Source organism: Balaenoptera physalus (genome assembly GCF_965194825.1).
Source record: "Balaenoptera physalus genome assembly, chromosome: 2".
Taxonomy (NCBI): Eukaryota; Metazoa; Chordata; class Mammalia; order Artiodactyla; family Balaenopteridae; genus Balaenoptera; species Balaenoptera physalus.
Window position 1 is genome coordinate 82,506,270 of NC_138883.1, and position 513,035 is coordinate 83,019,304.

The 513,035-nt window shown below is 40.0% G+C and overlaps 3 long non-coding RNA genes across 3 annotated transcripts; 2 read left to right on the forward strand and 1 right to left on the reverse strand.

The window, feature by feature from the left end:
* The first annotated feature begins 26,725 nt into the window (after positions 1–26,725).
* On the forward strand, positions 26,726–53,047 carry LOC309651131. The gene is made up of 2 exons (XR_014257938.1): positions 26,726–28,808; positions 28,843–53,047. It is a non-coding gene; the product is annotated as an uncharacterized lncRNA (long non-coding RNA).
* Positions 53,048–168,362: 115,315 nt separating this feature from the next.
* Positions 168,363–418,384, reverse strand: LOC309651111. The gene is made up of 3 exons (XR_014257931.1): positions 417,564–418,384; positions 176,683–181,887; positions 168,363–168,434 (listed from the first exon to the last, which is right to left on the reverse strand). It is a non-coding gene; the product is annotated as an uncharacterized lncRNA (long non-coding RNA).
* LOC309651122 lies at positions 211,696–234,766 on the forward strand. Its single transcript, XR_014257936.1, has 2 exons — positions 211,696–225,732; positions 226,284–234,766. It is a non-coding gene; the product is annotated as an uncharacterized lncRNA (long non-coding RNA).
* Positions 418,385–513,035: the final 94,651 nt, after the last annotated feature.

The window sequence follows — 513,035 nt, forward strand, 5'->3', positions numbered from 1 at the left end:
ATTGTGTTAATAGAACCAAGTCCTCGGTCACAGCCATACACATAGAAGGAACATTTGGATATTTAATAAATATTAAATTATGACACTCTTCCAGACTTACACTGTATATGCATATGTATACATGCCAAATGGCTAAACACGTACCTTTATATAAATGCATAAATATACGTAAATGTGTTTAGATAGGCTACTGGGTGTATACACACAATACTGAATACAGTTGCAGGCGGTTGTATGCAGCTATACACCTGCAGTTCATTACGTAATAAGTATAGAAATGATTAGCTATTAGTTCATTCGAGAAACAAGTCTTGTGAGTCTTGCTGAGTTTTCTAAAGAGGCCTGCTTCTACCTAGGAAGCTTCTTCCTCTCAGGCTTCCTGAGAGCCCTGCATTCCACTTGCACCTGATTGGGTTTCTGGGCCCAGCTGAACTCTTTGAAGAGGCTTATCTGGCTGTTCCTACTTGAGCAATTTGTCTTTTCCAAACACCTAAAAAATTAGAAGTTAGCTCCATCTCTTTCTTCATCTTCTGCCATGTGGTTAGTCTCCATGGTGCTGAGACACCTCTGACCTCAGGAACAAAGTGCTCCTTCTTTTCTCTTGTTCGCTTATCCTCTTTTCTGCTTCTCCAAACTCTTTGATAGGCAGTAGTCAATGTCTCTGTAACAGTTGAGAAAGGCTGGGGACCACTGTCATCTTCTGCTCACCCTTTGGGTAAGGTCATTCCTTGGGACCCTTTCTCTGTTATTCTTTCTTCTTTCAACCAGGGGCTCTTAACTGATATCCCCAGACCTTTTACTTGGCTTTTTGGTGAGTATCTGCGAAGCCTCTGCAACTAAAAATACCTGTTTTCATCAGATTTTCTAAATGATCCACTACTCAAATCCGGTGGGGTTTTTTTTTTTCAAATTAGGTGTTTTTAATTTCTTCCATGACTTCAACAGGACCCAAATGACTCCCATGTCTGAATATCTAACCTTGATATCTAACATCCCAAACCATATTTCCAACTGGTCGCCTCCCCGAATCGTCCCCCAGGGCTTCCTCTCCATCTCCACGACCACATGTCTTGGCCCCAGTTATCTCTGAACCTGAACATGTGTCATAGCCTCATAAATGGCCTCCCTAGTTGTAGAACCTTCTCTTCTCTGATCCTTTTTTCACGTTGTTTTCAGAATTACCTGATCATGTCATTTCTTTGCTTCCAAACTGCCAAGGAATTCTCCAGTTGCCTACAGAATAAACTACAAACTTCTTAACGTTGCTCACCTTCACAACTAACCTTACCTGTCCAGCCTGGCCTCCAGCCATGCCCTCCCAGGCACCTGACCTCTTAGGTTGTGACTTGGTCACTACTGGTAATTGCTGTGCCCTGTGCCCTCACAAGCCTCTTGCTCTTGCTTGTGTATTTCCTTCCGCCTGCCATCTCTTTTCACCTAGATGCACACAGGCACAGTTATACCAAACGCATAGCAGACTGGCAAGTCGCCCCAGAGGGCACACGCAGGGCTGCGTTCCAGGGGCAGGGGCTGCAAACCCACCTTGCAGAATCTGCCTGATGACTGGTTATGCTTGGAGTACCTATTGGCCACCACAGCTTCCACTCTGTGGTCTAACATTTTTTCATTCATTTGAGATACATTCACTGGGTCCCTACTTAGTGTCAGATGCTGTCCTTGGCATTGAGAATCTGATAGAGAACATGACAGATAAGAGCCCTGTTCACATGAGCTTACGTGTCTAATAAACAGACGAGTCCAAATATGCTAGGATGTTATACCCTGATTTCCAGGAGCTGCCACCGCAGAGTTGGGTTACCCCCGCTTTCATGGGGACACCATGGGGTATTCCTGTTGAGGCACCCATATGGACCAATGAGGACAAAGCTGCCACATTTAGGGACACACAGCTCCACGGGAGAGTGAAGAGAGATGGAGAGAGAAAAGGAGGGGGGGGATGTGGCACCATCCTTTCCTCTCCTGCTGAGTGCCGCTCCTGTTTCTGAGACAGGGAGGACTGGCCTCATTATTTTATTATTGTGACTGGCCATCCCACACTGAACACTGTACATCCCTGCTGCCGCTCACCATGGACCAAAGCTAGAGAAACCGCCCACGTGAGAAGCAGCCACCTTTGCTCCGGGCCTGTAGTTTGGGGGCTATGGTTGGACTCCTGCATGTTTCTTTGTCCTCGGCATCTTCTTATGGAGGCAGCCCATGCCTCTTGGGGAGTCTCTCTGTCCGTGGGCCAGCTCTTCTGGAGAGTGTTCTACCTCCTTAAAGTACCCCCAGGATTCTCTAAAGGGAATCTGATGAATGTCATATAAATGGTATTTTAAGATATCCATTCTTGTTTTCAGCTGAAGGATGCTGCTCGTCTCTGTTGAAGCCCCTTCTCAGGGACCCTCTCTCCGCCACAGGTCATATTTCTTTACATCATGGAGCCCATATGTTTTATTTGATTTTGGAATTGTTTTAGGATATTAACAAACAAACAGAAATACATGTTGTCTCATGGCTTTTGCTCTCAGTGAGATGGGGGGGTCCCTGGAAGACTCTGAACAGAGGAGGGAAGGGATCTGACTTCTACTTTACAGGGTCCGGCTGCTGAGTTCCAAAGTGACTCATGGGAAGTAAGGGCGGGAGGTTCTCTGTGGAAGCGGCCTTCATAATGTCCAACTTCTGGGTCTGCCCGGTCGGTGGCTTTCCAACAGTTTTGAATATTACTCCGTGGTGAGAAGTGTAACATCACATTTTACACCCTGTGACTCAGATGTACATGTCAAACTGAAACACAAGCTGTGTGAAACATGATCCTTTCAAATCTTTTTTTTTTTAAATGACATTAAAAAACAAATGTTGGTCAGGACCCTCAAAATTGATCCATTAGTAGGTTGGGATCATAGTTTACAAAATACAGCTCTAGGGCTACCTCTCATTATGATAATAGATCTCAGTAGTTATCTCTGGAAAAGGGGAACTAGGTGGCTCTGAGTACGGGGAATCTTGCTTTTCATTTTTTCCCCTTTTGTAACTTTTATTTTTGTATTGTGTGCAAGCATTTAGTCCATCAGTGAATCCGATTTTGAATCATTCTGGCATAGAACTTCTTGCTTTCTGATTCTGGCCCGAATAGCTTTAAAAAACCAGAAGCTGGGGCCAGAAAAGGTAAGTTGTCGGTGAATCTGCTTTGTTCAAGTTTATCAAAAAATATCAAACAATATGTTTTTCACAAATATTTGGGAGGCAGAATGGCACAGTAGTTCAAAGTGTGAGCTCTAGAGTTAGACTGATTTTGAATCTCAGCCCTCATGCTTCCTAGTAATGTGACCCTGAGCAAGTTAACTTTTCTAAGCCTCAGTTTCCATGTCTGTAAAAATGGGTACAAACAAGGCCTACCTCATGCAACTTTGCTAATGATTATATGACATGGTCTATGCCTGGCACGTAGCAACCACTGCGGACACATTAATGTTTTGAGTGCCAGGTTGTGGGCACACGAGGTGAATGTTTTGGTAAACTAGTAAGTGCTATGCAATCACATCCAAGGGACACCTGCCCTAGTCTTGGTTGATGGGGAGCCGACTTCTCAGAGGAAGTGAGGTGTGGGTTAAGATGTAAAGGATGAGGTGAACAGCTCACTAGCCAAAGAGAAGTGAGGGAAGAGGAGAGGCGAGGCCCGTGTTTCAGAGACGAGGAAGATGCAGAGGTAAAGAAGCAGAGCAGAGTGCTTTGCTGAACTACACACAGGAACTTTGATTCTCCCCACCCTCTGCCAATACATAAATAAGGTTCTCAAGTCTGACTTAATCTTAGTTTGCCTTTGCAGAGTCTGAGACGCTTCTCACTTTGAAGGGTTCCCCATGAGCACCTTGAGTCCCTCGCTCCACTTTAGATGTGATTCAATTAACGCCACTTCCCAAGATAGCCTCTGGGTGCTTGAGCTGAGCGCTGCCGGAGAGAGGGCTGAGTTAATTACCATTCAACACTGAGCTTTTCAAACGGCTGCGTTGCAATCAGAACAGCAACAATTTAAAAGCTAAAACTAGTTTAGTAATGCAACCGCTATTTTTAAAACTCCTATTGTGCACCTAGCACCACCCTAGCACTAATACTACTTAATCATTTAACACCTACAAAGACACGGGTAAAAGCTCGAAAAAAACCCAGTTAATAGAAAGATTCAAGTGGCCTGGACCAGTCAAAGGATGTGGTTTTCTGAGTACAAAAACTGTTTAATATGCATTCAAAAAAGTACTGTGATAAGCATAGTATTAAAATGAAAACTCCTGAGTATTAATAAAGACACTTGCATGTGAGCGATGGAGAAAATCATTGTAAATTAATATGGGTGGGTGCTTCTCACGCCGGGATCACCAGCAGACACATCCTTAAGGGTCTAGAAGAAATTTTTTTCCCCTTTAAAAGGGGTCATATTTTACTCATATTTAAGAAATACTGAAGTAGGCCATTTCACACACAACTTACAAGCATTTTACTTCTTGATTTGACAGTGGAGTTCTAACACCCCAGCCCACTCCCCTGTGCCAAAGCCCAGTTTTCCACCCCACATGGGACGTTAAGTATCTTTTTCTTCAGTCTGATTCTTTGTGGTGGGAATAGAGCGTGAAACTCTCATGCGCAGATAGCAGGTTTAGGAAAGGATACATTGGGATGCAATAGTCTGTCTTGCCTGTTCCTCTGGATTTGGAGGTGGGAAGTGAGCCCGACTAAAAAGGGTGTGACTTAACCCTGTAGGTAGCTGTGTTCCCTTGGTACAGAGACTGTGTTTCACCAATAATAGTCACACCCAAGACAGCATCATGAAAATCAGAAATTCACTGATTCAAAAACAAAGCTGAAGGCTTAAATTTGCTGCAAGTATTGATCAAGATTGATCTGCCTCCCTGTCTAACTGGTAACAGAGACTCAACACATTTTGGTTGAAGAAATTTCTTGGCATTCGTCCAAATGATAGCCAGAATTTGCTGTAAAGAAAACTGTCTTTTTTGTCTTGTATTGTTTTGTTTTGTTTCTGTACCTTGCATCAAACTGAGAAAACTTGCCTCTGAACAAAGTGTACAGCTGGAGTAGTCTACATGATGGCTTCGTAAGTATGGATGGAGACCCAACCGTCAACCAAGTGTGCAGCTTAATTGATTTTTCAATTAAATCAATCAGTGAAAAGTATCGCCAGATGCTTTAATAAATCCAATCAGTGCCCATTTATGTGTGATTTTCAAGTGCCCCAGAAATGAGGCTTTGTTTCCTGAGGAAGGTCACCTCATGCTGGCTCTTAATTTGGCGCATGCAGGTGTGATCCTGATGTTGTGTTAGTGCTTTGGCATCGTTTGTATTTGGGTGGAGGTGTGAAGAAGTCTGGGTTAGACATATGATGGAAACAGACAAGTTCTATATAATCAATGTTGGCAGTTGTTTAAAAAATCCTCTTTTTTAAAAAACTGAAGTATAGTTGATTTACAATGTTGTGTTAGTTTCAGGTATACAGCAAGGTGATTCGGTTATACATATATATGATTCGGTTATATGTATATATATATATATATATATTTTTTTTTAGATTCTTTTCCCTTACAGGTTATTACAAAATACTGAGTACAGTTCCCTGTGCTATATAAAAAGTCCTCTTAAAAATCTGAGTCGCTGTGACTTTTTGTCCTGTACCAGACAGAGGAACTAAATAGGTCACGTAGGAGGCAGGGTCCAGGTGGGTGAGTTTGCCTCAGGTTCTCCCCACTTAGGACCACTCTCAACTCAGCAGGAGTGGCAGGGCCACAGTATATTTGTGAGCCCCTTCCTCCATAAAAATATATTTTAAAGTATACTTTATGATTGTGTTGGCATAAAGATGAATAGAATCCGGAATGGATTCAATGATTATACATACGTTCTTATCACCTTCATTTTTTGCTTTGGTTTTAAAAAGAAATCAGAACCTCTTTGCGGGCCCCTGTAGGTACTGTGGGCTCTTGGCCCCATGCCTCCTGAGTCCGCCCTCCGAGTGAGCCTGGCTCCTTCAAGAAAGACCAAGTGCTCTTTTCTGGCTCTGAGAGAGTACTGGCTTCTGGCTGTTGAGAAATGTTGGTATAAATATAAGGGGAAAGGTGAGTTTCAAGGAGGGGCTCCCTCTGTCCCTTTTGAACACCCGGTAGGGAGGCATATAAAAGGTGACCCGGAGGGCAGTGAGGTGAGAAATTGCATGAAAAGTGGAGGTTTGCCTGGGGAGGCGAGATAAAACTAGGGGCGCTGGAGGGTCATTCAAGGCCAGAGGGCCCGGCTTGGAGGAGCCAAGAAAGCAGTGCTTACTGACCAACTGGCTGTCGTGTAGGGAATAAGGAATACTAGCTCTGTGCCAGGGAGTGGGTAAGTACCTACTGCCTCCGTGTCAGACTTGAACTTGAAACTACAGTACCCAGAGGCCTAGCCAGAAAAGACCTGGCAGCCCCTGGGCTATTGCAGAAAGTAGGCTAGACTATTGGGCGCAGTTGGTAGGCAGCAAAACCAACCAACCAACCGAACAAAAAAGGGCCGACTTACATGTTAGGCTATGCTGAGCTAGATTCTACGATCAAACAGAATACTTTTTACTTTTCTGTCTGTATTTTCTGTTTACCCTAGATTCTATGAGCTGACATATTGAGCACTTCCTACATGTCAAGCACTGTGCCAAGAAATAAGTACACATTATTTCATGTCATCCTTACAAAAAGACTTTATGATGATCTACCCGTGTTGTCCTCTCTTTATAGATGGTGGGATTTAAGGCTCAAAAAGGTTAAGTGACTCATGCAAGGACACACAGCTAGTGAAATGTGAAGCTGGGTTTCAGTTCAGTGTGATTCTGGAGCCCAAGCTTATCACCATTTTGTTACACCTCCCACTCATAATATATTAGATTTTGTACCCAAAACAGTTGATCTCATTGGCTATAGCCTATTAGAAAATTCTGGGTGAAGTAAAGAGGATCAGTAACCAGCACTAACCATATTGTTGATGGTCTCGATGAAGTGCTGAGCTTTTAGCTGTCTTATCAACCACAGCCAGAGCATCAAAGGGTCAGAATTTTGGTCTAGTTACACTGATAGTCGGCGCAGCTCAAACTAGAATTGCCTCTGAAAAGACTTGGCCATTGGTTGGGGGAGGGAGAGCCACTGACCTAAGATTTCTTTAGGCCCAAGTTTTCACTTTCAGTTATTTGAAAAGTGAAAGTATAACTGTTGTCAGTGTGCTATTAATACGTTGGTCGGGGCCTTGTTACCTTATTATGTCACTTCTCATATAACATGTACCATACCTCTCGTGTGTGTGTGTGTGTATGTGTGTGTGCGTATGTGTGTGTGCCTACACTTGTGAGTGTTTCCTTAGCAGATTGGGCTAAAAATGCAGTTCCTACTGTAATTCCTTCTCCATGATTCCTTTTTTAGGGGCTTTGGTCTTCTCTTTAAAAATGGGGAATTATTATATCAAGTGATTCAAGCCTTATTCCTTAGGGCTTCTTTACTACAACCCAAGAGTGTTGCTTTGTTTGCGTGTTTATTCATTTGTGTGAAGAGAGTTTTAGCTCATCATTATACTTCAAAAAAATTCTCATGACTGTACTCCAATCTTAAAATCTACCCTCAACAGGTGTGAATATTTTTCTGAGGTGCCAATATAAGTTCAGTCTTTTGGTCTAACCTGGTCAAATTAGGAGTTAAGTCTGATTTTGACTTCTGGTGTTTAGATTATTTTGCCTAGTCCCTCAATTTCCCATTTGGACCATCCTTTCCTGGAACATCCCAGAAACCCAGTGTTCTCAGTATCCCCCTACCTTGTGGTCCCACCCAACGTGCTTACAGCTTCTGATACAGATCTGGTCACTGAAGAAAAAGGGTCCCTCGCTTGCCTTGCTTTCAACACAGAGCAAATCTACATGCTGGGAAGTTCCTGACTCAGCGGTGCTACTTCTCTTCCTGGTACCCAGCCTCTCTAAAAGACTCACAGATGACACGTCAACTTCCATTTCTTGCTATTTCCATCAGGGTCTCACCTTTCCTTTTTCTCTTCCAGGACATTTGAGGACCACTTTTTATTTTATCTTCTGTTTAATGTGATGTCTGGCATCTCTGCCAGCCCCAAGAGTGCATGACAAAACCTGTCCTTACAGACACTGGAATACATGAAGGAAGGGTAAGAGGGCCAACTATCCAAGATGCCTATAAAATGGGGGCTAGAGATAAGGAAATACGTGGATATGCAGTAAGTAGGAAGGCTTGCCTACTTTCTAGCTTCTGCTACAGAGAAGCACGATAGGTCCAGGTTCCTGAGCACTTAACTATGTCCCATCCTATTTCATCCTCTGGGAAAGATTTTTTTCCTTTGAACAGTCTTGTGTTTTTTGCCCTCGTCACCTGGAGGCAGGGGGCTGGGCTGCCTGAGATTGATAAGAGTCTTAATATTTGTTGCACCATAACTTTACTAAGGTTGAGGATATCCCAAACCTAGGATAGGCTTCTGAGAGTCAGGGATAGCTTTTGATTCAGACTCTCAAGACCCAATATTTTTGGCAGATGGAGCTCCTTCTGAACAGTAAGTCATTGTTGAGTGACATGAATAGGACCAGAGCTAAAGGAAATTAGGCTTTCAAAAGATTGTCTAAAACAAAAGTCCTTTCAGTCTCTGGTATTCCTGATTTCATCCCTGACTGAACCAAGGTTGCTCATTTTTGCAGGGAGAAAGCACACGAAACTGTGCAGTCTGGAATCCAAGCACACTTTGATTGGCAGGTCAGTCGCCATTTACAGATAGGAAGTGCTCATTGCTTGGCATAAGTTTCATCTGGAAGAGGAAGAAATAGCTAACCCTTTCCTGTCCTATCTATACTTATTCTCACCTTGTATTTCATGAGGGGCATGGCTGTCATTACAGGTACGAAGCAAACAGAAAACACCATCATTCCAGCAGATAATAGAACTCAGGGAAATGGTTGCCAGTTTGCCAGGTTCCTTCTTCCCTATGTCTTTTTTTTTTTTTTTTTTTCCCCCACTTTTCTTGAAAGCTGCTGAGGTCTTAGTTGTTCCCTAAGGAGGTTTAACTCAGATCTCAGCCAGTGCTGATCTAGAGGACTCAGGAAGGTCTTATCAATTGTGGTGTCGAACTTAGAAAGCAAATCCTGTTCTGGGCATGATTAGGAGGACCCAGAACTCTGAGACCTGCAAGAACCTTATTTATGGACACTTAACGATGGACTTGTTTGCTGAGGGAGAGTTAGGGCTGTGAGTGTCCCCTGGAAACATGCCAGACTGAGACTTCATGACTGGGGACTCTCTAAAACAGTCTAGACTTTCAGGGCTGAGGGGTGGGGAACTGCAAACCTTCCTGAGTTTTTCCTGAGATTTTGGTAGACAGATGGTTCCTCTTAGTTCACAGAGCACTTTCCATCCCTGTTCTTTGCTCATTATTCACAAGAGTCTGTGCCGTGGCACAGAGGTAAGTGACTTGGTTTGGGCCACAAGGTGAACCATTAACTAATTGAGAATTGCATCATGTCTTCAAAGTCTAGCTTGGCCTCTTGACCAAAACAGCACCGAGTCTTTCTGGAAAAGAGTATGTCACAGGTGGTAAGGCATTTGTCTTTGCCTTTCTTCATCTCATTTCTGTTCCCTGGTTTCTAGCAGGTATTATCTGAAGAGTCTGGTTAGCTTCATAATTGATTCATATTATATACAATTTGATTTTTATATGCTCCCCCTCTGTTGAGTTCTTTTGTTTCATTAGAAAGGGGAGAAATCTATGTAATAAAAACAATAAACTGGTATGTCAAAATTGTCTCTGTCCCCGAAATCATCTCCATTGCGACACTTGCTCTGTGCTGCACCTGGTCTTGTAGTTTAGGGAAGCAAGTACTCAGCTCAATCCCTAAAAGCAGTTTTAGTCTTGACCTTAAATATGTCATTTTTGGTTTTTGATCAGGGACTTGTACATGTAAACTGAAAATATGCATATATTTTACTATGAATAGAAATGTTAAAAATCTTCTGAATTTCATAGCTTGTTTTCCTAAGAAAAAAAAAATTTCCTAAGAATGTCAATCAGAAAAATGATAAATTTCTGGAGGGGCCAGATGGTCTCAGAGGTTTACTCTCCTCTTTTCTCCTTCTCAGGAGCTGGCCCAGCCAGGATGCCCCTGAACTAGTTTCAAAAGGGGTAGGGCCTGGAAAGGGGTCAGGGGCCATCAGCCTTTGAGTTTTGCAAAGTTTTCCTCAGCTTTTAAGTAAACATTAGTGTTAGTTCAATTTTTCATTTCTTTGGTTAACTCACTAGACAAGTCACTTACTTCTAAAGTCTTGGTTTTCCCAGTGGTACTCCAGTTGGAGTATCTGTGATAATTTTCACCTCAATTTACTTTGACTGAATTCCACGCTCTTCAATTAGATAAGTGATACAGTAAAACATCATTAATCCAGACTCCGTACTTTCAGAGATTAGTAATTCCAGAGGTATGAGATGAACTTTACTATTTTAAAAATATGTCTATGAAGAAAGTGTTTATTAAGCCTAAGTAAAAAACAAACAAACAAACAAAAACAAAACAAGACATTGGCCTTTTTCACATCAGTTGGTCCAAACTTGAGAAGTATAACTAGCTGTTATAATGTTTTAAGGTTTGGAGCAACTGATTGGACTAGGACTTTTTGAGGGCAATCTAAGAACTCTGGGATTTAAGTGTGGTCTTCAAGTATGTGAGTCTGTCTAGGTGCATGTGTTTGTATGTGTCTGAGTGTGTGCACCCATGCAGGTGTGTGTGCTATGAGGGTAAATTTTCAGTGTTGAGATTGTTTAAGGAAGCAAACCTGTGAAAGTGAGCAGGGCAGTAGAAGTTACCTATATGGAAAAGGGAAAGAAATCATCTCAGAACTCTAAAGTTCAGTAAAAGCAAGGAAGAGAGACCTCACAGCATAAAAAACAAAGGGGGAAGTAAGAGGTCAGAATAACTTCATCACAAATATTAAGATCTTTGCCAGACTAAGAAATGGAACCCACCAGAATAGGATTTCTGAGGTAGATGGTTATCTGTATAGTGTCTATGTTTGGGGATAATAAATGAGTTTTGAGGTTTGTGTCTTAGAACAAGAGACCTGTACTCTATTCCTGACTCTGGCAGTGAGTAAAAAAAGTCAATCCAATTCAACCAGTGTTTAAGGAGAACACGGGCATGCAAAGCCCCTCCAGGAGCTTTTATTCTAGTTAGTAGAGTCTTCCTAACTCAGCCCTTTGGTGCTAGTTAGACAAAATGTCCAGTTCCTCTGAGGCCGAGTTTAAAATGACAGATGTGGATGCACATGTCTGCTTTCTCTTCATCTTACACTGACTGTGGTGCTCCAAGGATGCATGGATATAATTCCAAAACAAATATTTTTGTGGATGTCAAGTGTTCTTCATCCATGGGGATGACTCCTTCTCACATAATTTGGATTTTTCTACTTCCAGATATTATTTGGGATTTCATAGTTTCAAAGTCATTTCCAGCTGTCACTCAACCGAGCCTGCCCATCTGTCCCTTGCTGGTGGTTCTGTTTGTCAACTCTGGAGCAGTGGTGCTGACACCTGCACAGGGCAAAGGCTTCCTCATCACAGCTCAGGAGTGTGTGGCCAGGGACAGAGGCTTTGGAGAGCCTTTCTCTTTCCAGGTGGACAGATAACAAAATGGTATCATCAGGGTTCGTTCAACAAAAACTGCTTCCTCACTCGCTGGCTCCTTGGCTTGAGATTCCTGTAGAGTCTTTACCATTCAAAGTTCCCTTTAAAAGGCCATACTAGATGTCCTTTGTGTAACAATTTAAGGCTATAGTCTGTCTGATTATCTATCTATCTATCTATCATCTATCTTGATATTATTTTATAGTAATAATAATTATATAAAATACATATAATTATAAATTTGTATATATTACATATATTATATATTATTAATGTGTGATATAATATTTATATATAAAATATTTTATATAATTATATGTAATAAGGAAATTGAAGCTTTCTAAGACAGGGCTACTCAAGTTATATAACTAGTAAATGGAATCTTGATCTTTTGTCTTCAAATTTTGTGTTCTTACTACTAACAATGTTGCTTCCTCTATAAAATATTCTACCATAAAAAATATTTTAACACAATTAGTTCAGCAGGTTAAGAGCCTCCAACAGATAAATTTTCCCTGTTTGGAATGGAGTCTAGGGCAGGAGTGTGTGTGTGTGTGTGTGTGTGTGTGTGTGTGTGTGTGTGTGTGTGTGTGTGTGTGTGTGTGTGTGTGTGTGTGTGTGTGTGTGTGTCTTTTCCCTAAGTTTTTATTATCAATTTCAAACATAGAGGGAAGTTGAAAAAATAGTACATAGGACATCCATCTGCCTTCAAACTAGATTCAATAATGATTAACAGTTTGCCATATTTGCTTTCTTTCAAGAACATTTTTTCAAGAATAATTTTCAGACATCATGACACTTTATCCCTGAATACTTCAGCCTAAATCTCCTAAGTATAAGGACATTCTCTCACATACCCATAGTATTTCACTTATAACTAATAATAGTTCTATAATAGTATCCAATAACTAGTCCACAGTCAATTTTTTTTTCCATTTGTCCAGTCCCTATTCAAATGGTCTCAATTGCCCTAAGAATGTCTTTTATAGAACTAGAATCCAGATTAGAATTACCCACTGATTTTGGTCATTGGGTCACTTAATTTCTTTTAATAGAGAACCACACTGTCCTGTGCCATAGCTACTAGCCAGATGTGGCTATTGGGCACTTGAAGTGTGGCTACTCCAAATTGAGATGCGCTTTAAGTGCAAAATATACGTCAGATTCTGAAGACTTAGCATGAAATAAAGAGCATAAAATATCAGTGTAATTTTAATATTGACTACATGTTGAAATAATATTTTGGCTATATTGAGTTAAATAAAATATATTATAAAAATTAGTTTCATCTGTTTCTTTTTATTTTTATTTTTTAATCTGACCACTCAAGGATTAAAAATGACATATGTAGCTTGCATTGTCTACCAGACAGAGCTATTCTAGAAGGAGCCTCCTTCCTTTTTTCCCCCATGACATTGACTGAATTAAGTGTATATGACAGTTATCTTTAGAATGAGTCAGGTATATTTTGGTGGGAAAAAAGGGGGCTAGGAAAAATCTGCAGGAAGGGCTGCTTCCTGGGAGGAACCCTAAAGAACCTGCTGGAAGGCTGCTATAAACCTCCACTGTCACGTGTCTGCTCAGTGTGGGCCAGCCTGTTGAGCTTTGCTCGTCTGCCTCCTTCATACTGATTTGTAAAGTGTCTGAGGATTCCCCTTCATGTTAATATTTTGATTTTTCCTTTTTTGCCTAAAGCATTTTTTCTCATTTTTTCCCCTTCTTCTTCTTGTGCCTGCTCACTTCTCAATTCATTCTCTCAGTTCAATTTGGGGGAAGCCCTGTGTTCCTGAGTGCTACTCTACCCATCCCTCAAGAGTCCCTGGACATTATCACCCTGGGTAAATTAATGGGTATTAGAGACACTCCAGACCACATGCTGTATCTCCTGTTGACTCCGGTTGACCCTTCCCCTCCCACTAAGCTGCAGATGCCTGACTCCTAGCTGGCTCTCTTTTAGGACTTTGATGAAATGTCCTAAAACTCAAGAAGAGTTCTCTTCTTGAAAATAATAACTTCTCATTTTTATTACAAAAGTTATATGTGTTCAATTAGGAAAAGATAAGAAACATAGATAAGCAAAAAAATTCTTACCCCCACCCCCAACCATTATACAATAGGGTCGTTCAGCTGCTCCGAGCACACAGCAATATTCCCACCCTCCTCTATTCGTTTTCTAGTTCTACTGTAACAATTACTCTGAATTTACTGACTTAACACAACACAAATATATAACCTCGCTGTTCAGCAAGTCAGAAGTATGAAAGGATACCCAAACCAGACAAAGACACTACTAAAAAAGAAAATTACTGGCCAGTATCTCTGATGAATATAGATGCAAAAATTCTCAACAAAATATTAGCAAAGAGAATTCAACAACACATAAAAAAGATCATACACCATGACCAAGTTGGATTCATCCCAGGGACACAAGCATGATTCAACATACACAAATCAATCAATGTGATACACCACATCAACAAAAGAAAAGACAAAAACTATATGATCATCTCAATAGATGCAGAAAAAGCATTTGATATAATTCAACATCGATTCATGATAAAAATTCATACCAAGGTGGGTATAGAGGGAACATATCTCAACATAATAAAAGCTATTTATGACAAACCCACAGCCAATATAATACTCAATGGTGAAAAACTGAAAGCCGTCCTGCTAAAATCTGGAACAAGACAAGGATGCCCATTCTCACCACTTCTCTTCAACACAGTATGGGAAGTCTTAGCCACAGCAATCAGACAAGAAAAAGAAATAAGAGGTATTCAAATTGGTAGGGAAGAGGTAAAGTTGTCATTAAATGAAGAAGACATGATACTATATATATAAAACCCTAAAGACTCCACACAAAAATTACTAGAACTGATAAATGAATTCAGCAAGGTAGCAGGATACAAGATTAACACACAGAAATCAGTTGCATTTCTTTACACTAACAATGAAATACCAGAAAGGGAACGTAAAAAAACAATCCCTTTTATAATCACATAGAAAAAATACTTGGGAATAAACCTCACCAAGGAGGTGAATGACTTATATGCTGAGAAAGAAATGGAAAGATATCCCATGCTCTTGGATTGGAAGAATTAATATTTGGCCACACTACTTAAAGCAGTCTATAGATTTAATGTGATCCCTATCAAATTACCCATGACGTTTTTCACAGAACCAGAACAAGTAATCCTAAAATTTACATGGTAACCCTCTGCCGAAAACTGGGAAGTGAATGAATCGGAGGTGAACCCACTCTGGTGAGAATGGGCCCATCTGTTGCTGCCTCCCCGCCCCTCAGCTGCCAGGGGCACTGAGGGACCTCCAGGTCCCTGAGGCACACAGTTTGCAAACCACAGGGTGAGGTGACCTCACATTCCCTCCCACTGACATCTATCAGGTGCTTTGCTATCAATGAACTGCTGGCTGTCTAGACGGGTCTGAGATCACTATTGCTGGGGCCCGCCATGCCTGCTCCCTAAGTGGTCAGTAGGTCCTTGTTAGTCTTAGATAACAGCCATTTCACAACAGGTTTGAGGCAGGAAGAACCCTGCAGGCCAAGCTGAATGGGAAGAAACTGGGCCACACCCACTTGGGGGAGATGAGTCTGGAGCCTAGATGAGACAGATGAATTAGGGGAATTCCTGTGACTCTGAACTTGGGGAATGTAGATAGTATATAATAAACATATCATCTTAAATATACAGGTGACTCTGAATATTGACTCTAACCTCCTCTTTTTATAGATGAGAAAATGGAACCAGAGAAGGTAAAGGTCTCATCCCAGGGCACACAGCAACTTAGTGGCATAATCAGGCATCCTAAAAACTACACACAGGTTCTTTTGCTTTTACTACATTTGAACATTCCTCCCTACCCCCTATAATGGGTAAAGGACAGAAGAGAGGAAGAAACTAACATTTAAAACACCAATTATATGCCAGACAATGATCTAGATGCCCTCCTTATACTTTGCTCACCGTCGGGATGGGAAAATGTACCGTTGTGCATGTGTGGTCTTTGCTTCACAAAGACCTGGGGTCCAGAGGTACCCAGCGGTGAGTGACCATGCTGCGAATTGAACTCAATCTCTCACTCCAAAGACTAACCTTTCCCAACTTGGATCTATTTTATTAACCTAGAAAGGTACCTGTTGCCTAAATATCAGATTGCAGAGGAATTTGGGAAGTAATTTTAAGACTAAATAAGGTAAAAGGTGATAAACAAGAAACTGATAATAGGTAAGACTCTAAATAGGATGTAGACACAGTGATTTGATTCAAAAACATCGACTTAGGAGAACATGACCTGAAACCCTGCCCAGAACATGTCCTTGAGGGGGCGTTTCTTGGCATGAAGGTTGGTGCTGCAGGAAGTGGTGTAAGACATAGAGAGAAATCCTCTCCCTTGAGTCAGATTCCTCTGGGAAATTCCATCTAGAGGATGGAATTCCATCAACATTCTAATGTCCTCTCTGCCTGGAAAACTTAGGGTACTCTTCATAAGAACGTGAGGTTTGGGTGTAGATCTCTAGTCACTCAGAGGGCTTCGGTACCCAAAATGCAGGCACAGGGATTAATCCTTGGGGAGATGAGGGGCTGTGGAGGCCAGGATAGGTGCACAACTACCTTAAGCTTGAACTCTAGTGCCACCTTTGGTCCAGCCCAAGTCTACAGCAGATATTGTGGCTGGAGCTCTGCTCTGCTTCTCCATCTCCGAAGAGTGGATTCCAAAGCCACTGCCCTTTGCCCAAGTCATGTAAGAGTGGCCTTTTATTCCTGAAAACTCCAAGCTGCTACAGCAGTCTGGAATGTTCTCCATTGCCTCTCAAACTCACACCTCCATGGAGGCCCATCCCCTGTTGCCTTCCTGGCAGTATCACCCCCTACTGTCTTCCCTATGTACATTGGTTACATCTTTCCTCTCTTAAACCACAGAGATTGTCACTAGCTGCTATACTGTATTGCTCTCTGATTTTTCATGTGTGCGAATCCCACTGAACTCAAAATTTACACATTTCTTGAGATTAAGGCAGAGATGGGGTAATGAATTTGACTACCATTTCAGTGCAGTAAATCTTAGAGAATGAATGCATGAGAGCAGGACTTTAAGTCAGAGTGCCTGAGTTTAAATGCAGACTCTGCCTTGATCAAGTTACTTAACTGACCTGTGCTCCAGTCTCCTCATCCATAAAATGGGCATAATAATGGCACCTACCTCACAGGGCACTAATTAAATCAGAGAATTCATATAAAGTGCCTGGCACATTATAAGTACTCAAAAATGTCAGCTATTATTATTCCCATGTGCCAAGCATTGCGTGAGCCATTTTCATTCACCATCTCATCTGTTCATCACAAGAATTTCATGGGGTGGTGTAGTAAACACCATTGGTTGCTGCATTAGCCACCTACTGCTTCTTCCTCGTCCACAAAGTCCTGCTATTATTTAGGTTTTTGTCCTCCTATCATCCTGTCTTTGGGGAAGCTGATTCTGCCCTCAGCCTAGGGGTAAGTGCTGAATACTTTAAACCAATCGTGGCATCTGTCACCAGTGATTGGGTCACAGGAGGTCATGTGAACCATTCAAGCCAGTGAGGTACGAGGGAAGCCTGGCTGGTGGGGGTGGGAGTTTGGGAAGGCTTCCTCATTGATGAAAAAGTGGCATTTAGGAAGAGATATCCCTTCTCCCTGCTCTGCACCTTGTGGTGTCTGGATGTTTGCCTGGCACTTCTATGTAAAGGAAGCCAACACAGATGGAGGAGGCCAGAGGCAAGCAAAGCAGAGGCAGGCCCCAGCTCCTGGCATACCTGTGCACTTGCTGATACATGAGATGGGACTGACCATTATTGTTAAAGTACTTGAGTCATGCTTTTTCTGTAACTTACACCCCCGAAAAAGCATCCTAACTAATACACTTAAGTATTTTGCTCCCTATGTCTCAGACAAGGAAACTGAAGTTCAAAGGGATTTGCATTATTTACTCAGAGTCAGACAGACAGCAAGTGGTCCTGCAGAGCAGTGTCCTATGTCCCCTGTAGCCTCCAGTGCCCAGGGCATCACAGGACAAATAATTGTTGTTTAATAAGTAGGAAGCATCTCAGAGACTCCTGATGCTCTTACCTGCCTTATCTGCAGGTGTTCTAAGACTTCTGTGGCCAGGAGTGCTGAACGTGACATGCTTCAGTGGTTTTAATGACTTTCCAATGCAGTGTGCACAGCGAGTCTCATGAATTCTCTTAAAAGCAAGAAGAGTCATTATCTAAAGTGATTCTCGTTTCCAGGGCATACTTCAACACACTCAGCTCTGTCATAAGTAATGCTTGCTCTTTATTTAAATGACAGACTTTGGTTTGGTAGTTACCACTTCTTAACGTCATCTTCTTTTAAAGAGACAAGATTCATGCTATAAATGCTTAGGATATCTAGTTCTCCTTTTCTTCTGCAAATTGTGCTGAATTGATCTTGACGTTTATCTCTGCTCTAAGAGTCCTCTAACTGGGGGTCTGGTAGGAAAGCTTGGGGTGGGGTATATGAGAACAAGATCCAGTCGGGGTGGGAAGGGGATGTCTCACATTTTTCTTATCTGAGGAGCCTGTGTCATGTCTTAATAGATGCCTCTGACTTTTATCAGGGGATAGAACACCAAAATACACCTTTAATTCTATGGGAAGCTCACCAAGGGAAAGTAACTACCAGTGACATACTGCATAGTCTCAGAGGCAATGACTGGGCTCCCCTTTGTGTCCCTGCCTCATGCCAAGGTCTAACCAAGCTCAGTCCCCACTGAACACGCACCTGGGCAGAACTTCAAGGACAGTGACCTTGACTGATAGGGCCAAATGAGGGAGTTATGGGCCAGTGGGCTAAGGTTGTAGCTGGGAAATTGCCTCAGTATTATACCCATGATAGCTAAATTAATTGTTAAACCCTCCTCCTACCTGAAGACATAATCATAGGAGAGAAGCCAAGAGTAATAAGGGTGACAGTTAATACTTACGGAACACTTAACACACATCAAGCTCTATTTTAAACTCTATACATATATTGATTTTTTTTTTAAACAACAGAAAATTATTTTCTCACAGCACTGGAGGCCAGGAGTCTAAGATCAAGGTGGCAGCAGATCCAGTTTCTGACAAGGCTCTCTTCCTGGCTTGCAGATGGCCACCTTTTCCCTGGGTCCTCACGTGGCCTTTTCTCTGCTTGTGCTGGGCAGGGAGTCATATATATATATATATACATACATATATATATATATAGTAATTTTTAAAATATTTATTTTATATTGGAGCACAGTTGATTAACAACGTTGTGTTAGTTTCAGCAAAGTGATTCAATTATACATATATATGTATCTATTCTTTTTCAAATTATTTTCCCATTTAGGTTATTATAGAATATTGAGCAGCATTCCCTGTGCTATACAGTAGCACAGTGGTTATATACAGTGGTTATATATTTTAAACACTGCAGTGTGTACATGTCAATGCCAAACTCCCAATCTATCCCTTCCCCCGACCCTTCCCCCTGGTAACCATAAATTTGTTCTCTAAGTCTGTGGGTCTGTTTCTGTTTTGTAAATAAGTTCATTTGTACCATTTCTTTTTAGATTCTGCATATAAGCAACACCATATGATATCTGTCTTTCTCTGTCTGGCTTACTTCACTTAGTATGATAATTTCTAGGTCCATCAATGTTGTTGCAAATGGCATTATTTCATTCTTTTTAATGGCTGAGTAATATTCCATTGTATATTTGTACCACATCTTCCTTATCCATTCATCTATCGATGAACATTTAGACTGCTTCTGTGTCTTGGCTGTTGTAAACAGCACTGCAATGAACATTGGGGTGCATGTATCCTTCCGGGCCATGTTTTTCTTTGGGTATATGCCCAGGAGTGGAATTGCTGGATCATAGGGTAGCTCTATATTTTTTTCCTTAAGGAACCTCCATACTGTTCTCCATAGTGGCTGTACCAATTTACATTCCCACTAACAGTGCAAAAGGGTTCCCTTTTCTCCACACCCTCTCCAGCATTTATTGCTTATAGATTTTTCGATGATGGCCATTCTGACTGGTGTGAGGTAATATCTCATTGTAGTTTTGATTTGCATTTCTCTGATAATTAGTGATGTTGAGCATCTTTTCATGTGCTTTTTGGCCATCTGTATTTCTTCTTTGGAGAAATGTCTGTTTAGGTCTTCTGCCCATTTTTTGATTGGGTTGTTTGTGTTTTTTATATTGAGCCCCATGAACTGTTTGTAAATTTTGGAGACTAATCCCTTGTCGGTCACATTGTTTGCAAATATTTTCTCCCATTCTGTGAGTTATCTTTTCATTTTGTTTACGGTTTCCTTTTCTGTGCAGAAGGTTTTGAGTTTAATTAGGTCTCATTTGTTGATTTTTGTTTTTATTTCCATTACTCCAGGAGATGGCTCAGAAAAGATCTTGCTGTGATGTATGTCAAAGAGTGTTGTGCCTATGTTTTCCTCTACGAGTTTTATAGTATCTGGCCTTACATTTAGGTCTTTAATCCATTTTGAGTTTATTTTTGTGTATGGTGTAAAAGAATGGTCACATTTCATTTTTTTACATGTAGCTGTCCAGTTTTCCCCGCACCATTTATTGAAGAGACTGTCTTTCCTCCATTGTATAGTCTTGCCTCCTTTGTCATAGATTAATTGACCATAGGTATGTGGGTTCATTTCTGGGCTTTCTATCCTGTTGCATTGATATATAAGTCTGTCTTTGTGCCAGTACCATACTGTTTTGATGACTGTAGCTTTGTAGTACAGTCTGACGTCAGGGAGCCTGATTCCTCCAGCTCTGTGTTTTCTCCTCAAGATTGCTTTGGCTATTTGGGGTCTTTTGTGTCTCCATACAAATTTTAAGATTTTTTTGTTCTAGTTCTGTGAGAAATGCCATTGGTAATTTGATGGGGATTGCACTGAATTTGTAGATTGCCTTGGGTAGTATAGTCATTTTGACAATATTGATTCTTCTAATCCCAGAACATGGTATATCTTTTCATCTCTTTGTGTCACCTTCGATTTCTTTCATCAGCATCTTATAGTTTTCGGAGTACAGGTCTTTTGTCTCCTTAGGTAGGTTTATTCCTAGTTATTTTATTCTTTTTGATATGATGGTAAATGGGATTGTTTCTTTAATTTCTCTTTCTGATCTTTTGTTGTTAGTGTATAGAAATGCAACAGATTTCTGTGTGTTAATTTTGTATCCTGCAACTTTACTGAATTCATTGATGAGTTCTTTGTATATTGTAATTTGAATTCATATAACCTGTGTTAGTTAAACTGTCACAGCTTGTGTTAATTAGGATACCTCTCACAACAGTAATAGTAGATACCACTATTATAGATGAGAAAACTGAGCCACTGAGACATGAAGTAACTTACCCAGGGTTTCAAAGTTAGGAAGTGGCAAAGTCAGAATTTAAATCCTGGTCCAGAATCCAGCTCTACTCACCACCCTCTAGTGCCTTAATAGTCAAGATAGTTGATGAGAAGGAACAGATGGTTTGAAAATGGTAAGCAGATGGTGAAGAGAAAAACACTTTGATCAAGCCCATTTTATTTCTCCACCTTAACTGTGCCTGAGAGGCAGTGGGGCAGTGGGGAGAGCCTGCATGTCGAGATATCTGGAGCCCAGTTTGAATTCTGCCCTGACTGGTGTTTAAGGCCCACAGAGGATAAGCACCATCCTCCCGTCTTTTTGTTATTTCGACTGAAATGTAATGACTTACAAACTTTGACGCATACTCAAATCACCACTGGTTCACAATCTTCAGGATGGAGAAAACGCATCTGCATTTCTAATAAGTTCTCCTGGTGATTCAGATGCAGGTGGGCTTTGGATCAGGCCTGGAAACCAGCTGATTCTTGGGGCTCGTTCTGCCCCTTATTTAGTGACAGCAGGCTCCTTGCCCTGGTGGTTATGTTTCTGGTCTGCTTTTGTCTGCAGAGGGGATCAGGGGCAGTGGGAAAAGCAAGGCTGGGGAGTCAGCAGTTTGTGACTGCGGCCCCTGCCTTGCCAGCGCACGGATTCTTCTGAACTAAGATTCACAATGCAGGGGGCGAACGTCCTGGTGCTGTTGTTGTTGTCGTTTAGGTTCTAATTCGTCCCCTCTCCGGTCCTGGTTACTGTACTCAGTAGATTTAGATGGCGTGGACTTGAAATAAAGCACCCTTGTGTTTTTTTTTTAAAAAAAGGCCCCTGTTCACTGCCTCCAACCTTATTTTTTTTCACGTGAAGTAGGATAAAGGAGACCAAAAATCAGGAGCATGGAATGAAACAGCTGCTCGGTAATGTCGGCGGCCACCCCCTGATCATTACAGCCACATTCTGGTCTATGTTGCCATGCCTGAATTAAGAACACTGCAGAGAAAAGTTGGAATCTAAACAGTCACTAATTCTTTTTTTTTGAGTTTGTTACTTTTCATTGATTGTGGTAAGAACACTTAACATGAGATCTACCCTCTTAACAAAATTTGTAAGTGTACAGTACAGTATTGCTGACTATAGGCACAGTGGTGTACAGTGGATCTCTAGAACTTATCTTGTATAAATGAAACTTTATACCCACTGTACGGTAACCCTATTTTTCCTCCCCCCTAGCCCCTGGCAACCATTTTACTCTGTTTCTATGATGATTTTAGACACTTCATATAAGTGGAATCATGCTGTATTTGTCCTGCTGTGACTGACTGATTTCACTTAGTATAACGTCCTCCAGGTTCATCCATGTTGTCACCATGTGGCAGGATTTCCTTCTTTGAAAAAACTGAATAATATTCCACTGATCTTGACAATGATTTCTTATATATGACACCAAAAGCACAAGCAATTCAAGCAAGAATAGGTAAGTGGGGCTATAAAAATAAACTAAAGAAACCCCAATTCTTAAGTAACTTAAGTAATACAAGTTAGAACTCTCTCTTGCTCTCTTCATCTTAGTTTTCTGCATCCCTCTCTTTAAGAAGATTCTGTCCAGGCTCCCCTAGTGTGGGTCTAGTGTACACATGGTGTACTGGCAGACATACCTCTCATATCCCTTCTTTTGCACTGATACTGCTAGTTGATATTTTCCTGTTGGCCCAGGTGCATCTCAATGCTCCAGGAAGTCTCTGCCAATGAATTAAAGATGCTGTATGAGTCCTAGTCCTCAGGGTGGGGGAGGGATGGACTGGGAGTTTGGGGTTAGTAGATGCAAACTATTACATATAGAATGAATAAACACAAAAAGGTCCTACTGTATAGCACAGGGAACTATATTCAATATTCTGAGATAAACCATAATAGAAAAGAATATAAAAAAGAATGTATGTATATGTATAGCTGAGTCACTTTGCTGTACAGCAGAGATTAACACAACATTGTAAATCAACTATACTTTAATGCAAAAATAATTAAGTCCTAGTCCCCTTGCAAGGAACCTTTTAAAACTTGATTTATTTACTTTTAAAGCTGTCTCTTTTTGAAAGTCAGCATGATCTGGCATCTGGTCTAATCTTAAGGTCACACCCTAGAAGAGTAAGAAAGGAATTTTATTGCTAGCTATCAAATTGTGGAATCTCTATTGTCAGAGAATAATTTTTTTAAAAGGTAAAATTGTGACTCTCATACAAATTGAATACACATCAAATATTCACTCATGAATATTGAGAGAACTAGTAAGATATGGCAACTAGTTCAAAGGCAAAGCTAAAGTCCAGTTCTTTATATAAGCAATCAGAAATGCTGAGTTAAATTTGCTACTAGATGCAAAAACAGCCTGTCCCACAGGGTGGAAATCAGTTTTATTTTCCACAGGACAAAATTTGTTTGGTTTTTCATGAACAGGAATCATTTGCATCGCTCTCAGCTCTCCATGAGTTAAAGTCTGTCTCTACAGAGTTGCAAAATTGTTGAAGAGCAAGAAAGGCACAGACCGCTAATGAATCAGACAATCCTGGGAGGGTCCTCCAGACAGTATCTTGCATTTCACTGAAAGGATACTCGATAATCTTTTTGCTCATTTCAAAGTTTTTTGCCGTTTTTCTTGACCCTGCTTTGTGCTTAAATCTGCAGGGATGCTAAACATCCTTTGAAATCATGTCAGGAAATCCTTGGTGGCACTGCTTTCCCCTCTTGCCACATTATTATGTAGTTGAAAACCAGTTAAAATGAGCATTAAGCTCTCCTTGAAACTGGTACTTGCTCTGACTCTCCTGCCTCTTCTCCACCTGACCCGGCCACTGAGACCTAGTGCTAGTGACTGGACCCCAGGAGATGGTTCTGTCTTGCTTTTCCCCCTCATCCAGGACCTTCTCAGGGAGTTCGTGAAAAAGAGCTCAAGGATGAAGAGGGAGAACAAGGTGGAACTCGAGTCTTGATTAGAACTCAAGTCTTCTGATCCCTGACTTGGCCCAATTTCTTAGAAAAGAAGTAGCACTAGGGGGAATGCAGGAGGGCAAACCTGGTGTGTGTGTGTGCGTGTGTGTGTGTGCGTGTGCATGTGTGTGTGTGTGTGTGTGTGTGTGTGTTGACAAAGACTCTCTCTTTGACCAAACTTTCGTCAGGTATCTCTGTCTGAGCCCCTTTCTCGAGGAAGTGTTGACCTTGTCCTGTCTTGGGCCTATTTGGTGCAATTTTAGCAAGAATCCTGCTGAGTCAGTTAAGCAAGAACGCCCCCCCTACCCTTGATATCTGATCAAGTGCCTCGTCCCCCATCTTTGATGTCTAAGTCTTTGGCCCGCCTTCGCAGGTAAGAATCTTGTTAGACCAGTTTAGCAAGAATACCCCTACCTTTGATGTCTCCTCTTAGTAATTTTCCATCCACTGGACCCTCCTGGACTCAGTCCCCACTGGCCCTGAGCACAACAGAATCCAGCAGCCCATTTCACCCTACTGAGAATGCAGGGGGAGGAGGCAGGGTAGCTCCCAACCAGGTTCATGCTCCATTTCTAGGTGGCATCTCAGCTTCCCAGCCCTGCTCTCGTCCCTTCATCTCCATGAAGGGGACACCAGGACAGAGTCCAGGAGGAAAAGGTAACACCAGCTCTGCCACTCACTACACTAGCTGAATAGGGAATTTACTTTACCTTTCTCTTCCTCAGTTTTCTAGTCTGTAAAATGGACATAATAAGAGTACCTATCTCATAACATTGTCACGTGAGTTTATTAATATTGTATTTATGAAATATAAACATTAATATTTATAAAGCAGTTATGTACATTTCACATATATGTTTGATTTTGTTATTATATACATAACTATTTATTAGGAAAAAGTGTTACCTTAACCTTTAAGAGAAGTGTCATTTCTAATCTAGGTAGAGTGATATAAATGGTAAAAAGGGCATTACAAGCAGCTGAGAAGGGGAATCATTTGAGTAGGGGTGCTTTTTTCTGCTCTGGGTGGTTAAATGCCGCAAGAAAGCATCCTTCACTCTGCAGTGTCTAGCAAGTTAACTTTGCTCTTGCTCTGAGCAAGTGAGAAAGAGATAAAAGAGATGGTAACAGGCTGGACTTCCCAGAAAGGTGACTCAGCAGTGCTCAGGGTTGGCTGTAGAGTATCAGCCAAACGACGGAGGGGGCAGCCCTCAGTCAGCCGGTTCCCCAAGAGGAACCATTCAGGAGCGTACTGTCTTGTTGGGGAACATCGGCTTCAGGGTCCTGGAGATAGTGGAGGCATGGAAGGTGGAAGTGGTGGCTGGGAATCCTCTCTACATCTCCCAGCGGGCACTCAGGAAGGCGCTAACTCATCTCACTCTTGAGAAGCCCTCCTAGAAGGAATACATTCCCTGTTTCTGGAGGGCAGGCTGTACTGAGGAAGTGATGTCCACAGCCTGTGGGCCAGAGAAGGGGCTGCTCTCTGGGGCACGTTGTCTTAAACACTGAGGCTGTTTCCTGGAAGAACCGCTCTGATAGTACAGAAGAAACCTTAGAGATGAGAACATGAGTCGGAGAAAAGTTCTGGGAGCACCAGGCCATTTTGGATCATGTGAGAAGGAAAATACGTTACAGAAAGTGGCCAGTCTCCTAAACCCTCCCTCGGCCCCAGGTGAGGACAAAGACTAGAAAAAACATCTTAAAATATGACTGCTTTTGGGAATGGCCACAGGTGGGGAAGCTCGTGCATTTCCCCAAGTGGGAAATGTGTTCAGTAAATTGGGAACTTGGATCAATGATTTAATCCGGATGTAAAAGGGGTAGGGCCAAGAAGTCTCAAAATTAATTCTTTCAAGGGAAGTTGCTTTGGTAGATAACTGGGGAGCTCTGGCCACTGATAAGAAGGTGTGATAAAGTAGTTTAATAACGAAAGGCTCACTCTGTGCAGTGGATGTTGGTTGCTTAATTAACAGTCCCTTCCTCCTTAATGCTGCCATCATTGTTCCCAGCAACCACAGGGTGGTTGCTTTCATCTTCATAGAAGCTGTTGATCTCCAGAAAGACAATTTTCCCAGGGGATGACAGAAAGTTCTCTTTAGGGGGAAAGCCACAAGATGAGGAAGGAAAGGAGAACCATCTCACTCCTCACAGCCCTGAAACTGACTTAGATAAATGAAGAGTATGTAGGGGGAGAGAAAAAATGAAGAGAGAAGGCTACCTGGAGTTTCCGTAGGCCACCTGAAGTTGGAAATAGAAACTCTATTTCTTTCTTTTTTTTTAAAATAAATTTATTTATTTATTTACTTATTTTATTTATTTATTTTTGTCTGCGTTGGGTCTTCGTTGCTACACGCGGGCTTTCTCTAGTTGTGGCGAGCGGGGGCTACTCTTCGTTGCGGTGCGTGGGCTTTTCATTGCAGTGGCTTCTCTTGTTGCAGAGCACTGGCTCTAGGCGCACGGGCTTCAGTAGTTGTGGCTCGCAGGCTCTAGAGCGCAGGCTCAGTAGTTGTGGTGCACGGGCTTAGTTGCTCCGTGGCATGTGGGATCTTCCTGGACCAGGGCTCGAACCTGTGTCCCCTGCCTTGGCAGGCAGATTCTTAACCACTGCGCTGCCAAGGAAGTCCCAAAGCATATGTTCTTGAAAGAGGTGGGTCAGGCAAACAAACTAAGTTGGGAGTCAAGTGCATAGCATACTAGAATACCAGAGCAAACATGGTTGTAGTACAGCTTGAATAATAATGCCATTCATAGCAATTACTCTGTTCCAGGCACAGAGTAATGCACTATACACTTCCCATGGATTAACTCCTTTAAATCTCATCATAGCACGATGGGGATGTGCCATTATTAGACTGATTCTACATAGGAGGCAAGCAGCAAATTTACAATGCCTACTCCAGGTTTCTGTTTCCAAGGATAGTTAAGTGATGTCCCGATATAATGTACATATCTGGCAATTTATCTATGCTACCCATAGCTCTGGGGTGACCCTCCTGGCTATAGCTGATTGGTTCCTGGATAAATACCTGACTCAAAGGCAGCCAATTCATTGGATAGTCATATACTCTCAAGAATCTGAATTGGGAGTCATAGAGATATGCATCTCTATAAAAGCTCTAGGGATGAGGCAGCCATTTTGTATCACGTGCCAGTAGGTGCGAAAGTAGAAGGAGCTCTTCTACTGAGCGAGGCAGAGAAGAAAAGAGCCACGTGATGCTAAGAAATGAAAAGACTGGTTAAACACTCCAACTCTTAGGTCTGACAGGCTAGGGTTTTAATCTGGACTCTGTTATTTATGAACATGGACAAATTACCTAACTGCTCTAGGACTCAATTTCCTCATCTTTAAGGTAGTAGGATGGTATCGCCATCAGGTGAATTGCCCAGCACAGTGCCTGGCACAGGATAAGCACTCACAAAAGAATAGCTATTATCATTACTATTACTATTTCTGATGGCTTTTCAGTGCTCCTAAGGCTTGACTTTACTTAATTCCCTTTCCTAAGATGCCATCATCTCTGTGTCCTTATCATAACCCTCCTTTTACTAGAATGAGACTTGATGGAAATGCATGAGTTGTCACGCAGCACAGTGATAACTAACCCTCTCCTTCACTTTTTAAAAATAGACTTTATTTTTACAGCAAATTTGAGCAGAAGGCATGGAGATTTCCCATATACTCCCACCCCACACGTGCACAGCCTCCCCCATTACCAACCTCCTCCGAAGTGGGACATTTGTTACAATTGATGAACCATTGTCAACCATCGTTATCGCCCAAAGTCCATAGTTAACATTAAGGTTCACGCTTGGTGTTTTTCATTCTATGGGCTTGGACAAACTAATAATGACATGTATCCATCATTATAGTATCATACAGAGTAGTGTCACTGCTCTAAAAACCCTCTGTGCTCCATCTATTCATCCCTCCCTCCCCACAACCCCTTGCAACCCCTGATGTTTTTACTGTCTCTATGGTTTTGCCTTTTCCAAAATGTCATATAGTTGGAATCACATAGTATGAAGCCTTTTCAGATTGGTTTCTTTCACTTAGTAATATGCTTTTGAGCTTCCTCCATGTCTTTTCATGGCTTAATATCTTATTTCTTTTTAGCACTGAATAATATATTCCACTGTTCAGATGTACCATGGTTTATTTACCCATTCACCTACTGAAGGGCATCTTGGTTGCTTCCAAGATTCGGTAATTATGAATAAAGCGGATATAAATATCCATGATTGGGTTTTTGTGTGGCCATAAATTTTCAGCTTATTTCAGTAAATACCAAGTAGTACCACTGCTGGATCGTGTGCTAAGAGTATGTTTAGTTTTGTAGGAAATTTCCAAACTGTCTCCCAAAGTGGCTGTACCATTTTGCATTCCCACCAGCACTGAATGAGAGTTCCTGTTAATTTATATCTTCATTTGGCATTGTCAGTGCTCTGGATTTAGCCACAACCTTTCCCTTTTAAGACCAGCTCTTTACAACATGGTCCGGGGCATGTATAGGATTTGTTCTTCGTAGAATCACAACAAAAGGAAGACGTATAAGACAATATAAATCATTCACTTTCCCACCATTCCATTTCCTTCTCTCCTCATCAGGTGTGGCAATCTAGCATCAACAATTTATTATATCTTCACTGTGTACTGCACTGAACTGTGTGTGTGTGTGTGTGTGTGTGTGTGTGTGTGTGTCTGTGTGTGTGTGTGTGTGTGTGTGTGTGTGAGTGAGTGGGGAGCCCTGCTCCTGGACAGAGGAGCTGATGGATTGGTAGGAAAAAAAAGGTAGCAAACTCCAAACAGTAAAAACCCTTACGACAGTATATATCAAATACGATATGGTTCTTTAGAGACTAGTGACTCTTAAATGAGGATCTACAGGCATATAAAAAAACAAACAAACCCAAACCGAAAACAAAAACAAAAAGACAGATTTCCCATCCTGACTCCCAAAATTTCAAGTTCAGACAGTCTGAGGATGGTGATGGTAAATATTTAAAGAGCTCCTCAGAGAGTTTTGTTTTGCCCCAGATTTCAGAACCACCCTACGGATTACAAGTACAGTTAGGATTTCTGGAGTTCAGAGTTGTCAAGGATGCCTTGATAGGAGGTTGAAAGTTAGAGCTGAATCTTAGAAGGTATGAGATAGAGAAACAAAAGGGGGAAACATTCCAGAAAAGGAGGAGCATATGCAGGGAATTTGGAATCTCCATGGTATCTGTTAAGGGGTGGGAGGTGGGTGAAGTAACAAGACCTATGAAACAGGAGCAGTAGGTACAAAAGGGAGAACCACTGAGGCGAAGTATCATGCTTACATTCTGCATCTACATTTGCAGAGTGAGCATCAGCTTGGTCTATTTTTGCAGCAGTCTTTCGCAAGGTGGGTGGAGCAGTACTCCTGCTGGTCCTGGTGGTAAAGCTAGGTAACCTCTAGTTAGCTCTGAGGAGGTCTCATTTCTACGCCTAGTCTCCGCTGTTAGTGCCATAAAGCATAACCAGTCCCAAGTGAGAGGAGAGGACCGGTGGTGTTTGCTGAAGTGCCACCTCATCTTTGCAGGGAAGTTCTGGATCGGCTGTTTCAAGACACCTGGAAAAGTCACTTCAGTCCAACATGAGCCCAGCCTCGGGCTTGGTGATGCTCTCCAGGAAGTTGGCAGCTCAGCTGACTCATGACTTGGTTATGTGACTGAACCCTCTTCTACAGGAAAGGTTTATGGAGGATAGAGGAGTCTTAGCTCAGGAAGGCTTCTGAGAAACTAGAATGACGTTAACAGAAATATTGGCCATGTGTCTTTGTTATATATAGCTCCACAGTGAACACAGGCCTGCCAGCTTCCTTCTTCCCAGGAACCAGCAACCTGTACACTGATCTGATGTGGAGTCTGTCTTTTCTGAGGGATCTCTTCCTCTGGGACCTGGCCTCCCACAACTTTGCCCCATGTGCTCTTCTCTGTGTTACCCCAGAGTCTGGACGTGGTCTGTCAACTTTTCCCTTGTCAGGTCTTGCCTATCCTGTGTCCTTTGATGTCAAGCCCAGACTGAATCCATGCAGAGTGAATCCTACAGCAAATATAGCAAAAGCTATAGCAAATTCCATAGTGTTTGGGGCTGTGACTGCTCTCTGAATCAAAATATTGAGGGCCCAAGGACTTACATTGTCAACCATGATTGGAATTTCTGATACCCACTGCCCTTTGTGGCCATCTGAACACAGAGCTTCTAGAGACATCCTACCTCAGCTGAAGTCCCATGGTGAAAATTTCTTGCTTTGTGATATGGAGGGAGGGGAGAAATGGTTTTTGAGTAGAGGGCCTTCCAGGCCCTGTAGCCCTTAGGTCAACCTCTGGGAGGAGACTCTTGTTGTCAATGAGCTTGGTGCGTAGAGTTTGCCAGCACTGACAGATTCAGACTCAGGTATTCTTCATCTCCAATGTTCAGGTACGATCTGCCTCATTGTTACTGTCCTCCCCACCTCACACAATCCTCACACAAAGGACTGCAACAGACAGTAGTCCTATAATCCAGAACTTCCGTGAGCCATACTCTCTTATTAGAAGTGAAGACAAGAACATTTGCTATGTGAGCACTGTTTTTTTCTCCCGCTCGGTGTGCACAGACCTGATGTCATTGCTGGGGAGCCCTGGGCTGGGTGTGTACTCAGGTGACTCATGAGGAAGAAACTTTCCTCTGGGGAGCATCACCTTTCTCACAAAGCATAAAGTAGTCACGAGTATTAGACTTACAGGACACTTACCAGGCCTTCTTTGAATAAACTGTGTCACTGAACGAGTGAGTCCACATTAGTGGAACAAGTTAGAGTTCTCCAGAAGTATTTGTGGTAACTGTTTAGAAGTGTGATGGACCTCCATGCTAAGTAGTGAAGAATCTCACTGTGCCAGTTCACTGGGCCACATCTCTGAGGGGCCCAGCACAGATGGGACCTCTGAGGGGTATTCCATGAGGTGCTACAAAGGCATATGAGTTCCTTGAAGTGCCATGAAGGTGAAGGCCTCATCTGTCTTGTTCATCATGGTGTCCTCGGTGCCTGTAGTGGTTGCTCAATAAACCCATGTTGGATGAATGAATTGATTGTCTTTGATGGACCAAGTATGGTGCTAGTAGTGTGAGTTGGCTAAGATATGGGTGCTGTCCTTGAAGAGTTCTCAGGCTACTATGTATGGCAAATAGTAGGAGAAAAAACCAATACATAATGTAGTAATTGATGTATATAAAGGTCCCAAGGGAGTCCAAGGAGGGAGTTGTGTTGGGGGGCATGCAGGTGGATCAGGGCTTTATGCAAGAGGCAGACTTGACAGGGACATGTGAAAAAGGTTGAGAAACATTAAACAGTCAGAAAGACTTCATGCTTCACCAAAGGAATGGGAGATGAGATGGATCTTGAAGGATGTGTCGGGGAGAAAAGAACAACGCAAGCATGATTTCTATCGCTGAGGAACTCTCTGTAAAAGGGAGGGGCAAATCTCTGTGAAGGGACATTAGAAAGCATGTGTTACAGGATGTTACAATGGGACCATTCTTGCCTCTGTTTTGACTGAGGTACCAACTTGATAATTATCAGCTGCCAAAGGGAGTAAGAAACAAAATCTGCCACCTGCACACCCTCTGTAGATTTATGGAAGAAATAACTCTGAGGATGTGTTTCATGTCTCCCAACCCCCTCAGCCAGATCAAGGACTTTTCAGGGCAAGGCTGCCATAAATGTCGCCCCATGTCCTGTGGACTAGATGAAGGCCACTTGGGAGAGGGATGAGATGGAGCCGTCTTGGTTCCTGTCCAAAAGAGGTACTGTCTTGAGAGGAGAGGAGAAACTCCATCAAAAGGGGCCAGAGATGCATTGCCCAATGCCCAGGGGATGAGGAAGGAGCTGTAAGAGGCTACCAAGAATACAGATGTATTCACCAGGTCAAAGGGGCTGCGGGGGAGATGAGCCTAGCAGGAGGCCCATGAAGAGCTACAAAAACACTTTATGAGAGAGAGAGTTCACCTGCCCAGGGACACCAACACTAGCAAGTGCCAGGCCCAGAGAGCACAGCTATCCAGACAATGAAGTACTGTCCAATCCCCACCGCTCTCCCCACTCCTCCTCTCTTTTAGGTATGATGGTGAGGGAGTGAGGAAGATCATGAAGTGGAAGGCTGAAGTGTCAACCCTCCTCCCCCACTGTGGGCTCCCAGCCTGAGACAGACCTGAGGAGAGGGGATTCAATACTAAGTTGAGTTCAGCCTCTTGATTATTACACAGGACTGGACATTATCATGACCAAAGTGAGAATGTCTTTGTGGCTTAAAGTGGCTCTAATACTATTCTATTACCTAGGAGTGAGCAAAAATGCCACAATACTTGCCAAGGTTTTTAACTAGGGGCAGGAAAAGTTAACCCCCTGAAAAATCGTTATGGGACAATGGGAAACACCTACACTGTCGGTGGGAATGTAAATTGGTGCAGTCACTATGGAGAACAGTATGAAGATTCCTTAAAAAACTAAAAATAGAACTATCATATGATCCAGCAATCCCACTCCTAGGCATATATCTGAACAAAACTCTTAATTCGAAAAGATACGTACACCCCAATGTTCATAGCAGCACAATTTACAAGAGCCAAGACATGGAAACAACCTAAATGTCCATCAACAGATGAATGGATAAAGAAGATGTGGTATATATACACAATGGAATATTACACAGCCATAAAAAAGAACGAAAAAATGCCATTTGCAGCAACATGGATGGACCTAGAGATTATCATGCTAAGTGAAGTAAGTCAGATAAAGACAAATATCATGTGATTATCACTTATATGTGGAATCTAAAAAAATGATACAAATGAACTTACTTACAAAACAGAAACAGACTCACAGACATAGAAAACAAACTTATGGTTACCAAAGGGGAAAGGAGGTGGAAGGGATAAATTAGGAGTCTGGGATAAGTAGACACAAACTACTGTATATAAAATAGATAAACAACAAGGTCCTACTGTATAGCACAGGGAACTATATTCAATATCTTATAATAACCTATAACGGAAAAGAATCTGCAAAATTATGTATCTATATCTGTACATATCTGAATCACTTTGCTCTACACCAGAAACTAACACAATGTTGTAAGTCAACTATACTTCAACAACAACAACAACAACAAAAGAGAGAGAGAGAGACAATGGGAGACAAAACCAATTCCGAATACATTATGAGTCATACTTATTCAACATGACAATTACATAGGCAAATGGTGCTTGGCACGCAGCAAGTGTTCAATAAATACTTTTTTACTGAGTAATGTCCGCAAGGTTTAATGATTGCACCAGAACTCTCTACATGGGGACATAGAAGTCACAAGAGCACCAAAAGTCAAACCTAGACGTTGTATTTCGGGTTGCTATGACCTCTTTAAGGGTTGTTAACTACCTGACCTCACACAAAAAGTCATGATTACAGAGGGACATCAGTGACCTCATGGCACTCTGAATGGAGTATCCAGGGAGCCAAAGTCCATAGATGATGTCCCTTTGTAGAAGACAACTAAAGACCAATGACCCCTGCTTTTCTTTGTCCATAGAAAACACACACAAGTTGTTTTAAATCTCTTCACAAGTGAGGATGCAATGCTACCTTAGGATTGGCTTGAACATGCTTACTTTGCAATTGATAGAAGATAAGAGGATAAGATCTTCTCCGAGGTTTCAGCAAAGGAGAATATGGCGACATGGCTCATCAATTCATTCTGCCCTCCTCCCACATTGCCTTCTTCTATCCTGCAGAGGCTGGAAGTCTAAAAACTACATTTTCTCAACTCCCTGCAAGCTAGGCTTCCTGAAGTGATTCAAATCTGACCAATTAGTGGCACTCATGTAGATCTGGAGGACAGACATGGGTCATGAACCATGCTTCTGCTGCTTCTGAGGGCCAAAAAGCATGTGGAGGCAATTGGCCTTTCCAGAGTCTATTACTTACATGGGTGATGAGAGGCAGAGTATGGGGCATTCATCCATACCGTAGCAGGTGTGTTGTGATCTGGAGCTGGCAGCAGTGGAGGATTCCAGGTCTTGGCACCTTCCTGGTTGCTGTGGCAGTGGTGTAGTTCTGGTGGAGGTAGCTTCCTTGTTGCAGAAGAGGCAGCAGCTCCCTTGATGGGCCGGTTCTGCAGTGTGCTTCAGGAATCTTTCCTGGCAGCTCAACCTAGAGTCTGTTCCTTCCCGTCCCAGTGATTCTATAAGGCATTTAATAAATCCCTTCCTACTTAAACTAGTTAAAAAGGATTATGTTCTCTACCACTGAACCCCAATGGATGCAGCATGGCATGTAAAGAAAAATATAGAAAACAAAATCAAAATATGTCTGAGAAGCTAAACACAGGGAGGAATAAGTGTAAGAAAGAACTGTTTTATCTAGAGGTGGTGGGTAACATTTATCTCTTCATCCATTTATTCATTCATTCCATATTTTTTGAGGGCTTCCATATCCCAGACACTGGGAGCAGCAAGCCATTCACTGGGGGGAAAAAAATGGGATCCTGTATTCATGGTGCTCAAGGTCTCATGGATTATTCTTCTTTTTCTCCCCTATTCTCTCTCTCTATCTAGCTGAGAACATTGACTTATACTTCTTTTCCTTTAGTGATCAGATAGTTGAGTGACTTGCTTAACCAAAGAATTTGGTCCCTAGAGAGCTAAGAGCTCCAGGAACAAAGCTTAACCCTCAACTGTCCAGCCATAAACAGTAGCGATTGAGTTTTTCCTATCAGGTACACCAGTAATTAACCAACAAATAGAACCTACAATTAATCTGTTATATTAAGATCAGGGTTTACTCCCCACACATGGAGAACAAGTTTCTACCACCTATCAGGACAGTAGATTCTCCTCTAAGTTCTTTTACGTCAAGATGATGCAAGTGTTTGGCAGCTGTGGAGATGTGTTGCTCAGATCTCCCTTTAAGAGATAACCTGCCATGAGGCATGCTTTTAGGGCAGGTTCCTTTGGGATCTGCCTCAGCTTTGGAACCCATTAAGCACTGCCCAGGCGGCCCCGGCCATGACTGAGCTCAGGGGGACAAGGGCCAGTCATTTCTTCTCTGTCAGCAATCTTTGCCCCCAAACATTCTACCCAATCCTCTCTTCTGTTCCTTTCCTGTCGGGTGTCAGACCTACATCATTGTCTGAAGACTTTCCCTACCTACTCCTGCCCTCTTTCCTCTTTCTCTTTCACAGGTCTTAACCTCCAGTAAATCTCCTGGACTCTTAACTCTGTCTAGGCATCTGCTTCCTGGAGTACACAACCAGCCCACTGTGCAAAAATACCTTTTCTTTTCGGAGATTTACCCATCTACTTCTCACTGAAGGGCTTTCCCACTTGCTTTTGTCTCTCTTTTTCTCTGAATGAAGGCTTCCATATCTGAGGCTCTGGTTATTCTAACGTAGGCCCACCTCAATCCCAGCAGTAAAGGAGGTGATAAGGGACCTTTGGAAGTAATCAGAGTAAACCAAATAAATTAGAGGAAATATTGGGTAACTGGCATTTGGCTCAAAAACATCCCTGACCCTGGTACAGCTTGGGAGAGTCCTGGGCTGCCCGTCATGGAGCCGGATCTTCTGTTGTGACGAGAACAGTCCCCAGTGGGCACGGGTGTACAGCCTCCCCTCCAGCATGTGCTACTGGACTTGTTTGCACAGTGAAAATAAATGACTGAGTGGGAACGCCCTGCCCAACATCAGTACCCTTAGCGAGCTGCTTATTCTTCAAGGTCCAACTCATCTGTCTCCTTTGTGAAGATTTTTCTGCTCTCCCAGGGAGCACGGCCCAGTCCTTAGGTGCTCCTACTGCCAGGTGGACGCAGTTCCCGCAGTGCATGGGGATTAATCGAACACGTGACTCCTCTCTGGCTAGGCTGGGAATCTTAAGGGAGGGATGGTGTCTGTCTCAGGCATCTTAATATCCCCCTCACAGGTGTGGACCCAGCACTTTGTAGGCGTCCAATAAGTGCTGGGTGAGTGGAAGGTGCCTGCCTGTCTGGAATAAGGCAATGGGCTAGACACTTGCTAGGAAGTTCTTTGGCCTGTGATTTCAGTCCCAGGCTCAGCCCCAGGGCGTTCCTGTACATCTGACTGGTTCAGGAGTATTGGCCCTTGTTCACAGCATGGGGAAGAGTAAAGAGAAAAGGTAGGAGGCCAGGCTCGGCTCCTCGCTGGGCTTCAGTTTCCTTATTTATAAATCAGGAGATCTGGTTAGATAGCCTGTAAAGACTTTCTAGCACCATGGCTCCAGGTTTCTGTGTCTGAGGGCACATAGCTATGTCATCTGCCAGCCTGTTTGCTTCCAAGGAGGATGTATCTGAGCTGGAGATGACACCTCCCTCACTGTGACGTGAATATCTTCCATAGCTGCTTGCTCAGGCCAGGGAGGGAGAGGGTATTCTGCCTATAGCAAGGAGATGTCACTTGTGTTCAGAAATGAAGGGTCATAAAGAGGAAGAACAAACATGTGTTGGGCACCTACTACGCCTGCTGCTTTCACAAATGTTATCTAGTTTTAGCTCAGTTTACAACAACTCTGCGAAGTTAATAAGATCCCTCATTTTTTTTTTAAAGATTGCTTTTATTAATTAATTAATTAATTTTTAATTTAATGGCTGTGTTGGGTCTTCGTTTCTGTGCGAGGGCTTTCTCCAGTTGCGGCAAGCGGGGGCCCCTTCATCGCGGTGCGCGGGCCTCTCACTATCGCGGCCTCTCTTGTTGCGGAGCAGAGGCTCCAGACGCGCAGGCTCAGTAATTGTGGCTCACGGGCCCAGCCGCTCCGCGGCATGTGGGATCCTCCCAGACCAGGGCTCGAACCCGTGTCCTCTGCATCGGCAGGCAGACTCTCAACCACTGCACCACCAGGGAAGCCCAAGATCCCTCATTTTAAAGGTGGAGAAATGAGACTCAGTGGTTTAAACAAAATTGCCTTAGATCACACAGCTAGTGAACTAGTAGAGGTGGGATTCCAAGCCAGGTGTCCAGACCTCTAGCCTGCTCCTCCTCCTGCTGGGATTCCAGGCAGATGGCAGATGCGAAGAAAGGTCCCACACTGGAAAGGCATGGAGAGTGTTGGGGAATTAGGGAGTGGTGCAGGTGGAGGGTGGAAAGCAGAGGGTTTAGAGGGGAATGGGGTGAGACAAGGCTGGCATGCTAGAGTGGGCATGCACATCAGCCAGGGACAGTGAACTTGCTGTAACTGTGGGCACCAGGGAACCATGGACAGTTCTGAGGACAGATACGGCATACACAGAATTGTGTATTATGAAGGTTAACCTGGCTTTGGAGTAAAGTATGGATTGAATGGGGAAAGATGAGAGGCTTCTTAGAGAGCCTATGGAAACAGCCTTCCTCCGTGATCAGTCATTCAACAGACAGAGTGCCTCTATGTACAAACCCCTGAGCTCCACACTGAAAGATACAGAGATGAAATAGATGTGAGGCCTGCCCTCAAGGAACTTATTATCTCATAGAAGTGATATATTACCAAGAGGACTCTGTGGTCTTAACAGATGTTAGTGCTAAGGACTGGCTTTGCAGAGTTTCCCATTAGATGAACCCCCTCATTTTAAAGGGGTCAGAAGTGAGTTTTTGGATAGCTCTGTGTACCAAGAAAGTGGGTTTCCTTTCCTCCTGTTTGCTTGGATGTCTGAGTGTCCACCTCTCAGTATAAAAACAAATTGTGACTCACTGACTTTTCTTCTTCTCCTTTAAGCCTCCACTCTCCTTCTTGTGTGGGTCAAGGTGTCAGAGACTGCGCTCTGCTCAGTGTTTGGACTGCGGTGCAGAGCCCCCTTCCCTCCCATCTCCACCTGGAATTAAGGATCCTCCTTACTGGTTCCTCCTCCCCTTCTCCACCGAGGCCAGCACTTCTTCAATGTCCAGGTGCCCTTAGCTCACTACTGGTCTTGAATCCCTTGATCTCAGGAGATGTGGAGTGGCTCTTACTTGTGTTTTGCCTTTGGCTTAACTCATCTAATGTCTGCTACTTCGCAGGTGGCCCCCGCATTACAGCTGGACCTCACCTTCAGTCACCCTCCGGGTGCTTAACTAACAGTTCTTGGATGTTTAAATAACAGTTTTAGGAGGGACACTCCCAACTTTCAAATAGATCTCCTTTGAGTGGGACATAAAGGCAATAGAGGAAGTGACACGTTATTCTTTTATTTTTCACTTTTTCTTCTTCTCCTTTTGTATGTTTAAACCTTTCCTCTGTGCCCAGGAGAGCTGAGAGATGGAGCAGGAGTCAGGGGTGTTTATTTGCTCATCAAAATTTTATAGAACGCCCTATGCCAGACGTTTTCCTCTTTGGGATTCCAGCTCCTCAGCAAGGAGCTGCCACTGGTTAGACTGGTGCCCATGCCATTAGCCCTGAGCGGCTGAGAATCATTCTTTCTTTTTCTTTAGAAGTCTCCTTCTTTTCCCAACAGCCAACTACATCTCACACAGCAGCTACTAGGGAGGAAACCCCATGGAAAATAAACTCTGAAGCAGAGAGGAATTCCAAACTAAAAATGAACAACAGATCTTTACCCGGCTCTATACCCTGGCTGTTGCCCTTGTCGTTGACTTTTCCTTACTGAAAACTACTCAGGGACCTGAGGAAACATTTGTGCTAATACTGATATGATTGCACTTATCATTACCTGGCTCAGTGTCATTAAATATTTACAGAGTTCCACAGAGTGCGAGGTGCTCTGTTGCACTTAGTTCTATGTGGAGACTTTCACAAAATCCTGAAAATCACAATGTGGAGGAGGAAGAGCTCTGAGAATCAGGAGAGCTGGGCTCTGGTCCCACTTGTGCCACTTTGCCTCAGTCTCTATGTTTTCAGAAGGGGTTGGAAAACTGAGTTTGTACTTCTGGTTTGAGATTTGGTGACCCTGACCTCACCACTTTCTTTTCACATTCTATTATCACTGTTTTTTCCTTCTTTATTTAACCATCTTTTCTCCTTGTCTCCCTTCTCTCTCCCTCCCCCCTCCCCTTATCAGCCCAGCTTACCATCAACCCTGTTGCCTTAGTTTATAAGGAACAGCTTCTGGAATACAGTCTTACAAAAACACAACTGTTATTCCAAGCTCTGGAGCTGAGTCCCTTTCCTCTTACCAATACCTGAGCAAGTGGGCATTAGCACTGAGCCCCCAATCTACTTGTTTTCCTCTTAGCTGTGAACTTTGAAAAAGGATTTAGGGGAAATAAATGAAGGCAGAAATAAGCTATGTTTTGCTAGATGCTTCTGTTCTCCAGGCCTCTCTCCTTGTCATGTAGTTTACCTGGGCTGTTTGTTACAACTTCTACCCAACAGAGTAGAAAGATAAGCTTGTGATGACCAAAGGTCATTTATTAAGTTTTTCATTGATTTCTAATCAATTGGACCAGTTGGGGTTTAGGGTCAGGACCCTGGAAGATTAAGGAAGGAAATGGAATGTCTCACAATACCTATTTCTAGGTATAAAAGAACCTCCAGGAAAATTTTATTCTAAAAAGACAGACATCCAGGGCAATAGTCTACTCTGTGAAGGCTTCAATTAAGATGTCTTTGTTTGGAGTGGAACCACAGGGGCTGGGAGGATGTCGGCTGTACTTCCCTGATGCTAGGAGGATAGGGAGGACAGGGCCACTCCACAAGGCCCTGCAGCACTAAGAGCCCACCGAGTGCTAGCTGCCATTTCCTCTCGCCCAGATTGCCGCATTAGCCTCCTAAACCTGTCTCCCTGCTTCTGCTCTTCTCTCCAATCTGTTTCTCACACAGCAGCCAGAGCCTTCCTGTAAAAATGCAAATCAAGTTGTGTCACCTCCGGCATGAAACTGTCCAGTGGCTTTCCACTGCATTTAGGATATAATGTGAGCACATCACATTCTTACTCTGGTCTGGTTCTTATATTCCTACTCTGTGTACAGAGCCCTTTGAAGCCTTGGTCTTCACCCACCTCTCCAGTCTCATCTCAGGCTCCCGTTCCCTTATGGAATGTGCTCCAGGCACAATGGTCTTTCTTCTGTCCCTTGAGCATGTAGAGCATGTCCCTGCCTCAGGGCCTTTGTACTTGCTTCCTTTGCCACTCTGACCTCATTTCTTTGAATGGCTGCTTCCTTCCCAACCTTCCGGTCTCAGCTTAATGACACACCGACTCTGAGACCTTCTCTGACCTCCTACCTAAATGAACTTAGGAAGTCTCTCACAATTATATTGCCCTATTTTATCTTCTTTATAGTCCTTATCGCTTCCTAAAATTATTGTGTTTATTTAATGATTCACTAATTTATCAACTATTTCCTAACACTAGACTGGAAGCTTCAGAGAGTAGGCTTGTAGCTGCATGATACACTGATATATACGCAGATATAAGTTCCTGGAACATAGTAGGTCCAGAATAAATAGTTTTGGTTGGTGTTGATAAATAATGAGACTTAACCCATTCTCCCACCCCTCCCCTCGTATTGACATGCTCTGTGGATGGGACATACCTTTCCTTTGTAAAGTGGGTTGAAGTGTCTGTTGACCTTGGAGGAAGGGCCAGTCCAGGACACACATTAGCGCACTTTTCAAGCACTTAGTTTTAGGCAGGGCTCATGCACAGCATCTAATATCATCCAAGAGGGGCAGTATGATGGCCTCCAAAGATGGCCACCACCAATTCCTTCTCTCCTTGTATATACATGCCACTTCACTCATCAAGAGGTGGAAACCATTTCCCCACTCCTTGAATCTAATCAGTCTCATGATTTGTTTTGACTAATAAATAGAATGCAGCAGAAGTGATATTCTGGGACTTTTAAGCCCAGACCCTAATAGAATTGGCAGCATCTTTTTCTTCCTTTTTGGAAGCCAGCTTCCATGTAAGAAGGCCAATACCCTGAGAATTCAATGCTTTGAGAAAGCCTGATCTATCCATGTAGAGAAGCCCCAGGGAAGAGCACCGAGGCACCAGATATATGAGTGAAAACTTGGACCTTGCAGTCCAGTCCGTGAATGCAGCCCACGCCACTTGAGGCAGAATCTATCAACTAAGCCAAGTTAACCTAAGGAATCATGAGAAATAAATCATTAGTGTTTCAAGACACAGTAAATTTGGGGGAGGTTTTTTTATGCCGCAGACAGCTAATGTTAGCTAAATCCTGAGACTTGAAGAAATTTTGAGCTTCTCAAGCTTTAACCTGCAAATAAATCATGAGGGCACATTGTTAAAAGGCCGGTTCTGATTCTGTAGGTCTGGGGTGGGGTGAAGATTCCACATTTCTCACTAGCTCCTAAATGATGCCCATACCAATGACAGAGTACATGGACTATACTTTGAGTGGCAAGGCCAGTTCCCAGCCTCCAGGAAGTTCCATACTTAAATCATCTTAGAAAACCCCAGGTTTTCTCCATGCATATTTGAGCAAAGGCCATTATGAAAAGGGTTCTGGTCAAATAAGTTCAGGGAACACCACCTACTCCATTCTGCCACTAGAGACTCACAACATATATTAGCTGTTCAAAGCTCTTAGAGCTCCACCAGTAGAGAAATCTGTTCAAATCCATTTAGCACAATATTTTCTGAGTATTGATGATACCTGTTAATGTCTTAGAGAACTAGTGTCCTGTGGGACATACTTGGAGAAGCACAACACCACCCTATGTTTTTGTTTTTGTTTTTTTAAATTAACTCAGCCGGTTTCTCATTGTCCCTCAATAATGAATACTTATGTTACATAGCTTTGCAATCTGGAATCTTTTTTCCTTAGATCTAACCTAATTCCTTACCCCTTGCTGCAGTGTAAGACGTCTCTATTCATTTCTCATAGAACAAGAGGACAACGCATGTCCCTGTTATCTAGCCCTTTCTGTCCTTGAAGGTCTCTCCTCCTTGTCAAAGCCCCTGATCTTCCAGTTCTTTCAGTTTTTCTTTCCATTTCCCAGCACTTTTTCCAAGTTCTACCTCTTCACCAGTGGAGTGACCTTAGATTAGTTTCTTGGTATCTCAAAGTATAAATATGCCCATTTGTAAAATGAAGCTACATCTAGTTTGGGGGTGAGTATCAAATGAATCAATCTCTGGGAAGCACTTAGCATAAGGCCTGCAAGTCTTAATCACTCAATAAATGTCAGCTCTTGTCGTCACTGTTCTGGGTCTGAGCCTCATCTCTCATAGCCCTAACTCTCCAGTGCTATGGGTATTCATGTCCCACTGAGGCTGGGAGGAGGTAAGAGACTGGGGGGACATGTGGTTGATTGAAACTCATCTAATTCCATAGTCTGATTTGAGCTGCTATTCTTAGCTGCCTTCACACTAAATCTTTCCCCCGGTACTGCTGAGCAGCTTTGGAAAGTTCAGGCTAAAGTTAGATTTTGAATCTGTGTCTCTGGAAGTCCACCCACTCCTCATCTCTGGAAGCTGTTCTTTGAGGCTGACACTGGCATTTCAAGGGTTATCTGCTATTTTTACATTTTAATCATCTCTTTGCTGAAACAAGTCACAAATCGCCCTCCAGAAGCCAGTCTCGATACTGGTAGGTTTTGCACTGAAACATGGTTCTGAACAACATCACCTCTCCCGTTTACCCGTTTATTCCAGAGATTCCCTGTAAATAGGGTTGAATTCCTTGCTTCTCTTGTTCCTCACTTGCTTAGGAGAGAGCAGGCAGCTTTTCATCCATATTAAAAACCTATGGCACTTTTCTTTTCATTGGCTACTCTCTCCTGACATTTGCAGACCCCACTAAGAGCATCACACTGTAAGTCTCTGCTCCTGCAAAAGATGCACAGGGTAACTCAAGCTGTCCTTAGTTCTCTCTTCCTTGGCCTTAAAAGGAAGTAGCTCTGGTCACAAGACAAACTTCCTTTTCCATGAAGTAGGAGAAAAACCTGTTGGATTTTGTTTGCGTTCAAGCCTGATATGATTTCTTAGTACGTGCAGATATGATGTAGCTATTACTGTATTTCTTTGCGGCCACCAGTTGCTGTCCTTCACATAGGCTAGAACCCAAGCCAGGACAGAGGACAGCATGTGCTGTACTTGAATGCAGTGATTCAGCTTTTCTCTGTAAGGGACAGCAAGGCTAGTGTTTCCATTTGACTTAGAGACGGAGGAGAACCCGACACAATAACAGCTAGGGTTTAATGTTACTCATGTGCCATGCACTGTGCTAACCAAACACTCTGCCTGTAATCTCTTCTGTTTCCTTTTTTACGGAAGATATCTAGGAATCTAAGGCTTAAAGCAAGTGACATGACTTGTCCTAGGTCACAGAGCCGCTCAGTCAAAGAGCAGAGATTCAAACCAGAGCCTGGGGAGCCCCAGAGCCTCACTTCCATCCACTGCAAATGGGAAGTTCCCTTGGAAAGCCAGTTGGGGCTGTTCCAGGGGGGCAGTGCAGAGTTACGGACTTGGGCCGTAGGGCTGCAGGGCCCTCTTGAGGCCACTTAGCCCATTTACATGACTCCAACGAGCGTTATCACGTGGCCAGTCCACTAAGACATGGTGGCTCCTTTTTGTAAATAGCTGTGAGTTAAAAGTCATTCCACAGCCGAGCCTGACAGATCTGCTGGGTTTCATGACCCTTAGAAAGGAAACGTCAGCCTGAGGTTTCTGACTATTGGCATCGGAAAAAAAAAATCTGTGTGCTGAAACTCGAACCACTGTTATTTTCTCTTTAGCTTCCCACGGATAGGAAATGAATCCAAAGAAGTTGCAACTTGAAACTGAGTGCACATATGGTGCTAGTCTTAGGACCACTGTGGATCCAAAGAAACTTTTTATTACCAGTCTCATTATAAATTTTGCTTATTACATGGATTATAAAGTAAAAAGTAGCAATGACTTTGATTTGAAGGTGGTTTAGTCCTGTTGCTGCTGTTATTATTATTATTAATGGCTTTGCTCCTTAAAGTATGTCTCAAGGACCAGCAGCAGCACCTGGGAGCTTGTTATCAATGCAGACTCTCAGCCCCCCTGCCCACCCAGAACTATGGAATCAGAATCTGCATTTTGTTTTTAACATCTTTTTTGGAGTATAATTGCTTTTCAATGGTGTGCCGGTTTCTGCTTTATAACGAAGTGAATCAGCTATACATATACACACATCTCCATATCTCCTCCCTCTTGCGTCTCCCCCCCATCCTCCCTATCCCATCCCTCTAGGTGGTCACAAAGCACCGAGCTGATCTCCCTGTGCTATGCGGCTGCTTCCCACTAGCTATCTATTTTACATTTGATAGTGTATATATGTCCATGCCACTCTCTCACTTCAGATGTCAGCTTACCCTTCCCACTCCCCGTGTCCTCAAGTCCATTCCCTACGTCTGCATCTTTATTCCTGTCCTGCCCCTAGGTTCTTCAGAACCTTTTTTTTTTTTTTTTTTTTAGAGACCATATATATGTGTTAGCATATGGTATTTGTTTTTCTCTTTCTGACTTCACTCTGTATGACAGACTCTAGGTCCATCCACCTCACTGCAAATAACTCAATTTCATTTCTTTTTATGGCTGAGTAATATTCCATTGTATATATGTGCCACATCTCCTTTATGCATTCATCTGTCAATGGACACTTAGGTTGCTTCCATGTCCTGGCTATTGTAAATAGAGCTGCAATGAACATTGCGGTACATGACTCTTTTTGAATTATGGTTTTCTCAGGGTATATGCCCAGTAGTGGGATTGCTGAGTCATATGGTAGTTCTATACTTAGTTTTTTAAGCAACCTCCATACTGTTCTCCATAGTGGCTGTATCAGTTTACATTCCCACCAACAGTGTAAGAGGGTTCCCTTTTCTCCACACCCTCTCCAGCATTTATTGTTTGTAGATTTTTTGATGATGGCCATTCTGACTGGTGTGAGGTGATACCTCATTGTAGTTTTGATTTGCATTTCTCTAATGATTAATGATGTTGAGCATCCTTTCATGTGTTTGTTGGCAATCTGTATATCTTCTTTGGAGAAATGTCTATTTAGGTCGTCTGCCCATTTTTGGATTGGGTTGTTTGTTTTTTTGATATTGAGTTGCATGAGCTGCTTATAAATTTTGGAGATTAATTCTTTGTCAGTTGCTTCATTTGCATATATTTTCTCCCATTCTGAGGGTTGTCTTTTCTTCTTGTTTATGTTTTCCTTTGCTGTGCAAAAGCTTTTAAGTTTCATTAGCTTCGGTTGCTGCCGCCCCCATCTCAGCGTCACCCCCTCCCGAAAAAGCCAGGATCTGCATTTTAACAGCATCCCGAGCTTATCCATCTGCATAGAAAGTTCGAGAGGCACTACTTTATGGGACTTAAAGCTTGAAGACGGGGTACAGATGGCTTAGGTGTTACGGCAATTGTTCACAGCGTTGGCTGCACCTTAGAGTTACCTGGGGGACTTTAGAACGTGTTAAAGACTGGGTCTCACTGCTCGAGATTCTGCCATCACTTTATCTGGGGTGGGTCTGGGCATGGGCATATTGTAAAGTTTTCTGGGTGATTCTAGTGTGTCATCAGGGCTCAGCACCACTGCCCGTGGAAAAGCAGAGTCCTGGCTCTGTGTTCGCCATCATGAAGGCGTGGATTGGTATGAGGACAGGGGGTCTCTCTTCTGGACTCTGTAACTAAGGCAGCGTGGTTGTAGACGAGGGTCAAGGAAGGACAACAGAATAAATATTGAAGCACACAATCAAGCCCTATCACGTGTAGGTATTTTTTTGAGAAGGCCATGAAAGGGGAGCCACGGGGACTATGTTCAGACAGAATCAGGGTTTGGAAAAATGCACGTCTAACTCAGTGGAAAGATGTTCATGGGGAAGATTTAATGTCCTTCATCCAAGATTTTAGCATCTTTCATTCAGCACGTGTGCCTGTTTTAAAGTGGCAGATTTAGCAAATATAAGATATAGGATACTCAGTTAAATTTGAATCTCAGCTGAGCAAAGAGTTATTGTTTAGTATAATTTTCTAGTATGCAATATTTGGGACATACTTACATTAAAAAATTATTCACTGTTTATCTGCAACTCAAACTTAACTGGGGTCCTGTATTTTATCTGGCAACACTAGCCTGTTTAGAACAGGGAATCTCAACGCTTCAGGACATGATGCACATCAAAAAAGATGTCCTTGGTGATTTTGAGGGTGAGCATCTGTGTGTGTGTGTGTGTGTGTGTGTGTGTGCACGTGTGTGTAAAGGGTACTGAAGGGCTGGGGTTGCTTGCTGTTGGGAGTGAGGAGAGAAAGACAAAAGTTTCAATAACAGTAAGGAGAACAAGAAGAATTCTCCCAGCATGTCAGGAAAAAATTCACCCAGAAGTTACAGACTAAAAGAAAACTGAAGAAGGCTTCATAAAGGAAACTTTTTCCCATGAGAAATAGAGTTTTTGGTGTGTAAAATTATCGAAGGGATACATGCTTGTTGAATTTTCCAATGGTTTAGACAGGTGTGGAAAGGAAAACAAAAGTATCGCAGCCCCTCGATATCACCCCTAGAAGTTACCGCTCTTAACTTTGACTTCTGTGCCTCCCAGAAATTTCTCGGGCATGGATTAACATCTGTGTACATGAATTATTTAATTTCAAAGAAAATTTAAAATTTTACACACTTCTGTAAGTTGCTCTTATTTTCACTTAACAGTACATCTTAGATATCTTTTCATATCTGCATATATACACTTACCTCATTTTTTTAAAGAACTATATTATAATTTATTTAATATTAGAAATATTTAAATTTATTATTTATTTAAAGGACACTTAAAAGTACTTTCTCTCTGCAGAGCTTGGCATAAGTGGTTGCTTCCCCTCACTCACTATTTAATTCATCATCATTACTTGGTATCAGTTCAAATATCATCCGCCCAGAGAGGGGCCTCCCCTGCTGCCCTGTAGCAAAAATAGCTTTGTGCCTACCCACACCCTCAGTTTTCCTAACAAATTACCCTGGGTTGTTTTTTTTTAAGTGGTGTTTTTCTCAATCGGAAATGACCTTATATTTTGGTTTGTTGGTTTGCCTACTTTGATTTGTCTTTCCTCACTATCCTATAAGCCTGAGAGCAGATATTGTCTAGTTTGTGGCTGTCTCCCCACCACCGACAGCGTCGCAAAATATACAGCAGGTGCACAAAACGCATCTGTTAGTGGATAAACGATTGAATGATTGAATTGAGCATACTGTGGCCTATGTAGAGCTAAAAAAGGGATAGCCAAGAAGCATATGATTTATGGAATAGGGAGCAACAGATGGCAAGAGCTGTAACTCAAGGATGCTGTTTTTAAGAGAGAGATAAAATCAACTCTGTGGGAGCCCACTGAAGGGAGCAAATCATATACAGTAGGCAGACAGGAAAGGTGCCTTTGGGAAAGTGAGTCTGAAGTGACAGTTTAAGGATGAGGATGACCGGCAGGCAGGGACTGTGGGCCTGGTCCTGCAGGGCAGAGAACACGTGTAGACAAAGTTTGGAGGCAGTAACTGCCTGGCATGTTTGGGGACGGGCACCTTGGCACCATGGTGGGAGCTCAGGATGCCTGTGGGAAGGCAGAGTGGATTGTGGAGGGTTTGAAGGCTGTATGGAGGAATTTGTATTTTTTGCTCTAAGCATTGGGGAGCTATTAGAGGGTTTTGTTTTGTTTTGTTTTGTTTTTTAATTAATTTATTTATTTTTGGCTCTGTTGGGTCTTCGTTTCTGTGCGAGGGCTTTCTCTAGTTGCGGCAAGCGGGGGCCACTCCTCATCGCGGTGCGTGGGCCTCTCACTATCGCGGCCTCTTTTGTTGCGGAGCACAGGCTCCAGACGCGCAGGCTCAGTAATTGTGGCTCACGGGCCCAGCTGCTCTACGGCACGTGGGATCTTCCCAGACCAGGGCTCGAACCCATGTCCCCTGCATTGGCAGGCAGACCCGCAACCACTGCGCCACCAGGGAAGCCCTATTAGAGGGTTTTGCGGCAGGAGTGATGGGTTCATGATACAGTCAGTCCTTGAACAACACAGGTTTGAACTCTGCGGGCCCACTTACAAGCAGATTTTTTTCAGTAGTAAATACTATAGTACTATTGGACCAGTGGTGGGCTGGATCCAGGGATATGCAGGGGGTTAGCATTCTTAAACCACGTGTTGTTCAAGGGTTGATTGTGTATTCTAAGAGGATAATATTGTCAGCAATGGAAAATATATGTTGGAGAAGGGAAAGACTGGGTTCAGAAGAGGTGTTAACAGAGAAGATGAGGACCTGAACTAGGGCGGGGGTCAGACAGATTTGAGGGAGTGGCCTTTTTCAGATGGGGAGAATTAGCTGTGTTTGATGTTTTCCATCAAGATCAGGAGTCAGCAATCTGTGGCCTGTGGGCCAATTCCTGCCCACTAACCAATTTTTGTGAGTAAAGTTTTATTTGGAGACAGATACACCGTTCTTTTAAGTATTGTCTAGGGCTGCTTTGGTGCTCCCTTATGGCATGAAAAGCCTGAAATATTTACTAGCTCACTCTTCACAGAAAAAGTTAGCTGATTCTTGGTCAAGATTGACAGTATCTATATATCTTAGATATAGGTCTTACATGCTCAGTTCAGAGCCATCTTAAAAGAGAGCAGGGTCTGTCCCCATGGTCTGGGAACCAAGGGTCACAGTCTTCCCATCAACCAGCTGCTGCTCTTTGCCTTGAGCTTTGTCCTAAATTCTAGTGAAGCTGGCAGCCATAGAGCCAGCACCATGAGATACAGCTCTGAAAGGCTGACTGGGAAGGAGACTGTTGTCTCTGACCAATGACCAAACAGCTCAACCTCCTCAAGAACCAACCTTTGCCTTTGCAGAGCCCACCGGCTTGCCCCTTTCAGGACACTGCCCCCTTCAACCTCAGAGCTGCTTGCAACCCAGTCTCTTGCCCCGGACTGTACTTCTTTCCAAGGACACTTCAAAGTTTTCTGATTTTCCTTAGCAAAAAGGAGGGCAGCAGTGACATGACAGCCTTTCGCAATGCTGATGGTCTCTGTATCCACAGGCACGTGGAAACCTATCTCCAACAGAGTGAAGAGCCCCACGTTCACAGCAGACAGCCTTTTACCAGCATCCCTGTTGCTAGGATACGTGCCATCTGATTGATGTTTTCAAGATCCTGTATGAAATCCCTTTGTTTCCTTTGTCTTAAGGATGTGTCTTCAGGTTTTGTGTTTTAAATGGAGTCTGTGGTTGAGTCAAACAAAGTGGGTTGACACTTTCAACAAGCTGAAAACTCACCGAAACATCATTCCTCCATTAGTAACAGTGATGCAGACTTTCCATTTTGGCGAATGGCGCTACAGTTCCTTACTTCAAGGTACTGGGTGAATGGGAGTTTCCTTGCTGACTTTTTTCAGTTTATTTTTCCCTTTGACCTACCCACTTGAAAATCATCTCTTGCCTATAAATAGCTCACACTTACTTCTAGAATCAAGAGTTTGTTTGTAGGTTGTTTACTGGGATGTCATCCACCAAACTGCAGTGTCAGGCCACTCAGGGGAAAGCTAATTTCCTTTTGAAAATTGCAATTCTGAAAGGTGCACATATTTTATCTCCATCATCAATAGGAACAAAAGTACACATACTTCATGCTGAGTGATATGCCAGCAGGCTAAATATCAATAAAAATAATCCTACTCTTGCAACTAAAAATAGATAACATTGGTGTGAACTGACCCCACTGTGGCACACATAAAATTAACTTTCGGGATCTCTCAGCCATCATCCTTCAACAAGAGGCCAGGGTGCCTGCCAATCAAGAGAAGCAAGCCGTAAGCAGTATGACTCTGAAGAGAGGAAAGAAGCAGTAGTTTCAAATAAGTTCCAAATTGAAAGTGACAAGGACAGATGCTTCAATTTACGGGCAATGATTTGCAAATAAGCTATTTCACACACAGGCAACTCTAGGTAGTATGCTTCAGGGCACATAGCCTAGGGCAGTGCTTTTCTCAACTGTGACGGTTTTGTGCCCTCCTGCCCTCACCCCACCCCCACCAGGGAACATTTGATAATGTCTGGAGCCGTTTTCGGTTGTCACTATTGGAAATGGGGATGCTACTGGCATTTAAAGAGGCCAGGGATTCTGCTAAACATCCTACATTGCACGGGACAGCCTTCTACAACAAAGAATTATCCAACTGTCAATTGTCAAATTAAACCTAGGGATTTAATTCTTTAATGGTGATTAGATATCCTCCTGCGCAGCGCCTAGGTGGCCAGATATTACATGTGTATTTGTAGTAAAGTGTCTGTTACTGCAGAAACTTGTCATTGATGGGTAGTACATAGTGAGACCTGTGAAACCCACGCCAGTGGGTCCCACTTGGAGGAAGAGGTGGAACTTCAGGAGTCCTGAGGGTGATGGAAGGGAAAGCCTGTGGAGAGCCAGAGGAGGGGCTGGGCTTTCCATGCCCAGGTTTGTGGAATGAGAAGTTTGGTTTGGGATGAACTGAAGAAGAGTTTGCTAGAAAGTAAGTGATCCTGTAAAGAAGGGAAGGGGAGCAGCTGGTGACTTGGTGACAGGCGGAGAGTTCCCTACTAGAGCACAGATGGCTTCATTTTCACGGAGGCCAGAGTCTCTGCTCTCACTCCTGCTTACAGTGTGACACTCCTTAAAGGAACCCCTTCTCTTATGGAGGGAGCAGGACTTCCACCACTCCTGGTGGTCCCTCTGCTTGCCGTTTGAGTCTCCCTTCTATACGAACCTACAGGGAAGCAGGAATATGCTGTTCCCTGGGAAATTCCTGGGCAGCTCTCAGCAAATGAAGATGACTTGGGAAATGAGGTCCTAGACAGTGAAAAAATCCTTTTCCAAAATGATACAAGCTTGCTAAAACCTTTCCAGTTAGAATCAGAAACAAGTGGGACTGCCTTCCATCAATATTATTATTAAATATTGGCTTAGAATTCTAGTGAGTGCAATGGTATTTTTAAAAATGAAATGATTTGTAAAAACTTTGGGAAAAGAAGAAAAAAATAATCTCTTCTGATGGATATGCAATTGTATACTTGGAAAATTAGAAGATCAAGTAAAAAAAATACTAGAATTAATAAAAGAATTAAGTAGGTGGTTATCTATACGATAAATGCATATAAATCATTAACTTTTCTCCATATTACCATAAGCACTTAAAATGAACATAGAGAAAATATTTCATTTCCAATAGCAATAATGATTATAAAAGATATGTAAAGACATACTTTGTTCTTATAAAAAAGTTTAGAATTGTAAATAAATCTTCCTCAAACTAATGTAAAAATCTGATTAAACTTCAATGAGAATCTCAATAGACTTTCCCCTTGGAATTGGATAAAACAATATTAAATATCACATAGGAGAATAAATGTCCAAGAATAGCTAGAAAAAGGGGAATAAAAAGAAGGGGGGATTTTCTTGAGTTGGTTTTGCTTTACCAGGTATCAGAACATTTTATAATCATAGAAGAATAATGTTGTTTTAGGAATAGAGAAATAGATTAGCATAACAGAATAAAGAAACTAGAAAACAATGGAAGCATATGAAGGATTTAATATACTTCTAAGGTGATTCAGTGAGGAAATGATGGATTTTTAAATAAATGGTGCTGGCACAACTGTTTCTTCATCTGGATAAAGATAAAATTAGCTCTAACTTACAGAAAGTCAAATAAATTTCAGATGACTAAAGATGTACATGCAAAAAAATTAATGCAACAAAATACAATAAAATCTAGGAAACTTCATGAATAATCTCGGATAGAGAACATTTTCTTAACTAAGACAGGAAAACCAGAGACTGTAAAAGAACAGATAAAAGAGTATAAGAATATATATACATACATACATACACACATACAAACACACATACACACACACACACAGAAATGACAAGGAGAAGTCGAAGGAGACCATGAACAACATCAAGAAACAAATGATAAATATGGAAAAATATCATTCCAATGTAGAAGATTTTCTCTATAATATGTGAAGAGCTCTCATAAATTAATAAAAGACAAATTATCTAACAAAAATAAGGCAAAGGATATAGAAAAAACAATTCATTAGGGAAAAATCAACATGGTAACAAATACCTGAAGAAAAGCTTACAATCACTAGTAGCAAGAGAAATGCACCGTAAGTAACAATAAGCTATCTCTTTAGTCCCATCAGACTGGAAACAATTTCTAAGAGCCAGCAATCGCTTTTCTGAGCACACAGCCCACAGAAATAAAACACCAAAATGTGGAGCTCTACATTCAGCCTTGTTTGTAAAAAAAAAAAAAAAAAAAAATCTGGAGACAAGTAAGTGCTCATTAAGATGGGAGTGGATTAAAAAAAAATTGTGGGCCAAGGTCATATCATAAGATATCATGTAACTTTAAAAAGAAGAATTTGGAACTGTACCATTTGACTTGGGGGAATTTCTATGACATACTCTTGACTGAAAAATGCATGATGCTGAAAAGCTTGTATAATTTGGTTCCCATTATTGTTAAATAAGTAATGACCCATTATTGAATATGTATGAGTGTGTGCATGGAGAAAAAGATACAGAAGGATATCTACTAGGTTTTTAGCACTCTGGAGGCAGGAGGTGTGGTGGAGGAGGAGGCCAGCAAAAAAGAAAAAAGAAAGAAAAGACTGCAATACACTCCCCTCTCATATCTATGACTTAATTCAATTTATAATTAAAAAAAATTAGGGGCTTCCCTGGTGGCGCAGTGGTTGAGAGTCTGCCTGCCAATGCAGGGGACGCGGGTTCGAGCCCTGGTCTGGGAAGATCCCACATGCCGCGGAGCAACTGGGCCCGTGAGCCACAACTACTGAGCCTGCGCGTCTGGAGCTTATGCTCCGCAACAAGAGAGGCCACGACAGTGAGAGGCCCTCGCACCGCGATGAAGAGTGGGCCCCACTTGCCACAACTAGAGAAAGCCCTCACACAGAAACAAAGACCCAACACAGCCAAAAATAAATAAATAAATAATAATAAAAAAAATTTTTTTAAAAATTAGTATTATATTTATTTATGTATTATGTGTGTGTTTATTTAAAAACTTTTATATGTGTGTATCCATATGTGCCCAAGTTAACTGGCTGGGAAAAAAACAAATTAACGTAAATAATGGTTTTCAAAAATATGCTAATGCTATTTTGAATTGATGCCGCAGTTTTCTCTCAAAGAATTCTTAATACTTTCATGTATGCCATTCATTTCATCCTCTCAACTTCCTAGAAGATGTGACCTTTAAATGTCAGAGTCTGCAGGGCTCTCTGCCTGGCTCCAGGGATGGACATGTGCAGTGAGATGCCTGAGGCAGCTCGCTTCCTCTGTGTGAGCGGATCCAGGGAGCTGGAGTTGGCTGCTGGGCGCTTCCTGCCTGCAGGGCTCTGGGTTTCTCCAGGCTCCTCTGTAATGTGTCTGCTCCTCCAGACACAACTCATCCTCTTAGGTGAAAGGGAGAGCTCCCAGGCTTTACGCAGCTGGGGGTTCTGGAACCCGAATCAAAGCACAGGTGAAGAGTGAAGGAATATCCTCAGAAATGACTTTTAGCGACTGATGTGGGAGGATCACTGAGCGAGAGAACTCGTTCTAGGAAGTAGTAGGTACACTGTTCAGTATAGTAAAAGCAAGGGGCCTCTTCCCTACAGAGGCTGAAAGGGGTGGTGTGAAGAATGTGAGCTTAGAATGCAAGAATCAAGGATGAAATGCTGGTTTTACCACTTCCTTGGAAAATTATTTAACTTTTCTGAGCTTGATAGGCAAACCCTCCCCAAATCATTCTTATTTATTAGATTATTGCAAGAATTTCATGAGATGATGACTATGAAAGCATCTAATACTGCCTGACACATCGGAGAAGCTTAACTAGTAGATGGTAGGAAACCAGTGTAATGAAATCCTGTTAAGATTAGGCCCTATCTTCTATTTCTCCTGTCTTCCTTCTCATGCTTTCTTCAAACATTTATTGAGTTGCTATTATGCCAAATATTGGGCCCTGGAAGCCTCACAGTCTAATGAAGGAGACCGAGAAGAATATAAATACTCTGTGATTGGTTAAGGGTTTTTCACTGAGGTACGTCCAAAAAGCTGTGGAGACATAGGAGGATACTGTCCGAGGTGAGCAGTAGTCAGGAAAGGCTTCACAGAAAGAGTGATATTTGAGAACTCATCTGTGCGACTGGTGAATGGAGAATAAGTGGTAATGAGTATGTGCTGGTTGGAAGAAAATGTATGCACAGGCAGACAGATATGTTAAAAAAAAAAAAAAAAAAGCCCAAAGGTGAAAAACTATTGATATTTATAGTACTATTTTTGGTAAAAAAATTAACAAGATTTGACAAAAAAATCTGTACAAATACTATTGCCCTGGGTTAGCTGTAATGGTTTGAACCCAGTAATACTACAGTGTGGAAACAGTTCAGCGGATTATGGGGATAACTAAATAAGGTATTTTAAATCACAACTGTGATAGCCAACCTATCACAGGCTATTACAACCTATCACAGCCAAGATGGCCCCCAATGATCCCTGCCTTCTGGTTTCCAAACCCTTGTATAGTCTCCTTTCACACAGCAGAGTTGGTGTGTGGGACCAATAGAATATGAAAGATGTGATGTATGTCACTTCTGAAATGAAGTGACAAAACTTAGTGGCTGTCTTGGGTTCTCTTTTTTTTTCCTCTCTCTCTCTTGGATCACTCACTCAGAGGGGAGCTGGCTACCAAGTCATGGGGTACTCAGGCAGCCTTTGGAGACGTCCATATGGAGAAGAACAGGTCTGCCAACAACCATGGCAGTGAGCTTGGAAACAGAGCCTTCAGCCATCAAGCCTCAGATAGCTGCAGCTCTGACTGACAACTTGATTGAAACTTCATGACAGACACTGAGCCAGAATCACTCAACTAAGCTGCTCTTGGATTCCTGACCCATGGAAGCCGTGAGATAATAAATATTTGCTGTTTTAAAGATAATGTATTATGCAGCAATAGATATTTATTCTCAACTTTTTACCTTTTTCTGCATCAATGCCCTTTGCTATATGATATTGCAGTTTCTCCTACTAGAGGTAGAATATATTTCTCTGCCCCACTGATGTCGAGCTTGGTCATGTAATGTGCTTTGGCCAATGAAATGTGGGCAATTGTAAAAGTATGTTCATTCATAGTTATCTACCCTTAAGATGTATCATGTATTTCTGCCCATCTTTCATTGGTTGAAAGGGTTGAACTAACTTGATTAAATTTCCAGGCAGATCTCATTATTCACTCCTCTTGGATCTAAGGAATAAGTACAAGTTAGTCCATAGGAGGTTAGGCAAATCCACTCCCCAAATGCCTGCTGGGGTACATCTGAACCTACGGTGGGTATTCAAGGGTCCACCTTGCTCAAGAGAACATTCCCTTTGTATACATGTAGGTCATGTCCCTCCTCTCTTTGACCCAACTCCACTCATTTCCTCCAGAGTTAGAGGAGTATAGATTAGCTGTGGGTTTCTTTGGTAAATGTACTCTCAGATGAAGTTCAGAGGTTGCCCAAGAGAAAGTTGGTTGGAGTAGGGCCAAAGGCTTCCTGAGAAACTTTTCTAGTTTCTACCACTGAATATGAATTAAAATGAGTATTCCAAATAGGACAGCTTTGGGAGACTTTCCTCTTCACTCTTAAGTCACGAGTTGGGCTAGCAAAGTTTGGATCCAACTGATATCTTCTACACATTAACCTACTAGCTGGGAGGAGTCTTATGTTACTGCCTAAGAGTGGGAGATCCCATAGGCTGATTGTGATGATCATTCCCTATCTTCTACACATTAACCTACTAGCTGGGAGGAGTCTTATGTTACTGCCTAAGAGTGGGAGATCCCATAGGCTGATTGTGATGATCATTCCTATGTGTTGGAACAAAGATGTACGTTTCTCATAAGTGGGATTATGCTAAACAAAGCCCAATAAATATTGTTAATATGAAATGTTCATAGAATCAGCTTGGCTTAGTCCATATCTGTCTGACAGAATCACAAAGCTTATATTCTTAACAGTGAAGATGGAGTTTGGGAAATTTGTAAATGGATCAGGGATTTCCAAATGTGAGAGACTTAGAGCCACGGGAGAGAGTATCATGTCACTTTGGTGTCTTGTGATCTAGTCTCAGGCCAACTTGTGATGTAGTAAAGGGTAGTTCATAGGCTCCCTGTCTCAGTTTTGTCATATGGAAAACTGTTTTCTACAGAAATTTCCCTACTGGTCTGTTGAGAGAATTAATCAGCATTGGCAAAGAATTTACAAAGACCCTTGACAACTGGATAGCAGCTAAAGGGTGCACTGTAGCAGCCATTTCCTCCAAGTTAGGGGGGAATGGGTTACCTTTGGACCTCTTTGGTAAATGAACTCTGGAGCCAGAGATGGAAGAGATTAGGAACAACAATAATTTTTGGTGTGGTGTGAAGTAGCAGGTCTTAGAACTGTTGGAAAGATTCAGGGCTTTTCTCGTCCAGGAGACTGCTATGACTTGAAGACAAGTTTGAGTAAGGAAGAGGTGAAGTACAAAGACCCACTCTGAAACCACAAACACCTGTTACCTTGAACATCACAGCAACCATGGCTTAGCAGTAATCTTCTTTGGAAACAGTGCCGTTAAATCAACAAGGGCTGCCAATGCCAGTGATGGCAAAGACCTCTCGAGTCATGTGCACATTAGCCTCAGTGATAAGACTGGATGTGGTTGTTCTAAGGGTTAAACACCCCACCTCTACTCACATGCCACTTGCTGGGATTAAAAACAGAATTTCTGTTGCACTTCTTATCTAGATCAGAGGCTCTGCCAGGGGACAATGCACAGTATTGAAAAGCAGGAAAGGTGCTCTGAGGAGTCTCATTTGGGGGATGAAGAGTGAGGACAAGGGGTGAAGTTACTGCCCAAAGTCATACAGCTTATCTGTGGTCAAGCTGGAGCCCAGCACCAGGTCTTCAAATTTCTAATCTATCATTTTTTACTGTTTTACCACTTCTGTTCTTGACTTCTTGAAATTGATCATATCCCACTCTGACTCCTAGAAAGAGGCCACCTGCCTCCTTCCAATGAAGTAGATAAACCTGCCCCCAGCTTCCTTTCTTCTTCCTGAGAAGCTGCTTGGATGTCTCCCTGACTCATCTACCTGGGCTTCTCTTCCATCAACCTCATTGGACCTGACCTTTCTCCTCCACACACTTTCCCTTCCCTCCAAACTCCCTCCGCCCCCAGTAACCGCAAATCTTTTACACTTGTATTTGATGTTACCCTTGTCAAGGAATACTTGAATTTTACCAGCTCTTTTTAATATAAGAACACAAGGGGTGATTAATGGGAGAGAGCAGGTACTTAGAGAATCCAATAAGGGAATTAAGACAAGTTGATTTTCTTGCACTCCTGAAAATCACACCTTATAGCTGGCCCCTTAGCACACAGCTAAACTTGACTCTACTACTTTGTCTTAAAGGAAAAGGTGACTCATAGTTTGGGGTATGCTTTGATAAAAAGTAAATTAGTAGTAGTATAGTGATAACCCATTCTGTGAGATACTAAGCCGAGAAGTAGAAATAGAGACAGGCAACCATGAACATGCTGGCTAAGTTGTAGTTAGCCTATAGCAAAATGTAAATAAAGTTAGAACATAATTTTTAACATCCTACCACCTACTTGCAAATGTCTGTTAGTTAAATGGGTCATGACACCCTGTCTGAAATATAATCACATTCTTTACATGTCATCACACAGAGAATAATAACTGGGCACTTTCTAATACTGTAAGTTCCCTACATATGAACCTTCAAGTTGAGAACGTGCATTCACATGTCCAATCACATAAGTTAGTTCATGTGTCTGGCGTACATTGTCACATGCGTGCATCCTCTACAAATGGTTGTGCTTTTGTGTACTTTACTGTACAGTACTGTATAGAGTACAGTAGTACAGTATCTTTATTACAAGCCCAGGATGTTTGGAAGTGACTGTAAAAGCAGTGGTGATGTAGCTGGTACTACTGTACTTTTCAAGGTACTGTACTGTAAGATTAAAAATATTTTCTTTATTTTTTGTGTTTGTTTTTTATGTATTATTTGTGTGAAAAGTATTATAAACCTATTACAGTACAGTACTATGTAGTCAATTGTGTTAGTTGGGCACGTAGGCTAACTTTGTTGGACTTAACGAACAAATTGGACGTACAAATGCACTGTCGGAATGGAGCTCGTTCGTATGTAGGGGACTTACTATGTTATCCTTTGTGACTTTGGACAAGTAAATTGTCTTTCCCTTATCCTTCAGTATCAGTATCTGTAAATAAGGCTAATGCCTTATTGCATTTAAAAATCAGGCCCTTTGAATTTAATCTCCCCTAAATTTTCTTAGATCAATTATATCAGTTATCTGTTGCCACACTAACGTTGAATAACAAACAACCACAAAAATCTCCGTGGCGTACAATGATGATCTTGTCCGAGGTTAGGTATCCACTGTGACTACCATGAACCAGACTTGAGTCAAAACTCCCTTCGTCACCCAATCTCCATTAGGACTACTACTACTACTGACTAGTTGACACAGTGGTGCTTTGGATCTCCAGAAATTAGTGAACGTCCAATAATCCCTGAAAAGTCTGATTATTTTTCCTTCTCCAATGCACAGTCACTTTGATAAATGGCCATAGGTGCCTTTGGGGAAAGTCAGGAGGATTTGCAATACAATTTTTTAGTCTGTGCGGCAGGGTCCTTACTCAAGGGGGTCCTTGTTCTTAATTCAAGGGGTTCTGTGAACTAGCTCAAGTCTGGGAACTGGTTGTTACTGAGATTTCTTTTGATGTAAAGTGGCAAAATAATCCAACTTTTTTGGTGTTTATTGTACCTCCTCATGAGTCACACTTTGTACCTTGCCTTCTTGGATTTTCTGGGACTCAAGTCTAGGTATAGGAGCAGTAAAGGCTGGTGGGAAGGAAGGAAGATCACCAATTCCTTGCAATGCAAAATATCTCAGGGAAGGTGATTACAGGTTCTTCAGGCAAAAGGACACTAACCTCCTTGGACAGGGAAGGAAGAACTGCTTCTACTGGCAAAGTAGGCTTAGTAGAGTTTCGGAGTTCAAGTTGCCCAGCTTCATTGGAATTTACCCATAAAGCCCCATCCCAATATTCAAGGCCCCACTCTTTGACAATTATTACTCTAACTTTAACTTGGGAAACTATAAGGTAGGGAAGTCAATTTGCATTGTAATTCAGCCACCTGCAAGAGTAGACTTTGGGTGTAATTTTGGAAATCTTGACCCTAAGGCTGTAGGAGATAAAGGTTTCTATTAGGGAAACTGTGTATTTTAGGCCTCTTCTACAGATTTTGAGGTGGGAATTTAAAGCTCTGAGCTCATTATTTCTTTTTCCAACCCCTCCAGTGCATTTAGAAGCAATCGACCAAATCACTCCCAGTATCAAATTTTGTATTAGTCAAGGTTCAATCAGAGAAGCAGAAACCACTATGAGCAATTCTATATCATTATATTATAACAAGGTATTTCTTATAGAAATTTGGCCTTAAGCAATTGTGGGAGTTTATGTGCAATTGTTGCAGTTATGTATAAATACTTTATATATAAATACATATATATATATGTATATATAAATATGTAGACTACATAGAAAATAGAGAAGATTAGAGTATATAGAAAACATATACAAACACATATATGTATATATAAATATATGCATATACACACACACAACATAGAAAATCTATGGCTTCTGGCAAAAGAGTAGACTAAGAGAACCTGAAACTCTCCCACTACAAATTCTGAGAAAAGCTAAATAAAATGTTGAAAAATTCTTTGAAATTTATAGTTGAGTTTATAAGGGAAAAAAAGGGAAATCCCTAGATCCCAGAAATGAAAAAGGAACTGAAAACAAGATCAGTAAGCTTGTAAACGGACCCTGGCTGCCCTTGGTATGGGGGTTATGGGTTCCTGCAACAAGGGCCGTGGGCTTTGAGGACCATAGTATGTGAAATAAGGAGTTAGAATTTGCATGATGTGGGGAGTGAACCTGAGGTGTCTGCAAAAGTCAGGACATTCAGAGGCTGAGGCTGTACTCTCAGTGAAAGGACAAAAGAGAAAAAAATCTACACCATGGCCCAAGACTCAAAAACGAAACTTTTCTGTTTCTGTATGGCTCTTGGTGAAAAATAAAGAGTCTGATCTGAGAAAATGCAATCACAGACCTATGCCTTGCATGGGCTTGCTATCCAAAATTATATTGCCTACAAGGTCTGGGAATTCAAAGTGCATAATATTTGATATGAAACAGTGAGAAATTGATAAGGAGTGATATAGACAATAACAATAATAGCACCAACAAAATGAAGAGTATCGTGGGGATGTAATTTCAAAGTGAAATTAAAGTAGAAAAAAACAATAACATGTAGGATAGGAGAGAGCTTACCGAATTTTAAAAGTTCTAGTGTTTTTCTATTATGTGTGAGGAAGTTGGGAATATTGATTAAATTTAGATTTTGTTGATTAATCTGGTATGTAGAATTTAAGAGTTATCCTCAAAATATAGAAATAAAAAATATAACTTCAAAACCAGCAGAAAGCAAAAGAGAAAGTAGGAGATGTGATAAATCCAACAGAATTTAAGAAAAAGCAGCAATGAGAAAGAAGGGGAAATAGAAAGCATAAAATAAAACTATGGAATTAGATCCAGCCAAATAGATCAGTAATCATGATAAATGTAATTGGGCTAAATTCACTGGTTCAAATACAGTGGCTCAGGTTTCCTTCTTTTTTTTTTTAAACTCACAATCTTATAGTCTAGATATATGATGGCTTCAAAATACATAAAGTATGATTCACAAAAAGCTGAAAATAAAATGCTGATAAAAGAGATACCATGAAAACATGTAACAAAGAAAGCTGGGATAACTACCTTAATATAAAATGAAACTGACTTTAAAATAAAAAACTACATTATTATAATGTATAATAATATATCACATTATGTAGGGATTACATATTACAGTAGAATTGTTTAAACAATGGTTTTGTTTAACAGCACAGTCTCTGATAATACCTCATAATTGGCTTGACCTTAGCAATGTGATGGGCAATTCTCAAAGTCCATTTGTGACGTTTCTCTCTCCTCTGGGCAGAGCTGGATGAACAGAGTCTGTATTTGACTTTGTGAAAATCACTTTTTAGGCTTTCAAGGCTGAACAAAACCTCTCTTCCCTCCACCCCCAAATATCTTTAGATTAGTTAATAGATGTTCCAGTTGGCTAGGGCTTGAGACATTCTGCTCTTTATGGAAACTTTCCATTTCTCAGCTTTGATCTAATTTGGGTTGACTTCACAATTTTTCTCTAAGTACCATCTTGTTCTCTTATTTCCGAAGAAGTTAAGAAGGAACAATGGACTGTATGCCCCAAGAGAGGACACACTGACCATAGTACTTTCCTGCTTTAAACACTCCAATACTTCCCTTTCTCCTGGGCTAAGGTTCAAGCTCCCTGCAACGGCACAACCTGGCTTCTGCCTACATCTACAGTCTGCCTCTTGTCCCTTCTGGCCTAGCACTTAACACTCAGCTATGTTGCAATGATACTCTGCTTCTCGTTCTACATACGTTGTACTATCTCTTGCCTCTGCCTTGGTTCCAGCTGCTGGAGGGTAAACCTATCATTCACTATTCACTCAGCTATTCCCTTCATTGGAGAGCCTTTGCTACCCTCCACACCTCTCATCTTGAACTCACCACCCTCCCTCTGTGCTCCCATAGCCACCTTTGCAGACTTCAGTCTGCACTTACCACACAATTTTTGAAATTTTCTGTTTATGTATCTGTCTCCCCAACTGGATTGATTGCTCCAGCAAAGACAAGAAGCATGTCATTTAAATTGTCTATCCTGTAATGTCCTTGATGCTGGTCACTGACTATTTCTAACTCTCTGCTTCTGGGCATGTGGTAGGATTGTACTTCTTGACCCCCCCTAAAGCCATATGACTAGTTCTGACCAATGAGTTATGTTGAAAGTGATTTGTGTCCACCCTGGGCCACTGAAGTTATTTGCCAGTGGCAGACCGTTTAGACTCTGGCTGTTCCTTTGCCTGACTGGCCAGGTAGTTATTGGTCTGTCAACCCAGGACCCAGAGTGAGAATGATGAAGATGGTGAGCCGATTCCTATCCAACCCATGGTGCACATTTAATGTGAGTACAAAATAAACTTTCTTTGTTTTAAATCACTATGATGTGGGGTTGTTTGTTACTACAGCATAAGAAAGTCCAACCTGACTGATACACATCCCCAGTACTTGGCCTGGTACTAAAAAAACCAAAAAACAAAAAAAAACACTACTCCAAAAGAAAATGAAATAAAGTAGTGTTTGTGAAAAGTACCAGACATCTAGAAGGCACTCATTAAATATTAATTGAATCTAAGAAGACATTTGTATTTCAGGTTTCCTTTTAAATACTTTCTTCAATTGTGTGTGAGAATAAGTGTCTGCTGGAATGAAAATTAAATTACTAAGTTAAAAATAGTCATCCAGAAGAAGAGAAATGTCATGTATAGCCAAAGATAAAAAGTGATTAGGGAACACGTTTCTCAAGCAGAATATTTAGTCTCCCAAATTAAACAGGCATTCTATGAAGAAAAAGCTAGCATTTGAAATTTTGTCCTAGGTCTCTTATGCTCCTGGCAGGTTGTATTAATTCATTTGAGAATTATTCATTTAGCTCTTCACTGACCTTTCCAGATTTTACAGATTTTCCTAAGGTAGGGAAAGACTCATTTACTATCAGCAGTGGGGGGCATGAGGGGTGGGGCTGGTAAAGCATGAAAAATGTTTAGTTTGAATAGTTTTCTTGGCTTCTCTAATTGTTGTTACCACCTGCAATAGTGGCATGGCAGCTGAAATAGGATTTCGTAATAGTGGAACTCCAAGGAAAGTTAATTAATAAACAAGCCGCCACTAATGTTTATTAGGTATGTGATAACGTTCCAAGAATTTACAGAGCGTGCAAAAGATAAATACAACTCTCACAAGAAACTTATAAAGTACCTGGACAAGAAGTACTTTGCACAAGAAGGCGCTTGCAAATGTATGAGGGATTATTATCCATCCGTGTTGGGCAAAGACCAGGTACGTGTGTTAGCATGTGTGAACATGTATTTCCTTTATGTGTAGAAAATGAATTGCCTCTTATGTGACTGTGCTAAATGCAGTGGTTGTGTGTGTTAACTGGTAACATTCACACTGCTTTTCTCCTCCAGGAAGAAGAGCTGTCAGGTCCCAGGAGAATAAGAACGGTGCTCCCAATCTCAGAGGCCAAGGTAGAGAATGGGCAGTGAATGGTAGGAGAGAGCCAGTGCTAACGTTGTAAGGTGAGAAAGATAGAGTGAAAATAATTAATGCAATGGGGGGAAACAAATAAACCAGCCAAAAATAGAACTGAGCCACAGGCAAGAGTGGAAGCCAGTTGAAACCCAAGCTCCTAACCCTAACCTAGGAAAGCCTATGTAACCTGGCCCCTGCTGTCAACCTCACCCACCACACTTGTCCCTTCACTCATGGTTCTCCACCTATACTCGTGTTCCTTAAACATTTCAAACTTTTTCTCTTTGAATGACTTAGCATTTGATGTTCCCTTTGCCTGGAAATCCATTCCCTAGATCTTCATTCACAATGGCTGGCCTCTCTTTTTAGGTCTTAGTTCAGATATCACCACCTCAGTGAGACCTTGCCTGACTGTTACACTCTAACTGGAAGGTGTCCAGAAGTGTTTGTTGAATAAATGAACTTGACATAAATGGAAACAGTGTGCTCTGCTAGGTGTTAGCAGAAATGGAAACCAAAGGCACCAAGTGTTGAGGTGATGTATTGTGGCTTATCCAGGCAGATCTGGAATCTGGCGTCTGACTCTAAATGTGCTGTCATCCAAAGTCTGACATGGAGAACCAGAGTCCAGAGATATACCTCTTGTGATTAACTACTGTTAACCTATGTTTTGTTATCCATGAAATGTACAGTCTTTTTTTCCTGGCCTTTATTTTTTTTTATTTTTTTATTTTTTTTAATAATTTTATTTATTTATTTATTTATGGCTGTGTTGTGTCTTCGTTTCTGTGCGAGGGCTTTCTCTAGTTGTGGCAAGCGGGGGCCACTCTTCATCGCGGTGCGCAGGCCTCTCACTATCATGGCCTCTCTCGTTGCGGAGCACAGGCTCCAGACGCGCAGGCTCAGTAATTGTGGCTCACGGGCCCAGTTGCTCCGCGGCATGTGGGATCCTCCCAGACCAGGGCTCGAACCCGTGTCCCCTGCATTGGCAGGCGGATTCTCAACCACTGCGCCACCAGGGAAGCCCTTTCCTGGCCTTTAGGAGCTTCTTTTTTTTTTTTTATTTATAAATTATTTATTTTATTTATTTATTTTTGGCCGCTTTGGTTCTCCTTTGCTGTGCGTGGCTTTCTCTAGTTGCGGCAAGCGGGGGCTACTCTTCATTGTGGTGTGCGGGCTTCTCATTGCGGTGGCTTCTCCTGTTGCGGAGCATGGGCTCTAGGCATGTGGGCTTCAGTAGTTGTGGCATACGGGCCTCAGTAGTTGTGGCTCGTGGGCTCTAGAGTGCAGGCTCAGTAGCTGTGGTGCATGGGCTTAGTTGCTCCGCGGCATGTGGGATCTTCCCGGACCAGGGCTCGAACCCGTGTCCCCTGCATTGGCAGACAGATTCTTAACCACTGTGCCACCAGGGAAGCCCTAGGAGCTTCTTTAACTCTTTTGTGTTTTAGTGTTTTTATATGAGGGTATCAAAATATATGTTTAAAAAGGGTTATTAGATCTAGAAAGAAATATTTGCAACTTAGATAGCAAGGAGCTAATACTGTAATGTAAAAGAGCTTCTGAAAACATAGAAAATAATACACCAATACACCTATGAAAAACGGGCTGGAAATATGAGCAGAAAGTTTACAGAAAAACAAAGGAAGATGGTTCTTAAACATATGAAAAGATGCTTGACCTCACAATAACAGAAATACACATGAAAACTTCAATGAGATATAATTTTGTCACCTGTCAGATCAGCAAAAATCTGAAATATTGATAACATATTTTGTTGGTGAGGCTGTGGAGAAATAGACAATCTCATACATTGCTAGCTTGGACAGCGAAATGTTACAGGCACAATGGATGGTTGACACATCTAGTAAAATTATATACGCACTTCTCCTTTGGGAAGGAGATATGTTGTAAAAGAACAACAACAACAAAAAGACTTTTATATATGACTATACATTACAGAATTGTTTTTATAGCAAAAAATTGGAAATTAGTTGAATAAACTATGGCACATCCTTTCAGTAGAATACTATGCAGCTATAAACAGGAAGAAGGCTAGTTTTTTTGTTTGTTTGTTTTTGTTTTTTATAAGCACTCAGTGATTGTTAACTAATATTAACCAGGCTTTGGTTAAATTTGTTCTTTTTTTCCTAAGTGTGCTTTGCTTTCTTTCTTTCTTTTTTTTTTTTTAAAGGAATTCCTTTATTTTTATTATTTCCTTCTTTCTTTCTTTCTTTTTGGCTGTGTTGGGTCTTCGTTTCTGTGCAAGGGCTTTCTCTAGTTGTGGCAAGCGGGGGCCACTCTTCATCGCGGTGCACGGGCCTCTCACTATCATGGTCTCTCTTATTGTGGAGCACAGGCTCCAGACGCGCAGGCTCAGTAGTTGCGGCTCACGGGCCCAGTTGCTCCGCGGCATGTGGGATCTTCCCAGACCAGGGCTCGAACTTGTGTCCCCTGCATTGGCAGGCAGATTCTCAACCACTGCGCCACCAGGGAAGCCCCAAGAAGGCTATTTTTATACATGGCCATGGAGTGGTCAGCTCAATAAGATGTTTTAGTGGAAAAAGTGAAGACAAAAAAGTGTATATATCAATAGTATTTTAAGATTTATCTCAGGAAGGGTGATATGAGTGTATGGATGACATTTAAAGAACCATAAAATAAATAAAACAATTACTTAAAGGAATAAGAAGAGGGAAGGTAAAGAGAATAGAGATGGAAGCTAGACTTTTCTGAATGTACCTTGTTTTGTAGATATAACATTGATACAAATGTAAATGTCTTATATAATTATTTAAGAATTAAATCAAAGTTAAAGAAGCAATTCCTAAAAATAAAAAACAAGATTTAAGACAGTCATGTGACCGTACAATCCTAATGTGGTAAACTGTGAAGATAAAAAGAACTGTAAAAGAAAACCAAACAATAACAATAGCAATAACAGCAAACATACAAAAAAACTTGCTGATGGTATTGTTTGTATCATTACCTGCAATGGTTACATATAGTGTAGTATAAAATAAAAGATTATGTTAAAGAGATTAGAAACTTTGATCTTTCATGTAAGACAAAAAAGGATACAAAATCACCAAAGCAAAACCCTGTAATCCTATTAAATTAAAATATCAGTATGAGTCTATGATGTATTTTTTTTTAATACTTCTTTTCTGGTTCCCTCCATAAAAGAGGTCAACCCATTAAATAAGCACCCCTTGTGGCTAGATTGTAGCATCTAAATAACATTTTCCAGTAAAAGGAACCAGGGATTTTTGGAGAAATGGATGTTCCAGGTCTGAAGGCAGACAACAGACAAGAGGAGTTTGGATATCCTGTCATACCAGTTTGCAAGGAAGTTATCAAAGACTATTGGGCTTGTGTCGAATTTCCCAAGAACCAACTTGAACTTCACACTGGCCGAAGATAGAGCCATTTGAGCATCAGAAAAGCTAAAAATCACAATGAGTTAAAATATATCAGGTATGTTAAAACCCATGAATTCACAAAGATACTAAAAAAATGCTAACTGGTCATCTTTGGAGGATGTTGGAGGACCAACTCATTATCCTGAATTATTCGTAAGTAGAGGGAAAAGGTCAAGCATTTATCTTTCTTTTCATGTGAGAATTCCATCTCAGGGTAACCAAATAGTTAAAAATGTTCTCTCTATGGGAGTATTCCAGTAAACAAGCAAGAGTGACAGAACTGGGATAACACTATTTTGCAACTCCTAATTGAAATAATGGATCTAGGTAATGACCATCAATGGCTGCTAATATCACCAAAAGAGAGACAGACATCATATGCCTCCTGATGGATGCACACACCACCACCTATGAAGTATTCGTCTAAAAAAGATTAAATCTGAGTCAAACTAGGCTTCTAGATCGAACATCAATTTGCATAGGAAGTTGAATAGACAAAACCGAAACAAAACTGTGAGGATGCAATCAGCCAAATCTAGAAGGTGAGAATCTCTGCAAGTCAAGCAACCCAGTTTATTCAACAAATAAATCTCAAAAAACCCCATAACGATTAAAATAGACAAGGTCAATCACAGCCAAATGCCAATGTACCCTGTTTAGATCCTGAATTGAACAAATCAACTCTAAAATTAAAAATTATATGCAAAGGCAGTTAGTGTTCAAATTTTCCTGGTCATCTCATGATAGTGAACATGGTCTGGACGTTTGATGATTTTAAAGAATTACTGTTAATTTGGGGAGGTGTAATGCTGTTATTGTGGTTACGTTTAAAAACTTAGTCATTATGTTTTATACATTTATATTGAAGTTTTTATGGATAAAATGATATGATGTCTGTGATTTCCTTCAGAATAATCCCAAGAATGTGTATGTTCAGGCGTGGAGGTGGCAGAGTTTGACAGTGGTCGGGGTTAGAGATGAAATAAGGGCCAATGAGTTAACCACTGCGGTAGCTGAGTGTTTATGGGGTTATTCTTCGTAGTGTTGAGTATATCTGGATCTTATTTGTTTGAGACAGTGCCTGGCATATAGTAAGCACTCGACAGATGGGTCCCTCAGGGAATCTGGGGCTTGAACATTCTGGAAGCTCTGGGAAACAATATAGAATACATCCTCTTTTGTGGATCTCCGAAAATCTATGTGTGTAAAAAAGGAAGATTATTTTATACTAGTAGCAGACTATCATCGTTCTGTACCTTACTTTTTATCACTTAATAGTATCTCTTGGTGATTGTTCCATATCAGTGCCCAGAGAGCTTCCTCATTCTTTTTTTTTTTTTGCAACTGTTCAGTTTCCCACTTATGGTTACGCCCTATTATATTTAACCTAGGCTTTATTGATGTCTGTTCCCATTTGTTTTTTCATTTTGAGAGCAGTAATTACGAACTCGTTCTTATAGAACACAGAAAGGATTTTATGTCCTGCGAAGAGCCCCATGGCCCCATAACTTGTCAGAGGCAAATCAAGACACTCTCCTGACATTGGAAACCCACGTTAAAGGACTGCCCTCCACAACTCTCTCACAACAACAATTAAATCAACTGATCTTTGAGTGAGCACCTCCCAGGACACACCCCTCCAGTGTGGGTTTAGGTTGGTCGGATAGGGGTGGGTGTCAGGTGGGTGGAGCAGGATGAATACTTCATTATTGTTTGTCATGGTTGAATGCAGATCTTCTTCCCTAGCTGGGGCCAGAGTCTTCACGCTTCTAACAGGCATTTCTAGAGCCCCTGAAACCTTCAGAGAGAACTGATATCAAAACTCTCAGCAGGTATAAGAGAGTCAGAGGAAGTACCTTTATGCAGGGCTGCTTGGAAATCGGGTAAGCTGCTGGATAAAAAAGTGCAAAAGCAGAAAAGGGCCCCGGGGTATTTTTAAACCTCTTACAAATAGGAGCGAGTCCAAATTTAACACGGGCTGGTTGTTTAATGTGGCTTTCTCTTTCACCCACCTTCCCTTCAAAGGGATAGTTTTTTCCCCCCTCTCCACCTAAATACATGGGCTCGGGGAGCAAATACTCAGCTCTCAGAAGCAGAGCAAGTTAACACTTGTGAGAGCTGCACCCAAGTAGCAAAGGAAGCTGAAGTTAAAATAAAACCACACCTCCTTCCCCTCCAGGTGACAAAGATAACCCTCCCTGGTCTGGCCTTGACGCTCCAGCACCGAGCAAGCTGAAGTGAAGGCCCGCTGGACAAGAAAGAGGAAGCAGAACCAGGTCATCCCCATGCCCAGTCCTTACTCCCCACTCCCTGCCTCTCCCATCCCCATCCCCGTACAGATCTGGCCCCGTGCAGAGATGTGAGGGAGGGAAACTTTTCTTTTTCTAAAATACTTTCTCAGGCAAACTTAAACTTCTCTCAAAACATGATGGCGTAGAAGATACTATAGAATCATCTATAATGTAGATGATTAACGAGCTTTGATATATCATCCCTTCTGAGGATATTCTTACCCTTAAGCCAAATTACTTAGTGGGACATTTCAGGAATTAGTGGCTCATGAATGGGAGATAGTGTGGGTAGAGGGTAAGCTCTGGATTCTAAGATCAGAGAATATGAATGGCAAAAACACCAAACACACTTAAATACATGTGTAAAGCACTCATGTGTTACTTGACCTGTGTTCCTACACTCCTCTGCAGAAAAGCAAAGACCCTTTGATATGAGTGAAACTTGCACTTCTGAGCAGTGATCAAGGCCCAGGCAGGCCAACCCCTCAATCCACAGCATGCTGGGTAGCTCTGGCCTCTAAGCCTTGAGGTTTAAGTAGTATGAAGTCAGCTCAGCGAGCTGAGGTCAGAAGCTTGGTGTGACCGCTTAATATAAACTCTTCACCCACTTCTTTATTCACATTCAACGTTTTATTTGGTCTAAAGCCCAGTGTAACCGGTTTGGATTTGAATCTCTACCCTGTGTCAGCCTCTGTATTCTGGGACTCCCAGTTTGGGACAGAGATGATGCAAGGTGCATGCAGGTCTTTCCTCTCACTACTTCATAAAATAGATGACTCCCTGACTTTAATCTCTGAAACGAATTAACTTCAAAGTTTGGAATGAGAAGGAAATCAAACTGAAAACCTATGCAAAGCAGGATGCAGATTAGACGAACCATCAGATTAAAAGTGAGGAGACTTGCAGGGCCCCTCGTGCATTCTCCTTTACCCTTGTCTGGAAGCCACTTTCTTGCAACCCAGCTTTGTGTAGCTGTCAAAACCCCAAACTTAAAGCTATTGGCTCAGTGATTAGACTCTGGGTTTTGGGGTCAGGAAGTTAGGTTGGGGAGGGGGTGGAGTTTTCCTGTGGCTGTCTGAGCAACTACAGAAGAATTGTTTGATCTTTGCAGGCTCCAAAAATGATAACCAGCTTCAGTAAGACTTTGGGTGATAGGTCATGGTGGGGGGACCTTTTACCTGTCTTTGAAGAATGTGAGACTGGGTCAGCTATTCGACATTCAGAGGGGCGGTTTTGAAAGGGAACCAAGCACCAAAGGCCAGATAAATAGCTGATGCAAAGGAGGGTAAGGAAAGGAGTCCAGGCCTCATCATGCTAGCGCTTCCCCAGGCTCTGGCAGATTCTGTAAGCTTGTCCTAATGACCTGGCTTTAAACCATCCAAAATGCTTCAAACTTTCACCAAGAAGAGCAAGAGACTGTAAGAGCCTCAGGAGAAATCTGTGGACAGGTGCTGAATGATGTCACTGATAAGCAAGGTTGTCCAACAGAAGTCTTGTACTCTCTAACTGGCCATTCTGACAGGGGCAATGTATCCAGGAGAAACCTCTTCTCTCAGACCTCATTCAAGGAAAACAATAGATTAAGTCAAACCTCTTCATAAGAAGGTGAGAATAAATGTTCTCCTTTCCTAAAACACTATGGTAAACTGATAGACACTCTTCCTCTTCCCACCCTCCATTACACAAGAAGCTCGGGATTAAAACATAAATACAGCGGTCTTCAGTAATTTCCTTAAGGAGATTAGGAAGATGTCTCAGATGAGTCAGCATGCAGGTGCTAATAACGTCTAAGAAGGATGATCTGTGCGGTAGTTGTGAAAAAAGGACACACAGGGAAACAGGAAACCATAATGTAGCGCTCCAAGTAGGATGAGCTGGAGAAGGAGCCGTCAGCAGGGCTGGGAGCTGGCCTCAGAGAGGAGAATCACACAGTAGGATTCCTAGGGAAGAGTTCTGCAGGGCTTAGCAAAGCAGCGGAAACACTCCTTTCAACCTTAGCCAATTAGGGACTTCTAGGGCCGTGGAGGGAAAACTTACTCCTTAGAAACTAAATGGAGTTGACAGCATTGTTCTGTTTGGGACTGGAAGACAGAAGCAGGATCCGAATAAAGAATCGCAACCCTGAGCAATTTAGGTTCTAGACTAGCTCTGTTCCACAGAAATATAATGTGAGCCACATATGTAAATTTAAATTTTCTAGTAGCTACATTTTAAAAGGTAAGAAGAAATAGGTAAAAATATTTTTATTAATCTATAATCTATTGAGCTAAGTAGCTCAATATATCCAAAATATTACCACTTCAACAGATAATCAATATAAGTAGTATCTGAGATATTTTACGTTAACTTAAATATTGAATTAATTAAAATTAGATTAAACTTAAAAATTTGGTTCCTCAGTTGCACTAACTACATACATTCTGAGTGCTCAATAGCACATGTGACTCGTGGCTACCGTGTCAGACAGTGCAAGTCTAGAACAAGAGCTCTCAAATTATGGAACATTTCAGCATTTTAAATTTGGATCCAGAAAACTGAGTTATATGAACATATGTGTTTTACCTGAACTCAAGAGTCTATATTCTTTCTTGTAAAATTTAGCTGTGTATGCTTGGACAACCATGTGTGTGGGATTGTGATGTCCAAGGTGGACAGACTGTATCCTTCAGGAGATTGTAAGAATGTGTGTGGGAGAGGGTCAGAAATGATAGTAGCTGTCTTTATCAGCCAGGATAGACTAGGTTTTGCTTCAGGAACAAAGAATCCCAAAATGTTGGTGCTTTACCCAATGAAAGTTTATTTCTCACATGTGCTACATAGCTGACCTGGGTTGGTGAATGGGGGATTTGGGGAGATGGGGAGATTCTCTCTGCATCCTTCCTCCTGATCCAATCTGACAAAGCAGTTACTACCTGGAATATTGCTGGCCACCAAGGTAGAGCAGAAGAGCACTCTGGACAGTCTCATAACTAAATAAATGATGGACCCAGAACTGACATGAGCCACTTCCCTTCATTGGCTAGAACCAGTTTCATGGCTACACCAAATCCCAAAGGGACCAGGAAGTACAATTCTACAATGTACCCAAAAGGCACACAGAGAGGTGGAAAACTAGTGAATGGGACTTCTGACTGTCTCACTGTCTTTCTGACCTTGGCTAGTTGTTGTGTACTTGACTCAAATTTATATACAGGGACCAGAATGGAGTTCCATGCTGAGCTTCATTAAAGAGGCTGGGCCATGCCTGTTTTGTTAAAAAAAAAAAAAAAAATGCTGCCTGTGCATTTGTGCTTTTGTGGAGGGGAAGGCCCAGAAAGAGAAATTTTCAGGTAGATGAGGTTCAGTTAGGAGAGAAGACACAGGAGAGTAGTTTTTTTTTTCCTTCCTCTGCCAAGAAATCAGAAACGCAGCTTCTCAATTGCTCTGGGACAAGAACAAGAATTCCTACTCAGATACCAAGCCTTGCAAAGGAGAGAAAGTAACACAAAGGACTGCCTATGTTTGGGGAGCAAATTCATCCCAAGCACTATACAATGTAAAAATAACCAAGACCAAATATGGTTTTGAAGGCAGTGACTGTGAAGATGTTAATAAGGGGAAAGGAGATAGTTTTAAAAATGGAAAATATTGCCTTGTTTATCTTTTTTACTTTTTGGCTGTGTTGGGTCTTCGTTGCTGTGCGCAGGCTTTCTCTAGTTGCGGCGAGTGGGGACTACTCTTCGTTGCGGTGCATGGGCTTCTCATCGCGGTGGCTTCTCTTGCTGCGGAGCACGAGCTCTAGGCACGCGGGCTCAGCAGTTGCGGCACGCGGGCTCTAGAGCGCAGGCTCAGTAGTTGTGGCGCATGGGCATGTGGGATCTTCCCCGACCAGGAAATGAACCTGTGTCCCCTGCATTGGCAGGCGGATTCTTAACCACTGCGCCACCAGGGAAGTCCCTGCCTTGTTTATTTCTGAATCACAAAATCATTTTTTTTTTTTTTGGCAGCAGGATATCTTAATCTCATTTTATAGAATGGAAAATTAAGTAAGAGAGGTTAGATGCATTGCTTGAGATTGGCATTTAGTTTTGGACTCCTAATTCCCCGATGAATGCATTATCTATCCTGCTGACATAATTTACACACTGGTGGAATAAGGGGCTCCTCATTATTTCCTGCCTTTCTCTTCATTTCTAACTCTGTTTTCAATCTTGATAGATGGAGATGTGAATTTCATGAGATCAGGGACCATGACTCTCCCTCTTTCTTTAATTAGCATTTCTGTTTGTAGACAAAAATAAAGCTAGGGATCTGTTATGGACTGAACTGTGTGTCCCCTTTCCCTCCCCCCAATTCATATGTTGCAGCCCGAACCCCTATGTGGCTGTAACTGGAGACAAGGCTTTTAAGGGGATAATTTAGGTCAAATGAGGTCATAAGGGTGGGGCCCTAATCCCAGCCGACTGGTGTCCTTATAAGAGGAAGACAGCTCTCTGCATGCACAGAGGAAAGGCCATGTTTAGGTCTCTGGTACTTTGTTATGATGGCCCAAGCTGGCTCATACAGAACCTATCCCATAATTTGCTCCACTAGTCATATAGAATGACTTGCTAGGACACAATGAAGAAGATATTTCACTGATGTGTTCAGTTGCTACCTGAATTCAGTGAGGCCTGTATTTGTGGTTGGCACCAAATTGGATGCCGAAGGGGACAGGAAGCACGACACGACACTGCCTTCAATGAATGCAGAGACAGAGATACAGAAATAGCCACAGTAAAAATCACTGTGGTCTATAAACAATAGAGTGGGCCTAGGAAAAACAAATTCTGACAGGGACGTTGAGAAGCTTCCGTAGAGGAGGCAGCAGTGGTTGGGTAGGGATTTTCCCCTCAGCTCCCTCATCCCGAATTATCCTTTCAGTTTGACTTATTTGTATGTCATCGGCACACACATATCATTTCTCAGTGAAGCCAACATGGGCATATTTATAGAAAAGAAAGAAACTAACATTTATTGAGCACCAACTATGTGTAAAGCACTTACAGATTTCATTTCTTAGAAACGTACAACATCTCAATTTTGTATTTTTATGCCCACTTTGCAGATAAGGAAATAGACTTCAGGTAACTTGCCTAAGAAGACAAGCTTGTTAGTGACGGAGATGAGATTTGAACCCAGGTCGGACTGACTCCCAAAACCCCAGCATATTGCCCCTGTAAAATGATAGATGTTGCTGCTAAAGATCTCAGATAAATTTTTCTCAAAGATCAGTCATTGGTGGCCTTGGCATTTCATTTTATCTGTAGGTTTATTTATTGATTTTCTTAAATTTAGATGTCCTTGCTCCTCTATGTCAGGGATCATTGTGTGTTTTTTCCACTGATGTTCCCTGATCAGTGCCTGGCACATGGCAGGTGCTTAATAAATATCTGCTGAATGGATAACTGCTCTTAGTTCTCTAAAAAGATATAAAATGTAGCTCTTCGAACAATAAAGCGATACTAGGTGAAGAGCTCTCTCTACTTGGTTGAAATGCAAAGAGGTACGGATGCTTGAAGATGGAGATGGGTGAAGAGGTTCTTTCAGATTGATGACATGTATGGACTTGTGGAATCTGAGGAGTCGTGGGGATCTGAGGAGATATCGAACAGGTACCTGGAAAAGTCAGCCTACAGGTGAAGATATGTTTGTGGTGCCACCTTCAGAGGATGTAGCTGAGGTTACAGAAAGGCGGAGTTGAGGGAGAGAGGGCAGGATGAGAGTGGAAGAAGTAAAAGTCAGGGAAACTTGCTGACTCCCTGTTACTAGTAAGCACACGTGTCTCAAATTGAGCTGTTAAGCCTTTATTCCTCCCCACTGCCAAGCCCTCAGAAGTCAGGTCTGTTCTCTAGCATCCTTTTTTTATGCCATTCTTGACACCTTTTTCTTTCATCTGGACTCACCTTCTCTGTGCACCCCATCCTTCAAATCCAAGTTCTGTGAAACTCTCCCTGACCTCACCTTTTACTGATTTATCTCCCTCTGAATTTCCACTGTTCACTCTTAAACCAGTGATCTTTGTTTTTCTGATTTCATATCCCTACCAGCAGAGCATTTTTGAGCTATTTCCCAATATACGTATTTACTGATTCTTTAAAGTGTATACATACAACTGCTCTTAAACATTATGTAGAAAAGAGGGAAATTTTAAAAGCTGAGATAAAAAGGAAATAAACAATATTTAAAAATATCATGCTAATTGTGATGTCTTCATGATATTATTAGTTTATATCTCAAGGAAAAATACTCATTTAGCGACATGGTTCATTGTTAATAACAGTGGATATAAGTCTATGTTTCAAATGCTTTTTCTTCTTTGATAATTTCAAAACTCTGTTGACACCCTGACATATTTGAAAAGATCATCCTTGTGTTTACCTTATATTGAAGCTGATGAGGAGCTTGTTCCAGGAGAGGTAGAAATGTCAGCCCGGCCACTTTCTTGTAGTTAATTTGTACTAAAGTCATTAATATTATTTTCAACCCATGGATAATTTACCAAAAAAATTCATGGTATTTGTCCATTTTGTGGGAGCTATATTATCTAGTCTTTGCTAACTAATTGATACATTCATTCAAGCAGGGACAGACAAATCCATTTGTCACAATTATTGGAAATAGAGCAGCCACTGTCAACTCTTCCTCCTTGTAAATACTCTATTCTTCCCTCAGGACACGTGACTATCTGACATACAGTCCAGGTGAAGATTCCAGTGTCTCCTTTTGGGGTATATGCACCCTCTGTTGGAGAACTGTGGTCCCACCCATAGTCCAAAGCACTTGATTACTTATTGGCTTGAGTTGTTCTGTTTCATATGTGCTTCTCTTTACCTTCTCAAGTTGTTAATAACACTTTAAAAGTCGAGATGACCATGTTGTTGGTCTCTGCTGATGGACTGGTAACATATTTTAGCTCTTTCCTCCTCCTTTATTCATGTCATTTTTTCATGAAGTTTGAGTTAAGGGGAAGCTAAGGTCCAAAGATGAATTGCGTGGCCAGCATTTCCAGTGTGATGTATGCAAACAAACCACAAGAATGGAGTCCAGTTCCTATACCAATATCTATGGTTGTTTCTCTGTGGATTTCCCAATTTACATCTCTTTTCAAGGAAGGGTACTCTCCCTTAAAAGCCCTGCATAGTTCTCACTTTATAGCTGTTAATTAGAATGTTCTATTCTTGTACTCTGTCAGTCTCCCCTCCTCCCTTCTCTCCCTCTACTCCCGATCCTTCTGCAGCACAGAATATCTCACCTGATGAAGTGTACAAAAAAAAAAAACCCAACAAGAAGACCCCAAACCCACAAAACAACTTGGGACATTACATTTTGTTTAGCTTCCCTCCCTGCGATAGCGATTCAGAAATAGCACTTTCTGTGCAGTCTATCTGTAAGCATCATTTCTTGGCCTGAGTCTCAGCATCAGCACCTCGCTAAGCACTTTCATGTCTTGTGTGAGATTGAGGCAGACTCACCTGAGCCCTTTACTGTGTACAGTAAAGTCATTGATAATGACTGACATGGATGGAAAGACCCCTCACTGTGGTGACATGGGGTCTTGTCCGGGTTCCTTCTATTCATAGTGGTGGATAAGTCACTTCATTGGTCTGTATATTTCAATGTAGATAAAAACCGTACCCACTTCATAAGCTTGTTTTCAGGATTACTGATTAGTACAGTAAACATACTTTGAAAAACATACATCTGTGAACAGTATCCATTTGTCCAAACCCATAAAACGTATTAACACTAAGAGTGAACCCTAATGGAAACCGTGGTCTTTGGGTGATAATGTTTTGTCACCATAGGTTCATCAGTTATAATGAATGTACCACTCAGGTGGGGGATGCTAATAATGAGGGAGACTATGCTTGTGTGGGGAAAGGGGGAATGTGGGAATTTCTGTACCTTCCTCTCAATTGTGCTGTGAACCTAAAACTGCTCTAAAAAATAAAGTCTGTTGAAAAAAAGTATACGGTGTTATACAAATGTAAGATGTCGTAACAAATTTCCTCTCTTCTGCAAATATTCTCCATTCTTCTGCTCTTGTAACCCTGGGCAATAGGCCAATACCCAGGGAGAATGAGATGCATAGGGAAATTATTTCTTTTTAATCAGTGCTTAGAGAGTGGGTTACAGCACAGGAATATCAGTGGTTGCTTAGAGTGGCATTTTAGACTGGATTGAGGATGGTAGGGGTAGGGGTGGGGATGGGAGCTCCCTAAATTTTTGTTTTCTTATTTATCCTTCATCTATTAGCCCATTCTTTAACAGTTTCCATGTGCTCACTTACACAGCATATTGGCATTCAGGCTAAGGAAATGGTATTATACCATACCATAGATATCCACCTGATTAATTCTTTATTCATTAGTTAATTCAGCAGCATGTATTAAATACTAATCTGTGCTAGAAATTATTTAAGGTGCTGGGGAGAAAAATACCCATAAAAATACCCATATATAAGAAATATTCTCTGTCCTCCAGAAGCCCTAATTCATGACTTTTGCTGTCCTTCAATACTGAATATGCACACTAAATCATTTTCCCCGAAATAAATGCTGGACTCCTGCAGAAGTCAAGTTATCAGGCTGAATGTCTTGTTGAGGTCTGGGTTGTAGTGTGTGTGATGGAGTTAAATTTATTCAGATACCCTGGGAAATAAACCCTCTTGTAAACTGTCTCAGTTCTTACTTCTTCTTCTCCTTTCATGGTGTCCACATCAACCTAGGTAAGAACCTTCCCCAAGAAATCCCCATTGCATCACTAAGTTAGGAAGCAATCCGCATGTAGACTAACCTAAAACAAGCAATGTTTTTCTAGATTGGGACTAGCAAGCGGGGTGCGGGTGTTGCTTGAGGGCCTCTGATTTGTGCTTTTTAGAAGGAAATTATTTGCACCCCATAGAGTTCTATCTTATAAAATATGGTGCTTCTATTTTCAAAGCATTTATTCTAGTCTTGAAATCATCCTATGACAGGGGCAGGACAATTATTATTCTTATTTTTACCATGGAGAAATCGAGGCCAAGTTGAAGTAAATGACAATCCATTGTCTGAGATTCCTAAGTGGTAGAGTTAAGACTAAAATTCTTCCATAGAAATTATCCTGTGATAACATTCTGCTTCTCATCATTTGTTGCCTGCATTTCATGCTATGTTATTCCATGTCATCTCATGTCATGGCATGTCATGCTGATTAATTTCCTTTCATTTTTAAAATTTACAAGTATTTATAGAGTACCATTTTGTGCAAGGCAATGTTTTAACGGAGAGATGAATGTGGTATGTTCCTTTGGTTCAAAGAACTTGCAGTCTATTGCTTATGTTTCTACTGATGCTTCCAACTTTTACTTGCATTCAGCAAAGGCACCTACTCCTGATGGCACAGTTGGGGTTATTCACATGTTGGAGAATCCAGGGTCCAGCAGCAATTTTAATGGTGAGTGTCCAGTGACACTAGATCCAGGTGGCATCAGCAAAGCAGCGTAGATAGCATGACTTACTTATATTTTCTGAGTCTGGTTCTCACCTTTTCCGTCAATTCACTGATGTACCCAGTATCCTTCCAAAAATTTATTTTTCTTTTCTTTTTTTCTTTTTAATCAGTCTTCAATTTTATACACATCACTGTATACATGTCAATCCCAATTGCCCAATTCAGCACACCACAATCCCCACCCCACCGCAGTTTTCCCCCCTTGGTGTCCATACGTTTGTTCTCTACATCTGTGTCTCAACTTCTGCCCTGCAAACTGGTTCTATTTTTCTTTTTAAATTAATATTAGTTTCTGTGGAATTTGACCAAGCACCCTGATATATTTTCCCCAGTTTATACATACATGTGTGTATATGTATATATGTATATGTACATATATACAACTTTTATTTATATAACATATAAATATACAAAATCTATATAAATTTATATATTATATATAAGGTAAAAATATAAATCAATGTATATATATATTTCATATGTGTGTGTGTGCATGTAGAAAGAAATATTTATGTAAAGAAATTATATTCCAAAGAAAGATTCTAGTACAAGATTTAAAGTCTAGCTTTCCATGGTCACTCATACATAGAATGCCCCCCATGGGTCACCATTCCATGCTGCTGCCCCTCGTCCTCAGCACTGTCCTCCTTGCCCTCTGTGCCCACCTGATCTCAGAGTCTCCCATCCTGCACTCAGTGCAGACTCAGCTGCAGAATCAAGGTAGAGAAGGAAGTGCTACTGAAAGCAGAAACTGTTATCACATGAGCTTATGCCCTTCTTGAAGCAAAAGGTTGCCTATCTAGTTATAAAACCTAGGCTTTGGGAAGGGATGCATTACATCCATTACCAATACATCCGGCTAGCACATGCCTATTTTGCAAAAGGAGTTCCAGGGCCATTGTGAATGGGAAGAGCTTGTGGTCAATCTGGGAAAAGATTTTGACAAGAGACTGTCTTAGAAAACCACAGAATGAAGTAGAAAGGTAGCACTTGCTACAGACAAACCAGAGTGCATTGTCCATATAAGAAAATGGTCCCAGATTTGAAGTAACTAAATTCTGGAATTTTCTATGGACCTTAGAGTCATCTACTGCCATCTACAGGTCTTGGTATAGACACCTTTGGTTTTATGTCCCACATGGGGCCTATTTACACATTCAGAACTTTGGACCAAATTAATAGGCAAAACGGATTTTAACTGAAGTTTCTACAGAATGATCTTGTTATACTATCTATAACAAGGATTCTCACTCATGGCTGCACATCAGAAACACTGAGGGAGCTTTCCTAAAAACTGATGCCCAGACTTAGAAATTCTGATATAATTGGTCTTTTTTTTTTGCTGTTGTTGTTGTTTTTAAGATTCCCCAGGGGATTCTAATATGAGGCCAGGTTGGGACTCATTGATATATAAGAACAAAAACATTAACAACAAAAACTGTTAATTCAGTCAAAGTTTAAGGCAAGGAAGAGAAAAATGGGATCACCTAAGGTAGGAATTTGAAACTCAGAACAAACTTAAAAATAATACCTTTGTAAATCATGACTCTCTTATTACAGGCATGGCAAGAGCCAGTAGCTAAAATCATTGACCTTCTTAATTCTACAGATACGAAAAGTCTGCTTTCTTGTACTTCCCAAAATGTCCAGCATAGTGCTGTGCTCAGACAGCTATACAGATAACAGCAATACATTGTACTTTCTCATACTTTGATCCCTTTGCTTCCAGCATTCTTTTCTGTTCACTCTAGGAACACACTCAATCTCTTGTTCCTCATCTAGTTTCATCTGGGGGTGGGCAAACAGCTTAGGACACATAAACTCATACCACACATCTTCAGGAAGCCTGGAGTGTCTTTAGATGTGTTGAACTGAAAGCTCCAGTTCTTTTCCCTCAAGGATTCGTCCATAAGGGCAATGCTTGCATGTACATTTAGATAGTTTTTTTTCCTTTTTCTTCTTCTTCTTCTTTTTTTTTTTTATTGTGGGAGAAAGGATACCAGAGCTCTGCATGAACGCTTACAGCCCCGTGGTTTGCCTCAATATGTATGCGCACACATGAACACCTCAAATGTTCGTGAATCTCCATCAGAACAGTACTATTTAAAAATTGTAATGCTCTCCATTGACACCTCCAGCTGAAGAGCAATTTTAGAGCATAATTATAATGTATTGCATAATTTGCAAAAGCTTTTGTTCTCATTGCGATTATCCTCGGAGAGCTCCTTTTTCACCTCCCCCTTCCCACATTGACTGACTTAAGAATATCCGACCCTTAAAGGCTGTTTTGCCTTCATAGAATAAAAACGAAGCTTTAAGATGAAGTGCATAAAGTGATGGGTGGGAGAGAAATTTTGGTACATGATTCACTGCTTTATTGTGGTGAAGGTAATTTACTGTTCTTAAGAACTTTCTTCCCAGGATTTCACTAGGGAAAAAGGACCCACGGGAAAGAATTGTAGGCATCAAAAGCCCCCTGAAAGAGGGGCTCCTAGTTTGTTCATGGCCTTGGGCAAGTCTCAGGGCCCCTTGAGGCCCCAGTTTGCTCATCTTCAAAATAAGGGAACTAGACCAGATGACCCTTAAAATAAATTCTTAAATACTAGAATTCTATCATTTGGGAATACTATATGGGAGGGAGCGAAGAAAATGATTAGAAATCAAACATCGGATCAACTTTTTGTAGACCTTGAAAATGAAAAATCCTGGTTCCCTTTGGGATTAATGTTTTAACGGTCAGGACAAAGCATTTCAGAATGGTATTATTTCCAAGTCCCCTGGAAATGCTGATTTTTCTGTAAGTGAAAGTGCCGACTTTTACTATTTGACCACAACCCATAGCCCTTAAAAAGGGAAAAAAGAGTGAAGGCTTCAAAATATACTGTCAGTCATGAGGCACCCTATACTGGAACTTGTTTAGCGTGAATGAGATGTAAAGAACACCTGAATCTCCTCTTTTTCTTACTAAGTCCTGAATTTTGAAGGAGTTATTGTTCTCCCCCAGCCATACCGAGCACGGATCGTTTAAATGTTCTTCCTCCATCAAATGTTCTGGCCAGGCCTTGCACAGGGTTTCCTTGCTTGCCCCTCCGCTGTTGATGCCCATTCACCACTCCCTCCAAGACACTAGTTTAAATGTCCTCATCCTTGAACAGCTTAACTCACATTTAAAAGGCGGCCATCCTTTAGTCATTCTTACTCCATACATTCACAATGCTAATGTAATATTACTTTTTATGGGCTTACCTATACCCTTTATAACGGTGTCTGTGCTGGTCCTAACTTCTTCACCCGATCAACTAATTGAGGGCAGACATGATGTTATTTCCAATCTTCCATAAAAGCTTATGCAGATGGAACTCTGCAGTGGAAGTGTGCTCACTACATGCTGCTGATTAAAATAACCAAAAACACATATTCCCGTCCCCCAAATTACTGTTGACAGTTTTGAACTGTCAGTGCCAAGTCACAGTTCTGAAAAAAAAAAAAAAAAGAGAGATTCTTTCCAGCCTGGAAGAGCACTTCTGTTCACCTTGAGAGAGTGTTAATTAACTGCTGTCTAGTGCGTCTGCAGCATCCCTTGAGAGTTACCACCTTTCTTGGCAATAAACCAAATGGGTTGGCATTAAGCCTTGCAAGGAGTAGATAAAGGCTAGGTGTACTCCATACATTTTTTTGGATGTGGACTTGGTTTCTGTGTTGTCTGGTATAAGGTCTGATGATTCTTGGTTTCGTTTCTTTTTTTAAATAAATTTATTTATTTATTTATTTTTGGCTGTGTTGGGTCTTCGTTGCGGTGCGCGGGCTTCTCATTGCAGTGGATTTTCTTGTTGTGGATGGAGCACGGGCTCTAGGTGTGCGGGCTTCAGTAGTTGTGGCGCATGGGCTTAGCTGCTCTGCGGCATGTGGGGTCTTCCCAGCCCAGGGCTCAAACCCGTGTCCCCTGCGTTGGCAGGCGGATTCTAAACCACTGTGCCACCAGGAAAGCCCTGATGGTTCGTGGCTTCTGATTGATCTTTTGATCTGGGTGGATGAAAGTGAGGAGCACACATTGGAGGTGTTCTTGAGAGAGAAGGAAAAGGACTGTGCAACCTTGACGTGGTTCTATCTTCACCATGGTAACATGGTAGGGGGGAAACTAAAGATACTGAACTATTGGAAGGTTAGGAATCTTCATCTGGGATGCAGCATAGGCATAACACATTCCAACCAGCTTGGTAAAACTGGCTTTCCAATCTTCTGATTGTTTTATTCATTAGCTCTTATTCACTTTTTGATGAGGCTTGTTATGAAGAACTGAAAGCACTACAAAGTCTCCAATGCCTCTTAAAAATCATCAAATAAAAATTCAATTCAATTCAACATCGTCCTAAGTTTCTGAACAGTGGCAACCTATTTGGCTAACGGAAAGCATCCCATTTCCTGACTAGGGCAGGTCATACGTTTTATTTGTAAACTCAGAAAGGAAGTTGTTCCTCCTCCACTCTCTACATTTAATCTGCTGTTTGTGGGTCAGCCAAGTAATGAAGATTTCCAGCGGCTCTGTGGTGACCCCAGATCAGCACGCCTTTAACTGTGGCCTCACTCTGGCCCACCATTAGAACAGGTTCTCAGTTCAAAGGGGGGTGGGGGTAGAAGTGGGCTGGGTGCTCTGTATTCATGGTAATAGGGGAGCCCCTGGCCACCACTGCTCCACCATGACTGAAAGCAATGCCCATGCACTGAATGGAATTCTATGGGGCAAATAAATATTGGCTCTATATACTATTTTAGTATTTTTTTGGGGGGGGGGGCAGGGGGAGTGGTGGTAAAAGCAGGGGCTTGCCTAGGGTTTAGCCAGTGTAACTATAACTACCAGCCACATAAAAGGGATGTGGTTATCTCCAGCAGAGGGGCTCCTGAAAATCCACGCAGTATTTTTCCGGAGTCCACGACTGCCTATTCAAGAACATTTTCCAGTAAGTGTTCTGTGGGAGGTGGCCGCGGTATAGGCTTACAACTGCCTCGGGAAAGCTGAGCACATCTCCTTTGACAGTGAAGAGCTGGTCTTCAGCTCTGATGGAGGAAGAAGAGTTCCTAATATGGACTCGCAGAGGTGGAAATTGGTATTTATTGGCTTCTAATTTGCTGTCTGTCCACCTTAACACTTATCTGAAATACAAACATGACGGAGGAAGAACTGGTCTCTGCAAAGGCTATCTGGCTTTCGCTCTCAAACCCTGAGACAGCATGACAATGGGGAGGCCATTTCCCTCTCAGCTGGCCATCGGGTCCTCTGTCTAGGCGGCTGCGAAAGGCTTCACCCTGAGGTTGTCAAATGATCAATGCCTTCGGCTGTACGCCTGCTCTGTTCCCACATTGATTGCCCAGATGCCTTAAAAATAATCCTTTCTTTTCACGTGGAGTGCATTTGCAGGTCTGGAGTCTGCAAAGCCAATTTTCATTTTTAATCCGGTTTGAGCCGATCTCATTAGTCAGTCAAGGCCTCCTTTTCATGCTTGCCTTGAGACACAAAGGGAAGCCAGTTATGAGCTGTTAATTAGCTATTAGGGGACTGGGAAACTTCCAATGGGTCATTATTCACACTGTCTGAGGCTAATACTTATTTAATTAGAACTATTCCTTTCCCGTCATAAATCCCTAGTTAAAATGAATTTAGCTCAAAATTTCAGTTCGGCTTAAAAAGAAACTGGTGGCTATTTCCAATTCTACTGACTCTTTATGGGACAAATGCTTGAATAACCGCTGTCCTGCCAAGCATAAAGACTAGAAACTGGCCAGAACTCACACTTAGTGGATGTACGTGTGTGCATGTAGATGGAGAACGCTCACGAGACCAAGGAAGTGGGCTCCCCTTGGGTGCATATCATTCTCCCACACATTTTCTTTAGTCTTTTGAAAACTCTGATGAGAACCCAAGATCTGATGACGGTAGAGGCGAGCAGGAGTAGAACAACATCATCCTTACACTCACCTGCTACGTGTCCCCATCTTACTATGTGGTCATACATTCTTAAACCCAGGATTAGCTGAGGCACTGGGGGAATGGAGTGTGCTGACTAATGAAGTTTCTAGATAGACATGGGTTCAGCAGAAAGCTTTTCGTTTCTGTTACTGAAGCTTGCGAAAAAAGAGTTTCTATATTTTCTTCTCGTTTCAGTTATCTATGGCTGTACAATAAACCACCACAAAACTCCGTGGCTTAAAATAACAATCTTCATTTATTTTTATTTGTGAGTCATGAATTTGGATAGGGCTCAGCTGAGTGTTTCTTAGCTCTCTACGGAGTCTGCTGGGGTTCACTTGGCTGCATTCAAGAAGGTTTTATCATGTCTGGCACCTCAGTGCTACTCCACAGGGTCTGTCTGCCTGTCTGTCTCTTTCTCTCTTATGGTTAGCTTGGGCTTCTTCATGGCAAGATGGTCACAGGATAGGTGGATGTTTTATAGGGTCACTGTGTTCTAAGAGGGAGTGTTCCAAGTGGCATGATGAAAGTTGCAAGTCTCTTAAGGCCTCACAAGTTATCCAATGTTACTTTCACTGCACTGTGTTAGTCAGAAGAGGCCATATGGCCAGCCCAGACTCAAGGGAAGGGAAAACTGACTTCATCTTTCAGCGGCTGCCCAATGACAAAAAATTTGTTGCATCTTTAAGGTACCACACAAAACTTGCCACATCCAAAACCTGGCTTTTGTTTGTTGATTGAGGGTTGTATGGGGTCTCTCAACCATCATTCAAAATGTGAATGATGAGTACACAGTCATGTGGATGCTGGAGATGTGACAGATCCCAGCATCAGTTAAAGATGCTTTCAGCTGTGAAGAACAAACAACCTAAATCAAATCTGTTAACATCATGTAAAAATGTATTTGCTTATTAGGCATAAAATCCAGAGGTGGGGGCTTCCCTGGTGGCGCAGTGGTTGAGAATCTGCCTGCTAATGCAGGGGACACGGGTTCGAGCCCTGGTCTGGGAAGATCCCACATGCCGCGGAGCAACTGGGCCCGTGAGCCACAACTACTGAGCCTGCGCATCTGGAGCCTGTGCTCTGCAGCAAGAGAGGCCGCGATAGTGAGAGGCCTGCACATGGTGATGAAGAGTGGCCCCCGCTTGCCGCAACTAGAGGAAGCCGTCACGCAGAAATGAAGACCCAACACAGCCAAAAATAAATATAAAAAATAAATAAATTAATTAATTAAAAAAAAAATCCAGAGGTGGAAGGTTGCCTTCAGGGTTGGTTTAGCCAGTACTTTAGTGATATCAGTGAGTGATGTCATATTATTCTCATCTCTCTTCTGTGACATTCCCCATATTGGCTTCATCCTAAGCTCCTCTTCTTATGACTGGGTGGCTGCCAGTAGTGATTGTGGCTGTTTGCTTCCTTGTTCACATACAGTGGGAAAGAGAGAGACACTATTTCTGTTTTTTTCTTAAGAGCAAAAAGGAAACTTTCAGAAGACCCCATCAAACTTCTCCTCATGTCTTATTGGTCAGAATTGGGTCACATGCTCATTTCTAAGACAATTAGAAATTGTTTTAGACAAGAGGTATGGGATTATTCTTATACCAGTCTGTCCCATCCTGAACCTGAAGTGGAGTTAGTTTCCCTAAGAGATATTGGCTATGTAGAATAAAAAACAGAGTTGGGGTTATATTAAGAAGAAGGAAGATGGCAATTGTTGGATAGGCAGCCAAGAATGTTATTGCCTTGCTTCAAAGATAAATCCATGGCATCAATTTATTTTCTTAAGATAGAAAATAAAAATTCCTCTTGAGACACAAGACCCCAAACAGCTAAAGCAATCTTGAGAAAGAAAAACGGAGCTGGAAGAATCAGGCTCCCTGACTTCAGACTATGCTACAAAGCTACAGTCATCAAAACAGTATGGTACTGGTACAAAAACAGAAATATAGATCAATGGAACACTATAGAAAGCCCAGAAATAAACCCATGTACCTATGGTCAATTAATCTACAACAAAGGAGGCAAGACTATACAATGGACAAAAGATAATCTCTTCAATAAATGGTGCTGGGAAAACTGGACAGCTATATGTAAAAGAATGAAATTAGAACATTCTTTAACACCATACACAAAAATAAACTCAGAATGGATTAAAGACCTAAATGTAAGACCAGATACTATAAAACTCTTAGAGGAAGACATAGGCAGAACACTCTTTGACATACATCACAGCAAGATGTTTTCTGAGCCGTCTCCTAGAGTAATGGAAATAAAAACAAAAATAAAGAAATGGGACCTAATGAAACTCAAAAGCTTTTGCACAACAAAGGAAACCATAAACAAAACAAAAAGACGAACCACAGAATGGGAGAAAATATTCGCAAAAACGATGTAACCGACAGGGATTAATCTCGAAAATTTATAAACAGCTCATGAAGCTCAATATCAAAAAACAAAACAAAACCAGTCAAAAAATGGAGAGAAGACCTAAATAGACATTTCTCCAAATAAGATATACAGATGGCCAAGAGGCATATGAAAAGATGCTCACCATCACTAATTATTAGAGAAATGCAAGTCAAAATTACAATGAGATACCACCTCACACCAGTCAAAATGGCCATCATCAAAAAGTCTACAAACAATAAATGCTGGAGAGGGTGTGGAGAAAAGGGAACCCTTCTACACTGTTGGTGGGAATGTAAATTGGTACAGCTACTATGGAGAACAGTATGGAGGTTCCTTAAAAAATTAAAAATAGAGTTACCATATGATCCAGTAATCCCACTCCTGGGCATATATCCAGAGAAAACCATGGTTCAAAAGGAAACATGCACCCCAGTGTTCATTGCAGCACTGTTTACAACAGCCAAGACATGGAAGCAACCTAAATGTCCATTGACAGATGAATGGATAAAGAAGATGTGGTACATATAAACAATGGAATATTACTCAGCCATAAAAAAAAGAATGAAATAATGCCATTTGTAGCAACACGCATGGACATAGAGATTATCATACTAGGTGAAGTAAGCCAAACAGAGAAAGGCAAATATTATATGATATCACTTATACGTGGAATCTAAAACAAAAAGGATACAAATGAACTTATTTACAAAACAGAAGCAGACTCACAGACTTAGAAAACAAACTTATGGTTACCAAAGGGGAAAGGTGGGGGGAAGGATAAATTGGTAGTTTGGGATTGACATATACATACCGCTACATTTAAAATTGATAACCAACAAGAACCTACTGTATAGCACAGGGAACTCTGCTAGATATTCTGTAATAACCTAAATGGGAAAAGAATTTGAAAAAGAATAGATACATGTATATGTATAACTGAATCACTTTGCTGTACAACTAAAACTTACACAACATTGTTAATCAACTATACTCCAATATAAAATAAAATTTTCTAAAATTTCCTTTTAATTGAGGATTAAGTTAAGGGAGAAATTATTATAGAATGGGTAACATTATGGAGACAAACCTGTTGAGAATCCTGTTTCTGTACCGAGAGAGTAATCTTCTCTCCAAAGATTCTCTTTTCCTTCTCTAAAATTAGGATACTACTACATGCTTCTTAGGGTCAGGATTAAAAAGTGACAATGTATGTAGGATGCTGAGACAAAGTAAACAGCCCTATGACTGAGACCACAAAAATAGGGGTCCCCTTGAGCAGACAGCAGGGTATTTCTGAAGGACCTGGAAGAGAGGGGATGTGGGCACAGTAGCTTTTCAAGGCAGAATATAAACATATTTGAAAGCCCAGAAGGTAAACTTTCACAATGAGAACCATCTGGAGTGGGGAGGGATGGTGATACAGGGCTGGGGCAGATTCCTCTGGGTGTTTCCTCCTCCTCAACATGTTTTTTAGAAGTGAAATCAGGTTATGAAGAGCACCAAGGAAGCTCTGAAGAGGAAGTCATAAAAGAACAGGCCACAGCTTGGGGACATGAGTGTGTGCTGTGTGCTCCTTGGGGAAGGAGGTGGGGGAGAGCAGGCCCAACTCCTTGACCTTCCCTGATGGCATATTAGGTCATTAAGGACGGCCTCACCTTCTCCACACCTCCTGCCTCTCTGACTCACCACTTAGTCCGGGAACCAGTGGGATCATCCCAAACCCAGCCTAGGCTCCAGGCCCATTCTCCCCACCCGAATGATGACTGCTATCCCTCTGACTCCCACTATTTCCTGCCTCCTATCAACAAAGCACAGTTCTCTCTCTCTCTCTAATTCTCCACACACACCCCCCCCCTCTTTTCTCCCCACCTTCCTCTCTCAATACTGGCAGGACCTTTATGCTCTATAAGAGTATTTGGAAATTGAAGAAAGAGATTCTCAGGGAGAAGTTTCAATCCAGGTATCATTCAGTCAGAATTGGTTTCTCATGTGCACTACCTCTAGCCAACATGTCAATGTGTCTGATGTCCCATAAGATGTAAAATTATGAGGCAATATCTTCTTCAAAGGTGAAAAATAAGCCCCAGATGTTTTCAACAGCAGTTAAGAGCCACAAAACACTTTAGAAAATTCCCTCTAACTTTGACTCTAGCCCAGATGATCTAGATGAATAACTTAAAAAAAATTCACCTTAAACAGTAGTATTTTGATGTTGCATGTAGAGTTAGCTAAAGCTTCATATTTTAAATATTTGAGGCAATTTTGAGTATGTTTTGGGGTGACATTAAACCTGAAATGAATGCCAGAGTCTGGCTAAATGACAGCAAAAGACACAGAAATCTTTACATGGTGAATGTCAAGAAGCACAGGCCATGTGCATGTCCTTTTCCTCCTGTACAGAAGCTGTAAGGGAGGTATTACCGTCCCATTTCACAGATGAGAAAACAGGTTCACAGAGTCAAGGTCAGACATGTAATTTACCAAGTCAATTCCAGTTCTTCGTGTGTTACACCAGCTTCCCGCTGACACAACAACCTATCTTATCCATGTTTTAGCTCCTTGCATAAGGTAAGTCATACCCAAACTGAGAAATGTGGGTTCCTGCCCTAGCCCTGCCTAGCTCTGTTTTTTGTTTTGTTTTGTTTTGTTTTGAATTTCAGCATTAGTTTATTTTCCACCTCATGTGAGGAGCTCCCCTTCCCTCTCCTGCTCTAGTCTTAGGAAGGACATTGGGGTCACAGAAGGAACAGTGCTGGCGGCAGAGAAGGGAGGGAGGTGAAAGAGCCCATGGGCTGCTGATGGTGGGGGAGGGATGGCGGGGCAGGGGGATGGCGGGTGGAGGACATGCTGAGCTGGCAAATCCCTCTGGTTTCCCCAAACTGCCCAAATTAGATTTATTTTCTTTCTTAGAGGTTAGAAACCAGGAGACGTTCCTTTCAATGTTTCCACTGCCGAGATTGTGCCTCTTACCCCCAAAGCACGTAGAAGTTGGCTCCCTGCCCCGCCTGGATCAGCACTATGGTCATTCTATGGCCCTGAGGACTGGCCTTGGCTCTGACTCTGGTTGACCAGGTCACGAGTGTGTCAGAGGTTACCTGGGCCCTCGCTGACATACTCTTCAAGTCTAGGACTTTCCTGTGTTGGTTTGGTATTTAAAAAAAAAAAAAAAAGGGAGAGCGCATGAGAGAGCTAGCAGAGAAGAGAAAAAAAATCTCCTGGAGATGGGGGGCCATTTGCAGGCTGCATCTTAAATACTCGCACTGCCCCGAGAATTCTGGCTGCGCTCTGGGGCCAACAGGTTTTCCTTGGCTGCTCTCAAGGCAGCTTTGTGTTTTTGAGGGCGTCCCCAGCTCCTGCCTGTGAGGATATCTGTCCAGCCCTCTGTGGCTCACTCTTTTCTTGCCCATGTGCTGCCTGCCTGCCAGGGTCTGCTGGGTGGCTTGGCCCCGGGCCCTGGGCCAACATTTCCCCAACAACTACAGTTTGTCTCTCTTTCTTTCTCTCTCTCGTGTGTTGGGTGGTTTCATCCTACCCTGGGCTTTGCTTCTCCATTAACAGCGAGGAGTTGGAGAAGCCACTTCCCCTCTCTGAGTGAGTGGGCCGGCTAGATGGTCTCTGAAAGCAGAATCAGCTTGGAAGGGCTGAGGTTGCTTTAGCCATTCTGTGTGCCCACCTGAATGCTTAGTTAGCCTAATCCTGCCCATTAGCTCTCCTCAAGGCATGTGACCAGGGCAGAGCCTCACACAAATGTCTTGGGAGGAAGGAGCAGCTATAAAAATCAGATCTTTCTTGGTCCAGAGAGCCACCACCGGGCACGCCTTCTCCGCAGGCGGCACTGGAAGTGTGCTCTTGGTGAACAACTTGGGCTGCAATGTGCTTTCACCCCAACATCGCATTGTCAAGTGTCCGCAGATTGAAAAGTCAAGGAGGTGTTCCTTGAGTCATTATTAGGAAACCTTATGTGTATCTCTAAAAATGACTTGCCTGTGCCCTAAGGCAACACATGAATGAGGTCACACGGGCATGCCGGGCTGTTTACAAGCTGTGAGAGGTGGAGTCAGGGAGTGAAGCAGGTGGGTGAGATTCAGGGCAGGCTGCTCAGAGATGGGCGGTTTTGAGAAAAAAGGGAGGGGCAGATCCAGGCACCGTACAGAAGTGGTTTCCTGACGGATGGGAACTTGAAAAGTAGCTGGGGGAGGCAAAAGGGAAAAGACAAGCTACGAGGACAAAGAAGATGCTTGTTACAACTGGTATCTGTAGAAGGTGATAAGAGGTCAATTTGGGATCTGCTGGATGATGATCAACTGATTTCCTCTGCTTTCTTTTCTTCTAGGACAGTTGCTTGGGGTGGAGCCAGCATTCAGTTATTCACAGCAGGCAGCTGCCCCTCGGCTTACTGGCTGGGAGACTGGGGAGGAAGGGTGTGTGCAGATGTTGAAGGCAGATTAAGGAGACCTTGCAGCTCCCTGGAGGACAGCTGCCTTCTCTTATAAATATTTCCTCTCTTTTCATCACCCCTTTTCTGTATTTATCCAGCTCACCGATGGCAGCTCATAAAAGATTTGCAGAGCCCTAAGTTTTCATTTTAGTTGCAAGCTGGACCTTGAAGGAGGATAAGGCAGACTCTTCGGTAGCATTTGCCTTTGTGGATGCTGTATTCTTGTTTATCAGGGATGAAGACCTCATACTGCCTGTGGCTATCCAGTAGGGTGCTTGGAGAACAAGGCTGAGAAGGACCCTTTCTGGTAAAGAACGCTTTGAAAGTAAGAACACAAAATCCACTCTGGGCCCTGAATACTCAGCCTTAGAAAGTTTTCATGTCAGCAGCTGGTTCTGAGATGCTTGGAGTGAAAACCACATGACCTTGTTGCCAACGTGAAATATATGAGGTCAAAAACCACACTAACCAACTAGTATAAAGTGGAGGTAAAGCCCAGCTTTGTCTAAATTGAAAACCACAGAGTCATAGGAAGATGTCCTCTCCCACCTAATGGGATGTCCTTTAACAGCATCCAAGATAAACAGCTATGAGCCTCTTCTTCAACATCCTCTGTGATGAGAAACTCAACTGCTATTCAAGGTACCCCAATGACCTGTTGTTGAAAGATGTTCCTCTTTATATAGAGCTGAAAAACTGCCTCCCAGTAATTTCCACCCACAGGTTCTAATTCTGGAACTACATACACAAAATCTATTTCCTCTTTCAGATGACAGCCCTTCTAATATTGTGCGACCATTATCTTGTCCCCCTTTTCCTTCTCTATTCTTCCTCATAAAAGTCTGTTTTCTACGTCTGAATTCTCTCAACAGTTCCTTGGTCTTAACTGACTTCCAGACACTTCTTCTGGAGATGCCCTAGATTGTCAGTGTCTCAACTAAAGAGAATTATCCGAGAGGAATAAATATTACAGATGGGGCTGCCCTGCATAGAGCCTAGCAGGGCTATGATTTCCCTTGATCTGGGCTGAATTGCTATTACGGCTAATCTCAAAATATGTTAAATGAAAGAAGCTAAACATAAAAAATTACATACAGTATGATTGCATTTATATGAAGTCTAAGCAAAACAAACCCCTGATGGAAATCAGAAAGTGGTCCCTCTGTCAAGGGGGACGGGTGAATCCACTGGAAAGAAGCACAAGGGAACTTTCTGGGGTGATGGAAAAGCTCCTTGCTTTGTCTGGGGTAGTGGAAAATAGTTGTCAAAACCCATCAAATCGATCACTGATCTGTGTACTTTACTATATATAAGTTATACCTCAATACAGAGAAAACTCAAATTTTTCATATAGTAAACCACCTTTTTTTTCCCCTCAAATTTTCCGTCTATTTGTTCAGTTTGAGGTATTTATAAGACAGCAAAATGTCACAAATGTACATCAAGAAGAGCAGCTGCCAGCTTTTCTATTGTTAGTCAATTAAACATGCACAAATTTGCTTTCTTCATCATGTGATTGCACTTTTATGTATTGAAAGAAAAAAAAAAACTAAATCTCAAGCACAAGTAATATTTCAATGCCAATTACCTTCATAAAAACGAATTGCTCCTTGGTATTTTATTAAAATACAAGGATTATAAAGCGATTAGAAAAACATCTTTATTGAGCTGAAATAAGACTTTGGCACCCTTGTGATGGGGGAGGTGGTACCACTCAAACAAATGCTAATTAAATAAAAGCTAATGGTAATTACTAGGTTCCTTTATAGGCTTGGCAGTGCGAAGAGTATGTCTTTTTTGAAAGCAAATATTCCAATACTTTTGCTTCTACTATTTCTGACTCCACTCAGAATTTGAATATTAGCTCAACCCACTAAAGCAGCAAGAAGCTGAGGTTTTCCGGAGATCAGAAAGAACTCTCTTCAGCCAGTAATTGGGATCATTTTCAAAGTTATCCAAAACAGGATAAAAAAGCCAAGGAAGTCCCATAACCTCAGTCTTACCACGAGGAAACTATCAGACAAATTCCAGTACACAGGGGCATCCTACGATATACCTGACCACCACTCCTCAAAACTGTCAAGGTCATCGAGAACAAGGAAAGTCTAAAACTACCACAGTCAAGAAGAGCCTAAGGAGACATGACAGCCAAGTGTAATGGGGTGTCCTGGATGGGATCCTGGAACAGAAAAAAGGACATTAGGGAAAAACTAAGGAGACTGAATAAAACATGAACTTTAGTTAATAATAATGTATAAATGTTGGTTCATTAATGATAACAAATGTGGCCTACTAATGTAAGATGTTAATAATAGGGAAACTGGGTGAGGGGTATATGGGAACTCTCTATACTATCTTCTTGATTTTTCTGTAAATCTAAAATTAAGTCTACTTAATTTTATACGCTTAATTACAGCTTGCAGAGCATGGAAAAAATCCAGAAAAGTTACACATTGAAAAGTTTTCAGAGGTTATATATTTTCACAGTGGAATTAAAGGTTTAAAAATTTTTTAAAAAAGCCATGAAAGAAAGGATTCACAACCTGAACCCTTTACATCCTTCTTTGGGTCTGGGGGAGGGACGCGTTAGCTTCTGATCATGTGCTTTGACTACACTAGGTCTACTACCTGATGATTATGAGATTCAGTTTGGATCCCCAAATCAAATGCTCCTCATTTTGTTCAACATTTGGTAATGCCAGTCTTTCATGCCAGGTAATAGCCATTTTAATGGGTGTGAAATGGTGTCTCATCTTGGTTTTAATTTGCATGTTTCTGAAGACAACTGGTATCAGCAGGTTTCCATGAATTGTTATCGGCCATTTGTAGATTTTCTTCTAAAAAGTCCTTCCTTCTGGGAACCCTGCCTTTCCTCCCACCATTGGCTCTAATCTAAAACCTGGGTTAAGTCCAATAACTGGGCAAGTGATCTCGGATTTTTATTGGGGCAGTTGCCCTCAGCTTCTTGATCATCCGTTTTTGGTTTATTCTGATGGTAAGTCAGAGAGTAGCTTTGTTGAATCCCATCTATTTTGCCCCGAGGGATGCTGTGTTCTATTAACTATTTCTATAACTGTCTTGGCCAAACCCTCTTGGCTATTACTGCAACCTTGCCACTCATGATAATTAGATTCATTCTGAGAGTTAAGCATCATTATCTGGCCTCTATTTTTAAGATGTGGGGTGGGGTTCCTGTTATCTCTATTAATATCAGGTAGCTTTAGTTCTGTAATCGCTTTCTTACCATCACCAGCAGTCTACAAAGGAGAGCCACCACTGAACTTCTTAGTGATGCTGGTGTGCCTTGCACCAGTGTACTTATGTCTTCCTGTGAAATACAATTCTGGCATTTTTCTCTCATTTACCAGGAGCCATTGCTTTTTCGTGTATCTAGAATACAGCCTAGTAGCAAGTATGTACCATTTCTTGGGGTCCTTACCAGGATGTTAAAATCTGTATTTCAGAAAAATACTTCCAACTCAATAAACTTCCTCTTATTCAGTGCTATGTTCCAGCCTCCTTGATCAAGTGCCCTCAGAATCCAATCTCACGTGTGTACCTGCTAGGTAGGCCCTGGTGCTCTGTTGGGGGTGCAGTCCCTTTTTGCCTTCCCAGGCCCAGCATGTCTACACCTGGGTGAGCTGCAACTTAATCCTAGTTGTAAGCAAAGTGGCCAGTAGCTGGGGCGAGTAGAGGCCTCTGCATTGCCTTTAAGTGAGAGAGTGGATCATTTCTTCAGGTTCAGAGGTTTTAGAGGAGTTTGGGAATTAACTCAAGTGTTTGGGAGAAATCAACCCAGATATTCCATCCCGTGGGTCAGGATTCATTTCCCCCAACCAACTTCCTGACTTTGGTATAACAAACCTGCCTTGACTGGGAGTTTTAACCTTCACTGGAGTTTGGGCTATACTTCCTATTAAGGTCTGGGCCTCAACTTTCCTTGTCCTCCATCTTCAGGTGAGGAAACCCTCTTCATTTGCTTTTATGGAGAGCCTCTGGCTTTGTCACTTGGTTTTCAACTGACTGCTAAATGCTCTCAGCCATACTCTGAGCTATATTCTTTTTGTGGAACTTCAACACGGTGTAGCAACAGGCATCCTCTTTCACTGCCCTCAAGGTTACTCTTTCCCCAATACTTTTCTAACACCAAATACATAACACGAGCTCTTGCATTCCCATCCATCTATGCACTAGCGTATTTCACCACAGGACAGTTTTAGTGATTGCATCAGGGGCCATCTGTAGTCCAGCCACCCCAGCTGGATGGTGAGTGATCCAGCTCCTACACATAACTCCATTGCCTGCTTCCTTGGGCCACTCTTGGCACCAATTTTTCCAGGCTGGGTTCTCTGGGAAGCTACTCTAAGATGGAGTTTAGTGTGCAGGATGTTTATTAGGGAGTGCCCCTGGGACCGATATCCGTAGAAGGAAAGAGAAGAAGGCAGGACTGGGTAGTGGAAAAAGTCATTTACAATTTTATACTACAAGAATTGCACTATCATTGTAGAAAACATAGAAAATAAAGAGAAGAAAAATGAAGCAAAAATCTACCACAATCCTAACACTGCTAATCTTTTGTTAGAGGAATATGTTTCATACATCCTTAGCTAAATGCATACATAATTCCTTATTTAAAGTGGTTTTCACACTGTACATAATATCTCATAATCTGCTTTTTCTCCATCATCTATTATGAACACTTTTCCGTGACAGTGAATATAAATATATTGTCATCTTACTGGCGGCAGAGAGAGGCTTACACACCCTGTGTGAGGTTGGACGATGCATGTCTTAAGAGGGCAGATTCGGGCCAGCCTGCCAGGGTGCAAAGGTTAGCTCCACATTCAGCAGCTTTATGACCCGGGATGAGTTAGTGAGCCTCTCTGCACTTGAATTTCATCATCTGTAAAATGCTGACAGTAATTGTAGTGCCTATTCGTTGGGAGGATTAGATAAGTTAATAATATAGGCAAAGTGTTGAGAACAGAGTCTGGCATTCGGTAAGTGCAGTGTAGGTGGTGTTAGTGCTTTGTACGAAACACCATTGTTTATTTCACCAAAGTTCCTACTTTTTGACATTTACTCGGATAAAAATGATGTCATGATGAATACCTTTCCGCTCAGGGGAGGGTCAGGGGCACCTAGTTGCCTATTTCCCTCAGATAAATTCCTAGAATTAAAATTGCTACATTAAAAGACAAGTGCATTTAAAAAAATTGATTTTTGTTGCCAGATAAGCCAATCAGAAAGTTGCAGTAATTTCCAGAACCAGCACTAGTGTATGAGAGTGTCCATTTCCTCAGACTGTCTCCATTACAAATATTACCACCCATGGAAAGCTTGGTCAGTCTGTTTGGTGGAAAATGAGGTTTCAATTTATATTTAATTACTAGAGAGGCTGAATTTTTTTCATAGTTCTATTTGCCAATTCTACTTCTCTTGTAACTGTCTACTTATAGCCTTTGCCTATTTTTCCAAAGAGTTTTACTTTTTCTTTATGAGTTTGAAAGAACTCTTTACCTCTTAAGGATACTCTGCAACTTTTATAAGTCTTAAATATAAAACTGGTTTATGAAACTAGAATGTTAACACTGAAGTTTGAGTTAGGCATTAAAGATACGTTTGGTATGAAAGAGATCAGTTGGTTTCTAGAAACCCTTCTGAGGTGGACTAGTGAATCTGGGCAAAAGGGCAAATGAGTGTTCTTTCCACTCTTTTTAGATTTTTTTTTTTCTGTAAGTATGAAATTATATCAGAATAAGAAGTTCCCCCAGGGGCTTCCCTGGTGGCACAGTGGTTAAGAATCCGCCCGCCAATGCAGGGGACATGGGTTCGAGCCCTGGTCCGAGAAGATCCCACATGCTGCAGAGCAACTAAACCCGTGCGCCACAGCTACTGAGCCTGCGCTCTAGAGCCCGCGAGCCACAACTACTGAGCCCACGTGCCACAACTACTAAAGCCCATGCGCCTAGAGCCCGTGCTCCGCAACAAGAGAAGCCACCGCAATGAGAAGCCCACGCACCGCAACAAAGAGTAGCCCGTGCTCGCTGCAACTAGAGAAAGCCCGTGCGCAGCAACGAAAAACCCAACGCAGCCAAAAAAAAACCCAAAACAATAAATAAATAAATTAATTAATTAATTAAAAAAAAAAGAAGTTCCCCCAAAATACATAACTGAAAAGAAAGCTGGCTGGGGGGTCACTGGTGCCTGGTTTAGCCCAACCACGAAATACCTGACTGCTCTCCTTCATTATGTGTGTGGCAGCTATAAAAAGACCGCACGGTCATCTCTGCGGCCAGCCTGAGACAATAGAATGTGAGTTGGTCCTGCTGAGATCAGCTGCCTGCAGCTCTGCCCTCCCCTGGCCTGACCTGGGTCTGCTGGAAAAATCATACCCTCTGCTCTGTTGTCACGTGCTCAGTACCTGGCTTGGAATGGTAAGAAAAGCTAACCTCCCCTAGCCTCTTGAGTTAGGGAGTCTCCCTTTCTCCCCACTGGTCTCAGGAGGATTGGAGATGGCAATGCAGCTTGCTTGTGCTTTCTCTATCCTCACAAGTCTGTGCTTCTCATGCAAGGCCCACTTATTTAGAGGAAAAGGATCTCACTTACTTCCATCCCTGCAACTAGAAAGCATGGTATGGTCCTCAGTCAGACGAACATATGTTCTAGGTTATACTGCAGAAACAAATTATTGCGCCCCCCCCATCTCTATGGCTTAATTCAATAAAGATTCATGCTACCTACCCACCGTGAGCAGTGAAGGTTTGGGGTGAAGCATGGGGATTAGTGAGGGCTCTGCTCCACAGAGTCACTCAGGGAGTTCAGGTTAACAAAGGCTCGAGCATCTGTCATGTCACCAGCTACCACAGCAAAGGGAGAGAGAAGCATGGAAAAATTACACTCGCTTTTCTCTGCTTTGGCTGTAAAGCATCACATATGGTTTCCACTCACATCCCATTGCCCTGAACCAGTCACAAGGCCCCACCAACCTGCAAAGTGGCCGGAGCATGTGCAAAAGCCCATAGAACATGGGGTGAGCTTTCTGTCTCTGCCCACTCCCAGCATTAGCCTCTTGACGCTTCCTCCCAGCATTGCAATTTAACTATTTATAATATTTTGTTCAATGTCTGTCTTGCTAGACTTGGAGTTTTTTGGGGGGGTTGGCACTCTGTCTTTTTTGTTCACCGCTGCATTCTTCATGCCCAGCCAGGTAGCCCGCACGAAGAACAGCAATAGAACTGGGACCTTTGATGCCATCTAGTGGCAGCACACATATATTATAGGAGTTGTTACTTCGATGTACAGACAAGAACTCTGCCTTCAATTCTTTTTTGGGGGGCCGGGTGCGGTGCAAGCGGCAGTGTGGGGAGGTGGAACAAGAGTGTTAGAAAAGGAGAGATGTGTCAAGATTTCAGTAGACAAATGCTCTAGAATGAGAATCTCCAGACATCATCTGGTAGTTACCCTATCAGCTCTGACCCCATCCCAGTTTTACCCCTTCCCCAGTTTGGCTGGTAAAAGAGCTTTTGGGTTTCAGAGTTGGAAGGAGACAAAATGAGTTAAAATTCCATAAAATACATAATTCTTTTTACAAATAAAAAAGTTAAAACCTACCTATAGCTGCTAAATCAGTTGCAAAATAAACTGGTTTACTGGTCTATCTCAATGCTGGCCTGACCATCTTCAGCACCTGGGACGGAAAACAGACAAAGCTAGTGACCTTTTCCCCGCCCTCTGGTACATCACTTCTTCAGGATCCATGTTCCAGTGGCTTCTGTCAAAGCTGAAAACGTTCAAGGTAAAGAGCCACGTTAAGGTTTCTAAAAAATTATCTGGCTCCAATTATCTGGCTTCTCGAGGTTTCTGAGAAGTGTCAGGGCTAGCTCTGGCTGCCAACTGCTGTGCCGGATGAAAGCTAATGACCCCGGGGAGGGGGCAGACAAAGGGTTTAAAAAGCAAAGCTTAACTGAAGTTAATCATGGAAGACAGGAAAACTTGGAGGACAGTGATGGAAGGAGTGCATTCGTGTGGTTTCTGTGCTGTCACCCTTTATCCAGAGACTCCGGGCTCTTCCGTGTAAGTGGCCCCTTGCTCTCTGGAATTCATTATCTCCCTAGGATGCTCCATTATATGCTTGGTGAGATGGAAACCATGGTGCCCTGCTGCTGGCTCTGGGGAGGAGGAACCTGGGGCCAACAGCATTTCCCAGAAAATAAGAAACAAAACTAAACTTAGTTAACAATGAAGCAAGAAAGAGGAGGCAGGGTGTCCTTTTTTTTTTTTTTGATTGCACCGGGTCTTAGCTGCGGCTCACGGGCTCCTGAGTTGTGGCATGTAAACACTCAGTTGCGGCATGCGTGTGGGAACCTAGTTCCCTGACCAGGGATCGAACCTGGGCCCCCTGCATTGGGAGCGCGAAGTCTTAGCCACTGCACCACCAGGGAAGTCCCCAGGGTGTCCTTTTGACTGTAGAGCAGGCTGGGAGGTTTGCTTTGTTTATAAGAAACTGATTAACTGAACATGGATAAGGTGATGAAGGAAGAATTAAAATATATATACTCAACAAATACCATTTGTAGACATAATAAAGAAAAAACAATGAGAGAAAGTTCACAGAAGTGACAGACTTTCTTTATGAAGGACGATCTTGAATTTTTAATTAATAATAACATATTTATTGGGCACTTGGTAGGTGCCAGGTACCAGGCGAAGTGCTTCTATGTGGTTTATCCCTCAATTCTCACGGGTACTCTGTGAGGTAGATGTTGCTATGATCTCCGTCTTACAGAGGAGAAATGGGCTCAACAAGGTTCCATAACTTGCCCCAAATCACACAGTTAGACCAGCATTCCACTCTCTCTCCAGAGCCCTGGCTTTTGCAGCAGGTTTATACAGCTGTCACTCTGTCCTTTTCTGTCCCCTGAATCCTAGCTCCTAGTTTCACTAGTATTCCTACTGACTCATTTTGTCCCTCAATGCTGCCTTTCCTGCATGACCTCCTTTCTTCCTTGCCTAAGGAAGAGCCATAATCAACATCATCAAAATACATTTATTCTCCTGTGCTGGGGGCAGGGGATGTAGCCATGTGTTAAGGAGGGGTCCTCTGTCCCCAGAAGTGATATATTTGTCAAACCAAGGTTTTGCACGGCTGGTTCTTCTGTCCCTTGATTGCCCCCCTCCCCCCTCCCTTCCCCCCAACCATCTTTTCTTGGTCCCACCCAGACTTCAAAACTCTGAGCTCAGAGGAACCCAGAGAGAACAGCCAGAGGCCCCAGAGCCGCTCTTTCCTGTGAGAGGGTTCTTAGAATTCTTCAAAGGGTTTACCCAGGGTTACAGGGGTTACAAGTATCACTGAGGAGCTAAACACCACATTGAAGTGTATCTTCTTCAATGAAATGCTTTAAACTGGTTGAAACTCAGTTTTCTGAAGATTAATTATTCTTTTTTGATCTGACGTGGACAGGGGAAGTATCAAAGGCAGAGTGAAAAAGGTCAGCTGGGCTCCGAATTTTCTTTCTTGCTGTTTGAATAAATGTTTGCACCTCCAAATATAAGACCGACCAAAGGTGGCAGGAACTTCTCTGCAAAACTGTGGGAGAGTGTGCAGTGCGAGGCAGTGCAGCGTGAGGGGGCCCTGAGCAGGGCCATGGTGGGTGGGGGCGGCTAAGAGGTCTCTGTATTTTTTAGTACAGGTAAGTGTGCCTGGCTGGCTGTCTTCTTGGACTCAAACATTGGGTCACGGTTAGGGACAGAGTTCAGGACCAGGAGCTGGAAGATTAGGGCACAGGTTTTGCTTTGTCACTGATGACCTAAGATCCTAAGCATGCCATTTAACTTCTCTGCTTGAGTTTCCTTACCACTACAATGGGGGTGATAGCACTATTATCCTGTCTCATGGGTTTTTTTAATTAACTAAAATCAACCAAAAGTAGTAAATTATTTTGAAATACTCTGGTTAAAGGTCTAAGTAATAAGTAGATCTGATCACATGGAAACTCTGTTTAAAAATCTACTGTGTTCTTGGATTGGAAGAATCCATCGTTAAAATGACCATACTACCCAAGGTAGTCTATAGATTCAATGCAATCCCTGTCAAATTACCAATGGCAGTTTCCACTGAACTAGAACAAATAGTTTTAAAATTTCCATGGAAACACAAAAGCCTTGAATAGCCAAAACAATTTTGAGAAAGGAGACTGGAGCTGGAAGAATCAGGGTCCCTGACTTCCAACTATACTACAAAGCTACAGTCATCAAAACAGTATGGTACTGCCACAAAAACAGACACATAGATCAATGGAACAGAATTTAAAGCCCAGAAATAAACCCATGCACTTACTATCAATTAATCTATGACAAAGGAGGCAAGAATATACAATGGAGAAAAGACAGTCTCTTCAATAAGTGGTGCTGGGAAAACTGGACAGCTACATGTAAAAGAATAATGTTTGAACATTCTGTAACACCCATATACAAAAATAAACTCAAAATGGATTAAAGACCTAAATGTAAGACCTGATACTATAAAACTCTTAAAGGAAAACATAGGCAGAACACTCTTTGACATGAATCGCAGCAATATTTTTTTGGATCTGTCTTCTAGAGTAATGGAAACAAAAGCAAAAATAAACAAATGGGACCTAATTAAACTTAAAAGTTTTTGCACAGAAAAGGAAACTATAAACAAAGTGAAAAGACAACCTATGGACTGGGAGAAAATATCTGCAAATGATGTGGCCGACAAGGGATTAATTTCCATAATATACAAACAACTCATACAACTCAACATCCAAAAACAAACAACCCAATCACAAAATGGGCAGAAGGCCTAAATAGACATTTCTCTAAGGAAGATATACAGATGGCCAAAAAGCACATGAAAAGATGTTCAATATTGCTAATTATTAGAGAAATGTGAATTAAAACTAAAATGAGATATCACCTCATGCCATTCAGAATGGCCATCATCAAAAAGTCTACAAATAATAAATGCTGGAGAGGGTGTGGAGAAAAGGGACCCCTCCTACATGGTTGGTGGGAATGTAAATTGGTGCAGCCACTATGGAGAACAGTACGGAGGTTGCTTAAAAAACTAAAAATAGAGTTATCATATGATCCAGCAATCCCACTCCTGAGCATATATCTGGAAAAAGCAAAAAACCTAATTTGAAAAGATACATGCACCCCAGTGTTCAATGCAGCACTAATAATAGCCAAGACATGGAAACAACCTACATGTCCATTGACAGGTGAATGGATAAAGATGTGGTATATATACACACATATATATATACACACATATATATATAGAGAGAGACGAAGATGGGGGGGGGAGAGAGAGAGAGAGAGGGAGAGAGAGAGAGAGGGAATGGAATATTACTCAGCCATAAAAAAGAATGAAATAATGCCATTTGCAGCAACATGGTTGGACCTAGAAATTATCATACTAAGTAAGTCAGACATATATCATATGTCTGACAAATACAAATATTTGTACTTGTATACAAAGACAAATATCATATGATATCACTTACATGTGGAATCTAAAAAGTAATACAAATGAACTTATTTACAAAACAGAAATAGACTCACAGACATTGAAAACAAACTTATGGTCACCAAAGGGGAAAGAGGAGGAGGGATTAATTTGGAATTAACATATACATACTACTATATATAAAACAGATAAACAACAAGGACGTACTGTATAGCACAGGGAACTATATTCAATATCTTGTAATAACCTATAATTGAAAAGAATCTGAAAAACAATATATATAAACTGAATCACTGTGCTGTACACCTGAAACTAATACAACATTTTACAATCAACTATAATTCAATTAAAAAAAAACAACAACTGGGGCTTCCCTGGTGGCACAGTGGTTAAGAATCCGCCTCCCAATGCAGGGGACAAGGGTTCAAGCCCTGGTCCAGGAAGTTCCCACACGCCGCAGAGCAATGAAGCCCATGCGCCACAACTACTGAGCCTGCGCTCTAGAGCCTGCGAGCCACAACTACAGATGCCCGCATGCCTAGAGCCTGTGCTCTGCAACAAGAGAAGCCACCGCAATGAGAAGCCCACGCACTGCAACTAAGAGTAGCCCCTGCTCACCACAACTGGAGAAAGCATGCACACAGCAAGGAAGAGCCAACGCAGCCAAAAATAAATAAATTAAAAAAAAATCTGTGGCTCACAGGAGAGTGCCATCTTTCAGCTTGGCAGACCAGTCCCTCCACTCCCTATATGGCTGTCCCTTGGTATCCATGGGGGATTGGTCCCAGGAGCCCCATGGATACCAAAATCTGTGGATGCTCAAGTCTCTTATAAACCTAAGCACACCCTCCTGTGTACTTTAAATCATCTCTAGATTGCTTATCATACCTAATACAATGTAAATGCCATGTAAATAGTGCCAGTGCAGTGCAAACTCAAGTTTGCTTTTTGGAAGCTTCTGGAATTGTTTTTTCAAATATCTTCAATTCTAGTTGGTTGAATACACGCATGCAAAACTTGTGGATATGGAGGCCCAACTGTACTCCCACTACACACACCTGTCTGGAGATCTTAATCAAACACGCTTCTTTGTACTTCTGTCCAGGCCATTTCCTTTGCCTATGATGCCCTAACTTTTCTTGTTTGCTCTGGAGCTTGACATTAACCAATGTCCACGCATACCTCCCTCCCCAGACACCAGAATTCTTCCTTTATAAGCTGAATGAACTTGCACAAATTACTTAGCTTATCTGAGCTTCAGTTTCCTCATCTCCAAATTGGGACTAATAATAATTCCTAGTGGTGTAGCTAGAGGTCCTGGGGGAAGTGAGAGGAAGCACCATTGTTACCCCAGATATGACTGTCGTTGAGACTCGGATGAGAGGCCGTTAGAGGAAGCTGTGGGAAAGCTGGGTCTGTTCAAGTGCATTTGAAACATCTGTGCTCAGAACAAGAGACAAAAAGAGGAGATGGTCCAAAGACAGGGCCTTTTAAAAAACGTGCTCTCTCTCCTGGATGGTAGCACCTGCCCGTGCTTCTGATGTAATTTCCAGACCAGCTGGTGGGAGGGCTAAGGAAAGTTCATGCAGCATTTGGCACAGGGCTGGACATAACAGAGCTCCAGAAACATTCGTTATGACTATTATTTAATTGTTTCATCGATGTTCCCATGGTGCTTTACGCATAAATTACATCGTTTATTTGGGGGAAACTGCTGACCCGCTTTGCACCTCAGCGTCCTCACCTGTAAGACTGGAATGGGAATAGTGCTCGCCTTTGGTGGTGAGAAGACAACCTGAGATAATATGTGAAAGCTCTCTGAACATTAAGCACCCAAAAGATACAGCTGTTATAGTCATTTGTTGTTAGGAAGTCAAGCAACACGTAAGAGTAGCTGGGCCTCATAAACATCAGGTAAATTCACGTGCGTTTCGGAAGAACAAGTATGTTAGGTCTCCCTCTAGTGAGGAGCTGGAGAAGTGCAGCCAGCGCCCCGCCCTGGCCTGTGATTTGTGGGCTTCCACTGGATTGCTGATTTAGGGCACAGCTGCAAGGGGCCTTTGAGCTGGGAGCCTCCCAGGCTTTGCTTACCTTCTGGGTTGGACTAGATTTATGGAGAGACAGGAGGATTTCAAATGTAAAGGTTGTGAAAAACTTTATACATCATATGCCCTGGGACAGGCCAGGGGTTGTGCTAGCTTCCCCTCTTATTGTGAAACTGCTTGTGGAGGGGAGACTCTGGGAAAGATTCCTTTCCCAAAGACCATCCCAAGTAAGAGTGAAGGTGTGGACCACTGTATTCAGTCAAACCCCTTCAATGACCCAGAGTTAGTCTGGGTAACAAATACTGGTCAGAAAGAAGAGATGTCAGGGATTGTGTTGACCTCTAACTTAAAATATACATGTGGATTGAGGGAATGGGCTGAGGATTGGGGGGAATGCAAGCCTCAACCAAAGCCCTTTTTGGTTCTCAGGCCCCCTCTGTGGCTCACCACCTTTCCACAAGTCTGCCCTTTGATGTCCCTCTTTTTGAACCACTTCCCTCCGGAAGCAACCCTGGTAGGATGACTAACCCTGGGAGAAGGAAAGCCAAGGAGGCAGGTGGAGAAAGTCAGGCCAGGCCATCAGGCTGCAGAGTGGAGAGAAGATAAAGGGCAGATCTTCCTCCTTCTCGCAGGAAGCTGTGGCTCTAGGAGCCGTGGAGGCGGTAAGGCTGGACCCGTGCTTACTGGTAATCGTCTCTATCAGCCTCCATGTTGGCCACCTTTCTGCATCCGCAGTCCAGCCCAGGCAAGGGCCTGAAGGGAGAAGGGGTCACAAGGAATTTTCTTCTCAGACGTGGGATGGGGTGCTCTAAGTAAGAAGGTAAACTCTGATTTCTTCCTCCAAAGAGCTCAGTAGGATTTGACCTGATTTTCAAGGGTACACGCAAAGAACCAGAGCAACCTTACCTCAGGGTTTGGGACATTCTAAACACAGGGAGAGGCACCGTGGGAGATCAATTCCATGCTGGTCTTGGTCCAAGGTGGGAAAGTGCTGGGGCATGGGGATGTTTCATATCATGGGGTGATATGGAACCGAGAAGGGAGGTAGGAGGTCTGTTACTGCCAAAGCAAACGAAGAGAAAGAAGTTTCTACTCTAGAAGCAGGTTACTCTCCGAGGAGGCAAGGACACACTTCGATAGGGTTTCACATGAGGATGCAGGCTGGAGAAGCAGGGCAGAAAATGCAAACTTGGTTGCCTTGCGGTATTGTTTAGATGAGTGTGTCTTGCACTCTGGAGCTTCACAAACCCCGTATCAGGGAAAGCCACTGCAAGGGGAGGCCGTAAGACTTTCCATCAGGCAGCAACTTCAACACCCAGCAAAGTGTAAAAAGCACACAGCAGCCTCCCCTTATCCACGGGGATATGTTCCAAGACCCCCAGTGTATGCCTGAAACCGCGCATAGCACCAAACCCTATACGCATACCTATGATAAAGTTTAATTTATAAATTAGGCACAGTAAGAGATTAACAACAATAATAAAATACAATTAAAACAAAATACTGTAATAAAAGTTACGTGAACGTGGTCTCTCTCTCTCTCTAAATACCTTACTGTACAAATGTTAACACCTTTTCCATCTTAACTAAGCACTTATCACACACCGTGGCTGTAATTTTTGCAGCCTGAGGTGCGACAGCAAAACTAGCACGAATTTCTTCTTCCTTCTTCACAACTTTATGGATAGAAGATTCATTCTTGCTGTAGGTCAACCTTAGCATATGACTTTTTTTTTCTTTCCTTATTAAACCAAGGACTTTCAACTTTTCTCTTGAAGGAAGCACTTTACAGCTTCTCTTTGGCTTATCCGAATTGCCAGCATCACTCCTCTTGCATTTTGGGGCTGTTACTAAGCAAAATAAGGGTGACTTGAACACAAGCCCCATGATACCAGGACAGTCAGATAACGCAGGCAGCTACCATGTCACTAATGGGCGGGATGCGCTGATATCCCTGGCAGGACCGAGGAGGGTGGCACAAGATTTCATCACGCTACTCAGAATGTCGCACAATTGAAAACTTACGAGTTGTTTGTTTCTGAAACTTTCCATTTAATATTTTTGGACTGTGGTTGACCACGGGTAGCTGAAACTGCAGAAAGTGAAACCATGGATAGTGGGGGACTATGGTATTTTACTCATGTGAATGTACATGTGAAACCACTGTGGGAAAATTATGTGTGAGAAAATAGCACGCACCAAGTGGATGTGTTCTAAAGTCAAGAAGAGTGGACTGGTTGACTGCAGACCAAAGAGCTTTGGCCCCTCGGGAGCCTGGACACGAATGCAGGCGTCGTTCCCGCTCCAGACACCCTTGTCCGTGAGCATCAGAGCTTCAGAGCATTTACACCACTTGCATAGAGTGTGCTCATCTTGACAGAGCCTCCAGATTCCACCTTCTGTAATTTTGTTATTCTTTTTGTGCCACCAAGTCTTATGCTCTGCAGTAACCTAAGGCAATTAGCTTTATCAGGAAGAAAAGAAAGACTAGCCTTGACTCTTCTCTTTTCAGATGCTGAAATTGCCTGATCAGATGCTCTGCTCCTATCACCCTTCGGGCAGTTGCTTAGTACTGTTGTGGAAATTTCTAGCCATCTCAACTCCGCAGGTGAGCGGAAACAACCCCCCCTCCTTACGCTGCCTGTAGGGATAGGGTCCAAGAACCACCCCAGAAACACTTGTATATCTGGCGACCGCTTTTCACTGGAGCTCTGATTATTTTATAGTGACCAAATAGTAAAGGGGCCTTTGTAATGTTTAACTTGGGTGCCCTGAATGGAAAATTACTGGAGACTCGATTCAGTTGAAAACCTGGTTAGACTCATTAGTCACTGAGGTTACTGGCTAGATGAGTAGATTTACTAGATATTAACCAAAATCCAAGACAATCCAGATTTCTTATTTTAGCTATGAATTTGAAGAATTTTCCAAACTTCAAACCTTGTGAAGGCAGGGGGTCAAATAACCTTGTGCCTTCCTGGTCATAAGCAGCAGCCGAGTTCTCTGTCATACTTGGTTCTGAAAGCTCAGTGTGCCTGTGATGAGAGACACTGATTATTCTGGCCCTTGTAATGGTGCTATTTGGGGGAGGGAAGATGCGAGAGGAAAGCTTTCTCCCAGGCTTAGCTGGTGGCCAATGTCCTCAAACAGAAACTCAGAGGCATACGTACCCTGCAAGAGATGCTACAGAGTAATTCAGGACTGGGGTGGGGCAGGGGCTCTTTAGAGTAAGACTTGCCTTTCAGGCCACAGAGCTGTCGTCTGGAGTAGTAATCGCTGACAAGTTTCCTCCCTGCTACCAACTGGTTTTGTATCACTCAGGGCAATCGCCAGTGACTTAGCCCTGAAGAGGGGTGCAGAAAAGATAAAACGAGGAACGTTATGTTTGTGAGGGCATCACCCCCTAAAGGTCTCCCCTGCCAGCAGGTTTTAAGTGGTAGGGGCAGAAGTGACCACCACTGGCATTTTGGGTTTTGTGGTATGAAGAGCCTTTTAAATGAGAGGTACTGAACACCCCTTCCTGGCAGCCATTCCTGCCACTGGAAGCCTGGTTGGCCAGAATGTGGGGACGTGAGGTGGACGCTATCTGCAGGATGCTAGTTGTCAGGGCCTGGCTCCCAGATATGAACTCTAGAGCAGAGAGGAAGGCAGAATGCCCTACCAGCTCCCTCCGATCTCCAGTCTGGCCGGAAGCAAAGAGCCTGAGGTGCTACTGGCCAAATGCCAGCCTGTGCTTGTTGGAGCCGGCTGATGACTTCTTTTCTGGTTTATCCGTCACCTTCACCTTTCATACTGTGGCTTTGGAAGCCCTGCACCCAGCTGGATGCACGGCTGCTCAGGTGTGCCCCCAGGGGGCCAGCCAGCCTGGCGAGGCCCCGGCCTGGAAGGAACACGGCGGCAGGACCACGGGGATGGGCTGATCAGGGGACCGCTCCACCTGGGGCTCTGCTGGGGGCTGTGGCCTCCCAGCTGACAACTAACCACTGTGCTGACTCACCATGATTGTGGTTGAGAAAAACCCAGCAAGTTGGTGGCTCCCATGAGCTCAGGGGCCGTAAAATATAGGCCAGGGAGCCTCAGCCGGAAAGGGCTTCAATAAGTGAGAAACCAACCTTTTTTCTGCCCTCTCCGCATGTCTCTCTTATGCTATGGAGTTACAAGGGGCCCTAGAGCACCCTGGGCATTTCCTTCTCTAGTCCCCTGGGGGCTGTGAACCAGGTCTGCAAATGGGCTAAAGGGCAGGGGCAGCATCCAGGCCTGCGTCCAAGGCTCTCGGGACTTGTCGTCCTTTCTGCTGTGGCCGAACCTGGATCTAGCAGGTTCCTCCATCTCAGTCCTCTGGCGAGCTCCTTAGCCTCCCAGAGAATTGGAATGACCCTCTCCAGAGACCTGCAGCAAACTCCAGACCAGGCTGCAGGCTGCATGATTCAGGGGCGAGGGCCGGGGAGTCAAGGAGGTGAATGGGGTAGGGGTAGGGGTACCGTTCGTACTGCATTTTATGTAAATGGTGCTCCCTAGGCGCTGCAGAGGAGCCGTCAGACAGATGTCCCCCTGTGCTGCCCCCACCTCAGCTTTCTCCCTAGCCCGAAGCCCCTGATGCTGGCATCTGAAACCAGCACCTAGCACTGTGCCTGGCCCATTAAGGCACTAAATCAAATCTTGTTGAATGTATAATGGTATGGTAGACAGCATAATGGCTCCCCAAAGACATTCACATCCTAATCCCCAGGACCTGCAAATATTTTACCTGACTTGGCAAAAAAGGGGTTTTGCAGGTGTGATTAGCGTTGTGGACCTTGAGATGGAGAGATTATCCTGGACTATCCAGTGGGCCCATTCTAATCACAGGAGTCCTTAAAAGCAGATGACCTTTCCTGGGTATGCCCAGAGAGAGAATTGCGAGTGTGGAAGAAGGTCAAAGAGAGGGCAATGTGAGAAGGACTTGACGCCGCATTGGTTCTGAGATGTCTGGGGCCACGTGAATGAACACAGAGAGCCCTCTAGGAGCTAAGGGTGACCCCAGCTGACAGCCAGCAAGGAAATGGGGACCTCAGTCCCACAACCCCATGGAACTGCCAACACCCGAATAAGTAAAGAAATGGACTCTCCCTTAGAGCCTCCACAAAGGAACAGCCCCGCTGATGCCTCGATTTTAGCCCCGGGAGCCTCATGGGACTTCTGGCCCACAGAACTATGACATAATATGTTTGTGCTTTAAGCTGTTTAAGTTATGGTAATTTGTTATAGCAGCAACAGAAAACTCATACGAATGGCTACAGAGTGGAATATGTTTTATAAATGAATATAATTTTCTTGCCTTTGGCACCCCAATTTCCTTGGTAGCAGCCAGTGTTAGAGAAGTCCCTTTGCATGGCTGGCCATGTGCCGGTGGTAGGGAGGGCATCCTTCCTTCTGGTCCTGTACCTTTCTTGGCACATCTGAGTTTACTTCTCTGCTGGTATTGTTGCCGGCATCGCCACCTGCCTGGCCCCTGGGAGAGATGTTGCTAGAGGCTGGCCTTTTCAGGAAGCACGTAGGACCCCCTACTGCTTCTCGTTCTCTCTGCTGCTTCACAGAGGCAGCCCCTGGCCCCTTACTCCAGGCTGATGGCCCTCACACAGCCCCCTCGCGCCTCTTCTTTCCTTCAAGGGTCCTCCCGGGGCTGGCAAGTTGTCTCAGTTTGTAGCTAAGGCCTCCAGATCACGCTGTGTCCAAAAGCAAACTCATGGCTCTCCTCCATTACACTTCGCTCCAGGGAAACCCGGAAATGACCCCCGGCCCCTCCCACCTGACCACACCTTGCCCTCTCCCCACCTCCTCCCTCCTCGTGACCCAGCGGCAGATGTGCCTATTGTGGCTGCTGCTTAGGGAATTCCAGCTGGGGTGGCGGGGGGCGGGGGGGAACGTACGATCTCTCCTCTTAGATGCCTTGTGGGGAGTCCTGCTTCTTTCCTCCCTTCCCCCCACCCCGCTCGGGACAGGGCCTGAGGGTTGCTGGTGGTGGTGGTGGTGGTGGTGGTGAGGATGGCAGGGGAGAAGCTACAGGCCCCTTGCTATTAGCTCTTCTTTCAAACCTTTCTCTCCCTCTCCTCCTTAGCCTCTTTTCCAGCTCACACTCCGGCAGGGGGAAAAGGAGAGAATTTGCTCCTGTTCATATAGCCTGTAATCCCCGGTGGTTATTAACTCATAGCTGCGGCAGTGCCCTCTGAATCTAGCAGTTTGGTCTAGCCTCGAGCGTCTTCCTTCTGAGCAGTCTTTGCGGGGTTGGGAGCAGAGAAGGAGAAAGAATGAGTAATTTGATTTCTCAGGTTCTTTGTGGTGTCTTAACGTCAGCAGGGCGGCTGCCCAGGGCCTCTGTCTCCTCAGGCCCATCTAAGGTCTCAAGGCCTTGCTTCCTATGGGCCTCAGTTTCCCTATTCTAGGCCAGAAGGAATTTGTGGTATAAAAGAAGTCCAGTCCTGACAGAAGATGGTTGAGACTTTCAGCCTTCAGTCTCCTCCGAGCTCATAATTCAGTCAGTTTCCTCAGGTCCATGGGGGCCTGTGGGGATGGACCTGTGAAATGCCTGGACTTGCTGTTCCAGGAGCCTCCTTAGGTTTCTGTGGAGACAAGCCCTGGCTCTGATTTACACTTTAGGCCTGTAAAGACTCTTATCAAACTTAGAGTCAGAACTAGAAAGACTAAACAGAGCCCCTCAAGGTTCCTTTTGTGGTTACCCAGAAGAGGGGAACCAGCCAGTCTTGGGTTACAGACAACGGAGGGCAGTTATTCCAGGTCAGTCACTTCCCCCTGGCCCAGTTCCCCTCCAGCAAGACCTCTGAGAGGTTCCTCTTTGGGTGGTGAGAATGTCACTTTTAGGTGAGATCAACACGGGCGAAATAGTGAGGTCTGTCTCCAGGCCGCTGTCTTTTCTGGGGTCCAGAGAAAATGGCTGCAGCTTCCAGCTTGGAAGGCCTTGATGAGGAAGGACCTTGCGCCTCTGGTGACCTCCGTTTACTGGTGCTGACTGTGCCCCAGACATGGTGCTGGGCTCTCTATGAGCACCATCTCCCTTCATCCCACAGCAATCTGAGGAGGGAGATGCTCTCATCATTCCCAGGAGATGAAGGTGGGATTTCTTGGGAATCAGCCTGGGGTTATGGTATCAGTCAGAGTGCTGGGTTTCAATCCCCAACCTCTCACTCTGTGGTTTTGGATAAGATATATACTTGCTCTGAAATTCAGCTTTCTTATCTGTAAAATGGGATAACGGTTACCTGATTCATATAAAGTTGTAAGGATTAAATGAAATAAAATCCATGAAGTTGCTTGTACCGAATAGGTGATTAATACATGTCCTCTGCCCCCACTCCTCAAACACAGAGCAAAGTTTTGGCATGGGCTGCACATCATCTCAGGGCTGACAACAGACTCAACCAAAAACAGTTGGATAGAGTCCCATCCAATGATGTCTAGAGGCTCTAAACAGGAGAATTTACGAACATTACCAGGGGCTCAGTCCTACCAGCGAGTACCCTTACCCTATCTCCCCTCCCCCACCCCAAGGGACTGGACTCCATCAGGGGAGGGCCAACAAGAGACTCCTTTGCCTTTCAACACCATCTGACCTGTTTCTGGGATTGTGCATCTTTCTCACTAATTTTTGGATGTGGTCAATTTAGTTTTTGCTAACCTTTCAGTGAAACAACGTCTAATGGCATTCCTTTCCATTTTCCACATGCTGTATTCCCCGTAACTCCATTTTCTTCAGGGATGATTTTTGGCCTTTATTTTTCCACCAACAGGCCTAGTTAAGCAAATTTCATCCCATGGTTCATCCTGCACCCCCAGACTACCTGGACAGTGCAAGACCCTGTCACGCTGGTCATAGTGAGAGTGAAGCTGCCACCTAGTGGTCACTGGAGGTGTGACTGCCTTGCCATGAGCTCTCCTGTGACTGGTATTTGAAAAAAATGTAGTTAATAGTTTTCTTTTAAACTAACCTAGAAGCTGTGGAGTGAATCAGACCAAGCAATGTATCTGTTTCAAAGCCTTATTGGAAAGAGGTTGAGTGTATATGAATATTTTCAAATCAAAATGATTCGTGAAACAAAAATCAGATTGACAGGTTTTGACCAGAGGGCCAAACTAAGATACAACATTTTTTCTTTGACTAAACTTAAACCCAAAATGAAGTCCCACAAAGACAAAACAAGCAAACCAGCTAACAAACCACCTAAACCAAACAACTCAACAACAGCAAAAGGAATAACTTTTTTTTTTTTCTCCCAGTAATACAATACATATCCACCGAGTGCTGGGGTGGCTCTGGTCAGCACCCAGAAGTTTAGTGGGCACTGAAGCAGCTCATAACAATACACTGTGGTGACTTAAAACCAGCTGAAGGAGAATGCAGTGGGAGACCACAAGGAAGATCTACCAACTCTACAGAGCAGTGAAATTTGAGTTGAGTCATCAAGGAATATTCGATTTTGTCAGGTAGGAGGGATAGAGGCAGGAAGGGATTCCACCTGACGGAAGGAAGGGCACATGCAAGGCCCAGAGGGGTGGAAGAGAAGGGTGAGTTCAGGTGTTGGTGGGATGAGTAGTGCGGCTGAAAAATATAATTCAGCCTAAAGCCTTGTGCCAACCATGCATCTGTTGACTGCCTATTTTATGTATTTATTGGCTACCTATTTTTTTTCAAAGTAGACAAACAAAAGTATGAGACACTGAGAAATTTAAGACGACATGGAAGCAATGTTGTAAAGATGTCAATTCTCCCCACTTTTAGTATTTAGATTTAAAACAAACCCAATAAAAATCCTATCAGGTTTTTAATTGTTTTTTTTTTGTTTTTGGCGCAAATGGACAAGCTACTTCTAAATTTCATTTAGAAATGCAAGGGGCCGAGGATAGCCAAGACCATCTTGAAAAAGAAGAACAAACTGCAAGCCTTATATTACCAGATAAAGACTTAATAAAGCTAAATAAATGAATCATTAGAAAACTAGCAGTATCTACTAAAAATGAACATACACGCACCTTCTGATCCAGCAATTCCACTCCCAGGTATGTGCCCAAACAAAAATGCATAGATATTTAACAGAAATTTATACTAGATCATTCAAAGCAGCACTATTCATAATAGCTCTAGACTGTGACTATTCAAATGCCCAACAACATTGTGATGTCTTTGCAATACGGAATTCTATTTAGCAACAAGAATGAATGATTTACAAGTACACACAACCCTACGGATGCATTTCACAAACATTAACAAAGAAGCCAGAACATACATTGTACAATTCCCATTAATAAAGTACAAAAATGGTCAAAACTAACTGTGGCGTTTGATTGCATTACTAGCTCTGATTCTTCATCTTTCCTGATATCCTTGCCCTTTGCCATGTGACCGCAGCTCCTCTCACTAAGGATGTGGTGCACATTTCCCCAACAGGGCCAGGACAAGGGTGAGACAGGTAAGGCATTTAATGACCCTGGACACAAAATTTAAGGGGTCCCCCAAACCCTCAGTAATCAAGAAAAAGATTTTAATGAAATGTTTTTTAAACAAATCAAAATCAATGCAAAAAAACCCCCCATGGTGAACAAAATATCAACATTTCCAATCAAGAAATTGACCCCCTGCACCTGTTACAACTACTAGAGTATTCAGAAAATCTGTGTAGTTATTTATTTTGAACTCTACTCACAATTATATATAAGAAAACACTTAGCATTATTTGGATCATTATTTTTAAACTCTATTAGGCCCAGACAAAATCAAAACATAAGAATATTTCCTGAACCAGCATTTCATTTGCTTTGAGTTTTTGCTAAATTCATCTTTACAGTTAGCTTTAAACTGGTCTCATTTCAATGAAAAGAATATTTTTTATGATCACTGTTTTTTCAACCATAAGTTTACTGCTAACAAGTGTTAAGATCAGAAGGCATGACTTTTCTATGCACAGAAATGAGATACGGTTATCATTCAGCATTGATCGTTTGAGGAGCGATTCGTTATCCAGCTGTCAACCAACTCTATCATCTACTGACCCACCATCTACCGTTCTTCATTCCGGATGGGAAGAAACTCAGCAACTAATTAGAAATGTGACTGCTATGGTTTTCCTGCTGTGGAAACTTCCTTCCTCTTTTAGCTGGGTAGGATTGATTCTGAGTTGGGTGGGAAGATCTTGTCATCAATTTGATGTCAGAGAAAGTAAGGTTGAGATAAAATGGAAAGGTATGTATCTAAATAATAGCACTTGTGATTTCTTCCTGCAGCTCCCAAAGGGATAACATCTATTTGCTTTTCAAAAAGACGTACGTATGTTGTGTTCTTTCTGGAGAAAATAAATTTCTCTTTAGTGTCAAATTTTCTACCTGGTCCAGGTGCCTCCCCCTCACCTGGCCCTGACAGTGCTGTGCCACACTTTCTACAGCAGAGGAGGGCTGGGCACAGTGCCAAGAACTGTCTCATATCTTCTTTTTACAAATGAAGACACTGAAGCAAAGAGATGTTGTCTCACTTGCCCAAAGTCACACAGCGAGAAACGAGCAGAGCTCACATTGAACCCAGCTGTCAGACTCTGGAGCATGTGCTCTTAATCACCAAAAGTTGCTTTCAAATTGTATCATAAGCTCACAATTTCAAAGGAGCTATGACAAATCCTCTTTTACAGTGAGTAATTATTTTATAAACAGGGCTACCTCTCCCTAATTTATGGCTAGTGTAAATCCATATTTTTATGTACATCAGGTTTGCTTAATGTGGGGAGGGGCATACCTATAGTATGGATTTGTAGTAAATGAGCTCATTCTGAAACTAATGACTTAGAGCATGTGCTTGTAGAGTGATTAACGGGACTAAAGTCAATGTCTCATAGCTTAGCAGAGACTCTGGAGAGAAATGGAATAAAATGAAAATAGTGTTCTGTGAAACTGACTACTGGTACATACGTAAGCTACTCAAATGTTTTCACTGATGGGAAAAACAACAATGGTATTTCTGGTTATAAAGCTTCTTTCTGTTTGGCCCCTTCTGTACTTCCTGTTTGTAGTAGACTTCCTCCTCCTCTTGTCCTCCCCCACCAGCGTGAACAAGAGCAGAACTGTAGCAGGTTTTAGTAGATCATTCAACAGACCCCCGTCCCTGAACTTCTTTGACTGTCAAAACACTTTAGCTTTCAGGAGGCCATGATCTTCAGTACCTGTTTTGAAGTCTGTCCCACTCTCCTCCCTGGGAACCTCACAGAGCCCCCCCATCTACAAACAGCCTTTCCTTTTTCACTGTCAGAAGGGTTAGTTGTGAGATTTCTGGGATATGGTGGGAAATCTAGAGGTTTCCTCAAGTCCCATAATTCCTGCTCTGCTTCCTGCCCACTTGAGAAGGTATTTCTGCGGAGACCATCCTGGGCTCACATTCCTCCCTCGGTCACGACAAAGAGGTCAGGGCCAAAAGGATTCTTTGAGTGCACTTGACACCCCTGCTGAGGCTGTCTATTCTCTCTTTTGTAATTTCTATCCTTAGGAATTGCAGTTTCTGTTTTAAACAAAGTGCTGGTTCTAATCACCGGCGGTGGCAACACACCCTTGCTCCTTAACCAAATCGGTCAATATTTATGAGTTTCCATTGTGGGCAAAGTACTATTCTAGGTGCATCAGGGCATGAAAAGGTGAGAATGCAGGTCTGTCCTCTGGGCAGACTGGAATCTGTCAGACGGGGAATTAGAACATACACCGCCCGATCGACTCCAATACTGTGATATGTGGGCTCTGATGAGGGATGTGAGAGTGGGATAAACTCAAAAGGTGTGACAGGCGAATTCTGATGAGGGGATACAGGGTGGCCTTTTCTTGGAAGTGGGATTCATGGGCCACTTTGAAGAAAACATGCCTCCTTTCAATCCCCATCTTAGTTTTGGCATTTATTAACTTGCTCCATATTTGCCACAAGTGCATTTAATTAATCTTCCAACCGCCAGCCTTACTCCACTAGCTCATTGCCACAGTTAATGTTCCAGAGTCACCCAGACAGTTCTTGGACCAGAAGGGTTTCCTTCTTGGGTAACTGTGCACCCCATTCCTCAACATCCAAGACATTTTTCTTCCTGGACTTAGATTTTGGTGAATATTAAAATGATCTTAACTTTCACAGTTCATAGAGAAAAGATTTGGGAAGAAAGCAGTCATAGATTATATACAAATTGCGTTATTTCTTCATTTGAAAATAGTCTGCCCCAAAGAAACTCAGTTAAGTATTAGCAAACTTTTGTAGTAAAGCACGCTTACCTTTGACGATCTGGAGCTGAAACTACATCTCTTGAAAGCAGCGCAGGACTGACAAGGCAGGGATTTTATCGAGTCTGTGTTCCCTTCTCAATCAGATACAGCTGTGACCCTCCAGGGGTCACAATTGCGAGCTTGTGAGCTGGTTACTTTTAGAATCACCTGGGCAGCATTTTGAACCTGCAATTTCTTGAGTTCCAGACCGAGAGCTTCTGTTGCAGTAGATCTGGGAATAAGGATGAGAAATTAATTTTTAAAAAGCTCTCCGAGGTTTTCTGTATAAGCCAGGTTTGGAAGTGACTGTTGTAGGGACTGCATGATTGGCATGTTAAATTCCTGGTGATTAGTGATACTGGATTAGTGCTCTCCCATGATTCCAGTTTCACGGGTCCTTACACACATGATCTACAGCTGATTTAGGAGAGAGAAAGAATGGTTTGTTGGGCAAGGTTGATAGTGGTCACTATGTGTGAGTTGGCTGCACTTGGTTTTTTTCCATATGGAAGAACGTATCCTGTGAGTATGATACACCATCACAAAGTGAGGTTGTACATACAAAACATAATATTAAGTGACACTAGAAAAATCAATCAATCATTTGTTGCCATCTATACATCCCACTTTTCACTTTTCCACATTCCTTTCTTTTTATATGCTTGTGATCATAATTGATACTCTTTTATCCTCCTGTTAGTATCTTCCTGGAAGTTTTCTCACATTGTTACAGAGGCTTTTTTCATTTTTCCTTTTAACACTTGTACGTTCTTGCCTGCTTTTAGCGTATCTGAGTGTACACCACATTGATTATTTTTAATACTTGCACCAATCAATGTCCTGGATATTTCTGAGCAGGCCATGCTCACACTTTCATATTTTGGGGATTGTTCATCGACACCACTGTTGGCTTGATGTACTTTAATGTCCGGAAAGTCACTATTAGAAGTGCTCAGCTGTTCCCTGACGCCTCTCACTCTCAGTGTAACGCATGAGACGGACCAGGAGATGGCGCTGTGGGTCAACTTTTCCCTCACATCCTGCACTGCAGGTGGTTTTCCTAGAGAACCCAGGCGAATTATCCCGAGATAAAGCTTTCATTCCTTTCCTACTGGGGCTAATGAACTGTTCAAATCTGCAAGCTAAATGAAATCTTTAAAATAAAAAAAATTTAACTTTTAGCTGGCCATGAAAGATGACAATGGACTGACTTGGAAACCTGCTCTAAAGACATCAGATCTGAACTTCACACTGAACTTGAACTAGGAGGAAGTAGTGAGTTGAGTGTTTACTGGTAGCTTCCAGTTGTTAAGAAACAGGTCAGAGAAAACTTTTGAGGAAGGCTAGAGGCCAGTCTGGGGCTTCCTGCTGCCCTAAGAGAAGCACAGAGAAATGACTGCAATATAAATGGAGCTCTAAAAAATACATATATTTTATGCTTTCCTTGGTTTAACCCTGAAAATGTTGCGCAAAAGTTGCTATCTACAAAATTAGCATAAGGAAAACATCTGATGCCAAGGGCCATAGGATTTTGCCCAAGCCCTTTGTAACCACTAAAGCAGTTGGCTCACTTTCCTAGGCATTCTGAGAAAATGCTAACAGGGTGTTTGGCTTTCCTCTTGTGTATTTATAACTTCTTCGGGTATTTGTAGTTAGAATGTGGCCTGCTGGAATGGATTTTCCTTTCCTATTTGCATGTAAATAACATGACCATGACCCTGTAAATTTCCCACAGGCCATTTTAGACATAGGGTGTTGTGATCCCAGAGGTGGGGGTCTCTGCATCATCCCTAAGAGTGTCTAAGCCAATTAGCTCAGTTGGTTTGAGCATGGCTGTAAGACATCCAAGGTCACAGGAATCATCTGTGGCAAGACCAGCCAAGTTAGAGAAGAGAGAGCCTGTGTATTCCCGGCACCAAGAGGAATGTTCTCTAACCCAGGCAAAATGTGAGTTATTGGTAACATGGAAAAATATAATGCGCATGGCTCAGTGTCCCTTGATGGTTAACAGAACAGGCACTCAACTCAGTGACGTCATCATCAACAGCAGAGCCCTTTTTATCTATACAGGGCAACCACCTTCCTAAGAATAAAGTTGTTTGAGCCAGTGGTTCTGGACTCAGAGTTTTTATTTTGCAACTCTTTACACAACTCCCTATGTCTCCTAAATTTTTTACCCTCACACACAATTAGGAAGAAATGGAAAGATAACTCTGCTTGTGGATAGAATCAGGAAACAGTTTAACAGAGGGGATGATTCTTCCACTCGAGGGCCCCCACCAGCTGTGCAATTTTAGGGAAACTGTGCAAAACAGGTTTCTCATCATTTTTGCCTGCTTTCTGCTGTGTCTCTCTGTTAGCCACTATGAGCCAGATGTGTACTTGAGATGTGTAGCTGTTTTCTTGGGAAGCAAAATCTCATCTGAAACAGGAAATGGATTTTTCAGATAAAGGATAAATATTTGTGGTCGAGATGGAGAAGAAAGTCTTTCTGAGCTGAGTTTCTCCTGCTGGCTGGTTGAATGTCTGGCACATAGTAATAGCTCACATTCATTACTAAGGGACAGGCTCTGTACTAAGCACAATATCAGTTCTACTTCTTTTAATCCTCACAAAACCTTGTGAAGTAGGTACTGTTATATCTGCATTTTTAAGGATGAGGAAATAGGCTCTTAAAGATGAGATGAATTCCCTGGGGTTCCCTGTTAGTAAATGGCAGAGCCATAATTTGAACCCAGGCCATATAATTCCAAGGGCATACATGTTCTTAAATACTATCCTATCCTATTTGGCCTATAGCTTATCAGAGACAATCTAATTACAATCTGAATCCTATTTTTTTTTCCCAAACAGGATGACATTCTTGTGATTCTGTACTTGGGAAGGAGGCCCAACTTCTGTGTTCATATATGCCTCCCTCCATATGTCTCTTCAATAGGCTGCAGGTATGTAGTGAGGTTAGGAATCCCAGGGTCAGTGTGCCTGATTTTTATTAAGTCCTGTGTGTGTTTAACATCTCTCCTTGGAACGGGAGGCTACCTTTCCTCTACAGTTCTCAGCTTGGGACTGTGTCAAAAACTTTGACAACAAGAAAAGACTCATTCGGTATCCTATTACAGTGGAATACTCCACTCATTTTAGTGCTCAACAAAATGAAAGTCCTATAGTTAATAGGAAATACCCTCCTGACTGGGCATGTAAGTCATCCATCTATTGTTACTTGAGCATATTCTCTGGCATTTCATCCATCCGAAGTATTTCCTTTATCTCTGGCAATACATACACTATTCTTGCAAAAGAAAATTCTTCCATAATTAATTATCAAGAGGATAAAAATTTCTGCCTACCATTTAGACATGCAACTTTAAAGCAAAACATAGACAAGAATTGGTTTTTAATGTTTACCTCGAACACATGCTTTTAAAAGTTTAGAACCTTGGAGGTTCATTGTTATTTCCCTGCAGAGGCCTTCCTCTCTAGGAGTATCTGCTTTGGGAAGACAGCGTGGCACTTTGCTACAGGGGCTTGGATAAAGGGCATGCCATCATAGACAGAGGAGGTTTCCTAGAAGTTGGATTTGAGTTGGACCTTGAAGGAAGTGCAGAATTTGGACTGATAAGGAGGTAGGGTTCATCATGTGGAGAAAAAAGTAGGATGAGCCAAGATTAAGTGTGGAACTGAGCCTAGTGGTATAGATTAGGAAGCCTGATAGAAGTAGAAGGTAACTTGTCTATATGCTGTGGGGTGGGGACATAGTTTGAATGGATGAGGAATGCGAAATTAATGAAGGATTCAGTGGAGTTGGCAGGATACTAATGGCGATATTTTAGTGTGGACATATTTTTGGAAACCACCTACTCCTAACCTGGCATCTTACTGACGGAGCAATGGAGATTCAAGGTGATGAGGCAAACTTCCCAGAGTCTCACAGGGTATCAGTGGCACAGGGGTCATTCAGTGCTTGCTCCTTAGTCCATTCCTGCTTCTGTGCTTGGTCTGAGCATAAACGTGAAGCCATTGTAGGCTAGGAAGTAAAGAAGCTCTTCCACGGTACAGTACTAGTTTGTTGGATGTGTGGAACAAGGAGAAAATCAGAAGGAGAACTATTATTATATCGAAAGTGTTTATGGAAAAGACAACAAATAACAAGTGTTGGCGAGGATATGGAGAAAAGAGAACCCTCGTACGCTGTTGGTAGGAATGTAAATTGATGCAGCCACTATGGAGAACAGTATGGAAACTCCTCAAAAATTTAAACATAGAACTATCATCTGATCCAGCAATTCCAATCCTGGGTATTTATCAGAAGAAAACAAAAACACTCATTAGAAAAGACATATGCATGCCTATGTTCACTACAGATTATTTACAACAGCCAAGATATGGAAGCAGCCTAAGTGTGCATCAACAGATGAATGGATAAAGAAGATATACAATGAACTATTACTCAGCCATAAAAAAGAATGAAACCTTGCCATTGGCAACAACATGGATGGACCTTGGGGTATTATGCTAGGTGAAATAAGTCAGACAGAGAAAGACAAATACTATGAGATTTCACTCATATGTGACATCTAAAAAAACAAAGCAAATGAACAAACATAACAAAACAGCAACAAAGATATAGATACAGAGAACAAACAGGTGTTTGCCAGAGGGGAGGAATATGAGGGGAGGAAAGAAATAGGTGAGGGAGATTAAGAGGGACACACTTCCAGTTAAAAGATAAATAAGTGCTTGGTATGTAATTTACAACACGGTAAATATAATTAACACCGCTGTACGTTATATTAACATATCAAAGTTGTTAAGAGAGTGAATCCTAAGAGTTCTCATCACAAGGAAAACAATTTTTTTCTATTTTAAAAAATCTTGTACCTTTATGAGTTGATGGATGTTCACTAAACTTACTGTGATAGTCACTTCATAATGTATGTAAATCAAATTATTATGCTGTACACCTTGAACTTACACACCTTGAACTTATACACAGCTCTATGTCAATTATTTCTCAATAAAACTGGAAAAAAAAATTATACCTCAAAAAAAAAAAAAAAAGCTTGAGGTGTGTACTGTGGCCTTAACTGTTGGCCCGGGGACAAAGGAGATACTCAGATATATCAAAGGAGAAGTTGGTAGGACCCAATATAGGGCCCAAAGAAGAGAAACATAAGCTGATTGCAAGTTTCAAATTCGGGTTTCTTGCAGAATAGTGTCAGGAGGGCAAGAGGGGGAGACTCTGAGTTTGAGTCTGGATATGTTTGGTGAACAGACTTGGTGATAGACTACTGGAAATAAACATTCATTCATTCATTCATTCATTCATTCATTCATCCAATGAATACTTATTGGATGTGTACTCTGAGCTACTGTGCTAGGTTCTGGGTAAGTAAGATGTGCTTGGACTGGGACCTTCTGAAGCTTTCATTCTAGTGTTTTCTGATGGGGAAACATGGGCTTCGGTGAGAGGCACGGCTGGTAGCCATCAACAGCGTGGTGCTTGGCGGGTGACCTCTCGCAGGCAGTGAGTACGGCAGGGGGCTGAGGACAGAGACTGTGGACTCCCAATCATTTCAGGAAAGATGCCATCATTACTGTTGACTGAAAAAATAATGCACAACTTGAGAGCTGTGAGTTTCAGATTTATTTGGGGACTTACTGAGGACTATAGCCTGGGAGACAGCCTCTCAGGTAGCTCTGAGGACCTGCTCCGAAGAGGAAGGAGAGGCCAGTATGTATGTGATTTTGGCTACGGAGTACGTGCAATCCAGCATACATCTTGGTAGGTTAGTGCTAGTCATGAGGAACAGGTATTTCAGTTAATCATTTTAATGCTTTTCTAAGTATGGGAAGATGCAGGAACCCAGGTTCATAAAAAATTTTCTCCTGAAACATTATCTAAGGGCCTGTTTTGCCTGTTTTCCCAAAGCACAGAGTGTCTCATCCCGTCCTTCACCCTGAATTCCTTCCAGGGTGTACTGTAGTCAGTGACTGCAGTGCTGGTGACTTAATCTTTGTAGAACCAGATGGTGAACGACATTCTTTGTTTTACAGTATCAACAGATTATGAGTTTTAAATACATTGTCCGCAGAGTTTTAAAACCATTTCCCTTCTCATTTCTTTTATTTAAATGAATTATTTGAGCTTGTCCCCACCGAAGAATTCTCAAACATTCAAGTGAATAGAGTGAATGATTAAATGGGCTGCCAATGGGGTGAATATGTCCACTGACCCAAGATAAAAGGTGACAGACTCTAATTATATGTAAAAAAATTCCCCTGGCCCACTGAGCCGGCACCAGCCCCTTTTGTTGGTTTCATTTGCCAGGATTCTTCAAGCTTGGCCCTGTTCCACCAGGTGATGGTAAGTGCTAAACCCTCTCTTTTTTTTCTACCTAGTTTTAACCCAAGCTTGGACTGGCCTTTGGGTAGATAAGGACAATGGGCTCCTAAAAGATTTAAGAGGTTAAGGACAGGCCAGGGAGCTCCCCACAATCTCCTGATTAAATAGCAAAGGTAGTTGTTGGAGGTTAAGAGAAAATCTTTTTGAATGTTAGTACATACTAAAATTAGCATTGATTTACATTTTCAAAGCCTTATTTACTACTTCATTATATTATGATTAATTTTGTTAAATTTGAAACCTCTTAAAGACTCCCAGAAGCAATCATAATGTAGATCTTACAGGTGAAAGATCAGCTGTTAAAATAGAATCTGTAACCAAAAAAAAAAAAAAATGGAGAAATTGTCTTAATAACTGAAGTTTTTAATAGTCTTTTCCAGAAATGTCTTCTTAGAGTGAGATGTGTATTGAGAAGAAGTGTAGAAGTTCACTCTTTGAAAGACTGCAATGACCGGTGATCTGAAGAAATTACTAGATTCCTCAAGGGCAGCCATTCTTCATACCTTTCTTTGTTCTGCCAACTGTCCATTCTTCTCCTTCCTGTGTAATTGTGTGTGTCTGTGTGTGTGATCTTTCCCTTTTTGTCTGTGGAAATGCTAGGTACCCCGGCACCTCCTCTTCAGTCTCTTTAACTGTATATCTCTCTAGTCTTCCTCTCACTTTTCTTTCCCAGGACACAGAGACTCTCAGAATTTTACTTCTATCTGCTCTGACCCATTATGATTTTATTTTTAACACTCAGAATGTCATTATTTTATGTTGTAGCTCCTGTTGGGAATGGGCAAAAGTGTCTCACTGTGTCCCCCATGCCTAGACAATAATAATCTCTGCGCCTAGAACAGCTGGCAAGGTCAGCTCTGGGAACTGTGGATCTTAAGTCATAGCAGCACGTCTCAATCTTTTCTGAAGTGCCTTGTGAATAATTTTCAACCATTAATAATCTTAGCACCCAAGTATGTGAGTGACAATTCTCAGAAAATAAAATCAGAGAGGATTGCAAGTTATCCCTAAAATCACTCATCCTCACCCTTCGCATTCCAGCGTGTTCTGGCATAGAAGAGAAAGCCACAAAGTTGCAGAAGTGAATCAGAAAGGAATATAACCACAGTCAAACTGGGTACCTACAAGCACTGTGTTCACATGTATTTTTTAAAATTTATTATTTTTAGGGGTGGGAGGTGGGAAATGCATCATGGACCTATTTGGGGAAAACAAATCCAGATTTTATTTAATAATGAATCAAGCAACCCTGAGGTCCACATCCTTTCCCTCATGAATATTCAAGCTTCTCTGAGTGACAGAGAATGAAAAGGAATTTCTACCGTAGTGTAGTTACATCAAAATGTGTACACTGAACACGATTCATTATTAACTGTACAAATTTAACTTCATTACACACAGTTTGCTCTTCAGAGACCTGCCCGGACATTCTGGCCCTGCCCACTAATGGCCAGCACTTACTGCTTCTCTCTCTACCTGTCTCTGTTTCTCTCTTTTTGCTTTCCTGCTCTCCTTCTTTCCCTCCCTGCCTCACTTACACCCTCATCAGACCCCATCTTTCCTCTTCTCTCAACAGAGAGCCTGTCTTCCTACAGTGTGGCTCTCTGCCAGGAATAATGCAAATGGTGAAAAGTTTCTTGTGGTTAGAGGTGAAGCCAACAGTGAGTGAGGCTTGTCCTTCTCTCTCCTCCCCTCCAGACACCCTCCTCCCCCGTATGCATTCAGGATGGGGGCAGGGAGCACAGGGCTGGTGGCCAGAAGAGCCAAGGGATTCTTGTTGCCTCTTGCTGCCTGCTGTGTGCTCTGAAGCAGGGATTAAGGACATTTTCTGGAGGTGCTGGGAGGATGGGAGAGTGCCAAGCAAACACGCCTCTTCCTCAGAGAGGAAGAAAGGCCCCCAAATTCCATGAGGGGCCCCCTCCTGGACTCCCAGGACACACAGGGGCCCAACAGAGTGAATACCAACATGCATTCTGGGCCCATCTGGCCCTGTTAAGGCCTTGCCCCTGTGTGTTTGGGTTAGTCCATGAGAGAATTTCCAGGACTCTTGAAATGCTTGTGGGTAACCTGGAATTTCCTGAGAGACCTGGATGCTGAGATCACTAGCCAGTTTCAGGGATCCATGCCTTCTGTGAGCGACAAAGACATTTGTGTAAAAGTGAGTCGCAGAAAAATCCTTGGAAATTTTTGAGCCTTAAAATCCCTGTAAGGCACAAACACACCAACTATAAAAGTTCTAGGCTATGGCAGAGAAGGCCTAACTCTCAATCAAGCCAGAGATATATAGGCAGCTATCACGTGTCTTTGGCTCACTCTAAAAGCCAGCTTTTTAATATTTGTGGATATAGGCCATGTGACTACAAGATCAACAACCATTTTCTTAGTTCTCTTTGAAGTTGAAAGGTAAAGGCCTTATGGGGCTCACTGGAATTCCCAAGGTCTCCTGGGCCAAGACACAGAACAGTGGTTGAACAGTTGATGTTCTGAATAGAGACTTAATTGAATTTCCTAGCCAATGCTAGACCTAAATTCCTCCAAGGGAAAGCTCAGAAATGGCCATCTGTGCTTTCCTTTTGGGACGGATCAGAAAGGACACTCTTATTTAAGCCTCCATCAAGCATATACACGCATACACAGAAACCCTTTTGGGGGCCATCTCTTTCCTTAACGTTCAGTAGCATCAGCATATTCCTTTCTTGTAAGATCACATCATTCTGTCATTTTTGAGTCACTTAACATATTATTCACTCATGTGCCAGATCCTTTATTAGGCAGTGGGGAAATAATCACGAGCGAGATAGTCCCAGGTCCTTGCCCCTTCAAAGTATAAAATCCCCACAAAGCAGGATAGAAGATTCCTCTGATGCCACACCGATGGGCACAGGCTCCAGAGCCTGGACAGCACTGCTTCTCTCGTCCATCCCTCCCTCTAGATCAGGGGTCCCCAACCGCCAGGGCGCAGACCAGTGCTGGTCCGAGGCGGCCTGTTAGAAAGCAGGCCGCACAGGAGAATGTGAGTGGCGGGCGAGCGAGTGAAGCTTCACCTGCCACTGCTCCCCATCGCTCCCATTACTGCCTGACCCGTCCTCCCCCGGCCCCCTCACCCCTATCCGTGGAAAAACTGTCTTCCGCGAAACCAGTCCCTGGTGCCAAAAAAGGTTGGGGACCACTGCCCTGGATACTGTGGCTTCAGGATGTGAAGGAAAAGTGTCGCCTGCCATATCAGTAAACAAAGGATGTTGTAGCCATTAAGCCACTACAGCTGGTCCCACCCTCCCATGGTGAGCCCCGAGGGAACTCAGGATGGAGACAAAGGGGCTGCCTGCTGCCAAGCCCTCAGCCACTGCAAAGACCTCCAACGGTGCCCCCTGAGGGGACTCAGGATGGGAAAGAACAGGACACTGGCCCCAGAGAGCTGAGGTGCACATCAAAGGAATGATTTCAGTGAACCCACATTCTTGCATGTTCCATACATAGAAAAGTGCTAAATTCCTCAACTTGAGATGTCTGGTTTTCTTCAATTAACAGTAATCTTTCCAACTACTTGGTCTTTGTTGCAGAAACTCCTCTATATCCTGGCTCCCCCCTCACCTCTTGGGAGCAGTTCCTCACAGCTAGCTGAGAGGCTGCATCCCGGCTTAAGTCCTCGGTTTTGTCCGCCGAATAAAACATCATTCTCAACTTTTAGGTTGTGCATTTTTTTCTTTTTCAGTCGACAAGGATTAGCTACATCAGCCCCAACCTTGGCTCCAGCCCTTCCATTTTTGGCTTTTCTAAGGGAGATGTTTGGGAAGGACAAAGAACCTGTTTCCAAAACCAGAATGTGATGCTGTAGGCCACCCGCTTTTGACTGCCATTTGATGATGTTTTCCTAATGGTAATTGTTTCTGCAAAGCCTATAAGACTTAGATTTCCTCCTAGAAGCAAAATAAACGTGTAAATGCTATCACTGTGCTCTGACAAAGTCCCAATTTTTCACTTTCCTTCTAATCATTGTAATTCAATCCACTACGGATCCTGTGCCCGAGGAGTTGACTATCTGGTCAAGGAAACAACTACAAACATGAAAGCATCTCGGGGGAGGGCCACGCGGGGCAACAGGAGTCAGACAAGAGGTTATTCTTTTGGGCTAAAATAACCAGTGACTGCTTCCCAAAGGGGATGACATGGGGTTTGGAGCATGAAAGAGAGCTGAAATGTGGCTGGGGGAGGCACTTCCAACAGAGGAAAAATATGTGTACAGGTGTAGAGAAGGAAGTATTTGTGGCATGCGAGGTGGCAAGGAGGAGACTGGCCCACCTGGAGCTCCGAGTTTTGTTTGGATAGAAACCCAGCTACTCTGTCCAGAGACGCCACCCAGGGATCTCCATGGCTCAGAGAGAACTTTCCATGTGGAGAGAGTAACTCATGTGGCCTTTTGCCCATCACTGCCGCCACCATAAAGCCATCAAGGACAGAAATTAGGAGAAAACAGCTCATTTCCTCATCCTTTGCTTAAAGCATCCATTTTCCAGGGGCAATTTTGTAAATGAAGAATTTTCCTGTTCTAACGGATAGGTGAGTTTCTTTAATAAACAACAGGTTGAAGGAAATGATCACACATTCATACTCAATTCCCCCAGTATTCCATGGCATCCTTCACGCATCAGAATGGAAAAGCAGAGTTCCCCTAATGGTCACAGCCACATTACATGTCTGCAAAGAAAAAGACGTAAACTGCCAAGAACGACCTTAAACTGCCAAGAACGACCATAAAAGGTACATTCTCTTTCGAGGTGATGCAGTCAGCACAAAGGTGCTCTGTCTGAGATTTGTAAAGCTGCTTGTGCATGAGTTGGATTGTGAATTTGACTGGCAGCCAATTGTAAGCCAGCAGTGAGGAAAACCTGTTCTAGATAGATTTCCACGCCAACATGCATGCACGGCATCACTGTGGACAAAGCTGGTAATCAAGAGCGTCCTGGGTGAGGACAACTGCATCATAGAATCAATACTGGACTCAAATACCACCACAGTCTAAGACCTTTCCAAAGAAAGCTTTCAATATTCATCACCATGAGCATTAGACAGGGCTCTATTTGTGCTGCCTGAGGTTTTCCCTTCCACAAAGATGCAGGGAAGTCTTCTTGGGTGAAATATAGTTAATTCCCAGGTTCTGGAAACCTTAGGTTCATTTTTCCTCCATGTGGTCAGAGAGAAGAGCGAACTGAAGGGGTGAACCTGCTAGGGCGTGTCCAATCTAGCCCCAACCTACAAAAGGAGTTACAGAACATGGCTTTCACTGTGCCTCTTTCTGAAAAATAAGGGCTTCCCCCAACCTTTCATCCCTTTCCAAACCTCTGTCTGTCTCGTTACTTCCCCAAGTAAATCTTCCTTGGCAAGGTGCTCAAATCACGTTTCCCAGGACACGCTGTCAGCCTTCTGGCCTCATAGCTTTCTGCCTGCCATTCCCCTTGGCCTGGAGTTCCCTTTCCATTCTCCCTAGTTATCTAAATCAAATCCAGCTTTCAAGATTCATCTTAAATATCTCTTCCTCAGAGCAACTTCCCTGATCACCGCAGTGTAGTTGAAAGTCTCCTGCCCTTTAGCCACTACAGCTTGCTGAGTGACATTAAGTAACGACTTTAGCACTGTGTGTGACACGCTGCTTCGTGTAATTATTATCTGTGAGTTAACCCCCTAACTAACTCAAAAGCTTACAGAGAGGTAGAGAGGATGGGCCATGTATGACTCATTTTTTATGGCCTAATATCCAAATTTCTTTGTGTTTAATTTTTAGATACACATTGGTTCCCCAAATCAATGTAGACACATTTAAGAGGCAGGTTTTTTGGAGTTTGAAGGATTCATTGAAAAAATCAACTAGAACCAAAATAATACTCCCTCAGACCTCAAGGAAACATGACTAGCCTTTATACATGAAAAGTTCTTTTGATTTCTTATGGAACCCAAGACGTATTTAAATCGTGATTCAGAGCTTGTGCACTGAACAACTGAAGCCTAAACAGATGTTGCATTTGACTGATATGGTAATGGATGCAAACTGGTAAACAGAAGAAAGAAGCATATTCCCACAGCGGGGGGAGGGATGGAGGCCATCATAGACTACTACTGTAGTGACCAGTCTGGACATTGATTTGGGGTCTGTCTAGATTTAGTCCACGGAGGTATGCGGGAAAATCTTTGATCAAGATGAGGAATCGAGGAAACACCAATCTGTTTCAATCTAAACTTCTTGTAGCCTCAGCTAATCTTCCTCTGGGTGACTCTTGCTGTTCATACTTAAAGCCATCCACAGTGGACTTGATTACTTCCTTGTTTGGGGGCCCTTACACTGTACTAACACAAAATTCACTTTCTGTATCGAGATATAATTTTATTTTATTTATTTAATTTTTTTGGCTGTGTTGAGTCTTCATTGCTGCGCACGGGCTTTCTCTAGTTGCGGCGAGCGGGGGCTACTCTTTGTTGCGGTGCATGGGCTTCTCATTGTGGTGGCTTCTCTTGTTGTGGAGCACGTGCTCCAGGCATACAGGCTTCAGTAATTGTGGTGCGTGGGCTCAGTAGTTGTAGCACACGGGCTTAGTTGCTCCGTGGCATGTGGGATCTTCCTGGACCAGGGCTCAAACCCGGGTCCCCTGCACTGGCAGGCGGATTCTTAACCACTGTGCCACCAGGGAAGCCATGTATTAAGATATAATTCACATGCTATGAAATACATCTGTTTTAATAGTACAATTCAATGGGTTTTAGTGTATTCACGAAGTTGTACAGCTATTACTGTTAATTACAGAATAATTTTCATTAGCCTGAAAAGAAATTTCATATCCATCAGCAATCAGGCCCTATCCTTTTGTTCCCTCAGCTATGGGAAACCATGAATCTACTTTCTATCTCTAAGGAGTTGTCTGTTCTGGACATTTCATTTAAAAGGAATGATACTATGAAACTGCCAATGGCATTTTTCACAGAACAAGGACAAAAAATTTCACAACACAAAAGACCCCAAATAGCCAAATCAATCTTGAGAAAGAAAAACAGAGCTGGAGGAATCAGGCTCCCAGACTTCACACTATACTACAAAGCTACAGTAATCAAGACAATATGGTACTGGCACAAAAACAGAAATACAGATCAACGGGAACAGGATAGAAAGCCCAGGGATAAACCCACACACATATGGTCACCTTATCTTTGATAAAGGAGGCAAAAATATATAATGGAGAAAAGACAGCCTCTTCAATAAGTGGTGCTGGGAAAACTGGACAGCTACGTGTAAAAGAATGAAATTAGAACACTTCCTAACACCATACACAAAAATAAACTCAAAATGGATTAAAGACCTAAATGTAAGACTGGACACTATAAAACTCTTAGAGGAAAACATAGGAAGAATACTCTATGACATAAATCACAGCAAGATCCTTTTTGACCCACCTCCTAGAGAAATGGAAATAAAAACAAAAATGATCAAATGGGACCTAATGAAACTTAAAAGCTTTTGCACAGTAAAGGAAACCATAAACAAGATGAAAAGACAACCCTCAGAATGGGAGAAAATATTTGCAAATGAAGCAACTGACAGAGGGTTAATCTCCAAAGTTTACAAGCAGCTCATGCAGCTCAATATCAAAAATACAAACAACCCAATCCAAAAATGGGCAGAAGACCTAGACATTGCTCCAAAGAAGATATACAAATTGCCAACAAACATATGAAAGGATGCTCAACATCACTATCATTAGAGAAATGCAAATCAAAAGTACAATGAGGTATCACCTCACACCAGTCAGAATGGCCATCAGCAAAAATCTACAAACAATAAATGCTGGAGAGGGTGTGAAGAAAAGGGAACCCTCTTGCACTGTTGGTGGGAATGTAAATTGATACAGCCACTATGGAGAACAGCATGGAGGTTCCTTAAAAACTAAAAATAGAGCTACCATACGACCCAGCGATCCCACTACTGGGCATATACCCTGAGAAAACCATAATTCAAAAAGAGTCATGTACCACAATGTTCACTGCAGCTCTATTTACAATAGCCAGGACATGGAAGCAACCTAAGTGTTCATCGACAGATGAATGGATAAAGAAGATGTGGCACATATATACAATGGAATATTACTCACCCATAAAAAGAAATGAAATAGTTATTTGTAGTGAGGTGGATGGACCTAGAGTCTGTCTTACAGAGTGAAGTAAGTCAGAAAGAGAAAAACAAATACCATGTGCTAACACATATATATGGAATCTAAAAAAAAAAAAAAGAAAAAAAATGGTTCTGAAGAACCTAGGGGCAGGACAAGAATAAAGACGCAGACGTACAGAATGGACTTGAGGACAGGAGGAGGGTTAAGGGTAAGCTGGGACGAAGTGAGAGAGTGTCATGGACATATATACGCTACCAAATGTAAAATAGATAGCTAGTGGGAAGCAGCCGCATAGCACAGGGAGATCAGCTCGGTACTTTGTGACCACCTAGAGGGATGAGATAGGGAGGGTGGGAAGAAGACACAAGAGGGAGGAGATATGGGGATATATGTATATGTATAGCTGATTCACTTTGTTATAACACACCATTTTAAAGCAATTATACTCCAATAAAGGTGTTAAAAAAAAAAAGGAATGATACAATTTGTAACCTTTTACATTTGGCTCCTTTCACTTAGGATAATGCTTTCAAGGTTCATCCATATTGCAGCATGAATCAGTACTTCATTCCTTTTTATGGCTGAATAATATTTTACTGTATGGATATCCCACATTTTTTTTATCCATTCATCAGTTGATGGATATCTGGATTGTTTCCACTTTTTGGCTATTATGAATAATGCTGCTATAAAAACTATACAAGTTTTTTCCTTTTTCTTTTTTTTTTTTGTGGACATATGTTTTAAATTTTCTTGGGTATATACCTGTGAGTGGAATTGCCAGGTCAAGTGATAACTCAGTGTTAACTTTCTAGGGACTGTTTTCCAAAGTGACTGCAACATTTTACATTCCCACCACCAGTGCATAAGTGTTCCTATTTCTCCATAGTCTCACCAATACTTCTAATTTGTCTGTCTTTTTGATCATAGCCTTCCTACTGTGTGTGAGTGGTGTTTCATTGTGGTTTTGATTTGCATTTCCCTAATAATGTTGAGTGTTTTTTCCTATGTTTATTGACCATTTGTATATCTTCTTTGGAGAGATGTCTATTCAAATTTTTTGGCCCATTTTAAAATTGGGTTATTTTTCTTCTATTATTGAGTTGCAAGAGTTCTATGTATAGTCTCAAAATTCACTTTCAATTGCATGTTAATCAACTGATTCCCACAGCAGTTTCTTCTTACAATACAATCCTCAGCATGCTGATGTCCTGCACTGCTTTTTAACTTAAAAATAGTTTTGTCTTGCTTGACCATACAGCTTTCTCTTTTAGTACTCTCTCCTATATCTGTGCTCTCACCTGGCTCTGATTTCTGTATCTGTGTAATAAAAAGGACGGCAGGCCACTTTGGGGAGAGAAAAGAGCCATTTCCTAATTGGATCTGTATTCGTTTTTATTGGTGCATAACAAATTACCACAAATACTGAGGCTTAAAAATAATATATATTTATTATCTTACAGTTTCCAAGGATCAGGAGTCTGGGCATGGCTAAGCTGCGTCCTCTGTCCAGACTCACACAGGACTGCAGTCGGCTGTGTAATGTTCTCAACAGAGGCTCAACTTGGGAAAGATCCATGTTCACACTCCCTCAGCCTGGCATGAGGAATGGCAGAATTGACTTCCTTGCAGCTACAGGACTCACAGCCTCTCACTTCTTCAAGGCCAGCGGAAGAGAGTTTCTCCCACCTCAGGGAGGGCTCACATCTCTCTTTTAAGGGCTTTCACCTGATCAGGTCAGGCCCACCATGGTGCTCTCCCTTTTAATTAACACAAGTCAACTGATTAGGGACTTTAATTACATTGCAAAACTCCTTCACCTTTGCTATATTCTGTTGGCTACAAGCAAGTCACAGGTCCCATCCACACTCAAGGGGAGGGGGTCATAAAAGGGCATGAGCCATTGGGAGCTTCCTTAAGGTGTGTCTGCTACAGGATACTAGCTGAAAAAGGGTTGTCTACTAAGCAAAAAGAAACACCATGAGTTCTTTTTAAGATAATGTCATTAAATCACTTTCCTAGCTACAGAGGCTCCAAAGTTGTTCCTGTTTCACCATTTTTCACCATTTTTCAGTGACATAAAGGCTGCAAAACAAATGTGCATAAATGACCGTGTAGGGCATCATGAAATTCTTTTCAATACATAACAGTCATAAGTCTCGCAATGACTGGCTTTCATTAGACAGCCTATATTTTCCATAATCACATATTAATAATGATAAAGAGAGTTAATGCATGTTTAGTGCTTTCTGTGGTCTCGTACTTTACGCATATTGGCATTTAATCTCCATAATCAGTCTTAGAAGTGGGTATTGTTGTTTTATCATCCTGTGTTACAGATGAGGGAACTGGACACAGAGAAACTGTTACCAGAGGGAGCTGGTCAAGTGGAACTGTTACCAGCTTCTTATGGTGCATCCCATAAGAAGCAGAGCTTGGACTGAACCTAGGGAAGCTGCACTCAGACCCACCACGCCCTTTGCCACTCCAAGAGCCGAAGAGCCACCCAGTGGAGGAAGTGCACATCTGGGTGTCATCACGGCCCTCACTCCACACAGAGCCTCAAGTGAAAACACATCCGCCAGCTCACTGTCGTCTACGGAAATGGGTCAGCAGAGGGTCTCTTGGGTCATTATAAAAACTGTTGACTGATACACACAGAGCCAAAGAGAAGAAAGTAGTTTAAAATCCTAAGAAAGCACCCTCATATGCTTTCTCCATTTTGTAAGTCACCTTTGGTCAGAGGAGAGTACCATTCACTCAAACTGCACTAAAACAGCTCATATTCTGCACGTACCGGTACATGAAGCATCAAAGCACTCATCTAACATATTATTAAGAGCCAAGTATGTGTCAGGCGCTGTGCTATGCACTAGGGACTCAGCGGAGGAAAAGCGTCACGATTCCTCTTCCAGGGAGATAACCTTCCAGTGGTGGGAGGACACAGTAAAGAAACAAATGCAAATACAGTATCAGGGTAGCCGTAGGTGTTACACTGAGAATAAGACAAGATGATGGTTGAGACTAGCACCCACGGTTACCCCTTCTCTGGATTAAAAAATAGAAGCGTGTAAATCCGTCAAGAGCCGTAATGAGTGCTTTTAATTTTAAGAGAAGAAACACCAACAAGTAAACTAATTGAGGAAAAAAATGGCAGATGGAGCAGCCTCCAGCTGGAGGCTGAACTCAACCAGGCCCTTGTGCACCTTCATGCCTCTCCCAGTCCCAGCTTCCACCTTTTCCTGGCTGCTTCCATCCACAGTCATCTTGCTCCTGACCACACCTCAGTCCAAATAACTGCCAGCTCCCAGAATGAACACACTGCACCTTCTGGGTTCCCACATTCTGCCTAGCCAGTTACCCATTACAGGAGCCCAGGGAGCCCAGGGAGCCCAGTTCTACGCATTCCTGCTTGGACTGGTCCTGGGGTGTGAACAATACAGGGGTTATTTCATGGATACTGCACATGAACTGCTGTGTGCTCCAAATCAGGGATTAAGAACATTTTCTGGAGGTGCTGCAGTGTCTAGCCTTATTCAGATCCTGCTGGCTTTGCCTCTTGCTGCTGGCCCCTTGGAATTGACAACAGGTTTTGGCTTCCTGGAGATAAACCTTCACCACCTCTTCCTCCTCCAGACTCACCCCAACCGACTCCAGTCCTGAGAGCCCAGGTCTCCTCCTCTGACACTAAACCAAGGGTTCAGACTTACAAGTGAGTCTTAAAGCCAGGTCCCCCGAAACAGCATCCCCCTCTCCATTCAAGCTCCTTCATCAGTAGGTAATTAGATCTAAGCTCAGGTCCGGTCATCCACGGGGTGGTCAGAGCTTTGGTAAGTTTCAACTACACACAGCAACTCTGGCTCCCCTCCCCTCCCTCTCCCTCCCCTCCCTCCCCTCTTCCTGCCCTCCCTCCCCTTCCCCTCCCCTCCCTCCCCTCCCTCTCCCCTCCTCCTCCCCTCCCCTCCCCTCCACACCACCATGCCCTGGGCCACCAGGCTCCACCCCACTCCCCACAGTCACATCCTAGGGGACACCAAGCCCTGTGTCATTAACAAGCTCCTCAGGTGATTCTGATCTGCTGTCCTGCTGAGAATTACTGTGATTAAAGGAAGATGGAAAGAGATCTGAAAACAAAACCCCCCAAAACTCAAGTGGTTTCCTACTGCAACAAAAAGCATGTTCTGCAATTATGCCATTTCAGCGTATATTTTTGGAATAATTCTCCTGGATAATCCACACAGAGGATAAAAGATGTTCCCAGGAATCTGCACAGCTATTCTCATACTTTCTTTGGTGATTCTGGTCAGCAGTCATAAGACCTTGATTTCTGGCTTAGCTTTTCAAACTGAAGGGCTGTTCAAAACAAGATGATGAACTTTCAGGGAAAGTAGGCCTCTGACTGCTCTATAATAGGAAAGGAGGGGAGGGCTCCTGTTTTCTTCAGAATTCCTCCTGCTGAAGTTCTCATCAACACAGAGCGCTTCAGTGGGGTCTCAGGCAGGACTTTCCAAACAGAGCAATTTCCGAAGTTATAAACATGCTGCCTGTTTTGGAAAGTGTGAGAATCTCTGGTCATCATCAGTTTGTAATTGTTGAAGTTTTACAAGTGAGGTTAAAAGGAAGAATTTTGGTAACAAATTTCTCAAATCAAAATAACAAGGACAAAATTACCCCAAATTTGTTATTCTCGATGACATAAATAGAACATGTTATTTGACAGAAATACTTTTTCACGCTCTTATTTTCTTCTAAAGAATTGTCTGGATGTTTTTTTGACAGATGAAATCTATTTTGTTAAAATAAAATAAATTAAAAGAAGGCATGTAATAAAAATAAAAGTGAAAAAAAAAAAATACAGTTTGGGTAGCTCACTCCATAGCAGATGCCTGATGGCAGGGATGTTACTTGCTTCCTCCAGACCCCTATCTCACAATGCACTTTACCTCAGCAACCCCTACGGACACGAGAATGGGCCGAGAACGCATCAGGAAAGGAGAAAGACGGGGGAGCCCTAGAATGAGGTCAGCTCCCACCTCTACATGGGCCTCCCGGAAGGATCACCCATCTTCCAAGCCCACTCCACCTTGGTCTCTGCAACTGTCAGAAGCAACCATTTTACAGCCAGCTCTTCTGTCCTTAAGGTGCTTCAAAAGTTTCCTGCCCAATGAATATCTGGTTTGTGGATTATTTGGTCTCAGACATATCCATTTGCATTTTTCCATGATGATTCGCAGTTTTGTCCCTGCCTTTCCCATTTTCCTAATTCCTTTAGGTTATTCCTTTGCTTATGCTGGTGTTTATTACATTTCTCCATTCCGAATCATCTGTGAATTTCATTTTCAAGCCCCTTCTCACTCCCTAAGGTTAATAAAGACAGGTCTGAGTGAGATGGGAGGAAAGGCCAGCTTCCTCTAGCACCCCCCGAAGCCCACCCTCTGGAGCTAGCCCAGCGTCCTGAGGGCTGTTTCCTTCCACCCGGCACATTTTTCCATCCATGTGACAGGATGGGCAGCCAAGATGATCTGCCTTCACTTATGCCACATCTCAGGACCCTTTATTAACTGCCAAAGTTCAGAATTCACGGATGGAACATCTGTTCCCGTCAGTTTTCATGCTGGGGCTACACCCCAAAGGAAAGGGTTTGCCTTGTCCTCAAGAGCCACATGGCAAATTGTTGTCAGTTTAATATGTGCAGTATGGAAACACAATCCTCTCTCTCCTACCCTCTGGGAAATTACGTTTCCCTTCCATACCCCCGAATTGTTCTGAGGGTACCCTTCACTCTTCTTTTTATTGTTGTATAGAACAAGCAATCTCCCTTCAGGAGAGTCAGTGGGGAACCAAAGCCATTCAGTCCTTCTAAAATTACTTGGAAATTGGTCTGCAGTGTTTTCCGCCACCACTGAGCCCCTGAATTCTCACTTTGTGCAATCAGAGTTCTGCTGATCAAGGCAAGACTTTGCCAACTGGCAAAGCCTAGTTCCATGTAGGTCTTGGAAAGCAGGAGAAGGGTTGAAATCAGGATGCTCAAGAAAGATGCAAATTAGATTTAAAAATGATATTTGCTGACAGGAGGAGCCTAGAGAAAGTTCTTCTTTGCCTGAACTGGCTTCTGATACGAACTAGCTCTGTGGGCCTGGCCAATTGCTCCATCTGCCGGAGCCAATTTTCTGTCTTAGGATAAGAGATGGGAACTAGATAGTCTAAGGCCACATCCAGCTATAGATCTATGAGTAAGAATTGCACACAGTCCAGAAAAGAGTGCGTCCTTCCCAACAGATGTTCTCATTGCAAGAGGGAATGACTGTAGGGTGGAGAGCTGGGGGCCCTTAAGAATTGCAGAGCTTGCTTTAAGATCTCAAAAGTCTGTCTGAATCATGTTTACTATGGGACTTTTTTTTTTTTTAACATCTTTATTGGAGTATAATTGTTTTACAATGGTGTTAGTTTCTGCTTTCTAACAAAGTGAATCAGCTATACATATACATATATCCCCATATCTCCTCCCTCTTGCATCTCCCTCCCACCCTCTCTATCCCACCCCTCTAGGTGGACACAAAGCACCGAGCTGATCTCCCTGTGCTATGCGGCTGCTTCCCACTAGCTATCTGTTTTACATTTGGTAGTGTATATATGTCCATGCCACTCTCTCACTTCATCCCAGCTTACCCTTAACCCTCCCCATGTCCTCAAGTCCATTCTCTATGCCTGCGTCTTTATTCCTGTCCTGCCCCTAGCTTCTTCAGAACCATTTTTTTTTTTTTTTAGATTCCATATATATGTGTTAGCACACGGTATTTGTTTTTCTCTTTCTGGCTTACTTCACTCTGTATGACAGACTCGAGGTCCATCCACCTCATTACAAATAACTCAATTTCATTTCTTTTTATGGCTGCATAATATTCCATTGTATATATGTGCCACATCTTCTTTATCCATTCATCTGTCGATGGACACTGAGGTTGCTTCCATGTCCTGGCTATTATAAATAGAGCTGCAGTGAACATTGTGGTACATGACTCTTTTTGAATTATGGTTTTCTCAGGGTATATGCCCAGTAGTGGGATTGCTGGGACTTCTTTTTATAGCATCATGAAGGAGATAGGCTCAAAGCCAGGACTGGCCAAAAACTGTGAAGCACACAGACTTTGTCTCTGTTTCTTTACACAACAGCTTTTGAAAGGACTTGCTCACGTAGTTCTCACACTCTTTCTCCTTGGGGAGGTGGGGGTGGGGTTGGGGGGGCATCTATCCTATGATGTAGTCCTGAGCCCTTCATTCAGGTGCTCATAAGAGACACAAAATGTCACCTCCCCAAGATACTTTCATTAATTTGAATACTCAAACAAGACTCCTTCGGGTACCATTGTATCCATTCATTCTTGAATATTAAGTGCCAGGCACAGTGATAAAAACTGGGTACACAAAGATGAATAAGATAAAGTTCCTGCCCTCAAAGAGTTCACTCTTTATTTAGCAAGGAAATCAAGTAAGTGAACAGACAACGGTAACATATTTACAAGAGTGGCTCGTAAGAGTTTTCGATGGGATGATCACATAGCTTATGGTACAAACCAGGATATTTTTTAGAGTAAAGGGCCATGGTATTAACTAATATGCCTAAAGAAATGCACATTCCAGGCCCATCACAGGCAAACCAGCCTATATGGTCATCCCAACTAATGAGAAAGTGTGGCCCCTTATGTCACCACTGAGACAGGGCCACACATGACTCAGGTAAGATCCCCACCCTGGAGAATTAGGTGATTCCTGATTCAAAATCAGCAGCAGTCTGCAATTCTATTTCAGATGACTGGTGATGATTTTTTGTAAACTATGTTCCCTTCCTTCCTCCCCTCCTCCCTCCCTCCCTTCCTTCCCAGTGGCTCCCCAGTAGAAGTAGTTATTATGAGAACTGTAACATAAAAAGCATGAGTATTCTAGGTGTCTATTCTATGAGGGAATAACTTGCCCAGTCCTTTACAAGACTTCTGTCCTCAGAATCCATTGGCCTGACCTCTCTTCTGGTAATTTTAATGCACTTCACTGTAAAGTCCCTAAAACACCACCCATGGAGTCAATCCCTGAAAACTGGGTTACAGGTGAAATTGTTTTATAATAAACTTCTTTCCTCCAAGTCTTCTGTACCATATTGACTTTAATATTATATCCTCTCATGATGAGTTTTTACTGTAGAAAATTACTTTTCTGCACCATTAACCCCAGTCCAAGTATTTTTTTTTCTTTTTTGGTTTTTGTTTTAGTTTTGGCCAGGTAGTTAGGTCCATGAATTTTTTTAAATGTTGGATTTAAGTTTATTTGTAATCAAGATGCTCTTTTTCCTACACCTCATTGCTAAAGATGCTAGATCTCTCGAAAGGGTTTACTCCTTAGCCCTATGACTCAACATATATTATAAAAATAATCATACTCTGGCACTCCCTGAAATCTACTCTCTAAAATAACTGAAGCCTGGTGGCCTGGATGGGCTCAAGGCGGCCAGTGTTCTACCAGGCTAAGCCCTCCACAAAAACAGTCACCCTCATCTTCCATCTAGAGGTGTACTTAGAACTTGGGGACAAAACAGATTGCTGTTGATTGTGATCTACGTTCTTTCATAGTTACATCATTCAGAAAAATATCTCCTCTGTGGTAAGGAATATCATAGTGTGGGTCCCATCTGTCCTGATATTTATTACTCCAAGTCACAAATGTAAGAACCAAATCAACAACTGCTTAGCTGATAAATAACTCCACAACTTGAAAAGTCAAATGTATGCCTATAGAACTCACCCTCTACCATGAACAACTGTCGAGAAAGAGCAGAAGGGACCATCATAGGCTTAGAATGTTTTAAAAGACTCCCAGGCAAAAACCTACAGTAAATCACATACTTAAGGATGGAACAATAAAAGAGGGTCCACTGGAACCAGGAAAATGACAAGCATGTCCTGCTCACCCTGTCTACTCATCATTGTATGAGAGATCCCAGCCAGCGTAAAAGACAAGTAGAAAAAATGAGAAGTACAAGATATGGGAAGGGAAAAAACTTTCATTATTGACAGATGGTATTATTTTCTAAGTAGAAAATTCAAAAGATTCTATAGACAAAAATGTTAGCATGGAGAGAGAACAACAAATTTGCAAGTTAAGAATCTATATACAAAAAAATCAGTAACATTCCTCTACTCCAACAGCAGCAAATTGGACATTTCAATTTTAGAAAATAAAATTAGGAAGTATAATTTTAGTAAAAGATCCTATGTACAACAGCAACAAAAATTATTAGGTAAACAGAATATATTAACAAAAGGTGGACAAAACTTTAGGGAAAGTTGTATAACATTTTAAAAACAAGGATAAAGAGATATGCTAGACACATAGTAGGGAAGTTTTAATATCATTAGGATAATAATTTTATTCAAGTCTACCTACAAATTCAACACAATTCCAAACACTATCTTGATAATTTTTGTGGAAATTGGCAAGCTGATTGTATAGCTCATATGAAGAGCCAAGACAATTTTGAAGAAAAAGAATAAAAACAATTCGTATTGTACTAGCTGTCAAGAATTGCTCTAAAACTACAGTAATTAAAACAGAGTTAGCTCAGCACACCAATGGAATAGACCCACATCTATATAGAAACTTTGTGAATGACAGTGGTGGCAATACCAGTCAATAGAGAAAGAATAAGCTACTTAACAAATAATGCCAGGACAATTAGCTATTTCTATAGAATAAAATAATTAAAAGTTAGTTTCCTATGCAAAAATAAATCCAATATGGATTAAAAACCTAGGTGTTGAAACAAAGTAATGTTGTAAAACTTTTAGAAGAATATAAAAAATATCATATAACTTTGGAGAAAGGAAGGACTTCTTGTACAAGTCACAGGAAGTACCAACCACAGAGGGAAAAATTGATAAATTTAGCTATAATAAAGTTAAAAACTTTGGGGTAAAAAAACAAACATAACTATTAAAGGACAAGCCACAAATTAGCAGAAGATATTTCTTACTCTTAAAACCAAAAAAAGAACTAGTATTCAGAATACAAAAATTGATATGTATATATATATATAATATAAAATTGACATATAAATATTGATCCTTCAAATCAGTAACAAAAACAAAGAAGAAAAAATATAAGCAAAAGCTACAAACAGAAAATTTACAAAGAAGACGACTGAATAGCCAGTAAATACATGAAAACATCAAGAAAATATTATTTCATACCCATCAGATTTGAAAAAATCTAACAGTCTTACAACACACATGTTGGCAAGGATGTGGGAAAACAAGACGTCATATAATACTGGTGAAAGTATGAATATCTACAAGCGCTTTGGAAAGCAATTTCACATTATAGAAAAGCTGAAAATAAACATACCCTGTCACCAAGTAATTTTACTTCTAGGTAATTACCCTAGGTAAACTCTCACACATGTGCTCAAGGAGACTTCTACACGGTTGGTTGTCGCAATGTTATTTTTAATAGCAAAATGTTGGAAACTATTTAAAAGACCATCAACAGAGAATGGCTAAACTGTGGTATATTTATATAATGGAATACTAAGCCACTGTTAAAATAAGTGAATTCCATAGGTGGTAACATAACTAAATCAGGAAAATATAAAGTTCAGCAAAAATAAGGAAATTTACAGTATACTATTTATGTACATTTAAAAAACTCAAAACAATACTATATATTGAAAATACATATTAATTTAAAGACAGTGGTTATTTATGGGGAAGGAAGAAATGGGAGTTTATTATCTATAAAATTTCATTTCATTTAAAGAAAAAATCTGAATCAAATACATCAAGGTATTAACATCTGTTAAATCTGAATGGTAGATGCACAAATATTTGTAATTTTTTGTTTTTTGTGTGTAATAAACATTTTCATAGCTTAAACAAAATATTTAAAAATTAAACATTAAATAAAGGAATAGATCAATATGTGAATAAATTAATGATGAATGAACACCCCAGATATTGGGGCATATTACACAAACAGTGGTAGAATATTACTGCTGTAAGCACCATTAGCAAGTATCTAATCTTACTCCATATTTGACATGTGTGGAAACTGACACCTAGAGAAATCAAGTGACATCAAAGCCACACTAGTAGTCAGATTTGGAATCCAGGCTTTCCAACTTGCAGTCCAGGACTCCCTTCCATCATGCCTTGGGTACATATCACTGCCACCTTCATTAGAAGATGCAAAGATTTACAAGTATCAGGAATGGTATGGAGAAGCCCTACTGTCCTCAATAACCCAAGAGTCATTCTCTAAAGGTCTCTCAATGTAAAGAGTAACATTTATAAACATTCTGAGAAAACTACATAGTTTATTTATGTCATGGCTTCATCTCAAACCCTAGGATAACCTCTGCCAATTGTCCATTATGGGCAAACAGAGAGAGAAAAATAAATATCTCAAGGAAGAGTTGACTGGGGCTATAAGAACCCTGCTTACACCCTGGTTGGTAGAAGAGAGCACTATTCATCTCATTCATCTTTCTGAAGTTGAGGTCTCCTCTGGACCCCACCAGGTCAATAATATCCAATATCCTTTCTCAAATCACCATGCATTCTGGTGTCTTGAGCAACCTTCAGATGCCCTGAGGCAGGCAATTCCCTGTCAGAGTCTGAAGACAGTGAGCTTTCTCATTTATTCTTGTCATCCTCTCCCTGTCCACTTTATTCATGGTTATCCATGGCTTCATTCATAAAGTCCACATTATCTGAACTGAAGACTGGGTTTCAAAGTCCTTTCCACTGCCTGGTGCTTTACTGTAATTAACAACAATAGCTAATTTTATTGAATGCTCACTAAGGGCTAGACATTGTTCTATGTACTTTTTGATTGTTAACTCATTTAACCATCACAAAAACCTTGTGAGGTGGATACAATAATTACCATCATTTTAAAGGCAAGGACTCACAATCATAAGACTTAAGAACATTTTGCAAGATCATGCTAATGAAGTCATGGAAGAGGATTCAAACCTAGACAGTTTTTGTTCCTGAGCCTAAACCATGACACACTACACCAAATTTACTTTATTCTTTGGGTACTTACTCATTTTTGGAAAAAATTTAAAAAGAAATGGAGACAGTTTGCTATTACTCCAGTTTGAAGTCAGGAGGTGTGAAACCTCCAGCTTTGCTCCTCTTGCTCAGGGTTTCTGAGTGATTGATTTGTGTAGTGGGCCTCGCTACTGGATGGGAACCAGGGCTGGAGTGGAGTAGGCTGCTTTTGTGTAATTTTCTTTGCCTATTATCCTGTAATTCTGCAAATTTTCATAGCCAGTTTTGAGAAGTCTTTTTACTTTCATTTGGACCAATGTCAAAGTAAGAATAATCTTAGGATAAAGGATCTTAGGTTAGAGTCAATTCATAGATGAACCAACTGTAAGTAGTGGAGACAGATACTGTCTCTCTCTCTTCCCCACCATCCCTATAATGTATATACTACATTTTATTTATCCATTCATCTGTTGATGGACACATAGGTTGTTTCCATATCTTGGACATAGTGGTGCAGATACCTCTTTAACATAGTGATTTCATTTCCTTTGAATATATACCCAGAAATGGAAATGCTGCATCATATAGTAGTTCTACTTTTAATTTTTAAGGAACTTCTATACTGTTTTCCATAATGGTTATACCAATTTACATTTACACCAACAGTGCACAAGAGTTCCATTTTCTTCATATCCTTACCAACACTTGTTATCTTTTGACTTTTTGATGATGGTTATCCTAACAGGTGTGAAGTAATATCTCATTGTGGTTTTGATTTGCATTTCTTGCCTAACAGCTCTGGCGAGGACGTCCAGTACTTTATTGAATAAAAATGATGAAAGTGGGCATCCTTGTCTTGTTCCTGATCTTAGAAAAAAGCTGTCACCTTTTCACCATTGAGTATGATGTTAGCTACATTGAGATGTAGGCCTGTCATATATAGCTTTTATTATGTTGAGGTACATTTATTATATACTTTATTTGTTGAGAGTTTTATTATGAAAAGATGTTGAACCTTGTCAAATGCTTTCCCTCATCCCTATAATGTACCTCTGACCATATATGTAAAGAGAAACCCACTTAGGGAGAAAATACTTGCAGATGTACATCCAATCAAGTTTCCATTATCATTTTCTCTTTTATCTTTCATATATGTAGTCCAACTTGTCTATTTTTTCCTCTGTCTAATCCTAAAATCCAGGGCTACAAGGATGTAAGAGACCATCACTTCCTTCAGTGACTCAAAAATCACCTTATTAGAGGGGTCTTCCTGACCATCCCATAAAAAATTACACCACCCCCTCTCTACTCTACACCTTGGCTATTCCCTCTCCACTTAGCCTCCTTTGTTTACCTACATATACCTTCTACTGCCTGCTATGTTATATATTTGTTTATTGTCTCTCTTCCCTAGAATGTAAGTTCTATAAAGACGGGGCTTTATTCTGTTTGCTGATGTATCTTCAGTGTCTACAGTAGTGTCAGAAACTAAACCTGGCTCTGCATCTAATAGGTATTTCAAAAATCGAGTACCAGAGTTGGGGAATTTGCTCTTTTTCTTTTATTCTCCCTAGTCCTCACTGCTTGGAAGCTCTCTGGTGTCTTGTAATATATGACTTTTTCTGTAGCTAATCAGTGGGAATTTTGGCCTGCTAAAAATCGTTCTATTCTGTCTCTGCTTCCCTCTGCCCCCACCCAGTGCCAATTCCATCAGTTCAACCCAGTCTTCTTGTTTTCTGGAACCTCAGTGAATTAGAAAGGTCAAGGCAGCATTCTCTGCTGTTTGACCCCAGGATGTTATGCGCCCAGGGCCTGGGAATAAAATTTCTGCTCATGCCTTTTCCTGTTCCTCACAGCAGCTTCAGCTCATTGGCTAAAGGTTTCTAATTCATTATGTCATTTAAGGGAAACCTGACAAGGTCCTTTGGGTGTCCTGATGTAATGGAGTCTTGTTTAAATTTAAAGCTTGGTTATTTACTCTCCTTCAAAAATTAATGGAGGACATTTCTTATCATTTTCTACTATATTTGACTAACCTGTTATATAGGTGTGATATGGCAGTAATTGGTAATTTCATGATTTGGCTGCTAGTTGAATTAAAGCACTATAACTTTTAATATTTTTTAAACATCTTTATTGGAGTATAATTGCTTTACAATGTTGTGTTAGTTTCTGCTATATAACAAAGTGAATCAGCTATACGTATACATATATCCCCATATCCCCTCCCTCTTGCATCTCCCTCCCACCCTCCCTATCCCACTCCTCTAGGTGGTCACAAAGCACCGAGCTGATCTCCCTGTGCTATGCAGCTGCTTCCCACTAGCTATGTATTTTATATTTGGTAGTGTATATATGTCCATGCCACTCTCTCACTTCGTCCCAGCTTACCCTTCCCCCTCCCCGTGTCCTCAAGTCCATTCTCTACATCTGTGTCTTTATTCCTGTCCTGCCCCTAGGTTCTTCAGAACCTTTTTTTTTTTTTTTTAGGTTCCATATGTATGTATTAGCATATGGTATTTGTTTTTCTCTTTCTGACCTACTTCACTCTGTGTGACAGACTCTAGGTCCATCCACCTCACTACAAATAACTCAGGTTTGTTTCCTTTTATGGCTGAGTAATATTCCATTGTATATATGTGCCACATCTTCTTTATCCATTCATCTGTCAATGAACACTTAGGTTGCTTCCGTGTCCTGGCTATTGTGAATAGTGCTGCAATGAACGTTGCGGTACATGACACTTTTTGAATTATGGTTTTCTCAGGGTATATGCCCAGTAGTGGAAGTGCTGGGTCGTACAGTAGTTCTAGTTTTAGTTTTTTAAGGAACTTCCATACTGCTCTCCATAGTGGCTGGATCAATTTACATTCCCACCAACAGAAAGCACTATAACTTTCTTATTCATAAACTATGAATATGCCACAAAACTTTGTTGAGTATGTTGGATAATGGAATCAAAGTTTTAAAAAAAGATTCTATGGTGATGGACTGAAACTGGTAGAATAAAATAGAACATGGATATAAATATAAAATCTTACATTTAGACAACGAACAAACAAACAAAAAAAGCAAACCTTGGCTAAGGATAAGGTAGAGGAACATAGCTTAAAAGCAGATCATAGTGTTTATTTACCACAAACCATAAATGAACCCTAAGTGTGTGACAAGGTTGCTAAAAATAAGGTAGAAGAACTATTTTAGGTTTTTCCAGTACAAGTGTGGTATCCAGGTTAGTTCTACTTTTCTTGGTCACACCACATCTAAATTATTCCAGTTTTGGCCTTACTTTTTAAAGTGGACATGGATAAACAAGGACCCATGTAAAGAACAGTGAAGAACTTAAATGCAAATTTTAGACTTGAGAGACTCTTTTTTTTTCACTCAAGACTTACTCTTTAAAAATGGAATTTAAATATTCAGTTATTAATAAATGGAAGCACTGCCATACAGATTTGCTTTGTACATGTTCAGAAGACTCAAGTCATACAGAGGTATAATTTGGGACTATGTAACTGCAGGTATTTTAAAGATTAGAGCTGTTGAATGATAAGGGCTACTCTTGTGTGAGAGAGAAAACTCCTTGTTCTTGGAGGTGCTTAAAGGATGGTTGTCCCTCTATGAGGAATACTGTAACAAAATGGAAAATTATAGGAGATGACCATTAGGTTGCTTCAACTTTGAGATGCTCAGCTTCAGTGTAATTTTGCAACTCCACCTCTATGCTGTGAGAGGCACTGAAATAGGGAGAGAAAAGAATCATGGGATTGCTCTTAGATAGCCTCAACCACCAGAGGGCAGACAGCAGAAGCAAGAAAAACTACAATCCTGCAGCCTGTGGAACAAAAACCACATTCAAAGAAAGATAGACAAGATGAAAAGGCAGAGAGCTATATACCAGATGAAGGAACAAGATAAAACCCCAGAAAAACAACTAAATGAAGTGGAGATAGGCAACCTTCCAGAAAAAGAATTCAGAATAATGATAGTGAAGATGATCCAGGACCTCGGAATAAGAATGGAGGCAAAGATCGAGAAGATGCAAGAAATGTTTAACAAAGACCTAGAAGACTTAAAGAACAAACAGAGATGAACAATACAATAACTGAAATGAAAACTTCACTAGAAGGAATCAATTACAGAATAACTGAGGCAGAAGAACAGATAAGTGACCTGGAAGACAGAATGGTGGAATTCACTGCTGTGGAACAGACTAAAGAAAAAAGAATGAAAAGAAATGAAGACAGCCTAAGAGACCTCCGGGACAACATTAAACGCAACAACATTTGCATTATAGGGGTCCCAGAAGGAGAAGAGAGAGAGAAAGGACCAGAGAAAATATTTGAAGAGATTATAGTCGAAAACTTCCCTAACATGGGAAAGGAAATAGCAACCCAAGTCCAGGAAGTGCAGAGAGTCCCAAAAAGGATAAACCCAAGGAGAAACACGCTGAGACACAGAGTAATCAAATGGGCAAAAATTAAACACAAAGAAAAATTACTGAAAGCAGCAAGGGAAAACCAACAAATAACATACAAGGGAACTCCCATAAGGTTAACAGCTGATTTCTCAGCAGAAACTCTACAAGCCAGAAGGGCATGATATACTTAAAGTTATGAAAGGGAAGAACCTACAACCAAGATTATTCTACCCGGCAAGGATCTCATTCAGATTCGATGGAGAAATCAAAAGCTTTACAGACAAGCAAAAGCTAAGAGAATTCAGCACCACCAAACCAGCTCTACAACAAATGCTAAAGGAACTTCTCAAAGTGGGAAACACAAGAGAAGAAAAGGACCTAGAAAAACAAACCCAAAACAATTAAGAAAATGGTCATAGGAACATACATATCAATAATTACCTTAAACGTGAATGGATTAAATGCTCCAACCAAAAGACACAGACTTGCTGAATGGATACAAAAACAAGATCCATATATATGCTGTCTACAAGAGACCCATTTCAGAGCTAGGGACACATACAGACTGAAAGTGAGGGGATGGAAAAAGATATTCCATGCAAATGGAAATCAAAAGAAAGCTGGAGTAGAAATAATCATATCAGATAAAATAGACTTTAAAATAAAGAATGTTACAAGAGACAAGGAAGGACACTACATAATGATCAAGGGATCAATCCAAGAAGAAGAAGAAGAAATAACAATTATAAATATATATGCACCCAACATAGGAGCACCTCAATACATAAGGCAATTGCTAACAGCTATAAAAGAGGAAATCAACAGTAACACAATAATAGTGGGGGACTTTAACACCTCACTTACACCAATGGACAGATCATCCAAAATGAAAATAAATAAGGAAACAGAAGCTTTAAATGACACAATAGACCAGATAGATTTAACTGATATTTATAGGACATTCCATTCAAAAACAGCAGATTACACTTTCTTCTCAAGTGCGCACGGAACATTCTCCAGGATAGATCACATCTTGGGTCACAAATCAAGCCTCAGTAAATTTAAGAAAATTGAAATCATATCAAGCATCTTTTCTGACCACAACTCTATGAGATTAGAAATCAATTACAGGGAAAAAAACGTAAAAAACACAAACACATGGAGGGTAAACAATACGTTACTAAATAACCAAGAGATCACTGAAGAAATCAAAGAGGAAATCAAAAAATACCTAGAGACAAATGACAATGAAAACACAACAATCCAAAACCTATGGGATGCAGCAAAAGCAGTTCTAAGAGGGAAGTTTATAGCTATAAAAGCTCACCTAAAGAAACAAGAAAAATCTCAAGTAAATAATCTAACCTTACACCTAAAGGAACTAGAGAAAGAAGAACAAACAAAACCCAAAGTTAGCAGAAGGAAAGAAATCATAAAGATCAGAGCAGAAATAAATGAAATACAAACAAAGAAAACAATAGGAAAGATCAGTAAAACTAAAAGCTGTTTCTTTGAGAAGATAAACAAAATTGATAAGCCATTAGCCAGACTCATCAAGAAAAAGAGGGAGAGGACTCAAATCAATAAAATTAGAAATGAAAAAGGAGAAGTTACAACAGACACCACAGAAATACAAAGCATCCTAAGACACTACTACAAGCAACTCTATGCCAATAAAATGGACAACCTGGAAGAAATGGACAAATTCTTAGAAAGGTATAACCTTCCAAGACTGAACCAGGAAGAAACAGAAAATATGAACAGACCAATCACAAGTAATGAAATTGAAACTGTGATGAAAAATCTTCCAACAAACAAAAGTCCAGGACCAGATGGCTTCACAGGTGAATTCTATCAAACATTTAGAGAAGAGCTAACACCCATCCTTCTCAAACTCTTCCAAAAAACTGCAGAAGAAGGAACACTCCCAAACTCATTCTATGAGGCCACCATCACCCTGATACCAAAACCAGACAAAGATACTACAAAAAAAGAAAATTACAGACCAATATCACGGATGAATATAGATGCAAAAATCCTCAACAAAATATTAGCAAACAGAATCCAACAACACATTAAAAGGATCATACATCACGATCAAGTGGGATTTATCCCAGGGATGCAAGGATTCTTCAATATATGCAAATCAATCAATGTGATACACCATATTAACAAATTGAAGAAGAAAAACCATATGATCATCTCAATCGATGCAGAAAAAGCTTTTGACAAAATTCAAAACCCATTTATAATAAAAACTCTCCAGAAAGTGGGCATAGAGGGAACTTTCAACATAATAAAGGCCATATACGACAAACCCACAGCAAACATCATTCTCAATGGTGAAAAACTGAAAGCATTTCCTCTAAGATCAGGAACGAGACAAGGATGTCCACTCTCACCACTATTATTCAACATAGTTTTGGAAGTCCTAGCCACGGCAATCAGAGAAGAAAAAGAAATAAAAGGAATACAAATTGGAAAAGAAGAAGTAAAACTGTCACTGTTTGCAGATGACATGATACTACACATAGAGAATCCTAAAGATGCTACCAGAAAACTATTAGAGCTAATCAATGAATTTGATAAAGTAGCAGGATACAAAATTAATGCACAGAAATCTCTTGCATTCCTATACACTAATGATGAAAAATCTGAAAGAGAAATTAAGGAAACACTCCCATTTACCATGGCAACAAAAAGAATAAAATACCTAGGAATAAACCTACCTAAGGAGACAAAACATCTGTATGCAGAAAACTATAAGACACAGTTGAAAGAAATTAAAGATGATACAAACAGATGGAGAGGTATACCATGTTCTTGGATTGGAAGAATCAATATTGTGAAAATGACTATACAACCCAAAGCAATCTACAGATTCAATGCAATCCCTATCAAATTACCAATGGCATTTTTTACAGAACTAGAACAAATCATCTTAAAATTTGTATGGAGACACAAAAGACCCCGAATAGACAAAGCAGTCTTGAGGGAAAAAATGGAGCTGGAGGAATCAGACTCCTTGACTTCAGACTACACTACAAAGCTACAGTAATCAAGAAAATATGGTACTGGCACGGAAACAGAAACATAGATCAATGGAACAAGATAGAAAGCCCAGAGATAAACCTACGTACCTATGGTCAACTAATCTATGACAAAGGAGACAAGGATATACAATGGAGAAAAGACAGTCTCTTCAATAAGTGGTGCTGGGAAAACTGGACAGCTACATGTAAAAGAATGAAATTAGAATACTCCCTAATACCATACACAAAAATAAACTCAAAATGGATTCAAGACCTAAATGTAAGACCGGACACTATAAAACTCTTAGAGGAAAACATAGGAAGAAGAACACTCTTTGACATAAATCACAGCAAGATCTTTTTTGATCCACCTCCTAGAGTAATGGAAATAAAAACAAAAATAAACAAATGGGACCTAATGAAACTTCAAAGCTTTTGCACAGCAAAGGAAACCATAAACAAGATGAAAAGACAACCCTCAGAATGGGAGAAAATATTTGCAAACGAATCAACGGACAAAGGATTAATCTCCAAAATATATAAACAGCTCATGCAGCTCAATATTAAAGAAACAAACAACCCAATCCAAAAATGGGCAGAAGACCTAAATAGACATTTCTCCAAAGAAGACATACAGATGGCCAAGAAGCACATGAGAAGATGCTCAACATCACTAATTATTAGAGAAATGCAAATCAAAACTACAATGAGGTATCACCTCACACCAGTTAGAATGGGCATCATCAGAAAATCTACAAACAACAAATGCTGGAGAGGGTGTGGAGAAAAGGGAACCCTCTTGAACTGTTGGTGGGAATGTAAATTGATACAGCCACTATGGGGAACAATATGGAGGTTCCTTAAAAAACTAAAAATAGAATTACCATATGGTCCAGCAATCCCACTACTGGGCATATACCCAGAGAAAACCATAATTCAAAAAGACACATGCACCCCAATGTTCATTGCAGCACTATTTACAATAGCCAGGTCATGGAAGCAACCTAAATGCCCATAGACAGATGAATGGATAAAGAAGATGTGGTACATATATACAATGGAATATTACTCAGCCATAAAAAGGAATGAAATTGAGTCATTTGTTGAGATGTGGATGGATCTAGAGACTGTCATACAGAGTGAAGTCTGAAAGAGAAAAACAAATATCGTATATTAACGTATGTATGTGGAACCTAGAAAAATGGTACAGATGTACCAGTTTGCAGGGCAGAAGTTGAGACACAGATGTAGAGAACAAACGTATGGACACCAAGGGGGGAAAACCGCGGTGGGGTGGGGATGGTGGTGTGCTGAATTGGGCGATTGGGATTGACATGTATACACTGATGTGTATAAAATTGATGACTAATAAGAACCTGCAGTACAAACAAACAAACAAACAAACAAACAAAAAGAATCATGGGATTGTCTTTAGCTCTTAGGAAACAGCAAACCTTAAGGAGGCTATGTGGATCAAAGAGAAGAGAGAGGAGCGGTGGTTCTCATTTCTTTTTTAAGTAACAGACTCCTCCATCCTGCCTTTAAAAATTTAAATGCTATACAGAACCCAACTGGGAAATAAAGAACTAATTTGAGTGGACAAGACTGGGGGTAGCCACAGACCTGGATCCCTACCCACTCAGCTCCTTCACCCTCAAAAAGGTCCCTGTGCTGTTTCTTTGGAAGTTGTATGTGTTAATTTCCAGATTTCTGTCTAGGACCTGAGGGTTTCAATTTCTCAATGAAGTAGTTGGTGAGGCTATCAGAGATAATCCAAGAATTTTCCTGAATTTATGAAAGGCTTAATCTTCGGATAGTAGAATTATATTGACATCTTGGGTATGTGTGTGTAACTCTAGAAAATAATCAAGGTAAAAAGACAGAAGAAAGCATGGTTAATCCAATGTAAGTCAGGAAAGGAGTAAGAAGAAGCAAAGAGATATATACAGAGGGGAGTGGTCAAGACAGTAAAGCAGGAAGACCCTGAGGTTACCTCTTCCCATGAGCACACCAAAATTACAACTATGTACAGAGCAACTATTAATGAGAAAGACTGGAACACTAGCGGAAAGGATCTTCTACAACTAAAGATATAAAGAAAGAACCACAATGGTAGGAGGGGCAGAGACACGGTATAGTCAAGACCCATATGCCCTAGGTGGCTGACTCACAAACAGGAGAATAATTACAACTGTAGAGGTTCTGCCCGAGGAGTGAGGGATCCAGGATGCCAGCCTAGAGTGTGGCACCGAGAAGATGAGTCCCCAGAATGTTTGGCTTTGAAGGCTAGTGGGGCTTATTTTTGGGGAGAGCCAGAGAGCTGTGGGAAACAGAGACCCCATTCTTAAAGGGCACACATAAAACTTCATGTGCTCCAAGACCCAGGGCAGACGCAGTAATTTGAGAGGAGCCTGGGTCAGATCCACCTGCTGATCTTGAAGAGCCTCCTGGAGAGGCAGAAGGCAACTGGAGCTTACCCTGAGGACACAGACACTGGTGGCAGCCATTTGGGGCAGTTTTTTCTACCATGTGGACACTGGTGCTAACAAGCACCATTCTTGAACCCTTCCACTAGGTAATTAGCCCCGGGGACCCGGCCCTGCCCACCAGCCTGTCAGCACCAGTACTGGGATGTCTCAAGCCAAACATCTAGTTGGATGGGGACACAGCCCCACCCACGCAGGCCAGCTGCTTAGGACCCCTTGAGTCCACAGCCACCGTGGGATCGGGCCCTGTCAACCAAGGGCTGAGGACCTGGCCCTGCATACATATACTGGCACTAGCCCCGTGACTCCCAGGGCCCTGCAGCCAGAGACCCTGGGACCCAGCTCCACCTACCAGTGGGCTGGCACTATCCCCAGGACCAGCCTCACCTACCAGTGGGCAGGTACCACATGGGGATACGCTGGGCCCAGGACACACTCACCAGCATGCACACACCAATTCTAGGACTAATGCAGTCCCAAAGCCTGCTGTGTCAGGACCCAGCCCACCCACCAGCAGGCCAGCAACTGCCCTGGGACTGCCTAGGCTCCAGCCCCGCACACCAGCAAGCTGACACCAGCTTTGGGACACCCCAGATCCCAGAGCTAGCCACTTTGGAATCCAGCTCCACTAACCAGCAGGTCAACATCAGCCCTGGGACCCCCAGGGCCCTGCAGCCAGAGACCCTGGGACCTAGATCCACACATCAGCAGCTGGCACTAGCTCAGGGACCCTCTGGGCCCCAGCCCTGCCCACCAGCAGGCCAAAACCAGCTCTAAGATACCTCAGACCTCTCATCCAGCTGCCCTGGGATACAGCCCCACTCACCAGTGGGCCAGCAGTAGCCCCAGGATCCTCTGGGGCCCTGCAGTCAGCTACCCTCGTAACCCAGCCCTGCCCACCACCTACCAGCAGCCTCCGCACAAGGCAAGGTCTGGCGACCAACTGAACTGGAGGCCAGCCACACCTACCAGACTGCCCATAGTAGTCAGCCTGCCACAACAGAAGGACCCATACAGCCCACATAGGGGGAAACCCTAGAGCATATAACTCTGATGACCAGAAGGAAGTGTGCTGCTGGGATGCATAGCATGTCTCCTACAAAAGGCCACTTCTCCAAAGTCTGGAAACATAACCAGCCTACAAAATACAAAGAAATAAAAACAGCAAATTACGCAAAATGAGGTGACAGAGGAATATGTTCCAAATGAAGGAACAAGAAAAAAACCCAGAAGAACTAAGTGAAGTGGATATAAGCAATCTACCTGATAAAGAGGTGCAAGGTAATAATCATAAAGATGTTCAAAGAACTAAAGAAAGACTGGATGAACAGTGAGAAGTTAGAAGTTTTTAGCAAAGAGTTAGAAAATATAAAGAAGGACCAAACAGAGATGAAGAATATAATAACTAAGATAAAAAAAATTAGAAGGAATCAATAGTAGATTAAATTATACAAAGGAATGGATCAGTGAGCTGGAAGACAGATCAGTGGAAATCACTGAAGCTGAACAGAAAAAAAGGAAAAAGAATAAAAAGAAATGAGGACAGCTTAAGAGACCTCTGGGACAACATCAAGCATACTAGCATTCACATTAAAGGGTTCCTAGAAGGAAAAGAGAGAGAGAAAGGGGCAGGGAATATATTTGAAGACATAATAGCTGAAAACTTCCCTAACTTGGGAAAAGAAACAGACATCCAGGGCTAGGAAGCACAGACATTCCCAAACAGGATTAACCCAAAGAGGACCACACCAAGACACACTGTAATTAAAATGGCAAAAGATAACAATAAAGAGAGAATATTAAAAGCAGAAGGGGAAAAGCAACAATTTATCTATTCCCATAAGGCTGTCAGCTGACTTTTCAGCAGAAACTCTGCATGCCAGAAGGGAGGGGGTCAAGATATATTTAAAGTGATGAAAGAGAAAAATCAACAACCAAGAATACCCTACCTGGCAAGGTTTTCATTCAGATTTCATGGGAGAAAAAGTTTTACAGAAAAGCAAAAGCTAAAAGAGTTCAGCAGCACCGAACCAGCTTTACAAAAAATGTTAAAGGGACTTCTCTAAGGGGGGGGGGGGGGGAAGGCCACAACTAGAAACTAGAAATATGAAAATTACAAAAGGAAAAATCTCATTGGTAAATGTAGTAAATCAAACCACATATAAAGCTAGTAGGAAGGCTAAAAGACAAAAGCAGTAAAATCAATCTATATCCACAATAAGTTAAGGGATACACAAAACAAAAAGATGTAAAATATGATGTCAAAACGGTAAATGCTGGAAGAGGAAGTAAAATGCAGGGTTGTTAAAATGTGTCTGAACTTAAGAGGTCAGCAACTTAAAATAATCATGTATAATATATAGATTGCTATATATAAACTCCATCGTAATCACAAACCAAAAATCTATAATACACACACACAGAAAGAGAAAGGAATCCAAACATAACACTAAAGATAGTTATCAAATAACAAGGGAAGAAAGCAAATGAAGAAGAAAGGAATAAAAAACCCTATAAAACAACACCAAAACAATTAACAATATGGCATAAGTACATATCTATCAATAACTACTTTAAACATAAATGGATTAAATGCTCCAATTGAAAGACATAGAATGGCTGACAGATACAAAAACCAGACCCATATATATGCTGCTTACAAAAGACATATAGACTGAAAGTGAGGGGATAGAAAAAAGTATTCCATGCAAATGGAAATGAAAAGAAAGCTGAGGTAACAATACTTATATCAGACAAAACAGAACTTAAAGACTGTAACAAAACAGAAAGAAGGACATTATGTGATGATCAAGGGAATAACCCAAGAAAATATAACAACTGTAAATGTATATGTACCTAACATAGGAGTACCTAAATACATAAAGCAAAACTTAACAGACATAAAGGGAGAAACTGACAGTAACAAAATTATTAGTAGGAGACTAACAGTTCACTTACATCAGTGAAAGATCATCCAGACAAAAAATCAAGGAAACACTGGCCTTAAATGACACATTAAACCAGATGAACTTAATAGATCTATATAGAACATTTCAATCCCAAAGCAGCAGATTACACATTCTTTTCAAGTGCACATGGAACATTCTCCAGGATAGATCACATTTTACTGAGACAAAAAATGTCTCAGTAAATCTAAGAAAACTGAAATCATATCAAGCATCTTTCCCAACAACAATGCTATGAGACTAGAAATAAACTACAAAAAAAAAAAAAAACCAAACAAAAAAAGAACCTCTGCAAAAAACACAAATATGTGGAGACTAAACAGTATACACCTAACAACCATGGATCACTGAAGAAGTCAGAGAAGAAATAAAAAATACCTGGAGACAAATGAAAATGAAAACACACTCATCCAAAATCTATGGGATGTAGCAAAAGCGTTCTAAGAGGGAAATTTATAGTGATACAAGCCTACCTCAGAAAATAAGAAAAATATCAAATAAACAACCTAACCTTATACCTAAAGGAGACAGAAAAAGAAAAACAAGCAAAACCCAAAGTTAGTAGAAGGAAAGAAATCATAAAGATATGAGTAGAAATAAATGAAACAGAGATTAAAAACAATAGAAAAGATCAATGAAACTAAAAGCTGGTTCTTTGAAAAGATAAACAAAATTGATAAATCTTTAGCCAGACTCAAGAAAAAAAAAGGGAGGGCTCAAATCAATAAAAGTAGAAATGAAAAAGGAGAAGTTACAACCAACAGGACAGAAATACAAAGGATCATAAGAGATTACTACAATCGAATGCATGTCCATAAAACAGACAATCTAGGAGAAATAGACAAATTCTTAGAAAGGTACAATCTCTCAAGACCGAGCCAGGAAGAAATAGAAAATATGAACAGACCAATAACCAGTAATGAAATTGAATCAGTAATTAAAAGAAAAAAACAAACTCCAACAAAAAAAGGTCCAGAACCAGATGGCTTCACAGGTGAATTCTACCAACATTTAAAGAAGAGTTAACACCTACCCTCCTCAAACTATTCCAAAAAATTGAAGAGGAAACAATGCTTTTGAACTCCTTCTATGAGGCCAGCATCACCCTGATACCCAAACCAGACAAAGACATCACAAAAAAGTAAATCACAGGCCAATATCACTGATGAACGTAGATGCAAAAACCGTCAAACTGGTGCAGCCATTATGAAAAACAATATGGAGATTCCTCAAAAAATTAAAAATAGAACTACCATACTATCCAGCAATTCCACTTCTGGGTATTTTTCCTAAGAAAATAAAAACACTAATTAGAAAATATATATGCACCCCTATGTTCACTCTAGTATTATTCACAATAGCCAAGATTTGGAAGCAATTTAAGTGCCCATCAGTAGATGAACGGATAAAGAAGATGCAGTATATAAATACAATGGAATATTACTCAGCCAAAAAAGAATGAAATCATGCACTTGCAAAAACATGGATGGACCTAGAGGGTATTATGCTAAGTAAAATAGATCAGACAGAAAAGGACAGACACCATATGATTTCATTTATATGTGGAAAGGAAAAAAACAAATGGAAAAACATAACAAAACAGGAACAGAGTTACAGATAGAGAGAACAAACAGGTGGTTGCCAGAGGGGAGGGTGGTGTGGGGAGGAAATAAATAGATGAGGGAGATTAACAGGCACAAACTTCCAGTTGTAAAATAAATGAATCTCAGGTCTGAAAGGTACAGTGTGGGGAATACAGTCAATAACTATGTGATATCTTTGTATGATGACATATGGTAACTAGACTTAGTTAGTTGGGTGTGTTTCATCCTCTTTAATTTTTTGGAATATTTTCAGAAGGACAGGTATTAGCTCTTCTTTATATGTTTGATAGAATTTCCCTGTGAAGCTGTCTGGCCCCGGACTTTTTGTTAGCAGGGGTTTTTCTTCTTGTTGTTGTTTTATTTTGTTTGTTTTTTAATTACAAAAAAGGAAAAAATAAACAAATGGACCTAATTAAACTTAAAAGCTTCTGCACAGCAAAGGAGACCATCAATCAAAAGACAACCTACTGAATGGAAGAAAATATTTGCAAATGATATGACTGACAAGGGATTAATATAAAAATATATAAACAGCTCATACAACTCAATATCAAAAAAACAAACAACCCAATCCAAAAAATGGGCAGAAGACCTAAATAGACATCTTTTTCAAAGAAGATATAGAGATGGCTAACAGGCAAATGAAAAAATGATCAATGTTGCTAATTTTCAGAGAAATGAAAATCAAAACTACAATGAGGTATCACCTCACACATGTCAGAAAGGCTATCATCAGAAAGTCTACATATAACAAATGTTGGCAAGGATGTGGATAAAAGGAAATCCTTGTACATTCTTTGTGGGAATGTAAATTGGTGCAGCCATTATGGAAAACAGTATGGATGTTCCTTAAAAAACTAAACATAGAACTACCTTATGATCCAGCAATTCCAGTCCTGGGTATACATCCAGAAAAAAATGAAAACACTAATTTGAAAAGATATATGCACCTCAATGTTCATATCAGAACTATTTACAATAGCCAAGATACAGAAGCAACCCAAGTACCCATCAATTGATGAATGGATAAAAAAGAGTGGTACATATATATTATGAAATATTACTCAGCCATACCAAAGAATGAGATTTTGCCATTTGTGGCAATCTGAATGGACCTAGAGACTATTATGCTTAGCGAAATAAGTCAGAGAAAGACAAATACTGTATGATATCACTTATTTGTGGAATCTAAAAAATAAAACAAATAAATGTATACAGCAAAACAGAAACAAACTCACAGATGTAGAAAACAAAGCAGTGGTTACCAGTGGGGAGAGGAAAGGGGGTAGGGGCAAGTTAGGGCTGTGGAATTAAGAGACACAAACTACTATGTATAAAATAGATAAGTAACAAGGATATACTGTACAGCACAGAGAATTATAGCCATTATTTTGTAATAACTCTTAATGGAGTATAATATATAAAAATACTGAACCTCTATGTTGTACACCTGAAACTAACATAATATTGTAAATCAACTATACTTCAATAAAAAATGAAGTAAAATACTTATGACAACATAAAAATAAATAAATAAAAGGCAGAGATTCTCAGAGTAGGTGAAAATATATTCCAACTACATAAATATATGTGAATGTGTTTGCATGCACGTTTGCGTGTATGTGTGTGTTTGTAACTATATAGTAGAAAAGGACGTAGCAGGCAAATATTAATCAAAATAAAACAGGGTAACTATTAATGTCATCAACATCATATTAATGTCATAGAATAGATTCAAGATGAAAGCCATTATTAGTTATACAGTGTCATTATATAATGATGCAAAAATCAGCTCATTAAGAATATTTTATATTTTAAACATGCATGCATCAAGCATATATAAACTCTCAATTGACAAAATAAGAGAGTAACTGACAAATATAGAATCATAACAGTTTTAACACACCTGTCTCAGAAACTAATATATTAAGTAAATAAGAAGCTGGTAAGAAGAAGGAAAATTTTACCAACACAGTTAAAAAGTCGTATTTGTGAGCTTAGGAGAGGTGATCTGCAGTAACATTTTAACCACAAAATTTTAATGACTTAAGAGTCACAATTTATTTCTCACTCATATTTTGGCCTAAAGAGTCTGGGGTTGTATCTCTACAGAGGCTAATGGAGGCTTATGATCTTTTAGCTCCACCATATTGGACAAGTGGTCTGCTTCATTCATTGCAGAAGAGCAAAGAGATATCAGAAAATTATGCATGGCTTTTCATTTCCTTAGCCTGGAAGAGACTCATGAAGCTTCCACTCACATTCCATTGACTAGACCTACTTACATGGTCCTAACTAGGAGAAACAAATGTAGAGAAAGGGGTAGGAATAGATGCCTGATTATTAAGGACTACTGTCTGTTACAAAAGCTCGATCTAATGGAAACAAATACAATCCTGTACCTATATTGCACAAATTGGACATACTGGAATTTCGTTTTTCAAAATGAACCACATGTTAGACCATGAAAAAGATAAGACAGGGCTTCCCTAGTGGCGCAGTGGTTGAGAATCTGCCTGCGAATGCAGGGGACACGGGTTCGAGCCCTGGTCTGGGAAGATCCCACATGCCGCGGAGCAACCGGGCCCGTGAGCCACAACTACTGAGCCTGCGCGTCTGGAGCTTGTGCTCCGCAACAAGAGAGGCCGTGATACTGAGAGGCCCGTGCACCGCGATGAAGAGTAGCCCCCGCTTGCCGCAACTAGAGAAAGCCCTAGCACAGAAACGAAGACCCAACATAGCAACCAATCAATTAAATAAATAAATCTTAAAAAAAAAAAAAAAGATAAGACAAATACTCTAGAATTAATTATTCTGATTAATATTCTTCTGATTTTATACTTTGAAAAATAAATAGCACACAAATGATTCATGGGTGATAGAAGACGCCATAATGAAAATCATAAAATAATTAGCACTGAATAATAAAAAATTTATAACTATCTGTAGCATTCAGTTAAAGTGGTACACACAGGGACATTTATAACTTTAAACGCATATATTAGAGAAGAAGAAAAACTAAAAAATAATTAGTTACTTATTTAATTCAAAAAATTAAGGGAAAACAACAAATGTAAATCCAAAAAAGTGGATGAAAGTAAATACCAGTGATGGGAGCAGAAACTGATCAACCAGAAATCCAGAAAAACAATAAAGAAGATTAACAAGGACAAAAGCTGGTTCTTAAAAAGACTGCTAAAATAGACAACTTCTGGAAAAATTCATCAAGAATAAAAGAACATAGAGATTATATAAAATGAAAAGTTGAACATACTATAGATAGTGCACAGGACGAAAATAATAGTAAGACTGGCTACCCTTAATGCCAATAATTTGAAAATGTAGACAGTATGCATGCTTTTATAGGAAAATATAATTTATTAACCTTGACTCAAGGAATAGGTAATCTGAAGAAACCTATGAATCATTTTTTTTTTCTGGAGCTCATCTATGAATTTGGTAAAGTTGCATAATACAAAATTAATATATAGAAATCTGTTGCATTCCTATACACTAACAACAAATTATCAGATCAGAAAGAGAAATTAAGAAGACAATTCCATATACAATTGCATCAAAAAGAATAAAATACCTAGGAATAAATCTAACAAATGAGGTAAAAGACCTATACTTGGAAAACTACAAGACACTGATGAAAAAAGTTGAAGATGACACAAACAGATGGAAAGACATACCTTGTTAATGGATTGGAAGAAGTAATATTGTCAAAATGATGGTACTCTCCAAGGCAATCTTAAACCATTACCTTTAAAGAAGTTGAGTCATTCCTAAGGACTTCCAACAAACACCACATGTAAGTGACTGTTAGAGACATTCTCTTTAAAGTCAGGAACATGACAAAATTACTTTTTACTAGTGCTTCTTTTCAAAATTTTATTGGAGGTTCAAGACAGTACAGTGAGATGAAAAAAAAGAAAAGAGGTATAAAGATTGATATGGAAGAACCAATTGTATTATTCGAAGACTTTATAAGAGTTTACATTCAAAATTCAACAGAACTGGGACTTCCCTGGCAGTCCAGTGGTTAAGACTCCATGCTTCCACTGCAGGGGACACAGGTTCAATCCCTGGTCGGGGAGCTGAGGATCCTGCATGTTGCATGGCAAAGGCCAAAAAGAAAAAAAAGAAAAAAAAATTCAGGAGAACCTATAAACTATTACCACTGAGAAGTCTGCATCATTCCTATAAATTATTGGATGTCAATTTAAAAACTGTAGGAACTCATTCAAAATAACCATAAAATCTACAAGGCTTGTAAAATTTTGGAAGCCAATTAGATGTGAACCAATAGACAATAATTAAATGTTTGTATAGCATACCCTTGAATACAATTCAACAGTTAATGAGAAAGAATTGAACTACCTCTATCAACACTGGAAAAAATTATCTGGAAAAAATCCTGAGAAAAAAATATCAGGTTTCAGAATATCTGTAGTATAAGTCTATTTTTGTAAATTAAAAAAATGCACAAAATAAAGCGACCTATTGCAAGTGGACATATACATAGGCTGTGAATGTATAAAACACAGATGGAAAAGATACTATACCAACTTCAGAATAGAGGTTACCTCTTGGGAGGGAGAGAGAGGAACAGATTGAGAATTGAAGGATTCAACAGTAATATCTTATTTCCTTTAAAAAGGATCTGAAGCAAATTATGTAAAATGATACATTTTTCTAAATCTGGAGAGTAGGAAGCTGGGTGTCTGTTTTATCAGTCTCATATGTTTAATTTATTGCATAACTAAGTTAATTTTTAAAAATTTAAAAAGTGAGTAGGTGAAGAAGGGCACATAAAGTACACTGTGAGCACTCTGAGGAAGTCTGGCCATGAACAAGAGCAGAGAAATGTTGAGCTTTCTAAATGGAGAGGTGCTGGAAGAGGAAGCTGATGTACAGGTCCCTCACTTACCAGGGCTTTCCCGGACTTCTCGTGACTGCTTTATTCTAGGGGCAGGGATGACCTGGCCGCAAAATCGCTCAGCTGCTTTTAATCATCAGGGTGATGGATTCTGCCCATTTATCCAAAACGCACACACAATGAGGAAATGCAAGTAGCTACATTTTCCTTTGAGACATTATAAAATAACAAAAACATTTTCTGAATCATTTCAGAACTATTAAATCATGATTGGCAGAACAAGTGTTGATTACTGTATCGTAATTCTTCAAAAGTTAATTCCTTAGTCATTCCCAGAACAGAGTTATTTTCTTAACACTTAAGTTTACTGTAATGTCATCTTGTTTCAAGGGACTTGAGGATAGTTTCTGTGTTTGCTTTTGTTTCAATTATTGTCTTGATGATCTCCAAATCAGACTAATCAGGAGGAATCTGGAAGAAAGCCCTCATTCTAAATCTGAAAAGGAAATTTTTCCTACGATAACAGGCTTATGCTATTGATTGGAGAGTTAACACAATCTTTTTGGCAAGATAATTCGGCAGGGCCGATTAAAAATTAAAATGTAGATGACATTTAACCATTTCTATTTCTAGAAATCTAACCTTCAGAGATACTTTCATATGTGCACAAAGCTATGTATGAAAGGAAATTCTTTACAAAAGATGTTCATTATAACACTGTAGCAAACATCCTTGATCATATAGTTGTTTGTACACTCAATAACTTGGAATTAGGGCCAAATGTACACCAACAAGGGAATGGATGTTATGACACACCTCTGCTATGTAATAATATGGCAGTATTATTGCATAAATGAGGTAGATCTTGCTATATAGAGATTCAAGTTCAACTTCTAAGATACATCGTTAAGTGAGAAAAGAGGTTATAGGGTAATACATATAATATGATCCAATTAATGTTAGAAATCCCAAACCCATATATGTGCAAATATAAAACATACACATACAGGGCTTCCCTGGTGGCGCAGTGGTTGAGAAGCTGCCTGCCAATGCAGGGGACACGGGTTCGAGCCCTGGTCTGGGAAGATCCCACATGCCGCGGAGCAACTAGGCCCGTGAGCCACAATTACTGAGCCTGCGCGTCTGAAGCCTGTGCTCCGCAACGAGAGGCCGCAACAGTGAGAGGCCCGCGCACCGCGATGAAGAGTGGCCCCCGCTTGCTGCAACTAGAGAAAGCCCTCGCACATAAATGAAGACCCAACACAGCCAAAAATAAATAAATTAATTAATTAATTAAATAAAACAAAAAACAAAAAAAAACTACTATACTCTTAAAAAAAAAAAATACATATACATAAACTTACGGAACAGTTTTTAGCTCAAACTGTTAACAGTGATTACTGTTAACTGGTAACAGTCCAGCAAAGAGGCCCTGTCCTTGGTCCTATCAGATAAGCAGGATAGAAAATCCAAGGAAAAAGGACTCCTATGGACAAGACCCTCAGACCTTAAGATTTATGGAAGGGAGGCTCTAGTGGAGTTTATTTGGCATTAGAAGAAATGTGAGGAGTCCTGAGGCACAAGACAAATACTGAAGGACCATTTGCATGTGTGAGAAGTGAAACCTTTTCCAAAGATTCATTAAATCACACAGCTTGCCTTAGAGGGGATCTCCATGGAGAATATGGCTTTCCTTTTCCAGGCCAATAAGCAGAGGAAGGGCTGCAGAGGCCCTGGCTGGGGCCACCCAGGCTGAAAGGGAAGTGCACTGTTTCCAGCAGAGGTCCCTGTCCCTCCTGCCCACAGGCCCAGGCACAGGAATGCCTTCCCCAGTCTCAGCTGGCGAGGGCTTGAGGTTTCTCTTTTTCTTGGACTCACTGCAGATTGAAACAACAAAGGCAATGGAAGCCTACAGTCCTTTACGGATAGTCTGAATGGAAACCACTGGAAATTCAAGGGCTTTGGCAAAAACGCTGCTTTGTTTTTCATGTCCCTAAGTTGATCTGGCCAATGCCTTGGGTGACAAACAGTCAACAGCACTGGGTACAGCTGGCGTTCACTGTACACTGGGTGTGCTGTAATTAGGTTGGTGGGTTGGATTGGAGCTTCTGTGGCACTAGACCCACCCCATCTGCTATTCTTGCATTTATTCTGTGGCTTCATCACACGATCTGGGGGCTCCCTGGTTAGGCTGATTTTATTAAAAGAAAAATAAGCTCATCACTACTTGTCACTAGAACGTTTGGATATTTTCTTTTTCTGATCCACATTTGCCAAGCCACACATTCTGTGATAAACAGAGCCTACCTAACTCTCTGCTGACTGTGGTTTTTCCTGGATCACTCTTCCATCTCTTACTAAAATGCCTCTGGGGCAGCTCATTTGATCAATCATTCATTCTTCTGTTTGTTCATTCACTTGTTCATTCAATACACATTTATTAAGCATCTGTGTGAGTATACTTTTCCTGAGGCACTGGGCTTGAGAATACAATGAAGACTAAAAACAGATCTAGCCCTGCTCTGATAAAACTGTATTAAAAATTAGGATAAGTGCTCTGATGGAAACAAGCCATCACAAGAGAACATGGGACATGATGTCTGGAATCCCAACAGTTCCCTGGCGGGTCACAGGCAAGCAGGCATCACGGAGCTCACCTGCAGCTTGACAGGGAGGCCTGGAGTCTGAGGTGTGAAGCGGGGATTCCTTTCCTTGTGGTCTTCAGGGGTGAGTGGTGATAGATTTGCCAGAGCTTATCAGGTTAGAGCAGGTTAGATATTTTCAGTATACAGGTGCTGCATTTAGCTATGTTACTGTGAAGGAATGAATAAAATGGAGCCTGTCATGCCAACAGAACACTAAAATGGAGCCAGGAGGCCACGGGGGAAGTAGAGCCTATGCACGTCTCCATCTAATGGGACGTGAACTTTGACCTGGGCCATCACATCCTGAAAGAACATTTACACAGTGAATTCTCACATAGTAACAGCTCTAGCAACCAATCACATATAGACAAGAATGGCTCCTTTAATTCTATTATTCCCGTAATAATGATTTGTTCCCCCTTCTAGCATCTTGCCCTCTCACTATACTATTATTTGTATTATCACTTTAACGGCCTGAGAGCTCAGCATATCCATGTGCACATTCAATGTTCTATGTACCCTTGGCCAATAAACATAACGATACAAAAGAAGCAAGGCTGACATCAGCCCTGGCAGTGCAGTCAACATTGGTGAAAGCTATAGCCTCTATCAATTGTTGATCTAAGATATGAGAAGGTAGAGACGTAAGAGGCTTAGACTTGATAAAAATGGATTTTCTCTAGCCCCTCGTAATTAATGAGCTTTTAGAAAAGCATCAAGAGGTGCCAATGCCAGGCAGAAGCAGAAATGATGAAGCGAGTTTGGAAAAGTTTGAGCTTGCTTAGTGATAAACGTTCAATAATTCATTATTTCATCAAATGTCACCCCAGCCCCTTTTTGAAAGTCTACTTTATGGGGGACAGGGCAAAGCATAGAAGAGGACAGAGAACATAACTTTATATCTGTTGTCAGGGTCTTAGGGTTTAACAACTCTAAATTGATAATCTGTACATGTGAGGATTAAGCAAAATAGACTGAAATCGAGAAGTTTTAAAAAATTGGGCCTGAAGCCTTGGCCAATCTTTTGAGGCTGCATAGCCTGTGGTATTTATGTGTTTCCAGATGAGATAGTTGTTCCTGATAGTTGGGGGGCTATCAACTATCAATGACAATCTACTGCGAAATTGATAACTGATACCATGCTGGTGTTGTTTGTCCTTTTTGTAGGGCGTAGATGCCTCCCTCTCTCGTATCTCGCAACCTGATACCATCCCATCTTCCTCCAGTCAAGAGGAAAATGAACAACAGAAGCTGGCCACAGAATGAGCTTCCTGTGCACAGGAGTATAAACCACAGAGAGGATAACTAGGGAAAGTATTTCCTGAAATAAAAGGACAAAACCACAGAGCACTGTAACAGTCACCCAAACTCACAGACTTAACACAATCCACATAAGAACTTAATCAGGACACGTGCTTGTGTATTTAGAGTAACAGAAAGGATGACAGACAAACAAAGTTGGGCAGATTATTAATGCATTTACAAACTATTACAAACCAAACTAGAAAGACATGCTTGCTGCCTGAGATTTTAATATTCAAAGAGTTCTTGGTGTTAGCAAAGTTAAAAAAAAATCTTGAAAATACCTGCTTACCTTGACTCCTGGTGATGACAGCAACTGATGGATCAACAGGAGTCAAGTTGGGCTGGGCAGGAGGTGTGCTTGGACTTAGGGAAACTGGTGACTCAGAACAGTGGCTGAATTCATGCTACATGCCACCTGTAATGCTGGCAGATAGGTTAGTGCTGAGATGGGAGACCTCACTATGGCTTAAACAGGCCAAATGACCCACTCTTCTGTCTGTCATCTGCACCCACCTCTGCCCTTACTTCTTTACAACACTAGAAGAATTAATGGTAAGAACTGCTGTGCCGAACTTAGGATCAAGGCGTGATGACTGTGTGGCTAGAATGCCATTCAGCTAGAGCCGCTGATGCATTTTAGAAGTCAGGACCTGGAATACAGTTTTATATATAGATTGCCCAATCCACATCTCAGTTGGGTGTAGTATGGCTGTCCCCTACCCAGATTTGCCCATCCCTCATAGTTTATCTCCCTCTTGTACTACCTCTGTCTTGAACATTGTAGGTGCTGCAGGAATGTGTCTGTAGCAGCTAGTCATCATTCAGTGACCTTTACATAGTGAAGAGGCTCCCCTGGTTATCAGCTCCAGGGCTCAGGGGAATAAGCCTATTCTTGGAGCCAAACTTTTTCCTCTGGAAGTTGGGAAATAGGGTTCTAGTTTCCATCTTGGTTACATATAACTGCATGACTTTCTGGATTTCTGTTTCATTCTCGTAGGATGTAAGGTTGAGTTGAATTGAGAATCTCCTCCCAGATCCAACATTCTATGAGCTTTAAGCATTTACAATCCCATTTGGAAATATATAAACCCCTCCACGAATCTCTTGTTTGACAATGACAAGGAAGATCCAGAGTGAGAAGGGGTTGAGTCTTGGTTCAGCATCTCCATGCAGAATTATTTCTGAGGTTATCTCCTTGACTTTTCCATGAGTTGTCCAGTTGTCTTTCCCAGGGAGCCAGCCAAGGTGCCAGCTGGAGGCAGTTATGGGAAAAGAGATGATACAGATGTTAATAATGTAGTTAAAATCATCATGTTTGACAGCCCCATTCTAAGGGCAAAAACAAGGAGGGATGGGAAGTTGGGTGTTTGGGCTGTTTTTGATCCTTGTGATAAAATGTTTTTGATCCTTGTCTCATTATCTCTTGAAAAATAAAGTGGAAGAGGTACTCAATAGCTCTCTCCAACTGGAGGTAGACTTTTAGCTTGTACTAGACCCTAACCTCTTAAACAGAGGGTTTAATCATATGTTAAAGGAAAATACTTATTCATCATTCTCAGTGTTACTGGCCATCACATACCACTGGTAACACATTATAATACTAGACTTGGCCTTGGCTACTAAACAAATTGCTCAAGACAGCTTTTTTTTAAGAACATAGATGAATATTGGCTATTGAATTTTGTCTTTTGTTTCCTAATGAAAATTCTCCTGGCCAGTTGTTGGTTCTCTGAAAAACTGTGATGCAGGCTAAGGTTAACTTGACTGATTTTCCCTCATAGTTCCTTAGCTCTCTTGTTATGATTACATTCTTGTGATGCTTTTCCTTTTTTCTTTAAATAAATAACCTTTTTATTTTAGAATAGTTTTAGATTTACAGACAAGTTGTGTTGATAGTTGAGAGAGTTTCCATATACCTTAGGCCCAGCCTCCTGTATTGTTAACATTCTGCATTCGTATGGTACATGTGTCACAATTTTAATGAACCGATTTTGATACATCATTATTTACAATAGCCCGTTTTTCATTCAGATTATCCTCAACTGTCTTCATCTGTTCCAGGATCCCATCCAGGGAACCACACTACATTTACTCATCATGTCTCTTTAGGCTCCTCTTGATTATGAGAGTTTCTCAAACTCTCCTTGTTTTTGATGACAGTTTTGAGAAGTACTGTAAACATGGATGATACCAACACCAATAACATCTTTGTGGCCTTGTACTGTGCTGAGCAATGTGCAAAGTCATTTAGATATATCCACTCATTTAATGCCCACAATATCCATATAGGTACGTCCTCTTATTATCCCCTTCTTATAGCTGAGGAAACTGAATCTTAAAGTGTTTAAGCAATTTACATAAGATTACATAGTATAAGTGGCAAAGTAGGGCGACCAATCCAGGCTTGATTACTGAGGCCACATTCTTTTTATATTGAAGTATAGTTGATTTACAATGCTGTGTTAGTTTCAGGTGTACAGCATATGTATGTTTCTGAATATACATATCAGAAATCTTTCTCTCTCTCTAAATATATATGTATATATACATTCTTTTTCAGATTGTTTTCCATTATAGGTTATTACAAGATATTGAACATAGTTCCCTGTGCTCTACAGTAGGACCGTGTTGTTTATCTATTTTATATATAGTAGTTTGTATCTGTTAATCCCAAACTCCTAATTTATCTCTCCCCCCATCTTTCCCCTTTGGTAACCAGAAGTTTGTTTTCCATGTCTGTGAGCCTATTTCTGTTTTGTAAATAAGTTCATTTGTGTCATATTTTAAGGTTCCACATATAAGTCATATCACGTGATATTTGTCATTCTTTGTCTGACTTACTCCACTTAGTATGATAATCTCTAAGTCCAACCATGTTGCTGCAAATGGCATTATTTCATTCTTTTTTATAGCTGAGTAGTATTCCACTGTATAAATATACCACACGTTCTTTACCCATTCATCTGTCAATGGACATTTACTTTGCTTCCACGTCTTGGCTACTGTAAACAGTGCTGCTATGAACACTGGGGTGCATGTAACTTTTCAAATTAGAGTCTTCTCCAGATATATGCCCAGGAGTGGGATTGCTGGGTCATATGGTAGCTCTATTTTTAGTTTTTTAAGGAACCTCCATACTGTTCTCCATAGTGGCTGCACCAATTTACATTCCCACCAACAGTGTAGGAGGGTTCACTGAGGCTACATTCTTAACTGCCATGCTTGGTAATGAGAATGATGAAAAATTCCTTAGATGTGTACATTTCTTTACAGAGCACTTTCACGTATATCACAGTCACATCCTAATGACCCTGGTGAGCAGGGTGATCGGGGCACATGCTACCATTCCTGGAGGCCCAACCGCGTGGTGTGGGCTTCTGCTACAGCCTGATCATAGTCAGGCCAGTGTTTCAATTACTTAAGTAGGTAGCAGCCTTGCCTGCAGGCCTGTCATACTCTGGAGGGCAGAGCCCATATCTTCTCTACTGTTATCTTCCCTGTGATGTCATATCTTTTACACGGTAATCTCTTAATGAGTACTTGATGAATTGGATTCCTCTTTTACAGTTGAAGAAAGTGAACATTAGAAAATTAATGAAAGCCAAAAAAATATATTTTCCATGTAAACTGTGAGGCTTTAAACTCTTTTTTTAAAAGTCCATTTTTCTGCAGGGATCTACCTTATTGACCGTCTCCATACTTTTTAAAAGCCTCTCAATAGGCTAATTTGATGAAGGACGCAAGAACAGGGATTAATACAATTCAGATGACTTTAAAATGGAATTTTTTTCAACAGATTCCTTCCTGGTGGTAGTGCCAGTGTGATCTTTATTTTGATTCCCTTTTGGCTGAGCTCTTACCAGACATAGTTTATAGAATCACAGCATTTCAGTTGATCTCTTTGGCTTTAATTTGTATGTCACTGGAAGAGATGTTAAAAGTAAGGAAAATGATTCAAAGTGCAGAGAATAAAAGAACAAATTGGTGAATGGAAAACTGCCAACCTCTGCATCCATTCTCCTCCAGGAGGTAATAGAGAGGATTACTCTATATTTCCTCCACCCAGAGAGAGGCCCACAACCATCAGTTGTGCTAGAGAATGGCTATTTAAAAAAAAAAAAAATTATTTATGTATTTTTGGCTGCGTTGGGTCTTCTTTGCTGCGTGCGGGCTTTCTCTAGCTGCGGCGAGCAGGGGCTACTCTTCGTTGCAGTGTGTGGGCTTCTCACTGCGGTGGCTTCTCTTTGTTGTGGAGCACGGGCTCTAGGTGCGTGGGCTTCACTAGTTGTGGCTCACGGGCTCAGCAGTTGTGGCGCACGGGCTTAGCTGCTCCGCGGCATGTGGGATCTTCCCGGACCAGGGCTCGAACCCGTGTCCCCTGCACTGGCAGGCGGATACTTAACCACTGCACCACCAGGGAAGTCTGAGAATGGCTACTGTCCTGCGAAGCAAGCTGGGTAAATCCTCGTGATGTCAGGAGTGGTGACCATGATTACTCTTTCCATGGGCTTAGCAATGAGAGGCCCAATGGACAGAGCGTGACCTGAACTTGCTTCGTAGAGAAACATTGTATCTGGGCTCCAATACTAGCAACTTACTACTATGTGAACTTGTCAAGTTCTGCTACCACTTGAACCTCATTTTCTGTATCTTTAAAATGGGCTTAATAATAAATGTGATCCTGGAGCTGCTGTGAAGTTTAGAAATAAATGTGTAAACAATATATTCAAAGTCCAATGGATGGCAAACGGCTTACGTTCAATACATGTAGGTATTAATAACCTGTACATTTTCCAGCTTAAGGACTGAGGTAGATGGCTGCTTCAGTCACATTCTAGCCCCGGACTCCATACTCCTCTCACTTAATATTCCCAAAATGAAAGTCAAAGTTATTGTAAAAAAAAACTCTCCTGGGACTCAGGGAAGCCAGCTTCTGGATTTAGTCCAACTCCCAGAGCGCCTCTGCTTCCAGCACGGTCCCAGGAGAAGGACGCCATCTACTCCCCGCATCTTCAAGTCTAGGGCACATCAGGGCAAGTCCAGGAGCGTGGCATCTGCCAAACCTCCTCTGTCCCCTAACCCTAGCCTGTGACTCCTGCCCCACCCTGCCCTCTGGGCTAGTCTGACCTCTGTTTTCCACTCCACATCATATTTGGCATTTTTATCACCAGAACTTGGACAACTAGGCAAAGCCTTTGGGCCAGAACTCGGCACTGTTTCCGAGGAGTTCCCCTTGGTGAACTGCTTGACGCTCTGCTGGGTATGAGTGGGTGTTTCTGACAGCTGCAGGGAGAGGTGCTGAGTCCTGGGGTGGGATGGGTGATGAACACACCATAAATCCCTTGTCTGCCTAGAGCATACATCTGAGGGCTGCACAAGTTCTGAGGCAAGGAAACTGGAACTCTGGAGCCAGGTAAACAGACCTGAGTCAACAGGAGCAGAGAAACAGCTCTGTGGCCCCTCCATCCACAGCCTTGGGCTGGGTTTGCAGAGTCCGATGGCTGGCTTCTTGGGAGTCATCTTTGATTTTCATGGTTTTGTGAGGTTTGGGAAAGAAAATAAATGCAGGGCAAGGTTGGGGCTCCTTCTTTCAGTGGCCGGGCAACTGCTTACAGCGCCATGGCACCTAGCAGAGTTTCCAGGACCGCTCAGAGCTGTTGGCTGCTTCTCCCTCCAGGGAGGTGAGGAAAAGGCCCCACAGCCGCCCCATGGGTCACTGATGGGCAGGTCCTCCGGGGAAAACATAGGGCCGTGAGTTAGAGCACCTGGATCCAGGCCCTGATTTGCCACTAACCTGTGACATGATTTTAGGCCTCCTGACTTCTCTGGATTTTTACAAAATGGACACAATATTCATATCCTATCTACCTCAGAGGATCAAATGAGATGAGAGATGTCAAAGTTTTGGAAGCCCCTTACCGTGCAAAACTGTCAGACTGTGTGTGAACATTTATTAATGATAAGAAAATGATAGCTATCGATCGCTAAGCACTGTTTAATACTTGGCACAGTGCTAGGTGATCTACAGGACTGGCTAAACAATTTGTGGGGCTCAGCACAAAATAAAAATGTGAGGCTCCTTGTTCAAAAAGAAGGAAAAAGTGCCATTAAAGTCATTAAAATATAAAACAATAGTTAACAATACTGTATTGCATATATGAGCGTTGTTAAGAGAGTAGATCTTAAAAGTTCTCATCACAAGAAAAAAGTCTGTAACTATGTGTGGTGATGGATATTAATTAAACTTATTGTGGTGATCATTTCACAATATATACATATATCAAATCATTACGTTGTACACCCCAAACAAAAATGTTGCATGTCAATTATATCTTAAATTTAAAAAATAATAAAAATTTTCTTTCCATCCATGGGCTCTCTACCTATCAGTGTGGTTCTTTATTTGTTATTTAATGTTGCATTCCCTTGAGCATAAGAAAACCTTTAGAGTAAGTGCAGACCCTCATAAGCTCCTAGGATCCCTCTCCACCACGTGTGTGTGTGTGTGTGTGTGTGTGGTGTCTCCCCACTGCTAGGCTGACATGCACACCCTGCCTGGGGGTGGGGGAAGTGTCAGGCATCTCCCCTTCCTCAGCCCATGCTGCACAGGTGAGCTGGGTGGGTGGGTGAAAGGCTGGACCCTGCTGAGTTGCCTGATAAACACACCCTGGTACTGCTAGCCTGGGGCCGAGAGGGAGTTGCCACGAGCTTCTCTTGAACTCTGGCCCAGACCCACCCTGTGCCAGCACACAGGACCCTGCTAGGGGCATGGGGGAGGGTGACAGCAGTTGTTGGGCGGCAATGGGGGGAGGGGATCAGGCAAGGTCCGGGGCACCAGAGACCGGGGAGGCAGAACCACAGCCGAACCGAGTCTCCAAGCTTCCAGTGCATGTGCCGTTGATCTGTTGGATTTCACTTATAAAACTCAGATTCTGGGACCGTGACTGCAGAGCATTAAACCTCAAGTGTGGGATCCCCTCCGGAGCGCCAGGCCCTGTGTGGCTCTGCAGGTCCCGTGTCCTGGAGCCAGCCCAGGTGATTATCTCATGAGGCTTAAGGATAATACTAATATAAGGGAGCTACTCTTACTCTCATTTGGCAGAAGAGGAAACCGAGACCTTTAGCAGCTTGCATCAAGCCCTGGGAAAGCAGAGGTAACATTTGAACCCGGGCGTAATTGAAACGCATCCAGTAGAATCTCTCTGGAATCAATGAATGTGTGAATTGGGCTGTTGAACCATACCCTCACATGGTCTAGATTAGTAAACTAATACTCTCTCAAGAGAGTACTGAGAGCTAACTAGCTCTTGAGAGCTAACTCCCTCAAGAGAAAAGTCACGAGACATCCTCCCTCCAACAAAGAACATTATTCCAGCAATATTATTGAGTCTTCATTATTTGATGAGGAATCTAACACCCAAGATGGTTAATGAATCTTTTCTCAGCTATTTATATTCAACTGAACCATTCAGCAAAAATATTACTGAGTACCTGTCATAAGCAAGAATTCTGCTTGCATTTTTTGAGGAATATAAATGTGATATAATCTGACCTCTCTCCTCTAGGAATTTATCTGTGCCAGAAAACTGGCCAACACTATCCTTAATGCAAGGTCAGTAATGAAAAGGCTCTAAGGGAGAAACAACTGGGGAGAAGTGGCACGTTCAAAGAAGAGAGGCCTCTTGGAGGTGATGGAACAAAGCTTCTTGGTCGGGTGCTATTTAAGATGGCCTTGGAGAATGGGTAGGGCTTTGCATATGATGGTTGTGGGGACAGAACAGCAAGGGCAAATCCATAGTGGTTGAAAAAGCATGCAGCCTGTTCCGGGAACTGCCTCTCTTCCAATTAAAAAATGTGTTTCCACGTCCTTCCCTGACCCTGCTCCTTGGCCACAACTGGCTGATCTAGAGGTATGCTTCTCTGGGATCCATTTCCCACCCCACCGCCTTTTCCTTTTTTCCAAACAGATTCTGAGAACGAGGTGCCTGTTTGGGTTGTAGAAGCTGTGGGCTGGCACTCCTGGGCACCTTAGCTGGTAGTGCTTCTTGATGTGTAGGGGATGCCATATCCAGGAAGAGAATGAAGGTGACAGGCAGAGAAGCAGAGACAAGTGGGAGGTGTGGGAAGGAGCAATTCCCTTCTCATTTCCAGGTTTTCCCGTGGCCCAAAGGTAACAGCAGCCTGCTGTTGGTGAGTGTCCCAGTGACTTTCCAGTCAAGCTCTCTGTTGCCTAGGCTACTTGGAGGTTAGTTTGTGTCTCTTGAGATGCAGAGACTTCTTTCAGAGATATGAGTTATTGGAATGGTCTAGGCGAGGACTCAGGACAACTTGCTGCAGAGCAGGGGGAGGAATGAAGGGAAAGGGGTGGATGAAGGAAACTTTGAGAAGATGCACGCAGTGGGACTGAATTGTGAGGATGTGGTAGTTGGTGGATGCTCAGAGAGAGGCAGAGATGATGGAAAACCTCACGGGATCACCGGCACAGCAGAAGGGTCATTAACAGGGGGCTTCAGGGAAAAGGATTCATTTAGTTTTATGCTCTAAGAGTTAAGAGCTGCCTAAGCACCCACAACTATATCCCTACAGCAGCCAGAAATGTCAGCCCTGTGCCATAGGTGGGAAGGGGTTACAAGTTCAGCCTCCCCTGAATACGGATGGCTCCTGCTCAGCTGCCCACTGTCTGTGCAACCCTGGATGCAACAATGCAACTCCAGTTCCCTAAGCCCCATTTTATTATAACCTGGTATAATATCTAACTGAGGATTTTCACATAGATTAAATGAGAAAAAGGCACTAGAGTCTAGAACAAAGAAAATTCTCAGTTAATGTTAGCACAAATCAAAACCAAATGAAAACAAAAACTTACAGATCACTAGGTTAAGAATTTAACTTCTTCTGGGAAATTCTATTCTTTATATCCTATTAACAAAAGGAAACTGAGGAAATTAATCCTTATTTGTACTTAAGTTTTTTTTTTTTTGATTAAAATTGAGATTGTACTGGTTTGTATTTGAGGATCAGGGAATGGATATGAACAATTTGTATGGAATGTAAATTCCACTAATTAATGATTAACATCATACACCCTGCACCCCCTACCTACTCCTAATTTCAGTCTCTCACAGCACATTAACAAAGTTATTAGGAAAAAAAGGATGACTATGACAAAAGATGTCACAGAGAGCACACAATTCTGACAGGGAGAGCCAGGATCAGGGAGTACTTTTCTTTAGGAAGCAACTCTGCTAAAACCCAACATGGGTAAAGAAATAATTTAAAATGTTTAAGACAGATTAAAGACATGTCTGTGACTCTAAGTCGCCATTTATTGATAGTATGCTTTGTATGATAGGATATAAAACCGTGAGCGCAACTTAGGGAAGGTTGACAGCTAACAGTCAAGCCTTGCCTTGATTCAGTACCCCGCTACTTTCTGATTGTACAGAAAGATAAATAATCAGCATAAGGTTTACATCTTAAAGAAAAGTATTTGTACTTACCTAACTATGTTTTAAAAAGTGGGATGAGGTGGAATTTCCTCCTTCTGAAAAATGGGTTTCTCAAATTACTAAAATACTTGCATTTACCAAATTGTTGATTAAAATATTCCTCTGGATGGTCCAAGAAGAGAGGCAGGGGCCACTCACAAGACATGGTCTACGTTAGTCCTCAGACGTGGCTCCTTTCTCTCCTGCCTCGTCAGAGATTGGACTCTTCACTTTCTCCAATTTCTGCAGGTAAATCTTTTGTTTCTTTTTATTTTTAAATTTTTATTTAATTTTTTATTTTTTGATGCACTATAGAGATCTGATTCAAAAACCTTTTGTTTCTTGATTAGTCACTTGAGCCTGTTTACCTTGCTCTTCTTTTGTTTGTACTTTTATTTTTTCTGAAGATTTTTCTTGTTGCCCTGCTGCCCTTTTTGGGATTAGTTTCCACTTAGTAGGAGCAGGCTTAGTGACAAACTTGCTGATCTCTCAGGCCTCTTCTTCCCTACCCTGTGGCTGAATGAACCTCTGTGAGATCTAAGTTTCCAGGAAGAGTGATGCTATAGCAATTCACACTTATGGGAACACCAGAAAAACAGGGAGGGCAAATAATGGCTTCAAATATTTTGATAATCCCGTACATTTGTTTGTATAGTTGACTGTGGATTTCCAAGAATGCGGTAGAGGAGGAAAAGGAGGTAAAATTTAATGGGCCAATTGTAGGAAATAAAATTCCAAAGCTAAGAAATACGATCTAGAGGCTTTAACAAGACACACACGGGCTGATACTATAAGGAGCTGTGGCCGCATGTGGAGTTCATCAAGTCAGAGGAGTGGTTCGGGAACCTTGGAAGGGGTCTGCAGGGGCAGGCTCACTCCCGATGCGCCCTTTCACTCAGACTTACAGATGTCAAAAGTTTCCGAGGGTTCTGTTCTCTGTGTCTGCCGCACAGGAAAGTGTGGCCACGCCTCGCCTGTTGCCTTGGCATGGCTCAGAGTGACCACAACTTGAGAACAAATGCCTGGTCTGTTGATAGATCTAACAGAGGGATTTGGAATTGGGATTGGTGAATTTGCCAAATGAACTTTTGTTCTCTGCTCTTCCTCATAGACATCTCCGCATTCCTCATAATGTCATGCTAAAGTTGGCAGCTGTATATCAAAGAGCAATTAAAATCTCATTTCTGACGTTGAATGCCAAAAAAGCAACATTTCTGGTACTAGCCTGGCCCCAAAGGGGAGAACATACAAGTCTTCTTACTCATCCGTATTTTTTCTTTGAAACCCAGCTAACTTATTATCTCTTCAGTTTTAGAGTCTTCTCTGAATTTCTTAATCCACCTCATCTTTCCCTTTTTTTGAAATCTTTTGGTCTATATCTCTTGTACTGTGCAAAGGAAATGGCATTTCATAGACTAGAGTTCACATGTTACGTTATCTTGAATAAATTCCAGCTACCGTTTAGACAAGGATTAGTAAATGACTGGTGATTGCTACATTACCTTTATATTTTAATCTTCTCTGCAACTGATAGGACTTCTTATTACCTTGACATTTTATGGATGGGGAAATAGAAGTTCAGGGAAAAGAACTTGCCTGAGATCACATGGCTCGTAGGCGACAATGCTGTCAGAATTGAACCTGAATTTCCTACTTATTGTGCTGTACTGACTCCAGGTTAACTTTTCTGAGCCTTAGTTCCGTAATCTTTGAACTAGAAATAGTTGGGTAATTGCAATGATTCAATGAGAAAGAAAGCCTGAAGTGCTGGGTTCAAAACATGTGTATATGTAATCCCTTTCCCCACTCCTTCATTAATTAAGAGTTTTATCATGTGCTATCATTTCTCTTCTCATATTTAACAACTGCATTTCCACCCAGATCTTGAATTTTCTGGATATGGTGGCTCTATCTTATGCAGATTCTATAGGCATCAAACAGCACATACAGATGGTGGGATGACTTGATTTTGATAAGTATGTTGTCTCTTTCTCCCCTTTTGGGTATGTCTATTAGCCTGGCATCATGATACACTGTCAATCCTGTGAAACTGAGGAGGTTTAAGGCTTGTTTACTGCAAATAGAAGCTCATAACTATAAGATCACCACTCCTGGAAATTAAGTCCAAGGAATAATCAAACAAGTTTCCAAACTATCGATATTCGGATATTTTCTTCAAAGATTCTTGGGACTTTAATCTTTCTGTCAGCTATACAAAAGTATATACAAAAAGTATTATAAAATAGGCAAGAGTGGGGACATATCCAGATGTAGGTAAGGTATTTTCTGCCTCTCTGAGCTACTTGCCTTTAATAATTTTTGAGTGTTGCTTTCCAGTGAAGTGTTTTAGTAAAAGAGAGAGATGTGGGAAGTAAAAGATGGAAAAAGGGAAATGTTCAAGGAGAAGGGTAATTGGTATTTGGTCCTTCATTAATTTCTAGCATTTTCCAGTGGCTTGGGATATTAGATGGTGGGAGAATGTGTGTCTATGGTATGGGTGAGTCAACGGGTATGGGCCCGTGATTCTCCATCCTGGCCACACATGAAAATAACCTGGGGAGAATTAAAAAATGCCAATGCCCAGGACCAAGCCCAGACCAAGTGAATCAGAATCTCTTGGAATGATGCCTAGGGAATATTTTTAAAAAATCCTTCAGGTCATTCTCATGTGTATCTGAGGTTGAAACAACCAACCTTGAGAGTTAGCCAGACCAGGCCCAGAAACAAGCTGTTTTCCTGGCAATGTCTCTGGGAGAAGTGATACAAGACTACAGTTAATCTTGAAATAAAGGATGGTGGACAATTTCAGGGACCCCAAAAATGTGCATTCTGTGTACTTTTTTGACAGACTACCAATTATGTGTGTTGACAACAAACTGATTTCCTGTTAGAACCACAGGCGAAAGACCTGGGGCAAATATCTCCATGTCTAGAAGTATTAAAGAAGTGTAGACAGGATAGAGTAAGTGTATTAGAAATAAGCCTTCTTTCTTTATCCTTTACAAATACATACCTCCAGAATACCCTTCATCTTTGGCCTCTCTTTTTTGATCTTGAAAATAAGAATGCCCATCATTTCAGTTCTCTCCCTCCTCCTATGAACCCTACTCCTGTTCCATTGTGAAGAGGAGTTTACGTTTTCAATTTTTCCTTTTAAAGTTATTTCTACCTGTTCATTGTAGCTGTAAATGGCACCATTATCATTTTCTTTGAAAGTCTCTTCAGTTGAAAGATAGTGAGATGTTGTGGAAAGAACATGGGTAGGGATCAAACAGAACTGTTTGAATCCGTCATCTGTTAATGAATTCTGTGACTCTTGGCAAGTTTCTTAATCTGAGTCTCAGTTTCATATTCTATAAAATGGGAACAGTAACCCTTACCTTGAAAGGCTGTTCTTGAGAGGTTATGAAAATAAATGTAGGTTAAACATGTGTCAGGAACATAATAGTTGTCTGCTAGGTGTTGATAGTGCTGTCTTTTTTTTTTCCTTTAGTACATTTCCTCAATTTCAGAGAGGAATAACAATGTTAAATTGCTATAGGAAGACGTCAGACTAAAACGCCACACACTTAAAGAATTCCTATTCACAACAACAGATCAAACACAAATCATGCCAACTCTATATATAACTTAAATGAAATAATGGTGGTAAAAACTACTGGTTCTCTAGGAATAAACCTACCTAAGGAGACAAAAGACCTGTATGCAGAAAATTATAAGACACGGATGAAAGAAATTAAAGATGATACAAATAGATGCAGAGATATACCACATTCTTGGATTGGAAGAATCAACATTGTGAAAATGACTCTACTACCCAAAGCAATCTACAGATTCAATGCAATCCCTATCAAACTACCACTGGCATTTTTCACAGAACTAGAACAAAAAATTTCACAATTTGTATGGAAACACAAAAGACCCCAAACAGCCAAAGCAATCTTGAGAAAGAAAAACAGAGCTGGAGGAATCAGGCTCCCTGACTTCAGACTATACCACAAAGCTACAGTCATCAAGACAGTATGGTACTGCCACAAAAACAGAAATATAGATCAATGGAACAGGATAGAAAGTCCAGAGATAAACCCACACACATATGGTCACCTTATCTTTGATAAAGGAGGCAAGAATATACAGTGGAGAAAAGACAGCCTCTTCAATAAGTGGTGCTGGGAAAACTGGACAGCTACATGTAAAAGAATGAAATTAGAACACTCCCTAACACCATACACAAAAATAAACTCAAAATGGATTAAAGACCTAAATTTAAGGTCAGATACTATCAAACTCTTAGAGGAAAACATAGGCAGAACAGTCTATGACATAAATCACAGCAAGATCCTTTTTGACCCACCTCCTAGAGAAATGGAAATAAAAACAAAAATGATCAAATGGGACTTAATGAAACTTAAAAGCTTTTGCACAGCAAAGGAAACCATAAACAAGATGAAAAGACAACCCTCAGAATGGGAGAAAATATTTGCAAATGAAGCAACAGACAAAGGATTAATCTCCAAAACATACAAGCAACTCATGCAGCTCAATATCAAAAAAACAAACAACCCAATCCAAAAATCAGCAGAAGACCTAAATAGACATTTCTCTGAAGAAGATATACAGATTGCCAACAAACACATGCAAGAATGTTCAACATTATTAATCATTAGAGAAATGCAAATCAAAAGTACAATGAGATATCATCTCACACCAGTCAGAATGGCCATCATCAAAAAATCTACAAACAATAAATGCTGGAGAGGGTGTGGAGAAAAGGGAACCCTCTTGCACTGTTGGTGGGAATGTAAATTGATACAGCCACTATGGAGAACAGTATGGAGGTTCCTTAAAAAACTAAAAATAGAGCTACCATACGACCCAGCAATCCCACTACTGGGCATGTACCCTAAGAAAACTATAATTCAAAAAGAGGCATGTACCAAAATGTTCATTGCAGCTCTATTTACAATAGCCAGGACATGGAAGCAACCTAAGTGTCCATCGACAGATGAATGGATAAAGAAGATGTGACACATATATACAATGGCACATTACTCAGCCATAAAAAGGAACAAAACTGTGTTATTTGTAGTGAGGTGGATGGACCTAGAGACTGTCATACAGAGTGAAGTAAGTCAGAAAGAGAAAAACAAATACTGTATGCTAACACATATATATGGAATCTAAAAAAAAAAAAAGAAAAAAAATGGTCAGAAGAACCTAGGGGCAAGACGGGAATAAAGATGCAGACATAGAGAATGGACTTGAGGATATGGGGAGGGGGAAGGGTAAGCTGGGACAAAGTGAGAGAGTGGCATGGACATATATACACTACCAAATGTAAAATAGATAGCTAGTGGGAAGCAGCCGCATAGCACAGGGAGATCAGCTCGGTGCTTTGTGACCACCTAGAGGGGTGGGCTTGGGAGGGTGGGAGGGAGGGAGATGCAAGAGGGAAGAGATATGGGGACATACGTATATGTACAACTGATTCACTTTGTTAGAAAGCAGAAACTAAGACACCATTGTAAAGCAATTATACTCCAATAAAGATGTTAAGAAAACAAACAAACTACTGGTTCAGGGTTTGGAACACAGTAGGCAGGTAATAAATGCTACTTTTTTCCTATTCTTACTCCTATTTTTAGGAAATTTTCCAGGCAAGAAAGGGTATGCATATACAATATTATATGTTAATAGAACATTGTAATAATCTCCATTTTTGCTTTTAAACTTTTGTCACACTGTAACTTTCAGCACTCTTTCAGCATTAGGACTTCATATCTTTTTTTTTTTTTTTAATAAATTTATTTATTTATTTATATTTATTTTTGGCTGTGTTGGGTCTTCGTTTCTATGCGGGGGCTTTCTCCAGTTGCGGAGAGCGGGGGCCACTCTTCATCGCGGTGCGCGGGCCTCTCACCGTCGCGGCCTCTCTTGTTGCGGAGCACAGGCTCCAGATGCGCAGGCTCAGTAGTTGTGGCTCACGGGCTTAGTCGCTCCGCGGCATGTGGGATCTTCCCAGACCAGGGCTCGAACCCGTGTCCCCTGCATTGGCAGGCAGATTCTTAACCACTGCGCCACCAGGGAAGCCCCAGGACTTCATATCTTAATATCTCACCCTCTCACCAATTCCCAGATAATTCCACCTTGATTTTGAGCCTCGAGTTTAGTCCTCCCCTCTATTCCATCTACTGCCATTATTCTCGGGGATTTCAGCAACCATTCTGACCTTCCAATACGCTGGCATTATAACTCTTTGTCCCTTATTTCTTTTTATTCCAGTATACCTGCTTAAATGCATGACCATTATTAGAAATATCTCCACTGCTAGTATCTTAATTCTATGATCCTCCTTTCTCAACAGAGCTACCTTCTATTCTTCCACTTTCCCATCCCTAATGTATACTAGACCTGTTTGGACACACAATTCCAGGTGTGGTACACAGTCTTTGACATGGATACATAAGGAAATTGTCAAGGGTCATATTAAGCCAGAGAAATCAAGTTGGTTCTAGTGCCAAGCTATTTTAGCTTGTTTTGAGGACCTAAAATAAGAATTCTTACTATGAGTGTTAACTAATGTTTGTACACACACAAATGGTATTGAGCTATAGATTGTATTAGATGGGTTCACACAATACTACAGCAGCAATTTCTAGAGGCGCCAATCCTTCCACTGGCTTCTGTCTATAATTTTGCTGTTGACTATGATGTAGCACCATCTTCAACATTGTCCTGTCTCTGATTTGATCTAGATCAAATAGATTTAAGTAACTTTCATATGTTGGAAACACAGGGGTTAAACTAAACTGACCTTGGGGGAATAGAGCAGAAAAAGAGTTAGTAGAATGGAATCATCCCTCTGTCACATTTCTTGAGCCCTTACTATGTGTCAGGCACATAGGTTCTGGGTGTGGAGGTTAAGGATGATGAAGAGCTGACCATCTAGTAAGCAAGACAGTAGGCAGACACAGATGGCTGTCCAAAGAGGTATTTCTAGCTGCTTCCTGGCTCACAGTTTTGCAGAGATATTCATTGTGCATGGTTACAGTGGGTGGGGTTGTGATTGGCCATAAGGGCTGCCAATTTAGAATGTTCTCTGGCACCTTTTATACACAGAGAAGAAAGATGTCTGGAGACACTCTAAATGAGTTTTCAATTTGTGAGCTGCTTGGCATCAGGTTAGAGTAGGTGGCAGATAGAGTTTGGTGTCAGGTCAATAACCCAGATTTATATGCGCATATGTTTGGAATTTCCTTAGGGATCGTTCCTGGAAAGGACATCTACCCTGGGAGAATTATAATGCAGGTGGGCTTAAGTCATTAGATGTCCCATTGTTATCTGTCTTTAAGTTAGCCACTGAAAATGAAAGAAATGTAGAAACACAAAATGCTGGTGTCTGACTCTTCAATAAGAGATTTGGGAAAAAAGGAGGCAGCCTTGAGCACCCCCCAGAAGTGATAAGGACAGTATTCAAACTTATTTCATCTCTCCAACTCCTGGGGTTCACCCAAGGGAAACTTTTTCCAAGGGTCTTTGGAAACAGAACTCATTCTCCCTGTATTTGTTTCTAAGGAGGAAGTCATGAAGCAACCTTCAATCTCTTGACCTTTTTGGTACTCAACAAATCGTTAGTGAGAAACAAGAATGTACTTTTTGGATGCCCTTTAGTGTGCGGAGGGGAGTTACCACAGACCATGTTTAAAGGAAAAACCTCCTTTTAAGGTTAGGTCTGGTGGTCTCTTCCCTAGAGCTCCTTGCCAATGGGCTTATTTGTAGAGCTACCAAGAGGACCCCTAAAGTACTGACCACGTGTGCAAGCTAGTCTATTCTGGAACTAAAAGCAGGAACTTTAAAAATAATCCATGTATGTTTGTTTTATCCATTAAATAATTTTCGGATTGTTTTTGTGGAAGGCAACCATGCTTTCTCATGCAATGCTCTTTGTAAATTTCTACTCCCCTTTAAGCTTCAACTCAAATATCACCTCCTTTGTAAAGCCTTCTCTGACCCAAACCCAGCACTATTATTTGTTGCTGCATCTGCTCTCTCTGACCCTTTCAGGTGTGCATTATGACAATGATGACCTTGCATTGCAGTGGTTTGGGATGAGTCTATCTTCTCACTTGACTTGTATCTCCTTTAAGTAAGGCTATCTATTGTACATAGCAGGTGCTCGATACATTTATGAGGAAAGAAGTATTCTTGGGGCCATTTTTTGATCTAATAGATGGCCCACGGGGCTGACCCAGTATGGCATTTCTTAATGTTTTTGAGTAGAGAAATATTATAAAGGTAGAGATGGATTTAGATTGTATAGGTTCAGTCATTCACTTGACACCTTCATGATTTTATTGCATCTGTTACCACATATACTATTAATCTTTCTTTTTCTTTAGGTCAACTCATTTCTTTTTCTTGAAAGAAAAAACTTAAGAAAATTTGGAACATGTGTATAACTTGCCATAAATAGAGGAAAAATATCCAAATGCATTGAAATATGAGTGCTTATCTATATGACTAGTGATGAGTGGACCACTCTTTAGGAAACATGGCTCCAGAGCTTTCACGAACCACCATTTTCCTTCCTCTAAAGTATCCTTACTACTAAGCATGTTGTCAATATTTTGGGTATGTCTCCACTACAGTACTTTACATGGCAGAAGGAAGTAGACATGCTCTCCAGCCTTCCCCCAAACCCCTACAATCATCTCCCTCCCTCAAGCAAGAGTGGGCATGCCACTCAGGGTGTTCTGGTGCATAGCCTCAAAGTGGCCCATTATAAATTTCTCTGAAATATTTATTTTTGTCTTAACAGTCATAAACATTTTGTTTCCACACCAAAGTATATATTTGTAATTATATTCATACAAAAATAAATGTTCTTCCAAATATTTGAGTAAATTGATAACCTTGGATACTGTTTATTTGGTGATTTTGAGTATAACCAATTATGTACTACACACTTTGAGAAACATGGTCTTGAGTAAAACACATATTAGATGGTCTTCATCTTAGTACTAAGATGTGGTTTGGTAAGAGATTTCTCATTGAATGACATTGAAACTGAAATCCAAGGAGACTGATATTTGTAGAAAACTCCAGAAAGAATTTATCTACTGATAAACAGTAAGAAGTGAAAAACAGAGGTGGTTATTTAGATCATTCTGGACCAGACTTAAAAATTATTTACTGAAAATTAATTCTGGAGGCAGTTGATAACTAGTTTTTATCTGAATGGCAGAGGCCGAAGAGTCCCTCTTCATTTTATACAAAGATGTTATTTATTCTCATTAGCTTTGGTCACTCTCACCCAGGCCCCATTGATGGCATACAGTAGGACAGGGTGGGAGTGGTTCCGTGCCATTAAACTATACATTCTTCCCATTGAAAACACCCATAGATTTTGTGAATAGTGTGCCACAGTAGTCAGTGACTATGTAGAGGTTTTCCATTTGTCAGTTGACTTCAGTATAACAGCTGGGAGGTCTGATCTAGACTTTTTCTATATGGCTAAACTTACTGAATAACTGCTAAGTGTTGCAAGTACATTCTGAATTAGGGCAGAGCTGGGACTTGGAATTTGACTCATAGATGTTTATTTTTTGGCCAATCTGGTTCTCATTTCTAAATTTAGAAAAAGGAAGGAGAAGCTCTTGGCTTTAATTTAGTATTGTTTCTGTACTTACTGCTAGTGGAGCTGGCTGGCAGGTTGATTAAACCATCTTCATTTAGCTGGTAGGAGACTTGTAAAATTGCCTAGAAGAATAAGCCCCCCAGGGGAAAGCAAACACTGGATGGGAGTCAGTTTTAATGTTTCAGACTTGGCTTCAAATGAAACTGTCTGCATGGTCATTCTTATTTAACAGGAATTTCAGGGGTTTTAGTAGTTTTAGAGGACAGGATCAAGAAAGCTTTAATTATTTCAATGTAGCATGCCTAATCTTATGTCATGGGTGTGTGTGTATGTGTGTGTGTGTGTGTGTAGAAGGGAAATGATGGCCACTTAGAGTAGTTTTTGTCAGTGGCAGCATTGCTGGCCAAGTCCCAGGGAGTAAGATTTGGTGGCGACTGACCTTTGAAGAAAATTAACCCATGTGCTATTTCCTAGTCTTGTTGGCCTCAAAAACCATCAGTAGCTTACCCTCAAAAACAAAAGAAACTGGGTCCCCTCTCTCCCGTGGTGAGGGCTGATTTGTCTACTCCTCATTCGATGACCAGAGACACCAGTGAGAGATAAAGTCAGGATCTCTGCTCTGACCCTCCATCAGGCCTATGGCCCACTTCTTTAAATCTACAGTTAGATCTTGGGAACCCAAGAACACAGCCACCACTGATCCACTGTCAATCTGCCTTTGAGTAAAAACAGATGTTACACCTATACTGAGTCTTGTTTCTTGACAATCTTTTATCTGTAATCTTTAGCAAATGCCCACAAATGCCAGAGATGCCTCTCCTTTGCCTCTTCTCCCAGTGGTCTAAGGCAGGTATGAGGGTGAAAAGCTGAAGTCTCTGTAGCCCACCCTGTTTTTCAATGAATCCTTTCTCCATCTGGCTCAGGGGAAAGAAGAGGAGCCTTATGGGAGACAGCATGCTCTGCCACCCTGTACAAGCCTCCTCAAAAGCCAGAGAGAGGAGGAGTCGGTTAGGATTTGGAATTGGCAGACATTTCCGTATCTCTAGACAAGGGGTGGGTCAGACAGCTAACAGGAAACTGAACTCCTCCTACAACTGCCTAGACACAACACACGTCCCTGCTTCTATTTAGCCAGGCCTTTGTCAGGCTGGTGCGTGCATTGGGAACATGGTAGGCTGGCTTCTGAGCTCTGCTCCACGCTGGCTGTGTGACCCCTGGCACTCACAGAGGCTCACCTCTCGTAGCCCGTTTCCTCATAAAAGAGGGTGTTGGATAGTTTTCTAAGGACACTTTTAATTCAAATTCTATGATGTGATTAAACTGTGAGATGGGGAAAGGAAAGTTCCCATAGGTGGAGAACCTTGGAATGAAAATACAAATTTCTAAGGAATGGTCAGGTCTCTTCATTTTTACCTTTGATTACATTTGTCACCTCCATCACTTCCTAGAATTTCTACTTCTTTGCTCTGTGAACTTCAGCAAATTGCTTAGCACCTCTACATCTCTGTTACCTCTTCTAGAAATTGGGAGCAATGACACCACCCATGCAGGGTTGTGGATTTTGGTATCTTTATTTTGAGGACTAAGTGCTTATATATTTAAAGTGCCTAGCATGGCGCACGCTCATGGAGGAGTGCTCAATAAACGTGAAGTTTCTTCACTTTCCCAACACCATACACAAAAACAAACTCAAAATGGATTAAAGACCTAAATGTAAGACTGCATACTATAAAACTCCTAGAGGAAAACATAGGCAGAACACTCTGACATAAATTGCAGCAATATCTTTTTGGATTCGACTCCTACAGTAATGGAAATAAAAAAAATAAATAAATGGGACCTAATTAAACTTACAAGCTTTTGCACAGCCAAGGAAACCATAAGCAAAATGAAAAGACAACGTACAGAATGGGAGAAAATATTTGCAGATGATGTGACCAACAAGGGATTAATCTCCAAAATATACAAACAGCTATACAGCTCAATATGAAAAAACCAAACAACTCAATCAAAAAATGGGCAGAAGATCTAAATAGACATTTCTCCAAAGAAGACATACAGATGGCCAAAAGGCACATGAAAATATGCTCAACATCACCAATTATTAGAGAAATGCAAATCAAAACTACAATGAGGTATCACTTCATACCAGTCAGAATGGCCATCATCAAAGAGTCTACAAAACATAAATGCTGGAGAGTGTGGAGAAAAGGGAACCCTTCTACACTGTTGGTGGGAATGTAAACTGGTACAGCTATTACGGAGAATAGTATGCCTTAAAAAACTAAAAATAAAGTTACCATATGATCCAGCAATCCCACTCCTGGGCATATACCCAGAGAAAACCATAATTCAAAAATACACGCACCCCAATGTTCATTGCAGCACTATTTACAAAAGCCAAGACATAGAAGCAACCTAAATTGTCCACCAAAAGATGAATGGATAAAGATGTGGTACATAAATACAATGGAACTTCACTCAGCCATAAAAAAGACTGAAATAATACCATTTGCAGCAACATGGATGGACCTAGAGATTATCATACTAAGTCAAGTAAGCCAGATAGAGAAAAACAAATATCATGTGATATCGCTTATATGTGGAATCTAAAAAAAAAAAAAAGATACAAATGAACTTCTATACAAAACAGATCCACAGACATAGGAAACAAACTTATGGTTACCAAAGTGAAAAGGGGGGTGGGCAGGGAGGAACAAATTAGGAGTTTGGGATTAACATATATACACTACTATATATAAAATACATAAACAACAAGGACCTACTGTATAGCACAGGGAACTATATTCAATGTTTTGTAATAACCTATAAGGGAAAAGAATCTGATTTATATATATATATATATATATATATATATATATATATATATATATATATATATATATATATATATCACTTTGCTGCATACCTGAAACTAACACAATATTGTAAATCAACTATACTTCAATAATTAAAAAAAAAAAGAACATTACTGATGCTCCTCAGAGCAGGATTATGCCAAAGCAGAGATTTTCTGAACGTTCTTCATGCTCCCTAAAGCTGTGTAGGTGAGAGAGAGGAAGACACTGCAGACTGGTGCAATTGTGCCCTCTTTGCCACCCACCTCCTCCAGGGCTCTCCCTACCTCCTGAATCTTATACCCTCCTTCAGAAGCTGGCTCCCCGGTCCCCACTTCTGTGGATGCTTCCCTGGTTACTCTCACCAAAAGAACCTTCTTCCATGTCTGGAGTCCTGTCACCTTTACTCTCTGAGCCTACTTTTCGCTTACACTGTGAAATATCTTTTGTATTTCAAATTGCCATTGGTATTTATATATCCTTTAGCTATTAACATTGTACCTTTCTCTGGCCTCTTTAGGCCAGATTTCTTGAGGGCAGGAAGCTTGTGTTTTTACAGCTCCCTAAACATAGCACATATTCCACTGTGGGCAGAACCCATGGTAAGACATAATTTTACATTTTTCATCTGTTCCCATAGCAGTGTTGTCTCCTCACATCCTTACTATTCTTTTCATCACAGCATGGAAGAGCCTCCTAAATTTGCATTTGTGTTACATTTAGAAAGATTATTTTACTTTTCTCTTCTCTTTACATGTAAAAATGAGACCATGCTTTTGTTTTCTTTGCCTTCTAGACGTCTCTCTGAGGTCTCAAAGATCTAGTCCTAAACTCTCCTCCAAGACTTTTAAAGGTGGGTAATACATTAGTCTTCCAATAACGAGACCTTTTCTTTAAACTGTATGTCATAAACGTCCTTTCCATAGACTGGGCTTCATTATCGTATTTCAAGTATTCCCGAAAATTGAAAATGTCAGTCTCACAAATCAATCTCCAGTTTGACCTATTCTCCACAGTCAAATCCAAACGCCTCCCTTAAAAGTTCTGCATTCCTTTGAAGCTAAATGATACAAAAAAAAAAGTCAGAAACACCCTTGCATTTGAATCACCACAGTCTCTCTCTGCTCCTATGGGCTGATTCAGCAGATTGGCTCCTGGTGGAGAGCACTGGTTTCCCAGCTAGTCTCCGGCCTATTTAAAACAGACAGAGGCATCTCCAAGGCGGCTTTGTCAAAGGCCAAGGACATTTTTTCGGCATAGACTCCGAGCTTCTTGCCACATAAACAAATAGAAGGATTTCACTTTAGCTTCCCCAGGTTTTTGGATTGACAGCAAATGGTAGGAGGGATACGGAAGCCAATAAGGCAGCCCAGGGCAGCTAGAAGCCCAGAAGGAAGACGGGAATTATTGGCTCTGGCTCCCTGCTCAGGGTGAGGCTGTGAGCAAGCCTCAGCCATGAAAGAACGTCTGGAAAACCTCTCGGCTGGACATTCCACCCGTAGACTCAGAGGCTGGATGATGTAGGAATGAAGAGAATCTGCCTTGGATTCCTTACGTTCAGTGACTATGTCTCACCTCTCTCTACACAGTGAAATCACCTGTGAGGTTGTTAAAAGCTGCCAGTGCCCGGGCCGCACCCCAAGCATGGTTGTTTCTGAAAAGACCTCTAGGGGATTCGTACAAGCAGCCGGGATGGAGAACCACTGATTGGTGATAGTGAAAAGTCAGATTTTCTTTTGAATATCTTGACTGAGTTCTTTTTCTTTCACTTCTATAGAAGACTTTTTGGGGTACATTTTAACTGTTTATAACATACACTCTATTATTTCCCTAACTCCTATGCTTAGATAGCCCCCCTTCGGGAGTTAAAATAGTGATCTCTCTATTTCTATCTATCTATCTACATACACACACACACAAACACACATATATATGAAACTTATGTATAATCTGTGTAGTTTTCACCAGCAAATGGCTTACCTTGAATTCAATAAACCACCTTTTCTATCTTGGATAGTTCAGGAGTTAGTGGTTGCAGTATGTTGGATTACATACTGGAAACCAAGTGTCATCAGACTTGCGTCTAATCTGAACTCTATTATGTGATTTTGGGTAAGTCTTGTATATTCTCTTTGAGCCACAGTTTCCTTACCTGTGAAATGAGGGAGTCAGAGCAGGTGTCCTCCAAGGTGATTTTCGGCTCTAGTGTCCATTGGTAACATTCGTATTCACTGCTAAACATCACAGAGCAAGACCTACAGAAGAAACGGAAGCTCTTTTTTCACATATGGCTGGAACTAACCTCTTGCCTAATCTTTAGGAGCTGTCTTCATGGCCTATGGCATTAAGAGAAGATCAAAGCCTACCTTTGAACTTCCTGGATGCTTGTCCCAGCTCTGCCTATAATCTTTCTGGGGAAGACTAATTTTTAAATTTTTTATCCATATAAAATGAGGAATCTGTCTTTAGAATGCTAGGGCTTTGTTTCCCAGTGTGTGTCCTCTGGAACACTAGTCTCACAAGATAGGCCTTGAAAAAAGGTAATGGAGGGGCTTCCCTGGTGGCGCAGTGGTTGAGAGTCTGCCTGCTAATGCAGGGGACGCGGGTTCGCGCCCTGGTCTGGGAGGATCCCACATGCCGTGGAGCAACTGGACCCGTGAGCCACAACTATTGAGCGTGTGCGTCTGGAGCCTGTGCTCCGCAACGAGAGAGGCCGCGGTGGTGAGAGGCCCGTGCACCGCGATGAAGAGTGGCCCCCGTTTGCCACAACTAGAGAAAGCCCTAGCACAGAAACGAAGACCCAACATAGCAATCAAGCAATCAATAAAAAAACTTTAAAAAAAAAAAAAAAGGTAATGGAGATCAATAAATTTGAGAAATGAGGCACAATCTAACCCTCCTCTTAGTGATTCATGATACATAATTAGTGTTATAAGTGTTGTACCAGCACTTAGTAAAGATATCTGCTTAATGTTGTTCAACACAGTTTGCTAAGGAAGTAATCATACTTGTTTGAGCAACCAATTTATATCCCAGGTTCAAGGAACACATGTAGGGAAATGTAGCTTGCTGCTCTGTGGCTTACAAGAAGCCTTGGGTATTCCTATCATCAGTGATATTTTCGATATGGTGACTCCCACCCACCCCATTCTCCTTGGGATGCTGTTGCTACTGAAGTCTACATCACACCTTCTGTGGGTCTATCACTCCCAGCCTCAAAACCCAAAGCTTATGAACCTCTCTGGTTGGTTGAGCAGATCTGGGGAGGTCATAGATCACCTGGGAAAAAGAATGGAGGGAGAGGATGCACTCTATGTAGAATTCACTTGGTAATGCATGGCAGAAGAGAAGAGAGAACTTCCATGGTCCAAGATAGCTGAGAAGGCAGGTAGACCAGGGACAGTAAGACCACAGGGAAGGCAAAATTAGTTCCCTTTCTCTGTTAATCATGATCTTTGATTAAACATATTGATATAGACACTTTAATTCGAGGATATAGTTTTTCCTCGTTTTGATGGGTTTTTCTTAAAGAATAAGAGTAGGGTAGATCTAGGAGGGATCTTAGAAATCGCTGGGTCCAAATATGGCAAACAGGTGTAATGTATGGTGCCAGCTCTGAGTAACAGAGGCTGCCTGGAGCACTGGTGGAGAAGGACATTGGGGCTATATCCTGACTTGATAGATTAAAATTTTGTGCAACTCCTAATGATAACTGCCATATGTAAGGTGGTGGTACAGTGTCATGTGAGTGGGGTGTTTTTTTGTTTTTGTTTTTAATGGCAAGGGTGTCGTGGGTTCTTTTTTTTTTTTTTTTATAAATTTATTTATTTATTTTTGGCTGCGTTGGCTCTTCATTGCTGTGCGCGGGCTTTCTCTAGTTGCCACAAGTGGGGGCTGCTCTTCGTTGTGGTGTGCTGGCTTCTCATTGTGGTAGCTTCTCTTGTTGTGGAGCACGGGCTCTAGGCACTTGGGCTTCAGTAGTTGTGGCTCACAGGCTCTCTTTGCAAGCCACAACTACTCTCTCTTAACCACTGCGCCACCGGGGAAGTCCCATGAGTGGGGTGTTTGCCATTCCTTATGACGATGAAGAAATCACTTGCAAAGGGAATATACTTGCCCAAACTCATACCAACTGACCTTTTTTTTGTTTTGTTTTGTTTTTTTTACCTCCCTTCTCATTTATTGAGCATGAACAACATTCTTGATATTTAACAGGTAAAAGTGTATAGACTATATTCTTTGAGGTTGTCTCAACCCAGTCAATGTATACATTCATTTGCTAAATATGAATAAATAGTGAGAGCAAATTGAGATCAATTATACCCCAATTCAGGCCAATTGCTTGCACTTACCTTTGCCTCTATTTGTCTATGCAAACATGGCCAGTGTTTGTGACCAAATCTGGGGCACTAAGTCAGTGGTTTGAAAACATTTGGATTTTGTCACTTTCACATTTTGAAACCTGGGAAAAGGCTAACACAAACTGGCATTTGGGAGCCAAATGCTCCAGCTTCCCAGAGGCCTCTTAGGCCTGACCTCCAGGTGCTTTCTAGTCCTGACGTGTGCTTTTAGAGAAATATAGTAGACGATGGGAGCCTCTAGAGAGGAAAGTGCTTCCGTTCACTACATTTGTGCCCCCAAACACAGCCACAAATGTGGCTCTCTGATGGGGGCCAGTACCCCACTTCAGGACCCTGGTTTCTAGCTCCTTGACTTCTGGCTGCTAGCCTTGGAGGGTGACTTCACTCACCCCTCTAGTTCTGTTCCAAATATTCCCCCTATCTTCTACCTCCAGGCACACCTCAGCTTTTATCTTCCTCTTTGGCAGATCTTTATCCCAAGATAAAATCTTGAGATCTTATATGCAACACACAGAAATGAATTGCCTGCTGAGATCAGGAAAGCTTTCAAATCAGGCCTCCTGTCCAACTATGAAGAACGTGTCCCAAAGAGCCAGTCTCCTTAACTGAGCCCAACGAATATTTTCCTTAAAGATTATCAACATCCAGTTCAGTTGCTCATTACAACATATGTAGCTCTCTACTCTGCAAACTGATAGAAAGCTGGAATAAGCTCTTTTCCTTTAAAAAAGCTATTCCAATATACGTATATTTATATCTTCACAGAAAATAGTCTAGAAGATGATGCACCACACTTTAATTATGGTTCACTTGGAGAATGGGAGTGGGGGAGGGGCTTGAGGTGGGTTTCATTTTCTACTTTATACACATCAGTTTTTTAAAAAATAAGAGCATATTTTCTAATTGGAAAATAAAAATATTAAGCAAATTTAGAAAAATGAAAAAAGGATTCACAAAATCTTAGAGATGAAGAGAACCCAAAGTTCATTGAGCACTTTGATTCAAAATCTGGTGTGAATCTTTGTCAAATAATTTTGCATGCATCTGTGTGTGTCTGTGTGTGCGCATGCACTGGTTTAAGGTTGCCAACTGTCCTTTCTTAGAAAGAACTGTTCTTTATTCTGAATTATGTCTCTCTTACATTTTTGGTGTTAAAATGTCCTTTGGTTTATGAAATAATAGTAACAGTGAATGATGATTTTTTTATATCCTTACTTGGTATAATAAATAGTTGGAGATTCAATGTGAGTTCTCAAAACTTTAGACACTTATGAGTTTATTATAGTTATAGTCTTGAAACTACTCATATTAGCAAGTTTCCCATTTTATAGATGAGGGCATTGATATTCAGGGATGTTGTGAAGTGCTCGTGATAACTGAGTTGTGTTCTCTCAAACATACCATGCTCTCAATTTTAAAAAAATTATTCATTATTCATATAATACTTGCTTACTGAGCATATAACATTTATTGGACTAGGTGTTAGGAATAAATATAAATAAACAGATATATCCTCTTGGAGATTATAATGTAATATAATGGCTAAAGCAGCATTAGTTTACATACCATGTGTAAATCATTAAAATAATTTTCCTCTTCAGTACATAAATGAGCCTTATAGCATCTTTTTTATTACATATCATCATTTCTTTATCTATAGTTTATTACTATTCTTTGCTTTGTCCATAATATTGGCATCTTGTCTTGCAGGCAGAATGAGTGTGTGTATTTATTGTAAAATATTTAACCAATATTTAAATATACAGAGAAAGAAGTGAGAGTCTGTTTCCATTTCTCACAGCCCTCCAATCCCACTCTGGTCTCTGGAATTAACCACTGTTAATAGTTTTGTGGATATCCTTCCAGAGCATCTTCCTTAGAGTATATGCATAGATTTGAGGTTACTTCTCTTTGTTAAGTAGCTTTCCTCATATAATTATCTATTTCTTGTACTGTAAACTTGCTTTATCCCAGTTACAGTGATCCTATCATTTCTGAAAACAGGATCATCAACCACCCCTTCACAATTTTGCCTAAATATAGGTCGTTCTCAACTTAAAAATAAGTTGTGTTCTAAAGGCTTTTGTTTTATAAGCTGACTGGAATGTGTTCGCTCATAAAAGGATCTACAAATACGTTTTACACAGTGGTTGCAACAGCACAAGAGAAAGGTCAATATGGAAAAGAACATTTAAAGACTACATGCGAGAGAGACCTTCACGATGGCGGAGGACTAAGACATGGAGATCACCTTCCTCCCCACAAATACATCATAAATATATCTACATGTGGAACAACTCCTACAGAACACCTACTGAACGCCGGCAGAAGACCTCAGACTTTCCAAAAGGCAAGAAACTCCCCACATACCTGGGTAGGGCAAAAGAAAAAAGAAAAAAACAGAGACAAAAGAATAGGGACAGGACCTGCACCTCTGGGAGAGAGCTGTGAAGGAGGAAAGGTTACCACACACTAGGAAGCCCCTTCACTTGCAGAGACTGGGGTGGGGGGAAGTGGGGGGAAGCTTCGGAGCCACGGAGGAGAGCACAGCAAGAGGGGTGCAGAGGGCAAAGCGGAGAGATTCCCGCACAGAGGATCGGTGCCGACCAACACTCACCAGCCCGAGAGGCTTGTCTGCTCACCCGCCAGCAGGGATGGGTGGGGGCTGGGAGCTGAGGCTCAGGCTTTGGAGGTCAGACCCGAAGGAGAGGACAGGGGTTGGATGCATGAACACAGCCTGAAGGGGCTAGTGCGGCACAGCTACCTGGGAGGGAGTCTGGGAAAAAGTCTGGACCTGCCTAAGAGGCAAGAGACCATTGTTTAGGGGTGCGCAAGGAGAGGGGATTCAGAGCACCGCCTAAACGAGCTCCAGAGACGGGTGCGAGCCATGGCTATCAGTGCGGACACCAGAGATGGGCATGAAACGCTAAGGCTGCTGCTGCAGCCACCAAGAATCCTGTGTGCAAGCACAGGTCACTATCCACACCTCCCCTCCTGGGAGCCTGTGCAGCCCGCCACCCCCAGGGTCCCGTGATCCAGGGACAACTTCCCCGGGGGATCACACGGCATGCCTCAGGCTGTTGCAACATCACTCGGGCTCTGCCGCCGCACACCCGCCCCGCACTCTGTACCCCTCCCTCCCCCTGGCCTGAGTGAGCCAGAACCCCCTAATCAGCTGCTCCTTTAACCCCGTCCTGTCTGAGCGAACAACAGATGCCCTCAGGCGACCTACATGCAAGGCTGGGCCAAATCCAAAGCTGAATCCCAGGATCTGTGCAAACAAAGAGGAAGGGAAATCTCTCCCAGCAGCCTCGGGAGCAGCGGATTAAATCCCCAGAATCAACTTGATGTACCCTGCATCTGTGGAATATCTGAAGAGACAACAAATCATCCCAATATTGAGGCGGTGGATTTTGGGAGCAACTGTAGACTTGGGGTTTGCTGTCTGCATCTAATTCATTTTTGGTTTTATGTTTATCTTAGTTTAGTATTTAGAGTTTATTATCATTGGTATATTTCTTTATTGATTTGGTTGCTCTCTTCCTTTTTTTTTATATATAGATATATATATTTTTTTCCTTTTTCTCTTTTTGTGAGTGTGTATGTGTATGCTTCTTTGTGTGATTTTGTCTGTATAGCTTTTGCTTTTACCATTTGTCTTAGGGCTCTGTCTTTTTTTTTTTTTTTTTTAGTATAGTATTTAGTGCTGGTTATCACTGGTGGATTTGTTTTTTCGTTTGGTTACTCTCTTCTTTTCTTTTAATTACTTTTCAATTTTTTGTATTTTTAATAATTAAAAAAACGTTTTATTTTAATAACTTTATTGTATTTTCTTTTTTTCTTTCTTTCTTTTTTTCTCCCTTTTCTTCTGAGCTGAGTGGCTGACAGGGGCTTGGTGCTCCGGCTGGGTGTCAGGTTTGTGCCTTTGAGATGGGAGAGCCGAGTCTACCAGAGGCCTCCCAGCTCCACGTAATATCAAACAGCGAAAGCTCCCCCAGAGATATCCATCTCAACACTAAGACCCAGCTCCACTCAACGACCAGCAAGCTGCAGTGCTGGACTCCCTATGCTAAACAACTAGCAAGACAGGAACACAACCCCACCCATTAGCAGAGAGGCTGCCTAAAATCATAATAAGGTCACAGACACCCCAAAACACACCATTGGATGCGGTCCTGCCCACCAGAAAGACAAGATCCAGCCTCATCCACCAGAACACAGGCACCAGCAACCTCCACCAGGAAGCCTACACACCCCAATGAACCAACCTTAGCCACTGGGGGCAGACACCAAAAACAACGGGAACTATGAACCTGCAGCATGCAAAAAGGAGACCCCAAACACAGTAAGTTAAGCAAAATGAGAAGTAGAGAAACACACAGCAGATGAAGGAGCAAGGTAAAAACCCACCAGACGAAACAAATGAAGAGGAAATAGGCAGTCTACCTGAAAAAGAATTCACAGTAATGACAGTAAAGATGATCCAAAATCTTGGAAATAGAATGGAGAAAATACAAGAGATGTTTAACAAGGACCTAGACGAATTAAAGAGCAAACAAACAGTGATAAAAACACAATAAATGAAATTAAAAATTTTCTAGAAGGAATCAATAGCAGAATAAGTGAGGCAGAAGAACAGATAAGTGACCTGAAATATAAAATAGTGGAAATAACTATCGCAGAGCAGAATAAAGAAAAAAGAATGAAAAGAATTGAGGACAGTCTCAGACCGCTGGGACAACATTAAATGCACCAACATTCAAATTATAGGCGTCCCAGAAGAAGAGAAAAAGAAAAGGACTGAGAAAATATTTGAGGAGATTATAGTTGAAAACTTCCCTAATATGGGAAAGGAAATAGTCAATCAAGCACAGGAAGTGTAGAGAGTCCCATACAGGATAAATCCAAGGAGAAACACGCCAACACACATGTAAATCAAACTATCAAAAACTAAATACAAAGAAAAAATATTAAAAGCAGCAAGGGAAAAACAACAAATAATATACAAGGGAATCCCCACAAGGTTAACAGCTGATCTTTCAGCACAAACTCTGCAAGCCAGAAGGGAGTGGCAGGACATATTTAAAGTGATGAAAGGGGAAAACCTACAACCAAGATTACTCTACCCAGCAAGGATCTCATTCAGATTTGACGGAGAAATTAAAAACTTTACAGACAAGCAAAAGCTAGGAGAATTCAGCACCACCAAACCAGCTTTACAACAAATGCTAAAGGAACTTCTCTAGGCAGGAAACACAAGAGAAGGAAAAGACCTACAATAACAAACCCAAAACAATTAAGAAAATGGTAATAGGAACAGACATATCAAAACCTACCTTAAATGTAAATGGATTAAATGCTCCAACCAAAAGACATAGACTGGCTGAATGGATACAAAAACAAGACCCATATATATGCTGTCTACAAGACCCACTTCAGACCTAGGCACACATACAGACTGAAAGTGAGGGGATGGAAAAAGATATTCCATGTGTACAGAAATCAAAAGAAAGCTGGAGTAGCAATTCTCATATCAGACAAAACAGACTTTAAAATAAAGACTATTACAAGAGACAAAGAAGGACACTACATAATGATCCAGAGATCAATCCAAGAAGAAGATATAACAATTGAAAATATTTATGCACCCAACATAGGAGCACCTCAATACAGAAGGCAAATGCTAACAGCCATGAAAGGGGAAATAGACAGTAACACAATCACAGTAGGGGACTTTAACACCCCACTTTCACCAATGGACAGATCATCCAAAATGAAAATAAATAAGGAAACACAAGCTTTAAACGATACAGTAAACAAGATGGACTTAATTGATATTTATAGGACATTCCATCCAAAAACAACAGAATACACTTTCTTCTCAAGTGCTCATGGAACATTCTCCAGGATAGATCATATCTTGGGTCACAAATCAAGCCTTGGTAAATTTAACAAAATTGAAATCATATCAAGTATCTTTTCCGACCACAACGCTATGAGACTAGAAATCAATTACAGGAAAGAATCTGTAAAAAATACAACACGTGAGGCTAAACAGTACCCTACTAAATAATCAAGAGATCACTGAAGAAATCAAAGAGGAAATCAAAAAATAACTAGAAACAAATGACAATGAAAACACTATGATCCAAAACCTATGGGATGCAGCAAAAGCAGTTCTAAGAGGGAAGTTTTTAGCAATACAGTCCTACCTCAAGAAACAAGAAACATCTCAAATAAACAACTTAAACTTACACCTAAATCAATTAGAGAAAGAAGAACAAAAAAATCCCAAAGTTAGCGGAAGGAAAGAAATCATAAAGATCAGATCAGAAATAAATGAAAAAGAAATGAAGGAAACAATAACAAACATCAAGAAAACTAAAAGCTGGTTCTTTGAGAAGATAAACAAAATTGATAAACCAGTAGCCAGACTCATCAAGAAAAAAAGGGAGAAGACTCACATCAATAGAATTAAAAATGAAAAAGGAGAAGTAACAACTGACACTGCAGAAATACAAAGGATCATGAGAGATTACTACAAACAACTATATGTGAAAAAAATGGACAACCTGGAAGAAATGGACAAATTCTTAGAAGAGCACAACCTTCTGAGACTGAACCAGGAAGAAATAGAAAATATAAACAGACAAATCACAAGCACTGGAATTCCAACAAACAAAAGCCCAGGACCAGATGACTTCACAGGCGAATTCTAGCAAACATTTAGAGAAGAGCTAACACCTATCCTTCTCAAACTCTTCCAAAATACAGCAGAGGGAGGAACACTTCCCAACTCATTCTATGAGGCCACCATCACCCTGATACCAAAACCAGACAAAGATGTCACAAAGAAAGAAAACTACAGGCCAATATCACTGATGAACATAGATGCAAAAATCCTCAACAAAATACTAGCAAACAGAATCCAACAGCACATTAAAAGTCATACACCATGATCAAGTGGGGTTTATCCCAGGAATGCAAGGATTCTTCAATACACACAAATCAATCAATGTGATAAACCATATTAACGAATTGAAGGAGCAAAACCAAATGATCATCTCAATAGATGCAGAAAAAGCTTTCGACAAAATTCAACGCCCATTTATGATAAAAATCTGCCAGAAAGTAGGCATAGAGGGAACTTTCCTCAACATAATAAAGGCCATATATGACAAACTCACAGCCAACATCGTTCTCAATGGTGAAAAACTGAAACCATTTCCTCTAAGATCAGGAACAAGACAAGGTTGTCCACTCTCACCACTATTATTCAACATGGTTTTGGAAGTTTTAGCCACAGCAATCAGAGAAGAAAAAGAAATCAAAGGAATCCAAATTGGAGAAGAAGAGGTATAGCTGTCACTGTCTGCAGATGACATGATACTATACATAGAGAATCCTAAAGATGCTACCAGAAAACTACTAGAGCTAATCAATGAATTTGATAAAGTAGCAGGATACAAAATTAATGCACAGAAATGTCTTGCATTCCTATACACTAATGAAAAATCTGAAAGAGAAATTAAGGAAACACTCCCATTTACCATGGCAACAAAAAGAATAAAATATCTAGGAATAAACCTACCTAAGAGGACAAAAGACCTGTATGCAGAAATCTGTAAGACACTGATGAAAGAAATTAAAGATGATACAAACAGATGGAGAAATATACCATGTTCTTGGATTGGAAGAATCAACATTGTGAAAATGACTGTACTACCCAAAGCAACCTAGAGATTCAATGCAATCCCTATCAAACTACCAATGGCATTTTCCACAGAACTAGAACAAAAAATTTCACAATTTGTATGGAAACACAAAAGACCCCAAATAGCCCTGACTTCAGACTATACTACAAAGCTACAGTCATCAAGACAGTATGGTACTGGCACAAAAACAGAAATATAGATCAATGGAACAGGATAGAAAGCCCAGAGATAAACCCACGCACATAGTGTCACCTTATTTTTGATAAAGGAGGCAAGAATATACAATGGAGAAAAGAAAGCCTCTTCAATAAGTGGTGCTGGGAAAACTGGACAGCTACATGTATAAGAATGAAATTAGAATACTCCCTAAGACCACACACAAAAATAAACTCAAAATGGATTAAAGACCTAATTGTAAGCCCAGATACTATAAAACTCTTAGAGGAAAACATAGGCAGAACACTCTATGACACAGATCACAGCAAGATCCTTTTTGACCCACCTCCTAAAGAAATGGAAACAAAAACAAAAATAAACCAATGGGACCTAATGAAACTTAAAAGCTTTTGCACAGCAAAGGAAACCATAAACAAGACGAAAAGACAACCCTCAGAATGGGAGAAAATATTTGCAAATGAAGCAACTGACAAAGGATTAATCTCCAACATTTACAGGCAGCTCATGCAGCTCAATATCAAAACAACAAACAACCCAGTCCAAAAATGGGCAGAAGACCTAAATAGACATTTCTCTGAAGATTACAGATTGCCAACAAACAAATGAAAGGATGCTCAACATCACTAATCATTAGAGAAATGCAAATCAAAACTACAATGAGGTATCACCTCACACTGGTCAGAATGGCCATCATCAAAAAATGTACAAACAATAAATGCTGGAGAGGGTGTGAAGAAAATGGAACCCTCTTGCACTGTTGGTGGGAATGTAAATTGATATAGCCACTATGGAGAACAGTATGGAGGTTCCTTACAAAACTATAAATAGAACTACCATACGACCCAGCAATCCCACTATGGGGCATATACCCTGAGAAAACCATAATTCAAAAAGAGTCATGTGCCACAATGTTCTTTGTAGCTCTATTTATAATAGCCATGACTGGAAGCAACCTAAGTGTCCATCGACAGTGAATGGGTAAAGAAGATGTGGCACATATATACAATGGAATATTACTCTGCCATAAAAAGAAACGAAATTGAGTTATTTGTAGTGAGGTAGATGGACCTAGAGTCTGTCATACAGAGTGAAGTCATTCAGAAAGAGAAAAACAAATACTGTATGCTAACACATATATACGGAATCTAAAAAAAAAAAATGGTTCTGAAAAACCTAGGGGCAGAACACGAATAAAGATGCAGACGTAGAAAAAGGACTTGAGGACACGGGGAGGGGTGAGGGTAAGCTGGGACGAAGTGAGAGAGTGGCATGGACCTATATACACTACCAAATGTAAAATAGCTAGCTAGTGGGAAGCAGCCACATAGCACAGGGAGATCAGCTCGGTGCTTTGTGACCACCTAGAGGGGTGGGATAGGGAGGGTGGGAGGGAGACGCAAGAGGGAGGAGATATGGGGATATATGTATATGTATAGCTGATTCACTTTGTTAGAAAGCAGAAACTAACACACCATTGTAAAGCAAATATACTCCAATAAAGATGTTAAAAAAAAATTAATTCCCCCAAAAATAAAATAAAATAAAGAGTATTTGCCATGTGTGAAAAGCCCTTTAGGAACTTTCTATTATTTCACTTACTCTCTGAAACATTTTTGTTGGGGTGGTTATTATTCCAAATTATATAGATGGAGCACCTGTTGTTCAAGGTAACTCACTTGCCCATTGTCATGCAGGTTGTAAATGTCAGAGCTGAAAGTCAGGTGCCCTCCTAAGCCCATGCACATTCAAGCCCCCAGAAGTCAGTTTAACAGGTGAATGGTGCACACATAGACATATACTCAGCCGCTGGAAAGCTAGATGCTCTGGTTCCACCATACCTTACTCATATCCAAATCGATGAATACGTCAGTCCGGGGAACTGACTTGTTGGCTTTTGCTGTAGAGATTTTTTTGGCTCCCTAAGCCAGGAAGTAAACATACTACTGATTCAGAAGTCACACTTCTGGCTTCTGATTGGGTTTGTCCAGTGGGAGGCATCAGCAGGAGATTGGTAGGTGTGAGGAAGAAAATGCCAGGGCACTTAGCTTCCTGGCTCCTTTCCTGTCCCAGCTGCTTTGCGGTGGCTGGATTCCTATACCAAAAGCCACAGCTCCTGCTGGATGGCTTTCTCTACACCTTCCGCTCTCTGTACATTACAGTGAATAATTCCTCCCCTGGTACCTTTGAGCCTAGGGGTGGTAACAGCATTCTACTCTTACTAGCCAGGTACTTTACCATTTCTCGTCGCTTTAACATAACCTCACCCACTCTCTTGTAAATGTCCCTTCATTAAACTCTAAATATTCCTTTTGACTCTATCATCTGTTTGCTGTTAGGAACCTGGCTGATCCAGTAAATGAAACAAGGATTTGTTCCTGAAAACAGATCCTCAAAATGGGATTCTGTGATTAGGTTGCTCACATATTTGATGAAGGCAGAGATAATCCCTTCGCCAAGGTGAAATGGATATCTTAGCACGTGGTAGAATAATAGCTACTCAAATTATCAACAGCTGTTGCGTGGGGTGGTGTGCAGGTGAATGGCAGAGATTGTGTGACTGACATGAGGTGTTTTGTCAGGTGATTTAGATTATATAGATCATGCTGGCTACTTATAAAACCCAGATAGATAGCATAAACAGAGAAAACAAATTATTATTAGCCTTGAAAGCCCAACTCAGGGCATAGGTGAAAAACCGAATAACCTCTTTGGAAGTGTTTAGAGACTCTTTTACCTTTTGTAGCTGCAGAGCAAATAGATCTAACTCAGGATAGTTCTTAAAGAATCTTTTATCTACTATAGCTGCAGGGGAAATATGATTGAAGATCATCTGTGGCTAAACACATGTACTATCTCCATCCACCTTTCCCCCATTAAATAGATTTCTAGGAACTTGCAACCTGGGGAAAGAGGAGAAGGTGCACATGCTGAGGCTTCAAATCTACCTGGGAGTGACTCTCAGCTTTGGCAGGAACCACCTATATGGCATTGGGCAAATTGCTTAATCACTGAGAGACAAGTTGCTTTATCAGTAAATGTGCAACACTGCTTATTCTTGTATAAGATAAGGCATAAGTGGAAAAAGAGTGGATTCCTGAGATATAAGATGAGGAATGTCTGAGGCAGACACAGAGAAGATTAAGAACTGAAACCTCCCAATTCCCCTGATCTTTCATCCCTTAATGAGGAAGCTCCTACTCCCCCAGCCCCATCTGGGGCAACCAGCTCTCCCCTCTTATCTTAGCAAGCCCCAGTAGGAGAATCAGTGTAGACCTCTAATGTTTTGGAGTGTAACCATGGCTCCTTCTGTAGATAACCTAACCCTAACCCTTTAAATAGCTTCTGCCTTGCTACGGGCCCTAGTAGAAACCAAATGCCTGACCACATAAGTTTTCTGTGGCTGCAGTAGCAAATTACCACAAACTTATTGCCTTAAAACAATAGAAATTTGTTCTTTCACTGTTCTGGAGGCTAGAAGTCTGAAATAAGGTGTCAGCAGGGCCACGGTCCTTCTAAAGTTTCCAGAACAGAATTTTTCCTTTCCTAGTCCAGCTTCTGTTGTTCCAGGAATTCCTTGGCTTGTGACTGTGTCACTCCAATCTCTCCCTTCATCTTCACATGGCCTTCTCCTCTGTGTCTCCTCCTCTTCTGTCTCTAAGAAGAACACTTGTTATTGGATTTAGGGCACACCCCAGTAATTCAGGATAATCTCACCTCAAAATCCTTAGCTTAATTCTGTCTGCAAAAATGCTTTTTCCAAGTTAAGTTCACATTCACAAGTTCTAAGAGACGTACCTTTTTGAAGGGCTACCCTTCAAACCATTACACTGACTATGGAAAATCAAGTGACCATGTGACTTGAGCTGCTCCTAATGAACTGGGTGTTATCTGACCCACCGTCCACAAAATTGGGAATGTGCAAAAGCAATCCAGCAAGTGGAAATGATATTTAAAAATGGGCTTCAATATGAGCAAGTGGCTCACTCTTTCATCACCACTTCTGGTGCATTGCCTCTTCTAGCTCAATTCATATCTATAGCCTTATATGGAGTTCCTTATAACCATGTGACCAGGGAAGAAAAGACTTGGGCCTGACTTCATGATATGTGGGCACAAGCCAGAAGTGCGCAGCCACTGCATTCTAGTCTCAGTTAGGGTGGCTCTGCAAGACCACGGTGAAGGGAAATTACTCCAATTAGGAGAGCATTAAACAGTATATTTGGTTGTTTACTTAGGTCACCATAAGATGGCTTAAGGTTTGTATCTACATGCGAAGTGACTAAAAACTTAACCAGCTGGTCGGGCACTTTAGAAGAACATGACAAGGGGAAATGTATGAGGACAGATTTCTCATAATGGGCACAGAATATTCCTTCACCATGTAAATGCTCACCAGAGAGTATTTCATTGTGGAGAGGCTCTTGATAATCAGGTGGACAAGATAAACTCACCTTGTGGCTATCAGTCAGAATATATCTCAGCCAACCTGGTGCTTGTTCAATGGGCCCCTTAAGCACGGTTGCTATGGCAGCAGAGATTGAGGCTCATCAGTGTGGTCTCCTTCATCAAGACTGACCTGGCTACCGCCACTGCTCAGCATCTCACCTCTGTATCTCCACATCTCTCACAGCAGAGACCAATGCTGAGATAGCATTATTCTGAGATAGCATTATTTCCTAGGGGAGCCAGCTTATTACCATGTTGTTGGACCCCTTCCATCATGGAGGCGGTGGCCATTTTTCCTCAAGGGAATAGCTATATATTCCAAACAGGTATTTTCTTCCTTGCCCCCATTCTTCTGCCAGCACTACCATTCCTAGACTTACAGGATGCCTTATTTTATCCCTTCACATAATTCACTGAATGGCAAATAGAGTATGGAAATGGGTTCTCATCCACTAAATTCACTATCCCGTCATTCATATACTTGTGGAATGAACTACAGACTCAGCTGCAATTACAGAACCGTGAACTGTGCAGTTAGGGTATATGCCTCAAACCAGAGGTCAAAATATAGTGTCATCTCCCTGACAGCCAGAATTCATGGATCTGGGAATCAAGATGTCGAGGTAGAAGAGGTTCTTCTCACTCTTATACCTAATAATGCACTTAAAGAATTTTTGATTCATGTTTCCACCATCTTGGGATTGGTGGTTTTGGAGGTTCTAGTGCCCAAAGGAAGACTGCCTCTGAGAGGGTACCAGTCATCACTAAATTGGAAACTGGGACTGACTGGCTTCACATGCTGCTAAACCACCAGGCAAAGATGGGACCACTCTACTGGCCTGGGTGATCGAACTTGCTTGTAAAAGAAAACATGGATTGCTGATACCAGATGGGAGGGATGAGGGCCATGACTGAAGCCCAGAGAATTTACTAGAGCTCCTTTTAATATTTCTCTACCACCCTGGCCTATGAAAAATTACAGCACCCCAATAAATACAAGACTACCATAAAATCAGATTTTGCATAAGTAAGGTTTCATCTTCACCACCAGGTAAAGACTTTATCCAGCCAAGGAACTTATAGAGGGTAAGAGGCATAGGGAAAGGGTAGTAGAAGGAGGAAGCTCTGGTTATCAAATTAGGTCTGAGACCAAGAACAAAAGCTGGGACTATAGAAGCTATGCTTTGCGTCATCCCCCCCGACCCCATGTTTTTTATCCTGTGTTATGGTTATGTTATATGGAGAGCACTGATGTCGGCCTACATTTTGTGTTTCCTGTGGAAGTATGAGTGAATTCACAGCACCTCCCAATGATACATCTGTTGATAGGAACTGTGTTTCCTATATTGGGGACACAAGCTTTTCAACCAGACAAAGGGAAAAAGTAGATACTGAGGCACAAAAATGTGTTAGATATTCTCCGTCCCTCTAGATCTGTTTTCTACCCTTTTCTACCCAGCTCTATGCATGGAGAGGTTGACATCCATAAATTGCTTTAACCAGGCTCCCATGCCCTGTGGCTTTTAGTTGCAATGGTAATGGCAGATGAGAGTACTGGGGGAAGGAAAGATCAAGCCGTGCCTTCCTTGGCCCCCTCCTGCCTGGACCACAGTTTAGTAGTGGCCACCCTCTTCTTTCCAGGGCCAGGGATCCTCTTGAGTAGTCCTTCCCCATAGCTATAAGTACTGTCAGGTCTCAGCAAGCCCTCTCTCTCCTTGTGTCTTCAGTCTCTAAGTTAAAGGCTCCCAACATCATCCCTTGTTGGTTTCCCTTAACTCTGTCCTCTCTTTAAAAATAGCCCTTTCATGAAACACTCTGGTCACCCATTTGAATGAGCTATCACTTTCTCACCAGGATTCTGACTAGCACAGCACCCAAGGCCACGCTCTTCTGTTTAGGCTAGGGAATCCCTCCTTCTCCACCCCGACCCAGCTCATATGCTCATATATCAAGAGTGGTTTATCCATGGTTCTATGTGCATCTGCTGAGAGCAGGACAGATCCAAAGACAGCTTCTCCTCCTTGGGCTATGGTCACTTCCATAACAAACATTACAGGAGGGAAGAGGAATTTCTCTCTCTTTTAGGTTAGGAAATTTTGGCCCCTGCCTCATCTGTGTGCCAAATCCCCTTAACTTGGAAAAGAGTGCATTGTTCATTCTGTTAGCATTATAGTAGCAAAATAAATTTACCATAATATTCTAGTGGTCACAAGGACAATAGTTCATTACTAAGCTACAAGCTTGCTTCATTCATTCATTTACTCAACAAACATTTAGTGAACACTTCCTTTGTTCTCAGCTCTGAAAATATAGAACTAGACAAAGACTTTACCATCATGGAGCTTACAACTTTAAAAAAAATTTTTATTGGAGTACAGTTGCTTTACAGTGTTGTTTACACTCTCTTTTGTGTTATGGTTATGTTATATGGAGAACACTGATACTGGCCTACATTTTGTGTTTCCTGTGGAAGTATGAGTGAATTCACAGCACCTCCCAATGATTAGAAAAAAGACAAAAATATAGGTAAATTACAGTTACACAGCATTTCCCCATAGTTATTAGTTCAATACGGTTCAATTCCAAAGTGTGAGTGTGGTCTTTGCAACACTGGCAGGTCTCTTCCCTGAACCACTTTGCACTTGAAAATTTGTGAAAACTCAACAAGGTTTTGCTAGATTCCTCTCGTTTCCGTGTCAAACATCTTGAAGCATCACAATACCAGTCTAACTGTTGCTGCTGCAGAATCTGTTCCATGGTCTTTCCTGGGGAAGCCCACATCCCTTGCCCTACTGCTCTAGATATTTCTGCTGGGACAGGTTCTGTTCAGATGCCTGGACTCCTTAGCCTTCCACATCTCAGCTGCTTCTCAACCTACTTCAGCCTCAGTTCAACAGGACTCCCTTCCTCTGAGGCTTCTCTCTAGATTCACTTCATCCTTCCCTCCGGCCCATGCCTTTTTCTTTTTAACCTCGGCTCCCTTCCTCCACTTCTTAGACTACTGTCCTGATGTCTGTCAATCAACTCTGGCCCATCACGCTGCTACCATCAGCCTACTGGGAGTCCTGTTGATGGACAGCTAGATGACATGTCAACAGACCCCTTTTGTAAAATGGAAACTGGAAGAAACCTACAACAACAGACTAGGAGAAGGAAAGCGAAATCATTTATTCCAGATGTACCTTGTTCCCAGTAGGTCTCTGCAATGGTGTTTCCGCCTTATACTGTTTTTTTCCTTTTTGCAGTGCAAGGTCAAATTTAAAAATGTGCATGCTGACACTCACAGTTGTGCCATTTCATTTTCGGGGTGGCTGGTGTGTGGTCAGGGCTTTTCATCTCTTTGTAGTTTTGTGTGAAAACTCACTGTGACATGGGGTAGGGGGAATGACCCGTAAGGGAAAAATCTTGCTCACACAAGACAGCTGAAATCAAAGGAATGCTTGAGGCTGTGAAAAACGGCCTCTGGTTTCCTGGCTCCAGACTGTGAGCACTCAAGCCCTGGAAAAGGTAATCTGGAAAAAGTGAGGTGTGGGGAGGACGGGGATTTTCACATTGCAACAGAGGATATCCATCGTTTCTTTTCAGGTTTAATTGCGCGTGGATGGTGTACGATTATAAGTGCTCATAAATTGTCTACCCCAATATTGAATTCAGCCCCCTCCATATATGTCAGCATGAGCTGAGCTGAGCTGAAGCCAGTGGAATGGGCCAAAATACACTAAAACTGCAGCCAGACTGATGACAGAGGGTTTGAAAAGTCAGCTCGAGAGACCTGTGGACCCAGTTATTGGAGTAATAGATTTCTTGTCCTGAGCCTCTACACAGATGCTATTTTTTCCTCTTTGGGGTGGGATATGAAAGGAGAAGGTACTGATGGAGAAACGGACTTTCTTCTCTAGCTGAAAAAGTAGCACTTAGTAACTTAGAAAAGTATTCAGAAATTTTAGTTAAAACCCATCGTGTGGCATTTCATAGGATGTTCCAATTGTTTATTGTAAGATACATATACCCTGTTTTACCCTTTTTTGGAGAATGCAAACATTACTAGAAACGGCATTATTAATTTTCAGTAGATTGAAACAAGTTGATTTCCAACGTCTATAAAATACCGATGAGGGAAAAAAGTGCTTTGAACCTCCAAAGGGAAAGTAGAAAAGTGTTATGCAAATATTTCCTACCACTGCCTACCAGTTACTTTTTACAGGTGGCTACTTTGATTGATTGAGTTGTATTCAGTAGAGAAATTGTGTTGGATGTTTTCTTTAAAAGTGAAGCATTTTTGAGGTTGGGAAGAGTGAAAGAGGTTAAGAAATAACTGCCATTTGAAAGTTGGGCAAATACAAATTAAACAGCTTGGATATAGCTCAGAGGTTCTCTTTATGCCTCCTATAATGTTTATCGATGATATCCTATTATACAAAATGTATTGAGTGACAAGTGTCTAAGAAGACTCTTGCAAGGAAATAACCATTTGGGACTTCTGGTTGGTCCAGGGACAAAGATTCTTTAATGAAACATTCTTGACCCTCTGGGCAATGACCAAATAGGGCAGGTAATTAAAGTCACAACAAGGTGATAAAGTGGCCCTGTTTGGATTCAGTTCAAGGATTCATATATGGGTCTGGAGTGAAGACTCTTGGATGTGAAATTATTTCGTGCGATTTAAAGTGTTACTCCACTAAGTACTCAGGAAAATTATCATAAGTTTTTTTCTAATGGGCAAAAAGGAAGATGTTTTAGAAAAGAATGGAATAGTTGAAACATGAGTCATTTAAGAGAACTGATGCTAAGACCCTTCTCTTTCAGAGTTAACAGGTTTAATCTTGTTAGTGAGAGGGTCCTTCTTGCTTCATCAAGAGCAATGGGACCAGGAGACAAGGCATGGCGAGTCATGGTGGCAACAACAATGAATGCCATGAGATCAGGAAGCCGAGAGCTGCAACCAGGAGATATTAACAGGTACTAAGAAGAGTCTGTAAATCAGTTAGAAGAAGGGAGAAACTGAAGCTTTCAGATATCCCATTAGCAATGTGTCTGGAACACAGTAGGTGCTCAATAAATGTGCTGAATGAATGAATGTGAGGAAAACTAAGAGTTGGGTGTGGGGAGGAGCCACATCAAAGCATCTAAAGATCTCATCCTGTGGGTTTTGAGGAAGCAGGTGGATTTTTTCAGAAGATGCTAACAAAGATAATACAGAGTCAAATTTCTGGTCTTAGGTTGGGTGTTAATGGTGCCAGTGAGGAAATTAGTCGGTAAGTGTTCTGGGTGGAGTTTCAGGGAAAATAGACCTCAGGCAATAAAGTGGTGCTCTGGACTGGCAGGGACTGCGGGTGACTGGGGATAAGGAAGCAGGGCGAGCTCAGCTGCTGAGCCAGGCTGCTCCTTGCTCTGCAGAAGCTGTGGTCCAAGAAGGGCTCCATATGAACTGTCCTTCTAACAGTAGGCAGTCCAAAGCCAGCTGTCTACTTGCCCCAGGCCAAAAACATGCTTGGGCTTATAACACTGGAGAAAAAAGAACTTGTATTTCCAAAGCATGAAGCATTTTTACACTCGTGAAAGTGATTCCCTTGCACAATAAACTGCTTTAGGACAGTGGTTCTGACATATTAAGAGGAAGAGAATTCTCCTGAATCCCTACTACTGACATCAATTGTTTTTAGGATAATGTTACTTAAATACGTATGTACAAATATAAAACTAGGAACAAACTATGTTTAAAAAATTTATACAACCAAATTCAATTTCAAATTAAATTCAGACTCATTGAATTTGGCAGGCACGTACTTTGTTACGATGTGCTATGTGATGACAATTTTCCCACTACTTCCCTCTATTTTAACTCTCAATACATTTTGTACAGTGTACCGTGAAGTCATGGGGTCTTTGGCTTGTTTTAATGCATCATTTATGAGTTACATCTACCTCTCTTCTTTTCTTGTTTCATCAGTGGTAATTAATGTACCACATAATGCCAGAACAAATCACAATTTATTAAATAACTTAAGACACTAAAGTCTTATTCTATAAAAACATCTTTTAATTACAAATGCCCAATGTAAGTTTTGACTTCCTAATGAATGAAATAATTCAGCATGAGTAAGTATGGTAATTGTGGGGTAATTAATGCCATTTTGACATTAGGACATCAATTTAACAGCAATCAGATATGCCTATTTGTATATTGAAGGTTAACACTACAACTTAGGTGATCTCTTGGCACCAACATGGTCATAAATGTAACTCAGCCATAGGCAATGAATAAGTGGCAGTACACAGTTCCCAGGTGACTGAGAATATGCTAATATTAATTTTTAATTTTTAAATTTTTACTCAGGATATATTTCAAATATGGATATATTTCAAATATGGTAAAGTATAGAAAATAGTTGAAAGACTTATATGTCCATCAAGTAAATTATAAAGATGGTAATATTTTACAATTATTAGTTCCTTTAGGTATTTTTTGGTTATCCTCATTATTTTATTTAAAAAATTTATATACAGTAAAATACTTTGTTGTTGTACAACCCTATGAGTTTTAACACATGCATAGACTTGTGTAACCACTACTAGAAAAAAACCAGTTTCATCATCCCCCCAAATTCCCTTGTGCTGTCCTTTGTAGTCAAACCCTTCCCCTACCTCTACTACTCATTTTTTCTCTGCTCTGATAGTTTTGCCTTTTCCAGAATGTCATATATATGGAATCCTACAATAGGTGATCGTTGGAGACTGACTTCTTTCACTTTATATGATGTCTGCTGTGTACGTTAATATGCCATTTTCTTTTTAATGCTGAGTGCATTCCATTGTATGGAATATACTTTTACTCAATGAAAGACGTTTGATTTGTTTTTAATATGTGGCATTTATGAATAACACTGTGATAAATATTTGTGTACAGGTATTTTTGGGAACATAGTTCTCATTTCTCTAGCAGAAATCCCTAGAAGTAAGATTGCTGGGTCGTATTATAAGTGTACATTTAGCTCCCCAAGAACTACCAAATTGACTTCTACAACGTCTGAACTATTTTGCATTCCCAGTGGCAATGTATAAGAGTTCTAGTTGTTCCCCTTCCTCACCAGCGTTTAGTATGTCAGGTTAAAAATTATTTTAGCCACTCTAATAGGTTATGTAGCCATCTTAGTAGGTATACAGAAGCCATTGCTAGTTTTGAGCAGAGGAATGTCATGATCTGATCAATTTTTTCAGAGGATGTTGTGCTAACACAGACTGTAGGAAGGCAAGTTAGAAGAAAGGAGACCTAATAGAAGGTTATTGAAATAACACAGACAAAGGGAAAGGTGGCTTAGGCCAGGTTAGTAGCCATACAGGGGGTGAGAAGTTTTGAGTTTCTTCACTAATTAACTGGATGTGGCATAAGAAAGGAAGAGGGAAGTCAAGGATGATTATAAGATTTTGGGGCTGAGCAATTAGAAAAAATAGAATTGACATTTACTAAAATGTGGATGATAGGAACAGTTTTGGGGGAAAGGTCAGAAACTCAGTCTTGGATATCTTAGTTTGAGATCCCTATTATTCATCCAAGAAGAGATGTCAAGTAGATGGCTGGATATGTGAAACTAGAATTCATGCCTGGGCTAGAGATAGAAATGAGGAAGTTATCAGTCTAAGGCAGTTACAGGCGTAAGTCTGGATGAGCTCTCCAAGGGAGTCAGGGTAGATAAAAATAAAGAAGTCCAGTGGCTGGGCCCTGAGGAAATCTAACACTTAAGGGGGGATACAAAAGGGAACCAGCACAGGATTCTGTGCAAAATGTCTTCTCAATAACTAATCAGACCAAAGAATGAAATAATGCCATTTGCAACAACATGGATGGAACTGGAGATTATCAAACTACGTGAAGTAAGTCAGACAGAGAAAGACAAATATCATATGATATCGCTTATATGTGGAATCTAAAAAAAATGATATAAATGAACTTATATACAAAACAGAAACAGACTCACAGACTTAAAAAACAAACTTATGGTTATCAAAGGGGAAAGGTGGGGGGGAGGGATAAAATGGGAGTCTGGGGTTGACATTTACATACTACTATATTTAAAACAGATAACCAACAAGGACCTACTATATAGCACAGGGAACTCTGCTAAATATTCTGTAATAACCTAAATGGGAAAAGAATTTGAAAAAGAATAGATACATGTACATGTAGAACTGAATCACTTTGCTATACACTTGAAACTAACACAACATTGTTAATCAATTATACTCCAATATAAAATAAAAATTAAAAAAAAAACCCAACTAATCAGACCATGGCAGAAACTAAGCATATGATATGAAAGCCTATCAAGCTCATCCCCACACATTTTAATGCAATAATTAAAATAGTTTGTTAAAAAATAAAACATCTGGAACAAATGTGAAACTGAAGAGAATATTGGGACAGTGTACATAAACCAGGAGTGTCCTGGGCAAACTAGAATGTATATTCATTCTGTCTCTGGGAGATCTCTCCATTGTCATGGCTTCAACTACCATTTATTTGTGGCTGAACTCATTACGTTGACTCCATGTCTCTTGGAACGTGATTTTTCTTGCAGCAGTTATTTCCTGTCTGAGCACATGTTAGTACTATATAACTTATTACTCACATAAAAACCCCATGGACCACCCTAGCCTTCTTCCTTACCTCTTATCTATCACATCCAATCTATGACCACATTTCCTCTATTCCTCTCCCTAAAGAGCACATAAATCCATCTACCCACTTTTCTTCATGTCCATTGCTACCATCTCAGTTCAGATACCAGCATCTCTCACCTGGATTACTCCATAGTCTTGTAACTCATCTCCCAGCATCACCCTTACTCCGCTGCAAGCTATTCTCCACATTGTGACCAAGACGAGTTTTTAAAAATGCAAATTTAGTCATGTTACTTCCCTACTTAAAACCTGCAAACGGCATCTTACTGTTCGTAAACTAAGTTCCTTATCATAGCCTACTGTGTACTGCTTGATCCAGCTGTCTCTCTCCATTCTAACCTTTCACCAACTTCACCCTCATTTTCTACACTCTAGTTTTTCAACCTTTGTTAGCTGTATGTTTGTGTGTGCCCCTCAAATTATGTTGAAACCCTAATCCCCAATGTAATGATCTTTGGAGATGGGGCCTTTGGGAGGTACTTAGATCGTGAGTGTAGAGCCCCCAAGATGGGATTAGCTTTCCAACATATGAGGATACAGCAAGAAGGTGGCCATCTGCAAACCAGGAAGACAGCTCTCACCAGACACTGAATTTGCAGGCACTTTCATCTTGGACTTCCTAGACTCCAGAACTGTGAGAAATAATTTTTTGTTGTTTAAGTCACCCAGTCTAGGGTATTTTGTTATAGCAGCCCAAACTAAGACAGTCCCTAAGAATGCTATATTCTTGCTTCTATAGGCCACTAATGCTAGGAACACTTTCTCACTCAATGACTTCTTTGCCACCTAACTCCTGCCTTTCCCTTAAGTCTCATTTAAGGGTCTTACTCTAGAAGTTATTTTCCCAGGCAGGCCCTCCCCAGCTCCTCAGACCAGGATATAACCTGTATTAGGCATTTCAGTGCAGCCTACTTCCCCTTTTTGTGGCGCTTCTCACATATAGATTGAAAATCTCTAAAGTACATGACTGCAAGTACGACAAGGACAGGAACCATGTCTGTTACTCAGTATCCAGTTTCTGGCTTATACTGTGCTCAGTAAATGACTGCTGAATCTGAAAAGACATTGCTTAACTTCATTTTCTGAAGAGTAAACTGAATTTTAACTATCCCCAAAATCTGTCTTAAAAAGTCAATCACTAAGGAACAACAAAATATAAAGTCCTGAACTCTTGTCATGTGCCTCTCGGTGTCATATTGAGTAAGAAGACCTACATACTCAGAGTGTTTGGGGTTTCTCCAGAAGAATCCATGTTTCTTGTTGATTGGATGAGGACTGGTCTTTTTGGTCCTACTTTGGTGAGGTCTTCTACCTTGGGGGCTTGATTTCTATCATTTTTATCTGAGATCTGGGATCAGAGTAGCAGGGACTTCGGGGGTGGCACATCTAATGCATACTCTTGCCTTTAGGCAAGACTCCATTGAACTAATTCAGATTAAAGATTTCTAAATTGTATAGAGTATAAGAAAACATTTTCTAATGCCCCCCAATACAGGAGGTCTTTTTTGGTGTACACTTGTCATAAGAGTAGTTTTCCTAACATTTGATCTTAATTTTTCCAGTTTGGACCTGAATACATCTTGTCTTGTCTCCAGGAAAAGGGGAAAGTGGTTGGCTCCTTTTCTCTGCGCAAAGACTTCCTAGCCATATGAACAGTTTATAAATCAATGCTTAGCATCTGGAAGGCAAAGTCAGGAAGCTCCTCTGGGAAATAAACTCCCTTCCCTAAGATGGGTTTCTGCTGAGAAGTCAAGCTCTGTAAGATTAAAAATGCACCAAGCTTAGGGACTTTGAAGTCTTCTCTCCATTAAAAAATGCATAAAAACCAACTGCAATCTAAGTCATGTTTCAGCTATGTCCTGGAAGACTGAGAAGTGTTGTTTTCATGGAACATTACTTATTACAGAAAAGATTTTATAGCCATATTATAATTTGTGGTACATAGATGTTTCCTATTTAAGACTGCAATCATGGATGAGACTCGGATATCGTGGTGACTCTCTAGAGCATGAGCTTTATTTCCAAGATGCACAGTCTTCTAATTCTGTTTCCAGAATGATTTCAATGGCTGGTATAGAGTTTTAACTGTAAGGAGGAAGGAAGGAGCAGAGAAAGAGGCATGTAGGGGAGGGAAGGGGAAAGATTTGAAGCCAGATCTATAATTATCTCTGTCTGACTCCTTGTCTCTTTCTCTCTCAAATTTAATCAACTTCAGTAGGCCCCAGACACCCTGAACACAAGGTGGGGCCTAAGCAAAACATTGTCTGTGTCCAGGAAGCTACTAAAATAGCCTCTGTGAGTCCTGTAAAGGGCATTTAGTGAAACACAAAGTAAACAGGCCATGATGAAAGGCTGATGGTGGCTGTGCTGATGAAAAGGCCAGAGAGAAAGGAGCAAGTTCATCCCAATCAAGATTCAGCTTCAAAGGTTGACCTCCTTCTATACAAACCAGCCTGTGGCTCTCTGGGTACTGCAACTTCTCCCAAACCCCTGTGGATGCAGCTGCTGAACCTCTAGGGGCTTCAGCTTCATCAATAAAACGAGGAGACTGGACCAGTGCACCTCTCAACACTAACTCTCTGGGATTCTCATGTACAGGTGGACCCTACATAGAAGTGAAGAATAAAAATATATGTAATGGAACCATTAGGAGGTGAATTTCAGCTTTGGTTTTTGGGTTCTATTAATCACTTAGTCCTTTTTTACTCAAACTTAAAAACATTAATTGAGAAATTTCCAGTGCTGCTTAACTTGCCTAGTATATTGCACCTGCTCTTTGGAGGAGGGTGTAGACTGAAGCAACATGAATTAAGGCCTTCATCTCCTTCCTGCATGACACTGGCACCTACTGTGAGATAATATGTACCCTGGGTTGGGCCACTGGTAGCAGCTGTAACCATGGCCCCAGGTCTAACAGTAATCCACTATTGAGTGTTAGATCTATGTTAATTCTACTAGGTAGAAGCTGGGGAGTTTAGAGAACATATACAGAGAAGAGTGTATAGTATTATTCTCTTTACCTAGCACATCATTTCTGAATATTTACATATACCTGTGTGTACACACAGGCACACATATACCCTCCTCATGTATATACAATCAGATGAGCACACTTGCCTGCTCAGGCCCATCAGACGCCAGTGGAGAGGAGGTGAACAGGGCACTGGGATGTGAAATGGGAGTGAAGATGTGATGGGAGTGCCAAGGGAAAAATATAAATGGGGATGTGTGGCCTCTTGCACTGACACTAGTCTTCTCTGCTTTTGGCATCCAGGGGCTTTGCCTGGGAAGGCAGGGAGCCCAGCTTTACTCCACTGTCCTTTCTGGTCTCCCTTCTCTGTTGTGAGTCATCATTTGGCTTGAGACAGTGCAATGACTTTACAAAACCCTTTGCTGTGCCAGCAAATTCAAGATATGAACGGTTTACATGTAGGCAAGTTGTAGGTACACTGTCGAGGTGGAATCCAACTCATTCAATTTGATTCATAAGCCATGCTTCTCAGAACAGACTTCCCCTTTTGTTCGACCCCCTAGGCTCTTTTGGACTGGATAGGTTATACCATGTGAAAACTTGACCCCTAAAAATCAGAAGCCTAAAATAGTAAGCCATATTTCTTGCTCACACTACACATCCATTAGGGATTGGCCAAAGGACTGTACATTGTAGCCACTTGGGATCCTGCACTTGGAAGCTAAACCAAACACAGACTTCCATGATTCCAAAGTCAGGCACGTGAGAACATGGCAAACTCTACACTTGCTCTTAAAACTGCTGCCTGGCGATAACACACAGCAGTTCCACTCAAGTATCTTTGGCTAAAGCAAGTCACATGCCCAAATCTAAGGTTAAAGAAGCAATCATACTCTTCCCCCAGGGTTGGGTAACAGATACCAGTCAAAAGTAGTCCTTGACCACCCTCTCTCAATGCTGGCTCACCTCTCATCCATCCCCACCCCTTCTCTCTGTTCAGAAACGTCTATAACCTCCAAGTTGGCTGTTCCCCTTTCAAGGTCCTATATCCTGAATTTCTTGAACTTTTTGATTTTGAGCACATTTTGCTTATCCAGATTCCCCAGAAGGCTAGAAATATGACATCTTGGAGATTATTATAAATGAAACTTCACCTTAACCTTTGATGAACTATTCCCAATTTGACCCATATTAGAAAGTCTGGTAACCTTAGAGTAAATTTTACAGATTTCACTTTGAATGCATGCCACAATGATGGATCATTCTTACCAAAAAATGTACTCTTGATACAAGCACAAGAATAAGCTTCTCTAAGGGGTATGTCACCAGTGCTCCTGATTAGCTGCATGACCCTGCAAAGACACCTGATGTCTTGGGGAATATTTTTCCATGAGTAGAATAAAGGATGGTACCACATTTCCAAGAGCCTTCCAGATCTACAATTTCTTGATTCTATTATTTCTGTTTATAACCTCCCAGAAAGTGCATTAGTCTCCAGCACGTGCTGGGGACAGTGACAGTTTTACAGATCAGGGTATGCTCATTACTGAGCATGCTCTATGGTAGGCTCATGCAGAACTGCATGTACAGGTATGGGAAGCATCTGATTCCAGATGCTTGAGTGGAAAGTCAGAAAAGTAAAAACAAGTATACAGTCCACACCCACGAGGGAGCTAATGAGTTACCTGTGGAGGAGAAATACACCCACCAGAATTCTTCTGTGTTTGACACAGGTCAGATTATCTTCTTTGTGGACTCCCATCATTAGGACTGAGAGGCAGTGATCAAAATAATTTGATTATAGCATCTTGCTAGTTACATGGCCTAAGTTATGTTTATTCTTCTTTCCTTTGGCATTTCAGACATAACAATGCCAGTGACTGTACATGGACTGTTTCTTTTGATCCTTCTCCAAGACCACTGGTTTCCCTTCTAGGACTTCAGTCTTGATATACCTTTAAGTAGCAAGAGACTGAATTGGAAATTGCTTTGGAATCCACTTGTGGATACTTCAATCAAACAAGTCAGTAACCTCAGTGTGCTCTCTAACTTTCATTCACTTATCCACTCATTCAATCAGCATTCACTGAGCACCTCCTATGTACCAGGTTCTGTGCTGGGCACTGAAGACCCAAACACCAAGAAGGCACAGGAGAATAAGCCCTGAACCCAGAGGCCCTCACAATCTTGTCGGGATATAGAGGAAGAGGGCAAGTTAGTATTAGAGGTGCATGGCCAGTGCTATAGTAAACAGGAGTCAGTGACTGATTTCCTGAGTCAAAAAAAAAAAAAAGCTACAGCAGGGAGGGCATGTGTGAGTGGGATCTTCAATTGAGTGGGGTTTTGCCAGGTGGAGAAATTCAAGAAGGGATTCAAGATTCAGGCAGAGGGATGGACATAAATACACTACCAAATGTAAAACAGATAGCTAGTGGGAAGCAGCCACATAGCACAGGGAGATCAGCTCAGTGCTTTGTGACCACCTAGAGGGGTGGGATAGGGAGGGTGGGAGGGAGACGCAAGAGGGAGGGTATATGGGGATATATGTATATGTATAGCTGATTCACTTTGTTATAAAGCAGAAACTAACACACCACTGTAATGCAATTATACTCCAATAAAGATGTTAAAAAAAAAAAAAAGATTCAGGCAGAGGGAACAGAATGGGCAAAGGAACAAAAGCGAGTATAGGCAGACCTCCAAGATATTGCAAGTTCAGTTCCAGATCACTGCAATAAAGGGAGTCACATGAATGTTTTGGTTTTCCAGTGCATATAAAAGTTACATTTACACTATGCTGTAGTCCATTAAGTGTGCAATACCATTATGTCTAAAGAAACAATGTATATACATTAAAAAATATAAAACAAAAAGTAATTACAATAGTAACAAAGATCACTGATCACCGTAACAAATATAATAAGGGAAATGTTTGAAATATTGTGAAAATTTCCAAAATGGGAAACAGAGACATGAAGTGAGCAAATGCTGTTGGAAACATGGTGCCAATAGACTTGCTTGATGCAGCATTGCCACAAACCTTCAATTTGTCAAAAAGAATAAAAATACATAAAAAACACAATCAAATTGTTGTCAAGTTCATTCACTTATATAAGGCATAAAAAAATGGAAACTTTAGTTTCCCCATGTACAAAATAGGATTTAGAACACCTAACATTACAGGGCCATCATAAGAATTAACTAAAATAATTGATGTGGAAGAATCTCATGAAGTACCAAAATAATACTAAGAGCAATATGGAAGTAGTAAGACAACGTACAATTCTTATTTCTGACGTTTATTCCCTGCCCTAGACCCGAGTTCTATCCTCCCTTTGTGCTCTTCATGACCTTCTAGATTTTTCTCAATACGTGGGCTCGTGCTAATTCTAGTACCTGACGGACACTTGAGGCTGGAGTTTACTAACCTGCTGACTGTTAGCACTTTTCATCTTGTGCTCCTGCTGGTCAGCACCAATTGCCTTAACCATCTAAGGAGAAGACTGAGAATCAGAGCAGCAGGGGCTCAAAGCAGCTACTCAGGAGACTTATCGCCTGCAGAGATGGGAAAATCGGGACCTGCCAAGGCAACTCACTAGAACCACGCCAGAGGGAAGGTCTTGGTTTTGTGGACAGGCTGAAATCAAACAGGGCCAGTCTGATGATAAAGAGGTGAAGAGGGAGAGAGTTTGGCTAATTCAAGAGGGGAGCAGGGTGCTGAGTGCCACCTGCAGCTCATTTTGGGGCTTCATCATCCATCACTGTCTCTTTCTCTTTGAAAATATCTCCTGGGGGGAGGTTCCTTGGCAAGAGGGAAGCTAGGCATGCCTCTCATCTTTCCCTTTATCCTCATTCCAGTTGGAAACAAACAACTCAAAGCTGGTTGACTTCCCAGCAGATCCAATTTGTTTCAAACTCCATTTTCAGTCCACTTCATAGGCAGTCTTCCAGGAATGCTAAAATTATTCCATGGAAACAGTTGCGGGGGTATGGCTTGTGGACAGAGATAGTTGAGGTTATTGTCTTATAACACATCAGCTTGAGAAAGGACCAAGAGGTCAGGTACCCCCTCTCTTTTTACAGAAGTGGACACTGAGGCCAGAGTGGGCAAGTGACTTGCCCAGGGTCTCACTTCCAGATGCCCTGCCTTCCTAAGTCTCCCAAAGGGAGAGAGGAGTATAAAAGACCCACTGTATCAGGGAAAGGACTGAGGAGTGACCGAGGCAGCACTGGCTAGCTGGAACTGATCTTGTCAAAGGTTATGCTGGAAGAGTGGGCAAGACAGATTTCTCAGAAATAGAGAAACAAGAGTAAAAACCAAACTGGGACTTGGAGCAAAGAAGTCAAAATCAAGAGCCAGTACTAGATGTGGACAAAGTGACACTAAAAACATCTGAGAATGACTTAGGGTCAGTGTGGTGAAAAACAAGTTGTTTTCAAGTTGATAAAGTCAAGCAGGAGTTCTATAAAATGAACACAATACCTGGATTCTCTAAATGTTCCCCACTGTTGGGGAGGCCCCACGATCTGGCCCAGTCTCTTTCTCCCTTGTTCTTCCTTGACCCAAGCAAATGCAACACAAAGCTCACATTCATGTCTGGTATTCACTATCTCCAGGGCTTTCCTCAGGCTGTCCTCTGCCCAGAATGCTGTTTCCTCTCCTAACACCCTTCTCAGGTCTAACCAAATTCCATGTGTCCTTCTAACAACTCTGGTCACCAATGCCAATGTATCAGGGGTTTCCCCACACCACCAAGCACCTCTCCCACACCAGGTGCATGTCCTACAATTCAACTCAATTCTGTCATTATCGATGTGGATTTAGCATCAGATCCCACAGGTTAAAGGCTCAGTCCTACAAAACTGACCTCCCCCCTTCCCCACCTACTTCAGACACCAGCACAAGTCCAGCTTGTCACCCATGCTTCTGACCAACTGGCCACAATTTGGAGGTTCCAATAGCCTCCTCCTCGGGTTTGACTGATTTGTTAAAGCAGTTCACAGAGCTCAGAGAAACACTGTACTTACTGGATTATCAATGTATCATAAAAGGATGTAACTCAGGAACAGTCAGATGGAAGAGATACAGAGGGTAAGGTACGTGGGAAGGGGCACAGAGCTTCCATGTCCTCTAAGCCACCACTCTCCTTGAACTTCCATGTGTTCACCAAACCAGAAGCTCTCTGAACGCTCTACTTTTTGGGTTTTTATAGAGGCTTCATTACATAGTCATGATTGATTGAATCATTGGCCATCGGCAACTGAGTCAACCTCCAACCCCTCTCCCCCTCCAAGGAGGTTGGGGGTGGGACTGAAAGTCCCATCCTCCAATCACATAGTTGGTTCTCCTGGCAACCAGCCCCCATCATTAGGGGCTCCAAAAGTGACCTCATTAACATAACAAGAAACACCTTGATCACTCTCACCACAGACAATTCCAAGGATTTCAGGAACTCTGTGCTGGAAAAGGGGTCAAAGACCAAATATGTGTTTCTTATTATAAAGCATAATATCACACCTTCAAAGGCCAGTTCAGTGCCCACTGTCTATAGCAAGCCTTATACATGCCCAGGCTGACAGTATTCTCTCCCTTTGTGGACCTCTGGTGGCCTGTACCTATCTCATTCACTATTAGAGTGATCTATGTGCAGGCATTGTAGCATTACCTCCTCTCTCTTTTTGGAAAAGTCCATGAGTAATTCATCTTCAATCCCACACAGGTCTTACCTGTGTGCCTTACATGTAGTAGGTGCTTGGAAAATTTTTGCCAAAGGAGTGGTCATCTGGAGAGACTACTTCCAATATCATGATGCGTCATGATATTGGAAGCATCGTACTTGGCTTTGGCTAAATCCTTACTCAGAGCATCTCATGTCCCCAAGTAAAGAGAAATGTTGAGAAGTTGAGAGCATTCATAGGAAAGCCACAGAGATAATAAATAAATTTAAAAGTAGGCTAAAGAAAGTCAATTTAAAGGAGAATAAGACGTGGGACCTTTCCAGAGAAGTGAGGCACACTCACTGATCTTTTTCCAGGCCCACAGAGAACTTTTACCCAGAGAATTGACAGCAGCTGCTTTTCATCTCCATCAAGACAGATCAGTAGAAAATTAACCTAAACAGAAGCATCACTGAGATCACAAATAGGGAAAATATTTCTGAGAGACAGTGATTAAACTCTCAGATGAGTTATCAGAGAGATTTGTAGACTTTAGGTCTCCAAAAGACTATAAAAAAACAGATTCTTGTGTGTCGAGGCCAGTTTCGAGGCTCCCTCTGGAATAAATGCCGTGGAATGAACTTGACAATCTGTTCCCTCACCCCGTCCTGGCTAGGCGTCTGCCTTATGTGGCTCAGCAGTCAGTTCCACGCTGGTTCCAGCAGGTGGTGGCCATGAGCAGCAAAAGCCCAGAGGCATAGGCAGCCAGAAGGGTTGGTTAGTTTAATTAAAGCACAGTTAATTTACAATGTTGTGTTAGTTTCAGGTGTACAGCAAAGTGATTCGGTTACACATACATATATAACTATATATCTATCTATATCTATTCTTTTTCAGATTCTTTTCCCTTATAGGTTATTACAAAATATTGAGTATAGTTCCCTGTGCTATATGGTAGGTCCTTGTTGATTATCTATTTTATATACAGTAGCATGTATATGTTAATCCCAACCTCCTAATTTATCCCTCCCCACCTCCTTCCCCCTTTGGTAACCATAAGTTTGTTTTTTCTGTCTGTGGGTCTATTAGCCAGAATGGTTTGACAAAGCAAGTCTACCAGGTTTGGGAGCACACAGGGACCCATGCAGGGCATGTAAAAGTCCCACAGGAGAGCCCAGGAAGCCTCCACCAGACAGCCTTTCACTTCCTCCACTCCCGCTCCATCAGGTTCCTGGCTGTTAAAAGTACACACGGCAACTTGGAAAACCCTCCCACCAAACAGGGCATTATGGCACAGTCATTTCCAGAAAGTCCCCAGGCCCTGTGCTAGGAGAATCACACTCTTTCTGATCTGCTCCTATAAACCCGAACATAGTGAATAACACTGTACCAAAAAAAGTGAAATGCAACAAAACAAAACATGTTTGGTGGAGAGGGACAATGGCACAGATAATTCAGGACTGCAGTAAATCACTTATATTTGCCTTTAAAGCTACATGCACGCAGGGTATCCACACGGCTGCTGTGTTCACCAGCCTCCTTCTAAGGACTGCTGCCCTAGGAGCATTGAGTTTGCTCGTGCTGTGTCTTGGGAACTCACAGGCCTGGGGTTGGGGACTCAGCCCTGTGGTGGACTGAGGGCTGCCCCTGACCGTGAATTGATCAGGTCTAATGGCGCCTCCCACAGGGAAGCTCCAGATTAAATGAGACGATCGACCAAGCATATCAAATGCTCTCTGGGGAAGTACCTGTGTGTGCAAGATCCACCCAGTAAGGCAGTAAGGAGTTGCTGCCAGCCCCCTGAAGAAATAAGGCCTACTTCTTACCTAGTCATGGAACTGTTGGGTCCCAGAGTGGCCTAGTCTGCTGAGAAGGCTATCTTTGTGCCCTCACTTGGCCTCCTGACTCTACAGCATCTTTCCCTTGCCTGCAGGACCCAAGCGCATCTCTCCACGTGACCTGAAGTGTATAATGAACACCACGAGACCCCCCGGCCCCGCCACACTCACCACCGGACAGAGCAGGCTTTCGGTTCTGTTTTAATTTTGCGTCCCCTGAAGCAAGAATTGAGCTCAGAAATCTAGGTGCCTGGCCCTCAAGAAATCAAGTGTCAACGGGATGTGACAAACATGGGCCCCATGGTGCAGGAAGAATTGCCGCACGTCTCATGCTGCTCCTGTGAGGCATGGAGCCAGGCTGAGCTTGAATTCCAGTTCTAGGCTTTGCAAAAGGGACCTCAGGGCTGCAAGGCTCCTTTTCCTCATTTGCAAAACAGGGCTTCTAGTACCTACCTCAGGAGGTTGTATTATTGATAAAATGAGATCATGTATGTAGAGCACTTGGAATAGCTCCTTCCCAGCATAGAAAATGTCAGATGAATGAGACGTATTGATAGTGACTGGTTCTTTGTCTCCTCCACCAGACTCTGCTATCCTATGAACATTTGTATCTCTGCCAGTACCAATCTGTGATCAATCAGTGTGCATTGAATGAACGTGGGAAAGAGATGTAGGAAACAAATGAAGAGGACTTCGAGACAAGATATTTCAGCTAAGTTTGAGTAAAATTTTCTTTTGCTTTTCTGGTTTTCTATATTAACTACTCTGCTCTCTTTGTGCGTCATAAGAGCACTTTTTCATTGTTGTTGTTGTTTGTTTGTTTTTTTAATGTCTTCAAGCCCAGTACGTTGTGACATCCTTTAGTTTAGGAATCATAACATCTTGAATTGGTTTATTATCTTATAGTGAGGGTCCACTAGGTTCAATCAACTGAAATCTGGTGGCATTATTCCCGCTCAGGGAGAAGATTGACTTAGCTGTCTTTTTTGTAAAAGACAAGGGGTTTTTAACTCTGGGGTTGAACCCAAGAGGTTGATAGGTTAGAAGATGGAGGTGGGAAGATGGAACACAGCCAGGGGTGGATATCCTCCCTGTAGTCCCAGCTTTGAAAAGGCAGTGCTTTCTTTGGACTTATTTCAGATGTCAAACACAGCAGGGTTGACATCAATACACAGCAGGCCATGGATTATGGTTGCCTCTAATGACTGTGTTCCACTGTGTTTATTGTTCTGGATGTTAATATATAGAGTAAATGATAGCCCTTTAATTGAAGGTTGGAAATGCCCCATACTAAGGCACTCGGGTGACATCACCATTAACCACTCAAGTGAAACCCAAGACACTTGCTGGCCAGGAAATTACAGCCTTGGAGACCATCTTCCTATTTGTGTATGTGGTATGTATGAGGAAGAGGGGGCCCAGCAGCTGGTTTGCACCTTATTGGCAGTTCTTGATTTTACTGGGAGGAATGCGCCATTATTTGGAAACTAGCAAGAACACATGAGCTCCGTAGGAAATCTCAGCTAGTCAGAACCTTAATGGAACATGGTCCTACAGGATAGGACCCTGGGAGAGGAGAGAGGAGTTGGCTGTCTTTCTTTCTTCTTTAGCAACCTGAAGAGGCTCTTCAAAGACTTTCCTCAGTTTATTTGTGGGAACTATTTGTAATGCCTCCACAATTGCACTCCTTATAATTATTTGGGCTGTAATGTCTAAGCTATGAAGAGTCTTGCAAGTTATTGGACCATGAACTGCTCCTAATTGTTTCTATGGGAAGGTATGTTAGTTTCCTGTTGTGCTGTAACAAACACTACAAACTTGCTGGTTCAAAACAACATAAATGTCTTATCTTACATTCCTGGAGGTCAGAAGTCCAAAATGAATCTCACTGGGCTAAAACTTAACATACTTTCTTGGAGATTCTAGGCGAGAATCTGTTTCCTGGCCTTTTCTAGCTTCCAGAGGCTGCCTGCATTCTATGGCTTGGAGCCCCCTTCTAGCAATGGTATCATTCTCATCTCTGCTTCTGTTGTCACATCTCCTTCTCTGACTCTCCTGCCTTCCTCTTTTGATTATCAAGACCCCTGGGATTGCACTGGATGTTTTCAGGACCCCAACCTGGATGCTTCAGCATAATTTCCCCATCTCTAGGTCAGCTGAGTAGCAAACTCCATCTGCCATCTTAATTCCCCAATACCTTGTAACACAACATATTTGCAGGTTCTGGGGATGAAGATATGGACATCTTTGGGTTGAGGGGATTATTCTGTTCAGCATAGAAGGCGCTAGGTTAGGTAGGGCCCATGGAATTGATATCTAGGCTGGGAGTTAAGGACTATTGATAGGAAAGTGCAACAATGATAAAAGGCTGTTCCATATGTCCTGAGAGTAAAATAATTGGCTAAATCAAGGACATTATAGCTTACTGGCTAAGAACACATGCTATGGGCTCAGAGAGACCTGGAGTCTCATCTTAACTGTGCTGCTTGCTGGCTGTGGGATTTTAGACGGAGTACTCAGTCATGCTGCTGAGTTTCCATTACTTTAAAATGGAGGCAGTAATATGTACCACATAGGGCAATTGTAAGATTTAAGTGAGATAATACAAATGAAATGTCCAGGGTGGTACCTGGTACTTGGTGAGTGTTCAGTAAAGGGTAGTTGCATGTCAGGAAGAGTTCTGGTTCTTTTTCCTCTGAGTCCTTGTGAGGCATGGCAGGGATGGTGAGGGTCTATGGTTTTTCCTCAAATCTAATACCCCAAATTAAGGGTATAAGACTTTTATTTAAAAGGAAGGAGAGCCAACATGTTACACTGTCTTGGGAGAGAGCTGCTTAATTGAATCCATCTTTATGTAGTATTATTATCACCTGCAGGCACGTGTGTCTGGCACTGTGCTGGATGCTGAGAGGGGACACACCAGGGCCCTTGGTCTCCAGGCTAGTATGCAACCAGTCATGCAGATGCCACAGCCAACAGCTACGGGAGCTCTAAGGGCTTGAGACAAGAGAGACAGAAGACAGAGATGACCTGGGCAGGGGCAGTAGGAGGAGGTTGCAGAGGAGTTAGGACTTAGGTTGGGCCCTCGAAGGGAGGCAAAGAGTTAGAGAAGCTGGGAAAAGCAGGTAGGGCATTTTAGGCAACAGGGTTTGGGGAGCAGTGACATAAGCAAAAATGCTAATATAGGAGTTCCATGTTTCAGGGACAGGGCAGATGTCTTAGGTAGATAAGTTGCGGAGGTACTTATCTTAGGTAGATAAGAATCTGCAGGGGTAGAACAGGGCTAGATTAAAGAGGGCCTCTGTCACTCCCAGGAGACTTAAGCTTCTCTATCTTATTTAACTTGGTATGACACATAGTGGATACCCAGTATCATTTGTTGTTGTTGTTATCGTTTTGTCCTGACCTGAAGTAAGATATTTGGGCCTAATTCTGTGGATAGTGAGAGACCACAGAAATAACAAGGTGAAATATTAAGAGACTAATTAGAACCCTATTTCCAGTGTCTATCACAGGAAATGAAGGTTGATGACAGTGAGGATGGAAAGGAAAGATAGGTAAGATTAAACAGAAGTTTCAGACATATTAACAGTAAAATTCAGAAATGATCTGGATGTATCTGCAGAGCCCATCGGCAGGTTTGCAACGTGGTGACTGTTCAGCTTGTGGTTGGAACAACTGCATTAATTCCTGCTATCCAAGAAGAAACAGAGTGTCCAAAAACCTAAGGATGGTTATATCAGTTACCTATTGCTGTGTAACAAACCAACCCATAAATCACTGCCTTAAAACAACCATTTATCTAGCTCATGTTTCTGTGGGTTGGAAATCTGGGCTGGATGGTCTTGGCTGGACTTAACTCCTGTATCTGTGGTCAGCTGCCAAGTCAGTCGGAGGCCACTGGCCTGGGATGCCTCAACTTGTCATCTCAGATTTTCTACCCAGTCTCTCATTATCCAACAGTAAAGCCTAGGATTATTTTCATGATGGAGACAGGGTTCCAAAAGAGCTAGCAGAAACACACAAGGCCCCTAAGCCTAGGCTTAGAACTGGAATGCCAACACTTTCACCTCATTCTATTAGACAAACCGAGTCACATTGCTAAGCCTGAAGTCAAGGAGTAGGGAGATAGATCTCATGGTGCCTCATGCCCCAGAACTGGGAGAGGGAAGAAGAACAGCAGACGGACACCTCTGGAGTCTGCAGGTATCTGGGGTGGAGTGGTGGTCCCATTAGCTCTGGTTCTGGTGTTAAAGCAGCTGCCAGGGCAAAAGATTCCTGCTACTGGGGAGCCAGAGTCCAGGAGGATCCAGGATTCTACTCCCTATCCCAGACCCACTCCTCTCCCTGGGTCTTGGCTCTGTAGGTTGGTGAGAAGCAATGTTGCTGAAGGGTAGGAAGGAGGAGGAGCAGGGAGGACGGTGGGGCAGCTGGGGTAGTCATGGCATTTGGCAGCCTGACAATGAGCTGGATGAGTTCACCCCAACCCAGGTGGCCCTGGTCTAGGAAGGGGAGTCAGGAACTTGAAGCACAATGCCAGTGTCTCTCAGGTCTGTTTTCTTTCTCCTCTCACTACCACTGATATATTTGAGCCCAAACCCTCAGTCCTGCAAATACACCTTCCTTATTTTCCTCCCTAAAGTCTTGAAATGGAACTGCTTAGTGATTGACCAAGGTCAGCTAAACAAGAGATGGGGAAAGTTGTCCATTTTTGTGCATCTTAGATATCATTGACCCTCAGCCAGGAATGGTTCCTTCTATTAACTCTCTGCCCTTGACCACTGTGCACGAATCGATTCTTAAATGCATCTTGTATGTTGCACCTCCATGCCTCTGCTCAGATGCCTAGAATGCTCTCTCTTTTCCTGTCTGTTGGCCCAAATTCTACATACTCTTCAAGTTCCATGGTGCTCAGGATGACTTTCCTACTTATTTTATTTCTTAAATTTAATTTTTATTTTTAAAATTTCCCCACTTTTTATTTGTTTGTTTGTTTGTTTGTTTGTTTATTTATTTATGGCTGTGCCAGGTCTTAGTTGTGTCACACAGGCTCCTCTCTAGTTGTGGCGTGCCAGCTCCAGAGCACATGGGCTCAGTAGTTGTGGCATGCGAGCTTAGTTGTCCCACAGCATGTGGGATCCTAGTTCCCCGACCAGGGATTGAACCTGCGTCCCCTGCATTGGAAGGTGGATTCTTAACCACTGGACCACCAGGGAAGTCCCTCCTACTTATTTTAGATTTGATCATCTTTCCATTCTCTGAATTTCATATGCTTTTTATCTGCACCTACACATGATATACGTGACTTATTGTTACTGACCTTTCTCGTGTTTGGGTCTCATATTCCGTGTGAATCTTATGCTTCCCTATATCGCCGATAGAACTGAGCCCCCCCCTGTCTTGCACACAGTAGACTTAATAAGTGTTTGATGTTTATGGTACTTCAAACGTCATCATCTCCTCTCTAAATTCACTGTTCGTGCTCTTTGTGAACACTGATCATTTTGTGGCTGCCCATCTTCCATTCCAATTTCTGAGTGGTACCTGGATTTCTACTGGGGCTAATTACCTCTCACTCATGGTATATCCTCTTGTAGGTAGGTAATACCAGGTGCCTGCATCCCACTGTGGAATCCAAGAATACAAGATCTTTTCTCTTCTTGCTCATTTCCCAAAGTGGATCTCTGGCGTGTGACCTAAGCTTGGCCAAGTAGCTGCTCTGTCCCAGGTGTTTGAAACTTGAGTGAGGGGTTGGACAACAGAGGAGTGTTTGGAGGCCACTCATGCAGGGTACGGCCACCACCCCACCCCAATCAGCTTGATTCTACTACATGAGGGCTTCTCTTCCTCCTGACCACTAGACTCTTGGAGCTTTTGGTTACGATACATTCTCCAGTTGCTCTCCAGTCTCTTGGCAGTCATGTGAGCCCACCAAATCCTTGCAGTGAAGACTCTTCCAAAGTAGCCAAAGGGTCTGAATGTCTATTTTTGTTTATGTTGCTTGAAACCATGGAATCGTAACTAATGCCTCATTTCCAACCCTATCAACACTCTCTTGGAATACTGCAGTAGTCTTCTTATTGGGCTCCTTATCTTCCATTTTACCCTCCTTCCATAAGTTCTCTACATCCTTTCCAGAGTGTTATACATAAGATAAAAAGTCTAAAGTAAATGCTGACTTATTCTTGCTTTTAAGATAAAATTCAAACCGCTAAGCATTTCTCATTTTCTCATGCCCTGTGCCTATGCTCCAGAACTGGGGCGGTGTGGTGCAGTGGAAAGAGCATGGTGTTTGACCCTAGATCTAGGCTTGAATCATGTGACACTGGCCAGTTTGTGAAACCCTTTTCACCATTAGTTTCCTCACATGTAAAATGGAGTAAATACTATCTGCTGGGTGACCATGAAGATTCAATGGGACGATACACCTGCAGCTCTGGCAGCTTGTCAGGTTAGCTTCTCAGGAGAGGTTCATTCTTTTCCCTCCACACTCCCTCCCGAGTTGAGCTTGTTGGTCCCTGATGGATCTTGACAAACCTTGCATGAACTTGGATGTCCTGAAGCTCCTTTAGGTTCAAAGGTTGGATGCAACAGTGGAGATTGCTGGTGCTCTGTTTTATGGCGAGATAGCCCTGTGTGTCATTCTAGAAAAATAAGAGGGCCTAGAGGAAGACTCTGGCATGGTATATTGAAGCAAAAGGTTTACATCTGTGATGTGTTAAAAACAGTTCTGATTATGCTGGTGGCAGAACAGGACCCCTTATTATGATGCAGTCAATCTCTTCGGCAAGTGTTTTTATTTTAAATATGGCTGCAATTCAGAGCCAGGTGCCATGTCTGTTTCACTGTTCTCTGCCTGTTCTCAGATAAAAAGTGACAAGATGCACACTCTGTGTAGTGTGTGGAAGTAAACTTCTCCACCAACAGCCACGTCCTCCCACACGTGTTCTTTTTTAAAGTCTCCAGATTTGAAATGGTCTATTTGTCACTGCTGCCAAAGATGGAAAGCAATGTGAGCTAATTATATAGGGAGTTTGCCTAACAGAAGGGCTTTTCGCTAGCAGCTGAAGGGGGTTGCTTCCCTTTGGCACAGTGATAGCTTGATGGGATTGAAAAAGTACATAGTAGCTGCTAAAAATTTCTAACTTGGACTCACACAAGAAAGAACATAATGAAGAGGGACTGAGATTGCAAGGTAGGGTGGGAATATCTGTGTTGGATGATGTGCTCAGCCAGCTAAATGGATGTCATCTGGACAATATGGACATGTAAATAACAGAACATACTCACAGAAGCAGTATCACGCTTTGAGATATCAGGATTCCCAGGGTCAACTCAATAGGTGAGGGCAGCTTGCACCAGAGTGATCTGCTCTAGCAATGAAGCGGTACATTACCAGCATTACCATCAGCCAGTAGGACATGGTGGCAAAGCAGAGGATGTGGGGGGAGGAGGGTATTGTTACATCGCATGATTGCATGCAGTCAGGGGAGGTTTCTGTACAGCAGCAATGTGATGCTTTGTCTTTTGGGCTTTCCTTTCAAGACTTTTTTGTTGTTTTTTTTTTAAACACCTCTAATCTGAGATCGTGCTGGTTTTCCTAGGAACTGCGTCTGCCTCTTCAACCCCTCTACACCTCCCTTAACTGTTCCCCATCTAAAGAAGCCCTAGATCTCAGTTGTGAAGTGCTCAGAGACACAAGTCCTGACTCCAATGAAGCTCTGTCTGACACCATCACAGCACCATAAGCGCAGAGGAGCCAGTGTCTTTCTAGGGATTTGCCCTCAAGCTGGAAGCCAGCGGATCTCAGGGCTGAAAGTCCTTGTTTGTTGAGCTGAAAAGCAGGCGGGGTCATAGTCCCGACCCCTAGGTGGTCACAGAACAGCTTTGGACCCAAAAATGTCTCAAGTGGAAGTAGTATGCATGCCGACTAGGAAATGCAATTACAGTTTTCCTCTGCCCTTGGGAGCAGGAATCCCATTGTTTGACCCCACGTGACCTAAACCTCCCTCTGAATGCCTTTGGTAGCCACTAATAGCTGTGACTATTCAGTGGTGGGAAGGCGACGACATGGATTTCCCCTCAGCCAAAGCCTCAGAGGGGCATTCCGGAGGGGAACTGGATGAGTCCAGCATGAACTCTTTTTCTGCTTACCTATCAGGGATGAGTGAATTGCAGCTTGACACCAGGGGCAGGAGCCTTCATTCCTTTTCTCTACCAGACCTCAGGGAAGGTCTCGAAGCCCCAGATCACTGAGTGTTATTTTATAAGACACAATATAAATTCTCCTCTTTTCAGTTGAAATGTTGAGGACCGGAAGGGGAGGTGACCACCTCGTTCCTCTGGCTACTAGCCAACTTGGATTAAAGCAACAAAAATGAAAACAACAACATCAATATAATTTCCTTTGAGTTTTTCCAAAGTCTGTGTTTCCAGCACATAAAAAGCATCTGTATACCATGATGATTCTGTTGTCTGTTTGCAGGAGAGTTTGGGGGGATTTGCCCCAATCTGAACACTGGTTCATCCAGTCTCTGTTTTATACATTTACCCCCAGCCAGTGACATACTCCTATAAGTTCATTTGCCTGTTAGGGTATCTAGCCTATGGCTGTGAACCTGAATTTTACTCTGTGTAGAGATCTGGGTTCTCCATTTTATTAAAAGATGGAAGATGGTATAGTGGAAAGGAGGTAGGACTGACCAGAGTACATGGCTTTTGCCCCCCGTTCTGCCACCTAGTGTGTGTGTGTGTGTGTGTGTGTGTGTGTGTGTATAAAAATATAAAATTTTATATATATATAAAATTCCTATTACACATCTTCGTTGAAAGAATCAGACGAAATAATGCATTGTAAGTGCTTTGTACACTGAAAAGCCTATACAAGCCTATCACCAACACCACTTCTAAACAACCTGAAGAATACAACTCCTGTTAGTATAGACACGGCCAGAAGCAATCCTTAAAGATGGATCTAAATTTTGAAGCAATCAAAAGAATTTGAAAAAGAATAGATACAGGTATAACTGAATCACTTTGCTGTACACCTGAGACTAACACAGCATTGTTAATCAACTGTACTCCAATATAAAATAAAAATTAAAAAAAAAGTAACTCAACCTTAAATAACCTTTCATATTACTTTTATTTGAACATTTCTAAGGACTGAACTGGTTGTTTCATTATTAGAAACTCATACAGTAAATCAGTGTTCTTGGTGCCAAGTGATAGAGTGACTGGGGGGTGTTATTTCCTGACAGATTTCCTACTGTCTGCTGAACTCATGTTTTTCTTGGCTTGACTCTTCTCCCGAAATCTCTGTGATTTCCTGTTATTGGGAACTATGGAAACTGCCTTCTCTTCTGTAAAGTGGGATAATAACTCCTAAGGTTTTTGAAAGGTTTATAATGACTTATTGCCTGTAAAGCACTTATGGTGGGCTTCCCTGGTGGCGCAGTGGTTGAAAGTCTGCCTGCCAATGCAGGGGACACGGGTTTGAGCCCTGGTCTGGGAAGATCCCACATGCCGCGGAGCAAATGGGCCCGTGAGCCACAACTACTGAGCCTGCCCGTCTGGAGCCTGTGCTCCGCAACAAGACAGGCTGCGATAGTGAGAGGCCCGCACACCGTGATGAAGAGTGGCCTCCGCTTGCCGCAACTAGAGAAAGCCCTCGCACAGAAACGAAGACCCAACACAGCCAAAAATAAATAAATAAATAAATAAATAAATAAATAAATAAATAAAAATAAAAAATAATCAGGTACTTATTTAAAAAAAAAAAAAAGCACTTATGGTAAAACAATGCCCACATTAGATATGTAATAAATATTAGCCATCTCTATTCCTGCCATTATTACATTTATTATAATTATCACTAAAATCACTATAATGATTTATTATAATCATTTATTATAATTTGTGAATCACAAATTGCAATGGTCACATTTCTCCCTTTGGCCAGCTATTGAATAAATTAAGTTTCAAGTACTTTTGCAAAGAAGTGTATAAGAGATAACTAAGAAAGTTGATATGATTTTAATTTTAACAGTAGGGTGATTGATCTTTGAATGTTATTCTCCTCCTTTGTATGAGTGACAAATGCCAGCTCCCTTGTAAAGGTGGGGAAGCCCAGATGAAGCAGTAGGTTCATTGTATTCTGCTTCCCAGCCACCTGTTCTGGACAAAAGACTCCAATTCTTCACAATTGCCTCCTTCCAAGTTCAAATGGGGCAGTCCCTCCCCCTGTGGCACCGCAGTGGGGCAGTGGGTGCCAGTGCCACCTCTCCTGGGCTATGGTGAATTAACTTCAGGGCACAAGCCAATTCTTGGTGTGTATCGAAACATGACTACAGAGGATAATGGCTAAAATGTATTAAACACTCCCCGTTTGCCAGATACTCCTCTACACACTTGATAAACATTAACTCATTTAATCATCATAAAAACGCTATGAGGTAGGTACAATTAGCATCTTTTTCCAGAGGAGGAAACTGAGGCACCGCAGATAGTAAATGCTAGTTCCAGGATTAAAGCACAGGCACCTTCACTCTTACACATTACACTATGAAGAAAGGGCTACATCAGAGGACTGTGGGGTGCAGCTCTGGAACACCACAAAGTTGGGCAGGAAACATGCTCCTTAGGAAACGTGGTAGGTCTACCTGTGCTGAGGTAGAGATAAACAGAGAAAGCCTCTAAGTGTGTACCTGAATCTTCTCTCTAGGTCTTTTATTGACAGGGTGCAGTTGTTTTGTGTACGAAGCCAACCCTCATTGCCAGTGGTTGCCATCTTTTATTTCAGGCCATATGTCTGGGTTGGTGGTCAAAATAATGGCAGACAATAAAGTATATTCACATGAATTTCTCTTTGCCCCAACTCTGTGAAATAATTCTAATTAGACAGATTTTCTTAGGTGAGGAAAGAGTCTCAGAGGGTGAAGAGACTTGCCTAAGGTTACACAGCTAGTCAGTGGTGTAACTGGGGTCTGAACCCCTGTGTCAACCTCCTAGCCCTATATTGTAGGGAACAACTCCTTGTCAGCCCTGGGGGCCTGCAACCAGATTAAAAGAAGGAAAAGCTGTCTCTCAGGTCAGATTAGCATTGACCCTTTTGGTAGAGAGAGAACAGAGAAGGGAGAGATGGGGCTACTGTCACAGGACAGAAGCATGTCGCTAAAAGACACGCTGAGGAAAGCAGTGACCTCTGATGGACTCAAGGCCAGCTTGATCCCCCTGCACATAGTAGGCCTACCTTAACATGCCCCACTTGGCATTTCCTACCGATTTTTTAGGTATCTGTATAAATGTTACTTCCTCAGGAAAGCCTGTCCTTCACTCCTCCTTGCCCCAGGCATACATAGGGTCCAACTTTGCATTCCCAAGCATCCTGTCCTTCTCCGTTTATAGCACTAATTCATTCATTCACTCATTCACAAATATCTACTGAGCCCTCATGTGTCAGCTAACGTTTAGGGGCTGGAAATACACCAGTAAAAAACCAATGTCTTCGTTCTCACAGGGTGAGATGAAGAAGTGATATGAATAAAGCAGAATAAAGGAGTTGATAGTGACAGTGGTCCTGGAAGGGCTGAAAGTATGAGGGGGCGGGCAGCACTGTAGGTGTCTGTGGGAAGAGCTTTGCTAGTCTGGAATCACTCAGCACGAAGGGCTCCATTTGGCAACTTGGGGGACTTTTTCAGATGCTATTGTTATGGTTTAATGAAGCAACAACACCAAACTTCCTCAGAGGTAGGGGACTCGCTCTCCCCACCCCTCCACTGTGTCCCTGATACCTAGCGCAGCTCTGGGCACATGGAAGGGCTGTCACGGTTCGGTAACTGAACGAATGAATCTGAGGGATAGAAATAGGAAATGAAGACTGATCTCACTTGATAAGACAAAACCCAGGGACCGAGCCTTTCCTGGGACTATCTAAGTATCTACAGCTTGGATGCTAAGGCTTTTCTTTTTCTCTTCTTTCTTTTTTCCTTCTTTTCCTTTTTCTTTCCTTTTCATTTTTTGTACAGACAGAATTCAAAATATAATAAGCAAATATTTGGGGGCTTCCCTGGTGGCGCAGTGGTTGAGAATCTGCCTGCCAATGCAGGGGACACGGGTTCGAGCCCTGGTCTGGGAAGATCCCACATGCCGCGGAGCAACTGGGCCCGTGAGCCACAACTACTGAGCCTGCGCGTCTGGAGCCTGTGCTCCGCAACAAGAGAGGCCCGCGCACCGCGATGAAGAGTGGCCCCCACTCGCCGCAACTAGAGAAAGCCCTCACACAGAAACGAAGACCCAACACAGCCAAAAAATAAAAATAATAAATAATAAGCAAATATTTTCTACACTTAAGAGTCTTTAAGTGTGTGTGATAACGTCTATGATTTAGCTCAAATTCATAGACAAGCACCTGTAAGTTACTGGCCTTTCAGAAAAAGTTTTTGAAAGCAGTGTTATTTTGAAATAGCTCAAACTTACAGAAAGGTTGTACAAAGCTTAGTACAAGACCTTTTTTCCCCCTAAACCATCTGAGGGAAAATTGTTTTCACTATCCTAACATGTTTGCTCTCCAGCTGAGATGACCTGCCCCAGGTGCCGCTACAGAGAAGCCCCCCGCCCTGCTCAGACTCTGACACCCTGCTCTGAGCCAGTGTGACTATGTTACTTCTTGACTTAAAACTCTTCAAAGCTCCACAGTGCCTATAGAGAAAGTCAAAGCTTTTTGGGCATGACTTACAAAGTCTTCCATGTTCTTTTCCTGCTATGCCCTCCCTACCATACATGTCCTGCAAGTAATGCTGCCTCACTTGTAATTGTTCCCACAGTACAGCCATTTCATGCTTCTGGGATTTATTGTGCTGCTTTCACAGTTGGGTGGACCTCTTCCCTCTTTTCTTGCCTGGTGAACATCCCTTCAAGATTTCAGATCAGCTCTTTTCCTCAGGACACTTTTCTTGAGCTTCTTGGCAGGGGTGAGGTCCCCTGTTTTGTGCTCATAATAGTGTCCCCTGCATACTCCCATCATTGCTTTTAATGCATCTCATTCATTCACTCATTCATCAAGTTTACTTTTAAACATCTACTGTGTGCCACGCTTTGCCCTAAAACCAGATCGTGTCCTTTATGGAGGAGATGTGTGTTAGAAAATATTTACACAAATAAATTCTTAAGTGACAAATGTGAAAAGTGCTATGAAATAGAAACACAGACAGACGAAGCTCAGTGAATGAGGTCAAGGGAGCTTTCTGCTGATGAGGTGACAAGTAAGCTGTACCCGGAAGGTCAAGCTGGACTTAGCCGGGGGAGAGAGAAGGGAAAGAATGATTATTGAAATCCTTGTTGACACACCTGTTGCCTCATGTAGAATATAAGTCACGCGAGGAGGGGTACTGGATATAATTCATGATTGTATCACCGGAAGCTAGTGTGGTACCCAGAACATGTCTCTGTCTGCTGAACTGAACAAAGCTGTTGAAGGATTGTCCAAAGCCTGAGGACTTCTCAGTGAGTACCAGAAAGCCTGGCTATTTGAAGCCCCTGTCACAAGGGAGAGGGACTCCCATCCTTTCTTTACTTCCTGTAGCCCTCCTGGGTTTCCTTTATTCAAATTGTGGCTTTTCCTCTCCTTTCTTACTACACTGGATTTCTCAGAAGATCTTCCAAAACTCTTCCCACAATTACCACGGGACAACAGTAAATAGTCTGCAATTTCCAAGGGCTCAGCATCCTTTATTCCTAAAAACAGCTGTATATTGACCTTCTGCCACCCAACTGCGGTGTGATGAAATCTGAGGGCCTCAACTGTGAGTGAAGTGCCTTAAAATGCTAGGTTTCAAGAACTGGCCTGAACTTATTTTACTGTCTGTTCATAACAATGGTGAAAGAGGATGGAAACTAGTGTTTCTCCAGGTCAGCTCTACAGCTCAGGCTGGGAGCTATTTGCTCAGGACAGTGAAACTCCCAAATCCCATCCAGAGAAAGGTCCCAATTGTTAGAATTAGCCAGGGAGCTGGTGGAAGGGGCGTCTGCCTATGTCAGCTCAGGGTCCTTGTTATTTTTTACTTGCTTCTGAAACTCAGCAGTGGCAATAGTAGGAGTATTTCTTGGGGTTAGCAGAAGAGAAAATTGAAAAGTCCTTCAGTTTATCTTCTTAAGTTGAGAAATGACTGAAGAGAAAAGAATACAGATATCTATTTTTCTAAATAACGAAGGGGAAATTTATCTTTAACATAATTAAAAGGCTGACAAGTTAAAGTAAGAAAGTTCTTGCTTATTTTTAGGTTGTTTTCAGCTAAAAGTTAATCCATTACTTTTGCCTGGTGCTCAAAGAAAATGTACAGCTTGTGATTATCATCCTTGTCATAACTCTCTATGAAGCCTTGGACACGGTTTCCTCAACAAGTAAATCAAAATCATCCCTGTTCTTTACACATTTTATCCAACCCAATGTAGCCCTTTCATCTTAGTCCCTAATCTAAAAAAAAGTACCTTAAAAAAAGTAGGTTAAATTTCAAAATTGACCACAGGTCAAGTTGAGAATGAGATGCTCAGAAAAGCATATGTCTCAGAAGTCCTAAGTAGCTTGCTAACTTGTTCTTTCAGGCTGACAGGAAGCATTTTGGGTTGAAGCCATGGACTGGTACAAACACTTCTGGAGAAATATACACAATGACCTGTACACTTTGGAAGAACAATAATCGTGTTCTTCCCATAGCATCTAATCTCAAATTCTTCTCTCTAAGAGGAAAAAAGGCATAAGCCTTCCCATCTGGCAGTGGCTGGGTCAGTGTTTTTGGGTCAGTTTGATGCTGGAAAACTGCTGCAGACGATGGATGGGTCACTCTAAAGTGATGAAACCACAACAAAGATCCAAAATAGTAATCGCACTTAAAAGAAGACCTTGTCGATTGAGCTGCCCTCCAGGGTTTCAGTGCTTTGGTTATTTGGATCTCCATTACTTCTCCATGTTGGATACAGAGATACCAGAGACCCTCAGATCAGTAAAATATTTCATGGTAGGAAAAGAAGAAATAAAACAGGTGTTGAAATTACTGAGGCAGAACAGATCCAAACTTTTAAAAATTCATGTCAGCAGGAAAACATTGTGACCAATAAAGAAAAAAAGATAGAGCTGGAACTTGTGTTTGGAAAAGGGGTGGTACAAATGCACTGTTTGGTGTGATGGATAGACTGAGGACATACTCACTCTAAATGAGTCTACTTTGAATCTCTTACAAAGTTTCTGTCTATAAAAAAGATGTTTAGTGTCATTAACACTTTACTGAATTTAATCTTATATTGATACGTACTGCTTAATATTTTTCTACACTCTAAATGATTACAGCAGAAGACAGTGAAAGCAAGTTTTCCACTTCCAGTTTTTAGCTTTGCCACTGAGTGCATGTCTTAATTAACACAATTGTTTTGATCCCTGAACTAGATTCCACATCATTCCCCTTTTCCAATAAAATGAGGTGAAAACAAGGATATATAAACAACTCGAAACTTAATTGCTCATGTTAGGATGGAAAATATCTTACTTAACACTCATTAGGGGAAAAGCAGAGTTTGAATAGTGAGCGCGGCTATGATTAATGAGCAGAGAGAATTACATTACAGGAACAGGCCCTCTCACACACAAGGCACACTGCCAATGACCCTGCCCATCCCTGCCTCCTCTGTCTGCCGCCCCAGCCCCGATGCAAATGCACAAACCCCAAGAACATCCATACATACACACAACTTGTAAGCAAAGCTCACATCAGTTAAATGCCAGATTCTGTTGTGAAAGGTAGCTGGCTGGAGGAATTATGCATCTCTAAGGTACTGGGGAGGGGATGAGAATGTCGTTAAAAATAAAAGGCAAGATAAAGGCATCATCAGAAAGTGTGAGACCTACAAAGTTATGGATTTCCCAGCCAACTTATGTCACTGCCCCAGGTTTTAAGAAGGGTTCAAGTGGACACTGGTGGCAACTTTATTCTTAATAGGCCAAATCAAACCTGTGGTCTAGGGATCATAGCAAAAAAAAGTATGACCATTAGCATACAGCTATGTGCTCAGGAAATTAGGATCCTGATAAACACAGGAACCAAGTGAAATTCCAATCTGCTTATTCTTAGGTCAACATTGTTCTTTTCCTTTACTGAGGTTTTCTCTTGCACAGAATTATACAGATGCCACCTATCCCATCTGGGTGAGTGAAGAAACATTGTGAATGTTCAAGTGTTGGCAGGAATGCCAGGGGTAATCACCAGTCTCCTGTTTTTCCTACCGCAGGGCTCTTAAACAAGATACCTCTGTGAGTGGATCACACCTGTTGAACTGGTTGTTCTATTGCGGTGCGGTACCTTTGCAATTTGTACTCTGTGTTCTCATCCCCCTTGTGACCAGTGGTGTGAACATACAGGGCAGCTGGTAAGGGGATTCTCCCAGACACTCAGCCTGTGATTACCAACCAATTAGGCATTAATAGAATGGCCTATAAGAGTGATCCTAACCTCCTACAAGACAGGTCCCACAGTGAGATTGCTCAAAGAGAAGATTTAGGTTCTACTATACTGTCTTATTTGAGAATTAAATAGTAGTCATTTGATGACTTCAGAAAGTAATGGAGCAAATTGGACTCTGGTCCTTTGGGTGGTTACTTTCTCATATAGATTAGTCTGCTTTTTCTTGCCATGGATTTATTTTTTTAATTGACTTATTTATGAGATTCTTGTTTACCTTATCAATGGCCCCAAGCCAACAGTCTGTTTCATTGGAAGACACTATAAAAGCCAGCAGGGAAACAAGAATGCTACCTCCTGTCTTCCCACAGGATTGGTGATTGATCTTTCTTTACTCATTTTGTCTTCAAATAACAGCAGGAATCATGAAGTGGCCTGATTTCAAAAGAATTAGCCCAAAAAGCTGGTTCTTCGAGAAGATAAACAAAATTGATAAACCATTAGCCAGACTTATCAAGAAAAAAAGGGAGAAGACTCAAATCAATAGAATTAGAAATGAAAAAGGAGAAGTAACAACTGACACGGCAGAAATACAAAGGATCATGAGAGATTACTACAAGCAACTATTTGCCAATAGAATGGACAACCTGGAAGAAATGGACAAATTCTTAGAAATGCACAACGTTCCGAGACTGAACCAGGAAGAAATAGAAAATATGAACAGACCAATCACAAGCACTGAAATTGAAACTGTGATTAAAAATCTTCCAACGAACAAAAGCCCAGGACCAGATGGCTTCACAGGTGAATTCTATCAAACATTTAGAGAAGCGCTAACACCTATCCCTCTCAAACTCTTCCAAAATATAGCAGAGGGAGGAACACTCCCAAACTCATTCTACGAGGCCACCATCACCCTGATACCAAAACCAGACAAAGATGTCACAAAGAAAGAAAACTACAGGCCAATATCACTGATAAACATAGATGCAAAAAACCTCAACAAAATACTAACAAACAGAATCAAACAGCACATTAAAAGGATCATACATTATGATCAAGTGGGGTTTATCCCAGGAATGCAAGGATTCTTCAATATACGCAAATCAATCAACGTGATACACCATATTAACAAATTGAAGGAGAAAAAGCATATGATCATCTCAATCGATGCAGAGAAAGCTTTCGACAAAATTCAACACCCGTTTATGATAAAAACCCTCCAGAAAGTAGGCATAGAGGGAACTTTCCTCAACATAATAAAGGCCATATATGACAAACCCACAGCCAACATCATCCTCAATGGTGAAAAACTGAAACCTTTCCACTAAGATCAGGAACAAGACAAGGTTGCCCACTTTCACCACTATTATTCAACCTAGTTTTGGAAGTTTTAGCCACAGCAATCAGAGAAGAGAAAGAAATAAAAGGAATCCAAATTGGAAAAGAAGAAGTAAAGCTGTCACTGTTTGCAGATGACATGATACTATACATAGAGAATGCTAACGATGCTACCAGAAAACTACTAAAGCTAATCAGTGAATTTGGTAAAGTAGCAGGATACAAAATTAATGCACAGAAATCTCTTGCATTTCTATACACTAATGATGAAAAATCTGAAAGAGAAATTAAGGAAACACTCCCATTTACCATGGCAACAAAAAGAATAAAATACCTAGGAATAAACCTACCTACAGAGACAAAAGACCTGTATGCAGAAAACTATAAGACACTGATGAAAGAAATTAAAGATGATACAAATAGATGGAGAGATATACCATGTTCTTGGATTGGAAGAATCAACATTGTGAAAATGACTATACTACCCAAAGCAATCTACAGATTCAATGCAATCCCTATCAAACTACCAATGGCATTTTTCACAGAACTAGAACAAAAACTTTCACAATTTGTATGGCAACACAAAAGACCCCGAATAGCCAAAGCAATCTTGAGAAAGAAAAATGTAGCTGGAGGAATCAGGCTCCCTGACTTCACACTATACTCTAAAGCTACAGTAATCAAGACAGTATGGTACTGGCACAAAAACAGAAATATAGATCAATGGAACAGGATAGAAAGCCCAGAGATAAACCCACGCACATATGGTCACCTTATCTTTGATGAAGGAGGCAAGAATATACAGTGGAGAAAAGACAGCCTCTTCAATAAGTGATGCTGGGAAAACTGGACAGCTACATGTAAAAGAATGAAATTAGAACACTCCCTAACACCATACATAAGGCCAGACACCATCAAACTCTTAGAGGAAAACATAGGCAGAATACTCTATGACACAGATCACAGCAAGATCCTTTTTGACCCACCTCCTAGAGAAATGGAAATAAAAACAAAAATAAACAAATGGGACCTAATGAAACTTCAAAGCTTTTGCACAGCAAAGGAAACCATAAACAAGACGAAAATACAACCCTCAGAATGGGAGAAAATATTTGCAAATGAAGCAACAGACAAAGAATTAATCTCCAAAATTTACAAGCAGCTCATGCAGCTCAATATCAAAAAAACAAACAACCCAATCCAAAAATGGGCAGAAGACCTAAATAGACATTTCTCCAAAGAAGATATACAGATTGACAACAAACACATGAATGGATCCTCAACATCATTAATAATTAGAGAAATGCAAATCAAAACTACAATGAGATATTATCTCACACCAGTCAGAATGGCCATCATCAAAAAATCTACAAACAATAAATGCTGGAGAGGGTGTGGAGAAAAGGGAATCCCCTTGCACTGTTGGTGGGAATGTAAATTGATACAGCCACTATGGAGAACAGTATGGAGGTTCCTTACAAAACTAAAAATAGAACTACCATACGACCCAGCAATCCCACTACTGGGCATATACCCTGAGAAAACCATAATTCAAAAAGACACATGCACCCCAATATTCATTGCAGCACTATTTACAATAGCCAGGTCATGGAAGCAACCTAAATGCCCATCGACAGACGAATGGATAAAGAAGATGTGGCACATATATACAACGGAATATTACTCAGCCATAAAAAGGAACGAAATTGAGTTATTTGTAGTGAGGTGGATGGACCTAGAGACTGTCATACAAAGTGAAGTAAGTCAGAAAGAGAAAAACAAATACCGTATGCTAACATATATATGGAATCTAAAAAGAAAAAAGAAAAAAAAAAATGGTCAGAAGAACCTAGGGGGAAGATGGGAATAAAGATTCAGACCTACTAGGGAATGGACTTGAGGATACGGGGAGGGGGAAGGGTAAGCTGGGACAAAGTGAGAGAGTGGCATGGACATATATACACTACCAAAGGTAAAACACATAGCTAGTGGGAAGCAGCCGCATAGCACAGGGAGATCAGCTCGGTGCTTTGTGACCACCTAGAGGGGTGGGATAGGGAGGGTGGGAGGGAGGGAGATGCAAGAGGGAAGAGATATGGGGACACATGTATAACTGATTCACTTTGTTAGAAAGCAGAAACTGACACACCATTGTAAAGCAATTATACTCTAATAAAGATGTAAAAAAAAAAAGAATTAGTCCAGCTCTGGCAGAGGGCAACACATATTTGGAGATCTCCTTTACGTCATGAAATGTTTCCTGCTAAACTGGATTCAGTTGACTTGGATGAAAACAAGTTCACAGGGCTTGAAAATTTGGCCAGGAAGCTGTAAACAGTGGGAAGCACCGAGTGGAATCCATGCTTCCAAACTTGGGGGTGTTGGCTTATGTGGCGCCAGTGGGGTGAGGGAAGGGTCATGTCCATTTAAAGGAATCACGGAGGTTCTGGAAGAGGCTGCTGGTGTCATTTACTAATTTCATTGCAAGCACCGCCTTGTGCCAGTACCAGCTAATGCCAAGGAAACATGCAGAGAGGGGCTGGAGAGCACGGGATGCCAAGTAGGTGCTCAGAGGGAATTTGGGTCCCGGCTCGGGCTCCTTCCCAGGGGCAGACATCCACAATGGTGGATAGAGCCTGCTGGAGGAGCGCCAAGCGAAAATGAGGCCACTGGGAAGGCACTTGTCACAGCATTAAAAAGGAACAAAGGAGCCAAGTTTAATGGCATTATTACCCCAGACAGACAGAGTTTGGGCATTCCCTTCCTGAAAAATATGTGCAGCATTTTGGTGGTAACTCCGAAATGGCACCAGAGGACAGAGTTCTGTGGATGATACATTAAAAAAAGAAGTTGTTGTAATTGAAAACCAAAAGTTCCATCCCCAAATTGAAAAATATCACTCTGCCCTATTCTTATAGCAAGTGTATAGAGAACCTAGGATGATGTGAATTCAGAATTTGAGTGATGGAAGGGAAGCATTAGAAAATTAACTGACTGTTCTAAACAATTCTGATGAATGAAAAATGAGAATGGTCTTAATACGGAGTCTTCTCCATAGGGTCTAACATAGAGCCTCACACAAAACAGGCATTGACAAATCACTGTATATGGTCAATGTACTTTTTAACAAATAACTGCATGGATACAAGGCCTCAGTTTGGGGAGGCTCTCTCTTTAGGAGCTGGTTTTCTCCCTCCTCTAAAGGGATATATGAGCAAGAGGAATGCAGAATGACGGATATATAGGTTAGTTCATTCATTCATTAACACACACTTATTAAATACCGATTGTATACTTGGCACCATTCTAGTCACTGAAGATAAAGAGATGAACACCAAAAGGTCCCTGACCTCACAGAATATGCATTCTAGTGAGAAAAACAAGTAATTTTTTAAAAAGCACATATCTAACATATGTTGGCCAGCTTTAAGGGTTTAGAGAAAAAATAAGGCTGAGTCTGGAGATAATGAGTGATTAGCATGGAGAGGCATTTTCATGGGGTGAACAGGAAAGGTGGTGATCAGTTGGGATTAGGATCAGGAGGTGACATTTGAGGAAAAAATCAAAATGAGGACGTGACCACGGAGAGATCTGGGGAAACAGTGTTCCCAGCAGAGGAAACATCAAGGTACAGGCCAAGTGGCAGGACTGAGCTTGGCATGTTCTCTGCAAGAGCTCTGGGCTGGCTGAGTGGAGTGTGGGAGGGAGAGGGTGGAGGAGGTGAAGCTGGAGAGGCCAGCCGGGACTGACCCTGCAAAGGCAGGGCTGGCTACAAAATTTAGGAGGCCCAGTGCAGAATGCAAATGCAGGGTCCTTTATTTGAAGAGCAGTAAAAAAAAAAAAAAACGATTTTATAAGTACTAAAATATAAACCTTTTTCCTTTCTTTCACGGTCTTTCTCAACCCCTCATGGTGATTTTATTTGCTATTTATATTCCACTTCCTTGGCTATGGGGATCCTCAGGGGTGACTGCAGACCCTCATGGGTGCCTGGGGTTGCTGCCCTGCTACTCAGTATGCACAAGGCCCACTGGCTGTAGGGTTCCTTCTCCTGCCAACCATGGGACTACCAATATGCCCTATTCTGGCTGGGGGAGGGGAAGTCAGAAGTCAGTCTCCCCTTCCCATGGAACCACTCCATGGTGGACGGGTGGCCCCAAAGTTTGGCAACTGCTGCTTTAGGACATGCCTGGTACCTGAATAAGGGGTGAGTGAAAGGCTTGCCCCACTGCCCACCACCCCCATCACCACCTATCATCTGTCAAAGTGCTGTGGATGCCCGCCCAGTCCAGGACTTGCCGGGGGGTGTCGAGGGTCATGGCACAACGCGGGACTCTCACTGTCAAGCCTGACACCTGACCTGGTCACCACCCTGGGTGTAAGGCATCAGCGGTCATGTGTCAGGGGCGGGAGTAGGAGGCCAGTGGGGCCTGGGACACCAGGGAATAGGGACTGGGCAGCCAAAACCAATCCTGGCGGGGCAGGGAAGTGATGGGAGGTAGGATTCTGCATGAGCCGAGGCTCCCAGCCCTGAGCTGAGTTCCACCGTCTCACTGATGCTCACTTACAAAATTCAAGTTCAAAGATAAAATTATTAATATTTCAAGACATCAACAGCAGAGCACTGAATCCCAAGTGTAGGACCTAAATAGACATTTCTCCAAAGAAGACAGGCAGATGGCCAAGAGGCACATGAAAAGCTGCTCAACATCACTAATTATTAGAGAAATGTAAATCAAAACTACAATGAGATACCACCTCACATCAGTTAGAATGGCCATCATTAAGAAGTCTACAAACAACAAATGCTGGAGAGGGTGTGGAGAAAAGGGAGCCCTCCTACACTATTGGTGGGAATGTAAACTGGTGCAGCCACTATGGAGAACAGTATGGAGGTTCCTTAAAAAACTAAAAATAGAGTTACCATATAATCTAGCAATCCCACTCCTGGGCATATATCTGGAGAAAATTATAATTCAAAAAGATACATGCACCCCTATCTTCATAGCAGCACTATTCACAATAGCCAAGGCATGGAAACAACCTAAATGTCCATCGACAGATGAATGGATAAAGAAGATGTTGTACATATATACAATGGAATATTACTCAGCCATAAAAAGGAATGAAATAATGCCATTTGCAGCAACATGGATGGACCTAGAGATTATCATAGTAAGTGAAGTTAAGTCAGAAAGAGAAAGACAAATACCATACTATATCACTTATATGTGGAATCTAAAATATGACACAAATGAACTTATCTATGAAACAGAAACAGACTCACAAACAGAGAGAACACACATGTGGTTGCCAAGGTGGGGAGGAGGGTTGGGGGAAGGATGGAGGGGGAGTTTGGGATTAGCAGATGCAAACTAGTATATATAGAATGCATAAATAAAAAGGTCCTACTGTATAGAACAGGGAACTATATTTAATATCCTGTGATAAACCATAATGGAAAAGAAAATAAAAATGAATATATATACTGGGTTGGCCAAAAAGTTTGGTTAGTGAATATGTTGTTCAACAAAGTTCTTGGTGAAAATGAAAAGTGTGTCTTTTATTTTTACTTAAAACCGACCGCACTTTTTGGCCCATCCAATATTTATGTATAACTGACTCACTCTGCTGTACAGCAGAAATTAACACAATATTGTAAATCAACTATATTTTCAATTAAAAAAAATCCCAAGTGCAGGACCTGTGTACCACGGTAAAGATTCCAATCTTTATTCTGAATGAGATAGACTGGCTGGAAGTGGGTGGTTGGCAGCAGTGGCAGGAAATATCCCACTAATGTTTTAAAGAGACTGTTCCAGCAGCCCTGTGAAGGAAGAAAGGCACAGAGGGAAACGGGGAACAGGAGGCGAGGTGGCTTGATTCCAACAGCACTGCTGGAGGTAGTGAGAGGTAGTCACATTCCAGATGTATTTTGTAGGGAGAGCAACTTTTAGGTTAGTTTTAAGGAAACTTTTGGATAAACTGCTAGATTTGGGGGAGTATTTATTATAGACTTGAGGGCAGGAACCATTGATAAATACTTCCATAGGTACAGCCATGATGTAGAATAATCAAATCTTTTACAAATTGAAAACCCTACAAAATAGAGTCATGGTACAAAGAAGACAATTATTTCAAAATAGCAAGTTTAGAATATTTTTGTTATGTTCATTACTAAATAAGTAAGTGATCATAAGCACTAAGATCACGTGCTATATGTAAAGCACAAATTCAGGATGAAAGTAACAAGTAAATTAAAACAAAAAGAAAAATAACCTGATCCCAGTCTCACGGCTCAAGGAGAAAGTGTTTTTGGTGGATGTTAACCAGGATGGATGGTACCCAGTTCTTCAATCTTATGCCAGGATCTCTGAGCACTTGGGCAGGAAACGTGTACTCATTAGTTTGGGTCTGGGGCATCCCAGCCTGAAATCCCAGCTCGGTCCCAGCTATGTCTCTGATCCCTGGTGGAGCTGTTGTTGAGATGCTGATCTTTGCACAAATAGTACCCCAGAATGCTGAGACTATGCCTGTGCAGCTCCCTGCAGGAGCCTTCTCTTCTGTCTGGTTTTGACTCTTTGCAGGATGTCCTCCTTTCTGTCTCATAATTGCCTTCCCTTACTCCTCAAGCTGAAAGTGATCACTTGGGCTTCCATTTTCTGGGACATGATAATAATCAACTCATATTTTTGAAGGTACTTTCACAAATATGATTTAATTCCCATTAACATTTCCCATTAATGTGAATTCTCCTGACATAATGGGCTATCTTGCTCACTTTTTTTGGAGAGGGGGATGGGGGTGAATATTGGAAGGGGATTCAGTTGCCTTTCTTTTTTTAAAAAAATTTTATTTATTATTTATTTTTGGCTGCATTGGATCTTCCTTGTTGCGCACGGGCTTTCTCTAGTTGCGGCGAGTGGGGGCTACTCTTCATTGCAGTGCACAGGCTTCTCATCGCGGTGGCTTCTCCTGTTGTGGAGCATGGGCTCTAGGTGCACGGGCTTCAGTAGTTGTGGCACGCAGGCTCAGTAGTTGTGGCTCGCAGGCTCTAGAGTGCAGGCTCAGTAGTTGTGGCACACGGGCTTAGGTGCTCCACAGCATGTGGGATCTTCCCGGACCAGGGCTCGAACCCGTGTCCCCTGCATTGGCAGGCGGCCAGTTGCCTTTCAAAATCTCACATGGCCAAAGTTATTACATGATAGTTAATGAGAAAAGAGTCAATGTTTTTTTTTTTTTTAAAGAAGGAAGTGGTAAGAAACACCATCATAGACAAAGTTTGTATGCTTCGGCTTGTTCACCTAAATAATCAGAACTATAGAGTCAAAAATGTGTTCTTCATTTCCAAGTCAAGGATGCCGCTAAGATATAAATGGTGCACTGTGGTGGCAGAGAGACGGTTTCCACTATTTCTTCTCTTTGCAAGAAAATATTTGAGGTGGTACAAGAGGCCAACCATACATTCTGTAGACCCAGATCTGTCAGGTCCTGTATTTGTCATTCTTCAACTTCTCTTCAGGGGGTATAATATGGGTCTGCAAAGGTACTATTTATTTCTTTTCTCAAATGTTAAATCCCAGGTTTTGTACTTTGGGTCTTTCCAAAACTTGACATTACTGAATTAATATTTCTTTTCCTGGTGTTAGAATAATGAGTGTTAGTGTAGTTTCAACCCACCCGCTTGTTTTCCTTGTGATGCCCCTGAGGAGAGGCGTCGTGGGAGCTGCCTGTGGTCTGTGGTCACAGTCAAAACTGTACAAAGTAGCATATTGTCTGAGTGTGTGGATAAATCCAAACTCAGGACTTGCCCTGTCAGCCTGCAGAGACGTGGTCGGCATCACAGCCTGGTATCTTTCTACTGAGCTCAGACTAGTTTCCATGGCAAAGGAGCTGTGTCATTAACTGCTAGGGTGTTCCTATGTTACTAACATTTTCATATATGTAAAAAGCACTGAAGCATTTTGTATTTTTTTAAAGGGATTATCCACTGGTTATTTTAGCGTAGAAAAGTGAATATATCTGAAAATAACCATTATGACTTGTGTTATTAATTGAAGATAACTTCTTGCATTAAGAAGATGGATCTCTAGTTGCCAAGTATGAAAGGCTCAGAGGGGATTTTGACAATGCAATCTTTCTCAATACATCTTACACTGACATCAGAATAAGATGTCATTGGCTACTGAAGAACAGTCACTTAGGAAGTGGAATCCCACTTCTCTGTCAGCATAAAGAGATTACAGAAGATGATAATCCAACGCAAAATTCTAGAGAAGGTGTTCCCTGCCCTGCTCTTGGGTAGTAGGAGGCTTGGGGATTCTTCCAGAGCCTCTTTGCTGAGATTCCCCTAGCCTCCTACCACAACCATGCTATACTGGCAGGGTACAGGGGAAATATAGGACCTTGTTCACTTTCCCAGGACCCACCCAGGAAGCAAACACAGGTTCTGAATCTGGACTTTCAAACCAGTGTTGTCTTGGGGAGAGGACAGAGCGAAGGCCCCTCTCCCTAGGGACATACTATGTCCAAACACTGCCTCTTCATCTCTTTCCTTCCTGTCCACTCTGAGGAACCCCTATCAAGTCTAGAACAAGAAAGAAAGCTCTTCTATTATCATGCGTTCTTTTTTCTTTTTTTAATAGAAGTACAATTTGATTTTATTGTTCTATTTCTTTTTCTTTTTTTTAACATCTTTATTGGAGTATAATTGCTTTACAATGGTGTGTTAGTTTCTGCTTTACAACAAAGTGAATCAGTTATACATATACATATGTCCCCATATCTCTTCCCCCTTGCGTCTCCCTCCCACCCTCCCTATCCCACCCCTCTAGGTGGTCACAAAGCACCGAGCTGATCTCCCTGTGCTATGCGGCTGCTTCCCACTAGCTATCTATTTTACATTTGGTAGTGTATATATGTCCATGCCACTCTCTCACTTTGTCCCAGCTTACCCTTCCCCCTCCCCGTATCCTCAAGTCCATTCTCTAGTAGGTCTGTGTCTTTATTCCTGTCTTGCCCCTAGGTTCTTCATGACCTTATTTTTTTTTTTTTTTTTTTTTTTAGATTCCATATATATGTGTTAGCATAGGGTATCTGTTTTTCTCTTTCTGACTTACTTCACTCTGTGTGACAGACTCTAGATCCATCCACCTCACTACAAATAACTCAATTTCGTTTCTTTTTATGGCTGAGTAATATTCCATTGTATATGTGTGCCACATCTTCTTTATCCATTCATCTGTTGATGGACACTTAGGTTGCTTCCATGTCCTGGCTATTGTCAATAGAGCTGCAATGAACATTTTGGTACATGACTCTTTTTGAAGTATATCATGTGTTCTTTAGAAATCTATTCAATCTGTGTTTTCCGTTGAGGATTTCAAAGCCTATTTTGAAACTTAAAAGCTAACAGATGACTCTTATTCTTCTGAGACCTTACTGACATAGCTGACATCTAAAACATGGGTGAAAATGATGTAGCAAAAAGAAAATACAGAGAAAGAAGAAAACAGGAAATAGTCTATGATTACCCCATTAGATACACAAGATGCCCATGCACTTCTAGGAGACGCAGCACCACAGAATATGTGAACACAACTTGTACCTGTACAGCTAATTACTCACAGCATCATTTCTTCCCATTTGGTCTGATCTCATGTAATTATAGATGTTTTAGAGCTCAAAGAGCCTTTAAGGGTTTATCTAGGCCACACTGCTTTTCTTTTCTTCTCTTTTTCAACAGATAGAAAACTGAAGATACAGAGGATAAGTGTGACATGCACATGGTCACACACACACATTTAGAGGCAGAGTCCACAGGAGAAGCCAGGTCCCTACACTTGTCTTAGTGGCTCTTTCACAAAATGGTGCAATTGTGTCTTCCAGTGTCTCTGCATCTCTCCTCATGGGTTCCTCCCTTGGGAGGGGCTGTAAGGCGGAAGCAAACTGAGACAAAAAACCCCGTGTATGAGGAAAGGTTCTCCACGCCCAGGGGATGGCCTCAGTTAAAGAATGTTTAGGAAAGAGAAAGCCATTGGTTGGGATCAGTTGGAATTTGCTGTAAAAGGACAATCCAGTTAAATTGATAGGACAGTGAGGCTTTGGGCTGCTCTGAGAATCTAGGAAAAGCTACGGATCCTTCCCCAGACAAATGTATGTTTGCACAAAGTTTTGTAGATATATTCAGGTAGTTTTCAGATCCCCTAAAACACACCCCCTGAATCAAGTTTAAGAATCCTACAATAGAGGCAAGATTCTCCTTTGAGGTAGCAGGTAATGCCTAGGAAAACACCAGGAAGGTCACTTTCCCCAGAGAACTACCCTGGGAGTTGTAGGGACAGGAGTAGAAAGGGGTTGGTCCAGGGGTCAGCCCAGAGGGTGGGGAGTGGCAACTTTTGGATTTTAAGTATTTTAGGAGGGTGAGCTTTGATAAAAAATTGCACTTACCTCTCAATCAAAGTCACCCTTGGAGGGGGGAGGGCTACAATCGGCCCGTTGAGAGCAAGGCTAATAAGGGTTGAAAGAGAGCAATGACTGTGCAATTAAACAAAGACAATCTTGTTGGCTCCTGGGTTCTACTTGAGCTAATAAGCCACTTGGTAGGGGGTCCTTTTGGGAGAAGAGAGCCGAGACTCCCTTAACTTGGCAGAAAAGAAGGAGAAACTGCTGATTTCCAAATTCTCTGGTCCTTAGAGACTTCATCCAGTAGTAGCAACAACAATAAAAACAATTAAGAAGCAGGATCTTGGAATTTATATTTCTCATTACTTTGAATCTGAGTTCCCTTAGCAGAGGCTTGGGTGGCGGCTGGGGTCCTATAGTTGGGAAACAATTTCTCCCATTCACTATGTAATCAGTAAACGTTTATTCAGCACCTTTGACATGACAAGCACTATGTCATACGTTGGGAATAAAGGATGCAATGAGGGACATGGCCTCTGACTTCATGAAGCACAAATTCTAGTTAGAGAGGTTGACAAGTGAACTGACCGTTAGTGTGATACAGGGGAACCCCACGGGGAGTCATCCTAACCAAGTTTGTGGAGATACTTCCTGGAGGAAATGGAGACTTGAAGGATGGCTTGAGGTTAACAGGAGAAGAGGGAGGACCAGAGCATTCCAGGAGGAGGAGACTACCCATGTGACCAGGCTGGTGCTTTAGAGAAACTGAGTGAAGGTGAGGTGAGGGAGGGAGCCATGAGAGATGAGATACTACTTGTAGACAGGTTCTGGGCCACAGGGTGAGGCTTTGTAGGATATTCTGAGGTTAGAACTTAAACCCGAGGACAAGAAAGAGCATTGAAAGGTTGGTGGGGAGGGATGACCCAATGCTCCATTCAGCCCGAGACGACAGCACCAGGAAGAGAGAGCTGGATAGATGCCTCATGTTAATATGCTATTTGCCACATACTCATGCCTTTTAGGCTCTTAAGGACAGAAGAAACCAGAACTACTCTGTCCCATGTACCTGTCCAGGCCCACACACAGGTGCATGATACCCTGTGGTTCTGGATATGGACTTGAGAAATGAATCAACCCTTACACATTTTTGTTTCTCATCCTTTTTTATGCATCCCAGTGTTATTCATCTGATGCAACTGAGGATGGTACTGCTACTTGGAGGTTCTTTAGAGACAATGCTTACGTCCCACCCCATGGAGGACACAGAAGCATGGGAGATAAAATTGTGGGCTCTTTCCTCTCTTGCCTCATTCATTAACCAACTACCATAAGAAGAGTCTCATCTGATTGGTGAGCTAGAGAAGCAGCGCTGAACATATGTGGCGTCCTCTCTATGGGGAGCCACTTCTTGTCAGGATCCCACTGCTCTGCCCATACCTTTGGAGCTTACCAGGGCATGCTCTGCCTCTGCAGTGGGGAGACCTGTGCTTCAGATTGCAGATTCTACTTACAGGAGACTCAACAAGATCTCATATTCTGGTTGTAGATCAAGCTGTGTTCTAAAATTCAGCTAGCCCAGTAATAAAGGTGATGTCTGATTCCTGTATCCATCTCTCATTTGGTTCTGAACTCAAGAGGGGAAGAAACAAATGTTATCACTTAATCCCTGGAAACCTTAGAAGTGACAGAATCACTGACTTTTCCTTATCCACACCTGGATTGCTGGTTTTTCGTCTTGCCTTTGCTAATGTCTGGTTGTGACGGAAGACTCATCCTTATGGATCCAATTTACCTATTAACCCTTATGACAGGGCTGTCTATACAGTGGGAGGAATCTGGACAGGAAGGAAGTTTGAGACCCCTCCCCTTCCACACACACACAGCTAGCACTTAATTTCTATCCCTTCCCCCAGGAACAAAATGAGACAACTGGCCAGCTGAGGGATGGGAGCTTGGTGTTGTGGCTTTATGCTCCATCCACAGCATTTGGAGAACTGATGGGGAGATGAGACAATGGTAGGAGGTGGGGGGAAAAAGCTGGAGAGCTTTCTTATCCTCCTATGTGTCTAGGGAATTAGTTTCTGGATATTAACCTCATTCCTAGATCCATCTTATTTTGCCTAACCTTATTTTCCCTTTCTCTTATTTTCTTAGTTATTTAAACTTATTTTATCTTACTTCACTGTATGCATCTTTATGAATTTCTTAAATCGTTTTAGCCACAGGGTAGGGGATAGATAAATAAATAGTATCCTCCCCAAATATTCAAGTCCTTTTAGATCTGCTTGGCTGCACAATCTGCTTTGACACATAGAGTTTTATAATTTAGAAACACTCTGGTTCATGTAATCAATGAAAACATGGCAAAGTCCAACATAAATGATTTTAAAATATTATTTGTATCACTGCCATCCTCTACTAATACTGATTTTTTTAGATCTGTTTTTATTTTCAATTTATATTTAAATTAATTCAATAATTTTTAATGGCTACTTTATCTCTGAAACATATTCAGAGACTAGCCTCTACTGATCCTTGAGCCTCAAGGTTCAACCTAATTAGTATTCTCTTCCTAACTATCTCTGGGCAAAATCTAAACACTCCTTGTTAATTGGTTCAGTGCTTCACTGAAGTGTTTCCCTAGATTTTGAAGAATAATGTTAGATAATCATGCTTTGCTTGGGGAAGGGATGGAGCAAGCAGACCCTTCTGAGTATTTCATTGCTGCAAAAACCAATCAACAGAGTAGTCTGAGAAAGAATGATGGACTTATGGAGGTGGTGGTGGTAGCTCGGATTTCACTGAGGTCAGAAACCTATATTTCTTCACAGGCATCATCTGTTCTGCATTTAAAAATCTTTCAGGAAATAATGCCATTTGCAGCAACATGGATGGACCTAGAGATTATCATGCTAAGTAAGTCAGAAGGAGAAAGACAAATACCACATGATATCACTTATATGTGGAATCTGAAATCTGACACAAATGAACTCACTTATGAAACAGAATCAGACCCACAGACAATAGAAAACAAACTTTTGGTTACCCAAGTGGAGAGGGAGGGAGTGAAGGGATAAATTAGGAGTATGGGATTAACAGATACAAACTACTATACATAAAATAGATAAACAACAAGGACCTACTGTATAGCACAGGGAACTATATTCAATATATTATAATAACCTATAATGGAAAAGAATCTGAAAAAGTATATATGTGTGTGTGTGTGTGTGTGTATGTGTGTGTGTATACATATATATAAAACTGAACTGCTGTACACCTGAAACACTGTAAATCAACTATACTTCAATAGAAAAAAATCATTCAGTCCCACAGTGATATTTGTTTGAAGCCTATCTCTATCTGTTCTAAAAGGCGTTTTGTGACTTCACCGTTAGCAAGCCTTTGTTCAGTGACTACTGTGTTAGGTGCAGCCACATCTCCCAGAGTTCTGGCTCTGGTTCTAGTTCCTTCATAGAGGTTTACAAGGAGGGAAATTCACAGCCTGACTCTATGGTCTGATATTTCAGTTTACCGCTTCTCTAGTCCAATGACCCTGTCTTCTATATGACTGCCTCTTTAGTACCAAATTCACAGTCTCATGTCTGCAAATGTTTCAGTCAACCCACTTTTAAAATTTCTGACTGTATTTTCCTTACAGTCCAGAACACACGAGACCGTGTGTTAATTAAATAAGCATTCTGTTCCTTGGTCATTCCCATTTCCATCTTTTTTCTTGCTTACATTTCTACTACTGCCTGTAAGTGTATGTGTGTGTGGCATGCACGTATCTGTGTGCATCTGCTGAGTTGGCAGACTGGCAAGTCCAGTGTGTATCGGGACATAGAAGATAAAACTCGGTAATAACAAATTTGGTAGGAAAACTTTCTCTTCCTTAAGAGTAAAAAGGAGGACCGTGTTCCATATTAAAAGGATGGTACATATAATTATCCCAGCTGTAAATAAAAATACTCCACCGTGTTTAGGAGAAGGAGTCTCACAGCCCTGGGCCTCCAAAAGAAACAACTCAGTGGTATCAGATGCCCTTTGTCTTCTGTGTTCAGGGGCCACAGAAACTGAAGCTTGACCTTAGGGCCTCATGGCTATTTCTTCTGTTGACCGTGATCATCTGAACCAATAGTCCAAGACAGTGATTCTCCTATCAGACTGTCACCCAGAAGCAGGGGGCTTCCATTCAAAAGCAAAAGCACCTAGAAGCCATATTCTCTATGACCTTTCCTGCTTCCTTTCAGCCAATGCCGTATCGAGCTATTCCTGAAATGACTCCAAGCGTGACTGCCAACTGTGATTGCATCTCCTCCTATCTTCAGCTCACACAGTCCCCAGCAGGGGTGTGACGGTGCTGACATCCAATCCTCCACACCTTGGTAATCGCAGGTGTGTAATCTGTCCTCTAGACCTCCATGCCCAGCCTTCACAACACCAGTTCACTTGAGTTGTGGAATTCTGTAGGCAAGGAAAGGATGTGCATCACCAGCTGGTCTTTTTCTGGCAACTGAATTCAAAATAATTATGACCACCTGTTCTGTTCTGGGAACTATGCTAGATGCTGGAGAGACCATATGGAAAGAGGAAGCTATAAGAAAGCCATTAATTAATTCATTCATTTAGCACAAACTTCTTGCCTGCTTACCACGCACCAGGCAGTGTTCTAGCTGCTGAAAAATACAGCAGTAAACAAAAAATGTGGTGTCCTCATGGAAATTACATTTCGGTGAGTAAAGAGAGACAATAAACAATAAATAAGTAAACAAGTAAAACATATCAGGTTGTGATAGTCTTTGAAATGTGTGGACTTGGGCAGACTATATTCCCAGTTACCAAATCAAACACTAATCCGGATGCTGCTGTGAATGTATTTTGTAGATATAATTAAGGTCCATGATCTGTTGATTTTAAGAGAGATTATCCTCGAGAATCTGGGCAGGCCTGTTTCAATCAGCTGGAAGGCCTTAAAAGCAGGGCTGAGGCTCCCCTGAGAGAAGAAGAAATTCTCTTGTGGACGGCAGTTTTAGCCCTTGTCCTTCCTGTTGACCTGTCCTATAAATACTGGACTTATTTAGGCAGTCCCCACAGTTGCGTAAGCCAATTCCTTGCAGCAAACCCCTTCATATTATTTTCTATTGATTCTGCTTCTCTGGCTGAAACCTGACAGATAAAATTCTATGAAGAAAAATGAAGCAGGAAAGGGAGATAAGCCTGGTTGGGGACATGGATATATAGATAATTAAAATGGAATTTATACCTGCTATCATAGCGTTATGGGTAAAGAACTAGAGTAATACAGTAAAAGTAGTGATTTTACTAGTATGGAAAATTTTGCTTTGGAGAAAGGAGTACAGCTCAAATACTGTGGGATAGTAAGCAGGTTACTTTCTTTTTCTGAAACTTTTTCAATTTTTTAATGTCTAAAATAGTAATGCAACTTCATATGAATATCACGCAAATAAGATAAGACTGTCATACATAAAGCGCCTAGCACTATACCTGGCACATAATAAACTCTATTTTCTTTTATTTTTTAAAAAAATGTCCTCCTCACTAATACCAACAGACATATCTGATGTGTAAATCATGGCAATTCAGCATCATCTTGACTTCGTATGTTTTCCCACGCACCTGTAGCCAACCCATGCTTGAGGCAGACAAGTAATGACGCCTGCTCAATGCATGTACTGGGTTGGCCAAAAAGTTCGTTCAGGTTTTTCCGTAACATCTCAAAATCCGAACGAGCTTTTTGGCCAACCCGATATTTAGTGGGATAATGCAGGTTGATGAGCCAGAGAAGAGAATGAATGGGAATTACATACATATGGATGGAGGAGGATTAGGCTTATCTGCAAAAAACCAGTCTACTCCATTTTCCCCTATTATCTTAAAACTTTTCCCAACTCTCTATTAAGTCTTCAGAGAAATATCTGGTATATTCTAGTTGCTCTTTAAATATCTTCCAAATACAGTGATGCAGCAATGGATGAGCTCAGTTCTTTAAAGGCTTCAACTACAATCTTCTGGTGCACGGCTTCTTATTGTCGAAGAACTTCTGACAGTTGATGGGGAGAAAAGAAATGTAGAGGAATGTTCTGTAGGCTATATTTCAAATGGTAGTTTCTGGGTACGGGAAATTACTGTCATTTTTTTATACACTGGCAGTGAGAAAAAGCATGGGAGAGCAGCATTCTGCTGGGAAGAGTTCACATTATTATCTACACTCCTCCTTACTCTGGTTAACTGACCAGGAAAACACATTTCCAGGGTTGTTCTGCTCCTGACAGAGGTGGTGCAGTACTTATGCCTGTGGTTCATTTGGAATAGGATGAACCTCCAGCCTTCTGGGGTGCATGAGGTCGTGTCTTTCAGGGGTGCCTTAAATCTAAAGCGGCATCTGAGACAACTGTTGCCGCTTCTAGTTCAGCGTTATCACTGGATGGCAAGGGGTTACCTTCCCACACCTCCTTCAACTAGACAAAGGCTAGAATGAATCTTCAGTCCAAGCATTTTTTCCGTGTCTACCAAGTGCTAACCATAGGTCTAGATGGTAGAGGCCCATCAATGAACAAGTCAGGCATGTTCCTGTTTTCATGTTGATCACTTTAGTAGTGAAATGTCTAAATGGGACACCTAATATTTATTAAGCACTAAGTCTATGCAAGTCCTCTGTCTAGGTAATGGAATGTGGGGCAGCCCAAAGGGTCACCAGTGATGCTCCTGCAGATGGGAGGAGGGCTTGGAATGGGAAACTGGACACAAGGGGAAGGAGAGGACACTGCAGTCCAGCTGGTGGTGTCAGTAGAGGCCTGACAGATGTGGTGCGAGTCCCAGACTGGGGTTCACAGTGAAAAGGGGTGGGTGACAGCAAGCCTTTGAGGAGCTAGGGTTTGGATAGAAGATTGAGGCAGACATCAGTCTCGGGGAAACAGGACTCAGGTACCTGCATCAGGTGCCTAAGGAGTTGGACAGATGACTAGAACTGTGGGACTAAATCTAGTGCCTGGTACATAATAAGAGCTCAATAAATATTTACTAAATGAATAAAAGGACAGAAGGAATGCCACTGACACCTGTATCAGAACCACTGGACCAGAGTTCCTCTCATTAGAGTCAGGATTTCTTCCAGGGCTTTGGGGAGACCTGTGGTCTGAAACAAAAGTCACCTGACCCCGTTGTGGAGACTGGTGAGGTCTGCAGGAAGGCTGCTAGTTTTGCCTGGTGTGCTGTCTGGCCTGCTCTCTGATTTAACACGGATGATCACTGCTACCCTACCTGGATTTACCTGAGTACCACTCCCAGTGGGGTTGGACATCTTGATGGGAGGTCAGGACCATCTGCTATTACTTCTTCTACATCAGGGGTCCCCAACCCCCAACCACCGGGCCAGGGACCGATACTGGTCCTCGGCCTGTTAGGAACTGGGCCGCACAGCAGGAGGTGAGCAGAGGGCGAGCGAGCGAAGCTTCATCTGCCGCTCCCCATTGCTCCCCATTGCTCCCATTACCGCCTGAAACATGTCCCCCGCCCCCCCGTCCATGGAAAAACTGTCTTCCATGAAACCGGTCCCTGGTGCCAAAAAAGGTTGGGGACCGCTGTTCTACATTATAAGATAACCCCAGATAAACTGGAGAATATTTGGAGGGAGATTTTTGGATAAAGCTAGAGTCTGCTGGAGCCTCATTCAGCTTCGGTATTGATTGTGTTAATCGGGTCAACTTTTTCTTACCAAATGTCTGTGTCAAAGCTATTATTTCTCCTGCCCACCACTGAGAAATCTATTCAACTTTGCGTGAGGAAAAAACACAGACATACATATATATAATATACATGTATATCTTATAGATGAATATTACAGATACATATTGTATGTATATTTAGTATTATCAGATGAATATGAGGACCTGACTCTAGAGAGAATCAATGGGAAGAGCAGGGTGGGCAGCTGACAGCAAAGGTGAGCTCAGAAGCCAGGGCAGAGACAGTGATCTCTGCCATCATTCACACTGTCCCTTAGCGTGGGTAGCCCCAGGTCAGTGAATCTCACATAAAGACAGAAGGAATAAGAAGGTGAACTCTGTACCAGATGGGGGCTGAGAAAGAGGTGTTGGCACTGTCATGAGTTCCTCACTGGGCAGGCAGTTAGCACGGGCTGGGGTAAAGGGAATAACACCTACGGCAGTCATCCTTAATTGAGGACTTCCTTTGTACCACCCCTGTGCCGTAGGCTTTATATACACTGTCTCACATTTTCCTCACATAGCCCTGGGAGGTATGTATTATTATGCCCATTTTTCAGATGAGGAAACTGAGGCTTATCAAGATCAGCTAACTGGTCTAAAGAGTCTGCCTGCTATGTGGTATGCACTCCATAAATATTTCTTAAATGAATAAATGAATGAATAAGGCCACACAGCTGGTAAGAGGCAGATCTGGGATTTGTGCTTAGGCTATCTCAAAGACTGGTCCCTTACTGCTGTTTTTCCTCAAGGATTTTATTTTTACAGACAGCAAGGAGGCTACTGGAGTCATGTTTAGCAGCTCTGTGTCTGAGCAGGGGAATGTCTGTCTTTTCCCTTAAGTAAACCCAGCTGCCAGAATACACTGGTGGAGTTATGTTACCAACCAGGAGTAGCCAGCTGCCTACTGGTTATGTACATGAAGGAATGCTGTTTTGCTCTTTCCCTCCGACTGATGTTGAAATTGAAACGGGGAAGGACTCCAAGTACAACGTATCGTGCAGAGGGATGGGGTACCCTTGTGGGATCACACTGAGAACCTGCTGAGAACACGCTGAAATCATTATTCTGATGGATCAGGAATACTTTCTCACCCAAAGCCAGCAGCCACGTCTGCTGGGCACTCAGCACGGTCAGCCTGAGCTGGCTTCTTCCATAGCATGGGACCACATTAGGAGGCCGAGAGCCACTCCCGCTGGGAAGGCAGAGTCATTTGTACACATAAGATGAACTTTAGAAAAGTTAAGAGGCAAGGACTCTTGGCTAGAGATGTGCCTTTAAAGACATTCTCCTAAAAGGTCTTCTGTACATGAGCACTGTGACTCTAGAAACAGAAAGCATGTACCATGCCCTTCACCCCTAGGCTTAAGGCCACTGTGTGCTCAGAGCCTGGGTCAAGTGCTTCCTGCATGCTGACTGATGCAGCTGTGAGGGTAAGAATCAGTCTTTCAGGGAGATCATGTCCTGCAGTCAGGGCAGCGAGTCAAAATGAAGAGGTAAATCTTTTATAGGTTCCTCCCATTTCCCCTAGAAAGTACATTCTGTGAAAAGAGGGATTGCTTTTTCTGGTTTCAACAGATTGTCGTCCTGGTTTAGAAAATCGAGACCTGAGACTGATGAGCCATTTCTCTGGAATGAGGCGCACACAGACCTGCCTGAAAAGGAACCCTCTCTCTTACACAGGGGATCTGGAAGATGGGGAAAGCAGAGGCTCCCGCTGAGGGGCCTTGGGAAGCCTAAGCAGACAGACGAGAGTTCCAAGTGGCCAAGGGACATCCCAGCAAGGACATGGGACCTGAGAGAGCAGGCACTACTCTTTCAAAGATGTACCTGATGGTCTAACTTGGGGCATGTATGGTTTCAAGAGGTACACTGACCATCCGTCTGTCCCTTATGCTCACAGCCAGGGAGTGGGGATCCACAGACTCAGAGCAGAGTTCCCCTTGTTTCATTTCAGTCATTTTGTCTGAACTCGTTCTGAGACACTGATCAAGCTTCTTTCAAGGACTGAGAAAATCATCCCCCTACCCCCATACCCTCACAGTGTTCAAATATCTGAAGTTGTGCTTGCTGTCTGCTATCTCCTGGGCCCTCTGGTCTATATATCATCTGCTTCCAGGGCCTTCATATTCAAATGTCTTTCCAATCTGAATCTCTAGACCAGATCTTGAAATGTCTGCTCCTAAATGTATCACCAACGCCTCAAACTTGATGTGTGCTATTCATGCTCACGGTCTCCCAGAACACGCGGTCTCCCATGTTCCCTCCCTCAGTGAATGGTACCACTTGCCTAGCACTCAAGTCTGAAATGAACCATCCTGGACTTCTCCTTCTCCCTCACTCCCACATCTGGCCAGCCACTAAGGCATGATCAATTTTGACTCATTAATGCCTCCTGAGCTGTCTCCTCATGTCCAATCCTATGACTACTACCTTAGTTCAAGCCCTCATCATTAAAAAAATTGGGACCTGGACTAGTATAGTAGTTTCCTAAATGGCTCCTCTCCAGTTCTTCCATGTGGCCAGCCAGGATGAGTTTTCTGAATCTCAGACCTCACGGTATTCCTCTGGTTACTGATCTGCTCTCCTGCATAGCATTTGAAGTCTGTCATGCTCCAAGTCCCTAATTATTTCTCAGATTATTTTCCTGCCTCTCCCCAGTGTGTTCCCATGACACATACTCCTGATTCACCCTACTAACTCTTTTCCCCATGTTGACAAGCTCTCAGATACCTCCATGCCTTTCCAAACTTGGTCCCTTTTCTGTTGGCACAAATCAATTCATTCTTGAGGACTGACCTCATTGATAGCCTTCCTGATTCTTACCTCCAGGCACAACAAGTAAGTGTGTCCTTCTATGAACTGTTTCCAACACCACAACACTTCAGACACCAAATGTGTGGGATTCTTTTCCCATAACAACCTGTTCTCCACCTCTCCAGACACCAACTGACCATCCTATAAGTCAATTCAATTCTGACACTAACTACCTAGAGTTACTGCAGACCCCACAGGTTAAGGGCTCAGTCCTATAAGACTGTCCCCACTTCAGACGCCAACTGCAAGTTACCAGCCTCCTGTACTCCTGATCAACCAGCTATAAATCAGGAGTTCACATGGCCCCCTCTTTGGGTTTGATAACTTGCTAGAATGGCTCAAAGACTCAGGGATAATTTACCTACTGTTACTGGTTTATTAGAAAGGATACAACTTAGGAATAGCCAAATGGAAGAGATGCATAGGGCAAGGTACGGGGAGAGGGCCACAGAGCTCTCACGCCCTCTCTGGGTATGCTCAAGAAATGCGTACTGGGACTTCCCTGGTGGTGCAGTGGTTAAGAATCCGCCTGCCAATGCAGTGCACACGGGTTCGATCCCTGGTCCGGGAAGATCCCACATGCCATGAAGCAACTAAGCCCGTGCGCCACAACTACTGAGTCTGTGCTCTAGAGCCCGTGAGCCACAACTACTGAGCCTGCATGCCACAACTACTGAAGCCCACATGCCTAGAGCCTGTGCTCCACAACAAGGAGAAGCCACTGTAATGAGAAGCCTGCGCACCACAACGAAGAGTAGCCCCTGCTCGCCACAACTAGAGGAAGCCCGCGCGCAGCAACAAAGACCCAATGCAGCCCACAAAAAAAAAAAAAAAAAAAAGAAAAAAAAAGAAATGCATACTGAATGAATGCAGGAGTGACAAAACTCTCTCTACTGGCCAGTTTGAAAAGAGTGGCTTTTTCTTTTTTACATTTTTGCATTTATCTTGAAAAAACCCTGACCAAATAACACTATGAACTTTCTGACTTTGAAAATCAACCTTTGCTCCTTCCTGCCAGTGTTTCTGCTTCAAAGCCAACCCTTTGACGTAGTTGCTGGTGAATATGGAATCAGAATCTTTCATAGCTATAGCAGAGCACATACATGCTGAATATTTAGTGACAAAGTTTTCTTTTACAAGAGCAAAGGACCCGTGTTTTGAAAAGACATTCATTGGATTGCCTGCCTCACCCAACAAACCATCTCCCACCCCATTAGTCTACGTTGCAGAGAAGTTCGAAAGACAATATTGCCGGGAGTAAAAGAGATGGGAAAAACACCAGCCTTCTGTCCTATCCACATAGTCTTTATCACAGGAGCTTGTTTTTAGACATTTCTGGGAAAGAAGATGCTGGAGGGAGGGATGTGCTTAATGGTAAGCATGAAAGGCCAGATCCTTTCCTCTGGTACTATTTGTTGGGAATCTGGAAACTAGTGGGCATTATTACAACCTCGAAACACGGGAAAATTATTTTAAGTATTAAATACCTACAAAGCCACTGCAAAGTGGCTTGTTTACAGGTTGATTATAATAATGAAGGCTTTTGAGAAGGATTAGAACTTCCTGCACTGCAAAAAGCAAAGTAGTACTACATCTAGGGCCCTGTGGTATGACATGGAGCTGGTGGGGAAGTTATTAAGTTGAGGTGGTCCTTCTTCCCTGAGTCCGTTCTCTTCATAATTCTTTAAGGAGAACCCGAGCGCAGAGATTTTGATTCTTTCTGTGCCTCAGTGAACAAACAACATTGGGAAAGGGCCCCAGGCCGAGCAGAAGAACACTCAGCAGACATGAAGGAAACAATCAACATCCATGGTTGGATTGATCCCATGTGACAGCCACGTGACTGAGCCAAGACAAAAGAAGAAATTGCTCTTTTGTTCTTTTTTTTTTTTTTTTTTTAAAAAGACGTCTGTAAATTCTGTCAGAAAACAATCTTCTCTTCTACGTGGCGTCAGCTGCTGCTGCTTCTGTGTTCTTCTATGGCTTGCTCCTATTTTGCTGTTTGTAACTCTTTTGCTAAATGCCTCCTACTCTGCTCATGCTGGGCTCTACTGATGCCCTCACTTACATAAGTCTGGTAATTTCTGGTCTGAAAACTCCCCTTCAAAAGTGGGGTGTGCCCCCATCTGCCTGCAGTTATCCAAGAGTCTGCCACAAGGGAACGTCACCTAGTCTGAGAAGACAAAATAAAAAACACTTGGCTCAGGGTTGGATACTGAAGGAAATAGCTGGGCTGGGTGACTCAAAGAGTTTGCATTTTCTGGCCACTGCTTTCATAACAAAAGCACCATTTTAGCCACCTGAACTTAAATGACTTCAGTTTGGTATTAAGAAGGCTTACGGGGCTTAAGCGGCAAAAAAGGGCTCATCTGTGTTTGCTCAGATGAAAGAGTAATGTGCACCCTGGTAGATCCAGTCCAGGGTCAACCATTATGTGGAGTAACAGGAAATCGTACCCTTACTGAACATCTGCAAACCCAGGTACCCAAACTCGAGACAGTCACCAGTCAAGTGGCACTACTGTGCCCTGACATTCCTACTTGATTGAAGAATATTATATTTCACATTCTTTTACTCACTAAAACATCTCAGAATAATCTCCTTTATTTCCCCAACAGCCATCAACATTGGAATACCTTAGTGCTTTCCAAATATTCAGCATCTCTGAATCACTTAAACAATTATTGCATTAATAACTTATGAATTTTAAGCAAATTTGTTAAAATATGAACACTTACAAATAATAAAAATAAAATAATATCTTTAAAATTAAAAAAAATAATTGTTCTATTTTATAATCTTTTAACAAGGAATTTTTGTCCAGCTCAAAGATATATATCTTGAGTCTTAGGTCTTCCTGATGTTTTCAAGTGAGTCTTATGGGACGATTTCTCACTGGGTCCTTCAGATCATGGATTGGTAAGGATATCACCCTTCAAAGCTGGAAGGTAGACTGTTTCCACCTGAGAAATAGAGGCGATGGATTTGGAATACACTGCTTGCTTGTGTTTGCCACCATCCGCTGCAGCATTTGGATGTGGTATTTAAAAGGTCCAGTTGAGCCATCGAGTATGTTTTCTGAAGAGTGAAAGAAATCTTCAGGCTCTGTGCAAGAGTCATTTTGCAATCAAGTCCTTGCCCTCGTGGTTGGCCTTCTTAAGAAATCCCAACTACTTGTCTTCAATCTTAATTCTGACACTTTGGTTTTGAAAGATGGATTTAGATGGTTCATTCTACTGAGTATATTACTGGGATATGTTATTTCTATACGTTCCTTGAAAACAGTATTATTCTTCATTGACATAATAGTCATGAAGCAATATTTTTATCTCATTCTTCATTTCAAAAATGTATATGAAATAAGGAATGAGATTTCTCCCCAACAGCAGAATATTTAAGTGTGGAAAAGGCAAAGTTTATATCTGGCATTCATTTCTTTGAACAATGCTCTCAAAGTGAGTACATTCAGGGCCTGAAAGTTGATAGTATTAATTATCCTCACCATTTCTGTCAACACTAAATGAAGATCAGGAGTTTTTTTTTCTTGGCCAGTGATTTTTCTCTGTGAGTAAACAACATGCAGGCAGATGTTCAGAAGCCACTTCCTTTCTTCAAGTAGCTATATCCTTTCTCATTTATATATCGATATAAATCACATAAAACAAGAGTCAATTAAACAAGAAAAAATTCCAATTCTGTAGCCCGGTTTTTCAATGATTAAAAATACAGAAATTTGTCAAGCACTTTTCCTTCATATGAGAATCCTATTTAATGCTAAGTGTTAATTCATATTTATCATGTCTGTTTTTTATGTAATGCTAATATACACCAGGAACTAAGTATTTTTCTACAATGTATGGCGAGGACATTAGGCAACAGGTAATAGAGTCATTTGCAAAAGGGATTTTTTTCAATAGTTCATTCTGATTTATTTCTGAACATATAATAGCCATTATCTTTCTGGCTGGCTTTACACATTTCTTACCAATAGTGTCAGTTCTATTTACTTTTGCTGTCAGGTGTGCAACTGTGAAAGTTATATCTGTACTTTTATTCTCTCCATGCCTTCAGTGAGTAAGTTAATTTTGAAATGGAGAGTATTCTTTTATATTTTTTGTTGGAAGAATTCCATTGATTTTATAAAGAAGTTGTTGTGCTTTATTTGAAAAATGTTACAAAAGCTTTGATGCTTTTATGTCCACTATTTGCCTGAGACTCATGACAAAAAATGCAAATGGGACAAATGGATTCACAAGCCTACTAAAATTAAATGTCTGTAAATTCACTGTCATTTTTCCTGCTCGTACTTTTCTTGCTTGAATGCTTGTCTAAATCATCACCCTCATAGCTTAATTTTATTAACAGCTTTAATCTTCTATTTATAAAGTCTTATTCACTAATTTATTTTACAAAATAATTCTAAGATATACTTTTGTTACTTTTCATCACTATCTTTAAACTTCATGTAAATCATTAATCCAAATGTGTGTGGGTATGAATTGAGGATATAACAACATAATAATGATGTTTAAAAAACCACACACATAAATACTGTGTGTCTACACAAAGACTTATACATGAATGTTTATAGCAGCTTTATTTGAAATAGGCACTGGGAATAATCCAAATGCCCACCAATGTGCTAATGGATAAGCAAATGTAGTTACAACTTAGCAACTACCACTTAGCAACAAAAAAAGCACAAACTACTAATACATACAACATGGATAAATCTCAAAATCATTATGCTGAGTGAAAGAACCTAAACAAAAAAAGAATACATATTGTATGATTCCGTATATATGGAACCCTAGAAAATGTGAAGTAACGTATAATGACAGAAAGCAGATCAGTAGTTGCCTGGGTACAGGGGCAGGAGAGATGGACTGCAAAGGGGAACCAGGACATTTTTGGAGGTGATAAAAATAAGATAGGGACAAGGCAAATTGTGTAGTGATGTTTCTTTGCATTCTTTCAGTTACCTGCATCATTTTTTTGTTTGTTTGTTTTTTTTGCTCAGATAGAAATTTGTCCATGAAGTTTCCATAACTCTATTTGGTTTTGTTTATGTTTATAGTTTCCTTTCCTTTCAAAGGTTATTTTAAAACTAAGTTCTATTGGTTCAGAATAGCATTTCCTGACATTTTAGTTGACATACTAAATTCCAAAGAATAATTGATTATTTAACAAAAACAAACATGTTAAACAATTGTCAAAAGATAAAATTTAGGGCACACAAGCAAAATTCGATAAACCAATTACTACTTACTATGAAAAAATGTTTGATTTGTTTGAGTTCTTTATTATTTTTTCACTGTTTACTGTTTAAGTTTTAATCTTTAAAAATTTAAAAAATTTATTGAAATATAGCTGTCTTACAATATTATATTATTTTCAGGAGTACAGCATAGTGATTTGATATTTTTATAGATATACACCATACAAAGTTATTTTAAAATATTGACTATTTTCCCTGTGCTGTACACTACATTCCTGTAACTTATTTATTTTATAACTGGCAGTTTATACCTCTTAATTACCTTCACCTATTTTGTGCCTTCCCCTAGCCCTCTCCCCTGTGGTAACCACTAGTTTGTTCTGTGTATCTATGAGTCTGTTTTTGTTTTGTTTCGTTTGTTCATTTGTTTTGTTTTTTGGATTCTACATATAAGTGAAAATATACAGTATTAATTATTCTGACTTATTTCACTAAACAAATGCCCTCAAAGTCCATCCATGCTGTCACAAATGGCAAAAGTTCACTCTTTTTTTTATGACTGAGTAATATTCCACCGTGTGTGTGTGTGTGTCTGTGTTTATATATGCGTACATACCACATCTTTTTATCCATTCATCAGTCAATGGGCACTTGAGTTATTTCCACAGCTTGTCTATTGTAAATAATGCTGCCATGAACGTTAGGGTGCATATATCTTTCTGAGTTAGTGTTTCTGTTTTCTTTGGATAATACTCAGTAGTGAATTTGCTGAATTGTATGGTAGTTCTATTTTTAATTATTTGAGGAACCTCCATACTGTTTTCCATAGTGGCTGCACCAATTTACATTCCCACCAACAGTGCACAGGGGTTCCCTTTTCTTCACATCCTCGCCAACACTTGTGATTTCTTGTCTTTTTAACAATAGCCATTCTGACAGGTGTGAGGTGGTATCTCATTGCAGTTTTGATTTGCATTTCCCTGATGATCAAAGATGTTGAGCATCTTTTTCCTGTGCCTATTGGCCATCTGTATATCCTTTTTGGAAAAATGCCTATTTTGGTCCTCTGCCCATTTTTTAATTGGGTTGTCTTTTTATATTTAATTGTATGAGTTCTTTATATATTTTTGGATATTAACCCCTTATCAGACATATTGTGTGCAAATATATTCTCCCATTCAATAGGTTGCCTTTTCATTGTTTTGATAACTTCCTTTTGTGTGCCAAAGCTTTTTAGTTTGACTAGGTTCCATTTGTTTATTTTTGCTTTTGTTCCGCTTGCCTGAGGAGACAGATCCAAAAACATGTGAGTAATGGTGCTCTTGGATTCCTAAAGGAATCACATCTTTATCAGAAGTTATATGCAGTGCAATCTCAGAATATCACTTAGCATTGTCTTGGATGGAGACAAGAATGATAATAAATCAGACAAGGGTCAGTCCAAAAAATATATACCCATTGGTTTTTCTAATAAAGGATGTTTAATATAGGGAATTGAAGGACTGAAAACGTGAAGGAGGAACACAGAGGTATCACGGAGGTAGTAATCCCAGGAAGCAACCACTACCCTGGGGCTGAGGGAACAAAGGGTAGAGGATATGGTCATTAGGATCTGGAAGCTCGGAGGATGGCCCTGCAGAGATGGAACCCAAATCAGGAGGGGTGCTGCCTGGCTGGCTGGAGCAGGCTTCTTGGGAACTCAGAGGAGGGACCCTCAGAGCAGGGAATGGACAGCTGGGGAAGGGGTGCAACTGGCAGTTGCTATCACTGGAACGAGCTGAAGCTGGTTCTGGGAGTGAAGAGAAAAACTGGTACTAGCTGCTGCTGGGGTAATGCTGACAGGACCAGCAAGAAAATAGGAAGGAGCAAACCCCTGCAATCCCTTCCTGCCTTCCAGTATATCTCTAGTGCCCCCTACTGACAGACCCTAATGGCAATCCAGCTGGCAAAGCAGAAATGTAGTTTGTAGAGGCCCAGCCCCAGTTGTCACACGGCCAAGAATGAAGGGTGACTTTGGAGTTTAGAGCTGAAGTAGCTTAATAATCAACACATAAAGTAAACATATGTTTGATCCCTTTTTTTAAATCCTAAACACCAACTCATTGCAGCTAAAAGACTCAATGGAAGGCCTGGGCCAGAGAAGTGAGAGCCAGTATTGGCAGGTCTGAAAATGCTTCCATTTTGGTAACTGTAAATTAAGGGATCACCCCTTTAGTACCATCAGAAACTCTGTGGAGCCTTTTTTTGGTCATGACTGAGTAAGAAGATAGTCTGGGTTCCCAGTTCTTGCTGCCAGTAGCTGGAAAATTCCCTGGAGGCATTTGCACTCGGGACACTGGGAAGAACAGTCCTACAATTGTCTTGGTTCCCCCAGGGAATCCAGAGGGACTTTACATTTCAAGTTCTGAATCATCAAATTCTGCTAAAAAGCCAAGGTGGTCATCACCCATTCTTCCTTCTCTTCCTTTGCACTCCTTCCCTTTCTCATTTCTTATTTCTATCCATTTCTTTTCCTTTTTTTTTTTATTCTTCCCCTTTCTCTTTTTTCCACCCCTTTACTTTCTCTTCCATCACTTACTTTTCCTGAGAGGACAGAGTAGTGTGGCTGAAGGAGCATGAACTCCTGCATGAGGAAGGCCAAGCATTAAATCCTAATTCTGATATTTACTTGCTTTATGATCTTAGGCAAGTTATTTTTAGTTTTCATTTTTTCAAAAATGGAAATGACAACAGCTAGGATATATGTATTTTGTACGATATACATGAAAGAATGTGTATGTAGTGCCTGATAGATAATAGGTGCTTGATAAATATTTGTTTCCATCTCCCCTTTATTTATCAAATGCCCCTTTAAGAGTACCTTTAAAAAACAACTTAACACTTAGCATATGTGCGCTGAAGGCCCTGGGCTAAGCACTTATCTTAGACTCGGGTTGAATTCTTTTCCTGCAATAATACTGAATTGGTTATTTTAATCCGACCATATTTCACTGAACTCATTCTCTATCTTAATTATTTGGAAACCTAAGAGGTTCAAAATTCAGTGTGTGGCCGTCAGAATTACTGAGCTGGCATAGTATTTTAGACTAAAATAAGGGAAAGTTTACAGGATAAGGGATAGAAAAGACAGATTTGGACTCCCTTGGCTGGAATCAGTGGCAGGAATCACTAATGATTCAGATGGAAGGTTCAAGCCCTAAACTGTCATCTGCTCACATTCTGTGCCAGGATCAGCCGTCAGATACCACTCATCGTCATGTGCAAACTTGCCCTGGAACAGGAAAAGAGCCACCAAGGGCACAGGAGAGTGGAAATAACTTTCTCCTCTGTCCTCAGTGTTAGGACATCTTGCAGGTTATTCACCTTCTAGTCTCTTGGAACTCTTAACTAAAAGTAGTTGCAAAGTTAGCCAGCCAGCAAGCTAATTGTCTTCTGGGCCAAGTAATATTGGAGAATTTATAAGTTGTTTTCTCTCCTATCCACTGAGTGGCCAGGGTGAGCCTAGCCTTGCATCTTGAAACAGGCTTCTCCTCATCGTACACTAGGTTCAGTTAGCTGTCAGCAACCAAGAGAGTCAGTGGCATCTCCAGTGAGAAGAGGTCAGGTTCTGGAGTCCCTCATCTTTCCCCCGAAGGAGCGCAGTGGTACCTTTGGCCATGGCTAAATGAGAGGCCTGAGGTGTTCCATGTATTCTCACGAGACTTGCAGGCATGATAGAAAGAGACAATCTCTAGGAACCAAAGGGGAATTTTCTACTTGCAGTATCTTTGTGGTTTCAGAGTCCTGGACTTCAGTGAGGTTTTAGGGAATGCTCATTCTCAAGCTGAAGGGCAATTTATATGTGGGGACATTTCCTGCTGGTGTGGGAAAAGATATCACTTGGAGCTTATTAGCCGGTATGCATAAAAATGAAGTTTAAATATTAGAGGATTTTATTGATTTAAAAAGGAGAAAGAATGAGGTAGAAGATCCAGCATTGGTTCAGCAACTCAATACTATCATTAAAACCCAGGCCCTTTCCATCATTTTGTTCTTCCTTCCTCAGGTGTGTCACCTCATGGTTGCAAAATGGCTGCCACCACATGTCAAGCATCATGTCTTCACATAACTGCCACCATGACAGAAGCTTAAATTCAGACTTGCTTGATGTTATGCATGCCCCATGGGGAAATCCATTTGATTCAGGTTCATGAGGGGCATGATTGCTGGGACTATCCCTCTTGTACTTGAGGTATGACAAAATTTATTTCCTGTCAATGCCCTGCCCTCAATCATAATAATATCTAATATTCATGGAGCACTTATTACATTCCAAGCCAAACAATTTTACAATATATGAACATTTTCATCAATCTTCATAACAACTCCGTGAGAAAGATAATATTATTGTTATCCTCATTTTACAGATGAAGAAATGAAAGCTTAGAGCTTTTCAAAGGGTGGGTCTCAATCCATTAGTAGATCATGAAAGTGACTGAGCCGGCCATGACTAGCATTTATAAAAATATATATAGAGGGACTTTCCTGGTGGTACAGTGGTTAAGAATCCGTCTGCCAATGCAGGGGACATGGATTCGAGCCCTGGTCCGGGAAGATCCCACATGCCGCGGAGCAACTAAGCCCGTGTGCCACAACTACTGAGCCTGTGCTCTAGGGCCTGTGAGCCACAACTACTGAAGTCCATGCACCTAGAGCCTGTGCTCTGCAACAAGAGAAGCCACCGCAATGAGAAGCCCGTGCACTGCAACGAAGAGTAGCCCCCGCTCACCACAACTAGAGAAAGTCCACGCGCAGCAACAAAGACCCAACGCAGCCAAAAATGAAATAAATAAATAAATTTATAGAAAAATATATAGAGAGAGAATAGAATCAATCAAACAAGTGCTAAGTACTTAGAACAAATCAGAAATAAGTATTGTTTTATTAAACTTTTGTTTCAATTTATATGAATGTGTATGTTACTGCACTATATTAAATATATTTCTTACTGTAAATTGCAGTTTAGAAACACCTGAAAGCCTATACTTTAGAGAGTTTAAGTAACTTGCCCAAGATCACATGGTAAATTATGAAACTGTGATTTGGATCCGTGCAGTCTGAGACCAGAAGCTGGCCCCCAATCACTCTGCCTTGCTGCCAAGTTAACTTAGAACATGGTGAGCCCAGGATGGGGTGAGTGAAGAGAGGGAAGGGAATGGGTGAGAAGCAGTTAGAGAATGGAGGAAAGGTACTGGACACAGAACTTCCCCGGTTCCTCTTTTACTGAACCCTTGGGTGCAAAAGATTTAGTAGGAGAAAGGGCCACTGGTGCTCTCTGGGCAGTCCGCAGTGTGGGGCACTGAGGACTGCAATAGCTAGTGGTCCTGGTTCCCCAGCAGCATAGTCTTGGCTGATGCCAGGCATAATTATTAGTAGCTACCCTTGTATTCATACATCTCTTCTGGTTTAAGCAAAAAATGTATCTGCTTACTCTATCGATGCCACTTCTGTTCAGAGTTTTAGGGCCAGAAGGGACCTAAGTCCAAATCCTGAGCGTTTTGGATGAGGAAAGTGAAACCCAAGGAATGAAGTGACATGCCAAGGTCACCAAGGAAGTGACGGTGGACCTGAACGAGAGCCCAGACCTCTGGCTCTTAGGCCCGTGCTTTCCACTAATGTCACTTGATCCTGACTGTGTGCCTTGCACAACGTGGTAGGTTGCAGGCAGGAGTGGTAGACATGTGCCTCTCCCTAGAGGAAACCTTGGAAACCCAGGAGAAGATGTCTCACTTCTTTAGCATCTCCAGAGGGCTTCCAGGTGGGGTGAGACTGTCTCAGGGAACTGAGATTAGAGAGAAAGAGGCTGCATTGCTCCGGGCTTATTTTTCTAAGCACAAGATGAAACTTTCTTCCAGGCAACCTTTTTTTACAAAAATAATTTGAGACTGTTTTCCAGGGCAGAATATACTGTGCAGTCTTTGTGCCCACAGCACCTGTAGGAGGGGGTTGAATTGAAGTTTTGTTCCAGGTCCTGAAAGTTTATGGTCCATTTAGCTGTGCAGCAGAGCTTAATGTTGGCAAACGTTGGTGTTTGTTTTAGTTTCTGAAAGTTGCTAACCATTCTCCCTTTCTTGGAGAGAATGGCAGGCCTGGGGGGAAAGGCAGGGCCACAAAAGGGACAGGGTGACTGTGGTGGGCAGTGTTTAGGTGACAAGGCTTAATGGGCCAGTGGACATTTCTGCCTGGTGCCGTTAGCAGGACGGTGATTTAGCCTGGAATCCTGGCATGTGGAGATAGGCCCACGGAGGCCGAGGAACTCAAGGTGTTGTCTGAGACCAAGCGTGGATTTTAATGGACAGCCACAGCCCCCAGAGCCAAATACACATTCCTGCAGAAAAGAAACATTTGTCCATTTGCTCAGCCCTGCTCTCCTCACTATGTTACTGTCTAAACCAGATCCAGCACGTCCTCAATGAATTTGGCAGGAGAGAAAGGCAGATGGCCTTAGACAGTCTGGCTAAACTGATCCCATTGCTGAAGCTCTGACAGTAGTAACTGTGGGCCTCCCCCAGTTATGTGTAAGACCCTGGACAAGAGCTTAATATGAATCACCTGTCCTGTTCTGGGCATCAAGCGGTAAGTGATGTTTCCTTGAGTATGGAGTACCAGCTGGCTTCACTTTGGAATTCTGGAAGCAAACTGCTTGTCAGAAACACATAAATCTAAGATTTCATAGACACATTACTACAATAGCTATAATAACTATAGCATAGAAGTACAGTAACAATAGTATAGTAACTATAACAATGTGTCAGGGTGAGTCTCATGCTCCCACTCACGTCAATTACTTTGTCTTTCCCTTAATCCCCATTCTCACCAGGGACATCCAGGTGAGAGGTCTGAAAGTTGCTACCCATTGGTCATCCAGGACCTCAATGCCTCATGCCTACATTATGGCAAGACTCTCCCACCTCATCTCCTTGCCTCTATTGACTCTTTCTACTCTTTATGCAAATCCACCTTACCCTTGGCTACTGTAGGGCACATTCTTCTCTCTCCTTAGTGGGTTTTGTTCAGTATGGACACTCCAGCACCCAGTACACAGATGCCCAACTGATATTTGTTAAAAAAAAAAATGGATGCATAACTCAGGTGCTCTAGTGATGAGTTTATACATGTGCAATGCCTCTGTACATTCATTTCTAACCTGTCTCTATAAGGAAGGGAGTGGGGCTCAGGGAAGGAGCTCTAACCCATGAGTCAGAAGACTTGGCTTTGAGAGTCAGCTGTACCTCCTTATGCTACTTGTTACGCTAAGGGCTCTGCATTCATTAGACTATTTATATTAGGAATAAACTGTGATACAGATATTATTCTCATTCCACTTTAAAGAAGAGTTAACTGAGACATAGTGACTTTAAGGGACCTGCCCAAGGCACACAGCTTAAGTTCCCAGGCACTGTGAGTCTGAAGCCTGTTTGCTTAACCACTCTGCTAAACTGCCATGTAACCCTGGTCAAATTCATAATCTCTGGACTCAGCCTCCTCCTGCATAAAATGAGAACCTTGAATTCTGGCAATTCTCTTTAAATCCTGCCCAGCTATTCTGTGACTCTATGCTTCTTGATCCCAAACATCCACAGAAACACACTAGGAAACTGCAGTGAACTGTGACCTGTGCTGAGTTGAGGGTAGGTCAGAGAACTGTAGCATTCCATCGGGAAGTGGCACACATTTGCAGCCAACAGCTGAAATCCAAACTCCCGGCACAGGGCCCACCCTGCCCTCGTTCCTGCGGCACAGTTCCCTGGGGAGTCCATTTGGCCCATTCCTGAATCTTCAACCTCTGGTAACATCCCCATTAGGAGTGACAGTAGGCGGGCCCAACTCACTTCTAGATCAGGTGGTTGTTCACCTATGGGGTATAATTTAAGGGAAGTAAAGGTTAGTGTGCCCAAGATGGTTGGAAGGCATTGTTAAAATGGCCACGTGTTATAAACTGGGGGTGCTGATGCTGTCTCAAAACTGCACTCATGTGATTCTTCTTCTGTGACTGGCACTTTTTCTCGGTCATCATCTTTGAATTCACTTTTTCTTTGTACACTTTAAATGTCGGATGTGTCCAGGGTGCAGTTCTCAGCTTTTTTCTCTGCCAGGGTAGCCACATTCATGCTCATATCCAGACCTGACTTTCTCTTAAAATCTCTATTTGAATTTCTAGACATCACTACTTGCTATGTCTCTGAATCCCTCCCCACCTCCCCGGCCACCAAGCACTAGAGTTCAGTATTTCCAAGCTGAACCACCCAGGGGTAGAATATAGAAATAAGTAAAATATTTGTGGAATAAATAAAACCTGAAATATGAGTTAATGCATTAGTATAGGTTTAGATGTTCACATGTTCCTTGGGAAATTGAACTATTTTAGTTCCTGAGAAAAAGGGGCATATCTAATTTATTGTACTTTGGACTCTAGTATGGTGCCTGGATGATAGTAGGTGACCAAAAAAATCATGCTGAAATTAACAAACAAAGCAAGGGAAACCCAAGACTTGTAAGTTTTGAGAGGAGGAAATAAGAGGTCCAGAACTTGAAGTGCTGCCCAGAGAAGGCAGACCAATGTGGGATGATGCAATAAGGAACTTGGCTTGTAGGATCAACATGGGGACACTGGACCCCATGATAAAAAGAACAGTGGAGGAGGGGCCAGCTCATAGTAAACAATCAGACTCTGCTTATTTCACTCAACTGGTTAGGGCCATCACAGGCTCTGAAGACAATGCCTTTGTCTTGGAGGCTGGAGAGTAGTTTATATACTTCGACAAACGTCTAACTCTTGGTACAGATCCAAGGTGATACTTCCATGAAGGCTCAGCCGGTCTGCATAATTTTCTTTTACCTTTTCATACCATCAGTTTCTCTAGAGAGCCAATCATTGAGGTGGTCCCTCATGGTTTTTATGGCTCCTCATGTCCTGAGTACTCAGAAGAACAAGCAAGGGCAGCTATCCATGTGAACACTTAGAAACGTTTTTGGAAAATATGTTTTTCCCTCTCACAACTGGTCCTGATGAGCTGGCAGCTGGCTTGCAGACACACAAGGTGAGATATTCCAACTCTGAAGATAACCAGTTGAGTCAGCTGTGGTGTACTGCATCTGCATCCCCGGATGCGTGAATCAGAAGTCTTTATCCCAGGCAAATATCTCAGATCTGAAGAATCAGTTCTCTTGAAAGCAGTGGGATGCTCTGGGACTAGGGTAGGGCAGACTGAGTTTTGGGATCTATGAGTTCTATCACTGTTGCCTTGGACTACAGTCTCAGAGATGCAGCCTCTCCTTTTGGCTTAAATGCATTCCTCCTCAAAGCAAGTCCTCCCTTTGACAGAAAGTTCCTCCATGAGTAATGAGGCATTTGGAATAGTTAAGAGGGTCCATGTGGTATATGCTGGCAGCAAAAGAAGGAGACAGGCTTTAGCTCTAGGCATTTGGTAGGTGGGGCAGTGGGCCCCAGGAGGGCTTAGCTACTAATACTAGAAGCTGGTCAGAACTACAGAGTGGTGGGGCGAGGTGGTGGTAGAGGGAAAGGTGGTCTCTGATTTAGAGGTGGGGTTGGTTGGGTCCTGGGTCTGAGCAGTGGAGGGGACTTTAAGAAGCCAAATAAAAACCCATTGGTAAATGTAAAATGGATGGCTAGTAGGAAGCTGCTGCATAGCACAGAGAGATCAGCTCAGTGCTTTGTGACCACCTAGAGAGGTGGGATAGGGAGGGTGGGAGGGAGGCGATATATGTATTCATATAGCTGATTCACTTTGTTGTACAGCAGAAACTAACACAACATTGTAAAGCAACTATACTCCAATAAAGATGTGAAAAAAAAAAAAACATTGGTTATGGCTGAGTAAGTGGTTGAAGTCTAAGCCTTGAGGGATGGCGGAGTTGAGGTTAACTATTTTCTGCCCTTGCTAGAATTACTGCAGAAACTGCCATGAATTGATGTTCCTTTGGTGTGTACTGGGGCTGTCAGCTGTGAGAAGTTAGGAAATGCAGAGGAAGACTTGAGTAAAGGGTTGACCAATCCCTGCTGAATTTATTTTCCATCTATTCATATTCAGCCTATCATCTGTCCATTTCTCTTTGGTTGTTCCTTGAAAGTCATCTCTTTCAGTTCTCAGTGGCTGTGCTCATGGTCTAGGTCTTGCTTCCTTAATTTGGATTCTCAAGGACATCTCTATGTCTTCTCAACTGCTACCAAGGTACATCTATATTTCTTTCTCTAACTCTCCTTTGTCTCTAATACATTGCCTTTTGGAACACAAGCTGTTCGATCTTACCAAAAGGAGGGAGAGAAACATTTCTATTGTATCCATGACCCTACTGTAGAATAGTTTCTAACATAAGCTAGAATTATGGCCTATTTCAATTTTTCCTTAGTCTCTTGATTCAACTATATTGAACACTGGAACCCAGACACATTATCATATAGAAATGTGCGAAATTTCTGTATAATTTTAGTGAATTCAAATATTTCCCTTTCAATGCATTATCCATCTTATTTAGAAAAATATTCTGTATCTTAATGTCATAAAAATGATCTTTTAGATTTTCCAAAATACATTTAAAAACTTTCTTTTTACATTTAAGTCCTTATGTGGATGTTTTTATGTATGGTATAATGTGGGAAATTAAATTTTCTTTTCATCTGGATAGCTAGCTGTCTCAGCACTATTTTTTGAACTGTGTCTTCCTTTCTCCAGTGATCTGCTATAAATTAAAAATCCATATATGTCTGTGTTTGGTTTTGAACGTTCTCTTTTATTCTGTTAATCTATTTGTCTATCCCTGGGCCAGAACCACATCCTTTTAATTACTATACCATGAAAATAAATCTTCACTTCTGATAGGGTCTATCCTTTGCCTTTTCACCAACAACATCTCTTTACAGGGACTTATTTAGCATTACACTGAATTTATACATCAACTTAGAGGTGAACTGACTTCTTTACGATAATGATTCTTCCTATTCATGGATATGTTATGTCACTCCTTTTACTTAGGTCTTCTCTAATATCATTCAATAAAGTTTTATATTTTTCCATAAAAATCTATACTTTTGTCAGATTTATTGCAAGGTTTTATATATATATATATATATTGTTTTTGTTTTGTTCAATGGAATCTTATATAAGATAACATTTTCCATCTTTTTGCTGTTAGTGTACAGAAATGCAATTGACTTTTTTTTTTTTTTTAAACATTTGGGTTTTTTTCCAGTTTTGGGCTATTATGAATAATGCTGCTAGAACATTTGTGTGTACGTTTTTTTTTTTTTAACTGCCATTCTATTTATTTATTATTTTTATTTTATTTAGTTTTAGCTGCCATTCTATTTACTTATTTATTTATTTATTTTGGCTGCGTTGGGTCTTCATTGCTGTGCGCGGGCTTTCTCCAGTTGTGGCGAGCGGGGGCTACCCTTCGTTGCGATGCGCGGGCTTCTTCTTGCAGTGGCTTCTCTTGCTGCAGAGCATGGGCTCTAGGTGCACGGGCTTCAGTAGCCGTGGCAATGCAGGCTGAGTAGTTGTGGCTCTCGGGCTCTAGAGCGCAGGATCAGTAGTTGTGGTGCACAGACTTAGTTGCTCCGCAGCACGTGGGATCTTCCCGGATCAGGGCTCGAACCTGTGTCCCCTGCATTGGCAGGAGGATTCTTAACCACTGTGCCACCACGGAAGTCCCGCAATTGACTTTTATATATTGATGTTGTAATCTATTTTGGGTTTTCTATAGGAATAATCATATTATCTGTAAGTAATGAGAGTTTTGTTTCTTCCCTCTTTATCCTTAGACCTCTTTTTTAAAAACTGCACAAGCTGGGGCCTCTAGTAAATAATCTTTAAATTCATGACCATGAACCTCAGATGGGCTTCAATGCAATTACAGTATATCCCATTTACTCTCCCATTCTCCTAGAAGACTATTTCACACCTTCTTCCCTTCTCAAATCTCCAAGAGTTTCTCCTCTAACTGCATGTTTACCCAACAACATTTTGCCCTAATTCACCAGAAAAAAGTTGAAGCACTCAGAAGAGAACTTCCACAGACTCCCAACACCAAATACCCTACCTCCCTGCATCTGTATCCATATATTTTGCTTTCCTGCAGGTTACCACAAAGGATATATTCCTAGGATAAACCCAACTTGATCATGGCACACAGTCCTTTTTATATTTGGATTTGGTTGGCTAATATTTTGTTTAAGAATTTTCCATCTCTGTTCATGAGAAGGATTGGCTTGTCAAATGCTGGCATCAACGTTTTTTAGCTTCATAAAATGAGGAATGGCCCCTCCCCGCTTTTCTATTCTCTGGAAGAATTTAAGGTTGAAATTACTTGTTTATTGAACAGTCGACAGAACTTGCTGGTAAAACCATTTGATGATATTTTTGGTCAAAAAATTGTAACTGCTGATTTATTTTTTTAATAGACTATCTTTCTTGAATCAGCTTTGGTGAGATATATTCTTTCTAGAAATTTGTCTATTTCAAGTCAGTTTTCAGATATGTTGTCATAAAATTACTTATAATATTCTTACTATCTTTTAAATATCTGTAGTATTTTTTGTTATATCCAATTATCCATTCCTAATATTAATTATTAGTGCTTTCTTTTTTCTTGTTCAATCTTAGAAGAGGCTATTTTCAAGTTAAAGTTCAAAACCATAAAACAAACCAACTTTGGAATTGTTGATCCTCTCTTTTATATGTTTATTTATATTGCATTAACTTCTGCTATAATTTCCCTTTCTACTTTTTCTTAAGTGGGTGCTTACCACCACATTAAGTTTTATTTCTTTTTCCCCCAATACATGTACTTAAGACTATAAATTTCTCTTTAAGTGCTGCTTTAGCTGCATCCAACACATTTTGAAGCATAGTATTATACACCATTTAATTCTGCATTTTATAATTTAAATTATGATATCTACCTTGGCCCAACAGGCATGATTACTATTCCCATTTAATCAGGTTTTTAATTTTTATTTTTGTCTTTTTCTAATTTTCTCCAACAATCTTACACATCTTTTATTACTTGCACTTCTAGGTTCCTTAGAGTATTTGTCACTATCGGGTATATTATCTTGATACCATTTTCTAATTGTTGGTAATGAATAGCAATACTGCTGACTTTTTTATTGAACATAATTGACATATGACATTACATTAGTTTCAAGTATCCAACGTAATGATTCAGTATTTGTATATATTGTGAAATGATCACCACAATAAGTCTACTTAAAAATGCTAGTTTAAAAAACTGTTGATTTTTATGTGTTGATATATATCTAGCAATTCTGCTGCATTCTCTTATTACTTGTACTTGTTTGTAGTTGGATTTTCTATGCTCACTATCACGGCATCTGAAAATGGGGCCAGTCTTTTCTGTTCCTTTCTAAATCATATATATCTTTTATTATTATTGTTATCATTATTTTGGCTTGTCTTCTGGTACAATGGCACTAAAAGTGGTGAAAGTGGCACCTCTATCTTTTGCCTGACTGTAGTGGAAATCTTTCCAAAGTGTTACTGGTGTTTAACATCCATTTCACTTTCCTTCAAAAATGTTTGTGTGTGTGTGTGTGTGTGTGTGTGTGTGTGACTTCAGAACCTATAGGACCCAAAATGACCTTTTCCTGGATGCCTTCCATTCTGGATGTGATTTTAGTTTGGATGACTGGATGTGTCTGCATGCATTTAGAGAAAGCATACAGGTTTTCCTTAAAGCTGCAGACAAAAACAGAATTCCAAGCCACACCCTGGTGCTAACACAGACAAAGAATCTGACCTGCAGCCTGAGCCCACCAAGGGTATACTGGTCTTGACTACATTTATTAAAGCCAGCTATTTCTCACCCTTCTTAAGCACACTGCCTCTTCCTGAGCTAGGAGAATGCAGGTATCAGTTCACAAGCAGTCATATTCCAAGTTTCCTCTTAGAAAAGTACAAAATAAAGTGCAAAAGAGTAAATGTTTCTCTCCTTATGATACCAATATTATTGTCCAAATAATATATTTTCATTGCTTAAAAATAAAATACAGATTAGCAAAATGAGGGAAATAAAAGCTATTGATAACCCTTCCTCCCAGGGACAATCCACCATTAAACTCCTCATTCTTTTCTGTGTATATTGTTAAATTAATTACACAAGGAGGCCATCAGACTGATGTGGCTCTAATGGTGTGGCAACCTACATACGCGAACTAAAATCTAAGCCTATATAAATGCCTCAAGGTTAAGAAATCAAAACACTAAGGACAGCCAATCACAAACAGCCAACTAGTCTTTAAGCAACAGCCAATCAATAATTTTCTTACTTTGCTTTACCTTTTCTCTACAAAAGTCTCTCCCCAACTTTTGCTGGTGGAGCACTCTTAACTACTTCCAGTTGGCTGCCGCCAGATTTGAATCAATTTTTGTTCAAATAAACTCAAAAATTTTAAATGTTTCAGTTTATCATTTAACAGTTCATGGCATGAACATTTTTCTTAAGTCATCATCTGATTCTTATCAGCCCCGTGCAATGCAATCCTCAGGGTTTTTTAATAAGTAGTGTGTCTCAGAGAAGAAGCTGCTCAAGTTCAGCGTGACTGCTGATAAAGCATCTGGAGGGAAATGGCTGTGTATCTAATTCTTTAGGAGAGACCCCTCAGTACTTTGGACTGCTTGGATTCTCTCTCGATCATTGGTGTCCCAAATCATCTATTATCAAATTGAAACATTTACTAAGAACCATAAAGAGAGATGGAGATACCTGGAGATAAGTTCACATCAAACTTTCCCAGAGCTGGACTTAGATATAAACCATAGAAAACAGTCTCTGTGTGATAACCAAATGAAGAAGATGTGCATGGAGAGAACAGCCATCTCACCAAATCAGAGTCTAATTCATGTTATCTTTCCTCCCCCATTGACAATGGAATAAGTTTGCAAACACTTAAAAAGAAATAGCAAAATAATGGGACAGGTCACTTTTTTTCCCATGGGAATGAAAAGGAAATAAAAGATATTTCCTTGTATTACTTTGCATGTTTTCATCCCAGGTTCACAATGGGAGCACTCAGAATTTGGTTTTCTTAGACAAAAAAATCTCCCTCAAAGCCTGATGAACTTTAGCTGCAGCTCTGGCCAAGTCCTTAAGGCGAACCACTTTGTTGACTCCTGATGTTTGAGAGATGCCAACATATCAGGCTGAGTTGGCTCCCAGTGAGTATTCTGTCCAAGAATCTGAGTTCTCTGTCACTGAAAAAAATTGTTTTCTGAGGAGGATTTTATGTTTATAGACATTCTGTTAACCTCATCATTTATTATGGTGTTAAGGACACGAAGCTTATAGTAAACTGGATCAAGAGTAAATTTTACTGGCACTGCTTAGTAGTTATAAAAGCCCTGTGTCTTATTGAATCTTTTTTGTTTCCTCCCATCTTCTATCCCCAACAAGTGATATGCATGCTCTGTCGTAGAAAAACTGAGTAAATGGTGGGCTCTGGGTAACAACCATTGTCTTCACAAGCCCAAATATTCCCTGTTTTCATCTTTCTCTTTTTCATAAAATGGATGGTTTGCCTCTTGGAATAATATGTGCAATTCCAATTGTTCTCAAAGTAGAAGATACATGTCTGTTCCTTCCTTTGTCCAAAATAGGACGGCAGGCCAAATCATTTTTCATTAGTATTGAGCTGAATCTTGGATTCTGGTCCATAGTTTCTTTCAGTAAGAAGAGTAGTTCATCATTGACTTCTATGCTAAAGATCAGGAGATTTTTTTGACTTTCTCTCAGGAATGGCTCTTCTATATGGATTTTATGCTTCCAACCCCCTTCTCCCGCCTCCACTCCCAACCACTTCCTCCCTACTAATAGTTTTAAGATGAGGCTTACAGAACATAGATATTTTTAAAATGTTATTCATAACCATACTTAGTTTCAAGAAAGCTGTAGAAATGCCTAGAAGAAAGGAAGAAGGTTTTCTGTAGAGTACTAAATGAAAATAATTGGATAAGAGCCAGATGAATCATTGGAGGATAGAAAATAATACACACCAAACTGCACCCAGGATGTACACTCATGTCATTGGCCACAGAAGAGAAATCTGCTTTCATAGGATGCATTAGTTAGGGTAGGCTAAGTGACATATCAGACAACCCCAATATTAGAACAACAGACTCAAAACAATAGGAGATTATTTCTCACTCATGAAACTTTTGGGTATTTAGTAGAGAATATTCCAGTTGTAATTCAAGAACCCAGGCTTCTTCTGTCTCTGGATTTCAACCTCTTCTACATCCACAGAGTCTTCTCCATTCCTCTGATAATTGGGGAAATAACTAGAGGACTGCAGTTGGGAGCATTTTATCAGCTGTGTCTGTAAGTGGTGCACATCACCTCTGCCAACATTCCACTGGTTAAAATTCCATCACATGGTCACATGTAACTACAAGGGAGGCTGGAAAATACAGTTTACTGTATTTACTGTCCAGGAGGAAAAGGAAATGAGTTTTGATGACACATGGCAGAGGATGAAGATGCTTTTTAGGATAATTGTAGAAACAGTGCCAATAAGCTCACTATTTAAGCTCCACATCATTTGCACCTACTCCCATTTATTTCTCTTTTAGCTCTTGATTCTGATTCTACATGTCAACCCACTCTTCTAGCTAGGAATGCATTTAATTCATCTCAGAGAAACATGTGCCTTTCATAGATGGGATTTTCCTTTACAAAGTCCCCAGTATGGCTTATGGAAGATGTCACTGAGATACTTCACTGTCATATTTTGCTGCTAGAGACAGAAAAGCAGCAAAAGACTATTTCAGCTTTCAGTGTACCTATACAGTTTCTTTGATAAGGTGAATATACATGAAGCAAGTAGAGAATAGCCCATAACAGTAGATGACCAAGGTTTGGGGACTTGATGGTCTTTATGGTGTGGGCCATTCATCTTATCACAACTACAGTGTTACAACTTTCTTGTACAAAGGTTCCTTGAGGAATCTTTATATACTTTTCTTTGAAACATGCCCAGCCCCGTGCAAGCTCTTGGCTGTGTGTCAGTGAAATAACTAAGCCATCCTAACCACTTCTTCCTGCCAACTAAATAAAATAAATTGGATTAACAATCTTGTGGCTGGATTGTTGTTCTTACAGCTAAGGAATCAAATCTTTTGCCTCCTCATGAAGACTATAAAGCAGGCAAAAAACTGGTGAAAAATAGAGCTGATTCAGGCCAATCAGTTGTGTGTATGTGTGTGCATACACAATTTAATGCACATGCTTTTATTTTTTTGTCAGGGAGAGGAGTAGAGATTAATATTTTATTTTGATTTTCAAGTTTCCAAGAAACCCTCACTTTTCACAGGGATTCTTAGACAAACTTTAGGTGAAGAAAAGAAAAATTAAAAATATAAAAGGAATAAAAGAACCTAAAAGATAGACCATTGTCGCCTGTCCCCTTCCTGCCCTCACTGAGAAATCCTTCCCTCCCTGAGGGTCAGGAAGGTGAGGAATAGGATGACCCTCAAGAACAAATGACTGCCTGCACTGCTGTGGTAACTGTGCCACTGAATGTTGCCCGAGACTCAGGATTCCTCAGGTTTGCCATCACAAGCAGGTGACTAAAGAGAATTCTTTGGCTTTGCATCGACCTGGCTGAAGCTCTGTTGTTGGAAACTCTCTGAGGAGCTCATGCAGAAAAAGCGTTTTTTCATGATTTATGAGATCCCAAATGCCACCACTAGCAGTAGATGATTAAACTGGGACGTTTGTTTGAACTGCATCAACAGGGTTATATACTACCCTGAGGGCCTCGGGTGGACATTGCATGCCATTGCCATCATCGCTTGGACGTCACCAGCAGGAAATATCAGAAGACTCCCAAGACAGTCTGTACTCCTGAGCTTTCCAGAGAGGCCCTGGCAGACATGAGAAGTTGGCTTTGTCTGGATTGGTACCTGGGCCTGAAGTCTCAAAGCCCAGAGCCCCACCATGATGGAAAAGGGCTGGGTGAGTGCCCTGAGCTAGCATTAGTTAGAGCAGAATATCCACGCCTGTCGAGGCGACTGTGACTGCTGCCTCCTCATTGATCACATTAGCCAGGCACTCACTGGTGTTGAGTTGCAAACGTCTGGATTTTGCTTCCCCTGGCAGTAGCTCCTGGGATAGGAGAGAAAACAGCTTATAAATTCTTTAACGACTCTTGGAGCCAAGGGCAGCTTAAAGACTGGATTTTCAAGCGGTGCTATTTAAAAGATTCCAGGGGACATGAAGGTAAATAGCTTGAAAAATAGGGGGAAAGTGATTTCTTTCCTCCTCTGAGAACATTACACAGATTGAGTTAACCCCTTGTGAGTTCTTCTTGTGATTATGAGACACAGCAGGGAGCGCTGTGCATGGCCATCCTGACCCGGCTTCCTGTACAGCCCCTACCTTGTCAGTGATGTTGGCCATTCAGTTTCACTGCCGGCTTCTCTTCTGAAGAAACATTTGGAAATCAGACTTTTAAAATTTCCTTCTTTCCTTTGTTCCTGCCTTTTTTCATCAGTATATGTCATTGCAGATTCTGAACATTAGCTATGAAACATCCTCAGGGGGTGTCTGAGGATGTCTGAAGATAAATGAGCAAAGAGTAATCTCCTCTGAAGATATTTAAGGAGAAGCTGGGTACTCACTCACAAGGAAGATGAAAGCTGTAGTTGGAAGGATGGCTGAGTTAATATCACTTCTAGTTCTAAAATTTTGTTATTTTATTTAGTTTATGTCTGTTTGAATATTTAGAGACTAGTGCATTGCCTTTTCAGTGGATGTGTAGATAGAGGATTAATTTTGTTGCCCATATTCCCCAGCAGAAGCCTGTTATAAGACTGGATCATTCTTTTATTGGTAGGGTGTCCATATTCCTGTATTTTATGGGACAGTGCTGATTTCAAACTTCTTCACTTTTTGTTTTGAGAGTCCACTTCTGCTTGACACACGACCTGTTCTGATTTGAGATTTAATGAGTATTGACAATTTACTGACAGGGGAAGGAGGTGTCAGTGATGAAGAGAGCAAGCCATTACGAATAGAGGCCATGCAAGAGAGATTCGATTTCCTAACATCTTGGACAATGTTGAATGCCACTGACTTGCAAATACTGCAGACCAAAAATACCCCTCTTCCTTCAATGTTTTCTGCTTTATGAAAAAAGTTCCACATCAAACTAAGTGATGACATGAATTTAACTACTAGTTGCCATTACTTGGGAGTGATTTTTCCAAGTCTCATGCCCACATGGTGTAGCAAATTCTCAGGGCAGTTTCCAGGGTGTAGCAGTTCTCAGGGCTGTTGTGGGACCAGCCACGATGCTAGTTTCTGTAGGTGGAGGGATGGTGCTGGAATGAGCAGCAGATCAATGCCCTCTACCTCAACAATCTTTTGTGGCCCTGAGGTTGTGGGAGATTTTACGCTGCTGACCTCACTCTATTCCTAAGGAATTCTTTGATTTCCCCACTTCCATTTATTTATTTATTTTTCGATTGTCAACTAAAATCTGGATTTCTCAGTCTAACCTCGGCAATGGCACTTAATAGCAGAAGCCCCTGAAAAGGAAGACATGCCTTTCTCACTGTCCACTCAATAAGCAACTGCCCTTCTTGAGAGATGTGATGCAGCGAGTGAAATACTGAGGCTCATGGATGAGAAGACTGACAGATATTGCTGAAGAAAATTCATTTTTCAAAACAAATACTTAAAACACATTTATTAGAATAATTCTAATGAAGTTACAGATCTTTGGCTACTTTGCTCACGGGTATATCCTAGGCACCTTAGACAATCAACATCTGTGTGCGACTACCAGGCCATGTCTTTAGGAAACACACTGTCTTCTATAGGAGGCAAATGGGGAGGGAGGAAACCTAGTTCAAAAGACTTTGTGAAGGTAAGTTTAAAATGCATTTGAAACACAGAGGAGAAGACGACTGATTCTACCTTGCGAGGGTTGAGGCTGCTCCAGAGAGCAGGTGAAATTGGCAGTGGGTGTTTAAGGACGAGTCCCTTTTCAGGGAGTAGGGACATCACAGGCAGAGAGACCAACAGGAATGACAACAGAGAGGCATGCTGTGTTTCAAAATGGGCTGACTGCAATACGGGTTTCCTGAGCCTTCCTTTGTACCATTTGTCCACAACGTCCTATCTTTTTCATCCAACCATCTATTCATTCACACTAAAGCCAACAGGTATTTCTTAAGCATCAACCAGGTGTTAGAAATAATTCTAACCCCTGAGAACACAACAATGTGTGGGTGAAACAGACAAAGTCCCTTCCCTCAGGAGGCTTACATTCTACTGAGGGGAGACAGAAACAGCTAACGAGTAAATATGAGAAGGGGTGATACGAGTTATAAAAAGATAAAATCGGGTAAGGAGATATAGACAAATTGGGGGGCCGTTTTAATCAGGGTGGTCAGGATAGGGCTGTATGTGGTGAAGACATTTCAGCAGAAATCTAAATGAAGTGAGAATATGCAATTTGGGTGTGATTCTGGAGTTTTCCTTTAAATTCTGTAGATGCAGTTCTGTCAGTCTGGTAGAAGCATGAAAAGAGAGGGAATCCCTTCGGTGACCGATGTGGTCATTTCTAGGAAAGAGACATCCTTGAGCCTGCAGGCCCAAATTGCGAACTGGAATTACCCACTGAGCTTTGTTAATGTCTCAATAATTGCTCCAGCTGTGGTCTAGAGGCTTGGTGGTGGACTGGGTCTGGGTTCAAGAGGGGGTACACAGACAACTTGGGACAGGTGGAAGGAACCTGCTTCTTTGGTTCCCAAAGAAAAAAACTTATTTTGTAGGAAAGGCTACTGCTGAAGCTCTTGGAGAGTATCTACCACTTGCTGAATGACAGATCCAAATAAGAAGTGGATTTTACATGCTCTTTGGGGACAGAAGTGCAGCGCTTTCTACGAAAGTACTCTGGGTGGAGTGATGGTGAATGTCAGCTTGCCTCAGCCTGATCTGTAAAAGAGTAAAAAAGCCTTTGATGGTTGTCTTGCAGGTATTTATAGATTTTTTCTGGCTCTGTTTTCTGTTTCTTCTTGTTGCTGATGAAGTATGCTGTGAAGGGAGCCCTGTTAAACACAGTCAGTGCTTCAACTGGTCTAGAAGCCTGTCGCATATTCAATGTTTTATGACTGAACTTTATTACACTCAAACTTCACAGAGACATTTACGAACCTTATTGCATTCTGACATGAAATAAGCCCAGAAAGGTATTTCTGCTTTTATGGGACTGGAACTTTTCATTGTATGGAACTTCCAAAAAGCTGTTGAATGCCAGAGTTCAAAGTGATTTTGCAAATGTTAATTTCTCTAGGGATCTTTGGGACCTTAAAAAAAAAATTGCTGATGACTTCTACATCTTGCATCTAATATATTTTTTTTTCATTTGGAAAACATGTACAGCTGCCTCAGTAAGAGGAATGTGTGGAGTTTGTGGTTCATGCTGTACTCATGCCATGGTAAGAAGAGAGACCTTGTTTATTGCTACAGGAGACATATAAGGAAAATTAAGGGAGGGAAATATTGTTTAAGAGATAAACAGTCATGCCTAGCTTGATATTTTTCTAACCCTTTCAAGGACACACATTCCTAAAGTTCTGTGAGTCAGGTATTAGAATGTCTTTGTAAGATTAACTATTAACTGGCTTGAGTAAGGAGATTTTCTGCAATGTCAACCAACAGAAACATCAGCCTTTCTAAGTCTCGTTCACTTATATTAATTCATTCCATAGTTACTGAATTTCTTGTATCAGACACTGTTCTAGGTACAGGTCATAATCAGAAGAAAGACATAATTCTCAAGGAGTTTATGGTTCAGTCCCAGATGACTAAGCAAAGACACATGCATCTGATTACCGATGAAAAACTCTAACTTAGGGTGTGCTGTGCACATAGGATGTTCACACAGGGGATCATCAGCAAAGGCTTCTGGGAGGCAGCAACACCTGAAGTGGGTCTTAAGGATGAGTAAGAGGTAGAGAAACGTTAAGACTGTTACTTGTGCACATCACTAATGTAGGTGGGGGAAGAACACATACTCATTTTGAGAGCAGGAAGAAGTACACTGAAAGGACCACTTGGAATAGTAGAACTCAGAATGAGGGTCTCCTTCCCAGGCTATCAGCCATGCTAAACTTGGTTCTTAAATACACAATAATCCTATTATGTCACTGTGCCTATTGTTTATCACTCTAAAAGTCTTCATATCTGCATGGTGTCTACGGTTTACACATTATTTTCATGTGTATTTAATGGTTTAATTTTTATAACAACCTGGTGAGAATGGTATTATTGCTAGTTATAGATGAAGAAATGAATCAAAGAGATATCAAGTGACCTACTCAAGATTACATAGTCAGAGCATGGCTTAGCTTGGGCCTTAAAGAGGTCCTTTCAACTCATATTCTGAACTTACCTATTGTATCTTAGGACCTTTAACAGTATACTTTCATTGATTGATTTAATATATATTCATTCAATACTATACATATGTATGTATTTATTCAACACACATTAACTGAACACATACTATATGCTAGGCAGGCATTGTTCTAGGTTCTTGGATATAACTGAACAGATAATTTAAGATTGTGACAGATGCTATTCAAATACACATGATGGTATGAGAGTTAGTGGAGATAGGGATGACATTTTAGATGGTTGCTTTTACTTCCCTGGTCCTCCAATATTTATCTAGGATTTATTTCTCTCTGAGTGCTCACATGATGTATGTTGATCAGTGAAAGCTTACTAATCACTTCATGTATAATATATGTCACCATGTGAAACTCTTCCATTATTTCTGTCAATATACAAGAAATAAAGGGAACTTCTGTTTGTTGAGGGACCAGCAGCATGTGTCGGGCTCTTAGGCAGGTACTTTATTAGTCTTAGGGGATGCTGGCAGAGTCCTTCAAGCACAAGGATCCTCTCCCAGCTGATTGTTTTATTTCTTGGAAGGCTTACTGACCACCTTCTTCCTCTCAGAGGCAGGAAACAAATCCCAGGATGGCTCTGTTCTTGCTTCTTGAACGTCTTGCTAATAGCCATCCTTACCCAGAGCAACCAGCAAAGATGGCTGACTCACAGAAACATCTTCTCAAGGTTTTTTTCTCTGTAGAGCCTGGTTCCTTCCCCAAACTTAAACACTGGTGAAAATACCTTACTATTTATTATTAAATATTTCACTGGGGATGATGATAAAATGTTCAACAACTAAGGTCTGTCACAACTAAGGTAGTCACACAAGATACTCTCCAAGCATTTTATAGGATCACACTGGTCCCAAAGTATTATCAGCACCATCAGCCTGGAATCACACTGCCTTCCTCTCTAACACACCTGATACTCCAATATTAGAGTAAAATCCTGACCACACAACTGTGGTCAGGGCTCCTGGAGGAGCGTGACAGCGCCAGGTAGGGGGGTGGGGATGGCTCCCTTGCTCCATTGCAGCAATCTGCATGTCTTCATCCAAATCATCATCATTTATATACAATGGATGCATATGATTACATATACTATCAGGAAGAGAGGGACAGTGGCTAGGTGGTCCCAAGTATTTCTCATGGTTAACTTGTTTATTCAATGTGAGTTAAAACAGCTGACTTACAGACACAAATAACTAGGATAAAGATTTAGGACCACCTGATGGCTGTTTTTTGCCATTCCCCCAAGTTGTCATGATAAAGCACGTGGTGAAATAGTTCCAGTTGATTTTTCAGAGAAATCCATAGCCACATTTGTGCAAAACAGGAAGTGCCAGGGGTTTTAACCACACAGCCTCTGAATTGACCACTCTCACATCTTTAGGCAAAGGAAAGAACCTCACAAGTTGCAAAACTGTGGGACAAAAATACCTTTTTTGGGGGTGAAGTGAGGTAGATGGGATCTGGTTCCCGTACCGTGGTAGTTAAGAAGCCAAGTTTGAGGGCAAGTTACATTCTGCTGTGGCTATTGTGTTTGGGTACTTTTCCTTGTGGCTGGGGCTGTGTTCTTTGAAGAGAAAACCCACAAGGACTGGTCAGTGATCCAAAGAGTCACATGTGTCATGGCCTTTTACTCATTTGCTGTCTCCCAGCCACTGTCATTTTCCAAGTGACTGATCTCACTGGCTCTGATGACCTTGTCCATCACCCAGACCAGTTTAACTTGACAGAACTCTTCAACAAAGCTTGACAATTGCGAGGTTTGGTTAAACATCCGAAATTGTTCGAAATTGACTCCATCATGGAAAATTCTTATTATTGAAAATCTTCTGGGGTGCACGATCTAGGAGGCAGTGCTGCTCCCCATCCCCTGTGATATGAAGCAGACAGGGGAGATGTGCTATTCCTGCTGGAGGTCTACAAACTATTCCAAGAATTTTCTGCTTATCTCTGTCGTGAAGTGATACAACTACTGTCCTCGGCTCATGAATCCATCCCACTGCTATTTGCTATAGCTTTCCTGATGACTTTCTTAGAAAGATAAGAGTCTTAAGAGCACTTTTGGAATGAACTTTCTTGGTTTTGCATTTCATTGAAAAAAGCCAACACTGGTCTATGCTAACATGCTAGTATACTGTGGTGGTAAAGAACTTGGGTATCTGGAAGTAGCCCTGAGTTTAAACTCAAAATCCCCATATATTAACTGTATGAACTTAGACAAATTTCTTCAACATCCTAAGCCTTGTTTTTGACATTTATGAAATGGGGCATAATAATATTACCTCCTTCATAGGGTCGTTGAGGCATTTATAAACAATTAACGGTAGCTAATTGTCACATGAGAATATATTTAAAGGCAAGCCCTCCAGACATTCACGTGTGCTGTGAGAACTAAGGCAGTTGAATCGTTAAATTGAGGGTGTAAACTCGCACCCCATGAGGCAAAAAATGATGTGGGACTGGACACTAGGATAAAGGAGTAATTGAATGGTTTTTTTGGAAAAAAATGAATATTTTGCAGTTGAAAAAATATTTCAGGAACTACATTGAAACTTCTCGCAGTTGATGTGAGCCAGCTCAGTTGAATGTCTGTTACTGGGGGCTAGACGGTGAGGGATGCCATACAAAGCTCTTCTGTGTCTGGGTTGAGTAACCGCCATATGATACTCCCAGACATACCTGCCCAAGCCACACAACACATTGCCATGCTAAGCACGGAGAGTCTGTATATTTCTCTTTCTTGTTACTACACATTCCATGCTGAATTCACACATAGAATGAGCATTTGAATGACCTATGTATTGAAAACTGAACCAAGTGAGGCAAGCTTTTAGGGACTCACTTTAATAAGAGAGAGAATGAGAGAGGGAGAGAGGGAGGGAGAGAGCGCGGGAAGGGGAGAGGGAGGGAGAGAGAGACAGACAGACATGAAACCTGAACTATATGTTTTTCTCTCCCCTGACCAGCATTCCCAGAAACAGATACTAAGCACCCATTGCCAGTGACAATGTACCACATGACAAACGCACTGCCATCCCAAGAACAGATAACAGTGTACGGATGTATACAAATAAATGGACATATCTGAATTCACATTTAGGACTCATTCAAGTGTACAAATTTGAAGCATGCATGAATTGCTGGAGAAAACTATTTGCTTGTATTGAGGTTTGTAGTGTGAAAGAATCTAAGGTTTTATAGAAACTGTTTCTATAATAAAAGGCTTTGTAAATGAAGTAAGATGTCGACTGGAGTTTAAAGGGTAGAATCGCTATGATTTGGCAGGAGTGGGGGGAAATGAAGTCCTTTGGAGATGCTGACAGAATAAAATCCCCACTAAGGTAGCACTCTGAAGCTGACACAGATGTGAACAAAATTAGCTCATGTAGATGGCTCCATGGGCAGTTCTGGAGGTAAGGGGCAGAGGTGGTAACTGTGGTGGGAGTGGGCAGGGGGTGGAGGGACATCATCATATGGATCAAAAGCCACAGCGCTAAGAGTGGAAAGGTGTGAGTGTGAAGTGTGGAGTACAAGGAATCTGAGAGGAAAAGGCAGAGTGTGGAAGGGGGGATTAAATGAGCAGGAGGGAGGACTTTATCGTACTTCCCTGGTAGTAAATTTCTTTTTTTTTTTTTTTTTAACATGTTTACTGCAGTATAATTGCTTTACAATGGTGTGTTAGTTTCTGCTTTCTAACAAAGTGAATCAGATATACATATACATACATCCACATATCTCCTCCCTTTTGCTTCTCCCTCCCATCCTCCCTATCCCACCCCTCTAGGTGGTCACAAAGCACCGAGCTGATCTCTCTGTGCTATGTGGCTGCTTCCCACTACCTATCTATTTTACATTTGGTGGTGTATATATGTCCATGCCACACTTTCACTTCGTCCCAGCTTACCCTTCTCACTCCCCGTGTCCTCAAGTCCATTCTCTACATCTGTGTCTTTATTCCTGTCCTGCCCCTAGGTTCTTCAGAACCATATTTTTAAAAATTCCATATATGTATGTATTCGCATATGGTATTTGTTTTTCTCTTTCTGACTTACTTCACTCTGTATGACAGGCTCTAGGTCCATCCACCTCACTACAAATAACTCAATTCTGTTTCTTTTTATGGCTGAGTAATATTCCATTGTATATATGTGCCACATCTTCTTTATCCATTCAACTGTTGATGGACACTTAGGTTGCTTCCATGTCCTGGCTATTGTAAATAGAGCTGTAATGAACATTGTGGTACATGATTCTATTTGAGTTATGGCTTTCACAGGGTATATGCCCAGTAGTGGGATTGCTGGGTTGTATGGTACTTCTATTTTTAGTTCTTTAAGGAATCTCCATACTGTTCTCCATAGTGGCTGTATCAATTTACATTCCCACCAACAGTCGAAGACGGTTCCCTTTTCTCCACACCCTCTCCAGCATTTATTGTTTGTAGATTTTTGATGATGGCCATTCTGCCTGGTGTGAGGTGATACCTCATTGCAGTTTTGATTTGCACTTCTCTAATGATTAGTGATGGTGAGCATCCTTTCATGTGTTTCCTGGCAATCTGTATATCTTCTTTGGAGCAATCTCCAGGTCTCTGGCCCATTTCTGGATTGGGTTGTTTGTTTTTTTGATATTGAGGTGCATGAGCTGCTTGTATATTTTGGAGATTAATCCTTTGTCATTTGCTTCGTTTGCAAATATTTTCTCCCATTCTGAGGGTTCTCTTTTCATCTTGTTTAAGTTTTCCTCTGCTGTGCAAAAGCTTTGAAGTTTCATTAGGTCCCATTTGTTTATTTTTGTTCTTATTTCCATTTCTCTGGGAGCTGGGTCAAAAAGAATCTTGCTGTGATGTATGTCATAGAGTGTTCTGCCTATGTTTTCCACTAAGAGTTTGAAAGTGCCTGGCCTTACATTTAGATCTTTAATCCATTTTGAGTTTATTTTTGTGTATGGTGTTAGGGAGTGTTCTAATTTCATTCTTTTACATGTAGTTGTCCAGTTTTCCCAGCACCACTTATTGAAGAGGCTGTCTTTTCTCCACTGTATATTCTTTCCTCCTTTGCCAAAGATAAGGTGACCATATGTGCGTGGGTTTATCTCTGGGCTTTCTATCCTGTTTCATTGATCGATATTTCTGTTTTTGTGCCAGTACCATACTGTCTTGATTACTGTAGCTTTGTAGTATAGTCTGAAATCCAGGCGGCTGATTCCTCCAGCTCCGTTTTTCTTTCTCAGGATTGCTTTGGCTATTCGGGGTCTTTTGTGTTTCCATACAAACTGTGAAATTTTTTGTTCTAGTTCAGTGAAAAATGCTATTGGTAGTTTGACAGGGATTGCACTGAATCTGTAGATTGCTTTGGGTAGTAGAGTCATTTTCACAATGTTGATTCTTCCAATCCAAGAACATGGTATATCTCTCCATCTGTTTGTTTCGTCTTTAATTTCTTTCAACTGTGTCTTCCAGTTTTCTGCATACAGGTCTTTTGTCTCCTTAGGTAGGTTTATTCCTAGGTATTTTATTCTTTTTGTTGCAATGGTAAATGGGAGTGTTTCCTTATTTTCTCTTTCAGATTTTTCATCATTAGTGTATAGGAATGCAAGAGATTTCTGTGCATTAATTTTGTATCCTGCTACTTTACCAAATTCATTGATTAGCTCTAGTAGTTTTCTGGTAGCAACTTTACGATTCTCTATGTATAGTATCATGTCATCTGCAAACAGTGACAGCTTTACGTATTCTTTTCCGATTTGGATTCCTTTTATTTCTTTTTCTTCTCTGATTGCTGTGGCTAAAACTTCCAAAACTATGTTGAATAACAGTGGTGAGAGTGGACAATCTTGTCTTGTTCCTGATCTTAGAGGAAATGGTTTCATTTTTTCACCACTGAGAACGATGTTGGCTGTGGGTTTGTTATATATGGCCTTTATTATGTTGAGGTAAGTTCTCTCTATGCCTACTTTCTGGAGGGTTTTGATCATAAATGGGTGTTGAAGTTTGTCAAAAGCTTTTTCTGCATCTACTGAGATGATCATATGGCTTTTCTCCTTCAATTTGTTAATATGGTTTATCACACTGATTGATTTGAGTATATTGAAGAATCTTTGCATTCCTGGGATAAACCCCACTTGATCATGGTGTACGATCCTTTTAATGTGCTGGTAGATTCTGTTTGCTAGTATTTTGTTGAGGATTTTTGCATCTATGTTCATCAGTGATATTGGTCTGTAGTTTTCTGTTTGTGACATCTTTGTCTGGTTTTGGTATCAGGGTGATGGTGGCCTCGTACAATGAGTTGGGAAGTGTTCCCCCCTCTGCTATATTTTGGAAGAGTTTGAGAAGGATAAATGTAAGCTCTTCTCTAGATGTTTGATAGAATTCGCCTGTGAAGCCATCTGGTCCTGGGCTTTTGTTTGTTGGAAGATTTTTAATCACAGTCTCAATTTCAGTACTTGTGATTGGTCTGTTTATATTTTCCATTTCTTCTTGGTTCAGTCTCAGAAGGTTGTGCTTTTCTAAGAATTTGTCCACTTCTTCCAGGTTGTCCATTTTACTGGCATATAGTTGCTTGTAGTAATCTCTCATGATCCTTTGTATTTCTGCAGTGTCAGTTGTCACTTCTTTTTCATTTCTAATTCTATTGATGTGAGTCTTCTCCCTTTTTTTTCTTGATGAGTCTGGCTAATGGTTTATCAATTTTGTTTATATTCTCAAAGAACCAGCTTTTGGTTTTATTGATCTTGGCTACTGTTTCCTTCATTTCTTTTTCATTTATTTCTGATCTGATCTTTATGATTTCTTTCCTTCTGCTAACTTTGGGGTTTTTTGGTTCTTCTTTGTCTAACTGCTTTACGTGTAAGGTTAGGTTATTTATTTGAGATGTTTCTTGTTTCTTGAGGTAGGACTGTATTGCTAAAAACTTCCCTCTTAGAAATGCTTTTGCCGCATCCCATAGGTTTTGGGTCGTAGTGTTTTCATTGTCATTTGTTTCTAGGTACTTTTTGATTTCCTCTTTGATTTCTTCAGTGATCTCTTGGTTATTTAGTAGTGTATTGTTTAGCCTCCATGTGTTTGTATTTTTTACAGATTTTTTTCCTGTAATTGATATCTAGTCTCATAGCATTGTGGTTGGAAAAGATACTTGATATGATTTCAATTTTCTTAAATTTGCCAAGGCTTGATTTTTGACCCAAGATATGATCTATCCTGGAGAATGTTCCATGAGCACTTGAGAGAAAGTGGAATCTTCTGTTTTTGGATGGAATGTCCTATAAATATCAATTAAGTCCATCTTGTTTAATGTATCATTTAAAGCTTGTGTTTCCTTATTTATTTTCATTTGGGATGATCTGTCCATTGGTGAAAGTGGGGTGTTAAAGTCCCCTACTATGATTATGTTACTGTCGATTTCCCCTTTTATGGCTGTTAGAATTTGCCTTATGTATTGAGGTGCTCCTATGTTGGGTGCATAAATATTTACAATTGTTATATCTTCTTCTTGGATTGACCCCTTGATCATTATGTAGTGTCCTTCTTTGTCTCTTGTAATAGCCTTTTTTTTTAAATCTATTTTGCCTGATACGAGGATTGCTATTCCAGCTTTCTTTTGATTTCCATTTGCATGGAGTATCTTTTTCCATCCTCTCACTTTCAGTCTGTATGTGTCCCTAGGTCTGAAGTGGTTCGCTTGTAGACAGCATATATATGGGTCTTGTTTCTGTATCCAATCAGCCAGTCTATGTCTTTTGGTTGGAGCATTTAATCCATTTATATTTGAGGTAATTATCGAAATGTATGTTCCTATTACCATTTTCTTAATTGTTCTGGGTTTGTTATTATAGGTCTTTTCCTTCTGTTGTGTTTCCTGCCTAGAGAAGTTCCTTTAGCATTTGTTGTAAAGCTGGCTTGGTGGTGCTGAATTCTTTTAGCTTTTGCTTGTCTGTAAAGGTTTTAATTTCTTCATCAAATCTGAATGAGATCCTTGCTGGGTAGAGTAATCTTGGTTGTAGTTTTTCCCCTTTCATCACTTTAAATATGTCCTGGGCTTCCCTGGTGGCTCAGTGGTTGAGAATCTGCCTGCCAATGCAGGGGACATGGGTTCGAGCCCTGGTCTGGGAAGATCCCACATGCCGCGGAGCAACTAAGCCCGTGAGCCACAATTACTGAGCCTGCGCGTCTGGAGCCTGTGCTCCGCAACAAGAGAGGCCGCGATAGTGAGAGGCCCGCGCACCGTGATGAAGAGTGGCCCCCGCTTGCCCCAACTAGAGAAAGTCCTCGCACAGAAACGAAGACCCAACACAGCCATAAATAAATAAATACAAACAAATACTTAAAAAAAAAAAAAAAAGTCCTGCCACTCCCCTCTGGCTTGCAGAGTTTCTGCTGAAAGATAAGCTGTTAACTTTATGGGGATTCCCTTGTATGTTATTTGTTGTTTCTCCCTTGCTGCTTTTAATATTTTTTCTTTGTATTTAATTTTTGATAGTTTGATTAATATGTGTCTTGGTGTGTTTCTCCTTGGATTTATCCTGTATGGGACTCTCTGCGCTTCCTGGACTTGACTATTTCCTTTCCCATATTACGGAAGTTTTCAACTATAATCTCTTCAAATATTTTCTCAGTCCCTTTCTTTTTCTCTTCTTCTTCTGGGACCCCTATAGTTCGAATGTTGGTGCGTTTTATGTTGTCCCAGAGGTCTGTGAGGCTGTCCTCAGTTCTTTTCATTCTTTTTTCTTTATTCTGCTCTGCTCTGCGGTAATTATTTCCACTATTTTATCTTCCAGGTTACTTATCTGTTCTCCTGACTCAGTTATTCTGCTACTGATTCCTTCTAGGGAATTTTAAATTTCATTTATTGTGTTGTTCATCATTGTTTATTTGCTCTTTAGTTCTTCTAGGTCCTTGTTAAATGTTTCTTGTATTTTCTCCACTCTATTTCCAAGATTTTGGATCACCTTTACTATCATTACTCTGAATTCTTTTTCAGGTAGACTGCCTATTTCGTCCTCGTTTGTTTGGTCTGATGGGATTTTACCATGCTCCTTCATCTGCTGTGTTTTTCTCTGTCTTCTCATTTTGCTTAACTTACTGTGTTTGGGGTCTCCTTTTTGCATGCTGCAGGTTCGTAGTTCCCGTTGTTTTTGGTGTCTGCCCCCAGTGGCTAAGTTTGGTTCAGTGGGTTGTATAGGCTTCCTGGTGGAGGGTGCTGGTGCTTGTGTTCTGGTGTCTGAGGCTGGATCTTGCCTTTCTGGTGGGAAGGACCGCGTCTGGTTGTGTGTTTTGGGGTGTCTGTGACCTTATTATGATTTTAGGCAGCCTCTCTGCTAATGGGTGGGATCGTGTTCCTGTCTTGTTACTTGTTTGGCTTCAGGTGTCCAGCACTGTAGCTTGCTGGTCATTGAGTGGAGCTGCGTCTTAGCGTTGAGATGGAGATCTCTGGGAGAGCTTTTGCCATTTGATATTACATGGAGCTGGGAGGTCTCTGGTGGACCAGTGTCCTGAACTCGGCTCTCCCACCTCAGAGGCACAGGCCTGACACCTGGCCGGAGCACCAAGACCCTGTCAGCCACACAGCCAGATTCGTGGGGAGTTTCTTGCCTTTTGGGAAATCTGAGTCTTCTGCCAGCATTCAGTAGGTGTTCTGTAGGAGTTGTTCCACATGTAGATGTATTTCTGATGTATTTGTGGGGACGAAGGTGATCTCCACCTCTTAGTCCTCCGCCATCTTGAAGGTCTCCGGTATAAAATTTCTTGACTGTCAGAATGTAGATGTAATGTAGTTTTCTATTTTTAAATGTAATATTGTAAGAGTGAATCAGTCAGGGTACTGGCAATAAAAAGATGAACCCTTAAAATGGATAACATAAGAGGGTTTAATGAAGAGATGATGCCCAAATATTTGGGCAGAGTGCAGGGAAGCCATAGGGGGCCGTGGAGGGTGGGGAGCATTTGCCCCTCAGCCTCAAGGGACAAGGGGAGTGGGGAGTCACTAGAACCCCAGTGGGGAGCATCAGGTGGAGGAGACAGGAGCTGTTACAGGTCATACAGGACACGGAGCAAGTGGAGGAGTGGACAGTCCATCTTTCCATTTCTCGTGACTACAGGGATTCTCTCTGCTTGTGATACTATGTTGACTTCCTCTTTTGTAACCGATGATTTGACATCAGTATGATTAGTGTTTAAGAGCTCAGGCATTAGAATCAGCTAGCCCTGTATGTGAGCCGTGTGCCTCTCACTAACTGTGCAATTGTGGGCAAGGAACTGAATGTTCCCAAATGTTTCAAGAGACAGAGCACATCAATCACCATCAACTGTTGCTGTGAAACTGGTGTTAGGAAGTAGCTTTAGTCCTAAATTTTCAGTTCTTGGCCTTAACTTGTTCTAGGAAAGGCGCACAAATAGGAAAATAAGCAGCATGTGGAGTAACAGACACAGAGACAGACACACACACACACACACACACACACACACACACGCACGCATGCACACACACCCTATCAATGAGTCTTCCCTTGGAGATGAAGCAGAAGAAGAAGAAGAAAAGACCACTCCTCTGTATGTTTTCAGCCTCTCCAGGTGAAAACTGGGATGTATTTGGAGGAAGTCAGGACAGTACCTGAGAGGTAGAGATTAACTGAGTATTAGGGAAAGGACCAGTATTTCTTACCATCTGTGTGTCTGCTTTATTTACAGTCCCTTCTTCTGCATGCTTTAGGAGTGTCCACTGAAACCACACATCCTGAAATACACCTAATCATTTTTGCCTTAACTATGGACTGTGAGAAAAAGCCACTCAAAAGAAGCAGAAACTTCCAGACTGCCTCTCACTCAGCCAGGGGAGCTTGTCTCAGCAATTTTGACTGAATTCTCTTATTCTTGGTGAATTCTAAAAAGAATAGGGATAGGAAGCAGCTCTCACTCTATCTCAAAATATATAAACAAGATTGAGACAAACAAGACCCTTTCATTTCAGTTGAGTGTGTGGTGGGAAAGAGGTGGTGGTTTGCAAAAGTGTGGTACTGAAGCCAGACTGATGTAGGTTTAATTGTTGGTTCTGCCGCTGGTTATGTGATGTAGACAGTAGTGTTACTCCATCTCACTAAAAATCATAGTTTCCATCAATAAAACTGAGTTGTTTTGAGAATTCAATACAACATTTAAAGTGCTTAGCATGTTATCTGGCACACACCAAGTACTCAATAAATATTGCCCGTTATTATGGTTGTAAGTCATCTCCTGTATCAATATCTACTTAAGAAATATTTGCCTTTTTAATTTAGATTTAAAAGTTGTAAAACTTCTCCGTCCCCAATCCCAATACATGTACTGGCATTCTTTCCATGGTTCCGTGATGGTCCCGCCACCCTCCCTTCCAAACTCCTGTTCCCTTTCCTCCTCCCAGGTATTCCACAGGGAGCTGTGGACTTCTCTGAAAAACGGTTTGATGGCCCTACCACCTGCATGCCAAACAGTAAGCAACTGCTATTTGGCTTGGCTGTTTGCTTGACACCAACTGACTGCTAGTGGATGCCTATGCTTTTAAAGAGAAAGATCTTTCCAAATGATAAACTTCCAATTACACATTTGGTGCCTTAAATTTATTAGGCCTGCGGCAATGAACAAAGTGTCCTTGGTACTTGTTTCCAAGAGCAACTATAGTTTAAAAAGAAATAAAATTTCTGTTCATTTTTAATATTTGTTTTTCATTTTACATTTAAGGGAAAAATGCATAAGCCCTCCTTTCCTAAGAAGGCTGTTGCTCCAATTATTACCACTGAGGTTTTTTGCTTTGCCTCCAACTTCCCTAAGTGGTATCAATGGTGTTGACCCCTGACTCTTCTGCTCTGTCCCCAGGAAAACCAATCACAATATATCCAAGCAGACAATGGTTTGTTATGTCATCTTTGGGGCAAGTATGTGTTTAATTGCAAAGCAAATTTTCTTTTCTAAGTCTGAGGAATCTTGAGATTTGTTTCCCATTCTGGATCTATATTCTTCTTTCTTTAGCTCTTTAGTATTTTTAAACTTTTCCATATCTTTGACTCAATCTCTTTCTCTTTCATAGAGCCTGATCTTTGCCTAACTTCCTAAAATAGAAAAAAAGCCCTTGTTTGTCCCCTTCATCTTTAATGCGGGAAGGAAACACAAAAACAAAATGAAACATGCAGACATCGGTGTTGAAAGGAGAGCTGGCCTTGGGGTTAAAGGAGTTGCTGGTCACTCAGATCCAGCCCTTGGAATAGCGTGGGGCTTGGCCTTGGTAAGCTGATAGAGATCAGCCATGCCTGGCGTTCCTGTTGACATGTGTTTCAGGCAAGGGGGAAGTTTTTATCTCTCCCACTAAAGACCTGTGGCAGGACTCAGATGTTTACTCTGACTTGGGTCTTCAAGGTCTTTCTTCCATACTCTTCTAAGTAATGGGAAACTCAGTCTTTGTCATTACTTGGATTCCCTATTCCTTCTCAGTTCTCTTCTCTCCAGAATCAGACCCTGGTAGTAGAGAAATCTGTCTCCTTCTGTCGGGATGTCAGAAGACAGGAGTAAATATTGCTCCTTCCCCTCTCTAAAGAGAGAACTTCATTGCCCCGGCACCACCTAACTCTCGAATTCTCCTGGTCTCTATCTCCAAACGTTCCCCTCTTATTCTGGATTTGGAAGATACATACATATTGGTTGTAGAACTGTAGAATTGGTTGTAGAAAAGTCTAGGTGGGGATCTTTAGGATGAAAGGTGATGGGAGCACTCTGGCATATTTATTCCCACTCAGAAGCATGAGAGCAGAAATAAAGTCACATTCTTGACTATGGCAGGATGTTCATGTGCTCAGTGAAAACTTCCCTGTCTCCATCATTCCCAAGATAGATAACTTGGTCTGTGTCATCCAGAGTTTCCTTTCTCAGCTCTGTCTCCTTTTCTAGGTGCTCTTCCTGTCCCTCCAATGGAAGTGTTTCCTAAGGACTAAGCTCTCTTGATATATCTCCTGTGGAATCATCTATTCTCAGAATTCTCATATTTTACTTCATTTCATGTGACTTTTTATGTCTGTTATCTCTCACTTTGAATTCCAGTCCCACATTTCCAAATGACTTATGTGTACGTGGACAGTACACTGTCAATAGAAACTCAGCATGTCTAAGGTAGACCTCTTCAACTTTTCCTCATGTTGTCCTCCTCCCACACCCTTAATTTGTCAAGGGCACCACCATATTTTTAGGCTTCCAGCTTCAAAACTTTAGAAACATTTTAGTCTCTTTCCCTTAACTCCCACTTATCCATTCATTAACTTAACCTTGTATATCATTTCATTATAATCACTTTCATATATGTTCTTATATTTATTTTAAAAATACCTTTTAAAGACTTTTTTCTTATTTTAAAAGCTATTTTCAGGTATGGTACAGGAAACAACAAAACTGAAAAATGCAGAAAAGTGCAAAGAAGAAAATGATGTCATCTATGCTTATACCACACAGAGATAATTGCTATTTATGCATTTTCAGTCTTGGTTTCCTATGTGTTGATCTATATGTACATAGAGTAAAAATATGGATTCATATTGTTTGCATTTACTATATTATTAGCAAGAAATTATAAACATTTTTAATGTTACTAAATAATTCTTGTTTGCTGCATGGCTTTCAATCAGGTAGATATATCACAATTTATGTCTGTCTAAAGCTGTGCATTTATTATCATTTTTTTTCCTGTCAAAATAATTTCACATGAACCAATAAGACACACAGCAAAGAACTGACAGATTTTACTACATACAAATTAAAACTGTAATATGGATAATGACATGAATAAAATTAGAACAAAATGATAAACTGGGATAAAATATAAATAACCTGTATAACAGAAAAGAGACAATAAATATATAGAGCGTACCTTCAAATTAGTTTGAAAAAGGCCAACAATCCAGTATAAAAAGGGAAAACTACCATAGAAGATAACTCAAAAAGAGGAAACAACTGATCAATAAACAAGAAAATAGGACAGGTGAAAAATGGTGTCTCCTTGTTTTAAATTGCAGTAATGCTTTATAACAATTCAAATTATAAAAGTAATATATGTTCATCTTAAAACATTTAGTTAATACAAAGATGCATGAAAATTGTATCTGAAATCTAAATAGTCAGAGATGATCACTGCTAATATTTTGTTTGTCTTCTCTATATTTATCTAATAATTAAAACAAGATCCTTTGTTTCTCTTCAAAACCATTCCTTTGACTATTCTAAATATTTTCTGTAGTTATAACTATAGCAACAAAATAGAATATAAAAGAGAGACTTGAAGAGCAGATTTAAAAATTATAAATTAATGATGACTGGAAAAAATAAAGGAGCATTAGTAAAATGATTGTCACATAAAGTAGAATTTAGGACAAGAAATAAAAGCATTAAACAAAATTTAAAATTATTTTCTTTTGAAAAAGACACAATCTGCATGACATCATCTCTAATATCTAAAATCACTTTCACTTACTTATCCTTATTTGCTTAATTACTTCTCATTACAACTGCTCCTATTTTTAAGATATTTCAATTCATCAAGAGTGATATTAAGCACACATTTTTCAGAAAAGGTACTTTTTGATGACTCTCTCTTCATCAAGAATCATATCTTGCTAACCATTCCTTTTTCTCCTTCATATCTTGCTAACCATTCCTTTTTCTCCTTCCTAGATTTATTTTCCTCTACCCAGCCTTTAAACTTCGGGTTTTTGTAAACTCAATCCTAGATTTTGTTCTGTTTCTATTCTATCCTCTCTCCTTGGGTGATTTGAACCACATCTAGTTTATTAACCAGTATATTTTACTTTCAGATTTTCCTATGTGTACAATCATGTTGTCTGTGAATAAAGACAATTTTGTCTTTTCCTTTGCAATTTGTATGCCTTTTATTTATTTTTAACTTGTCTTATTGCAGCGGCTAGTACATACAGTACAATGTTGAATACATGTGATAAGAATGGACATTCTTGCCTTCTTCCTGATCTTAGGGAGTGAAAGCAATTAGTGTTTCATCATTACATATAATGAGAGCTGCAGATATTTTGTAGATGTTCTTTATCAGGTTGAGAAATTTCCCTTCTTCTAGTTTATCAGAGTTTTATTTATTTTTAAAATCACGAATGGTTCTTGAAGTTTGCTTTTTCTGCATATAAGGAGATCTCATATTATTTTTTTCAAGATATTGATATGAAGATATGAACTGATTAATTTTTGAAAACTGAAGTGATCTCACATTCCTGAATAAACTCTACTAATTCATAATATATTACCTATTTTATATATTGATGGTTACAATTTGCTGGTACATTGTTAAGGTTTTTTGTGTCTAAGTTCATGAAGGATACTGATCTACAGTTTATTTTCTTATAATGTCTACAGTTTTGGTATCAGGTAATACTGACCTCAAAAAACGAGCTGAGAAATACTTTCTTTTCTTCTATTTTCTGAAGCGTTGGTGTAGATATTTTTTCCCCTAAGTGTTTGGCAGAACTCACCAGTGAAGACCCCTGGGCTTAGAGTTTTATTTTAGTTTTTGTCTGTCTTGATGTACAATACACAGTACATATCTAATATGAGAAGATTTGTTCCTACGATTTCTTTAATAGATATGGGGCTCTTTAGGGTATCCTTTTTTTTCCTGATTAAGTTTTATAACTGTTGGTGGAAATGTAAGTTGGTGCAGCCACTGTGGAAAACAGTATGGAGGTTCCTCAGAAAACTAAAAATGAATTACCATATGATCCAGCAATCCCATTCCTAGGCATATATCCAGACAAAACTATAATTCAAAAAGATACATGCACCCCTATGTTCATAGCAGCACTATTCACAATAGTCAAGACATGGAAACAACCTAAATGTCCATCAACAAATGAATGGATAAAGAAGATGTGGCGTATATACACACACACACACACACACACACACACACACACACACACACACACAATGGAATACTACTCAGCCATTAAGAAAAAAGAAGTAATGCCATTTGCAGCGACATGGATGCAACTAGAGATTATCATAGTGAAGTAACTCAGAAAGAGAAAGACAAATGCCATATGATATCATTTATATGTGGAATCTACAGTATGACACAAATGAACCTATCTATGAAACAAACAAAATCATGGACGTAGAGAACAGACTGGTGGTTGTCAAGGGGGAGGAGGCTGGGCAAGGGATGGAGTGGGAGGTTAGGGTTAGCAGATTTAAGCTATTGTGTATAGAATGGATAAACAACAAGGTCCTACTGTATAGCACAGAGGACTATATTCAATATCCTATGGTAAACCATAATGGAAAAAAATATTTTTAAAAATGTATATATATGTATAACTGAATCACTTCGCCATGCAGCAGTAATTAACACATTATATATCAGCTATACTTCAATTTTAAAAAGTTTTATAGTTTGTGCTTTCTAAGATTTTGTCCATTTCATCTAAGTTGTCAAATGTATTGGCATAAACTACTGCATAATACTTTCTTACTATCTTTTTAATGTCTTTAAAACCCATGGTGATTCCTCCTATTTTAATAGCTGATATTGGTAATTTGTGTCTTCTATCATTTTTTTCTTGATCAATCTGACTACAGCATTTTATCTTTTATCTGAACCAGCTCATTTCACAAATGAGCTATGCTCAAAATGTATTTGACTGTTAAAATGACTTTGAAGGACAGGAAAAGAACACATATTTTAAATGAGGCTTTGTAACAAAAACAACACAGAAAGAAATAATTTCCTTTGCTGAAGAAATATGGCAAATCCACACATATATTTTTGTATACAAATGAATTACTCACAATGGCAAATCTCAGATTCTTCTCACATTAAATCAAAGATAGTATCAATGAAACTGTCACCTCTGTAGTTTCCTATACTTTACCAAAGACACTGTTATCGTGGATCTGGGGTAATAGGAGAGTAATTCAATATCACATTAAACCCAATTCTATTTTATGTTTTAGACTTTGCCTCTCAACTAATTTCATACATTTACAAATTGAATTTTTTCATCTTGAAGTAAAATTGAAGCAAATATGAATTATGCCAATTATAGTCATACTGGTTAAATAATATGGCATATAATATTTACCTATAGGATTAGCAAAGATAAAAATATTATAATTCTCAATTTTTGTGAGGATAGGGTAAAACTGGAACTCTTATATATAGTCAAGAAGAACATAAATTGCTACAACTTCTTTGCAAGGAATTTCAAAATAGGTAATAAGAGCCTCCATGTTTTTCATACTTTCTAAATCAATTCTTTCTTTTCTTGGAAATTATTCTGAGGAAAAGGTTAAATACGTGAACAAATACAAATATGTTCAGAAATGTTCATAGGTCAGTTATTTAACATTTTAAAAGCTAGACACGATGTCCAATGATTGGGGAACAAATTTAAGCAAATTTTACTAGGTTGAACCATGTCAAACTGCCGTTTTTTGTAGGTTAAAAAGATTAAAGGTCAACAATTTCTCCTAGTAGGAGAAACATACAATGGAATATTATGGGGCTACTAAATATCACTCATACAGACTGTTTTTAATGATGTGTGTAAATGCTCATACATTGGTACAATATATGGGTTCAAAAATCATATTTTCAGGATGCCTTTGAATATGCATGTGTGCACAGACAGACACACACACACAGGCGCGTACACACACACCCCTGATGACCTGTAGTTGTCTTTGGGTGGTGAGATGTTTTTTCCTTTTTTATGGATAACAACAAGATGGTGTTACTTTTGCAATCAGGAACAGGTTATATTAAATAGAAACACAGAAGCTACCATTTTCCCAAATAAAGCAGAAGTACCTGTCTCATAATCTCCAATCTCAAAGAACTTCCAAAGTTAACTAATTCTTGACTTTTTAAAATCAGTTGAAAGGAAAAAGAACAAGCAGGATACATGGAGGGATTTAGTAGTATGTCTGGAAAGGAGGGAATTCACAGATTTCCAATGATTCGAGGTGACAAACCTCCCTCAGGAAACATTTCGACCTCTGTCTCCCAAGGTGCTAACGGACAGTGAGATGGAGAACACCATGATGAATGCTACAGGTAGTCCTAAGCATGCAAGCTGGGCAGGTTTGTGTTAGGGAATAATCTTCCTACAGTACTTTTTCTAGAAATGTTTATCAAATCACTAAGGTACATTTGGAGAAATGGCTAGCTAAGGCTACTTCCCTTACTTGACAGTCAAAGTGATTACACTGGAAAGCTAGTACCCAACTTTAACTGCTAAGAAAAACTAAATGATAGTAAGGAAGAAAGGCTCACTAAATAGAGAGAGAGAAACAACATCCCTTCCATGGAAAGTATTCCATTGTCAGCCCACTTCTGGTTTGTCCATTCTCTTCTCCCAAATGCTTTGAAAAGAGTCAAGAACTACATCAACTGCAGGTGACTTATGCCCTTTTATTCAGATATTTTCTTCCTCTACATTTCCTGGGCTCACTCAGGAAAGCCAAAGCCAGCTGTATATGGCGTTTTGACACTTGTGTGCTGCTAATGGCCATAGTCACCATTCCAGTCATTTTAAGATACCTTTTAGGCATTGAGATGTATTTTTAGGAAAACACCATAAAGGATTTGCATTACTGAATTAAGATTTCTAAAACTTTTATTTAAACAAACTGCCAAAAATATTTTCAAAACCAAATCTCTCTACTTATTTTTGAGCTGGAAACAAATATTTGAACCCTACAATGCTGGAAGTTTAGAAGAGATTCTAAATAATGCTGAGTTTACAATATGAGAAAAAGCATCCACTTATTTCTTTTAGGGGAGGTGTAAAGTAGGGGCTACCATTGCTGACTTTTTGGCACATTGAGAACTAATAACAAAGTTTGTTCCTTGAAAGCAGATTTTTTTTACACTGGTGAGCCTTAGAGAAAAATAATATTTATTTTCAATTTACGTGGCTTAAGGTTTCCTTCCTTTACTTTCAGCCTTTAAACACAACATAACAATCATCTCCTCCTGCAATGGGGGCTGGAGCATGTTAGGACAAGGTGTTTGTATTGGACTTAAATATAGCCTTTTTGCTTAGCAGTTTAGAAAGTTATGTAAGTGAGTCCAAAGTCATATATTTAGTTCATTCATGGAGCGTCACTCTTCTCCATTACTTTTCTTTGAAGAACACCCCAAAGGGAGTGAAAGCTAGACAAATAAAATCTGATGGGAGAAGGAAGTCTTAAAAGTCAAAGTTAAAAGCTGTTGCCTTGTGTGTGACCTGGTGGTAGGAAGACCTGTGTGGGCCAGGGACAGCACAATGGTGCCTGAAGAAGGTGTCAGAAGAGGAGAGATGCACCACCAAGGCAATGGGTAGGGGCATACTGACAGCGTGATATTTGCCTAGGGTGTTTGCTGTGGCTGGATCAGAACAAACCCATTCTAGTTACTAAGTAAACAACTCAGAGGGTGGCAGGGCAAGAGCATCAGCTTGAGATTCAGTTTTGATTTGTTATACAGCAAGATTGTTGGGTGGGAAGACCAGAAATCAAATTCTTATCATGCGACCCAAGTTACTACGACACTTTGGGGAAAAAAACAGAGTGTGGCATCAACCTCTGGGGTTACAATCACAGTATCATGCTGTCATTCATTTGGCTCTGGGTATACAATACAAAGCATCTGCAACTTAATATTCATTCATTTAGGCCAGAGTTACTCCAGGGCCCTTTTACTATGCCCAGTCCATAAGGAAGGATTATACATGTTTTAAGTCTTGTTCAAGAGAGCACATTTTTAACATTAATATTAAAAACAAATATTTTTTGTAATATTAAAAACAAAAAAGGAAACATCCTCTCATTGTCATCTCACAATCCTTGTTCAAGCATCTTAACAACTTTCATCTCATGAATGTGGGAATGGAAATTATCACGAGAGTGAAAAAGAAGGTACCTTCTGTAGGAATTTTGCACTCTTCTCTGCTGTCAGATTCCATCTTCTTGGCAATGTACCTGGATGCTGCTGGGTTCCCTGACTCCTGAATCCTTTTCCTAATCTTTAAGCATGAGTTTCTGGCCCAGCAATGCTCTGTCCTCAAGCCTAATATTGACTCCCAGGTTATGGCACTCTCCTTTGAACCCAGCCCTACCCAGACTTGTATACTTCCCGGTATGGGTCAACGGGACACTAAGCTTGCTCCTTACACATCACCAAGCTTCCTAGGAATGATGGGAGTCACCATGGCTCACTGCTATTTACAGGGCTATGCCAGGAAGACAGAGGTAGTAATGAAGTCATGATGCCTACGAGTCAGTATTCATGTCAACAGAAGTTAATGCCTCCTCCCACTGCCATTCATAATCCTCTTCAACCACTTAAACAGTCCATGCATATCTCATGATGAGGTGCAGGAGTGAAACAAGAGAAACATGACAGTGTACCTGTCTGAGGAATCTTGCCGCCCATTCAGAGATGTTCTCCTTGGATGTCTTTAATATTATTTTGGTCCGGTGGGCTTTTGGCATCCTGTGACACAAAGCACAAATTCATGAATCAGAGGTGTACAGGTGCTTCCTTGACAGTTTGACATCAGAGAAACTGCATTTGCAGCACTTGTATCAGTAGATCAGAAAAATACCAACAATTTTATAAGTCTTACATATTACCTAGGTGAAGGTAAAACATTATAAGTCACAAGGGTATACAAGTTATCACTGAAAAGACCTAACTAATAGATAAAAAAATTAAGAATGATAAAAATATCTATTCATCAGAGAGAGAAGAAGTATTATTAACCAAATCAAATTTAATTCTAGGTATTCATACTCTCTTCAAAAAAGAACTAACTAGTCACATGATTGTTATACTTGTTCCCATCTCCCAATGAAATATTGTAACTGTGAAGAGACAATAATAGCAATGGTCAATTGAAAAGGAAAGATCTACCTATAACTTAGTAAAACAACTTAAATTTCATAGAGGAAGTTAAACAAAGAGACAGAGAAAGAGAAGTGTATAACAATACACTTTTAATGAATTACCATAAAGCTGCCCCTGAGGTGTGGCCAAGGTGGTGGAGCAGGAAGCCCCTGAGCTTATCTCCTCCAACAGGCACAGCAAAATCACAACTATTAATAGAGCAACTATCTAGGAGAATGAACTGAAGACTAGCAGAAAAGATTTTCCGCAACTAAAGATAAAAGAAGGAACCACAACGAGATGGATAGGAGGGGCAGAGACACAGTATGGTCAGGGCCCATACCCCTCGGTAAATGACCCACAAATGGGAGGATAGTCACAGTTGCAGAGGTTCTCCCCATAGAGCTAGGTGTCCGAGCTCCACATCGGGCTCCCCAGCTCAGGAGCTCTGCATGGAGCTTCCAGAATGTCTGATTTTGAAGGCCAGTGGGGCTTGTGTACAGGAGAGCTGGAGGGCTGTAGGAAACAGAGACTCCACTCTTAAAGGACAGGAACAAAATCTCACATGGTCCAAATCCCAGTGCAGAGGCAGTACTTTGAAAGGAGCCTGGATCACACCCATTGGCTGATCTTGGAGAACCTCCGATAGAGGCAGGAGGCAACAGGGATGCCCCCTGGGGACACAGATACTGTTGGCAGCCAGTTTAGGGAGTTGTTCTACCAAAGGACACTGGTGCTGGCAAGCACCATTTTAGAGCCTTCTCTCTAGCTTATTAGCACTGGAGGCATGCCCACCCTCCAGTGGGCCAGCACCAGTCCTGGGACCCCGTGGGCCAGGCAGCCAGCTGCCCTGGGACCCAGCCTTGCCTACCAGTGGGCCAGCACCAGTTCTGGGACCTCCCAGGCTGCAGAGCCAGCCATGCCAGACCTGGCCTCACCCACCAGTGGGCCAGCAGCCATTGCACAAGGCAGGGCTTGGCAGCCAAATGGGCCAGAGGCCAGCACTGTCAACCAGTGTACCTGCAGTACTTGGCCCACCACCCTAGAAAGGCCCATGCATCCCACATAGGAGGCACGCCTAAAGCATATAGGTCTGGTGACCAGAGGGGAGCATGCTGTTGGGCCATATAAGACATCTCCTACATAAGGCCACTTCCTCAAGCTCGGGAAACATAACCAACCTACCTAATACATAGAAAAAAAACACAGAGAGTTAGGCAAAACCAAGAGACAGAGGAATATGTTCCAAATGACAGAACAAGACAAAACCTCAGAAAAAGAACTAAACAAAGTAGAGATAAGCAATCTACTTGATAAAGAGTTTAAGGTAGGGTTTCCCTGGTGGCACAGTGGTTAAGAATCCGCCTGCCAGTGCAGGGGACACAGGTTCGAGCCCTGGTCTGGGAAGATCCCATGTGCCGTGGAGCCACAAAGCCATGCACACAACTACTGAGCCTGCACTCTGGAGACCTTGAGCCACAACTACCGAGCCCACATGCCATGGCTACTGAGGCCCATGCACCTAGAGCCCGTGCTCCGCAACAAGAGAGGCCACCGCAATGAGAAGCCAGCGCACCGCAACAAAGAGTAGCCCCTGCTCACTGCAACTAGAGAAAGCCCATGAGCAGCAACAAAGACCCAATGCAGCCAAAAATAAATTAATTAATTAAAAAAAAAAAGAGTTTAAGGTAATAATCATAAAGATGCTCCACAAACTTGGGAGAATGAACACTGAGAATTTTATCAGAGAGTGAGAAACCAAAAAATACACTAGAAAGAATCAACAGTAGACTAGATGATACAGAGGAACGGATCAGCGATCTGGAAGACAGAGTAGTGAAAATCACCCAAGCTGAACAGAAAAAAATAATCAAAAAAATGAAAATAGTTTAAGAGACCCCTGGATCAACATCAAGTGTGCTAACATTCACATTATAGGGGTCCCAGAAAGTGATGAGAGAGAAAAAAAGCAGATAATTTATTTTAAGAAATAATAGCTGAAAACTTCCCTAACCTGGGAAAGGAAAAAGACATCCAGGTCCAGGAAGCACAGAGTCCCAAATGAGATGAACTCAAAGAGGTCCACAAGATACATTATAATTAAAATAGTAAAAATGAAAGATAAAGAGAGAATAATAAATAGCAGCAAGAGAAAAGCAACTAGTTACATACAAGGGAACTTCCATAAGATTCTCAATTGACTTTCAGGTGAAACTAGCAGGCCAGAAGGGAGTGGCACAATATATTCAAAGTGATGTAAGAGAAAAATCATATAACCAAGAATACTCTACAAAGCAAACATATCATTCAGGTTTGAAGGAGAGATAAAGAGTTTTACAGACAAGCAAAATCTAAAAGACATCAGCACCACTAAACCAGCATTCAAGAAATGTTAAAGGGACTTCTCTAAGTGGAAAATTAAAGACTACAACTACAAATACAGAAAATTATGAAAGGAAAAAATCTCATTGGTAAAGACAAACATACAGTAAAGTATCAATCACTTATAAAGCTGGTAGGAAGATCAAAAGACAAAAGTAATAAAATAATTCATATCCATGATAAGTAGTTAAGGGATACAAAAAGCAAAAAGATGTAAAATATGATGTAAAAACATTAAGCTTCAGGGAGTGGGGAGAGTAAAGATGCAGGGTTGTTAGGATGTATTTGTGCTTAAGAGATCATCAGTTTAAAATAATCATATACATATACAAATACATATAAATATATATGTGAACTTCCTGATAACTATAAACTGAAAACCTATAAAAGATACACACACAAAAATGAGAAAAAAATCCAAGTATAACACTAAAAATAGTCATCAAATCACAGGAAAAGAGAGCAAAAGAAGAAAAGAACAAAAAAAAAAAAAACTACAAAAACATCAAGAAAACAATTAACAAAATGGCAGTAAGTACATACCTATCAATTATTACTTTAAATGTAAAATGACTAAATGCTCCTATCAAAAGACACAGGGTGGCTGACTGGATAAAAATTTTAAAAAACCCATATATATGCTGCCTACAAGAGACTTATTTCAGACCTAAAGAGACACACAGACTGAAAGTGAGGGGATGGAAAAAGGTATTCCATACAAATGGAAACAAAAAGAAAGCTGAGATAGCGATAAATATATCAGACAAAATAGACTTTAAAACAAAACTGTAACGAGACAAAGAAGAACATTACATAATGATAAAGAGACCAATCCAACAAGAATATATAACAATTGTAAATATATATGATATGCACCCAACATAGGAGCACCTAAATACATAAAGCAAATATTAATAGACATAAAGAAAGAAATTGAAAGTAACACAATAATAGCAGGGGACTTTTAACACTCCACGTACATCAATGGACAGATCTTCCAGACAGAAAATCAAAGAGGAAACACTGGCCTTAAATGATAAATTAGACCAGACAGACTTAATATATATCTATAGAACGTTCAATCCAAAGGCAGCAGAACACAAATTTTAAGTGCACATGGAACGTTCTCCAGGACAGATCACATGCTGGGCCACAAAACAAGTCTCAGTAAATTTAAGAAGATTAAAATCATATCAAGCATCTTTTCTGACCACCATGCTATGAGACTAGAAATCAACTACCAAAAAAATGCAAAAACCACAAACATGTGGAGGCTAAATGATACGCTATTAACCAAGTCACCGAAGAAGTCAAAGAGGAAACTAAAAATATACTTGGAATCAAATGAATGGAAACACAGCTTTCCATAATCCATGGTACACAGCAAAAGCAGCTCTAAGAGGGAAGTTTAGAGTGATACAAGCCTACCTCAGGAAACAAGAAAAATCTCAAATAAACAAACTAATCTTACATCTAAAGGAACTAGAAAAAGAACAAAACTGAAAGTTAGTAGAAGGAAAAACATTAATAAAGATCAAAGCAGAAATAAGTGAAGTAGAGACTAAAAAACAATAGAAAAGATCAATGAAACTAAGAACTGGTTCTTTGAAAAGATAAACAAAATTTGATAACCTTTAGCCAGACTCATAAAGAAGAAAGAGAGAGGCCTCAAATTATTAAAATCTGAAATGAAAGAGAAGTTACAACTGACACCACAGAAATACAAAGGATCATAAAATATTACTATGAACAATTATACACCAATAACATGGACAACCTAGAAGAAATGGGTAAATTCCAAGAAACATATACTCTCCCAATATTGAATCAGGAAGAAACAGGAAATATGAACAGGCTGGTTACTAGTAATGAAATTAAATCCATTATTAAAAAAAAAAAAGAAAACTCCCAAAAAACAAAAGTCCAGGACCATATGGCTTCACAGGAGAATTCTACCACATTTAAAATACAGTTAACATCTATCCTTCTCAAATGATTCCAAAAAAGTGAAGAGGAAGGAACACTTCTGAACTCATCCTCTGAGGCTAGCATCACTCTGATTCCAAAACCAGACAAAGCACAAAAACAGAAAATTATAGATTATTATCACTGATGAACATAGATGCAAAATGCTCAACAAAGTATTAGCAAACTAAATTGAACAATATGTTAAAAGCATCATGCACCATGATCAAGTGGGATTCATTCCAGGGGTATAAGTATGGTTCAACAGCTGCAAATCAATCAATGTGATATATCACAATAACAAATTGAATAAAGATAATCATATGATCATCTCAATAGATGCAGAAAAAGCTTTTGCCAAAATTCAATATCAATTTATGATAAAAATTCTCAACAAAGTGGATATAGAGGGAGCATACTTCAATGTATAAATGGAGCATACGTCAACAAAATAAAGGTCATATATGACAAACCCACAGCCAAGGTCATACTCAACAGTGAAAAGCTGAAAGCATTTCCTCTAAGATCAGAACAAGACAAGGATGCCCACTCTCACTGCTTATATTCAACATAGTATTGGAAGTTCTAGCCACAGCAATCAGACAGAAAAAGAAGTAAAAGGAATACAAATTAGAAAAAAGTAAAATAGTCATTGTTTGTAGATGGCATGGTGCTACACAGAGAAAATCCTAAAGATGCGACCAAAAAACTATGAGAGCTCATCAGTGAATTCAGTAAAGTTGCAGGATATAAAATTGTTGTACAAAAATCTGTTGCATTTCTATACACTAGCAACAAACTATCAGAAAGAGAAGTTAAGAAAACAATCTCAGTTACATTTGCATCAAAATGAATAAAACACCTAGGAATAAATCTAACCAAGGAGGTAAAAGACTGATCCTTGGCAAACTTTAAGCATTGATGAAAGAAATTCAAGACAACAAAAACAAATGGAAAGATGTACTGTGTTAATGGATTGGAAGAATTAATATTGTTAAAATGACCATACTCCCTCAAGGCAATCTACAGATTCAATGAAATCCCTATCAAAATACCAATGGCATTTCTTTCTCACAGAAATAGAACAAATAATTCTAAAACTTATATGAAAACACAAAGACCCTGAATAGCCAGAACAATCGTGAGAAAGAAAACAAAGCTGGAGGTATCAAACGCCCTGATTTCAAGCTATACTACAAAGCTACAATAATCAAAACAGTATGGTACTGGCACCAAAACAGACATACAGATCAATGGAAGCAAATAGAGATCCCAGAAATAATCCCATGCTTTATATGGTCAATTAATCTATGATAAAGGAGGCAAGACTATGCAGGGAAAAAGTGTTATTGGGAAAACTGGACAGTAATATGCAAAAGAATCAAACTAGACTACTTTCTCATACCATATACAAAAATAAATTCAAACTGGATTAAAGACTTAAATGTAAGTCCTGAATCCATAAAACTCCTAGAAGAAAATATAGTCAGCTCACTGTTTGACATCAGTCTTAGCAATATTTTTTTGGATATGTCTCCTCAAGCAAGGGAGACAAAGCAAAAATAAACAAATGGGACTACATCAAACTTAAAAGCTTTTGCACAGCAAAGGAAACTATCAACAAAACAAAAAGAGTACCAACTGAATGGGAGAAGATATCTGCAAATGATATATTTAATAAGAGTTTAATATCCAAAATATACAAAGAACTCATATAACTCAACTTAAAAAAATAAACAACCCAATTAAAAAATGGGCAGAGGGGTTGAATAGTTATTTTTCCAAATAAGACATACAGATGACCAACAGACTCATGAAAAGACACTCAACATCACTAATCATCAGGGTAATGAAAATCAAAACCACAATGAGGGGGGCTTCCCTGGTGGCACAGTGGTTGAGAGTCTGCCTGCCAGTGCAGGGGACACGGGTTCGAGCCCTGGTCTGGGAAGATCCCACATGCCGCGGAGCGGCTGGGCCTGTGAGCCACAATTGCTGAGCCTGCGCGTCTGGAGCCTGTGCTCCGCAACGGGAGAGGCCGCGATGGTGAGAGGCCCGCGCACCACGATGAAGAGTGGCCCCCACTTGCCACAACTAGAGAAAGCCCTCACACAGAAACGAAGACCCAACACAGCCATAAATAATAAATAAAAAAAAAAGAAAAAAACCTATCTGGTAGATTGGTTCCTTTAAAAAAAAAAAAGAAAAAAAAAAAACCACAATGAGGTACCACCTCACACTTGTCAAAATGACTATCAACAAAAAGACAACAAAATCCTAAGTGTTGGCGAGGATGTGGAGAAAAGGGAACCCTTGTACACTGTTGGTGGGATTGTAAATTGGGGCAGCCACTATGGAAAACACTATGGAGGTTCCTCAAAAAGTTAAAAATAGAACTGCCATATGATTCAGCACTTTCACTTCTGGGTATTTACTCAAAGAAAACAAAACACTAATTCAGAAAGATATATGCACTCCAATGTTCATTGCAGCATTATTTACAACAACCAAGATATGGAAAAAACCTAAGTGTCCATTGATAGATGAATGGATAAAGAAGGTGTGGTATGTGTATGTATAAACACACACACACATATAACACAATGGAATATTACTCAACCATTAAAAAGGAAATCTTGCCATTTGTGACAACACAGATGGATCTAGAGGGTATTACGCTAAATGTATTAAGTTAGAGAAAGACAAATACCATATGATCTCACTTATATGTGGAATCCAAAAAAACAAAACAAACAAACAAAACAAAATGAAAACAGACTCATAGATACAGAGAACAAATGGGTGGTTACCAGAAGAGAGGTGGGTAGATGGTGGGGGAAATAGGTGAAGGTGATTATGAGGTAAAAACCTCCAGTTATATAATGAATAAGTCACAGCAATATAATATAAAACATAAGAAATATGGTCAATAATATTGTAATAACTTTGTATGGGGACAGATGGTTAGTTGACTGATAGTGGTGATCATTTCATAATGTATGTAAATGTCAAATCATTCTGTTATATACCTGAAACTAACATAATATTGTAAGTGAACTATATTTCAATAAAAAATGAAGCAAAATAAATTTGGTAACATTTACAGATTAAAAAAACTATTCCTTTAAGTCAAATCACAAGCTATTTTTTTTTTTTACCTGACAGCACCGTAATTGCACAATACTGTAAAATACATTTGATTTCACTTTATTTATTAGATGCATTTCTGAATATTATCAGCAAAGGGAATTTATATATAATAATTTGAATCAAATAGTTGTGTCCCTTTTATATGTGTTTTAACTTAGAAAACATAGTCTTACAGAAATTATATCTACCTCAGCATGTATTATAATAAAAATCACACTTAACATTGATTCTGAAAAACTTTCTGAATTGTTCTCCTTGTTGTGTAGGAGAGTACCATAAACTCTGCACAAAGAAAATACTCCACAGTAGGTTAAAGCCACGATGCACCAATGCATATTAAAACGTACCACGTATACAGTAAATTTCCTCAGACTTCTCATTCCTTTGAAGATGTTTAATTGTGAGGCCAACAGAGTAGTGAGTCCATTCTCTTAGGGATAGAGCAGTACTTGCTCAGTGGACATTTTTCTCTTCTCTCAAAAAACAATTCTTTTTGTTTCTACCTGTTGGTTTTAGAAAGTGTTGCTCACCTACTACCAGAGAAATACTTTAAAGTAGCAGCTATAAATCTAAATTAATTCAATATGATTTCTTCCAGAAAGCCAGTTAGAAATGATTTGAAGAAGTTCACCTGGATGTTTACAAAGTGATCTTTTATTTTTGTTTCTTTGTGTACCACCATCAGCGAGAAACACAGCAGACTCTCGATAGAGATGCAATGCAGGCTGGAGCCCCAAAGTCAGAGACGGGGCAGCCCTGACATTCATATATTTAAATCAAGCCACCACTATGAATCATAAAACACAGAAAAACAAAATTATTCTAGAAGGATATGTACTCAAGGTAATATATATTTACACATATTTTCTGTGAATGCCTACAAGTATGTGTTTTCTGGAAAACATAAATTTTACCAAGAATTTGGAAAATTATCTCCAATTAGCTGGCACTAAGGAATTTAAGCATTGGATTGGTAATTTAGCTATCTATGATTCCAACCCTGTGACTCTATGTTCTACGAAACCTTCTGAAAAACTAAAAGGTATTTTTAAAGGTCTTATTTGTTTTGTAATTTTGAAAACACCATCTTAGGACAAAAGACTTCTTGATACAGTCTAGATAAGCAAGAACCCTAATTAATAAAATTACCTTCTGACTATAATATTCTCATTCTATTTGTCCTCATCATTTTGAAAGAATGGACGCCAGCACTTAAAAGCCAATGTAAACACCAGAAGTCAATGGAGTTATTCAGAGAAAACTTCTGGTCACTTCTAAAGATGCAGCATTTTTTAAAGATTCCATTTAGTCTGCCTGTTACAAGCAATTTAAAACTTTCTTATTCTTCTTTATGTGGAGTTACAATTTCTGACTAAACACTTTTTTTAAAAAAAAAAAACCAATATTTTATTTAGTTATTGGGCAGTTTAATCCAAAATACAGCTCCACAGTATGTTTATGAACCACTAGACAGGAATGATATAGTCCAGTTTAGGAAGAAAACATTTGTCTAGCCTTTAAGGATTTTATGTCTTTTTTATTAAAAACAATTAAGACAGATTGAAGATTTCACTTATTTTTGTGTACATTTTATACATAATATATATGCATAGATTCAATCGATTAAAAATGTTTGCTACATTACCTCACACTAATTATTAATATTGAAGTACAGATCTTAGATCTTCTCCATAAAGTCTAATGCATAAGCTTTTCCTATGCTTAAAGTGATAAAATGAAAGGAACAATTCAAATAAAATTATCAACTATTCTTTATTCATAATAACTCTATTTTAATATCTTTTTAAATCTTGCAAAAATGGTAAATGAGAAGATGATTAGTTGCACTTGCACCTTGAAGCTGTATTAAGGCAGTGGATTCAAGTTTTCTGATGGAAACTTCTAACCTTAATACCCTAAAACCAAAGCAAAACAAAGTGTCCAAAATTTGCAGTTTTCATGTAATCTACTTTCATAACGAAAACACTGGTGGCTAAGGAAAGAAACAGAAACTTCTCATGAGGAGCAGAGCATTATAGCAGAGTGAAGCTCTGCCCTTATTCCTAGAAGCAGTGCTGGTGAGTGAAAAAAACCTCTAGAATTCTAATACCCCAGATGTAAGGAAAAGCAAATTCAATGAATAAGCCTATCCTTTCCCTCTTCTGACTGGACCCACCAAAAATGGTTCCTTGGTGAAAATACATGAAATGGAATAAGTGGACCAAAAGATGATACTCTCTGATGGAGAAGGAGGGTCCATAGATAAGCAATGAGCTGCAGGTATAGCATTAATATTTGGCATAATCAATCTACGTAGCTATCATCTATCTACCTTTCTAAATTATATATTATACAATATATTTACATGTTATTTTATAATAATATTAATATAATATATAATGTAATTATACTAGATATTAATCTTTCTTATATATTTAATATAATTGATAATATCTGTATTATATAATCAATATTACTATATAATATATATCATACCTTATATACATATCTTAAATATGGGTATGTGTGTATGTATAATATATATAATACATAATATATTTAATTCAGAGAATAATAAAGAACTATTAGAAATGAAGAATAGTAGAAATGAATAATTCAATAGAAGATTTAGAAAATAAAGTTAAGGAAATCCAGAAACTAGAATTTTTTGAAAAGAGTAGAAAATAAGAGGGAAATAATTTAAAAATTAGAGCATTATAAGAATGTGATGTGCCATCTGACTAAAAGGAGTTTCATAAAGAGAAAACAGAGGTGAGGAATTATCAAATGAATAATAAAATACAATTTCCTAGAACTGAAGGAGAAAAGTCCATAGATTAAAAGGGCCCAGTAAGTGTTCAGAATAATAAATTAGAAAACAAAAAAAGACCCACCAGACTGATGACACAGTTATGCTAACATGAGATTCTCTGTTTTGTAACCAACACTCTTTTTTGGTTTTTTTGTAATCCATAGTGAAATAAGTGACAAATCTGACCTGCTATTTTTTCCAATCTTCAAAACTGAACCAAACTCTATGATGTGGGTCAGACTTTATGAATTAGAAGTTAGAAATTTTAGAACACTGGCATAAAAATAATATGTATTTGCATCCAGAGAAATAAAGCACATCAAATAAATAGGTCAGTATCAGAATGGCACAGAATTCTCAAAGCAGCACCAGGAGCTAAAAGAAACTAAAGTAATACCTTCAAAATTTGAAGGGAAATGATTTCTATACCTAGACAAACTGTTAGTCAAATATAAGAACATGAATACATTTCCAATGTAAAAAATCTAAAATACTGACCACCCTGTCTATACCTTTTCTCAGGAAGAAGTTCTACTCCACTATTATAAGAGTTAAGGTAAAAAAGATAGACACGCAACCTAAGAGGTCCAATGTAGGCGAAAAGCAAAAGGAACTCCCAATCTCCAACGTTTGGAGTTGGGTGGGGAAGGAGTGAGGATGGAAAGTTCCAGGAGGAGTAGCATAGCCAAATCCAGGTTGATTTCCCCCAGTGAACTCCTAGGATAACAGCTGCCCAGCAGACCCAGAGTCACTATGCCATATAAGAAGAGTTTTAAAGTTCTAACAGGGGGATTCCCAGGGGGATTCCCTGGGGGCTTCCCTGGTGGCACACTGGTTGGGAATCTGCCTGCCAATGCATGGGACACGGGTTCGAGCCCTGGTCTGGAAAGATCACACATGCCGCAGAGCAACTGGACCCGTGAGCCACAACTACTGAGCCTGCGCGTCTGGAGCCTGTGCTCCGCAACAAGAGAGGCCACGATAGTGAGAGGCCCGCGCACCGCGATGAAGAGTGGCCCTCACTCGCCGCAACTAGAGAAAGCCCTCGCACAGAAACGAAGTCCCAACACAGCCAAAAATAATAAATAAATAAATAAATAAAGTTCTAACAGAAGTTTGGGAATAAATTAGTAATAGGGCCATAAAAACAAAACTACTAAAATCGAGGCAGCTAATTACTTCAGAGGGGAAAAATTACCAAAAAGAAAACGTAATTATAGTATACCACTTGGCTCAGCTGCAAACAATGAAAGCATAACATATTGGTCATAAAATTAGAGCAATGAATATTGGTTTTGTTTCTTAAGTGATTTAACCAAGTAACCATAGCAATATTTAAGTTTGGTCAGTGACAGGTTAGTCAGTCTTTGGTGGGCTCCATTTTCCTCCATTCATTCAGTGAGATTTACTTAAACAGAAACATGCATGGCCATGCTGAGAAGTAGAAAACAATATTTTTTATCCTACTGCCATACCCAATGCCAACTCTTGGCTTTTCTGACTGGCTTGGCTCACCGGCCAGATTTCTTAATTGCAAAAGTGAGTCATTAAAGTTGAAATTAAGGTAGCTTCTTCATTGTCACAGTTGGACATGGATGCCTGTGGGAAATCAACCTGGCTTTGGCTATGTTACTCCTCCTGGAACGTTCCATCTTCATTCCTTTTCCACCCAACTCCAAACCTTGGTAATCCATGCTGTATTTCTTGCTCTTTTAATTCTAATGCTCTTCTATTTCCTCTCCTTCTTCAAGAGCAATGGTCACAAAATGATGCTCAAAGACCCATGTTTTGTTTGTCCTGAAAAGGGTTTTAATTTATTGTAAGCATTAACAAAATTGGGGGATTCACATAAAAACCCCAATTTCTGTATTTTCTTGAAAAATTGTAAGATCAAACACACTGGTCATCCATCCTGACATGACTGCAATTAGCAAAAGCTGAGTACTGACATGCATATTCTCTCTAATTCACCACAGTTCAACACTCTTTGATGTCTCTTACCCCCAGCCTATTTAGTTCCCTTATGCAATTTCCCATTCTTGCAGACATTTGGGTTTACAATTCCTGTTCTAAATTCTGGTTTCTGCGCTACAGCTCTACTGGTGCGGCTTGCTTAAAGGTTAATACAGGCTTCTTTTTTGCTATCACTGGTGGCCTTTGGGCAGAAGTCTTCCTTCTTATATTTCTGTGCTGGTTGAATTTAGGGCCACTTAAATGAGATTCCTGTTCTCTGAGAGAGAATGTACCTCCTATTATCCAGGGACCATCATCCCATGAACTTGTATGTCAAAGCAGTTCTGGTTGTGCACCCTTTTGCTTGCCACTGAACTTGAGCCAAGAATGTTAATTTTGCCATCTGTAAATGTTTGATTTTGTAGCTCCGCTTAGACAGTGGTTTGTGGCTCTTCCTTGATTTCACTTCGAGTTCCATTAAGGATCTGGACTGTTACCGGTTATGCAGGGATGTGGCGTGTGTGACAGAGGAGGCACTGAGTCGGTGCTTGGGAGACATGAGTGCTGGTTCTCTCCTTCTCTACTCAGTAGATGTGTGATTTTGAAAATGTCACAATCTTTCTGAGATGTAGAACTAGGGAAAATAATTTCTTCATGGGTTTAAGGCTTCATAATTTTCAGTGAAATTTTCTGTATGTAATCTCATTTGATGTCTATGTTTTACAAATGGGGAACATTAAGGAAGAAGTGATTTGCCTTGGATCACAGGACTAGTCCATGAATGAGCTAGGACTGGGATCTAGTCTTCTAGTTTCCAGGTAAGTCTTTATTCCACTACACAACAGGGCATTCCCCAAAAGACCCTGCCTTTTTTTGAGGTACACTTTTTACCATTCTCTGTTTTTAAAACTCACGATCTCTTTTGTGTCAGCCTCAATCTATTCCCAAAACAGCATTCACGATCTGAATGGAAAACATTGTGAGGAGAGGGCCTGCGTTCATCGAAATTTTGCTCCTTCCATTTTCCATGGTCAATGACATAAGCTGGACCTTAACAGGGGTCACTCTTTCAACAATGGTTGAACACTGAGTTAATGACACAGGCATACTCTAATCTCTGAATGAATTATATATAGGGCGAGCACAAAATCTATCATCTAAACCTGGACCCTTTGGAGAAAGGAAGTGGCATAATTTTTTACTCTTAACATGTATTAATTGGGATAATCATTCTCACATAAAGCATTTGCATAGTGCCTGGCACATAGCAGGTATTCAATAAATGGTAACTTTTAAGAAGAACCTTACCAAAACAGGTGAAAAGAGTTGATAATTTACTAAAGAGTATACTCAAGAATTGTTCCCTTAAAAAGTAGCCCAGAGCAATGGGTTTATGGTGGGAAAAAATGTTTTATTTCTTGTACTTAATGTGGAATTTGAAGTCTATTAGACTTTCCACCTAGGAACCAACTGCAAGGGTGAAGAACCTCTGTAGGCAAACTTAGAGGTGAAGATAATTTCTAAGGAGAAGAACTTGGAAGACAAAGAGTCAGGGCCACAGAAACAATCATTATAAAATCGGGGATATTGGAAATAATATTTTATAACAAAATACTAGAGCTCAGAGATTCTACTTGTTTTTCAGTTTACCTCAAAATATTTGTTATTGTTCAGTTTTATTTTCTGGAGGAAGAGATCAAATTGAGACTATTTTTAAAGCAGTTTGTCCCTGTGACTCTCCCAGGGTTAGAAGACAGTACTCCCAATTTCCAACGCCACATCCCAAGGAACACACAACTTACTTTCCCACTGGTGTTCCATGGGATTATCTGTAATGTCGGGCTGCCTTTGTAGGCTATCCTTTTCCTGGGGAGCAGGCGTGCTGAGAGGCAATCCATCTTACTCCCTTCCTTCCAACTTGAGACTTGCCCCTTGATTTCTGAGGTCTGATCGCTAACGTTTCAGCACCAGCTGCAACCTAATCCTTCAGCGAGTACAGCTGAGCTAAATTAATCTAATTTTTTTAGCCTTTGCACCCTAGATATCAATCTCCTGGGCAGTTAGCGCTCCCTGAGCCAGGAATGGATTCCAGAGCCCCTTATAACTGCCCGCTTTGTGCTCCAGCCCCCAAGCTGCAAACGGCCCTGTGGGCACCACAGAGCTACACAAACATTTGTTCCCACAGCCGACTGGCTTCCTTAGGCCAGTGCGCCTAATGAGCTGGCCGTTACCCGTAAATCAAGTCGAGCATACACAGTTCGGGCTTTCATCAGGTGAGCCCCATTCAGCAATGCCTTTGAAGGAGGGGCCCCCGTGGGCTGCAGAGGCTGTGCGCTGCCCAGATAAACACCCCATCTCAAAGATGTTGTTCTGTTTTGCAGACTGGCTTGTCGTTAGTGGGAGGAAGCGTGCTGGGTTGCCAAGTACCAGGAGCGGACTGATGTGACTTGGGAGCCAAGGAAAAGAAACACACACACACATACACAAACACACACACACACACACACACACACACACACACACACACTCCCAAAGATCCCAGCTGGAGACATGAGGAAAACAGAAGGCATGAAAGGCTCACATCCCATCCTCTCACCCACGGATGTGCCATCACCAGGCAGTCAGCAGAGATGTGGCATGTGCGGCTTCAATGAGATCTGGCATGAGGACCTCTATCAGTGCTCTAGACAGCCTGATCGCCAGCCTGGGGACCCTCATCCAGTGCCTTCCCATCCTTTCCTTGCTGAAGCTTTCCCAGTCTCCTCTGCCTGTTTTATGCCTTCTCTGCACTCCTCCTGTAGTTACAGTCTAGAATGTTCCACTAATTAACTTCCAATCAGAAAACAAGACAGAAACAGCATATGATGATTTCTTACGCTTTTGTTTTCTTTACCCATCTAGGGCAAACTATTTTTCACATTGGTTTAGAATCTCTCTCCACTTAGTACTTAGCAAATGCTTGGTAAATTTTATATTGTATTGCTTTTTTCAAAATTCTTTTACAATTACTCTATTTTATTCATTCGTTAATAATAATAATATTAAGTAAATACTTACCCAGTACCCAAGATCAGACACTATTCTAGGGGCTTGGGGATACAGTGCTGAACAAGAGTGACAAATACCTGTATTCTATGGAGAGAAGACAGACAATGAGAAAACAAATACAGGATGAAATTTCAGATAGTAATAAGTGCTATAAATACAATTTAAGTGGGAGAGGGGATAAAGAGCGGTGATAGGGGTGATGGTTGTGGGGTGTTTTCAACAAAGCATCAGTCGAGGCCTCTCTGAAGAGCTCACGTTTAAACGGAAGCTTATTTGAAATAAGGAAGCAAGAAACCGGAAGATGTGGGGAAGAGTATCCCAGCCGGAAAAGAATGCAAATGTCCCAAGGTGGGATGAGAAGGTGACTTGAGGGACAGGGGAAAGAGGGAGGCTGAATCACAGGGAGAGGAGCTTAGTGTAGGAGATGGGGTCAGAGAGGTGGGAAGGAGCTATACCTGACATGAGTGCTACGAGGAGGGACTACGTGTGGTATATGTCACGTCCAAGTATGAGCATCATACAAGTTATCTCACTTCCTCAGATAAACAACCCCATTATTATCCTCTTTGCAGGCTAGGGCTCAAAGTGGCCAGATGACTTGCTAGAGTTTGCACAGATGCTAAGTGACAGAACCAGGATTTGAAGGCAGAGCTCAATTCTAAACTCCTGCTTTATCCACCATAGCTTCTTTGTTTATACTGTTCTCATTTCTATGATTCCCTCCTAATCAGCTCTAACTCTCAAATGCCACCCACATTTTAAGGCCCATTCCAACTACCATCTCTTCCATAATACATTCATATGGATTCAGATGGATGCAGGGATATCATCTCTGCAGGCTTCACCTCGTATCAAATTTCACTAAGTGTTATAAAGCAGATTTTCAAAATGAGTGAAAGGAGGTCAGTTTGTTCATACATCAGTTCTGCTCTCATGACTCTGCTGTTACATGGTGGGTGGTGTATTATCCTTCTCTGGATCCCTCATAAGACCTAATGGAGCATTTGTAACAAGAATTTGAATAGCTGTGTTCTATTTTGTTTTGACTAAGAGAGAAGTCAATGGTTGGGTAAAATTTCACTGAGGAACTGGAGAAAGTCACTGGCCTCATTACTAATTCTCCTGAGAAAAGAGAAGAAATGGATTTTACTGGCCTCTGTTTCACTGCTCCATTAATCACTTTCACTGTCAAATAGTTCCTTTTGTCAAATTTGCAGGGACTCTCATTAGAGACTTTCTTATGACAACTCCTTCTTTGTATATATCTCTTATGACCATGAAATCCTCAATAATAATAAACAAGTACATATTTTACTTTCTTGAGATTGTTACCTCTGTGAAGAGACTCATAGAAGTAACACACATTCACTAGTAAGGAAAAGAACTGCCTGTGTTTCTCTGAAGTGTGCCGGAGCCTGGATGGGTGCATGTGACCTTCAGATGTTCTTGCCATGTGCCAATGACACTGAGATGAGAACAGACTGGCAAGTATGGAGGCTGATATGAAGAGATCCAGTGAGTATATGCTGCCTGAATCACTTTATCAGAGGCTGGTATAGATTTGGTTTCTCTTAATAATCTTCTAGGATTGAAACAGGGAGTTCAAGAAATACAAAGGTTACTTCTATATTAAAAAAGAAAGCATGAAAAACACAGTCTAATAATTATGGACTATGTTTAAGAAACTATTTAACAACTCAATTCTTAATCAAAAATTACATAAATTGCACTAGTCATAATATGCGTAAATGCACAGGGGCATGATTATCATCACTGGAGTCAAAGATAAGAAAGATCTGCTGTATGTACCAAGTGTGATACTGAAATAGGTGTGACTTTACTTATCATTGTACATATTAGATAAAAAGCTCTTTTGGAATTTTAGAGGAAATGCATGGAAGCACACTTAGCAAAATGTTCTCTCATTACAAAAATTGGCCCCTTGATTGGCTGGAATGTTGTGGAAACCACGGTGGCCCTTGGCTAGAAACTGAGGTGTCAAGAGGCTTCTGTGACCTGTCATTGTACTCTTCCAAGCCCTGTCCTCCTCCCTGTCAGCACTTCCCTTCCATTCCAGTCCTGGACGTTTGCTTGTCCCCTGAAAAGTGATTTTCTTTGCCAGAGCCAGTGATTTTCTTTGCCACAGTCACTGGGTGCCTTCAGACAGAATCGCTTTCTGCCACCCTGCCCCCACCCTCATGGGCATGTGGCACTTCTGGCGCCAACCAGCTCCAACAGTTCTTGCTCAGACCTTCTGGGAGCCTGTCAAAGACCATTTGTGACAGGACTTGAGAAAAATAACAAAGCAGCTCTCCCCTCAAACCCTCTGAGGAATGTGAAAACCGGAGTAGGGACACATTGGCTCTTTGTAACCTCAGGTATGCTGTGTCAGCTGCCTTCTCTGGCCGGCGGGGCTAAGTGACAGAACACAATGAAATGCTCAACTGGGCTGCATCGGGCTAGTCAGGACAGAGGATGCATTTTATTAAAGAACGTAACATTGTGCCTCCTGCCAAACTGAGGTAATTTCCTCCCCTTTTCTATACTTCCTAGCATTCTAGATTTATACGTTTTGATGGTGTTTGCCAGAGCTCACCTGAAGAAAGCAATTCTCCAATAAAAAACTTAAATAAATATTTTTGTTCATGGCCCAGACCCATAAAGAATAACTACCATAGGCTTAAAAAATCCCAACCTAATTTTACAACTAATTACTTAAATAAACCAAATAAACAGACCAGTTTTGTCTCACTGAAAAGAAGGCCGTTAAGTATATAATCTGTCCTGGAGTTTGATGGATTCAAATTAGAAAATGCCTCCACCCCACCCCATCTTCCCATTGGCCTCACTTTTAGGCAATTATTTTGTCTCTGAAACTGAGATGCTTGTGTAGTTTCAAATATGTATGTTTATTCATCAAACAAAAAAAGTGATCCATTTTCAATTACTAGAACTGTTAAGGACATGTTTAGATAAAGTCAGATCTTTCTTGTTAATGAGCCAACACGGACTTTAATTTGTTTCTGGACATTCTCGTAAGACCCAGTAAGAAAACACACTCCTTTCAGGTAAACTGCCTGTCCAAGAACTCAAATTGGCCAAGTGATAACTCTCAACTTTTGGAATGGAGGAGTTAGCATTTCTCCTGGAATTACTTCAGTGGTGCAGTCACCAACTCATGATTGCAATTAATACAGGAAACAAAGGGACAGGGGAGTTACGTTTATTATATCTACTGTGTATAGAGCCCTCGGATGGGACTTTAACATACGTAATCTCACTTAGTCCTCTTCACACTCAATAAGACTAGCTCAGATGACAGGTTAGGAAACTGAGGCTGAAAGAAATTAAGCAGCTAGCCCCAAATTCCCAAAGCTAAATAAAAAGTGGTCCAATAGGTAGTAATACTATTGTCTCTTTCATCAATCAATTAAAAAAATGTTCAAAATCATGAGTTGTCAGCGTGCATTCACTTTGGTAATCCCTGGGACCTAACACATGTGATTCTCTCTCATGAGAAATCACAGAGTTTTGAAGTTCATTCCTTTATCCACACATCCTACAGTGCTATAATTAATGATAAATCTGAATTCTAGTGTGAAGCTGTTTCTACACTGGTGCAGAAGAGAATGATTCATTCTACAGTGGGTAAAAGGTGCTTGTGGTGATTTTTAAAGCAGTGGCCCCAATTTTTCAATGTAAAGATCTCTTCTATTTGTCAAGAGATTTGGCTGGCCCTTTTTTTTCCATGATAGTACCTATATGTTTAACATCATTTAATTGAGAAAATACATACCCACCATAACATTTGATATAAATTTTTTATTCTAATAACCTCATTCACTAATGTTAGAAAAACTTTAAGGCACATATAGGATATTTCATAGTGCCCAGAAGGAGTCCAGACATGTGGCCATAATAGCATTCTTGGCCGAAGCACCCACGACAGTGCCCACTGTTCCAAAGACTGAGAAAAAAGGAAAACGTGGAATAAAGGGGGCACTGCAGATCAGAGAGGAGGAGCTTTAAGGAGATAACTGCTTTAAAAAAAAAAAAAGGACAAAGGAGACTGGCTTGGGATTGATTTAGAAAAGTTATTTCAGGGAAATATGGATTAAAAAACAAGATCCATCTGTATGCTGCCTACAAGAGGCTCACTTCAGAGCTAAAGACACACGGAGACTGAAAGCAAAGGGATGGAAAAAGATATTTCATGCAAATGGAAACAACAGGAAAACAGGAGTAGCAATACTCATATCAGACAAAACAGACTTTAAAACAAAGGCTATAACATACAACAGAGACAAAGAAGGGATCAGTATAGAAAGAGGATATTACACTTAAAACATATATGCACCCAATACATCAATACATCAATAACACCCCACTTACATCAATAGGAAGATCATTCAGACAGAAAATTAATAAGGAAACAGTGGTCTTAAATGAAACAATACACCAGTTAGACTTCATAGATATCTATAGGACAACAATCCAGAAAGAGCAGAACATACATTCTTTTCAAGTGCACATGGAAAGTTCTTAGCATAGATCACATGTAGGGCCACAAAACAAGTCTCAACAATTTAAGAGATTAGAAATTATATCAATCATTTTTTCCAACCACAACAGTATGAAACTAGAAATCAATTACAGAAAGACAAATGGGAAAAGGGCAAAACATGGAGACTAAACAACATACTACTAAAAAACCAATAGGTCAATGAAGAAATCAAAGAAGAAATCAGAAGATACCTTGAAACAAATAAAAATGGAAACACAACATTCCTAAATCTATGGGATGTAGCAAAAGCAGTTCTAAGAGGGAAATATACAGTGATACAGGCCTATCTCAAGAAACAAGAAAAATATCAAACAACCTAACCTAAACAACCATCTAAAGGAATTAGAAAAAGAAGAAGAACAACAACAACAACAATAATAAAAAGCCCAAAGTAAGCAGAAGGAAGGAAATAATAAAGATCAGAGAGGAAAGAAATAAACACCAAAAAAGTAATACTAAAATCAATGAATCCAAATGCTTGTTTTTTGAAAGGATAAACAAAATTGATAAATCCTTACCCAGGCTCAACAGGAAGAGAGAGGACCAAATAAAATAAGAAATGAAAGAGGAGAAGTAACAATCAATACCACAGAGACACAAAAAAATCATAGGAGAATGATACAAACAGTTACATGCCAACAAATTGGACAATGTAGAAGAAATGGACAATTTCTAGAAACATACAATCTGCCAATCAAATCAGGAAGAAACAGACAGTTTGACAGACTGATCACAAGTAGTGAAATTCAATTTGTAATTTAAAAAACTCCCAGCAAACAAAAGTCCATGACTGATGGCTTCACAGACAAATTCTACCAAACATATAAAGAAAAGCTACTATCTATTCTCCTCAAAGTACTCCAAAAAACTGAAGAAAACAGAACACTCCCAAGGCATTCTATGAAGCCATCATTACCCTGACAACAAAACCGGACAAAGACACTACAAAAAAAAGAAAATTACAGGTCAATAAGTTTGATAAATATAGATGCAAAAATAAGCAGCAAAATATTAGCAAACAGAATCCAACACTATATAAAAAGGATCAGACACCATGATAAAGAGGTATTTATTCCAGGGATACAAGTATAGTTCAATATTCTCAAATCAATCAATGTTATATGCCACATTAACAAAAGGAAGGATAAAAATCACATGATCATTGCAATAGATACAATAAAAGCTTTTTCAACATCCATTCATAATAAAAATTCTCATCAAAGTGGGTATGTAGGGAACATATCTCAACATAATAAAGGCCATCTATGACAAACTTCACACTCGATGGCGAAAAGCTAAAAGCCTTTCCTCTAAATTCATGAAAAAGACAAGGATGCCCATTCTGGCCACTTCTTTTATACATAGTATTGGAAGTCCTAGCCACAGCAACCAGCCATGAAAAAGAAATAAAAGGCATCCAAATGGGAAGGGAAGAAGTAAATCTGTAACTATTTGCAGATGACATGATACTATACATAGAAAATCCTAAAGTCTCTGCCAAAAAACTTCTAAAACTAATAAATAAATTCAGTGAAGTTGCATGATACAGGATTAAATAGAGGAATCTGTTGCTTTTCTATACACTAATAATGAACTATCAGAAAGAGAAAGCAAGAAAACAATCCCATTTGAAATTGCACCAAAAGGAATAAAATACCTAAGAATAAACTCAACCAAGGCAGTGGAAAACCTACATGCTGAAAACTATAAAACTTTGATGAAGAAAATTGAAGATGATACAAAAAATAGAAAGATATCCCCTGCTCTCTGATCAGAAGAATTCATATTGTTAAAATGTCCATACTACCCAAAGTAATCTACCAATTTAATGCAATCCCTGTCAAAATACCAATGACATTTTTCACACAACTAGAGCAAATAATCCAAAAATTCATATGGAACCACAAAAGACCCTAAATTGCCAAAGCAATGTTGAGCAAAAAGAACAAAGCTGAAGATATTATGCTCCTTGACTACCGACTATACTACAAAGCTACAGTAATCAAAACAGCATGTTACTGGCACAAAAAACAGACACATAGATCAATGGAACAGAATAGAGAGCCCAGAAATAAACCCACACACTTACGGTAAATTAATCTATGACAAAAAAGGCAAGAATATACAATGGAGAAAATATCATCTCTTCAACAAGTGGTGCTGGGAAAACTGGACAGCTACATGTAAAACAATGAAATTAGAACATTTCGCCATGTCATATACTAAAATAAACCCGAAATGGATTAAAGACCTGAATGTAAGATCTGAATCCATAAAACTCCTAAAAGAGAACATAGGCAGAACACACTTTGACATAAATCACATCAATATTGTTTTGGGTATGTCTCTTAAAGTGGAAGAAATAAAAGCAAAAATAAACAAATGGGACCTAATTAAATATAAAGTCTTTTGCACAGCTAAGGAAACCACTGACAGAATGAAAAGACAACCCTGAATGGCAGAAAATATTTGCAAAATATATCACCAAAAAGGGGTTAATATCCAAAATATATAAACAGCTCATACAACTCAATATCATAAAAACAAACAACCTGATTAAAAACTGGGCAGAAGACCTGAATAAACATTTTTCCAAAGAAGACATACTGATGGCTAACAAGCACATGAAAATATGCTCATCATCTCTAATTATTAGAGAAATGCAAGTCAAAACGAGATATCACTTTACACCTGACAGAATGGCTATCAAAAAAATGTCTATGAAAAACAAGTGTTGGTGAGGATGTCGAGAAAAGAGAACACTTGTACACTGCTGGTGGGAATGCAAATTGGTTCAGCTACCACGTAAAATAGTATGGAGGTTCCTCAAAAGACAAAAAAAACTACCATATAATCCAGCAATTCCTCTCCTGGGTATATATTCAAAAAAGTGAAAACACTAATTCGAAAAGAAACATGCACCCCCATGCTGGAAGCAACTTACATGTCCATCCACAGATGAATGGATAAAGAAGATATGGTATGTATGTGTATACACACACATACATATACACACAAACACAATGAAATACTACTCTGACATAAAAAAGAATGAAATTCTGCCATTTGCAATAACGTAGATAGACCTAGAGAGAATTATACTTAACGAAATAAGTCAGAAAGAGAATGAAAAATACTGTGTGATATCATTTTCGTGTAGAATCTAAAAAATAAAAAAAACAAATGTGTCTAATAAAACAGAAACAGATTCACAGATACAGAAAACAAACTAGTACATACCCGTGGTGGGGGTGGAGGCAAGATAAGGGTATGAGATTAAGAGATACAAACTACTATATATAATATAGATAAGCAACAAAGATATACTGTACAGCACAGGGAATTATAGCTATTAATTTGTAATAAATTTAAATGGAGTATAGCTTATGAAAATACTCAGTCACTATTTTGTATACCTGAAACTAATATAATATTGTAAATCAACTATACTCCAATACAGAAAAAAGTATAGAGTCTCAGAAACTTGTGGGACAATACCAACATGTCTAACATTCATGTTATCTGAGTTTCAGAAGAAGAGGATAAAGAATGTGTTCAAAAAAGTATTTTAAAATATAATGACTGAAAACTTTCAAAAATTGGTGAAATATATAGACTTACAGATTCAAGAAGCTCAGCAAATCTCAAACTGGATAAACTTAAAGAAATCCACCTGAGATACATCATAATCAAACAATTAAAAACCAAGACAAAGAAAAAATCTTCGAATTATAAAGTGGAACAGCTATACAACCACAAACCATTTCAAGAAATAGGTTTCTGCTCTTCCAGAACCCATCATATCTTTTCTTACTCACACCTCTTTCTCTTCCCTTAGAGGTTAACACTAACATGATTTTATGATAAAACTTCTTTGCTTCTCTTTCTATCTTTATACATTTACCAAATGTATAAAGTACACATTCCTAGGTTGGCGTATTTTAAATTTTAAATAAATGCAATTATATAGTTAAAAAAAAAGGCTTAAAAAATAGAAAACATTTTGCTGCAGACAACACAGCTGTCGAGTCACAGAGCTGGGATTAAAGCCCAGACCATACAACCTCGAAAGTATTAAACTATCTGGCTTCTGGGAATAATAGTTACTGGGATTTTGATACTTGGTTTGTTCCAAGCAATGTACACATATTTTCTCTCATTCTTTACCTTATTCTCTTTACATATTTATATGCATATGGCCTGACTTTACATACAACTCCCATTTAATTTTTTGACTTAATTTATACAGCAAAATTTTCAACTCTCATTTTACTGACAAAGAAATAATTCTTTCTAATCCTCATAAGTCTGGCAATGTTGGGGATAAATGACAATATGAGACTACCATTTACTAGCATAGTATAACAAACTAACACTCCAGTGCTTGTTTTTCTATTCACTTTTCCTTCGCTCTCCTGACATTTCCCACATGGTGGCAAATACAGCTTATCTCACACTGAACCCAGAGAAAGTGTAAGGTAACTGAGTACTGACTTTAAAAAAATTGACAAAATCATGCTACAGGGATACAAAACATGCATTATATCAAGACGCCATTATTTTATTTAAATTTAAATTTCTTTCATATATAGCATGTATTCTTTCACTGTACTGATAACTAATATACATTAAAAGTAAGAATTGAGAATGTTGTTCTGGTATGTTTTCCCAAAGATATAAACACATACACACACATATACATCTGTATATACATATATAGTTTGTAATTAAGATATTACATGATAATATAATTCATATATGTTAATAATATAATAAATAGATAATGTATGTTATATATACTGTATATTAATAATATGATTTATTATAATACTTTTTAATTCAATATATTTTTTGACAAATATTAGATTATGAACATTTCTTCATGTCTCTGACTTTTTAAGAACTGTGTAAATGACTGAATAACATTTCTTTTTATATAATCATTATTTATTTATTTTCCTATTGCTGAGCATTTAGGCCAGTTTTTTCCTCTTATGTACAATGCAGAAAAAGAAATTTTTTGTCTCTGATTATTTCCTCAGCACAGATTCTCTATTTCATCATCAAAGAGTCTGATAAATAGATCTACTGCACCAAAAGTTAATAATCATTTCATACCAGAAAATTATTAGAGCTCATCAATGAATTCAGTCAAGTTGCAGGATATAAAATTAATATACAGAAATCTGTTGCATTTCTATACACCAACAACAAATTATCAGAGACAGAAATTAAGGAAACAATCCCATTTACCATTATATCAAAAAGAATAAAACACCCAGGAATAAACCTACCTAAGGAGGTGAAACACCTGTACTCAGAAAGCTATTAAGACACTGACGAAAGAAACTGGAGACAACACACACAGATGGAAAGATATACCTGTTCTTGAATTGGAAGAATTAGTATTGTTAAAATGATGATACTACCCAAGGCAATCTACAGATTCAGTGCAATCCCTATCAAAATACCAATGGCATTTTTCACAGAACCAGAACAAATAATCCTAAAATTTATGTAGAAACACAAAAGACTCTGAATAGCCAAAATAATTTTGAGAAAGAACAGAGCTGGAGGAATCATGCTCCCTGACTTCAGGCTATACTACAAAGCTACAGTAATCAAAACAGCATGTTACTGGCACAAAAAACAGACACATAGATCAGTGGAACAGAATAGAGAGCCCAGAAATAAACCTATGCACCTATGGTCAATTATTCTATGACAAAGGAGGCAAGAATATACACTGGAGAAAAGACAGTCTTCCATAAATGGTGCTGGGAAAACTGGACAGCTTCATGTAAAAGAATGAAATTAAAATATTCTCTAGCTCCATATACAAAAATAAACTCAAAATGCATTAAATGTAAGACCTGAAACCACAAAACTCCTAGAGGAAAACACAAGCAGAACACTATTTCACATAAATCATAGTGATATTTTTTTGGATCTGTCTTCTAAAGGAAAGGAAATAAAAGCAAAAATAGACAAATGGGACCTAGTTAGACTTAAAAGCTTTTGCACAGCAAAGGAAACCACTGACAAAATGAAAAGACAATGTACAGAATAGGAGAAAATATTTGCAAAATACATGACCAATGATGGGTTAATACCAAGATATATAAACAGCTCATACAACTCAACATCAAAAAAAGACAACCTGTTAAACATATACATATATCCACTCTTTTTTTAGATTCTTTGCCCATATAGGTCATTACAGAGTATTGAGTATAGTTCCCTGTGCTATACAGTAGGTACTTATTAGTTATCTATTTTATATATAGCAGTATGTGTATGTCGATCCCAATCTCCCATTTATCCCTCCCCCCTTCCTCCTCGGTAACCATGAGATTGTTCTCCACACCTTTAACTCTATTTCTCTTTTGGAAATAAGTTCATTTGTACTTTTCTGTACAGCATAAAGTAACAAAACATTGTAAATCAACTATAGTCCAATAAAAATTTTTTAAAAACCCAATTAAAAAATGTGCAGAAGACCTGAATAAACATTTTTCCAAAGAAGACATGCAGATGGCCAACAATCACATGAAAAGATGTTCAATATTGCTAATCATCAGGGAAATGCAAATCAAAACCACAATGAGATATCATCTTACACCTGTTAGAATGGCTAGCATCAAAAATAAGACAAATAGAGCTGAAGCAAGAAGAACTAAAATCCCGCAGCCTGTGGAACATAAACCACATTCACAGAAAGATAGACAAGATGAAAAGGCAGAGGGCTATGTACCAGATGAAGGAACAAGATAAAACTCCAGAAAAACAACTAAATGAAATGGAGATAGGCAATCTTCTAGAAAAAGAATTCAGAATAATCACAGTGAAGATGATCCAGGACCTCGGAAAAACAATGGAAGCAAAGATCAAGAAGATGCAAGAAATGATTAATAAAGATCCAGAAGAATTAAGGAACAAACAGAGATGAACTATACAATAACTGAAATGAAAAATACACTAGAAGGAATCAATAGCAGAATACTGAGGCAGAAGAACGGATAAGTGACCTGGAAGACGGAATGGTGGAATTCACTGCTGTGGAACAGAATAAAGAAAAAAGAATGAAAAGAAATGAAGACAGCCTAAGAGACCTCTGGGACAACATTAAATGCAATAACATTCGCATTATAGGGGTCCCAGAGGGAGAAGAGAGAGAGAAAGGACCTAAGAAAATATTTGAAGAGATAATAGTCGAAAACTTCCCTAACATGGGAAAGGAAATAGCCACCCAAGTCCAGGAAGCGCAGAGAGTCCCATACAGGATAAACCCAAGGAGAAACACGCATAGACACATAGTAATCGAATTGGAAAAAATTAAAGACAAAGAAAGCAGCAAGGGAAAAGTGACAAATAACATACAAGGGAATCCCCATAAGGTTAACAGCTGATTTCTCAGCAGAAACTCTACAAGACAGAAGGGAGCAGCATGATATATTTAAAGTGAGGAAAGGAAAGAACCTACAACCAAGATTACTCTACCCAGCAAGGATCTCATTCATATTCAATGGAGAAATCAAAAGCTTTATAGACAAGCAAAAGCTAAGAGGATTCAGTACCACCAAACCAGCTCTACAATAAATGCTAAAGGAAATTCTCTAAGTGGGAAACACAAGAGAAGAAAAGGACCTACAAAAACAAACCCCAAACAATTAAGAAAAGGGTAACAGGAACATACATATCGATAATTACCTTAAACGTGAATGCATTAAATGCTCCAACCAAAAGACCCAGGCTTGCTGAATGGATACAAAAACAAGACCTGTATATATGCTGTCTACAAGAGATGCACTTCAGACCTAGGGACACATACAGACTGAAAGTGAGGGGATGGGAAAAGATATTCCATGCAAATGGAAATCAAAAGAAAGCTGGAGTAGCAATACTAATATCAGGTAAAATAGACTTTAAAATAACGAATGTTACAAGAGAAAAGGAAGGACATTATGTAATAATCAAGGGATCAATCCAAGAAGAAGATATAACAATTATAAATACATATGCACCCAACATAGGAGCGCCTCAGTACATAAGGCAACTGCTAACAGCTCTAAAAGAGGAAATCGACAGTAACAAAATAACAGTGGGGGACTTTAACACCTCACTTACACCAATGGACAGATCATCCAAACAGAAAATTAATAAGGAAACAGAAGCTTTAAATAACACAATAGACCAGATAGATTTAATTGATATTTACAGGACATTACATCCAAAAACAGCAGATTACACTTTCTTCTCAAGTGCGCATGGAACATTCTCCAGGATAGATCACATCTTGGGTCACAAATCAAGCCTCAGTAAATTTAAGAAAATTGAAATCATATCAAGCATCTTTTCTGACCACAACACTATGAGATTAGAAATCAATTACAAGGAAAAAAAGTAAAAAACACAAACACATCGAGGCTAAACAATACATTACTAAATAACCAAGAGATCGCTGAAGAAATCAAAGAGGAAATCAAAAAATACCTAGAGACAAATGACAATGAAAACACGATGATCCAAAACCTATGGGATGCAGCAAAAGCAGTTCTAAGAGGGAAGTTTATAGCTATACAAGTCTACTTCAAGAAACAGGAAAAATCTCAAGTAAACAATCTAACGTTACACCTGAAGGAACTACAGAAAGAAGAACAAACAAAACCCAAAGTTAGCAGAAAGAAAGAAATCATAAAGATCAGAGCAGAAATAAATGAAACAGAAACAAAGAAAACAATAGCAAAGATCAATAAAACTAAAAGCTGGTTCTTTGAGCAGATAAAATTGATAAACTATTAGCCAGACTCATCAAGAAAAAGAGGGAGAGGACTCAAATCAATAAAATTAGAAATGAAAAAGGAGAAGATACAACAGACACCACAGAAATACAAAGCATCCTAAGACACTACTACAAGCAACTTTATGCCAATAAAATGGACAACCTGGAAGAAATGGACAAATTCTTAGAAAGGTATAACCTTCCAAGACTGAACCAGGAAGAAACAGAAAATATGAACAGACCAATCACAAGGAATGAAATTGAAACTGTGATTAAAAATCTTCCAACAAACAAAAGCCCAGGACCAGATGGCTTCACAGGTGAATTCTATCAAACATTTAGAGAAGAGCTAACACCTATCCTTCTCAGACTCTTCCGAAAAATTGCAGAGGAAGGAAAACTCCCAAACTCGTTCTATGAGGCCACCATCACCCAGATACCAAAACCAGACAAAGATACTACAAAAAAAGAAAATTACAGACCAATATCAGTGATGAACATAGATGCAAAAATCCTCAACAAAATACTAGCAAACAGAATCCAACAACACATTAAAAGGATCATACACCATGATCAAGTGGGATTTATCCCAGGGATGCAAGGATTCTTCAATATATGCAAATCAATCAATGTGATACACCATATTAACAAACTGAAGAATAAAAACCATATGATCATCTCAATAGATGCAGAAAAAGCTTTTGACAAAATTCAACACCCATTTATGATAAAAACTCCCTAGAAAGTGGGCATAGAGGGAACCTACTTCAACATAATAAAGGCCATATACAACAAACCCACAGCAAACATCATTCTCAATGGTGAAAAACTGAAACCGTTTCCTCTAAGATCAGGAACAAGACAAGGATATCCACTCTCACCACTGCTATTCAACATAGTTTTGGAAGTCCTAGCCATGGCAATCAGAGAAGAAAAAGAAATAAAAGAAATACAAATTGGAAAAGAAGTAAAACTGTCACTATTTGCAGATGACATGATACTATACATAGAGAATCCTAAAGATGCCACCAGAAAACTACTAGAGCTAATCAATGAATTTGGTAAAGTTGCAGGATACAAAATTAATGCACAGAATTCTCTTGCATTCCTATACACTAATGATGAACAATCTGAAAGAGAAAATAAGGAAATGCTCCCATTTACCACTGCAACAAAAAGAATAAAATACCTAGGAATAAAGCTACCTAGGGAGACAAAAGACCTGTATGCAGAAAACTATAAGACACTGATGAAAGAAATTAAAGACGATACCAACAGATGAAGAGGTATACCATGTTCTTGGATTGGAAGAATCAATATTGTAAAAATGACTATACTACCCAAAGCAATCTACAGATTCAGTGCAATCCCTATCAAATTACCAATGGCATTTTTTACAGAACTAGAACAAAAAATCTTAAAATTTGTATGGAGACACAGAAGACCCCAAATAGCTGAAGCAGTCTTGAGGGAAAAAAACAGAGCTGGAGGAATCAGGCTCCCTGACTTCAGACTATACTACAAAGCTACAGTAATCAAGGCAATATGCTACTGGCACAAAAACAGAAATATAGATCAATGGAACAAGATAGAAAGCCCAGAGATAAACCCACGTACCTATGGTCAACTAATCTATGACAAAGGAGACAAGGATATACAATAGAGAAAAGACAGTCTCTTCAATAAGTGGTGCTGGGAAAACTGGACAGCTACATGTAAAAGAATGAAATTAGAACACTCCCTAACACCATACACAAAAATAAACTCAAAATGGATTCGAGACCTAAATGTAAGACCAGGCACTATAAAACTCTTAGAGGAAAACATAGGAAGAACACCCTTTGACATAAATCACAGCAAGATATTTTTTGATCTACCTCCTAGAGTAATGGCAATAAAAACAAAAATAAACAAATGGGACCTAATGAAACTTCAAAGCTTTTACACAGCAAAGGAAACCATAAACAAGATGAAAAGACAACCCTCAGAATGGGAGAAAATATTTGCAAATGAATCATCGGACAAAGGATTAATCTCCAAAATATATAAACAGCTCATGCAGCTCAATATTAAAAAAACAAACAACCCAATCCAAAAATGGGCAGAAGACCTAAATAGACATTTCTCCAAAGAAGACATACAGATGGCCAAGAGGCACATGAAAAGTTGTTCAACATCACTAATTATTAGAGAAATGCAAATCAAAACTACAATGAGGTATCACCTCACACCAGTTAGAATGGGCATCATTAGAAAATCTACAAACAACAAATGCTGGAGAGGGTGTGGAGAAAAGGGAACCCTCTTGCACTGTTGGTGGGAATGTATATTGTTACAGCCACTATGGAGAACAGTATGGAGGTGCCTTAAAAAACTAAAAATAGCATTACCATATGACCCAGCAATCCCACTACTGAGCATATACCCAGAGAAAACCATAATTCAAAAAGCCACATGCACCCGAATGTTCATTGCAGCACTATTTACAATAGCCAGGTCATGGAAGCAACCTAAATGCCCATCGACAGACTAATGGATAAAGAAGATGTGGTACATATATACAATGGAATATTACTCAGACATAAAAAGGAATGAAATTGGGTCATTTGTAGAGACGTGGATGCAGCTAGAGACTGTTACACAGAGTGAAGTAAGTCAAAAAGAGAAAAACAAATATCGTATATTAACGCATATATGTGGAACCTAGAAAATGATACAGACGAACCGGTTTGCAGAGCAGAAACTGAGACACAGATGTAGAGAACAAACGTATGGACACCAAGGAGGGAAAGCGGTGGGGGGTGGGGATGGTGGTGTGATGAACTGGGAGATTGGGATTGACATGTATACACTGATGAGTATAAAATGGATGACTAAGAAAAAAATAAAAATAAAAATAAATAAATATAAGACAAATAAATGTTGGTGAGGAAACCCTTGTACACTATTGATATGAATGTAAATTGATGCAGCCACCATGGAAAACAGTATGGAGTTTTCTCAGAAAACTAAAAATAGAAGTACCATATAACCCAGCAATTCTCCTCCTGGGTATATACCCAATTCAAAAAGATACATGCATACCAATGTTCATAGCAGAATTATTTACAACTGCCAAGATATGAAGCAACCTAAGTGTTCATCAACAGATGAATGAATAAAGAAGATGTGGTATGTATGTATGTGTATACACACGCACACACACACACACACACACACATATATACACAATGGAATACTACTCAGCCATAAAAAATGAAATTTTGCTATTTTGCAACAACATGGATGGACTTGCAGGATATTATGCTAAGTGAAATAAGTCAAAGACAAATACTGTACGATATCACTTATATGTGGAATCTAAAAAATACAACAAACTAGTGAATATAACAAAAAAGGAAACAGACTCACAGATACAGAAAACGAACTACTGGTTACCAGTCAGGAGATGAAAGGGGGAAGGGGCAAAATATGGGTAGGGGATTAAGAGGCACAAAGTATTATACATAAAATAAACAAGCAACAAGGATGTATTGTACAGCACAGGGATTATGGCCAATATTTTATAATAACTATAAATGGAGTATAACCTTTAAAAATTGTGAATCACTAAATTGTATACCTGTAACTTATATAATATTGTACATCAACTATACTTCAGTAAATAGGTTAATAATCATTTTAATGCTCTTAATTAAAACTGCATACTTGCTTTCCAGTAACAGTTTATCAATTTACACTTCTAGCAGTTCTTATCTTCCAAGTCCTTCCATGAAGAATTATCTTTTTTTTAAAAAGTGCTTGCTGCTTTTATAAGAAGGAAATGATACTAAGTTTTAGTTGACAGTTTTATTATTACTGTGGAAGGATATTTTTTAAAGAACTATTTTTTTAGTCTTTTGCATGCTCCCTACTGTGATTTGTTCATGTTCTTTGTGACATTTTCTACTGGAATCTAAGTGTCTTATTGATTTGAATTCTCTCTCTCTCCTCAGTAGATAGGCAGAGTGCTGTTTTAATACATAAATGTGATTTTCACATGGAAAAAAATTCTCCATTTTTCCATGATGATAAAATAATTGCCTGCAATTTATTTGATTTTCTCATAACATTTTACACGAAAATATCTCATGAATGATGGAGGCCCCAAAGAACAGTACCAGGATATAGACTGCTGTTGATAATTTGAGAAATACAATAATAAAATGACAAGTAGCTTAGCCATCTTGAATTCATTCTGAAACAGTGTATATTAACATTTCCTCCAAACGAATTAATCCCAAATATTTTCTAATATTTCAGCCATTTCTTTAAAAAAATAAATTACAGAACATTTGGAGATGGTTATTTAATGGGAGAACATTACCCTAAGTGTTCTTCTATGCATTTACCCTAAAATTCCAGATGAGCCATTTACCTTCTAAGTATGGTGATAAGGAATGTCACCCCCATATTAGAGCCATATTTGGTATATGCCGTAAATCTTTCTTACCAATGATGCTGATTATTGTAATTTTGCACCCTGTGTACTTTCCAAGTACAAGTCTCAAGCTTCCATCTACATTCAGGTATGAGGCCCTGGCAGTGGGACAAGCTGGTTCCATCAGCCTGGGTTACCCATTACCCTCTAGCTCCTTCCCACGTTTATAAGTCTGTCTTTTGCAATGGAGTCTGCTAAGGCATGGACATGGCAGCGTAATATCAATATATGAAATCTCCTTTTAGGCTAACTATCTCCATTTCTCAGGGATAGCAAGGAATTGAAAAAAGACTGGATGGAGGTTTTCAGCATAGAACAAAGGGAGAACCTAAGATAGCATCTGGAACAGAATGAAACTAGCAAAATACTGGGAAGTTCCGAACAACAGATTCCACTGTGGGGTCACAGGGCACAGAGGTACAGAAAACAGATCACATACAGGGAACAGGGAATCATGACTGGGGACTGGCAAACAAAGGAGCTGCTCTTTGTGGGTAGATTAGGGAAGATCCAGGGGGAGGAACTCCCTGGAGCTGTGGCTCCATGGAGTCTGCTCCATTTTTATATGGGTTCAGTTTCCACTATGGCTGAGCTGGTTAGTAAATATGACAATTGGTTGTGATGGTGACTTTGAGACTGTAGAATACTGAAGTGCTTTTTGGATCATTACAAATATATTACTGTAATTTATATTATGACACATGGAGTTAAGACTGTATTTTCATTCTAATTCTTTAAACATACATGGACTCTTGATCACAATATTTGATTGTCTAGAACTCCTTACCAACCATGAGGGATAACAGATTTTACTGTATCACTTCTGTCTCTTACTTAGATTTTAATCAATCTGAGAGGAAGGGACAGATTTTTCTACTTCCTTTGGTCTCCCAGCAGGCTGCAATTGAAAATGGATTCTTGGAAAAGTTAATCCATCTCTGAAAGGTATTGGAGACCAGCTCACTAAGCAGGGGCTGGCTCGCCCAGTGTTTCAAATCCTGTGAGGAGAGACTCGGTCTTGACTTGGTGCACCTTGAACTAAGCATACCTTTGGCACTAGTCTTAGTAACAGTACTTATCAATCAAGCCTTTGTTTAGTTGAGTCAATGATTTGACATGTTAAATGAATAATTACAGATTGGCTGATCTGGAGCCCATTTCAGGAGCCAAACTTCAACTTACTAATAGTCCCAGGATCAAGCGTCATACTGCACCCTGATATATGTCTGCAGACAATAAAAGATTCCATTATCTTTTGGTTTGGTATGATATATATGATTGATCTTAGTTAACCCTGTGGTGAGAATGTGTTTGATGTCCTCTCATTTGTTTTCCATCTATCTTAGGTATACAAGTTGCTAAGACTCCTCAATCACAGCCTAAATCTTGGTCAATTACATGTTTTCTTTAAAACAAACCTGGATACAATTTTTAAGAGTTCATTCATCAGACTTTGTGATCCTTTAAAACAATCTCCACTTTACATTAAAAACGCCAGCTTTTTAAAAGCGATAATATTTTTTCAAGAAATACTTCGCTTTTAATAAAATGTGTTTGTCTTGACTTTTAAGAGTCAAGGTGACTTTTGATAGTGGATTTGCACCTAAAATATTGAAAATAAAACCAGGCTTATATCATAGTAAGTAAGACTTGAACTGGGAAAAGGGGAGTCCTTTCTGGAGTATCCTTTGCATTCTCATACCTTTTAAACCATCTCCCAAGGAATATGCTTAAGAACTTGCTCATAATATTTCTTTCATTACTTATGAAAATATTTTCATGGAAATTTCACCATATGACATTACACATAACTAAAAAATCGTATTTTTGTCTTGTAACATTTCCCCTTTCAGACATGAGCATTTCTGGGGAATTATGGTATAGAGAGAAAACTTACTCTTTTATTTAATAATTAGTATGAACAATTCAGTAGGCAAAAGAAATACTTTGAGGTTAATTTTGAAAGTAGACAGAAAAACCCTACTCACCTTATTATAACTGGAAAATTATACACATGATGGTATTTATAATCTGGGTCTCATTTCAAGTTAAATTAAAATAGGTCATTTGTTCACTCAACTTATATTTAATGCTAAAGAAAAAATTCTGATATTTTATTAAGCAAAATATTTGTGTTGTCATAATATATGTCTACATGCTGTTAAAATTACTTGAGGTTAGGCTTCCCTGGTGGCGCAGTGGTTAAGAATCTGCCTGCCAATGCAGGGGACACGGGTTCGAACCCTGGTCTGGGAAGATCCCACATGCCGCGGAGCAACTGGGCCCGTGAGCCACAACTACTGAGCCTGTGCATCTGGAGCCTGTGCTCCGCAACGGGAGAGGCCGCGACAGTGAGAGGCCCGCACACCGTGATGAAGAGTGGCGCCCGCTTGCCGCAACCGGAGAAAGCCCTCGCACAGAAACGAAGACCCAACACAGCCAAAAATAAATTAATTAATTAAAAAAAAATTACTTGAAGTCAAAATTAGTCACTTTTTAAAAAACGTGATATTCAACAGCTAGGGTGATAGACAATATCAAATTCAACACTGTCAAATTCAGACAAAACAAATTCAATAGTCTTATTGAATTGAAGAAAACATTTCAATTTAAAAAATATATATGGGATGTGAAATTAACCCAGGCAACAATTAAAGTTATATAAATATATACATGTATTTTTAAAAACTGAGGTATAATTGACATATAATATTACATTATTTTCTGGTATACAACATAATGATTCGATATTTTTATATATTGTAAATTGATCACCACAATAAGTCTAGCTAATTATATACTCTATAAACTTTTAAAAATAAATACTCCAAGATTGCAAAATAAAGGTTTCCTTATACTTAGAAATTGGAAAATAAAATCTTTTCTAATTACTTATAAAATATTACAACTTAAATGTTAAACTGGTATCAGTTCATTATCCTTTTGATCATTTACAATACTTCCTAGAATCCTTTCTATATTTTCTCAAAACTATACCTAGCTCAGGAGAAAGGGAACTTGATACCAATTACTTCAGGGTAATGTTGTCTAACTAACTTACATAGACTAAAGTAGCGTAAGGAAAAGTAGAGGGGGCAATATTAAGCATAATCAAAATTTTAATCATAGATTAAACTGAAACAACTGAAATAATGCTGAAATAGCCTTTGAACATTCTTTACTACACATTTCTGGACTATGGGAAATCCAGTGACATAGAGATCAACCTGGGGCATAGGAGTAAAGGAAAGACATGATGGCCTTAGGTATTGAGAGAAGCACAGCATATATTGTTATAAAGTTCTTATATGGGAAACTGTATAATATTACTTAGAGGTAGACTGTGATAAATTAAAGATGTATACTATAAACCCTAAGGCAATGGCTAAAATAAGCCAAAACCAAAGAGTTATAGCTAATAAGCCAACAATGGGAAAAAATAGGGAACAAAACCTATGCAACTAATCTAAAAGAACACAGAAAACAATAGCAAGATGATAAATTAAACCCAACCTTATCAATAATCACATTAAATGCAAATGGTTTTAAGACCCCAATTAAAAGGCAGAGGTTGTCAGATTGTACTAAAAGAGACAATTATATGCTGCCCATAAGAAACTCATTTTAAATATAAAGACACATAGGTTTAAAGTAAAAGGATGGAGGAGCATCTGCAAGTCCTATATATTGCTGGTCAGAATAAGAAATGTTACAGCCACTTCAAAAACAATGCTGCAATTTTTTATAAAGTTAAACATACATCAAGAGGGAGGGGATATGGGGATATATGTATACATATAGCTGATTCACTTTGTTGTATAGCAGAAACTAACACAACATTGTAAAGTAATTATACTCCAATAAAGATTTTTTTAAAAAGTTAAATATACAATTACCACATGACACATTAATCGCACCCCTAGGTATTTGTCAAGAGAAATAAAAACTCATGTTCACAAAAAATAATAAGCGTATAGCAATTATAGAAAATTATACATAAATGCTGCAAGAAATAAATAAAATGTCCTCTAGCAGAAATGTATGAGCAGTTGTATATCCATATGACAGAATGCTTGCTACTCAGCAGTAAAAAGGTACAAAAGATTGAGAAATGCAAATTAAATCTACAATGGGATATTATTATATACCTATTAAAACTGCTAAAGTTATAGAACTGTAGGTTCACATAGTTGTGAACATTTTAAAATAATATACAGAAAAGCAACTGAATTAAGTAAGAGTTAGCAGGGTTGATGGATATAATTCAAAGTTAAAAAATATCAATTATATTCACATTACCAGTAACCATCAGTGAGAATGTTAAAATTAAAATTTAAAAGTGCCATTTACATGAAAAACTATATAGGGAACTGTTCAATAAAGATGTGAGAGACCTCTACACAAACTGATTCTACAATTATATGAAAATTCAAAGATCAAAAATTTCCAAGACAATCTGAAAGAAGAATAAACTTGGTGGCCTCCACTACCAGAAATGAAGAATTAAAGATAGAGCAATTATAGCAGGTGACATTTTGTGAGGATAGACAAATAGAAGAGAATATAGAGTCCAGAAAGAGATTCACACCTGTGGACATTTGACTTATCGCAAGGATGGTACTTCAGAGCAATGGATAAAGAAATGTCCCTTTAATAAATGTGCTAGGTCAATTGGTATCCCATATGAAAAAATGATACTGTTGGTCAGGAATTAAGGCAGAGTTCATCTGAGAAATTCTTCCGTCCCATGTAGCATCAGCTGGGGTAAATCACCTGTAATTAGTTGACACACTTCCAAGATGACTCATTCAGCAATATGGATGGACCTATACATATTTGTTCCTTTTCAGATTCTTTTACTTTATAGGTTATCACAAGATTTTGAGTATAGTTCCCTGTGCTATACAGTAGGTCCCTGTTGTTTATCTATTTCATATGTAGTAGTGTGTATCAGTTAATCCCAAACTCCTAATTTACCCATCCCCCTCTTCCCCCTTTTGTAACTATAAATTTGTTTTCTATGTCTATTTCTGGTTTGTAAATAAGTTCAGTTGTATCATATTTTAAGATTCCACATACAAGTGATATCACGGGATATTTGCCTTTCTTTGTCTGATTTACTTCACTTAGTACGATAATCTCTAGGTCCATGCTGCTGCAAATGGCAATATTTCATTCATTTTATGGCTGAGCAATATTCCATGGTATATATGTATCACATATTCTTTATCAATCCCTCTGTTGGTGGACATTTAGGTTGCTTCCATGTCTTGGCTGTTGTCAATAGTGCTGCAGTGAACCCTGTGGTGCGTTTAACTTTTCAAATTAGAGTTTTCGTCCTTTCTGGATATATTCCCAGGAGTGGAATTGCTGGATCATAAGGTAGCTCTACTTTTAGCTTTTTAAGGAACCTCCAAACTGTTCTCCATAGTGGCTGCACCCTTTTATACACCCCCTCTCCAGCTTTTTTTATTTGTAGACTTTTTGATAATGGCCATTCTGCCCAGTGTGAGGTGATACCTCATTGTAGTTTTGATTTGCATTTCTCTAATAATTAGCAATGCTGTGCATCTTTTCATGTGCCTGTTGGCCATCTGTATGTCTTCTTTGGAGAAATGTCTATTCAGGTCTTCTGTCCATTTTTTTTTATTGAGTTGTTTGTTTTTTTTGACATTGAGCTGCATGAGCAGCTTGTATATTTTGGAGATTAATCCTTTGTCAGTTGCTTGGTTTGCAAATATCTTCTCCCATTCTGAGGGCTGTCTTTTCATCTTGTTTATGGTTTCCTTTGTTGTGCAAAAGCTTTTAAGTTTAATTAGGTCCATTTATTTATATTTTATGATGGGTTTTTTAAGCCATAATTTTGTAGCTTATCTGGCTTATTCTCATGGTTAGAGTGACAGTGATAATCTCATGAATTTATACATTCCAACCATGAGCAGAAATTTCCCCCAAATTCTTGATTTGTTTATGTAATTTCTATGGTTTTTTTTTTTTCTGGTTTGCTCTAGAAGTCTTTACAACCATAAATTCTCTTCAATGTAAAGCTATGAAAGTTTCCCACAATAATTATTATATTCTCTGCATCATTTTTCTTTTATAGTGGATTAATCAATACAGGTTAGAATGAATGATCACTCTATCAGTAGTTCAGGAGGCTTTCTCTAACATCTTAATTTTATTTGTTCTTCGTATTTATAAAACATACCATGTATTTTTTCAAAATTTTAGTTCTACATAGCTATATAACTCATGCTGGTTTGGGGTTTCACTCTGAAATAAAATTAAAATTATTTTTGTAGCTTTACTATGAATCCAGAACCATATTTTGTCTTTTAAGTCATCCTCTTTTTCATAAATTTTCTCACCTATCTCTTTCTCTTAAGTCTTCACTTACTTATAATCTCACTTATAATCACTATAAAAATTGGAATGCCTACAAAGACATGGCCTTGTAAAATTTAGGATAGGTATAAAGAGCAAGTATATATTTTCATAAAACTTGTTCATGGGTAGTAAAATATTTGTGGAATATTTCCTAGAGTTTTTAATACTTCCTTTCACCAGTGGATATCTATAAAAACCATTTGCATGGTTGACGTATGTCTTAGCATGTGATTTCATTTTCTTTTTAAATTATGGTAAGATCAAGGATTGTTCCTACCTATTCTCTCTCCTCCATATTAGTTGAAGTAATTTTGCAGATTGGAGGTGACTTTTGCTACATCATTAAATGTACAATTATACTGCTGTGATTATATTTTCAAATGGAGTTAAGAAAAGAAGGCTTAAAAGAAGTGTGATTCATCATTTCAGAAGTTAGAGAGTGGTTTATCCCTATAATAATCTTTTTGGAAAATAACCTACCACAATATAGAAATAACTCAGAAATGAACATTCCAGCTTCTTTTCTCTTAACCAACGAAGGGTCCCTCTAAATGTGCTAAAGTTTCCAAATAAGACTACTCTGTGACCAGCCAAGGAGAGAAAGAGTCATGCCAACATCTGGTTCACTGCTGAAGAAACAACAGAAAACCTCACGTTTTACCTAATGAGTGATGCTGGTGTTTCTACTCTTACTACTACGGATAGTGTTGAAGGACCGAAGGCAGGCCAAGTCCTTGTTCACAGAAGTCTTCTTTCAGAACATAGCTGCTAGCATCTTCCATTACAAGCAGGTGCCAAATGGACAGCATTTTTATTTTGTCCCAAGCTGAATAGGAACTTTTTGGTAAACTTTCCCCTGTGTTGATGTTTGAAGGGAAGTTATGCCTGTGGAAGAATCCAAGGGATGAAAAATTTGTCTTCACTATTTTTTACAATTCTGCTTTTCAGTAAGGACTATTATTTGTGAGAAGCTCTTGCAAATTACTGAATTAATTTTGATGTAAAAGTAGCTATTATAGCCAGTCATACACTTTTGCTAAAAATCTTCTTTCAAGGTAAGAACATGTGTGTGTGTGTGTGTGTGTGTGTGTGTATGTGTATGTGTGTGTGTGTGTGTGTGTATGTGTGTGAGTGCGTCTGTATGTACATACACAAAGTTGAGAGGTATTGAGTTATGGGAATGGTTGGGATGGTGCAGAGCAGGTAAAAGGAAGAAACAGAATGGGATACCATAGTTCTTTAGTAGCATTCTACCTGTGTCTAGTATTCAACTCTGTCCCAAATTCTACTGACTTTTCAAGTGCAGCTCAAGATCCACCTCAAACTGAACTCTTCCCTTTCTGCCACTGGCAAATGGCCTGATGTCTGAATTCCTATAACACATTTACATTCCATACTTAGGTTAGCATTCAGTACATACCACTCAAAATTGTATGGTCTTTTAAAAATATGGTTTAAGATTGTACTTTTTGTTTTTCCTCAGATAATCCTAATCTTAGGGGAGTTCTTTGCCTTTTCCCCCTCTATGATTCCATGATGAAAAGGATAAAAAGAAAGACTATATAAACATAGCCAAGCCTGGACCTAGACACATGGGTGTCTCCAGACTAATAATTTGGTTCCATTTCAAAATGAATTTTTAGATATTTATTCAACATTTACTTAAAGGGATAGGAAGATTCTGCTTTCCCATTAATAAAAGATGTATACAGAGATAAATTCATTTGTTGATTCACTTTGCTGCCCAAAGCAGAGTCAAAAGTCTGAAAAAAAGAGCAGACAAAAGTTTCCTGCTTTCCTATAGCTCTTATTCCCTCTTCTGTTCTTTTGTGATTATCCAAACCAGACAACTTCTTGGCAAGCTCATTAAAGATTTAGATAATGAAGGAAATTCCTCAGTCCTGTGAACAGCCTTGTGCTGTGCAAACTTTTGATCTCAGAGCTTCAGCTGCCAGCTACTGCTGTCTTTTGGCTGACTGCAATTGCATGTGCATGTTGCAAAATTATTCAGTAGAGGCATGTTCGTGCTAGTGAGGACTAGCTTACATTTCCATCTGAAGCTCTATCTTCTTCAGCTGCATTTGTACAAATTTGCATTTCCATAGTAACATAAAAAGCCACTTGAGAAAATCTAACTCGGCAAGCACCTTATTTCTAATTTATTCCATGGATATTTTAATGCCCCCATGTCAGTTCTTTAAGCAGCAGTCAAGCTGGCCTACCCCTTAGTCAGATTCTGTACCTACCATTTAGCAACTCTTCTTCCTGGTGACTATCTTCCTCCCAAAACCAGTCTTTCTGGCTGCTATATTATAAATTTATTTTGCCTTTTAAAAATGTGACTTTTTATTTTCTTCTTGTTATGATATATAAGAAGCAAAGAAATTCATTATAAAAAGTATAAGTTAAGGGATCAGATGTAGCAGCACATTCTAAATTTGCCACTCCCTGTGCCTAAGAATCCTGACAAATCTTTAGCTCCCCGACCTCAATTTTTATCATTTGTAAACTACAGATAATAATATCCTCTTTGCAGAGTTGCTGAGAACATCAGCAGCAATTAATCTCCCTGATACTCTTTGTCAATGATAGCCAATTTTGTTGCTAACAGGTACTATGATATTTTTAGTTCAGCCTTTGACACACATTGAACTGTATAAAGAGGACCTGAAGTTATTAAAAACTCAAATGGTTAATATTATTTGGAAAATCATCATTTATCTATTAATTCATGTATTCAACAAAAATACACTGGGTTCCATTAGGTGCTAGACATTTTAATTTTTGCCAAAACTTAGATTTAAAAAAAATGCATAAATGTAACATGAGTTTCTGAAACCATGCATGTATCTGTGTGTGTGCACATGTGTAGGTGTAATATGTGTTCAGGATTGACTGGATAGAAAGATGAAAAGCTGGAAGTAAACATCCCCCTTTTATTAGGCTGACTTTCAAAGGTAACTACTATTAATAGTTTTTTGCTCATTATTCAAATTTTTTCATATGTATCACTTCATTCATTGAATTAATATTTTCTGAGTACCTTTTGTGTACTAACCATTCTTCTAGTTTCTTGGGATGCAGTAAGGAAAAAAAATAAACCAACAAAATTTTTTTTCTCTTCTATCCCCTCCTTGGGATGTGCCGTGTATAAACATTTGTCCTTTATATATTGAGGTGTAATTTATATGTAGATGAATGCATGTATCATAAGTTCAATGAGTTCTGATAAATACATACATCTGTGTATCCCCACAAATGAATCAAGATATGGAATATTACTACCCCAGGAAGTTCCATCATGCTTCTTCCAGTAAATTCCTGCTCTAGCCCCACATCACAGGCCACCATCCTCTGAATTCTAATACCAAATCCTTACCTGTTGTAGGGTTTCAAAAAAAATGGAATCATACAGTATCTTTTTCATAAAGTATCCTTTACGTCTGGCTTCATTTGCTTAACAAAATGTTTTTGAAATCTGTCCATTTTCTTGCATGCATCAGTGGCTCATTACTTTTTATTGCTCCATCGTATGAATATACCACAATTTATTTATTCATTTCCTTCTTGATGGATATTTGGATTGTTTTTGGTTTGTGATATGAACATTCATAGACAAGTATTTTTTGCCAACATATGTCTTTGTCCCTGGAGTGAAATTGCTGGTCCAAGGGTATGTATTTTAACTTTATAAGAAACTGCTGGTTTTCCAAAATGTCTGTATCATTTTACACTCCCACTAACAATGTATGAGAAATTCAGTTGCTCCATATCTTCACCAACATTTAGAGCTTCTATTGTGTATGAAGTGATATATAATTTTGGTTTTAATTTGCATTTTCCTGATGATGAATAATTTTGATTACTTTTTCACGTGTTTAGTGGTTATCTTGCACATTCTTTTGTGAAGTGTCTATTCAATTATTTTGAGCACTTTTTAATCAGGTTGTCTTTTCATTATTAAGTTGTAAGAGTTTTTTATATTTTCTGGACACAAGTCATTTTTTCCGTTATATGTATTATAAACATTTTCCTCTAGGTTATGGCTTGCCTTTTCATTTTTTAACATTGTCTTCTTATGAGCAGAATTTTTTAATGTTAAGGAAGTATAATTTATCTTGTTTTCATGGTGCTTTCTCTGTCCTGTCTAAAAAGCTTTGACTACTCCAAGTTTGCAAAGATAGATTCCTCTGTGTTCTTCTGGAAGTTTTAGCTTTTATATTTATGTTTATGATCCATCTCAAATTACGTTTTGAGTGTGCTGTGAGATAGAGGTCAAAGTTCATTTTTAAAATATGTCATCCAGTTTTCCAGCATGACATTCTGAAAAGACTTTTCTTTCTCTTTGAATTACTTTGGTGCCTTTTTAAAAACAGTGATCATACACTGGTGCTATTTTTAGACTATTGATTTGGTTCCATTAATCTGTATGTCTATACCTTTATGCCAATATCACATTGTCTCAATTATCATAACTTTATAGTACATCTTGCAATCATGTAATGTAAGTCCTCTAACTTTGTTCTTCTTTTTGAAGATTGTTTGGCTAAGTCCTTTCAAATTCGGTATACATTTCAGAATCAGTCTGTCAAAATTTCTTCAAAAAGGCCTGCTGGAATAGTTTTCATTGTAGAGCCCTTAAATATCTTTTGTTAAATTTATTTTGAAATATTATGTATTTATTGATTCTACTGTAAATGGTATTTTTAATATCTTATGTCTTTTGATTATTTATTGCTTACATAAAATACAATTTATTTTTGTATTTTGACTTGTTTCCAATGACTTTGCTAAATTCATTTATTAGGTTTAGGAGTCCTACTGTACATTCCTTAGGGCTTTTTATGTACATCACCATGTAATCTGCAAATAAAGACAGTATTCTTTTACTTTCCGATCTTTATGTTAGGTATTTATTTATTTAGCTGATTGTGCTAGCGAGAACCTCCAGCACAAAGCTGAATAGAAATGGTGAGAGTGGACATCCCTGCCCTATTTCCCCTTTTAGGGGGAAAGTATTCAATGCTTCGCTATTTTGATTTTTTTCTGTAGGCTTTTGAAAAATTGACTTTACTCTCTAGAGCACTTTTTATTTTACAGAAAAATTGAGCAGAAAGTACAGAGAGTTCCCATATGCTCTCCTTCCCGCACTCCCAGTTTCCCCTATTCTTAATATCTTGCACTAGTGCAGTAGATCTGATGTTTATGTTACAATTGATAAATGATTATTGACATATTATTATTAACCAAAGTCCATATTTACATTAGAGTTCATTCACTCTTTCTGTTGTACACTTTATGGATTTTGGCAAATGTATGTCCTGTATCCACCATTATAGTATCATACAGAACAGTTTTACTGCCCTAAAATTCCCTGTGTTCTGCTGTAGGTTTTTTTTTTACAGATAACACTTGAAAAGGTTGAGAAAGTTCCCTTCATTTTTAGTTTTCTGATGATTTTTATCATGAATGGGTGTTTAATTTTGTTAAATGCTTTTTCTGCATTTATAAAAATGACTATGCAGGATATTTTTGGCCTTCATTCTGTTAATATGGTCTATACTGATTGATTTCCAAATGGTAAACCAATATTGCATTCCAGGTAAACCTCACTTGGTCATGATGCATTATGATTTTGATATATTGCTGAATTTAACTTGCTAACATTTTGTTAAGAATTTTTATGATTTAAGCATGAGGAATATTTTTCTATCGTTTTTTTTTCTTCTTCTTATGTTTTTCTCTAAATTGGATACTAGTGTAATATTGGCCTATAAAACAAGTTGGGAAATATTTCCTCCTCCATTAGATTCTGAGACTTTCTGTAGAATTGATATTATGGGTACAAACCAGTTCATAGTATTACTTTATCCTTTCAAAATATTTACAATCTCTATGATGTCCCCTCTTTCATATACATACTAAATATTTTCCACTTTGTTATTTTTAACTGTCTTAATATAGTTGAATCTTGTTTATACAGACCTTTGCCTTTTAATCAGTGTTTACTCCACTTACATTTATGTAATCATTGATATGACTGTGTTTAACTCTACCATCCTGCTATTTTTCTTATTCTTTTGTTGTTCCTTTTTCTGTCATCTTTTAATCAAGTATTTATTATTGTTCCATTTTTTTTGTTTTTTTTTTTCAGCTGTCACTGTTTTCATTTTCAGTGGTTGGTCATGCAGTTACATGAATTATCAACTTATAACAGTCTAATTTATTTATTTTATACAGCATGTTCTTATTAGTTATCTATTTTATACAAAAGTGTATATATGTCAACCCCAATCTTCCAATTCACCCCAGCACCACCCTCCCCGACTCCGGTTTCCCCCCTTGGTGTCCATACGTTTGTTCTCTACATCTGTGTCTCTATTTCTGCCTTGCAAACCGGTTCATCTGTACCATTTTTCTAGATTCCAAAAATATGCGTTAATATGTTTTTCTCTTTCTGACTTACTTCACTCTGTATGACAGTCTCTAAGTCCAACCACGTCTCTACAAATGACCCAATTTCGTTCCTTTTTATGGTTGAGTAATATTGCATTGTATATATGTACCACATCTTTATCCATTTGTCTGTCGATGGGCATTTAGGTTGCTTCCATGACCTGGCTATTGTAAATATTTGCATTATGGCTATTTGCATTATGGCTATTTGCATTATGGTTTCCTCTGGGTATATGCCCAGTAGTGGGATTGCTGGGTCATATGGTAATTCTATTTTTAATTTTTAAGGAACCTCCATACTGTTCTCCATAGTGGCTGTATCAATTTACATTCCCACCAACAGTGCAAGAGCGTTCCCTTTTCTCCACACCCTCTCCAGCACTTGTTGTTTGTAGATCTTCTGATGATGCCCATTCTGACTGGTGTGAGGTCATACCTCATTGTAGTTTTGATTTGCATTTCTCTAATAATTAGTGATGTTGAGCAGCTTTTCATGTGCCTCTTGGCCATCTGTATGTCTTCTGTGGAGAAATGTCTATTTAGGTCTTCAGCCCATCTTTTGATTAAGTTGTTTGTTTTTATAATATTGAGCTGCATGAGCTGTTTATATATTTTGGAGATTAATCCTTTGTCCATTGATTCATTTGCAAATATTTTCTCCCATTCTGAGAGTTGTCTTTTTGTCTTGTTTATAGTTTCTTTTGCTGTGCAAAAGCTTTTAAGTTTCATTAGGTCCCATTTGTTTTTGTTTTTATTTCCATTACTCTAGGAGGTGGGTCAAAAAAGATTTTGCTGTGACTTATGTCAAAGAGTGTTCGTCCTGTGTTTTCCTCTAAGAGTTTTATAGTGTCTGGTTATAACAGGTTAATTTAAATTAGAATTTTATCCCTTCACATACAATGTAAGAACCTTAAAACATTTATCCTCTATCCTTTGTGCTTCTTGTCACACGTTTTACTTTTATCTGTGTTAAAACTAAACACCTCACGGTCATTTTTCCCTTTAAATAGTCTTATAAATTAAGATACTAAATGAAGAAGTCTGTAATATTTTTCCATATATTTACTATATTTGGCACTCTTCACTTCCTTGCTAATACCTGAGGTTCCTTTTAGTATCAGTTATCCTCTAGATTGAAGACCTTCTTTGAACACTATTTCTTTGGTAGTGTAGTTATCCCAGTTATGAATGTTGTCATTGCCAGCTATTCTTTATTTGAAAGTAACTTTATTTTGCCTTCATTTTTGCAGAATACTTTTGTAGACTGTGAAATTTCAGGTGGAAGGGTTGTTTTTTTACCCCAACATTTAAAAGATGCCATTTCCATTGTTTTATAGCTTGCATTGTTTGTGCGGAGTCCGTGTTTATTGTCTTTCCCCTGAATGTGTTGTGTCCTTCTCTCTTGTCTTTAACAATTTTCTCGTCTTAAATTTTTATCAAATTAACAATTTTCTCGTCTTAGGTTTTTACCAATTATGATGTACCTAGATGCAGGGTTTTGTTGTTTATTTTGCTTTGGTTTTGTCAATGTTTTAAATTTTGTGGGTTGATATGTTAAAATTTGTAAAACTTTTTAGTCATTAGTTTTTCAAAAATTTTTTTCTTTTGTGTCAATTTATCACTCCTCTCCCTGGACTCCAAGTACACACGTTAGAGGTTGCTCTATACTGTCTCACAAGTCATTGTGTGCTATTTTTTTCAGTCTTCTTTTTTTTCCCCTCTGTACTTTATTTTATAGCTTATATTGAACAATTTTCAAGGACATCGATACTTTTTCCTGGAGTTTCTGATCTTTTATTCAGTTCATGTACTGTATTTTTCATTTCAGATATTGTATTTTTTGGTTCCAATAGATTTTTTTTTTTTTGGTATATGTCTTTCTCCTCTTTGCTGAAATGTTTCACCTATTCTCTCATTAGATCTATATTTTCATTTTCTTTCTTTTAAAAAATATTCTTCTCCTAAATTTGACATCTGTATCATCACTGGGCCGTTTCTATTTACTGTTCTCAGTTCCTGGTTATGGGTCATATTTTCATACTTTTTCACATGTCTAGTAATTTATTTGAATATATATTGAATATTAGGATGCTATATTCTTGAAGTCTTTTTCTTTCTTTCTTTGAATAGTGCTATATTTTATTTTGGAAATTTATTATAATAATAATTATAAAGTAATAACAAAATAATTTATTGGAGGATCAGTTTAATATGAGCAAAGCTTGGTTTGTTGAGCTACTCTAGGACCACCTTTACAAAGCAATCCCTCCAGGACATTCTTTTTTTTTTATTAATTAATTAATTATTTATTTTTTTTTTTTTTGGCTGTGTTGGGTCTTCGTTTCTGTGTGAGGGCTTTCTCTAGTTGCAGCAAGCGGGGGCCACTCTTCATCGCGGTGCGCGGGCCTCTCACTATCGTGGCCTCTCTTGTTATGGAGCACGGGCTCCAGACGCGCAGGCTCAGTAATTGTGGCTCACGGGCCCAGTTGCTCTGCAGCATGTGGGATCTTCCCAGACCAGGGCTCGAACCCGCGTCCCCTGCATTGGCAGGCAGATTCTCAACCACTGCGCCACCAGGGAAGCCCTAGGACCACCTTTATGCAAAGTTGCAGTAGACCTATTCCATGGTATGTCCTTTGTAAGGTCTCAGCTGAATACACAGGGTATTCATCAAGGTCTCTTCATTCTGGTTGGTTGGAATTCCAACATATCTCAGTATTGTGCAAGCTCCAGAATCTCCATCTAGCTCACAACCCATCAGTAGCTATTATCCCAGAATATTCACTGGGTATGCATAGCTTAGCATTCAAGGGTAATCTATATCTATATCTATATACATGTGCCATAGTTGGTACAGTTCCCTGATATAGAAAGCCCTGGTGAATGTGGAGCACATGTCACATGTTTCCCTCATCTCAAAGATCACAGGCAGCTCTTCACTGTCAAGCTTCAAATTTGTGAACACAGATGCCTTAAAATGCTTTGTTCATTTTTACAGTGATCTAAGACAGAGAAGGTAAATCCGATGTTCTTTGATCTATTACTTTTACATTATGGTTGGAGATGAAAGTCTTTATAAAGCATTTTAAAAAATATAAATGATATCTCAAAAGTTTGCTATAAATTATTTTTAAAGCAACACATCTTAGAAATATTTCCACATCCACACATATGGATCTGTCTCATTTAAAAAAATAGTTGCATTGTATTTCATTGAATGTTTTCATTATATGTTGTCTACATATTCCCGTTAATAGATATTTGTTTATTTTTGCTATTAGAGGCAATGCCACAATAAAAATTCTTACACATTTGGCCTATTTGTATGACGATACCAATAGACTACATTTATGGCAGTAGAGTTGATGGTTCAGAAGTAGAAATATTTGAGATTTTGATAGATAATCACAAAGTACCCTGAAAATGCCATTCTACACTCCTACCAGGAGGAAAGCTTTTGTTTCCAATACCCTCCTCTATACACATATTATATGACAATGTTCTGAAAAAGAAGTAAAATGATGCATATAATTTGTATCAATGGAAACTTCCCAGTGATATGTCAAACTGATATTTTAAGCTGAATCATTTTTGTGGTTTCCCCAGTATCTACTTTCAATGTCTGAGGCATAGGAATTTAGTGAGCAATTACTGAATAAATGTGAATGGACATAGTGGATTCTTACACTTTTTTAAAAAAAGGCAAGTCAGAACATTTACATTATTAGGAAGGCTGAGAAAATAAAGAGCTCTGACACTAAAATGGTTAACAGAAATTAAGAAACACACACCACTGACAAGAGAAGCTCTGGATGGGGTTCCAAGGAGGAACCGCCAGACCAACTAGCTGAAGTTTTATAAATCTAAACCCTGGTCTATATTTAACCACTCTTCCCTGATTATTTACTCCCTTCCACTGCAGTGGTCTGGACTCCTGAGAAGCATGTTTTCACAACTGGCTGGAAATGAAAGATTAGGTGGGTTAGATCAAACACCTCTTCCCTGTGATCAAGGGAAGGAAACTGAGACCTTTTCAAAACATACTCACTAGATTAGCCATACAGTTTGGGACTTGTTCTAGGCGGAGAGCACAACACCTCCTTTATATACTCTCTTATGTCTATTCAGAGCCTTTAAGAAATTAAGTACAGAAATAGAAAAGGAAAAAAAGAAAGTAAAAGAAGACAGACAAGGAGGGTCACAGAACCTAAATAATTTATGCAAATAACTCTAATACACCTGAAGCCAATGTCCAAGATTGTCCTTTACATCTACTTACCACAAAATCCAAAAAGATTTATAAGCAGAATTAGTTTAAACAAGTATCAAAGAGAAAAATACTCATGGAGAACATATGAAGAAAAGGTGTGCATCATTTGGCCACATCATCACACTTCTCTGAGTCTTTTATTCCTTCTTTGGTTGACCAAAAAAAAGAAGCTACACAGAAGAGGTAGATTTTGAGCTGATTCATGAGGGATGAATAAAATTTGCTAGTTAAACAAGAAAGGAAGGATATCGCAGGCAGGAAAGAGGAACTCTTTCAGGAGGCTCCGCTGTCCTTTACTTCCTCAGAGTTAATATCTCCTTCCTCTGGGCTTCTGTTGTACTGTGTATTTATTTCTACTACGAGGATCTATTTGTTTGCATATGCCTGTGCCTCCAATGTTTAACCCTGGGCCAGGCACAGGGGGTCAGTCACTGAACACTTCATAAATAAAGTCATGGAATGGTGAAATGGAAGGGTGTGCTTGGGGAAAGCTATATCTGTTATTGTTTTGGCACAGTACTGTATGGTATAGGGCCAATATTAAGTATTTAGGATGTGTAGGGGTACCCTAAAACATATGATACAATTAATACCACTCAGTGCCCTAAGGCAGAATTATCCTCCAGCTGTTGGCACAATAGGGACTGAGACAGGAAAAACTGGTTTGGGGAATCACAGAAGGCTCTGTGGAAAAGGTGGACACCAAATAGACTCAGAAGGATGGATAACTTGTGTGGAAAGAGGGAGGCAAGAAGGTTTGGAAGGACCAGAAGTAAAAAAGTGTATGGAGCATGAAGGAGACAGGTAGGAGCGTAGACTGTTGCATGAAATGAGGCATCTCAGGGAATTAAGGGAAATAAGGTGGACAGATGGAGTCTTTCCAAATAGGAAAGACCACAAAAGTCAGGCAAAAGCATTTGTACTTAATCCCAAATAATGGAAGAGAGTGACACAATGGCAGAGATGTTTAAGAATATCTGGTACCAGTACAGCGGTAGCAGCCAAGAGATTCTGAGAAACTTGATGTTAGAGACTGAGTATTGCTTATTATGGTGTTATTTCTGTGACTAGTATAGTGTTTGACACATAGCACATTTGTAATAAAATTTTAAGTTGTCCTTCTGCCTATAATTTCCCTGTCTGTTGAACAAGGAATGGAAGAGGCTATAGCAGTAACTCAGGCAAAAGGTGACTACAACCATGACTATAGGGTCCCTGTGTAAATGGATAAAAGGGCAAATCGCAATGACATTTCAAAGAAATTAAAAATAGATCCTATTGACAGATTTGAAATGGTGGGTGAAGAGTTTCAAAATGCTGTTTGGGTTTCTTGCCTGAAGCAATGATGTATGTAATGGGATGAAATGGGAAGGATGGAGAGATAGAGAGTTCAGGTGATGGAAACATTGAAATCAGTGGGGCAACCAGACCTCCAAGTTTCTTACAGGCGTTGGAAATTTGAAACTGGAACATAAGTGAGAAGCTAAGACTGAAGATTGTTTCAAAGAGTAAAAATGGGAAAGAAGAAGAAGAAATAAAGTGAGGCGTCTGAAGAAAGACTTCTATGAAGGTTTTCTAAGAATGTTGAGTAGTGTCTGAGATGTGAGTTAAAGTCTAGAAATACAAGTCACAGAATACAACCAGGACCCTCATTGGAAAAATGTTCTTGTTCTTGTGATTGTTCTACTGTTGTGAAGGTTTAATGGCTTATAATGTGTGTTCTACAAGAGTTGGTGGGATAACTGAGGTTAGAAAGGAAGTACATTAAGAAAGGTTCACTGGACTCTCCTTCTTTGGGTTTCCACAAAATGGACATTTATTACAAATAGGAAACTTAGTGGCAATGCTCATAATGCATAATGGGTTTTACTGTCTTTTTTATGCCATTAAAGAGACTTACACATTCCCCTATTGCTTAGGAGACATATATATTAAGATTCTCTTGGAAGCCATTCATTTTGTGTGGCAATGTGTGTAAAGGACAGACTGGAATTTTCTAGATGAAACATTGCAATGTTTTGTGTTCACACCTGCTCTCACGCTGTTTGCTGATGTCCTTGGCTTCCCTACTCACACCTCCAAAACAATGCTTTAGCCCATCTGAAATGCTCCTGAGGGTAGCGAAGATTGATAGCTCTGTTTTCTCTCAAAATCATTTAGCAATTCCAGAAATCTTTATTTCTGACATGACACAGCACACCTCATCTGGCTTTTCATATAAAAGATACCACAAATACTTCTTATACAACTTTTGGCTGCAGAGGAACGATAAAAATGGGAATTAGTCTTTGCTTTAGACAAAAATAGGATATTTATACATAAGACAGGAAAATGTTCAGAAATGTTTGCAAATGCCCATTGCTAACAAGAAAAAGTAATTGAAGATTTCTACAGAGGCATGGTTTTCAAACATTACTGAGGGTAATCCAGAGAAAGACGTGCATTTTACATCATGACCCAGATGTAACACACCCACATATACATACACACACCCCACATACAACTAAGACAAAGTTTGAAGAAATAATACTTATCCTTGCTTGCTACCTGGGGATATATATTTTTAGAATTTTAAAAAATTCTATTCTATTCTTTTGTTTTCTATTCTATTCTATTCTATCCTATCCCATCCCATCCCAGTATAAATAATGCTGCTTGTGACTTACTAAAATGATTTTATACCTGAAGGTTGAAAAACATTGCTAAACCATTTTGAGGCCCATATGAGCAAACTTATTTTTCTGGACTTGGAAATATGCTATAATTTTTCATCCTTGGGCACGTTATAGATCATATTTACATCTCTTCTTCCCAGGTCAGCAATTAGCCTTATTCAGAGAAGAAACAGGCACTTGGATGGGGGCAATTCATTCCCACAGCCATCTTCAAGTTGTCACTCACAGCAATGCATCCTCTCTGTCCCGGATCCCCTCTTGCCACCATGGGAAGTTAAGGAGGGGCTCTACCTTGCTATTCCACACAACCCTCACATACATCACAGAACAATGTTCCTATAAAGACTGTGCCAAGCATTTTGAGGGGCAAGATGGTGGAAGAGTAAGACGCGGAGATCACCTTCCTTCCCACAGATACAGTAGAAATACATCTACACGTGGAACTGCTCCTACAGAACACCCACTGAATGCTGGCAGAAGACCTCAGACCTCCCAAAAGGCAAGAAAATCCCCACGTACTTGGGTAGGGCAAAAGAAAAAAGAAATAACAGAGACAAAAGAATAGGGATGGGACCTGCACCAGTGGGAGGGAGCTGGGAAGGAGGAAAGGTTTCCACACACTAGGAGGCCCCTTCGTGGGCAGAGACTGTGGGTGGCAGAGGGGGGAAGCTTCGGAGCCACGGAGGAGAGTGCAGCCACAGGGGTGCGGAGGGCAAAGCGGAGAGATTCCCGCACGGAGGATCGGTGCCGAGCGGCACTCACCAGCCCGAGAGGCTTGTCTGCTCACCCGCCGGGGCGGGCGGGGGCTGGGAGCTGAGGCTCGGGCTTCAGTGCTAGCCAGAGGGAGTCCGGGAAAAAGTCTGCAGCTGCCGAAGAGGCAAGAGACTTTTTCTTGCCTCTTTGTTTCGCGGCGCACAAGGAGAAGGGATTCAGAGCGCCACCTAAACGAGCTCCAGAGAGGGGCGAGAGCCATGGCAATCAGCGCGGACCCCAGAGACGGGTGTGAGCCGCGGTTATCAGCGCGGACCCCAGAGACGGGCGGGAGACGCTAAGGCTGCTGCTGCCACCACCAAGAAGCCTGTGTGCGAGCACAGGTCACTCTCCACACCGCCCCTCCCGGGAGCCTGTGCAGCCCGCCACGGCCAGGGTCCCATGATCCAGGGACAACTTCGCCGGGAGAACGCACGGCGCGCCTCAGGCCGCTGCAACGTCACGCCGGCCTCTGCCGCCGCAGGCTCACCCCGCCTCCTCTGCACCGCTCCCTCCCCCCGGCCTGAGTGAGCCAGAGCCCCCGAAGCAGCTGCTCCTTTAACCCCGTCCTGTCTGGGCGGGGAACAGACGCCCTCAGGCGACCTACAGGCAGAGGCGGGTCCAAATCCAAAGCTGAACCCCGGTAGTTGTACGAACAAAGAAGAGAAAGGGAAGTCTCTCCCAGCAGCCTCAGAAGCAGCGGATTAAAGCTCCACAAACAACTTGATGTGCCTGCATCTGTTGAATACCTGAACAGACAACGAATCATCCCAAATTCAAGAGGTGGACTTTGGGAGCAGAATATATTAATTTTTCCCCTTTTACTTTTTTGTGAGTGTATATGTGTATGCTTCTGGGTGAGATTTTGCCTGTATAGCTGTGCTTTCACCATTAGTCCTAGGGTTAGGTCCGTCCGTGATTTTTTTTTTTTTCCCTCAAAAAAAAATTTTTTTTCCTAATAAATGTTTTCTTAATAATTTTTTCCTTATTTTCTATTTTTAGAAATTAAAAAAAAATTTTTAATAAGTTTTTTCATATTTTTATTTTAAAAAATTAAACTTTTTTTCTTAATAAATTTTATTCTTAATAATTTTTTCTTATTTTTTACTACAAAAAATTAATAAATCTATTTTTAAAAATTAAAAAAAAAATTTTTTCTGAATACATTTATTCTTAATAATTTTTTTTCTTATTTTTTATTATAATAGCTTTATTTTATTTTATTTTATCCTCTTTCTTTCTTGCTTGCTATTTTTTTCTCCCTTTTATTCTGAGCCGTGTGGACAAAAGGCTCTTGGTGTTCCAGCCAGGCATCAGGGCTGTGCCTCTGAGGTGGGAGAGCCAACTTCAGGACACTGGTCCACAAGAGACCTCCCAGCTCCACGTAACACCAAATGGCAAAAATCTCTCAGAGATCTCCATCTCAACATCAAGACCCACCTTCACTCAACGACCAGCAAGCTACAGTGCTGGACACCCTATGCCAAACAACTAGCAAGACAGGAACACAGCCCCATCCATTAGCAGAGAGGCTGCCTAAAATCATAATAAGGCCACAGACACCCCAAAACACACCACCAGACATGGACGTGCCCACCAGAAAGAAAAGATCCAGCCTCATCCACCAGAACACAGGCACTAGTCCCCTCCACCAGGAAGTCTACACAACCCACTGAACCAACCTTAGCCACTGGGGACAGATACCAAAAACAACGGGAACTACAAACCTTCAGCCTGTGAAAAGGAGACCCCAAACACAGTAAGATAAGCAAAATGAGAAGACAAAAAACCATACAGCAGGTGAAGGAGCAGGGTCAAAACACACCAGACCTAACAAGTGAAGAGGAAATAGGCAGTCTACCTGAAAAAGAATTCAGAATAATGATAGTAAAGATGATCCAAAATCTTGGAAATAGAATAGACAAAATGCAAGAAACATTTAACAAGGATGTAGAAGAACTAAAGAGGAACCAAGCAAAGATGAAAAACACAATAAATGAAATTAAAAATACTCTAGATGGGATCAATAGCAGAATAACTGAGGCAGAAAAACGGATAAGTGACCTGGAAGATAAAATCGTGGAAATAACTACTGCAGAGCAGAATAAAGAAAAAAGAATGAAAAGAACTGAGGACAGTCTCAGAGACCTCTGGGACAACATTAAATGCACCAACATTCGAATTATAGGGGTCCCAGAAGAAGAAGAGAAAAAGAAAGGGACTGAGAAAATATTGGAAGAGATTATAGTTGAAAACTTCCCTAATATGGGAAAGGAAATAGTTAATCAAGTCCTGGAAGCACAGAGAGTCCCATACAGGATAAATCCAAGGAGAAACACGCCAAGACACATATTAATCAAACTATCAAAAATTAAATATAAAGAAAACATATTAAAAGCAGCAAGGGAAAAACAACAAATAACACACAAGGGAATCCCCATAAGGTAAACAGCTGATCTTTCAGCAGAAACTCTGCAAGCCAGAAGGGAGTGGCAGGATATACTTAAAGTCATGAAGGAGAAAAACCTACAACCAAGGTTACTCTACCCAGCAAGGATCTCATTCAGATTTGATGGAGAAATTAAAACCTTTACAGACAAGCAAAAGCTGAGAGAGTTCAGCACCACCAAACCAGTTTTACAACAAATGCTAAAGGAACTTCTCTAGGCAGGAAACACAAGAGAAGGAAAACACCTACAATAACAAACATAAACTATTTAAGAAAATGTGAATAGGAACATACATATCGATAATTACCTGAAATGTAAATGGATTAAGTGCTCCCACCAAAAGACACAGACTGGCTGAATGGATACAAAAGCAAGACCCATATATATGCTGTCTACAAGAGACCCACTTCAGACCTAGAGACACATACAGACTGAAAGTGAGGGGATGGAAAAAGATACTCCATGCATACAGAAATCAAAAGAAAGCTGGAGTAGCAATTCTCATATCAGACAAAATAGACTTTAAAATAAAGACTATTACAAGAGACAAAGAAGGACACTATATAATGATCAAGGGATCGATCCAAGAAGAAGATATAACAATTGTAAATATTTATGCACCCAACATAGGAGCACCTCAGTACATAAGGCAAATACTAACAGCCATAAAAGGGGAAATCGACAGTAACACAATCATACTAGGGGACTTTAACACCCCACTTACACCAATGGACAGATCATCCAAAATGAAAATAAATAAGGAAACACAAGCTTTAAATGATACATTAAACAAGATGGACTTAATTGATATTTATAGGACATTCCATCCAAAAACAGAAGATTCCACTTTCTCTCAAGTGCTCATGGAACATTCTCCAGGATAGATCATATCTTGGGTCACAAATCAAGCCTTGGTAAATTTAAGAAAATTGAAATCGTATCAAGTATCTTTTCTGACCACAACGCTATGAGACTAGATATCAATTACAGGAAAAGGTCTGTAAAAAATACAAACACATGGAGGCTACACAATACACTACTTAATAACGAAGTGATCACTGAAGAAATCAAAGGGGAAATCAAAAAATACCTAGAAACAAATGACAATGGAGACATGAAGACCCAAAACCTATGGGATGCAGCAAAAGCAGTGCTAAGAGGGAAGTTTATAGCAATACAAGCCTACATCAAGAAACAGGAAACATCTCGAATAAACAACCTAACCTTGCACCTAAAGCAATTAGAGAGAGAAGAGCAAAAAAACCCCAAAGCTAGCAGAAGGAAAGAAATCATAAAGATCGGATCAGAAATAAATGAAAAAGAAATGAAGGAAACAATAGCAAAAATCAATGAAACTAAAAGCTGGTTCTTCGAGAAGACAAACAAAATTGATAAACCATTAGCCAGACTCATCAAGAGAAAAAGGGAGAAGACTCAAATCAATAGAATTAGAAATGAAAAAGGAGAAGTAACCACTGATACTGCAGAAATACAAAGGATCATGAGAGATTACTACAAGCAAATCTATGCCAATAAAATGGACAACCTGGAAGAAATGGACAGATTCTTAGAAATGCACAACCTACCGAGACTGAACCAGGAAGAAATAGAAAATATGAACAGACCAATCACAAGCACTGAAATTGAAACTGTGATTAAAAATCTTCCAACAAACAAAAGCCCAGGACCAGATGGCTTCACAGGCGAATTCTATCAAACATTTAGAGAAGAGCTAACACCTATCCTTCTCAAACTCTTCCAAAATATTGCAGAGGGAGGAACACTCCCAAACTCATTCTACGAGGCCACCATCACCCTGATACCAAAACCAGACAAAGATGTCATAAAGAAAGAAAACTACAGGCCAATATCACTGATGAACACAGATGCAAAAATCCTCAACAAAATACTAGCAAACAGAATCCAACAGCACATTAAAAGGATTATACATCATGATCAAGTGCGGTTTATTCCAGGAATGCAAGGATTCTTCAATATACACAAATCAATCAACGTGATACATCATATTAACAAACTGAAGGAGAAAAACCATATGATCATCTCAATAGATGCAGAGAAAGCTTTCGACAAAATTCAACACCCATTTATGATAAAAGCCCTATAGAAAGTAGGCATAGAGGGAACTTACCTCAACATAATAAAGGCCATATATGACAAACCCACAGCCAACCTTGTCCTCAAAGGTGAAAAACTGAAACCATTTCCACTAAGATCAGGAACAAGACAAGGTTGCCCACTCTCACCACTATTATTCAAGATAGTTTTGGAAGTGTTAGCCACAGCAATCAGAGAAGAAAAAGAAATAAAAGGATCCAAATCGGAAAAGAAGAAGTAAAGCTGTCACTGTTTGCAGATGACATGATACTATACATAGAGAATCCTAAAATTGGCACCAGAAAACTACTAGAGCTAATCAATGAATATGGTAAAGTAGCAGGATACAAAATTAATGCACAGAAATCTCTTGCATTCCTATATACTAATGATGAAAAATCTGGAAGTGAAATTAAGAGAACACTCCTGTTTACCATTGCAACAAAAAGAATAAAATATCTAGGAATAAACCTACCTAAGGAGACAAAAGACCTGTATGCAGAAAATTATAGGACACTGATGAAAGAAATTAAAGATGATACAAATAGATGGAGAGATATATACCATGTTCTTGGATTGGAAGAATCAACATTGTGAAAATGACTCTACTACCCAAAGCAATCTACAGATTCAATGCAATCCCTATCAATTTACCACTGGCATTTTTCACAGAACTAGAACAAAAAATTTCACAATTTGTATGGAAACACAAAAGACCCCGAATAGCCAAAGCAATCTTGAGAACGAAAAATGGCGCTGGAGGAATCAGGCTCCCTGACTTCAGACTATATTACAAAGCTACAGTAATCAAGACAGTTTGGTACTGGCACAAAAACAGAAATATAGATGGAACAGGATAGAAAGCCCAGAGATAAACCCACGCACATATGGTCACCTTATCTTTGATAAAGGAGGCAAGCATATACAGTGGAGAAAAGACAGCCTCTTTAATAAGTGGTGCTGGGAAAATTGGACAGGTACATGTAAAAGTATGAAATTAGAACACTCCCTGACCCCATACACAAAAATAAACTCAAAATGGAGTAAAGACCTAAGTGTAAGGCCAGACACTATAAAACTCTTAGAGAAAAACATAGGCAGAACACTCTATGACATACATCACAGCAAGATCCTTTTTGACCCAGCTCCTAGAGAAATGGAAATAAGAACACAAATAAACAAATGGGACCTAATGAAACTTAAAAGCTTTTGCACAGCAAAGGAAACCATAAACAAGACCAAAAGACAACCCTCAGAATGGGAGAAAATATTTGCAAATGAAGCAACTGACAAAGGATTAATCTCCAAGATTTACAAGCAGCTCATGCAGCTCAATAACAAAAAAACAAACAACCCAATCCAAAAATGGGCAGAAGACCTAAATAGACATTTCTCCAAAGAAGATATACAGATGGCCAACAGACACATGAAAGAATGCTCAACATCATTAATCATTAGAGAAATGCAAATCAAAACTACAATGAGGTATCATCTCACACCGGTCAGAATGGCCATCATCAAAAATCTAGAAACAATAAATGCTGGAGAGGGTGTGGAGGAAAGGGAACACTCTTGCACTGTTGGTGGGAATGTAAATTGATACAGCCACTATGGAGAACAGTATGGAGGTTCCTTAAAAAACTAAAAATAGAACTACCATATGACCCAGCAATCCCACTACTGGGCATATACCCTGAGAAAACCATAATTCAAAAAGAGTCATGTACCAAAATGTTCATTGCCGCTCTATTTACAATAGCCAGGACATGGAAGCAACCTAAGTGTCCATCATCGGATGAATGGATAAAGAAGATGTGGCGTATATATACAATGGAATATTACTCAGCCATAAAAAGAAATGAAATGGAGGTATTTGTAATGAGGTGGATGGAGTTAGAGTCTGTCATACAGACTGAAGTAAGTCAGAAAGAGAAAAACAAATACAGTATGCTAACACATATATATGGAATCTAAGGAAAAAAGAAAAAAAAAAAAAAAAGGCCATGAAGAACCTAGTGGCAAGATGGGAATAAAGACACAGACCTACTAAAGAATGGACTTGAGGATATGGGGAGGGGGAGGGGTGAGATGTGACACGGTGACAGAGTGTCATGGACATATATACACTACCAAATGTAAAATAGATAGCTAGTGGGAAGCAGCCGCATAGCACAGGGAGATCAGCACGGTGCTTTGTGACCGCCTGGGGGGGTGGGATGGGGAGGTTGGGAGGGAGGGAGATGCGGGAGGGAGGAGATATGGGAACGTGTGTATATCTGTAGCTGATTCACTTTGTTATAAAGCAGAAACTAACACACCATTGTGAAGCAATTATACTTCAATAAAGATGTTTAAAAAAAAAAAAAGATTGTGCCAAATGATGGACTGGTGTTTATTTTTCCAGCCACTTAGTCAAATAGCTCCAGTGATTCAAGAAGCAGAGGAATCTAAGAAAGATGGGATGAGAGCAGTGGTGGCTCCAGATTTTCTATTAGGAAGAAGTCAGGGTCAGTCATCTAGTTGGAGGTTGCCTAGGGGACCTGTCCTAACCTGTCTTTGTAGAACCAGACGACATATTTATCTGAGGAGGCCTGCTGTGTTGGGAGGCTGGGAGGCTAGGTCCTCTCAAGCTACCCTATGGCAGAGTCAAGAAACTAAGTGAAGTCTTTGTGGAGAAACAATTCTGAATTAGAATCTTTTTTTCCTTCCAGTTTTATTGAGATACAATTGACATACAGCACTGTGTAAGTTTAAGGTGTACAGCATAGTGATTTGACTTACATACATCATGAAATGATTATCACAATGAGTTTAATGAACATCCATCAACTCATATAGACACAAAATTAAAGAAATAGAAAAAAACTTTTTCCTTGTGATGAGAACTCTCAGGATTTACTCTCTTAATAACTTTGATATATAACATAGAGTAGTGTTAATTATATTTATCATGTTGTAAATTGCATCTCTAGTACTTATTTTTCTTATAACTAGAAGTCTGCACCTTGTGACTACCTTCATACAAGCCCCTCTGCCACTCCCCACCTTTGGTAATCACAAATCTGATTTCTTTTTCTATGAGTTTGTTTGTTTTTAAAGTATAACTGACCTACAACACTACGTTAGTTCCTGTTACACAATATAGTGATTCGATATTTCTGTGCATTTCAAAATGATCACCACAATAAGTCTAGTTATGATCTGTCACCACACAACAATATCACATAGTTATTGACTGACTCTATTCCAACACTGTACATTTCATACCCATGACTCACTATTTTGTAACTTGACCCTCTTAATCTCCCTCACCAATTTCTTTCTTCCTCTCACCCCCTCCCCTCTGGCAACCTGTTTGTTCTCTGTATCTATGACTCTGTTTCTAAAGAAATGCTTTCTCAGAAAAAAATCACTTGGTTTGCAACATTCTAGCAAAGAGAAATCGCTCAGGGATCTCTTTTAGTGAGTACATAAAAATGATATAAAGATGTATGATTTCAAAGATTCATATGAAGAGTAAGAAAAAGTGAACAGGGCAATTCCACTCCCAGGTATATACCCAAGAGAACAAAAAAAAAATATGTCCATACACAAACTTGGACAAAATTTTTTGGAGCAGCATTAGTCATAACAGCCTAAAAATATAAACAACCCAAGTGTCCATCAGATGATGAATAAACAAAATGGGGCATATCCATACAAAGGAATAGTATTCATCTATAAAAACAAAGTACTGATATACACTATAACAAGGATGAACCTTGAGAACATGCTAAGTGAAAGAAGCCAGACATGCAAGGACACTATTGTATGATTCCACCTACATGAAATGTCACGTAGGCAAATCTATAGAGATATAAAGTAGATTAGTGGCTTCTAGGGGACATTGGGGCTAACTGCTAATGAGTGTGGAGTTTCTTTTTGGGAAAATGGAAAAATTCCGGAATCAGATAGTGCTGGCAGTTGCACAACACAGTGATTATACTAAAATCCACTGATGTGTACACTTAAAAATGGTGAATTTTATGTTACGTGAAGTACCTCTCAATAAAGAAATACTATCAAGAAAAAAAAAAGAGGTAAATTCAGTTTATCTACCTTCTGCATTATCACAATGGTTGTTATGTGACTAAGTGTCTCTAAAGAGCGTAAAATGATTTTTTAATGTAGGTTAAATTTATGAAAAATATATTTTTGCAATTCTTTAATTTGTCAAACTCTTTTATGTTATACGTATTACCACAAATTCTAAATTAGACAATTTTAAATGTAAATTTTATGGTTGGATACAACTTATCTACTCTAAGCAGTATGTGAGGGTGCTTTTACCATCATCATTTATTGAACAACTGGTCCTTGCATGATATTGTGCTAAGTGCTCAAGAAACAAAGAGGTCACTAAATCTTGATCTCTGTTCTAAAGAGCCATTCAGCTCATCTGGGAGACAGAACATGGCACAGAACTACCCACTTCAGTAGGAAGACCAAGGGCCACGCCAAGTGGGAGCTCCAATGGTGACCATCACAGGCATTCAGAAGAAGGGGGGATATAAAGCTTCCTGGAGGAGATGGGTCTTTGCATGTAAAAGAGGAAGACATCTGGGCAAAGGAAAGAAGAGCAAAGACTAAGGACAGGAAGGCTGTGGAGAGCTTGCTTAGCACCTGGCTTCTGTGGAGATCAAGGCAATTTCCTCTCACCATCATTTTCTTTCTACCCTCCCACTAGGGTCTGAGAGTATTCATCCTGTTTTAGAGTTAGGACAACAACGAAGGCACCAGGATTTCAAGAAGGGCTCAGTTAAAAGAAAAATAAACTATAGTACGTTGAAGAGTTTTTTGAAAGAAGGATCTGTGGTTTTCCTTGGAAAAGATATTCTCTTGCCTCCCAGGCTCCAGCCAGCTTTTGGTAAGATATGTCACTAAAAGGAAAATTTAAGTCGTTTTTAAAGCATCAAATTTTCATTAGAACTTGCCCAAACTGCAATACTATGAAGACAGAGGAGTTTTGGAACCTGTAGACATCTTTCTTTCCAGTGCAGTGAGAAAGATTGGAGTTCTAAGCAAATTCCAATCAAACTTAATTTAGGAAGTTAAATAATAATTCAGGAAAATATACGTTTAAGAACATTTCCTGCTTTCTCAAACCATGAAAATGTGAAATGGCGTATATCAGAGATGTGAATCCAAATGTAGAAATTAAAAAGCTCTGTGTGCTAGAGTATAGAAGAGTGGTGGTTTTACCTTATTTGGTGGCCCCAGTAGAGAATAAAACTGGTTTGGGAGCCTGAAAACTAGATGATTCTTATCCTGTATCTGTTTATCACTTTCTCCTTCACCTAGCCTTAGCACCTGACTGTTAAGCCAACAGTACTTACCTACTATATGTGAGGTATTATTCTGGACACAGAAGGGGGAGAGAGAGATGAGTAAGGCATAGTCCATGATATCAAACTTCTTATTCTACAGATCCACATTTCCCAAAGTTTGCTCCATGAAACAATGCCCTGGAAGTTCGTCGACAAACAAAGGTTTGATGTCTAAATTAGTTTGGGAAACTCCTAGATCCCAGAGCCTCCTCTTAGTGACTGATAGTAAAAAATGTAAGGAAAGAAAACCTTAACTCAGAACTCCCTGTACACTACCCTCTATTAAGAACCTAGACCTAGTGACCTGTATTAGACACCAAGACAAGTTGCTTTAGTTCAGTGCTGTTCAATAGAACTCTCTGCAGTGTTGGAAATGTTTTATGTCTGTGCCATCCAATATGGTAGCTACTAGCCACACTGCATTGCCATGCAATATGGTAGCTAGTAGTCATAGAGCATCTAAATGTGGCTAGTGCAACTGAAGTACATAATTTTTCAACTTTATTAATTTTGATGAATTCAAATAGCCACACATGGCCAGTGGCTACCATACTGAGCTGTGCAGCTCCATATCATGAAACATAAATGTTTTAAAAATCCTTTTAATGGAAATTTAAAATTTTCAACATTTTGCAAAAACAGGAAAGTGACAGACACTTTGGGAGGTTTTGAAAGAGTCGAAAAGATTCCATTTTTACCCTGACTTTTGAAATCCTGTCACCTGAAAATGCTTTTCCAAAATCTTTGTTGATATATTAGCCCTCTAAATCCTGACTAGGACCACTTTTTAATTTCCACATTTAGATCCATCTCAACATTGTACAACTCTTAGGAAGAAATGCACCCCTGCTGCTCTGGGTAATTTGTCTGTCCTGTCTGATCTTCAGGAGTGATGCAGAAACACACAAACCTGAAGATGAACTTCACATGTGACAGTCTGAAGGTTCCTGGGATTTACTGTCAGATCTAGTCAGGCAAAAGACATTGTCAAACAGGTTGATATAATTCTAAAATATTCATTTTCAAAGGTTTCCTTCCTCAAAAGGTTTACTTTTCTTTTTTACATTTATTTTGTTTTTCAAAACATGTCTTCCTTATTTTTGTAGTTATGAATAACATTAATCCAATGAAATATTTTCAGGTTAAATGCAATTGGTAGTAATCCTGAGAAGGCTATAAAAATGGCAGCTTTTATTTCTTTATTCCTTTTCTTGTGATACTTGGCTTTTGATGTCTTGAGAGGGCTTCAGAACGCCTCCCAATTCTTCACACATTGGCTCATTTTCAACTTCTTCTGCAGACGTCCGGAGCCCACGACGCCTGCCTCCACAGGCTTCATGCTTTTGTGGCTCCAGCTTCACTTCCTGCTCACAAAGCCCTTCTGTCTGTCCTGGAGATGGACAGGCACTGGAAGCAGCCCATTCCCAGAAAGAGAAGAGCAGTGTCTTCCACGCTGATAACAGCCAAGGCTCCCACCTTCTCCAGTAAAAGTGCCTCAGGAACAGTGGGCTGTGTGGCACAGAAGCTGGGTATTTTATGAGTCAATTATCTTGAATAACGTCGGGAGGGGAGCTGTAGATTTTCTCCATTCCACAAATGTAAACAAATTATTAACAGATATTGATAAGAAACCTGCAGCCTTCAATGAAAAAATCCTATGGAAGCCTATGTATTTATCAGATATTATTTTATTTACCCTGTGGTTTAGGTCAGGAAGGTCAGCTGTCTTCAGAAATAACACAAACTCTTGCCAGGTTGAATGAGAATTTTTGTTGGGCAACCACAAATGGGAAAGCTGGATTGCCTTCACCAGGTTTAGCTGGTTAGACTCTGGTATGCCTGGGCTAAGTAGAGTGTTCCACTGCCTTGATCCTTAGGTTGGATCACATATCGGATCCATATATGAATTCAATCAGATATTACTCATTACTGTTAGCAAACCATTCTCCACTTTCCTCCTAATAAGAATATGTTTACTATTCCATAAATTAAAATCTGGCATTATGGTGGGGGGGGGGAAGCAGAAACAAAATAGCTCAGTTTAGTTTGGAGTCTGAGTCAGGATTTTCACTCATTAGCTTAATGGATATAAAATCTGGTCTCAGTCCATTAACTACCTGTGTAAGTATGACGGTGGAAAGTAAGACGCCCTATATTGTATATACTCTGATAAATGTTCGGCTTTATTTAGATAAGACTTAGCCCTAGAAAGTAACTCATGAGGAGAGGTAAACATGAATTTCAGTGCTGCTAAAGCAACAGGGACCAGCATCATTAGCATTTTCCCAAATCCCTGTTAACCTTTTAGGGAGCAGCTCTCCTGGCTGCTACAGATGATCAGGATTTGGGTAGCTATGGATTCTTATCTTCATATGAACTTAAACCATTTTAGGCCTGCTCCATAGTCGAAATGGTCAATAATTTTTTCTATATTTCTTTGACTATAAAATCCAGGAACTGGTGTTGGTTGATACCAGTCTGAAAACACTCATTGTGTTACCCAAATTCCTGGGCAGTCTGGTAAAGGTATACCATCTGTGAATTTATTTCAACCTTTTATATTTTAGTAATTTTATATATTCACCTCTTACTGTTTAGTGATCATTCATTACTCATGTGTTCATCCAATTAGAGGTAACTGCCATGGTCCACAAGAAAGACTGTGGTGGTCTGATCTGACCTGGTGGAAATGGAGATGGAGAAAAGTGTTGGGTTGTAAACACATTAGTAAGCCAAATTTGCGGTATTTGTTGTGACTGTCTGTGAGAGTAAAGAAGCAGCTGACTGCAAGGCAACTTGCAGGTTGTGATGTAGGTAACTGACCAGTGGACTAGAAATAGGACTTTCTACAATAGAAACAGATTTGGGGTTAAAAATGAGGATTTACTTATTTATTTGAGATAGCTGATGTACAATATTATGTAAGTTACAGGTGTACAACATAGTGATTCACAATTTTTAAAGGTTATATCCTTTTTATAGTTATAAAATATTGGCTATACTCCTTGTGTTGTACAACATATCCTTGTAGCTTATTTATTTTATACATAATAGTTTGTATCTCTTAATCCCCTACCCCTATATTGTCCCTTCTCCCTTACCTCTCCCCACTGGTAATGACTAGTTTGTTCTCTATATCTTGAGTCTGTTTCCTTTTTGTTGTTTTATTTTTTAGATTCCTCATATAAGTGATATAATACCGTATTTGGCTCTCTCTGTCTGACTTATTTCACTTAGCACAATACTTTCCACGACCATCCATGTTGTTGAAAATGGCAAAATCTCATTCTAGTTTATGGCTTAGTAGTATTCCACTGTATGTATGTATGTGTGTGTATATATATATGTATTTGTGTGTTGTATATGTATTTATGTATATATAGCATCTTCTTTATCCATTCATCTGTTGATGGGCACTTAGGTTGCTTCCATATCTTGGCAATTGTAAATAATTCTGTTATGAACACTGGGCTGTATCTTTTCGAATTAGTGTTTTTAGTTTTTTTGGGATACATACCCAGGAGTGGAATTGCTGGGTCATATGTTATCTCTGTTTTTTAGTTTTTTGAGAAACCACCATAATATTTTCCACAGTGGCTGCACCAATTTACCTTCACACCAACGGTTTATGAGGGTTCCCTTTCCTCCACATCCTCACTGACATTTGTTGTTAATATTTGTCTTCTTTTTGATGACAGCCATTTTGACAGGTGTGTCAAAAATCATTGTGATTAAAACCACATCTCATTGTGGTTTTAATTTGCATTTCTCTAATGATTAATGATGTTGAGCATCTTTTCATGTGCCTGTTAGCCATCTGTATGTCTTCTTGGGAAAAATGTCTATTCAGGTCTTCTGCCCATTTTTTAATATGGTTATTTGCTCTTTTGATGTTCAGTTGTATGAGCTGTTTATATATTTTGGATATCAACCCCTTATCAGTGATATCATCATTTGCAAATATCTTCTCCCATTTAGTAGGTTGTCTTTGCATTTTGTTGATGGTTTCCTTTGCTGTGTAAAAGCTTTTAAGTCTAAATAAGTCCCATTTGTTTACTTTTGCTTTTATTTCCTTTGCTTTAGGAGACATATCTAAACAATTGCTACAATTTACATCAAAGAGTGTCCTGACTGTTTTCTTCTAGGAGTTTTATGGTTTCCAGTCTCACGTTTAGGTCTTTAATCTGTTTTATTTTCATATATTGTGTTAGGGAATGTTCTAATTTCATTCTTTTCCATGTAGCTGTCCAGTTTTCCCAGCACCACTTACTGAAGAGACTGTTTTCTCCCCATCATTTATTCTTGCCTCCTTTGTCATAGAATAATTGACCATAAGTGCATGAGTTTATTTATGGGCTCTCTATTCTGTTCCATTGATCTATGAATCTGTTTTTGTGCCAGTACCATGCCGTTTTGATTACTGGTTTTGTGCCAGTACCATGCTGTTTTGATTAGTTAGTCTGAAGTCAGGGAGCGTGACTCCTCCAGCTCTGTTCTTCCTTCTCAAAATTATTTTGGCTATTCAGGGTCTTTTGTGTTTTCATACAAATTTTAAGATTATTTGTTCTAATTCTGTGAAAAATGTCTTTGGTATTTTGATAAGAGATTGCATTGAATCTGTAGACTGCCTTGGGTAGTATGGTCATTTTAACAATATTAATTCTTACAATCCATGAACACAGTATATCTTTCGACCTGTTTCTGTCATCTTCAATTTCTTTCACAGTGTCTTACAGTTTTCCAAGTACAGGTCTTTTACCTCCTTAGGTAGGTTTATTCCTAGGTATTTTATTCTTTTTGATATGACTATTAATAGAACTGTTTCCTTAATTTCTCTTTCTGATAGTTCATTGTTAGTGTATAGAAATGCAAAAGATTTCTACATATAATTTTGTATCCTGCAACTTTATCAAATTCATTGATGAGCTCTAGTAGTGTTCTGGTGGTGTCTTTAGGATTTTCTATGTATAGTATCATGTCATCTGCAAACAGTGACAGTTTTACTTCTTCCTTTCCGATTTGGATTCCTTTTATTTCTTTTTCTTGTCTGACTGCTGTGGCTAGGACTTCCAATATCATGTTGAATAAAAGTGGCAAGAGTGGGCATCCTTGTTTTGTTCTTGATCTTAGAGGAAATGTTTTCAGCTTTTCACCATTGAGTATAATGTTAGCTATGGAAGGAATTCATCTTTGAACATGTGTTGTAGGAATTAACTTTGAAACATCTATGTGGGAACATCCAGTGGACCAGTGTCTTTCCAATGTTTTGACCATAGCCCAGATAAAGAAATATGTTTAACATCATAATCCCATGCTCCCACACAAATGAAAAAAGTTTCATGAAATATAATTATTCAATATAAATTTGAAGTACTCTGATATTCTCTATTCTATTCCATATTTCATTTTTAACATGCTGGTCTCTATTCAGTCAACTGATTTCAAACCCACTAATTTCCAGTTTGGAAAACACTGTAGTACACAGTTTTATTTATTTGTCTATATATAGGAGACATATCTGGGTTCGAGGTATAGGTGTAAATGAGAAATCAGCATATAGGTGGTAAGTGGATCTACAGATGTGGATGAAATGGCCTAGGAAGACAGTGCACAGTGAGAAGAGTAGAAGACCAAAGATCTAATTCTGAGATATGGGGAAATGGCATAAGGAAGACCAGGAGAATGTGCTCTACAGAGGCCAACGCAAGAGGCTGTTTTGATGAAAAAGGAAGAATGTTCAAATCAGTTCAATGCTGCTAGGAGATGGAACTAATCACTGAAAAGTCTCCATTAGATTTAGAGATGACTGGGTCTCTGGTCACCTTTATGAAAGAAATCTCAGGGTATGAAAGGAAAGAAGTAGATTTCTGTAAGTTGAAGGAGTGAGAAGTAAGGAAAGAGAAATCGAGTTACGTATCTCCTTCAAAAAGTTTGTCTTTGAAATAAAAAAAGTGAAATCAGTAGCAAGTGGAAAAGAAAATCAGTGACCAGATAGAAATAATACTGTACTTTCTCTTATGTGTCATATAACTCTTCATTTCAAGGTCAAGGCAGTTACCTGGGGCCAGCTCTAGGATAAATGAATAAATACATATTTGCCTTATACATGCTCTTTTGTGTGGTTGTGTAGTATTTCATTCTGGGTACGTTTGTATGATTACATATGTAAACTATAAATATATATAAATATTATTTATGTAAATTATATGTATATTATACATATATTTGTATATTTATGTATAAGTGTGTATATGTGTTTTATATATACATATATATATACACATATATATATATATATATATATATATATATATATATATATATGTGTGTGTGTGTGTGTGTATCCTAGTTTGAAAAGAACACATTTAGGCGGGTATATGGGTATATCAGCAAAGTTTCTAACTTGTTCCTTATGCAGAATCCCCAAGGTGTCCATGGGATACCTTCAACTATCACAGAACGGTAGAACTTTTATTGGAGAATGCCCTAGTAAAAGACATATAATACCATCAAGGGCTGCCAGTCTTCCTTCTGGTATAATTCAAAGAATGGGTTGTACATTTTTTTTTTCCCCCAGTGGCAGAGAAGTATTTCAAGGCTTTATTTGGAACATGCCTTGAATTTCAGCTTCAGAAAGCAGAGAGTAAGAGAGTGATTAAATTTCAGCCTCAATATCAATCCAATTATCAACTATGTCAAGACATGTAACTGCCCCATATTTGAGTGACTGCCAATGATTAGTAATAACCTACAATCTCCTTGACATTTCTCTCAAAAATGTCCTATGGTTTCTAAACTGAAATCTGCCAACCTTAAGAAACATAGGTAAAGGAGATACTATAATAAGTAATAAGGTCTCAGTGGAAAGACAGTTTGCTTTAGAACCCAGTTTCTCAGCCATCTGGGCAGAATAACTATGTTAAATCCTCTCTTAACGGCCTTTGGTTAAAGATGGAGTATTTATAAATCACTTTGGATTTAAGGAGAACTGTATTGATTCTAAACTATAGATTGTTATAAACCATGATCTTCATTTTGCATTTCTTAATTAAAAGAATGTGAGGGATTTAAGAGAACTAGGTGGTTGCAGCTATTGAAAGTAAACTCTGAATGTTTCCTAATTTCTTCCCTGATTATTCCAAAATATTTATACTTCTTTTTATCTGGAAAGACATTCCATACACAAATAAGAAACTACGTCAGACAATGAGTCTGGTGACTCAACTTATTGGCTTTTCCTGGAAATCAAGATACTTCTTTTTCAGGACTGGGAACCTAGAGGTGTCACACAGTCAAAAATGTTTCCATCTACTGGTCAAAGTCAGGAATACACTAAGTGTTCCTCTGCCTAAAGTCACTAGTGGAGAAGACAGAATACCCACACTGAGCAGAGCTTGGCTTCAAGGCTCAGATGCTCAAAATAGTGGGTTCTTGTTGATGATGAAGGTAAATTCTAATCAAAAAGCAGCCTATTCAGATAGATCAGCAGTGGAGCAGAGGGGTAAGATTAGAACTCAAATACCCTGAGGCTCTGCTGTGTATTCTCTTGCCAACCTAGAAACAGGCAATAGGTTGTGACTGCTTCAAAATATTCAGTGGCAAAGTGCTCTGCCTCTTGCATTACCAGACTTAGTAGGCTCTGGAAGTCTGAGTCTGAAACCAGTGTATGAAATGGCTTAAGAGGTCAATTGGCCCTTTTTCTCAATGCTTAGTTGGGTCACTGGTTCCCTCAGAGTTATTTTAATTCATTCCTGTGGGTGAAAATACGTGACTATTTTCCTTTCCTACAGTCATACGGAGTTAATTTGCCATGGTGAGCAGTTGCCAAATAGGACAGTGGAATTTGTCTCACTCCTGTGGTGACTTTAGATATGAAATGCCAGGCTGCTGGCCTGGGGGAAGGTGCTGTAAGTTGCAGGCACAAAGCCAAGCCTCCCCAGCACCCTTTGCTCCCTTTGACAGCCACCCTCCTAGGCTGCGATCTGGTCGAATTAATTCACAGCTGCCAGATATCAGGACTTTATCTGCATTGTTAGCATTCCTCCTACCCTTCAGCCTCTATTCATTTAATGGTTATCTGATGGGGACTGATATTAGATGAAGAGGAATGTTCAAATCATGCTGGCTTTGGCAAGTGGGAGCTAAAATAGCAGAACTCCAGTTTAGAAGAGAATATTTGCTCACCGATATGAGAGTTTTGCTAGGACTCTGGAATAGGAGGGAAGGTGATTCTAAGAAAATATTCTGGCAAAGGGGACATAGTTCTTTAACGATGTTCCATGTACTTTATTTATTTGGCCACAAGATGAAAAGAAAGCTACAAGAGAAGCAAAGAACAGGTATGATAGGAACATGCTTCTTCATGTTATTTTTGACCATTTTTTAGGCAAACATTCTTTCTTTGTAATCTCAATGTTATACTGAGTTGAACAATTTATTTGCATTGAACTAAGTTGAGCAAGAAGTATTAAGATATTTTAGAAGACAGCTTTCAAGGAGCAGTTTTCTTAAAGGATATATTCTTAAAGCATGTTTCTGAACTCATGGCGTTTCCCTCTAGAATCTCAGGCAGATGAGAGTCTCTGAAAAAAATTGTATGGAAAGGGACAAAGCACAAGGTAGAACATTTTGCAATGAAATAAATGCAGTTATTGTAACTAAAGCTGAACTTTCTTTAAAATGGCATACTGCATGAGCAACGACTCAAAAGTAGCCTTTTCTGTTTAGGGCCTGCAGCAGACTCACAGGGGAGTAAGCAAGGCAAAAATGAAACCCAGAGGGATGATGAGATTTCCAAGGGCAAGACTTGTAAGCATCCTTCTGGGAGGGGTCAATTTCACCATGACTCAAAATATATTTATATCACACTAAGCTGACAGGGGAAGCATTTTGTGTTTCATCCTTTCTGAGAGCACATAACTATGGAAAGGCCTCGAGTATGTTTTCAACTTAAAAACGCAAAATGCACTTGAAATACCCTGACAGTAATAATTAATGCCCATTTTTAAGAAAGTCTAATATATGTGCTGGGAAAACTGGATACTAACATGCAAAACAATGAAACTGAATTCCTATTTTATACCACTCACAGAAAAACTCGAAATGGATTAAAGACTTAAGTGCAAAACCTGAAGCCATAAAATTCTTAGAAGAAAATACAAGGAAAAAGCTCTGACATTGATCTCGGCAATTATTCTGTCAATATGACACTCTAAGCACAAGCGACAAAAGCAAAAATAAACAAGTAGAATTACATCAAATTAAAAAGCTTCTGCACAGCAAAAGAAATGATCAACAAAATGAAAAGGCAACCTATGGAATGGGAGGAAATATTTGTAAACCACATATCCAGTAAGGGGTAAATTTCCAAAATAAATAAAGAACTCATACAACTCAACAGCAAACCCCCCAAATTATCCAAATAAAAAGTAGACCAAAAAAAAAAAAAAAAAAGTAGACAAAGAATGTGAATAAACATTTTTCCAAAGAAGACATACAAACGGCCAAAGGTACCTGAAAAGGTGCTCATTATCACTAACCATCAGGGAAATGCAAATCAAAACCACAATAAGATATCACCTCACACCTGTCAGAATGGCTATTATCAAAAAGACAACAAATAACAAGTGTTGGCTAGGATGTAGAGAAAAGGGAACCCTTGTGCACTGCTGGTGGTAATGTAAATTGGTACAGCCACTATGAAAAACAGTATGAAGATTCCTCAAAAAATTAAAAATAGAACTACCATATTATCCAGAAATCCTACTTCTGGGTAGGTATGTGAAGGAAATGAAATCATTATCTCAAAGACTTATCTTCATTCGTATGTTTCTTGCAGCATTATTTACAATTCTTTACAATAGACAATACATGGAAACAAACTAAGTGTACATAGACAGACGAATGGCTAAAGAAAATGATGGAATATCATTCAGTCACAAAACAGGGAAATCCTGCCCTTTACAACATGGATAAATCTTGAGGGCATTATGCTAAGTGAAATAAGTCAGGGACTTCCTTGGTGGTGCAGTTGTTAAGAATCCGCCTGCCAATGCAGGGGACACGGGTTCAAGCCCTGGTCCGGGAAGATCCCACATGCCGTGGAGCAACTAAGCCCATGCGCCACAACTACTGAGCCTGCACTCTAGAGCCCACAAGCCACAACTACTGAGCCTATGTGCCACAACTACTGAAGCCTGCACGCCTAGAGCTCGTGCTCCGCAACAAGAGACACTACTGCAATGAGAAGCCCACGCACCGCAACAAAGAGGAGCCCCCACTCGCCGCAACAAGAGAAAGCCTATGCGCAGCAACGAAGACCCAAAGCAGCCAAAAATAAATAAATAAATAAGTCAGACAGAAAGACAAATACTGTATGATCTCACACATATGTGGAAACTAAAAAAAACCAAACTCATAGAAACAGACAGCAGACTGGTGATCGCCAAAGGCAGCGGTGAGGAGTGGGGGAAATGGGTGAAGGTGGTCAAAGGGTACAAACCTCCACGTATAAGATAAATTAGTATTGGGGATGTAATGTACAGCATGGTGACTACAGTTAGCAATACTGTATTATATATTTGAAAGTTGCTAAGAGGGTAAATCTTAAAAGTTCTCATCACAAGAAAAAGAGCTGTAACTATGTGAAGCGATGGAAGTTAACTAATCTTATCGTGGTGATCATTTTGCAATATATACATGTCAAATCATTACATCGTACACCTTAAGCTTACACAATGTTATATGTCAATTACATCATTAAAAAGGTGGAAATAAATATATAAATAAAATGAATTTTTTTAAAAAAAGAAAGAAAATCTAGCACTTGTAACCAAAAACCTGTTGGTTCTTTGAGTGCTTTCAGTGGCTTCTGGGGCCAAACCAAGTGGAAAACTGACACTTCCTAGCTACATGGCAATGTTGCTCAGCCTCCCTGTGCCTCAGTTTCCTCTTTAATAAAATGGTACCACCTCATGGGGCTACTGTGTGGATTAAAGGTGTTAAAGCATGTAAAGTGATTAGAACAGTGTCTAGAGCATGATAAGAGCTTTGTAAACATTACTCTTTTTGTTTTTTAATATTTTTAAAATTAATTTATTTTATTTATTCATTTTTTTTTTTGGCTGTGTTGGGTCTTCATTGCTGCGCACGGGCTTTCTCTAGTTGAGGCGAGTGGGGGCTACTCTTCAGTGCGGTGCGTGGGCTTCTCGCTGCGGTGGCTTCTCGTTGCAGAGCACGGGCTCTAGGCGCATGGGCTTCAGTAGTTGTGGCACACGGGCTCAGCAGTTGTGGCTCACGGGCTCTAGAGCACAGACTTAGTAGTTGTGGCACATGGGCTTAGCTGCTCCGCAGCATGTGGGATCTACCCAGACCAGGGCTTGAACCCGTGTCCCCTGCATTGGCAGGTGGATTCTTAACCACTGCGCCACCAGGGAAGGTCTGTAAACATTACTCTTTGTTCCTTGCTGCCTGAGAGTACAAAGAGTTTCAGTTTGGCTCCCAAGGCTACCCGTCCCAGTGTTACTTCTCTGGCTTCCATGTGCCATTCCTTCAGAGCCTCTGCCACTCCTCAAAGCACTTCATATGTACAAAACGTTTCATAGGATAGCGGGGAGAGGGCTGGACCACTCAGTACATGCCATGGCTGATGGCCTCCCTGCTAGGCCCCCACCAACCTAAGTACACAGTTCTCCTCCAGATCAGAAAAACCAGTACCTCTTCCAAAGGGAAGGCCAGTTCTGCATCCCCACTGCCAACATCAGCCTCACTTTTTTGACCTTGACTCCCAAAACAAAAGACTGGTCATTTATTTTCTATGGGGAGGGAAACAGTCTTCAGAAAACCATGCATCACATTTATTAAAAATTGGAGAACTCAGACACTGGTAAAGCTTCTTTGAGTAGAAGGAAAAATACTTCTCTTTCTTTTCATTCTTCTTTGGGAATGAGGGAAAAGGCACATTAATGTGAGAATAATTTGGCCTGCTAAGTTTGGTCTCCCCCACTAGAAGCTCCTCAAAGGCCTTGATCTTCTTTTTTTCCGCATTTCACATTTATTAAATGAATAGATAAATAAATGTGAGTAGGGGTTTCACTTGGTAGCTGTGAAAATTTATTCTTTCTACTCTCTCACCTTTTCCCTTGGAACATAAAAACAGGCAACTGCATGCTGGTAAATGTTTAATAATTAGCTCTCCAAAGAGGTGGGGGAGGCCCTGATTTGTAGCATTTGCCAATTTCTGTGGTGTAAATAAATATTCCCACCAACCATAGGTCATTTCAAGCTACCAACAAGCTCACAAAATTCCTGGTGAGTTAACAATAGGTTCTTGGAAACAGGTACCCACTGGCTCCAGCTCGCTACTGAAAATAGGTATTAGATTAATCTAAATTAGAAAATTTAAGAAGGAAAACCTAGTATTATTTAACATGGATTGAAACTAGAATACAAATCCAAAAGTCACTCTTCTTCCAAGATATATAAATACATGTATAAACAAATAAATGGACAGACTTGCAGAAATGAGTTAATGTAGATGGCTGTCCATAAACCGACCTGCTTGTAAGGTTGGCCATTGGCTGGCAACCAGGAATTGGATTTTGAGAGGGTTCTCCCAATTGCCAGAACTGATAATAGTGGCTCACTGTGCCTAAACCATTTACACAAACTTGGTCTATGGTGAACACCTGTTTTTATGCCGGGAATCTGAAATTTTCATACTTGCTAGGCAGAGGGTGCCTATGTGACTATTCCCCAGTAAAAACCCTAGAGCCTCCAATCAGCTTCCCTGGTAGGTAACATCTCACATGTATTGTCACAACTCATTGCTGGAGGAATTGAGCACAGCCTATGTGACTTAGCTGGGAGAGGACCCTTGGAAGCTTGTGCTTGGTTTTCTATGGACTTCACCCACTGTGTCTTTTCCCTTTGCCAATTTTGCTTTGTATCCTTTCACTGTAATAAATTTTTGCCCTGAATATGACTCTATGCTGAATCCTGTAAATCCTCCCAGTGAATTACAGAACCTGAGGGTGGACCTGGGAACCCCTAACATGGTAGGAAAATAAATAACTTGATGAGTGCTAGATGCAACTAAGGCCACAACTGTTCGACAGTGTTCAGAAAAAGTCTACAGGGAATCTGTTCTCTTCTCCTCTGTACTCCCATAGCATACTGTATAGGCTTTTGTTATGGCACTTAATACATTACAGTATAAGACCAGGTCCTCTCAGCAACCCCCACTCTCATCTCTACTCCAGGGCAAGGAGCTCCCTGAAGGCAAGGACTATTGCTGTTCTACTCATGTTTGTAATGGGAAATATAAAGCCCAGCACTTAGTAGAGCATTGGGATTCTCTAAATAAATAGATTTTATTGCATGGGGCTGGGAAATTTTGGGGCTGGGGAGGAGTTGACTATGGGGTGAGGGATTACTTAGTTGGAGGGCCAATTCTGAAGCTCTGATGATGGGGAGACCAAAAGAGATAGCCCTGATATGATAGACTGCAGCCTCTTCTCCACACTGTTTCAGTGAATGGGTAATGGGACATCCTGTGTGTTCTTTCTTGTGTTCCCAATGTCTACAGTACCATAGATCTATAAAGGACCTCCAGTGTTCTCACTCTGAATTACCTCCCCAGGTGCCTGGCCAATTGTCCCAATTCCCATCTCACACAAGGCAGCAGAATGGATGGGTTGAGGCAGAGACACTGCTAATTAAAAGGCATTGTAGAAGGGGTTCCTTCACTAGGAGATGACTTCAGAGATCAATAAGGAAGACACAGAGTGCCTAGTTCTGTGAAACACCAGATTTTCCCCTTATTGGCTATTCTATCCCCATGCTTCATTAAAACTGGCATCAAAACTTTCCAATACTAGTGGGAAGCAGCCACATAGCACAGGGAGATGAGCTCGGGGCTTTGTGACCACCTAGAGGGGTGGGATAGGGAGGGTGGGAGGCAGACGCAAGAGGGAGGAGATATTGGGACATATGTATATGTATAGATGATTCACTATGGTATAAAGCAGAAACTAACACACCACTGTAAAGCAATTATACGCCAATAAAGATGTTAAGAAAAAAAAAAAACTTTCCAATAACATAGAATTGAAAGGTATGTCTTCCATTTTCATTCAGTCAGTCGTACTTGACATTTTACTAGTAGACTGAAAGAATGCAAACCCAAACAGGACAGATGACTGGAACAACCTGGAATCATGCCTGACATTTTTTTTTTCCTCTTAGCTCATGCACAGGAGTATTCTCTTCCATTAAGTATAGTTAATAGCAAGGAATGGAGAGGTTAAGCACCCAGGGAGATAACTAATATAAAATGGTATAAAAATTACGGGTTACTCATTGAATTTCTTACTTCCCAATGATCAACAATCATTTCTTTTTTTTTTTTTTTTTTGCTCTGCAGTGGATATAAAATAAGCACAAATTAATTTAGTGGGAGAAAGTTTTATGACCTTTATTATTTGGCCCAAGTTCACAACGATGTCTGAAAAGATTGCCAGGAAATTTCTGTTTAGACTAATCAGCAAAGGAATCACAACTTAAAGAAAAGTATAGCTGTGTATTTTCTTTATTGGATTCTTCTCTTGGGCATAAGCATAATATTGTCTATTAGTCTATTAACATGTGTAATTAAACCTGCTGTCCATCAGATTAAAACGTGAAACAGCAACTTCTCTGTGGCTTACGTGGAGTACTGACCATATGACAGACCCTGCACTAAAAACCTGGGTATATGTCTTTCTCTGATTTATTTCGCTTAGCATAATACCCTCAAAGTCCAGTATGACTTTACTCATATGTGGAATACAAAAAATTAATAAAAACAAAAAATAAATACACAAAAACAAAAAATAAATAAACAGCCAAACTGAATAAAAACAAACACATAGATACAGAGAACAAAGTAGTGGTTATCAGAGGGGGAGGGTGAAATTGGTAAAGGATTAACTGCATGGCCACAGATGGAAACTAAATTTTTTGTGGTAAGCACCGCTGCAGGGTATACAGAAGTAGAAATACAATGTTGCACACATGAAACTTACATAATGTTATAAATCAATGTTACCTCAATAGAAAAAATTAAAACTGAAAACATAGGGTACACAGCAGTTAACAAAGCAGACTTGGTCATTGCCCTTGTACAGCTTACAGTCTTGTGGGAGAGAGAAAGTATGCATATAACAATCAAATAAACATTTAGTCACAAGTTATGATATCTTATAAAGGCAGAGGGTGCTAGGAGAGAGAACTTATATTGGGTGGTGAGAAAAGACCTCTCTAAAGGGAAGTACATTTAATCTGAGGCCTCAAGGATAAAACTGAGTCAGCTGGGAACAGCATGGGTCTATTTGTAGGGAAAGACAAGATGGAGGGGGGCGGTTAGGTGGAGTGAACAGTATGCATGTAGGTCTTAGGCAGAAACACCTTGCTGAGATTAGGAACTGAAACAAAGTCAATATGGCTGGATCACAGTGAAGGAAAGGCGAGTGGTGTATGACGTCCATTAGGGTGCCTAGCACAGTTCCATGGGCACACCAGGGCTCAATACATTTTCACTGAAATTAAATAAAGCTTCTAAAAAGTCTTTTTCAGGAGGTTAACTTGGACCCTAAATTTTTATTTCACCCCAAATAGCCATTCTAATGTTTCCAAGAATAGAAACTATTGTGGGGAGGGCACACGGTCCCCAGGGATAGCCAGAGACTAATGTGGAGATTGTAAATTTTATGTAGTGGAAATAAAATACTGCCAGTGAATTGGTCCATTGGATTAACCAATTTAGTTCAATGGAGTTTAACTGGGGCAGACGGTTTGGAGACAGTTGGTATGGCGGAGTCCGAGGATTTAGAAAAGAACTACAAAGATCTCAGCACTCTTTCTGCCATGGCCTCATCAATAACCGTGTCCCTCAGGTTAAATCCAAAGCAAATGGGGCTAGTAGGGTGGAAAAAACTATTTTTCACTCTGTTAGTATTAGGGTGGACCTAAGTCACTGACATTTTCCTGTCATGTAAACTTTCAAGCAGGAAAGATAAGTCCAACCTCATTTTCAGTGCTGCCAAGGCACTCTGAACGCAGACTGCCTTTCAGCTATAGACAAACTGAAGAATGACTAGACTATAGAGGAAACAAGTAGCACAGAGCATACTGCCACAACTCGTTTTCAGATGAAATTGATAATGACGCAGAGGGAAATAAGCCAACTACCGAACTTATTTTAACTCTCTGAGATTGGAGGTACTCCAGTCAAGTATATACAACCAACAAAAATAAATAAATACATAAAAATCTTTAAAAATCATTAACACAATCTTCGACCCTCTTGAGCATTATTTTATCATCTTGGAGACCCAGCTGAATGAGTTGAATCAATGTAAATTAGAAACATATGAATTAAAATCTCTCAAAATCACCACATGTGATTGAGGTTTTCACAAACTCATGGAAAGGTATCTGGAAATGTTTTCAGAACCCAAGAACCACCAGGTTGGCCCATCTCTAAAAAGTGAAGTAATGACCCTGTGAACATTATGATACTTCTCATGTTTTAATGTTTAACAAAATAATTCCCGTCATCGCTGCTCACAATATATAAATTATTGGGGATAAGATTAAACACGCTGATGTGAAAATGGTGGAAGGAATTCTAACCTGGAATATTCTAAGTTTCCATGGGAGACGGTAAGTCTGAAAGTCAGAGCGTCATTCCTAACAGAGTTCTCCGGAAAACAGAATTGATTCTAGTTAGTTGAAGCAGAAAATAAATTTGTTAAGGAAATTAGGAAGCTCACCTGTTTCCTTAGACGACTAGCGTCAAATGGAGGCTTTGCGGCTGGAAAGAGAGCCCAGACCACACTCGCAGAGCTGCACTCCGAGGGTCGAGGTATTTTAGCCTCAAGAATCTTTGCCGCAAACAGTTTCGTCGCACAACTAATTGGCCGTAAGGCAAGTTTGCCGTAAAAGATAAAATAACTGATTGACAGTTTGGTTTGACAGTTTGCTTAAATTTATCACGCAATATTAGAAGCTAGAAGGAAAAGAAGAATCAAACTCTTCCTATCTCCCCAAAAGACATAGTTATGTCATTCCTGATGAGTATAACTTTCTTGAAAATGGTGAACATTTTTTGCTATTGGATAGTGGAGAACATGATGTAGACAGAATCTGCTTACATAATTTGGTGAAATATAAGGACTGAGCACGTGCTGGAGCATTTAAATGTCTGGATATGTACTATCAGTTGTATGCATTATATATATTGATAAGAAATAGCAGCATTCCTCCTCTGTTCATTGAACTTCCAGGGAAATCTCAGAGTAACCATGAATCTACACACATTTTAAATGTATTCAAATATCAATGTTTTTTGTGTTTTTATTTTTCACAATAAAATTTTATTAATTCTTCTTGCTTGATTATGTCCTATTAAATGTCCCTATTTTATTTGTTTTGTTTTGTTTTTATCTTTTGCTGCAAAATTAGTTGTGTGGCGAAACTGCTTTCAGAGAAACTGCTTGCAGCGAAGACGTTTAAGAGAAAATACCCCACAGGGCTCCAGGACATTTGCTTCTGCCATTCAGCCCAAATTTCCAGACTACAATGATGATACTGCTGACTATGACAGAAGCGTTTTAATTCTTTGCACCAAAAGGCAGGCGCCTCTTCTGCCACACTCACTGAAAGATGGATTTTGCATACTCTTTACTTGGGTCAATTACAAATCAAAGACTTCCATGGATGTGTCTGATTGGTCGAACCCAAGCTACCTGCTGTGCCCCTCCTAAAAGGGAATCTAGTGGAGAGTTCTGGCTTCTACCTTGGAGAAGAGGGACACCAAGGGGGGAGTTACTCTAATCATAACAAGGGTGTTCTTAAGACTATGGGGGCCCACAACATAGTGGATGTCCTTTACAATTTAGATTGTGCAGTACCCCCTAGTTACCAATGACATTTCATAATCTTGTTTCGCTGTGCAACTAATATTTATTACATATATACATATATATGCTTCTTAATTTTCTTCATGGCTATTTTTCTTATTAATTATATTAAAGATTCATTTACTCGACATTTAGTAATCCAACAAATTGTCTACCCTGGCACACAAGTAAAAACCAGAAAACAAGCACCCCTAAAATTGGGGTGGGATGGGATTGAGCCTGCGTGAAACATTATGCATTTGTTTTACATGAGTATACTGTAGGCATTCAACTCAGAGCCTATTGATTTTTTATTATTATTTTCTTGAGAATTTATTTTGTGTTTTTTTCCCCCATTTATAGGAAAGTTGCAAGACTCATTCAGTAAACACCCATATATCTTTCACCTAGATTCATCAATCTCTCCTGCTTTGAAGATTCCAAACCAGTTGTTTTTCAGAATGCTCCTCAATTTGAATTTATGTGGTTATTTCCTTAAGACTAGATTTAGATTAATGCATTTTGTAGAAATGTTACATAGATGATGATGTACTCTCATTTAGAATTTAGAACTCTTAAAATAAGGCACATTAAATCCGTTTGTGCCTTTACTAAAGTTGAATCACTTGGTTAAGTTGGTAGACCCGTTTTTTTTTTTTTTTTTAATAGGTATCTCTCTCTGTGTGTAATTAAAAAGTGATACTCTGGGACTGTGAAATCTTGCTTCCAGACAATCTTTTAGCCAATGAATTTAGCATCTGTTGATAATTCTTTCCTGAAGAATGATGCAGAATGAAGATTTTCATTCTATCATATCTTCTACATTATTACTTGGCATTCTTCTGTAAAAGAGGGTTTTCCCTTCCTGTTCATCACATTCATTCACTCATTCATTTGTTCTTCCTTATAATAAGTGACATTAATTCATTTTGTTATTCAATGTGTTATATTAATGACAGTTTTCACTTTGATGCTCAAAATTATCCAATTTGGCCAGTAGGAATCACCTTCAAGCTGGTTTCTATGTCATTTTGACACGGCCCCTTTAGATTTTGAGCATTCCCTTAATTTATGGCACAGCAAGAAATTTCTATAACACCTAAAGCTTCTCCTGAGTCAAGGCTAGAATCAGCATTTCTCCAAGATTTACTAGTTCCTTTTAGAGAAAAATGAAATGGTGTTTAGATGCCGGGATCTAGATGCCGGTATGCTCATTTCTTTGATTATTACTGCCTCTAGTTCCTTGCAGCTGACAAAACTGGGAAATATTTATATCTATATCTGTATCTATATATCTTGATACCTTTAATTCAATCCAACACTATAGGATTTTTCTTTTCCTCCTCTCATTCCATTATTTTGTGTGTTTTCTCCCCACCCCCACCCCCCACTCCCTTTCTATGCTTCAGCATAGACAAAATAAACTAGTTTCTCCACAGAGGCATATCACAGCTCAAGACTGGGTGGAGAAACTATACCTCTGATGCCACTAGCTCTGCTGCATCATCCCCGGTTGGGTGATCATCTCAGGCTTGTGCCCTCAAAGCCAGTCTTAACTCCTCCCCTACTCAGGGTCCTCCATCTGTGATCATTCTTCAGCTTTTCTTGATTTAGTAATTGCAGACAATTTTTCCTGATTCTGGTCCTTATTTCCTCCTGTCTGGACTATGTTAATAGATTTCCATCTTATATTCTTGTCCACATGCCTTCCTCATTCTAACACATAATTGCCATGTAATTCCCTAGGCAAGTTGATTTCCTTTAAGTCAGAAATAATCACTTACTTTTCTAAAAGATTTACATTCACACCAAGTTTAGTATTAAAAGTTGTTATTCTACTCTATTCCAACCCCAGCTCCTCTTAGTACATCCTGTGTTTCAGCTAAAATTAACATCTTTCTTCCCATGCACACTTTCTGTTTTTCTTTGTTTGTTTGTTTGTTTTTTGTTTTTTTGTATGACCACAACAAAAGCAACAATGATTGCAATTACCAAACATGAAACACACGCATACTATGTCATAATATTGACATTCAGTCCAGTAATCCTCCACTGTAACAGCTCCTTTACTTTGCAGTGATAATTGATTTGTATATTCTTTGCCTCTGAGTCCTTGTGGGATTTTTTTTTTTACTTCAAACAGAAAGTCACAAAAATTATACTCATCCTCATCAGTTCACTCAGTCCCATGTAATTAATTTTTTTTTATCTTGATCTTTGGTTAGCACTTTTATGAGTTCATCAGTTTTTCATTAGAGTTCTGAAAATGCTTATTCATTCAGTTCAGCAGTACAGTCAGTTACCAGAAACCTGTACTTGTCAGAGTCTTTTCCATGAATTTTTTGAAGATGAAACCCTTTTATAGGAACATATTTGCAAAAGCATCAGAGTACACGCAGAACTGTCTGTAAATGACAAAAGACTTAAAAATGACCACGGTTAAAGATTTGATGAAAGTTCATAATAATGCAGTTGACAAGAAAATTAGTTATTTCTGAGATATACATTTTAAAGTAATAACTAGGATTATGACTTATAACATTATACCAGAACATATAAGATTTTTAGAAATTTCATGTAATGTCTGAAACATTTATATTAAGATATTTCCATACAAATAACCCAATGAAAGTTTAGTATTAGTTGTTTTGTTTGTTTGTTTTTTTATACTGCAGGTTCTTATTAGTCATCAATTTTATACACATCAGTGTATACATGTCAATCCCAATCACCCAATTCAGCACACCACCATCCCCACCCCACCGCAGTTTTCCCCCCTTGGTGTCCATATGTCTATTCTCTACATCTGTGTCTCAACTTTTGCCCTGCAAACCGGCTCATCTGTACCATTTTTCTAGGTTCCACATACATGCGTTAATATACGATATTTGTTTTTCTCTTTCTGACCTACTCCACTCTGTATGACAGTCTCTAGATCCATCCATATCTCAACAAATGACTCAATTTCGTTCCTTTTTATGGCTGAGTAATATTCCATTGTATATATGTACCACCTCTTCTTTATCCATTCGTCTGTTGATGGGCATTTAGGTTGCCTGCATGACCTGGCTATTGTAAATAGTGCTGCAATGAACATTCGGGTGCATGTGTCTTTTTGAATTACGGTTTTCTCTGGGTATATGCCCAGTAGTGGGATTGCTGGATCATATGGTAATTCTATTTTTAGTTTTTTAAGGAACCTCCATATTGTTCCGCATAGTGGCTGTATCAATTTACATTCCCACCAACAGTGCAAGAGGGTTCCCTTTTCTCCACACCCTCTCCAGCATTTGTTGTTTGTAGATTTTCTGATGATGCCCATTCTAACTGGTGTGAGGTGATACCTCATTGTAGTTTTTTTTTTATTTTAATTAATTTATTTATTTATTTATTTTTGGCTGTGTTGGGTCTTCGTTTCTGTGCGAGGGCTTTCTCTAGTTGCGGCGAGCAGGGGCCACTCTTCATCGCAGTGTGCAGGCCTTTCAATGTCGCGGCCTCTCTTGTTGCGGAGCACAGGCTCCAGACGCGCAGGCTCAGTAGTTGTGGCTCACGGGCCCAGTTGCTCCGCGGCATGTGGGATCTTCCCAGACCAGGGCTCGAACCCGTGTCCCCTGCATTGGCAGGCAGATTCTCAACCACTGCGCCACCAGGGAAGCCCCTCATTGTAGTTTTGATTTGCATTTCTCTAATAATTAGTGATGTTGAGCATCTTTTCATGTGCTTCATGGCCGTCTGTATGTCTTCTTTGGAGAAATGTCTATTTAGGTCTTCTGCCCATTTTTGGATTGGGTTGTTTGTTTCTTTAATATTGAGCTGAATGAGCTGTTTATATATTTTAGAGATTAATCCTTTGTCTGTTGATTCGTTTGCAAATATTTTCTCCCATTCTGAGGGTTGTCTTTTCGTCTTGTTTATGGTTTCCTTTGCAGTGCAAAAGCTTTGAAGTTTCATTAGGTCCCATTTGTTTATTTTTGTTTTTATTTCCATTACTCTAGGAGGTGGATCAAAAAAGATCTGGCTGTGATTTATGTCAAAGAGTGTTCTTCCTATGTTTTCCTCTAAGAGTTTGATAGTGTCCAGTCTTACATTTAGGTCTCGAATCCATTTTGAGTTTATTTTTGTGTATGGTGTTAGGGAGTATTCTAATTTCATTATTTTACATGTAGCTGTCCAGTTTTCCCAGCACCACTTATTGAAGAGACTGTCTTTTCTCCATTGTATATCTTTGCCTCCTTTGTCGTAGATTAGTTGACCATAGGTGCGTGGGTTTATCTCTGGGCTTTCTATCTTGTTCCATTGATCTATGTTTCTGTTTTTGTGCCAGTACCATATTGTCTTGATTACTGTAGCTTTGTAGTATAGTCTGAAGTCAGGGAGTCTGATTCCTCCAGCTCCGTTTTTTCCCCTCAAGACTGCTTTGGCTATTCGGGGTCTTTTGTGTCTCCATACAAATTTTAAGATTTTTTGTTCTAATTCTGTAAAAAATGCCATTGGTAATTTGATAGGGATTGCATTGAATCTGTAGATTGCTTTGGGTAGTATAGTCACTTTCACAATGTTGATTCTTCCAATCCAAGAACATGGTATATCTCTCCATCTGTTGGTATCATCTTTAATTTCTTTCATCAGTGCCTTATAGTTTTCTGCATACAGGTCTTTTGTCTCCCTAGGTAGGTTTATTCCTAGGTATTTTATTCTTTTTGTTGCAATGGTAAATGGGAGTGTTTCCATAATTTCTCTTTCAGATTTTTCATCATTAGTGTATAGGAAGGCAAGAGATTTCTTGAGTTTATCTTCTTCTGTCTGGGTTGGCACAATTTAATTTTTAGAAGTATAATGTCCATGCTATTATCCCACTGCTCAGAAACCTTCCTTGACTTCTTATAGCTTAACAAAACCATTTATCTGTTGAAGTCATATTCACTCCTAAGGTTCACTTCAAATGCAATTCCCTCCCTCTCACTCCAACAGTCTTTACTGAAATCCAACTTGTAACTCATCGTGAACTTTACTGAATGTCCTTAGCACTTGTTTTGCATCAAATTTATATAGTACCATATTCTACTCACTTACAGCATATAGAATTAGGTTTTCCAAAATATAACCGTGGTTTAAAATTTTTAAGTTTATTTTTCTCTCATAAAAATTCAGTGAGCAGTGCAGGGCTAGATATGGCAGCTTATCTCCTCAGACACCTCAGGAATTCATGCTCCATCCTTGCATGACTCTCATCCTCATGTTATAAAATGGCAGCTATCGCTTCAGTCATTATCTATGAATTCTAGGCAACAGGATGGAGGAAGATACAACAAAATAAGGGAAAAAGAATGCATATGAGATATATTTTTAAATAAACTCTGTAGAGGTATTATATGCATACAAGAAAATAAAAGCATCCGAAGTTTACAATTAGCTGAATTTTGACAAATACTCACCAGTAACACAATCAAGATCTAGAAATCTTCTGTCAACCAGAAAGTTCCCTTTTTCTCTTTTGTACTCAAGCAACTCAACCCTGGCTCATATTAACAGACTAAATTAAAAAAAACTAAGATCACCTCAATATACATTAAAAATTATTTGATAAAATTCAACACCCTTTTCAATAAAATTCTTATCAAATTAGGAAGAGAAGGGAACTTCCCTAACCTGATAAAGGGCATCTGTGAAAAACCTATAGCTAGCATCATACTTGATCATGTGAGAAAATACTTTCCCCCTACAATCAGGAAAAAGGCAAGGATGTTCACTAACACCACTTTTATTCAACAGTGCAATAAAGCAAGAAAAAAAGAAATGAAAGGCAAACAGATTGGAAAGTAAAAAATGGTCTTTACTTGCAGACAACACGATCATTTATATAGAAATTCATTTGGAATTTAATTTTAAAAGGTTTTGGACTAATAAGTGAGTTTAGAAGTTAAGATAAAGGTCAATATACAGAAATAAACTATAGCTCTACAAACCATTATCAATCAGAAATTAAAATTATAATTTTTTTGTCATTATTTACTGAGAAAAATTTTATGCACTTTTTTCCACTCCTTTTTTGGGAAAAAAATATCATATATGTTAGATGTTTGAGGTTGTCCCACAGGTCACTGAGTCTCTTCAATTTTTCTTCTTTTTTTTCTCTCTATGCTTCAATTTAGATAGTTTCTATTGCTGTGTCTTCATGTTCACTGATCTTTTCTTCTGAAGCATTAATCTGCTATTATTCTATAAAGCAAAATTTTATTTCAGAAGTATTTTTCATCTCTAGAAGTTCTTTTTTATTATTGACTTATTTCTTTATTATGACCATGTTGTTCTTTAGGAACTATTGATCACATTTATAATAGCTGATTTTAAATTGTTCTCTTTTAATTTCATCAACAATGTCATTTCTCATTCTGCTTATATTTTCTCCTATTTTGTGGCAGAAATTTGCTGTTTCTTTTCTTGCCTAGAATTTTTTTATGAATACCATATTATAAATGTTACAATATTGAGTGCTTCCTATGTTTACTTCCTTTAAAGAGTGTTGAATTAATCTTGTTAGGCAAAGCTTGTATTTTAAAACTTGTTTTTAAGCTTTGTTGAGGTTGGTCTAGAGTAACCTTTACTCCAAGGCTAATTTGGCCATATTACCAAGCCATGACCTTCTATGTTCTCTTGTTGAATTTCCTGAGGGTTTAATGAGGTTTCTCTGCTCTTGATGGAAGGATTTTTGAATATCTCTCAACCTTGTTCAAGCTCTAGTTGTTGTTCAGCTTATAGCTCCTCAGTAGTTATTTTCCCAGCAATTGCTTTTTCTGGAGTTTCACTGTATACATGCATAATTAAAGGGACATTTATGCATGTTTCTCTGCTCAGATTACTCCTCTTCAGTACTCTGTCCCACGGATTCTGACTGCCTCAGCATCCCCAAAATCCAACTGTCTTTTCAGCTCAGCAAGCTCTCATGTGCTCTGCTTGGGATCTTCCCCCTGGGCCACCTTTTACAGGCAGAAAGAAAGGCTAATCGTAAGCTTCCCCTTTTCTCAGTCATCACAGTCCTGCTCTGCCTATTGTCTCAATGTCTGAAAGAGTTGTTTAATATATTTTATCTGGTTTTCTAATTGTTTATGGCAAGTAGACTTGTCCTGTACCAGTCAGAGGCAGAAACCAACTAAAGATGGATCTTTAAGAAAGAGTTATTTCTCTTCTTTTTACCACTCATTGGCCAGAACTCCTTATCTTCAAAGGAGACTGGAAACATCGCTTTTTCTCTGGGTGGTCATATGGTCAGTGAAAAAATCAGGGAAGAGTGGATTTTGAGTAAGAGTGAGCATTATCTGCCATAATTGTAGAGTTGTTAGGTCACTTACCAGTATAGTATCTCCCTGAGTGGAGGGTCAGAGCCTTCCTCATTTCAACAGCCTATGAAGAGCCTGGTGCTCATGCAGGGCTCAGGAAAAATAAAATTAAAAAGAACATAGTCCTGAACATTGAACTCATAATTATCCAAACCACTGAAGAGAAAATTAGGGATGAGAAAAGAAGACAATGTATGCTGGGAGGGGAAAGCCTTGGAGAAAAAGATGTAAATTGTCTTGGAGCTCCAGACGAATTAACCTATAGATTATTTTAAAACTCAGTTGAGGAGTTGGAGACTACAGAAGCCTTGTTGCTCCCCTTACCTCAAATGTCCTTTTCCTGTCACCCATATCACTTCTTTCAAAGCTCAGATCATAAGCCAGAAAGAGAAAGACAAATACCATATGATATCACTTATATGTGGAATCTAAAATTTGATACAAATGAACTTATTTACAAAACAGAAACAGACTCACAGATATAGAAAACAAACTTATGATTACCAAAGGGGAAAAGGGGTGGGGGAAGGATAAATTAGGAATTTGGGATTAGCAGATACAAACTACTATATATAAAATAAATAAATAACGAGGTCCTACTGTATACAGCACAGGGAACTATATTCAATATCCCATAATAAACCATAATGGAAAAGAATATATCTATATCTATATATCTATATATGTATCTATATATATCTGAACCACTTTGCTGTACAACAGAAAGCTGACACAACATTGTAAATCAACTATACTTCAATTAAAAAAAGAATCAACAGAAAAACAAAAACAAATGAACAAAAAAACATAAGCAAGCTACTAAATGAAGACTTTTCTGACTATCCAGCCTACGGCAAACAACTCTTTTATGGCATAATTTGTGTCAAGTCCTTAAAGTATTTGATTATTCATATAGTTTATTTCTACTCTCAAGAAGGGGGAATCAATTTGAAGTGACAAAATAAATAAAAAATTGTATTTTATTTCTGTTACTTTGTTGCTTTCCTCATAGTGCCTGCCACAGTGAGCACAGAATATGTTAAATAAGAACACTGTTCCTTGATCATGTGTCCAGTATCTGGCTGGAAGTTGTTTGATGGTCAGTTAAAACTTCAAAAAGAACAAGCATGTGACATCACTTGTCTTCTGACTACTGGGGGTGATGGGGCTGCTTTCTTGGAGAGGCAGTCTTGGACTACTCTTTCGAAGCAGGCAAACACACAATATCACTACAACCCTTCCTAGTTTTATTTTTTCCCTTAACCTATCACCAGAAAATATATAATATATTATAAGCATTTATTTTCTTTATTGACTATCTCTTTTTTCATTCAAATAAGTGCTGGAATTTTTGCTCTTTTTTTGCCACACTATATTCTTAGTGCATAAACATTTGTGGAATGAAAGAATGGAAGAAGATAACGAAAGATGTTAAGTGAGAGGATAACATGGAAGAAATGGAGATGAGATGTGAAAGTGTGGTGGGACATTGGCTACCCTCTAAGTGACAAAGGGGGTTATATCTAACGATAAGAGGATTTGGGTAGCTCTTTAGGGGTCATGTAAAAGAGATGGTGAAATATGAAGGGGTAGGTGAAAGAGTTTTTCTCTATCCTCTGAATAATTCAGCCAATTCATATATTTTGAGTTTCTAGGAGAATCTTTTAATAGTCCAAGTGGAAAATGAGCAAATCGCAGAAAATTTTATGATGAAGTAAGACAAGAATGGATTTGTAATTCAAAAGTAACACAAGAAAACAGAAATGCATGCTGTGATTTTTATTTAGTTTCCAATCAATGAATGTAGTTGTCTTTTATATATAAAGTAAACTTTTAGTTGCCACGAGTCCTATAAAAACAATATTTTTAATGACTGGTTCCTGCCCCTGTTTTTTCCTGCCTCATGATTTGAAAATGGGTGTTTTATTTTCTTCTCCTTTTCACATTTAATCTGGAATCCCTTCTCCATTCCCTGGCCTCCATTTCAGCATCAAGGGGCTCATTATTGCAAAGTTAAAAAGCCATAAACAAGGGAAGTTCATAAAGCAAACTGCAACAGAAGAGCAGTTATCATCTTACCATCGTAACCACTCTGAATTGCTGGGTGGCACCAGAAAGCTCACTGGCACCTTAGCATATGGCAGTGGGAACCTGGTAATTTGGATAGATTAAAAGTTGGTATGGAAATGCCATTAGGCTTTCATCCAGTTCTGGGATGTGTGTGTGTGTGTGTGTGTGTGTGTGTGTGTGTGTGTGTGTGTGTGTGTGGTGTGTGGTGTGTGGTGTGCAAAGGCAGGAAAGGGGAAGGAAGTAAGAGAAGAGGAGAAGAGAGAAGCATGGTAAATCAATCCTAGGCTCTGCCAAGTTCATGTTTTAGTTATAAATGACCTGGAGGGGTCACGGCTCCACCTCTATGACTTTTCTCTTTCTGTGGTTCTCAGTATTTTGTTGGCAGCTCCCTTTTCCTGAAACCCACAAAACTGATTGGTTGACTGGCTTTCCCCACTCTACTTCTTTATAAAAGGAGTATAAAAATCCCAGCAGAAAGAGTGGGATTCAAACTCCACCATGCATACAGCTTTCAAACATCCAAAAACAAGAAAAGAATGAGCAAAGGAGAAGTGGAGGTTGGAGTCAGGGGGAAAGAGGTGTCAAAGAGGTGGGAGACCTTTCCTTCATTGTGACTTTGATTTAGACGTGTGCCCTGCATGCTTTTGGTTTGATACGAGAATCTTAGCATGTAATAATATCCTTAGAGTGTGTGGTTATCTAGGGCAAGATGTCAACCAATTTGACTACCTTGAACTGCTCCTGAAGAAGGCACGGGTTGACAGTGTCAGAAAACATGGTAACCAACTTTCTCTTAACAGCGTCCTCAGCTGTAGGTTCAGATTAGGTGCCTGAGCTTGTAGCCAGGTCTCAGGGCAACTGAACTCATTTACCCATCTGAATGTTGTCTATGAAATCAAAAGCTGAAATTTATAGAGCGCAGTGAGCTGAAAATTATAGGGCACTGTGCCACACAGGAGACTTAGATTCATGTTTATTTTGGGATTTGCAATTTCAAATTTAGTGAAGAATAAAAGATTCTTTACAAGATCATAGTGATTTGTTCCTTTCACACTCTTGGTGACAAATTTCTCATGGTTGGCAAATCCATTAACCCTTTGTGACTTAGATACAGAAACCTATGAACCAGATGGAAGGGGTGTTAACAACAACATACACCCACCCAGCAACTCCCAACACAAAGAGGCAGGGATATTTCATCTTTGCAAGGCGTACATGAAGGTCCACAAGCAAAGAGCCCTAGATTGAGTAAACTCAATGGCTTTCCTCCTACCTGCCTCATGTCCCTGGGATAGGGTAGAGAAGGGACATTTTTTTTCTTGGTCCCTTCTGACCTCAGCTGTGGAAGCCTCTGATGTCTTTTCCTGGCCTACTTCCTCTTCCACCTGGGTCTATCACTGCATTTTTGCATGCCACTTCAATGACTCCATCGTGCCTGCAATAACACTCAACCACTTCTCTCCATTACTTCTCTTGTATTTGAAAACAAGAAAGAGCTCAACCTAATCTGGGCTTAGGCAATAAAAACATTTTAGCACTGCAAATGAATTATCTAAATGTGTTAGGCGATATTTTACTTCCTAGCTAAATGTTAAGGATTGTACCACATGGAAGTGAAATGTGCATGGCCAGGGAGGTTAGAAAAATAACACCAAAGGACAGGGTGACAGAAGGGAGGGTGGTGGTGGTTACCATGCACAAGGCACTGGCTCTGGGTGATACCCGCTATGCTCTGCCATCAACATGGGGCTCCAGGAGAAAGGAGATCCTTTAGATAGCCTTAGCAACCATGCTCTCTGTCCTCAAGATCAATGAGGATGAGTAAGAGTTTATCTAACCCCGAGTCTTAAAGATGAACCCATCAGACATATTCTAAACTGCAATGGGTTATGCCATTTGCACTAACAAACCTGAGCCTCGGTGTCCATCCACACTGATTAAAATAAGAAAGATTATCTTTTCCTCTTTTCCTCTTCCCCTGCTCCTCCTCTGCTTCCTCTCAGAGCTCTCCCTCTCATAACCTGCTTTACTCACTTCATGGGCCGCTGGAAGGATTGGGAGCAGGGAGTGATAATGAGAATAACAGCAATTGCTGCCTTTTATTGTGTACATTTTGTGTGCTAGACACTAATATTTCCACTTCAATCCTCAAACATGCTTGGGATGAGAGCATGTTATCTTCACTTACTCATAAGGAAATCAAGAATGAGAAGAGTTGGGGCTTCCCTGGTGACGCAGTGGTTGAGAATCTGCCTGCCAATGCAGGGGACACGGGCTCGAGCCCTGGTCTGGGAAGATCCCACATGCCGCGGAGCAACTGCGCCCGTGTGCCACAACTACTGAGCCTGCACGTTTGGAGCCTGTGCTCCGCAACAAGAGAGGCCACGATAGTGAGAGGCCCGCACACCGCGATGAAGAGTGGCCCCCGCTTGCCGCAACTAGAGAAAGCCCTCGCACAGAAACGAAGACCCAACACAGCAAGCAAGCAAGCAAGCAAGCAAGCAAGCAAGCAAGCAAGCAAGCAAGCAAGCAAGAAAGAAAGAAAGAAAGAAAGAAAGAAAGAAAGAATATCCAGGAGAAATATTAAAAAAAAAAAAAAAAGAATGAGAAGAGTTAAAAAACTACCAAGAAAATAAAGCTAGCAGTGGTGGGCACCTCTAAAGGCCATGCCTTTACTAACAAAGCTACATTACATCTTTTCATTCGTAAAGCATTATATAGATGGTTGGTATTGGTTACAGTTCTTAAGCCCTTTGCAACCCTAATCCTGTAGTTGTAAATTTTCCTTGATGCCCTAAGATATACCTGAGCCAGGATGTTTAGGAAAGACACCTGATAGGTTAGATGACAGGCCATTCATAGATCCCCTTTGACAGGGACCTATGAATCTCTTCCTTTAGCTCCCCTGACTTCCAAATTTCCAGTGGGATTTAAAGAGAAAGGGAGGTGCTGAATAACACTTGTTAATTAATTCTCCTGTTCACACTTTCTGGTGTCTCAATCTCTCTGATTACTATTTTGGCTCAAATAGTAATACATACATTTTATATATAGGACAGAGTTGACAAAGGTCTTTCATATCCACATTTCAACTTCCATCCAACTTGCAAGATAATAATTATTATTATTATCTCAGTTTTACAAATGAGAAAATTAATCTGCTCAAGGGGCAATAAGTTGTGTCCCAAAAGTCTGTAAGTATTTTCCAATTATAAACATCTCCCATAATTAAGGTGCCTTATATGCCCTGGTTTGCCTGGTTGTACCAGCATAACTCTCTCTAAAAAGTGTCCTAGTTTGAGGGATAAGTTATACTATAAACCTATCCTAAAGCATAGAATTAAATCAGAAATTTCACTTGCAACTAGCAAATTTTGATAACATGGTGAGTTATACCTTGGGCTATAAGGGATACAGTGTGTTTCTCTTGCATAAGAGTAATTCCTTAAGCAAGGTGGATATTTGGGGCACCAATAACTTTTTAAAAACTCTTTCCACCTGTAAGTGAAAGCTTCCCTAGGTCAACCACTCAATGTTTCTTTCTCAGCCTCAGCTGTACATTAGAATCACTTGGTAAGCCTTTTAAAATCAGGGTTGCCTCAGTTCCACCCAGGATCAGTTAATCCAGGACTTCAGGGGTGCAGCCTGGGAAATGGCATTTTCCAAAAGTTCTCCAGACAGAGCTTTTGACAGCACAGCCAGAAGTGATGGTTGGCACATGTGAACAAACACAAGTACAATGGTGAAATATGTCAGACCCATGGGGAGGGCACCACAAGAGAGATCAGAGTCAGGAGGGGGATGCTGTCAAGGAGGGGAAAAGAAAGATATTGTTGGCTACCTTTTCTATATTATGAAACTTTTATATGTTTATCTTGACTTAATGAAGTGCTGTTGTTAAAAAAGTACTTTGTTTTGTTGAATAAGTATTGTCTGGTCTTCAATTTCAATACTTGTCTCTCTCCCACTTTATTTAGATCTGTTGCAACCTCTTATTTTACTATGTATGTGTGTTGGGGAGTTACAATGGGGTAGGATTATTTAGAAGGAATTGTGTATGAAAGTAAAGCTTATATCTATTAGCATCATGTCTTCTAAGGGATAAAACCTGTTTTATTATTTTACTTATTTCAGAATATGCTCACTGAGAAATGAGAGAAGTACCCCATTGTGCAGAGAAAGACATGGGGTCACAGAGAGGTTAGGGCTGAGCCGTGGGTCAGGCAGTGAGGCAATCCAGACCCTGAATTAGCAGTCAAATTTTCTAAGCATTTATCTAATGCTATGTGAAAATTCAGGCATGATGAAAAAGAAGTTTCACTATTTTCCCGATTCACAAGAGTATTTTTAAAGTAGAGTATTATTAGGCCTATCTTATGGTTATTTATTGCAATAAATGTTTACTTTCCTTTGAAATGCGCTAAATCATATCCTAATGTTTTTGCTATAATTTTTCGATGAAAAGAAATAACATTTCAGTTGATGTAATTTCAATATGCTGGGGGCTCAGTCTCCTGTTTCAGGCCCAGTCCAGAACCGGTGCCTGGAGATGCAAGAGGCCAGGGACTCGTTCTTTCTTGGTGAAGATCACTACAGTGTAGAATGGCTGAATTCTTTACTGACAACTCCAACTAACTTAAATTCTTTCCTTTAGTTTTTTTTTTTGCACGTAAATAATATTTAGCCCATCCTAAGATTCTCTTCCAAGAGGTCATTTCTCAGCATTTCCCCAGGCTGTAACCCTCTCCAAACTCCAATTTTAAGTCTAATTCTTCAGTCTCTCCTCCTTCTTCCCTGATGATTTGCCCTCATTTTCTCTGGGGAGAGAAGGACACATAGAAACGAGCAAGGAACTTCAAATACTACATACCCAGTAGATGCTTTACCCCAAATCCTAACTCACTATACCAGCCATTGGTGGGTTTAGGAGAAGGGAGGGAGACATAATATGTCCAGGCAAAAACTTTTACTGGTCTTCAATCAGTTATGGTTAAGAGTGGAGAAAATAAGTGAGGAATAGGACCCCTGGGTTCCTTCTTTCATGGCACTGATTATTCAGGTACATGTAAAGAATTAAGTTCAGGACCATTCCTTAGACCCAGAATCTGGGGTCTCAGCCTATATAAAATAATAATGTATAATATTATTTCAAGCAGGGGTAGGAAAATAGCCCTCAGAATTTTGTTCCCTCAGACTGCCAAGCCAGCAGAAATAAAAACTAAATCTAGAGAGGGTCTTTAATAGCCACAATTCCTGCCCATGTTTCTCTCTAGGAATCTTTAGTGGTCTCACACTGGATAGCAGAAGAGGTAATTCCGCCTTAGATATCCATCACAGAGATCTTGCCATGCTACTGGAAATAAGTCCCGAACCGCTTGATAGCAGATCTAAGTCACTGAAAGTTCCAAATGGTATAAGAAGTCTGGGAAAATTAGACCAGGTGCTGATATCCTCATGAAATTGAACAAAACCTCAAAAATTATTGGACATAAAATAATGTTGGTTTAAAAAATGGGAAATGGAAGTAGGGTGGGGATTGGAGTCTGGGAGAGAAGGCTGAAAAAGGAAGTAATTGTAAAGTTTGCTGTGAAATGTTCCCTGGTCCTCCTGGTAAATCCAGATGGGTGTCCTGAAGGAGGAGGGCTAGATGAGTATTTCTGAGCTACCTTTCAAATCATAAGGATGATCTTCAAGTGAACAAGAAATGAAAGACTCTAGACCTGAGAATAACTGAGGAAGTATGCAGAAGTGAAAGAGCAGAGAGCCATCAGCATACCAGATTTAAGTTGATGGAGATTTATTCTTCTTCACATGTGTACCTGTCTCCTTTATAAACCTCTCAAGGGCTGCGACTGTTCACCTTTACGCTTGACACATAATAGAAGTTTAATAAACAGTTGTTTAATAAAGAAATACATGATTAGACAAATGGTTGAGGGTATGAATGAAGTCATAAATGGAGGCGTTTACTATAAGTGGCCTTACGAGCAGCCTTGGCCAGGAGTTTAGGACTGTTGTTTGTGACCTCTCAGCTTCTTCTGCCCAACCATACAGCTCACGATGACATTTCAGAGCATTCTGCCACCAGCAAATGATGCTTGCCTTTGGTCTTTTGAAGGAAGACTGCAGTGAACAGTTATACTGACTTTAAATTTAGCAGCACTGGGCAAGAATAGAAATGTTCTAATCCTGTCTCCTCCAACGGAATGTGAATTGTGGTCAGAGTAATATGTTTTTGCCTCCTGTGATTTAGATCAAATTTCATAAGCCAGACAGGGCGTAGGGAGCCAGGCTGCAGCAGCCGTTCTCCCTGGTAAACAGTGTCACACCTCTGTTGGATGGCCCAGGGCACCATGTGTGCCCTGGCATTAGAGATGCCTTGCCAGGGCTTGTCTGTTCTCCCTGCCTTGTTTCTCTGCCCAGTGTTCATGTGGCGCTTGGCTTCCTATTCTTAGAACTGAGCAGAGCAGTGATGGGCAGGTGTGAGAGGCGTACACACATGTGCCCAGAGAAGGCTGCCCCAGAAAAACACACCCAGGGCCTGGATGTGACTCGGAGTTTTATGTCTCCACTTCTCATAAGAAAAAAGTTCACTAGCTCTGAAACTTCCACTGGGGAAGGCTGAGTTGGCCTACCAGGGCAATACTATCTGGTGGACCATTCTATCTCTATAAAGCAGACTAGGGAAGATGTCGGAATGGCTTGTCTGTAGGCAGAAGCCAGCAGGAAAATCTGCCTTCTTTCATAGGCCACTAAGGAAATAGTTACCCTGTTGCTACTGGATTGAACACTGTTATCTCTCTGCCACTATATGGGCTCAACATCTTGGCTTTGAAACAGATGGGTCATTTCACCTGTTGTGCTTCAGTCATAGAATTCTATGTCAAATGAGGTATAAAGGGTTTTTATATTCAGAGAAAAATATCATGGAGTTTTCAATCTTCCAGAGGGCTCTCCTCCAATTTCACCTTCCCACTTACCTTGACAGCACTATTTAAAGATATGATAACTGGCTAATTAAATGCCTTTTGGGAACAGGAATTAGTATGTAGACCTAGAAAAGTACATTTCAGAAGAAAGGAGAAAAGAATGCAAATGGGAATTTTAAGAGGGAGCAAAAATAAAATTTAACTGACCTATATCAGTTTTGTTGAACTGAGATTATGCATTTCAAGGAATGCTGACAAGAATAAGATAAGGATTCTTCACTAATTTCCTTTTTATCCATGTAACAATCCATATCAGGGAAAAAAACACCTCCATTTTCTAAGTCACAGATATTCAGCTTATGAAAATATTAAGATCTTATCAAAGTTTAGCTGAAGTTCATCAAGGAAAACAAAGAACCATCCCCCACTTAGGTTCCCTTGATGGTACACTTAGCAGTAGCTTAACATATTGAGTCTAAAATTGCCTGACCAAAAATTCTATTCTTGACTGTATTATTAACAAACATGTGCTGAGAACATTCATCAGATGACCAGATTAATTCAGACAGTGGGGAAGTTAATGCCTAGACTCTATATACAATATTTAAAGTAAGAATCACATCATATGTTAGCTTTCTCTTTTGTGCTCAATCCTTGAATCTTCTGATTTATTATTAAATTAGGCTAATCCTTTATTAATTATCTTTAGTTGGTAAGATTTCTTAGTTTGCAAATTTAAAATATTTTGATTTAACTAACTGAATAAGCATTTAAAAACTAGCTCTCGTAATTGATCATGGGTACTGAATTGTTCCTTCTCTTTATTTTTTCTTTGAGTTCCTTTTCCTTATCGAATGTTTTTCCTCCAAAACAGGTGGATTTTTTGGTTGTTGTTGATGTTTTTCTCTTTAAATATTCTGTGAGGCTTATTTTCTAATACTTTCTAAGTCTGACTATCTCTCATATTGGTAAACTACATATAGTAGATGAGATATATGATATCTACTAATAACTTTCTGTTCTACTGTTCAGTGAAAACATTGTACTTGCTTTAATCAAGAATTATCCCACAGTTAGAGCTCTCAGAAAGCAATTTGTTTACTGCAGAATAAGACATGTGGCTTGTACTATCAGCAAAATATTCTAAGTGGTTAATGGTACTGGTGAAAAAATAACAGAGCTCTTTTTGCAAAGGCCTTCAGAACTTTTTTTAATTAAAATTTTTTTTATTGAAGTATACTTGATTTACAATATCATGTTAGTTTCAAGTGTATGGCACAGAGGCCTTTGGAACTTTAACATCTCATATGATGAGTTAAACTCTTAAATGTGAATCCGGAAGATTAGATGCACTGACCTCTTGGCTGTTGTTTATTGGGGTGTTAAAAAGAGCCTTGCCACCCAAACAGAATCTTATTTTCTCTGTCAGTAAGAACAGTCACTGCAGCCACTCCCTATGGTGAGCCCTGAGGAAACTCAGGATGTGAAAACACGGGATACTGGCCCCAGATAGGCTAAGGTGCATATCAAAGGAATGATTTCAGTAAGCCTAGACTCTTGCATCTTCCCATATACAGAAAAGCTCTAAATTCCTTAAATTGAGATATCTGGCTTTCCTTTAATTAACAATAATCTTTTTACGCATAGACTACCTGCCCTTTGTTGCAAAACTTCTATATAACCTGGCTCCCCCCTTCGCCTCCTCAGAGCAGTTCTCTCAGGGTTACTTGAGATGCTGCCTCCTGGGCTTAAAGTTCTAAAAGTCCTAAAAGTTCCCACTGAATAAAATATAACCCTCAAGTGCATGCTTCTGTGTGTGATTCTGTCTGTATAGCTTTGCTTTTACCATTTGTACTAGGGTTCTGTCCGTCTGTATTTTTTTTTTAATTAAAAAAAAAATTTCCGTAATAATTATTTTAATAACTTTATTTTATTTTATTTTATTTTATCTTCTTTCTTTCTTTCTTTCTATTTTTTCTCCCTTTTATTCTGAGCACTGTGGATGACAGGCTCTTGGTGCTCCAGCCAGGCATCAGGGCTGTGCCTCTGAGGTGGGAGAGCCAACTTCAGGACACTGGTCCACAAGAGACCTCCCAGATCCACGTAATATCAAATGGTGAAAATCTCCCAGAGATCTCCATCTCAATGCTAAGACGCAAGCTCCACTCAATGACCAGCAAGCTACAGTGCTGGACACCTGAAGCCAAACAAGTAACAAGACAGGAACACAACCCCACCCATTAGCAGAGAGGCTGCCTAAACTCATAATAAGGTCACAGACATCCCAAAACAAACCACCAGACATGGACGTGCCCACCAGAAAGAAAAGATCCAGCCTCATCTGCCAGAACACAGGCACTATCCCCTCCACCAGGAAGCCTACACAACACACTGAACCAACCTTAGCCACTGGGGACAGACACCAAAAACAATGGGAACTACAAACCTGCAGCCTGTGAAAAGGAGACCCCAAACACAGTAAGTAAATCAAAATAAGAACACAGAGAAACACACAGCAGATGAAGGAGCAAGGCAAAAACCCACCAGACCTAACAAATGAAGAGGAAATAGGCAGTCTACCTGAAAAAGAATTCAGAACAGTGATAGTAAAGATGATCCAAAATCTTAGAAATAGACTAGAGAAAATACAAGAAACGTTTAACAAGGACCTAGAAAAACTAAAGAGCAAACAAACAATGATGAACAACACAATAAATGAAATTAAAAATTCTCTAGAAGGGTTCAATAGCAGAATAACTGAGGCAGAAGAATGGATAAGTGACCTGGAAGACAAAATAGTGGAAATAACTACTGCAGAGCAGAATAAAGAAAAAAGAATGAAAAGAACTGAGGACAGTCTCAGAGACCTCTGGGACAACATTAAATGCACGAGCATTCGAATTATAGGGGTCTCAGAAGAAGAAGAGAAAAAGAAAGGGTCTGAGAAAATATTTGAAGAGATTATAGTTTAAAACTTCCCTTATATGGGAAAGGAAATAGTTAATCAAGTCCAGGAAGCACAGAGAGTCCCATACAGGATAAATCCAAGGAGAAACACGCCAAGACACATACTAATCAAACTATCAAAAATTAAATACAAAGAAAAAAGATTAAAAGCAGCAAGGCAAAAACAACAAATAACACACAACAGAATCCCCATAACGTTAACAGCTGATCTTTCAGCAGAAACTCTGGAAGCCAGAAGGGAGTGGCAGGACATATTTAAAGATATGAAGGAGAAAAACCTACAACCAAGATTACTCTACCCAGCAAGGATCTCATTCAGATTTGACGGAGAAATTAAAACCTTTACAGACAAGCAAAAGCTAAGAGAATTCAGCACCACAAAACCAGCTTTACAACAAATGCTAAAGGAACTTCTCTAGGCAGGAAACAAAAGAGAAGGAAAAGACCTACAATAACAAACCCAGAACAGTTAAGAAAATGGTAATAGGAGCCTACATATCGATAATTACCTTAAATGTAAATGGATTAAATGCTCCAACCAAAAGAAATAGACTGGCTGAATGGATACAAAAACAAGACCCGTATATATGCTGTCTACAAGAGACCCACTTCAGACCTAGGGAAACATACAGACTGAAAGTGAGGGGATGGAAATAGATATTCCATGCAAATGGAAATCAAAAGAAAGCTGGAGTAACAATACTCATATCAGACAAAATAGACTTAAAAAAAAAGACTATTACAAGAGACAAAGAAAGACACTACATAATGATCAAGGGATCAATCCAAGAAGAAGATATAACAAATATGAATATTTATGCACCCAACATAGGAGCACCTCAATACATAAGGCAAATACTAACAACCATAAAAGGGGAAATCGACAGTAACACAATCATAGTAGGGGACTTTAACACCCCACTTTCACCAATGGACAGATCATCCAAAATGAAAATAAATAAGGAAACACAACCTTTAAATGATATATTAAGCAAGATGGACTTAATTGATATTTATAGGACATTCCATCCAAAAACAACAGAATACACTTTCTTCTCAAGTGCTCATGGAACATCCTCCAGGATAGATCATATCTTGGGTCACACATCAAGCCTTGGTAAATTTAAGAAAATTGAAATCGTATCAAGTACCTTTTCCAACCACAATGCTATGAGACTAGATGTCAATTACAGGAAAAAATCTGTAAAAAAATACAAACACATGGAGGCTAAACAATACACTACTTAATAACCAAGAGATCACTGAAGAAATCAAAGAGGAAATAAAAAAAAATCTAGAAACAAATGACAATGAAAACACGACAACCAAAAACCTATGGGATGCAGCAAAAGCAGTTCTAAGACAGAACTTTATTCCATTACAATCCTACCGCAAGACACAAGAAACATCTCAAATAAACAACCTAACCTTACACCTAAAGCAATTAGAGAAAGAAGAACAAAATAACCCCAAAGTTAGCAGAAGGAAAGAAATCATAAAGATCAGATCAGAAATAAATCAAAAAAAAGTGAAGGAAACAATAGCAAAGATCAATAAAACTAAAAGCTGGTCTTTGAGAAGATAAACAAAATTGATAAACCATTAGCCAGACTCATCAAGAAGAATAGGGAGAAGACTCAAATCAATAGGGTTAAAAATGAAAAATGAGAAGTAACAACTGACACTACAGAAATACAAAGGATCATGAGAGATTACTACAAGCAACTATATGCCAATAAAATGGACAACCTGGAAGAAATGAACAAATTCTGAGAAATGCACAACCTTCTGAGACTGAACCAGGAAGAAATAGAAAATATGAACAGATCAATCACAAGCACTGAAATTGAAACTGTGATTACAAATCTTCAAACAAACAAAACGCAGGACCAGATGGCTTCACAGGCGAATTCTATCAAACATTTAGAGAAGAGCTAACACCTATCCTTCTCAAACTCTTCCAAAATATAGCAGAGGGAGGAATACTCCCAAACTCATTCTGTGAGGCCACCATCACCCTGATACCAAAACCAGACAAAGATGTCACAAAGAAAGAAAACTACAGGCCAAAATCACTGATGAACATAGATACAAAAATCCTCAACAAAATACTAGCAAACAGAATCCAACAGCACATTAAAAGGATCATACACCATGATCAAGTGGGGTTTATCCCAGGAATGCAAGGATTCTTCAATATATGCAAATCAATCAATGTGATACATCATATTAACAAATTGAAGGAGAAAAAACATATGATTATCTCAATAGATGCAGAGAAAGCTTTCAACATAATTCAACACCAATTTATGATAAATACCCGCCAGAAAGTAGGCACAGAGGGAACTTACCTCAACATAATAAAGGCCATATATGACAAACCCCCAGCCAACATCGTCCTCAGTGGTGAAAAACTGAAACCATTTCCCCTAAGATCAGGAACAAGACAAGGTTGCCCACTCTCACCCCTATTATTCAACATAGTTTTGGAAGTTTTAGCCACAGCAATCAGAGAAGAAAAAGAAATAAAAGGAATCCAAATTGGAAAAGAAGAAATAAAGCTGTCACTGTTGGCAGATGACATGATACTTTACATAGAGAATCCTAAAGATGCTACCAGAGAACTACTAGAGATAATCAATGAGTTTGGTAAAGTAGCAGGATACAAAATTAATGCACAGAAATCTCTTGCATTCCTATACACTAATGATGAAAAATCTGCAAGTGAAATTAAGGAAACACTCCCATTTACCATGGCAACAAAAAGAATAAAATATCTAGGAATAAACCTACCTAAGGAGACAAAAGACCTGTATGCAGGAAACTATAAGACACTGATGAAAGAAACTGAAGATGATACAAACAGATGGAGAGATATACCATGTTCTTGGATTGGAAGAATCAATATTGTGAAAATGACTCTACTACCCAAAGCAATCTACAGATTTGATACAATCCCTATCAAACTACCACTGGCATTTTTCACAGAACTAGAACAAAAAATTTCACAATTTGTATGGAAACACAAAAGACCCTGAATAGCCAGAGCAATCTTGAGAAAGAAAAACGGAGCTGGAGGAATCAGCCTCCTTGATTTCAGACTATACTACAAAGCTACAGTAATCAAGACAGTATGGTACTGGCACAAAAACAGAAATATAGATCAATGGAACAGGATAGAAAGCCCAGAGATAAACCCACGCACATATGGTCACCTTATCTTTGATAAAGGAGGCAAGAATATACAGTGGAGGAGAGACAGCCTCTTCAATAAGTGGTGCTGGGAAAACTGGACAGCTACGTGTAAAAGAATGAAATTAGAACACTCCCTAACACCATACACAAAAATAAACTCAAAATGGATTAAAGACCTAAATGTAAGGCCAGACACTATCAAACTCTTAGAGGAGAGTTCAGGCAGTACATAGGCAGAACACTCTATGACATCAATCACAGCAAGATCCTTTTTGACCCACATCCTAGAGAAATGGAAAGGAAACCAAAAATAAACAAATGCAACCTGATGAAACTTAAAAGCTTTTGCACAGCAAAGGAAACCATAAACAAGACGAAAAGACAACCCTCAGAATGGGAGAAAATATTTGCAAGTGAAGCAAGTGACAAAGGATTAATTTCCAAAATTTACAAGCAGCTCATGCAGCTCAATATCAAAAAAACAAACAACCCAATCCAAAAATGGGCAGAAGACCTAAATAGACATTTCTCCAAAGAAGATATACAGATTGCTAATGAACACATGAAAGAATGCTCAACATCCTTAATCATTAGAGAAATGCAAATCAAAACTACAATGAGATATCATCTCACACCAGTCAGAATGGCCATCATCAAAAAATCTACAAACAATAAATGCTGGAGAGGGTGTGGAGAAAAGGGAACCCTCTTGCACTGTTGGTGCAAATGTAAATTGATACAGCCACTATGGAGAACAGTACGGAGGTTCCTTAAAAAACTAAAAATAGAACTACCATACGACCCAGCAATCCCACTACTGGGCATGTACCCTGAGAAAACCATAATTCAAAAAGACACATGCACCCCAATGTTCATTGCAGTACTATTTACAATAGCCAGGTCATGGAAGCAACCTAAATGCCCATCAACAGACAAATGGATAAAGAAGATGTGGCACATATATACACTGGAATATTACTCAGCCATAAAAAGAAACGAAATTGAGTTATTTGTAGTGAGGTGGATGGACCTAGAGACTGTCATACAGACTGAAGTAAGTCAGAAAGAGAAAAACAAATACCATATGCTAACACATATATATGGAATCTAAGAAAGAAAGAGAAAAATAGGTCATGAAGAACCTGAGGGCAAGACGGGAATAAAGACACAGACCTACTAGAGAATGGACTTGAGGATATGGGGAGGGGGAAGGGTAAGCTGTGACAAAGTGAGAGAGTGGCATGGACATATATACACTACCAAATGTAAAATAGATAGCTAGTGGGAAGCAGCCGCATAGCACAGGGAGATCAGCTCAGTGCTTTGTGACCACCTAGAGGGGTGGGATAGGGAGGATGGGAGGGAGACGCAAAAGGGAGGAGATATGGGGATATATGTATATGTATAACTGATTCACTTTGTTGTAAAGCAGAAACTAACACACCATTGTAAAGCAATTATACTCCAATAAAGATGTTAAAAAAACAAACAACAAAAAAAAAACCTTCAAAAAAAAAAAATAGAACAGTCAAAATACTTCCGTGAATGTGTGTGTCATTAACAGAAGCTTTTCAGATGTCTAATGAGAGAGTCAGAGGCATATTCTCTCTGGATTACCCTGCACTACCCCCACACACTAGATTATATTGTTAGGACACGTGGTTTGGGTCAAGTATGGAAATTACTCTTAGAATCAATTCCAAATGCCGTTTATTGACTTGGATCTATAAGGCTGATTTAATGCAATCCATGGTCATTCTAATGTGGCAGATATAAACACTCCTGGAAGATGCTCACATTATTAGAGTTATGTACTATATAGGCAAGTCTGAGGTTCACAGCAGTCAGGAGATACTTAAGGTGACAGATATAGATGCCTGAGGTCATTCTAGTGTCATCAGCGTTTGTAAAATCATCAGCTTTATCATAATTTGAAAACAGGTTTAAGGAGATATACACACACACACACGTACGTCTTGTAGGTATCCACTAAAGAAAAACAGACCAAGGCCAATGAAATTAATCCGTCGTCATCCTGTTGGCTAGCCCTACCTGCTACAGAAGCTGAGATTCTTTTCCTCAGCTGGGCTGCCAATGGGTTTAAGCCCCAGGAGATCTATGACTGCACCATAATTCATTGACTCTACAGAAGACAGACTGGCTCCTTCATCTCTGTCCTGAGGCTTCAGCTCAGGATCTTGGTCTCTCTTCCTTCTTAGCAAGGACAAAAGGGCAACAATAAGCATGAGGAGTCAGATAAAAACAGCAAGTTTTAACATTACCATCAAACTTAAACAAAGACTCGTTAAGAATTTCAATATCTGAACTAAAGATTTGAAATAAAAAATGGGCAGGAGAAGGCACATGAGCAAAGGAGAATGTTTCCAAATAGAAGTTATAGGGTTTATTTTAATGAGACCTCAATGATCTTCTGAAAATTTAATAGGAAACTTTTTTCTAATTGGTTTAATTGAGCTATGTTTTGAGAAGTCTTGAAACTGGGAATTAATGAACAGGAAAACAAAATCTACTCAAAACTCTGGAACTTATGAAATTATTTTTCTATTTACAGGAAAATAACTGTTTTGAATAATATGTAACAGAATTTGGGGAATCTTTTTGTCTTGCTGTGTTCCTTTTTAAGACATCCTGCTTATACCCAGGAGAAGAGGCTGGTGAGTTTCTCTACTGTGGACATTAAAAGCTTTTACTTACTATGTGTGAAAAATAAGGAGTGGTCTCTATTCTCTCAAGAGCTTATCAGGGAGATAGACCTATAGGAATAAAGGAGTGAAAGGAAGAAATGTGAGTATTAGTGGGGGTCAAAGCAGGGGTGGGAAGGAGGGCTCTAGGTAATTTTATCTAAAAGCTATTTACCAATGATTAGCTTTCCAAATGACAATTTCACTCAGTTTACTTTTCTTCTATTTCCTTGTGATAAGTCAGGTTTATTTTACCTTCCTAATTGACGTTTAAGGAATATTGCTCTGGTCTCTGTTCCCAGATCTATGTTACAGTTGTATACTGAAGGGTGGAGAGAGGGGGCAAATTGAGTGGCATACAGAGATATATTAATAAGCATAAAGTTTTGAATATGAATAATTTATATTAATATTTTCTTCATTAATTTGTTCAGTTTTAAAGAGAAATATATTCATAAGAATTTTCATATTCAAGAACATGATTTCCAGAAATATATTCTTACTGAGTATATCATATCTGTTAAATAAATATTGGTCCAAGGGAACCATGATACAAATTAGGCTAATCAGAGTTCTTCCCTGGGAACAACTGAAGGTCAACAGCCCAGGGCTGTGGAGTTCAGAGAACAGATTTGGCAATGACGAAAGCTGTCTTGCTTCTCTGTCTATAGACTAAAGCCGAATAGGAATAGGCAGAAATGGATGAGGTATTGCCATTCAGGCTGCTATAACAGAATACCATAGACAGAGGAGCTTATAAGCAATAGAAATTTATTCCTCACAGTTTTGGAAGCTGGGAAGTGCAAAATCAAGGTGCCAGCAGATTTGGTGTCTGGCGGGGGGTTGTTTGTTTCCTGGTTCATAGACAGCCATTTTTATTGTGCCCTTATATGGCAGAAGGGCAGGAGAGCTCTCTTGAGCCTCTTTTATAAGGGACTAATCCCAGTCATAAGGGCTCTGCCCTCATGACCTACTTGCTTCCTAAAGATCCCATCTTCAAATACCCTCATATTCGGGATTAGGTCTTAACATATGAATTTGGAGGAGATATAAGCAGTTAGCCCATAGCAGATATGGAGAGAAAGGTGGACCTAAAGGGGATGAATTTGAGACCCTAGTTCCAGTAGATAGTCTCTAATTTGATTCTTTGAGTTGATAAGAACTGTGAAAGATCTGAAATTGTACCCTATTTGCAAGCTAACAATTTGGCCTGCCATAGTCTCATGGATGCTAAGTAAAAGACATGAAACTCTTGGTTCAGAGACAAAGGACTATTAGTCACACCCACAACAGTAGCCAGAATATCAGCATTTCCTTGTGCTCATTCCTCGAGTTCCATTTCCCATTTGGTGATGTGAAGAGGACAAAGTAACACTTGCACACACAGTGAGTTGCATTATGGAAGAGAAACCCTGAGCTTAGGGAACTCAGACCTTTTATAGTGGGGAGTAAGCCTGCTTGCCCTTTGTTCCAGAGTGAGACACTAGCTCTTCACTATACAAACATCCTTGAAAAAGTCCAGCAAAAAGATGCTCACTGCCTCTGCTTACAAGACATGCAGAAACCTGAGATAACAATGAAGAATTGTCGCCCATCAGAGATACCCCTGTATCCTTTTCAGCTACGTGAGTTTATACCTTTACCTTAAGCTAGCTACACTGTGTTTAGGTCACTAACACACAGTGTGACAGTAGGGAGCCCCCTTTTTAGTGGTCCCTCCCACTCTACTATGAAATCAGAGTGATATAGGTTTATTGTTAAATAAATATTTGAACATACTTTTCAAATGAAAATTATTTGAAAGTATAAAAGTATAAGATAAGCAATACATTTAAAATTATACATGGGATATTACCTGGATCTAAGTTTGGGATCAGTTTTCATTTCACAACAGTTGACTAGACTCTTCATATTTCTTTTTTTATGGGGTGACAAAACAAAGCACATATTTTGGGTGATAGAAAATATTTTTAGTGGTATCAACTGTAGTTCTCAACTGACTTGGGGTCTTGTAGACTGGAAACTATGAAACTGGTACTGGTGTTTGCTAGGATCCACTGCCTTCTCCTTCTAATGGACCTCCATTTCTTATGTGTTCCTACTCATAAGACCTCACTCTAAGTTAACTGCTAACTGATCTCATTAATACATTATCTGTATAAAAGATTTAAGACAAATATTCTGCCAGGGAAAAGTACTTATATTGTAATATAAAATTCTATAGGAATGCAAAGTCTTTAGGAAGGAATCAAAAGAAGCACTAACAGTGGCATCATAAGAGATGTCAGGTGGCTAGTTAAGGATTAGAGAAAGCTAAGAATCATCTAAATCATACCATTTCAGATAGCTATTTGAAGGCCGCCAGATATGGTTTACCCCTAGGGGAAATAGGTCCTACTTCTGTTCCTGGTGATTAGACTTCTCTTTCTGGTGGACTCTTAAAGTCTCTGATCCATGTCTATATTTCAAGCACCTAACACAGTGTCTGACACATAGAAAGTGTTTAGTAAGCACTGTCTAAGAAATGAAAATAAGTCACTACAGGCAAACATACCGAAATAAAGTGGTAGCTAGCTCATCAAGGTCATGTGCTTACTCATCCAGTTTCTCAGGAAACTGAATGAATCCACACAGGCAACAACTCACAAATAATCAAGATAATCATGCTTGAATTAATGTTCATGCAAATCATCATCTAAAGGAAAACTTTGGCTAAAGAATTTACTTAAGAGAGATTTTCTTGCTCCCAGTTGAATTTCCTAGCAACGAATGAGAGTCCTTTTCCCTTCATTTGCATATACATGTGTGCATGCTGTATTTGCAGGACGGGGAGAAGATGGGGGGAGTGGAGAGGACATCCAACAACCTCCATGGCTTCTCCCTTCTAAGGAAAGCTGTTTTCTCCATCAACGGCTGGTGGCAGACTTCTCCATATCCATTTGCCGTGGAAGGGCGAGCGGCTGGAATGTCAAGCCTGGACTTAGTCTGAGAAAATAAACTCCCATCTAAGGACAGATGTGAGGTTTCTAGTCCTTAACTGCCCTGGAAACATCATATCACCCTGTGTTTGCCTTTGTGTTTAGAAATGTGGAGGAATGTATACATCAAACTGTTGCTTGTTGTGGGCATTTTTCCTCCTCTTCCCTGCTTAGACTAAGTATACGAGGTCAAAGAGAGAGAGCTACGGGTAAATTCAGGATTATTCTATAAAGTCATACAGATAATTCATAAAAGCATCATTTTGTCTATATTGTGGATAAGAGTCAGTGTTCTCATTGTTGGGAAATGAAACTACAATTGCGAAAGGGGTAAGGCTGGAAAGAACCCTGTGGTATTGGATTGGAATTGGAGTTACCATTATGAACCCATAATTTTATATATAGAAATAGATATACATGGATTTCTAGCTATATCTGCTGAGAGGGCATAGCAGCAAAAACAATAAGTATACCTAATGGTCATATTTTGTTTTCTAAATATCATTCTTCACTAAAAGGAACAGGGTCCTTGAGAAATGTTTGATTCCAGGCTTGTGGCATGGAAAGTATAACATGAGCAGGGAATAGTGTATTGTGTTAAAAAAGAAGAAGTGCTCAAAGAATGATGGAAGAACATCAGAAGGACATAGGATCCAGCTTGCAGGGGCTCCCACTGACCAAATCTGGAACAACTGTAGCACCAATATGAAAGAGAGAGAGAGAGAGAGACAAAGAGGGAAGGAGAGAGGGGGAGAAGGAGTGAGGAAAGGAGGGAGGGAGAGAGGGAGAGGAAATTAAAGTAAACATGGCAAAATGTTAACATTTGGGAAATTTGGTGGAAGGGTATATGGAAAATTTTGGTATTATTTTTGCAATTTTTCTGTAAGTCTGAAACTATTTCAAAAGACAAAGGTTAAACACATGTAAAAATAGTTGTAGGAGGAGATAAATGAAACAAGATTAGCAAAATATTGATAACTGTTGAAGTTGGATATTAGGAACCTGGGAAGTCATTGTACTATTTTCTCTATTGTTATGTATGATTGAATCATTTCCATAATAAAAAGTGAAAAAAAATAATGAAAAACACCCATATGATTTTACTTTAAGACGGCCTCTCCTGTTTCCAATCCCACAGTTCCATGATATCCAGGCCCCTGTGCATGACACATGATAGTAACATCAATTTGTTTTCTCTTTTCTGGTCTCGAGTTGTCCTACCCACTGTGGTCCACCCTCCCCACTATCAACCAGAGGAGTAGTCTTTCTGAAATATATCTTTTAATATTTTATCCCCCCCCTCTAGCTCACAAATCTTTCACTCCCTTCCCGTGCCAAGAGGAGAAACTCTGAGCTGTCATTTCTAAGCTCTCAAGGTCCTCTATAATTAGGTCCTGACCTACTTCTACAACCTCATCTTCCAAATTTCTCACATGAATATTCTTCTTCATTAAACACTGTTTTCCTTGTCTTGTCCCTAGGGCTCTTTGGATGTTCTTACCTCTGTACATGGCAGGTCTGAAAATATGTCCACAACTTTCTTTAAAAAAAAAAAAATTTACTCTCCATTTAGGATGACTGATGGGGATAATGGGGGTTAGGGGTTTTTTCAAAGGGATGGGCTATGACCATTCCCCACCAGAACTGGTTATTTATTTTGTGGGATTCTAGTCTGGGAATGGGCTCTCTGAGGCTGCTGGAGTTCTGGGTAAAGGGTGGACTAGGTTTGCTGGAGGGCATGTTTATTTTCTCATCATGAATTTTTTAGAGTCTAGGTCATGTATTGGTCTATAGTGAGTCTGAAGGCAAGTTTCACTAATTCCAAAACAACCCATCTGTTCTTCCCCTACTCTCTTGGTCTTGACTCAAAATTTGTCTGGTCTTCCCAGCTCTCTTCCAAGACTCTTAGACATATTCTTTCATTGGTTCGATTGGACACTGTTAGCATGTAAATTTGGGGAGTACCCTCAGTCCTCCCTTTATCTCATAGTCTGTGATACATTCTTTCTATCTTTAGCAACAATCTGAATGACAGAGAAGTTTATTGTTGACACAAAGACTTCTATTATAGTGATTTTCACATGTCTCAGAGCAAATGCTTGTACAAATAGTTGTTCAGTTATTTACTCACTGATCTGCAGAAACCAGATCATTTATTCATAAATGTTCCAATCACATTGCCCTACTGCAAGAGAACTTAGAGCCCTTGAAAGCAAGTAAGTGAAGGGAAACAGATAGAACCCTGAATAGGGGCTCACTTATCTCTCTCCACGTTTGACAATTTCTAAATGCCTGAACATCATGTTCTTTTCAGCATCTCAATATTTTCTTCCTATGCTAATTCCAAGCACCTTTTTACACTTCAATTATGGTTGGACTACTTTCAAGGTATGTGGATTCTACAACTTTGGATAACCGCAAACTCCTTCACTTCCCACTCCATGATACATTTGGTAGTTAAGCGTACACAACTGACAACTGGTCAACCTCTTAACACAACTATCACCCATGGTGCGGTCATCTTTTAACAGCTCCTTGGAAGTCTTCTAAACTCTAATAATCATTTGTTTTGGATCCTTAGGGAACACTTATCCTATCATAAGAACAGATGATCTTTCTTAGTCCATTCCGGCCTCTGATAATACATCATCTTAGAATGCCCTAATAATAATAATAACCAGCATTTATATATGCTTATCATGTGCAAGACCCTATTCTAAATGCTTAACCTGCATGAATTCATTTAAGTCCACTTAAATTTTCTAGTCTTTCATCTGACCAGCCTCTGAGATAAACCTCCTCAGAAATATTTTGGGCAGTCCTATGACACTCATTTGCCAGAAATTCTAGCACAAGCTAGAATTGGAAATATAACGAGCCAAGTCTGTGGTTTGGTATGGCAGCCTTTGGTGATTAAAAAAAGAAAAAAAATTAAAGAAATGCTATTTCTATTATAAAAACAATATTTTCTAAAGTTCCAAAGAGACAAACAATTATGAAACTCCCAACATATTTTGGTGGTTGGAAAGTAGAAAGTAGAAAATGGCTTTTAAAAAATGGGCAAAATACATCTTGCAACCATATTACCAGTGGCTTTAAATGGAAAGGATGACAGGCCAACCTGGGTACAGGGCTAGCATTTCATCTCAAGAACTTTTTCAGTTCTGTGGTCTCAAAACAGCTCCAGAAAAAGCATTCTCAGAACATGGTCTAATACTAAATAAATACTACACATTTTATGGTTTCAGATCTAGGGCCCAGGAAACACAAGATTAAGCAATGGCAGAAATCTTGTGGGCTGGGAGCTCTGGATTCACTAGCTCTAAGCACGTCAAGCCATAGCTCCCAATGCCCACCATTAAAAGACAGGATTAATTGAACGCAGTCCTCTTAAACTGCTCTCCTGAGGCCTCGCCAGCCTCTTATGTTTCTCAATCAGTGAGGTCTTTGCCTTCCTTTTCTCCTTAGATTTCTAAGACCCCATATTGTCCTGAATCTTCCTCCTTTCTAACAGCTCTGGGCCTGTATCTACTTGCTCCACTTCTTCCACATCCCCAAGAACTGAGTTTGAGGCCTCTACTTTCTTAACACACGTATAAGTTCCAGGAAAGCATGGAAAGCTTCATTCACAATTTCTACTATCCCCTCTGTGCAAATGACTTTTAAATCTTCATTCCAACCCCCAATTCTCTGCTGAGTGCCAATCCTATATACCTAACAGGGGTTAGACCTTTTCTCTTGGATTTCATGCAATCACTCTACATCATGATTAACAGGGTACCACATCTTTTACCATGAACCAGGAATTATGCTAAGCACTTTCTTTCTCTTCTCATTACTGTTTTTATTTCTATTAATGGATTCTTTGGCTACAGATTCCTATTTTACTTTTAAATATGAGAAAGTTGTGAAAAAATACAAACAGTTACTTCAAACAGCTTTACCCTTTTCCACACATTATTTATGAATTAAAAATTCTTTATACACTGTCATTGATCATAAGTCTGGAATAAATATTAACTCATTTGCCTGATTTCAGTGGTATGAATTCTCTGAGCCCTGGTGACAGTCCTGCTGTTGCCATCTCTCAGAGAGTGGGGATTCTAGAAGTGGTTAAATGTAAAGGGGAAGTTTCTCCCCCAGAAGTATGGAAGCAAAGGAGGTGGCACGTAGGAAACTGGATCTTTCTAGGGGTGGGGGTTACGGTACTATGGGAAAATGGGGAGATTTTTACATCTCCAGCTTCTCTAGGAATCATGAGGATGGGCTGGTCCTGGCCAGAAGTGTTTATCTCCTTGAGGGCAGCCAGGGTTAGCAGAGCCAGTGGCCTCTCCAGGTTGTGTCTAGTAATCACAACATGAAATTCTGTCCTGTTAATGAGGGGACTTGTTCACCTTGGCCAGTTGCCTGCTTCCCTCAGGTGGTTGTGGAATCCATGATCTTTACTGCAGGGACCTCCATAGAGGTGGGAAGCTAGTCTCATCTGCTATTTCTGTAGCTTCTCAGCTAGACAACGAGCACCCAGGCAAATTCCTCCCCGGCTCCATTCAGCAGGTTATGTGTCTCCATTCTTCCTTCCACCCAACAAGACACCCTCCGCCTCACTGACCAAAACTTTTTCCTAACCAGTCTTCTTAACCTCAGCCTCCCCTCCCTTCTAAATGATTTTATGTACCAGAGTCAGATTAATTTCCTTTCTTCATTCCAATTCCCATCCCCAAAGTCCTTAGAGGCTCCCCATTAAGATAAAGCACAGATCCTTAGTCTGGCATCATTTGGAATATTTTCCAGATCACTATCTTTACATTTTTAAACAGTTATTTTCCCACTTTTGTTTCAATCACACTGGTGAACTCATTGCTCCTAGATAAGCGATATTCCCCCCGATCTACTAGTACCTACTTCAGGTGCTAGTGGGATAAAAGAATGTCTATGAAAATACCCAGTTTGCTCTGTCATACTGAGCCCTGTTAAATGGGCAATGCCCTTGAACCTCATACCCTATGGATTGAAGGTGAAGCTCAGTTATTTAACAGGCTTTTAGGACAGCCATCCTCTTTGCACAACCATGTTGGGTCTCCCACCTCTGCTCTCGGGAGAGATGAGAGCTACTTAAACTGCCCTCCACGCTTCCTCTTTGTCACTGTAACTGGTCTGTTCTAAGCGCTCATCTGTAGCATCAAATTCCCAAAGCTGTGCCCATCATGAGTAAGGAAACAATTATTTCCTCAGACTTGAGTTTCTCCCACATTTGGTAACTTTTATTCCAGTATTAAAAGTTCACATTTGCACTTTGGTTTTTGCAGACAGTTTGTAAGACCTTTTGATGCAGACCCAGCGGCTATTAGATATCCCTCTAACCGAGGGCCGTTTCTATTTCCTGATCTTATTTCCTTAGTTGCCGGGCACACGGCACGGATATACAGTCAGCCCTATCCTAAATCCTGGCTATTCAGCACCGGCCTCATCACTGCTATTGCCTTCCTTAAATGAACTTCCATCCAAATATTCTTGCAGAAGCAGTTATTCCCCTTAAAATAGATAAGGGACCAAATGAGGAGAACAGATCACTGTATACTTTGCTCACTATGTTGAGCTTCTCCCTTCTGTGGTTCATGATGAATTCCAAGACCAGACTATTTGATAGGGGTTTAGGGAAAAATCATGTACCATTACTTTTATTCATAGAAAATAGATGCCCCAGGCTGGTCGGGGATTATGAAGGCCTTTGTCAGAGCTCTGCTAGATTTAGCTTAAGGGGATCAATTTGCTTTCACTTCCAGTCCCATATAAATGTCTCTCAGCCTCTCTCAAGAGCACTGTTTAGACATTAGGAATTGTAGGCAAGGCTGTGACTTCATAGGATATCAAAACTGGAAGGAATAATACAATTTTCCTTACCATGTATGGTATTATTCAGCTGTCTATTTCAATTTTTATGACTGATACTTCAGAGCAGGGAAACCAAGTCTGAGAATATCAACTCCGAGTACATATAAGTCTGCCCAGGAAGTGGACAAACATTTGCTTTTATTTTCTCCTTTGAGCCTAATTATCCTACCATGATCAGAGATGGGGAAACTAAGAGATTAGGTAAAATTTCCCCATGGAAACAACTCTAGTAAGTGATAGAGCCCAGATTGGGATCTGTTCTCTTCTTTAGCAGCTCCTTGAAAGCCCTTAGCCTAGGACGGACTGTTTGGCGACTATGAAAGTCTAGCTTCCTTATCTCTAATCAAGACAAACTCTGAGGTGTTACACCCTCTGAGCACCCCGTGGGGTCTGGAGGAGGCCGGGACTTTGCCTGAGATCACAGCCTCGGCTTCTACCCTGCAGTGCTGATGAGTGGCAGGGCTGGCACTGTCACACTGGTCTCTCCTTCCAAGTCCAGTGTTCTCCCCATCAAAGGGGCTAACCACATCTGTTATTTCCAACTTCAAAACATACCTAAAGAGTGACACAAATGTAAATGTCCGAGGCACTTTCCAAGTCTCTCCTGACACGTTTCTGGTCTCCTAATCTTCAAATGGTTGGTTGGTTAAGCTGTCAAATCCCAGTTACACAGTGGCAGGCTGTAGGCTGTTTATTCTATCACAGATTCATGCCTCATTTACTAAACTCCTATGTATCACTGACATCACTTGGGGCAGACTGGGAAAGAGAGGATCTTGCTTGACGTTGCTCTTTTCACATAATGAGTTTTCCCCCACCCCCCGGCACAGCCTTACTTGGATGAGGCAGCAGGTAGCACAGGAGATATGAGCCCTGGAGGGAAGAAAGCACCACCCAGGCTCCACAGCAACATTGCAAGGGAGAGAAGAGGTGTTTTCAGTTACTGTCGATAGTTCTTTTAGCAAATATCAATCTATTTCTCACACTCTCCAAGTCATAAGCACTGCTCATTTCTCCCCAAATCAGTATAAAACTATGAATGATTGACAGCAGCTTTATGGGTATTTCTCCTAAATACCAAGGACTCCAGAATCAGAGAGGTTTGGGTTCAAATCCTTGATCCACCATTTACTCACTGAGGGTCCTTAAGACTAAATTACCTCCACTCTAGAAAAGAGACAGGACCTACCTAACTGAGAGGTAAGAATGAAATAAGTGGCAAATATAGATTCTAATGGGCTCCAAAAAGGTCCTGGCACAAAGTAGGTCTTCACATGTTAGTTCCTTCCACTCCCCATCTTTCTTTCTGTCCAAGAGTTATTTGCATAGTAATCGTAACCTTAAGCAGCAAAAGGAAAACTCTGAGGGTTGAGTTTCAGGAATCACTTATTAGTCAAGGACGATATTGGGGGAGGGGTGGGCTCAATACTCCCACAGTCACATGACGTAGTTATTTACTTCACTCACAGGTGAGACCAGCCAGGGTGTGACTGTCAGAGCTGAACCAGGCAGCCTGTGTCTTGGTCCTCATGGGTGGGTTGGTTTATATTCCCCTGAGACCCTGATGGTGAGAAGAAAGAGAACCAGACTAACCTCTCTCCTCAGGTCCTCATAGTGATAGAAGGATCATATGAAACCCCAAAGCCTCAGACAACCAAGAGAAGATCAACTTTTAGACACCCTGCCCAGTATGTGTGCATCTCCGGTTGACCACATAGTAAATGTGGCAGCCTCTCTCTCCCAGGCAAAGATTGTGAGCAGAAACAGAAGCAGGCAATCAGAGCTCATAGTGAGTCACAGGCCATTTAACTTGTTTCTGGTTTTGACTTTCATGAACCGAGGCAAAAAGGAAGTTTTATTCTTTTCATTCTGTTCCATTACAATAACGACTCTGTGAAAACACTTTTAGAAGTTTCATTTGAAGTCTGGGGCACTTCCTGGATGATGAGGATTCAGATATGTTATGCTTGGTTTTCTAAAATAAACCCAGAATAGGATTAGTAGGTCACTAATTCTCAGGAGGTGATGCTCTGGCAGGTCAATAACTTGGAGAGGGAAGCAGGCATCACCGTCACGGATATTCTCTGAATCTAACATAACATAAAGAAACTATGGGGGGATGGGGAGGGGGTGATTGAAAATAAATTCAAGTCAATGTGTGGAATCAATCAATGAAGAGAATGAAAGCAGCTTCAATAAAGTGCAGTGCTGAGTTAGAGGGATTGGTAATTACTTGTTAGTTACAATTCTCAACACAGACATCCTTTCCCAATTATCTATTTATGAGTGTTTTTTGAGGTGACACAGATGAGAGGGTGAGAGAGAAAAGGCTGGTGAGGCAAGTGACCTTGAATTCCTTAATTAATTTCTTCTTCCTATAAGAAAAAGAGGACAAGGAGAAGTAGTTTCTCCTCTTCCAATTGTACATAAGTTCAATCTCATTCCTTATAGATAGCCTCAATCTAGGAGAAGAGTCCAAGAACATTTTGGTTCAGAAACATTTTAAAAATGTTCATTGGTGGGTCTGACATAGGTCTTTCTTGTGAACAATCTGGTCATGCACAACTTTATGCTTTTCCTAGTAGCTGTCAAAGAAATGTAGGATGAGTGAGGATTATCCTCTTAGTAAAAACGGGAGTCTCAGACCAAAGTCTTCCATATATACGGATATTTGTCATTTAGATATTTTTTAACTAATAAGGAGAAATGGTCATAAAACTCTTCTGGAGGCTTGCCTGCCCTAAAACAAAAAGGAACTCTGACTCTTACGCATAAAAATTTCCTTTGAAGCACATACATCAAGTTACTCAGAGTCAGCATCGGGTAATCAAAAATCCCCGTCCAGTGGCTGCAACCAGGGCTATTTAGGGGCAGGTCTTGGATACCTGCAGAGGGGTCTGTGGGCCTCCCTAGATTCTTAGGCTCTCTTCAGGCAATGCTTGGAGGCTTTCTCAAAAGTTTTAGCCAATCCATATAGGTTCTGTCTCACCAATGAGAAGCCTAGACTAATATTCATCATTTTATCAAAGAGATAGTAACTCCTATGTTAAAAAAAAATCTTATAAACACAAACGTGCCAATAGGAAATCAGCAAAACGTTGTTAAAAAAGGGAAATTTATTGAGTAAATCAGGAGGCCAAGAAGTATACAAAAAGAATTTAACCTCACTCATAATTATAGAGAGGCAAAGTAAAATAAGGTGCTATTTTGATCTATTATATCAGTAAATAACATTGTGTATATTTTGCCATGAGGAACTGAATTCACTAATACACTTGAGTGGGATAGCAGTTGTTATAAACATTATGAAGTTTATCAATTTGTATTAAAGTATTATATACTTTTTTTGGACAAAAACATTCCACTTCCAAACGTTTATCCTCAGCAGAGAATTAAAGAGGCTGGATATGAGAGTAAACCTATTTCTAGTGAAAACTGAAAAACATGGAGAATAAAGCAAATTAAAATCAGAGAAAAAAATTGATGGAGAAATCCAAATTCACAGTGAAGAAAATCAGGCTAAGAGTCTAGAGAAAGACTTAGATGAACTCTTATACCTCAGCTCTGCTATTTACTAAATGCCAGATTGTGAGCAAGTTACTTGGCCTCTCTGGTCCTAAGTTTTCTCATCTAGAGACAAAGGTGTGAACCCAGTGTAGACTTAGCTGGGCTGGAGGCCTAGGCATGTATCCCCTTCTCTCTATGGAGAAGAATGTAATCTCAATGGACTCAAGTGGATTTCCTCATGTTGATACCCTGCTAAGATCTCCCGTTCCCTCCTATGTAAAAGGAGGGGGTTGGGCTTCCCTGGTGGCGCAGTGGTTGAGAATCTGCCTGCCGATGCAGGGGACACGGGCTCGTGCCCTGGTCTGGGAAGATCCCACATGCCGCAGAGCAACTGGGCCCATGAGCCACAACTACTGAGCCTGCGCGTCTGGAGCCTGTGCTCCGCAACAAGAGAGGCCCGCGCAACGCGATGAAGAGTGGCCCCCGCTTGCCGCAACTGGAGAAAGCCCTCGCACAGAAACGAAGACCCAACACAGCCATAAATAAATAAGTAATAATTTAAAAAAAAAAAAAAAAAAGGAGGGGGTTGAATTACATCATCTCTAAGCCCCACATGCTCCACCACTGATTTTGCTATCAGGAGCAAATTATTTAATTTCTCCAGAACTCAGTTCCTCAGTTATAAAATGGGAGAAATAGCTACCTATTTCATAGGGCTGTTATAAGGATAAGTTTGTGTTTGGAAAATGAAAGAATACTTGGCACCTAGAAACCAGTTCATAAAGGCTATTCGTATTACTATTGGCATTACTATTTTTATTATTATTAAATACTTCAGATTTATGGTGAATTGAGCCCTACATTATACTTTCAAGTATGGGCTTTAAAACCATTTTTAAAAACCCATTTATTATTTTCATCCTTTTTTAAAAAATAAAATCCTTACTCATTTAAAAGAAAGACCAAGAGGCACAAGATGTTGCTTAGAGTCTTAAAGAGTTCGAGCCACGTCTCCAATTTTGTATCTAAAGCTGGGCTTTTAGCCAACTTCTTGGCTGGGAAGAGAACTGGACTCTATTTCCACGATATCAAAGCAAGAGGTTAGTTCAGCCAGTTTCATCAAACAACCAGCCAGTTCTGTGAAACAATGGTCCAACTGGAGGCTCATCCTCAGTGGAGCCAAGCTGCCTCTAGTGCCAACACAAACAACCACTCAAAGAGAGGCTACATGTCCCACTCGGAGAGCTGGGTGTCGAGTTATAACTCATCAGAAGATTTGGAAGGATTTTGATGTTGACTGCTTCCAGCTCTTAATAAAACTGATAAAACTTAATAAAAGTTGAGATCTAAGCCACGATCTAAGATTGGTGAAGACATTCCAGACATCAAGACCACAAAATGGTCTGTGCAAATGAAGCTTCACCCTGAAGCACTTTTCTTCCCCACCACCCCCACCACCCACCGCAGCCGCCCCGGTGTGGTATTACTAATGTCTGTTTTCTTTAGATCCAGCCCTTTTCTCAAAGAAGGCGTGGGAACTTTAGGCCCATCTCTGTCACCATTTCTGGGTGTTCCTTTCAGTTATTTGGAGGAGAGGAGGGAAGAAAAGGAGGGCTGAATGGCGCAGGCTGGACAAGTATGGCTCTCATGCAACTTCCTGTGTTTCCTCTGAGGAGAGCACAGCTATCTCTGTACTCTAGAGATAACCAGTCTGATTCTTTACAAAATGACAGTGAACATTTTCATGGAACTCTGGTGAGAAAAAGAACAATCCTCAGAGATCTGTGCATAGGCCACTGTAAACACTTCAGTGCATTCCCTATATCATATGGTCTCTCATTAAGGATTAACTATCAGTCCTGTATTAACAACTGATTTTTTAAATACATGCTTTTTAATGAAAGATTTCAGCCATACAGAAAATTACAGGAAATAGTATAATGAACATTCATATACCCACCACTTAGATTTCATATGTTAATATTTTGTCCCTGCTTTTATTTTTAAAACTGTGAAGTAGTTCCACCACACTGAAAAGCACAAGGTAAAGATTTAATGAGTAGCTTTGCAAATAAAAAGTAACATGCTTAGAACAGTGTCGGGACCATAGCAAACTCTAAGTGAGCTACTATTCTTGTTGCTGTTACCCATACCAAGCTTTAAAAGGTTTTAACATTTTGCCATATTTGTCTCAGATTTTTTTTAAGAAATCAAAATACGAAGACACTCAAGACCCCCTGTTTATCCCCCCTTCATATCTTTCCCTTCTTCCCTTTCTCACTCCTTCTCACTACCCTCTTTCAGTGCTTTGCTTCCTCAATCTCTCACTCCCACTCTTTGCAGAGAATACCACTGCCCTGAATTTTATGTTGATTTTCCCAGTTTTTATACTTTGGCATCATATTGTCTGGATTACTGTATTCTCAAGCAATATTTAGTATGGTTTTCTTATTTATAAGTATGTATGTATTGTATAATTTGCTTTGTACTCAACAAGTTTTTCAGGTTTATTTGTGTTGATGTATGTAACTCTAGTTCATTCATTTTAACTTCTGTATAATATTTACTACATAAATATTTATTATCTATTTTTTGATGATCATTGAGGTTGTTTCTAGTTTTTTTGTGCAATAAACAAATACAGGTTTTCTTGTATACATATGAAAGGGTTAATTTAAGGTAGTGCATAATACATACATGTACCCAAGTACAAACATACACTTAGGTGATACTGAAACCAGTTTCACAGACCAACCTTTTATTATTTTACTATTTTTTACTATTTACTCTTCATTCTATTTTACTTTATTCCATTCCATTCCATTTTTGTCCATACCTGTCTCATCTATCCTAGTCTGAAAAAAGCAAACGTGGGCTGTGATTCCCCAAACTGATTTTTCATTTCACTAATCAGTCTAAACGCATGATTTGAATTATACTGCTTTAGGTTTTATATGTGAAGATGGAAATCTTGAGTGATATACCATAAGAATCTTCAACTTTACTAGTATCAGCTCCCGTGAAATACACCCCCCCCCCCCACCGCCAAAAGAAAAAAACACCGTTGATCAAGGAAAGCTAAGTTTCTTAGGCCTACTGTATTCTGGAAGAACCACTATCATGGCAGAGTCTTAATCGTGCCCCCAGATGCAGAAATTAGAAGATGGTATTTGCATGGGTTTAGGACCTGGGCTAGGTGATTTTAACGTATGTCTTGCATTGCAGGGGACTAGTTTGGATTGGGCAGAGTTTGTGACATAGCAGCTTTGAATTGATAGGTACCATGGAGGCAAGTCTCTTGAAGTAAGCCTTGATGAGCAAGGTATTAGTCTTGATACATGTTATTTTTGTAGCTCCATGGTCTTAACTTCCAGGAGAAAATATTTCCTGGAGCAAGTAGCTAAGTATTGCTTAACAAAGAGACAGAAAACCATGTCTGTCAGACTTGTCTAATACAGGGACAGAAAAGTATGTTTGGTACCAGTGTTGTTCAACACCAGAACAGGGAATTATGTTGAAATCAGTTCTCACTAGACAATACCAAATATTCTCCAAAGTAGTTGTGTTCATTTACGGTCCCGCCATAATTATATGAGTCCATCATTCCACATTTTCACCAAGATTTAGTATTGTCTAATTTTTGCTTAATTTTTCCAATTTAATAAATATGAAATGATGCCTCACTGTCATTTTATTTCATATTTCCTTGACTACCAGTGAGATTTAACATCTTTGCATGTGACTATCGGATTTATTCTTCTGTGAATATTCATATTATTTGTCCATTTTTCTATTGTTTTTGTACCTTTTCCTTACTGTCCTATTCCTATATATATTCTGGACAATAATATTTTGATGAGCGCAAGCAAAAAGCATTTCAAATATCTTCTCCCAGTCTGTGCCTTGCAATTTATCTTAATATTTGATGTGTTTTGTTGAACAGATTTTAAAAATTAAATGTAGGAAAATTAATCAATAATTTTTGGGCTTTTGGTTTATTCTTCAAGACATTCTTAGAATTTTTTCCTTTATTTTTGCTTAGATATTTAAATTTTTTCATTTTGTATTTAGATCTTTAAACTGTCTCAAATTTATTTTTCTGTGCAGCAAGAGAATATTTTAGTCAAGTAGTGCCACAAGTAATACTTCCTTTTAAAAATCCACAAGTCAGTGGATTACAGCAAAAAGCAATTATTTACATATCATGCATTGTTGGGTTCCTTATAGTTTGGCTAATCTCAGCTAGGCTTAGCTGGGTTTGGTTCCAGATTGTGAGTTCAGGTCAAGCTTGCCTCACACACGTTACATTATTCTGGGACCAGCAGGCTATCCAGGGCAATGATGAAAGTGAAAAAGAGCAAGCCCAACCTCACTAGAACATTTCTAGTCCCTGATCACTTGACATCTGCTAACATCCAAACGGTCAAAGCAAGATACATGGCCAAGGTCAGAATCAGTGGGATGGGGGATGTACTCTGCCTCTAGTGGGAAGAACTGCAAAGTCCCATGACAATGGGTTTAGACTCAGGGGTAGGGTGAAAAATTGGGAATAATAATGAAACCTACCACAGGCTACCCTCTTGGTTACAATTATTACGTTTCTCCCACACACAAACTTCACTCAGCCCTTCACTGTTACACTCCAAAAGCTTCATCCAATCAAGGCATCAGGCTCTAAATCCAGGATCTTATTACCTATGTCACATCTGGTTGTAACTCTAGAACTAAAAGGACAAGTTATCTGCCTCCCACACACCCAAAATACAGTGATGGATCAGAGACAAGATAACTGCAACAAACTCTCTCATTCAAAGGAAGAAAAGAAGTGGAGACACATAGCAGTCAGTGGTCCATAGCCATTTGAATCCTATGGGCAAATGTTGCCAGGTTCCTTTTCCTTAAGGCTAGGGAATGTATCTTGATTAGGTTCCAGTTTAAAATCCTGGGAATGGTTCCCTAGTCCATTTTTTTTTCCCCTATGGTGCTTGGCTGTGCTGTCTCCTGTGTCTTTTTCCACTATCTTCTTTGATCACTTCCGCAGAGGGCCTTGGAGAATATTTCATTCTTGGCAACTGAGCGGCTTTATCAGCTTGCTTCCTGCCTGTAGAATGTTGGGGTCCATGGGTATTTTTTCACATCTCAATTAGTCTCAGTCTATTTTACTCAAGGCTGATGACATTTTTTCCAAAGCAACTCTCTCATAAAATCTATGGTTCTCTATGTGTTTTATTCTAGTCAGTCTCATGTGCTAAAAGCCATAACCACAGTTCCTTTTGAGACTTGCTTCTCTCTATCTAGGCTAAATTACAGAGAGCTTGGGCACATCAGGCTTCTGTGGGACCATGCTCTTAATATTTCTAGAACAGCTATTGTCTGGTAGAGAAGAATTTTGTCACAGGTCTTAACAAAGTGTCTAGCAGCCAAAGTTTTAATATGCCTTTTCCTTGAAACCATGTTTATTTTTAAACCAGTCTATTGTTACCATTACCCACATAATTTATCAATTTCTATCCTATTGTGTTTTGTATCATGTGGTTTCTCTAGTGTCACTTTTATTCTTGTTTAAGTTTATCCTTTAATAGTACTTTTAGTGAGGGCTATGGATGATAAACTCTTGGCTTCGTACAAATGAAAATGTCTTTATTTTGATGCTATTATTTTGCCTCTGTTCTTAAATGATAGTTCATTTCTATATATTGATACAATTCTAGATTGCCGGTTATTTTCCTTCTGCATTTTGAAGCTATTATCCTATTGTACTTTGGCTTCTATCATTGTCAATAAAGAAATCTGTTTTACGTGCAAAGGTTATCCCTTTATAAGTAATCTGCCTTTTCCTCTCTAGTAACTTTTAAGGGTCCCTCTCTCTACCCTTGTTATTCTGCAGTTTCACAGTAATGTACCTCAACGTGGATCTATTTTATCCATCTTGGTACTTAGAGTATACTTTCAATCTAAAGATTCATATTTCTCTTTAATTCTGAAAAAAACTTCAGCTTTTACCTCTTCAAATATTACTTCACTTCCATTTATTTTATTATTTTCTTTTGGAAGATCTATTAGATGTATGCTTGAGCTTCTTCATCTAGCTTTTCCTTACATCTGTCTTTGCTTCTTTCCTGCTCATTCATATTCTTCATCTTTTTTTCCCCTCATCTTCGTTCTTAGGGATGTCCTCAGTACTAACTTATTCTATGTATACAGTCTGGAGTTTAACCAGTTATTTGAGCGCTTTTAAATCAATGGCTGTACTTTTTCATCCCAAGATTTCTAATTAGTTCTTCTTACACTCACCTTGTTTAATTTCTGTTTCTTTTTGACTCAAACTTTTGCTCATTTTAAAAGGAAATACTTCTTTCACCTAAAATGCAGAACACTCTATATCCTTATTTTAAAGTCTTTGTCAAATTGTTACATAAAATTAATTTCAACCAAAGTGAATTAATATGGTTTTGATGGTTAATTTTGTTTGTTGGTTTTTTTTAACACTGGGTTTCTTAATGTTTTAGAATTTTGCTGTTAGTTTAAATTTGAAAGGAAATTTGTGCATATGTCTTTTTATTTTCTATCTTCTGGCTAAACTCCAGAGTGGATACAGAGAATAAGTTATTACTGAGGACATGACTACCCCTATTTAGAGAGTCTGCAGTTGCCTCTGCTCATCCCATGGGCTTGCCATAAGGGCACTGGGGACATTGTGAGTGTATCTCCATGGTGTGGATTGTGAGGATACCTCAGATCCAGTCACTAAGCGGTGGGCACCTGTTTCAGTCTCAGTATTGTTGGACTCTGTCCATATCTTCCAGCAGTGATGGCCTACAGCCTGCTAAAAGCTGTAGACTCAAGTCGGTCTAATATGTTTTCCACCTTCTTTTATGAGGGCAGGGTGGTTTCAGCAGCTTAGCTTCAGTGCTCCCTTGTCCCACATGGAACAATTTTAGTCCTCTGAAGCCTACAGAAGCTGAGATCCTACTATCGCTGCTTGTTTCTGTACTCAAAGGCCAGCGTGTGTGTGGCTTCAGTCTTGCTCATGGCTTTTGTATTTCAGTTCTGTTCCTGGTCCCCAGAGATGCCTTTCTTGTTTCTGAGTCTGTCTATATTGTTTTGGTTTACCATTTTGCATATATTATTGCTGTGTGTTAGGAGTGGAAGGGAAATGTTATGCTTTAAATTCAATGCAGAAAATTTGACCAGAGGTTCATAACATTTGGTTTTTATGGGAAAATTATAGCATTTAATTTATTTTTTAAAATTCAATTGTCTTTGTTAAAGGCTGCAAACTGTCTAACTTGTCTGCATATGGTTTGGGGGAATTTTTTTTTAAAAAAGACCAAAGGAAAACAAAAACAAGTTGAGAATATGTAGAGCAGTAAGTTTGCAACTGGCAGTAAAAGTAATCTGATAACTTGTGTGCTTAATATTTTCTCTAGGACATTGAGGTCTATTCACAGGTGCATTCCAGGAAATCCTATTATCTCTGGAGTCTGCAAGTTGGAACATTAACATGATAAACACCATAACATAACATCTACTGTTTTTCCTTAATTGCCTGTCTTTGAAGGAACTAGAACACTGTATGGGAAGATCACTGTTTATTCCTCCAGCATATAGATGGAATGGCTTAACTCTGTTCCATATTCTAAGAATTCTTTAATAGCGTTTCACACCCTCCAGCTGTGTATCTGATGTCCTACTCTTACTAGTTAGGTCAGTGTGTGTGCCCTGGGTGAGTTTCAGGCCCTGAACTGAACTAGATGTGTTGTCCTTGAATCATTGCTAGATTAAGGGTCAAAAACACTGTACACAAGTATGACAATACCATGAATTTAATGTATGTAACAACTTTTGGCTATATCAAGGATCTGCACTCCATAAATATTCTGTTCTGTTTCCTTTTTCCCTTTCACTGCTGTCTTCCCACCTTCTCTTTTTAGACTTTGATCACTTGATTGTCTACTAATTGCAAAGAAAAACCATTATCTAACCCCTGAAATACTACAAAAGCCCCATAAGTAGTCTGCCTACTTAAATTCTTATCTCTGTCATTTATTTCCTCAAAAGAAACTAGAATGATTTCTTAATAAAACAGCTTTAAAAGTAAAGTGATATATGCAAATGATTAAAAATGAAACAGTACCAACAGATATACAATTAAAGCCAATATTCTCCAGGCCCACTTCTCCCCTCTCTCAGTACAGGAATGATTTCTATTTTCAGTGCTTATACTGGTTATCTCAATGATGCTAAATATAGTGCTTTGTCAGAATATAAAATTATTGACTAGGCATTGTCACTTTACTATTGACATTCTTGACTCGATTGATGAAGGTGAAACCACCTTCCTGTCTCACCTTCTTTCATTCTAGTTACATCACAAGTCTCAGTTATACCTTTGACTGCCTCTGCTACTTCAAACAACATTCTTAAATCATTGCTTCTTTATCTGCTCACTATAGACCACAACTGTCCAATAGAACTTTCTGTGCTAATAGAAATGTTCATATCTATTCTGTTCACCATGGTAGCCACTACTCATGGGTGAATGCTGAGCACTTGAAATATGGCTACTGCAACCAAGGAAAAACAGAATTTTAAATTGTACTTAATTTTAAATAATGTAAAATTGAACAGCCACATGGTAACTGTACTGAAAAGGGAAGCTACAGATAATATTTTTTAAATAACTACAGTTTTGTAGGATCAGGATATTAACCCTCATCTCTTTTTTTTTAAGTTAATTAATTAATTAATTTATTTTTGTCTGTGCTGGGTCTTCGTTGCTGCGCACGGGCTTTCTATAGTTGTGTTGAGCAGGGGCTACTCTGCTGCGGTGCATGGGCTTCTCATTGCAGTGGCTTCTCTTGTGGAGCACAGGCTCTAGGTGCACAGGCTTCAGTAGTTGTGGCACACGGGCTCAGTAGTTGTGGCCCATGGGTTCTAGAGCACAGGCTCAGTAGTTGTGGTGCACGGGCTTAGTTGCTCTGTGGCATCTTCCCGGACCAGGGCTTGAACTGTGTGCCCTGCATTGACAGGTGGATTCTTAACCACTGCACCACCAGGGAAGTCCCTAGCCCTCATTTCTTTTCACCTTCCATCCTGCTTCCTTCTCACAACTTCAGTTATCTGTAGCTTTATATTTATGTTGCCAAAATCAGTAATATTGACAAGTTATTTGTAAGTATAGTTAAGTCTTCCACGAGATATCTAAGGTGAATCCTAATGCTGAAAATCTAACTATTATATTTACATTACTGTGATTCAGCTTCCTTCATAGATCTCTTCACAATGTTATTTTTGTTGTTGTTGATTTATTTGTTTCCTGTCGGTCTCTTTTGCTGAACTATAACCCTGATGAAGGAGTGACTGTTGCCTATCTTGTTCAAAATTATAATTCCAGAGCATAACAAAGTAACTGACAGAGAATCTAATAGATGCCTCATAGATATTGAGCAGATGGTCACATTTTATTCATCGTTGTTCAGGTATTTTGGCATCCTCTAATAGAAAAGAAGATCAGCAAATGCTCCTTGAAGGGATAAGTATTGATAAACAATATTTTCATTGTCATTTGGGGCTATTATTACCTCATGAAACATTTTAATTTTTTTCTTCTCCATACTTTATCTATGATGATGTTTCCAAACCTTCTTTGATTTGAAAATTCCTCTATTAGTAACATATACTAATAAAATAATCTAAAGAATTAAAAAATCACGTTGTTACTTTTGTATGGTAAGTGGTGATGTGACTTTAAATAAGTATATTTTATTTTTATCAGTAGACCATTAACTATTATATCATAAAGCTCATTTTAATAACTGCTTAGTGATAGACATAAGATTGTTTCACTTAAACAAGTGATGCATATTCTTTAAATCACTTATATATAAGATAAAATATGATTTGATAGTATATGTTTAAAAAAAATAACATATAATAGATTATTTGAATTTGGGCCAAAGGTACTCAAATATAAATTGAAATTTGGGGGTTGATTTAAGAAGATGGCATAGGAAGAGGCTGAACCTACCTCTTCCCACAGATACAACAAATATACAACTACATACAGATCAATTCCCTCTGAAAAGAACCTAAGAACTAGCTGAACACATGCTCTATATCAAGAAATAAAAAGGACCATATAAAGATGGGTCAGAGAGGAAGAGAAACACTCTTGCCAAAAATCTCACCTGGTATGGCAACACACAATAGGGTAGGATCTCGACAGACAGGTGCTTCCCCCAGAGGAGTGAGGGGTTGGTGCTCCATGTCAGGCCCCTTGGCCCCTGGGATCTACATATGAAGAGAGGAGCTCCCAAAACATCTGGCTTAGAAAACCAATGGGGCTGATGTTCAAGGGTCCCAAAGTGCTACAGGAAACTTCTTAAGGGGCTCATGTGTGGTCTCAGTTGCCCCAAGACCCAGTAAAATAACAGATATTTGAAAAATGCCAAGACTATAGGCACAGAAGAGTCATTTGAGAATCTAAGAGCATCAGCTGGAGGGGAGGTGACAGAAATGCTCCCTGGAGACAAAGGCCCTGGCAGATGCCATTGTTGCACTCCCCACCTGACCTACTAGCACAGGCAGGCGAGCCTGGACATGGGGGCAAGCAATCCTTGAATATGAGCAATCAAGGCATTCTCCCACCCCCAGCTAAAGCCTACACAAGTATACAGGCAAGGCACTCTCATGGTGCATTGCTGAAGCTCATGGGCACACACAGTCAAATCACTGTTCAATGGCTTTCCTGAAGCAAGTGAGAAAGCTCTGTTCCCTATGCTCTCCAGATGCCTAGCTATAGCCAGCAGGCCTGTACAATCCATACAAGGGACACCTGTTTATCACCTGGACATTATGGCCAAGGGAGCTGGTGTTCCTGAGCTCCACAGGATGATAAAAATTGGAAAGACAGTTCTTGGCAGGCCACCACCTCCAGGCACTGAAACAAAACCCCAGTCTTCCTGTGAAAATGGCCTATTCCTTAACCTGGATCTGCACTCTGGGGGACAGGCTTCAGGTTTCCCCCACATCTAGAGGCTAAGGAGGTGTTACTGGGGAACATAAGCAAGGAGACACCATTTTAGTACACCTCCTTGGCCTTGCTACAGATTGACAAGACTCCCTGGAAAGGAGTCCCAATTTTTACAACTGTCACCAAGAGGACAACTCTGGGTCTCCTGATTTTGAGGCCAGTAGGGATTACAATTGCAACCCTACAGGACTGTATATACCTACATGCTTTAAAAGCTCTTGCCTAAGGGTCTTGCATCCAATCAGCCTGAAACTAGGTGTTAAATGAGATTCCTCTCCTTGGAACACTGATGGGCCTTGGCACGCCCTCAACAACAGGAGCATATCAAAAATAAATCAGGCAGTATAGACAACCACAAAGATTCTAGAGACCATCAAGAGCTAGGCAGGGCTGAATAAGAAGGATCATCACCTACACAGTGGCATTCTTTAAAGACCAAGAGAGGTAGCAGTTTTGCCTAATACACAGAAACAAACACAGAGAGCCAAGCAAAATGAGGAGATGAAGAAATATGTTCCAAGTGAAAGAACAAGACAAACCTCAGAAACACACTTTAATGATATAAAACTAATAAGCTGCCTGATAAAGAATTCAAAGTAATGTTCACAAAGATGCTCACTGAACTTGGAGAAGAATGGAGGGACACAGTAAGAACTTCAACAAAGAGTTAGAAAATATAAAAAAGAACCAATCAGAGCTGAAGAATACAGTAACTGAAATGAAAAATACACTAGAGGAAATCAAGAGCAGATTAGATGATACAGAAGAACGAATCAGTAATCTGGAAGATAGGGTAGTGGAAATCACCCAATCAGAACAGAAAAATAAAAAATACAAAATTTTTTGAAAAATATTTAAATGAGGATAGTTTAAGGGACCTCTGAAACAGCATCAGGTGTACTAATATTCACATTGTAGTTTCTGCTGCAAAATGAAGCAAAGTGAGAGTTTATCCTGAGTACTAGAGGATGGAAAACAATACATTTGCCAAATTCTCTACCATGCACCTATGAAGCATTTTTTTTTTTTTACTGTCTTTGTGGAGAGAAGTGTTAGAGGTTATTGGGCCATCCCCACTCTTTGGCTCCTACCTCATAGGACTGGGACACCATGTGGCAGCACTTACCCCACTTACCAAGTATAGTCATTCTAATTATGCATTAAGTGACTGAGAACTGACTTTCTCTGGGACTCCAGTTACTAACCGGAATCTACTACCCAGAGTAGAGCCCCAACTCTAACAGAGAGGCCAAGATTATGCTTTTGATTTCTGGTTGTCAATGTCAACTCAAATTCTAACCTTCATGAGGGGCAGAGTCAAGATGGCAGAGTAGGAGGACTTAGAGTTCATGTCTCCTCACAACTAGGGCACCTACCAGGTGCTGGTGGGGTACCTTGGACACCTAAGGGGATGGGAAGAACCCCCGAGTGACTAGGATCTTGGTTCACTGGTCAGGGGTCGGGCCTGAGATCTTGTGGTGGGAGTGCTGAGTCCAAACTGCTGGACTAACAGAGAACCTCAGACCCCAGGCAATATTAATCAGAGTGAACTCTCCTGGAGGTGCTCATCCCGGCACCAAGACCCAGGTCTACCCAATGGCCTGCAAACTCCAGTGCTGGAAGCCTCAGGCCAAACAACCAGTAAGACAGGAACACAGCCCAACCCATCAAAAAAATGAGATGACAAAAAAATATGTTACAGATGAAGGAGCAAGGTAAAAACCTACAAGACCAAATAAATGAAGAGGAAATAGGCAACCTAGCTGAAAAAGAATTCAGAGTAATGACAATAAAGATGATCCAAAATCTCAGAAATATAATGGGGCATGGATCGAGAAAATACAAGAAATGTTTAACAAAGACCTAGAAGACCTAAAGAACAAACAGTGATGAATGACACAAAAACTGAAATGAAAAATACACTAAAGGAATCAATAGCAGAATAACTGAGGCAGAAGAATGAATAAGTGAGCTGGAAGACAGAATGGTGGAAATAACTGCCAAGGAACAGAATAAAGAAAAAAGAATGAAAAGAATTGAGGACAGTCTCAGAGACCTCTGGGACATTAAGCACACCAACATTTGAAGTACAGAGGTCCCAGAAGAAGAAGAGAAAGAGAAAGGGTATGAGAAAATATCTGAAGAGTTCATAGTCAAAAACTTCCCTAACATGGGAAAGGAAATAGCCACCCAAGTCCAGGAAGCACAGAGAGTGCTTCCATACAGGATAAACCCTAGGAGAAACATACCAAGACACTACTAATCAAACTAACAAGAATTCAATTCAAACAAAAAAAGTTAAATCAGCAAGGGAAAAGCAACAAATAACATACAAGGGAATCCTCATAAGATTATCAGCTGATTTCTCAGCAGAAACTCTGAAGGCCAGAAGGGAGTGGCAGGATATATTTAAAGTGATGAAAGGGAAAAACCTACAATCAAGATTACTCTACCCAGTAAGAATCTCATTCAGATTCAACAGAGAAATCAAAGCTTCACAGACAAGCAAAAGCTAAGGGAATTCAGCATCACCACACCAGCTCTACAACCAATGCTAAAGGAACTTCTCTAGGAAACACAAGAGACGAAAAAGACCCACAAAAACAAACCCAAAACAATTAACAAAATGGTAATAGGAATATACATATCAATAATTACCTTGAATGTAAGTGGATTAAATGCTCCAACCAAAAGACACAGACTGGCTGAATGGATACAAACACAAGACCCATATATATGCTGTCTATAAGAAACCCACTTCAGACCTAGGGACACATACAGACTGAAAGTGAGGGGATGGAAAAAGATATTCCATGCAAATGGAAATAAAAAGCTGGAGTAGCAATATTCATATCAGATAAAATAGACTTTAAAATAAAGACTGTTACAAGAGATAAGGAAGGACACTACATAATGATCAAGGGATCAATCCAAGAAGAAGATATAACAATTATAAATCTTTATGTACCCAACATAGGAGCACCTCAATACATAACACAAATGCTAACAGCCATAAAGGGGGAGATCAACAGTAACACAATAATAGTGGGGGACTTTAACACCCACTTTCACCAATGGACAGATCATCCAGACAGAAAATAAATAAGGAAACATAAGTTTTAAATGACACAATAGACCAGATAGACTTAACTGATACTTATAGGATAGTAAACCTTAAAGCAGCAGAATACACTTTCTTCTCAAGTGCACATGGAACATTCTCCAAGATAGATAAAATCTTGGGTCACAAATCAAGCCTCAGAAAATTTAGGAAAATTGAAATCGTATCAAGCATCTTTTCTGACCACATTGTAGGGGTCCCAGAAGAGAAGAGAGGCGCAGAAAACTTATTTGAAGAAATAATGGCTGAAAACTTCTCTAATCTGGGGAAGGAAACAGACATCCAGGCCCAGGAAGCAAAGTCCCAAATAAGATAAAACCAAAGAGATCTACATCAAGACACATTATGATTAAAGTGTCAGAAGTTAAAGATAAAGATTGAATTTTAAAAGCAGTAAGAGAATAAACAAGTAGTTACATAAGGGAACCTCCACAAGATTATCAATGGATTTTCCAGCGTAAATTTTGCAGGTCAGAATGGAGTGGCATGATATATCTAAAGTGCTGAAAGAAAAAAAACTTATAAACAAAAATACTCTATCTGGCAAGGTTATCATTCAGAATTGAAGGAGAGATAAAGAGTTTCCCAGAAAAGCAAAAACTAAAGGAGTTTATCACCACTAAAGCTTTAAAAGAAATGTTAAAGAGACTTCTCTAAGTGGAAAAGAACAGGTCATAATTAGATATAAGAAAATATATGAAAGAAAAATATCTCACCAGTAATGGCAAACATATACGAAAAGTATTGGATCAACCACTCATAAAACTAATATGAAGTTAAAGGATAAAAGTAGTAAAAGCAACTATAACTATAATAAGTAGTTAAGGAATACACAAAATTAAAAGATGTTAATTATGACGTAAAAAATAAAACATGGAAGAGGGAGTGGTAATGTAGTGCTTTAGAATGCATTCAAGTGACTATCAACTTAAAATAGACTGCTTTATATATTGATTGTTATACATGAACCTCATGTTAACTACAATTCAAAAACCTATAATAGATATACAAAAAAATAAAGTCAAAGAAATCCAAATATAACACTAAAGAAAATCATCAAAACACAAGGGAAGAGAATAAGAGAGGAATAAAGGAACATACAAAAACTACAAAAACAACCAGAAAACAATCAACAAAATGGCAATAAGTGCATACTTATCAATAATTACTTTAAATGTAAATGAACTAAATGCTCCAGTAAAAGACATAGGGTGGTTGAATGGATTACAAACAAAAACAAGACCTATCTATATGCTGCCTGCAAAAGACTCACTTTGGATCTAAAGGCATGCAGACTGAAAGTGAAGGAATGGAAAAAGATATCCAGGCAAATGGAAATGAAAAGAAAGCTGGGGTAAAAATATTTAATCAGATAAAATAGATTTTAAAACAAATACTGTACAAAAGGCAAAGAAGTGCATTACATAATGATAAATAGATCAATACAAGAAGAGGATATTACTCATTAACGTATATGCACCAAATACATGAGCACCTAAATATATAAAGCAAACATAAACAGACATAAAGGGTAAAATTGACAATAATCAAATAAGAATAGGGGACTTTAACACCCACTTACATCAATGGACAGATCATCCAAACAGAAAATCTATTGAAACAGTGGTCTTAAATGACATATTAGATCATTTGAACTTAATAGGTATTTACAGGACATTCCATCCAAAAATAGCAGAATACACAGTCTTTTCAAGTGCACATGGAGCATTCGCCAGTTTAGATCATATGATAGGTCACAAAACAAGTCTCAAATTTAAGAGAACAGAAATTGTATCAAGCATTTTTTCCTGACCACAAAGGTATGAAACTATTAATCAATTACAGGAAGAAAAACGGGAAAATCACAAACACAGGAGACTAAACAACATGCTAATAAAAAACCAATGATTCAATGAACAAATGAAAGAGGAAATCGGAAAATACCTTGAGACATATGAAAATGGAAGCAAAGCTTTCCAAAGTCCATGGGATATATCAAAAGCAGTTCTAAGAGGGAATTTTACAGCAATACAGGCCTACTTCAAGAAACAAGAAAAATGTCAAAGAAACAACCTAACCTACCATCTAAAGGAATTAGAAAAAACAAACAAACAAAGCCCAAAGTCAGCAGAACAAATAAAATAATAAAGATCAGAGAGAAAATAAATAATATAGAGACACCCCTCCAAAATAGATCAATGAAACCAAGAGCTGGAATTTGGAAATATAAAATTGATAACCCTTTAGCCAGGCTCATCATGAAAAAAAGAGAGAGGACCCAAATAAACAAAATAAGAAATGAAAGAAAAAATGACAACCAATACCACAGAGATAAAAAAATCATAGGAGAATACTATGAACAGTTATATGCCAACAAAATGGACAACCGAGAAAAACTGGACAAATTTTTAGAAACATATGACCTTCCAAGACTGGAACAGATAAAAACTCTCATCAAAGTGGGTATAGGGGGAACGTATCTCAACATAATAAAGGCCATCTATGACAAATCCACAGCTAACATCATAGTCAGTGGTAAAAGGCTGAAAGCCTTTCCTCTAAATTCAGGAACAAGACAAGGATGCCCACTCTCACCACTTCTATTTAACATAGTATCGGAAGTCCTGGCCACAGTATGGAGGTTCCTCAAAAAACTAAAAATAGAACTACCATATGATCCAGCAATCCCACTTATGGGTAATTGTCCAAAGAAAACAAAAACACTAATTTGAAAAGATACAATCACTCCAATGTTCACAGCAGCATTATTTACGAAAGCTAAGATACAGAAGCAACCTAAGTGTTCATCAACAGATGAATGGATAAAGTAGATGTGGTACACATATGCAATGGAATATTACTCAGCCATAAAAAAGAATGAAATTCTGCCATTTGCAATAATGTGGATGGACCTAGAGGGTATTATGTTCAGTGAAATAAGTCAGACAGAGAAAGACATATACTCTATGTTATCATTTATATGTGGAATCTAAAAAATAAAACAAATGAAGGTATATAACAAAACAGAAACAGACTCACAAATATACAGAACAAACTAGTGGTTACCAGTGGAGAGAGGGAACATGGGAGGAGCAATACAGAGGTAAGGGATTAAGAGATACAAACTACTATGTATATAAAAAAAAAGCAACAAGGATATACTGTACAGCACAGGGAAATACAGCCATCATTTTGTAATAACTTTAAATGGAGTATAATCTATTAAAATATTAAATCACTATGTTGTACACTTGAAATTAATACAGTATTGTAAATCAACTATACTTCAATTAAAAAACACAATAGTACAAAATAGAGGAGAGAAGCAAAATATGCAAATGACCAATAAACACATGAAAATATGGTCAACATCATTACTCAATAGTGTGATGTAAATTAAAACCACTATGGGATAGCACTACACACCTACTAGATGGTCTAAATTTAAAAATTTACCAATGCCAAGTGCTGGCCAGGATAGAACAATTATAACTATCATACAGTGATTTGGGCAATATAAATTAAACAATTACCTAATCACTTAAATTAACAACAATCACTATAAAATAAACAAAAATAAAATAGACAATTATTTTGGAAAATAGTTTGCTTCTTACAAAGTTAAGCATACATTTATAATGTGATTTAGACACCGTTGACAAACTTTGAAAACCTTGTTTTAGATAGTGTGGTTAAATATGTGACATAATTTTGCCCTTATAATAAAGTCTACGTTTCCTAAAATCATGTTGTAACATTGCCTTTGAAACTGACATATAATGAGTTCCTCTGGAAGGCTAATAGCAAAATTCCTTTATGTTTGGTCCATGATGGGCTTTTCCACTCTATTAAGAGTAAACAACATCAGAGCAAAAATTTGTTTTAGGAATGGGTGGGATGGCGAGGATAAGTGACAATAATAATGATGATTCTTTGACAGATGAACACCCTTCAATTTAAAACGTCATGAAAAATTTTGTAACAATATTGTCGAGTCAAAGCTACCTTCAAGGTCCAGCCCAGACATAGCAATAGCCATGAAATTCATATCTGGTCACAAATTTTGGTCACCACTGCTCTGGACACGTATTAAAGAGCAGATGCAGAGAAAGGATGGATTGATTCCAACAATTGTTTGGGACTAATCCTGATTTGACTTGCTATTGGATTTTTATTGGGCAGTGGTAAATATCTGGTAAGGAAAGATTCTCTCAGTCTTGATGTTTACTAAAATGGCAGAAAACCTGCCAATTTTCTCTCTCTGCTAAAATGTAACTGTTCAGTGGCTTCGTCACCTTTTCTTCCAATATGTGTCGCAACATCAATACACCTACCTGGAGAATACAGTCAGCCATAAAGTTTTCATTTTTTAATCTGGGATTAGTTCTCCACAATTACCTAGGTATTGTGGGAGTTGTCTTTTATGAGATACCAGTTCAGAGACAAGTTTATCTTTGCATAAAAACAGTCATGCATTTAACCTTACTTCAATACTACTGGGAAATAACTTCTTTTGACTTAAGTGATGAAAGATATACAGCTATAATAACTGGAAGGCAAACCACAAAGTGACCAGAGTGATTTAAAAGGACAATCTGGATACCACACCCAGGAGAAATCACATGGGACTATGAACCCCAGGGCCCCAACCCAACAACCACACAACTCTTTTGACTCTTCTGTCTTGCTGAGCTATAAGGACCTAAGTCTGATTAACATTCCTAGGCCTACCTTCATATTGTGGGGAATATTATCAGAATGTTAGGACAATTTTCAGTGCACAGCTCCTGCTTCACAAAAGGAGGGAACATTTAAATGTGTCCTACGGAAGAAAACTGGTAAAGGATACGCATCAACTCTGCTTCCTCTCTCCTAGAATCTATTTCTTTCTCTTTCTCTCTCTTTTTTTTTTCCCTATAAATTCATCTTTTGCTTGATAAATCTGAGAAATCCCCAGAGAAAAGCCATGGTTTCTGATGATGGCAGGGGATCTTACAGATGTGTGAAGGTCATAAGATATAGTCATTGACCATTGTAGTGGGTTGAATAGTGTTCCCCCCAAATTCATGTCCACCTGGAACTTCAAAATGTGACCTTATTTGAAAACAGATTCATTGCAGATGTAATTAATTAAGAATGGAGATGAGGTTGTATTGGATTAGGGTGCGCTCTAAATCCAATGACTGGTATCCTCACAAGAAGAGAAGAAAACATAGAGATGCACAAAGAGAAGAAGGCCATGTGAAGCCAGAGGAGACTGGGATGATGCAGCTACAAGAAACACTACGGATTGCTGGAAAGCCACTAGAAGAGGCAAGGAAGGATTCTTCCCAAGAGTCTGCAGAGGAAGCATAGCCCTACCCATACCTTGATTTCAGACTTCTAGCCTTCAGGATTCGTAAAGAATAAATTTCTATCGTTTTAAGTTTGTTGTAATTTGTTAATGGCAATCCTAGGAAACTAAAACTATCATCTAACTCCCTTCTCTGGAGTTTTGGACACTGCTCTCATTCAACTTTCTACCTGTCTCTCCAACCACATTTCACTCTCTTCTGTTACCCTTTTCCTCTGTCTATAGCTTACATTATGGCATTCCCCAGAATTCTGTCATTGGCCATTTCCTCACTTTACATTCTCTGGGCAATCTTATCCAATTTCATGGTTTTAACGCCACTTCTCTGCTAATAAGTCACATACAGATGCTCTAGTCAGACTTCTCTCTTGAGATTTACTTTTAATGTCCTATTAGACATCAAAAACGGACATCAAGAAGCACATGTTCAAAACTGAACTCATTTCTTAAACCCCCTTCCCATACTTTCTGCTCCGCCTTCATCTCTTCTTCTATTCTTCATTCTTTAGTCTCTGTTTATTTTCATGTAACATATTTGATCCAATGATAAAAGCCAGAAACCCTGAGTCATCCAAGAACGCCCACACTCCCTTACTCTCAATAGCTAATGTTTTAGCAATCTGTTTGTTTTATCACTTTAAGTTTCCGTGAATTAACTCTTTTCCTAGATCAGGTCCTTATCAACTTAGTCTTATCTGCTTGAGCAGTTTTCTGTCAATCTCATTGCTCTTCAAACCATCCCATAATACAGTTATCACAGTACCTCTTATATCTAACTATGATAGCATCACTCATCTGCTTAGAAATCTTCAAGTGTTCTCAATTGCCAAAAGGCACAAGCTCTTTAAAAGGGATTGACTCTCTTTTTGTCCCATTATTTCCCCAAACTCCTAACCTGACTTCAGCCACACTGAACAACCTGCCATTCTCTGAATACATGCTATACCTTCAAACATTTCCATGCCTTTGTCCATTCTGTTCTATCTTTTGAAATGCCCTTCCTCCTTCCCATATTTATATAGCTCACTGGGAGACACTTGATGTCTCCCAAAATGCTTCTCTGAGTACCAATATGTTTTATATGTTCCTTCCCTGGGTTACCACAGCTCACTACAGAAGCACTTACAGCACTTTCTCATTATTTTTTTTTAAGCTATCTTTTTTTTTCTTTTTTAAATTTAATTTATTTAATACAGCAGGTAATTATCAGTTATCTATTTTATACATATTAGTGTATATATGTCAATCCCAATCTCCCAATTCATTCCACCACCACCACCCCCTTCCCACCCTGGTGTCCATATGTTTGTTCTCTACATCTGTGTCTCTATTTCTGCCTTGCAAACCAGTTCATCTATACCATTTTTCTAGGTTCCACATATATGCGTTAATATACGATATTTGTTTTTCTCTTTCTGACTTACCTCACTCTGTATGACAGTCTCTAGGTCCATTCACATCTCTACAAATGACCCAATTTCATTCCTTTTTAGGGCTGAGTAATATTCCATTGTATATATGTACAACATCTTTATCCATTCATCTGTCAATGGACACTTAGGTTGCTTCCATGTCCTGGCTATTGTAAATAGAGCTGCACTGAACATTGTGGTACATGACTCTTTTTGAATTATGGTTTTCTCAGGGTATACGCCCAGTACTGGGATTGCTGGGTCGTATCGTAGTTCTATTTTTAGTTTTTTAAGGAACCTCCATACTGCTCTCCAGAGTGGCTGTATCAATTTACATTCCCACCAACAGTGCAAGAGGCTTCCCTTTTCTCCACACTCTCTCCAGCATTTGTTTCTAGATTTTTTGATGATGTTCATTTTGACTGGTGTGAGGTGATACCTCACTGTGGTTTTGATTTGTATTTCTCTAATGATTAGTGATGTTGAGCAGCTTCTCATGTGCCTCTTGGTCATCTGTATGTCTTGTGTGGAGAAATATCTATTTCTCCACACAAGACATACAGAAATATCTAGATCTATCTATCTAAGGTATTCTGCCCATTTTTGGATTGGGTTGTTTTTTAAATATTGAGCTGCATGAGCTGTTTATATATTTTGCAGATTAACCCTTTGTCCGTTGATTTGTTTGCAAATATTTTCTCCCATTCTGAGGGTTGTCTTTTTGTCTTGTTTATAGTTTCCTTTGCTGTGCAAAAGCTTTTAAGTTTCATTAGGTCCCATTTGTTTATTTTTGGTTTTATTTCCACTACTCTAGGAGGTGGGTCAAAAAAGATCTTGCTGTAACTTATGTCAAAGAGTGTACTTCCTATGTTTTCCTCTAAGAGTTTTATAGTGTCCAGTCTTACCTTTAGGTCTTTAATCCATTTTGAGTTTATTTCTGTGTATGGTGTTAGGAAGTGTTCTAATTTCATTCTTTTACATGTAGCTGTCCACTTTTCCCAGCACCACTTATTGAAGAGACTGTCTTTTCTCCATTGTATACCCTCGCCTCCTCTGTCATAGATTAGTTGACCATAGGTGCGTGGGTTTTTTTCTGGGCTTTCTATACTGTTCCACTGATCTATATTTCTGTTTCTGTGCAATTACCACATTGTCTTGATTACTGTCGCTTTGTAGTATAGTCTGAAGTCAGAGAGTCTGATTCCTCCAGCTCCATTTTTTTCCCTCAAGACTCCTTTGGCTATTCGGGGTCTTTTGTGTCTCCATACAAATTTTAAGATTTTTTTGTTCTAGTTCTGTAAAAAATGCCATTGGTAATTTGATAAGGATTGCACTGAATCCGTAGACTGCTTTGGGTAGTATAGTCATTTTCACAATATTGATTCTTCCAATCCAAGAACATGGTATATCTCTCCATCTGTTTGAGTCATCATTGATTTCTTTCATCGGTGTCTTATAGTTTTCTGAGTACAGGTCTTTTGTCTCCTTAGGTAGGTTTATTCCTAGGTATTTTATTCATTGTGTTGCAATGGTGAATGAGGTTGTTTCCTTAATTTCTCTTTCTGATCTTTCATTGTTAGTGTATAGGTATGCAAGTGGTTTCTGTGCATTAATTTTGTATCCTGCAACTTTACCAAATCCATTGATTAGCACTAGTAGTTCCCTGGTGGCATCTTTAGGATTATCTATGTACAGCATCATGTCATCTGCAAACAGTGACAGTTTTACTTCTTTTTATCCAATTTGTATTTCTTTTTCTTCTCTGACTGCCATGGCTAAGACTTCCAAAACTATGTTGAATAATAATGGTGAGTGTGGACATCCTTGTCTTTTCCTGACCTTAGAAGAAATGCTTTCAGTTTTTCACCATTGTGAATGATGTTTGCTGTGGGCTTGTCATGTATGGCCTTTATTACGTTGAGGTAGCTTCCTTCTATGCCCACTTTCTGCAGAGTTTTTATCATAAATGGGTGTTGAATTTTGTCAAAAGCTTTTTCTGCATCTATTGAGATGATCATATGGTTTTTATTCTTCAATTTGTTAATATGGTGTATCACAATGATTGATTTGCATATACTGAAGAATCCTTGCATCCCTGGGATAAATCCTACTTGATCATGGTGTACGATCATTTTAATGTGTTGTTGGATTCTGTTTGCTAGTATTTTGTTGAGGATTTTTGCATCTACATTCATCAGTGATATTGGTCTGTAATTTTCTTTTCTGTAGTATCTTTTTCTGGTTTTGGTATCAGGGTGATGGTGGCCTCGTAGAATGAGTTTGGGAGTGTTCCTTCCTCTGCAATTTTTTGGAAGAGTTTGAGAAGGATGGGTGTTAGCTCTTCTCTAAATGTTTGATAGAATTCACCTGTGAAGCCATCTGGTCCTGGACTTTTGTTTGTTGGAAGATTTTTAACCACAGTTTCAATTTCATTACATGTGATTGGTCTGTTCATATTTTCTGTTTCTTCCTGGTTCAGTCTTCGTAGGTTATACCTTTCTAAAAATTTGTCCATTTCTTCCAGGTTGTCCATTTTATTGGCATAGAGCTGCTTGTAGTAGTCTCTTAGGATGCTTTGTATTTCTGCAGTGTCTGTTGTAACTTCTCCTTTTTCATTTCTAATTTTATTGATTTGAGTCCTCTCCCTCTTTTTCTTGATGAGTCTGGCTAAAGTTTTATCAATTTCGTTTATCTTCCCAAAGAACCAGCTTTTAGTTTTATTGATCTTTGCTATTGTTTTCTTTGTTTCTATTTCATTTATTTCTGCTCTGATCTTTATGATTTCTTTCCTTCTAATAACTTTGGGTTTCGTTTGCTCTTTTTTCTGTAGTTCCTTTAGGTGTAGGGTTAGATTGTTTATTTGAGATTTTTCTTGTTTCTTGAGGTAGGATTGTATTGCTATAAACTTCCCTCTTAGAACTGCTTTTGCTGCATCCCATAGGTTTTGGATCATCGTGTTTTCATTGTCATTTGTCTCTAGGTATATTTTGATTTTCTCTTTGATTTCTTCAGTGATCTCTTGGTTATTTAGTAATGTATTGTTTAGCCTTCACCTGTTTGTGTTTTTTACGGTTTTTTTCCCATCTCTAATCTCATAGCATTGTGGTCAGAAAGGATGCTTGATATGATTTCTATTTTCTTAAATTTACCAAGGCTTGATTTGTGACCCAAGATGTGATCTGCCCTGGAGAATGTTCCATGTGTACTTGAGAAGAAAGTGTAATCTGCTATTGTTGGATGGAATGTCCTATAAATATCAATTAAATCTATCTGGTCTATTGTGTCATTTAAAGCTTGTGTTTCTTTATTAATTTTCTGTCTGGATGATCTGTCCATTGGTGTTAGTGAGGTGTTAAAGTCCCCCACTATTATTGTGTTACTGTCGATTTCCTCTTTTATAGCTGTTAACATTTGCCTTATGTATTGAGGTGCTCCTATGTTGGGTGCATATATATTTATAATTGTTATATCTTCTTATTGGATTGATCCCTTGATCATTATGTAGTGTCCTTCCTTGTCTCTTGTAACATTCTTTATTTTAAAGTCTATTTTATCTGATATGAGTATTGCTACTCCAGCTTTCTTTTGATTTCCATTTGCATGGAATATCTTTTTCCATCCCCTCACTTTCAGTCTTTATGTGTCCCTGGGTCTGAAGTGGGTGTCTTGTAGACAGCATATATACAGGTCTTGTTTTTGTATCCATTCAGCCAGTCTGTGTCTTTTGGTTGGAGCATTTAATCCATTCACATTTAAGGTAATTATTTATTTATTTATTTTAAACAATGATCAGACATTGATTCTTTTTTTAATTAATTAATTTATTTATTTTTGGCTGCGTTGGGTCTTCGTTTCTGTGTGAGGGCTTTCTCTAGTTGTGGCAAGCAGGGGCCACTCTTCATCGCGGTGCACGGGCCTCTCACTATCGTGGCCTCCCTTGTTGTGGAGCACAGGCTCCAGACGCACAGGCTCAGTAGTTGTGGCTCATGGGCCTAGTTGCTCCGCGGCATGTGGGATCTTCCCAGACCAGGGCACGAACCCATGTCCCCTGCACTGGCAGGCAGATTCTCAACCACTGCGCCACCAGGGAAGCCCTAAGGTAATTATTGATATGTATGTTCCTATTACCATTTTCTTAATTGTTTTGGGGTTGTTTTTGTAGGTCCTTTTCTTCTCTTGTGTTTCCCACTTAGAGAAGTTCCTTTAGCATTTGTTGTGGAGCTGGTTTGGTGGTGCTAAATTCTCTTAGCTTTTGCTTGTCTGTAAAGCTTTTGATTTCTCCTTTGAATCTGAATGAGATCCTTGCCGGGTAGAATAATCTTGGCTGTAGGTTCTTCCCTTTCATCACTTTAAATATATCATGCCACTTCCTTCTGGCTTGTAGATTTTCTGAGAAATCAGCTGTTAACCTTATGGGAGTTCCCTTGTATGCTATTTGTCATTTTTTCCTTGTTGCTTTTAATAAATGTTCTTTGTCTTTAAAGTTTGTCAGTTTGATTACTATGTGTCTCAGCGTGTTTATCCTTGGGTTTATCCTGCCTGGGACTCTCTGCGCTTCCTGGACTTGGGTGGCTATTTCCTTGCCCATGTTAGGGAAGTTTTTGACTATGATCTCTTCAAATATTTTCTCATACCCTTTCTCTCTCTCTTCACCCTCTGGGACCCCTATAATATGAATGTTGGTGCGTTTAATGTTGTCCCAGAGGTCTCTTAGGCTATCTTCATTTCTTTTCAGTCTTTTTTCTTTATCCTGTTCTGTGGCAGCGAATTCCACCATTCTGTCTTCCAGGTCCCTTATCTGTTCTTCTGCCTCAGTTATGCTGCTATTGATTCCTTTTAGTGTATTTTTCATTTCAATTATTGTATTGTTCATCTCTGTTTGTTCTTTAATTCTTCTACGTGTTTGTTCTTTAATTCTTCTAGGTCTTTGTTAAACATTTCTTGTATCTTCTCGATCTTTGCCTCCATTCTTTTTCCAAGGTCCTGGATCATCTTCACTATAATTATTCTGAATTCTTTTTCTGGAAGGTTGCCTATCTCCACTTCATTTAGTTGTTTTTCTGGGGTTTTATCTTGTTCCTTCATCTGGTACATAGTCCTCTGCCTTTTTATTTTGTCTATTTTTCTGTGAGTGTGGTTTTCGTTCCACAGGCTGCAGGACTGTAGTTCTTCTTGCTTCTGCTGTCTGCCCTCTGGTGGATGAGGCTATCTGAGAGCCTTGTGCAAGCTTCCTGATGGGAGGCACTGGTTGTGGGTAGAGCTGGGTGTTGCTGTGGTCAACAGAGCTCAGTACAACTTTAATCCACTTGTCTGCTGATGGGTGGGGCTGAGTTCCCTCCCTGTTGGTTGTTTGGCCTGAGGCGACCCAGCACTAGAGGTTCCAGGCTCTTTGGTGGGGCTAATGTCTGACTCTGGGAGGGCTCATGCCAAGGAGTACTTCCCAGAACTTCTGCTGCCAGTGTCCTTGTCCCCATGGTAAACCACAGCCACCCCCTGCCTCTGCAGGAGACCCTCCAACACTAGCAGGTAGGCCTGGTTCAGTCTCCTATGGGGTCACTGCTCCTTCCCCTGCGTCCTGATGCACACCCTACTTTGTGTGTGCCCTCCAAGAGTGGAGTCTCTGTTTCCCCCAGTCCTATTGAAATCCTGCAATCAAATCCTGCTAGCCTTCAAAGTCTGATTCTTTGGGAATTCCTCTTCCCATTGCCAGACCCCCAGGTTGGGAAGCCTGACATGGGGCTCAGAACCTTCACTCCACTGGGCGGACTTCTATGGTATAATTGTTCTCCAGTTTGTGAGTCATGAACCCAGCAGTTATGGGATTTGATTTTATTGTGATTATGCCCCTCCTACCGTCTCATTGCAGCCTATCCTTTGTCTTTGGACGTGGGGTATTTTTTTTGGTGAGTTCCAGTGTCTTCCTGTCGATGATTGTTCAGCAGTTAGTAGTGATTTTGGTGCTCTCACAAGAGGGAGTGAGCGCACATCCTTCTACTCTGCCATCTTGAACCAATCTCACACTTTCTCATTATTGATCGTTTCATCTAAAAGTTTTACTAGACAATATGGTCCATGAGATAGGGACAGTGCTACGTTAATAGCCAATAAATATTTTAGAAATAATGAAAAATGAAGTAGATATATTAAAAGATTTAACAAATATGCAGTAGCCTATGTATGTCAATGGATTTTTTTTATAATACATTGAGTTTAAATGAAGCAGCTATTATCAAATTTGTTGTGATTGGGACAAATACTGTGAAAGGACGAGACATGTGGAAGGCCTTGAAGAAACAGTAGGTGTTGTACAATTAGTCTGTGATATTCTGGACAAAATAAAAAGCAAGGACAAATTTGGCATTAGGATTCAACAAGGTGATGGATTTAAACAAGTTGGCAGTTAGTTTCTTTACCTTGACACTGGTGGCTTTGACTGGTTCTACTGAAGTGCAAGGCTGGCATAGGCTAATGTAGTTGCCCAGTCCCTGAACAGAACCGTTGTCCCTGGAGTACTTCCGGTTACAGAAGACGTCTAAAAAATAATAAAATAAGAAAACTATCTTCCCAGTAACCTGGACAATGTTGGAATGAGTTAGAATCCTAGATCTTGGTTTCAAATGAAAGAGGAAGATGTATGGAACATTCAAGTTACTCCTTAGCATGTTAAATTGCTTCCTCCAGGAACCATGGGAAATGAAAGCCAATTAGTATCAGCTGGGAAAAGGACTTGGGAATTTCCTCTTATGGTTTTACACAGGTCTGAAAATAGCACTACTGCAGGTTTGAGCATCCAATTTCATACTTTACTTTCTACACTAAGCCTCAAAAGGGGAAAAATTTCAATGTCTTTGGACAAAACTGACCAAAACATCCAGCTGTTGTTGTTGCTTCTCTTGTAAAAAGAAAAGCTGCATTTGAGAGCACACTTGTCAAAAGGACTCTGTTGAATGGCCTATCACATGCCTCTGAAAGATGGGCATTATTAAAAATAGGAAATTATTTTGGACTCCCCTCCAGAAACTATATGATTTAATTATACTTAGTTTTACCTAATAGAGTCAAGATTCTGAGGATTTAAGATATGAACAAAGATGAAAGAATTTATCACACAATTTATATTTTATATAACATAGACTCAAATGACTACACGTTAAATTACTAAGAGAAGTTGATAGGATTGAAATAAGTTAATTCCCCAGTCAATAAACTTTGTAAGGATTTCCATGAATGGGCCAATGGACATAGCTTTCAACAAGGAGGATATAGGCTGAGGAGCGAAGCAGAAAGAAAATGTGCTTCATTTTCCTTTTAATTCCTTTTCTGCCTGGAAAACAACTGACTTGTTTTTTAGGGCAACATGCAGATTATCTATATAAAAATTAAGCCAATAGTTCTCATTCTTACTGTAAATATTATGATCTACAAGAATTTAGTCTTGTCCATTAGCCAATTTGGTAAGTCATCTTCATCCTCGATTTTCTAATAAGTACCAGCTGCAAACCAATCCACTTGGTCCTAAAGGAAACATCCAACAGACTTTGATCTGATGGGATTTGGGGAGAAATATTTGATATGTCCCAAGGGAATTATCAGGAAGAGCTAATTTCAGCTACCCAGATATAAAATGTTTTGTGCCAACCATTTTTCCCCTGGTGAAAGACTCTTCTCAAAGTTAAGTTCAAAACGTCTACCTCTATGGGTAATTGTTATTTTATGGTTTTGGAATGTTTATCCCTAATTTGTTAGTGTCAAATCTCACCAGTCTTCATTGACTCTCAGGTACCACCTCCTTGAAGCCTTTATCTAATACTACGTCAACACTCTTCTCATCCTTTCATTCTATTGATTATCTGTACCACACTTTTCAGTATAATCTAGGATGCACAGTTCTCTAACCACTTATGTTGCTCTACTTCACCCATCATTATTCCCATTTTACAAAAAAAGAAACTGATTTTAAACATCTCTCTGCTTTAAGCCAGAAAAGAAAAGGCTGAAGAAACAAGGACTTCTAGTGGTCACACTCTTAAGTCATGAGGACTTTGATATTTCCCCCCAGTTTTATAAAATTATCGAATTGTTTAAATCCACATAATATCAGAAAAATCAAAGGATGACATGTTCACTGTTCTAGTGGCTTTTGTTCTTATGCAGAAAATTCGTTTTCCACTGGATCATGTGGGAGAAAGGTCAATGGCTAGCAAAGCCCAGGTTGTTGCCAATACCTTGGGTTCTGATTATTTTTAATCACTGGGAGTGGGTGGGAGAAATTCAGTGTAGGCATCAAAAAGGACAGATCAGACTACAAATATTTGGCTGCTGTAATTGTTTTCATTAGAAGAAAGTCAGAACACAGTGTGGTGCAAAGAAACAGGGACTTAAATTCTCGAGGGGAGAATGTAGAAAAAATAGCTCTAAAAAAAAAAGTTATAAATACATAAAGTTTTAGTTTCTGTTTATTTTTCTTCTCTGGAAACATAAGGGACATGTAATAAATGTTTGCTAAGCTGATTCATACAAGCAATTACCCGAGACAAATAAGTATCTCCTACAATGCCAGCACCTTGTTGCTTTAAAACATCATATGATGATGTGTATTCATTCAACAAATACATTTTCAGGACTTGCCATTTTTCAGACCCTGCATAGGTAAAGATTCTGCTAAAATGGTAGTGGAGTGAAGATAGGAAGGAAAGCCCCAGACACAAATGGACACATAAAGTTTCTATAAATTCATAAGCTCAGAGAGGAAATTTTTTTTAAAAATCAGTTTTACTTTTGGATAGGTTTTGTAATGGAAGACAAATAAATTTGGGAAAGAAATATTGGAGAAGGCATGAAAAATTGGAATTGAATATATTGACCACCTTATGTAGATGAAGTCATTTTTGTTGGTTGAAGATAACAAAAGTGTTACCCGATTGGCTCATAAATGATCATACTCTGTGAAAGTACAGAATAAGACTTGGGAAGCTTGTTTATGCAGAGAACTCTGATTTACTCAGATGAAAGATTCCAGTGCAAGACAATTTTATGCTCTGCCAGGAAATGAAGCAAGTATGTGGGACACAGGATGAGTCAAGGTGGAAGGATCAACTTTAGTGCTTTTCCTTTCAAATGTTGAAGTGTTGCTTCTGTCAGGAGTTTATTTTCCTCTCTCCTGGTGTGGTAACATCAAGGTTTGACTAAGGTTAAGAAACAATGCTCTAATCAGTACCAACCTTTTCTTTCCTGCCTCCTGTAATACAATTTCCTAGGACAATATCAAAGATGTACAGCCTACACAGGAGCCGAAGAAAGAGAGACAGCCTGGGAAACTGAATTTTAGACTTTGAGCAGAAAGCTCCTCTAGAAATAAGCACTTTGATCCCTGGCTTCACTACTGTCTACAACAGTCATGTTTCTGCCATTGTAGGACATTTCCTATTTGCTAACACTCTTTGAAAATTACACTATGAAATTTAGAATTTCTTTTTATTTCCATCAAGTATGAGGGGGAAAAGTTCACCCCTCCCACATCTTCTGTAAGGAAATAATTCTTTTTACACAATTCAGCTAAGAACGATGTGCTAGGGAGTGGAGCTATGCATAAGATGAAGGAACTCCACGAGAAAGATCCTAGGGAAAAGGCCCAAGAGGTGGATGGGGTTGCAGGGGGATGCTTAGGATGACCCAGCCCCTTTTAGGTTCCTAGGGGGACGAGAAGATCTAGCGACCAGATCTAAAAAAGCAGAATAAGGAAGAATCCATGGCGCTACCGACCACTTTGATCCTAGATCCTGAAAAATTGCCTAGTGCTCATTTTTCCCATTTTAGAACTGGAAAGGCATGAATACTTCAATGACTTCGGTTTCCCAACATTTCTCCTTTCTGAAGAAGGAGCCAGGAAGCTACTGACTAGGTCCAATGACCTACAAGACTGCAATCTTTTTTTAGAGCCCTTTAAAAGGGTACAGAGAATTAAAGGTTACCAAAAGCACAGATTATAAATGCCAAAGTGGAATCACTCTCCTGATTGCATGAAAAGCAGAGCCTATAAAGTGGGCATGCCAAGAGGCCAGACCCCAGGTGTGAAATGATTTCCCCAGAGCACTGGGGAGCCTCTTAGGGAAGAGTTTTGTCTGCATTTGGAGACCTGGAGACTAGAACTCCAAATGTGTCTAGATTCTGGAGACCTTAGGGGTATATACACTGTAAAATGTAATTTCCTGTTTCTATAGGAAAGAAACTCTTTTAACAGGGCTAATAAAATGAGCTCCTAATGAGGCCTCTCAGACATCAAATAGGCAGAGCGAAACACACTTTGATGAGGTAAGCGTAAGGGGATCAGAAACATCCCCCCGCCCCTAAAAGGCTTTCCTTTCAAAGCCAGGTGGGATAAAAATTTAAGGATGCTCCACACTTTGCTCAAGGCAGGATATCTGGAGCAAGACTTTGAAGATATCAAAGGATTAATGAGGACCTAATTAGGAACCAGCTGGTAGTCACCCAGCCTGTGTGTCATCCTCTACTGCTGCCTGGCCTGATTATATGTAGCGTTTCAACCCCATCTACCGTCACACCCCACCTTGTTCAGTAAACCTCAATTTTAAAAAGAGTTGTTCTGAAACACCTCTCATATGAGACAGCAATTGTGAGTAAATTTTAACTCTTAAAATTTGTGGAGTCACATAATCCTTTAGAATCTCCCTGTAATAGTAGGTACACAATTACACATTCAGAATTTATGCTGCTTAGTTAGGAGCTATGGGTTTAAGATAATTGAAGAAGACTTTATCTCAATGTTAGGAAGAATTTCTAGCAAGCAGTTGTTTTTAGGGAGATGACAGGCAAGTTGTTTCAGAAGGTAGTGAGTGGTCTAGCCCTGGAACTGAGGCTGAGCAACACCTGAAAGGAATAACACAGGCCTTATATTATGATATGATACCATATATAAGACGTGATATGATATGGTATTCAAATAAATTGGCAGTTATATTTGACAACCTCTACAATTACTTCCTACGCTGAGATTCTATCTTAAATAAATGTGGATATAGCAGACCACTTGCAATGGTTAATAACAAGGGCTTCCCTCCTAAGGAAGGCATTTAGATATTATTGGGGTCTTTGTACAGCACCGTTCATAGGGTCAGGGAATCAGTTTCTCTCTATGCAGACCTACTACCTGGTCTAGTCTTTGAAACAGTAGATAGATTCTGTTTCAAACCAATAATCTCCCTTGAGAAGACTTGAAATTTCATTTATAGGTTCAATTTGTTTGTGACTTGAAGACTGCTCTCTGAAGTCTTTCTTAAAGTGCAGATACCCCTTGGAAGCATCAAAGATTCCTAGGTAAATTCCTAGGTAGATTATGGACCAGGAGACACTTAGTGAGCCTGTAGAACAAGGTTTCTCAGCCCTGGCACTACTGCCATTTTGTCATGGGGGCTTTCCTGCAAATTGTAGTGTGTTCAGCAGCATCCCTGGCCTCTACCCACTTGATGGTACTAGCATCCCACTCACTTGTGATAACCACAAATATCTCCAAATGTGACCAAATGTCTCCTGTGGGGTAAAAATGTTCCTAGTTGAGAATTACTGCTGCTGTCAAGAGTTAGAAAATAAGAGGCATAGGAATCTGGGAGAAGAAGACCTTTGATCTGGGAGGTGAGGCGATGAAAGGGAGGTGTAACCAAATTCACAATTTTTCCTAGAGTTAGACCTGCTTTCAGAGAATAGTTTTCCATCACTCACATTTCCTATATCTTCTGTACCAGAGAGAACAAGAAGCCCTTTTAGATATGTCAGAAACTTCTTGGTGTTTGTAACAATCATATATATATGTTACATAACTGTGGCTTTCCCTTTAACTTGCTGCCTAGGCAAATCCAAAATCCCTAGGGTAGGCTGTCAGGAAGGGCAGACTGAAGCTCTTTGTGAGTCAAACCTGCAGTCCCTGGGAGGAATTTCTTCTTCAAGGGAACCTCAGTTCTGTTCTTAAAGCCTTTCAATTGATTAAATCATGCCCACCCAGCTTCTCTAAGGTAATCTCCTTTACATCTCCTTGAAACGACTGTAGATGTTAATTACACCTACAAAATACCTCCACAGTGACACCTAGGTTAGTGTTTCATTGAATAATTAAGGTCTGCAGCCTAGTTAGAGGCATAATGCTTACCATCACAGTGTTCTAGAAGCTATTCCTCAGGCTCTGATATTTTGTCCATGAGCACATTCTTCCATTCATCTCATTTCGGCTGTGCTGGAGGCCCTGATCATTCACAGGTCCTGTTACTGGCATGCATTTCATGATGCTGCTGTGCTGTGGCCAGGCACAGAGTCTAAACTCAGCATTAGAATTTTCATGGACTTAAGAGTATCTTTAAAAGGATCTAAATTAGAGGCTTTCTCCAAAGAAATGTAAATGGCCAAATCAAATGACTCAAATCAACAGAATTAGAAATGAAAAAGGAGAAGTAACAACTGACACTGCAGAAATACAAACGATCATGAGAGATTACTACAAGCAACTCTATGCCAATACTACAAGCAACTCTACAAGCAAATCTACAAGCAACTCTACTACAAGCAACTCTATGCCAATAAAATGGACAACCTGGAAAAAATGGACAAATTCTTAGAAAAGCACAACCTTCCAAGACTGAACCAGGAAGAAGTAGAATATATGAACAGACCAATCACAAGGACTGAAATTGAGACTGTGGCTAAAAATCTTCCAACACACAAAAGCCCAGGACGAGATGGTTTCGCAGGCAAATTCTATCAAACATTTAGAGAAGAGTTAACACCTATCCTTCTCAAACTCTTCCAAAATATAGCAGAGGGAGGAACACTCCCAAACTCATTCTACAAGTCCACCATCACCCTGATACCAAAACCAGACAAAGATGTCACAAAGAAAGAAAACTATAGGTGAATATCACTGATGAACATAGATGCAAAAATCCTCAACAAAATACTAGCAAACAGAATCCACCAGCACATTAAAAGGATCATACACCATGATCAAGTGGAGTTTATCCCAAGAATGCAAGGATTCTTCAATATATGCAATTCAATCAATGTGATAAACCATATTAACAAATTGAAGAAGAAAAACCATATGATCATCTCAATAGATGCAGAAAAAGCTTTTGAAAAAATTCAACACCCATTTATGATAAAAAACCCTCCAGAAAGTAGGCATAGAGGGAACTTACCTCAACATAATAAAGGCCATATATGACAAACCCACAGCCAACATCATTCACAATGGTGAAAAACTGAAACCATTTCCTCTAAGATCAGGAACAAGACAAGGTGGTCCACTCTCACCATTATTATTCAACATAGTCTTGGAAGTTTTAGCCATAGCAATCAGAGAAGAAAAAGAAATAAAAGGAATCCAAATCAGAAAAGAAGAAGTAAAGCTGTCACTGTTTGCAGATGACATGATACTATACATAGAGAATCCTAAAGACTCTACCAGAAAACTACTAGAGCTAATCAATGAATGTGGTAAAGTAGCAGGATACAAAACTAATGCACAGAATTCTCTTGCATTTCTACACACTAATAATGAAAAATCTGAAAGAGAAAATAAGGAAACAATCCCATTTATCATTGCAACAAAAAGAATAAAATATCTAGGAATAAACCTACCTAAGGAGACAAAAGACCTGTATGCAGAAAACTATAAGACACTGATGAAAGAAATTAAAGACGATACAAACTGATGGAGAGATATACGATGTTCTTGGATTGGAAGAATCAACATTGTGAAAATGACTATACTATGTAAAGCAATCTACAGATTCAATGCAATCCCTATCAAACTACCACTGGCATTTTTCACAGAACTAGAACAAAAAATTTCACAATTTGTATGGAACCACAAAAGACCCCGAATAGCCAAAGCAATCTTGAGAAAGAAAAATGGAGCTGGAGGAATCAGGCTCCCAGACTTCAGACTATACTACAAAGCTACAGTAATCAAGACAGTATGGTAGTGGCATAAAAACAGAATTATAGATCAATGGAACGGGATAGAAAGCCCAGAGATAAACCCATGCATGTATGGTTACCTTATCTTTGATAAAGGAGGCAAGAATATACAATGGAGAAAAGACAGCCTCTTCAATAAGTGGTGCTAGGAAAACTGGACAGGTACATTGAAAAGAATGAAATTAGAACACTCCTTAACACCATACACAAAAATAAACTCAAAATGGATTAAAGACCTAAACATAAGGCCAAACTGTATAAAACTTTTAGAGGAAAACATAGGCAGAACACTCTATGACATAAATCACAGCAAGATCCTTTTTGACCCACCTCCTAGAGACATGGAAATAAAAATAAAAATAAACAAATGGGACCTAATGAAACTTCAAAGCTTTTGCACAGCAAAGGAAACCATAAACAAGATGAAAAGACAACCCTCAGAATGGGAGAAAATATTTGCAAATGAAGCATGTGACAGAGGATTAATCTCCAAAATTTACAAGAAGCTCATGCAGCTCAATATCATAAAAACAAACAACCCAATACATAAATGGGCAGAAGACCTAAATAGACATTTCTCCAAAGAAGATATACAGATTGCCAACAAACACATGAAAGAATGCTCAACATCACTAATCATTAGAGAAATGGAAATCAAAACTGGCCATCAGAATGGCCATCATCAAGAAATCTACAAACAATAAATGCTGGAGAGGGTGTGGAGAAAAGGGAACCCTCTTGTACTATTGGTGGGAATGTAAATTTATACAGTCACTATGGAGAACAGTATGGAGGGTCCTTAAAAAACTAAAAATAGAACTTTCATGTGACCCAGCAATCCCACTACTGTGCATATACCCTGAGAAAACCATAATTCAAAAAGAGTCATGAACCACAATGTTCATTGCAGCTCTATTTACAATAGCCAGGACAAGGAAGCAACCTAAGTGTCCACTGACAGATGAATGGATAAAGAAGATGTGGCGCATATATACAATGGAATATTACTGAGCCATAAAAAGAAATGAAATTGAGTTATTTGTAGTGAGGTGGATGGACCTAGAGTCTGTCATACAGAGTGAAGTAAGTCAGAAAGAGAAAAACAAATACTGTATGCTAACACATATAAATGGAATCTAAAAAAAAAAAAAAAAAAGGTTATTAAGAACTTAGGGGCAGGACAGGAATAAAGATGCAGATGTAGAGAATGGACTTGAGGACATGGGGAGGGGGAAGGGTAAGCTGGGACGAAGTGAGAGAGTGGCATGGACTTACATACACTACCAAATGTAAAATAGGTAGCTAGTGGGAAGCAGCCGCATAGCACAAGGACATCAGCTCAGTGCTTTTTGACCACCTAGAGGGTTGGGATAGGGTGGGAAGGAGGGAGACGCAAGAGGGAGGAGATATAGGGATATATGTATATGTATAGCTGATTTACTTTGTTAGAAAGCAGAAACTAACACACCATTTTAAAGCAATTTTACTCCAATAAAGATGTTAAAAAATGCAAAAAATAAAAAAGATAACAAGTGTTAGTGATAACGTGAAGAAATTATAGCTCTGATATACTGCTGAGAGAAATGTAAAATGCTGCAGCTGCTTTGGAAAATGGTCTGGCAGCTCTTCAAAAGAGTAAATGTTGAGTTACCATACAACCTAACAATTCCACTCCTCGGAATACTGCCAAGAGAAATGAAAACATACGTCCACATAAACACTTGTAAACAAGTGCTCATATCAGCATTATTTATAGTATCCAAAAAGTGGAAATAATCCAAATGTCTATCAATTGATGTATGGATAAATAAAATGTGGTATATTCATAGACTGGAATATTATTTATTCAAAAAAAAGAATAAAGTACTGATACATACATTGATAAACCCGGAAAACATTATGATACTGAAAGAAGCAAGTCACAAATTACACCACATATTGTGTGATATCACATGTTGTATGATTCTTATGAAATGTCTGGAATAGGTAAATGCATAAGGACAGAAAGTAGATTAGTGGTTACCAGGAGCTGGAAGGGTTCAAGGGAAAGGAAAAGTTACTGGTAACAGGTATGGGGTTTGCTTCTGGGGTGATGAAAATGTTCTAAAGTTGTGGTAATAGTTGCACAGCTCTGCGAATATACTGTTCTAAAAAACATTAAATTGTAAACAGATGAATTGTACAGTATATAAATTATATCTCAATAGATACACACACACACACACATACACACACAGTAAAGAGTATCTTTGGAAAGCCTGGCTACAGAAGAATTTAGCAAACCTGTTGGGGCAAAGCTCTCTCAGACTGATGAATAGCCAATGCCCACATCATCCGCTGGCTTCAGGCCATCAGGAAGCCATCAGAGGAAAGGAGTCAGTGAAATGTTTGTTGCGTACTATTTGCCACTCATACCAATCAAACTGAAAGAAGGAATCTCAGCATCTCCCTTCCTGTGCCACTCTCTGAAAACAGTTGTGTAGTCTGCCAACTAAAGCAGGCTGATGAGAGTGGAACCCATCCAAGAGAAAACTCAAATGCTTGCCTAGACAGAGTGTTAGCTCAGAAATTGTTCTTTTACCTCAGTGGCTTAAGAATTTTGATTCATTTGGTAACAGTTTATCTTTGATGATATATGAATGCATGACTCATTTTGTGGCTTTTAGCACCTCGATGTTGGGAACTTACTAAAGTCTATTTTACTTATTCCAGAGAGAGCCCTGGACTTCTGTCCAACCTTCCTCCTTGATCCTGGCTCCCATATAGGGAGTTTCTTCTATGTTGGCCTCTCAGGAGAGGCGCTCAGGACAAATGGTGTCATTCCACTGTTACAGCTCTAGATCTTTGAGGGCTTTTCTCTTTTGTATCTTCTATTAAAGTATACATATTAATTGTCGGATAATAGCTTTAGCTAGGATTTTCAAAAATGGGACATAGGTTGAAAAAGATAATACAATTTTTCTTCAGGCTTGACCTTGCTAAGATCAGAGTGAGGGCAATGGATTTTTCTAGCAGGAACGCACCAAGTAGTTGACCGCCACTATGTTGGGTCTGGTGCCATGGGTCCAGAACTTCATGCAACCAAACTGTGGGCAAAAATAATTTACACTGACATTATGACTCAAATTCTGCAGGCTTGTTGCCTTCACTCATAGAACTGTAAGAACTTGGTCCCTTGAAAAATCCCCCCAAGGTATTTCTGGGTTTCCCCATGGAAGCCTCACATGTGTTCAAGCAGGACCTTTACATGCTGCTGTTCTCCCTGGGCCTCTGCTCATGATCTCCCACCTCATCTGGGCAACTGTTGTATCTATGAGCTCTCACTCTATCTACCATCTACCATTTACCGAAGAAAGCTGTCTAGCCCTGGGGGCTGTTTCCCATTGCTTAAAGCACCAACAGAGCCCTGCATTTCTTTTAGCCCTTAAAATGGCCCACTTGACAGTGTTTATCCAACCCTTGCTAGGGTGTTCAAAAACCATTCCCAAAACACTATGAGGTACCAGATTATACCTCTCCCACTGACCTCCCAAGTATCTGTGCGCAAACTTTCTTGCAGGTACCTTCAGGCAAAGTAAGCCAAAACCCAATTCAGACCCAACAATTCCAAGTCATGGTCAGACATCCCTACAAAATTCTCAATATTCTTTAGGCTAAGCCAGAGTCAACTTATCTTATACTCAAGTTTGATAGGTGTTGATCAAATCTAAGGGGACTTGAGTATAAAAAGCCACATTATCAATTTATTAATTTATATGGAAAAAGTGTTACCAAGTTAGCGTTATCTCTCTATATATCTCTTAATAGAAAAATGTAGTTGGTTGGCCAAGCTTTTAGAAGAATCATTGGTAAAAGGCCTAAGAGCGAAGAATTATATAATATGAATGGCCACCATCAATAAATTATAGCAGCTTTTGTTCATGGAATTTAAATTAGATTTTTCATGTTTCCATCAGCCATGTGTTTACAAACCAGGAGTGTAGATCTCATCCTTTAAATTTAGTTGACTTCTACTAATCTCAGTTGCAAAGAAATCCTCAAATTCTACTGTACCTTAGCTTTCTACCCCTTTTAAATCATAACCCTCCCTAGGTTTAGGACTTGGAATAGACAACAGTTTAGAATTTACCAATTAAGGCTTTGATAATCCCTTATTAATTAGGATCAGTCTGACTGTAGATTGCTGTGTAACAAGACTTTATAGGAGTTACCACTTTTATCTATATTCATGTAACAGGATGTCAAATTGGGACTCTTGGTTTCCCAGCTTTTTATGTGATACAAAGGCCAAGAATGATACAAGAAGTGCCAGGTGCTTGACTATCTATGCAGAGCAAGCTAAGAGATTCTAAAAACAGTCCTGCCAACATTTACCTATCAACTACCTCTTACCTACACAAGAAGTTGAAGCAGTTGGTAGAGAAGAATGTCACGGGAAGATTTCCAGTATGCTGTGATGTCCATCCCCTCCTGTGGGGAAGGGAAGGAGAGTTCTTCCCCTTATCTCAAGTCAACTGAAGAGAAACTTGAAGAGAACCACGTGTAGAACTTGACATGTATCCCTTGGAGTTTGAGAACATAGGAACTGCATCCAACTCCTACTCGGGAAAATCTAAATGGGAGAGCTGGGGGCCATGGCTAGCCTTGCATGGTAGCAGGAGAAGTGGCTGCCATGGGAAGAGCCTGTCCTCCTAGTTTGATATGTGTCAGATGTGGACTCTTGAGAAGAGGAGATGAATGGGGTCACAGAGAGAGAGTGAGGCCAAGAAGTTTTCCCAGATAGTGAAGACACCCCAACAGAGGAGGGACTGGTCAAAAACCAGGAATGGAGAGCAGCTTACAAATAACCACTGCAGGAGGCATTGCTTGAATCAAGGGAACTGTGGTTAGAGTGATGAGGTGGGGTCTTTATAAAATCCACATACACACCAATGACAAAGACAGACTTGGACATCTGCCAAAACAGGAGTTACCAGAAAATCTAAGAAACCTGTCCAAGGTTTCATCCAGGGTGGAGAGAACAAGTTGAGAGAGTAGTTGGAATAGGCAATAATGAGAAATAATAATGGTCATTATTATTTAGTCACTCAACACAGTGGTCACTATGTTTAAAAAGCTTTACATATATTAATCCATAAAATTGGTTTCGACTTGCTCTCTACCAATGGTCAATATACCAGTTACACTTATCTTTCCTATCATTTCCACATCTAACAAATATATATTAAGTACCTATAATGTGCAACTCAATGCCGAAAATACAGCAGTGAACGAGACAGATATTTTAATGAGAGGGACAATATCCAAGCAGACAAATAAGATAAGAACAAATTGTGGTAAGTGTTGTAACGCAATTAACATGGTGCTGCAATAGAGTAACTAGAGAAAGTCAATCGAGGCCATTGTCTAGAGAAACTTGTGAACACCCATGTGTGATTCAGCTTGAATTACCTCATTGAGTCAGCCTCAGAGTTCCATCAACTATCAATCACAGAGCTCATCTGGGCCAAAAGATTCTGTCATCATACATGTTGACAAACCTGAAAGTTCATTTTCCAACCTATCATTGGCCAACCATTGCAGAGGGGACCATTCTTTAAAGTTCAGTCTTTGTTTCTTCACTAGGATTGAATCCAGCTGTGAACTTCAACTTTATGCTCTTTTTATCAATCAGAATACCCAGAGAACCACCAGCATTCAATTGTTTTTTGTAATGAGAGATGAGGCTGGGCATAGGAGTCTATCATTCTCAAAGATCCCCCAAATCTTTTGAGAATATGAATCTCAGAATCTTGCTAAGAAGCAAAAGAGACTTAGTTAAGTTTACCTTCTCCCCTGTTCTCCTAGGGGTCTTTGTTTCAAAAATCCACTGGAGGAACTTCAAGGCTAAGAACTGTTGTGAGGACTTGGAAACCTGTTATTATTGCCTCTCTTCCCTCTAAGGCCCATGTGGCCAGTGTCCCTCTGCATACTCATTTCCTCTTTTTTTTTTCTACACTGGCCAGCTTCCTTTACCTACTCATACCTTCTTCTCACTGATATTTTGGCCTACTCTCCACTGCGGTCCTGACTATCCCAAAGAATTTCTCATGTCCTTGAAGCTTCAGTTCCAATTTCTAGTTACTACATCACCATGGTTCAAAGACATTACTGATTATATAATGTACCATCATTTTAATACGACCTAGTAGGAGAAGGAAATATAATTACAATAAATACACACAGAGACTGTATGACATCCTGATTCCAGGTATGTAAAATACCACAAAGGAGGTGTTCACCTTAGAATAAAAGAAGTAGAGTGATTGGTAATTTGGACACAGAGGATTAGGGCTGTTCATCTTCTATATCAACCAGATGATAAAATGCTGGACAGCCTTGGGCTGCTGGCTTTGGTGTTCCCCTCTGATCCAGTCAAGATACAGCTTAGGGGCTCCCCTGGTGGCTCAGTGGTTGAGAATCTGCCTGCCAATGCAGGGGACAGGGGTTCGAGCCCTGGTCTGGGAAGATCCCACATGCCGCGGAGCAACTAGGCCCGTGAGCCACAACTACTGAGCCTGCGCGTCTGGAGCCTGTGCTCTGCAACAAGAGAGGCCACGATGGTGAGAGGCCCACGCATCGCGATGAAGAATGGTCCCCGCTTGCTGCAACTAGAGAAAGCCCTCGCACAGAAACGAAGACCCAACACAGCCAAAAATAAATAAATAAAAAATAAAAATAAAGGAATTCCTAAAAAAAGAAAAAAGTTTAAGATACAGCTTACCTCTGTCTATATCTTGAGGCTGAAAAGCACTAAACACAGTGGCCTGGGCTGCTGTTCCCAGGTGAGCTGTGGCATGGCAGCTCCACTGAAAGATTCTGGAAGTAGATAAGAATTGACTTACCAAGTGTCATTAAGAAAGAAGAATGGTCAACCCCTTGTCGTGTACTTTAGTATTTTTTCTAACTTAACAATATGATGCTGATTCCAAACTATAAAATTATAGCCAGAAATTACATGGGAAATCATGCCCACATTTGGTCAGTTCTTGTCCTTTAGGTCATTTGTTTAGCTTACTGTCTTTGAAGCCTAAACTAGTATGGAAAAACAAACAAACAAACAGAAAAAACGCCTGAATAATCCATACCAGATGGTTTAAAATTTCTGCGGAACATTTAACTCTCCTTGAGTTGTGAAGTCAAGTGACACTGATGTTATTTTCAAGCATTGACTCAGAAGACCTAAATGTGTCAAAATGGGAAGGATTCAAGAAGGTCTTTCCCCTGCTGCCATTCAATGAGCAATTCCCACTTCCCTTTAGAAAAAGCTTTCCTCAGACTGCCAAGAAGCTGCTGGCAGATGAAGTTTAAATTAAACAGATGGTCATCTGTAATTAAATGCTTGTCCATGGCTGGGCTCACTGCATTACAAATGCTGTGGGAGGATGTGCTAGTAGTTACCAAGTGTGGATCACTTCCAGGATGAGGGTCAAGGAAGAGAAAGTGTTATGTGGCCTTTCACATGAGATCACTAGAGAGATGGATAGAATTCAACCTATTGATTGCTTACAAAACCCAAGGAGAGGACTACTGAATTACTCAAGCCCTTAGTGGACTGAGAAGTGGGGGGAATCCTTCGCCTGGGTAAGCAGAAGAGGTAAACACCCAAGGTGTGTGTTTGGGTGCATACACAGAACACACAATTTGAAGTGGAATAATACTGGTGTCCACACATACATACTGCATTGATATAACTAAATTTTTTAAGTAAATTTAGAATTATCAGGGACTTGGGTTTCTTTCCATTTATGAACAACCAAATAGCTCATAGGTACAACTAAACATTTCCTTTTTCAGCTGAAAATTCAGGAACATTTAGAGACAGCTTTAAAATTTTTGATTCTAGATAAATATCTTTTGTTTTTCATGTTAGCTGAGCTGCTATGAAGAACAGGGGTTCCCTCAGGTCCCAGTTATGAGAAGATATGAGTAGAATCCACAGCTTGTGTCTTAGCTCCAGCCCTCTGATAAATTATAGCATAATGGCTATTAATTATATAGAATCCATAAATTAGGGTGCAAGTCTGTGTATATAATATATAAATATTGAATGCAAAAGTTACTTTTGTAGTTAGGGGGCCCAAAATGGACTATAGAGACAATTAAATATGTTCCCATATGTCTAACATGAGAAATCAGAGCTCAGGTCAGTTGCCAGATCTGTCCACAGTGATATGGCCCGCCTTGAGAGTCCCAGCTAACAGTCTACCTTCAGCTAGGCCAAGTGAGAAAAGGTCCTGTCCCCTTGGAGTGCCAGCAGGGGCGCTGTGAGCCAGCCCTGGTGTGCTGGTGTTCATGTGGCTCTAACCCCCTGCTGGAGGGTGACCGTCTCCTGCCTGTTCATTGGCCTGTAGATGGCAGCCTGTGTGACCTGGAACGGCCTTCTGCCTGGGCATCATGCCTCGCTGCCTAGCCTCATAGCATCATGTGGGTTAAACTGAGTTGCTGTTAAAAATGCTTGCATCTAAGCAAACACAGAAGTGACTCTGAACTACATGTTTCTATTAATAATGTTTGTTCTAACCCTCCTCCTCAGCAGAGGGGACAAAGCGTCTGAAGACAAAAACTCAGTGAGGTTTGGGAGGGAATGGCAACACATGGGGCAACAGCCCTGGCTACTGGGCAGGCTGACCCCTAAAAGCTTCTTGGAGAATGTGCTTGACAAATGAAAACCACAGTGGGGAGAATCTCCAAGCTAACTGCTACTCATTGCTCTCCTGCTCACCTTTCTTTCTTGTTTACACCAAATCAAAGGTCAAATTGAAGTTATGAAACAGCAGTTTATTTTTTTTTAAATCTTCTTTGGGAAAAAGAATGAGATAACTCAGCCGGTTAGAAAAGACTAAAAACGCTCACTCCCACTATTCCTGGCATCCATACCAATGTGTTAATAGAGATGGCTTTCCAGTGAGGTCTACAAACAAACAGGGTCTGTACCCCTGAGCTAGTGGGTGCTTTTCAGTCCAGGATTCTGGAATGGCCCAAAGGAGGAGATGAGACGTAAGCAGAGGGTGATGAAAATGCTGTTGGAGGAGCCAGGCCCTGGAAATGTCCCAGGGACAGAAGGACCCTAATATAGCCTGAAGTCCAGGGACTCTGAAAGCAAAGCAAACTCACCAGAGCACTGTGTCCTCTGAGGACTTCAACTGGAAAAGTAAACCGAACTTTGGCAGGTCAAACACGTTTGGGACAGGATATTTATACACGGCTATTCCTGTAACTGGAATTGATCAGACATGGGTATTCTGGGTTAGCTCAGTTACTGTTCCCTCAGGCACACACAGCCATCACACGTATTTATGTGTTCTGGGGTGTGTGTGTGTGTGTGTGTGTGTGTGTGTGTGTGTGTGTTGGGGGTGGGTGGTAGTATATGGACAGAGAAGCCATTCTGATTTTCCTTCCTAGCATTTCATCATGTCTCCTTCAGGGTCCACTTATTAATTCCTAAACCATTAGGATTGGTGTTTGAATGGTTCCATAAGAATTCTCTCTGGCAACAAGTTAAAATAAACATTTTCAGGTCCCACCTGAAGGTTCAGAGTTAGTGCTAGGGTATACCCTGGGAATCTGTATTTTTAAGATCTCCCCAGGTGATATCAATGTCAGGTTTAGAAAGCACCGATTTTACAACAAAGAGTCTGCGAAGTGAAAAGTATATAAGGAGAAGTAAATTGGAAATATTTATTTTGTGGTTTCCTCTGAATAGAGACAAGAATTCTAAATAGCTACATTTAGTCAAAAGAATGGTATCACATAACTAGCAGGGTCAGATTTCAAAATTCAAAGGATCAAAAGTCTCTTCTTTTAGACTTTTCTCTTGATTCTGATGTTCTTCTCCAGGCAATTATGTTTCTAAAGCAGCTTAGATATTTCTTTTAAGCTATTATAAAGAGCCTTGGTGGACTATATACTATAAATGATAATGGTTTTACACAAGCAGAGATCCACCTGGTATTCATTCCACCAACTGGTATTTTTGTTTGGTTTTTACTAAGCATCTACATGTCATTTTACAGTACAAACTTTCTATTTATCTTTGCTCCTAGGGGCCTTTCCAAGCAGATTAGATGTTTTTGCATGGACATATATACACTACCAAACGTAAAATAGATAGCTAGTGGGAAGCAACCGCATAGCACAGGGAGATCAGCTCGGTGCTTTGTGACCACCTAGAGGGGTGGGATAGGGAGGGTGGGAGGGAGGGAGATGCAATAGGGAAGAGATATGGGAACATATGTATATGTATAACTGATTCACCTTGTTATAAAGCAGAAACTAACACACCATTGTAAAGCAATTATACTCCAATAAAGATGTTGGAAAAAAAAAAAAAAAAGAGCCTTCTAAGGAGTCATACTATAACTGTTTTCAAGACAAAACAAAACTGTTTTCAAGACAAAAAACTGTTTTCAAGACAAAACAAAACATTAAAAAGAATCCATCACACCCAATCCATAGACATATATGTATATAATATCTAATAGTTTACTAGTTTTATTGGAGAAAAATTACAGAACCAAACATTATAATGGGAATCTCCAGATAATCATGAAAACAAAGGAAATGAAGATCTATCCAGTAAGACTCCATAACTGGACCTATGAAAATGGATTCACAGGAGAGTAGATGCAGGCAACTAGTGCATCCAGGGCAATATAACAGCCTGCAGTTACACACAAGTGGGTGAGAATTTTTAAAAGTAAATTGTGATCTTCCTGAGAGATTTTCTTTTGGTGAAATAATTCATAATTGAGTAATGTAACTGCTTAGTCTCTCCATTGCTTCATACTAGATATTGTTCCAGTACATTTTTTGTCTCTCCACTCTGTCCTTCTCCAATTGTATCTCTTCACTGAAGTGTGTGTGTGTGAGTGTGTGTGGTGAAGTATAAGGAAAGAAAACACTTTAAAGCCACTGACCAGACCTTATGACAAAAACAGTTCATGAGCCAAATACTAGAAACAAGATAAGATGATGTCTTTGGTCACTATACTGACCCACACAGGAAAAAAAAACAAAAAGATTACCGGATTGCTAATAACAGGTGCTGGCTACAAAAGCCACACAGCATTAGTACAAAAGCAGGAGGGGGCAGTGATGTGAAGTGGGGAGAAGGAGGGGATGAATACTATAGGAAGAAAAGTGAAGAAGAGAGAGAGAAAGGGCAGTCAGAAAACGAGAGTGGTGAATATTAGAAGATTAGAAAAGAAGAGAGGCAAGGGACCACAGAAACTTTAACAATAATGGGATGAGACAGAAGGGATAACCAATAATTTGTACTCGATGCAGGGTTGGGTGGGGGACATGGGGTGGTGGGACTTGCAGGAGGAGAACTGAAGTTTAGGAGAGTTCCATTCGGAGAGGCCAGCCAGCACTCTGTACTGTCTTTGAGTCCTACTAAATGTACAGCTGAGTTAGGGATGGGATGGAGGAAGGCAATGATTAGGAATTGGATTTATGGTGAATTTAGAATTCAAAAAAAAAGCGTACTTCTGTCTTCTCTACTGTATTATATTATACTGTATTAAATTTTAACACAGTATAATAACTCAAAACAAGTTAATTAAATATATTAGTGCAGTAAGCGTTTAAAAGGTGTGATCTATGTGAATAAGGGCCTATCGTTAACAATACTGTATCATATACTTCAAAATTTGCTAAGAGGGTGGATCTTATGTTAATTGTTCTTATCGCAGAAAACATTAATAATAAATGAAGAGAGTGGGAGGGAATGGACGTGTTCATGGCATAGAATGTGATGATGATTTCATGGGTATATCTTATCTCTGAACTCATTAAGTTGTATACATTAAATATGAATAACTTTTTGTCAATTATGACTCAATAAAGTGGCTTGAAAATTAAAAATAGAAAATAAAATGAAGCGTAGTGACTGATGGAACAGAAGTTTACAAAAATGGCAGAGCTATTGATGTTTTCTAGAAATCAAAAAATCTCTTGCTCTTTTCATGGCCATGCCTTTAAAATGTGGATCTATAAAATGCAAAGAATTCTTCCTAAAAATACTCCTATATGACACTATAGAGACCACAGATACAGTCCTTGAGTCTTCTGTTCCATTAACAAGATAGCATGCTTACCTGGAGTTCTTGAAGGACTAAACTGAAAGTTGATATCCTGAACAAGTAAACTCTGAGATCCCGAATTATGTGGCGACATCTCACCGGGCTGGGTTGATGTTTTAGGGACTTTATCTACCAGGGTTCAATTATTGTGGGTTTTATTTTAAATTTTAGAATTTGGCCAACTCTCTCCTTTCAAAATTATGTGAATTCTGTTTTCTCAATTTTTTTTTTTTCTTTTTGCCCACCACCTATCACTTAAACTAGGAGAGATTTATTGTTCTTAACTAAAATGATGGTTATTTCAACAGGACTACTATATGTGTCAGCAGAGATGGGTTATAGCTTGTAATATCTTCGGATTGTTAGTGTCTTGCACTAATCCATCCTACTCTTTTTTTTTTTTTAACAAATATATTTTTTTAAGTATTTGTTTTTTAATTAATTAATTAATTAATTTATGGCTGTGTTCGGTCTTCGTTTCTGTGCGAGGGCTTTCTCCAGTTGCGGCGAGCGGGGGCCACTCTTCATCGCGGTGCGCGGGCCTCTCACTGTCGCGGCCTCTCTTGTTGCGGAGCGCAGGCTCCAGACGCGCAGGCTCAGTAGTTGTGGCTCACGGGCCCAGTTGCTCCGCGGCATGTGGGATCTTCCCGGACCAGGGCTCGAACCCGTGTCTCCTGCATTGGCAGGCGGGTTCTCAACCACTGCGCCACCGGGGAAGCCCCATCCTATTCTTGCTCTTAAAATTTATGTATTGATGAATCTGTGTTCCCTAATCCCCACCATACAACCAAAACAAGGAGCTGGTAGCCAGTGCTGTGAGGGAGAAGTGCCATGTGAATCTTTAAGGGGGAGGGGGAGGTATTTCTGCAGGACTGGAATGCTGTGACAGACAATAACACACGAATTACTCCTCCCTTTGTCTCGAGCGATAAGGCAGCGGTGAAAGAAATGATACGCTGACTGTGCTCCTCTGAGTGCTCTTCATTCATATGCATGCCTTCCTCAGGCAGATACGGGTAAGAATTTGCACTATTGTGAAGAGTCATTCCAGGGCAAGAGCCAGTAAAGTGTACTTCAAGAAGATTCAATGATCTCCTCATCTCATGCACTGTAATTTGTCGCTCACCTTTGTTTCTGACAATGAGTTTGCATTTACTTTATATGTGTAAACACATCCTCATCTGAGTTGCCTGCCACTTGCACTTATGACCCTCCAACAAAATACAAACATGGTGAAGACCATTTGCTTTTCCTTAGAAGCAAACTGGAAAATCTTGATTTTCTCATGAAATAGTATACACTAATAGTATGCGTAAATAAAATGACTTCTTCCAGGCACAGATGAAGATATCTAGGAGACAAGATTATAGTCTGGATTTTTTTCGTATCTACCATTTGTTTATTTAATGGGAATCAATTTTTCCTTATTTAATAAGATGGAGCTAATTAAAGAGGATTGTTCACATTATAAATGAAGTCTTGGGCCATGCAAAATGCAGAGTGCAGATTAACCATGGGAATATTCCCTACCATATTCACCAAGTATGGAGGAATTCCTTCAAGGGTATGAGTTTAGGGATTTTTCTTACAGGGTCCCTGGCATTAATTCAGCTATGTTTTCTGAAGACTCAGAGTTATCAAGTAATGCATTCTTTAAGAAGAAGAAATGTGTTTACTTTGTTTCCATATCCCTTGAATTTTTAAAAATCATTTGTCATATAATGAATAAATAGATGATAGGGGTGAATAAGCGAGCAAGAAACAATGATTCTTTTCTTTTTCTTTTTTTTTGGCTGCACTGCACGGCTTGAGGGATTTTAGTTCCTCGACCAGGGATGGAACCGTGTGCCCTGCAGTGGAAGTGCAAAGTCCTAATCACTGGACCACCAGGGAATTCCACAATGATTCTTTTCCAATCACTGCTAATAAGGAGTCAAATGGTATTTGACCCCCTGCAGAGATTAAATCCACAGAGATAAGACAGGTGATAGATAGATTGATAGCTAGATAGACAGACAGATACTGATTTAGTAGGTCTGGGCTGTGAAACCATATATTCAAAATTTCCCTAGCTCTTCTAAATTACAAGCAGGTAGAGAACAATTGCATTAATATACCTCGGAGACAGAGAAGGTCCACTACTGGTGAATAAGCTATTATGTTATTAATTTATTAATCCGTTTTATACTTATATAAATATATAATTTATGTTCATAATTTATATATACACACACGTAAAGTACCTGTTTTTATTTAGAGTCTTACCTTATTCCAAAAGAATTTAAAAGTTAACAGAATGTTACATATAATACCAGGTTAAAAAAGTAAGTGAGATTAAAAAAGCAAAAGAAATATACAGGTAAAAGGGTATCAGTCAGGACTGAGGCTGAAAGATTGTGCTGGCTAGGAGGGGCAAGAAACCATGGGGATCGGTGTTAGTAGTGGTGTTTACTCTGAGTATTTAGTGTTGCCTTCTGCAGTGATTCAGGGTAAGGCGATCTCAGAGTCAGTTTCTCCCTGCTTACAGTTTGTTATTGCTTTTCTTTTCCCTTGCCTGTGTCCTTTGAGCCGGCAACACTTTGATAAAAGAGAAAATATTTTTATTGTTAGTGATTCTTTCCAGAAAGCTCACCCTTACCTAGCTTATTCATCTCATTAATATCATCTCTTAAAAATTTTTAAAAAGAACGTACTCTCCAGCTGCCATCTAGGCATAAAGCTGGGAAAGATTAAAGATACTTCTAGAGATAAGAAATTATTTTAACTGTCTGGTGATGTTAATCCGAAAGGGGACAATAATCCCCCCGAAAGACTTGTTCACCTTGGCACCCAGAGGCCCCTAAAACTGAAGCCATTCTTACAACTCAAAGGACTGGGTGTTGTGTGAAATTTGGGGGTAGAGAGGACGGTACTGGGGAAGTTTAGGCAGGAGCCGAGAGCAGAGGATGCAAAGTCTTTCAAACATCTTGAATCTGTAGGAATCAAATTGTGGGTCACTAGTTCAGCTTCTGTGCATGACCTTGAACAGCTCAGTCTGAATTCAGGATGAAATGGAACACTTGTGGGTCTCCCCAGGCTGGGTTTCCTTTCACTGCTTCTGCTTAGCTGCCCTGGAGGCACCAGGCAGCTGCCCTTTGCAAACATACCCCTGGATCCACTGCCTACTTTGATGGTGGGAAGTAGAAAGTGAGAAATCTCTCTGGGCTTATTCACCTTAAACTGGTCAGACCAGTACGGGGAAAGCTAGGGAGTTTTCCTTGTCTCCCACCCCTCCCTTGTGACCAAGCAGTTGAACAGAAAACAAATCCCACTGATTCACAAATATCCAAAGCAAAAGGCAGACCAGAGCTCATGCCAGTTCTACAGGACATGGTAACAAAGACTGTTATCACAAGAGCATGGGATCCAGGCCCCAGTCAGCATGGTGGGTGGAAATGCCAGACGGGGCTCCTGCTCTCCATGCTGTGACCACTCTAAAATGCTGTAACAACTCTAAGATGGCAAAAGGTTTCTTTTAAGATCTCAGGACACTGGAAACTCTGAAAACACTACCTGATGGAAGCATTTTATTCTCAAAGGGAAAGAGCAAACCTTAACTTCCTCTAAAGTGTATTTGAGAAAATTAGCAAAATGTTGAATTTCCAGAGAGTTTGATGAACTTAAAACAATCTGAGTGTACAGTGTTCAGATCTGGTTCCAGAGGTGTGTGGAAGGGGTGCTTGTGCCCCGGGAAGCCATGTGGGGCCCTGAGAAGACTCGAGGCTTTGAACCAATGTTTCATGTCAGCCAGTCCCTAATTCTAATCATACCACTGGCAAGTCCTCTTACCATTCAGAGTCTCAATGCCTTCTTCTTTAAAGTGAGGACAGAGTTGCTGAGAGCATTAACTGTGAAAATGTAGGTTATAGGGACTTCCTTGGTGGTCCAGTGGGTAAGACTCCATGCTCTCAATGCAGGGGGACAGGGTTAGATCCCTGGTCAGGGAACTAGATCCCACGTGCATGTCACAACTAAGAGTTTGCATGTCACAACTAAGAAGTCCGCATGCTGCAACTAAAGATCCCTCATGCCGCAACTAAACATGCTGCAGCAAACATCCCACATGCCGCAACTAAGACCCGGCGCAGCCTAAATAAATTAAATAACTAACTAACTAAATAAATAAATAAATAATTTTTTTAAAAAAAGTAGGTTATAATGTCCTGCAAATTTCTTGGCACCCATTTGCTCAGATGAATCTGAAGCAGACGATGCTGAGTCAGAGGTAACCTAGCGGACCACTTGGTCTTCACTTCAAATAATCCCAGGAGACCATGAAATCAACCCAGCCTGTCCTTCCACAATTGGAGGCTGCTTTTTCCAACTCCAGCTCCTTTAGGAGAAGGGAGGGGTCAGGGGTTTGACAGTGAACTCACTGACACTTAACAATGGAAGGGATGCGGTGTAGCTAGGTTGGTTCTGAAACCCAGGGACCTTTACTACAACATGCCTTCTGCTGTGGGTACCAAAAATCATGATTACACTCATTGAGTCCTTGTCCTCAAGAATATCTATCAGTGAGTTGTTTCAGCACTTGTAAGACAGAGCTCCTAAGAAGGTTCATCCTAGCTTGACAATGACTTTCTAGTTTCATGATTAGACAATAAAACGTGGTGGTGACAAGCATATGTTTTAAAGCCAAACATACCTGAGTCTAGAAATGAAAACTTGGTTAAGCTGATTAATTTTTGTAAGACCTTTTCATCTGTAAAATGGAAATAATAAAAGAACTTACTGAATAGGGTTTTAGTGAGGATTCTGGAGGTTAATAAATTTCAGTTGCTAGGCACTGCGCCTGGCACATAGTGATTGGTCAAAGAAGATTGACAGCTATTAACACTATAGAGATTGACGGCTGTGTGGTTGGAATTATGATTAGGTATGAGCACATATAGCAAAAATGTGATGAACTAAAATTTTCTAAAATTGGCTGCAAAGGTGTTTGTAATAGGACAACAAAATCTGATTACATATTACCTAACATTCAGTATTGATAATTATACAATAAGTGCTATGATTTTCTTCAATTATCAAACTTGCAAAGTAAGCTTAAAATGAGAGACCAGACTCCAGATATTTCTATATTCTTGAATTTTGCTTTAACTTAATTGGAAACTCATTTGTATTTTAATGCAAGATAATGTATATGACTCTTTCCCCAATGAATAAATCAAAAGATTTAGTAATAGGAAAGAAATAAACAACACAAAACAACTTCAACTAGGTTATAATCATCAATAGGCAGAGGCTGCATTATTTTTATATTTGGGCACTTAATAAATTCCATTATTTGATGACAACAGTAAAAGTCAGAACAGTATTAACTGTTGAGTGCAGGAAGGGACCACAGCAATCACCTATGACTATACTATGTTAATCACTTATACTATACTCATGGTATTTTGAGGACTAGAATAGGAAAAATGGGTCATTTTCAAAAATGGCAAGGCCATCATTGATATTAGAGGAAGAAACTGTCTAGTGATGGATCAGGACGAATAGCAAAGGCAAAGAATATCCTGTGTAAATGGTCACCAATAAGAAACGCTGGAGGGGCCTGCTGTAATCACCCCTGTGGCCATCCAGAAGCACCGGTGTGCAAAGCCTTGAGTGGCACATAGCAAGCCAGGTCTGCCTTCATGGTGAAAGCCATTCCCATGAAAATGTTCCTGGGAATCTTTGTGAAGAACCCAAGGGGCATCATAGCACAAGCTCCTGGGGCTTTAAGCAGAAGTTGGTATCATGGTGCTCCCTAAGACACTCCTGTTGTTAAGAGGGTCCCAAGAAACCCCTTGTTTCAACACTTGTCCTTCAAAGTGAGGAAAGGGCATGCCAGGAAGGTTCTAGACAATTTTCACTCAGAGCAGATGAACTGGTAACCAAGTAGTCTGACAAATACTGTTACCTATTCTACTTTTCCTCTCCTAAAACATGAGGAGAGAACATAACGTTATATTTAGCAAAGTTGGTCAACACAGGTTCTGACTAATAATGGTAGAACAGGCTGACAGTAAATGATAACAAAATCTCCAACTTCAAAAGGAATGGCCCAAGATACAGCCATGCGGTCTTTCACTGTCTTTCGCTCACTCCCAAGGTATCCATCCAGCTATGGTGAGTCATCAAATGGAAATTTTGTCCCACTTCCCACCTCACTGGAAAAAGAGGAATGAGGATCTTTCAGAAGGAATATTTTTCCTTACACTTGGAAGGATGGAGATGGTGGGAAGGTGGAGAAGAGTCTTCTCTCTGTTTCTATTTGTTATCACAGCAGAACCAAGAATTACCCTGGCTTATACGTCTTCCATACTCATTTCATCACATTATTTAAATTACCCAAATCTATTGTTCCTATTCAGAAATCTCTTTCAAATCCACCTTCTCTTTTCTATCTCCAATCACACTTCCTTATTTCAGTTGCACATCATTTCTTACTTTTATTACTATAAAACTCCCTTAATTGGGGATTCTATTGTTTTTCCCCATTATAGCTCATCTCTCACACTGCTATCAAAATTCTCTTTCTGTAACAAAATTTCATCATGTCACTTCTTTACTTAAAAATTTGTTCCCTATTGTTTCAAAGCTTCTGATTTTAGTACTGAATGTGACCTTAAAAATTATACTAAAAATCAAAAATCCACAGTTAATTCTGACCTACAGCTATTACTGAGAACCACTGTTTTAAACTTTTCTGTGTAAAGGGAAGCAAAATAGGCATGAGGTTGCTCTAATGATACACATTAAAATTCTTATCTAGGGAAAACAAAGGAAGTGGGACTAGTTTTGTTTTTCTAGTAGATGTCATAGAATTAGAAAAATGCCAAATTAAACAAATCCACCATGGAGAGCAGATATAGTAGCATTTGTTATCTTCTCTCTTTAATACAGTTTTCATTTACATGAAAGATCCATCAGCACCATCAAGTTCCAAGTCTGATGGATTTATCCAAATAAGACCTGGCTATCCTATGACAATTACCTACTCCGCCCCTCTACCACCTCTTCCAGATCATTAGAAGTTCTACAAGAACTCTTCCTTCATTATTCATTAAGAACATTGAGATGGGGGAAAGAGAAAGAATCAGAGTAGACAGAAAGATTATCCCAGGCAATTCAGCACTGGGAAGAATTAGTTAGAAAACATATCTTCATACCCCCTTTATTTTTTCTTTTGGAAAGAGAGAAACATACAAAATCAAAGAAAAGAGATAATAAATGTTCATGTACCCATTATCCAGCTTCAAAATTATCAACTCATCTCCAACTTTGCTTCATCAATACTCCCCCCATATACGCTCTTTCCATCTCACACACTGGATTATTTTGTAGCAAATCTAAGACACTGTTCTATTCCTCTATAAATATTGTACTATGAACCTGTAAAAGATAAAAACTTTAAAAACAGAGTCACAATACACTTATTGCATTGTATTATTTTCCTATTGCTGCTGTAACAAATTACCACAAACTTAGTGGTTTATGAAAACATAAATTTATTCTCTTATAGTTTGAAGGTCAGAAGTTGGAAATGAGTCTTAAAGGGGCTGAAATCAAGGTGTCATCACGCAGAGTTGTTCCTTTTCAAGTCTCCATAGGAGAGTCCATTCCTCGCCTCTTCCAGCTTCTAAGGCTAATGACATTTCTTGACTGCTGGCTGCATCACTCCAACCTCTACTTCAGTCACATTTTCTTCATTGACCTTCTTGCTTCCCTTTTCTAGAGACCCTTGTGATTACATTTAGGGTCTACCCAGATAGTTCAGGATAATCCTTACTCATATCTACAAAGTCCCTTTTGTCATATAAGGTAACATATTGACAAGTACCAAAACCTAGGGCATGGACATTTTTGGGGACCATTGATCAGCCTACCACACACTTAAAAATTAACGGTAGTTCCTTAGTATCATCATACAGAGTTCAAACCCCTCTGATCATCTCATAGATTCTTTTGTTTGATTTTGTTTCCAGATGGTTTGTTTAAATCAGTACCCAAAGTCCATACACTATAATTGATTATGTCTCTTTTAATTAATAGGGTTTTTCTTGCAATTTAATTTGTTGAAGAAACTGGATCATTTGAGCTGTTAAATATCCCACACACAAGATTATGCCTATGTAGTTATTTAATACATACTTTTGTCCCCATTTTTCCTATAAACTGATAGTTCAAGAAGCTTGATCAGTTCCAGATTGTATTTTTTGGCAAAAAGATTTCATAATGCCTCTCATTCCATTTAAGCATGATTCTTTACATTCTTCTTTCCTTGATCAAAACCTTTCTCTCTGAAAAGGTTTTATTACATCCTGGTAGTCATTATGCTCTATTATGAATTAATAGGCTCTGGATGATGAATTATTATTATGAATTAATTTAAAGGCTCCAGTACATCCCTTCAACACAGATTCTGACTTTAGTTCTGTTCTACTCCACAGTACCAAGAGTAAAATCCTAGAGGTATCAGTCATTCGAATCATATCACCAAGTCAACACTGTTCCTGACTAGCTTGATTCAAATTTGCAGGCAGAACAGTTCTAGAAGGATTCACCCATTAATTGTATAGACTCAGCCTAAGTTTGAAGAATGACCTTAGGTCCTAGGATAACTCATGTGTCACATCCTCAGAGAATCAATGAGTGAGACCACATTTACAACAAATTCAGGCCACAGTGTAATATCAGGAAGCAGAACATGTAGCCTCCTTGATAGAGGAAGGAGATTCAGAAATGAAGATATCAGGAAGAACCAATTCTTGGTCAATGTTGACCTCTCTGTCTTTCTGTCTAAGTTCTCACAATCAGACAGCTGATCTCAAGGATGGGATAGAACAGGAGACAATTATAAGACAGAGAAAAGTGCTCATAGCTCATCTGGAAGCAGAATGGGAAGACCAAGACTTACAACTGCTTCTACCCTGCTGATTAAAAAGAAGAAGTATTTTTCTTCTGATTTAAAAAGACAAGCAGAATTTGACAGCCATATAATGTGGTATAAGGATTGAATGAGCTGTCCTGGGTTTGGCTGCAAACTCTACTGCTAACTAGCTATGTGATTTGGGGGCAAACCTTTAAATGTTCTGGATTATTGGTCATTTTTAAAATGCAGGCGAAAGTCCCTTGCACAGATTTTTTTCTAGTGCATGTCATTGCTAATGTTAAACACAGCATAAAATGTACATTCATCCCCTGATCTCATGCACTTCATAGAATTTTAATGATTAGAAGATTTTAAAATATGCCTTTGCATAGCACTTCAGCGAGATAACTGACTCCTGCAATCGTGCAGCCTTCCCCAACAGACTCCACCCAAGAGTAGGCTGGAAACCTGCTAAAATACCTTAACATAGGTATATTGTTCTTGTCACTCATCCCTGCCCCCTAACTGGTGCATCATTGGTATAAACAAGAGCTGCAAGTACACTGTCAATACATTCATACTAAAACACAAATTACCAGTACTTGAGAAAATGGAGTTCAATGAAACAATAAGGATTCATTCATACTATCATATTTGGTGATATGATAGTATGAATTACTACTAATTTTGCTAGAGTGAGAGAAGAATGGAAATGGAAGTATTCCATTTAAAGCAATGTCTTTTATGATCCCAGAGAGGCATTAAAAATAGGTATGTTTGCATTCCTGCCAATCAATTCAATAAAATCTCTTGGTGTCACTTGGGCAAAGGGAAGGGTTGACTGGCAGTAGTAGTAATCACTGTTCAACTCGGGCAATTCAGGTACAACATGATAAGAACTCAGGAAGACAGGCTGTTACAAGCATAACTCCTTCACTGACAGCACCTGTACAATGGGTAAATAGATCATTAGGTAGGTGAATCAGTAGGGAAGTCAAACCCAATACATTTATTTTAAAATAACCATTTGGGGCAGACATAAGTAGCCTCTCCACTCTTCATAGTACAGTACATGCATTATGCTCTATATGAAATAAAGATCAGCTGGTTATTGAAAACATGTGAATCCCTCACAAAGTGGTTAGAGTAACATATGGTTTCAATAACCAAGTAGGATTTGCTTAACATACAGTGACTTTATTATTAAAGGCGGTACAATTATTTAATTTAAATGTCAAATATTGAAACCAGCCTGGCTAAAGATTAACAGCTAATACCTATTTAATGTTAAATATTCAACAAATGCTTTTTAATGTGGAATTAGTATTTAACTACTTCAGTCCTGGAGATTTTCTTTTAATTTACCTTATTATCCCACAACCCCTATGTGTTAGAACCTTAGAATCACACAGCCTTAGCACTACAATGTCCTTACAGAGCTTCCAGTCTGTGCCTTTGTCCTTATCCGTAGATGAGGAAAAGGAGACCCAGAAAGGCAAGATAACTTATTAGAAGTTTCATGAACAGAGTTCTATTTTCCAATTCAGCACTTTCCATGACCACCATACTGCTTTTCTCATAAAAGAATGAATACAGGATGATCAGAGACCCAATATTTTCTGAAATAAATCTCTATAAAACCAGTACATGGCCAGTACAGAGCGATTTATCCTTCCTTATCTATACCCTTCCCTTAACCCCCACCTCTCCTCACCCGCAAATCTTTCCTCCTAGTGGGTCCAGCAACTCTCGTTGGCTCAAGGCCTAGGACGTGAATTCTATTCTGCAGTCCTGGAGCTAAAGAAGAAAGTTCATACTCCAGATCTCCAGTACAGCTACAGAAAGAATGGAACTGAACCCAACTTACAGAGGAAGGATGACTGCCAAGTATTGAAAATCCAAGGAGAGGAGCAAAACAATGGCAGGAGAAGCCATGAGTCCCTAACCTAATAGCAGGTCAGGATAAGGCAGTGAAGCTTTTATGTAGCTGGGTGTAACTGTGATTTGTGGGTGGATTAGGCCAAGGGTGGAGGGGCCCACTAAAACTTGAACTGAGCCAAATATTTGAAGAATCTGGTATTCTATAAACATGAGTCCCCCAACCCTTCTCTCTCACTCTTGCCCTCTTTGCTAAATTGGCTGTAGAAACAAGGCTTAACCAAGCACTTTTTCGAGTCCACAACCAAAATGGCAAGCTACCTGATGGTTTATCAAGTCACATGAAAAATATGTTTAATAATTGAGTTTATTTTGCCTAGAGAAAGCATAGATCACGGTTTGAGTGTATGTGTGCGTGTGTGTGTGTGTGTGTGTGTGTGCGTGCAGAGGGAGGAGGTGGGAAGGGAGGGGAAGGGATGACAGGAAGGGAGTTGTTGCTTTAGGACTATCTTTACATGTTTTCTCTGCTCTGTGGAATTAGAAACAGACTATTTCAGTATAACTCCAAACAGAAGAATTAGTCCCAGCAGTCAGAAAAACAGGGAGGTGATTTATGCTAATAATCAGAAATACTTTTTTTAACCATCAGAGTTGCCCAGTGGTAAAATGATGGAACCAGCCCAAGTTGTGAGCTCCTAGTTTTTGAGAATTTTTGAGCACTTCAGTGAAGTAAGCTCTGATGCCTTTTCTGTTCAACTCAAGATTCCATGGACCTGCTATATAAGCCTTGGATTCATTTTTCACGAAGTAACATTTCACTGCAGATCCCTTGGGTGTGATTTTCTTTGGGAAAGAAAGGTAAAGCCAAGAGACATACAAGGGAGATGGAGAAAAGGAAGAGCAGGGGGCTCTGAGAAAGAGGAATTGGCCAAGAACAAGCAAGTAAAGAACAGACCTCCTCAGTTACCATAATGATTAAACAGGTAGGTCACCGTTCCTATACTGAAATGAGAGAGCTAGGATGAGTGCTTTGGATGAGGGCATAAATCAGAGGTAGGAAGGGTAGAGCTCTTTGTAACTCAAATGTCAGCTGGGGCATCCTTGCACTGTGGAGATCTTACTAAACTTGAACCCAACTGCAATTGCCCACAGCTCTTACCCTGATTTCTGGACATTCCCATGTGACTTGGGAAACAAGAGTCCAACTTGATCTGATCTCTGTTGACCTTTTCTGGACAAATATCATGAGTTACAGGTAAACAACTTTTTTCTCTATGGGAAGATTTTCCTAACAGAGCAGTATGGAGACGGAATAGATAACTGATGGCCAGAGTGAGGGTTCCATCCTAGTGCTGGGAGTGTTGAGGGGAGAGATATGATTACTTTGTCCAACCAGGACACTAACAGGCCACAACCCAGGCTTCTAAACTATTGGCAATGGTCCTAAGGACACCTGCAGGAGTAATGGAGAAGACTGTAACACTTACTCCAGGACACTTAGGAGATATTTCTTATAAGACTCTCAGAAAGTAATATATGAATTGGAGATTTTTAATATATCGCCTCTCCCCCTTATTTGTCGTTATATAATATCTTTTCCACCATCAAATGTAGTCAGTGGACCCTTATTATTATTATTTTTTAACCAGTGCCAGCTATGTTGTAGCTATTAAAGACCTTTATTCAAAATGCAAAACACCAGACTGACATGTCTCATCAGTTGGGAGGCACGCTGCCTCTACATTGGTTGTCGGTGTAGTTTCATTTCTAATAGGCTATGATGGCAGGATGCAGCTAAATATAAACCAGACCTGTGGACTCCTCATCAAGGAAATGTCTCACGCTGAGAGCGAGGGCTCCTTTACCTCTGCTGTGTTTATACACGTCTCCTCTTGGGCTCAGAGATCTGTCCCTAAACGTGGTGAAATGGAGCAGAACTTTCCTGACTGGCTGGTATCTAAGCATTGAATGTCAAGCAGTGATTTCAAGGTCATGGCACTCTGCTTTGGTTGCTCCCATGTCCCTCCAACACCATCCCCAAGAATGGGGAAGAATTATCAACATCTTTCCTTCCTTCAGCACAAAAAGAACACTGTTTCTTATCTTCCTACCATGGAAGAAAGGATGCTTTCCCCACCATCAAGATTAACTCACAGTGAATGATTTAAATCGCACATGCCCTAATCTCTTCCAGTTCATACCAGCTTCCTGCTCTGATTTCCAAGACCATAAACTCTTGAGATTGAACTGGAATGCTTATTACTTTTTAAGGGCCAGATTCACATATACTTTCCTTGTGGGAAAAACTTGCATTACAGACTATGAGCACTCAGCCTACTCTCCCAAATCCAAACCAAAGATCCAGGGTGGGTTATTGCCCACTGGACCCACTGTCCCCATCTTGCTGCCCTCATGTAAGCTCACACATGCCACCAATTAAAGGAAGTTTACCTTGCAAAAAAAAAAAGTGTCTTGGTATAGTTTTCTTTCTATTCCTCTTATGAGGCTCCTTTATTTTGTTCATCTTTGGGTCACATATATTTCGAAGACTTGGAAAACTTTTTTGTGAAAACCAAGAATAGAATTCTGAAAGTGCTCCAAAAAATAATACATGAGGAACAGTTGAAGAAATTGGGGATGATTTTTTTAGAGACCAAAAATTTTGATGGGGTCAGGGTAGCTGACTTCACAAGACTAAAGAATTGTTTGCTGTGACTCTGGAGGGCATGGTTAAACCAATGGATAGAAGTTCCAGGTGGGTTGAGGACAATTTTAGCTTGCTATGAAAATTTTATAACAACATGGTAACACTTATGGATGTTCAAAGATGTAATAAGCTTCCCCAGAAGATAGTGCATTCCATGTCCCTGTAGGTACAGTTTTCAAGCAGGTGGTTTCAAAAAGAAACAAGAGGCCAACTGTTTATGTTTAGACATTTCAAGCTGTATGCTTAAAAATCAAAGAAAATGAAGAAGATTTTGTGACATGAAGACCACTGGTGGTATGGTAGGGGTGGAAGCCAGTCTGGGTTGGAATGAATGGGGTTGAACAATTTTATTTCAGGATCTGACCTTGTCTCGTATCTCTGTACTTAGATTCCTAGAAACAGAGGCGAAAGCAAAAACTCACGTGTTGCCCCTTTGTTGAATAGTGTGGGGGAAACAGGGAGAGTGACATAGAAAAAAGAAGAGCAAAGGTGAGGATGTGTATTAGCCCCCTGGCCACTGTTGGTGGGAAGCATAGCTGACTGCTCATTGGGCAGAGAGATCATATGAGAACAGACTATTCCAGAGGCAGAAGAGAGGAGAGTCTACTGCACTCCCTACCATCCGTTGGTCAAAGTTGGCTTCATGGAACCCCAGCGCTCTCAGGCAGCATCTCTGGGCTGTCTGGGAAGCAGCCAAGGAAGCCAGATCCCACAAAGGCAATTTGTGAGCATGAAGGAGCAGCATTACTCTTTGCCATGCAGTGGGCCAAGGTGGCAGTGACGACCTGGCCCTACAGCTGTAGAACCAGCATGCGGGCCACTCTGGCCAGAGCCAGGCAATTATAAAGATGGAGGACAGGGAGATGGGGGCACAAGAGCTCTGTCCAGCATAACTCCCCACTCTGGATCCACAGCACTTCTGGGAAACATGAATTTGGTCTTCGGTCAGGTCTGCTCAGCCCTATGTGTGCTGCAGCTATGGATATTCATGTCTGAGGCATGGCTCTTTTTTCTAAGGCAGAGATGCCCGGATACACCAGAACAGATAGTGGATGACAGGCCATCCATACCAATCACACCTCCATTGATGAGGGAAGACTTCCCTTCTCAGGAATAATTCTATTGCCTCCAGACTCCTGAGAAGGCTGACTCAGAAATTATACTTTCTAACATCCTATTGGAGGAGGTACTTCCTAAGACTCCTAAACCATTTTTCCTGGGGCTAGTTTGCAGAGAAACTGTATTCTGGGCAAGGCTCATTTTAAGAGATGCTTATGTCATTTTGCAGACACATTATCCTGCCCTCTTCATACTTATTACAGTCTAAGTTTTTCGACTGCAGAAGAAACAGCTTAGCATGGAAGGAAGGGAACTTGATGTGGAGTTTGAGGACGAGGTGAGTTCTGGGCCTCCCCCTTATTCACGGATTCTGGTCAGATTTCATAAACCCTGAGGCTGATTTTCCATCTGCCTCTAACTTTTACAACTTCAGGTAACTGTTGCGTGAAATTTCCATGGACATTATTATTATTAGGACCTCCCAAATGTGACAGCTGCAGCAGTAGCACGTGGAAATATATACTTGGAAAGATAAATGGCAGTGACATGGAGAGTCTGACTAAAATGACCGTGAAAGGAAAGCCCTGCAAGTTCATAAGGGCAGGTTTATGGCTTTAAAGAAGACACCAAATGCTATCAATGTGGTACAGCATGTTCCTTGACCCTGGTTCTATCTAATAGGAAAAAACACTCAGAGGTTGGAAGAAGGAATATTTAGGAGAGGAAGGACTGAGATTATTAGAGAAAGACATGGAGACAACTATAAGGTATGGGGGCCATTTTGCTGAGGAAATTTCAATGTAAGTTATAACTAAGAAGAGAATCTTTCTTTTCACTAAAACTTCATTCAGTTAACAAGCATTGTGGGGGGCACCCTTTGCATGTCTAGTATTGGTAGGTAGTGCTGTGTAGTATACAGAGAGAGTAAAAGATGTGATTCTTTTTCCCAAAGTGCACGAAAGCCAGCTGCTATTTTAAGGCACCAAACCTGGAGCAATAAAGGAGAAATGCAATACAAAATAAAATGCATGTGTAAATGAAGTGAAAATAGGCAGTCTAGGATATCCAATATAAAACAGGGCCTTCTTACTGGGCAATGAAACAAAGAGGATAATGATAATAATAGGTAATATTTATGGGGAGCTTACTGTGTAATAGGGCCCATTCTAAGCCCTTTCGTGCACTAGCTCATTTAATCCTCATAATAATCATAAAATGAAGAAAGTGAGGCACAGAAAGGTTAGGAAACTTGCCCAATGCCACACAGCTATTGAATGGCAGAGAGAGGAAACAAATACAGCAAGTCTGAAGAAGAAATCCACATAGTGAGAGACAAGAAACTTGAGGTTTGCTAGAAATAAGTTACTACAGGTCTTCCTTATGTTCCCAGGTCAGGCACCTGCTAGTGGGTGAATGGTTACCTGATGAAATGAAATGAGCTGAAGTGAATGAGCAGGGAAGAGGTAGGAAAGAAGCATAAAGATCATCATAGTCAGCGGAACAGCAGAAGCAGGAATGAATACAACTCTGCCTTTGTCCCCGGGGCAAAGCCCAGATTCCATTCAGGGAAGACTTCCAGGGGCACGGTACAGCCTCATGATCCTACAGAGACGAGGGCAGAGCAGCAGAAAGCTGGAGCACAGACCGGGACTCCACAATCCTCACAACCAAGAGAAGAGTGCATTCCTGTGTCATAATGATGCCATAAGCAACAGACATGCCTCTGATTTGGAGACTGGTCTCTGCTCTGCAAATACAATAAAATATGCTACTGTAACGACTAAAAGTGTATCTTGGACTCGCAGTTCAAATGGCTAAGTCGTGTGGACGCCAGTGTTTCCCAGGAACTCTTGCCATGTTTAGACAAACCAAGAGAATAACTGAGTAACACTCTGAGATTTGGCACGCCGAGAGACACCAGCAGCCGGTGACGCTGAGCATCTGTCTGACCGCATCTCCCAGTTGAGAGTGTCAGCACAGCACACCACGATGGCTGAGAAAAATCCTCCACCCGTCTTTTCAAGGGCATTCAACTCTTCCACCTCCTCACATGACCCTTTCTGACCCTTTCTGATCTGACTGTTTTTTCCTCCTCACCCTCCCACCACTTCACAGAGCCCATTTTACTTTCCATCTTGTGCATACCCCAGTGAAAGAAGCCAACATTCTTTCCAACCGAGAGACTGGAACTGGCCATCGGGATAAACTTTTTCCATCTAGTAAACGTTCATCTGCTATTTTAACATTTTAGTCATATCAAATGGCTGCAGCAGCCAATGCCCTCGGGGCAATAGGCCATATTGATACAATTAGCCTACATACTCTTCCGTTCCTGGAAGTGCTTTTCCTTTACTATCCTTGAATATCAACAGTTCTTAATTTCCAAAGACAAAGCATGTAATCTAACTCCCAAATCCCACAAGGAGGAGAAAATCTGGCCCCCACCCATTCTCATATTCCCAGCAACAATCCCACAGACTCTTGTTTCTTTACAGTTACACTGGGACTGAACTTCTCAATCAATTATATGCTTAGTTGGAGCCAACAACATTTGTTTCTACCATATCATGTTTTTAGTAATTAGAAAGTAACTCTCTGGGGCAGAGAATACTTCAGGCTTGCCAGGAGTGAGCTCTGTTGCTGACTTCTGAGCACTGTGAATGATTTAGCTGCGACCTCCCTTACAAAAGAGATCACTTGCCTGACTACAGAGACAGGCCATTCTTTCAACTTGGACAAGCATTTTGCCTAGCATTCTCCTAAAAGAATTTCCCTTTGAAAACTGGAATTTTTTATAAGGTTTATAGTCAGATTTGAATTAACTAGAGATAACTAGGGCTTTTCTGACATTTTCTAAATTTCAAATATTGGAATCAGTGAAGTAGGGTGAGCACATTTTGCTTGTGAGATGGTGTGACAGGTCATGAAAGAGGATCAAACAATTCTCCAGGTGGACAAACAATGGCTTTCCCAGCTCAGACAAGGATCATTTGTCAATTCCAGATATTACATTAGGGTGAGCATATGATTGTTGTCAATGTATATAGGTAACCAGTGTTAGATTCATATAGAATTATAAAATCAAGCAAAGCTGGCCTTCAGTGTATCTTCCTTCTTATATTGAATGTTTTCCCCCCAACTTTCTGGTATCCTTTCAACTTTCATTTTGAGATTATATCCGAAGGCTTTCTTCTCCACCCCTTAGGAAAAGTGCTTTCAGAAAATATAAGAGAATATTAAGGACTGACATTCTATATAAGAAAGTAGTTTTAAGCTAACGGGATTTTCAAAGGTCTGTGGATGGAATTCTAAGCACCAGCCATCAGGGGGAGTAGTTGTGGTTTTGTGTGGTGACACCTTCCTGGTAGCTGTGGAATCACAATTTACAGTTTCCTACAACTTAGTGTCCTACATTGCCAAAATGTAGACCTGGCTCACTGGTTACTTGAAGAAGGACAAGGGTGCAACCACTTCTCTGTAATGCTGATATGGAACATCTCATTGTCCTTTGTAGTTAAGAATGATTTTCCCTGATAATGATTTCTCTTACGTTCTGGCAATTTTCAGGCCTATAAGTCCTGAAAGTTAGTAATAGTCACTGGATAGTACTTGTAGATCTCTGGGGTCAAATAGTAAATAAGGAAGGGGTGGAGACTAAATTATTCAAAATATGAGTAATATTTGAGAAGTTCAGAGTATATGGCACATATAACCTTAACATGTAATTATTTAATTGTGCATTGATATAAATTTTAGTTATAAGGAACACAAAATACATTACAGATGTTATTAAATCAGGTAGTATAGGCTCATAGTATCTAAGATTTATTGAGTACTTCCTATGGGCCAGAAACTATAAGTACTTTACATATGTTAACTCATTTGATCCTCATGGAAACCCGAAGAAAAAGATATTATTATTACTGCTAATTAATAAAGGAGAGGACTGAAACACAGAAAAATTAAGCAATTTGCCCAAGATCACAGGCAAGAATTTGAACCCCACAAGTCTGACTCCAGAGCCTGAGGTCTCAGAAGTAGCTCCAAAGGTCATTTTACTTGTTTTGAAAAGGATCAGCTTAGGAATTTATTGAAAAATGTAAGTGGTCAAGTTGGGATGAAAAACTAGTTTTTTTAATTCCCAATCTATCACATATTTTACTAGCCTATCCCACTGAAATCTAGCCAGGTATTTCTCCTTAAGAGAACAATAGAATCACTTTCTAAAATGGGATAAGAATGCCAATTAGCAGTGGATCTAGGATCACGTCAAAGTAGGCGGGGAGGTCATGGAGAGGGTGACACGATGAACCATGTACCTTGGAGAACACAGAGGACATGCCCAGACACAGCCAAGGCTTTCAGGCCCAAGTTCTTCTCCCACTGGGCTCTGCTCCACTAGCCCTCTCCCCTTTTAACCTGTGACCCTGAACTTTGGATGCTGCTTACAGATTTTGATATTGACACAACAACCTGACCTTGCTTATTTTTCACTGACTCTATGTCTACTTCGTCTGTCCTTCACAGACCTTAATATGGAACCTTATTTTTAAAATCCTCTCTCTTTATTTAATGCTTTAGGGAAGACATTCTTGACACTGGACCAAACCTCACTATTATTAACTCAGAACTGAGACACGTCCTCTGGTATGTAACATTATTTAATAGATTTCAAATACTCAAAATTAGAATACCTTAAACCTAGTAATGAATCAGGATCATGAAGCTTTTTAAAAATATGGATTCTGAAGAAAACATAACCTTGGGATAGGCAAATATTTCCAAAATAGGAATCATAAAGTATTAAATATAAAGGTAAAATAGGTAAGTTGGACAACATAAAAATTAAGAGCTTCTGTCAATCAAAAGTCACCATTAGGGAATAAAAAATAAGTCACAGTGTGGAAGATTTTTTCAATGCAAATATAATCAAAAGATTCATACAAGTCAGTAAGAAGAGAGACACCAATAGAAAAATAGGCAAAAGATTTGATCAGGGTCTTTACAAAGGAAAGCTATCCAAACGATAAAAACAATAAAAAATTCTCAACATTCATGAGGGAAACTCAAATTAAAACCATAATGAGATACCACTAATACCCACCAAGATAGTTAATATTAAAAAGACTCATGTTATCAAGTATTAGCAAGGATGTGGAGCAACTGGACTCTTGCTTATTGCTGGGAGTATAAACTGGTAGAACCACTTGGAAAACTATCTGGCAGTATCTGCTAAAACTGAACATATGCATACCATCTGACCCAGCAATTCTACTCCAAGGAAAAGAACCAACAGAAATACATACATAATCTTACCAAAAGGCATGCTAGGAATGTTCATAGCACTACTATCATAATAGACAAAAATTTTTTAAGTTAACAACCACAAAATGGATTAATAAATAATGGTACACTCATAGAATACTATTTAAAAAATGAGAATGAACAAACTATCACCACAGGAAAAAAGACTTATGAGTCTTGCAAACACAATGTTGAACAAAAGAAGTCAGGGACAATACACACTGCATGAATCCGTTTATATAAAGGTCACAAACTGACAAAGCTAATCCATGGGGGTGGAAGTCAGGATTGTGATTACTTTGGAGAGGATAATGCCTGGAATGGGGCAAAGGGAGAGCTAGACTGAATCAGAGAGACTAAGACTGAATCAGGAAGAAATAGAAAATATGAACAGACCAATTATCAGCAATGAAATTAAATCAGTAATAAAAAAACTCCCAACAAACAAAACTACAGGAGTAGACAACTTCACAGGTGAATTCGACCAAACATTTAAATAAGAATTAATGCTCATCCTTCTCAAATTATTTCAAAAAATTGAAGAGGAAGAAATACTTCCAAACTCATTCTATAAGGCAAGCATCACTCTAATACCAAAATCAGACAAAGACAGTACAAAAAGAGAAAATTACAGGCCGATATGACTGATGAACATAGATGCAAAAATCCTCAACAAAATATTAGCGAACTGACTTCAACAATACACTGAAAGAATTATATACCATGATCAAGTGGGATTTATCCAAGGGATGCAATTATAGTTCAATATCAACAAATCAGTCAATGTGACACACCACATTAACAAGTTGAAGAATAAAAATCATATGATCATTTCAATAGATGCAGAAAAAGCATTTGAAAAAATTCAACATCCATTTATAATAAAAACTCTCAACATAATAGAGGTCATGTATGACAAAATTACTGCCAACATCATACTCAACAGTAAAAAGATGAAAGCATTTCCTCTAAGATCAGGAGCAAGACAAGGATGGCCACTCTCACCACATTTATGCAACTATTGGAAGTCCTAGCCGCAACAATCACAGAAGAAAAAGGAATAAAAGACATCCAAATTGAAAAGAAAACATTAAAACTGTCACTGTTAGCAGATGACATATTATATATATAACATATATATATATACATTAAATATATATACATTATATATATAACAATTAAAACTAATAAATGAATTCAGTAAAGATGCAGGATACAAAGTTAATACACAGAAATCTGTTGCAGTTCTATACATGAACAATGAACTATCAGAAAGAGAAATTATGAAAACAATCCCATTTATACTTGCATCAAAAACAATAAAGTACCTAAGGATAAATCTAACTAAGGAGGCAAAAGACACCTGTAATCTGAAAACTGTAAGACACTGATAAAATAAATTGAAGATGGCACAAATGGAACAATAAACTGTGTTCATGGATTGGAAGAATTAACATTGTTAAAATGATCATACTCCCAAGGCAATCTACAAATTTAATGTAATCTCTATCAAAATACCAATAATATTTTCTACAGAACTCTAACAAATAATTCTAAAATTTATAGGGAAACATAAAAGTCTCTGAATAGCCAAAACAATCTTGAGAAAGAAGAATAAATCTGGAAGTATCACACCCCCTCATTTTAAACTACAGTTATCAAAATAGAATGGTACTGGCACAAAAACAGACACATAGATCAATGGAATAGAATAAAAAGCCCAGAAATAACCATACACTTGTATGGTCAATTAATCTACAATAAAGGAGGCAAGAATATACAATGTGGAAAAGACACTCTCTCTCATAAATGGTCTTGGGAAAACTGGAAACTACATGCAAAAGAATGAAACTGGACTACTGCCTCACACCATGTATAAAAATAAACACAAAATGAATTAAAGACTTAAATGTAAGACTTGAAACCATAAAACTCCTAGAAGGAAAAACAGGGAGTACACTCTTTGACATTGGTCTTAGTGATATATTTTTGGATATGTCTTCTCAGACAAGGGAAACAGAAGCAAAAATAAACAAATGTGACTATGTAAAACTAAAAAGTTTTGCACAGCAAAGGAAACTATAAACAAAACAAAAAGGCTTCCTTCTGAATGGGAGAAGATGCTTGCAAAAGATATATCTGTTAAGGGGTTAATCTCCAAAATATAGAAAGAACTCATACAACTCAACACTAAGAAAACAAACAACCCAATTAAAAAACAGGCAGAGGACCTGAAAAAACATTTTTCCAAAGAAGACATACAAATGGCCAACAGACACATGAAAAGATGCTCAACATCACTAATTATCAGGGAAATGCAAGTCAAAATCATAGTGAAATACCACCTCACACTTGTCAGAATGGCTAATGTCAAAAAGACAATACATAACAAGTGCTGGCAAGGATGTGGAGAAAGGGAACCCTAGAGCACTGTTGGTGGGAATGTAAACTGGTGCAGCCACTATGCAAAACAGTACGGAGGTTCCCCCAAAAATTAAAAACTAGAACTACCGTGCAATCCAGCAATTCCAATTCTGGGTATTTTTCCAAAGAAAATGAAAACACTAACTCAAAAAGATATTTGCACCCCTATGTTCATAGCAGCATTATTCACAATAGCCAATATATGCAAGTAACCTAAGTGCCTATTGATAGATGAATGGATAAAGAAGATGTGGTGTGTGTGTACATATACATATATATATATATTATATACACATATATATATATACACACATATATATATACATATACATAAATACAATGTAATATTACTCAATGTAATATTACATGAAAAAGAATAAAATCTTGCCATTTGTGAGAACATGGGGTAAGTGAAGTAAAGTCAGACGGAGAAAGACAATACCATATAATTTCACTCATATGTGGAATCTGAGAAACAAATAAAATGAACAAAAACAAAACAAATGAACAAACATAACAAAACAGAAATAGAGTCATAGATACGGAGAGCAAATAAGTATAGCTGCCAGAGGGGAGGGTAGTGGGGGAATGAGTGAAATAGATGTGGGAGATTAAGAGATAAAACTTCCAGTTACAAAATAAGTGAGTCATGGGGATGAAAAGTACATTGTAAAGAACAGTCAATAATAATGTAATTTCTTTATAAGGTGATTAGACTTGTAATCATTTTCTAAAAAAAGAAAAGAAAATGTTCCCAGTTATTCTAATAAGCAATTAGTTTGGGAATGACTCCTGGGGAAGCAAAATACTAAATTAAAAATTCTAATGTCAGGAGGCTTATTTCACACTGAGCAAGATATTCTAGAAAACAAGTAGACCAAGGAAGAACGCATTTCAGTCACATAAAGTCACATGCGCCCCTGCCTGGGCTATCAGACAAGAGAATACGGATTCAGTCCAGCAAGAGCCACCTGCCCTCTTTCAAGTGCAGGCCACAGCTGAAGAGACAATAGCACAGCTGTGGAATGTCATCAGAGAGTCCCTTTACCCACATTCTTGTCCTAATGAGTCACTCAGTAAATATAGTATGTAACCTTTGTGTGCTGAATCTCAGCCTCTGAAATCATGCAGCAAATCAACTCACTTCAGAGAAGGGGGGAAATCTCTCCCTCCCACCTTCTGTAGTGGGGGTAACCCAGTCCGTGGCTCCTGACGTCTCCCCACGCCAAGTGAGAGGGCTATGGGGTTTCTGGTAAAGAGAAGTTGGCTTGTTTGGATCAAGCTAGACTGATGTGAATTTTGAAAAGGCCAAACAACTTTGTAATGCTCTCTGCTTAACAATGCTATACTATGTTATCCTGACAAAGGGCTCTGCAAAGGCTTAAAATAAAATCAACGAGTCTCAATTCTTCTAGTAAAGGTTCTTTGGAGACCTCTGATCTAGCTCACTCAGTTAAACCATTGTTAGCAAAATCAGTTAGGATTTTGTCTTGTATTTGTCTTGTCACCTTGAGGGTTTATTCTTCATTCTTAAAAATGAGTATTTTGAAGAATATTGCCTGGTGAAACATCTTAATTACTGACTTTTAGACTTTATATTGATGAATTCACCATTTGCTTCTCCAACCTAAACCTCTTCCCTAAAATCCAAACTGATTTATTTATTTTTTTATTGAGTAGCTGTTGCCTACTCAACAGCTTCATTCGGATGGCTAATAGGCATCTCAAACTTAATATGTCCTATACTAAATTCCTGAGTTCTTGTCCTGTTACCCATTTCCAAACTTGCACTTCCCCCCATCTTTTCATCTCACAAATAGTCCCACTATTCACCATGACGCTTAGGTAAAAATCCTGGGAGTTTTTCTTAACTTCTCTCTTTCTCTCACACTCAACATGCACTTCATCGAGCCATTATTTTCTCTTACCTAGTATAGTTGATGCTATTCTGCACTGCTCAGATAGCTCCCTTTAGGACCAAAGTGTGCATTACACGTTATTTCAAAGGAAGTACTGGGCAGAGGATATCAGCCATCCCATCATTGGTCACCTCAAAGCCGGCACAATGGGTGTATTAATGGAATAGCCATGGTCACAAGAATGGAGACTATGCTTGGGCCCAACAGTACAGGATTCCATTCATCAAGGCTGCTTTGCCTATTGCTGCCACTGAATTTCCAATCTGTTAAGAATAAAGACCAAACCTGAGTCCCTAATATGGCACTATCCCTTGATGAGACAAGTCAGTCACATTTTGGCAATTTAACTACATTGGTTCCCTTCCATCCAGAAATGGGTATGATTTACTTGACTGGAATTAACTCATATTCTGGTTATAGGTTTGCCTTCTCTGCCTGCAGGGCCTCAGCCAGTATCACTATTCAAAGAACCAGAGTTTGATCCACCAACATGGGATCCAGTATCACACAGCAGCAAATTAGGGAAACCATTTTATAGGACAGAGGTCAAACAGTGACAAAATGACCATGAAATGTGCTTTACTGTTGAGCTGAACTGGATTAAATTCCAGCACTGCTAATTACTACACTTGGGACCACAGGCTCTACCAGATCTACCACATGCCACAGCACCCAGAAACATCTGACTTGATAGAGCTATGGACTGTCCCTGTGAAGGTGCAACTCTGGTGCCAGCTTAGAGATGAGGAAGAAATTGTTACCTTAAATCAATGGTCATTATATGGTGTCGTATTACCAAAAAGGAAAACACATGGATTTGGGAAATAGATGGTGGAAGTAAGAGTAACTCTGCTTCCCTCTACTTTCAGTGATTCACTTGAGGAATTTGTGCTTCCCGTCACTACAACTTTAGGTTTTGGGGGTCTAGAGGTCATGTCCCAGATAAGGAACGTTTCCACCAGGGAACACAAGAGTTTTATTAAACCTTAAGGTAGAGTTGCTACTCAGTCACTTTGGGCTCCTTGGTCAAGAGACCAGCAGGCAAGGAAAAGAATCACCATCCTAGTAAAGGTAAGTGGACCTGATGGCTAAGAAGAAGTAGGGCTGCTCTACCACAGTGGAGTCAGGGAAGAATACATTTGGCACCTCCACCATCCATAGGGCATCTCTTTTTTCTCCTCTGCTTCATTTTGACAGTAAATGGACAAGAACAGCAGAAGGGCATGGTGACCAGGGCTCACATCTCTTAGAGATGAGGTCTGGGTCACTCCACCACATAAACTACCAGTACCAGCCAAGTGTGGAGAATCTAGAATGGGGAGTAAGGAAGGTGAGTTTCAGTTGTGGCCATGAGACAAGTCTTTTCCCCAGAAAAATAGATAGCTCAGCATCTTGGAGAAACTGTTGCCAGATGGGCTGAAATAGGAAGTAAATGGGTGCAGGTGACACAAGGGGTGGATCGTTGTAGACATCCAGATGCCCCCTTTGTGTCTGAAGTGTGCATTTCCACAACTATTGGAAGTGTTGCTTACTGATGGCTCACAACTTAGTCCCTTTTCAGAAACTGACTTGTCAGCAAAGGGAGCTGCCTCACTCAAGGTGACATTCACTCCCCAGGGGCATTCAACATCTAATAATTGTTTGATGAGAGGATACAAAGGCCTGAGCCCCTTTGCCTCAGTTACCTGAAGGTATAAACCTGCCGCTTGCGGGACTGGCTGAGGCCTCTGCTGCGAGTGAATCAAGGTTCAAACTCTCCTCTGCCCAGTCCTGCCTCCCTCACTCCCTTACACATGCTACTCCTGAACACACTTCCAAACAAACCACCTGCCCTCAATCTTTCTCTCAAAGTCTATTTCCTGTCTGATACCAAGCTTATTGAAATAATCTCATGCGTGGTTTCTTTCCCTCTACTCTCAGTCCCTAAAGTTTCTCCTCCACTCAGAAGTCAGAATGATCCTCAAATGTAAGTCAGATAATGCCACTCCACTTCATGGTTTCTCGTCACTCTTAAAATCGCAGGTAGTGACCAAGGCTCCCAGGGCCCTACAAGGGCTAGCCCCCTTCTCTACAGCCTACCACTCTTCCCTTTGGTCACAGACCTCCTGATCTCCCTGCTGACCTACCCAGCAAGCACTTTCCCAACTCAGGGCCTTGGCCCTTGCTGTCCCTCTGCCTGCAGTGCTCTTCCCCCAATATATGCATGCTTGGCAGCTTTCCTTCATCTGGATCTTTGGTCAAATGTCACCTTATCAGAGGGGTCTTCTATGTCCATCCTAACAAAACTGTACTCCATCCCAATCTCCTTGATTTTTCTCCATAGCCCCTACCACTATCTGACAATCTATTATTGATGGATTGCTTTTTTTGTTATTGATGGATGATTATTTTGTTTGTCTTTCCCATTATACGGTAACATCCATGTAGGCAAGGATTTTTCCATTTCTGTCCAGTACCTAGAATAGTATCTGGTTATATTAGGAGGCCTTCAGCAAATAACTATTTTATACACACACACACACACACACACACACACACACACACACACACACATATCCAAGTATACAGGTTTTCTGAACAAAAGAGAAAGACAATTTGAAAATACTGACAATGATCCTGTCTGGTAGGCACTCTTACTCCAAACATGGACTGAATCGTATTCATAGGCGTGGCCCACTGAGAACTCAAATCTTTTGATGATCCTCAAAGGCTAATGAAGAGTCCAAATGGTTCGGTCAAAACACAAAAGTCTTTTAATGTGTCTGGTGCCTTATTTCTGCAAAGTTTTGTGAACGGAGGGATTGGAGTTTGATGCTTATTGTTGCTTGGGTTTTGTTTTTCCTGTTGTTTCTTATCACAATACCCATCATTTGCCTACACCTAGTAGCCAATAAATATGGCAAGAGCCATTTTGTCTAAAGTCTCCAGCTTCTACAGCAATGAAGTAAAAGACACTGAAAGAGCTCAGACAGATGTTGTACCACTCAAGGTTCAATGCTAAATCACTGGAAATGGCTCCAGGTATTTAAGCAAATGAAATTTCATAGAGAGTAACTGGTGCCTGCAAAATCCTTGGAAGGGCCTGAGGAGCAGAGGACACTTGCTCCAAGGTAGTATCACCATAACAATGCTGAGATCTGGAAAGAGTTAACTGTTGCTGCTTCCACTGTTGCTGCTGCCATAATTGCCTGACACTCATTCACAGATCAGTCACCTGGTCCTGGCATGCAGAATCCAGCCCCCCAAAATGTTCTTCCTCTCCTGATCTTACCTGATATCCCCCGGGCATCAGGAGGCTGACCCCTTTGTGCTGTCCCTATACTGAGTGAGTCCATTTCATTGGTAGAGCTATGTCATACCCAGAACCTAGTTGTGTAGTAAAGGGTGAAATATCATTTTTAGCCTTCCAGATACAAGCAGGTAAAAGAAAGAGTAGAAATGGATGTCAAGGGCAATAAACATCCTGCAGAGGTGCCAGTAGTGAGAAACTATAAGTGGGAAAGTTTCTTTGTTCTGCAAGAATCTAGTTCAGTATTGGGATGTCTTTTTTGGAAGGCAAAAGAAAGTTCCATGTAATTCGTGCTTACTTTGTGTTTGGCACCATGTAAAGCACTTAATATTCATCATATCATTTACCCATCTCAGCAACTCCGTAAAGCCAGTACTAACATTATGCCCATTTTACAGATGAGAAAATCAAAACTTAGAAAGTTTCAGAGGTGTGCCTAGGTGAAAAGCAGAGCTGGGATATAAACTCAAAGCCAAAGTTTTTACCCTCTAAGTAGTACCACTCCCCTCACCAGTTTACACCACTTATTCCATCAACATAGAAAACTCTTTACCATCTGTAGCCTCCTCCCTCTCTCTCTCTCCCCACAACCCCTTGCACTAGCTTTCTAGCTTTCTCACTCTCACCTTTGCTCTAGCCTTAAACAAGCAACCCCTTATGTATACATGTATCTACACATCTATGTATTCACTATCATCATGGTGCTCATATTAATATCCATGCATATCAAGTTTCAGCACTATAAACAGATTAGTTCATTTCCAAAAACAGCCACTTGAAGAAGGTTTGAAAAATCCTCTGAGAAAAGGCACAACTCTTTGGATGATAGAAGTGGGTTGCTGGGAAAATATCTGTATCCCTAGTAGGCAAACTTAAAAAGACATTTCAAAATTCTCTTAGTCATGCATCAAGGACTCTTGAGAAAGACCAGTCACTCTGGTTATTTTTATTACTAAGAAAATTTAAACACTCCTATATTTGTTTTGTGGTTTCCTAGGTTATCTTTTCCAGAGGTCACTCTGGATCGTAATTAAGAGAGGAAGAGCTACAGGGGAGCACAGATGAAGCAGAATAACTAGCATATTCTCTTTTGGCTGAGAAATCCCTGGGTCATTATAGAAAGCAAAGTGGAAGGGCCCAGCATTGTTGTATTGAATGTTGTATTGAATGTCTTTGTAGCGTAGACTCTTCTATGCAACTATCTAATTTCATCCTTGCAAAAATCCTGTTAAGTAGATAGTGTTGATGCTGTTTAGTAATGGACTAAACCAAGGTTTAGTAACTTGTCCATACTCACACTGACACTAGGTGACAGAGCCAGGGTTTGAACCCATATCTCGGTGTTCTTCTTACTGAATCACCTACACCCCTACTCTCTAGATTCTAGAGTTTCTTTTGTTAATTTCTATTTCTTGTTCTTTTTAGACTCTCAGTTTTAAAATAGCCTTGGACCAATTATTTTTATATGTCTGTTTGGAACATATTAAGAATAAAATAGAAGATCAATACTATTGTGATTGGATCAAAATTGGAGGTCTTGTTTCCCAAAGGAGGAACACTTCTATAAGGGGACAAACACAGCAAAAGATTTATTAAACCTTAAGGTATGGCTGCCACCCAGTCCATTCAGGTTCCTTGGCCAAGAGACCAGCAGTCAAGGAAAGGATTCACCACCCTAGTAGGAGTAAATGAACCTGATAGTTGGAAGGAGAAAGGGCTACTCTACTACTGTGGAGTCAGGGAAAAATACATTTGATACCTATGTGACCCGCAGGGCATCACTTGGTTTCCCCCTGCTCCATTTTGAGAGTAAATAGACAAGGACAGCAGAATGGCATGGTGACCAGGATCTCAACATTCTGTTGCCTAAGATAAAATGTGTAAAATTGTGGGCAATTAGTAGCAGTTAGAACAGACCATGACTGGGCACAAGAAAGTGCCACAGGAAGGGATGGATGCAATAGGACAACCCATAAGTAGCAACTTAGGAATGTTTCCTTCTGACTGTGGCTACCTTTGAGGGGTTCCTGTGGGCATTTAACCATCAGCACGAACCTTGTTTATACTCCCTGAATTTTGGTCATATAGATGAGAAGAGGCTGTCAACTCAAAATTGTTTCTGGTGTCCCTTGTGATCAGCCTCAAAAACCAGAACCAATGAGACCTCATTGTGTAGGTCTGTGCTCTCGCATCACCTGAACTCCCCCATCTAAATGTGGTCCACACTTTTCCCACATTTCAGATTCAGTTACCTATTGTAGGAACTTAAGAAGCAGCTTGAGGATTTCATTTTCTCTTCTTGACTGTTAAGGTGACAACTGATGGGCAATGTGAAGCCAGACCTTCCGCCAAACACCTTTTCTATCGTGCCTCTTAATAGGATAGCTTACATTTTTTCAAACAAATGAATGAGTGAATAAATAAATGAAGACTTGTGCTCTCATACCTAGCCAAGAATTCCATTTCTCAAGTCTCTGAGTTACAAAACAATGCAGGGGGGACTCACCATTTCCAGAGGGCCCCTATTAAATATTTTAATGTATTGATTTATTCAATAATTGATTCATTCCTTCATATGCAATAAATGTCTGCTATTTGTCAAGCATTGTGCTACAGGCTAGGGGTCAAATATAAATATTCCATAATTGCACCCTTGAGAAATTGAAAATTGAGTAAAACCATGGAATGTAATATTTATAGAATAATTGCTATAGCAGAAGAATACACAAAATTCTTATTTCTGAATAGGATAGGTATTTTATGTAATATCTTACATAAAATACGTGATTGCTCAGTGAAAATGAGGAGGAAGGGCGTTCCAAGAGAAGAAGCAAAGCATGACAGTTGTAGCTGGGAAACAGCTAGTAGTCTGATGCGGTTAGAGCAGAGGGGTCATGAGTATGGATGAGTGGTTAAAGGTGAAGATAGAAAACTGGAAGGGGTCATTTAGTGAAGGGCCTTGGATACCAATTTCGGTATGTACTGTTTATATTCCGTAGGCAATGGGGATCCATTAGATGCTTTAAAAAGGAGAGTGATTTAACAATATGTGTTCTTTTCTTCTGTGTTGTTTAACCTCTAATGGTTCTCTCCCTATCATACTAGCACATTACTACTTTACTATTTATGTTTTTCTTAATGTAGCTTAATTGTGGGCATTGCCCAAAGTTGACGCTGCTTCTTTCTCTCTCCTTTCCTGATGAACAATTCCGGTCTCATAAATCCAACTGGCACCTCTCTGCTAATAACTCAAATCCTTACTACCTTTCTGCATCTTTCATTCATTTTCAGTCTATTTTTCTCATAACGTATAGGTCATCTCTACTGGAATGTGGGATGGCTTGGTGAGATGTGAACTTGGCTAGGATGAGCTGCATTCCCCAGACTCCTTTCTAATATGTTTCTCTTTTTTTTTTTTTTTTACATTTTAATTTTTCATTTTACTTTCAGTCACTTTCATGCACATTCATATCTTCCCAAAGTAACAGTTACGGCATATGCAAAATTGGGGGTATTAATGAAATCTTTCCCAGGGCTGGCTGAAAAATGTCATAGTATTTTAGGGCTTGGGACTTCAGAATAACACAAACCTGAGTTCAAACGATGATTTTCACTTCTCAGCTTGTGATATTAGGCAAGTTATGTTTCTGATTAGGGTAGGCCACAAGGAGAGCTGGAGGGCAGGCAGGAGGCAGCAGCCATTCTGTTGCATGCATACATACCTTCTCCCAGTTATTCAATCACACTATAGTCTAGGTATGATGAGGGGATTTTCAGATGTAATTCAAGCCTCTAATCAGTTGATTTTGAGTTTACCAAAAGGGAGATTATCCTAGGGGTGGGGGTGGGGGAGGGGGAGGGGGAGGGGGGAGGGGAGGGGGAGGAGAGGGGAGGGGGAGGGGAGGGGGAGGGGGAGGGGGAGGGAGGCTCACTTAATCCAGGGAATAGGTCTTCCCTGAAGATTAGACACACCAAGCAGGCCAGCATGCTTTTCCTTCCCCCACACCTGCTCTTCCTGTGGACTTCAAGCTTCTGCTGGAACTCATAGGATTCCTGCCAGTTTGTGATCATCTCTTCCTGAACGCCTGCTCTCTGGAAGTCAGGCTTGCCTAGCCAGCCTCCACAATTGTGTAAGCCAATTCCACATAACAAGTAAATAAATGCATATAATATGTATATGATATATATCTATGAAATTCATATGAATATGTCATATTTTTGTATGTGTATGTTTATGTGTATATATAACATACATGTATATAAATATGTGATCTAGATCTCTCCCCTACTGGTTCTACTCCTCCGGATGAATGGTTGAATCCTGACTTATACAGAATGTTCCACTCTCACCTTCAATTCAATTATCCATAATTAAACTCACTATATTTTTCCTTTTTTATCTAACTCATGAGACACTATTTTCTGGAATTTGAAAAACAGGGCCAGTTTTGTCACTTCTTTCCTCTCAATTATAGTAGTAGTATCCCCTAGGTCCAAACAGTTTCCCTTTGAAGTCTCTCTCTTCTGCTATTCCAAACCAGGCTCTCCTTGACTCAAGCTGAGATGATTTTTCTTCTTCCTAAGGTTTTTCCCTCTCTCAATTCACACTCTCTCTCAAGAGCGTTGACCTAAAGACCTTCTTACATCTCACCACTTATTGCTCTGTTTACAATGGGCACGCCATTGCCTAAGGTTAAAATCTAACTTTTTTTTAAGGTGGCATTTAAGGCTCTCCAAAATATTGTCTCATAAGTAACAGAGTAAAAATGATAGTCATAATACCGTAAGCACTTTTATGCAAGGCACTCTGAGAAGTAACTTTTACAAATTATCTCATTTAACACTCACCAAAAGCCACAAAGGGGGTACAATTATTTTCCTCATTTTACAGGTGAAAGCACAGAGGCAGAGAGAGGTTAATTCACCTCCTACTTCATACATCTAGTAAGCGGGACATCTGGGATTTTAATCCAGGCCATTGACCCTACAGCCCATCACTCTCACATTCCCCGTATGAATTTCATACTCTAGACTAGCCTGGATTCTCACTGTTCTTGAATACGTGATGCTCATTTTCTCACCTACCCATCTATTTTCCCTTTGAAGGACACACTTCCTCCTTGCTCTTTACCTATCCAACTCTTGGGCCTGATTCAAGTTCTACATTCTCCAAATTGCATCCACCCACTGTTACGAGTCATACATACATCACACTTTTCTCAATACCTACTGCATTGTTTTATGTGAATACCTCTTTTCTCCATTTAGATTATAAAGGATCATGTATACATTTCTTTTATACAGTTAAGAACCCCTCCACAATAGATATTTTGTTAGGACAATTTTGAGGGAGGAAACAGACACACACAAACACTGTTACCTCTGGATTACGAACATCATATTTGTCAGGTATATAGAAGGTAATATGGGTCTCATTAATCTAATTTTTAGTGTGAACATTGAAAATTTCTTCATAACAAGTCAGAAGCAAATTTTGCTCATTTAATTAAATGATCTAAGCATGTGCGTTCTGACTGATTTGATGGTCATGTGGAAGTGCTGGAGGTAAAGTACAAAAGTTCTCTCAGTGGGTCAGATTCATTAGTGGGGACCTTGCTGAATAATTTCACAATTCTTTGACCTTAGAAAATCATTCCAATCCAAATAGGGCTCTGCCACCCTTTACGTTTCTCCATGACCTATGTCAGCATTTTACATTTCTCTGTTTATGTGTGTTTGGTCTGGTTTTATTCTGATGGAAAGAATTGAGCAGAGAAAAAGGAAAACTGTCTCTGCCAGAGAATCTTGAGCTAGACGTATCCTAACACATTTGTGTTTCTCTAGTACTTGGCATACTGAACAGAGCTACAAATATTAGTTTACTGAGTATTTTTCTTCTACTGGTTCTTTGTATGTCCCTCTATTATAGTATTTATTGAAATACCATTGGTTATTTATATCTCTCTCTTTAAAGGACCATGTGTCTTTTTTAGTATCTAGCATAATCTCCCAAAATGGTCATCAGATGAATTTAAGGGAAAGAAAATCAGCTGTTTAATTTCATTTCCCATGAAAGAGTAATAATCACTGGTTTATAAAACCAGAATGTGGTTGGGTTTTTTTTTCACTCTTTTTATAGTACCTCAGTTACAAATATTCCCTTGAACCACTCAGTGAGGAATGTTACTTTGATATGAGTAATATGAAAGAGATCCTTGTGGTGATGGGACTGTTCTATATTTTGACTGTGGAGCTGGATTCACAAACCTACACATGATGGAATTCCATAGGACTAAATACATGCATAAATGAATATAAGTAAAACTACAGAAATCTGAATATCTGAGTGAGATCAGTGGGTTGTGTCAATGTCAATATCCTGGTAGATATTTAACTGCAGTTTTGCAGAGATAACATTTCTAAGATGTTACCATTGGGGGAACTCTCTGTATTATTCGTACAACTGCATGTGAATCTACAATTATCTCAAAATAAAAACTTTTTTAAAATTACCAATTTCTTTACCAGTGGTTTCATAATGCCCTGGGGTTAGTGCAATTGCTATTAGCAGGATTAATCAGACACTGTTAACCTTCCAGGATGTGTTTTGGATACACAATTTGAAAAAAATGCCCCAAACCCCAAGTGGGACAGAGGGAAAGCTACAATGAAATGAACTTTGGCTGGAGTTTTGCTCTTGGAGCTTCCTGCCATTTTCTCTTTTCCACATTTAACTGAGTTGCATTGCTGTACACCTTAAGGAAAGTGGGATCTTCAAATCTGATTCTATATTCATTCTCTGTAAGGTTGTAGAGATGTTACTGGAGTTTTCCTTTGCCTTTTGTCAATGAATAAGAAATATGTCTCCAAATCAGATGTTACAATTCCAGGAGAATGCTTGAAATATGGGGTGGTGCTGATTCCATTTGTATACTAATAGCAGTATTCCTTTGTGTTGTCAATATTGTTACTGTACCAAGGGTTTTCCACACTGTCTGGATCTGGGCAGTTTGTGGAGCCAGAA